We start from the raw sequence: 576,716 nt of genomic DNA, 5'->3' as shown, positions 1-576,716 counted from the left end.
TTTTGTAGTAGGAATTTGGCTTGGAGAACGAAGTTGGTTTTGCCATGCTGAAAGGAGACTTCAGGTGCTTTTCCGTATTTTTCCTTGGTGACACCTCCTCCTCCCTGACCTCCGGTCCCTCTCATTCTCTGCCTCCTTAGTAATGCGGCCATTGCCAAGCTCAGTGAGTTTTAAAAAAGACAGCCTGTAGAGTTCATGTTCTAGCTGGCTGACTTTATGAAGCTTTGCTAATTATGTCTGGTGTGAATGTTCCTTGTTTTGTGAGATTTGTTCCCAAACAGGGATTTTAAATAAGCGTGCTATGTGGGACCAGTGTGTTCTCCCTCCTCACCCCACCCCCACTGCCAGGTCGGTTGTGATCAGCCTGATTTAAGGCGCAGTGCAGGGGTGTGCATAGCTGTGTCAAGAGGGCCCTTGCTGGGCCCAGGCTTCTAGGGTCCCTGACAGAGGGCCACTGGGGGCTGTCACAGACTCCTGAGGCCCTCACTGGAGATCCCTTTACTTCCTCACCATTCTGGGTTTGGCCTCAAAAGTGCATGCATGGGCTGGCCATTGCAGCCAACTGGGGAGTGAACCAGGAGGTGGAAGACACCCCCCCCCCCATGTAACTCTCACTTTCAAATAAGTAATAAATCTTAAAAAAAAAAAAAGTGCATGCATGTCCAGCATCTTCATAAGTCAGTTCTTACAGGGCCCCACAGTGCAGTGTCTCCATGTCATCACAGTGCACACTGGGGGTGCCCTGGACCAGGAACATACCTTTGGCACCCCCATTTCTCTTTTCTTAGGCTCGTAGCTCTGGAATCTCTCGCTGTCTGGAGGAGCGACTCCATTGCTGCCCGTTGATAAAGCCTCTGGCCACCTGGATGTGGTCCTTTTCTCCTTTGGATCTTGATTTTGCTTCCTCAGACCTTTGTAATGCATCCATCTGTCTGTCTGTCTGTTCATACATCCACCCAAAAAAGATTTACCGATGCCTGCTATGTTCCACACCTGGAATAAGCCAGTGACCTAAATGACAAAAATGACCCTTTCTCTCATGGAGCTTCCGTCTTAGCTGGGGAGATAGCACACATAAAGAGTGTGCATTGGGGCCGGCCTTGTGGAGCAGTGCCTGCGATGCCAGCACCCCTTATAATCACCACTAATCCCTTATGATTGCTGGTTCGAGTCCTGGCTGCTGCACTTCTGGTGCAACTCCCAGCTAATGCACCTGGGATAGCAGTGGAAGATGCTCCAAGTACTTGGGCCCCTGTACTCGTGTGGGAGACCCAGATGGAGTTCCAGGTTCCTGGTTTTGGCCCGGCCCAGTCTGAGCCATTGAAGCCATTTGGGGAATGAACTAGCAGATGGAAGGCCTGTCTCTCTCTGTGTCTCTCCGCCTCTCACTGTAACTCTGCCTTTCAAATGAATACATAAACCTTAAAAGAAACCAAATAAATGAGTCAGCTCTGTAGTATCTTGAAAGGGTGATGGGACTGGGGTGGGAAGACGGGAAAATAGAGTAGGACAGAATGGTTCGGAAGGGAAGGTGCCCTCGGTATCAAGTAGGCATGCCCAGTGTTGCTGAGGTTGTGGGGCGGCTCAGTGACGCTGTTGGCCTGGGGGTCCTGGTGATGTGTGTGCGCCTTCTCTTTCCTTCTGAGCAGGAAGCACAGGGACTGGGCCCACCGATTTTCTGCCAGCCGCACGCAGCACAGAAAGCTTTGAGTGTGGTTGGTGTTCTCTGAGTAGTTGCTAAAATGGAAATATATAATGTAAAAATGAATTTAAGGACAAATCAATGAAACCATTTTCTATTTTTGCTCTTCGTGCCATTAAAAAAAAAAAAAACTTTACTATAAATCCAAGCCCAAGTAGCTGAAACTCCTTCCTATGACTCATTATTTTTTTTTAAGATTTATTTTATTTATTTGAAAGATGGAGTTATAGAGAGAGGTAGAGCTAGAGAGAGAGAAAGAGAGGAGAGAGAGGTCTTCTATCTGCTGGTTCACTTCCCAAATGACTGAAACGGCTGGAGCTACGCCATTCCGAAGCCAGGAGCCAGGAGCTTTTCCCAGGTCTCCCACGGGGCTTCCAGGGGCCCAAGGACTTGGGCCATCCTCTGCTGCTTTCCCAGGCCATAGCAGAGAGCCGGGACTAGAACTGGTTCCCATATGGGATGCCGGCACTGCAGGCAGTGGCTTTAGCAGTTATGCCACAGCACTGGTGCTCAGTGGGGATGGGGTTTTGGAAAACGTGGCCCAGTGTCTGCACTTATATTTTATGTGGAAGTGTGCAATGTTAAGACAGAAATACACAGAAGAGCACTATTGATTACCTTTTTGGCCAGCTTTGAACTCTACAAGAATCATTTCTACAAATAAAGTAATCTGATCACCAAATAGGAGAGAACATTCCAAGAGTGTGTTTTGTTGTCGATTTACCATGAAAAACTCCGGGGTCTCTTGACCACCTCCGGGCTTACTCAGCTTTCGGTTTGTAAAGCTTTATCAAGGGAAATGACATCATCCCAGAGCAGAGCCGCACCTGATGTCACCTGGGCAACGGGGCCGTGTGCTGCGTGCGTTTCAGCACTCACCGGAGCTTTGCAGCTTATGAGAAATCAATGCAGAAAAATGCAACCCAGAGGGCTGCTTTCAGTCGATACAGCTGGGTGTTGAGTGAAAAAAGCAATCTAAGCTGACAGTGGCTCCAGTTGGAAGTGCAGACAGTGGCTGCAGATGCTGAAAGTCTCCCTGGAGAGCTCAGGAGCTGTGTAATTTAGAGCCCCGAATTGCATCCTGCATCCACCGTACCCCGTCCTGGGCTCATGGCGTGCCAGAGTCGGGAGGCTCCATCCATGTCTGGTGGAGTGATTTTCCAACTGGCCCGGCCCAGTACCTCACCATGGGCCTCCTCGTGGGGAAGAAGAACAGAGAGAGAGGCACGCGGGGCTGTGCATGGGCGTCTACCCTGGTCCTGTGCTGCCTGCTTCCCCCATGTCCCTGGATGCTCTTTGACTACTTTCATTGTGTGTGTGTTGCTGTGTAGGAGTTCGTGTGAAGGAAGGGTTCTGAGCTCACGAATACTTCAGAAGAAATAGTTTGATCTAAATTAGCTCCCTCATCTTCCAGAGAAAGACCTAGAAGCCTGGAGAAGATTGGACATTCACCCCCCAGGGGCACGTGCTGCAGTTCGGACACATTTCTCTGTGACTGTCGCCTCCTGTGTCCACCTCGCTGGCCTAGTGTGGGAATCCGATGGGGCAGAGAGGAAGGTGCAGTGTATGTTGTCCTGCAGTAGTTCACTGTCAGTATTAGGGGCAGCGTTTGGCATGGTCGTTAAGTTATTGCTCAGGATGCCTGCATCCCGTATCAGAGTGTCTGGTTCAAGTCCCAGCTCTTCTGTTTCTGATTAAGCTTCCTGTTAATGTGGACCCTGGGAGGTAGCTGGATGAAGGTTGCCGAATTGTGCTTCTGTAAGCCCCAGAGATCATTGCAAGGGGCTCAGGGACCGCCTTTATTCAAAGCCACTTTCCTTCTGTCTGCTTTCTGTGTTAGGCTTGCAGGTAAAATGTCTTTTGAAGATGGGGCTGGATAACTTTAATAAAATTTGCAAGCCAATGATCTATCAGGATTTTTGCAAATGAGAAGAGCTAGCTGAGTTCTGTTGAAATGCTGGCGGCCGCCCGTGCCTGTTCAGATGAGTGGACACAGAATGTTGAGGGTGATGACCTGCTGAGTACCTGGTTCAAGGCGACTGCCAGAGTCCTGGGCGCTACGGATGGATTGGCTTGGACCAGAGAGACTGCCGCTCCCATGGAGACCAGTGAGCTGCGTTGAGCCTTGGGCATCTTGTAAATCTGGGTATACTGAAAGGGTTTTTTTGTTCCGGCTCTGTTTGTAACTGAGATGATGGTTCCGTGTGCGTCCCAAGGTGGAAACCAAGAGGTGACGGCGCCTTCTTCCTGTCTCTGTTTTTCAGTGCACGTACATCTCAGTCGACCAAGTCCCCAGGACCCACGCCATAGTGATAAGCAGACCCGCCTGGCTTTGGGGGGCAGAAATGGGAGCCAATGAACATGGAGTGTGCATCGCCAACGAAGCCGTCAGCACCCGAGAACCAGCTGCTGAGAGGGAAGCCTTGCTGGGGATGGACCTGGTCAGGTACCACGTGGCCATTCTTGGGCACAGCTGCCCGAAGTAGGGGATGCAAATGGGGATAGGCTTTAAACCTTGCATTTTGTAACAGAGCCCTCCCAAAAATGATGGATGCGTTTTGATGTAAACTTTGAATAACAGGAAGAAAGAATAGAGGAGGTTGAAATATTATTCAGCAGTAAAAAAAGGATAGCATGTTAATACCTGTTGCAAGTGATATTGAAAGTATTACACTAGGTGGAAGAAACAGACACAAAAGATCACATCCTGTATGATTTTTTAAAAAAATGATTATTTATTTGAAAGGCAGAGTTGCAGAGAGAGAGAAAGAGAGAGAGAGAGAGAAAGAGATATTTCATCTGTTGGTTCGGTCCCCAGATGACCGCAACAGCCGGAGCTGGGCTGATCTGAAGCCAGGATCCAGGAACTTCTGGGTCTCCCACACTGGTGCAGGGGCCCAAGCACTTGGGCCATCTTCCACTGCTTTCCCAGGCCACAGCAGAGAGCTGGATTGGAAGTAGAGCAGCCAGGACTTGAACTGGCGCCCATCACTGCAGGCGGCGGCTTTACCTGCAATGTCACAGTGCTGGCCCCCCTGTATGAATCTTCTAACGTGAAATACATAGCATGGGCCAACCCATAGAGGCAGAAGATAGATGCCGGTTGCCTGTGTTTCTAAGATGGGTTTTCAGTCATGTTGATGCTACGTAGCGAGCTTTGCCTTGCTTTTGGCCCACTGCCCGCTGAGGCTGCTCAGCCCCGCTCTCCCATGGAGGAGACACCCGAGCACTTAGACGCATGTTTGCTCGTTTCATGAGGTTCATTCCAAGGAGAGGCAGCTGGCAGGAGCTAACATAAACATGGGAATTTCTTTTCTGAATGCCAGGGTGTCTCTCCGTCTTCCCAGGTCTGTCTGTCCTCCTGAGGCCTCTGGGCCCGACATGGAGGAGAGTTAGGAAGCTCTTGGAACCCGGCCATCAGTGGCACGCCAGCACATGTTTAATGCCCAGCCTGGTGGGTGGAGGCAGCCCTGATTCGTGGCTGTTTCCAGTTTCCGTGGTGTAAATACTCCCACCGTGGCAGATGTTGAACTACCGGCGCTTAAACAATTGGCTCAGGGTTCCTGAAACGTAGCCATCTGCTCTCCCGGTTGGCGTCGGCGCGCCCCAGCCGATCACTGACTGCTTCCACACTCCCTGCCTCTTCCCTTCGTGTGACTGCCTTCTCCTTTTCCTGCGGGCAGTGGGCAGACTTGTGCTGCCTCTGTTTAACAGTGACACCAGAGACTCCATCAGTCTCCCGCCCAGTATCTCGGGAGGGAGGCCCAGTCAGTGTCTGTCAGCAGGGAGACCCTGCGCAGTGAACCACGGGGAGACACGCTGGGCCTGCTTCTTCCATTTAACTCTCACAGCAGCCCAGTGCTGCAGGCCTGTCTATTTCACTTGGTAGCAGAAGAATCTGGAGCCAGAAGCAGAGGTGCTGAAGGACTTGCCCAAGGCCCCGGAGCTGGAAGGTGGCTGAACCCTGGATACCAGGGCCTGCAGGGGGAGGGTCACCCTAGTCTCTGTTATATCATGCTTTCTCCTCCTCTGAGTGAGACGCTGAGAGACGCGCATGAGTCAGAAAGCTTCGCAAGCCTGCCTCCGAGTCAGTGCAGCACGTAGCACCTCCACTCAGCACCCGTGTAGTCTGTTCTGGCTGCCGTCACAAATGCATCCGGGGTGGGGGTGTACATAAGCCCCTTGGGAGTCCAAGAGGCTTAAATAGTAAGCACTAGCAGGGAGCTGCACTGGCAGTGGAGCATCTGAGATTCCAAATAGTGCTCGTGTGTAATGCTGGTGTTGCAGGTGGTGGCTTAACCCATTGCCCCACTATGCAGGCTCCCTCATGTCTTATAAGGCAAGTGTGGGGAATGTCTGGCCTGCAGGCCATGAAGGGCCACAAAATCTTTTGCTCTAACTCTGACAAGGCAACCACAGTTGAGACTTGGAATTCAGTAAATCTATAGGACACTGATTTTAAGTTGATTTTTAAAAAATATTTATTTATTTATTCGAAAGAGTTACACAGAGAGAGGAGAGGCAGAGAGAGAGAGAGAGAGAGAGAGAGGTCTTCCATCTGATGGTTCACTCCCCAATTGGCCGCAATGCCTGGAGCTGCACCAATCCGAAGCGAGGAGCCAGGAGCTTCTTCAGAGTCTCCCACGCAGGTGCAGGGGTCCAAGGACTTGGGCCATCTTCTACTGCTTTCCCAGGCCATGGCAGAGAGCTGGATCAGAAGGAGAGCAGCCGGGGCTAGAACTGGTACCCATATGGGATGCTGGCGCTTCAGGCCAGGGCATTAAGCTGCTACGCCACAGCGCTAGCCCCAAGTTGATCATTTTTGTGTGGCCTCTGAATGATGTTATAGATATCCCAGTGGCCCTTGGCAGAAGAAAGGTTCCCCACCCCTGTTCTGAGTGCTCTGACCCCGTCATGAGGCCTCTGCCCTTGTGGCCTGATGACCTGTCAGGGACCCCCACCCTCAGATGCCATCATCTTGGATATTAGCCCCAGCAGGGCCTCCCGGCTCCCAGCATTCTGGCTGGAGGCTGGGGCTCTTCCACGTCCACAAGGTCAGGAGCCCAGCGAGCCTTGGGCAGGAGGGACGATCAGCCCTCAGTGGCTGCATTCTGTTAGAGCACCGGGCCCAGCTCTCTCTGAGATCTCTCCACTGTTCTTCTGAATTTGCCCGGAGCAGGGATCTTAGATCACAGTAAATGTGCTCCGAGCTCAGCGTTGCTGTATTCGGGAGGCAGGGATGTTGGACAGGCTGCCCTTGTTCTCTCAGCCTGAGGTGCAGGCAGTGTGGTTTTACTTGGCCAGTGAGAAAATCTCTTTTCTTCAGACTGTGCTGCCTGTGAGAAGAGAACCAGAGTCAGAAAGCACTGCAGGGGCCGGCGGCGCTGTGGTGCACGGGTTAACGCCCTGCCCTGAGGTGTCGGCACCCACATGGGTGCCAGTTCGGGATCCAGCTGCTCTACTTCTGATCCAGCTCTCTGCTGTGGCCTGGGAAGGTAGTGGAGGATGGTCCAAGTGCTTGGGCCCTGTACCCGCATGGGAGACCAGGAGGAAGCACCTGGCTCCTGGCTTCAGATCGGCTCAGTGCCGGCCATAGTGGCCATATAGGGGATGAACCAACGGAAAAAGGAAGACCTTTCTCTCTGTCTCTCTCTCTCTCACTGTCTAACTCTGCCTGTCAAAATAAATAAATAAATAAATAGATAGATGCGTGTGTCTCATGTTGGAGTGCCTGGGTTCCATACCTACCACTGCCTCCTGTCTCCAGCTTCCTGCTAATGCAGACCCTCCTGGTTCAAGTAGTTGGATTCCTGACCCGCATGTGGGAGGCCTGGATTGAGTTCCTGACTCCTGGCTTTGGGCCCTGACCTGATCCTGGCTGTTGTGGGCATTTGGGGGGGTGAACCAATGAGTGGGAGCTCTCGCTTTGCCTCATAGATAAATAAGCAGCATGTTAATTGGAAAGGCCAGGGAGAGGTGGCCATCTCATTTCTGAAGGAATGAGTTTCCTTTTAGGATAACGGAAGCTGTAAGCCACCCAGTGGACATACGCTGAGAGGTGGGAGGAGGACTATGCAGGAGAGGGATCGGTTGTGTTCTAACCAGCCGCTCGATCCTGATGGAATCCCAGAGTGAGTTCTGTGTGTAGAGGACGAGGTTGGCAGTAGACCACTTTTATATTACTGAGGTTCTCAGTGCGATTGGGCTGCTGTAATAGAGCATCATAAGCTGGGCAGCTTGTAAACAGCAGCTGTTTCCTGCTTGCAGTTCTGGAGGCCAGGAAGGCCAAGGTCGAAGGCTGGCAGCTGTCTGCCGAGGGCTCACGTTCTGGGGCAGAGCTGGTGCCTGCTTGCTATGCCCTCATGTGGAGACCTCTCTGGGGCCTCTCTCATCATTATCATCATCATCATTATTTTATTTGAAAGGCAGAGTTACACACACACACACAGATAGGTCTTCCTCCCACTGGTTCAGTCTCCAAATCGCTGCAATGACCAGGACTGGGGCAGGCCAAAGCCAGGAGCCTGACACTCCATCCAGGTCCCCCACGTGGGTGGCAGGGGCCCAAGTACTGGGGCCATCCTCTGCTGCCTTCCCAGGTACATTAGCAGGGAGCTAAATCAGAGTGAAGCAGCTGGGGCTGGTGCTGTGGTGTAGCAGGTAAAGCCGCCGCCTGCAGTGTCCATATCCCATGTGGGCGCCAGTTCAAGTCCTGGCTGCTCCGCTTCCAATCCAGCTCTCTGCTATGGCTTGGGAAAGCAGTGGAAGATGGCCCAAGTCCTGGGCCCCTATACCTTCATGGGAGACCCAGACGAAGCTCCTGGCTTTGGATTGGCACAGCTCCAGCCGTTGCAGCCAATTGGGGAGTGAACCAGTGGATGGGAGACCTCTCTCTCTGCAACTCTGACTTTCAGATAAATAAATAAATAAATCTTTAAAAAAAAAATGAAGCAGCTCGGACTCAGGCTGGGGCTCATACAGGATACTGGCATCACAGGTGGGGTCTCTTATAAGGACACTAAGGTGGCCACAAGGGCTCCACTTACACTTTCTCACCACCTCCTATTGGCCCTGCTTGCTAATGTCATCGCATCGGGGATTGATTTGTGGCCCTTGAATTATGGGGGGACACAAGCATTCAGGCCATGGAAGTAAGCAAAATACATGTGATAGAATACAAGAGATAGCTCTGCACCCAGCAGACGCTTCTTTGTGTCCAGGCTGGGGGTAGGGGAAGCACAAGCCACAGAAAAGGAGTCTGGCTAAGGGCCAGAGCCAGAGAAGAGGAAGGGGGAATGCAGAGCTTCCTTCTCAGAGAGAAGCCACTGGCTCTGGCTGCTTCTGCCTGTGCGGAAGGGGGATGTCCCAGGACGTGAGCGGGGTCTGTGGCTTTGCGTGGCAGCCTGCACCTGTGGTGTGCTCACAGTCCCAGCCTCTGACGACGCGGGCCAACATCTCGTGGTGGCGTGAATCAGCTGACATTTATCTCTTGACTCCAGGCTTGGTTTAGAGAGAGGGACAACAGCTAAAGAGGCCTTAGATGTCATCGTCTCCCTGCTGCAAGAGCACGGCCAGGGTGGGAATTACTACGAAGATGCCAGCTCCTGCCACAGCTTCCAGAGCGCGTTCCTGATCGTGGATCGTGAGGAGGCCTGGGTGCTCGAGACCCTTGGGAAGTTCTGGGCTGCCGAGAGAGTCACAGGTGAGTGGGAGGGGTGGTGAAGGGTGGTGAGGCTGGGTGTGGGCCGGGGGCGCAGCGTCGGGCCCCGGGCAGGCCTACTGCTGCTGCTGCCTCTGTCTGTGCTGGACCCTGCCTGGTGTGGAGGCACACCTCTCACTTCCGGAGAAGAAGCTGGCACCTCCCGGACCTGGGTGAAGGAAGTCAGCCCCGGGAAAGTTTGTGCCCAACATTCTGTAGGCTCTGGGCAGGCCTCAGAACAGCTCCCCGCTGTTCCATGCTGTCTTCACAGCAGGGGACAGGGAGTCTTCCTTCATAATAGGCCAACAGATCCCTTCCCTGGGGAGCTGCCCTTTGTTGTCCCAACCCTGTGGCTCTTTGTGTCTCAGGGGTTCCTGTAACACAGGTGTTGAGTTCTGTGTGAGGACTGTTGGGTGACTCTGGGCCAACCAGGCCGTTTCTCTGTGAGGCAAGGTCCCTTGGAGGGCAGAGGACTCGGTGACCCACACAGAAGGATTAAATGTCTACTCTGTGGCCCCTGGAGGGCCTTGCTTCTGGGACAACTCTGGTTAAGGGGATATTTGGGGGTGGGGAGGGTGGTCTTGTGTCACCACATCTGCCACCCTCATATTCCAGACAAGGCGCAGTCCCAGAATGGGTTACAGGGCTCCTGAGAGGATTAAGGAGTTGTAAGACAGAAGTGACTGATGGGATGATACATGCGTGGTGTGTACCCTGCCATTCTAGCTGCCCATGCCCATGGCAGACATAACTAGTAGATCACAGCATTCTTCCCCTATCAAACCTATGCTGGCCTATGTATATTTCTCAACTAACTTTACCAGGCAGTCTCTTCCGTTAATCATAATCAATGTTAGGGATTAAACTTGTTGGCCATCCCTGCCATGGGGTATTGGAACCAAATCCGACCTGGGTTAGAAGTACATCTGTTGCAGTCATTAGGAATCCAGTCTCTTGTTTTCTGTACACTGTCCTGTGATCAGGGCTTCTCTGTACCATATACAAAGTGACCCTGCTGAGGCTGAAAAATCTAGATAGTGGTTATCTGAACAATCTCTGCAAAGGCTGGGTCTGCCCGGAGGAGGAGCCATCTGCTTCTGATTCTCAGAGAATGGGCGAGCAGAGCCCATTAAGGAGCCACAGAACAGTCCTGGCAGTCTCCGCCCCGTGTGCCTGGCGTGCAGTGCCAGGGTATGTGCCTGCTCAGTCTGTCCAGCTCTTGCAGCATCTGTAGAAGGAAGATAGCCAGAGTGGCCCTCCATGCCTCCAGCTCACCCACAGCAAGAGATCTCAGACTCCTTTAGAAAACAAGTCTCCTAGCCGGCGCCGCAGCTCACTAGGCTAATCCTCCGCCTAGCGGCGCCGGCACACCGGGTTCTAGTCCCGGTTGGGGCGCCGGATTCTGTCCCGGTTGCCCCTCTTCCAGGCCAGCTCTCTGCTGTGGCCAGGGAGTGCAGTGGAGGATGGCCCAGGTGCTTGGGCCCTGCACCCCATGGGAGACCAGGAAAAGCACCTGGCTCCTGGCTCCTGCCATTGGATCAGCGCGGTGCGCCGGCCACAGCGCGCCGGCCGCGGCGGCTATTGGAGGGTGAACCAACGGCAAAGGAAGACCTTTCTCTCTGTCTCTCTCTCTCACTGTCCACTCTGCCTGTCAAAAAATAAATAAATAAATAAATAAAAAAAATAAAAAAAAAGAAAACAAGTCTCCTGAGATGAAGTCAGCAAGAGGGCTCGCGGTCCATGCCTAGCAGCTGTCACGTTGCTTTGAAATAGAACCTAAGACTATTGATCGAGAGCTGCATTTCACAAGCCGCGTGCCCTTCCAACACAGCTTAAAAATCAATCTCCACAAAATGAATACCGTCTCTCACTAAATATTTAATAACCTCCCTCCCGCCCCCAGCACTTTCTTGGCCTCCTTGATTTCCTACCCTCTGATCCCACGGCTGTGTGATGGATCGCAGTGGCATTGAACACACTCTGTCTTCCCCATCTAAAATGCCTGGGAGCGAGTGTGTGCTGAGTCAGCCCTCTAGGAAAACAGCTGCTACGGGGTTGTTCGCAGGAGGTCATTGTTTTCTTCATTGCCAAGTATGAGTGATGTAGAATCACTTTAGGGCAGACTTGCTTATTTTTTAATTGCTTGTCATTTTAATTTCATGATGCCCTTGGAAAAGACTGTGCCAAGGGGCCAATGCCCGTGACCAGGAAGGCAGATTTTGGAAGTGAGAGTCTGTGAAGCAGCTCCTATGGGAGTCCCGAGTGTGGCGCTGACCCCGTCTCTAGGAGCGAGGCATGGCTTGGTTGCACTTGTAGTTTAGGCTTCCTCTCTCTCGTCATCCTTCAAGGATGGGGACGATCCAGGTGCTTCCTGGAAGGAGCTGACATGAATGGCCCTTTTGAGCTCCTACGGGGACTTGTTAGTGTTTGCTCCCCGGCAGCACCTTTGAGCTGGGTCCCCCTCTGTGTGCTCGAAACTCTGGCTTTGCAGAAGACGCAGCAAGACGCCAGCTGTGAGCGGAGCAGAAATCCCAACCTGAATCCTCGTTCACCCAGGTGGAGTGCGCGCGGGACGCAGGCGTTCCTGCTCCTAGGTTATGTAGCTGCACTTCTGTTTTTCTGAGAAAAAAATCCTGGAGATTTCTCTCTCTCTCTCTTCACACACACACCCTAGGGATTTGTCTCTCTGTCTACACACACACACACACACACACACACCCTACCCCACCCCTGTATTCCCCAGGACATTCCAGGTCATCGCCACTGTGTTTTTCTAAATGTTGAGAAATGAAAAAAAGTCGAATGGAACAGTATGGGTATTTTTTCAATCGTGTAAATTTGGGCAGGGCGTGGTGGTATGAAGGGGTTTTCCAGTTCGAAAGGAGTCAGATTGGATCTCCACAGATGCCTCTGAGCACTGCTGTGGAGGGAGCTCTTGTGGATTTCGAAGTCTTGTTGACACAGTGCCTTTTTCAAAGACCCCTTTGCTTATCTTGTAAGTAGTGAATGCTGGGGTTTATTTCCCTAGTATGATGGGCCTCCTGTATTTCCTTTTGATTGCAAACTTAGGATTAGCAAAGTGACTATTGCCCATTTAAAATGCAATAATTTGGCACAGTGGTTAAGATGTCACTTGGCATCTGCATCCCAACCCCAGGGTGCCTGGGTTCAAGGCCCAGCTCCACTTCCAATTCCAGCTTCCTGCTAATGAACCCTGGGATGCATTAATGCAGCAGGTGAAGTTCAAGTACTTGAGTCCCTGCTCTGGTTGAGTTCTGGGCTCCAGACTTCCCTGGTCCAGCTCTGGCTCATGCAGGCATTTCTGGAGTGAACCAGCAGATGGAAGCATGTTTTCTCTCTGTCTGTCCAATAAATACTAACAAAACTTTGAATGTGCTAATTCCCAGTCAGGACAGACTTTTTAAAGTATTGCTTTGAAAGGCAGAGTCTCTCTCTCTCTCTCTCTCTCTCACACACACACACACACACACACAGGGAGTGAGAGAGAGAGTGAGCAAGTAAGTTCTTCCATCCACTGGTACTCTCCCTAGATGTCTACTGAAGCTGGAGCTAAGGCAGGATCTTCCATGTGGGTGGCCGGAAACCAAGTACTTGGGCCATCATGTGCTTCCCCGAGTCGATGAGCAGGAAAGTGGGTTGGAAGTGGAGGCAAGCTGGATCCCAGGCACTCAGATATGGGATGCAGGCTCCCACGTGGTGACGGAACCCACTGTGCCCAACGTCAGGCATTTTAAGAGGTGTCCTGGCAAAAGGACCAAGTGTTCTCGCTCCAAAAATGGAATCTGTAGTTCAAGTCAGAGATCCAGGGAAGGAGTCCTTGTCCATTTCCATTTTTTTGGTTAATAAGCGTGTATTTTGAACTGACTGGGCTTTGTTCTCTGTGCAGAGGGGGTGAAGTGCATTTCCAACCAGCTGTCGCTCACCACCAAGGTGGATGAAGAGCACCCTGAGCTCAGGAGTTACGCTCAGAGTCAAGGCTGGTGGACTGGCGAGGACGAGTTCAATTTTTCCCAAGTGTTTTCTCCCGCTGATGACCACCTGGACTGCTGTGCGGGCAAAGACAGCTTAGACAAACAAGAAGGTGAGTTAGCGTGGCCGGGTTGGTTCTGTCTCGAATACCTTTGCACGTGGCAGGGGTTTCAGAGGATTTGTCTGCACCTGTGAGGGGCAGCAGAAAGGAGGAGGGGAGAGTACACCTTGGGTGTGAACGCTGACTGATGCCCAGAGTCCCTGGTTGCAGGCGGGAAGACACCTTGTGCTTATTTTCACACGGTGCTTCCTCATCCATGGTGGTTTCCTGCCCTGGTCGGTGTGGTTTCTCCTTTGAACACAGAAGTCATTGTATAGCCTTCTTTGCTCCTGCTTCTGTGTGTGACTTCTCTGTTAGCTCGTGGGGCACTGAGGGCAGGCACGCTGTCTTCAGCTCATCCTTGGGTCCCCTCTGTGATGCCTGTGTTGTCCTTTGTTCCATGGACCTTGGTTGAGTTGAATTATTGAATTCTCCTTGTAAGCTCTCTCTCACCCAGTGGCGGACTTGAGCAGAATGCATGGTTAGGTAAATGTGGTGCCCGGATGACGTGTTACCTTTGTAGGAGTGCAAACCCTTCCAAGAAACCCACCATGGTCGCACTCTGTTTGCCAGTGTAGTGTGTGAAGTCAGACTTTCAACCATTTACAACAGAGGTCAGCACGCTGGGACCTGTTGACAGCTGCCTGTGTTGTAAATAAAACTTTATTGGAACACGGCCACCTCCACTTACTCATGTATTTATGGCTGCTTTTGTGTTTTCATGGCAGAGGTGGGCGGTTGGCACGGGGAAGTTGCGGTGGAGACTTAGGGACCCATAAGCCTGGAACATTTATTGTCTGGTTCGTTAAGAAACAATTTCCTGACCTTTTTCTACAAGAACACTTTGGGACTTTTTCTGTAGGATTCAAATACTATGTTTTGGGTAGAATGGTGAGAAAGTATTAATTTTCAGATGGAAACTTTTGAAAAAATCTTAATGGTTTTTAATAAAAAAAATAAAAAAATAAAAAAAGAAACTATAGTCAGATGAAAATTATTAAATAGTCTTGCCAAAACAATAGCACTAAATGATGAAACCGCCAGGTGTGGGTGCTTGCTCAGAGGAAATGCGGAGGGTGGAGGAGTGTTTGAGATGGCACCTGGAGGACGCCATCTGCCAGTGCAGACTGTGGGAGACTCTGCAGGACGGTGACCCAGTTTCTCTGACAAATCAGATGCAGGAAGGAAACATAGGAGAGGGAGATTTAAAGAAATTCAAGAGGCATCGCCAGTCTATTGGATTCTGATTTAAATCAATAATTTCCCTCTGGGACAAGATATTGGAACCTGGGGTAATTGAAGAAGTCAAGGGCTTGTTGTTAATAGTTTCAGGCATGACATGTTGTGGAGCTTTGCAGAGGCTGTGAGCTGTGTGAGCACACCTTCTCCTGTGTGATGCCCAGTGTCCGTCTTTGAATGGGGATTGAGATAGTGTTCTAATGGCTTACAGCGGAGGGGAGTGTGTAGTGTGGAGAGCTGTGGGCCCCGTTTTCCTGTTTCTCTGGAGCTGGAGCCAGTCATGCTGATGGCTCTGAGCATTCTGAGTGTTCATGGCAAGGAGGTCATTCTCCAAGTGCAGCACTGAGCGTGCCCAGTGACAGCGTGGGAGCGTGAGCCTGGGCACCGTGCACAGCCAGCTCCTGCTTTCTCATGGCTGCCTGCTGAGTACCTGCACTGACGAAGAGACCCCACACTAACGTGGCTTAGAGACAGTGCACGTTCCCTTCTCTCTCGTGTTATGTTGAGCTAATGGGTTACTCTGCTTCGACATTGACTTCCATTTGTGGAAAACTTCTCCCAGCCAGCAGGAAGGGGGAAGAGGGAAGCAAAGGACAGAGTTCCTTTTCATGGCATCACCAGGAACTTCTACATCCCATGTCTGCTCGCCTCTGATTGGTCAGAATTTACCACATGACCACAGCTCGGCACAAGGGAAGCTGGGAAATATATTCTATCATTGGATCGTTCTGTTGCTTGATGTAAAGTCAGGGGATGGATTTGGTTGGTAGCTTGGTTGTTAGAATGGATTTGGTTGGTAGCTTGGTTGTTAGAATGGATTTGGTTGGTAGCTTGGTTGTTCTCTCTCTTTACCTTTCTCTCTCTCTCTTTCACAGAAAGCATCACTGTGCAGACTATGATCGATGTCTTACGGGACAAAGCCAGTGGGGTCTGCATAGACTCGGAATCCTTCCTCACCACGGCCAGTGTAGCGTCTGTCCTGCCTCAGAATAGGAGCCTGCCGTGCATCCATTACTTCACCGGGACCCCAGACCCTTCCAGGTTTGCCCGACCCGCAGTCTCGCAGGCAGCCATCATGGGCTTCCCCTACAGCTCCTTGGCCACAGCCTCCCCTTGGAGAGCAAAGCCCTGGTTTTCAACCGGCCTCCGTGTGGGTGGTGTAGCACAGAGAGCTTGATTAATACTGGGAGTGGGGAACGTTTTTTCCTGCCAAGGGCCAGATATTTATAACATTGTTTGTGGACCATCAAAATGATCAGTTTAAAAATGAGCCTGCTACGGATTTACTGAATTTTGAGTCCCACCTGTGGACACCTTGGGAGGGCCAGAGCAAAGGATTGCACAAGCTTTACATGCAGGCCGGGTGGTGCCCGCTCCCGGATTAAGTCAAGTTCTTGGCTTTCATCTCATAGCATTTGTCACAATCATGGAATCCAGTTGTCTTAAATGCATCAGATATTTACTGAGTGTAAATCGGGGACTCAATGCTGTGCTTTAGACGAGGATCACAAAGATAAACAGTGCGGCAGAGAGACCTGGAGCGCCCAGGAGTTATCCTGTTTCCCCGAGGTTCCAGGACGGCAGAGGGCAGGCCGAAGCGGCTGCACGTGCACTGGCTGCTGCTTTAAGGCTTTGCTTTCTGACCACACCCTTCAGCAGAGGCGCAGTCTTGCACAGTCTGGCTAGGAACAGAGCTCCTGGAATGAGTTGTCAGGACCTGAGTCCCACCTCCGTCACCCAGTGACTGGATCAGTTCACCTGGATGCTCAGCCTGTCTAAGCTTCAGTTTCTGGGAGTATGCAGTGGGGACAGCACTGGCCCGAGTCAGTGCACCGCAGGTTAGCCCGTGCTTACGCAGGCCATCTCTGATGGAGCCAGCAGAGAGCATTCCATCACATGTACCCACGTCACGTGTACCCCACGTCACACATGTCAGCGGCTCAGAGCTAGCCGCCCACCCGGGGTTGCTAAATCTGTTCACTGTGAGGATCGCTGCTTTAGGTGGACCACAGATTCCGTCAGGTAATTCTGGTCCTCAGCCTGGAACACTCTAGAAGATGACCTGTGTCGGTAGGTTCTCTGGTGCTGGTCCCGTGTTCCACCAGCTGAAAGCTATTGAATGTCCCCTGTTACACCTCTGAATCTGCTGTCGGGAATTTGTGCTACTTAATTTCATTTCCTTTGCAGCTAAACGTATATATTCTGCCCACATGCTTCAGCCAAGAGACAGCTCCTCTTGTTTCAGGAATGTAAGACAATGGTTGCATCTAACTGTTTCTTAGGTGACTCGGGATAAGCCAGGCACCTGACCTGACCCTGGGCCTCACTCTCTAAAACAGCTGCCTATATCAGTAGGTCCTCAGCAAGACTTGATAAGCTGAGCTCATAATAAGCTATTAGTTTTTCATTCATTTAGTCATTCAACAAACACTTATTAAGCACCTACTGTGTACTGTGCACATTGGGCACCAGAAATGATGTGTACATAAAGAAAAAGGAGACATACATGGGACAGTGGAGGGGATAATCCACAAAGGCAGGAACTTGGGAGCTTTGGGCATGGTGGGAAAGTGGATGTATTAGGTGCAAAAAGCAGGAATAGCGTTGGGCAGAGAGAACAGCGTGTGCGAAGGCACAGGGGCACCGGGTAGCGTGGCACACCGTTACCATGGCGCGTCCTCCCTGGAGGAGGCTGGTCTTTAGGTTCTGCCCTCCTCTGCCCCCAACCCCTTTGCTAAACCAGCCCAGCTGCCCTCCCTGGGTGAGCCTCTGCCATTCGGCCATGTTCCCAGCCACCTCTTGGAGACTTCTCCTTGGCTCCAGCTGCTTTCTCTTGATTCTGTCTCCCAGTTCTGAGCCCTCCATTCCGTGGCCCCACCATCCACTTGCTTTTTGGGTCTGGTAGAATTGGGGCTCCCTGCCCTCTGTGGTGTCTTTGCCCTTGCTTGCAGCCTCCTGGGAGGACTCTGATGCCCGTGGACATCTGGAGTTCTGTTTGAAGCGTGTGGAACGTTCGGCTAAAGTATCTGGACTGTGTTCTTTGGGAAAAAGCAGTTTCTCAAGGACCAGGTTGAACTGACCCCACCCTGTTGGCCCTAACTGTATAGAAGACAGGGCTTTGTGGTGCTCTGGCACTAATGTAAAGCAATTGTGTTTTCTAGGCTGCAGGACATGGCTTAATGCGATTGTAGAAATAAGTTGGGAAATGGCCTTCTAATATTTAAGATGGAAACTTCAAGTCATGTTAAAAGAAAATCCTTTCTTGTTAAATTAATTGCAAAGCCCTCGTAGATGATTAAGGCCCTTCTGGAAGACGTCCCTTTTCCGTATTCAACATTTCGTTGTCTCTGTACCGGGGGCGTGTTCAGCAGTTTGTGTTTTCTCAGCAGGAAGTGTGATTGTCCACTCTGAGGTTTTAGGTCGTAGAATTCGGGGATTTGAGCTGGCCTCTGCTGATGGTTAGTGATTAGAAAGACACTTTCTGGAGGCAGTGTCAGGGCAGTGGACTGACAGGAGCTGGTCACAGAGCCTGCCCGGGTGTGCCATCGACACCGCCCGCTTCGTGTTGGAACTGAAGGCTGTGCTCCCACTGCGGCTCTGTCCGCCTGGACCCTCCGCTGAACTCCACTCGCTGTAGTAGTTCCAGCTCCTTTCCTGGAAAGAACCTGCTCTCATGTCCTTGTCCTCCGCCCCCCCCCCCCCCCCATGTGCCCGGCACTGTATAAGTTTGAGAGCTGGAATGATCGAGAGAGAAGCAAACGTCCTTCCGCTGATTTCACTGAGAGGCTAACTCCCATCATGCACCTCTTCTGCTGAGTCAGCATGGACCTCAGTCATGCCTGCAAATGGGTTTCAGCGCCCTGGCTCCCGCCTTGGGAAACCGTTGCCTCAGAAGCCAGCATTGGTTAAGCTCCACTGATGTGAAGAGTTGAACAGGACACAACAGAGAGGCACCTTAGACGGGTTAAAATTCGGCCTCAGAGTGTGCTGCCCCGGGGGAAGGGTTGCCTGTGGCTCCTCCCACCTCTACATTGGGTGAGGTTGGTGATGTTGGTGGCTGAGAGGTGTCACGGTGGGAGTGTTCATACCACAGAGACCAGCAAGCACTGTCAGTCTGGGCGTGTTGTTGGCAGACGTGTGGTTGTCAGTCTAGCACAACCGTGGCAGCTGCCCACATCTGGGGAAATACACAGATTCTCAAGTACTGGAAGGGTAGACCAAGATGGTGAATAACACAGAGGACTTTCTAGCAAAGCAGGTGTTTGACATGTTGTAGCTGGTGGCAGGGAGCTGAGGGGGAGATACAAAGGAGTCTGTGTGTGTGTGTGCATCTGTGTGCGTGTTGAGTATGTGTGTGTGTGTGTGTGTGTGTGTGGAGAGAGAGAGGGAGAGAATTTTCTTTGCTTCCTCTCTTCTTCGCACTGTGTTAATCTTGGGAGCCTATGTTGGATTGTCCCAGACTCTATCTTTGCATAATTTTTTTTTTTATTTTTGACAGGCAGAGTGGACAGTGAGAGAGAGAGACATAGAGAGAAAGGTCTTCCTTTTGCCGTTGGTTTACCCTCCAATGGCTGCTGCAGCCGGCACACTGTGGCCAGCGCACCACGCTGATCCGATGGCAGGAGCCAGGTACTTATCCTGGTCTCCCATGGGGTGCAGGGCCCAAGCATCTGGGCCATCCTCCACTGCACTCCCTGGCCACAGCAGAGAGCTGGCCTGGAAGAGGGGCAACCGGGACAGAATCTGGCGCCCCGACCGGGACTAGAAACTGGTGTGCCGGCCCTGTTAGGTGGAGGATTAGCCTAGTGAGCCGCGGCGCCGGCCATCTTTGCATAATTTTAATGTTAGCAACAGATGACAGCTTTTGTTTTTTAACTGGAAAAATCATTATGAGCTTTGGACACCATAACTTATACAGGCTTTGGAGCTTTGTAGGGCATGGACAGGCAGAGCTGAGGGCCCCAGGGAAAGCAGCACCCCCACCTCCAGTCTTCTTCTGGATCCTTCCAACGCCATCGCTCTGCTCTCTGTAGCCTGCTCTTGGGACTTTCTGCACCCTCCAGCGCTCCTGCATCCGCTCACCGTGCCAAAGGTGTCCCGTGCTCCTAATGTACTGGTGCTCTTTCTCCCTGAAGTGGAAACTGCCCTCGCGGACTGGCTTTGCTCTCAGCCACCTGTGACTTTGACCTTGTGATTAAAGCGAGGCACAGGGAAGTGGGAGTGACCCGGGGTGAACAGCTCAGAGGGACACCTGCGTGTCTGGAGGCACCAGTGTTTCCAGGCTCCTCTCAGATCAGGCACCCTGAGCACAGACTTCTGGGTAAGGGGTTCAGGCTGCCCCTTCCTGTGCCAGGGACTCTGGGTGACAAGACAAGTCTGGCTTAGTCACTGGGGGAGATTCTGTGCCTTCAGCAACAGCACAGCTATGTTTGAGGCTGACCTATTTCCTGGACACTGATAGTAAAATTCTCACTGATAGTGAAATGCTGTAGTGCCCATCTGAACAGTGCAACAGAAGGATATGAGGGTGAGGGGTGGTGGGGGAATCTGACTCCGGATTTAGGAGATCTGAATTTAGTTCTAAATTCCAGTTAGTAGGAATGTGACCGTGGACAAAGCACTTTGTGTGTTTCTGAGCCTCAGTCATCTCATCAGTAAAATGGGCCAGAACTTTCTGCCCTGCCTTGCTCTCTGCTATATCCCTAGTACCTGGAACAGCATCTGGTATTCAGTCGACACTGCACACAGACTGAACGAACGAATGAATGAGTAAGAATCCGTGAGAGTTGAATGCAAACATTTTGAAAATGGTGCTACACTCTGTGAAGTTAGAGATTTGCATTGTTTCACTTTCCTGCCAGATGAGAAGGCAAATGATTGGAAACAGATTTTTTACCCTGACTTGGTGCAAGGAATGGCCTGGAAAGGGCATGTTGCTTGGCTGTGGCTCATACGTCACTCAAGGCTGCAGCTCTGCAGAGAGCTCTGAGTCAGAACCGGGGAGCTGGCGCTGTGCTCCGTGTCGCGCCTCAGCCTGATGAGAACGGCACTCCCACTCGGGCTTTTGGGTGGCGTGGTGTGGGGGCACTTTGTCACGTGGCAGTGTGGCCTGGGGCAGGCTGGAAACGGGGTGGGGGAGCTCTTCTCCCAAAGGGTCTCCTCTCCAGCCTGGGCTCTGCAGCTGCGGGGCAGTCGCCCAGCCCCAAGGGGGCTCAGCATGGAGCTCTGGAGCAGAGAGGGTGTGGCCTGTGCAGGTGCAGGTCTCTGCTGTAGAGAGAGCTTGTGCCAACCGGGGAGGCTCCGAGTGCTGCTGCCTGGCCCTGCAGAAGAGCGTGGGTGCCTCCCCCCTGAGTGCAGCTGTGTTGTCAGAGACCAGATGGACCCGGAGCAGCAGCGTAACCTCCACCTGTCTCTCTGGGATGGGCGCGCACACGTTCTCTCTCTCTCTCTCTCCCCTCCCCATTACTGCTCTTCAGTAAACCCTCAAACCACAGCCCTTAGAGGAGTCACCTCCATATAATCAGAATTGCTTTAGACAGGTTTCAGTTTCACATTGATTCCTTTGTCGAGTCCAGCCGTCCATAGGAGGAGGAGGGACAATCGGCTTCAGGGGCCTGTGGGAAGCCCAGGTGTGTGTTCCTCCTGTGCGAGGGCAGTTCCTCGTGTCTCTTGGGGGGGACGTCCTCTGGTGACAGGCAGGGTGGGGCCTTGGCATGACCCAGCTTGCGTTCTGTTGGATTCCCAGCAGATGGGCCTGAGGATGGGACCAGAATACTTCATAAAGTTCATGGAAATTGGGGTTGAAAGATTTTGGTTAAAAGATTTTGGTTTCTTTTGATGGAAACGTTTTTAAAATTTATGCATACAAAGGGTATCTAAAAAGTTCATGGAAAATGCATATAAAAAAAACTACACATCGATTTCAAAAATTTTCCCACCAAAATAAATTTTTCCATTTCTGCATGATCTTCTGGAAATGCCCTCCTGTGTTTGCCTCACCTTCAGAGAACAGCAGATCTCCTGACATCTGTCCTTAAAGAGTACCAGGTGCAGAGCTTGGGCTGCTTTTGACATTCAAATGAAATGAGTCTGCCCCCAGTTTTGCATATTGTGTGTCTTTATTTTCTTTTTCTTTTTTTTAAAGGTTTATTTTATTTGTTTGTAAGACAGAGTTACAGAGAAGGATAGGCAAAGAGAGAGAGAGGTCTTCCATCCGCTGGTTCACTCCCCAGATGGCCGCAATGGCCGGAGCTGTGCTGAAGAGGAGCCAGGAGCTTCTTCCGGGTCTCCCATGCAGGTGCAGGGGCCCAAGGACTTGGGCCATTTTCTGCTGCATTCCCAGGCCACAGCAGAGAGCTGAATTGGAAGTGGAGCAGCTGGGACTAGAACTGGCACCCATATGGGATGCCGACGCTTCAGGCCAGGGCATTAACCTGCTGCACCACAGCACTGGCCCCGAGTATCTTTATTTTCTATCTTTTGAGAGAAAAAGGGAGTGCTCCGTCTTTTTGATTCATCGGTTAAATGCCCACACTAGCCAGGGTTGGGCCAGGATGAAGCTGGGAGCCAGGAACTCAGTGCAGTCTCCCACCTGGGTGCCAGGGACCCAATTACTTGAGCCATCATTGCTGTCTCCCAGGGTCTGCATTGGCAGGAAGCTGGATCGGGAGCTGGGCTGGGACTTGAACCCCAGTACTCTGATGTGGGATACAGATGTCTCAGCTAGTGTCTCAATTGCCTAGCCAGACAGCCACCCCTTTCCTCTCTTGGTCACCACAGGGAACCAGTGTAGGGGCTACTTCTCATGACCCTGTGGCAGTGCTCCTCAGACATGGGTCTGCTGGGAGCACCCGGGATTTGTTCTCATGCAGATTCTGGTCCAGCAGGAAGGGGTGGCGCCTGAGGTCCTGCAGTTGAAGCTGATGCTGCAACTCCAAGGTCACAGTCTGGGGAACAAGGGCCATTGGTTCTCAGGCCTGTTCACTTCTTGGTGCGTAGGAAAATGTTTGCATGGCACACTGGCAAGGCTGCTCTGGCCGCCTCAGGAATCAGACCCCAGCCCCCTCTAAACCATTCAGGGCACCTTGGAGCAGGCCGAGGTGCATCTGTTGAGAGAAGATGCCTGACTGACACACCCCAACCTGCTGACAGCTGGTTTGTGCAGTGCATTCTCTCCTCCTGTTACTGCAGGCACTGCCCGTGGTGTGGCTGAGAACAGGACTCCCCTGGGGCCGGAGGGACCTGTGCCTATTGCAAGCACCCTCTGAGCCAGCAGGGTTTCTTCTGGGTGTGGAGAGAGGAGGGTGATACAGTTGTGTCCCTGGTGTTACAGTGTCAGCCTGGGTTCTCAGGCCACCACGCTTTGCATGCATGGCCCTTTTGGGGTGTGTGTGTGTGTGACCTGGTGTGTGTGACCTGATGTGTGTCCAGGCTGTGTAAGTCATGTGTACACCTGCGCATGGTTGTGCATGTTCACCCCCCACATACACGCCTGCAAGCACACGGGTGCACCTGCTGCTGGCTCCCCAAGGTGCATCCACCCTCCCAAATTGGAAAGAACAAGGCAGCAGCCACCGCCTGTGCCCGGCATGAGCTCTGTCCCACAGCCACACCTCCGTTTCTCTGCGGCACCGCCCCCCTGGGGCCTCGGGGGTCCTATCTTGTCATCTGTCTTACTCTGTCCCCTTCTCGACTCTGTCAGGGATCTTCCAAGACTTGGCAGCAGATAGAACCTCAGAAAACCCAGACCCGAACCCAGAAAACTAAAGACCCTTCCTTTAAAGGATGCCACTTCCCAGCGAGCCAGGGGAGAGGCCCCCAGGTGCCCGCACTCCGTTTCCTCAGAACGCCGCGTGTCTGTGTGCAGCTCAAAGGGACCTCTCACCCAGCCACCCCAGAACAAGCAATGTCTGTTTCGATGACTCGCTGCTGTAAATGGAAGAATTTTGCAGCTTTTCAATGGCTGTTAGTTTTACTAAAATAGATGCTAAAACTTGCAGCTGTGTCCCTCCTGGCACGCATCCGCCCACCACCACCCACCACCCACTGCTAGTTGGCTCAGGAAATGGTTTTTGTTTTTAAAGACTGACTTTATTTACTTGAAAGGTAGAGAGAGGGGCGGGTGTGTGTGGATCTTCCATCCCCTGATGTACTCGCCAAATTCCAAAACAGTTGGGGCTAGGCGGGCTGAAACGAGGAGCCTGGAATTCCATCTGGGTGGCAGGGATCCAAGCACTTGGGCCATCCTCTGTTGTCTTCCCAGGTGCATCAGCAGGGAGCTGGATTGGAAGCAGAGCAGCCAGGACTCAAACTGGCGCTCAGATGAGATCCAGCATTACAGGCAGCAGTGCCACCCACTGCGCCGCAACGCAGGTCACGCTGAATAAAAGGGCAGCCTTTACCCCCAGGCCCCGGGCTCAGTGGCTGAAGTGCCTCTGCCGTCTCTCCGCAGGTCCATATTCAAGCCTTTCATCTTTGTCGATGATGTCAAACTTGTCCCCAAAACGCGGTCTCCCTGTTTTGGGGACGACGACCCTGCCAAAAAGGAGCCTCGATTCCAGGAGAAACCTGACCGCCGGCACGAGCTGTACAAGGCCCACGAGTGGGCCCGCTCCATCCTCGAGAGTGACCAGGTGAGCGGGGCGGGCCGTGGCGGGAGGGAGTGTTGGCTGAGGTCGTGTCCCTTTGCTCCAGCACGAGCAGGTCCTTCCTAGGATGCTGCTGTTGCTTTCCCTGCCCAGTGAAACAGCCTGTGCCTCTGAGCTTCTTCTGAGCCCGGCGGGCAGTGCCGGTTCACGCAGGGATAATGGAGTCCTCTAGTTGTAGAGGCAGCTGTTGATGTGCTGCAATTCTTCATGTCCTTTAGGAAGTAAAACATTGTACTTCATCATAACAATACTTTGTTTTATTTTTTAAAAGGTTTTATTTATTTGAAAGGTAGAGTAACAGAGAGAGGGAGAAAGAGAGCTTTCTACCTGTTGGTTCACTTCCCAAGTGACTGCATTGGCTGGGACTGGGCCAGGCTGAAGTCAGGAGCCTGGAACTCCATCCGGGTCTCCCATGTGGGTAACAGAGGCTCAAACACCAGGGCCGTCTTCCGCTGCTTTCCCAGGTGCCTTAGGAGGGAGCTGAATTGGAAGTGGTGCAGCCAGGACTCAACCCGGGCTTCCGTGTGGGATGTGGTGTTGCAAATGGTGGCTTAACCCTCTGGGCCACAGTGCCGGCCTCCCTGACACTGTATTTAAAGATGCTGTCGTATGTTGCTTCAAAGGAGTAATTCTCAGAAAAGCCCTGGAGGCAGGTGGTAGAGAGAGCTGCACACCAGTGAGAACGGACTACTTGGCAGTGAACCATACATTGACGGGCAGGTAGAAAGGTGAACCTTAAAGTTCCTGGCTCGTGGCTTCGGCTCAGTGCAGCTCTGGCCGTTGCTGCCCATTGGGGAGTGAACCATCAGATGGAAGACCTGTGTCTTGCTCTCTCTCTGCTTCTCCTCTCTCTGTGTAACTCTGACTTTCAAATAAATAAATAAATCTTTAAAAAAAGGTAAACTTTATAATAATACAGACATAGTTTAGAAAAAGGTTTTTGAGTTCCTGATGGAAAGAAAAAAGTCATTCTTCAACATGCAGCTCCGTTGCCCCCACGCCCCACGAGCTTTGGTCAGTGAAGTTCCAGGACATCAGCGCAAGCGAGGGAAGCAGCCAGGCGGCTCCCACGCCCATGGTGCCCGCGGCAGCCAGTCGTGCCGGGTTCCAGGTGCTCACATTTGCTGCAGGAAGGAGGACAGCATGAGGGGCTTGGTTGCCCAGTCATCACGCCCAAGCCTTTATGTCTCCACCTTTAGTGGGTCCAGTCTGTCCCGAAGAGAAGGGACACGGGTTAGGGAGATGGCCGCACGAATCGGGCGAGCTTATTTTCCTCGTTTGGCGTGGTGGGCCATCTGGAAGGGACAGAAGCGCCGAGCCCAGCAGCGAACGCAGGCGGATCCAGGAGACGTCTCTGAGCTCCCACCGTGTTCAGAGATGTGGCCCTGCAGACGCTTCCCCAGAGCGGAGGACGCTGCCACCACGCTGAGCCAGGCTTTCCCTAGGGCTGTCTAGTTAGCTCCTGCCACTGTCCCTTACGGCGGGGAGGGGGAGACAGTTATCCCCATGTAGGCTGAAAAGGCCCCTTTCTGGTGAATGATCTTCTGGATATTTGGCAGTGAGAATGCAGAGGGAGAAAGGGCCTTGTGTTCAAAGAGGGGTGAGGCGAGTAGGCTTTGGCATTGAGAAATGACTCTTGGTTTGAGTCAAGGCGGCATTAGGAGGAAGGGGAGGGTGGGTGGCTAGGTGGGGAGCCGCCTCTCTGTTCTGGGACTCAACCGGCAGGTGAAGGCTTTAGTCGTCGCCTGTGCATGAATGACTCCTGCCTGGGAGAAGGGCTCCCACCGTCTCAGAGGAACATGGACGTGGCAGGTGTTTGTTATCCATCCTTTCCTTCCCTTAACAAGCATCTCTGGACAGTGTTTCCCGGAGGACAGACGGGCCCGTTCCCGCCGCCCAGGACATGACGGTCAGGTCCGATGGCGGTCACAGCCGCGTGGGAAAAACAGCACACGATGGGGAGATAGTGACAGGGCGGGAGTTAAGGCAGCGCACTGGGGGTCCAAGGAAGCCTGCACAACGTAGGCACAAGGTGACCAAGCGTGGAGGGAGGGCGACACCACTGTGCAGTGGTTGGAGCAAGTGCATGGGTTGGAGGAAGGTGATAGTTAACTCGGCTGAAGAGGAGGGCGTTCCACAGCAAGAGGTCAGGTGAGTGAGGGACTCCTGTGACACCAGGGCCTCCCCTGCATGTCCCAGAGGAGTCTGGACGCGCCAGGAGTGTGCAGGTGTCCTGGGCAGGAATGTGACAGTGCACTGGTATTCCAGAACGCCCCCATGGCAGTTGTGTGGGGCAGGAGGCCAGGGGACCCCGGAGGCCTTCAGCACGTGTGGCCACAGTGCCCAGTGTGTTGCTTACACGTACAGTGGCCATGTCCTTCCCCCACCCCAGGAGCAGGGCCAGCAGCTGAGGAAGACCATGTTGGAGCTGGAGAAGCAAGGCCTGGAGGCCATGGAGGAGATCCTGAGCAGCTCCGAGCCCCTGGACCCCGCCGAAGTGGGAGACCTTTTCTATGACTGTGTTGACACGGAGATCAAGTTCTTTAAGTGAAGTAAGCGCCCCCCTCCCCTTCTTATTTAAAACTTCCCACCTTACTAAGTTACCAGCAAAACACGCCCCTCTGCTGTTTGAGCAAACCGAGAACGTACAGATGCGGCCTCCCTCTCCGAAGCCCGACGGATCTGCTCCCTGGCGGCCTGCCTTGAACCTGCCGTGTCCCTCCCGCCCCGGTCGGCAGCGTGGCTGCCCTCCTCTGCCGGGTCCCGTGTCTCCTGCTGGCCTGTCATTTGTCTGTGTGACCCACTGTGGACCTGAGGCTGCTGTCATTGTGTTTCAGCAACAGTAGGCCCAGTAGCCTTCCCCTCAGTGGCAGAGTGCCTCGTACCTGGGAGGGAAGGCTCCGCAGGGCTGGGCTGGCGGGAGGAGCGGCCTCTCTGCGGATCTTACTCTTCCTCTCCGTAACGGGTCCTGCAGGTTAACAAAAGGCGCTTGTCTGCACACACAGGGCTCTTGTGTGTGGAGTTGAGGGAGTGGCTCTCCGGCTCCCTTTCACTGGAGTACATGTCAGTGGCCGTGCACGTGTCTCCTGGGGGACAAGACCAACGGGGAGGAATACGGGGGCTCCTCCCCGGTCCTTGCTCCCCCTTTAGTTCCCGTGATCTGGAAGAACCCATCTTCCCATGTACCGTGCTCCTATGCGGTGGGCCTCAGAAGTGTCCTGTGCGGGAGACCTGGTCACCTGTCGGCCACTGCGTGGGTCTCCCCACAGGCACACCTGCCACTTCGATGAAGCCCTGGGTAGAAATGGTTCCGGATCGGGTCACCAGCGTCTCGTCTGGGACCTTTTCAACGGCCCACAAAGCTGTGCATCTAAGGAGGGGAGGGAGAGGAGAAACTGCCGACTCTCTAGATTTCAGGTGGTGTAGCTGGCATCTGAGCAGTCACTCCATTATCTCTGCACAGAGGCTTGGATTAAATGGATCTGTTTCAACATGGTGTCCACATAAAGGATCTGGCTCACCTGCACAGCATAGAAAGTGCAGGGCAGAGCAGATGGGCTCAGCCTTGGGAAGACAGAGGGCAAGCGGGTGGCAGATGGATGGAGACGCATTCTCTGCGGGTTAACCGTCCCACCCCCACCCTGCCTGGCCAGCCTGGAAATCCTACAAATGTGTGTGTGAAGTGGCCAGCTTCCAGCTCATCCCCACCAAGTCCTCACACCCCACATGTCCTGGTAGTTGTCTTCAAACCAGCAGGTAAAGTGAGGGGATGGTGGTAGGGAGGGGGGGTCTCTCCATCTACTGAAACTCTCGACTCCTCAAGTCCTCACACCCCACATGTCCTGGTAGTTGTCTTCAAACCAGCAGGTAAAGTGAGGGGATGGTGGTAGGGAGGGGGGGTCTCTCCATCTACTGAAACTCTCGACTCCTCTGGAAGTGGCACGGGGGCAGCAATGGTTAGGGGAAGCGATTGCTAATATAGCAGCCAGTGGGAGAGCGCCATCTGGGCAGGAAGTGGCAGATGGGACCGTTGTGAGAGCTTGTCGTCTCGGAGGTGGCCTGAGTGAATGCCTCCCCACAGGAGTGTCACAGGCCACGTGGGAGACACGCCCCTCGTCACATAGATGCTACCTGGGCGGCAGAGGCTGCAGAACCATCTCTTTTTTTCCACCGACCCTCCCTTAAGTGTGGGTGGGGGAGGACTGTGGGCTTTGCGCTCGGCCGTTTTGTAAATTCCGAGTGAGAGGGGGAAGAGCATTTCAGCTGGCCATTGATGGCGTCAGTAGTGGTGGCTTCTCGTGCCTTTGAGCTTTGTGCAAGTTTGACTCGGGCTTTCCCTGTTGGTGCACGAGGGCTCTCTGAGAGCGTCTGTCCACAAGTGCTAAAGGGAAGGGTGAGGTTCAAGGAGAATGCAGGTACCTGTCCTCCCCCAAGTGCACCTGCCAAGTGGTTACTGAAAGCAAGATGATGCAGTCACTCTGAATTTCACGGTATGGTCTCATCGCCACCACCCAGTGTGGGAGCAGATCATCAGGCCTGACATGGCTGAGACAGCTGCACTGATTCAGGGTTTGAGCCAAAGCAATGTAGGGAGACCACATCCCTCATATGGGTCACACGGAGGTCGCGGCTAGCCTTGCCAGCCTCATGCATTACCCAGCCACATGGTGGGAAATGCAGTGGCCGCTTCTGAGAGGGGATGTAGACTGTGGTCAGGCATTTCTGGGAAGAGACACTCAGGGTTGTCCTGACCCCTTGGCCCATCACAACGGTGATGTATTGGATTGGCCACTAGAGGGTGTTGCAGCCAACTGGGGGCATAGCTTGGCTGAGGGTAACCTGGCCTTGGTTTTGTATCTTTGCATCATCAGGCACCGAGGTGGCCCACAGGTGGCTTCTTTGTGCTTTGGGATGGAAGGGGAGACACAAGACGACAGCAAAGAACCTGCTGTTGTGCTTAGACTCATGTTTAGTGACTGTTATCTACTAAATGAACAGTTGCAAAGTTGTTGGATTTTCAGCAGGCTGTTCGTGGTGGCAGTGGTGGGGTGTTGGCTTTTAAATGGAAAAAATGCTTATTACATGGGTCGTTACTTGGCCAGGAATTATCAGCTCTTCTGAAGGGAAGACAGGCAAGAATATTCACGATGAAATACGGATGTGATGTTTGAAGGGCGCAGTGTGAACAGCCTCTTAGAATACCCTTTGTGTACCTAGTAAGACTGGGGTGACAGCGGCTGTGCGTACTTTGTGTGGGGAGAAGGCATGGCGCACGTCCAGGACGGCCCTGACGGTGTCATGTCATTCCCCACTCTTGTGGCCCTCACCGGGGGATGGGATTCAGCACAGGTAAAGCCCACCCTCACCCACAAGGGTGCAGGCTCCAGGAAGAGTGGATTAGGGGAGCAGAACTAGTACTTGGTCAGTGTTGGAGAGGTGTGTGACTCCAGTTAGAATAAGCACATAATCAAGATGATGGCGACCCTGAGGTCCCGGTCACCACGGTAAACCCCTGTATTACTGCTATCAGGAGCCCTAATCCTACAAGTTCACAGAGGTCCCGGTCACCGTGGTAAACCCCTGTATTACTGCTATCAGGAGCCCTAATCCTACAAGTTCACGGAGGTCCCGGTCACCACGGTAAACCCCTGTATTACTGCTATCAGGAGCCCTAATCCTACAAGTTCACAGAGGTCCCGTTCACCGCGGTAAACCCCTGTATTACTGCTATCAGGAGCCCTAATCCTACAAGTTCACGGAGGTCCCGGTCACCGTGGTAAACCCCTGTATTACTGCCATCAGGAGCCCTAATCCTACAAGCTCACGGAGCAGGCAGGTCCTAGAGCATCCCAGCAGTAACTTCCTTTACTACTGGGTGAATCGTTAGATCTGAACACTGGATGATCAGCCGGGCAAGTCCGCTTCCTCACCGATCAGCCCATGGTGGTCCCGGTGTCAAATACCTTCTGGCCGGCCCAACGGGGAAGCCAGATAAGACCAGTGCGCTCCTGACTGAAGAGCCATCTGCCCTTGGGGAAGGTCTTCCACTGAGCGCTCAGCTGTAGGAAGGAAGTGGGGGGGTAGGGGAGGAGCACCCGCCTCGCTGAGAGTGGCCGGTGGCGAGTACGGCGGTCCCATTCCAGCACTCCCTTACGCTTCCCTGTAGCCGTAGCTGTGGCGTTTCATCCCACACAGTCCAAAGTCCCAGCTGCCCTCCTGTGGTTGTGTCCCAGTGTGCTGTATCTGGTTGACTCCAAACACCCTGAAATGTCCCATGCAGATTTCTCGTGGGAACCAATATGTACACGTTTGCAATCATGTTGTGAGAATTTAAATGTGTTGCCTGAAAAACACTATTAGCAGGGAATAATAAAAAAATCTTCCTGTTTCCTGCAGGGGGAACTGACCTTGTAGTCTTAACAGTCTTTTGTACAAATACCTACAGACCAGATAACGTCCTTAGCCGTGCTTGCCCTTGGAAATGTCTCTAAATGCATTGAGCCTACAATAAAAAAAAAACTGAAATGAATGTCCAGTCTTCTGTCTTGTGTCTCATGAATAAATGTGCTTACAAAGTCACAAAGAAAATTATGAAAGCGGATATGGTTTTCTGATTGGCATCTTCAGAACACTCAGTTCAACAGTGTCCTGCATTGTGTACTACTATGTTTAAAATTTATTTATTTTTGACAGGCAGCATGGACAATGAGAGAGACAGAGAGAAAGGTCTTCCTTTTCTGTTGGTTCATCCTCCAATGGCCACTATAGCTGGCGCACTGCGCTGATCCGAAGCCAGGAGCCAGGTGCTTCTCCTGGTCTCCCATGGGGGTGCAGGGCCCAAGGACTTGGGCCATCCTCCACTGCACTCCCGGGCCACTGCAGAGAGCTGGACTGGAAGAGGAGCAACCAGGACTAGAACCTGGTGTGCTGGCACTGCAGGCGGAGGGTTAGCCTATTGAGCCGTGGAGCCGGCCTAAATATATTTATTTACAAGGGAGAAGGAGGAGAGATTGACTGACTGACTGAGATCTTCCATCTGTTGGTTCATTCCTGCCTGCAAAATCTGGGGCTGGCCAAGCTGAAGCCAAGAGTCTGGAACCCTGTCCAGGTCTCCCCCTAGATGGCAGCAACTTGAGCCATCAACTGCTGCCTTCCAGGGTGTGCATTAGCAGGAAGCTGCATTGGAGGCAGAGCCAGGACTCACATCTAGGCACTCTGATAGAGGATGTGGGCGCCCCAAGCGGCAGCTCGGCCACTGTGCCCAGTTCCCACCTCCGCTGTGTACATTCTGTGGATGAATTCAGTTAAAAACTAAACACAGAGTCACTATCAAGATAGCAATGTGGCAGGAGCTAGTAAGGCTGTGAGCAGGTGGAACATTTGTGCAGAGTTGGTGGCCATGTGAGTGGTGCTGTCAGCTGTAGAAAACAGCTCAGAGATAGAAAACAATTACCATAGGCCCCAGCAATCCCACGGGAAAGCAGGTTCTGGAAGATACGCTGTTCACAGCTGCATTCATGGGAGCTGAAATGACACAACTGAAGCACCCGGCGACAGGTGAACGGACGAGCATATGTGGTGTAGCCACACAAGGGAAGGGCATCCTGGCCCATGCTATAGCACGGTGGACACTGAGCTAAGTGAAACCAGTCACAAGAGGACAAACAGAGCAGAATTACATGTATCTAAGGGAGTCAGAGTCAAGATTCAGAAAGTAGACAGAAAAGACAAAGTAGAAGGGGATGTGCCAGGGGCTGGGGAAGGGAACTAGGGAGTTGCTGGTTAACGGGTCTGGGGGCTCCACTTTGCAGGACAAGTGTTCTGGAGGTGGACGGTGTACAGGTGGGTGTGCTTACCATCACTGAACACTAGCCACGGTAAGTGGCTAATTATGTTAAGTGTACTTTACCAGTCTTCAGCAGCATACCCGAACCTCAAGTCCAGGTCTTCAGCATGGCCGGGGTATCCACGGGGGCCTCTTTATTCTAAAGTGTCACAGCTCTCCCATGACAGGAGAGGGGCCACGGGAGAAGAGCCAGGAATGCCAGATGCCTGCGTGGTTCCCTCTCTGCAGCTGGCTGGCTGTGCATTAAAATCGGACCTAGGCCCTGCAGCAGTGACCCGCGCCAGGGTCAGGAGAGGACAGGAGCTGCTCGTTCCTCTAACCCAATCCCCAGCTCGCTCTCCGTAAGCAGCACGCTCCTGTGGAGTGCAGCGGTGACACAGCACCCGACCCAGGCGACGGCACCAGGAGAAACTGTCTCACTGTCCTGGAGCCTACGAATCAAAGATCAAGGTTGTTTCCTGAGGGGTCTGAGAACCTGTTCAGTGGCTCTTGTCCCAGTCTTTAGTATTTCTTGGCCTGTAGAAGCTTCATCTCACTTTCTTGCCTGTCACATGGCTTTCTTTGCTGTGAGCATGGCTATGTCCAACTCTCCACTTCTAAGGGCATCTAACACTGGACGAAGGAACCACCCTATGCCAGTACAACTTCATCTTAAGAATTATGTCTGCAATGACCCTATTTCTGAACAAGGTCACATTTGGGGGTCCTGGGGACCAGAACGTCAACCTATGCATTTTGGTGGGGGAAGGACACAGTGTAACCCACAACAGAACGGGTTCATGAAGGATGCTAAAGCCTGCTGGGGTATGGCCCGAGAATTGGGAACTTGCTTCTTGGGTCTACAGCCCTTCCATTGGGCTGCTCTGCTGACCCCTCCAGAAACCCCCTCCCTACAAGGAACACCTGCACACCCAGCTCCCGCCACACTGTCTGCAGTGACTCGGGGCCATCTTCTACATTGTGGATTATCTTGAGTCTTTATTGTCCTCACCCGGCCTTGCCCTTTGGTCGTTAAAGAGTTAAATTAGCCCCTTAGCTAATTCTGATGCAAAGCGTTGGAATCAGTGTCTAGATGAGATAGATTTCAGGACCATCTATGACTTTTCAGTCACCGCTCCCTCTGTTCCCCAGCCTCAGCCGGTGAAGGTGCTCTGAGCAGCTCACCCGGCTGCTCTGCGAGAGGCCTGTCGAGCCAGCAGAGTGGGGCCACGATCTAGCGTGTGCTTTGCCAGCAGGTGGCTCCCGGCGTGTGGGCTTGTGCTCGCACCTGGTTCTGCTGTGACCAAGAGTTAAGGGCTTTTTCACGTGTCAAGTCCTGAAGTCTTCCCCACCACAGGCTCAGGGCCATAGTTATGTCTCCATTTGACATATGAGGAAACTGAGGCACGGACCAGTTAAATAATTCGCTTTTCCAAATTGCAAGAGGCAAAATGGAGAGTCAGACTCTTGTTTGCCTTCCGAGCTTTAACCCTGAGCCACCTCGCCACTAGATAAACCTTTCCCTTGCACTGTGTTCCAAAGGGTCCCCTGCCCTCCGAGCGCCCCCCCGCCCCGAGATCCCCTCTTCCATACTGAGCCCCGGAAGGGTTAACAACACCGTGCAGGAGACGGAGATGACCCTGTTATTCAGCAAGCTCCTTTAAGCAGCCAGCGGAGGGGGTAGGGGTCTCGGCGCAGGGCAGCCTGGAAGTTGCTGCAGCCTACTCTGCCCATTCGGCATTAATAGGACTAACTGTGGAGTTACCTACTTTTTAAAAACAAAACACTTCCCTGAAAAGTACTGCTCCCCCCCACCTTGGTTTTGGCAAATACCCATGATGGCCATCAGCTTGGACACAAAGGCCTGCTCCTAATGGTTGTCTCAGCTCTGAGGGGTCCATGCAAATGTCCACCTTGCTCTCTGGTTCTAGAAGCCCCCCAATCCTTGTTTGGGTTGGACTGGAACAGGTGACCATTGATGGGTTTTAACAAGGAAACGGGAGCATTTCCACTTATTACAGTTTATTAGGTACAAAGAAATGGATCTGCAGAGGGAGACATCAATAAATACACACAGGTGAAACAGTGGGGGCGGCACAGACTCTGGTGCCGGACACATGAGGATGGCGGGGACGTTGTGACTCACATGCTCTGATGTGAGTTCACAGTCAAGGGTGAACCCCGACACTGCCAGAGGGAACCCCGCGCACCTGCATGGCTCCAGGGCCATGTGACTCGGCCCGAGTCGAGGACAGATGGGATACCAAATTCCTGAGATTTCTCCCTCATTGCCGTTTTTGGTTTCTGCTCATTCCTTCCCTCTGTCCTTGAACAACTTTTAGTTTTAATCCCAGCAGTTTGGACCCCAAATGTGCATCTGCCTTATGGGGACGGGGGGCAGTCTATTTTGAAGATGTACCTGCCTAGGGCCTTGTTAACCATGATCATGGACACCTTAGATTATTTTACACAACTGGGAGGGAGCTGGAGTGGACACAGAGTAAGGAGATTCTGACCTTTCGGAAATGTTCCAGAACCGAGACCACACATCAGTTGGGCACAGAGTGGTGCCCTGCAGGGGCGCCTATTCTGCTGATTGAGCTGTTGCAGTTCAGCCCGAGTCAGTCCCTAGAGGTGGAAACTTGACCTTGGCTTGGCTGCCTCTGTGTGGAATGAGAGCACAGCGCTGGCGCAAGGCAGAAGCTTAGTCTCCCCTTGACGATGGCTGCATGGACACAGTCACGTCAGCCAAGCCCTCCCAACTGGCTGTCTTTTCTGCATGGCAGGCTCTGGGCCTGATACCCTTCAGCTGTGGGCGCTCCAAAGGGGATTTTATTATTCTTCCTTCTCCCCCCTCTCCCTCTTCAGTTTCATCCCTGGAAAGGTATTTTGGGCACAGCCCAAAGGTCAGTCTGTTTCCTTTCATTCCCTTGGACTCAGCCTCAGCGTCTCCCCCTCCCCCACCTACCTGGGACAGGCAGAATTTGCGGTCAGGCATCCAGCAAAACCACGCTGCCACTCCCTTGCTGGCAGTCCCGGCCCACCTGACTCTTCCACGTTCAGGCGCCCTGGCCTCCCCGGGAACAGGGAGCCGCCAGCCGGCGAGAGCCACCTCTTGTGGAAGGGCGCTAGGTTTCGCCTGACGGATCCTGAAGCAGCTGTTTCAGGAATGATCCCCTCTGTGCTTTCTCGGGTCCTACCTGCCGTGGTCACTCTGCCCTTGGGATGGGCGCAGCGGGGGCTGAGCTGAGATGGAATCTGTGCGTTACTAGGACAATGAGCTGTGTATGTTTTTTCACTGGCAGGGCAGAAAAAACCATTCACCAGCCTCTCCTAAAGCAGACCCTACCCTGGCGACCAGGATGGGGAAATGACAGAGGAAAGTGACAGAGACACGGGCACTAGGGACACTGTAAACAGTAGGAGCGTTGGCTACCGTAGGACTATTCAGTTACAAAAGGGGCCCTGCAGCCGGCATTGGAGGGGCCCCGGCCCCTCGCGCCTGGACGCTGCGATCTATTTACACTAGACAGCAAAAATCTCCCCTGTTCTGCACAATGGAAGTGAGACGCGGGGGCGCGCAGTGCCGCGGGGGCGCGCAGCGCCACCTGGGCGCCACGCTCCTTCCTCTGAGCTGCATCGTTTGTAAGGCATTGTTTGGTTTGGTTTTGCAGTGGGTGCAATGCGAATATGAGGGCATGCTGATAGGAAGCTGCTGCCGACACTAGGACTTCGGGACTACCTGCAAATGAAGTTCCGAAATGGGTTCCAAAGCCAGGAGGGGCCAGCCTCAAGCACGCTATGGGGGCGACAGGGCTCCATCTGCACTCACAGACGAATGCCAAGATACATTTTTAAAAATGGGGACATGGATTTTTTTAAAAAATATTACTCAAATAAAACTCGGCTCAAATGCTGCTTTAAAGCTCGTGCAAACCACGTATTTACAGCAAACAGAAGCTCCATCTGTAGCCTGGACGTCGACTGGACTGTGGCTGGAGTACGGCGGGGTCTGCCGTGTTCTGGGGACGCCCATCGGCGATGCGCAAGCCCAGGACCTTGGCTGCATCCGCCTTCTCACCGCAGTGTCTTTAGCGAGAGCTGTGGGGAGGACAGAACAGTACTGGGTGGGGCTGGGAGGACCCGCCCGAGAGTGGCACTGAGGCCTTTCCCCATTCACCCAAGGCTGCTGCTGTCACATGCAAGGAGCTGGGTTCTCATTCATTCAAAGGCAGAGCATCAGAGAGAGATCTTCCAAATAGCCCCAACAGCCAGGGTGATGGCCAAGTGCACGGGCCCCTGCCACCCATGTGGGGCACCAGGATGGATGTCTTGGCTTCTGGCTTCAGTCTAGCCCAGCCCTGGCCATTGCGGTCATTTGGGGAGTGAACCAGCAGATGGAAGCTCTCTCTTCTCCCGCCTCCCACTCCCCCTGTAATTCTGCCTTGTAAATAAACAAATCTACAAGTGTCTCAGGGGGGTTGAGTTACTCAGGTTGCTTCTGTACATGGTGGGGCCCCCCGCAATGCCCAGCTTTCCCCCTCCAGATTGGAAAGTCATGGGTGTACATTCTGGCTTGGAACAAAGGGATTGGCTCAGTGTTACGGGGCCGCCCACCTCCTTCCTCTGTGCTCCCTGGGAAGGCTGAGACCCGACGGGTGAGTCACCTGAGAGTTTCTGCCTTTGATGTCGTCGGAGCCCTGCGCGGCTGCCTCGGCCGGGAGCCAGGGACCAGGTGTGCGGCCTGAAAGAGACAAGAACCACCTGCCCATCTCCTGGCCCAGCACTGGGCTGTGTGGGGAGCTTCTGCAAACCAGCCTCAGCCCGAGAAACCAGGGTCACGTGAGCACCTCAACCACAGCCCTGCAGGCTGCCGGCCCAGTCCCATGTGTTTCCACACCATGGATGTGGGCGAGCTGCACTAACACACAGCGAGGAGGACACGGCATGAAGGTCTATCAACCAAGAGCTCGCTGGAACTTCTTGACTCAAAACACCACGCCAGCTCCAGACCACACTCATCAGTCCATCACCGGCGAGGTGCAGGTGCTGTGCTCGGGTTGGTTAGCAAGAGTAAAAGATAAGGATCTTCTGGGGCTGGTGCAGTGGCCGCAGGTTAATCATCTGCCTGCAGTGCTGGAATCCCAAATGGGCACCGGTTTGAGTCCTGGCTGCTCCTCTTCTGTTCTAGTTCTCTGCTATGGCCTGGGAAAGCAGTAGAAGATGGCTCAAGTGCTTGGGCCCCTGCACCTGCATGGGAGACCTGAAAGAAGCTCCTGGCTTCAGATTGGTGCAACTCAGTTGCGGCCATTTGGAGAGTGAACCAGTGGATGGAAGACCTTTCTGTCTCTCCCTCTCACTGTAACTCTACCTATCAAATGAATTTAAAAAAAATAAAAAGATAAGGATCTTCTGATCCATGAAGATCCAACTCATTGTCCAGAATACACTGTGCTAAAGGAGGACTCAAATCCCACAGGGACGTGCTCTCCTGGCTAAGCATTCAAAGAGCAGGGAGGAAGATAATGGGAAAAGCCCTCAAGGTCCTCCTCTCTGCCTGCCCCTCCCCGGGCCCCTGGCTTCCTTTTCCAAAGTCATCATGGGTAAAAATTATGGTTTATTCCTCCTCTGGGAGGCAGAATTACTTTTTTTTTTTTTTTTGAACTTTCCTGAAAGAACTTCTCAGGATCTACAGCATATGTTTCATAGTTTTCTACCTCTGTAGGTCACTGCTGGAACCTTTTAAGGTAAGATAGGTTTTAAAGTGACCTGTCGTGGCCGGCGCTGCGGCTCACTAGGCTAATCCTCCGCCTTGCAGCGCCGGCACACCGGGTTCTAGTCCCGGTCGGGGCGTCGGATTCTGTCCCGGTTGCCCCTCTTCCAGGCCAGCTCTCTGCTGTGGCCAGGGAGTGCAGTGGAGGATGGCCCAGGTCCTTGGGCCCTGCACCTGCATGGGAGACCAGGAGAAGCACCTGGCTCCTGGCTTCGGATCAGCGCGATGCGCCGGCTGTAGTGTGCCGGCCACAGCGGCCATTGGAGGGTGAACCAATGGCAAAAAGGAAGACCTTTCTCTCTGTCTCTCACTGTCAAAAAAAAAAAAAAAATGAACTGTCATGTAGAAGGGTCTCTACATGAGAGACCAGACGGACATTGTGGTTTTCGTTTAAAAAATTCTAACACTGGTGCATTTGCTCTAGAATAAAGACAGTTGGGGGTGGAATACATAGGGAATGCTGGCCCTTTAGCCAATTATCGGGTAAAAATTAACAAGGCACTGCCACACAGGCCGCCCACCGTGTGCGCCCATGGGAGAGGGTGGCCGCGGCAGTGCCTGCTCTGATGTTAAGAAACTCCTGTTCACTGCAGAAGAGGCGGCTCCCCGGCCAGGGCTTCACAGCCTCAGCTTTGGTTACGTCTTGGGCTGGTTTATTCACTGGTTGTCACGGGGCGGTCCTGTGTGTTGTAAGATGGGTAGCAGCATCCCTATTCTCTCTGCCCACCAGATGCCAGCAGCCCCCACGTCCCGTGCCATGCCCACGTGTCACAACCACATGATGACTCTGGACATTGTCGAACGTCCCTAGTGGGCAAAGGTGTCACCTCTTGAGAACCACTGGACAGTAAGAGATTCCCAGCAGCTGTCAATGAGTGTGACAGGACCCCACGGCAGCGGCTGCAGGAGACTGTCTCTTCCTGAAACAGAAGGGTACACTGTGCCTATCACTGGAGAAGGAACCCACTGCTGCCCAAGTGAGTGGCAGGGGACAGTCAAGGTCAAGGTGCACTTAATCCCACAGCCCTTAAGGGGACTGTCCCTTAGGAGGTGCCACTAGAGTCTGTCAGATTAGTCCTGGACTAGCCCTTTCACTGGCTGTATTCCCACAAAAGGGCATTTCAGAATCACCAAGATTAAGCTGCCACCTGCCTGGGAAAGCAGTGGAAGATGGCCCAAGCACTTGGGTCCCTGCCACCCATGTGGGAGACCCTGATGGAGTCCCAGGCTCCTGGCTTTACCCTGGCTCAGCCCTGGCTGTTGTGGTCATCTGGAGAGTGTGCCAGTAGATGGAAGATGTCTCTCTATGCTCTCGCTCTCTCTTCTTCTCCCCCTGCCATCTTTCAACAAATAAACAAAACAAAACTTTTTAAAAGTTATAGAAGAATGGAATGAAAAGATACATTTAGGAGCAGGTGTTGTGGACGCAGGTTAAGCTGCTGCCTGCATCCCAGTACCAAATCGCTGGTTCAAGTCCTGCTGCTCTGCTTCTGATCGAGCTCCCTGCTAACGCATCTTGGAAGGCCACAGATGAGGGGTCAGGTGCTTGAGTCCCTGTCACCCACATGGGAGACAGGGATGGAATTCCAGCTCCTGGTTCCAGCCGGGCCCAATCTTGGCTGATTGCTGGTGTTTGGGAAGTACACCAGCAGATGGGAGATTTCTCTCTCTCTCTCTCTGCCGCTCTGTCAGATAAATAAATACATCTTACGAAAGGAGAACAGAGCACACAAGGTCACTTCTCTGTAAATGTGCAGTCCCCCAAGTCAGCAGGGGAAACTGCCAGGCTGGGCCTGAGTGGGGAGCAGGGGTTCACCAAGGTCCCCCTGGAGGCACGGCGTCACAGAGCCTGGCTCCAGATTCCTGGTCGCGGCCTCACCCCAGACATAGTCCTTAGGTCCATGGATGTCTGGGATCCAGGACCTTCCTGAGGTTGTGGGGCGGGGACACCTCTGAGCTCCACCCCATGTTGCTGACTACGGCACCACCTGCTGGCTCCTCCCCAACCTGCCTGGTCCAGCGCTGCGTGAGAACTGGGTCACACTGACGACAGGTTGACATCCCACCCTTGCCTTTAGGGGACCTTCCTGAAGCTCTGGTCCCAGGCAGCCAGCCTTCTCTCCCACTGTGAGGACGACCAGGGAAGCCGAGCAAAGACCTTGCTGGGAGCTGGTGGGGCAGTGAGAGCAGGAGGGGCAGGCTGTCTCTGGGCCGTGATGCCCAGCCCTGGCAGTACACGGGAGTCAGCCAGGTCCCACCTGGGCCTTTGGGTGAGCTGACCTAGATGCAGCCGCCATGGCCTTCAGGATTTTCAAAGCTCCTAAGGTCATTCTAACACGGAGTCCACATGGAGAACCACAGACCTAAGGACATTCTCTTCCTGATATTTTCCAGAACCTGGAGTTGGGAGCATTTAGCTTCCTCCCCAACTCCTGTGTCCCATTCTTCTGGGATCTGGTGCTCTGTTCCCTGGTCAAAAGCCTCAGGGAGAGAGGGATGAATGGGAAATGCAGGACCCAGATGTGATGCCCCACTGTTGGCCCTGGCGTTCTGCAGAAAATGAAACCTTGAGTCTTGGGACACAGGAACAGAAGGCTGCACAACCCTGCAGCCCTGTAGCGCAGTGCGAGCGCAGTGGCATCTTCCACCAGTCTGTGGCCACCCGGGACACACTGAGCACCAGGTTCTGGAGGCTCAGGGGCAGCCAGGAGTCTTGTCGAGGCGGTACTCACTTCGGGGGATCTTGCTGGGGTAGACCTTCTGGCTTGCTTTGTACTCATCCGGAGGGGGAAAGTCCTCCACAGAATGGAAGGTGAACTTGGACTCGAAGTCGTCTGCACACAAGAGAAATGGAGAGTTTACTCTGGTTACTCTAAGCACCCCAGGCTCTGACCATTCCCAAGGGCATGTGGGAGTCTCTGGTTCCCTCTGCCTGCTCAGTGCAAGGATCCTAATGGAAGCGCTGGTGCCCTAAGACACCCATCCGCCTTGCAGGTTTTCTTGCTTGGATAAAAGCAAGGAGAAGCAAGAAGCAAGAAAGTCAAGACCCACAGTCCCCATACCCCTTTCTCCCACCCCCACTGAGGCTAATCAACATCTAAAGGAAGCTGCTTAAGGGGAAGAAGTAGTTCATGGCTCTCCGGGGTACGGGGTCAGAGGTAAAGTCCCAGTAGCCTGAACACCTGCTGAGCTCCTATGCATGGATGGAAGAGTAAGCGGAAAAAGAGTCCTTGGCATGGCTGGCGGGCAGCCTGACCTTGTCCAGTGTGGGACCCAGGCTCCCCAGAGCAAATGGGTTCTGTCATGAGCTCCTGATGGCTGCAGGAGAGAGGTCTTGGGGCCCTTTCATGGGCTGAGGCCCTGCTTTGTGATCTGGGCTTGTGTCTCAGAGAAGCCCAGTACATGGAAGGGATGCAATGGTACTGTGGTCACCTCTGACCCCAGGGGACTTTCCTTCCTACCTTCCGGCTATTGCTCTAAGAGCCTTCCATCCATTCCTCCCCCTTATCCAAATCAGTGTGGTCCTACAGGCTGATGCACTGTTTTCTCCATGGATATACATACACACTTGGTTTAAAGGTTGGTTTTCGGGCTGGTGCTGTGGCATAGCAGGTAAAGCCACCACCTGCAGTGCCGGTATCCCATATGGACACTGGTTCAAGTCCCAGCTGCTCCACTTCTGATCCGCTCTATGCTATAGCCTGGGAAAGCAGTGGAAGATGGCCCAGGTCCTTGGGTCCCTGTACCCATGTGGGAGACCCGGAAGAAGCTCCTGTCTTTGGATCAGCTCAGCGTTGCGACTATTTGGGGGGTGAACCAGAGGATGGAAGATCTTTCTCTCTCTCTTTGCCTCTCTGTAACTCTGCCTTTTAAATAATTTTTTTAAAAGTTGCTTTTCCCTTCTTTGAGTTGGAAGGTGGGAGGGACTTCCCTGGAACCATGAGAGAACCCCTTCTCACAGACTACAGGGGCTGCTCGGTGCAGGAGGGTCCCCTGTTCACAGAGGAGCACACTCCCAAGATGACAGCAAACAGTCCCCAGGGGCCTGAAGAAGTCACTCCCCGCCCCCAGGTGCCAGCCCAGCGATGGTGCACCCACTCACCGAGGACGGGCAGGCTCCCGTTTCGTAGCTGCCCTCCGGGCTGCGGGGTCGGGGTCCAGGCTGGGGCCTGCTGCTGGCTCTTGCTCGAAAGCTCCGTGGTGGGGGACCTCGCAGGGGGTGCCGGAGGCGGGTTCAGCTTCCCCCCACCGACCCCTTACAGAGAAGATGAGGGTGCATTCAGACACAGGAATGGGTGGTGGAAGCTCTTACATGCAAGCTTAGCTGTTTACATCTGCAGCTGTAACAGGACATGGTGAGGAAGAGAGTCACCTCTGGGCCCACTTGCTTGGGAAGCAATGGCCATTCTCTTGCTGGGATAAGCGGGGGGGGGGGCTTCTTTGTGCCTCAGTTTCCTCACCTGCAAAATGGGAGTATAATAGTCCCCACTCCTCCTGAGGCTGCCGGGGGACTGAGTATGGAGCACCTGCTCAGTAAATTATCCTGGGTGCTGTGATAATATTAATTCCTATTAGTGCTGGTGATGGCACTTGTTAGCAGATGGTACAGCCCAAACAAGGGAGCCACTGCAGACCCTTAACTGCAGGAAGGGCTCTCTGAAGGGCCGGGTAAGGCAGCAGCCAGGAGAACCAGTAGCCAGGGGCTGGTTCTTGCCCATGGGTGCTGCTCACAAGGGCCACAAACCCCACTCTCCCCTTCAACCCAATCGAAATCCTTCCTGGGCACCAGGTCCCCCCTCAGATGCCAGCCACTTTCTCAAGCCTCCCCTGATCATGGTGGCGAAGGCCCCCTCTGTTCTTTGCCAACCTGTTTCTGTGGGACTCACTGGGAAATGGCTAAGCAAACATCACTCTACCCTCAAAATGATGACAATGACACCACTACTATCTACGCCAAGGTCGTCACAATCACTACCTTCTTCTTTTCCCACCATGCTATGCTGAAGCAGAAACCACCTCCAGTTTGTATCCATGAAGAAAGCAACTTCCACTCCAAAGACACACAGAGCAGCACCCGTTCCTGTCCTGGGGCTCACTACTTGGGTCTCCATCCCTAGCAGCCAGCACCCCCCTCCCTCAGCAGTGCCTTCCTTCTGCCTCCTCCCTCCCTCCACACCAGGATCCACTAGGGATTCCCCGGCTCCCAGGAGCGGATAAAAGGAGCGGAGTGCTCCAGGGCTGCTTGCCCCTCTGTGTAAGAGCAGCCTCACTATACCCAGGCCCTTCAACACATCCTCTCATTCCGTGCTGCTATTATTCCCACTGTCCAATGAAACAAAAAAATTAACAAGGTTAAAGAAAAATCCCAACTGATATCAGGAATAGGTAGGGGATTCAGGATGTGAACTCAGACCCCTCAGAATCCAAAGCCTTGTTTTTCACCATGCCATGAATGTTTGGAGATCCCAAATGTCAGACAGGGCTCACCAGGGCAAGCGCTAGCCCTTGGAGGCACAGCCAGCTGAGAGGTCACCTCATCTCTGGTGATCAAGGGTCTGAAACATAATCTTTGCCAGGATTCCCCTTTTGGAAACTTATCCTCAAAGCTGAAATCCAAAATGTAGACTAAAATCTCTGGAAGAAATTTTCTGCACCCAAAGCCTTAGAGAAAGACCAAGGAACACGAGCGTGTGGAAGGTGTGTGTTTGCGTGTGTGGACATCTGTTTACGTGTGTACCTATGGGTATTTATAAAGGTGCTTGGGCATCTGGATCTGTGCGTGGGGCATGCATTTCTGAGTGTGGGTGTGTGTGATGTGTGTTTATAGGCGAGTGTGTGTGTAGAGTGTGTTTACATGCATGGATGTTGTGTGGCTGCAGGTGCATGTGGCCATGTGGGGTACTTTCCCAACAAAGGGCTACAGTGGATGAAGCCTCACCATTCTAGAGACCTGGGCCCTCAGTCCTGGGGCTGGGGCACTTAAGTCAACTGTGTTGGAACTATTTGGCGCCAAACACAGGCCCTTAGTTGGATTCACATTAGCAAATCCAACCAACCGAGAACTGGGGACGAGTCAGGCGGGCTGACCCGCAGGAGACCTGCTTGGGCACCCCGCCGAGCTGGAAGACCGATGGTGAGAATCAAGCTGGCCTCTCTGGCTCAGTGGCCAGGCAGGCCCAGCTCCCAGCACCTCACAGGCCAAGAGCTCGCTCCACCCTGTGGGGAGGCCAAGCGCCAGACTTGCGCAGCTCTGCAGGGCCAGGACCCGCAGGGCATGAGACAAGGCTCCAAGGCTCCCAGCCTCCCTGCCCCCATCCTATTTCTGAAACCTCCAGCGCACGGGTCCCACCACCTGGCAGTGCCGCGAGCCCACGGGGCGGCTCACCTGGGCCCCGGCCGGGCCTCTTCTTCTGCAGGAAGGGCTGCGAGCCCGGAGTTGCGCCGGCCTTTGGCAACGGGCTGGGGCAGCCGGGGGACTTGGGGGGCAGCGGGGGTGGGGTTTCGTTGCCGCGATTTGCGCCTGGCAGAGGGGGCGGAGGGGGTGCAGGTGCCCTCGGTGAGCACACGGCATACAGGGGCGGCGGGGGCGGTGGCCCCGCAGGTTCCCGCGCATCCTGGGCGGGGCTGGCAGGCTCTGGGTGGAGACCCGGATACCCACAAGGTGGGAGGAGAGGGAGCGGGGGCGGTAGGGGTGGCAGGGGCAGAGGGGCGAGCTGAGGCTTCACGGTCTTGTCACTGGGCCCAGAGGTTGGGGGTAGCGGGGGCGGGGGAGGAGGCGGGGGTGGAGGCGCGCAAGGGGCCGGGGGCGCGACCCCCGAGACATTCCCTTTGGGGGGCGGCCCTGCTGGGGACACTGGCAGGGCCTTGACTGGGGAGGCAGGGGGCAGCGGAGGGGGTAAGGGCGGGGGAGGTGGGGGCGGGGTGGGGGGCGGCGGGGCGGGCACGGTGGGGCGAGGAGGGACTGTCCTGGCAGTGCCGTGCGCCTCAGAGGCGATGCCGAGCCTGGGGGAGGCTGGGGGGTTGAGCGGGCCGCTGATGGTTTTGATGGGCAGCCTGGGAGATGGTGCCCGGGAGCCAGGGGCCTGCCCCGCCTTGCCACCTGGAAGGGAAACACAGTGAGGTTAGCTGGGCGATGGAGCATGGAGCGAGTCCAGGCTCCAGGCCGAGGTCGGAAGGGCCAGCCCAGCAGCTCAGTCGGCCACCGGCCTTCCTGGTCCGTGCTGCCTGAGCTGGCATCTGCCAGGGCCCCGGAAGAGGTCCTGGCGCTGCCTGGCCTCCTTGCCCTTCCGCATCTCAAGGGACAACATTCTTCTGCCTTCAGCTGCCGCTGGGTAGACCAGCCCTGGAATTCTAGCTGGGGCCTCGGGTGGACCCACTCGAAGTGCCGGCCAGGGCGGCTTCCTCACTCCTGGTATTTTGCGAGCCAAGACTTGATTTCTGTACTGAACACAGAAGATGCAAGATGCCCTGACTATATGAGATCGGTCAGTAGGGAGACACCTGCATGGGACAGTCCATCCAATGACCTTGAACCTCCCAATTCCACGCCCCTGGAAGTTCAGAGTCTGCTTTCCCAAAGACCTGGGCTAATTTCCAAGGGGCTGCTGCGTCCTGGTCCCTGGCTTCTCACCATACACCTAGACCCCTCCCCATATCTGCCTGTGCTTGAAATTCAGCGCCTCCCTTGGTTTCTCGCACTGAGCATCCGTGTTCCGGGGACTTGATGGCAGGCTGGGGTGGCGGGTGAGCACAGCCTTGTACCATCCTGCCCCAACCCTTCCCGTTCTGCCGCTCTCTAAGGAGAAAGAAGTTCCTCTCCCTGTTCGCTGCATAGGAATTCTGCAGTCTGCCTGCACATGTCCAGTGTATCACTGTCCACTCGGGAGGCATATTAAATTATTTCTTCCAAGCATAGTTCTCTCCCTAAAAGGAATTCTGGAGAATATATTTTGCCCTAGTTCAGCACCCCTGTATTTTATAATTACCATGACCATGACCACATGTGGAGAACACTTGAGAAAACTGCTGCTTCTCACACCTACGGCTAACTAGGTGTCCTGGCACAGGAAACAGTGCTTTTGTTTCAGATGATAATCTTTAGCCTATGCCGGGGGTGGGGGTGAGGATTGGGGGTGTCTATGTGTGGGGGGTGTGGGGGGTGCCTCTGAGCTCTTTAGCACATCCATCTCCAGTGTGTTTGCCCATTCAAGTGCTAAATCAGATCCTCAAAGAACTTGATGTCAAAAGTCAGGCATATAAAGATAATCGAAAATGAATCTTGATGTGAATGGAATGGGAGAGGGAGCAGGAGATGGGAGGGTTGTGGGTGGGAGGGAAGTTATGGGGGGGAAAAGCCATTGTAATCCATAAACTGTACTTTGGAAATTTATATCTACTAAATAAAAGTTAAAAAAAAAAAAAGGCCAGACCCCTGCACCCACATGGGAGACTAGGAGGAAGCTCCTGGCTCCTGGCTCCGGATCGGTGCAGCTTTGGCCATTGAGGCCATCTGGGGAGTAAACCAGCAGATGGAAGACCTCTCTCTCTCTCTCTCTCTCTCTCTCTGCCTCTCCTTTCTCTGTGTAATTCTGACTTTCAAATAAATAAATAAATCTTTTTTTTTTAAAGCTTCCATTTAAAACAAAACAAGTCAGGCCAGTCCAAGCAAGGCACGGGGCAGGTGTCACTGGGAACTGAAGCCGGCAGGCAGCACCACAGGGTCTGACTTCCGAACGGGTGCCCTTGGCTCTGCTGGGGCAGTCACGTGGAGAACACCCTGGGGGACGGCCGCTCTCAGGCACGTGGCGACACCACTGTTCCTCTCTGTGCTGATTCCAGGAGAACTTTCGTCTTTGCAGCACTGCATCCACCTTGCAGACTTCACCCCCTGGGGCTTGGGCGCAGGCGCTGCCAGAAGAGCTGGCCGACCAGGGAGAGCATCTCCGATGTTAGATTTCTTTTTTCTTAAATTTATTCATTTATTTGAAAGTCAAAGTTGCAGAGAGAGAGAGAAAGAGAAGAAAAAAGAAAGGGGAGGGGAGGGGAGGGGGGGAGGGAGGGAGATCTTCCATCTGCTGGTTCACTTCCCAGAGGGCTGCAATGGCCAGGGTTGGGCCAGGCTAGAGCAAGGAGCTTCTTGCAGGTCTCCTACATGGGTGGCAGGGGCTCAGAGCCATGGGACATCCTTTGCTGCTTTCCCCAGGCCATTAGCAGAGCGCTGGATGGGAAATGGAACAGCCAAGATACAAACCAGCACCCATCTGGGAAGCTGGCATTGGAGGCAGCGGCTTAACCCGCTTTTGCCACAATGCCAGACTCAAATGTTGGACTTTTTATAAGATGTCTAAGGCAGGGCTCAGGCTAGGACTTCCTGCCTGCAAGGTCCCAAACCTGTTGTTATAATACACAGAGCCGGTGACAGAGAACCCAGGCAGCTCCCAGCTGCTGAGCAAAATTTAAAGGAATAATAAGCTTGGAAAATAGAACAGAGTCTAGATATGGTGTATCCAAGACCCCTAGACCCTTCAAGCGGGGCAGTCCAGAGCCCAGGATCTGCTAAGCAGCACTAAGCAGCCGACCAAATGAGAAATGTGGGAAAACCGCAGAGGCAAGGGCAGCCCTATGCCTTGCTCAGTATTTGTGTGTGCCTGCCCGAGGAGGAGGGTGAGACCCCAGGAGGGAAAGGAACTGAGGACAGGCATAGAGGGGCCCCAGCCAAGGTGAAGGCTCCTGCCACCCACGTAGAAGACTGGATTAGGTTCCCTGCTCCCAGCTGTGGTCTCGGATCTGAGGCTATTGTGGGCATTTTGGGGACAAGGCTGGGAGGTGGCAACACTCTCTGCCTCACAAAGAAATAAATAAAAATGGAAAGATTTACTGCCTAATCAGATTCTCTAAAAAAAGAAGAAACAATAAAAGTCTCAAGGTAGAAGACCCGGGTGTGCCAGGGGCTTGATAGCCCCTGGGCGAGTCACCTCCCTGGAGTCTATTCAGCTTGATTAAAGAGCACAGTGACAGGGAAAGCACTTTTTGTTTTGCTCACATAAATATGTATTGGCCCAATTTTAATGTAATACTTTCAAAATACCAATGCCCACTAACACACAAAACAGTGAAAAATGGCCACTGCCCGGTCCTGCCTGACTGCCATCTCAATGTGGGCTGGCAGCTCTTCTCACCAAGAGGTCCGGCTGTTTCCCTGTCCTCGTCTCTGCCTGACCTTCTGACTTGCTCTGGACAAGAGGATGTGGTAGGAAGTCAGACCTCCTACCCTGCTCAGGCGCCTCCCAGTAATGCTCTCAAGGACTTGATACACTCGTCTTCTCTCTTAGAACTCTGCCAATGCCATGAACACCAGTCCTGGAGAGGCTGCTAGAGTCCACATGGATCAGAAGTGAGTCAGCAAGGGAGAGGGGGGACCTGGGACCTGCGCTGTGGCATAGTGGGTTAAGTCACTGCCTGCAATGCTGGCATCCCATATGGGCACCAATTCGAGTCCCGTCTGCTCCACTTATGATCCAGTTCCACACTAATGCACCTTGGAAAGCAGCAGAAGACAATTTCAAATGCTTGGGCCCCTGTACACAGGTAGAGGCCCAGAAGCTCCTGGCTTCTGACTTCAGGTTAGGCCAGTGCTGGCTATTGTGGCCATCTGGGTAGTGAACCAGCAGATGGAAAATCTGTCTCTCCCTCTTTCTCTGTACCTGTTTCAAAATAAATAAATCCTTTTTTAAAAAAAGTGAGCTGGGCCAGTTGTTCCAGCTGAGTCCCCAGAGATAGCAGAAATATGAGAAAAATTAGATTCACAAAGCCACCTGCCTAACCTGCTGCTGTATGCAGACACTAGAGGGGCCCAGCAGAGACGACCCTAAGATGCTAGGTCACAGCACTGCAGGTGAAATCAATGGTTGTTTAAGGCTCTTAAGTTTTAGGGTGTTTTGTTATAGAGCAACACCTGATGGATCATACGGGGATCGACAACCATTACAACTCACACGTTGTCAGTGAGTCTCCAGCGAAGCCATATGACCTTCCATCATGGTTGCACTGGCCGCCTGTACTTTGCCTTCTGAATCCCCCTCATGTTGCAGCTAGGAACTACACACCACAGCAAGCCATTCTTCAACAATGACAGTGGCATCACTTCAACAGGATAATGACTGTGCCTTGGAAACTTCCCATGCTTAAGCTCCCAAATCCATGATCTCCTACTCCATGACTGTTCACTAAGATGTGTTACTCCGGGCAGGTTCTACACGTCAAGGTGAAAAACACAAGGCAGCTGGTCTGAACCCTTCCTTACCTGCCGCATCCCTCTGGCCTGCCGGTCGCAACACAGGAAAGCCCCCAGCAAACAGGTCTCCCAGAGCCGGGGGTGTGCTGCCGCCGCGGGAGTTCGCAGCAACTCCTCCCTCCTTGTTGGTTCCTTTAGGGCCTTTAGAGAGAAGAAACAAAGAGCTGAGGTCTGTGCACAGTGCAGAGCTGCCCGTTCTCACTTGGGCTCTCTCCCAACGCTGGCCTTGGCACCTTCCTCCTCTTCCCCCCCTTCCAGGTCACCCTTCCACACAGCGCCTTCTCCAGGGCCCCTCTGCCTGACACCCAGCAGGTTCCCCTCCCTAGGCCTGTCTGGCGCCCTCTCCAGTCCGATCAAAGAACTGACTTTTTGTGGCCAATCACCCTGAAGAGCAACCAATAAAAGGGTCACTTTGTAGATGACATTAGGGGAGCTGACAGTCACTGGTGCATTTGAAAACCCAAACACAGTAGGCATGGAGTTGGTCCTATTTTCAACTTGAGACCAAGAAAACCCACTGATTTAATTCAGTCACTCTAACTTCTTGTCCACAGAGTGCAGGTCAGAACTGCAAGTGCAGGCCCCAGTGAGTGGACCAGGCGCACAAGCAGCAAGTGGAGGCCTGCAGTGAGCGTTGCTTGGGCATTTCCCTTGCTGTCTCCCCAGCTCTCAGGCCTTGAGACCCTCATGCTGCCCCCTCCCCCCACCCTTCCTGTGGCGTGGACAGCACACGGGCCCTGGGGAGAGCCTCCCAGATGTGACTACTGACTACAGAATTCAGTCCTCCCAGAAACCGGTCACAGCTTGGAGTGAATTTGCACAGATTAAGGACAGAGTGTCCACTGGTGGGTGAAGAGTGGCTGGATTACTCTGGGTATTATAATATAAGGTGGCCGGTGCTGTAGCGTAGTGGGTAAAGCCAACGCCTGCAGTGCTGGTATCCCATATGGGCCCTGGTTCGAGTCCCAGCTGCTCCACTTCCCATCCAGCTCTCTGCTATGGCCTGGGAAAGCAGTGGAGGATGGCCCAAGTCCTTGGGCCCCTGCACCCACATGGGAGACCGGGAAGAAGCTCCTGGCTCCTGGTTTTGGTTTGACGCATCTCCGGCCATTGCAGCTATTTGGGGAGCGAAACAACTGATAAAGACCTCTCTTTCTCTCTTTCTGTAACTCTTTCAAATAAAATATCTTTGAAAAATATTATATAAGGATACTTCAAAAAGTCAGTAGAAATGAAATTAAAAGGTATGCTTATTTTGGTGCAAAAATGTTGAAACCCCTGTATAATTTTAAATACATGTTTTCATGACATTTTTGAAGATATCTTGTGTGAATATATTTCAAATGCTTTTTCCACTATAATAAACATCTTTTAATTCCATGTTCTAGGAACTTTTTGAAGTACCCTCATTTATTACTTTCTCAGTGAAATGATAAGGAAGGAGGTATTCTAATAAAACGGATGTATCTGGGGCCGGTGCCGGGGTGCACCAGGTTAATCCTCTGCCTGCAGCGCCAGCATCCGATATGGGCACCGGTTCTAGTCCCAGTTGCTCCTCTTCCAGTCCAGCTCTCTGCTGTGGCCCAGGAGGGCAGTGGAGGATGGCCCAAGTGCTTGGGCCCTGCACCCGCATGGGAGACCGGGAAGAAGTGCCTGGCTCCTGGCTTCAGATTGATGCAGTTCCGGCCTTAGCAGCCATTTGGGGAGTAAACCAATGGAAGGAAGACCTTTCTCTCTGTCTCTCTCTGTAACTCTGTCAAATAAATAAAATAAAATGGATTTACCTGTTAATTGGTTTAGATAGTGTATCTAACCAGACACTTATTATGATCAATGCTTAAAATATTTCTTTTAAAATGTATTTATCTTTGTGCATAAATATATATAATTACAAGAGATGAGATACAATTATATTTTGGGGACTATCTTTGAGAATTACCGTGATGCAGGTCACTGCAAATCACATGCAGGCATAATCCTACCTTACATTTTAAAATAGTTCTGCATACATTTTGAAGAAAAATTAAAATTTGTGTTTTATTTCATAACTCCAACCTGAACACTCCTTTATCCTTCTAAACAGTTCACCATGAAATTTTTCTCACAAACAATTAAGCTTTCAACAATCTGGGCCAAAAAGAGAGTGTTATTATCATCTCTCCATCTTGCAGATGAGCAAATTGAACTTCAGAGACAGAGTGTCCACTGGTGGGTAAAGAGTGGCTGGATTACTCTGGGTATTATTATATAAGGTGGTTCTGTGCCTTGTCTGTAGCAGAGCCAGAAAGCAACAGGGGTCATCTACCCACGGCAGGAGTCCTCCTTCTCTATCACACTCCAGGAGACAGACAGCTGCATTTATCTGAGCCCATGAGACACAATTTGGAATAAATCATCTTTGTGAAAAACAGAACAAAAATCTGGCATTTTTTTTAGGTTGAAACTTTCATTTTCAACCCCTGAATTTGAGGACTACGTTGACAAAGGGTAGGGGATATGAAAGTTTTTTAAAATTAATTAACTTATTTATCATTTGAAAGGCAAAGTGACACACAGAGAGAGAGAGAGAGAGACTGAAATTCCATCCACTGGTTCATTCTCCAAATGCCTGAATCAGCAGGGCTGGGAACTGCAGCCAGGGCTCCCATGGTAGGGACCCGTGTACCCATGTACGTGGGCCATTGTAAGTGAACTTCAAATGTTACCCACAAAGGATGCATACAATGTGGTTTGTCCTTGAGTGAAACAGTGTTCATCAGTGAGAAGGAGTGAGGGATGCTGTGCGCTGCGCCGCGGAGGAAGCGCGGGACCACTGTATTCCGTGGCTCCATTTCTATGAATTGTCCAGAAGGGCAACTCCGTGGACAGCAGAGCAGCTGGCACCAGGGGCGGGCTCTGAAGGGACTGGGGAGTCACTCTAACGGGTATGGGCTTTCCTTCGGGGGTGACAGGAATATTCTGGAACTAGACAGAGGTGACGGTTGCAACACTGTCAAGGCGCTAAAATGCCCCTGAATGGAATACTTTAAGTGATGCGAACAGTGAGCTGCCACAATAAAGAACAGTTACCCTACTGTGGAGTTCTTTTTCCTTTTTCCTTTTTTTTCACTTTTCCTGGTCTCCCATGGGGTGCATGGCCCAAGCACTTGGGCCATCCTCCACTGCCTTCCCGGGCCACAGCAGAGAGCTGGCCTGGAAGAGGGGCAACCGGGACAGAATCCGGCGCCCCGACCGGGACTAGAACCCGCTGTGCCGGCGCCGCAAGGCGGAGGATTAGCCTAGTGAGCAGCGGCGCCGGCCTCTTTTTCCTTTTTTCATCTTCAAAGTGATGGAAGAGAGCCTCTGCAGCCCTTGGGGGTGGGGGTGGGGGCAATTTCCTCGCCCAGCTGGGCTGTCCCGGGCCCGGCCTGCCTCGGCTCGCGCTCACTCACTCTCGATCTGTGGAGCACTTCGGTCGTTGATTTGCGTGACCTTCCGCAGGCGAGTCCCTTGTTGGATGTCAGCCAGCAGCGCGCTCCGACCTCGCGGGTCTGCCTTTCTCAAGCCAGCAGCATCTGAGCTGATCTGTAGGGGGAGAAGAGGGGAGTGACCACAACCGCGCGGCGCACTGTCTGCTGCAGGTGTCTCTCCTGCGCCTCTCCCTTCCCGGTCCGATCATTCCACAGGTGTGCTCACCTGCAGGTCTCGGTGGAGCCAGCCCTCAGCCCTGCTCATACCTCTCTGTCTCCCTGGGGACCTAGAATGGCCTCTTTCTTCCAGGCCCAAGTGCCTATCCTGTGTTCCCGATTCTGCAGGTCTCCAGGAGCGCTGATTGACAGCCCGTCTTCCCCTCCTCCTGGGGAAGCCCTATCACAACCTGGGCTTCCTTCCTGTGCACTTGGCCCCTGCTCCCCTCCAGACCAAATCCTTAGCTGACCTGCACCTCGATGATGGCAGCTGCTCCCTCCCGTGCCCTGCCTTGTCTTGGCCTATTCTGAGCAGTACTGAAGTCTCACTCAGGCCCCAGGACCCACATCTTCCCTGCTGGGGGGACCCAGGGGCCCACCATGGGCCCATCCTCTCCAAGCTGCAGCAGACTCAGGCTCCAGGAGGTGAGTGAGAGATGGTGGCTTTCATGTGACCAGGGGCAGAGGGGAGGACTGGGGAGCACCAAGGGGGTCTGGAAGCCGGGGAGAAGTGGGAAGCGATCCCAGGGAGCCTGAGCATGCCACACTAATCATCACACCACCTTGCGGGCTCAAAGTGAGCTTGCCCTCTTCTTATAGATGGGAAAAGAGACCCTGCAATCACCTGTCTGGGCGTGGGTATTTGGCCTGGCGGTCAAGGTGCCCATGTTCTGCATACCCAGCTCCGCTCCTGTCTCTAGCTAGCTTCCTTCTAGGGCAGCAGCAATGGCTCACGTGATTAGGTTCCACTCACGCAGGAGACCTGGGCTGAGGTCCTGGCTCCCAGCTTTAGCCCTGGCCCAGTCCTGGTTGTTGTGGTCATCTGGGATGAAGCAGTGGATGGGAGGTCTGTCTGTCTCTTTCTCTTAGGTAATAAATAAATAAAAATAAGACTTGAAGGGATCTGTGTGAGGTCACTTGGTGGGGCTCCAGCCCAAAGGCCAAGTGCATTTTACATAGCAACACTGCAGCTGTTAAGGGCACGTGCTACTTTTAGCACTAGTGTCCTCTGCATTGCTAAAAGGCTGCGTAAATATATTAGCGAGACCGACGGTTGTGTTAACTTGGCGAGTTGCCCTGAGGTTGAGCTGCTTCACTTCCACCGTAGCTTAAGCTGACACGACCGGGGCTCCCCTGGGTTACGGAGAACCCAGGGTCACAGAGGAACCTCTGGGAAGGGAAGGGCTGTGCTGGAACACATGGCCAGGAGGAGTCTCTGTGGTTGGGAGGTTTATACTGTGCGAGCTTGGAGATGGTGACACATTGCTCAACGTACAAAACCCATCTTAGCCCCTACACCGCACATGGAGTATCACACGTCTGGGTTTCAGTGTAAACATCAGCACTTTTAAAACCTTTTCTGGCCCCAAATCTAAGTGAGGCCACCCACCGTTCTTTCTCAGCGCCCCCCATCATGATTACCGCAGGATGTAGTCTCTATCTCACTGTGGTTCTGTGATTAGTGTTCGTCACACACAGGATTCCTTATCAGGGACGAGATCCTGTTCGTTGTGTTCACCAATCCATCCCCAGGAGCAGAGCGGCCGCGGCCCGAGACAGACTCAGGACCTTCTTCTGGATGCACAAACAAGTGAACGCGCACTGAGTGAATGGAAGAGCCTGAGTCAGGGGTCAGGACACCTTGCGCTGCTCTCGGCCACCAGGATGTGGCACGGGACTCGGCATCCTCGTGAGTCCACAGAGGGGAGGCCACCAAGAGTGCAGGGCAGCCACCTGCCCCAGGCCAAGCAGGTTCCGAGGGACAGTCCCTGGAGGATAATCGGGCTCTCCAGACTCTGGCTACAGCTGCTTTCTGTTCAGAAAAGGACACACTAGGTTTACTGACTAGGAAGTCTTGGGCTCCCCAGCATCGGGATAGAAACAAGGGCAACTGCGGTTTTGGCTGAAACGTGCCCAGTCTACATTGTCGCGGGCTGACGCCACTGCACAAGACACACATGCTTTAGAGGCTGGTCCTTGTTGCCTGGACACGGGCTATCTCTACACTTCTGAGGGCTTGTGGATGGTCAGCCAGGGGCTGGGAGCAAAGAGTCCTTTCTCTACTCCGTTGGGAACACACACACACACACACACACTCTTCAAAAAGTTCATGGAAAATGGACTTAAAACATCAGCCTATCTTGGTTTAAAATTTTTTGAAATCCATGCAGTTTTTTTCAATATGCATTTCTATGATCCATTTGAGGAAATTCCAAAAGCTCATGAAAAACAGGTGTTAGGAAAAAATGATATGTTTTTCAACAATTCTTTTTGCATCAAGATACTCTTTTAATTCTACTCTCCTTGAAATTTTTGAACTACTCTTGGGTATATGTATGTATTTATTTTGAACTTTATTTATTTGAGAAGCAGAACCACAGAGAGAGAGAGAGAGCAACACACACACACACACACACATGCACACACACATACACACACACACAGATCTTCCATCCATTGGTTCATGCCCCAAATGGCCACAACAGCCATGGCTGGGCCAGGCCAAAACCAAGAGCCTGGAACTCTGTCCTGATCTCCCACAGGGTAGCAAGGGCCGAACTACTTGGCCATCTGCTGCTGCTCTCCCAGGTACAGAGAGCAGCCAGGACTTGGACTAGCCCATATGAACAGTGCTAGCCACAGTTCAACCCACTGTGCCACAATGCTGGCCCAGTATGTGTTTATTTTGAAGAATATACATCTATGTGTGCATATATAGTAGAATATTTCCTACACAACATGTGTTTTTTAAAAACTCACATAAACCGCAAGTTAAACTGCAAAGTTTTAAGTTTAAAACCCCCTTCTCATTTTACTTCTAAATTAATCAGTGAGAAGGAATAAGGGATCAATGGGACTCTCACGACTGCAACCAAGAGGGTCTGAACATCTTTGTGTAAATTTGGCATTACCGTCTCAGGTGCGGTCAGGCATTCCAGACAGAGTGCTTTGTAATGTTCCCCCTGGGTGTGTGAGAAACAGCACCAACTAGAACAACATTCACAGCCCAACTCACACGACAGCCCTGGGGAAGGCGAGGGTTAGGGTGGTGCGTGCTGCTCTTAGATGATGTGGAATGATGAGAAAAGTCTATCCCTCACTCTCCTTACTACTACTGCTTACCAAAATGGACAGCTCCCTGAACTTGCCAACGCAGGCTTCACACTGAGGGCTAAGAACACACATGCCCTTGCAATAATCACTTTAATTTTAGAACCTACTTAGCGTACCCCGCTGTAAGTTCTTGACCATCTCCAGTGACAGATTTGTTAATGAACATCCTCCATATCAGCAGGAGGAAGCGACAAGCCACACGGTGTTCACACCACGCAGTCCGACTCGCTGGGACTCCTCTGCACCTTCCCCTCTGCTGTCCGCTAGAGGGCTCTCGCTCACCTGCTGTGACAGTGGCACTCCAAGCCACTCCTCCTCCAGCGAGGCAGAAAGGGATAACTTTGTGGCTGAAGTGAGCAGACATATTCACACTTGATGGGTTTTGTACAAGAGAACACATTCATTCACACGCTGAAGTTCATGACACAGACCTTTCTAGTCTACCTGCCGTCTTTATTCATGATTCAACCATAATTTCTTTTCTTTAAAATCCACACCCCTAAGAACCCTTGTAACTGTGGTTTCAGGATAAAGACACAAGAATGAGATTTCCAAATATCACCTGGGTGGTTTTGCTCTGTGCTGACCCTGATGACTGATCACTGGTAATTTTACTTAAAATACAACTAAGGGAGATGAAGCCAGCTCTGAACACTTCTCCCGTGGCAAATACACACACCCAGAATTAAAGACACCAAACAAACAAACAAAAAAAAAACGCAGAAGAGCACATCTTGGAAGTCGACTCCTGTACTTTCCTGCTAACACTGCTCCTGAGGGTGAGAACGTCTCGGGTTCCACTCAAGGCTTTCTTTTTCACCCGGTTCTCCTACAGCAAGCTTCAAAACAGCAGAGTAGTAACACACATTTGCTAGTGCTCTGGGCTGTGAAGGCTGACAAGCTAACATGAGCCAACAGGAGTAGAAACACAAACACTGCAGAGCATCCTAACCGAGCCGAGGTAGGAAGAAGAACCGTGCGGTACCTTCACTCTTGATGCATTCTAAACGCTTTTCTGTATCTTCCTGTCATTCCGACAAATGGGGCAACCACGTTCCAGTGCAGTGTGGGGGAGGGGAATGACATCCAGCCCCCACCAAAACCGCGACTCGCACATCCTCCTGCGAGCTGACACCCTCCACCGTGTGCCAGTCCTGCATCTGACACCAGTGTGTGAAAGACGCTAATAAAAATCTCGCCAGCCAACCCAAATCCAGCAGACTGTTCTTCCACCCACAGATAATCTCAACCGAGTCATCCTAACACAGTTCCAGTCTTGCAGTCTCTAAAAGGTCGCTTCTCCATCACGACCGTTCACCCTAAAAGGAGTACCCAGGTTTCCAGGCACAGGCGCTTGCTCATCTGCCCAGCCCTCAGCCATCAGCCATCCCCTGCCTCCTCCAAACTGGGGGAGGGTCTGGGCAGCCGGGGTATGTGCAGTTCACCCCCGGTCTGAATGCCACCAGCAGCCAGCACAGCATCGTCTCCCTCCTCCTGCTGCTGCCATCTTTCTGCTGGAGAACACAGAGAGCCCGGGGTCCAACAGAGAAACACAGAATCATTTCAGAAGGAGCTAACTTTCCCCCGTCGGGCCTGACACAATGTTCCCTGCGCTCCAAATGTGCATAAATCAAACTGTTCCAGAAGGAGGCATGCTGGGATCCAACAGTTTTGCATCTCATTTTTAGAAATCCAAATATGCAATTTAAATCCACGAGCCAAATGAATGGATCCTCCAACCTCCTTTTGAAAGCCTGCTCTCTTCAACAAACCTGTACTCAGAGCCGTGGCTGTTACAGCTTGATCAGAAATGCTTCAAAATCTGCGACTTTCCGAGCACGGATGTGACGCCACGAGTGGAAAATTCCATACCTGGCCTCCTAGAACAGGTGACCATCAAACTGCAGGTGTATTATTTTTATTTTATTTATTTTTATTTTTTTATTTTTTGACAGGCAGAGTGGACAGTGAAAGAGACAGAGAGAAAGGTCTTCCTTTGCTGTTGGTTCACCCTCCAATGGCCGCCGTGGCTGGTGCGCTGTGGCCGGCGCACCGCGCTGATCCGATGGCAGGAGCCAGGTACTTCTGGTCTCCCATGGGGTGCAGGGCCCAAGCACTTGGGCCATCCTCCACTGCACTCCCTGGGCCACAGCAGAGAGCTGGCCTGGAAGAGGGGCGACCGGGACTAGAACCAGGTGTGCTGGCACCGCAAGGTGGAGGATTAGCCTAGTGAGCCGCGGCGCCGGCCAAACTGCATGTGTATTAAAGATATTGTATAAAATTATCTCTGAGCTATATGCCTTGGACGTATATGAAACATAAATGAATTTTGTTTGTAGGCTTGGGACCTGCCCCGAGACGGCTTATTGTGTATGTACAAATACAGCAACGCCTGAAACAGTCTGTCATCTGAAACACAGGACAAGGGAGACTCAGGCTGCGGCGAGAGGACAGAGCTGCGTGGAGTTCGGTCCCTTCCCCACTACAGCACAGGTTGCAGGTCGATCTGGCCCTGTTCTTCACACCCAGAAAGAGTCCAGCCCTCAGTGCTATCTCACGTGCTGGTGAGATTGGCTTCTCCACGTGGCGCCTACCTCCTTGCCCATTCCCAACAGCCTGTCCACCCCAAACTCCTGCTGGCTTTTCCTGAGTGATTCCTCTGCACCCTGGCTCCTCTTCTCCAGCCCCTTTGGGCCACCTCTGGATTCCATCATTTGGCTCTCCTGCCTCCCGTCTCACCCTTGTTCACACAGCATCCAAGCTGTAGAACACATCATCCTGTCGCCACCAAACTCTTAGCTGGCTCCCCATGGCTCTCAGGGTGCACTTGGAATCCCCTTGGGTTGCACAGGGCCCTTAGGGCCCAACCCCGACTTTCCAGTCCTGGGGCACCCCTAACCGGGGCTCACCTCGGGAATGTGGCTGGAGTTACTCTCTTTGTTCTAGTCTGCTTGTCTCCTGGCCATCTTTCAAGTTACTTCCGACCCTGGAAGGCCAGAGGAAGAGCCTTGTCTGTGTTCCCAGAGCTGCATGCTTCCCCGAGCAGCGCACCTGCCACCCAGATCATGTCACTCCCCTGGCAACCTGTGACAGTTTCCCAGCTCATTCAAGATTAAAAATGCAAAGTCCGCATTCACACTGCCTGCGAGACCTGACCGCACGTGCATGCACTACCCTGGGTTTCTCTCTCAACGACTGAACCCAGGCATTACGATGAGAAATACGGGCATCCTATCAGCCCCTTAACCTCTGGTCCAAACACCTGCGCCTAAGCTCATCTTTCAATTCACTCCTTCAAGAACGTTTCTAAGTTTGTGTGCGTGTGTGTGTGTGTGTATACATGAATGCAAGTGTGCATATATACCTGCGTATTATGTGCATATGTATAACTTTTTCCCCTCATTTTTTAGGTTTTTTTTTTTTTTGACAGGCAGAATTAGAGAGTGAGAGTGAGAGTGAGAGTGAGAGTGAGTGAGAGAGAGAGAGAGAGAGAGAGAGAGAAAGGTCTTCCTTTTCCATTGGTTCACTTCCCAAATGGCTGCTACGGCCGGCGCCGATCTGAAGCCAGGAGCCAGGTGCTTCTCCTGGTCTCCCATGTGGGTGCAGGGCCCAAGCACTTGGGCCATCCTCCACTGCACTCCCTGGGCCACAGCAGAGAGCTGGACTGGAAGAGGGGCAACCAGGACAGAACTGGCGCCCCAGCTGGGACTAGAACCCGGGGTACCGGCGCCGCAGATGGAGGATTAGCCTAGTGAGCCGTGGTGCTGGCCTCCCCTCATTTTTTAATTTTCTAGGACTGAGCTTCCCAGTGGGTCTCCAAAACTAGGATTCTAATCTATGTTTTAGACCCCTTCTGACAGTTTCTCTGTAAAAATTATTTATCTTTATCTGAGAGAGAGAGACAGAGAGGGGGAGAGAGAGAGAGAGAGAGAGAGAGAGAGAGAGAGAGAGAGAGAATGAATGAATCTCTCCACTCTTCTCCAAATGCCCACAAAAGCCAAGACTGGGTCAGGCTGAAGCCAGGAGCCCTTCTGAATCTCTCTGAGGGTGGTGGCGGCGTGGGCGAAGTACGTGAGCTGTCACCTGCTGCCTCCCAGGACGCTGCAACAGAGTAGAGAAGCTGGGGCTTGACCCAGGCAGTCTGACACGGGATACGGGTGTCCCAAGGGCCATCCTGACCACTGAGCCAAACAGCCCATCCACCTCCCATGACAATTTTGTAAAGCACTAATTGTCTAACTCCCGTGAATATGCCTGGGCAGCCCTCTGCCTGACGGGGGACAGCCACGCCGCCCACGCCAGCGTCCCTGTGTTTTACATTCTTGATTAGCTCCAGGCCTCGTATGCCCTGCCCAGGATGCAAGTCCCCACGGTTCTTTTCCAAGCTGCTACTCAGCCTCCCCCTACCCTGCCCAAGCCCTGCCACACCCGCTGAACCTTTCCCCTCCTGTGAGCTGTACAGCAGATATGCGTTCTGTTACAGAACCCATTTCTCCTAAGCTTCCTCAACTAGACTTTTCCTTGTGTGACCTCCCAAGCCCAGCACTGGCCTCCTCTACTGCAGCTACCGGATCCTGCCCGATATGAGAGCTTCTATTACATGGAGTGCAGAAACGAAGCCACCCCTCATTCTGTAACCAAGCATTCAGGTTTTAAAAAGCTGCCTGAGCCATCGATCAGTGTTTTGCTGCTGTGCACCCCACAGAATCCTTAGCTCCTCAACTCCGGCTCCTCTGCTCCTGACATCTCTCTGCTTGTACAGCACACGCAGGCTGGGAGCGGAGGAGAAGCTCCTGTGGCCTCTGGTCACGCACAGCCCTGGTCCCTGCACGCTGGCCGCACGCACGCTCTTAGTCCTTGGGCCACTCTGTCCCTAGAAATGTGAATTCCTTTCAGTATCCCTCTTTTCTTCCCAAAGATGCCAGCATTCCCAGGTTTCAAGAATAAATTTTAAATTAGGAGAAAGTATATTTTAAAAAACCTATGTTGTATCTGGAAAAAAACACAACAATGTCATGAACTCAACACAGAAAACAGTAAAAGCAGGCCAGAGCCAGAGTCAAGGGCAGCAGGGCTGATAATTAATCTCTGTTGGAACAATGTCTCAGAGACGGCCATGTTTCCTATCTCTTCTTGCTCTTAAACAAAAAATGTTACCAAAATGAAACACGCCTGCCTCCTGGCAGGGCATCTGCAAGCTAAAGACAGAACATCACTGTCCCCTGTCCCAGCACTTGCTGGGCATTCTTGTTTCTGATGGCGGCACCCCTCCCCACCAGTGCATCCAAGCTCGGAACCTCAAAGACACCTGTGGCTCCTTCTGCCCTTTTATTTGAAACAGCCAATAATTCACCTGGCTCCTTCTCTCTAGTGTGCACAGAGAGACTGTCTAGGAAGGAACGTGTCAACAGGGCTGCACCATGCAAGCAGCAACAGTGACAACAACAAATACAAATGGGAAGGGGCGTGCTGGGGGCAGGCGCTGTCCCAAGTCCTTTGCAAGCACCAACGCCCTTCAAGGGCCCTCATGGAGTCCTCTCCTACGGGTCCCGGGTATGAGCATTAGGTTGTTTAGAGATGAGGCTCGGAAATGAAGCCAACTCTCTACCGCCAGTGAGTGCAGGGCTCAGCGGGGAGATGCAGCAAGTGTGACTCTTCTCTTTCCACGTGACATCACCCAGAAAGATGAGCAAGTCCAATCACCCAGAAATTCACGGCAGGCCTACAGCTGGGCAGGGCCAGTGGCCAGCTGTCCTCTGGCCTGGGAGCAGGGGAGATGTTGTTACTTCCCAAGGGCCATGAGAGCCAGAACAGGAAGAAGGCAAGGCAGCCCGGGGAGGAGGAGAGTGAGGGAGGCCGCTGAGAAGGCTGGGGCCAGAGGAGCCAAGTGCAAGGCCACTGCCAGGGCCAGCAAGGCCAGCCCGGCTGGGTGACTGGCCCTGAGAGCAGCCGGGTGGGTGCGTTACCTGTGAGCCAGCAGCGGCTGCCTTGGCCCGGGGAGCACGGGGAACACTGACAATGGAAACTGTGCAGAGTAACCCTATGCCGTTGGCTGATATCCTCAACTGCAAATAACCCACACCCGAAACTCCCCTGGCAGGGGCCACTGAGCGGCCTCCGGGCCAGCCCCGCTGGCCGCGCTGGGCTCCTGGCCTCCTTTCGAACCTTCCTGCTGGCTAAGGTGGGGTTTTGTACCCCGGGGCCTCCCTCATTGGCCCTAACATAATGGCGCATGTGAACATCACTCACCAGGGAGAGGAGACAAAGGTAACGCACAAAACTGAGGAGGGGGGCAGTTCCAAACCGCTAGACGGTTCCAGTCTTCAAAGCGCTGCGCCTGGAACCGACGAGGCACTAAGTGGACGCAGACCTTCCTTCCTCAGTCACCTCCTAGGTCCTCTGCACCGAGTCTACCAGAAGCCTCTGGGTCCACACTTGGACAGAGGACCCCAGAATGGCTCGAGGCCGAGCCCACCCAGTGGCCTCCCCACGCACCCCGGGCCGGCCTCCCAACCTCTCTCACCAGACCTGGGCCCATCCTCAGCATAGCTGCCCCTAACTCTGCCCTCACTCCGGAGTGAAATCATTCTCAAAACCAGGACCCACAGCGTGGCCCAGTGCAAGGACCCCTGAAGTGAGTTCACTCCCACACAGTGCTTGGGTAGTGCCTGGCACACCCCCAGGTCTGCTGGTGAGGAGCACAGACTCTTCCTTCCCCCTCCGGCACCCGGAATCCTCCCGCTGCTCTCGGGTGGCCATCCACGGCCCACCCACTGTCTCCATGGTCCATGCCCTGGCACCCTTGCTCTTCCCTGAACCAAGCCCTCTGGTGCTGGAGGAGGGGCCGGAGGCCCGGCCGGAGCCTGCTGCTAAGAAGGCAGTGACAGCACAGGGAAGGGCTGGGACTGGGGCTCAGCTCCTCCGTCTACCCTCCGTTCTCCTTATGCCTTCACTTAGGAAGTGTGCTCCGTCTGCCGGCACAGTGTTCTTGGTAGACTAAGAGCCCTGCAGCCTGCATCTGGACACGGCCCTCCCTTGCATTACGGTCGAGGGCTCCATCCTGCCGCCCTCCCCCACGGACACCCTGGATCCATTTATTCGTGGCACACCTTAGGCCACTTAGCTGACCTCTTCAGAATGTAACGTCCTCATCTGAGAAGTCAGGACGAGGATGACAACAAGGACCTACGTTGTGATGAGGATTAAATGAGGTGATCCCCATGATGAGCTTAACATGGGATCGACGCCTGGTAATGATTCGATCCACGTTAGTTATTAACATCAGCTCCTGCTGACACTTTCAGACAGACGCGCACCTTTTCCCATTTGGAAGTTTACATTCCCTGGAATAAAGCCAGGAGACCAATAAAAAGAAATCCCAGACGACAGCTGAGGAACAGCCCTAGAAAACAGCCAGTTCAAATCGGAGAAGAACGGGATGGAGTCCAAGTGAGAGCAGGGATAAAGAGCCGGGTGATGCTGGGCATCCGGGGGGAAGGGGCAGGTCTCCGCTCCCCGGCCCCTGCTGAAGATGAAGCCTCCGAGACTCTGGGAGAAAAAACACCATCCACGACGCTGCCTTTGACCGGCTCAGCAGGGGAAGGAGGGAGTCACCCTAAGAGCCTAACATCAAGTACACTGGTATGAGACGTGCAATCAAGACTCACTCGGTTCTGGCTGAACAGTATTTACACTTCATAATTCTGAAAGTATTGCTTTTCAGAGATTTTCAGCTTTAAAGACATTTTTAGAGATAGAGCAAGAAAAAGTTTACTATGGAAACACAACAGAAGGCAAATCGTATCATCCTTAGTATGAAGAATTTGATAGAACCCAGCAATATATGAATATAAAAAATAATAAGCTATAACCAAGTAGGATTTATTCTGGGAAGGTAATATAGGAAAATATGACTCAATATTGGAAAATTAACTAGTAAAATCATCATTTTAATAGTCTAGAGAAGAAAAATTACATCAATTGATACAGAAAAAGCTGACAAAGTCTGACACCCATTCATGATAAAAACTCTGAACTAGGAACTTCATCACCTGGTAAAGAGCATAGAAAATAAAATTATAAATAACATCGTACTCAGTGGCAGAATACTTCCCCTCTACAGTTAGGAACGAAGCAAGGGTGGTCCCTCTCACCACTCTAAATCAACATGATAAAGGAAATCCTAGAAAGTGCAATAAGACAAAAAAATCAATAGCACATGGATTGCAAAGGTAATTAAAAATGTCCCTGTTTGTATGTAATGTGGTTTAACTACGTTGAAAACGCCCAGAACAAGTAAGTGAATTTAGCAGGTCATAGGATTCAAGGTTATGGGTCGGTGTTGTGGTGTAGTAGGTAAAGCTGCTGCCGGTGACACTGGCATCCTATATGGGTGCCATTTCCTATCCCAGCTGCTCCACTTCCACATCAGCTCCCTGCTAATGGCCTGAGAAAAGCAGAAGATGGCCCAAGTGTTTGGCCTCCTGCCACCCACATGGGAGACCCAGAGGGGGTTCCTGGCTCCTGGCTTTGGCCAGGCCCAGGTCTGGCTGTTGCAGCCATCTGGGGAATGAACCAGCAGATGGAAGATATCTCCCTCTCTTTGTCTCTCTTGCCCTTTCCTTCTTCCTCTCCATAACTCTGACTTTCAAATAAATAAATAAACCTTTACAAATAAATTAAAAGGATTCAGTCAGCACACAAAAATCAACACTATTTCTATATACTAGCAAACAACTGGACATTGAAATAAAGAAATAACAATACCTTAAAACATTGTACCCCTAAGTACAAAAGAAAATCTTATAAATAAATCAATCTAACAAAACATGTATAGGATACAGATTCTGAAAACCACAAAATGCTGATGAAAGGAAGGAGCCCTAAATAACTGAAGAGACATACCATGTTCATGAATTGGAGGTCTTGATACACCAAATGTCAATACTCTCCAGGCTGATCTATGAGTTCAATGCAATTGTAATCAATAAAATATTTACAGACATTCTGGTTCTAAAATTTATATGGAAAGGGGAAGGAATGAGAACACTCAAAAAGCACTTTGCGAAAGAAGAGTACAGTTGGAGGACTCACTCTACTGGGTTTTAGGACTTTGTATAAATGACAGTAATCAGAATGGTGGAGAACTGTCAAAAGGACAGGCATGTAGGTCAATGGAACAGAAGAAAGTTCAGAGCTAGATCTACACCAATATGCTCAATCGATGTTTGACAAAGGTGCAAAGGCAATTTAATGGAAAAAGGACAGTCTTTACAAAAAATGCTGTTGGAACAACTGGACATCTATATGCAAAACAAAAGCAAAAACAAAAACTGAACTCACCCTAAGCCTCATGCCTTATATATAAACTAGTTCAAAATGGTTCACAATATAAATGTGAATGGTAAAACTATAGTATTTTTAGAAGAAAACATGGTGAAGTCTTTGCAATCTAAGCAAAGAGTGCTTAACATAAGATACTCAAAGCACAACTCATTAAAGAAAAAATTACTAAATATGACATAAAAAATCTAAAACTTTCATTTTGGGAAAGACTGTGAAGAATATAAAAAGACAAGTACAGAGTCAGAGAAAATATTTTCAGACTGCATGTACAACTAAGGACTTGTACCTAGAATAGTTTTTTTTTTTAAAAAAAAACTATTAAAATTCAGCAGTAAGAAAAAAATAAGTTATTTTTTTAAAAAAAAGAGTGAAAGACTCACACAGACATCTCACTAAAAAAGACATACTGTATAAGAACATACAGAGATGTTCAATTCCATTAGCCATCAAGGAAATGCTATTTGCAACCACACTGGGATAGCACTACACACCATCAGAACGGTGAAACAAAGGAAAACATAAGGCTGACATTGCCAGGTACAGATAAGAACGTAGCACAACAGGAGCCCTCAAATGTGGGATGTGAAAAAACACAGTCTCTCTGGCAAACACTCTGACAGTTTCTCATAAAGTTAAAGACACACTCAACACATGGCCCAGCACTCTCACTCCTAGACCTTTACTATAGAGAAATAAAGATTTAGGTTCATGGAAAAATCCAGAACAAATGTTTACATCAGCCTTATTCATAAGCAGCCCTAACTGAAGCACTCAAGTGCTGCTTTAATGGTGAATAGATTAATAAACTGTAGAATGCTACCCGGCAACAGTGGAACAAGGCTGAGCTAATAAACAGGAAGCCCAGAGGCGGTCAGCAAAGGAAGGAGGGTGTGGCTACAAAGGGGTAGCATGCGGGGGTTTGTGAAGGTGATGGACTCTTACTGTATCCTGATGATGGTTACACAAAGCTACAAGTGCACTGTAATTCACAGGCCCATCACCCTCCTCTGCAAAAGTCAGTCTCACTTTATGCTAATTTGAAATATAAAAGCAAAATCTAAAGTACGGCTGAGAGAATTTGGGACGTGGTAGACAGAAAAGAAGTGGAGCAAAGTGTGGGGCACCACTGATCTCATTTCACAGGAGCCGGCAGGAGCACACTGCCCAACACTGAGCAGGACACCAGAGGCTGGAGTTGACTAAGGGACCAAGGTAACCACAGAAGAAGTCCACCCAGTGCACTAAGGACCAAAAATAGGAGGAAGGTGGCGAGGAGGCAGTGAGGGTGATGTAAGAGAGTGAAACCCTTCTCTCTCCTGGGAGTTCGTCAGCCGAGGAGGTCTCAGTGTGATACAGAACGAACAGCGCCGGTCCATTATTTAGAGATGGCAGCCGAACCTCAACACGTCCCAACAGATTTAGCATCTCTCCTGCTGCAAAAACAAGCCACAAAAAGGGAACGACAACTCAAACTCCACTTAAACACGTGCTGCTGCTGCTCCTTCTTCACGTGGGCGCTGCGATGGTTTGGAGATGCTTTGTGCCCCCAACCCTTGTGCTGACTATGGGATGTAGAAGTGGGGTCCCTGGGAGGTAATTAGGGTTGATAAGTCCTCAGGATGGGGACCCCTGATTGAATACAGGTGGCTCTGTAAGACACAGAGACCAGAGGAGAGACCCTCCCCACCCCTACACACATGTGCTTCTGTCTCTTGGCCATGTTTCCCTGAGCCACCTCGGGACTCTGCCAACAAAAAGGCATCCTCAGATGTGGCCCCCTGACCTTGGACTAGTCTGTGGTATTGTGTTATTAAGCAGCTGAGATCAGACTAAGACAGTAATAATGTGATATACTTACTGGGCCACTTGCTAAATTCTCACTTCTGTTCATTTGCAGAATAGCATAGACTGAGCAGCCCTTACCCTAAATGCTTGGGACTGGAAATGTCTCTGCCTTCAGGGTTTTCACATTCTGAAATGACTGCAGCGACATCACCAGGGGAGCACCCCTAACCTGAAGGTCAAGTCCAAAGTGCTCCAAAATCTGAAGCTTCCCGAGTGTTATGTTGTCACGCCTGCAGCATACTGGAGTGCTCGGACTGTGTCTTTAGGCCAACAACTGGCACGTGACCACTCCTGGCTGCTGGCCCGGGGTCTCTCTGACCCATCATCATTGCATGGCCCTTGAGTATCTTTCACAATATGAGAAAGTCTAAACATCCAGAAACAATCATGTCTGAGAGTTTCCCTAAGAAAAGGAGGGGCACCTCCCCTAGCCTCTTCTTGAACTCTAAACAATCTAGTTCACGTGTGTGTGTGACCTTCAGGGAACAAGGCCAGTGGGCCAGGAGGTACTGCTGGCCAAGAAGCTAATATGAACACGTCTGGGAAGGGTAGAGCACCCTGATTTACACCAGGTGACTGACGGGTACCGTGGAGAGTCAGAAAGACACCCCCTTCCCATATCAGTGACCTCAAAACACTTCTGGATGGATCTGACCCGACCATCACCAGTACGGCGGCTCTGTCTGGCTCAGATCCACCTACTACATGGGGTACTTTATGGAAACTGGGCTTTCTCTCACCTAGCTTCTCTTTCCCCCAACACCAACACTGAGAACACACAAGTCCTTGCATGTGCATCCCTGCCTGGGTGTCTCACAGCAGCCCTGGGGCGTGAAGGTCAGCTCCTTCATCTGGTGCCCTATCTGTCCAGCGAGCCCTGCATAGCAGCAATCCCATCTGTATCTCTTTCCTGGTCGACTGAAGCACAACATTGCAGTCTAAAGTTCTCTGCAAAGACAGTGCCAAGTTGCTGCTCTTGGAGGGGGGCGGGCAATAGAAATGACAAACAGAAGGTAGCAGAAACTATTTTGCTAATGGTCAGAACAGAGGCAAATAGGAAAGGCAGGAAGGTGTTATTGGGACTAGGCAGAAGACTCCCACTCCTTTTCCCTCTGCTTTCTGTAACCTCTTTAGTAGTTACTTTTCTTTACCTAGGAAAATGTCTGTTATACTACGTGCCCGTGGACAAAGGTCAGAGACAAGAGAATACAACAAATGGGGTACTTTCACAGCATTATTTGCAAGGAAAGTTAAATCCTGCTCTTTCTCTTTGCACTGCCACACTGGGGCAGCCGCTCTCATTCATCCTCATGACAATGCATCTACTAAGGGCAGGGACAAAGCTGGAGCTTCCACATTCTGCTTCCTACACAGGCTCAGACAGGTGCCAGCTGGAGTCTACGCAGTGTACCTGTCGGATGTGTTGGCATTTATGCCACATGCATGGGTCCTTTCAGGATGAACAGAGTGTATGGCCCTGGCTTATGTTTCCAACCAGCAGCCGAACATGTAAAAACATCTTAAACTAACCTGTTATAATCAATACATTCCAAATAAACTGATCATCTGCACATCATCACCCCAAATATGCACGCACACACAAACACACATGCACACACACCCCTGCACACCTGTTATTTCCTCTTGTGAAACAGACCTCAGCTACACCCTTCCAGTCAAGCAGGCTCAAAACAAACAAATCCCTGTATCAATCATTTGTCAATTTCACCTCCTACCAACTCTGCCTTCAAAATGGGTCTCTGATACTGCCAGCCCTTCCAGTCCCCCGCTCCACTCCTGTATGCACCCACACACTCTGCACCCCTCACCCACACTGCCTAAACCATGATGCCCACCCAAGCACGGAGAACAGATCTTCCCTCAGGGGCGCACGTGGGGGTGGGAAGCTTGAGTTGGGATCTAAATGGTCTCCAACAGGGACTCTTGCCTTTTTTTTTTTTTTTTTTTTTGGTTGACAGGCAGAGTGGACAGTGAGAGAGAGAAAGGTCTTCCTTTGCCGTTGGTTCACCCTCCAATGGCCGCTGTGGCCGGCGCTGATCCAAAGGCAGGAGCCAGGTGCTTCTCCTGGTCTCCCATGGGGTGCAGGGCCCAAGCACTTGGACCATCCTCCACTGCACTCCCGGACCACAGCAGAGAGCTGGCCTGGAAGAGGGGCAACCGGGACAGAATCTGGCGCCCCGACCAGGACTAGAACCCGGTGTGCCGGTGCCGCTAGGCGGAGGATTAGCCTCTTGAGCCGCGGCGCCAGCTGGGCCTCTTGCTTTTAAAACCTTTGTTCTCCAGTGTTCTTCTCCAGATCTGGACCAGGCATCACAGAGTTAGGACGAACTTCCGAGGCACAGCTTCTGCCATCTTCCAGAATCCGACCCCAGCCCCAGCTTCCACCTATCACCTGCTCTCACAGCAAACCAGCTGCACGTGCCTGGTTCCCCACTCCCTGCACAAGTAGCACACATGCTTGGTGTCTGAACTCAATGCTTGTGCACACCCTCTGGCTGATGGGACCTCTCGCCTAGCTCTGCCTCCTGAAATCACATGTCTCTTCCAAGGCTTTCTCAGGGAACCTGAAATGACTCAGAGAGCCAGAGTCAACTATTCCCTACTTGGCACATCCACTCTTACCCACGTATTGTGTATATTGTATACATTTTATGAGTTTAGCCCAGACAAGCTTCTAGGGATTCCTGAGCCCTGGAGGTCTAGGGTGGATGCGCCCAGGAAGCCCAAAGCCTCCCCGAGATTTCTGCAGTTCAGGGGAGTTTATGTTTCATGGACACATTTGCTTCCAGGTTCCTGCTTCCATCACCTTGTCTCTGACCTGCTCCTCAAGGCCATGAAGCTGCAGCTCAAAGCCTTCTGTGACAAGCACCAGCCAGAAAACCACCCCAGGCACTACACAGTGTTCACGGGGCCATCGGCCTTTGGAACGTGGTGGAGAGCAGGAAGGCTTCCTCCCATGCATCATCCACAACCTCACAGAGAGCACTGGGCCAGCTGACCTCCAGGGGCCCCTGACAGTCCTGACACGGAGGGAGTCCACCGGGCCCACATCCCGTAGGGCCCCACCTCACACCCAGGGCTTGGGCTGCTCTGGGTAACCTCTCTTAACTACCCTCTCCCTCTGCCCAGCGTCTCACACACCACCTGCGGCTTAGCAATTCTCCTGCTGCCTCCGTCCCAGCCTCAAGTTCCAACCCTCCCTCCCCGCTCCTGCAGTTTATCAAGGACAGGTTCTTCCCCAGGAGGAAACCCGCCGGCAGCTGCAGAGATCACGTGCTGTCCATCTTGATACGCACCTGTCGTCCCTGAGTAAATGACTCAGGGCAGACATTACATCTCCATCAAGCCTTCCAGTACTCTACACAACGTCTTATATATAATAAACATGCCAAAATCCACTGCAGTAAAACGGGCTCTTCAATGTGAAGACTGTGTGCATTAAGAAGAAAACTAAGCTTTTTTTTTTTTTTTCATGAGAACTGCAGGGTCCCAGAGAATGATCCACACGAAGAACTCCCACTAACGAACGTACTCCTTTAACTATGCACCTTGTGTATTTTTAATAAAACGGGGCCCCCCTCAACCCTCCCTGACAGCTATGCTGGCATCTGTTTCTCTGGACACCAGCGGTTCTGGAAGGGAATAGAAAAAATTTGAGGGTCATCGCACTTACAATGGATCAACAGAAAATGCAGGCTTTCCTGGCTCTTGAAAACTATAGCAAAGTCTTCATGACCATTGTGACAGGGAGAGCATCTGGCTTAAATGGAACAGAACATTATCTGAGGAAGTGATAACAGGATAAGGAGGGGGCGTTATTTTTAGCTCACGGTATTTTTGCCTTACACCTCCTGAACTTAGGCTGGCTGGCTGAGGCTCTCTGACCAGACAGGTACAGGCTGATACAACCATCACTGCTGAAAACCAAGATGTGGCTGTGGCCGTGGCCATGGCCGTGGCCCCAGCCCCAGCCCCAGCCCCTCCTTGGTGCTGATGGGCTCTGCCTCCCGGGCACCTGTGTGAAGCTCACACTGCACCTGAAGGGGCTACAGCCCTGCTAAGGGAGAGGCCACTTAGAGACCCAGAGGCGTCTGGACGTCCTAAGGCTCTGTAAGGACCAGGATTTCCACAGTGAGGCACCGAGGGCTCCTGCTGTGCCGACTGCCAGTATATTTAATTCCACTGTCAGCACTCAAAATATTCGTACTGCCAGAAAACAAGGCGAGGTCCTATGATGAGCAAACATTTAACAGAAATCACATTTTAAGATTCTCAACAATCTTTGGCAGTTATTATGCTCATTGTGTCATCAAAGGTATGGCTTTATTTATTTATTTATTTATTTGAAAGGCAGCATGAGAGAGAGAGAGAGAGACAGACAGACACTCCTTCCATTCACTGGTTCTCTCCCTAAATGCCTGCAACAGCCAGGGCTGGGCCAGGACGAGGCTGGGAGCCATGAACTTCATCCTGTTCTCTCAAGTACTTGAGCCATCACCTGCTGCCTCCCACAGTGTGGGAGCAGGAGCAGAGCCAGGACTCAAACCCAGGCACTCTGATGCGATGTGGGTGTCCCAAGCAGTGTCTTAGCTCCTGTGCCAATGCCTGCTTGAAAGGGATGGTTTTAATGATGAATCTCTAATAAAATACAGTTTTTTGATTAAAATCTAATGTTTTGTGTAAATTAGTCTGCAGGTGGGGGTGATTTCTAGGAACTCTCTGTATTTTCTGTTCAAGTTTTCTGTGAACCTAAAAGTTCTGTTAAAGATAAAGTCCTGTACAAGATAAATGCTCCTAGGAGGTAGCTCTCGGGCTCCTGCTATACACATAAGAGACCCGGATGTAATTCCCAGCTTCTGGCTTTGATCTGGCCCCTGTTGCAGGCATTTAGGGAGTGAACCAGCAGATGGAAGATTCTGTGTTACTACGCCTTTCAAATTCATTAATTAAAAATTAAATCACAGATACACTGCAGTGTTTATATGGGAAAATCCTGAAGATTAAGTCATGGTGTTAAAGCACTCTTATCACTGAAGTTACTGGGTGAGGCAGGAGAACGGTGGAAACCCCAGAGCACACGCATGGCCAAGCACTGGGCCAGCAGAACCAGACGCCTGTAGTGTTTCTTAGCACTGAGTTGGCGAACACCCAATAGAGCTTTTAGATGTATTTTGTTAAAACATTAACTAGATGCCTGATAAGTTGGGCTGGGGGGAGGGTCTCTGGATGTCAGGGACTACAGAAAGAAAGGGCCTAGGAGAGCTTTGTGGGAGCAGAATTTTTAAAACTAGTGTGTCAACTTTCTGTGGAATGAGTTGGGGCATGATGAAATAAAAAAACAAGAAAAAGAAATCTGTTTATTCCTATTTTCCTACAGGAATTTGAAAAATGTTGCCACAAAAGAATGGGCCATCAAAGAAGGAGGTACCTTTCTCTGAAGGGAGGAGAGAACTTCCACTTTGACTATGACCTTGTCTAAATAAAATCGGAGTCGGCAAACTCAAAAGGCTTCCATAGCTTTGGCAACTCATGACAAGAGGGTAAGGTGATTACTGATGCCATAAACAAGAGTGTCAATTTGCTAAGTCAACAACAGGAGTCACTGTACACTTATTCCTCATGTAGGATCTCTGTCCTTAATGTGCTGTACATTGTGATTTAATGCTACAACTAGTACTCAAACAGTATTTTACACTTTGTTTCTATGTGGGTGCAAACTGTTGAAGTCTTACTTAATTTATACTAAATTGATCTCCTGTATATAGAGAATTGAAAACGAATCTTGATGTGAAGGGGAATGGGAGAGGGAGCTGGAGATAGGAGGGTTGCTGGTGGGAGGGAAGTTATGGGGGGAAGCCACTGTAATGCAAAAGCTGTATTGTGTAAATTTATATTTGTTAAATAAAACTGAAAAAAAAAAAAAGAAAAATGTTGCCACAGTTCCTATTAAAAGAGAAATGATTTTGTTTAGTGTCTGGGAAGCCGCATTTTTTGGGGAGGAGTTAACTGCACTGTGTCATGGGGCTGGGTCCAAGGGGAGCTGAGGGAGGTCCTTAGGGTGCAAGATCCAGGGGGTGAGACCCACAGAGGGCGCCCCAGCGCCTCCCTGCTGGGCCCTCGTGCTGGGGAGCAGGCAGCTGCTCTGGCCCCACAGCGCACAGCAGGGCTGTTAGCAACAGTTCCTCCTCCTCCACCCTACACGCCTCATCCTTGGCTGTCACGCGTTAAAGTTTTCCTTAGGATTCTGAATTTTCTTACCTCTTATCTGAGAGTAGAGATCAAGTGGCTTCACTGATTTGGGTCTTCCATAGACTGGCATAGTCATTTGCACAAACACAGACATTAGTAATTCCTGCCAACTGCCTGGTTGACTTGCAGATCTACTAATGAAATGTGACCCAAGAGAAAAACAATTACTGTTCAAACTTCTAACACTGCCCAGGACACATCCCACCCCTCCACCTGTGGTCCAAGGATGGGACCCAGTGCTTCAAGGGGAGTCACAGATCTGATAATTGCAGAATAGACATGAACAAATAACACTGCCGAAAGACGGGTGATAGAGCTATGCTGTCTCTCTAGCTGTATCTACACACACATACACACGTGAGAAACACGAGTGGCTCGGTGAGAGACAGACGTAGGGTGGCCAGATGATATTCAGTATGTCCAGTAAGTGTGAATTTCAGGTACACAAGAAGTTTTCAGTTTAACTGCCCATAGTGGCTACGTATTTATACTAAAACCATTATTTGGTCATTGAAGTTCAAGGTTAACTGGGCATCCTGTGCTGTTGTTAGTTACATAGAGAGAGAAAGAAAGAAAAAGAAAGAAAGGGATGGCAGAGCGAGAAAAGGTGAGGGAGATGAAGATGGGAAGGAGCGGGATGATTTGTAAAGAGTGGATTAACTTTCCCTCCTTGGGGCTTCTCTGGTATGGGCTGTACTTTTTCCACTGCAAGTCTAGGCTAAGATCTCCTCCTAGGCTCACCCTGGGTCTGTCCGTCCACTTTAACCTTACTCAAGCCCCACCATCCCAGCAAGAATCCGGAACAAGGAGGTCCCCGAAGGGAGGGGTCACGGGCTGCTCTGAGAGCAGCGTTGATTGCTCTGATTGTCGAGAGACCGTCCCGTAATGGATGCTAAAACGATCCAAGGGTGCAAGGAATCGACACAACTCTCCTTAGAAGCTTCCAGAAATAGTGTTCTGAGCATTGATTCTGAAATGCATTCCTCCTGCACACACTCAGCAAATTTATGTCATTAGAAGCAAAAGCCTAAATGAGGTTTCAGAGTCAAAAGCTCCATCTAATCAGAGATTCTGAGTTTTCTGAACAGTAGACAAAATAAAACAGAGAACAAAGCAGCACAAAAAGTTGGGGCAAAGGATGTGCACACACAGCAGTCTGAGGAGTGAGGACGCAAGATGCAGAATCTGTCTGCTGAAGGCTAGATCCAGCCTCTGGAAGGACATCTGCCCCCAAGGCCCGGGAGCGCAGACTCCATGGGGCTGCTGGAGCCAGCCAGGGGTGCGCACAAGCCTGCTAATAAGGGCAACACATCTCAGGTCACCATAACAGAGCACCACTGCTCGGGGAGACTACAAGTGCAGGATCAAGGGGCAGCAGAGTTCATTTCTGAGGACAGCCTCTCTCCTTGGCTTGAGCAGGGTCATCACAGGGTCCTCCCTGGGTGAGTTTCTGCACAGAAAAGAGAAGGGCCTGTCTTCATGACCTTCTGTTACCATAATTACCCCTGTAAAGGCCATGTTTCCGAAGACAGTCATGCTTCAGGGTTAGGATAGGTTCTGGGGAGGGAGGCCCAAGTTCCTACGCTGGTGGGGAGGGCAGCTCACAGTGCACTGGGTCTGGAAGTTGGTGCTGAGGCTGCACCTGCCACCACCCGCTTCTGGCTGCTTCTGACACGTACCAAGAAGAACCTGGTAAACACGAACATGCAACCTGCATGGGTCAGCTCTGCTCTGGGGCTCTCAGCCCACCTCCATGGGTCTGGCTTCCCCGTGTGTAAAACGAGACCCCTCCATTGGTGAGTGTGTGTCAAGGTGAAGCCGATATTAAAATCAGTCCACCTGTTAGCACTTAGCGTCACCCCCAGTGAAGCACTAACACCAGTTCATGGCAGATGTTCTCAGCACACACTCCACATGGCAGATCCCCATTTCATCTCACTTGGGATTAAAGAATTGAGCCACAGTTGAAAATTCTCTGGAAGGCCTCAGAATAGTGTTCTATAAATAGAGAAAATTCTGGAAGGACTGCATCTCTAGTGCAATCATTCATATTCTTTATATGCCGATGCCACTAGCAGCAGGTGGCTTGGCTGAGTAACTTGAGGTTCGGTGTCACCGACGAACACAAGGGACAGTTGCCCTCATTCATCAAACACGTGAGTCCCACACTGCACCCACGGCTGAGCACCACACTGATGTACGCTGCCAATGCCCTGGAGCGCAAAGCAAGCACAGCCACGTTCCTTAGGGACCCTGGCCATGTGCAGGGAAAGCAGGGATGAGCAAATCACCTGAAGGGCCCCGGTGTTAGTCTTGGTGGGGCATCCACCAGACACACAAGCTGCCATGAGACGTGAGCTTCTGTTTCACACAGTGTGTTCGTTCTAATGTCGGGAAAATGTTAGTAAAAGGGAAACTCTCTAAGCACTTTGCACGGAGCAATTCACTCAAGCTTCATAGTGACCATAAAGAGACAGACAGCACTTTCACAGAGAATGAAACTAAGGCACAGAACATGGAGTCATTTGCCCAACCAAGACCACGCAACATCCAGAAGAGAGCGCAGGAGATCTGGCTCAGGAGTCTTGGCCACCAGGCTCAAAGACTGGGCCACACGGGCCAAGCACAGGTCCTTGCAGGAGGAGTATCTTCTGAGAAGGCCACTGGCCACCCTGGATTTAGGGGATGCTCCGGCCATCTCTGCCCCAACCACAGCCTGGACAGGAGGACAGGGTGCAGGGGAAGAAGTCCAAAGCTCCACCAGCCGTGCCACTCCGGGCACTTCATCTTGCTGTGTCTCAGCTTCTCCTCCGAATCACTCAGTGGTCAGCAGGACCATGGCAGATGCTGTGGGTGCCCATGCACGCCCGCTCAGCCTGGCTTAGCTCAGACAGCTCCCCTCTGGACACTGCGGGCTCTGCCAGGGGAGCTGCCCAGACAGGAAGACACTTCCTTCTGGATGGATGAGTGAAGGGGTGGAATGTGTCCAGAGGTGGTGGACAAGGCCAGGCACGTTCCACCTGGTCTCTCGGGCCCTCAGCAGGGAGGACCCTGGTGGTCCCCCGGTCCTTAATTGGTTTTCCTCATCCTCTACTTTACTTCCTCCTTCGCTTGTGAGTGCTCCAGGAATCACTTTCCCAATGAACTACCTGCACCCAAAGCCATGTTCAGAGCCTGAACACATAGCCACGGCCTCCACTCAGCCGGTGGGGAACACACAGATGGACACATGGATGCGACCTCTGCGTGGCCGTCGGGGAACACACGGATGCAGCTTCTGTGTAGCTGGCAGGGGACACATGGACACATGGATGTGGCCTCCCATGAGCTGGCAGCACATGAAGGCATTTGCTGGTAAGTGCTACAATGTCAAGTATTCGTTAAACCTCAAGGGCACAGCCTTCTCACAGGTAAGTAAACAACCTCCAAAACAAATGGCTCAGAAGAAAATTCTCTGCTGATTCTTAGCTCTCAAATAATCACGAAACCACCTACAAGTACTTTTCTAGAGAATTCCATCACCTGAGATGCCCATGTTCTAGAACACACATCAACTTAAGCTAGGATCCTCCACCAACGGGGCTGGGACCTCCTTTTGCTTTGTGATTGTCTCCTAATAGTCCAAGTGATGCTCTTCTGTGACAATTACATATTATATACACCTGCATAGCTATATTATACAGTCATAGATGAGTAAATACATATAACTTCATATAGATGCATAATTATATAGAAAATATATAATTTTAAAATACCTTTAAATATATAAAATACTTGCATAATTTTAATATGTCAATATATTATAAATCCATAATTTCAATATGCAAGATATACTATATAACACATATTATATACATATGAGGTTACTTCAAGAAGTGTATAGGGGGACAAGCATTTAGTCTAGCAGGTAAGACACTGGTTGAGAACACCTGCGTCCTACATCACAGCTTCCGACTACGATTTCCTGCCAATGCAGACACTAGGAGGCAGCAGTGAGAGCTCAGGAACTTAGGCTCCTGTCATACGTGGGAGACCCAGACTGTTTCTTTTTCTTTCTTTGACAGGCAGAGTGGACAGTGAGAGAGAGAGAGACAGAGAGAAGGTCTTCCTTTGCCGTTGGTTCACCCTCCAATAGCCGCCGCGGCCGGCGCAGCACGCTGATCCGATGGCAGGAGCCAGGTGCTTCTCCTGGTCTCCCATGGGGTGCAGGGCCCAAGCACTTGGGCCATCCTCCACTGCACTCCCTGGCCACAGCAGAGAGCTGGCCTGGAAGAGGGGCAACCGGGACAGAATCCGGCGCCCCGACCGGGACTAGAACCTGGTGTGCCGGCGCCGCAAGGTGGAGGATTAGCCTAGTGAGCCGTGGCGCCGGCCCAGACTGTTTCAGCTCCCAGCTCAGGCACCGGCCAAGGACCCCGGAAGTGAACCAGTAGACAGCAGTGTGTGCGTGTTTGCTTGCTGGCTCTCCCTGTGCCTCTCAAATAAAAATAAATAATTTTTAAATTTCACTAGAAATGGAATTAAAAGTGAGTTTATTTTGGTGCAAAAACTTTTAAAACTCATGCTTATGAGGAGTCTGCAAAGTTTATAGGGGCTGGTGCTGTGGCATAGTGGGAAAAGCCACCACTTGCAATGCCAGCATTTATATGGCATCAGTTCGAGCATTTCACTTCCAATCCAACTCTCTTCTCTGGCCTGGGAATGCAGTAGAAGATGGCCCCAGGTCTTGAGTCCCTGCACCTTGCCAACTGGGAGACACTAGGGAAGCTCCTGGCTCTGGATCAGCCCAATTGCGGCTGTTGTGGCCATTTGGGGAGTGAACCAGCAGGTGGAAGATGTCTCTCTCCCTCTCTCTCTGCCTCTGCCTCTCTGTAACTCTGCCTTTCCAACAAATAAATAAACCTTTTTTTTTTTTTTTTACAGGCAGAGTGGACAGTGAGAGAGAGAAACAGAGAGAAAGGTCTTCCTTTGCCGTTGATTCACCCTCCAATGGCTGCCGCTACCCTGCAGCCGGCGCGCTGCGGCTGGCGCACCGCGCTGATCCGATGGCAGGAGCCAGGTGCTTATCCTGGTCTCCCATGGGGGGCAGGGCCCAAGCACTTGGGCCATCCTCCACTGCACTCCCAGGCCACAGCAGAGAGCTGGCCTGGAAGAGGGGCAACCGGGACAGAATCCGGCGCCCCGACCGGGACTAGAACCTGGTGTGCCGGCGCCGCAAGGTGGAAGATTAGCCTAGTGAGCCGCGGCACCGGCCTCAAATAAATAAGTCTTAAAATGCATATTTTGAAAATACTATGCATGGATTTCTCCACAAACTTTTTATAGACTTATTTATTTATATGAATGGGGAGAGAGAGATAGAGAGAGATCGAGAGAGACGAGAGAGATCGAGAGAGAGAGATCCATTTTCCATCTGGTTAACTTCTCAGATGGGTGCAGCAGCCAGGGCTGGGCAGGCTGAAGCCAGGTCCAACCAGGTCTCCAAATGTAGAAGGCAGAGGCTCAAGCACTTGGGCCATCCTCTGCTGCTTTCCCAGGCATAACAGCAAGGAGCTGGGTGGGAAGTGAGCAGCAAGGACTCCAATTGGTGCTCCTACATGGGACGCCGGTGCTGCAGGTGGCAGCTCAGCTCCATGCTCATAACACCCACCCCTCCGTAAACTTTTTGAAGTACTCTCAGACATTGAGCAAGCGAGAGAGACCATATAGATAGATGGGGTGTCCGAGTTGCCTGCAAAGCTCTTCCCATCCAGCAGTCTCTGAATCCCCAACACTCCAGCCACAGGAGCCATTCAGTCCCAGAGAATGCTGAAGGTGAGAATTCCTCCATATCTGGGTGACCTTGGCTTTGAGGAGAGTTGCCAACTGGGAGAATTTTGTTTTAATAATTATCTCCAATGTCCCCTATGCTTTATCTGAGGAAAAAACACAAACTGGTTCAGATGTCCTTGAACCAGGGTAGAGAACATAAGTGCAACAGTTTCCCAAAACATTGTTTGCTATCTTTGCTCTTGCACTTGCTCTCAAGGCTTATTTGAATTAAAAAGTAGCAAGAGCCACCGTAGCCGGGAGCCCACGGCTTCTCTGACACTGCTCAGAGTGGCTGCTATCAATACTCACTCTTGTAAGAAGTAAACCAGAGAACCCCATGTATCAATTTAATGATTAGAGGCGATACTGTAGCTGCAGGACGTGGGAGCTGGACTAAAACATCAATCCCTAGAAAAACAGGAGCCACAGTGTTTGGTGCACTCAGGACAAATCACAGCCATAGAAAGCATTTCAACCAAACAGCTCATGCCTATGTGGGTCATAAGAAAATTTTAATTGAAAAATTAAAAAGGATAGAGCACTTGGTTTCAAACATCCATCTAAATTAATAAAAGCAGACTATGTAACTCCCTCCTTAGTTCTGCCAGATCACCTGTATTTTCCACTAAATGTGAGTTTGTTGCTGCCCATTAAAGTTGTTTTATTATTTTTATGGAAAACTGCTGATACATACAGTCAGTAGTATAATGAGACCTCAGATACCAAAACTCAGCTTCAATAGAACTCATGGCAATCTTGTCCCATCTCCAGTCCAGTTCACTCTGTTGCTCTTAATTATTAACAACATATGCAACACTATATGATATCATTCACAAGGATTTCAGTGTATACCTATACAGGGGCCCTTAAAAATTCAAGTATAATACTAGATGAAACTCACCAGAGATGGTGTTGTGCCACTCATTGTGTTAATGGTGGGTCAAGCCATTGCTGGAGATGCCAGCATCCCATATGGGAGCACCTGTTCAAATTATGGCTACTCTGTTTTCAATATAGCTCCCTGCTAATGCACCCGGGAAAGCAGAAGATGATGGCAGGTACTTGGACCCTTGTCACCCAAGTGGGAGATGTGGATGGAGTTCCAGGTCCCTGGCATTAGCCTGGCCCAGCCTCAGTTGTAGCCAGCTGGGAAATGAACCAGTAGAATAAAGATCTCTCTCTCTCTCTCTCTGCCTTTCAAATAAATAAATCTTTAATAAGTAAACACATAAAATTAACTAAAGTTAGTCACAAATGTAACAATAATTTCTTTATATCAACCAATGGAAAGAAAATATTCTATCAATTACCATGGTCAGCAGAATGTTCAATCAATGTTTGACTCAGGCAGCAAAAGAGCAAGGCAGAGTATCTGAATCTCAGCATCCCAGAACACTGCTTCCTCCCCTCCAGAGAGGCGCTGGGAGCCAGGAGGTCTCGAATTCCTGCACCAGCATTCGCATCAAACCCTCCAGGGAAACGGGTGTTGGTCCTGGTAGCAGCTTCTTGATCTGCTGCTGCAGAAGCTGCTTGTGAGTGAGGAACAACCCGCAGCTGAGGAAACAAAGCCTCCTGCAGATGTCTGAAATATCTGACCAGCTGCCATCTCACCCAGATGCATGGTGAAGGCCACCCCCGGGCCTCCATGCGTGCATCTGTCACTCTCGTGGTGGCAGCTCAGACAGCTCCTAGCGAAGGTCATGCAGCTCTAACCTGGGCCTGACTGCAGGTACCTCCTGCTACACCCATGCACCAAGGTACACTCAGTGCACAAAAGAGGACGGAAGAGGCAACCATCACTCCTAAGAATCAAGCTACTGATGCCTCAGAACTCCAGGAAATCCTGGAGGGGAGCCTCTGCCCATGTGTTGTTGGTCTATTTTCAGACCGCTGGCCTGACTCTTCACTTTGGATAACTCAGGCTACCAAACTTAATCTTGACCTTTGGTGTCTGACCTCCTGCCCTGCACTGACCACGGGGACCTTTGACCTGCATCTGTCAGTGCAAGATTTTCCCAGTTGTTTTCTTGTCTCCAAAATAGAAGCAGATGCCATTTATTCAGTAAGTACTTGATAACCAACAGCTGCTACTGTTACCTTATTGGATCCCCACAATAACCCCAGGATGCATTCACTCAACACCAAGCGCCCACTATGTGCCAGCACTGCCCACATGTCCAAGATGCACCTTGAGCAAAACTGACACAAATCCTTCCCTTCTTGAAGCTTCCATTTTAGGGGCACTCTACCCCAGGAAGTGGCGACGATTCTTCCCCGAGCAGGTAAGGAAACTGAGGCTCAGAGGTACCAAGTACTTTGCTTGACATCACCCTGCTAGGGGATGGCAGAGCTGGGGTTCAGCTGGCATCTGCAGCCTCTCAATCCCGCCTGTTTGGTTTCCCATACACCAGGCTCTATTGCAGGATCCCTGCTGAACCTGACAGCTGAGCAGAAGACTGGGGGACACAAACATGTTTTTACACCTTTGTGTTTTAAATACTGTGCCGTGCAGGTGGAATTCTGCTTTTACCAGCTTGAAAACACATTTAAACTCCTCTATTGTGAACAGACCTGATTAAAATGGAAATCTATTACTGCCATATATAAAACGGGCACACCATGCTGCTTCCTGCCATGATTGAAATGTCTGTATGTAAAGCAAAGGTACAGGGCCTATTCTCCTCACAAACAATAAGAAATTGGAATGGAAAAGTTTGCACTGGGGATAATTTATGGCTTTTAATGTAATACTCAGGGCAGGAATATAGTGCAGTAGTTAAGACACGGCTTGGCATGCCCACATCACATATCAGAGGGCCTGGGTTCAAGTCTTAGCTCCACTTCCAATCCAGCTTCCTGTTAATGTGCAGGTGATGGCCCAAGTACTTGGATCCCTGCCATCCATGCGAGAGACATGGATGGAGTTCCAAGCTCTTGGCTTTAGACTGGCCCAGTCCTGGTTGCTGTTGGCATTTGTGGAGTGAATGAGCAGATGGAAGTTCTGTGTCTTTCTCTGCCTTTCGAATAAATTACAAATCAATAAGTTCAATAATACCTAAGGGGCAGGCATTTATCTAGTGGCTGAGATGCCTGTGTCCCACATCAGAATGCCTGGGTTCAATTCCCAGGTCCTGACTCCAGCTCCCTGTTAATGCAGACCCCGGGGGGTGAGGATGGCAGAAAGTGGTGAATAATTGTGTTCCTGTCACCCACACAGGAGACCTGGATTGAGTTCCTAGATCCTGGTTTCAGCCTTGGCCCAGCCCCAGGTGTTGTAGGCATTTAGGGAAGTGAATTAATGGATGGGAGTTCTCTCTTTCTCTGCCTTACAAATAGTTTCAACCGCTTTTAATGTAATGCCCAAGTATTAAATTTTGCTGTCCCTTTGTTTGATACTTCTGATAGAACTGCAATTGTTTTACAAACTAGTCTTACTAAAATGTGACTGTGTCACTATGTTCTGGCTTTCAAGGTGTGGGCACCTGGAAGGCACAGAGGAGTAGTCACCAAGCTCCTAGCAGGTCTCCCTGGAGAATTACATTCCCTTCGCTAAAGCCCAGATCTCAGGAAGTAACGCTACGTGCCGAGGGCCTGCTACATGCCTGTACTGACATAGGCACAGGCCCTCTGTCTCAGACTGTTTTGTGAGCGCTGGGCCCAAGCCCTCCCTCATCTCTTACTGACTGCTCTACTCAGGAGACAGCCCAACACCTCAGCTAGACACAGGTGGTGCCTGATGACCAGAGAAGCAAGCAGAGGAAGACGAAGGTCACTAATTCAGAGAACAGGAGGTCTCTTTCAAGCTGGGGCTTCAAGGATCCCATATGCAGGAAATACTTAACGAAGAGGCGACTTAGAGCACAAAGCTGTGGTCTAAGAGCCTGGTTCTACTTTGAGCACCTCCATTCCTGGTCACGGTCAACAGCATGTCCAGGCCTCTCTGCATACTTGCATCATGGAGTGGGTTAAGGACACAGTCAGCTGCTATTCAGTCAAGAAGCATATACTGTCCCCAGTGTGCACCCGACACTGCTAGAGGAAGAAACCCATCTTTCTGAGCTTATCAAAAGCCAGCCAGCACAGCAGGACACAGCTGAGCTCCTCTGCATCACATCCCTCCTTTAATTCTGACTCTCTGCTGTCAAACCATGAGTTTGATTCAGAGGGCGATTTAATATATTCAAAAATTGTTTAATTTATTTGGAGGGGGGCAGGAAACATCCTAGAGACAGAGCTCCCATCCCCCACGTCAGCAATAACCTCGGCTGAAACTAGGAGCCTAGAACTCAATGTGGGTGGCAGGGACCCAATTACTTGAGCCATCACCTGCTGCCTCCTAGGACGTGCAACAGCCGAAAGCTGGAACGGGGAGCACAGCCAGAACTCAAACACAGGCACTCTGGGTATCAGGTGCAGTGTCCCAACTAGTCCAAACATCTGCCCATTTTATCATCTTTCTATCTCTGTGCGTATGTGTATGTGTGTGTAATTCAAAGGGTGAGGGAAACCAAAAGCTCATGGAAAAAATAAAGAAACCACAAAGAAAAAAGAAAAAGAAAAAGGGCAAGCTTGGGGGCACAGGAAGAAATCTGGAAGCTCTAAGTTTCAGGGAACAGGATCCAGTCAGAAACTTCCTGGCTTTTAGATTCAACGGAGTAGACACAGCCCCTGAGCACTGCTCTCCTGAGACTCCCAGTGGATGCCACAGCCTCTGAATCCGTATCACAGAGCAGCTGGGTTAGAGGTTCAGGGCAGGGACTGGGGCTGTTCAAACTACAGCCCTGCCGGGTCACCAGCTGTGGTCCTGTAAAATGGCACTGTTCGGGCCCACCTCGCTGTATTGCTGTAGATGCGAGTTTAGACAATCACGTTAAGTGCCTGTGACAGCACCTAGTGTACAATAGTTAGTCCGCGGACATCTGTTATTATTATTCATTATTATTATATGGCCTAAGTCAACCAGCAAGTGATCATCGCTCTTTTTGCTTAATTAAAAAAACTTAATCGGCCGGCGCCGCGGCTCACTAGGCTAATCTTCCGCCTAGTGGCACCGGCACACCGGGTTCTAGTCCTCGTTGGGGCGCCGGATTCTGTCCCGGTTGCCCCTCTTCCAGGCCAGCTCTCTGCTGTGGTCAGGGAGTGCAGTAGAGGATGGCTCAAGTACTTGGGTCCTGCACCCCATGGGAGACCAGGATAAGTACCTGGCTCCTGCCATCAGATCAGTGCGGTGTGCCAGCCGCAGCGCGGCGGCCATTGGAGGGTGAACCAATGGCAAAAGGAAGACCTTTTTCTCTGTCTCTCACTGTCCACTCTGCCTGTCAAAGAAAAAAAAAGTTTTTTTTTTTTTTTTTTTTTTTTTTTTTGACAGGCAGAGTGGGCAGTGAGAGAGAAAGGTCTTCCTTTTCCATTGGGTCACACTCCAATGGCCGCTACGGCTGGCACACCGCGCTGATCCAAAGGCAGGAGCCAGGTACTTCTCCTGGTCTCACACACATGTGCAGGGCCCAAGCACTTGGGCCATCCTCCACTGCACTCCCGGGCCACAGCAGAGAGCTGAACTGGAAGAGGAGCAACCGGGACAGAATCCGGCGCCCCAACGAGGACTAGAACCCGGTGTGCCAGCACCGCAGGTGGAGGATTAGCCTAGTGAGCCATGGCGTCGGCCAAAAAAACCTTATCTCCTAATTACAAAAGTGATAAATGCTCCCACAGAAATTTGAGAAAATGTAGAATCATGAAAAAAGAAAACAAAAATCATCCAACACTGCCTTTCCACGCCAAGACCACCTAGTGATGGTATCTGTATTCTGTGTCCTTAGGGCTCTTTTCTTACATTTTTAAAAAGGTTATTTTCATTTTATTTGAAAGGCAGAGAGAGATGGTGGGAGAGAGGAAGAGAGACAGTGAGACAGGGAAAGATCTTCCATCCACTTGTTCACTTTCTGAATGCCCACAACAGCCAGGGCCGGGCCAGGCTAACGCCAGAAACTCCATCTAGGTCTCCCGCATGGGCGGCAGCGACCCCAAGTACTTGAGTTGTGACATGCTGTCTCCCACTGGTGGGTCAGCAGGAATCTGGAATTAGGAGCTAGAGCTGGCAGCTGAATCCAGGCGCTTTGCTATGGGACACAGGCATCCCGAGTGGTGCCGTAACTACTGCCCCAAACACCCGCCCTCCTTACTGCGTCTCGAGCTTGCACACACTCAGCTTTATGTAACTGGGACCACAGGGCCTGCATGTGTCCTGCTTTCTTCACTTCATGTTACCTGTCCTCTGTCACACATCCGAGGCGACACCGCTGCAGAGGTGCCCTGGGGGGACCCAGCACCCTCCCCCTGCCTCGCTGCAGCTTGTTCTACATGGCCAGGGCTGGGGTGTGCATGTGCCTCCTACAACCTGACGTTAATAGGGTGTTTCCCCCTCTTCTGACAAGGAAGATGAAGAATGAAGGCAGATGGGGTACACGACCCTAAAGACCCCAGGCTGCAAACCACAGTCACCCACCAAAGCACAACATGGTGGGGGGCACGTGCAGTGATGCCTGGGGCGGGCGGCAGGGGCCCCTGAGCTTTTCTGGGAATGGTCAGTGACTCTGGGATTTCAAGGCTCGGAGCCAGGAGCCTGGGGGCGTAAGACAAAGCTGCCACCAGGGATCCTGGCCCCAGAAACATACTGGGGGTTTCGCACCCCACGTCCCCTCCCTCTGGAGCCCTGGCTGGGCTCAGGTGCTGCGTGGGAGCTGCTTCCGCTGCTGGGCTCCTGGGCCACTTGATAAAAGCTTCACTAAGCACTGGAGGAGGCTTTTCTTGCCAAGTCCCAGGCATTGCCGGTGCACAATTGCTGCCTCCTGTGCACCCCTGCACACCTCCTCCTCTTTGTTCCTGCCACCCCTCCCACCTCCTAGTGGAGAAAAAAGAAACACATTGAAATGTGTCCCAGTGCCCTTAGGAAGTCTGAGTGGTAACCCCTGCATACATCTCTCTCTCTCTCTCTCACCCAGGAAATCTGCCCCTAGGAGGGCCCCTTTTTCACTGCGGCTGCTCCCAGTGAAAATCAGCAAAGGAGAGGGAGCACCATGTTTTTAACATAACCTGAAGACAGAGGCGTAGTTTTGCAAACTGTTAAGTAGAGACCAAAGGTCAAGCGTATACCAGCTTCACAGCTCAGCCAAACACAGAAGCCTCCTTATTCCAGCCGCCCCTCTCCGTCCAGGATAAACGCCCCAACCCTTCTTTAGCAACACTAATCAGAACCTACCTAACAGTGCTTAAGAATTTTTAAGCCGCTTGTTATTCCAAATGCACCGCTAACTGTGCAAATGCCCTCTCCAGACATGACATAAAATGCAGTTCTGCTACGCGTCCTTCCACCTGGTGCTCCACACTCCAGCTTTTGTTTCTCCACAACAGCAAACACAGAAACTCCCATAAAGTCCTCCAGGGACCGCACTGAGCACTCTGGCTCCCCCGCTTTCTTTCACACCCGGCCTGCTGGAGGAGGTCGGGCATTGGGATCACGCCTCCCAGCACTGAGTCTCCCTGGCCCAAGAATCACACAGCTCCTAGACCACGGGGAGAAAAACCACAAAGGAGGACCTGGCAACAGGAGTGAGGGCACAGAGCAGCCAGGGACCACAACTTGCTGCTCACTGTCGCCTTCCGTCAGCATCGTTATTAAACTTGACCCCGGGGTCGGGCAGCAAACACAGCACCATGGTGTCCTCCGGCCTGGAGCGCTACTTTTCTGGGTAAATAAATAATCGGGGAGCCTGGCATTTAAATGATAAGACCCACCTGCTCTCAGAAAACTGCTTCCTTCTTAGGACGCTTTAACTTAATGGCAGCATTGAAAAGGAGTGCTGCAAAAAATCCACAAATCCGTCATACACACACACCCGTGTTACAGCCGTGAGCCTGGCTGTCAGGCTCTGCCTGGGCAACCCAGCTCCAAAATTGGTCAGTTGCTGCTCCGTGACACTGTCACTTGCATGGAGTCCAGCACGTGTGACGAGGGCTCAGAACTCAAAGCCCCCACCCCAGAAGCTCATGGATCAAAGGACATTCAAAACAAAAGCTCTGTAAAATTCTGCTGCATTTCAAAAATCAAACTCATTACATTTTCTTTAGATATCTTTAAACGTTCCATTCTGTAAGCAAAGCAACAATGATGATGTAATGCTAGGTGGCCGGTGCACCCCGTGGGCAGTTTTGATGTTGCTCTCTTTGGGATTTTAAAGAGATGAGACAAAGGAGCAGAGTTCCAAAGGCCCGGGAGGCAGAGGCCTGCTCCCAAGCATTGGCTGCCCCCTCGGCCCTTTCTCCTTGTTCTAGGCCGCAGCGTTGGGAAGAGGCAGCCAGCACAGCAGAGGGCAGGAGAGGATGGAGATGGACGGGAACGGACAGGTTCAGCAGGGAGAAACCCAAAATCTCTGACCCGAGCCCCCCCAGCCTAAGTCCCAGGTCCCCCGGTGCTGAAGCGAAGTCTGATTGGCTGCGTGGGACCACAGGGAACCAGGGCAGTTGCCCCATCGCTCCCTCCTTGCAGAGGGCATTTAACAAAACCTGCCACGCTGTTTTGTGAGCACTCAGGCAGGTTCTCCGCTTGACCAAACGTTCCCCAGGCTCCTGAGCCTTCCCCCAGGCCCAGCTGCAGCCTTCCATGTAACAGCCAGTTTCAGCAGGACCCCTGCTGCATCCACTTAGCCAGAACCCTCAGCAGTGACACCTGCTTGGGTTCCTCCTCCTCCGCCACCCTCAGGCGATGTCTGATCACCCAGGCCTGCCAGCACCCGCCCAGGCCGTATGTGGAGATGAACCCATTCTCCCTAGGCCAGTGTAAAACCCCACTGCAGTGGTCCCGCCTGTACCTATTGTGATGGTCCTGAACAAAGTCTTCTGTACCGTACTCTAAAAAGGGCCTTTAACAACGTTTCTTTAACAGCATAGACATTCAGAGTCCTGGGCACCGGCTAAAGAAGTTTTAGCTCCATCTGTTGACCCTGTTCATATTCACTCATTGAAAGCTGAGTGCCTAATTTGAGCCAGGCATGAGGGACACAGAAGATCACAAAATATCAAACACAGACTCCAATCACTGCTTGTAATGCCAATGTCTCACACGAACAAAGGCTGGAGTCCTGGCTACTCCACTTTCAAATCCAGCTCCCCGCTAATGCCCCTGGGGAAGCAGTGGAAGATGGCCCAAATGTTTGGGCCCCTGCCATCCAAGTAGTAAATCAGGATGGAGTTAGTTCCTGGCTCCTGGCTTCAGCCTGGCCTAGCCCCCGCTGTTGAGGCCATTTGAGGAGTGAACCAGTGGATGGAAGATTCCTCTCTCCCTGTAGCTCTGTCTTTAAAATAAATATATTTTTAAAAGAATAAAAACCAAAACAAAATATAAAATATGTACCAAAGCAGTGTGGAGTAGGAGGAAGAAGTGTGAGCTATGACAGCAGAAAAGAGCCTTCCGGGCAGACGGGAGAGCTGCGTAAAGACAGCAGGAGGAGGCCCATCGTGGGGGTGGACAGGCAGGCAAGGGTGAGTGGGCCACAGCCCCCACCCCGAGGTGAAGCAGAGGAGGGACAAGACCTGATGCTGGGGACCGAGCTCCGGGGCTGCTGGTAACGAAAGGCGGGCTGAGCGAGGCCAGCTGGCTGCGGGACAGGTGTTGGCAAACTTCCTGTCAGGGCCAGGCAGTAAATATTTTGGGCATGATGGGCCAGGCTGCAAATCAAGGGTATTATCTTTGTATTTCTATCACAAAAGAGAAGAGAGAATTCCACAAAGTATTTATTGACAAATTTCAAAAGATAGCAATCATAGTTGAGCATGGTTTTTAAAAACACAGATCTACTAATGAAAAGAACGGAATTCTCGTTTGGAAGAATTCCATTTTGCTGATTTGGTGTTCTGCCACCGTATCCTAAACGCAGCCAGACACACGACGGAAATGACCGTGACTGTGTTCCAGTACACTTCATCTGTGGGCTGAACGCAGAATCCACGTCCTCTTCATGGGCTGTGACACGTTACCTCTGATTATTCTTCCCGATTCTTTGGAGATGAAGCAGCACTCCCAGACAGGGGCTGTCGGCCAGCAGTGAGGGGCTCGGCTGGCCTGCTGTGGTGTGCCGGGGTCTGCTCCAGAGCAGGCTGGCGTTGGCAGACTGCTGCTGAGTGAGGCGGTGCGTTTCCCCCGGGGCACAACCAAAGCCCTGGGACATAAAGTCACCCTCCCGTTTGCGACAGGAAATAATGTGCACGTCCCTCAGGATCCCCGAGAGCGTCCATTCCCCTCCAACGCAGGTTCCTGCTTTCACGGTGGCGGATCCGTGCCTCAGTCACTACGCTGGAAGTTATAAAATAATTTTGATATGATTTTTTAATGGTGCTTCCATGCCGCTTTGTGGATTATCTCATTGTTTATTTATTGAATTTCCTGATATTATACATGTAGGGTGTTTCTTCTCCCTTTTGGGGTTGTCATTGTAAGTAATGCTTTCCTCAATATGTATGGCTAAGTAGTCCTGTTCATCCACAATCAGTGACTTAAAGAAACACTGCTTCAGTGCAAGGAGGTCATTAAGTGCGTCTGTCTTCCAGAAGGTTTGATCTGCGCTGACACATTGTGTCTCGGAGAATTAGACCAGTGCTTGTCTCCACCAAGAGTGAGAAGGGGCCAGTTCCTGTGGTTGTGACAAACACTCTTTTAAAAAGCACCATCAAGTTCATAGATGAAAGGGTTTCTCATTCTTTTATTCTGTGTTTACTGCAGTGAGGCCGAAACATTTGTATTTCTCCCACTTGATCATGTCCTGTGTCACTTTTCTACTCTTTCCATAGTGAGAGTATATACTTTGTACATTTCCTGAGTAAGGTCATTAATTGCCCTTTAATATGTAAATATTTTCCCAGTTTGTGGAAAAATGTTTTTAAAAATTGCACACTTTACATGGCCGTTTTCTTCCTAAATTGACCTATTCCTCCAAAAGACAGCCAAAAAGGAAAAAAAAAATGAGGACATTCACATAATTAACCACATACAAACTGTTTTGTTTATTAACTGAAGCATCTTTAAAGAAAAAGAATTCCCTAATAAAATACTGACTTTTGTAATCAGCATTATCACCTTCTATTCTAACCTGTACTGTATTTATTACACAGCTGATGTTAAGTAACAGAGAGAGGGAGAGTGCACCTCTGCCAGTTCATCCCCCAAATGCCCACAACAGCCCACCAGGGCCTGGCGGAGCGGCCGAAGCCAGGAGCAGGGAGCACAGTCCCCACCTCCCGCTGCTGTGGCAGAGGCCCGGCTGCTTGAGCCATTGCCTGCTGTCTGTCAGGGCCTCCCTCTATCAGCAGGAAGCTGGAGGCAGGAGCCAGAGCTGGGTGTGGGATACTGGATGTGGGTGTCTCCACCTGTGCCCCAAGGCCCTAAGGCTGGCCCATAGCCGATTTTATCACACACACAACGTGTTGTTTTTAAACCCATCATGTCAAATCTACTTTTCCATAATCAGCATAGATGTAATTTCTAATTAACACCATGGCAAAATGGAATTTTTAATCAACAGTATGACCTCAGACATTTCATTTAGTTCTCATAAACCACTTAGTATCTATTTCACTAGAATAAACAGCACTGCTGTGCATAATGGTGGATGTTTTCTTTTTGGCTCCTTTAAAGTCTTAAATCAATCTCCAAAATAAAACTATCTCATTATCAGGGGGAAAATCTGGTTGACACAGGCTTATTGTTTTGTGACAGAGAACATTCCAGAAACACATGCTCAACACTTATTGAGCCCCAGATATTTATATATCATAGCAATGTTTGAAAGGGGTTATTTCCCAAATTCCCAGTCACATGGCGTTTGCTATGTTTATTCTGGCTAACTTTATGGTTTATGGGTATAGAATGGAATCTGAAGCTGTAAGTCATACTTCGTGAGCTTCCCATCAGAGTTCTGCGTATGTACCTTTCACTTAGAGCCATGGCGATGACCATGAAGCTGAGCTGGCGAGGTCCAACGCAGCAGTGGAACTCCCATCTGTATTCTTGCTCTGTCTTCCGGTTAGAGCTCTTTGGTTTGTTTCGTGCTTTCGCTGCACGCTTTGGTGCTTGCTTCTTCATGCGATATGCCTTCCTCCCATCCTCTGCGAGGGCAGGTTTCAGGTTTCAGGCAGGTGCATGCCCTTGGCACAAAGCTCAGGTCACGGGGGCGATGCCGTGGGCACACTCTGGGCCCCGTGGCTGTGCAGCTAGCTCTCCCCAAGGCCAAGTCTGACTAAGGGAACGTGACCGGGAGGTGCTGTTCCTGGCGGCTGCTTACTCGGCTCCTCCCCAGGCAGCCTGGTGTTTCCGTGCCACGTCATCACATTGCCCATCTTCCATAGAAAACAGAAGCTGTGGATCTGGTGCCACACATACCTCATAGGAGCCGCACACAGAACGAGCATACGACTGAGATGGGTTCTGGGGTTTTGTTAGAGGGAAGGTTCACTGCCAGCATCGAGCAGGACCCTTCTTCTTCTTTAAGACTGATTGTTTGATTTAAAAGTCAGAATTAGAGAGAGAAAGGGAGATGCAGAAAGAGAGAAAGAGAGAGAGAGAGAGAGAGAGAGAGAGAGAGAGAGAGAGGTCTTCCATTCACTGGTTCACTCCCCAAATGGCCACAACGGCCAGAGCTGGGCCAGGCTGAAGTCAGGAGCTTCTTCTGGGTCTCCTACATGGGTGCAGGGGCCCAAGCACTTGGGCCATCCTCCGCTGCTTTCCCAGGCTCATTAGCAGGGAGCTGCATCAGGAGTAGAGCAGTTGGGACTTGAATCAGCACCCATTTGGGATGACAGCGCTGCAGGACAGGTCTTTAGTCCACTGAGCCACAGTGCCAGCCCCAGGAACCTTCTCCTAAAACTGGGTGTGGAGGGACACTGGGCAATATCTGAGCCTGATTTTACTTGCTACAACTGGAGGATGCTCCCGGTGTCCAGTGGGTAGGGGCCAGGCATGTTGCTAGAGGTTCCACAGTGCATCCCACAACAAAAAATGATGTGTCCCAAATGTGAATGGTGAAGGGGTTGGGAATCCCCATTCTTAAACAGTATGAGCACCTGCTGTGGCTTCCCCTTAAGCCCAACCCAACCACTAAACCAAGACAGAATACCCAACAACACTCCCCCCAGCATACCATATCCAGTCCTAAGTTGACATCTTCATTCCATATGACAGTTAGTGCAGCTGAGAGCCCAGGGGCTGAAGCCAAGCTATCACCCTCACCAACCACATGGCTTGGCAGGACGCGACTTTGCAGTGTCTCAGGGAATGCACATTGGGTGTGGCACACCAGGGCAAGATTCAGGAGGCTGCACCAAGCAGCAGGAATTACAGGAGAACTGATGCAGCCACGAGGGGCCCGACGAGATGGAGGTAGGAGCTGCCAGGGAATGGGGCACAGCAGCCAGGCCGGTTTGGAATCAGAGCCTGAAGCTGTCAGGCCCAGTTCCCTAAGATGCCACCCACAAGAGGGGTGCCAGGCAGGGGCTGCCTCCGTACATTCAGAACTTCTGCTCCTGCAGAGCCTGGAGGCTCCTACTCCACAATGAAGCAGATAAAAATGCGCAGGTCTTACCAGGGGTGCAGACGGTGGGGGAGGAGGAGGAGCCCCCAGGGGTGGAGGAGGTGGAGGCAAAGGAGGTGGTGGCGGCGGTGGCACTGGCATGAGTCACGGTGTTGGTGTCTCTTGCTTACGAATGGATCCAAGGGAGCAGGTTCCACTCTGAAAAAGAGAAAAGGGAAAGTCTTCACTCGTACGCAGGTAACACGTCTCGCGGATGCAGGCATGGGACAGCTTCATCCTTTGGCATGTTCGCTTGTTTGTCCATTCATTCATTTCTCAGAGTGTCCACCTGTGAGGCAAGCCTTGTGTTACATGCTGGAAACGGACTACTTTGACTACTTTGACAAAGTAGTCAGTTTCCAGAGTTAAACAGGTGACAAAATTGACAATATTTCCTGATTTGTATCTCAATATGAATTTGTATCTCAATATAAATAGCAACATCTCATTCCACGGCGATTTTTCCAAATAATTAACTCTAGCTAGCTAGCACGGAATGTTTAGTTTTATGATCTTTAATACATGCTGCACAGCCTCCCATTTTTCCTAAGCAAACAGAACAAAATTTAACCTTTTCTGAATGTCACAGGCTCAACGTCACTCGTGACGCCCGCCTCGAGCTAGGCCTGGAAAGGACCTCAGTCACTCCCCCGCCTCCTGTCCTGTCAGCTCCATCCCTGCTCCTCCTGGGCTGGCACCTGGGGCATGGGGAGTTACGGGCTCTCCTCTGCAGACTCTCTGCTATTTGCAACACAGACAGCTTTCCGACATGGCTCTGCAAACACAGCTCTGTTTCAGATCCTTAATGTTGCAGGACGCCTGCATCCTACATGATGCTTTTCTCCGAGAGGCGTGCGTGTGTGTGTGTGTGTGTGTGTGCATGTCTGCGTTCACACATATGGAGGTGGATGTGTATCTTAGAATCCACTTCAAGATTAAAATCTGTATTAAGGGGGTGGGCGTTTGGTGCAGCAGTTACAGCTCAGCTTGGGATACTCGCATCCCACATCCGTGCCTGGGTTGAGTCGCGGCTCCACTTCCGATTCCAGCTTCCTGCTAACGTGCACCCTGGGAGGCAGCAGGGGAGGGCTCAAGTACTTCAGTCCCTGCCACCAACCTAGGAAACCTGGATTGAGTGCCAGGCTCCTGGCTTTGGTCTGTCCCAGCCCTGGCTATTGGGGAGAATTTGGGGAGTGAGAGAGCAGATGAAGTTCATTCTCTTTTCCTCTTCCTACCTTTCAAATATAAATAAGTTTAAAAACCCGTATGAAAAAAAATTCCCCCAGTTTGTAAGAATTATAAAAACCCACATGAAAACTCAGAAACTTAAGCAGAAACTGAACTAAACCTCAGACTGGGGCATGGGTGGGTTTGTGTTCCTGCTGTCCCTTTAGTCCTAGGGGAGCAGAAAGGCCTGCCCCTCTGTTTCTCCAACCCAAAGATTCCATGGGATCTATCCCATGGAATCTATTTCACCTCACGCGAACACTCTTATCTCCAGAGAGCCAAAGAGCAATGGGCCACAGATGTGCAGCCGATTTTCCCTCCTGACTATGTCAGCTGCCTCTACCTTCGGCTGGAATGCTGCCAAGGGGCAGGCTCATTGTGTTAACCTCTTCCACAGTCCCACAGGGCAGTCACAGTCTCCCCAGTTTTACAGGTGACAAAAAGGACACTTGGGGACATGAAATCTTTTGCCCAAAGCCACACACACCTAGGAACTGGGAGACCTAGGACTGGGCTCCAGACTTAACAGGTTCCAAGTCCAGTCTCTTTCCAATATAATTTTTATTTATTGTGGCAAAGTAAGCCTATAATTTATCACTTTAAAGGATAACAAGCTCCAAAAGGTTCATGAAAAGGGGGATTAAAAGGCAAGTTTACTGGTGGAACAAAACATTGAGGGGAGTCTTCATAATTCTTTTTTTTCTTTTCTTTTTTTTTTTTTTGACAGGCAGAGTGGATAGTGAGAGAGAGACAGAGAGAAAGGTCTTCCTTTGCCGTTGGTTCACCCTCCAATGGACGGCGCGCTGCGGCTGGCGCACCATGCTGATCCAAAGGCAGGAGCCAGGTGCTTCTCCTGGTCTCCCATGGGGTGCAGGGCCCAAGCACTTGGGCCATCCTCCACTGCACTCCCTGGCCACAGCAGAGAGCTGGCCTGGAAGAGGGGCAACCGGGACAGAATCCGGCGCCCCGACAGGGACTAGAACCCGGTGTGCCGGCGCCGCTAGGTGGAGGATTAGCCTAGTGAGCGCGGCGCCGGACTTCATAATTCTTCATGCATACAAAGGATCTCCAGAATATGCATGGAAAATGTACATTATAAAAAACTATGCACATGCTTATGTTTTCTTGCACAAAAATACACATATTTTAATTCAATTTCCTTGAGTTTTTTTGAAGCGCCTTGTATAATGAACATTAAGCGCATTCACAGTGTTATGTAACCATGACCACTTCTGCTTCCGGATTTTCTCATCATCCCAGAAACCCTGTACCCATGAAACAGTGACTCCCTTGTCACCTGCCCCAGCCCTGGTAGCCTGTATTCCACTTTATGTCTCTATGATTTGCCTCTTCTAGGCACTCAAATATGTAGAACCATACGCTATCTGTGCATTCGAGTCTGGCTTGTGTCAGTGAGCGTGCATTTCCAACATCCGCGTATGATGCAGCGAGTATCAGAAATGCATTCCTGCTGCTCCACTGTGTGTATAGCCACAGTTGTTTAACCACTGATCTGCTGATGGATGCCTGGTTTGCTGACACTGAGGGTGTTGTGGAAAATGCTGCTCACTCTTTGTACACTTTTGTGTACAAAGATCTCTTAAAGACATTGCTTTTAATTCTTTAAGGTGCAAGTGCAAGAATTGCTGCGTTATATGGTTCCAGCTTCTTTTCAGTAGGGTTAAGAATCACCCTAAAATTGTGTGAAAAGTGTAGATGATATAAAATATACGTGGAAGTGCAACTTTGGGCGCAAACAGTCCATGATGGTGTTCTATACATTCCAAGGAGGTGCATAAGCTTGTCAATGAACAAGAACACACTTTCTTATACAGTATTTCCCAGGAAGAAGGATCCTGCTATGTACTGTGATACTTCATCCTTGATATTAATACAACAGAAAGCCCGAAACAAAAATACCCCTCATCAGAATTCAAAGCAAAAGCCATGGTAAGACTGAGCAGAGACCTCAGAGTGCAGCAGATGCTGCTTTCAGGTAGCATCAGTCAGATGCACACCTTAACCTGAGGTCAGACACAGGCGGCAGTTACAGGCTGAGTGCTACAGCACATTGGGTGCAAGCTCACAATTTGGTTGGAACAAGCGTCAATCATCAACCATTTGTATTTGAACAATTTCTTTCATAGAAGGCCCTGTGTGCGGTCTTCATGGGATCTTTTATTCAGTGGCAAAAATACTGTGAGCTGAAATCTACAGCAGGGATTAAAGGACTGGCTGACGTATTAATAGAACAGGAGGATACAGACAAGCCTCATTATGTAAGGATCTCGTCTTTTAACAAAGACAAATGGGAGGGGACAGACCTGCTTCTCCTGGGGAAGAACTGAAAAGGCTTTGAAGAAATGACCTTAAAGAAGGTAAATGCCGCTTACTTAACAATCGCACCATTGCCCGAGGAAATACGAGCATAGGAAGTAACTTTGCAGAGCACTGTGGCACACAGACTACATCTCCCAGCACACAGCTGGACTACATCTCCCAGCCTCCCTTGTGGTTACGCCTGACCATGAGACAGAGCTCCAAACGATGGCATGAAGGCAGAAGCAATGTGCTCTGCTCCTCGGCTGGCTCAGGAAGGCCTTCTACCCACAGCTTTTCTTTCCCCATTTACTGCTCAGAAGCAAAAATCCTATGCGTTGGCAGAGCTACAGGATGGAAGGAATTTGGGTCCTTGACTCTTTGTAAGATCACCTGCCAATGGCCGGCGCCGCGGCTCACTAGGCTAATCCTCCGCCTTGCAGCGCTGGCACACCGGGTTCTAGTCCCAGTCGGGGCACCAGATTCTGTCCCGGTTGCCCTCCTTCCAGGCCAGCTCTCTGCTGTGGCCAGGGAGTGCAGTGGAGGATGGCCCTGCACCCCATGGGAGACCAGGAGAAGTACCTGGCTCCTGCCATCAGATCAGCGCGGTGCGCCGGCCGCGGCGGCCATTGGAGGGTGAACCAATGGCAAAGGAAGACCTTTCTCTCTGTCTCTCTCTCACTGTCCACTCTGCCTGTCAAAAAAAAAAAAAAAAAAAAAAAAAAAAGATAACCTGCCAAATATCTGATTAGACTTTACACATATGAGACAGTTCATGTCCATTGGGTGAAGTCACGGAGATGTTGGTGTTAATTTGCTATAGCTACTAATTTAACCTGCACACTACAGGAACTACATAGAGCATGGTAAATTCTCATTACTCACTGTGGCTATGTTCTATAAAGTGGTGTGGACACTGAGTGTGCCGGTTAATTTTATATGCCCACTTAACTAGGTCAAGAGGTGCCCAGATAGCCGAGAGGACATTACCTGTAGGTGTGTCTGGGGGGGTTTCAGAAAGAGATCACCACTCGAACCCGCAGACCGAGTAAAGAGCTCGCTGACCAACGTGGGTGGACATCATGCTGTCTGCTGAAGACCTAAACAGAGCAACAGAACTCACGGCCAATGGCACTGCACCAACACACACATTTCCTCCGTAAGAAATACTATAGCATCTGTGGGCTTAGGAACACGACAGCACTTCAGCCCTATGACTGGAGGCCAGTTTAGTTTATTTTTAAATTTATTTGAGAGGGAGAGGGCAAGACAGACCAACCCTCCAAGGTGGGCACAGTCCTTCTCTTGCTTCTCTGTAAGCAGGTGCACCCATCAAGCTTTATCCTTAGGAATCTGAGACCCATGGGGTGGCACTGGAACTCTGCCTTGCTAAAGTCACAGGCGAGGATCTTTCGAAGGCTAGGGATTAGAGGCTATTTTTATATGCAGTTCCTGATGGCTGTGAAGGCTTTTTCTTGACAGGTATAATAATTAAGCAGTTATCTAGAGAGGTATTTGTTAAAATCTGACAGCTAGCGACCCAGAGCTCCCGGAAGTCACAGGCTGTGCACCCAGGAGCTCCTTGACACTTTGTGTTCTTCCAACCCATTTAAAAATGTATCTAAGATGTCTTCAATATAAGGCTTTTATACTCTCCCCGAAGTCATGAAATAACTGGAAAACTGCGTGGAAATGCACATTAGCTGCCTAAGCAGCATCAGAGGCTGGTGAGGGGATCAGAACCAGCTGGGCTTCCCCGTGAGACCTGAGTCAGGGGACAGTGCCGGTCTTGGCGTCCCTTTGGCTTTTTCTCAGCTGCGCGACTTTGGTCAAATCACTTCACCCCCATGGGCCTCTTTTTCTTTATTTGCAAAGTAGACGCCATAATACTTAATTGTTAATTATCAAGGTGTTTTTCAAAAATGTTGTAAATGAGGAGGCCATCGCTGTGGCATAGTAGGCTAAATCTCCACTGGCATCACATAGACACTGGTTTGTGTCCGGGCTGCTCCTCTTCTAATTCAGCTCTCTAATGGCCTGGGAGAGCAGTGGAAGATGGCCCAAGTGTTCAGGCCCCTGTACCCACATGGGAGACCTGGAAGGAGCTCCTGGCTCTTGGCTTCAGCCTGGCCCAGCCACAGCCGTTGCAACCATTAGAGAAGTGAACCAGTGGACGGAAGACCTTTCTATCTGTGTCTCCCTCTATCTGTAACTCTACCTCTCAAATAAATAAAATCTTTAGAAAAAAATGTTGTATATAAGGAATGTAGTACAAATCCTGACACAATCAATTGGAAGCTACAGGTATCATCCTCACCAAGAATAATCATAGTAAGAGGAGTAGGAGACAGGCATGTGGCACCCGGCAGTTAAAAGACACCACTTGGGGTGCCTGCACCCCATATCAGATGGAGAGTCCGGTTCAAGTCCCAGCTCCTCTGCTTCCGATCCCACTTCCTGCTAATGCACACCCTGGGAGGCAGCAGGTGATGGCTCAACTACTTGGGTTCCTGCCACCCATGTAGGAGGCCTGAATTGAGGTCTGGGCTCCTGGCCCAGGCCTGGTTGTTGTGGGCATGTGGGGAGTGAACCAGCAGATAGGAGGTCTCTCTTCTTTTAAAATAGGGTAGCGACTGCTAGGGAATGCTCAGCTCAAACTCAAGATGGGACACAATAAATGAGGGCCTGGTGGGAGCTGTCGCCTTCTTCACAGGCACAAGGTGCCTATCAGGGTGTGTGTGCCGAGTAGCAGGACAGTCATGAGCAAGCAGCCCAGGAGGCTCAGCAGGGGTGGAGGACACCTGCCCACTCAGAAATGTCTTCTTCCTTGGGTAGGGTGAACACTCGTTTTGTGGCCACCTCTTGAACACTCTCTCCATTACTGAGAAATTGTTCCCATTATGAGTCTACTTCCCCCAGTCATAGGCCAGGAACTCCTCTCCTGAGCCCTTTGCAGGCAGGCAGTAGCCTGGGATGCTGACTCAGGGGTGGGGAGGTGACAGGTGAACCCGCCTGGGAGAGAGAGGCCTGGATTTGGAGCAGGGGCCACCGTCAGTTTGGGCTGATTGGGATGCCGTCGGAATGTGAGCCCAGTATTGGCCAGAGCCTCCCATTTTTTTCCAAGAAAAGCTTCATATCTAGATATTTGCGTGAAATACAATTTTGAAATGCTGGTAAGTAAAGACATATCTTGTATTTGTGGGGATAATGGTTCCAGGACCCCCTGAGGATTCCAAATCCACATGGATACTCAAATCTCTCTCTCTGTCTCCTGTTTGATTCTCCTATATACTTTAAGTCATTTCTAGATTATTTATAATACCTAATATAATGTAACTGTTATACAAATAGTGGTATATTCTGGGGAATAATGACAATAAAATAAGTCTACATGTTCAGTACAGATACAGGTATTTTTTCTAAATATTTTCTATCTGTGGTTGGTTGAATCCTCAGATACAGAACCCAAGGCAGGCTAGCATAACTCAAAGGCATTTTTACCTCCACCCCCCTTCCCAGGCAAGTGTGAGCACTTGGTACTTGAGTTTAATTCCTGGCTCCAGCTCCACTTCCTGATTCCACCTTCCTCGTTTTTTGTTTTTGTTTTTGTTTTGTTTTTTAAAGATTTTATTTATTTGAGAGTTAGTGTGTCAGAGAACGGGTTGGGGAAGATCTTCCATCTGCTGGTTTACTTCCCAAATGGCTGCAATGGCTGGATCTGGGCTGATTCGAAGCCAGGAGCTTCTTCCAGGTCTCCTATGTGGGTGCAGGGGCCCAGGCACCTGGGCCATCTTCCACTGCTTTCCCAGGCCACAGCAGAGAGCTGGATCGGAAGGGGAGCAGCCGGGACATGAACTGGGGCCCATCTGGGATGCCAGAGCCACGGGTGGAGGCTTAGCCTGCTATGCCACCGCACCGGCCTTGGCCCCTCCAGCTTCCTTCTAATGCAGACCCTGAGAGGCAGCAGGGATGGCTCAAGTAGTTGAGGTCCTGTCACCCTTGTGGGACACTTGGATTGAACACCCAACTCCTGACTTCGGCCACGGTGGGCATCTGTGGACAACTGAGTGGGAGCTCTGCCTCTCGAGTTAATTATTAATTAATAATAAAAATGGTGGGCCAACAGAGCATGGCTGCCAGTCACACAGGAGGACCCTGGGCTGTCACAGCACAACCTCTTCATCAGATCTATTCCAGGGTGGGGTAATGGAGGGTGGAGGAAGATGGCCTAAGTGCTTGGGCCCCTGCCCCTATGTGGGAGATCCAGATGCAGTTCCTGGCTCCTGGCTTTGGCCTTGCCCAGCCCTGGCCATTGGGTGCATTTGGAAATGAACAAGCAAATGGCATAGATCTCTCTGTCTCTGTCTCGTTGTCTCTCCCTCTCAGTCATTCTGCCTTTTGAATCAACTGATCAATCAATCCCAAAAAAAGGGAAGAAAAGTCCCCCATCCCAGACCTACTCAGTCAGAATCTTGGGGAGTATCTGCACACCAGGGAACCTTTATGGCACAGTTGTGGAATATCCAGGATGGTGAACACTCTGTCCCAAACAGCGGGAAGCTGTTCACCAAGAAAAAAAAAAAAAACCATTTGTGTGTAGATTTATTTAACTTCAACAGGCTGGGCCCAGGAAAACAGTAGACCATGCGCCACACAAAAGTGAAAGGGAGACACAGCACAGTACCCATGCACCTCCCACACAGGTAACTGCAGACACCTGAGAGACGCCAGCCCAGGCATCCGCTTCTGCAACCCAGACGGCTCAGCCCTGACTGGATATTACAGTTAATTATCTGCTGCAACGTTTAAAGGATTAATGTGGTCTGTCTATGAGAATTCTAAAACGATGGCACGCTTCAACCAGAGTCTAAGATGAAACCAAGTACAGCATGCCTACAGTGAGCACATAGGCCGGTTTCCTTTCAATAAGACATTGAAATGCAAATTTGTCCCCAGATCATTCATCAAAATTACTGTAATATTTGAACAGCATTTGGTGAAGGGGAAAATGTTGATATTGATAATATTTATCATTGACCCAGGCACGTAAATTATGGCTGAATGCCATGAAAACCATTGCATGTGTAGACCCCCAGGGTGAAAGGAGAAAATATTGGTTTCCTGTCCTTTTTTCCCCCTGCCCTTGAATTCATAAAATAAGAAATGGTTTATTAAAAATGCATGACAGCAGGGTGGGTGCCTGCCCTAGTAGTTAAAGCACTGGTTATGACACCTGCTTCTGGGGAGTGAGCCAGGGAACTGGAGCCCTCTGTATCTCTCTCTCTCTCACTCTGTCTCTTGAATACATTTTTAAAAAACACATTAACCACACATTTTTAAAAGTACTTTTCAGTTTTACATAACAATTATACTTCTAAAAATTGGCATCTCTAGTTTTGGAAAATCGAGGTATGACAAGTATAAAAAATGGAGTTGATTATTCAATGGAAACTTGCAATCAGTATTATAAAAGAATGAGACCTTTTACAACAACAACAAAAAAACCCCACTGTGATTAGTTTATGATGCTAGATTTGATAAGGAGGATGCTCCTTCCAAAGCACTAAGTGTGAGTGCACCTGAAATGCTCTTCTGAAAATCAAGTGTAGGATGAAGGTAACGTGAGGCATAAGCAAAGACAAACCCTTTCATCCCAAGTTGTACTGTGAGCCTGTAGATTAGCATAAGCACTTTCCCATCATTCCTAGTGTTCTAGCGCCTGCCCAGAGAAGAACCACACACATGCTTGTAGCTGGGTCCTTCGTCCAGTTTGAAGTTGCTTTAGGACCTCAAGTAGCCAGCTGCACGGAACCCCTCTCATCTCTGCCATCAGCAGTCTCCTTAGCCAGCACAGCTCAAGGCAGCCAAGCCTGATGCACCGACTGACAAGTGTCACCTCTCAGACACCACCACAACGTCACTCCTGGAGATAACGCGTCCTCCTGAGGAGTCCAGTTCTACGTCTCATCCTGCACTCTTTTCCGTGCCTGCTCTACCAGACACCATCACGTCACTTGGCACTCTTTTTTTTTATTTGACAGGTAGAGTTATAGACAGTGAGAGAGAGACAGAGAGAAGTCTTCCTTCTGTTGGTTCACTCCCCTAATGGCCGCTATGGCCGGCACTGCGCCCATGAGAAGCCAGGAGCTGGGTACTTCCTCCTGGTCTCCCATGCTGGTGCACGGCCCAAGCACTTGGGCCATCCTCCACTGCCCTCCCAGGCCACAGCAGAGAGCTGGACTAGAAGAGGAGCAACTGGGACTAGTACCCGGTGCCCCAACTGGGACTAGAACCCGGGGTGCCAGCGCTGCAGGCAGAGGATTAACCAAGTGAGCCATGGCGCTGGCCCTTGGTACTTTCTTACACGCTGCTATGGCCACGATATGATTTGTCTCCCAATGGTTCTCGTGCTGGAAGCTTGGTCCCCAATGTAACGGCTTTGAGAGGCAGTGGGACTCTAAAGAGGTGGGGCCCACTGGGAGGTGACCAGATCATGGGGCACCTGTCAGAAAGGATTAGTGCCTGTGTCAGAGGCAGGTTAGGTCTGCCAGGACTGGCACAGTTACCATAAGGGCGGGTAATCATGAAGTGGATCAGTCTCCCCCTGTCCAACTGCTCTCACCCTTTGATGCTACGACCATGAAACGACGCAGCATAAGGCCCTTGCCAGGCACTGCCACCTGCCTCCATCTCCAGAACCATGAACGAAACAGATCTGTTTTCAATTTGCCTGGCCTTGGAGAGTTTGTTAGCAGCAGAAATGGACCAAGACCCATGCCTTCTCTTTATATCATTATGTCTTCATGTCTGCTCTTCGGACTGCACGTTATGGCCTTTACCACCCAGAATGTTCCTACTAACACTTGAAAGTGTCATCCAGACACCAGCTTCTCTGCACAGGTGTTCTCCTGCTTTGGCTGAGCCAACGGCACCTGTAGTGCTTTGGTTACACCTTGTATCATGGCACCAGGCACTGGGCAACTGTCTTTTCCTAGATCAACATGTCTCCCTTTACTGGATCAAGGATTCCTCAGGGGTTCAAACATGAGGACTATGCCTTCGGTATCCTGGTACAACCTAGGCCAACGGTGAGGCCAAAATGCCAAAAGCCATTGCCTTGACGTTGAGATCTCTCTGTATTAAAGCAATGGCATGCACACTGGGGACCAGGCCAACTCTTCAAGCAGAAGCTGGAACTCTGCGTTGGCAGCAGCATGACATGGAAGCCTAATTTAATCTGTGAGATTAAATAATCATCCTAATGACCATTGAGGAAATACATTAGAAACTGAAGAAAGAGGCAAGGGGAGTGCGGGAGGAGTTCCTGCCCAAGGGCAGACCCCGCGATCAGTGTGGGGGTAAAACAGCCTGCACGCAGGGCTCTCCGGGCTCAGCGCTCCCACTAAAAAAGCCCTCCCTGTATGCAGGAGGATGACAGAATCCACGGAAAAGGTTTGATGGTTGGAGAACAGGTCTCTCATTCGGGATTTAATGCCCATCTATAAAAAGGGAAGTCAGTTTTCTTTTTCCTAATTTGCTTAAGTGTAAGAAGGAAATGGAAGAGGGCTGGCGCTGTGGCTCACTAGGCTAATCTTCCGCCTGCAGTGCCGGCACCCCGGGTTCTAGTCCCAGTTGGGGAGCTGGGTTCTAGTCTCGGTTGCTCCTCTTCCAGGCCAGCTCTCTGCTGTGGCCTGGGAAGGCAGCGGAGGATGGCCCAAGTACTTGGGCCCTGCACCGGCAAGGGAGACCAGGACGAAGCACCTGGCTCCTGGCTTCGGATCGGCGCAGCGCCAGCTGTAGCGGCCATTTGGGGAGGTGAACCAATGGAAGAAGACTTTTCTCTCTATCTCTCTTTCACTGTCTATAACTCTACCTGTCAAATAAAAAAAAAGAAATGGAAGAAAGGACAGCTCAGAGGAGATGGTTTGCCTTATTTAAAGAGTGTACTTTTCAAAATAAAGTTCAGTTCACAAAGGGCCTCTGGTTTTAATACGGTGGACTGAAAAAAAAAGTTCTCTTTCTTGGAAAGGGGAAATCAGAACGAAGAACTCTGATAAGTGAGCCAGGACTGCTCAGTGCCCGGGGTGCTGCTGCAAGGCACAGCCCACGAAGCCCTGGTCTTCAAGGCAGCTCCTCGGTGAGGCAAGCCCGCAGGTCCTGTAGAATAAGGGGAAAGGATGCGTGGGCAGGCAGTAGGAGTGGCCCCAGACCCTCGATCCACCAGTGGGCAGAGGAGGTGGCACAGGTGAGCCTTTCATGAGGTGCACTGGAGAAACAGGGCAGACAAAGCAGAGAAGGCATCCAACTCTGAAGGCTGGGAATGGAGGGTCTCAAGCGACTTGTACAAGCACACAAGTGCGCGTTTCAATAAGGGTCTCATCACAGACACCTCCTCCCCTCCCTCTGTCCTAGGGAGCACCCTCTTGAGTCAAGGAGAATTCTTGTTGGTCTAGAACCTGCAAAGAGTTGGACTAAGAATTCAACTCATTGCAAGATGCTTAGTAAAAGGAGGGACCAATACAGAACCCATACAAAGAAACTTGGAACAAAGCAAGGAGAGGAACAGGAAAAAGAACAGATGAGACATGAAGAACTTAGCAGAAAAATACTGCTGTGGAGTAGGTAAAACAGATGGTAAGACCTATAATTATTAACCCAAAGAAATGAATGAAACAACCCTCAAAAACCGGAACACAATGAAAAGAAAAATTCTTAGAAGATACAACAATATTAGAAGATAAAATGAGGCAGAAGTAGAAGAGGAAAATAAAGACCAAACTAGGCAAAGTCCCAAGAAAACAGGTATTGCTAAAAATATACCATGGAAGACTGAGAAAAGTAAAAATGGAAAAGGAGTTTAAAAGAGAGAAAATGATATGGAAGATAAAAGATAATGGTTTTCCTGAATAAAAGACATGGAAGAGAACAAATGTTAAAACACATAATTCCAAAAATATAATTTAAGAAAAATTGTCAAAACTATGATACAAATCTTTTCATTGAAAAGGCACAAAATATCTGAAGAAAAAGTCATATTAGCCAAACTGCTGATGTAGGCAACAGGCTAGTGATAAATGTTTTAAAACATGCAAAATTTACGTCTCCTACGTTTTTATTAAAGATACTATTATAGGAAGAATGTTCAGCCAATCAGGAGTTGAGGAGAGAAAGCAGGGCTAAAGAAATGGCAGTGCGTATGCAGCCAAAACAGCAGAACCAAGACTAAGTACCTGCGGAACTGCGGTAACACAAAGGAATGTAACTGCTGTTCATCACAGCAAAACAGAGCGACACAGCCAGCAAGAGCTATCAAGTATAAAATAACATGGAAGATGTAGGTATATTGATTCCCTAACTATCTTTGTTACATTCATGTGGTCAGAATCAACTTAAGCGTTACAGAGTCGTGAATATTTAGGGGTGTAAGAGTGGGACAGGCACCGTGGCACAGTGAGTTAAGCCACCCCTTGGGACGCCCACATCCCACAGCGGAGTGCCTGGTTCAAGTCCCAGCTACTCAGGGCTTCCAATCCAGCTTCCTGTTAATGTGCCTGGGAGACAGCAGGTGACAGCCCTGCTGTAGGAACTTAGGTTCCTACCACCTACATGAGAGACCCGGATGGAGTTCCTGGCTCCTGGTTTTGGCCGGGCTTAAGTCTTGGCTGTGGGCATTTGAGGAGTCAACAGCAGATGGAAGATAACTCCATCTTAATCTCTCTCTCTCCCCCCATTTTTCAAGTAAGTAAGTTTTAAGGAGAGTCCATGTCATATACACTAAGAGGTACCAATGTAAATACCAGAAAGACTGAGGAGAGGGGTCAATCAACCAAGACTGGAGGTGAAAGTGCACTTTGGAAAGGAACGGAATGGAGGTGGGAGGGAGTAGATGCTTGGCACTAAAGTGAGGAATCAGTAGACACTCTCTAAATTTTAAAACTCCCATAGAATTATAGAAGTTACCATTAAACAGGTAACTACCAGAAAACCTGAAAGTAGAGTACATCCTCCAGTGCAATACAAGGAAATTAAAAAAAAAAAAAAAGTCAAAGAAACAAAGACAAAAACAGCCACTAAAAAATAGAAAACAGAACATATGATAGTAATAATAGCATATCTGTCATAACAATACAAGTGAATAGGCTAAACTCACAGATTAAAAGAAAAAAATCCCCTCAGATTGGATCAAAATGACTGTGAAAAATACACACTTAATTTCAGTCAGAAAAGTTAAAATCAGTACAAAAACCATTTCACAAGGCAGATTCTTTACAATGGAAATTAGTATAATACACAGGATTTGAGTTAGCAGCCATGAATAGCAAGGTGCCAAGTAGCAGTAATCAAATTATTAAAACAAAACGACAGAACATTTGCAGTAAGGCAGATAAAACCATATTCAAAGTGGGACTCTTACTGTGTTTCTTGCCTATGTCAGTTTTTTTCTCTGACAACAAAAAATAAAGCTGTAAAAGACATAAATAAATAATTATAAGGCAGCAGAAATACAGAACACCCTATATGGGGATGTCAAGTTGTTCATGGCGAGGCTGGCACTATGGCGTAGGGAGTTAAACAGCAGTCTGCAACACCAGCATCCCATATGGGCACAGGTTCAAGTCCCGGCTGCTCCATTTACGATCCAAATCCCTCCTAATGTGCATAGGAAAGCAGAAGAAGATGGCTCATGCACCACATCAGAAACCCAGATGTAGCTCCTGGCTGTAGCCTGGCCCAGCCATGGCTGCTGCAGCCATTTGGAGTGTGACCCAGTGAATGGAAGAGCTCTCTGTCTCTCCTTCTCTCTTTAACTCTGCCTTTCAAATAAACAAATACATCTTTAAAGAACAAGAAAGAGAAGTTCATGGCAACTTTGCATTATCTTTTAATCCAATTTTTCCACGAGCTCTTGGAATCCAATAGCAGATCCTGAAAATAGAGACTTCATGTTCTCTGGAAGTGTTTGTAAATGAAAATACTAACTTTCTGCTTTTTATAACAAGATAAGGTGCTTCTAAAATTCATAAGGAAAACTACAATCAATGGATAATAAACAAATCATGAAGCTATACTCATTAAAACAGCTGGTGCTGCTACATGGAGACTCTGTGCAGTAGCAGAACTCAGGGTCCAGAAGTAGGCCTAAATAGTTTTGGAAATTTTTGCCATGAAAAAAAAAAGACAGACACACTCTGAATATGGTGGGGAGAAGAGTGAAAATTGCTGAAAAACTTGGCAACAAACTGGAAAAACAAAGTGAGATACAATGTAAGGAGCTCATGTCTAACACTAATTCCAAGGGGTCATTTTAAATTTTTGTTAAAAAGGGAAACTATAATCATAGTAAAAGAAAATGCAGGAGAATTTTTTTAAAATCTCAAAGTCAGAAAGACTCTTCCAAGTTATAAACAATTTCTGCAAAACAAGTACAGAAAGCCATAGAACTACAATAAACAAAACCAAAGACAGGCTACAAATGGGAGAAAAATCATATTAAAACAAATTGTGTTACAAACTGGGGTAAAACCACAGTAAAGAAAAAATGACAGTAAAATGGCTATTTTCTCCTATTGCTTATATTTCATATACCTGTGCAAAGTATTCCTGCAAACTCAGAGAATAGGATAGAAAAATGCATAGTGGGCCTACAGAGTTAAGATACAGGAAACAAATGGCATTTACACACACACAAAGGTGCTCCACCTTATTCATAATAAGCAAGTGCAAGTCAGAGCTACAAGAAGATACCATTCTTCACCCACCAGATTGGCAAGGATCAAAAAATTGATAAACACAGGCTGAGAAGAGTGCAGAGGGCCAATCATTCTCATCACTAATGGTGAAGCAAGAATCTGTGCAGCTTCTGTCAACGGAAATGGACGAGTGCACTGCAATCTTAGAGTGTACTGTCCCATTCTAGGAACTCATGGTAAGAAATAACGTGGCCAGTGACATTTGTTGCAGCACTTTTTAATATTAAAAGACTGGAAATAACCTATATGTCCATTAATTGGGAACTGCTTATTCAACTATGATTCGTCCCTTAAATCGCAAATCAGGTAGCTGCTAAAAAATATGGCTGCCCTATTTAATTCAATGTGGAATGAGTTCCAGGTTATTGTAAGTGAAAAAAGCAGGTGGTAAGAAATGTGCATAGAATGAGCATGCCATTATTTGTGTCGTGTGTGTACACACATGTACATGCTTATGCGTACATATGTATGAAGCATCTAGAAGAATGTATAGCTAGGTAGCTTGAGAATGGAGTATGAGAAAGACTTACTTTACATCGTATATTCTTTTTTGAAATTTTTAAAGCATTTATTATGTGTGGTATTACCTGTTCCAAAAATCAAGTAAAAATACAGAAGTTTAGGACTTCCCATTCTTTTTTTTTTTTTTTTTTTTTTTTTTTTTTTTGACAGGCAGAGTGGACAGTGAGAGAGACAGACAGAGAGAAAGGTCTTCCTTTGCCGTTGGTTCACCCTTCAATGGCTGCCACGCTGCGGCCAGCGCACCGCGCTGATCCGATGGCAGGAGCCAGGTACTTATCCCGGTCTCCCATGGGGTGCAGGGCCCAAGGACTTGGGCCATCCTCCACTGCACTCCTGGGCCACAGCAGAGAGCTGGCCTGGAAGAGGGGCAACAGGGACAGAATCCAGCGCCCCAACCGGGACTAGAACCCGGTGTGCTGGCGCCGCAAGGCGGAGGATTAGCCTAGTGAGCCGCGGTGCTGGCGACTTCCCATTCTGAGAACTAGCATCTTTATCTGGGACAACTGCTAAGGTTTATTGTTGTTGTTGTTTTTAATGCTTTGAGCTATCTGAATTAGGAGGTCTCTCTACACCTAAAAAGTATATACAAATGAATAAAGAAAAACAATCAAAATTCTTTTGACAATTTGGTCCAAACAAACGGCTAGAGCCATCAAGAACAGGGCCAAGGGCGCTGTGGCGCCATAGCCTGAAGCGCCAGCATCCCATATGGGCTCCGGTTCTAGTCCTGGCTGCTCCACTTCCCATCCAGCTCTCTGCTATGGCCTGGGATAGCAGTAGAAGATGGCCCAAGTGCTTGGGCCCCTGCACCTGCGTGGGAGACCAGGAAGAAGCTCCTGGCTTTGGATCAGCGCAGCTCCGGCTGTTGTGGCCATTTGGGGAGTGAACCATCAATGGGAGACCTCTCTCTGCCTCTCCTCTCTCTGTGTAGCTCTGACTTTCAAATAAATAAATGAATCTTTAAAAAAAAAAAAAGGGGGGGACCAAGTGTTGAGACTGAACGTCCCTGTTCTGGCCCTGCATACCAGCAGCCACAACAGTGGAAAACTCCACCACGGCCATCCGCTAGAGTCCGAGGCAACTGACCACTGCACAGGAAAACAGGCACGAGTACAAGAAAATAGCAGTCCCCAAAGCAACCACAGCCCATGAGTTTAGCTCTTCTGTTATCACATGGCCACCACACGGTGAGTTACAGTCTGAACACACGAGCCCGCAGTAGGCACAGGTCATCTGCAACTTGGTTCACTTAAAGCAATAACACAAGAACAGGGCAAGGTTTTCCGGGGCATGAGAGGGCTGGAGGGAAGCCAAGGCCACAGGTCTGTAATAACAATGGGTGGCTTTGGTCCCCCGCAACAGAACACTGCACACCTGGACCCCACAGACTGGTATCCTGGCTGTCAGCTCCTTGCCTTAGTAATTTATACGAGTAATGCCAGACAGCAGCACCTAAACCCACTGAGTGCCAGCAGGCAGGCACACGACCAGGCACCCATCCGGTATGCACCGAATTTTCCTTCCAGAAGTCTGCAGGTCAATTTCCAAACCCCTACATTTTGGGTGAGCACCAGAATAACAACAAAAGAATCACGCCAGAGCCATTAGGATGTGGGGAAAGTGCATTTTAAGCTCCGGAAAGATGTTCGCTTGCTCATCGTGGTAGGCAATTATCTCACCTATTTTTGCTGCTACTTTTATTTCTCTTCTGAGCTGCTGGAGAGTTGCATGATTAAAACAAAAGCATTTCTTTCCAAAGTGTGACTGTGTTAGAAAACCAACAGCTGCCAGGACACTGAAGACTTACAATCTATTTCTGTGTCTCAAAAAAAGAAGTGGAAGGGACACTGTTGTTTCCTTCCCTTGGTTCTACCCTGTGAGGGTAAAACATCCCACCTTCTGACAGCAGGGCAAGAATTCATGGCAAATGCACGGGAAAGGGGCTAGTTACACGGTTCAGTACAGCTTCGTTCCCTGGCAGACACAGTTGGTGTTTAATACTGAGGTTCATGGTTGGAAGTACATTCCCTACCCTGCCCGTTCCGACTGTAACTGATGTATCTTTTCTATCACCCCCATTTCTTTTTTATTTTTTTCTAACAGGTAGAGTTACAGAGAGAGAGAGAGAGAGAGAGAAAGGTCTTCCTTCCATTGGTTCACTCCCTTAATGGCAGCTACAGCCGGTGCTGTGCCGATCCAAAGCCAGGAGCCAGGTGCTTCTTCCTGGTCTCCCACACGGGTGCAGGGGCCCAAGCACTTGGGCCATCCTCCACTGCCCTCCCAGGCCACAGCAGAGAGCTGGACTGGAAGAGGAGCAACTGGGACTAGAACCGGCATCTATCTGAGATGTCGGCGCTGCAGGTGGAGGATTAACCAAGTGAATCATGGCGCCAGCCCCAACCCCCATTTCACAGATGAGAAAATCAAGGCTCAAAGATGCAAAGTGATTACCCCAAGATCAAGTAGCTGGGATGTGACAAGAGCAGACCAAGTGCAAGTACATCTGAGCCCACTGCCCAGGCACCTTCTGCCTTTCCCTCCAGCTTTTGCCAAGCACCTGTCTGTGCACAGCTGGTACAAGGCAGCCTATGGTTACTGAACTTGGCACAGTGCCAAGTGAAAACCATACACAGGTAATCCATAAATATTTGATCAATCAATCTATGGATATATGGCTCCTATCCACAAATGATAGCTTATAATAATAGCTCATAGCTCCTTTTTGAGGTTACTGTGTGTCAGGCTGTTTTCTAGGAAACAGCAGGAAAGGGGAGAGGCAAGCATTGCGGCACAAAGGGTTAAGCCTCTGACTGCAGCATCAGCATCCCAAATGGGTGCCCATTTCTGTCCTGGCTGCTCCACTTCCAGTCCAGCTCTATGCTGATGGCCTGGGAAAGCAGTGGAAGAAGGCCAAGTGCTTGGGCCCCTGCACCTGTGTGGGAGACCTGGAAGAAGCTCCTATGTGGGTGCAGGGGTCCAAGCACTTGGCCACCTTCTACTGCTTTCCCAGGCCATAGCAGAGAGCTGGAAAGGAAGTGGAGCAGCTGAGACTTGAACTGGCACCACAGGCGGAAGCTTAGCCTAGTAGCCTAGTACACCACAGTGTGGGGCCCTATTTATTTATTTGAAAGGCTGAATGACAGGAGGAGGGAGAGAGGGAATGAAACAGAAAGACATCTTCTCTCTACTGGTTCACTCCCCAAATTCTCCCAACAGCTCGGACAGGCCAGGCTGAAGCCAGGAGCTGGGAACTCCATCCAGTCTCTCCTACGGGTGGCGGAGACCCAAGTACTGAGCTGTCACTCAAATGTCACTGAAATGTAGACCCAGGATGCACATCGGCAGGCAGCTGGATCAGACACAGAGGAGCTGGGACTCACAAACCAGGCACTCCGACGTGGGTGCAGCATCCCAAGACGAAGACTTCATCCGCCGTTCCACAACCTCCACCCCATATTTTTATACGTGTGTTTATCAGCTATCCTGTCTACCAAAAACACAGCTACATCAAAATGATGCTTTAAAGTTGAAAATAAAATAATGAAAAATACCCAAGGCAGACACTCAAAACTGGGGCAGAATGCTCAGACATTGCTGATGGAAGGTAAAACAGCGTGGCCACTTGGAAAAGACTGGCAGTTCCTCGAAGCCTCAAACACAGAGTTATCTGAGACCCAGCAGCTGCACGCCTAGATACCTACTCAGGAGAAGTGAAAACATATGAGGGTACTTACAAACGTTCATGAAATATGGAATTAAAAGTATGAATTAATTTTGATGCAAAAATGCATGTTACAAAAAAAAAAAAAAACTATTGCATGGATCTCAAAACTTTGTGCACCAAAATAAACTCATATTTTAATTCCATTTTCCCATGAACTCTTCAAGGTACTTTCCTACATCCAGACAAAAATGTGCACAAGAATATTCACAGCAGCATCTTTATAATACACGAGATATAGAAACAATCCATGTGTCTATCCACTCCCGAACATACGGACAATACGCACAATGGCCGTTCAACAGCATGCCATTCCACAAAAAAGGAACGAAGTTCTGACATATGCAACAAAACTGGCGAACCTTAAAAAGATTATGCCAGTGAGGCCAGCACCGCGGCTCACTAGGCTAATCCTCCACCTTGCGGCGCCGGCACACCGGGTTCTAGTCCCGGTCAGGGCGCCGGATTCTGTCCCGGTTGCCCCTCTTCCAGGCCAGCTCTCTGCTGTGGCCAGGGAGTGCAGTGGAGGATGGCCCAAGTGCTTGGGCCCTGCACCCCGTGGGAGACCAGGATAAGTACCTGGCTCCTGCCATCGGATCAGAGCGGTGCACCGGCCGCAGCGCGCCGGCCGTGGCGGCCATTGGAGGGTGAACCAACGGCAAAGGAAGACCTTTCTCTCTGTCTCTCTCTCTCTCACTGTCCACTCTGCCTGTCAATAAATAAATAAATAAATTATGCCAGTGAAAGAAGCCAGGCACAAGAACCCCACCTGTGTGAGTACACTTATCGAAGTGTCCAGGACAGGCAACTCCATAGACAGAAAAGGACCCATGGTTGTCAGGCACTGAGGGGAGGGTACATGGGGAATGAATGCTGATGGCCTTCATTTTGGAGTAAGCAATGTCTGAAACTGAATGAGGGTGACGGTCATATGACTTGGTGAACATTCTAGAAACACTGAAATCATGCCTAAACAGGTGACTATCTCAATAAAGCTGTTATTTGGTTAAAAACTGGTGCAGCAAAACAGGCATCAAGGGCAATCCAAAGCTCTTCGGAAACATGCATGAAAGGGTCTTCCGTTGCTTCTGTGGGCCGTGGAAAGTAGGACAGCTAAGCACGCGGCCCTGAGCCGGACTTCAGGGCTGACGGGGGCCAGGGAGGGTGCAGGGCTCTGCCATGCCCAGGTGTGCTGGGTGGGTGGCCGAGAGCTCCCAGAGCCAGACTGTCACGGAGCTGGGTTTTGGGCTTTATTCTGTAGGTTTTTAAAGAAAAGAACGATGCTGGACATTTGTGCTATAAAAACAGCAGCTGGGAGGCCACATACGGGAAATGAATTGTAGGGCAAAGAGCGAGCACGCAGAGCGAGGTGGGGATCCACACAGTGAGGATGGGGATTTATCTGAATTGAGTAATGACAACGGTGGGAAGGAGCCCGGGAGGAAATTAGATTGGCTGTTCGGGTCAAGGAAGAAGGGAGAGCCCAGGATGACCCCAGGGCTTCTTGCCCAGACAATTTAATATTAAATTAGGAGAAGCAGGGAAAGGTAGGGTGGGGGTGAATGGACAGAAAGCCATGAGTTTAACCTGAAACACGTCAAGTTTGAGTTGCTTTTGGCAAACAGAGATTTAGACCTGAAATGTAGACAAAGCAGCAGGGCTGGCCACAGGGGATTAGGAATCTTGACATGGGCAGGCAGGTGTCTTCCATTCTGTAAGGCTGATCCTATGAAGATCTAGAAAAGTCTAACACTTTAAAATCACTGAGTCACTTTCCGTACTTTCTAATTAAGTCGGGGACACGGCTAATAATGGAAGTCAGTGGGGCTGCTCCTAGTGCTGTTGCCTACTCAGTTACCATTCCCTCTTTTCCTCGTGGCAGATCGGCTACGGTGGGGGTGGGGGTGGGGCTGCAATTCGCCCAGCTAAAAATATTTGATTTCTCAGCCTCTTCTATTTAGAGGAGCCACGTGTCACCCTTCTGGCCGATGGGATGCAATTCCAGTCCCAGGGAGGGCATCGCCTTCTGAATGAAAAGGCTAGCCCTTCCCTGCAGGAGGATCTCCACGCGCTAGCTACTTGCGCTTTGCTTTCCTCCTTGCCTAGACTGCAGATACAAGGCCACAGACGCAGCAGCCATCTTGTGCCCGTGAGACACTCAGATTCAGGATGAGGTCCCACAGGCTAAGGATGGGGGAACTGGACGGTGCAGCAAGACCGGCCTCCGATGCACCACTTCCGCTCCTGCACCAGTTCCAGAATGCCCTAGAGAGTCCAGTTCCACGGGGCAAAAAACCCTTTTCTGTTTAAGTCAGATGTGGGTATGTGTGCTGTTTATTTGCTTTGGCAGCTGAAGGCAATCTTATTGGATACAAGTCATAGCTGGACATACAAAAAAACTACAACCACACACACACACACACAGAGGGCACGGAGAGGCTGAAGACAGGACCATCATTATCATTATTTCAATGACAAAAAGTGTCTAAAAATAAACATCACTTATTCTTACTAGCCCTGAATTTTTCTCTTTCCAATTAGGGTTATAAACATTTGCAGCTCAAGGGAAATTATGAACTTGAAGTACTAAGAAAATTCATGAATACACAGTCGTCTATTACTAAGTAAAATGTACAATGACACCCTTCGGACTTCTCCTGGATGAAGTCGACAGATAGGGCTCATTTGAATGGCTTCAGTCATTAAGTGTTCCTTAAGACGGGAGCGTTCACCTGGCTCACATAAGCCTGATTATCATTGGGAAGACGACTGGTCCCCTTCTCCCAGCACTCGGGGCACAAGTTAAGGATGTGGCCGGTCCTGAAGCTGGCGCTCTGGCTCCTTACAGATGTACAGGGCTGCATTCTGAGATTCTGGCTCCAGAGCTGGAGTTACTACAGTGCTAGGAAATGTTCAGTGGCATCATCTCCCACAAAACCACCACTGCCTTCGCAGCAGGAGTGATGTGAAAGACGGAGGTATCCATGGCCACCAGGACGGCTCCAGGCCTGAAGGAGAAAGCTATCCCCGGCTGCAGGAGCAGGGGGAGCTGTGTAACTGATCTGCGTTTATCTCCTGGTTGCTGTGGGTTGGGTAACTACTTGTGTTTTCCTTTTCGTTTTGGCTGCTGGGAACCTCTGACAAATATGTCATCTCAGGGCCAGCTCTGTGGCACAGCGGGTTAAAGCTTTGGCCTGCATCCCATATAGGCACCAGTTCATGTCCCGGCTGTTCCACTTCCGATCCAGCTCCCTGCTAATGCGCCTGGGAAAGCAACAGAAGATGGCCCAGGTCCTTGGGCCTCTGCACCCATGTGGGAGACGAGGAGGAGGCTCCTGGCGCCTGGCTTTGGATCGGCCCAGCTCTGGCTGATGCAGCCATTTGGGGAGTGAACCAGCAGATGGAAGATCTCAAGCTCAATCTCTCTCTCTCTCTCCCCTGCCCCCGTCTCTACCTCTCTGCAACTCTTTCAAATCAATCAATCTTAAAAAAATTTTTTCATCTCACCTCTGGAAACTATCCACACCTTAGGGTATCTTCCAGTTTTCTAAGTTACTTCTGATTTTATCTTGTTCTCTATTTCGTTTCCTGATCTATTAACTTTATGTCATTAACTGCCAATTTTTGAAAGCTCCTCCGATACTTTATAGAACAGAGAACACTTAAGGCAAATTTTTAAAAGCACCAAATCAATAATTGAACACTGCTATGAGGAAGACACTGTCCTAACCACTGAACCTGTCTTACTCTATGAGATAAATACCATTATTTTCCCCATTTTTACAGATGAGAAAACTTGGCCGAGAGAAGTTTATCTGTGATCACATGGCAAATAAGTGATGAATATGCGACTCAAACTCAGGTGTTCTGAATTTTATCAATTACACAAAAGAAAAACTCATTTCTTATAGAGCAGGGTCCTTCTGATTTTATAGGTCAATTTTAACTCTAAAGGACACCTTTTCCATATCAAGCCACACAGGCAGGCCAGGTGACCTGTATCAACAGAGGAATGAGACGGTGGAAGTCAGAACAACAGGTAATTTAAAAATCATCGGCTTTTCATCTCGGGACATTGTTAAAGATATTCATTCACTGATTCAACAGCCCTAAGAGAGTACACCTCGTGTGCCAGGCATGTGCAGGTGCTGGCCACAGAGATGACTGGACACAGTACCTGCCCTCCAGGAGCTCAGCTCAGGTGCAACAAGGGAGAGTCAGGTGGGCGGGGCAGCATGGGGCTATGAGGGGACTGAGCACACGATGGACATGGTCGCGCTGAGAGCAGCATCGCCCTTGGCCTCTGCCCCACTCTGGAACACAAGGAAGCAGCAGCAGCTTCCTCTGGCGCTGCTGTGATGAGTTCACACACAGAAAGCTCTTAGCCTGGCTCTGGCACGGGCTAGCCGTCAGCTCTTAAGGAACAGGCAGCCTGGGAGCCTTGCTCTGACACACACGTGTGCATACACAAACGTACGTCCTTGGAAACTAAAGCCAAGGCTGGCTCCCACCTACGTCCTTGGAAACTAAAGCCAAGGCTGGCTCCCACCTCCTCGCAGCCAGTCCCAGGAGCAGACTCTCCCTGCCAGTCCCTAGGCAGCCCTGGCACTCCCTCTCTTCTGGATGTCGCTCTTCTAAGAGTCAGCATCTTGCTGGAATCCATCACCCACACAGGATGAATGTTCCTTCAAGGCACACTGGAACAGCTTCCTCCACAATGCCTGGCCCACATAATGCCCGCCCAGCATCTTCTCTGCCTCCCTTTCCGTCCCTGGCACTGGGACACCGCATCCCCTACACAACCCCCTGCTGCACCAGGGCTCCCCGCTGGAGCCCCACCTAGATGTGCAAAGTGGGTGGGTGGGGGGCTCAGGTGCGTCCTTGGCTGAGGCCAGCAAGAAAACGCACGGCACCTGCTCTGCGTCCACGGGGGATGCCCAAGAAGTAATGAATCCTTTGCTCACCAACCTTCCCTCTTTTGTAGAGTTCCCTCTTGTTTTATCATGCCATCAGCAAAGTCAGTTAAACATGACGATCCCCCTCTAAATACGCCAGCAGCCAGACGGTGGGAGCAGTACTGCGACAATGAGGCAAGTTTCGCCTCAAGACAGCTGCTGAGGCGTAATCACACTTGATGGCACCCAGCTAACGGGCTGCACCCAGCAGGACCCCAGAGCGGCCCCAGGTTCATGACATCAAAACCTCTGAATTCCAGGACTAGGATCCTCAACTCTGAGTGTGAAACCTGCCTGGGAAGGAAACACACTTAAGCTCTGAACTGGAGGTCAATGAAGACTACACATGAGGATAAATTTCCCCCTGGATGTCATGCTATTGCACCAAAGTCAATGCATGTTTATAATATGTTTGCTAGTAAACAAATCGCCTGCCTCTGCTCAGTTATCCTTGTAGGTTTTTCTTTAAAAAACACTTTAGCACTATTAGACATCCATTTGTACATTTCTAGGGTGTAAGAAAAGTTGACTGCAAATTCTACTTCTTCTCTCCTATTAATCAAACTTGGGCTTCTCGGGCCTCATGCAGGATGCACTGCTAATTGTGTGTGTGTGTGTGTGTGTGTGTGTGTTAGAGAGCCTGCAGAACCAGTCTGTACCACAAGGCTTCTGAACAATAGATCTACACGCACAGTTCCCAGGCAGGGCCAGCTGGTTTTCTGCCGTCCCTAAAACTGTATGTTCTTAGACACACACGCACACCCGCCCTCCATCCCTTCTGCTGCTGGCTAACTTCAGGCTGTGACACAGCGTCCCACTCCCAATTACGTGACAACAGATCTCCTGGAAGGAGAGAAAAGGGGGCATGGAAGGAAGCCAGTCTACCAGTCTGTGTCCCCCGGGCTGCTCTGTCCCGCTCCAGGTGGCCCCAAATCTCTCGTGCATGGTTGCAGGCAGAGAACCTGAAGTCCGTTAGCTAAACTCTTATCCTGGGCTTCCCGAGTGAGTCCTCCACCCTCACAGCCTCTCTCTTGATTCTCTTGTCAGCCAAAAAGGCACACAGCAGCTCCCCTGAAAGTACTGTAGCGGTGCACAAAGGGCATTTGGTCAAGCACCCTGCAGTGAATGCCTCACTTAACAGCCTCCTCTTCTTTTCTTGGCTTTGTGGTTTTTAAAGGATCCCCTGAAACACATTCACTCTCCGTGTGCTACCGCAGCGAGTGGCTTTTACCACACTACATTTTCATTTACTTTTTTATCCAGGTAAAACTTTCCTAATCAGATGCGCAAGTGTCAAGGTTACAGCTTCCTGCGTTTTCCTGTGTGGACACCTGTGTGACCACCACTGAGGTCAAGGCGGGGGCCATTTCCAACGCGGACCTCCTTCATGTCCTGTCCAGGCCAGCACAAGGCCCAAAGGTCACCCCTCTGCTAACCTCCATGGCCACGAATTGGCCTTGCAGAAAGTTTAACAGAAGGCTGGAGTCCCGGGGGTAACAGCGCTGACCACACACACACACACACACACACACGCGCGCGCTCCCCAGCCTCCCCTCGCGAGGCTGCAGGATCTGGAAGGGAGGAGACGCTGGAGCACAGACTTCGCGTAGACGAGGCCCTCGTTCAGCGAGGGGCAGCCCAGCGTCCTGCGGATGGAGGTAGGCTCCCCGCCCCAGCGCGCCTGCAGCAGCTCTCTCGGAGTTCCCCCATGCACGTCCCCGGGGTCCCCCACGCCGCCCCTGCCGCCCTCCCGGGTAGCCGTTCCCGCGAGCAGCGCCTGCTGAGTGCCTGCTTGCAGACAGGGGTTGGTGGCGCCCAGGAGGCTCTGCCACCTGCCGGCGACCCCTCCAGAGGGCTCCAAAGCCCGTCTGTGGCCGGATGTAAACTGCCACTCAGTCCGACTCCAGACCTCGGAGCTGGCAGCGGGACGGGGCCCGAGCCCCGCGCTCTGGCTGCAGCGCCCGCAGCACGCGACGTGCGACCTTGGCCAAGTCACTTCTCGCCTCCGGAGCTGGCTTCCTCCCCGGCGGCCGCCTCCGGATCCCCACAGCCACCCCCAGCGCCGCAATTTCCTAGCTCTTCCTTACTCCGCCCCAGTCCTCCCATCCACAGCCCCCTCCCCAGCGAGACCCCAGCCTTTTGTTCCGGGGGTGAAGCCGGGAAGGGAAAAAGAGCCACTGGAAGCACAGGCCCCAGCGGCCCTGGCGTCCCGGGCTACTCGCCGGAGTCGGGGCCCGGGAGTCCCCGGGGCCGCCCCCGCGGTGACCTCGTTCCCCGCCGCGGTCGCGGCCCGGCGCAAGCAGCGGTGGCCGGCGCTAGGGCAGCGCCCGGACCCCGGCCAGGACCCGGGGCTGCGGCCGGGTTGGGGTCCCCGGGGCACAGGCACGCGCGCTGCACCCTTGCCTGAGCAGGGGGCCCGCTCCGCACCGGGACCGGCCCGAGCGGCTGCCGCGACACCGCCCGTTTCCCCCTCGTTCACGACCCGGACGCGCGCGCGCACGGAGCCGCTACCTGCCGCTGGTCGTGCCGGGCGCCGTCCCCGCCGCCGCCGCCTCTGGGCTCCGTCCCGCAGCGCCCGTGCTCCCGGCGCCAGCCGCGGCCGCGCTGTGCTCGGTGCGCCCCGCTCGCTCCGCGGCCGCCGGCTCTGGCGCTGCCGGGACGCGGAGGCGGGGCCGCCGCCCCCACCTGCTCCCCGGCTCCTGCCCGGGAGCCGCTGCCGCCGCCCCACGCGCGGGGACGCGGCCTGGGCGGGCGGGGTCGCTCGGGAAGCCGGGAGGCGGGTCCCAGGCGCCAGGCGCGCCTCCCCGGGGCAGAGTCCTAAGTCCGAGCTGCGGGGCGAGTGGGTCCCCCAGAGAGCGGCTGTGGGCCGGCAGCCACGTCCCAGCCCCGCCGCTCCTATTTATTCGAAAAACGTTTCAAGCTCGAGGCTCCGTTCACCATGGGACAAAAGAGGGAACAAGACAGCCTCTCCCCCCGCGGAAAGTTCGCGATCGGGGAGGGAAACCAGAGGAGGGGCAATTACACAGCCCAGGACCAGGCGGGGGTGGTCGGAGGCGCACCTGACCCGGGCCGAGAAGCGGTGCAGGTGGCCCGGGAAGGCCGAGGGGCGGGAGAGCACACTGGGTAAAGACCGATACAAGCTGGGGGAGGCAGCAGAGGTTGGCGTGGCCGGCAGATCCCCCTCACCCTCAGGTTCAGCCCTTGGAGGGTGCGGAAGGCGCGGGTCTGTGGCTGGACGTACTGTGTCGCTGAAGGTGCGCTGGCTGTCATGTCCTCAGGAGCGTTCTTGCCCACTCCGTGTGGTGGTGGGGGCGTCCCACACGAGAAGTGCGGTCTTTCTCCAGGTTCTGAGTGGGCAGCAGGTGCTGTCAATGTGCCCCAGGCAGCCCTTAGCTGCTTTCTTAATTACTGATGTGTGTAGCCTGAAAAGGTGTAGGCTTGTGCTTATAGCAAGAAAGAATACTCGTGTCTCTCACTGCTGTGTTGTTAGGAACTATGTTCTTCTCCCTGTCTTTTTAAGATTTATGTATTTGAAAGGCAGAGAGGTGGGGGCAGAGAGAGAGAATCTTCCATCTGCTGGGTCACTCCCCAAATGGCCCCACCCAGGCGGGAGCCAGGACCCTGAAGGTTTTGCTGGGTCTCCCAACCAGTGTCGCAGGGAATTGGGTTGGAAGCAGCCAGAACTAGAACCTGGCCTCATAAGGGACGCACCACAACACCGGCCCGTGATTTTTTCTTGATTTAGGTGAAGAAAGGTGTGTGCCTGTGTAACCAGTAGAAGCCAATGAGGTTCTTGCTTCCTACCTCCGCTTTAGCCTGTGGTCCTCCTGCCTTTTATGACTTTGGAACCATGATAAATGACCATGGACAGGAAACCTCATGACCTTTACTCCCATCTCACACTTGTAAGCTATTTTGCAAGAGTGATCAATACTGAAAAGGACCTGAGGCGTTACCCAGAAAGGGCAAAGCCTTCTCTGGACTCCCAGTGCTCATTCCTGTTAAATACACAGCTACTAATGTTCCATTCAAAAAGGAAGAAAAGACTGACATGCAGAAAAGACACTTCCATGGACCTAGAGAGGTCCTCTCTGGCCTCCTACTGAGTAGCCCAAGCATGAGCTAGTTGGATGGAGTGGCTGTTACTTGAGAGATGGCTAGGTGCTGGCTTGTATCAGATAAATTTTTTTTTTTTTTTTTTTTTTTTACAGGCAGAGTGGACAATGAGAGAGAGAGAGAGAGAAAGGTCTTCCCTCTCCGTTGGTTCACCCTCCAATGGCCGCCACGGCTGGCGCGGCGCACCGCGCCTATCCGAAGGCAGGAGCCAGGAGCTTATCCTGGTCTCCCATGGGGTGCAGGGCCCAAGCACTTGGGCCATCCTCCACTGCACTCCCTGGCCACAGCAGAGAGCTGGCCTGGAAGGGAGGCAACCGGCACAGAATCCGGCGCCCTGACCGGGACTAGAACCCGGTGTGCCAGCGCCGCAAGGCGGAGGATTAGCCTAGTGAGCCGTGGCGCCGGCCCAGATAATTTGTTTTTAAATGTCTGGTTTGAGGGAGTGGGGTAGTGGTGAATGAAGAATTGATTAGCAAGTAGGGACGGACATCTGGGGCTGAGAGCTAGGCCATGTCTCAGATCCACGTGCAGCATCTCTGCTATTAGCATCTTGTTTCTATGGACATTAGAGAAGGGTTCGTTCCCATCCGGCTCCACCAGCATGTGTATAACTTCGAGCTATTCTATGGGGTGATGTCTGTCCTGTGGCAGACCTTGGAGTTGTCTTCCCAATAGCCAAGCCATTCTCCCCTTCTTCCCTGTTAACTGAACCCAGGATCAGGATTGGTCCAAGAACCACCATGACAATCCCATCCCTGACTTTCCAGGCTCCCCTATCCCCAACAAGTTGAATGAGGCAGGTGGCTGGAGGGCATGTGAAAAAACCTTCTGTTGGCTTTGCCTTTCCATCTCCCCTCTCTTTATGACTTAAATGTAAATGAAATGCCTAGCACAGCTGCAGGCAGATTGCAATCAAGGGGCAATGTCTTTGAGGCCAAAAAACCAATTTAATCAGGACAACAGAATGGAAAATAAAAGTTGATGTGGCATTGCTAGGTGCGTGAACCAAAGCCAGCAACTGTCCACCTCTGGATGATTTTTTAAAATATTTATTTCATTTATTTGATGGAATGATAGAGATCTTCCATCTGCTGGTTCACTCCCCCAGACAGCCACAACAGCTGAGCCTGGTCCCAGCTTAAGTCAGGAGCCAGAAGTTCCATCCAGATCTCCCATGTGGCTGGTAGGGGCACAGGCACTTGAGCCATTTTCTACTGTTTTCTCAGGCGCATTAGCAGGGAGCTGGATTAGAAGTGGAGTGGCCAAGTCTTATCCCCATATGGGATGCCAGCATTGCAGGCAGCAGCTTAACCTACTGTACCACAATGCTGGCCTCTTTGGGTGATTTCTTTTGTGAGAAAAATACCTGCTGTTTGTTTAAGCTGCTGAGATTGCATTTGCTAACCTTACAGTCAACTGCGTGCCTAACTGATACAGAAACTGGTGAAGGCAAAATCTTTCCCTGCTACTCACCAAGTGCTGGTGAGAGCTTGCACACCTTTCACACCGTCTACTTGTAAACATATATTCACATCTGCTCTGCAGCTTCTTGAGCTCTCCAGGAGAAAGACACTATAGGAATCTTAAATGTGTTGTCCACACATTCACTTCAGTTCCTCAGATATTTCTAGGTGGGGACCTCACACTTGTGCTGCCGAGAGGGTGCAAAGATGAATTCGCAGCCCTGTCCCCAGGGAAGTCACAGCTTAGTAGAGGACAAGAGCCTGTAAATAGAGTCTCGCACTTCCCTGGAATGGAGGTGTTTGTCCTGGAGAGAGCGCCAGCGCAGGAGAAGAAACTATGATCTCTCTGTGTGCTATGTGGAAGGAAGGTGACACCTGACCTGGGCTTCCAGGGGTGAAGCAGCAGCTCAGCTTTCAGAAGCTGGGGAAGGGAGCACACTGCAGAGAGAGCTTGGTGGTCCAGGAGCCTCCAATGCTATCTGTCTGGGATGGAACCCCCAAACCTGACCCCTTCAAAGTGCTGGCCATCTCTCCCGCTCCCTGGACTTGACACGGCAGACTTCACCAGGTAAATCTTCATCCGCCTGCACCACCACCACCCAAGATCACAACCTGTCACCTCTCTCCGGGGCTTCTACAGCCACCTCTTGCCTGATCCCTCTGTGACGTGCTGCATCTGTTCCAAACCATCTCCACAATTTGGCCAGAGAGGTTCCCTGGACACTAAATGCTCATCTGAGGGCCCCTGTAGCATGGTGACTTCCCATGGATGATAACCGAGATTCTGAGCTTGTTGGGAGCCCCCAGGGTCTAGCTTTGACCTTCTCTCTGACACATCTCCGCCAGTCCTCGCTGTCCATCTCTGTCCTGCAGCCACGTCGACTTGTTTTCAGGTAACATCCCTTCTTTCCTCAGGTCCTTTGAACATGATTTCCAGTTTTGCAGAGAACACTTCAAGAAAGAACTCAATTTTTCAGATCTCAGCTAAGCTCAGTCATCACTTCCTGGCTCTCCTGTGTCCAGCTCCTATAACCCAGCATGCCCCTGTGTGGTAGCCCATCTGCCCTCCAGATATGGTCTTCCATGGTATCTCTGAGCACAGAGCAGGCACACAATACAGATTTGGTGAGTTATTGAACAAATGAACAAGTCAGGCTTGGAAACTTGACCAGCATATTCGAGAGGCTATGGCATCTTTCTTTTAACTTTTAACATCACGTTATTGAGGGGTAATTAGCGTGTAACTCATCTTAAATGTAGTTTCATGAGTACTTCCCAATGCACACTCTGATGGAACCACCACTTGGGTCCAGATCTCAGTTCTGTTTCCATTGCTTAAGAAATTTCCCTTGTTCCGTTGGCCACCAGTCACTGCCCCAGCTCCAGGCAACCACAGAGCTGTTACTGATTATTACTTGTGTGTTTTCTAGAGCTTTGGATGCTAGAATCATACATGATGATTTGAAATTCATTCATGTGCTGTGGGTAGTTTGTTTCCTTTTGCTACTGATTGGCATTCATTGTATGAATATGCCAGTACTTGTTTTTCCATTCACTTGTTGGTGGGCATTTGGATAGTTTCCAGTTTTTGGAATTTACCAATAAAGCTGCTTTGAATATTTGTATACTAGTCTTTTTGTAGACATTTTTATTTCTCTTGGGTAAATGCTTACATGTCTTAAGAATCTTGAGCATTTAAAATGAAGACAGAAACCTTGGAACCACATGAGATACTATGTCACGGTCACCAGGATGGTTATGCTGGAAAAATGGTTGGTGAGGATGCTGACACATTGGAAGCCTCATTCGTTGTTGGTGAGAGTGGAAAGTGATGCAGCCACTATGAAAAACTGTTTGGCATTTCCTCAAAAAATTAAACATAGGATTACCATATGACCCAGAAACCCCACACCTAGACATACACTCAGAAGAACTGAGAGGTTCAAGCAAAAACCTGTGTAGCACACAGATGCTCACTGTAGCACTATTCAGAATAACCAAAAAGTGGAAGCAACTCAGATCTCCATCCACAGAAGAGTGGATACAGAAAATGTAACGTGTCAATGCAATGAAGCCGTACTCAGCAACAGAGAGGAGTGAAGAACTGATACATGCTGAAGCAGGGAAGAACCTTGAAAACTTTATGCTAAGTGAAAGAAGTATATTTGCATTTATACGAAGAATTCAGAATAGGAAAATCCACAGGGACAGAAGGCAGAGCAGTGGTTCCCAGGGACAGAGGAAAGGGGGGGATGGGGAGTGGCTGCTTCATGGGAGTGGCTTTCCACTGGGGGGATAAAAATATTCTGGAAGCATAAAGGTGACGATTATACACCATCGTGAAAGAGCTTAACGCCATTGGATTGCACATAACATAGCTTAGTACGTTTTATGTTCTATATGATCTACTGCAAGAATTTTAAAAAGATAAAACTTCAGGTGCAAGAGGTTAGGGCCATGGTCACTGTGCAAAGGCTGTTGCCCCAGGCACCACAACAGACGGTGGGGATGCCAGGCAGGTGCCAGCAGATCAGAGACTCTGTAAAGCTGCCGCGCAGAGAACACGTTCCAGCTTCCCGTGGGGTTAAGAAGCGGGGCGTGCTGTCACTTTAACATCGGGCTGGGGCTGTTGGGTCTTGGGCTGAGAAACTTGACTTCATGAGCATAGTATGTGAAAGAGAACAGACAGTGCTATCCAAACAGCAGCCTGTGCTGGAGTGCCCAGAGGTAGTTCAGTATCTGTAGATGCAAGATAATCCCAGCAGGCTTCATCCCCATGTCCTGCCATTCCGAGAAGGTTGAGATCTACTTGCGGAGTGAGAAGAGAGGAAGGTTGAGGCCTGTGGAGGGCTCGGGACTGTACGGAACAGCAGGGAAAGGAGGAAACAGTTCACAGGGCAGGATGGAAAAGAGGGGCAAGAGAAAGAGCCCAGAGAGACGGGGGCCGTGGACACCAAGGGAAGAGAAAATGTGGCCTGTAGCACGTTGCTGCCTGGAGCTCATGTCCAGTGGCCAAAAAAAGTGACAACAGGAGGTCGTCGGTGACCCTAGTATGTGCGAGTTCAGTGCAGTAGGCCCAGCAGCAGCGTGATCTTAGTGAGCTGCAGTGTGGAAAGGACTTGGAGTGTGCACTGCTGCTAGGGTTCGAGTGCCCCTGGACTTTAGCTGAAAGTGCTGAAATTGATTCTCAGTGTAACAGTGTTGTGAGGGGCCAGGACCTTTGGAATGTAGTTAGGTTATGAGGGTGCCTCACTTCTGATGCAACTGATCCAGATCCCCTGAGAGTGAGTGAGTTGTTGCTAGAGTAGGCAGTTATGGCACCCCCTCCCTCTCTCACTCCCCAGCGTCCTCTTCTGCCTTTGCCCTCTTCCCTTTCCCCTTCTCCCACGCATGGACTTGGTGCTCACCAGGGGCTGAGCAGTTGTCAGCACCACACCCCTCGGGTCTCCAGAATTGTGAACCAGACGAAACCTCCTTTCTTGACAGATTACTCAGCCTCGGGTATTTTGTTACAGCAGCAGAAAATGGGCTGAGACCATTAAGAAACATGACGAGGCAGCTTTGACCAGGGGCGGGCATTTGGCACAGTTGTTGAGTCCTGGTTTCACCTCCAATTTCCCAGCTCCCTGCTAATGCCCACAAGGGAGGTGGCAGGTGATGGATCAAGTGGCTGCATCCCTGCCACCCACGTCGGGGATCTGATTTGAGATCCCTGGTTCTGACCTGGCCCAGCACTAGTTGTTATTGACATTTGGGGAATAAATCAGTGGAAGAGAAATCAATCAATTCATTCATTCATTCCCCCCCACGCCCCCCCACTTCTTTCCCTCTTACATACATACATTAATTAATAGACTTGTCCATTAAGAAAAAGCAAAAAAACTTTGGCCCAGAAGAGAAGGAGAGCATTAGGATTACCTCCAGAAGGGGAGAAAGTAGAGACCTGAACACACTGCAGGTTAAGGAAAGACAGCCTGCAGAGGAAAGGGGTTCAAGATTTAGGAAAGCAAGAGTGATAAATGGAGCAAGGAATTCTCTAAAATACCTTCTTCGATCTGTTCTTTGAGAAACCAAGATGGAATTTGCTGAAGGATATCTTACAGATTTTCGATTCCTTTGATCTTTCCAAGTAAATAACATAAAATCAATAAAAAAGCTTGGATCTTGGAGGCAAGAGACATAGGTCTGAGCTATTCCTAACCAGCTGTGGGAGTCTCAGTTGTTAGACCCCCACATTTTTAGTGCTTCACCTGAAACACCGGTGCAATTACTTCCACTGTGTCTCGGAGTCATTGCGAGCATACCTAGAGGTGAACTCTCAGAACGCATAAAAGGACTTTCATGGGCCGCAGCAACACAAAGAACTTTGCTTTTCTTTTACTGGGCCACACTTTAAATTAAACAATGACTGTTACTGATAACTTTTAGCCTGTGCTGTTTCAGAGAATTCGCCTTTGTCTGACAAAGTCCTCTTACGCTTTGGCTGGACTGGATGGCCCGAGGGGTGGAGGAGCTAGGGCAAGAGGGGTCTTCTGAGCCCTCTGTCCCTTTCTAAGAAGCTGAGTTTCCTCTCCTGGTGTGTCTTGGCTCTTCAGTAGCTGCCGTGTCCATTAATCAGAAGGCAAACTCGCCTCTCAGCTTCTTTGCTGAAGGGACCACTTGGGTTTCAGTGCCTTACAGGCTACTGAGGGTTTTCCCTGTGTTGTTAGAGCAATCACCCAGCATGGAGAGGCATGGTCACAGTATTTGAGGTAAGGAAACAGAAGCTCAGAAGTTATTGGGCTCCCAGGAGTCCCTGGGCTGCTGGGGAGCAGAGATGTGGGTGGATAGGAACCCTCTGCCTTGTCCATCTTGATGCCACAACACCGGTCATCTCGCTGTCCAGCAAGGAGCCTGTGGCAGGACACATTCCCTGGACCCGTGACCCTAGCTCAGCTGTGCCCACTGCTCACTCTCTTCTGGGACAAGCCCTCAAGTTGTGGGGGAAGCCATAGACTGGGGCGGGGGGTGGTCCGTCCTCTTTGGGGTTGACTCACTTTTGCTAACAGCACCAACACTCACCGAGTCCTGCGTCTTTTCCCTGGCTTCTGCCACCACCAACTGATCCGCCGCAAACCCGTCCCATCGCACCTCTCAGACTCCTGCTGTCCGTGCTATCCCCGCAGCTGCTGCTTCAGTTCAGGCGTGGGCTATCGCCAGAATCTCCAAACTGGTGTTCTGTTCCCTCCGTCTCCCAACTGTTCTGTACTCTGCAGCCACAATAATTTAATCATCTCATTTGCCTGCTGAAAATCCTGCGTCACTCTTTTTGAGCTCGTGATACAGCTGAAAACTTCGTATTGTCTACAGAGACCTTCGAGAACGGCCTCCCGTCTCATCTCGCGTCCCCCGTGTCACACGTGCTCCAGCTCCTCCAAGGGCTGAGTCCCCTGCATTCACTGTGTGCTCCCCTGACTCTGCCGTCACCTACGCCCCTTCTTTGTCTGCAGATTACTTTTCCTGGTGTGGCACAATGGTGAAGATGCTGCATGGGCAGATGATGGCTCACGTGCTTGGCCCCTGCCACTCATGTGGGAGTGGAGGGTGGGGTTCCAGGCTCCTGGCTTCACCTTGATCCTGCCCTGGCAATCTCTCTGTTACTCTGCCTTTGAAGCAGATAAAAATAAATTAATAAACATTTATATAAAAAAAGGAGAAGGGCTGCTTGGGTCATCTGCATTCCATGTTAGAGTGTGTGAGTTTAAGTCCCAGCTGAGCTTCCAATTCCTGCTTCCTGCTAGTGTGGACCCTTGGGGGTAGGAGGTGATGGCTCACATGGCTGGCTCCCTGACACCCGCTCACGAGACCTGGATGGAGTTCCTGGCTCCTGGCTGCAGCCTGGCCTGGCTCTGGCTGTTGAGGGCATTTGGGAAGTGAACCAGTGGATCAGAGATTTCGGTCTGCCTCTTTCTGCCTGTAGAATAAATTAAAAAGTACTGAACAGTACCTTTCCCCTGCTCTTTGCCTGGAGAGCATCTTGTCACCTGTCAACATCAACTCTTGGCTGTCTTTTTTTTTTTTTTTTTGACAGGCAGAGTTAGTGAGAGAGAGAGAGAGAGAGAGACAGAGAGAAAGGTCTTCTTTTCATTGGTTCAACCCCCAAATGGCCGCTATGGCAGGCGTGCTGCGCTGATCCGAAGCCAGGAGCCAGGTCTGGTCTCCCATGCGGGTGCAGGGCCCAAGCACTTGGGCCATCCTCCACTGCACTCCCTGGTCACAGCAAAGAGCTGGACTAGAAGAGGAGCAACCGGGACAGAACTGGTGCCCCGACCGGGACTAGAACCCAGGGTGCTGGCACTGCAGGTGGAGGATTAGCCTATTGAGCTTCGGCGCCAGCCAACTCTTGTCTGTTCTGAGAAAGCTTTCTGAGTCCCTGCGGTAAACCAGGGCCCTCTTCCTCTGCACATGGTGTCATAGCCTCTGCTTGCTTAGTCCAGTGTCTTAGGGGCAGGCATGGTGCCATCGTCACGGGACCCTCAGCATCAAGCGCGTTGGGTATCCCGTAATCAGTGCACACCCAGTAAATCTGGAATTCGTCATGGCATAACAAAAACAGTATCCAGCCCTCATTTTTCTCATCTGTCCAGGGAAAATTTGACACCACAAAGATACGCCTTGGAGGTGACAAGCCAGCCAAAGTGGATGCTCTGATTCTGTCTTGGTGGGAAAGGGTGTGAAGCTGTGGAAATCTTTGGAAGAAAATGAAAGAATAAGAAAGCAGTTTCCCAGCAATCCTGGGTTAAATCTCAACTTTGTAGCTTTAATTGTTTATGTGTCTACTGGGGAAAACTCCTAAACAACAGCTGCCTACATTTCAAAGTCTCAAGCAAAAAAGTAGTCCAAGGTTAAACAGACGTGTTTTGGCTTTTTCTGCTATGTGGGGCTATCTGTGTTCCCACTCCCTAAAGCAGAGACATGGGGCTATCTGTACTCCCACTCCCTAAAGCAGAGATGTGTTGTTTGCCAGGGTGGTCAGGAATGCACTGTTCCTGCAAGTCCTGGAATTCTAACAACAAAGAGTGACAAGTGACAGTGTTAAATTGCCACTTATTGGCATTAGGGGAGAGCGATAGCTCCCGTCTGACTTAACCAGGCCTTCATCAGTCCATTTTCAAAAGAGAGGGTTTGCCTTTCTTTTTCCACATCTACAAGGTAGCGAGTTTGAGTATTAGGTTAACGGTGTCTTTCTGTTGTGAAAAAGCCTGCTGTGTGGTGATCATAAATCAAAGGACACCTCAACAGCTTGAAATATTTATTCTTCTTGGCTGTTCAAGCGAAATGGACAGGAAGCACTTCGTGCAGATGGCAGAAGGAGTGACCCTGGAAAATCTGCTGCAGAATCAAACAGCAGCAGAAAATCCCAATTATGATACCAGGGGCTGCATGATCCAGCCCAGGAAAAAGCACACAGGAATTTCAGGATGCAACTCCCAAAGTATCTGCACACACCCAAGCTCTACATTATAAGATCAGAGGGATGAACAGGTGCACTATGCACTTGGACGCTCCTTTAGGGCAATCAACAATTGCTCATTGTCTTAGAGAGGAAAGGGACTGGAGGCTGGAGGGGAGCCAGCATCTGAGAGGAACAGCAACAGCGATAATGACGACACCTTCCCTACCTGTGTGCCAGGTACTGTCCCAGGCACTGTGACATTCATTTCACGCTCACAACAATGGTGAGTCTGCTCCCTCTTCTTTTCTAAAATATGATTTATTTTATTTATTTGAAAAGGCAAAGTGACACAGAGAGAAAGAAATCTTCCACCTGCTGGTTCACTCCCCAAATGACCTCAACAGCCAGGTCTGTGACAGGCTGAAGCCAGGAACCAGGAACTCTGTCCAGGTCTCCCACGTGGATGGCAGGAACTCAGGTACTTGAGCCATCTTCTGCTGCTTTCCTTTGCCAGGTATCGTAGGAGGGATCTGGATGGGAATTAGAGCAGCTGGGATTCAAACTGGCATTCATATAGGGTGTTGGTTTTGCAGGCCACTGTCTAACCCACTGAGTCACCGGCCCCTGACCTCTGCTCTTAGCCATCACCCTATACTCTCTTTAAGACCAGAACTCAGGGCTGGTGCTGCCGCACAGCGGGTTAAAGCTCTGGCCTACAGTGCTGGCATCCCATGTGGCACTGGTTCAAGTCCTGGCTGCTCCACTTCTGATCCAGCTCCCTGCTAATGCACTTGAGAAAGCAGCAGAGGATGGCCTAAGTCATTGGGCCCCTTTACCCACGTGAGAGACGTGGAAGAAGCTCCTGGCTCCTGGCTTCGAATCAGCTCAACTCTGGCCTTTGAGGCCATTTGGGGAGTGAACCAGCAGATGGAAGATCTCTCTTTCTCTCTGTAACTCTGTCTCTCTCCCTATCTCTCTATAACTCTGTCATTCAAATAAATAAATCTTAAAAACAAACAAATAAACAAACAAAAAAGCCCAGAATTCATTGGGCAAATAAAGACCAGTGCCATGGTTAGGATATGGTTTGTCCCCTATAAGTTCATGTGCTGGAAGCTTGCTCCCCAGTGTAATGGTATTGAAAGACAATTGGATCGTAAATAGATGAGGCCCAGAGGGAGGTGACTGGAGCGTGACCTTGCTTGAGAAGAGATCTGTGCTGGCCTTGAAGACTGGGGTGCATCTGGCAAGGGTGGATGAGTTCCCAGGAGGATGAGTGGTTATGAAAGAGCGAGCCCGGTCCCTCCCTGCCCTCTTGCTTCCTCCTCACCTCCCATCTCCCTCGCATGTGCTCCCACTGTGTCACATGCTTCCCAGTGTTGGGAGGCAGCCAGAGGCCCTCGCCAGAAGCCAGCGCCAGAATCCTGACCCAGCGAAGCCTATTTTCTAGGCTCGTTGCCTAGCATTGAGCATTCAGTTACTGCAACACAAAATGGACTGACACGCAACCACACGTGGCAGCTCCACGGACAGACTCCTTTCTCTGCTGCTGCTTCTCTCCTGAGGCAAGAGGCATTGTTTCGTTTGCTTTAACCAGAAAAGAAAGTTCTCAATGTCGCCACAGCTCAATAGGCTAATCCTCTGCCTGCAGCGCCGGCATCCCCGGTTCTAGTCCCGGTTGGGGTGCCAGATTCTGTCCCGGTTGCTCCTCTTCCAGTCCAGCTCTCTGCTGTGGCCCCGGAGTGCAGTGGAGGATGGCCCAAGTGCTTGGGCCCTGCACCCCATGGGAGACCAGGAGGAGCACCTGGCTCCTGCCTTCGGATCAGTGCGGTGGCCGCAGCGGCCATTGGAGGGTGACCCAACGGCAAAGGAAGACCTTTCTCTCTGTCTCTCTCTCTCACTGTCCACTCTGCCTGTCAAAAAAAAAAAAAAAAGTTCTCAATGCAAGGTTTATTTTATTTTTGCTTTTATTGATGAATTAATATATGCTCCTTGGCACCCTGTCAATCAAACTTTGAAAATACAGAAAATGTACAAATCCCCCATAATTATTCCACTACCCAGATCACCCCAGGGAATATTTTAATACATTTTTCAGAAACACACACACCCATCTATGTAACAGATACATACACACATATTCTGCTTTTTTGTTTGTTTGTTTGTTTCTCCACTTAACTCTACAGCAAGAACAAATTTCCTGTTATCATGTAGTCTGGAATGGAGGCACCAAGGTAGCTAATGTGGTGCAGTGGCTCGTTCTTCCTTTGATAGCTCAAACTGAGAGTGATCTTGCTTTTGAAGGCATCTTGCTGTCAAAATACAGTGCTTATGTGGAGTGAGATTGAGGGCTAGCGCCCATCATTGAAGGTAAAGACTGCATTTGTGAAATAAAATGATATCTCACTAGGGGTCAAATCACAAGCCAGCAGAGAGAGGCAGAGCTTGGAGCTCAGCTATGGCCAAATCGAGCCACCCCCCACCCCCTTCTCTCCACAGAAAGAGCAAGGCTTGATTCAGCCCGTGTTCTGCTCACCTCTGTCATGCACACTTCTAAGCCCATTAACTCTGCTGGTGGCCGTCTAGACAGAGCAGAAAGCTCCCTGGGCTCTTCTGTCAATGACTCATTCATGGAGAAGGAGCAAGCAAGGGGACACCTGGGTGCCCTGGCACTTGTGGAACCTGAGTGTACCGGTGGTCTGCCCTGCAGCCCAGTACACGCGATGAACTTGCACGTGTGTGTTCAAATAGTCCCTGTCTTGTAGGAGATGCTATGTTAGCTGTCGCCTTCCCTGGTTCAGTTGGACAGATTCTTTCTCTCTATGATTTATCTCACTAATGCCTTTTTCCCCGCAAGCAACAGTTAAATTGGGATCCTAAGGACCCAGGAGTTGAATAGTCTGACAGTGTGATGCTTGGTAAACTTTCCGGTGGATCTTTTGTTAATCTATAGTTTTCAAACTGGATCAGTGAAACATGTTGTGTCAGATGTTAAAAATTTGATCTATTTTTTAGATGATCTTCTTTATACACATGCTAATATTTATATTTTTAGAAAAATTATTTATTTGAAAGAGTTACAGAGAGGCAGAAGCAGAAAGAAGGGGGGAGGGGAAAAAGAGAGAGAGAGAGAGAGAGAGGTCTTCCATCTGCTGGTTCACTCCCCAAATGGCCACAAAGCCTGGAGCTGGGCCAATCTGAAGCCAGGAGCCTGAAGCTTCCTCCAGGTCTCCCATGTGGGTACAGGGGCCCAAGGACTTGAACCATCTTCTGCTGCCTTCCCAGGTGCATTAGCAGGGAGCTGGATCAGAAGTGGAGCAGCCGGGACTTGAATCTGTACCATATGGGCTGCCAGTACCACAGGTGGTAGCTTTACCTGCTATGCTCCAATATTTACATTTTTGAAATTGGGATAAAATTTTTCTCAACTACACTTTAAAATAAAATAACCAGGGCCGGTGTTGTGGCACAGTGGGTTAAGCTGCCTCTTGGGACACCTACGTCCCATATTGGAGTGCCTGGGTTTCAGTCTTGCCTCTGCTTCTGATCCAAATTCCTGCTAATGTGCACCCTGGAAGGCAGCAGGTGATGGCTCAAGTACTTGGGTCTCTGCCACCCATGTGGGAGACCCTAATGGAGTCAGTCTCTCTCTCTCTCTTGCTCTCTCTCTCTTCCTTTCAGGTAAATAAAAATAAATTTTAAAAATCAAAAACTAATTACACTTTGTCATAACTACCTTGAAATGTATTAATTCATTACATGTTGATCTCTCACCCTCATGTGCATGGAACTGAACTGATGTCAGGTAGGATAAACCACAGGACCCTCTTCCCATTGGTCTTTAAGTATTTAATATTCTGCAAGCATACAGAGTGCCCTAAGCAGTGAAAGCAAACATCATGCTATTAGCTTGACATTTTAAAAAGAAGCTTAGAGCATCTCTCCCTGCAGAATTTTATGACGAGCTGCAGACCGTGTCCGGCTGATCCCAGGGAAGGGAGAGTCAATGTGGACTTAAAGGTCAAAGCCTAAACCTTGGCCTCTGTCTTCGTCTGCATTCCCTCCTTGAACCTCACTTTCCTTATCTAGAAAATAGAGATGATAATAAAACCAGTTCCTGAATAGTTACACTTAAGAAAGCAAAGGATACGCATGAATTCTATGTGAAATTCATTATTAATTAGACAACTGAATAAGTGCAATGATAAGACTGTAAGCAGGTGGGGAGACAACAGGACTGCTGGACTTCGTGCTCATGGTTATGTCAGGGGCACAGATGTGCCAATAATGATGCAGCTGCTTAGTTGTGTGCTCAGCTGCCTTAGGAGGTTGGAATAATTAACCCAGGAGTCTTTTTTCCACTCTACTCACCCACCCTCCAGTAGAAAGCCTTACTTGATTGGGGTTATCATGGGAAGTGAGCATTTGCAGAGCTGCTTGGCTGTTCTTGGGTTTTGAGTTCACTGAGAGACGAAAGATGTGGTAGAGCTCAGTAAATGGTTGGGATTTCTCCTTATCTCTCCTCTTAAGGAAATAGGGAGGGAGAAGAGAAGATCTTTGGAAAAATCCAGAGTCTTTAGCATTGTCCAATGGGCAGCCCCGTGGTGATTCCAGCACAAATGGATCAGGCGTGTTCTTGAAATTTTCCAGATTGCACCAAGTTTAAAGCTCAAGGAATGGGCCGGCGCCGCGGCTCACTAGGCTAATCCTCTGCCTAGCGGTGCCAGCACACCGGGTTCTAGTCCCGGTTGGGGCGCCGGATTCTGTCCCGGTTGCCCCTCTTCCAGGCCAGCTCTCTGCTGTGGCCAGGGAGTGCAGTGGAGGATGGCCCAGGTGCTTGGGCCCTGCACCCCATGGGAGACCAGGAAAAGCACCTGGCTCCTGGCTCCTGCCATCGGATCAGCGCGGTGTGCCGGCCACAGCGCGCCAGCCACGGCGGCCATTGGAGGGTGAACCAACAGCAAAGGAAGACCTTTCTCTCTGTCTCTGTCTCTGTCTCTCTCTCTCTCTCTCACTGTCCACTCTGCCTGTCAAAAAAAAAAAAAAAAAAAAAAAAAAAAACTCAAGGAATGAAAATCCCTTGCATGATGTCAGCGTTTTGTATAACTCAGAAGACAAGGTTGAGGCAGAGAAAGCAAAACAAATCCTCATTCAAGCTCAGAACATGAACTCAGTGCATTCTGTTGGAAGGGTCAGATTTCTTGCTGTTGTTGTTGTTTGTTTGAAATTATCTGGAAGAGAAACAGTGGACCCTACAGAGGCAGAGGGTGGAATTCTGGATCATGTTGCTATGTGAATTTTAAAATATTCCCCTGAGGAGGGCCTTTGGCCTAGTAGTTAAGCTGTTGGTTGGGACCACGGTGTCTGCTCTCAAAGAGACTAGAGTTTGAGTCCCTGCTCCACTTCTGATTCCAGCTTACTGTTCTGTGCATCTTGGGACAGCAGGTTCAAAGAATTAGGTCCCTGGCACCCAGATGGGAGACCTGCATTGAGTTCCTGGTTTCTGGCTTCAGCCTGTCCCAGCCGGGGCCATTGCAAGCATCTAGGAAGTCAGCCAGTGCGTGGGAGCTGTCTCTGTACATGAAATACAAGTTACAATAAATACATAAATCGAGTGATCCTTCAAGACGGGAGTTTCAAATGCTGCCTAAGTCGGTGCTTACCAGCCCCCGTGGGACGTCCACCACACCATCTGGGTATGTCCTAGTATCCCCTCTCTGGACCCCAAAGACCACAAGAACTTGCTCGAACCATCTTGTGTAAGGAAACAGGAACACCAAGAGTCTGACCTTCCCCTTCCTCCCTGGGTGCCTATTATGCGCTTCTCCCCGAAGACCTTAGCTGAGGCTCCCAGCTCTGACATCCGTCTTTATTTTGCCACAGTTTCTGCTTGGCTGCCCTCAGATGATGGGCTCACGGCTCGTTTTCAGTGTAAGAAGTGATGGGTGGGTTCCAAGGTTGCCAGGAGCTTCTCATGGCATCATTACTGGTTAAATAATGCTGAATGCAGGCTCCTTGCCACGTGCCCTTTCTCTAGCCCAGAAGCCGCTCATTTCTCTCCCTGCTTCCTAAGCGCTTTTGACAGCATTTTCTATATGGTCAGGTAACATCACATTTTGAAAAATCCCTAAGAGAAGCGATGGGAAAGAATCAATCTGGGTTCTAAAACCCAAGGCCTTTCAGACTTAATAAACAGGCGGTGAAAATCTCATTAGCCCAGGAAACATCTCTTCCTTGTCTCCTTAGGAAGGGATTGAAGCTGCCCAAGGAATGCGCCCTAACGAAGCTTAGGGGTCTGGCCTAAGGAAGCCCCGCCCCACCAAGCGGGCCCCACTTCTGCTCTGGATTTGTACGATGGCCCACGAAGACTTTGAAAGTTCACCCCAGGATTTCTTGCTTGGGGAAAGAACCAGGCTTGGAGGAGCCTAGGGAAGGGCAAGGATCTTGGAGTCCCCAGCCTTGAGTTCGCCTCCTGCGTGCCAACTGCCCACAGTGGGATGTCGGGCAGCAGCCTGACCTTTGGGGATGTCTCTTTTCTTTATCTGGGTTTTTGGGGTTGGTGGCAGCAATAGCACCTGTTTATTTCACAAGGCTGCGTGTGGAGCGTAGTGACGTGTATGAGGACCCCCGGTGTAGCAGGCCCCTGATTAACTTCTGCTCTGTGATTTCCCTGCTCACTCAGCATCTCTGCTGGAGGCTGCGTAAGCATCTCAGACATAACGTGCCCAACAGGGAGCCCTTGACCTGAGAGTCCTAATCCTTTCCACAGACCCCTCCCCAAATGATCCCCCTCAGCCTTCTCTGTTCTAGCAAATCAGACCACGTCCCACCAGCTGCCCAGGAATCACCTTTGCATCCTCCTTCCTTTAACACCCACAGTGAACCAAATCCAGCCCTGTTAGCTCGGCCTTCAGACGTTACCCCGAATCCACCGCTTCCCCACCTCCCCTGTTTCCCACCCTGGCGCTGGCCACCATCCGTCTTTTCTCGCCTGGGTTACTGCAGCAGCCTCCCACATGGTGTCCCCTTCTCTGCCTCAACTTCTGGCCTCTGCTCAGTCCATTCTCCACACAGCTGCAAAGTGGTCCTTTATTATTATTATTTTTATATTTATTTGTTTATGTTGAAAGGCAGAGTTAAAGAGAGAGACAGAGAGAGAGAAAGAGAGCTTCCATCCACTGGTTCACTCCCCAGCTGGCCACAATGGCCAGGGCTGGGCCTCCATCTCAGTCTCCTACATGGGTGGCAGGGACCCAAGCGCTTGGGCCATCATCTGCTGCTTCCCCAGGTCATCGGCAGGGAGCTGCATCAGAAGCGGAGCAGCCAGAACACGAACCGGTTATCCATATGGGAGGCTGGCATTGCGGGAGGCAGTTTAACCCACTGGATCACAATGCCAGCCCCCAAATTGACCTTTTAAAAGGCAAATTTGATGAAGTCACCTGTCTGCATAAAACCCTCCAATCGGGGCCAGCACTGTGGCACAGCGGGTTAACAACCTGGCCTGAAACACTGACATCCCATATGGGCGCTGGTTCGAGACCTGGCTGCTCCACTTCCAATCCAGCTCTCTGCAATGGCCTGGGAAAGCAGTAGAAGGTGGCCCAAATCCTTGGGCCCCTAAACCCACGTGGGAGACCTGGAAGAAGCTCCTGGCTCCTGGCTTCGGATCAGCATAGCTCCAACCATTGCGGCCATCTGGAGAGTGAACCAATAGATGGAAACCACCCCCCCCCCCCGCTCTCTGCCTCTTCTCTCTCTGTGTGTAACTCTAACTTTCAAATGAATAAATAAATCTTAAAAAAATAAAAACCCTCCAACGCCTTCTAACTTCTTCTCCATGGCCCACACCACCCAAACTTATTTCATCTGCTACCTCCTGACTCATTATTTCCAGTTCACTGCCACACAAAGATTTGCACATAACCCATGGCTTTATATATGCCACTCCTCTATCTGGAACCCCTCCCCCCATATCTTTGCCTGGTTGGCCTATTTTTTAAAAAGATGTACTTATTTATTTAAAAGGCAGTTACAGAGAGAGAGAGAGAGAGAGAGAGAGAGAGATCTTCCAACCACTGGTTCACTCCTCAAATGGCCATAAAGGTCAGATTGGACCAGGCCAAAGCCAGGAGCTTGGAACTCCATCTATACCTCCAACACAGGTGGCAGGGGCCCAAGCACTTAGGTTGTTTTCTGCTCTTTTCCCAGATACATTAGCAGGGAGCTAGATCAGAAGTAGAACAGCCAGGACTTGTACTGGCTCTCATATGAGATGTCGGCATCATAGGCAGGCGGCTTAACCTGCTGCTACAACACCGGCCCTGGCTCATTCTTATTGTTCAAGACACTGCTCGGTCATTACATCCTCAAAGAAGCTTTTCTGGCGCCACTATGGGAAACCATTAAGATCATTGTTCAGTCACGATAATACTTTTTCATTTTTCTCATTAGTTATCATTACCTGAGATCATAGAAACACAGAAACAGCCTGATGCCCCTACGGTAGTATAGTGGTGTAGCTAGAGTCAGGCAGGCCTGGGCTCATCTCAGGTCTACCTGCTCCTTAACCCTTTAGAACTCAGTGTCTTTGTCTGCAAACCAGGGTGCTCAGGGCTACTTCTACAGCCAAGGAGCTAGTGTATGTGAAACAGGTTGGAACTACACAAACCAGAAGGAACTTCGGCTTTGCTCTGTAAGTTCAAGTTGTTGATGGAGATCAGCAGGGTTTGTGAGACACAAGGAAGTCATTGACAAATTTCCTAGAAATGACTTTGCATACAAATCTGTCCTCCCTTTAACTGCTTCAATCAAATACAGAGAAGTGCTGAGTGGCCCAAATAATCCACAAAGTCATCCACGTGACTTTGAGGGCACCATACACTGAGGGAAATTGAGATTAGCCTGGATTTAAAGTGTTACTTTCTAAAACTCTATCTCTAACCCCAAGCATAGAACATGTTCATGGGCTGTGAGTGGAGGCTGGGATCCAGTATCCCATAGTTGTTCTTGGCCAGTGATGCCCTTGGCGAAATGCATTCATGAAACAGAGCGTTGGGAGGTTATAACGGCCACTGCAGGCAGGTGGACTGGCCTCAGGAGGGACAGGAGGAGGCTGACACCAGGAACATAACGGAATACCTAAACAAGGATCTAGAAGAGGGATTGAGGGCAACTTGCTGAATAAGGTGATCATCACCAGCATTCATGCTTAAGAAAGAAAATTATAGTAAGACTACAGTAATCCTGAATATCTTCTGACAAAGAAAGCCGTATTGGCGCTGCTTAGGCAAGCATTTTGCAGCCATCAGGAGTAAATCCAATAGCTTGCTTGTCTATTTCTTCCCTTGCAGTCAAAAAGAGTTATTGGAATCTGGAATGGGCGGCTGAACCAGATCAATGGCCTAGACCCAGAGAACTAAACTCAAACGAAAGAGAGAAACAAGAAACAAGCAGAGACAGGCTGTGAGCAGAGGGAAGCTGGAGTCCTCAAGGGCACCGCCCAGTAGATAAGGGGTGGTCTCCAGTGGGATCAAGTACGAGAGACTTGAAACATACCTCCCCAGATGTGTCTCACTTCTGAGTTTTTAAAATTCTATTCTCGCCGGCGCCACAGCTCAATAGGCTAATCCTCCGCCTTGCGGCGCCGGCACACCGGGTTCTAGTCCCGGTCGGGGCGCCAGATTCTGTCCTGCTTGCCCCTCTTCCAGGCCAGCTCTCTGCTGTGGCCAGGGAGTGCAGTGGAGGATGGCCCAAGTGCTTGGGCCCTGCACCCCCTGGGAGACCAGGAGAAGCACCTGGCTCCTGCCATTGGATCAGCGCGGTGCGCCGGCTGCAGCGGCCATTGGAGGGTGAACCAACAGCAAAGGAAGACCTTTCTCTCTGTCTCTCTCTCTCTCACTGTTCACTCTGCCTGTCAAAACAAACAAACAAACAAACAAAAAAACTCTATTCTCCCAACTAGTTTGGGCTGTCATAACACAATACCACAGACAGGGGCTTTACACAATGTGCACTCATTTCCTAGCATCCTACAATCCAGAAAATCCAAGCTGAAGGCGCTGGCCAGTTCCCACACTGGTGCTCCAGCATGGAATGCCAGCATTGCAAGGAGTAGCTTAACCCTCTATACCACAAAGCTGGTCCCTTGGATTTTTCTTTCAAAATTTAGTTTATAGGAGCCATTTATCAATGTGGGATAGGAGTCCTGTATCAGGTATGTGTGTTGCAAGGGTCTTCTCCCACGCTGCTGTTTGTCCCTTTCCCAATGGTATCTTTTGGTGGGCAGTGCTGTAGTTTGGATGTGGTTTGTCCCCCAAGGGTTCATGTGCTGGAAGCTTGAGCCCTAATGTGGTGATGTTAAGAGATGATGGGCCCTTTAAGACATGGGGCCTCTTGGGAGGTGAGTGTGTCACTGGAGGCCTTGCCCTTGGAAGGGATCAATGTTGGTCTTGAGGAGTGAGTGAATTCCAGGAGATTGGGCTGTTCTCAAAGAATGGGCCTGATCCTTGACTCTCTCTGGCTCCGTCTCACTGCTTGTCTCTCCTCCCCACATTCTCTTGATGTGATGTCTTCTGCCACGCTGTGGTAGAGCCAGGGGCCCTCACCAGAGGCTGAAGCAGTGGGGCTGCCCGACCTAGGACTTCCAGAGTCTAAGACTGGGAGCTGAATAAGCATTTCTACTTTATTAATTTCCCTGCTTCAGGTATTTTGTGAGCAATAGAAAATGGATTAATGCAGACAGAAAGTTGTTTTTTTTTTTTTTTTTTTTTTTTTTTTTTTGACAGGCAGAGTTAGACAGTGAGAGAGACAGAGAGAAAGGTCTTCCTTCCGTTGGTTCACCACCTCAGATGGCCGCTAAGGCTGGCACGCTGTGCCGATCCGCAGTGAGGAGCCAGGTGCTTCTCCTGGTCTCCCATGCAGGTGCAGGGCCAAAGCACTTGGGCCATAATCCACTGCCTTCCCAGGCCACAGCAGAGAGCTGGACTGGAAGAGGAGCAACTGGGACCGAACCGGCGCCCCAACCGGGACTAGAACCCAGGGTGCCGGTGCCTCAGGCAGAGGATTAGCCTAGTGAGCTGCGGTGCCGGCCAGACAGAAAGTTCTTAATACTAAACAGAAATGTTTCATCAGTGATTTGCCTTTTATTGTCATTATTTTTGAAATGTGCATGTAAAAAAAGTAGGCTTTATTTTTAAAATTTATTTGAAAGACAGACAGAGGTTTCTCACCTGCTGATTCATTCCCCAAATGCCCGCAATAGCCAGGAGCTGGGAATTCAGTTTGGGTCTCCTACGTGGGTGGCAAGGATTCACGTGCTTAAGCCTTGATCTCCTGCCTCCACAGTGCAGGTGAGCAGGAAGCTGGCCCTGGGAGCTGAGCCAGGCCGCAAGCCCAGGTGTGCGTATGGGACGTGTGTCCCAAGCGGAGTTGTGACCATCATGCCTGTCCCCTTTTTGCCTTTTTCTTTTTAAAATAGATTTATGTATTTATTTGAAAGTCAGAGTTGCACACAGAGAGAGGAAAAGGCAGAGAGAGATCAATTTTCCATCTGCTGGTTCACTTCCAAATGGCTGCAATGGCCAGGGCTGGGCCAGGCTAAAGCCAGGAGCCAGGAGCTTCTTCTGGATCTTCCACGTGGGTGGCAGGGGTGCAAGCTCTTGGGCCATTTCTGCTGCTTCCCCAGGCACATTAGCAGGGAGCTGGATCGGAAGTGGAGCAGCTGGGTCTCTAATCAGTACCCACATGGGATGCTGGTGTCGCTGGTGGTGGCTTTACCCACTATGCCACAATGCTGGCCCCCATTTTTTTTCTTTTAAATTATTCAAAGGCAGTGTTACACAGAGAGATTTTCTGTCTGCTGGATAACTCCCCAAATGTCCACAATAGCTGGGGCTGAGCAAGGCCAAAGCCAGGAGCCTGGAACTCTTTCAGGATCTCCCATGTGAACAGCAGGGGCCTAAGCACTTCAGTCATCCTCCATGGTTTTCCCAGGAACATTAGCAGGGAGCTGGATTGGAAGCAGAGCGGTTGGGACTTGAAGGGGCACCCACATGGGCTGCTGGTGTTACGTACAGGCTGTTGCTGAACCTGCTGCACCACCACACCAACCACCCTATTTTTCTTTTATGATTATTTTTCCTTGCTGTTTAAGAAATCTGTGTTTGGTTTGAATACTTTGGCTTCTCCAAAATTAATGCTGAAATCCAGTCCCTGGTAGAACAACTCTAGGAAACGTGGCCTTGAGTCCCATGGGTCCGCCCTCATGCATGGGGTGGGTTGGGTGTCCCTACAGAGGGGTTGACTGAGGGTGTTGGTCCCCCTCACTTCCCTCGCCCTCCCCAATGTGAGGACACTGAAAGCAGAGTCCAGGCCTCAGCAGACACTGCACCCACAGGTGCCTTGGCTTCCAGCATGTGAGTCAGAAATGTCAATTCTGTACCCAGCCCGTGGATTTTGTTACAGCAGTGCAGACAGACTGAGACGATCATAAAGGTGTCTCCCTGTGCTTTTTTTTTTTTTTAAATAAGTTTGGTTTTACTTTTGCTTTGCTTTATGGTCTGCCTCGCATCAACTTTTCTCATTTCATCGTCGCGGCTTCTCTTTCTAGTAAAACCTATCAAATGGTTTAAAACATTCTGGAATCTTTTAATTCAGAGCTCTACTGTGTCATTTTCAAGTCGAGTTTCCAGGGAGGCTATATGCTATTTATTTCATCCTGGCAGAGTTTCTGAAGCTCTCTAGGCTGGTTTCCAGGCTCACGCGAATGCACAGGCAGCATCCTGCTTGCGTTTCCACCCACAGCTTGAGGTCAGACGTGTTCACAGAAGCAGAGGGTAATGGGGATAAACAGCCGGTCATTATGCTCTTGCAAGCCCTGACCTTCCAATCTGAGCATTGTGAAAAGCCCTTCAGTGCAGAAATGCGAGCGTCCTTCGATTGCATGGTTACCCAGGACTTCACACAGTGCTTGCAAGCAGCTTTCTCACTCTCTGCACCTGCATTGGCATCCTGGGACTCCAGGGGACAGTCACACCACATGTGTGTTTTTTCCTGGGGTGTTGTGCGAGGTTTGCTGTGCTGCCCCAGTTTCATTAGGATCTACTGAGTGAGGCGTGGACACCACGGTCAGCTGGCCAGCGGCCGCCAGTCAGGCAAGGACAAAGTCCCTCTTCCACAGGCGTCTTGTATTCTGAGAAAGAATCTTCCCCGGCTGCAGCCCAAAGCAGAGTGCTACCTTCCCCCAATACTTGTGTTTCTATTTCGTGCCCATTTCCTGGCAGACAGCTTCGCGGCCTTTGCTCCGTGTAATCCTTGCTGCAAAGCCACAGGGTAAGAGTCACTCCTTTGGAGAGGCTGGGGCAGGTGCCCAAACTCACATCCTAGGGACGGCAGGCATGGGCTGTGAATCTAGATCTTGCAGTGCAGGAGTGGAGAATATCTGGTCCTCGTGAAATCAGCTGGTCTGGTCCTGCCAAGGCAGGTGAGACTTGAAATACAGTGAGTGCACAGCAGGCTAATTTTTAAGTTGGTCATTTGGTATGGCCCGCCAATGATGTGATGCATATCCAAGTGGCCTCTGGGAGAACACAAGTTCCCCCACGCCTGTTCTAACTCCACAGCCTTGTGCTGAACCACTCAACCTCTCATTGCTAGACGGTTTCTGGAGCACTGCTCTTTCCTGCTCCTCTGGGATGTGTAGTTTTAAATCCAGGGTCCCCCATTCAGGACTTTGAGAAGCCCGTGAACCCCACTAATTTTAAGGAAGGCGTGCACCCCGTCTTGCCTCAGATTCACATTACCAGAAGGTGCCGTGAAATCAACAAGTTCTGGAGCCTCAACGCTGGGTGCTGATGGAAGAGGAAGCCCCTGGTGGCCTTGCAGGCTCAGCTACTCCGTCTCTATGCCCATGTCAGTCCTGTGCCTGCAGCGTGTGAGCCCTCGGGGGCCTCCCTGGGGCTCCCCTCCTACCTCTCAGCTCCAGTAATATGCTCTCTTTTCTCTTGTGACTCCAGGAAGAATAATGGCACTCGTCATAAATAATCAGGGCCCCTCGTAAATAAAACATGAAGTACAGAGTGTTCTTCTGAGCTTTTTTCTGCTCCTCTTCCCACGTGTTTCCCTCTTGGTGGTGCATGCGTCCCACAGCAGCGAGCAGCCTTCCGAGAGCGAGGAGTTGTGTGCAGACATTGTTACTCTGATTCTGGATTTCTGGGTAGTGAGAGACGCACACTGCGTTTGCTTAGCAGGGAGCCCAGGGAGAAGGTCTGCCGTGGTGAGCACTCATCGGGAGCTGCGTGGGGCAGAGGAAGGAGGAGAGGAGACACACGGAGAGAAAACAGAGCAGTCTGCCCTTAGCTACAGGGGTCCATTCACAGACCCCCAGCAGCTGCCTGAAACCAATGCGTGCCTCACGCTTGTTCCTACACATGCACACCCACGATAGTTTTACCTTTTCACCACAAGGAAGCATCTTCTGGCTTCTCTTTGGCATATCCAAATTGCTAGCATCCTAACTCTTGGGCTGTGGGCCATCACTAAGAACCTCGTTCTTTGAACTGCAATACAGCAGCTGATCTGATGGCCCAGATGGCTGCTCAGTGGGTGGCATATACAGTTGGACGTGATGGACAAAGGGATGGCTCATACTCTGAGCGAGAAGACATAGATTACCTTATGCTAGTCAGAAGGGCGTGCAATCTATACTTATGACTTGTTTATTTCTAGAACATTCTGTGTAATATTTTTAGACTGAGGTCGGCTGTGGGTGACTAAAAATGTGGGAAGTGAAACCACAGACGACAGAAGATTTAAGACGTGGGCAAAGCAAGAGGTAGCAACTGACATAGCGGAGCTTTTGCCAATGGGAGTTTCTGTGGGCGTGTCAGGGTGACGCAGGAGAGCGTTTGCCTTGACGTCAGCCCTGAGCACACATCAGCCGGCAGAGCAGGAAAGGGAGCTGAAACCTGCAGCACTGAGTCAAGCATTATGTTGAGCTTGCTTTAAAGCGTGGTCCACGGGCCAGCAGCGTTGACATCACCAGGGAGCTTGTAAGAGCTGCAGAATTGCAGGTGCCACTCAAGCCTCCTCGATCAGTGTCCCTAAGTGACCTGTGTGAGTACAGAAGCCTGAGACCCCCCCCACCCCCCAAGCAGGTGACCAAGGGCTTATGGTGGGACATGAGTGGAAGGAGCCAGAAACCAAAGTGACTGGGCAGGTGTCACTGACAGGTAAACAAGTAGGGGTAGGGATGACTCAGCTCTGAAGGTTTATTGATCTACTTGCCCAGAGTATCTCACAGACATCAGATGTTTTAAAGGAACTCTAATGTGTTTTATTAAAATAGATGTAGATTCTCACCATTTCAGCTCCTTGAGGAAGGGCGGACACCTGACCAGCAAGGTGGAGCTGGGAGGGGCTTCTCACCGTGGGCAACCATGAGCTGGCAGAAGCAAGGGGAAGCGATCATGAATAAATAAGAAAGCTGTGTCTTTTGTATGTGTTTTCTTGGTTATTCTTTTCCATCTTTATTTTACAAGTGAGTGAGAGAGAGAGATCCCACCCACTGGTTCACTGCCCAAACACCTTGGGCAGAATAAACCAGGAGCTGTGCACTCAATTCAGGTCCCTCATGTAGGTAGCAGAGACCCACCTACCTGAGCCATCTCCTGACGCCTCCCAGGGTGCACATTAGCAGAAAGCTGGAGTCTGAAGCAGAGGGATGACTTGGGCCCCGGCACTCTGATATGGGACAGGGGCATCCCAAGCCAGATCTTCACTGCTCTACCAATTGCCCACCCCATGTCTAAGTTCTGTTACTCAGAGCTCTGTCCCAGACACAAGAGAAAGGATGGGGAAGGACCAGTGTCCCAGTGAGCTGGAGAAGGGGGTGGGGTGGGAGACGAGGGCTGCACGTGCAGGGACACGAGTGCGCGTGCCAGTGCAGAGGGTGTTGAATGGCTCCCGGCCAAGGGGCCGATTTCATGCACCAAAGAAGGCAGAGAGCAGGATGGAGCTGGCTATGTAGGGCGAAGTCACTGTGAGGGAATCCTTTCCTTGCAGACTGGGCCGTGTGCACATGCAGTGCGGAGTTCCTTACATGCATAACGAGAGCAAAGTGTTACGAGGCTCAGCAGTGAAGGTGGTGCATTAGCATGGTTGGGGACTGTGAGCCGTTCAAGTCCCAGTCCTGCCACCTACAGCCAGGTCGTCTCAGGCAAGGGACTGAAACTCTCTGGCTTTAAGGTTCTCATTGTGAGTCGGTGACCGCAGCATCTCCAGCGGAGGCCGGTTGTAAGGAAAGTTGTGTTTATTCAGCTTGAAGCCTTAGACCTGTTCCTGGAAGGGTTTGTTTCAACAGGGCGATGTTGAGGATGATGAGCGCACATCTGGCTGCAGCAAGTAGCCTGGGGATGAAGCATCCCAAGCCGGGAAGCAGTTTCCAAGTTGCAAAGGAGTCGGAGCAAGCTGGGCAGAGCGGAAGCTGTCATCCTTGGAACCTGCCCCAGAACAAAAGCAGCTGCTTTCATCCCTGTTTACCGAGGGCACTAAGAATAGCCAGCCTTGCATCTGTTCCCCACGTCACCGAGCTCAGAGTGCTGTCCGCACGGATCTCCTCTTCCACCTCCTTGGGGGCACGGTCAGGTCAAGCATGCCCTGGACAGGTGGGCAGGGGGGCAAGCAGGAAAGTATGTGACCCAACTCCAGGGTCAAAGGAAGTCCTGGGTTTCTCGGGGCCCCTCGAGACTCCACGCAGCTCTTTGTCAAACCACCTGCTCTTCTTCGTTGACCAGCTGTGTCATCAGAGTAGAAGATCACAGGTTAGCACCCACCCTCCCTGGCAGTGGCCTGGACTGGAGGGTCATAGGCTCTGCTTCTTAGTTCTCAGTCGGTTGTTCTTCTTTTTTTTTTTAATAGGGCATTAGATTTTTTATTTAGTTTTATTTGATTTGAGAGGCAGAGAGACAGAGAAGTCTTTCATCCACTGGTTCACTCCCTAAATACCTGCAATATTCGAGGCTGGACAAGGCCAAAAGCATAGGCAGGAGCTCAGTCTTGGTCTCGCATGAGGGGGGCAGGGACTCAGGTCCTTGGGCCCTAGCTTGCTGTTTTCCAGAGTGCATGCTGGCGGAAGCTGGAACTGGAAGCAGAGCTGGGACTTGAACCCAGGTATTCCAATACACGTTGCGGATGTCTCACAAGGCGCCTTCTCGGTAGCTCCAAAGGCCCGCCCCAGCTCACCCTTGAATTTACAAGGATTATAGAGGATTAACAGCCTCCCTGGAGTTGCTGGCTCTGGGAAGCTGAGCTGGTGGTTTTATTAGTTTGAGGATTAGTTAGGCAGCTTGAAAACTGTGCCTCCATTGTTTTAAGTCCAATGGTTTAAGCAGCACCCCTTTCACTCTGTGAATATCTCTCGAAAGTGAATATTAAGCTTATAAGTAATTTCCCCTTTTTTTCTGAACTACTAGGAAATTTTCTGCCATCACTAACATTAAGAAAAAGTGAGAGGTCTTAGGCAGGCATGGGCGGGAGGAAGGAAGTGGGATGGTTTTGTAGAGGAGAGAACTTGCAACAGGAGAGTGCCCCTGAGTGCAGCCAGGAAGCCAAGAGCTCTGTGCAGAAAGGAGGAACACTGAAGACAGTGGAGGTGGAACGCGGGCCACAGTGACAGAGGCGGCACCCGGGAAGTCTTTGGAGCTGGCTCGATGGCTGAGGGAGAGTCCCTCTGGGATGTGCGTGGAGAACATCTCCTAGGCTGCTTTGTTGGTGGTGGCATAAACTGAAGATGCTGTCCTTGCAGAAGAAACTCAAGGTGCTTCATGGGACACCTCAGCCCCCGGCCCCCCACTGAGTGGAGCACAAATCCATGCATACGTCCTATCTGTGCTGAGTGAGCTCCCTGCTACCCAGCTGACAGCTCCAGTTCCTCCTGTGACCCTGGCCTGGGATGCTCCACCCCTGTTCACACCGATCCACAGCCCAGTCACACCTGTCTGGACTTCAAGCCCAGCAACAGCTCTGTTTCCCATGAGCCCGTTCCTGACATATGGCCTTCAGTGACCTTTCCTCCAATAATTGTGCTTACTGTTGAAAAAAAATCGTTTTGGCTTTTACTGCCTTGTATTAATCACTTGCCATTTATTTAAGAAAAGGGATGATTTTGTTTTTAAATATTTAGAAGTAAAGGGTGGGTGTTTTGTCAAGCAGTTAAGACACCTGCATCCCGTATCGGAATGCCTGGGTTTGAGTTCCAGCTTCCTGCTAATGAGCACCCTGGGAGACAGCTGGTGACAGCTGAGAATCTGGGTCCCTGTCACCCATGTGGGAGACGTTGGCCTGGCCCAACACCTGCTGTTGCAGGCCTTTGGGGAGCGAACTAGTGGGTGAAGACTTTTCTGTCTCTGCACCCTGACTCTCAAATAAACAAACAACAATAATCTATGTAATATATGCTTTGCTAATTGGAAGAAGTTTGGAAAGTACAAAAAGTCAGAAAGTAGAAATTAAATCTTTCAGAGACTATTGAATTCTGGAATTCTCCTTCCAATCATTTTTATTCATACATTTTCCTTCACTTAGTTAATATTATGGATATATAAAATAGTATTTTCTGATTTTTATAAAATTTATACCTACTTTTAATAATTACAGAAAATGCTCATTCAAAAATACAGGAACTTGGAGAAAAACACCTTATATCTCCCAGATTCCCAACATGTAGAACTGAGCACCCCAGGCATTTTGATATATTTCTTTGTAGTATTTTTGTGCAGTGCCTATGTGTTTTTGAAATTTTCATGTATTTGAAAGGGGAGAAAGAGAGAGAGAGAGAGAGAGAGAGAGAGAGAGAATCTCCCATCTGCTGGTTTACTCTCCAAACACCTCCAATAGCCAGGGTTGAGCCAGGATGAAGCCAGGAACCTGAAATTCCATCTGGGCCTCCTGTGTGGGTGGCCAGTCCCATCTACCTGAGCCATCACCTGCCACCTCCCAGGGTGCACATCGGCAGGAAGCTGAATCGGCAGCAGGAGTGAGATCTAAACCCCAGCACTCCAGCATTGAATGTGGGCGTCAGAAATGGCGATTTTGCACGCTGCACCACAATGCCTGCCCCGCCCCATGTATTTTTACATGCTCAAGATTATATTGTCAAGATCATATTGCATGTATTTTAAAGTTCAGTTAAGCTAGGAGTATTAACAGATCCTGATGCTATAAACGAAAATCTGGTGACAGGAAATATCTGTCCCTGGGTAGTTAATTAAGTTTTCTCAATTTAAAAGAATCCTTAGAATCATTTAAAATTAGCTTTGAAAAAGTAAAATACAATTATTCAAATTGGTCAGCTATAAAAATGTCCCTTATGTTGTTCGATGTAATTCTGCTTTTAGACAGAGGGAAAAAAGACTTTTGCTAAGTATTTCTTCTGGCACAGTGTCCAGAATGGAGTAGAATCGTAGCCATTGTTAGCAAGCTCTGGAAAAACAATAGCGCTTATTGTTTAAAGCATCATCAAGCCAAGTCAAGCAATTCCATCTGATCTGTCGCATGGAGACTATGGTTCCAGCGATGGGTGTCCTTGGACTGGGAAAGCAGGAGAGGAGGGGGTGCCCTGGCTGAAACAGCACGAGGTCAGACACCTTCCTGAGACCGCAGGAGTTTCTGGAAATACATAGTGGAAGCGGCTTCCTGGAGTTGGGGTGTAACCTGAGTGAGTGGAGATCTTCCCTCGTTGAACTACATTGCCCCCCATTCTTTCTGTGTGAATTTATATTAATCTGTGATTTAGCTGGAGTATGTCTTCCGGTTTTCTTTTCTTTCTGAAAACTGCACAAGAGATGTATATCTTATGAGTGGCTAAGCAGCTATCCAGTCATTCTTTCAGACTATTTTTTTTTTTTTTGACAGGCAGAGTGGACAGTGAGAGAGAGAGACAGAGAGAAAGGTCTTCCTTTGCCGTTGGTTCACCCTCCAATGGCCGCCGCGGGCGGCACGCTGCGGCCGGCGCACCGCGCTGATCCGATGGCAGGAGCCAGGAGCCAGGTGCTTTTCCTGGTCTCCCATGGGGTGCAGGGCCCAAGCACCTGGGCCATCCTCCACTGCACTCCCTGGCCACAGCAGAGAGCTGGCCTGGAAGAGGGGCAACCGGGACAGAATCCAGCGCCCCAACCGGGACTAGAACCTGGTGTGCCATTGCTGCTAGGTGGAGGATTAGCCTAGTGAGCCGCGGCGCCAACCATCAGACTATTTGTTGAGGCCACCATGTGCTGGCCGCATCCTTGTATCTTTGGCCTGGGAGTACTTAACAGGTAGGGTAGGATTTTAGGTCCCCATCGAAGAAGGGAATGTGGAAATAAGAGGTCGCAAAATAGCAGCCCAGTTCTTTAAGATTTATTTATATATTTCCTTGACAGGCAGAATGACAGAAAGAGGTGGGGGGGGGGGAGAAAGAGAGAGAGAGAAACAGAGAAATATTCAGATCTCCATCTGTAGGTTCACTCTCCAAATGACTTTAGCAGCCATGTTTGGGCCAGGCTGAAAGCAGGAGCCCGGAACTCTAGCCTTATCTCCCACAGGGGTGACAGAGGGCCCAAGCACATAAGTCATCTTCTGCTGCCTTCCCAGGCACATTAGCAGGAAGCTGGATTGGAAGAGGAGCAGCTGGGACTTGAACTGGCACTCCTGTACAAGACGCTGGTATTGCCAAGTGGTGGCTTAACCCCCTGTGCCACATTGCCTCTTGGTATTATTATTGTCATTTTTTAATTTTTTGATATTATGTTTTAAAACTATGACAATAAAAACAGAGATGTGGTGTTGGTCTGGGTTTTCCAGAGCCCCAGAACCAACTGGACAGATGTAGAAGGAGGTTTATTGTGGGAGTCGGCTCACGAGCTTGTGTGGGCAGACAAGTCACCAACTGTCAGAAAACTGCAGGCTCAAGAAAGCCGGCAGTGTGGTTTTGGTGGAGACCTGAAGGTCTGAGAACGCGGGGAGCAAATGGTATGAGTCCTGGGTGGGGTCTGACGGCCTGAGAACCAGGAGCACAGGTGCCCCAGCTGGAGCAGAGAACAAAGTCACCTTTGCTCTGCCCTTTTGTTCTATTCGGGCCCCCAGCAGATTGGACAATGCCCACCATATTGGTGAGGGGGGTTTTCTGTCATCTTTATTCGTTCCACAGACAGAAATGCTAATCTCTTCTGGAAACTTCCTCATAGATACACCTAGAAATGTACTACAGCAATCTGGGCATCCATAGCCCCACCAAGTTGATACATCAAATTAACCAGCTCCAGCCTTGGTTGCTGTCTTCTGAAGCCAAGTTCAAGGTCCAAAGAGTCCCTCTGTGTTGATTTTTGTTTTATTCTAACCTAAGGAGGACTAGCACTCAACCCTGTCTTCTAACAGACTCAGAGATTTCACGGGTTGGGCCATGGTAAATGAAAGCCCCTGTCAGGATTCAGGGCTGGGATGACTTGCAGTGGACAGCCTGGGTCCCAGTTTCTGTGACTGTTTGTGCTTGTGATTTCTCTGCGAGGCAGCACCCCGCAAGTGGGCATTCCTAAGTGTCAGCAGCATGGAGGACCCTGGTGCTAGATGAACACCCACTTATAGCCTTTGCTGTAGCCACTGCAGTTGATTGGCCTTCTGGGAGTTGCCTGTACTTCCTGTGCAAGCAAGGATGGTGCAGTGGAAGCAGAATTACATCCGAGGAGGGGCTGAAAGTGTCGTTCTCATCCTACAAGTGTGGTTGTAGTTATGTTCAAACCGATTCAACAGTCCATACTGGCTGGTCAAAAAAGTTGGAGGTACGGATTGGTCGTGGTGCCTGACTGAACAATACTGGCAAACTAACGAGGTGTTCCTAACGGTCAGTGACTTGATAGGAGTTATTATCAGTTAGATACTGCTATTGCATCTTCATTTTTTCTCTAGAAAGTCGGCCAATAGCACATTGCTTTTACCTACCAGGGCATGTAGTACATCTTCACTTTTCTGTTGAAGGACATTTGAACTCTTTAGATGAAATTCAAGGGCCAGTGTGTGACGCAACAAGTTAAGTCGCTGCAGTGGTGCCTTTCCATAGGAGTACTGCTCTGCTGCCCCTCCAGCTCCCTGCCAATGCACCTGGGAAAGCAGCAGAAGATGGCTCAAGGGGTTGGGCCCCTATTACCTACTTGGGAGACCCAGAAGGAGTTCCTGGCTCCTGGCTTTAGCCTGGCTCAGCCCTCATCTGGCACATAGTATGAACAGCTCATTGAGATTCAAGTATTATATTACATTTATTACATCTTGATCATGGCTCCAACTAAGAAAGATGCCAACATTGTAGTGCAGGCTGACTGGGAATGCTGTCCACAGGCAGCCGAGTTCTGAATTAATAGAGTCTACATCCTCACTTCTCAAGTGTCTGCCTTGGGAGTTCCTTAGGCAGCAATCCCAGAGATATTTCACAACCTCCAGTGCCACTCTGTTAACCTTAAACTACAGAAAAATAGTCATAACATGAGACCTGTCTTTGGATACAGCACATCACTGGTGAGATTTCACCAGTCAGGCAGGCAGACTTAAGCAGGTGGTCCCTGCGACAGGGAGCCCTGGGACAGTCTAGTGTCATGGATTCAGTTTTGCCCTTGGCCCTTCTCCCCTCAGCCGTGAGAAGTTACTTGTCTCCATGCCTGGTTGTTTGTATCCTCTGTGTGCTGCCACAGCAGAATACCTGGGGCTGGGTAATTTATAAAGAATGAAAAGTTGTTGGCTTAAAATTGTGCAGGCTGGCAAGTCCAAGATCAAGGGGCTGGCATGTGGCAAGGCTCTCTGTGTCATCACACAGGAGAAGGTAAGAAGAGGGAGAGAGTGAGCGAGAGTGAGAGCGAGAGTGCAAACTCTCCCTTTCCTAATGAAATCTCTTATGTGATAATGACTTAGTCTTCTCATGAAGACAGAACCCTCATGGCGCAGCCACCTCTCAGTGGGCCCAACTTCCAACACTGTTGCATTGGAGGTTAAATTTCCAAAACATGCTTTTTAGGGGACACATTCAAATGCGAGCACCAGTCTCACAGATTATTGGAATTGCTGGCAGTGAGATTCTGCTAGTATTTTCTGGTTGTTAAATCCTTGCCCACTGAGTTTTCCCTCCATTGCTAAATAGCTCAACCTGTTTCTGAGTAATAGGTTCAGATTGTCTCCCTAAAGAAAAAATGTGACACTCCAATGTGACAACACATTTAGTTCTCTCCTAACTAAAACCCAGGAGGTGGGAAGATGCCAAGAAAATTCTATTATTAAATTGAATTGGTGCGTCAATTGAGGTCCAATCTGGTCCTTGAGACCTCAGTCAAATTTGGGAATAGAAACAGACGGTTATTCATCCAATAGGTATTTTGATGGTCCCACCTGATGTCTCACTGAAGTTACTAGTAGAGTGACAATCTCAAATGCAAGATATATTTTCTGACAGGAAAGTCTCGGGGCAGGAATCTGACACAGTGGTTAGGATGCCAGTTGGACACCCACATCACATATGCACTTGGGTTCAAGTTCTGGCTTTGCTTCAAATTCCAGCTTCCTGCTGGTGTGCATCCTGGGAGGCTGCAGGTGATGGCTCAATGGTTGGGTCCCTGCCTGGAATGAGCTCCCAGCTCCTGGCTTCAGATTGGCCCAACCTGGATCACTGTAGGCATTTGAGGAGTGGGCGAGTGGATGAGAGCCCTCATTCTATCAGTCTCTTTCTCTCTCTGTCTCTCAAAAATAAATGTAAAATAATTAACAAAAAACAATTAAGCCTGTTCATTACTAGTATAGCCTGTCTTCAAGGTGGACAAGGACTGCATTGCTGTCCTGGAAATGGGTAGAATTTTCTATCCTGACAGTGACTAAAACATACATCTCCTCGGCCTTGTGAGTTGTTCTTAAAAGACTCGCTATGTAATCTGTCACTCAAGACTGAATATGAAGGGCATCGACATGCCATGTCCCTCTGATAACACATACAGAGACACAGCTCTGAGCGTGCTCTTTGCACATCCCCACAAGAAGAGATCATATTCTAAATAGAATATTTGGATGAAAAATCTGGCAGGCCCAGGTGACTCTCATATCCACAGTAGCCTGCTGAATCCATGCTCAAACTCAACCTGGTCCCAGAACCACCAAGAAGGAATGGTACCCAATGAAAAATTCATTTGAAAAACAAAAATCCGAATTCTCCCAAAGCCTGTAACACCAGCTGTTGAGCAAGAAATGCTAATATACTTATAGGGAGCAGGTAAGGCCTTAGTGGTCTGTAAGCTCTTAATCTGGGAGAGGGCAACATGACTCCATTTCAAGAGATGGTGTCCAAGGTGGCCAGGAGCCGTGACGCCCTGAATGGGGGCCCAAGGTGAAGGCAGCATAGTGTTGTGCAGACCAGAACTGTCTCACACCCGGTGTTTGGACATTGCAAGAGCTGGGTCTGGGGAGCAATGCAGGTTGAAGAATTCCCTGGTCGTGTTAGGACCCTGGTGTCTCTATGCCTAATTCTGTTCCTTCATTTCATGTTCTCTTCGGCGCTAGAGGGTGGCTGCGAAGGTTAGGTCTCCTGGTTTGGGAGCAGTTCCTAGGTAGGCATTTGGATGATGTCTGTCCCTGTGAAGTCACTCCATGGCAACCGCCCCAAGGGAACTGAGACTTTTTGTGCACTGACTTTCCTCTGTGTTTCCAGCCTCCTCTTCCACTGGGTTAGGGACACTGCCCTCAGACAGCGTCGTGTCCCCTGAGCCTCCAGGTCCACGGGGAGATTCTAGGAGAGAGGCAAGCAGGGTTGTTTGTTGAGTGATCCCAAAAGCTTGGGGACAACTGGATAACTCAGGCTGGCCTTGGGACTGGGTGGCCATTCTCCCAACAGCCTGAACCCAGCCTTGCACATGGCTGCCAGGTGAGGAGAGCCTGCATTCTCAAACGCCCACACGGCTGCTTGGTGCGGATGCCCCGGTAGTTTGTTCTTCACCCACAAGGTTGTTCTGGTATTTGCTGTGTGGGCAGGGCCCCTCCTGCAGACTACGGAAGCGCAGGGCGTCCAACAACATTGCCTGTCTCCACGGCATGATGAGATGATGGGAGAAGGAGGACAGAAACAGATGCCTCTTTCTCTGGTCATGGACCTTTATCCCAAGAAAGCCTGCGACATGACTCACATGACGTGGAGCTTGGTGCTGGTGTCCATCGGCATCTGTGGGCGTTGGTTCCAGGACCCCCTCACACCCACAGACTCCAAAATCTGAGGATGCTCGAGAGCCTCATATGAAATGATATGGTATTTGCATGTAACCTGCACGGGGTGAGGAATCTTTTTCTGGTGAGGACTATTTGGATATTTATAACATCACTCATGGGTCACGCAAAATTGTTGATTTAGAAATGAGCCTGCTGTAGATTTACTGAGTTTTGAGTACCACCTGTGGTTGCCTTGGCAGGGTCGGATCAGATGACTTCCTGGGCCAGGTGTCTCGCACTCTGCTGGGTTACTCACAATACCTCATCCCTGCTGTGTGAACAGTTGTTCTGTTATAGGGTACAGGGAATAATGACAGGGAAAAGGAGTCTGTATATGTTCAGTGCAGATGCAATAATTTTTCTTGATATTTTGGATCTACAGTTGGTTGAATCGATGGATATAGGAGGGCTGGCTGTGTTTACCTTCATTAGCCTTTCTTTCTTTTACATCACATTGATAGACCTCATTTTTTCCCTTCTACCTTCTTCAAACATTCAAAATTGGTCTAAACCCCCAATTAGCACACATGTGTCTTTTATATGTATTTTCCTGCCCTAAGGTGAGATCTCCTACCTTCGCCGCCTGGTTCTCTAGTGGGGTCCATGGAACAGGAGGTCCCATCACATCACTCTCAGGATGCATCTGGTACCACCCCCCCACCCCCGAGCCACCGCACACTACACTTCTCAGGATGCTGTGTACCAGGGCTGGTCTTCCCTACTTTTTCTTGGAATTGCAATGTCAAATGCATTTGAAAGACAGGGGTGCCATGGGGGAAGCAGGAATGGTACCCTCACAAACCCTCAAGGCAAGACACTCTGAAGAGAGAGCTGCTGATTCTCACGGGCCCCTGATCCTGCATGTCTGGTCCTTCGAGCAGGAGAGGAACCTCTTCTTTTAGGTGGGTTGGCTTCTCTGTGTGATGCAGAAAGGTGTGAGCAGACAGACAAATGCTTTCCGAGGTATAACCTCCGTGTTATTTTCAGTGGCTGGAGAATATATTCTGGAAACTTTGTCTTTCTTTGTGTTGTAAGTTCTCACCTTTTCCAGCATCTTCATAGGCATTTTAATTGGAAGTCCAAAGACACTTTATCAGGGTTGTCACACTGTCACCTGTACAAAGGAGGTGACCTGTTTCTAGCTTTTCACATGCTTGTCTCATTCTCCAGGTACACTGGACAGTTTTCAAGGGAAGGGATCATTATTCCTTCGAATCCCTCACACGGAGAGGTGGAGGGGAGAGAGACAGAGAAAGAATAACCCTATACCTGTTTCACTCACTGAATGCTTGCAGTGGCCACAGCCTGAGCCTGGAGCCTGGAACTCAACCCAAGTCTCCCACATGGCTGGCAGGAGTACAGTTACTTCAGCCATCACCACCGCCCCCCAGGGTGTGCTCCAGCAGGCAGCTAGAGTCAGGAGCAGGAGGCGAGTTGAATCCAGGTGCTCTGATCTGGGATGTGGGCTTCTTAACTGGAATCTCACCTGCTAGGCCAAGTGCCCTAGAGAGGGTTTAATATAGATTGATGGGCTAATTGGTCGGCTATTTATTTGCCACACTCTGTTGTGGCTTATGTTTTTCTAGAAGCTTATCAAACAAATTTGTCACCTAAGTGCGGTGAGGGAAATTTAAAAGCAGAATTTAGGGTTGGAAGAGACCCTAAAATTCATTTCCCAATCTTCAGATAAAGTCTCACTATAACCAGCCAAACAATGCAAGCGTGTCCTAGATAAAGCTGGTTTTTCCTGTTTGTTTCCTAGATTAAACTTGCTTTAGTCTAAGTCCCGTAGCAATGTTCTACTCTTCTAGTCCCTGGAAATATTCACAAAGTTAATTTCCCTAACTCTGCAGCTCTACAATTTAGAACATTCTTGTTACTATCCGTGCACCAGAGTGAAAGAACTTTCTGACATGTCCCTATTAATTCAGCAGGCCTCCAGTGCACACTGCGTAGGATTATACTTTGTTTAGGTAGCTCACTGAAACTTGGTCAACTTTGAGGGAGTGCGCTTCACTTCAGCCTCTCGGTTAGGAGAAGCAGCTCTCTGCACTTCTGTTCCAGTGTTGGTTGTTCCTGGGCTGTCAGAAATATAGACGTTCTGTGGCCTAAAAATAAATGTAATAAGTTCCCTTGTTCAAAAACAGCAGAACAGATTTTACACAACTGTTCCACCGAATTTATTGCATGACACTGGGCTTGGGAAGTTTTAGCACCCAGAATAAAACCACAGCAACTTTGGGGTACGAAACATGGGCAGGACGGCAGCTACTTCCTGTCCCGCCATGTGTGAAGAGAGATAACGCCAGGATGTGTGCTGGCCAGGAGAGGTGCCCATGGTCACATTGTTTCTGGAGGCCACAGGGGACCAATGATGAAAAAACAAAACGCACTCCCCCCACCCCCTCCACAATGCTCAGGAATGCAGGCTATGAGCTTCAGTTTTCCTTGGCAATTTCCCAGCACCATCAAGAAGAACCTCTGGAGCAGCTAGATTCTCCTGTACTAGTGATATATGAAATCCCTGGACTAGGGGTTCCTAAAGCACATTCCAGAAATCACCAGCCTTTAGGAGAGGTATCATTTTGATCAAGGGTACTGGGGTAAAAATGAATGTTCAAGAAATATCAACCTAAACAAGGCTCCATCAGTTTATGCAGTCCAAGGCCTCACCATGTGCCGCCATGAAATGTGCATCTCTCTCTCTCTTTTTAAAGAATTATTTACTCATTTGAAAGTCGGAGTTACACAGAGAGAGAAGGAGAGGCAGAGAGAGAGAGAGAGAGAAAGAGAGGTCTTCCATCTGCTGGTCCACTCCCCAATTGGCCGCAACAGCCAGAGCTGCACCAATCTGAAGCCAGGAGCCTGGAGCTTCTTCCAGGTCTCCCACATGGGTGTAGAGGCCCAAGCACCTAGGCCATCCACTACTGCTTTCATAGGCCATCACAGAGAGCTGGATTGTAAGTGGAGCAGCCGGGACTTGAACAAGCGCCCATATGGGATGCCTGCACTGCAGGCGGCGGCTTCACCTGCCACACCACAGCGCCGGCCCCATGAATCTCTTAAGAGTGAGTGTCAGCATGTAGGATGTGGCTCCATAGTGAACCACTCTAAAACACTTTCTCTTCACAAAACCCAGAAAGAGTCTGGGTAAAGTAGGTAAAATATATGTACAGAGGTGCACAATTAGGGGTATAGTTTGGTGGAAAAAGACAGAAACCAAAAGGAGTCAAGGGAACTGGATCAGCTGGCTAACAATGAAGTCATATCCTCACCGAGGGCTCCTTCCAGTGGTGGAGAGCCAGCCCTGGACGGCGCTGGATTAAGTCTGGATCCTCAGATGCTCCTCTGACAGGTGACATGAGAGACTGGAAGTCCATTCTAGAAAAGGGAGCTTATGGCTGGCGCTGCAGCTCACTAGGCTAATCCTCCGCCTTGCGGCGCCGGCACACTGGGTTCTAGTCCCGGTCGGGGCGCTGGATTCTGTCCCGGTTGCCCCTCTTCCAGGCCAGCTCTCTGCTGTGGCCAGGGAGTGCAGTGGAGGATGCCCCAAGTGCTTGGGCCCTGCACCCCATGGGAGACCAGGAGAAGCACCTGGCTCCTGCCATTGGATCAGCGCGGTGTGCTGGCTGCAGCGCACTGGCCGCGGCGGCCATTGGAGGGTGAACCAACAGCAAAAGGAAGACCTTTCTCTCTGTCTCTCTCTCTCACTGTCCACTCTGCCTGTCAAAAAAAAAAAAAAAAAAAAAAAAAAAAAAAAAGGAGCTGATGAGGAAGTACTTCTGCCTTGACCTGTGTTACTGTGTCGGGGAAAGTCTCCCATTGTACTTCATGATCCCTGAGGACATACACCACCCAGGAACTGCAAGGCAAGCGATCGCCTTAAGGTTTTTTTATGCAGTTATGCCCACTCCAGGGACTCATTTTCCACCAAAACCTTTCAATATTCACACATATGATGCCCATTAAACACGAGTTCAAAGTCCAGAATTACAAAACATTTGGGGACACGAACTCTCCAGAGTTCCCAGAAACAATTAACATCAGAATTTTATATCCAAGGATTTCAGATGTTGGAAGGACTGGATATAAAATGTATAAATTATTAAGAAAGAAAAAATTAAAATGTGAACAAGGAATAAGATTCTTTTTTTTTAAAAGAAGCAGGCAGATTTTAAAAAGTAATGCATAGAATTTTTAGAAACAAGAAACATTATTTAGATAAAAATTCAATGACGTGAATAAAGAGTGGGAAGACATTTTTAAAAACAAAGTTTATAGGTTATGAGGTAGATCTGGAGAAATTATCCAGATTGCAACTCAGAGAAATGGAAACAGTAAGAATTTAAAAGAGAAGGTGGGATGTGCAGATGTGGTCTTCGTTCAGGGGGATTCCAGGAGGAAAGACCAGAGAGGGGAAGAGACAATAGGAAGATACTTCAACCGTTCATGGAAAGTGGAATTGAAAGGTGTTTTGCTGGGAAAAGTTTTTAAATCTATGCCCAGTTTTTTCATAATATGCATTTCCACAAACTTTTTAAGACCCCTCATATGCATGGATTTCAAAAAATGTTTGCACCATTGTAAACTTATCTTTAATTCCACTTTCCACAAACATTTTGAAGTACCCTACTATATACACAGATAATAGCAGAAAAGAATCTGAAACTCATGGACAACACAAATGCATAGACGGGGCCGGCGCTGTGGCACAGAAGGTTAAGTGTCCATCTGGGTGCCGGCATTACATATGGGCGCCGGTTCGAGTCCTGGCTGCTCTCCTTCCGATCCAGATCCCTGCTGATGCTCCTGGGAAAGCAGTAGAAGATGGCCCAAGTGCTTGGGCCCCTGAACCCACGTGGGGGACTCAGAAGAAGCTCCTGGCTCCTGGCTCCGGATCGGCGTAGCTCCGGCTGTTGTGGCCAATTGGGGAGTGAACCAGTGGATGGAAGTCCTCTCTCTCTCTGCCTCTCCTTCTCTCTCTGTGTAACTCTGACTTTCAAATAAATAAGTAAATATTTTTTAAAAGAAGAATGCAGAGCTTCCCGAATTTGTCTGAGCAGAGAGCTTTAATTCGCCGGCAGCCTGTGGGAGTATGTTGCGGGAAGCGAGCCTTGTGTTTGGCTGGGCAGATAGGACTTGCATAGAAGTCAGTCCGGATCCCAGCTGGAACTACAGAGCTGCTGAGCACCCTGGACCTGAGCTGGGGTGAGGCAGGGCCATTGCCACCTGCCATTTAGGAAATCCAGCCGCACCGGCACCCCTCATGGGGTGGTGCCACACAAAATACGGAATGCCTGGTTAAACTGCAATTTCAGATGACTACCAATGGAAGATGAATCCGCGTATCTGAAGTTTGGATTCAGCTGGGTGTCTTGTATTTTTACTTTGGCAACTCTGGTGGATGAGAAGTTGGGAAAGAACGTGGGACGAGGATGCTGGAGGAGAGGAGGGGAGGGAAGGACTGCGTGTGTGACCTCAGGGTACTCCCACCTCTAAGCAAGAAGCACCCAGAGCAGAGGGGCTGTCACTGGCAGCTGCTGGGCTGGCGACTTCCCTCCAGGGGTAAGCAGGCTGTCTGTTGTGAGCTAACCCCAGGGATCAGTTTTGGGAACGCTGTGCTCTGCTCCTCCTTCCCAGCAGAGGGCAGTGGAACAGCCTGAAGAAGGGAGAAGACAGCAGAGGGAAGAGTGGTAATCCCGTAAAGCCATCCTCCAGCCCCAGAGAATGGCGTCTGTGGCCACAGTGGAGGGCTTGCTCCCGGCAACCCAAACTTCAGTCATGGGACGAGGCCACTTAGGATCGTCTCCTGAACACTGTCACCGTGAGTGACAAGTGGGAAACCGGGATCAACTCGAGACAGCATCAGACACTGCCAAGGACTTCATAAGGGCCAGCTATTGAACAAAGCACTTTATAGCTATGAAGTCTTAATCTTTTTTTCTTAAGATTTTATTTATTTATTTGACAGGTAGAGTTACAGACAGTGAGAGGGAGAGACAGAGAGAAAGATCTTCCTTCTGTTGGTTCACTCCCCAAGTGGCCGCAATGGCCGGAGCTGCGCTGATCTGAAGCCAGGAGCCTGGTGCTTCTTCCCAGTCTCCCATGCGGGTGCAGGGGCCCAAGCACTTGGGCCACCCTCCACTGCCCTCCCGGGCCACAGCAGAGAGCTGGACTGGAAGAGGAGCAACCAGGACTAGAACCGGCGCCCATATGGGATGCCGACGCCGCAGGCGGAGGGTTAACCTAGTGCCTCACAGTGCTGGCCCCAGAAATCTTAATCTTTATAGCACTCCAAGCTTGTAGGTGTTATTTTCTGTTATTATTTGATCCCATTTCATAGGGATGCTACACTGCAGCCGCGGAGAGGGTAGCATCTGCCTGACTCCTACAGCGGGGACTGGAACCCAGGTGACGTGTCTCTTCACCACTGCACTGCCCCTTGGAGTGAGTAGTCTGACCAGAAATGCCTGACATGACGTGGATGACAGTGACACAAACAGAGCGCGTGGGGAGATGGCTTCTGTAACTTGTTTCTGCTCGTCTAGAGGCAGGCAAGTGAAGTAGAGATAATCTCCCCAACACGCATGTCCACCTTTCTTAGGAAGAGGATTATAGCCACATATTCCACAGGTACGGTGACTTCTAGAATATTTAAGAAGTCGTTGTCACTCACATTAAGGAAGTGGCAATTAGGACGTAACTTTCCCTGGACAGCTGACGCAGGATGTCACTGACGTACACAAAGCCACCTTGCGAATGGTGCAGTACCAGAGTGAGCACCCACAGGTTCCACCAGCCCAGTGTCTGTCCCTGCTCCTTCCATGGCGGCACCCCGATTTGCGTTAGGGTGCTGTCCTCCTGTATATAGTGGCTTTGGAACCATCAGTCATGGCGCCAGTTATTGCTGCCAGTTTATGATTAGCTATTGTTGTTACTTTCTCACTGTGCCTAGTTTATAAATTAAACTTTATCAGAGGTATGCATATGGGAAAAAGCATGGTGTATATACGGTTTGGTACTGTCTGCTGTTTTAGGGATCCACTGGGGATCTTCCAATGTATCCCTCTGAGATAAGAGGAGACTGCTGTAATTACAATGTGAGAGAGGTGTAACAGGTGGGGTGGGACCCTCCAGCAGGTGCATCTGACCTATCCTAGGTGTGTGTGTGTGTGTGTGTGTGTGTGTGTGTGTTGGGAGGAGGTGAGCATAGGCTCTCGAAGGCTGATGTCTTGTAGGACAGAATGAGAATAAGCCCAGAGAAAGCAGCTCACATCTGTAGGGTGCCAGATTTAGCAGCTGAAAGTACAGAGTGCCCTGGGAAACTCAAATTTAACGAGAACTTTTTAGAATCAGTATGTGCCGTGCAATATTTTTAGTCTAAGTGTGTCCCTAATATTGCATAACCACACTCATTATTCATAGTTTACCGGGAATTCTAATTCCACCCAGCATCCTGCTTTTATCAGGCAATTTTATCTGTCCATGTCTAGAGCAATGAAATGTGTTTCTGAGTAGCTGGAAAGACAGGAGGACAGAGAAAAGGCAGAGTGGGTTGGGTGAGGCTGGGAAAGAGCTAGGAGCCGGATCACAAAAGATCCTTGCTATGTGGGGAGATTGGGGCTTTTTTTTTTTTTTTTTTTTTTGACAGTCAGAGTGGACAGTGAGAGGGAGAGACAGAGAGAAAGGTCTTCCTTTGCCGTTGGTTCACCCTCCAATGGCCGCCGCGGCCGGCGCGCTGCAGCCGGCGCACCGCGCCGATCCGATGGCAGGAGCCAGGAGCCAGGTGCTTTTCCTGGTCTCCCATGGGGTGCAGGGCCCAAGCACCTGGGCCATCCTCCACTGCACTCCCTGGCCACAGCAGAGGGCTGGCCTGGAAGAGGGGCAACCGGGACAGAATCCGGCGCCCCGACCGGGACTAGAACCCGGTGTGCCGGCGCCGCTAGGTGGAGGATTAGCCTAGTGAGCCGCGGCGCCGGCCCGAGATTGGGGCTTTTTAAAAAATATATATTTTCAGAGCTGGAGCCATGGTATAGCAGGTAAAGCCACTGCCTGCAGTGCCAGCATCCCATATGGGTACCGGTTCGAGTCCTGGCTGCTCCACTTCCGACCCAGCTCTCTGCTCTGGCCTGGGAAAGCAGTGGAAGATGGCCCAAGTCCTTGGGCCCCTGCACCTATGTGGGAGACCTGAAGGAAGTTCCTGGCTCCTGGCTTTGGATCTGTGCAGCTCTGGCTGTTGCAGCTGTTTGGGGAGTGAACCAGCGGATGGAAGACTTCTTTCTCTTTCTCAATGCCTCTGCCTCTCTGTGACTCTACATTTCAAATAAAAGTAACAGAGAAGCGGAGGGAGGTAGGGAGGGAGAGAGAGAGGGAGAGGGAATGAGTGAGGTATTCTATCCAGGTTCACTCTCCAGGTGGCTGCAACAGCTGGAGCTGTGCCAATCTGAAGCCAGGAGCTTCTTCCAGGTCTCCCACGTGGGTTCAGGAGCCCAAGGACTTGGGCCATCTTCTACTGCTTTCCCAGGCCATAGCAGAGAGCTGGATGGGAAATAGAGCAGCCAGGTCTCAATCCAGCGCCCATATGAGATGCTGGCACTACAGGTGACATTTTTACCTGCTATGCCACAGTGCCAGCCCCAAAAATATATTTTAAATTTTTTTAAATTAATTTGAAAGGGAAAGAGAGAGAGAGAGAGAGAGGCAGAGAGAGAGAGAATGAGAATCTCAATCTTCCATCTGCTGGTTTATTTCCCAAATGCCTGCAACAGCTGGGGACGGGCCAGGATGAAGCCAGGATCTCAAATCTCCATCCATGTGGACGACAGAGACTTAAATTCTTGAGCCATGACCCACTTCTTCCCAGGGTTTGCATTAGGAAACTAGAATTGGAAGTAGACCTGGGACTTGGAACTCAGGTACTCCGATATGGGATGCAGAGTGGCCTAAGTAGCACCTTAACCCCCGTGCCAGGTGCCTCCCCCTACAACGGATGTGAATTTCGTCTTGAAATGAGTGATGAGCCATTGCAGGGCTTCAGCCACCAGCCTGTGAAAGCGCAGAGACAGCAGCGTTAAACATGTCATCAGTCTCAATGAAAGGAGTATTATTGCTATTGCCATGGTGCAAATCACTCCAAATGTAGTGTGTCAGAACGATAACCCTCAGCGGCTTCTCAGCTCCTGTGGGTCAGGAATCCAGAAGCAGCGTGGCTGAGTGGCTCTGGCTAGCGTGTCTTATCAGGTTGTGGTCAAGATGTTGACCAGGGCCACAGTCGTCTGCAGGCTCTCTGGGGGCTGGAGAATTTGCTTCCACGGTGGCTCCCTCGCGTGACGGAACAGCTCTGCTGCCTGTTGGCAGGGCTTGGTTCCTGGCCACACGAACCCTCCAGCGGACTACTTTACATGGCCACCGACTCGGGGACCCACAAGAGAGCATGTTAAGGTCCATGAAAACCCATGGACACACATTTACAGTATTAATGGAAAGGAGAGGAGCCATAAAAGTAATTACCTATCTATCTGTCCATCAGTCCATCCATCCATTTACCTATATGTCCAGCCATCATTTATCAATCATGTATCTATCCGTCTGTCCATCCATTTATCTGTCTATCTGTCTATCTATCTATCTATCTATCTATCTATCTATCTATCTATCTATCTATCTTCCACAAGAAACCACAAATTGTCAAAACATGTAGGCATTTTAAGGGTTCTCTTTTGAGAAGGTCTGTTAGAGGCGAACCTGTAAGACGAGCGCCCTCTGCTGCCGTTTGTACAAAATAGATCTTTTGTCTGACATCAAGGAAAACTCTTACTTAAACGGCCCTGATACTGTCAGGCTGATGCCTCCAATAAGAAATAAAATTACGGTAAAGTAGCGCCTTTTCCTCTCCAAACACTAAGACGTTTTCTGTCTTGCAGAGAGCAGTGTCGCGACATCTTTCGATTTGGACTTACTTTTCCAGTGGTCATACCGGGACTGCCCCCACCTGGAAGCCTGATGGCTACTATGATTAGTAGGCAGGAGGAAGCGGCTCCACACATGTCCTCCAGGGCACCCAGGGGTGCTGACCTCTGTGACTGTTCCCAAGGAGGGCAGGAAGGAGGCTGGAGAGCCAGACCAGGAAATCCCCTCGGACAATTCTGCAGCAGCAACGACTCAAGAAAACAAGGGATGTGTTCTGTACAACACAGTAGCTGAAAGGAACGAGTCCCAGGTCCCCACTGCCCCATGCATCGTCTGCGCTTACTAAACCCAGCTGTGCACGCCCCCGCTGCCCCCGGGGTTAGCCTAGAAACCACCGCCCTTTCCCCGCGTTCACCCTCGCTTTCGCTCGGCTCTGCTTGGTGGCTTCGGGGTTAGCTCCCGAACTCTTGTTTTCCTCTAGCCCTGCCGCTCACTGCTTAGCTCAAGATTTGGCAGGGCTCTTCATTCTGAAACTCGCGGCTTCGGCGAGGAAGCGTCCCTCCGCCAGCTTCAGCCCAGCCTGTAGCTAGGAAACGGGGACTGGAGGTTGCTGTGGCTTTGGGCAAGCGATTTACTCTCCCAAGCCCGTTTCCAAATCTGTAAAATGGTAACAGTGAAAGAACTCGCCCATCAGTTTTTATGACAATTACAGCTGAGAAAGCTGTACCGTCAATTTTGTTATAGTATTAAAATAATTATTATGTATAGTGTTAAAATTATTATCTATAGTATTAAAATAATTATATGTAGTATTAAAATAATTATTATGAGACATAGCTGAATTTTTCCAAGTGGAAGACAAATATTAACAGATGGGCTTCTGGTGGTTATAACCAAGCTGGCAGGATGAAGATGAAAAAAATCAGAAGATGCTTTATCCATGATGAACTCATTTTAAAAATACATAAAGATAAGTCTGGGAACAAATATGCCAAATGTTAATGGGGAATTTATAGGTGACTTCTTGTTCACTTATACTTTGAATTTTCTGTAATGAGTATATAATAGTTTTACCATGGCAAACATCAAATTTCAACGTTCAAAACCATCCTGTTGGGGTGGGCACTGTGGCGCCGCGGGTTGGGCCTCTGCTTGGGACACTCACATCTCTTGTTGGAATGCCCGGCTTGTGTCCTGCCTCCGCTTCTGTTCCAACTTCCTGCTAACGCGCAACTGCAAGGCCATGGATGGTGGTCCAGGCACCTCCACGTGGTCAGGAACCCAGGTACTTGAGCCATCGTCTGCTCCCTTCCAGGGTGTGCACCGGCAGGGAGCACACTGGGGAGCAGCGCCAAGGCTCTCGGCCACACAGTCTGACACACTGGGCCACTCACCTGCCCAGCTATGGCTTTTGTTTCCTTCCGACACCGTGTCTGGGGGCTCCTTTAGTGACAGCACATGCCATCTCATCTTGTCCTTGTTAAATGGCGGCTCTGAAGTCCACCAGCCCTCACCCTAGTGGTGAATGCTCTGGTTCTTCTAACTTTTTTGCCAATGAAAATGATTGGAAGTCAACACTCTTTGCCACGCCTCCTCGTGCGCTTGTGCAATGGCTCCTCTGAGTGAGAGAGAGAGGCAGTGTGGCTGTGCCACAGACCGTGAGCCTGACGATCGTTCATCCTTTCAGTGACCTGATCGCCAACGTGATGTCCTTGCTCTGGATTTCCTCCCAGGGGCAGCGTCGGGGTATCTTTTACTCCACTCCCTCTACGCATGGTATCGGTCTCCTTCTCAACGTAATTTCCCAAATGGTTGTGGATTCACACCAACATCAACCCACCAACCGGCTTAAAGCCAGGCGACTTCCTTCACCCAGGTAGAAAGAACTGACTTGAATCTGTTTCCAGAACAATAGAAATCAGGTGGTTTTTTTTTTTTTTTTTTTTTTTTGACAGGCAGAGTGGACAGTGAGAGAGAGAGACAGAGAGAAAGGTCTTCCTTTTGCCATTGGTTCACCCTCCAATGGCCGCCGCGGCCAGCACTCCGCACTGATCCGATGGCAGGAACCAGGTGCTTATCCTGGTCTCCCATGGGGTGCAGGGCCCAAGCACTTGGGCCATCCTCCACTGCACTCCCTGGCCACAGCAGAGAGTTGGCCTGGAAGAGGGGCAACTGGGACAGAATCCGGCGCCCCGACCGGGACTAGAACCCGGTGTGCCGGCGCTGCAAGGCGGAGGATTAGCCTAGTGAGCCGCGGTGCCAGCTCTTGATGTGTTCTTTTGAGAACCATCAGCCCCTTTGTAACATGAGCTGAGACAGGAAGGGAGGGCTGATTTTCCTTCCCTGGCCTTGATTGTCCTCAGGGAGAACCGCAGCTCCTCACCCCTGCAGCACACGGCACCTGCTGGCCACACTGGCTGGGTCCTGATGCAGAGCAGGTGGGAAGCTCGCCCTGCTGGATCTGCTCCTGCAGGCGACTGCTGAGCTGGGCCCTCATTTCCCTTTAATCACGTTGCTCTGGAATTCTCTTTGATCTTTTTTTGTGGAAAGTCTCTTCTCCCTTGGGAGTCAGCTTGGTCTCCTTCTTGCCGCCCTGGGGATTCGCACCAGGATTGGTACCGTGTGTTAGCATTGAGCATCCTGAGGTTTTCTGCCAGGGTCCTGGTCAGCTGGTTATCGTGGGCACTGTAGACCATGATGATGATGGTCCTCATTCTGCAAATGCAACACTTGGAGCCCCAGGAGCTATTCCCCACACCCAGCCTCAAGGCGCTTTCTGCTGCCTCCTTGGCCTGTGTGTATGCAACAGGGGCCAGTCTCAGTTCTGGCAGCCGGGGGTCATCCCTGTGTGCTTCCACCTTTGGTGGCAGGGCTTTGTCTCGCCCCTGGTCTGGTGCCACTTGTGTCACTTGTCACCAGAGATGCCCATCGCTTGGTGCTGGCTAGAAGGAGACAAGAAGTGAAAGGTTTTTTTTTTTTTAACTATATTGTTACACTTCCCTGCTTGTAAAGTTCAGGGTCTGAGTTAGATCCTGCCAACAAGATGCACTCACTGCAAACTGGAAGGTGGGACTTAGACTGTGGCATCTTCCTGGTCACTCTTGGGGTTGTCTTCTAATGTGGGGTAGCATGAACTTTGTGCTCTCCTCCCACACCTTAAAGTGGCCCAGTGTCCCGTTGCCAGAACTGTGGATGGCATGGGTACTAGTGACTCCTACTTGAACTTATGATTTTAAGGTCTGTTTTAGCTTTGAAAACTCTGGTCAAGGCCAGTGCCGTGGCTCACTTGGCTAATCCTCCACCTGCGGCACCAGCACCCCATGTTCTAGTCCCGGTCGGAGCGCCGGATTCTGTCCCGGTTGCTCCTCTTCCAGTCCAGCTCTCTGCTGTGTCCCAGGAGTGCAGTGGAGGATGGCCCAGGTCCTTGGGCCCTGCACTCGCATGGAAGACCAGGAGGAAGCACCTGGCTCCTGGCTTCGGATAGGCGTGGTGGCCATTTGGGGGTGAGCCAACAGAATGAAGACCTTTCTCTCTGTCTCTCTCTCTCTCTCACAGTCTAACTCTGCCTGTCAAAAAATAAACAAACAAACAAACAAACAAAAAAAACAAAAAACAAAAAAAACTCTGGTCAAAGGCAAGCATTTGGCCTAGCAGCTGAGACGCCTACATCTGATATCAGAATCCCTGGATTGGATTCCCAGTTCTCTGATTCCAGTGTCCTGCTAATGTGCACTCTGGGAGGCAGCAGGTGATGGCTGTAGTCCTCAGGGCTCGGCCACTCATGTGAAAGAACTGAGTGAGTTTCCACCTTTTGGTTTTGGCCTGGTCCAGCCTTAGCCAGTGTAGGCGTGTGAGGAGTAACCAGCAGATAGGAGCTCTCTTTCTCTCTGTCTCTCTCTCTCTCTCAAATAAAAAGATCAAATCAAAAGAAAACAATTTTAAGAAGAAAAATTCTTTGGCCATGAAATCATGATCATGAAATGGTTAAATGCTAAATAACCTCAGGACTCACTAAATTCTTGCAAATAACACATTCACTCCTTTCCCTTCTTGTTCTCCTAGTCGGTCTCAGGGACCAAGGTTTGTCTGCTCTGTCTGCTTGCTTTTGTTTCGTCTTCCATTAATAGTAAATTGACAGAAAATTGCAGTTCCGGAGAATGAGAGGTGTTGCTATGGAAACAGCCTGAATCACTGATGCAAACATGCAGCTGTTGATGCGAATCCCTGAGATGCTGTCGGGAAGCGAGACACAGTAGATGTGGCAGCGAGAAGGCCACCTTGCTGTCAGGGAAAGTGCCCGGCCCTCCGGAGGCGTGGGCACAGCACTGTGGCAGGATTCGGGTCTCGTGCCCCAGGCCCAGTGGCACCTCCTCGCTCCGTGTCCGTCCGGCAAGAGCTGGCAGAACTGAGTGTGTTCATCCTGGCTGCCGCATCGGTGTTACAGGACTCTCAGAACTCACTGTGATTCGCACAAAATAAGAGCTCTAAACGGTCTCCTCTGGGGCCCTGGGAGGTTTTATCTCATCCCTGCAAAGTCTCGTTCACTTTCACGAGCATTTCTGTCCCCAGCCTTTTCTTGTCTTCCTCCTCCTCCCATCCTTCCCTTCTCGCTCCCCTCCCCTCCCCCTTCCTCCTCTTAGTCTTAGCTGTAATGTCTACACAGCAGAACACACTGCCTCTGAGTGTCCTAACTGGTGAGTACTGATGACTGTGTGCACCCTCACCAGCACCCATAGGTGGAAAGGTTCTACCTCCCTCCAAAGTTCTCTCCTGTCTGTTTGCAATAGACACCCTTATCCTGATCCCTGGACCCTTTAATAAAATTTCACATACATGGAATTCTGCAATATGGAGTCTGTGTATTGAGTTCTTTCAGCTAAAACAGCATCTTTGATATTTATTCATGCACTTGTCTAGTATTTCATTCCTTTTCCTTGCTGTCTAATGTTCCACAGTATGGATACTGTACAGTGTGTGTATTCACTTACACTTGATAGATGTAGGTTATTTCTAGTTTGAGGCTATTATAAATAATGCAACCACATAGAAGTCTTTGTGTGGGTACCTGTTGTTATTTCTTTTGCATGACTACCTCAGAGTAGGATTGCTGGTTTGTCACGGTGAGTGCATTAAGTTCCTTAGCTTTATAAGAGAGTGCCATACTGTTTCCAAAGTGCCTGGGCCCCTTTACATTTGCACCAGCAACGTCTGAGAGCTCCAGATACTCCACGTCCTTGCCAACGTGAGCATCCTCTCTCGATTTCTCTACTTATCTCGTCTTGGACCAGCGCCAGAGAGCAGAGCATCCCTTGAGCAGGCTACTCCACGCTACCCGTGGAAATGTGTCCACAGTCCCAAATGTGATTGGCAAAGCAACGAGGCTCTGACTGCTGCCAGCCAGAATGGCATGTTCAGATGCACGCTGCCCCTGCATCAGGAAAAGAAAAATTACACAAGTCTAACTCTATGGCTTTTTAAGGATTCAACTTTTAATGCCAACGTTACGGTATTCTTTTCACTTGGGAATCAGTTCCACTTTTCTTTTATTCTTAAATAATGGGAAAAAAAATAATATCTGTTCTTTAAAAAATGAACCCAAACTAGCTCCCTCCGCCTCGTGCCCTGAAAGTAAGTCCATCTACATCATATCTGGCCTGATTAGCAGAGCCTAAATGGATCTTGGCTGAGCAGAACCATCTGGGGGACACCAGAGCTAGGCCCAGGCACAGGGCTGGTGATGCGTGCTCTGGACAGGGGTGGACGAAGTTACCAGATGTGCTTGGAGCTCGAGAAGGAATGGAGACCAAGCTGAACGCTGCTTAGGAGCTGTGGAAGGAGGAACGTGTGCCAGGGGAGACAGCTGAAGCACGTGGGCTTCTCAGCGTTTGATCAGGGGAGAGGTCAGGATAGCTGGGTCGTTTATTATTATTATTATTATTATTATTATTATTATTATTATTATTTCCTGCCCCTTTGGAAGGTAAATTTGAGATGCTACACAGTCAGGTGAATAGAGTGCCATGCAATTCTCTCTGCCGTCTAAAATCTGAACTCCAGCAGCCCAAGGACAGAGTTGAATCAGCTGCTGATTAGTGACCAAAGGGCACGCTCAAGCAGAACTATTCACAGATGCGCGGATCATGTGGGTGTGGGCTACACCTGGATTGCATGTGGCTTGTCCCGCCAGGGTCCCCGTGTTGGAGGCCTTGCCCTCAGTGTGGCCGTGCTGGGGGGTGGTGTGGACCTTTGAGAATTGGGGCCTAGCGGGGGTCCTTAGGCCCCTGGGGGAGCTGCCCTCAGAAAGGTGAAAAGACCACTCATCACCAGAGCCAGCTCTCCTTCTACACATCCCCCCACCCCCCACCCCCCCCCAGCATGTGGGTTGTAGAAAAAAGTTACCATACAAACTTCCCGTCATGCCCTGCGAACGGCTAAGGGCATCCTTATCACTTTAGGACTCAGCTCAGATCCGTGCTTCTGCCCAGAACCCAGCTTCTCAGCCCCAGAGGCTCATCACTGTCCCCTGGTGCGCAGTTTGGGAGACGTCACTTGTTTACGTTTCAAACTTCTAAAGCTCAGGACGATTTTAATTTACAGAGAAGTCGTAAAGCCGTGCACAGAGCTCCCGTGTGCCCACGAGCAGCTCCCCGCCGCCAGCATTTCCCTAACTGTGGCAGTAATAGTAACTCAGCTGTTCTTCCACTGAAGCCTTTCGTTCAAGGATCCAAGCTAGGAAGTCCCACGGATCTGACATTGCGCCTTGGCCGTCTGCAATATGTGAAAACCTCTGTCTTTCCTTGTTTCCCAGGCTCTTGACGCTTACACTTCTTTATTCATTTATTTTAGTTGAAGGGCAGGCAGATGGCAAGGGACGGCTTTCCTCTGCTAGCTCATGCCTCAGTGCCCAGCATGGCCAGGACCCTGGAACTCAAGCCCAGTCTCCCATGTGGGTGCCAGGAACCTGGCGACGTGAGCCACCACTGTGCCTCCTGGGACGCGTGTTAGCAGGAAGCTGGAGTCAGGAGCCAGAGCTGGGACTTGAACCAAGCTGCTCTGATTCAGGATGTGCGAGTCTTCACTGCTAGGAAAGATGTCTGCCCTGAGGCCTCGCCACTTTTAAAGAGCCCTGGTCGGCAAGTGTGGGTCCCTGGTATTTTCTCATGGCTAAGCCAGGGCTGTGGGTTTCTGGGGAGAGTCCCACCAGGGGTGCACCTATCGGAGGGCGCTTGCTGGCGACAGGACGGGTCACTACCGGCGCTCACCCCGAGCACGTGCTGGGAACGCCTTCTCCGTTGCTGACTCTGGCCTTTCTCATTCCCTACAGGTCAGCCAGTGGGTCACCAAGTCCAGTTCACACTCAAGGGGAGGGAAATTCACCCCACCTTTTAGAGGGAGAAAAAAAATACATGTATCCACACATACATACAAAGACACTTAGAAAAGTTCAAGGAGAGTGGAAGCACGGGATGTTTATGTGGTGCAAAGCATTTTGAGATCCATGCCTATCATGAAAAAACTGCATGATTTCCAAGAGTTTTGTTCCCAAACTTATCTTTCAATTCCATTTTCCATGAGCTTTTTGAAGTACGTGTGTGTGTGTGTGTGTGTATGACTGTGGATATGTGTTAAAGCTACCACAGTAATTCAAAAATGTTTGCGGGAAGACTGATGCTTTGCAGAATAGTCTCAATGTTTCTCAAAGTTTTGCCCACGGATTTTAGCATTCTTCTATGAATCTTGCAATAGCAATTCTTACTGTTAAGCAAAATTTACAGGAGGCCATTGGTTTGTGCTCCGCTTCTGTGCTAGGCCCCACAGGTCAGACCAAAATCAGGCTTCACGCGGAAGTTCCCTGGAGCAGCAGATGTTGAGCTGATTATCCAGTCTTCAGGAACTCAAGCCGGGATTAGCCGGCGTGATGAGAAGTCCCCTCTGTCTCACCCTTTATAAAAAAAAAAGGTAACTTTGAACTGACCGCTCTGCTTGTTGTTTTCTGTGTCTGTGTTCCCCAGCCCCTCTCTGTCCAACCAGCCGCCTCTGCTCAGCTCATCGGAGCGCTGATTCTGTTTTATGTAACGAGCTGTTGCTTGATTCCAGCACTGGGAACGAAAGCCAGTTCAGATCTTCAGTTTGTTTTAATTCTGTCTTTTGACAGTACTCCAGGGTTCTAAGGGTGACTTTCTATTTCTTTCATTTCTTCCACGTTAACCAATCAGAATTCCTTCTCTAAGGGAGACTTCCCCTTCCCCCACTCATTCGCATATTGCAGTGGAGAGTGCAGGCCTCGGGGTCAGCAGCGAGCACGAGGCACTGGCCCTAGGGGGCCTGGGAGAAGAGCCTACCAAGTCTGGGGCACATTTGTAAATGTCCTTGGCTCGGTCTCAGCCCCGGGCCGATGGAGCCAGATACTCTGCCATCTGGGCCTCCACCAGTATTTTTCTTTGAAATCTCCCCGGGTCATTTTAATGTTCAACCAGGGCTGAGAACAGCTGGCTGCTAGAGGTTTGCCCCTGTTTGTCCCTCTGACTAGGATCTCCCCTGTGACCTACCTGCCACCCATCACGCTTCCCACATCTGCTCCCTCCCCCAGGCCCACGTGGCTGCTTTGTTCCTGGGTGTGGTTTGGCCTTGACCGCATTGTGATTGCTCTGGATGCTGGTCTTATTGGACAGCCAGTGAGACCCCAGGAGCAGCCGATGGTATCTGCTCCCTTTCACAGCTCTCAGTCTGGGAGGGCAAATCAGGTGTCGCCATGCCAGCAGAGGAGCCCTTGTCTACCCAGCCCTTCCTGCAGAGTGGTGGCAGAGGCCAAGCAGATTTGGGGAGAAGGGCGGGGAGTGTCCAGGGGTTCTGTTGGGAGAAATCAGGCTCATGACCGCTGTTATTTTACAAGGAAGCCCTGCCCTCTCCATTGTCTGCTCGGACTGGCAGGAGCTGCGAAGCTCAGGTTACAGAAATAAAAACTCTGCATGCGCCTAGAGGGCACAGAGAAGGGCCAAGAGCTGTTAGCTTAAGGAAAAAAGAGCTACACACATACCCTTGTGTTGTTAGGGTTCTACAGTTCTCTTGATGAAAAACCTTATTATTGGTGGGGCTCCAGCCTCCACTCTTAGAGTAACGGCGGTCACGTAATGAACCTGCAGAAGTGGCTTGAGCGCCAGGCGGTTTCAGCTCCGGAGTGAAGGCAGGAGGAACTAGGGAGCAGGAAAAAAGTGTGTGATTGACATGTTAAAGGTACTAGTTTCAAGGGGCTCAGCTAACAAGGGGTGCATAATTAAATAGAAATTTACAATAATGAGAGGCAGTTCTGAGGGTACCTCAAAAAGCTTATGAAACGTATGTGTTTATTTTGGTACAAAAATTGTTTTCATATATGGAAAAAGTATATTATGAAAAAGCCGTGCATAGATTTCAAAAAAGGTTTTGCACCAATTAAACTCATACTTTTAATTCCATTTTCCATGAAACTTTTTTTTAAAGATTTATTTATTTGAAAGTCAGAGTTACACAGAGAAAGAAGGAGAGGCAGAGAAAGACAAGAGAGAGGTCTTCCATCCTCTGGTTCACTCCCCAATTGGCCACAATGGCCGGAGCTGCGCCAATCCGAAGCCAGGAGTTTCCTCCTAGTCTCCCATGCGGGTGCAGGGGCCCAAGGACTTGGGCCATCCTCTACTGCTTTCCCAGGCCATAGCAGAGAGCTGGATTGGAACTGGAGCAGCCGGGACTAGAACCAGTGGCCATAAGGGATGCCGGCTGCTACGCCACAGCACCAGCCCCATCTATGAACCTACTGAAGTACCCTTGGATGAGTAATGTTCAAGATCAGTGTGTGCAATGGATCGTTTTGAATCCATAGTAACTACAGCAAAACCATAAAAGTAATGGGGGAAGAATGCAAACATCGCTCATTTCTAAAAATAGAGCCACACATATGGGTGACATTTGAGGTCGATTGTCACTGATAACATTAAGCAGACGCTTTTCATTGAGACTGACACCGATGTCCCCCTCGTAACTAGGGCCTAGCTATGGGATAAATATCTGTTGGCTGAGCAACAGGAAATCCATCTCCAAGGTAGGGTACGATTGTAATGGGTGGGGCAGGGTGGGGCCTGCCTCAAAGATCCCTGCCCTGACTTTGTTCCTCTTTTAGTCCAGGGGTCCTTCTACCAAATTCTCGGAGCTTGCATTGCCCCTGTACAAAACCATCAGTGGGTGGCAGGAGTATTTGAATCTTCAGAGAGATCCTGCAGGGAAAGAGCAGGCAGGTCGTGCCTGAGCGGGAACTGGCAGTGGCATAGTTCTTGGGGAAGGCTGTTTCCCTTAACTATGCCATCTTTTTTTTTTTTTTTCTCTGACAGGCAGAGTGGACAGTGAGAGAGAGAGAGACAGAGAGAAAGGTCTTCCTTTGCCGTTGGTTCACCCTCCAATAGCCACCGCGGCTGGCGTGCTGCAGCCGGCGCACTGCGCTGATCCGAAGCCAGGAGCCAGGTGCTTCTTCTGGTCTCCCATGGGGTGCAGGGCCCAAATCCTTGGGCCATCCTCCACTGCACTCCCGGGCCACAGCAGAGAGCTGGCCTGGAAGAGGGGCAACCGGGACAGAATCTGGCGCCCTGACCGGGACTAGAACTCGGTGTGCCGGCGCCGCAGGCAGAGGATTAGCCTAGTGAGCCACGGCGCCGGCCAACTATGCCATCTTACCTGCCCACTGCCGTCATCCGAGCGAAAGGCAATTTGCACGGGACAGACACTGACCCATCTGCTCCCTTTCCCACTTACCAGAGTGGGAGGATAAGTGATGGCGCCACTGGCCTTTAAAGACCTTTCTAGACCGTTGATAGACAGGCAGCGTTATTGAGAAGCTGGGCTTTTGGAGCCAGGACACTGGCGAGCTCTCGTGAGTTGTTAATAGGAATCCGCACTAGAAATCCCATTTCTCCAGAATTTATATTTGTCACGAAACCACGGCTACAGGCAAAATAATTAAATTTGAAGGAACAATTAAAAAAAAAGACAAAAGAGAAGCTAGTGCTTTTTCAAGATCTTCTGCTTTGTGCATTTTTAATGCTACAGTGTTCTATGGAGGGGATTCAGGTCGGAGACCGTGGGGGATTTATCCTGGGTTTCTCCATCTATCACACAGTGCCCAGTGCAAAGCAAATATTTGTTGGATCAATTTTTAATATCCACGTCTCCCAGAAGAGGCTTTAAGTGATGCTGGATTTTTATCCCTTCTTCACACCTTGGGGACCTGAGACTCAGAGAGGTGACCTGGCTTGTGTGAAGCTGTTGGGAAATCAATGACAGCACGAGGAGCTGAATGCACAATGCCAGCTCCTGCTCACTGCCTGGCAGGGAGCGATCGCCCCACGTTCCTTCCTGGCTGGTGTGGGTCCTGCGCAAGGCCCACTTTCCCACCGGGCACAGGGTCAAGGCTGCACGTCCATTGAGAGACTTGCAGAAGGTTTAAATTCTTTTAAAATCAGAAGGAAAACCTTATATCCACACAGTCAAAATATAATCTCCACTTTTTTTAGGAAGATTTATTTTTTATGTATTTGAAAGACAGAGTTACGCCGGCGTCATGGCTCACTAGGCTAATCCTCCACCTTGCGGCGCCGGCACACCAGGTTCTAGTCCTGGTCGGGGCGCCGGATTCTGTCCCGGTTGCCCCTCTTCCAGGCCAGCTCTGTGCTGTGGCCAGGGAGTGCAGTGGAGGATGGCCCAAGTGCTTGGGCCCTGCACCCCATGGGAGACCAGGATAAGTACCTGGTTCCTGCTATTGTATCAGCGCGGTGTGCTGGCAGCAGCGCGCCGGCCGTGGCGGCCATTGGAGGGTGAACCAACAGCAAAAGGAAGACTTTTCTCTCTGTCTCTCTCTCTCTCTCTCACTGTCCACTCTGCCTGTCAAAAAAAAAAAAAAAAAAGAGTTACAGAGAGAGGTAGAGACAGAGAGAGAGAGAGGACTTCCATCTGCTGGTTCACTCCCCACATGGCCACAACAGCCGGAGCTGCGCCGATCTGAAGCCAAGAGCCAGGAGCTTCTTCCTGGTCTCCCACATGGGTGCAGTGGTCCAAGCACTTGGGCCATCTTCTACTGCTTTCCCAGGCCATAGCAGAGAGCTGGATTGGAAAAGGAGCAGCTGGGACTAGAACCAGTGCCCATAAGGGATGCCGGTGCTGCAGGCGGAGGATTAACCTACTGTGCTACAGCGCTGGCCCCCACTTTTTATTTTTTCTTTTTTAATGGGGGAAAGGGCGCGAGAGAGAAGTTACAGCCTTGATGACACCTTGTGACTCACAACCGAGGGGACAGCCTGAGTGCCCCCTCCCGGGACAGCAGACACCACAGTTAGAGGAAGACAGCGGCAAGCGTCTCAGAATAAAACCGCTCAGCCCTAACTTCCCCCCCTCCCAACCTGCTCCCACGTTTCTAAGTCAGCTTTGTGAATTTTACTCCCAGCAAAATTCCTCCTTTTCCTGGGCACTGCTATGAGGTTTCTCTTTCATTATTTTCAGCATTTTATCTGCTAGAGAGACAGGCACAAGGAGACAGAGAGAGAAGGAGAGAGAGTTCACTAGTTCACTCTCCAAATGCCCACAGTGACTGGGGTGGAACCAGGCCAAGCCAAGAGCCAGGAACTCAATCCGGGTCTCCTGTGTGTGTGGCGGGGCCTCCACTACTTGAGCTGTCACTGCTGCCTCGCGGGGTGCACGTTAGCAGGAAGTTGAACATGGGGGTGGGAGCCAGGACTTGGCCCCTCACATTCCAATATGGAATGTGGGCATCCCAAGCAGAGTTCTCACTGTGCCGAAGGCCTGCTCTCTCCCAGTGCTAAGAGTTTTGGTGAACTCAGACAGGCACAAAAGCATCACCATAATCAAGTCAGGAGATTTTCATGGCCCCCTCATTCCTTCTATTAATCACTCCCATCCCATTCTTTGGTCCCGAGCACTCACGATTCTATCTGCTGTTTGTGCAGCTCCCTCTCCCAGACAGTCATACCAATGGAGCTCTGTGTTCCATGGCCTCTGAGTGTGGCTTCTTCCACTCTGTCTTAAAAAAGTCTATGCATCAATACAAGCACATCTGGGTTGCTTCCGGTTTTTGACAATCACACATGAAGACGCTATGAACATTCACACATGTGTTTCTGTCTGAACATAAACTTTCGTTTTACTGGGGTAAACAGAACTTGAGTAGAATCACTGGGTACGAGAGGGACAATGGCTCCCCAAAGATGTCCACATCCCAGTCATTCAAGCTTGTGACTGTGTCACAGGGCTAAGGGTGCTTGAGTTTGCAGATGGCATGAAGGTTGATGGTTCTCTTAAAACACAGAGATTGCTCTGAGTACTTGGTGGGCTCAGTCTAATCGCACAAGTCCTTAAAAGTGGGGAAACTTTCTAACTGGTGAGATTGCGAGGACGGGGAGAGAGAGGGGAGAGGGAGAGAGAAGGATGGAAAGAGTACCAAAGTGTCGCGAATGCTGCTAGCTTAGAGCATCATGGATTAGTTTTCTTGTATTTCTGGAAGTCAAAAGTCTAAAGTCGGGGTGCAGGCAGGACTCTGTTCCTTCTGGAGGCTTCTGGAAGATTCCTAGGCCCTTGGCCGGCTGCGCCTTCCTTCCTCCATCTGCTGCCAACCTCTGCTCCATGGTCACATCGCCTTCTCTTTCTTTGACCCCGAGGACCCTGTGATCACATGGAGCCCACAGGAGAGCCCAGGACAACCTCTGCATCTCAGCAATTTTAATTTCATCGATCTGCAGTCATCTGTCTTGCCATTTAAGCAATGGGGCCACAGGTTTCAGAGACTAAGATGTGACATTCTGAAAGGCCTTTATTCAGCCTAACAAGGGAGCATCTAAACAAGCAAACCAACAAACAAGCCCAGGCTATCGGATGGGACCTCATCCAGGTTTGCCTGAAACTTTTGGGGTTCTTAGCCCTGGAAGTTTCACACTGAAGGGAAGTTGCTGAGTCCTGGACAATCTTGGCGGCGTCTTGCCCTGCTTGGTAGACACAACAAAGGTTTAATCAACCAAACACAGGAACAGCACATGGACCCCAGGATGTCACTCGAGGCCACTGTATTTGCTGTCATGAGGCAAGGGCTTCCCTGAGGGGTCCCCTCCTATCATGTCCATGGCTGAGGCATATGGAACCCCAGACCCAGGAGAGAGGATAAAGATTGCTTGAGGTAAAGGGACACACATCACCCTGGCTCCTGTCGCACAGATCAGACCCACGGAGGGTCACCTTCACCCGTGGAGGAAGTAGTTCAGAAATATAACTTGGGAAGTATGAAGGGTCTTCAAGACTTAAGGGAGGAGCAGGCATTGTGCTGCAGCGGATTAAGCTGCTTCTTGGAATGCCCACATTCTAAACGTGAGTGCCTGGTTTGAGTCTCAGCTACTCTGCTTCCAGTCCAGCTTCCTGCTAATGCACCTGCGAGGCAGGAGGTGATGGTCCAAGACTTGGGTCCCTGCCAGCCACATGGGAGACCCAGATGGAGCTCCTGGCCTCTGGCTTAAGCCTTCCACAGCCCCAGCTGTCTCAGGCATTTGGGGAGTGAACTTATGGATGAAAGATCTCTCTCTCTCCATTTCCCCCCTCTTTCCTTTCTCCCATCCTCTTTTTCTTTCTTCTCTTTCATACCCTTATTTCTTCCTTTTCTGCTTTTTTTTTTTTTTTTTTTTTGCCACCTGACTCTCTAGAGATCTGAGACATAAAGCCTTATACAATTATAAACTTCCCTTGGCAAATGTGTGTGTGTCCACCATCTGCCAAGCACGCTTCTGGATGCCAGGGAAGCATCAGTGACAAAACAGACAAAAACCTCTGCCCTCCCGGAACGTACATTCTAGATGATGACGTGAGAATGCACAGTGCATCGCAGAGCAGCTGGAGGTGAGATCTGTAGCGGAAAACAAAGAGCTGTGGGCATGGAATAAAGTGGAACAATTTTAAATCTGATGCTTGTGGGGAGTATCCCTGAGCCAGTGAAGGTGAGGGAGAGCAAGTGGGGGAGTGGATCCCTGGCTGAGGGGACAGCACGTGCAAAGGCCCTGGGCCAGAAGCCTGCCTGGTGCATCCAAGGATGAGCAAGGAGCCTTCGTGATTTGTGCCGCGTGAACGACAGGAAAGAGCAGTGGGAGAAGAGGTTAGGTCCTGTGCGGCTAATGGGCGTGATTTTGACTCGTACCTGCAGTGAGACAGGAGCCTGTGGAAGCTGGCTGACCTATCTCTTCTCTATTTTTAACAAGATTTACTTACTTATTTATTTGAAAGGCAGAGTGACAAAGAAATAGGTAAAGATAGCAAAAAGAGAGATCTTCCACCTGCTGGTTTACTTCCCAAAAGCTCACAACAACTGGGGCTGGGCCAGAAGGAAGTCTGGAACTCCGCCCAGGACTCCCACATGAGAGGCAGGAACCCAAGTGCTTTGGCCACCTTCTACTGCTTCCTATACGCATTAGCAGGGGGCTGATGTGGAGCTGGGACTCCATCCCAGACAGCCCAACAGGGATATGGGCACCCTGCGTGGTGCTACAACACCCGCCCCTCCCTTCATGTTTTATAAGAATCTTGTCATATGTCAATTTCTCCATGAATAAATACTAAAAGAATACTAGTTAGGTTGGAGGGCACTAAAATAAACAGAGTACGATGACCCAGCCTTAGGAGCTATTTTAAACTTGACTCATTCCTTTATTCAACAAGGATTTATTAATCACGGAAATAAAAACAGGCCTTACAACCTTACGAGTGCAAGCACGGGCACCACTGTGATAAAAGTCACTGGCACCAAGACTAAATGCTTTCTCATGTAACTGTTGTAAGGCCACATCTTGGATTAATGTCAGCTGAAAGGAATACTGCCCAAGTAGGAATTCCAGTGGGGACATTGGAATTACACATGGGGAAACTGAGGACTGAAACATTAGGCAACGTGGACAAGGCCGAACAGTGGGGAAAACGTACAGCTGTCTCCTCTGCCACAGAGGGATCCACAAACCGCAGAGGGCTTTTTTTTCTTTGCTTTTTGTACTTCCAGCAGCACGTGATACAGGGTTGGGTAAAATAATACCATTGAACTCAGAGAGCACAGGCTTGTTCCCACGATATCCTGCTAGGAAGTGAAAAAAAAACCCTGTGAATCGACCGCGCCCCCTTCTTTGCACTGCCTGTATCGAAATGCAGCGAGTGGTCCCTGCAGGAATTCAACCCCATAGTCACTGCCACGCGGACCCGGTCAAGCTGGCCGGGTGTCCGCAATTCAAGGAGCCAAGGCCAAGGCCAACCTCTTGGAAAAGCTGCTAGTGTGGGGAGAAGGGATTTAATTCATGGGCCTCATTTTTTTTATATCCTCAACATCAAAAACTCAAAATGAGTAGAGGGTCTCTGAGATCCCTTCCAGCTGGGAAATTTTAGGATTCGGGCAGGGCGTCGCTGCCTGGGAGTCAGTGCACAGAGGTGCGACAGAGGTGCGGAATGAGCTCCCCTTCTCTGTTCTTGCTTTGTTTTCTATGTGGCTAAAGCCAGTACCTGAAATGTAAATACAGTGTGTTTCTGATCCTTTAAAAAAAAAATCCCTCCCTCTTTCTTTGCTGACCTCTCCCCTTTTTCATGTCTTTTGTTTTCTTTGATTCATGGTCAACTTGAGTCTAATAAATTTTTAAAAGGCTTGAGCCAGCCTTTCTTGTGAATTGCTGGGAGGGAGCATGGGAAGAGAGAAGCGAAATGCTCCCTGGTGCACATAAATCACCACCTGGCCTCAGTTCCAAGCAAGCCAATGAAAGGGGCAGGACTTCTTGGTGATCGGGAGCACAGAGAGGCGGCAAGGGCCAGCAGCCTCTCCTGGGCCAGCCTCACCATTGTTTGGCCGTCTCTGCCCTGCTCCCCAGGGCAGGACACCCAACACCCCTGCCGAGGTTCCCACAGTGGCCTTGACAGTGGAGCCAGAAACCCAAGTCGGCTCCTGGGGACATCTCTCGCTGCCTTCCCATGACGGTGCCTCCTGTAGACGTGGAGGGGAGTCAGATGCAGAAAGGAGAGGGGAGACTGGCAGCAGGTGCTCCCAGAGCTATGGGGAGCTGGGCTCAGCCCTCCAGGCTGTGAAAGCAGAGAGCAGCCCAGCCTCCTGGAGCACAGAGGCTCCCAGCCACCCTGACTCCCTCACCATGCAGCTGCAGGGCCGGGCCTGGTGCGTGGCGGCACTGGCGCTTTGGCTCAGGTCACTGTTGGAAAGATAGATGCCCTGATGCTACTCCACCTTTTGTCTTCTTTCTCAGCAGTCCGTCTGTACGCTCTGTCTGCTTTCTCTTCCCCTCCTCACTTCTCTTCCCTCCTTTCCCTGTCTGCCTTTGCCTTCCTGTTCCTCCTCCAACTGACCAGTTTCTCCCTCCACATCTTCCCACGTCTCCCCCGGCCTCTATTTCTGCTCCCTCTCTGCTAGCTCTCTTTTCTTTCTTTCTTATTTTTTAAAGATTTATTTATTTATGCAAAAGTCAGTTACGGCTGGCGCCGCAGCTCACTTGGCTAATCCCGGATGGAGCACTGGATTCTGTCCCGGTTGCTCCTCTTCCTGTCCAGCTGTCTGCTGTGACCTGGGAGTGCAGTGGAGGATGGCCCAAGTCCTTGGGCCCTGCACTCGCATGGGAGACCAGGAGGAAGCACCTGGCTCCTGGCTTCAGATCGGCACAGCGTGCTGGCCATAGCAGCCATTTGGGGGGTGAACCAACAGAAAAAGGAAGACCTTTCTCTCTCTCTCTCACTGTCCACTCTGCCTGTCAAAAAAAAAAAAAAAAAGTCAGTTACACAGAGAGAGGAGAGGCAGAGAGAGAGAGAGAGAGAGAGAGAGAGAGAGGTCTTCCATCAGCTGGTTCATTCCCCAGATGGCTGTAATGGCCGGAGCTATGCTGATCTGAAGCCAGGAGCCAGGAGCTTCCTCCAGGTCCCCCATGTGGGTGCAGGGGCTCCAAAAACTTGGGCCATCTTCTACTGCTTTCCCAGGCCATAGCAGAGAGCTAGGTCAGAAGAGGAGCAGAAGGGACTAGAACTGGCGCCCATATGGGATACTGGCACCTCAGGCCAGGGCTTTAACCTACTGTGCCACAGCGCTGGCCCCTCTGCTGGCTCTTGAGTAGGCAGGTTCACCTGAGAATCACTCCAGGGCTTCCCCCGCGGTGGCTGGTGAGCCAGGTGTCCAGGCAGATGGCCCCATCCCAAAGAGCTCCCAACACCTCACTGAAGGAGATACAGGCTGTTTTCCTTATGCTTGTTCGTGCAAAAGACTTGGGGGGAGGGTGGCGGTTGTTCATGAAACAGCTGAATTACTGTCATTGGATTTCTCTCTCTCTTAATTTTTCTCACTCAGTTTCTCCATCTCCTCCTCTCTGATGCCCTGGTGAGAAACTGGAGAGTTTTGTGTAAGAGTTAACCTGTAGGGGAGCAGTATGGGATCACTGTGAAACCGGGACTGAATTTGATAGGGATTTAGAAAATGGAAGCTACCCAGTAACTTCCACTACCTCCCACACCAAAATGTCCTCTACTGCAGTGGACAAGAAGTGGCCCTCCTCTTCCCTCAGGCACTGGGTCCCAGAAAACTAGAGCCCTGGCCACAGGGACTCATCCACACGGCCGGAGACGGCTCGCTTTTCCAAGTGAAGTCGCGGTACAAGGCCCCAGAGCTCCATGCTCTTGGCACAGCATGAAGGAAGAATCCCCTGCACTGTGTGAGAGAGCCTGGCTGTAAATATGTGCTTAGGGACCCAGCGAGGCAGCTGAGATAGCCAATGGGAGACAGAACCATCCGTGCTGGCCCCCAGGGCTGGCCTGCAAGAGCTGCCTTGCCGGGGGCTGCCCGGAGGACTCGTGGTCACAGCGACAGGCCCTGGAGGCCAAGACCCTCGGGAGACCACGATGGCGGGGTGTCTGTTCTCTGCCTCTTTCGTAGTCTCAGACCAGCCCTCAGACCAGTGGATCTCACAGGTGGCTCAGAAGCCATTGGCACACCTGTGTGAGGGTCACCAGCTGTGTTTATGTGGATTTAAGAGAGACTTCTGTCGTTAAATTTAATTAACTTCAATGGTATTTTCATCGAAATCAGCCTTCCTTTCTTTGGTTAGTGATTTTACAGTAAATATTGATATTTTTAATAGTCCCAAAAACCCATGATGGTGGAGATGGCAAATTCTTTCCACTTGATGAAAAACAAAAAAAACCACAATTCTGAGCTCAAAAATGTCAATGCCCTTCCCTTTTGGAAAACAGTGACTTAGGAAGAAGATACTTGCTTTATCATAAACAGAAGGGAGCCTTGTAAATTCTATCGATTTTAACCATAAACAGCCTTGTGTCTAAAATATGTGTTAATATCCAACTTGAGGTTTACGAAACCTTCCTCTTATGCCATTTCTGAACATCTTAGCGTCTGCTCAAAATCATGAAAAAGTCAACATGAGCCCTCCTAAATGCGGGTGTCATGTCAATGGCGTCTGTGCAGCACTGGAATGGGGCTGTGGCCCCTGCTCAAGCGAATCACCAGGCGGCAGATATCTGGGGCATTGCTCCTGAGCTATCTAAAGGCAGCTTGGAATGTGATGTCATTCCATCTCCTCAATGCTCCCCGTGCACATCCAGTGTGTGGACCCTGCTGCTATCGACTTCAGCCCAGTGACAATGGGGTGAATTATTGGGACTGTCGTTAGTCTGTCTAATGCAGGATGTATAACAGGGGATCGAGGCTACGGGGAACGGGAGGTACGAGGAAGAACCAAGAGAGACACAGAGAGCCAAGGAGAAGCAGCAAGAAAGGAAAATTCCAAAGAAAAGGGAGCGAGGGGTGGGGAGAGACACGAGGAGAGGGTGCCCTGGGAGCGGGGGAGGGGACCTGACTCACGCTCATCCCAGCAGCTCGTTTGGTTCCACAGGCTGGGAGCCGGAGGAGAGATCATCTTTCCTTTGAAAGCCATGCAAGAGGCCCTGAGGGCTGTGTCTGCCAGACAGGCTAATGTACTGGATGCCCGGCCTGCGGATGTCACAGACCTGGGTCCAGACAGGCACCGCTCCCAGGGACCTTTCCACCACCCGATATTCCTTCTCCATAGGCTACGTGAGAGTCTGCCATGTGGGAAGGCACCGTCCTTGTTGCTTTTCACTCCACTCACTCTGAGGGAGCAGCCGTTCCCAGGGAGGGGAGCTGCTGAGGTCAAGGCCAATTCCCCAAGACACTGAGCTGTCAGGGGGAAGGTGTGGGCCAGGGTTGTGATTACCTGTTAGGATGCTGGGGAAGGGTTACCCCGTGACGAGCCCGAGGGTCTCTCAGATGGTCCTTGGGGTCCTTTCTGATGCCACTCTGTTTCTCAAAACCATGGCAAACAGGCCCAGCTGTGCCAAGGTCCCTGGCCTCTCTGACCTACATCCCATCTGTTCTGTGGTCTGAACTTGAGCTGCCGTGGCTTTAAGGGGTTACCAAGGGTGAGAAATAAAACCTTCCTACCTCTCCCACCGCAGTATTCCTGGATTTCCGCTCTTCAGTGCTGGAGCGGGAGAGGAGAGGAGGCTGTGCTGGCATTTACTGTGGCTGGGAGGGGCTGGGCCACGCAGGGCAAGAGCTGAAAGGCACAAGCCCACTCAGAACGGGATGCTTCGGGACCGCCTAACTACGCATGTGCGGTTAACTCTTTGTGAGTGCGAGAGGCACCAAGGTTTCCTGAGCCTGGGGGAAGAGAGGACCTGTGCACGAATTAGCCCCCACTGTCCTCACCAGCACACAGATGCCATGCATGTTCCCGTGCCCACTCGTTGTTGGGGAAGTCTGCTGAGAGGCCCGTAACACAGTTTTCTAGAACGTTTAGAACCAGAAGGGAGGAGGTCGGGGTTTGACCCGTGGCCTGCTGGCCTTGGATCACTCCAAAGCTCAATTCTTTCATCTGTTATTGAGAGGAGTTAAGCAGCCCTCAGTAGATGAGATAATTAAATGAAGGACTTGGTCCAGAGTTATTAGTGCTACGTCACGATGATACGGAGAACATGTCAGAGGAGCTTGAGCGACAACTCTGGGCCGTGAACACTTGGAGTAATTGACTGTTGAATCTCAAGGGCAAATTCCAAAGCAGAAATGAGGAATTGTACAGTGTGATAAAAACAGACTCAACACTACAAAAGGTGCTGAGTTAGTTGGAAGCTACAGCACGTGGGAAAGAAGAATTGTTACCTTGTGGCAAGAGCCTCAAGCAGAACCCAAGGATACAACCGAAGGATACAAATTTTCTTGGCAGCCAACCCGTGTAAGAAGCCATGCTCTATATGAAAGTGCATGCCAAGCGGGGGCTCTGATGCAGCAATGCAGCAGTCCCCTGAGTGGAAGCCCAAGGCAGTAGCTATGCTATGTTTTTCCTATACATGATGCTACAATAAGATTTAATTTATAAATTAGGCACAGAAAGAGATTAACAACAGTGTAATAAAACAATTATTAAAATACTCATAAAAAGGACTACTTGAATATAAGCACTGAAAGACCCCCACAATTAAGCTGATAATGGAGATAAGTACTAAGTGACTAGTGGGTGGTGGGTAGTGTGTATAATGTGGATATGCTGGACAGAGGGCTGATTCATGTCCAGGACAGGATGGAAAGAGATGGTGTGAGATGTCATCAAGATACTCAGAAAGATGCACAACGTGAAACTTACAAGTAATTTGTTTCTAGAATTGTCCATGTACAGTGACTGCAGGTAACTGAAACCATGGAAAATGGAACTGCAGATAAGGAGAGACTACGGTATAGGAGTAGATTGGAATTAATAAAAATCTATTTAGATTATAGTCAGGTAATTTTTTGATAAAAATGGCTAAATTTTTTCCCATTTCTGCATTAGTCACAACACAAAATATAATCTCATTTTAGAAGGTTCTAGAGATGGCTTTGTGAGTGGACCTGGACATAGACTTCCTGTTTCATCTTTGAGTCCAATCAAAGACAATTTTGGAAAATAATTCTTGGTGATCAACCTCCAGTTGTCATCTGTCATTCAACCTTATTATAGTCAAGAGGTACTTCCAAAAGCTCATGGAAATAGAACTAAAATATGAGTTTATTTTGGTGCAAAACATTGTGAAATACACACACAATTTTTCCATAATACTTTTTCCTCGAGCTTTTCTGTTTTCGAGATTTTTATTTTATTTATTTGAAAGGTAGAGTGACAGAGAGAAGAAGACAGACAAAGAGAGCTTCCACCTGCCAGTTTACATCCCAAATGGCCACAATGGCTAGGACTGAGCCAGGCCGAAACCAAGAGCCTAGAACTCCATCAGGGTCTTCCGTGTGGGTGGCAGGAGCTCAAGTACCCGAGCCATCATCTGCTGGCTTCCCAGGTGCGTAAGCAGGGAGTTGGATTGGAAGCAGGGCAACTGGGACTCCATCCAGCACTCTGCTATGGGATGCAGCGTTGCAGGTGGCACCACATGCTGGCCCTGCACTTGCTGCCTGAGGATCCCTGATCTTCCTCATTTGCCAGTCAAGCAAAGCTCACTCCACTCCAAGTGTGCAGAAGTCCTTCATTGTTGAAACGTTCATGGACTTCTGCATGACATGTGCATTTTTTTTGGCTTTCCAGCAATTCTGTTTTCTTTACAGAACCACTTCCTCCCCTGCTTGGCCTGTTACCTGGAAGAGGAGGACAAGGAGAGGGCACTTGAACTGGCCAAGCCAATCACACATCCTGCTCCCCTGGTCACAGTGATGGACTCAGAGACGCTGGGTGACTTTTTCACAACCGTGGACCAGAAAGAGACGATGACTGGGAAGTCTGGGGAAGAATATCCCCGCCTTCGGCTGGCCTGGGTGTTGGGGGTGAGAGCCTGCCGTCTGCCCGTGTGGCTGAGAGAGGAACTATTCCACAGAAGCTGAGCCAAGTGTTGAAGAAGGACTGGACTTTTCAGTTAAATAAAACAGCATGTTCATGGGTTAATCCACTTTGAGTTATCCACCAAGATACCCACACCTCCCACCCAGGATTTTTGTGTAGTGGATGAGCTCGGCCACAAGGAAGCACTTAGCACAGTGCCTGGGGTAGGGCTGCTCTCTGCCTCACTCATCTCTACCAGCAGCGGCAACCCTCTATCCTATGTGCTGGAGTGCCCTAGGAAAGCTTCCTGCAGGGTGCCGCGCTGGGTTCAAAGGTTTGGGAAGGACATGGATACAGAGAGAGAGGCAAAGACAGGATGGGAATTTCGCGTAGACTCAAAGGGGTGAGGAGACTTTTTACTGCCAAGGGCCATTAGGATATTTATAACATCATTCGCAGGCCACACAAGTGAGCGTTATAAAAATTAACCTATCTAGTTATTGAATTTCAAGTTCCATCTGGCAGGGCCAGACCAAACGATTTCTCAAGCCTTATACAGCCCACGGGCCTGCTGTTTCCCACCCTTGAAAGGAAGGCAGGAATGCACACCACACACTCGGGGAACACTGAGAAATGAGCCAAAGGAATGAGGACCCACGGGGAGGAGAGTGGTAAGCCAGCCGGCCAGGCTCAGATCTGGATGATTGGAATCTCAGGTGCCGCTGAAGACCTTGGACTTTGCCTGCAAGATACAGAGACGTGCGGCCGCCTGGGCCAACCTGACCCAACACTCATTAGTGACTTAGCGGGCGGCCATTACCAAGACTATGGCAGTGATGTAGGCCAGACAGAGAGCAGAGCTAACCCCGAGTGGGAGCCAGGCAAGGGAGGGACAGCACAGTACGGATGCCCTAGTGCCTCCGCTCGTGACCTCTTTGCAGGGGCTGGAATGCCAGCCTCGAAGCACCAGATCCTGCCTTGGCCTTTGTCCCCCACCAAGAAGGAGAACTCTGCAGTGGCGTTGGCTTTGTTTGGCTTGTGGAGTGATTATCAGTTTCTGCCTTGGCCACACCCTCTGACTCACCCTGTGTGCTGTAGGCGTGTGCTTCTTTTCAGGGTTTCATAATAAATTCCTTCAGTAAATATCTCACTTTACACAGCACATTCAATTTGTATTTGTTTATACCTACTTGCTGTATTGATTGGGATGAAGCGCAAGCCGAGTCTTGCTCACAAAGAGGAATTCAGCAATTAGTCATCAATTTAGTACACGGACTATACGAAAACGTCAAAGATAGGACAAAGCCAAAGATTATTTTTTCATTACCATTAATAGGGTGTTGTAGGATAAGCTGCGGTGAAGGCCGTGAGAGCTGAGTATGTGCCGTCCTGAGCTTGCATAGGCACAGTTCTTGGACCAGCGATGCTGTGTTGCTTCCGTGACTCAAGGTGGGACCTAGGATAGTCTTTATCTTACCTGTAGAAGCGCTACCTTTTCTTCACCTCCCATGGGACCTGGTGATAAAATGGAGCTCCTGGTACATTTTTCCCCCATGTAAGCAGGAATGTAGGGAGGCTGGCAGTGCACAGGAGGCAGGCCGTGAGAGGGTCAGGACAGCTCGCATTCCCCTGCCACTTGCAGGCAGGGGAACCTTGGAGAGACACTTATTTGCGCTGCTGTTTGTCTATCTGTAACTGGAGATAATAACCTGGTGGATTTATTCTGAGGGATCCATGATATGTTTACCCTGTGCTTAACAGGTACCGGGCAGTGTAACAGCTCAAGAAATGGGTAACTCTAAGAGGTAGTGGTAAACATTGCTAATTTCACAGGTGAGTTTCCTGTAGCCTTATTTCCATGGAATCAAATCTAAATGTTTACGGCTCCTGTAATCTGCATCCCAAGCACTTACCTGATCTGTGTGCCACAGTGCAGTGGGTATGGGATGTGTGCCTGGGTCTGTCCTAGGGCGCTCTCCGATGCCTACATCTGTACACAGAAAGATGTTAATGCAGCTTCCCGTTTCCCTTCGGTTGCTTCACATTGTTGTGCCTACTTCCTGTCTCAAGTCACTTAGACTAGCATTGAAATGTTTACTCTCATTTAATGCCAGGTTCTTGTCCTCCCTGAAGAAATATAATTCTAAATATTGTTTCTTTTTTTAAGATTTATTTATTTGAAAGTCAGAGTTATGCAGAGAGAGAGGTCTTCCATCCGATGGTTTACTCCCCAACTGGCCACAATGGCCAGAGCTGCACCAGGAGCCAGGAGCTTCTTCCAGGTCTCCCAGGTGGGTGCAGGGGTCCAAGGACTTGGGCCATCTTCTACAGCTTTCCCAGGCCATAGCAGAGAGCTGGATCAGAAGTGGAGCAGCTGGGACTAGAACCGGCACCCATATGGGATGCCAGCGCTTCTGGCTAGGGCATTAACCCACTCTGCCACATCGCCAGCCCCCCTCAATATTGTTTCAGCTGGGATGCTGGCGACGCATTAGGGAGCAGTGGACGATGAAGATGCTGGACGGTTGCCCAGTTTGCTCAGGAACCAAGCACTTGTTCTCATTCACCTGCTGGCAGCAGGCGTTTCACATTTGCACCCCAGTAGAGCAACAGCCTTCTATTAACCCTTCACTTAATACAAGAAAAGCAGAAGCTACTCATATTAAACATTAAGTCTGTGACCGCCAAATCCATTGGTGCCCAGGCAACTCAAATGGCTGGGGGAATCCAGGAGAGAGTGGATTAAAGTGGATAAAACTCCTCTTTCAAAACCAAGGAGAAGAGCTGTTGATTTTCAGTGTCTGGAGATTCCTGGTGCAGTGCTGCTCTGTTGCCATCAAAGCGTGGGAAATCACCAGAAGCAAACCCTCTGGTCACAGTGTCACCAGAATGCCCGGAGCATGTGCTAACTACAGGACTCCTGGGCTGTGTTAGCTGGGACAGCAGACCACCGAGGCTAAAGTGAAGCAGGGGACCCTCATAACCGTACCCCTGCACTTGCCCTCCGAGTCAGGAAAAACAGAGAAAACCAGGCAGGCATCTCTTCATGGCCCACACCTGACTTTAAAAGGTGAACAGCAGGTGTCAAGAGGAGCCGGGTGGCCTAAGATCCAGCAGCACGACTAAGAGAAACGCAGACGAGGCACAAGAAGCTGAGCAGGCGCTACAAACACTGATCAGAGCCCAAAGGCCCCCCGGACAGGGCCAGAGTGGACCGCTGCAGCTGACCCAGGGGAAGGACTCGGCCTGAGCAGATCTCTCCTTGTTCAGATAAATGAGTGTGGAAAGGGGATCGTTGCAAACATGTTGCAGCATCAGGAAAGAGGCGTGTTTATGGTACGTCTGTGAGGCGGGCTGGCCTGGAAGTATTCTGTGATAGGAAGCAGGAGGAAATGCCAGGAAACTGCCTGGCAGGGTCCCCGTGTGGGAAGACGTGCTAGGTAAGCGAGCCAAGATGGACAGACAGTGACAGGGAGCGGGAACATCGAAAGCTCAGGGGTGATTTTCCATCTATGTATGTATCGTAGAAAGATCTAGGGAGGATGATGACCTTGTCCATCACCTCACCAACTTCCCTTTCTTCTTGGTGGAGAGAACACTAAAAGCCGATTTTTGCCACTCTTGACATGTGCAACCCCTTGTCATTTTTAAAAAAGATTTATTTATTAATTTATTTATTTGAAAGGCAGAGTTCCAGAGAGGCACAGGCAGAGGTAGAGAGAGGCCTTCCATCCACTGGTTCACTCCCCAAGTGGCTGCAATGGCTGGAGCTGCACCGATCCAAAGGCAGGAGCCAAGAGATTCTTCTGGGTCTCCCACGCGGGTGCAGGGGCCCAAGCACTTGGGCCATTTTCCTCCGCTTTCCCAGGCCATAGCAGAGAGCGGAATTGGAAGTGGAATAGCTGGGACTTGAACCGGTGCACATATGGGATGCCGGCACTGCAGGTGGTGGCTTTACCCGCTATGCCACAGCACCGGCTCCAGCCCCTTGTCGTTAGCTGATCACCCCGCAGAGCCTGCTTTGCTGCTCTCTGTGAGGCTGACTGGGATCCGCCTGTGACTGGGATCAGGTGTTCATCTTTCTCTGCCTGAGCTTTCTCATGTGGCATAATGCCCATGCCCTCCAAATCCAGTTACGTTGTCATTAATGACTGGGTTTCCTCCTTCTTAAAGGCTGTATACTATTCCACCCTACATACCACATTTCCTTTATCCATTCATCCATGGACAGACACTCAGGTTGTTTCCACAGATCACACTGTACCCCTTAAATATACATGGCTATTGTTCATCAATTAAAGCAAATCAGTAACATTTAAAGATGGCTGTCGTATTTTGGGCTTCAGTAAAATACCTCCTCTAAATTTGGGGGACAGATTAATGTTCCATTTTTATTTCATAAAGTGAACAATTTAAATGATTAATTAAGCAATTTCTGCTATTATCTCTAGAATCCTGAAACTGTGTATGACAACCTCAAAATTAAGATGGACATAATAATCATAGAACAAAAGAAACCATTTTGGAACAAAAAGAGGAGCTCAGTTGGTTGAGATAAGATTGAATTTAAACAAAAATTGCAATAAAAAATTAAAGTTATCTTTTAGGCAGTATGGAGCAGAATCGAAAAGGTGGGAAATCAAACCAGTGATGGATGGAGAGAGACGCATGGGAGACCAGGAGGAAGCACCTGGCTCCTGGCTTCGGATCGGTGCAGCGCACTGGCCGCAGCAGCCATTTGGGGGGTGAACCAACAGAAGGAAGACCTTTCTCTCTGTCTCTCTCTCTCACTGTCTAACTCTATCTGTCAAATAAATAAATAAATAAAAAGAAAAAAACAGCTCCTATAAGCACCGCAGTTGGAAAAATTCAGCTACTAAAACAGCCCTGTTTCCACCAAACAGAAGAATCACAGAATAGAGTTTTCTTAAATGCGCTTTTGCTTCCTTTTTGAAACTTATTACTTCAGACATTTTTTTGGTCCATTTCCAGAAAGATCTTTTAAAACTTAAGTTCCATTTTATTTATTATTATTTTCTAGTGTTAGAGAATATGGCCTGCGTGCTTGCTGTGGAGGTTTTCATGATTCTTCTTGTGAACCAACAGAATTCTGTTACCACCATGGTTAGGACTGTCTTACGAATTTGAGTAAGCAGTGTTCTCTCTTTAGGGTAGAAATGTTGGCAGGGTATAAAGTCTTATGTATCTACTGGATTGTTCAAGTTCTCAATGACTTTGTTTGCTGAATAAACTGTCAAGGGCAGAGGGCGATATGGTACAATACCCCCCCCCCCCATTCATGCTCTCACTTCTAATGTGTATAAAATATTTGGATTCATACAATTTGATACTGTGCTGTACTACAGATAAAGATGCATGGATGTTTTTCTATAATACAATGCAATTTAATAATATAATATGACGCTATTTGTTCCACGCATTTTTTAGCTTGGACCTTGTTTACGATGAATATCACCTCCTCTATATCACTTTATTCTTTAAAAAAGTATTCTTTCTTCCATTTCATCTTCCATTTCATTTTTGATTTACTTATAAGATAAATTTTGATTGCATTTTAAAACCCAAACCAGAAGTCTTTGTTATCTACTGAGTCTAATTCATTTTCATGTATTGTTGGATTTAGCATAATTCATTTTCTTTCTGTCATGTTGCTTTACGTTGTTTCGTATACTTCTCTACTCCTTACGATCATTTTACTTTACATGCTGTATTTTATTTTCAAATCTATTCTAGAGTTTGGAATTCAGGTAATTGTAGTCATGGGACCTAGCCTGTATTTAAAGAATTTTTAATTCCACACGGCAGTGATGTGTTTGATGTGGACTCTGTTAAAGTAGCCATTTTACACCCTTCTGCTTCATGGCCTTTTCTTCTCCCTCGTGTCTTATTTGTTCATATTATCTGGTATGTTGGACCCTGGTTGATGTTGTTAATGATCTTTTGAAAACAGAGCTTCTTTAGGAAGAACTGATCTCAACCACAGCCGTGATGTCAATGACCACATGTATGCTAATGACTTCCAAACTTCTGTTCTAAATCTTTTCTCTTTGAGTTGCAGGTTCACATATTCAATGATGTACTAGCTATCTCCATTCAGTGTGCCAGAGACCCACTCAAAATTTCCAAAGCTGAGTTTATGATATTCTCCCAGTCCTTGTCTAGCTCAGTTACTTGCACCACTGTTCACCCAGTTGTATGAACTGTAGACATTTGGTTGTACTGCATATTGCTAGCCTGGAAAAAGATCAAAATTCAAAATTCCAAGCATGATTTCTTTTGAATTTCTTTCACGCATCACAAAATTGAAAAATTGTTAAGTTGAACTCTCCTGTTGGAGACATGGAATTTTATGTAAAGCTAAGGAAATTTTTTTTTGACAGGTAGAGTTATATACAGTGAGAGAGAGAGACAGAGAGAAAGGTCTTCCTTCCATTGGTTCACTCCCCAAATGGCCACTACGGCCAGCACTGTGCCGATCCAAAGCCAGGAGCCAGGTGCTTCTTCCTGGTCTCCCATGCGGGTACAGGAGCCCAAGCACTTGGGCCATCCTCCACTGCCCCTCCCAGGCCACAGCAGAGAGCTGGACTGGAAGAGGAGCAACCGGGACTAGAACCCGTCGCCCATATGGGATGCTGGTGCCACAGGCAGAGGATTAACCAAGTGAGCCATGGCGCAGGCCCCAGGAAATTTTTTAAAAATATTGATTTATTTATTTGAAAGTCAGAGTTACACCGAGAGGAGAGGCAGGGTTGGGGCGGGGGGGGACCTTCCATCCGCGGGTTCGCTCCCAGATGGCCGCAACAGCCGGAACTGTGCTGATCCGGAGCCATGAGCCAGGAGCTTTTTCCAGGTCTCCCATGTGGGTGCAGGGACCCAAGGACTTGGGCCATCTTCTACTGCTTTCCCAGGCCATAGCAGAGAACTGGGTCGAAAGCGGATCAGCTGGGTCTCGAACTGGTAGCCATATGAGATGCGCGGCAGTGACCTTACCTGCTATGCCATAGCGCCAGCCCTGGAAATGTTTTTAAAAGTCATTATTGCTTCTTTGGGCTTTCAAAAGTAAACTTTCTCACTCACTATAGAACCTTCAAATAGTACATGAAATTAAAATGTGAAAGCAGAATTATCTCATTCCCATATTCCAAATGTAACCTTTGTTAACTGAATAGTTTCTCTGAATAGTTCTCTTTGTATACATTTACATTATTACTAATATAACATTTGTATTTTACAAAAATGGGGCTATAGAAAAACATCTCATTAAGTTATTTTAATGAGGATTTGAAATTACATTGCCTTTAAAATAGGATCCTGCATCTCCAGAAACCCGTTACAGCACACCACGGTATATCTTGGCTGTGCTCTGTACTGTTCTACACGCTCAGCCAAGGAGACCCCACCGGGCAGAGTCAACCACTCACTCCTAGCTGACTTGCCGGCTTTGGGCCCCTTCCTGCAACTGCTTGCAGCCAGTGAAAGCTCCCCGGGGCTATCATCATTGTTATATAACACACGTGATTTGCGCCCTGTGGCTGCTTTCCCTGCTATTTACTCCAAATTCTGGCAGAAAGTTCAATCCTGTATAGAATAACAGAAGGGCTTACAGGTGATGGTGCTGCACCTGGCTGCACCTGGCCCAAAGAAACGAAAGAGGAGACTCAGGAAGCTGTTAAAGGGAATGCTTTATGGATGGTCAGGGCACTTGAATGAAAATGGCAGAGCAAAGAGAGGAGAGAATTGAACAGGCAGGTAGTGCTGGTGGAGGTTCTTGGGCATCATGAAGAGCATCATCAACAATGCCTTAGCCCGCAACACTTTCTTCTGCTGTTGCTGGCACTGTGCCATTATTTCTTGGAATTTACGGGGAAGGGAAAATAAATTACCATTGCAGACTATGAAATGTAGCTCCCTAAAGACAGGACTGACCCGGCCCGTAAAACCAGCTGACTCGGCTAGAGCGCTCTCTTCTAGGGACCAGTCAGCCCTACATTAAATGGTGTGCGTGTGTAGAGTTCAAAGTATTCATGTTATCCTTTTAATTTTTAACTGTATAATATATCAATATATTCTGCATATCTTTCCATGTCAGCACATATATAATCTATCTCATTCTTTCAGATGTCACTATATTAATTTGTATAGTTTATCAAATCTCCTATTAATAAGTATCTGGGTTGTTTGCAACTTTTAACATTGCTAACAGCACTGCAGTTGTCATAATGCCCTTTAAAGATGCTACATTAACTTATACTACTATCTAGTTTTTTTAAAAAGTTATTTAATGATTTTATTAATTTGAAAGGCAAAGAGATAGAGATGGAAAGACAGGGAGAGAGATCTCCTGTCCATTGATTCACTCCCCAAGTGCCTTCAGCAGTCATGACTGGTCCTGGCCAAAGGCAGGAGCCAGGAGCCAGGAACTCAGTCTGGGTCTCCCACATGAGTGGGGCCCAACTACTTGAGGCGTCACTTGCTGTCTCCCCGAGTGTGCATCAGCAGGAAAGTGAAATCGGATTTGGAGGTGGGACTCACGCCCAGGCACGCTGACATAGGATGCAGGCACCCCGAGCAGTGTCTTAACTGCTGCTCCAAACGCCTTCCCCTGTGCAGTGTTTGAAGGCTTGTTTTTCCTTGTCCTCATGAACATGAGGGGTCACCAGGTGTTTAAAGTTTCTGTAATGTAGAAGTGAAAACATGATTTGTGTTGTTTAATTTGCAGTTTTTAAATGTTAATACATTTGTGTATCTTTTTATATTTGTAGGACATTTAGACTTCAAAATCTGGGGCCAGCATTGAGCACGCTGGGTTAAGCCACTGCCTACAATGCTGGCCTCTCATGTGAGTGTTGGCTCAGTGAGGCATTGGACCGGCACTCATGGCTGCACACACAGTCATCAGCTGGCCATTCCTGGCCTCCTCGAGTGACAGGAAACTCCTCATCACACACGGTTGCTGCCCATTTTGTTTGACAAGCCCTCCCACTTTGTGTAGGACAATAGGATTTCATGTAGCTGCTGTCTTTTACTTTCTGATAAGTGTTTATAGGAAATGCCTGGCCCAATCCCTCTTTCTCTCTGGATGACACACATGTTAGCATGTAAGTTAGCATGTGTCTGTTACAGATCTTTTTCTTCTGACTTAGGCCTTCGTTCTCTTTCTATTGCAGCTCTAAAGAATCAACATGTTCCATTCTGTATGTTTAGCATCAGAAGCTGAGGAATCAAAAGTTGGGAGGTGGTGATGCGGAGACAAAGGGGGAGCGAAGCCTGGAGGAGTGAGTGAGGGTGAATGACAGAGAGAAGGGCGTAGAAGGAGTCTTGTCCACACTGAGCGCTCCTTCCCTGGGCCCTAGGCTAGGACCAACTTTTCTGTAGTGTCCTTGACTTGACCTTGAATGCCAGAGCTCTGCAGAGGGGAAGGGGTGAATGAGGTGACTGGGAACGCTCTTGGGACAGTGATGGCTTCCACGGACCAGCAGGATTAGCACATGCGTGTGCCGAGGGGAGCGTGTCCTGCCCCAGGTTCTAGGGCTCGACAAAGTTCTATGGAGAGCCATGAAGGCCATGCTGTATTTTCAGATAAACAGACTCAAATCAGTGAGGGCATGGGAAACATCTGTTTTGTTAAATTGCCCTTGAATCCCTTTGGAGGCTGAGTTTGATATATTTTTCACATTTAGCCTGAGCACGACTGTTATCGCTGGTATCAGGGCTAATGAGAATAAAACTCAACATACCATATATTACTTATACTTTCACAACAGCACTGGGAGATAGACATCATTAATCTCATTATATAGATGAAGATTACACAGGAAACATAACCAACAAGTGGATCTAAAGTCTACATGCCCATCCCTCTTTCCATGGGTTGGTGCCAAGTAACACAACAAGTCACAGTTGGTCCCAACAAGGACAAAGCTTAGGCTCACCTTCTTCCCAGCTCCAGAAAGATAGGGGAGGCTTGTGAGTTGCAGATTTCCTTCTATTTTCAAAACTAGAAAACCAAGCATACCAAAGAGCAGCCAGGGTGGGGGAGGGGTGCTTCAGAGGCTCAAGACAGTGCAGTCCTAAGAATCTGTAAGTAGAAGAAAAACAGAAACTGTATAGCTACAACCTCACCCCATCAAATGCAGGGCTACCTAAATAGTCAACACTCCAGGGAGAAAAACATGCAGTTGTTACATTTCAGAAAGGACACTGTACTTGCAGATAGTCACAGCTGCCATCAAAACTGCCAGCAACACTGGCCTAAATGTATCTGGTCATCAGGGAAACACCTGCAGGATGTGCTTGCCCACGGAGGCAGGCGTGTAATACCTTTTAGTCCATCTCACTGTTCACGGATTCCCAATTTGTAAACTGGCTTACACATTCAGACACACTTATCACCCCCAAATCCAAACCATACCCTACCTTGGTGGGCATTCAACGGCATAGGCAGAGGAGTGAGAAACTCCAGTCGTCTCGTGTTCAGTCTTGTTCCCAAGCAGTGCTCTGCTTTCTTGTGTTAGCTCTCACACTATGGGCAAGTGTCCTTTTCCGAGTCTATTTAGTGCCATGTTGCTCACATTTGTTGTGCTTTTTTGCTGGTGATTTCACTGTTTAGAATGGCCCCTGAGCATAATGCTCAAGTGCTGTCCAGAGTTCCTAAGAGCGAGGTGGCGGAGATGCGCGCTACAGAGAAAAACATGAATGTTAGCTAAGCTTCATGCCAGGCACAGAGTATGGTTGGTGCAGCCGGCCAGGAGTTCAATGTTGAGTCAACAGTGTATATTAAATAAGGTGTCTTTAAGGAGGAACACACATAGCGTGAAGTTGTGTACTGATCAACTGATAGAAGTGTCGTGACACCAGGCACACAAGAACCTAACCCTGTGTTTCCCCTGAGAACAATGGCTCAGTATTGACTAATTCAGTGAACTAGTGAACTACTAATTGACTATAAGGGACTTTATAAAACTTTATAGAACATTATAACTCTACAGAACTTCATGACTTTATAGAACTTTACAACTGCTATGAACAATAAGAATCAACTGTATGTTTATATGTATTATAAAGTCATATTAGAGATGGAAGTATTTCAAAAAGTTCATGGAAGATGGATTTAAAGATAATTTTTTTTGGTGCAAGTGAAATCCATGCATATGTGGGCTCTTTAAAAAGTTTATGGAAAATGTATATCATGAAAAAACTATGCAAGGAGTCTCTCTCCTGATCCCTCTCTCACTCTCGGACTCTTCCCCCAGACATGTGGGCTTCCCCAACCTGATAATAAACCTTCCCCTTAAAAAAAAAAAAACTATGCAAAGATTTCAAATTCTTTTTTCAGCAAAATAAACTTATCTTTTAATTCCATATTTCCAGGAACTTTCTGAAGGATCCTAGTATGCATTAGTGTGTGTAATTGTGTGGTACCTTATACTGATTCACTAAGAATCTAAATATTTAATTCTATATTATTCAGCAATAAATGGTATTCAGAGAAAATGATGAGCATTCAATAGAGGACTTTTTCTGGAGGCTGAAAGGCCCTATAGTTGATCCATACTTTTGATCAGGGATCACCTGATGGTACCAACACAGGAGTGTTACTTAGTTGCTTCTTGGAAGAGTGGGAGCATGTGGGCTAAAATAGTTTGCCAATGTTGCTGCAAAACATTTACTTGGAATTTGACTACATTCCAAGCATTAATTTCACCCCAGATATCTGTCCAAGTGTTTGTTATCTAGTTAATAAATGGGCTTTTGAACATAATATTCTCTCCAACTCTCTTAAACACCAACTCATACTGACTCAGACTCACCCACAGACTAACACCACCTTTCTGGGAAAGCTGAGCCCACAGCCTCCCAAATCCACTCCCCTCCCTGCTACCACAGGGAGGGGGAGGGGCGCTGGTCAGTTTCATTTATCTTGCTGCACCGTGGCCAGCCAGCAGCCTCCTCCCATCTTCCTGTTTTCCACGTGTGCTCCCATCCATAGCTCAGTACATCTTGAATCTGGAGAATAAACCACTAAAAATAAGCAATAAAAAACCAGACAGTGTTGTTCTTTCTTAATTGCTCATCCTTGTAATGAAATTATCCTGAAATACAGAAGTTCTCTGATTTCGCAATAGAAGTATTTGTATCACTAAGAATGCCAAGTATAGGAGAAAGAGACCACATATTTGTGTAATCTTGCTTCAAGAAATTAAATTAATTAAAAATTTTCTTAGCATTCAATATTTTTCTTCTAAAATAATATAAGTGTTTTCCGTAAGGATCATGTTTGTTATAATATTTTTATCATTTAGATAGAATTGTGAATCCAAAATCTACAATTCCTCAGAAATACCAGAGGGAAAGTTAGTATTTCAGATTTTCATTCTTCATAGATAAAACATTGTTTATCTTGACTATATTTCTAGAATTAGTCTAAAGAAAATAAGATTTACAAATGAGTTTGTTGATTCTTTCTGCCTCAGAGAGTCATTTAGGGTGATCTTGCATTATGTAAAACTCAACCGTAATTAACTTTGCTTTTCCAAACTTAATAGGAGAGGGAGCCATCCCTACAATGAGACCTTGGCCATTTTATACCATATTCAAATATAAGACAGAGAATTAGGGAAGATAAGAATTCCTTTTATGAGCTGTTTATCAACCAAGAATACATCTGTTCCTGGGATTAGCAAGGCGTGGTTGAAGTTCAAATGATTTGCTCACAGAATTTTTAAAATGCATATAATAATCTTTGCCCCTTGCTGTAGTGAGTCAGCTGAGTCCAAGAGTAACTTCCCGCAGGGTTTTTGCTCCTTCTGAAGAGCGGCAGAGAACTGGGGGCAGCAAATACCACCAGGAAGTCCATGTAGATGCTAAACGCTTTCTATTTTTGCTTGTTACCTGTGCTATGATCTATATGTGTTCAGAAAGACTAAATGTTAATGAAGAAAATGGGGAAGGTTATTGAATAATCAAAATAATTATATACTGCACCATCCAGTCATCATGCTTAATGTATTTTATGAACTGTAAATTTAATCAATCCTAATATTGATGAGTAAGCTTGCAGCCATTTGGCAAGAAAAGCTGACAGGGGAGAGACAGCAGAAGTGGGTAAATGTGTGTTGATTTGGTTGAGGTTTAGGATGGAGGCTTGGAAGGCTTTGATGTTATTCAAGTGTGGAGGTGGGGGAGATGGCAGGAGAAAGTTATCTTCTAGGTGTCTGGCTTGGGTTCCTGGGGAGATAGGGTTGGCATTGAATGCAATTGGGAACAAAGGAGAGGAGCCAGTTTTAGGGTGAGGGAAAGCAGAGCTTTTAGTTGAAGTATTGACATTTAGGAGTCACGATATTCAAGTAAATCTGGAATGTGCACACGTGGACACTGGAACTCAAGGAGGTCAGTAACTCAAGGAGGTCAGTAACTCGTCAGAGGCCACACCATCAGGATCGGAGACCTGTGGTCTGGCCCCAACTTCCTGCTCTTAACCACTACCCTACACTTTTCAAATCTTTGATAGATTCCTCTCCCAACACATGGATCTTGAAGGACAAGGTCCAGATCATGGGTTCTAATTCAGCTACTCCACCAACTAGTTAACCCTGGGAAAGTCACTAACTTTCAGGTCTGTTAGAGGAAGGACTCAGAGCAGGTCAGTGTTTCTCCAAGGGGTTTTCCAAGTAGAAGAGGAAGGAACTTAGGAAGAGAATATGAGCAAACAGAATTTATTCTGAGAACTCAAGATTTGTCCAACAAAATTAGTCAATGCGCATTACATTAAAAAGACACAGATCATATCAACAGAGGCAGAAAAGTCACTGGACAAATGCAATAGAGATCGATGACAAAAACTCAACAAAATAGGAGTAAAAAGGAACTTTGTCAAGATGATAGAAGGTAGGAGTAAAAAGGAACTTTGTCAAGATGATAGAAGGTATCTTCTAAAACTTACAGCTTACTCATGATAGTGAAGAATGAATATTTTTTTCTTAATGTTGGGGCAGGATTCAAGACTGGAGTAAAGTTCTTATCACTGGGAGTGGGAGTTCAGCCTAGCAGTGAAGGTGCCTGTGTTCTGCATCAGACTACCTGGTTCCCTTCCAGGCTCCTGCTCCCAACTTTGGCACCCGGCTAATAGCGACTCTGGGAAGTAGCGGTGATTGTCCCAGTAACTGAGTTCCTGCTACCCACATGGGAGACCTAGCTTGAGTTCCTGGCTACCAGCTGTTTCAGGCATTCGGGAAGTGAACCAGCAGATTGAAGTTCTCTGTCTCTTTGCCTCTCAAAGAGATAAATATAAGATAAATTCTCAAGATAAATAAAAGATAAATTCTCATTAGTCTTTTTTAAGAGCATAGTAGAAGTCCTAGGTAGTACACTAGGAAAGCAAAAGAAATAAAAGATACACAGATTGGAAAAGGAGTTTAAAAAAATCCCTATATGCAGACAATATGGTTTTCCACATACAAACCCAAAGAACGGGCCAAAAATAAACAAAAACAAAACAAAACAAAATAACCAGCTCTTAGAATTAGGTGATTTTAATGATACCACAGGTAACATTAAAGGACAATATTTAAAAAGCAATCATATTTCTGTATATGATCAATGAACAGCTGGCAATTAAAATTTTGTAAAATTAGCATTTATAAAAATAACTCTGGGGTGGTGCTGTGCCGTGGGGTGAAGCCACTGCCTACAATGTCAGCATCACATATGGGTACCGATTTGATACCTAGCTGCTCCCCTTCCCATCCAGCTGGGAGGGCAGCAGAGGATGGCTGAAATGCATGGGCCCTGTACCCCTGGGGAGGACCTGGAGGAGGCTCCTGGCTCCTGGGTTTGGCCTGGCCCATCCCCGGCTGTTGCAGCCATTGGGGAAGTGAAGCAGTGATGGAAGACCTCTCTTTCTCACTTTGTCTGTCTCTTCCTCTCTCACTGTGACTCTGACTTTCAAATAATAAATAAATATATTTTTAAAAACTCCAAAAAATGAAATACTGAGTTATAAATATAAGAAAATATTTGTATAGTATGCATAATGAAACACTGAAATATATTTCATGAACATACTGTAATACTAAATGTTGTTATGATGTTAATTCTCCCAAATTGATCTACAACTAATTTATCACAATCCCAATAAACATCCTAGCAGAATTATTTTTAATTATTGACAATATGACTTAAACATTTGTATGCAAAGTCCAAGGAATTAGATTGAACAGAATGATTTTGACAAAGAGAAAGTTGGGAGACTTGTGCTACCTGATTTTAAGACTTACTATAGGCCGGCGCCGCGGCTCACTAGGCTAATTCTCAGCCTTGCGGCGCCGGCACACCAGGTTTTAGTCCCGGTCGGGGCGCCGGATTCTGTCCCGGTTGCCCCTCTTCCAGGCCAGCTCTCTGCTGTGGCCAGGGAGTGCAGTGGAGGATGGCCCAGGTGCTTGGGCCCTGCACCCCATGGGAGACCAGGATAAGTACCTGGCTCCTGCCATTGGATCAGCGCGGTGCGGCGGCCATTGGAGGGTGAACCAATGGCAAAGGAAGGCCTTTCTCTCTGTCTTTTTCACTGTCCACTCTGCCTGTCAAAAAAAAAAAAAAAAAAAAAAGACTTACTATAAAGTTGCAGTAACTGAGACAGAGTGGTTTTCACAAAAGATGGACACATCAATCATAAGTAGAATAGAGACCAGAAGTCAATCCAAGCAAATATGTTCATTATTTTTTGACTAAGTTACTAAGAGAATTCAGTGAGGAAGCAAAGGATTTTCAACAAATGGAGATGGAGCTAGAAGAGGTGAATACTATTTAAAACTAATGTACAGGGGCCGGCGCTGTGACATAGCAGGTAAAGCCACTGCCGCCTGTAGTGCTGGCATCCCATATGGGCGCTGGTTCAAGACCTGGCTGCTCCACTTCTGATCCAGCTCTATGCTATGGTCTGGGAAAGCAGAAGATGGCTCAAGTCCTTGGGCCCCTACACCTGCGTGGGAGACCCGGAAGAAGCTCCTGGATCCTGGCTTCAGATCGGTGCAGCTCCAGCCGATGTGGCTATCTGGAGAGTGAATCAGCAGATGGAAGACCTCTCTCTCTCTCTCTCTCTCTGTGCCTCTCCTTCTCTCTCTGCGTAATTCTGACTTTCAAGTAAATAAATAAATCTTAAGAAAAAACTAATGTACAAAACTATATACAAAAACTAATTTAAAACTGTGCATAGATTGCGGGCCAGTGTGGTGGCACAACAGGGTTAAGCTGCCTCCTGCAACACCAGTATGCCACGTGAGCACCAATTCAGGTCCTAGCTGCTCTGCTTCAGATCCAGCTACCTGCTAATGCACCTGGGAAAACAGTGGAAGATGGCTCAAGTGCTCGGGACTCTGCCACCCATGTGTAAAACCCAGATGGAGTTCCAGGCTCCTGGCTTTGGCCTGGCCCAGCCCACCCATGGTGGTCTTTTGGGGATTGAACCAGTGGGTGGAAGATCTCTGTCTCAGTGTCTCTTCCCCCATCTCTACAACTCTCCCTTTTAAATAAACTTTAAGAAATACAAAAAACCAAAAACCAAACCTAAACCAAAGAAACAGTGCATAGGTCTAAAGGTAAACACAGAACTATAAAACTTTTGGAAGAAAACATAAAAAAAAAATCTTTATGACTTTGGACTTGGCATTTAAGATATGGCATCAAAATTCCATTATGTAAAAAAATAAGGATCTTGCTAAGTAGGAATTTACAAAGTTAAAAACTTCTTCCCTGTGAAAGATGTTAAGAAAATAAAAGATAAATTACGGACTGGGAGAAAATATCTGTAAATCATGTATGTGACAAAGGAATTATTTCCAGGATGTGTAAACAATTTTCAGAACTCAAAAGAAAACAAACTTTAAAAAATGAGCAAGGACTGGGTGTTTTGCACAGTGGCTGAGATGCCTCTTAGACGCTCAGCTCGCCTCTGTGTGCTGGGGCTCCCGTCCTGCCTCCGCTCAAGTCCCAGCCTCCTGCTAATGTGCAGCCCAGGCGGCAGCAAGAGGTGGCTCACGCAGTTGGGTCCCTGGCGTCACATGTGGGAGACCTGGATTGAGTTTCCAGCTCTGAGAAACCAGTGGATGGGAGCTCTCTCTGTTTGTCAGTCTCTCTGTCTCAGAAATAAATACAAGATTTTAAGAAATGGGCAAAAGATGTGGATATTTTTCCTAGGAAGATGAATGGATAGTACATAAGCATGCACAAAAAGAAGCTCTGATAGCCACTAGGGAGATGCAAGCTGAAGCCACAACGATGTATCTTTATATCTATTTTATTTGTATTTATTTATTTATTAAAGGTTTATTTCTTTATTTCAAAGGTAGAGTTATAGAAAGACAGAGAGACAGAGAGAGAGAGAGATCTTTAATCCACTGGTTCACTTCCTAAATGGCCATTACAGCTGGGACTGGGCCAGGCTGAAGCCAGGAGCCTGGAACTCCATCTGGGTCTCCATGTGGGTGCAGGGGTCCAAGCACTTGGGCCATCTGCTGCTGCTTTCCCAGGCACTTTAGCAGGGAGATGGTTAGGAAGCAGAACAGCTAGTAGTAGAATTGGTGCTCATTTGGGATGCTTGTGTTGCAGGCAGCAGTTTAACCTGATGTACCATAGCACAAGCCCCCTTTTCATCTATTTTTAAATGGTGAAAGCAAAAACAGCATAAGAAATGGCAGTATCAACTATGTTCAAGTAGTCTGAATGTTTGGCAGCTTTCTTATGAATTAAACATATACTTCTTTATGTACTTACTGTAGAGAAATGAAAACTTAGTTTCACACAGAAATTTATATTAAAATAGTTGTAGCCATTTTATTCATCACTGCAAAAACCTGGAAACAATCCATGTATTCTTCATTGAGTAAATGGATAAACAGTAGGGTAGCTCCACTCAATGAAATACTCTCAGCGGTAAGCTGGGACAAACCCCTGGTGCCATCAGCGTGGATGCACCATGCTAACCAATGCATTATGCAAGTGAAGCAGCACAGATGGTAGGATTCCCTTTATATGACATCCTGGGAGAAAGGACACAGTGGGAACAGAAGTATCAGTGGTGCCTAGGATTTCAGGTAGAAGGAGGACTTGACTTTGAACTTAAGTGTGGGAGAATTTTTAAGAGAGGGAACTCCCTTGTATCCTGAGTGGGGTTGTGATCATAGTCCTGCATGAATTTTTCAAAGCTCACACTTTTCAAAATTGTACACCAAAGAGCTTTTATCAAATGTACATTTCAAAATAAATTTTAAAAACGAGATCAAAAAATTAATTCTTAAAACACTTAAACATCTTCCGTATGTAAAAACGATCAAAATGCCTAGATAAAAACACAAAAGGAAATTTCAAAAAGCAATAGGTGTGGAGTTTGTGGACAACGATGAGAACAGAGGTAGGCACGGCGCTCAGGTCCCCTGAGCACTGTTGGCACAGGGAAGCAGTGGGCTCCCGCAGCCCCGCACGGGTTGTAGAGGACATTACTTCCCGCCACCACTAGAGGCAGCACAGAGATGTCCCCAGTCAAAGCCAGAAGGTGCCAAAGGCACTGAAGACTTCCCCCGCTGCCTTTGGAATGTTTTCAGAGTGCAGAGTTTGCAATTCTAGGTCACTTCCTTTGTTTGACTCACTCGTGTTGTGGGCGGCAGAGGGGGGTGATGTGACCGCAGAAGCATTCCAAGTGGGTGCCTGAGACAGGCTAAGTTTGGGGTGCCCACGTGGGGGAAGGGCCTTTAGGGTGCCGGGTGGAATGTCTGAGGAACGGGGAGCTTTCTGGGGGAGCTCGGGCATCTACTCAGGCTTGCAGCCTTCTCCCTGGTGCCTGCCGATTGGAAACCAGAAACGTGGGATGGGACAGAAAATCTGCACAGCACAAAATGGACTGATGGCGACTGAAGCAGGGAGGGGCTGGGAGGAGGACGCAGAAAAGGACCAGCAGAGGCCTCCGTCCTGTCTCCTCCCCACCCCAATATTTGGGTGTCAGGAGAGCCAGAGAGACATCTCCCAGCTGCTGCCTTCCTCCTCCAATGCCCACCACAGCCAAGGCTGGGCCAGGCGGGAACCAGGAGGTGAGAACTGCAGCTGGGTCTCCTCTGGGCGTGGGCAAGGGTCCAAGGACTTTGAGCGCTCATCTGCTGCCTCCCAGGGTGCACGCTAGCAGGAAGCTGGAATAGGGAGCGCGGCCAGAGCTGGAACCCAGGCGCTTTGATGTGGGATGCGTGGGACTCAGCTGCCATAGCAGACACCATTTCTCCTTCCTCTTCCTTTTTCTCTTCTCTTCTCCCTGGGGTGCCCCGCCCCGCTCCACCCCTGTGTCTCCCCTCGTGCCTCCTCTGCTTCCTTCAGTCCTCTGACAGTCGGCAAGGAACCATTGATGGCCTGTGGCACAGAGGGGACCACAGGAGGGAAGACTGAGCTTCTCCAGGCCACCGTGACAAGTGAGCCCAGACTTGGTGGCTTACGACAATACACGTTTAGCCTCACAATTCCGAAGTCCGTGTCTGAAATCAAGGTGTCCACATTCCTTCTGAAGGCCTCTTCCAGTCCCGGCTGCTCCAGGTGCCCCTTGGGCTGCATAACTCGCTGCCTTTGTCTCCTTCTTCCATGGCCCTCTCTTTAGTGGTGGTTGGTGGACTGTGTTGCTTTGAATAGTTAGTTCTCCAGGGCCTCCCTGGAAGGCCCATCATGATCTCATCTTGGGACCCTGCACTATAATGGCAAAACCCCTTTTTCCAAATCAGACCATATTCATAGGTTCTGGAGAGTAGGATTTCTCTTTTTAGGGGCTGCCATTCAATCCACTATAGACACGATTCCAACCTGAAGATATGACGCAGTTCTTCTGTTCTCACCCATTCTGTAAACCAAGTAGTTACTGGTGATGCACTATTAGCCTTGAACAGCTAAGCCACAAACTGAAGCAAGCACCTGCTCACCCTTAACCAGCAGCATCCTCAGGCTGACCTAAGTGTGCGAGGTCTGCATCCATCATTGCCAGCAAAGCTACTCACTGCTCACAAGGGCTGCAGAAGCAAACACACCCACTTGGCAGGGGTGACCTTATTGCACTTGGCATTGAAGAGCCTGGTAAGCCCTGGGTCTGTGTCCTTCAGGGGAATACAAGTACCTGCACACACATGCATACACACACACACATTCACGCTAAAATCCAGCCCATCAAGAATCAATTCAATGGGAAATACCTTGCCCTAAGATGCCTCATCTCAATGTATGTTTTCAGACTTCGAGTCCATCTTTCATTAGCAGAAAGCTGGAATCAGGAGCTGAAGCTGAGACTTGAACCTGGGCCCTCTGATGTGGGACCTGGGCTTCTTAACTGCTAGGCTAAACGCCCAAGACTCTGTGTCTTCATGGGAAGAGCTGAGAAATTACCCATCAAACAGGTGTGGATACAGGCTTACATGAAATCACGTACATGAAAAGTGCTTTCCAAATTGTTAAGCCCTGTGTAGAATGCTGGGTATGACCAGCGTTCTGTCCTGCTTTGAGGCAGCTGTGACACTTTCTTAGCAAGGTGGAGTGAAATGTAGGTGCTTCCGTGTGACCCATTTTGTCCAGGGACTTGGTAAAAGTTGTTGCCTAATGAATGAAGCCCTATAATTAACCAGAGAGATAGTCATGGATAGGATGGCAACACTGCATTTTCATAGCTTAAAACCTTGCAAATAAATATTTGAATGATGATTGCACTCAAGGAATTCAGGAACAGGAAGGCTGGCCTTCAGATGAATAGAAGAATGGGAGGATGCAAATTCACTTGGTTTTCCTGGGCCTGCAGCCTTGCTCACCACTTCCCTGAGAGACAAAGGGAGAAAATGGACTGCCGGCCTCGGCAGGTGACGAGCAGGTGGCTCTGTGGCTACGGCCCTGGACTCTTTCCCCAGGGATCCTCAGAAGGTGCCTGCGTCCGTGAACCTTGGGCTGACTGCCCAAGGAAGAATGAGTTGTCCTCTCCCTGCTGACATCTGTCTTCGCAGGACCGCCGGGGAAAATCCTGATACGGAGATGTGGGAACAGATGGCCTGGCCAGGTAGTGCCTCTGCCCCAGCTGAGAACAAGTAGGATCACACAGCACACCGCCAGTTCAGTGCTGTCCTACTGGGAGGCCTCCGGGGGGTGGGGGGTGAGGGGTGCACTGGACTCCAGCCGTGAATCTGTGCGCCCTGAGACGTCAGAGAGCTGAGAGTCTGAGGGGATGACGCATGGGGTTTGCTGAACAGAAAATTCCATTTGGCCATGACTCCAGGAGATTCTCCTTCCCATCCAGGGCTGCTTCCCACTCGGGAACTCTGTGATGGCGTAGGGGCTCTGCAAACTTCAAGAGTTAAAAGGCAGAACATCCCACACTGCTGGTGGCCTCTGCTGCCTATCAGCCCAAGGATAATGTTGCTCCAGAAGCAAAGAGGGCGACTTGTCAGGACTGGGGACCAGTTAGTGCCCTCAGGCCACTTACACTGCCTGAGGTGGAACTACAATAATTCATCAAAATATCCTGAATCATTCTTGAGTGATCTAACACCAGATCACAAATTATTCTTGTCTTTTTTTAATAATATTTATTTATTTATTTGAAAGTCAGAGTTACACAGAGAGAGAAAGGCCTTCTATCCGCTGTTTCACTCCCCAGTTGGCTGCAACAGCCAGAGCTAAGCCAATCCAAAGCCAGGAGCCAAGAGCTTCCTCCGGGTCTCCCATGCGGGTGCAGGGGCACAAGGACCTGGGCCATCTTCTACTGCTTTCCCAGGCCATAGCAGAGAGCTGGATTGGAAGTGGAGCAGCTGGGACCCAAACTGGCGCCCACATGGGATGCCGGCATTGCAGGCGGCCACTTTACCCATTATGCCACAGCGCCAGCCCCTATTTTTGTCTTTATTGCATGGTAATGCAGAGCAAAGATAAGGTCCCAGGGGTTGATGCTGTGGCACAGTGAGATAGGCCACCACTTGAGACACCTGGACCCCTCACTGGAGCACTGGTTAGAGTCCTGGCTCCTCTGAGCTTTGGATCCAGCTTCCTGCTAATGTATCTAGGAGGCATTAGCGGATGATGGGCAAATATTTGGGTTCCTACCACCCATGTGGGAGACTCAGAGGGGGTTCCTGGTTCCTGATTTTGACCTGGCCTACCCCTGGCTATTGCAGGGATTTGGGGAAAGAATCAGCAGATGGAAGATCTCTCTATCTTTATCTCTCCCCCCAAATAAATAAATAAATAAATAAATCTTAAAGAAGAGTAAGGGCCTATTTTCATTCTGCATCTGCAGTTTAATCCATTATCTAGTACCTGATAGACACATCGAGCAACTAAAAAGTGAATAAACTCAATAAGCCTTTGAGAGTAAATGAATGAATGAAGAGCGATGTAGCCAGGACTTAAACCCCTGCAGTAGTGTGAGGCAGTAGTACCATCTTTGCCTTCTCCATTTTTTCCCAAGTCCCTCCTACAAGGGCATGTGTGTGCTAGGTACTCAATAAACAGTTACTGAATTGCACTGAACTTATAGGACTCAGAAATTAGATCCTACTCTGACCTTAGAATAACGAAACACCTAAGAATCCCCACAATTACAGGGTGCAGCGGGTGAAATTCTACCCTTCCTTTCTGAAGAGCCCTAGCTCTGTCTCCCTTCAAACTGAAAATAATGGCTTTTGCTCTCCGAATGCTCTCTACTGTGTAGTCTTGGCTGTTCAGGAAAAGTGGAAGCCACAGCTCCGTTTTCTGATTGGCTGATCTCTGAGCCATGTGCTTTTTCTGTGCACTGGGGAAAGTAGGGGATAATAGGGCATCTCCTTTGAGAACTCTGGTGCCTGCTGAGACCCTCATTAGGCTACATCTCCTCCTCTGTGGCTGCCTGTTCTCCACCTGCATCAGCCTTCCCATGTAATCCCTCAGAATTGGCCTCAGTGTAAAAGAAGCGGAGGCCGCATCCCAGGGTGAAGACGTGAGCAGCTGCCTTCAATCACACAGGCCCCTCTGTATGAACTCAGCCTGGCACAGACTTCCCGGAACAGATGGCCTGCCCAGGCTCGGCAGGGAGGTGCCCCGGAGCTACGTGAGGCCTGCCCTGGATTCTTGCCATTGTTGCCTCTGAAGAGTTGTACCGACCTCAGCTCCTCTCCCACAGTACAGCAGTGGGCAGCTTGAGTAACCATATGGGTTGTGAAGATGAAATTTCTTCCTTGGCTTCCTCCCATCTCTAGGATCAGAAATGCAGGGAGTGTGGTCACTCCTAGGGAGTTGGGGATGTTGCTGTTGACAAAGTGGTGTCCCCGAGAGAGTCTGCAGACCGCGCCTAGGCCTGAAACTCTCCATTGCACTTCCCAACCAAGTAACCTCCCCCCTCTTTTAATATTTATTTATTTGAGAGGCAGGGTTACAGACAGAAAGAAGGAGAGACAGAGAGAGAGAAAGAGCTTCCATCTGCTGGTCCGCTCCCCAAATGGCTGCAACGGCCAGAGTTGGGCCCATCTGAAGCCAGGAGCTTCCTCAGTGTCTCCCACGTGGGTGCAGGGGCCCAAGCACTAGGGCCATCTCTAACTGCTTTCCCAGGCCATAAGCAGAGAGCTGGATCAGAAGAGGAGTAGCTGGAACACAAACCGGAGCATATATGGGATGCAGGCCGCAGAGGGAGGCTTAGCCCACTATGCCACAGTGCCAGTCCCAAGTAACTCCCTTTTCATTTCTCTGTTTCGCTCTCACTTTGGGGAATCTGGTGACACTTTAAACACATTCACGAAATAATCGCAGACTCAAGGTACCATCTGGGACAGAAATAGAACAGAACACAGAAACCACTCTCCTTTGTCACCCCAGGGCCTGGCCCTGTGGTCTCCTCTCTTTCTCCTTCTCATTGCCCCTTGTCGCTTGTCTGAGTTTTGGGGGCAAAGGCATAGCCATAGTTCACTAAAAAAGCAGACTTCCCAGGACTCCAAGGAAGAGGAGCTTTGAAAGTTTTAAACAGAAACTACTGGAACAATTCCTTTAGGCCGACCTCAGCCCATTGCTCAAGGTAAGAATAAATGCAGCTGGTAGGACTGAGGGCTGCGTCTACGCTGTGTAGTTGTCTCTGGGAGACACGCTGCTTCCCAGCTCACACGGGGAAGTGATGTTATCACCTCCATTCCCTGGCAAGGAGCACAGAGCCAGCGAGGCGAGGGAGGTACACTCAGGCTCTACTTCTGCATGGCTGCCCCGGGCAGCCCAAGTGCCCTCAGAGTCACTGACTGTCTGCCAAGGAAGGGCGTAGCTAAAGGGACCCGGGCCTTGGAACACTCAACTCCCAGAAAGGCTTCTAGGCAGGGGGAGATGTTCCAAGATGGGAGGTTGAAGAGGGAGAGGGGCTTTGAACTGACATCTTCCTGCTTTGGTGGAAATGGAGAATAGTTGGAAAGATGGATGAGAGAGAGAGAGAGCAAGAGCGAGCAAGCTGGAGACATGGGCAGAGGCTGCCCATGTAGGGTCCTTAACATAGTTTTAGTGATGCCACACTGCCTCTTGAGGGCATTGGCTTTCTTTCTATTTTTTTAAATTAATTTATTTAATTGGAAAGGCAGAGTTACAGAGAGTAAGAGGTAGAGAGAGAGGTCGGTCTTCCATCCGCTGGTTCACTCCCCAAGTGGCTGTCATCGCCGGAACTGGGCCGATCTGAAGCCGGGAGCCAGGAGCTCCTTCTGGGTCTCCCATGTGGGTGCAGGGGCCTAAGGACTTGGGCCATCTTCTACCACTTTCCCAGGCCATAACAGATAGCTGAATCAGAAATGGAGCAGCCTAGACTCGAACCAGCACCCATACAGGACGTTGGTACTATAGGCAGCAGCTTTACCTGCTATGCTGGGCCCCAGCATTGTCTTTCTATGAGACGGGTGCGGGGGGAGGGGGGTTGTGGTGTTGTAGTGCATCAGGTTAAGCCACCACCTTGAAACCAGCACCCCGTATCAGAATGCTGGTTTTAGTCCCGTCTGCTCTATTTCCTATCCAGCTTCCTGCTAATGCGCTTGGAAAGGCAACAGAAGATGACACAAGTACTTGGGCCCTGCCACCCATGAGGGAGACCTGCATGGAATTCCTGGCTCCTGGCTTGGGCCTGGCCCAGCTCCTGCTGTTGCAGCCATTTGGGAGTGAACCAGTAGATGGAAGATCTCTCTCTCTCTCTCTCTCTCTCTCTCTCTGCCTCTTCCTCCCCCCTCCCTCTCCCACTCTCTATTACTCTGCCTTTCAAATAAATAAAATAAATCTTTAAAGCAGAGAAAGGGAGACAGGAGGAGCACAGGAAGGAGATGTTATTAGAGTGAGGCAGCCTCACCTGCAGAAATACCAGTTTCCTCCTCAAACTGTACCAGTCCAGTGAGGTTTGCTGTGATGTTTTCATCCCTGAGGCCCAACATAATCAGTGGTTTGGTGCCCACTGATACACAGTAACCGGTTCCAGAAGGTGATTTCCAGTGACTGACACCGATGGGACCACGGTGACTTCTCACTGGTCAGTGGGCCATGGCCATGCCCTTTATAGTAAAGGCGGCGTCTCTATATCTCAGAAAGGGTCTCTACTTCTGTTCTTTATATGAAATATTCCTGTTCCTATTACTGGGTGGTTTCTCTCTCCTGACTGGATTCTTGCTGAGAAATTTCTCTACCTGCCAGAAGTAGCTTGCCTCCCTACAGAAGAAAGGATTATGGCTCTACTAAGAGTTATTGCTGGCCAGCGCCGCGGCTCACTAGGCTAATCCTCCGCCTTGCGGCACCGGCACCCCGGGTTCTAGTCCCGGTCAGGGCGCCGGATTCTGTCCCGGTTGCTCCTCTTCCAGGCCAGCTCTCTGCTGTGGCCCGGGAGTGCAGTGGAGGATGGCCCAGGTGCTTGGCCCCTGCACCTGCATGGGAGACCAGGAGGAAGCACCTGGCTCCCGGCTTCGGATTGGCGCAGCGTGCCGGCTGGCAGCAGCTATTTGGGGGGGTGAACCAACGGCAAAGGAAGACCTTTCTCTCTGTCTCTCTCTCTCACTGTCTAACTCTGCCTGTCAAAAAAAAAAAAAAAAAAAAAAGTTATTGCTACCTGTTTGTACAAGCATCCAGAGGGTCCATTTCTTGTGGATTGGTCAGGAGTTCGTGAAAGTACAAAAACTCTGATCATTGTTCTTGAAGCTTCCTGATTTCACAAACCAAAAATGTCCAGGAGATGCGAGATCACATACATGCAGAGTGGTTGACTAAACACGCTGCTCCCAGAGTGATCAGTTCTCCTTGGGAAAATGTGGTCCAGGACATAAAATGGGAAGAGACTTGTGAAGGTTGAGGGAAGGTTTGTGAGGAAGGAGGTGGGGGAAGAGTGTGCCATGTGGAGCCAGCAGGACCCCCACAAAGCTGCAGATGTGGCCAGCTCACAACACTCTCCATGGAACTGACGGTCACATGCAATGGTTGGGCAGAGGGGTGGCTCCTGAGGGGTTTGTTCTTATCCTGGAGGGTTTAGCCGAGCATGGAGAAGTGAGAGATGACTGTCTCCAGGCCACTGCGCCTGAAGTGGATGAATTCCTGATCCAGATGACATCAATACGATGGGAAAATCAAGTTTAAATAAGACTAGACGGACGGACAGGATTCGGACCCTGCAGAGCTAGTTATGAAGAAGAACATATGACATAATCAAAGTATCCTTTAAAATGATTTTATTTTAACTGATATATAAAAATTGCACATATTTGGGGTACCAAGTGTTATGTTGACACATGTATATATTGTGTGATGTTCAAATCAGGGTAAAGATACTTGTCTCCTCAAACAGTGATCATTTCTTTGTGGTGAAGACAGGAAATATCATTGTTTCTAGCTTTTATTTAAAGAAAAATAGTATGTTAGTATCATCTGTGTCATCTTCCCATGCAAGAGAACTCCAGAACTTGTTACTCCTTTCTAACCATAACTTGGTGCCCATTAATCCACCTTCCCTTCCCTCTTTACCCTAAGTCCCTAGGCTCCGGGACAACTATTCTACTCTCATTGATCTCATGAGATCAATGCTTCTAGATTCCAAGTATGAATGAGACCATGTGATATTTGTCTTTCTGGGTCTGACTTATTTCTGACCTCTAGTTCCACCCACGTGGTTGCATAGGGCAAGGATTTATCCCTTTTTATGACTGAATTATATTCCATTGTGTTTATCTGCCACATTTTTGAAATCCACTCAGCCACGGTTGGACACTTAGGTTGTTTCCATGCCTGAGCTGTTGTAAATAGTACTGCCATAAACACGTCAGAGCGATTGCATTTCCCTTGGATATATACCCTGTGGTGGGAGGGCTGAATCATATCGTAATTCTATTTTTAGGCTTTTGAGGAACCTCCCCTCTGTTTTCCACAATGGCTGTGCTAATTTACATTCTCACCAATGGTGTACAAGCGCTTCCGTTTCTCCACATCTTTGCAGCATTTTTGTTCTTTCGTCTTTCTTTTTTTAATTTTTTGTTTGTTTGTTTTAGACAGTGAGACAGAGAGAGAAAGGTCTTCCTTTTCCATTGATTCACCCCCCAAGTGACCGCTGTGGTGGTTGCATTGCGGCCGGCGCGCTGCGCTGATCTGAAGCCAGGAGCCAGGTCCTTCTCCTGGTCTCCCATGGGGTGCAGGGCCCAAGGACTTGGGCCATCCTCCACTGCACTCCCGGGCCACAGCAGAGAGCTGGACTGGAAGAGGAGCAACCGGGACAGAACCCAGGGTGCCGGCACCGCAGGCGGAGGATTAGCCAAGTGAGCCGCGGCGCCGGCCTTTCGTCTTTATGATAGCCAGTCTAACTGGAGTGAGTTAATATCTCATCGCAGTTTTGATTTGAGTTTCCCATGATTAGAGAGGGTGTGTACTTTTCCATGCACCTGTTGGTCTTTAGTATGTCTTTCAGAAAGAAAGGACATTTTTTGAATACTAATATAGCATAAGAAGTCTTTTCTGCAACTTGATTCTGGAGAGGAAGAATGAGGCTTGATGTTCCTTTAGAGAATTCCCCCATTGTTGGGTCAAGCAGCAGTCTGCTAATTTAAGTGGCGTCCGTATCCTGGTTGATACTTCTCAGCCCGCCCTCCTGTCTCCCCACCTAACAATCAACATTGAAGCAGTGATACCTTCTGTTTTAAAGTAAACAGTGAATATTATCTTTACTTTTATAACCAGATGTTCCAAAAAGCAGGATACTAAAAGGGAACCTTGAAGCTGGGCTATAAACTCCACATCTTCAATTACAGAACAGTAAACTTCACCTAGATCGTCTATGACTAACCCAGAGAGACAGGATTGAAGAAGGTGTCTTGGACAAGAGTAAGAAACACTGGCTCTGCTTATTAACTAACTACTAGGAAGAAACCCAGGGTATTTGTAGCTCAAGGAAAATCCCTTTTCAACAGGCACAGAGAGACCCCATATCGGTCCCAGGTTGCCTTACTCAGCCCGCAGATCACGAGCGGCTCCCCCCAGGGCTGTCCGTCTTCAGCGTCTTCAGTCCTAACCTTTCTAGATTTAGAGCCAGAAATTCTAACCTCTTGGGCAAACCAGCAGTCCTGGTGCACACCTCAGAAATGCAGACCCTCTACTCAGGGACCTTATTGTTGCCTGAGGTTATGCCAGTAATTCTGCAGGGGTGATCCTGAGTCAGGAAGCATGGCTGGATTCCTGCAAGGACTGCTCACCAGTGGGCTTCAAACCACTTATGAAAAAAGCCACGCATGGATTTCGAAAGACTTTTGTGCCAAAAACAAACTTAGCTTTTAATTCCATTTTTCCATAAACTTTTATGCAGTACCCTTGTATATGCTGGCTTTGGCCACGTGGATTGTGGTTAGCAGCCTTTACTGTATCTATGTAAATGGTCAGCTGCCTTCTGCAAAGGCCAGGTTCGGCGTTCCCATACATTCCATCTCCCTGTGAGAATCTCCTCTCACCACGAACACTATTCATTCCGTGTTCCACACTTGCAAGCCATTTTCTGAAAAAGTGGTGGCAACACCCTGTGCCTGCAGGAGCCCAGAGCAAGCCCCTGGACATCCTGATGCCTCCTCTTCCACATTTCTGAACCTCACGAGTGTGCTTGGAGAGGCCAGGTGAGCACAGGGTCAGGGAGTGTGGAGAGCAGGTGAGAACAATACTGCAATGGGACAGTCAGCTCCTCAATGGCGAGCTTGCCCTGGTTGCCACACTAATTTCTAGACGATGGTACTTGTATGTTGTCATGTGTAAAATATCTCTGAGCCCACTCACTACCTGCCATCAAAGATCAATTGGAACTTACTCCAAGAAAGAACCTTTTAAATTTTTGTTTAGTTACAATAAAATATAGATGTAAAAGAATCAACTTCCTTTTCTGTATCTGTCAAGCTGGCTTTGTAGGCTTGTTTCCAGACTGGCTGACACTACCCAGCTAGCAAAAAATTTTTTTCATCAAAGGTCCCTTGTTGTCACTATTAATGTCCATGACTCATTCCTTTTTAGATTGCTTTTTATTTGAACTTGTTTTTTTTTTTTTTTTTTAAGATTTACTTTATTTATTTGAAAGGCAGAGTGACAAAGAAAGAGAGAGAGAGAATCGATCTTCCATCCACTAGTTCATTTCTTAAATGGCTGTAATGGCCAGGGCTGGGCCAGGCCGAAGCCAGGAGTCAAGAACTCCATCCGGGTCTCCCATTTGAGTGGCAAGGACCCAGGCACTTGGGCCAGCCTCCACCGCTTTCCCCAGCGCATTAGCAGGGAGCTGGATCCAAGATGGAGTTGATCTGGTGCTCAGACGCGGGAGGCCAGCATTGCAGGGCTGGCAGGGTGCGGATTCACCTGTGGCGCCACGTCAGCCTCTCATTTTTAAAATTAATTCATTTGAAGGCATTAAATTTTTCTTCTCTGTATCCCAGGAAAAGAACTCCGTAGCAAAACCTGAGCCAGGGCTTTTGTGCATGAGGTTTAGTTTCCTTCTACAGGCAGGCAGGGCCAGAGAGGCAGAGTTCACACAGTATTTCAAAGTAAAAAAAACATCTACAGGTGCCCCCCCTCCCCGCCCCCCAGCAAGCACTACACAGATGCAAATTCCAGTGTGTGCTCTTGAAATGCAAGTCAGAAGGGGATGAGCAGAAGCACCAACACAAAGGGGCCTTCTGGTGACCTGTAATATGAGTCCCTGCTCAGCCACAGAGTTTGCAAGGAGACTCACTGAGGCAAAACCACTCAGGGCAGAGAATTATCTTGGCTAGGGACGTATGCAGCACGGACGTATGCAGCGAACATACCACTAGAGTTTTGCTCCTCTTCTCATACCATTTAGCTCAGATCTAAAACTTTTTGACAGTTTCCAAATATTAGGTGAAATTTCATTTGTAAGGGGGTTGAAAGAGAACAAAAATTTCTAATCTACTTAACTCCAGCTTTATTCACCATTTTCCTTTTATTTGGTTAAATTATGTCAAGGTTTAGAATTTTTAGGTTGTATACATTATGGGGATGAGCCATCTAGAGAGCGCAGAGATTCCTGCAAGACGCTTCGTCAAATGATCTCATCTCCCTCGTGATCTTTTTATCTCACCCATTTTGTTGGGGTTCGGATTCTACCGAGTTGGGATGAAATCAGTGTATTCTTCCCACTGCGTAATTTAGACTGCTTTGAAAGGCTGCAGCTACCAAGCTCAATGGCGGATTGTGAACTGCATTCACTGTCATAACTGTGTGGCACGGTTTTCTCCTGGAACAGGGGAGTAAGGATGTCGCGCTAATCAGTTCCACGCCATAGGTCTGCTCCTGGTGGACTTGGGGGGGGTGGGCAGAGCCTGATACGGAAGCTGGCAGAATGCCAGGGTCTGTGCCTCTAAAGGAACTTGTAAGAAAAGACGGTTTTAAAGTTGATAAAACTGATACACCTGTGTAACTGTAAAACCGGGCAGAGCTGACTCTGAGACGGGGTGCAAGCCCAATCAGGTGGCTTTCAGGAGACTACATACCTCTACCTGACTTCTCCAGTGAAACTGAGGTACTATGAGGGTTTCCCAAGCTCTCCTTGACACCTGCTGTGCTTAGTTCCAGCCCACAATCCCCTCCCTTACTATGGCCTTCTTTCTTAGCTCCTTCTTCCTCTAGAGAACATGAGCCCATCTCAAATCTATATAATGCCTTCCTCTTCTAGGAAGCCCACCCTGATGAGCCTGTGGTCACATCCTTCCCCGTCCTAAATACACCGCAAGAAGACTTTTCATGCTTAGAAATACTCTTCCATACTGTCTCTTCTAGTGTAAACTGTTTGCAGTGTCCATGTAAGAACCTCCCTTTAGAAAAAGGCATTGGGTCTGTGTACAGCCATGTGACAAGCGGTAGGTACACTGTTATGCTGCTGGTACCCACGCTGAGTCACTAACTTCAATTCACCCCAGCCATCCTTATCAATCTTTGTGAAGTTTGTTTATAAAATAACAAAACAGGTTGATTGCTTAAACTACTAATTTGAGAGAAATTTAAAGCCCATCCTCTTTCCATCGGGGGTGGGGGACCAGGTTTCCATCAAGGGCCCTGTGGAGATTTATAACATAACTCCTGGGCCACGCAGAAGCATCAGTTAGCCTGCTACAGGTTTATTGAATTTCGAGTTCCGCCTGCGGTTGCCTTGGCAAGGCCGGACCTTCTGATTTTGCCGCCTTCTGTGGCCCGAGGGCCAGCAACACCAGGTCTGGCCCTGCACTATGGTGGGAAGAGAGCCCACTGCCCCCTCTTCAGGACTGCAGTATCACTTGTCACCTGCTGCAAGCAAGCGCTATCCGTTCACTCCTGTTACGAGAGCTCATAATAAAAGCAAATAGGTAAATTTTTGTTCTGTATTCCTCAGGCTGATCTACAGGCGTTGAGACTGGACAAATGTGCCCCGTGGAGCGAACACAGGAGCCCTGAAGCAGAGGGCAGGGGAACAAGCTGGCTTTGCCCAGCCCGAGTCAGTCCACCTGGGTACTATCAGAGGGCTGTTCACCATGGCGACGGGAAAGGACGTGCGGCGAGCAGTGTGACTTGGGCCACTCTAGAAAAGGCACTGAAATAGGAGCACTGAGGATCCAGAACCGGTCCCGGCCCCAGCGCTGTGGTGGGCCGCCCGGCTAAGGGGCCCCCCGCCCGGCTCTCTCCTCCCTGCCGCCCTCGCTGGGTGGCAGATGATTCACTCTGTCACCTCGGTCTTGGCATGCCTGTGTCTGGATGTGCTTCTCCGGAAGTCTTGCAGTGTACGCATTTGAAGGGTGCCCGCTCAGACCGGCGGTACCGCGTCCTGGGTCCACATCCGAGGCCGGCCCGCTCGTGGGAATCGCCCCTGCGCCAGAGCGGTCACTCTCGTGTCCTGTGTGGCAGGCGGCCGCCGGGGAAGGGGCTTCGGCCTCGACCTTGGGCCACCCACGGCAGTGCGGAGACTCGCTTCCCAGGGTCCTCGGAGCTCACCCCCTTCACCAGTGGGATGCGGAGTTCAGGTTCAGCAGCCATCGCCTCCTCCTGCCCAAAGACCAGAGGCGGGGCCAGGCCCCCCGGGGGGTGTTTTTTTTTTTTGCGTGGGTGGGGGGACAAAAATTATGGCATCTTCCTCAGCCGCAGGTATCTCCTCTTACCAGAAATAAATATTTAATGCGTCCTCGGGTCATGGAATACAGAAAATTCAACGGACACTTCACTCGCCCAGAAAACAGAATCCTGGAGGCCTTGTGTGACTATTGTGAACCGGGCAGGGTGCGACACCTGGCACAGGGCCCGGGGGCTGCGGTTACTGCGCGCCCCCCGGAGGGTTGCCGGACAGCTCCGCCTCCTCCGCGGACCCCACGCCGCCATCCGGGAGCAGCGTGGCGCGCACTTTCCTCTTCTCCTTGAAGCGGCCAGAGCGCGAGACCTTCAGGTTGCGGCGGCTGCTGCCCGATTTGTCCCCACTCTTGTCCGGCTTTTGGGGCTCGCCGGCGCCCCCGAGGACGTTGGGGTGCTGGTTCTCGCGCGCTCCGCCCGTCCAGTCTGGGCTGGGCGGCGCGGGCTCCCCATGTGCGGGCGGGGCGGGCGGCTGCGCCTCCGCAGCTTCCTTGCTTTTCTTCCTGCTGTTGGTTAGCGACTTCCACCAGGGGCCCGAGCTGCCTGTGCCACCGCTGTCAGCCATGGCTGGCCGGCCGAGGGGCCCGGGGCACCCCGGCTCGGGAAGGGGCTCGGCGGGAACGACCCCTCTCCACCCCTTCCCCGGCCCGGCCCACGCGAGATGCCACTGGCAGCCGAGGCAGCGCCCTTGCTGGGAAAGAAAACAAAACTTGGTTACTGGGTTGATGGAAGTTACGTGCACCCCAAGCCCGGTTCCTCCCCCGCGCTCTGCCTGCTCACAACCCGCGGGGCTCCGGGCGCCTTCAGGCCCGAGCTGCCCAGCCCGTGCTCCCAAGGTGGCTACGGAGGCGCAGCTTCCAGGGCGCCCCCTCCCGGCCTCAAGGCGGCGTCTTGAACTCGCGGCCTCAGTCTTGGCATTTTGGGGCAGAAGCTCTGTGGTCTGCATGCAGAAAGGACCCCCGGAGAGGGGCCCAGACACCTGGACCAACCCGGGTCCCCAGGGAGAATGGCCCATCCTGTCCACACCGCCTGACGGTGACCACCCGGCCCAGAGTGGCCTCTCTTCAGAGGAGCCCCTAGGGGCGTACGTCCTGGCTGGGGGAGAACCAAGGTGGACTAGACCACAAGCACTTGCAGTTCCCCCGGGCAGTTCTGCTCCGGGGAGAAGTTACATCCCAGTACGAGAGGGACAGGCTCCTGCCGCTTTGTGTTCTAAATCCTGCTGTTACTCACTGGGCCTCGTGACTTTCAGAGAAGCACACGTCTAGACTGAACTTCCCTTGGAAACCGCCCCTCCCACGCTTCCTTTTACTCCCGACACCAATCTCGCGTCTTAGGGAAGCCGGCCCCGGCCGACGGCCGTGATGGGGCCACAGGACAAACGTCCTCTTCCCTTAATTCTGTATTAAAATATGCAACTAAGTTAAAACAGCAACTCAGTTCTTGAGGACTTGAACCACAAGTGAAGGGTTTCTCTTCCTTTCCTTGCGCGCTACCGGGAACTCAGGAACGATGCGCTCCCCGCTCCCGGCCCCCAGCTCTGAGTGCCCCCCTCTCTCGCGGATAGGTGCAGGGCGCCGGGGCAGCGGGGGGGCGCTCAGCGCCTGTGCGGGCGCCGCCCCTACGCGGCCGCCGCACTCGCTCACGCTCCATCGATTCGTGAGGGTGCGGGGAGGGGAAACTGAGTGGCGTCGGTTCTCGGACGTTCTCCCCCTAGAACTGCGGGGCCGCGGGAGTCTGAGCGCCCACAGGAGGCGGCCCGGAGGCCTCGCTGGCGCCCCAAAGCCGCGCCGCCGGCTCCTCCCAGGACGCCCCAAGTGCACGCTCTGGCAGTGACTTGAAAACAACAATAAAAGAAAAAAACAGCCGTTTCGGTTAAAAGGCACCGACCCCTTCAGGCGCTAGGGGCGGCCCGGCCCGGCTTGCCACCACTGCGCTCCCAACTACTTTGCAGAGGGGCCGAGAACCCTCACTCCCCAGGGGGCGGGGGGCTGCCCTGATGCTGCTCTCTGCCCTCAGCCCCTCAAAGATCGACTTCGTGTGCACCCAAAGGCTTTGTGGGAATGGCGCAAGGAAAAGATCGCACATGACGCAAAGGTACGCGGAGCGCAGGGAAGCCGGGGTCCGCGACCTGGAGGCGCGGGACGCCTCCCAGGAGGACACCCCGGCGCCAGGCTTTGTCTGGGCGGACGCAGAACCACCCGGGGTCGCTCACCTGCTCGGGCTTCCCAGGGTCCCGCAGCCCCGCGGGCACTAAGCGGGATGCGCCGGGGCCACCCGGATGCTGGGGCGCGGCGTCCCCTCCGGGCTTCTGCGAAGTGTGCCTGCGGGAGTCCGCTCAGCCCAGCAAGACCAGGGCGCGCCCGTCTCCCCTGGCACCTCCACGTTCAGCGCGCTGCGGCGGCAGCTCGGGGCGGACGGCGCGGAAGGCGGGGGTCGCAGGGAGGCCAGCCTCGCCGAATGGCCCCGAGGCTTCGCGGTTAGCAGCCTTCACTCCTCAGCTGTGCGCCTTCTCCCTGCTGGGCGCCCCCGGGAGCCGTGGAGAGCCGGGACCTCAGCTGCTCCCTGTGGCGCCTTGGAACTTCCTACACATCCGTAGGAACGGGCAAAGACATCTGCCCACCTGCTGGTTATTCGCCAAGTGGTTCGAGAAACCCCGGGGCAGCGGGGGAGGGGGGCAGGCTCCAGGAGGCGGCCTCGGTGGCCACAGGTGCAGGTGGAACTTGGCGTTCCCGCCCTCCGGGGCTCGAGATTGGATCAGGTTGCAGACGTGGCGCCGGCCCAGAGGTGTCTGATTGGAGAAAGCCGCGCCGCGCCTTTCACCGCCCCGACTCCTCCCGGCGAGGACCCCGGCCGCAGGTGGGCTCCGTTGGGGTAACGCCGCCGCCGCCGCTCGACCTCTGCCCCTGTCCTGTGGGTCCTAGGATCCCGAGGTCGGGAACTCGCAGGCGCTGATTCCCAAGCGGGTCAAAGCGTTGCAGGCGCCGGGAGCTGGAAGGCTGTAACATTCACCGGCTTGCTGCGTGCCCCCCGGGCGCGGCCCCAAGCTCCTCTATGGATCAACTCGTTCTCTCCGCACGGCCGCCCCAGGAGGCAGGTACAGTTATTAAACTCCCTGGGCCGCTGTGCTCGGGGTGGCGGGCTGGTTCGTGGCGGGAGCCGGGTTGGTACCCAGGCGGTCTTCGCTCCACGTGTCGCCACCGCGTGCGGGTCCCTGGCTGTTCACTGGGCTCCCAGTGGGTGTGAATTTCCTTCTTTCTTGCCAGGAGGTACGTGGACCGCCGCCTGTCCCCAGGGGAGGCAGAAACCCAGCCCGAGCCACGGCAGGGAGGGACGAGCGACAAGCGCGCTGCTCTGAGTTGGTTTGCCACCCCGCCCCGGTCACAGAGCAGGGTCTTTGGTTAGTTAGCAAGGTATCGCCCTGGGCGCTTGGGCTGAGGAAGGCAGAGGCGCTGCTTGCTCCGTCTTGCAAGATGGTCTTTGTTTAATCAACTATCTGGATTCCCTTTGGGTTCATTTATAAGGGTACCTCCCCACCCCACCCCCACCAGGGACCGTGAGTGGAGCCACGGATGCCTGACTACCTCTAACTCACCTGTGGGGTAGAATCAGTAGAGGGACATTTTTGTAGGGTTTGCTCATGGAAGATGGTCACAGCCCAGGTGTGACTAGTTGATAGGACCACCCTCGCTCAGGAGTCTGAATTTGTGTCAGGGGCGCAGCAAGGTGCACTTGAAAGCGATTGAAGGTTTTTTTTTTTTTTTTTTTTCAGGCTTATTTTATTTATTTGAAAGACAGAGTTACAGGGAGAGGTAAAGACAAAGAGATCTTCGATCCACTGGTTCACTCCCCAAATGGCCGCAACTGAACTGAGCTGATCCAAAACCAGGATCTAGGAACAACTTTTGGGTCTCCCACATGGGTGCAGGGACCCAAGGAGTTGGGTCATTCTCCACTGCTTTCCCAGATGCGTTAGCAGGAGCAGCTGGGACTCGAAGGGAAGCCCATATGGGATGCTGGTGCTGCAGGCCAGAGCTTTAACCTACTGTGCCACACCTTGGGCCCGGGTGATTGTGTTTTCAAATATTGGTTGGAGTTTTACAGCATCCGTGGTATGGCACCAGGGCTGAGCAGTCAGGCCAGCGACTGGGAGGGGGGAGTGGGATGGTCCATCCTGGAGCTGGAACTTTACAGCTGGAGGAATTGCGGCCCTCAGGGGTGCCCTTGGGGGAGGTGTCGTCACCCCTGAACCCGGGTGACCTAGAGCCACGTGTTTGTTTTCCTAGAGCTGGGTTGCTACCGCATTTGTTTTCCGTGTGGGTGTAAGAATGAAGAAATGGAGGGAAAGAAAGGTAGCACTGCCCAATGGCGCATCATCCAGGCCAGCATTTTCTTGGTAAATGAACCTTTACTAACTGCTGAAATAGGAATTTGGTTCTCATACCCCACCCCATCTGCAGTCAGCAACCTGGAATGTTTCTGACGTGTTCCGTGGAGTTAATGATGGCACCTTACAAACAAGGCCTGCACCCAGTGAAGACATTTAGATGGGGACAGAAAGAGGACGACGAGGAGTGGGGGTGGAGATGGATGTGGGTCCTGGACAGGGGGAGTAGCTGGTGGGAGCCTCGAGATGTGAAGGAGCTTAGGATGCCTGAGATGCAGAGAGGGCTGGTGCCGGCTGGGGGCCCAGAGCGAGCCCATGTGCTCTAGATGGTTCTGGGAAAGTGGGCGTGACCAGCCCATGGGGACCATATCCCACTGAAGAAGGGGTGGCATGATGAGATTTTTCATCCAGCTGGCCCCCTAGTTGCATGTTAAGACTGGTGGTAGAGGGGAAAGTGTGAGGCTACAAGGAAACCAGCAACAAACAGCGGGAATCGTTCATGGGGGGTGTTCTGATCACTTGTACACTGGTGCCAGTGGGGAAGGTGGAGAGAATTAGAGGAGGTAAGAGAGAGAGTGGAAGTAGGATCAGTAGGCACTATTTTGTTTAATTCACAAACAGGAGATTAAGTTAGACGGAGGCTTCAAAGGGAAATAGCTTCCCAGCCTTCCTTGCAACTGAGAGGGGCCATGAGATTCAGCCTCAGCCAATGGAGCTCTAGGGAAGACTGCAGGAAATACTTCTTCCCCAGATAAAAGGTGGAGCCCTCTGAAAGAAGAACATCTTTTGCCACAAGGACAGTGTGAAAATGTGATGTCTGGTATTACAGCAGCCCTCCTGCAACAGTGAGGCAAGAGGCATAGGACTAAAAGGCAACATGCTAAAGACGATGGCAGGGGAGCGTGGAAAGTGTCTGGGTCCTTGGTGCCACTGAGTCCCTGAGAGAACACCTCCCTATGACTGAGTTCTGTGAGGTAATATGTACCCTTATGATCTCCCCATTTATTTTTATTTTTTTTATCTTTTATTTAATGAATATAAATTTCCAAAGTACGACTCATGGGTTACAATGGCTTTCCCCCCATACCGTCCCTCCCACCCACAACCCTCCCCTTTCCCACTCCCTCTCCCCTTCCATTCACATCAAGATTCATTTTCGATTGTCTTAATATACAGAAGATCAGCTTAGTATACCTTAAGTAAGGATTTCAACAGTTTGTTCCCACACAGAAACATAAAGTGAAAAATAATAGATGATTTTTTTTAAATGATGATGAAATCAGATCAGACCTATTGTCATGTTTAATCCCAGTGAGAGTCAAGTTGGGAATTGATAATTTCTTTTTTTTTTTTTTTTTTTTTTTACAGAAGATCAGTTTAGTGTACATTAAGTAAAGATTTCAATCGTTTGCACCCCCATAGAAACACAAAGTGAAACATACTGTTTGAGTACTCGTTATAGCATTAAGCCTCAGTGTACAGCACATTAAGGACAGAGATCCTACATGAGGAGTAAGTGCACAGTGACTCCTGTTGTTGACTTTACAAATTGACACTCCTGTTTATGGCATCAGTAATCTCCCTATGCACCAGTCATGAGTTTCCAAGGCTATGGAAGCCCCTTGAGTTCTCCGACTCTTATCTTGTTTAGACAAGGTCATAGTCAAAGTGGAGGTTCTCTCCTCCCTTCAGAGAAAGGCACCTCCCTCTTTGAAGACCTGTTCTTTCCACTGGGATCTCACTCACAGAGATCTTTTTGCCAGAGTGTCTTGGCTTTCCATGCCTGAAATACTCTCATGGGCTTTTCAGCCAGATCCGAGTGCCTTTAGGGCTGATTCTGAGGCCAGAGTGCTATTTAGGACATCCGCCATTCTATGAGTCTGCTGAGTATCTCACTTCCCATGTTGGATCACTCTCCCCTTTATTTATTCTATCGGTTAGTGTTAGCAGATACTAGGCGGAGCCAAGATGGCGGAATAGTGAGGGCGCGCACCGATAGTCCGGGAAAATTTAGTTTAATAAAAGGGGAGTTACGGTAGCCGCAGAAAATAGAACCAAAAAAAATTGCAGGGGAAACCCTTCTGGATGGAGCAGGCGTGAATCGGAGGACCTACTGGGAGAACAAGGTCGCCCACCGCGCGGAAGCCAAGTCGCGGGACCCAGCCGCAGAAGCCCCAGGGTCTGCGTGACAGTGCTCCAAGGGGAGTGCATGCCACACAGACAACAGCGGGGAGACTTGGGACGCTCAGATCTCCCCATTTAAACACTGTTTTCGGTTACTTGCAACCAAGGGCATACTTGGTACAAACTCTAAGGGAAGATGATGATGTTTAAAGGGGGAAGAAGTGTTTTTGCATCAATCTGAAAAGTTCAAAGAAAAAAGATTTAGTGAAAAATGATGGGAAAAGTGTTAGACACAGAAAATCCATCTATAAAATGAAGCACTTCCATGGAAAAGACTTACAGAATGCGTAGGTAAACATGTGTGCAGTGCGTGGATGGAAAAATAGGGGTGAGTCCAGACGGGGAGGCTCATCCTGTAGTAACCTGATACATATTTTTTAAAGATTTATTTATTTGAAAGGCAGTTACAAAGAGGGAGAGGCAGAGACAAAGAGAAGGAGAGTGAGAGATCGAGAGATCTTGTGTCTGCTGGTTCGCTCCCCAGACAGCTGCATCATGCAGTAGCCAGGGCTGGGCCAGGCTGAAACCAGGAGCCAGGAGTTTCATCCAGGTTTTCCGTGTGAGGGCAGGGGACCAAGTACTGGGGCCGTCTTCCGCTGCTTTCTCAGGCACATGGGTAAGGTGCTGGGTCAGAAGTGGAGCAGAGGGGACTTGAACTGGTGCTCATGTGGGAGGCTGGCGGTGCAGGCAATTTAACCCACTGCGCCACAGCAACAGCCCCAGAAATTTGTTTAAAGATATAATTTTTAAATCAAAACAACTAAGACTTATTTTCTACTATTTTTTTTGCATCAACAACTGTTTTTAATCTATAAAAATTCTCCTAACCATCTCATGCCATAACACACACACACACACGCACACACACAGGTTTCGTGTTACCCAGATAATTGTGGATTGTGACTGTTGCACAGGAATCTACTATATGGCTCTATAAGGAGGGAATGATCTAGTCCTATGGTTCTGGTTTGCTAAGTTAGACTTCATATAGTGTAGATGAATTCAAAAGAAAAAATTGATCCAGTTAGCAATAGATGACCCTTAATGTTATGCTATTTAAATATGTTTAGGATGGATAATATTTTTCCAAATTTATTTTCTTTTTATTTGAAATGGGGAAAGAGGAGAGAGAGAGTTTCCATCTGCTGGTTCACTCCCCAAATACCCACACAGTTGGGGCTGGACCAGGCCAAAGCCGGGAGCCTGGAACTCAGGTCTCCCATGTGGGTGGTGGGGACTCTGGCCCTGGAGCCATCCCCTGCTGCCTCCCAGGGTGGCCGCTGGCAGGAAACTGGAATTGGAAGTGGAGCTGGGTCTTAAACTGAAGCATTCCACTAAGGGAGGTGGGAGCCCCAAAGGGGTGTCTGAACCCCCGTGCCAAATGCCCAGCCCTGCTTCTAGTTCTTACTGTTATTTTATCTTGCCATTATTATTTTTCCAAGTGTGTTGCCGACTTGGGTAAAGACATTGCTTTCTTTCTCTAAAACAAGGTTGCTGCTTTCCTAGGGGAACCTCTCAGGGCGGTGGCACTGCCGCCGAGGACAGCAGCGAATGGACTCAGAGGGCAGGCATTGTGTACTAGACCTTAAGGTAAGGACAACGCAGCTTCAACCTGGCATTGCACGGGAGGCTGGGCAGGGGGCTGCCTGCCTTCTAATCCTCTATGATGGGAACTTGGCAAAAGGAAATGTAGTGGGAAATTTCCAAGAAGTAGAGCTAGTCAGAATGACAAAAACAGAAGTCACCTGTGCCCTTTCTTGCCCGCAGCAGCCACGGCTCCCCACGGCTAACGTTTGGAGCGTTAGTCCTTGGAGTCCTCGTGCCCCCTGGTTTTTCCTGTTCACGTTTTCGTTCTTTGCCGTGCCTGGCCTTGCTTTTGCTTCCCTCTCTTCCCACTTTGCTCCCTCCCTCTGTTCTTTCTTCTGTGGACACTTCCGCCCTTTGAAGAGCAGGCCTGCCTCTCCCCTGTTCTCGGTGGGGTCATCCAGGTTCTTGAAGCCGGCGGTTGCCTTCCTCCTCTCTGCGAGCCCCTTGCTGTCAGGACAAGCTGTTACAGATCTTTTCTGTTTTGCACATTTCTGCTGAGCACCTGCCCTGAGCAGAGCTGATTTCAGGTCCGGTTTGAGCTATCCCAGCCGGCTCTCCCCACCACTAGTCCCTGTGTCTCAGGAGTCCCTCTGACAGGTTCAGAGCTTAGAGAGTTATCTGTCACCTGCTTCAGCAGGTGGTCACCAAGTCTCTGTGTGACAAGGCACTCGGACCTCCCAGCTCAGCCATCCCACAGCCAGGTGGCTGGGGGCACCTTTCAGTGGGAGCACCTCTTGACCCTCCCTCTCTCTTCCCTGGAGACTGGCCGTCTTCTCTCGTTCTGGGCTCTGAGATGTGCTGGCCTCATAGTCTCGCTGTACTGCACTCCAGTCTGACACCTGCCCATCTCTCCCTAACGTAGCTTCTCGCAGGTTCTTGGATTTAGAGGACAGCAGCAGTCCTCATCTTTTTGGTCTATTGGCAGCGTCAGCATTGTTGAGTCTTCCTAACTATTCGGGGGCCCGCAATGTGCTGCAGTGGGTTAAGCCGCTGCTTTGGGAGGAAGCCTGCATCCCATATCCGAGTGCCTGGTTCCAGTGCCAGCTGCTTCTGACCCAGCTCCCTGCTAATGCACTGGGCAGCAGCAGATGATGGCCAAAGTACTTGAGTCCCTATCACCCCTATGGGAGACCTAATGTTGGCTGTTGCGGCCCTTTGGGGAGTTAACCAGTAGATGGAAGATCTTTGTTTCCTTTTTCCTCTTTCTCTGATGCTCTGCCTTTGAAACCAAAATACAAATCTAGAAGATGGCCCAAGTCCTTGGGCCCCTGCACCCATGTGGGAGATCCAGAAGAAGCTCCTGGCCTCGGATTGACACAGCTCCGGCTGTTGGCAGCCATCTGGGGAGTGAACCAGTGGATGGAAGACCTCTCTCTCTCTCTCTACCTCTCTCTGTAACTCTTTAAAATAAATAAAATAAATCTTCAAAAAAAATTCAAATCTTTTTTTTTTGGGAGGGGGGCACTGTTTCAGTTTCTTTTTTCCTGACTTCTCCTCCTCTGTCTACATTGCCAACATATCTTCTGTTTTCCCAGAAATATTATCTACAAGCTGACATCTATTTTTAAATTTTTAACTGACATAAAATTGTAGATATTTATGGGATACGGTGTGATGATTCAATGTGTGCATACCTTGTGTAGTATTCAAGACAGGGTAAACATGTCCGTCTCCTCATTTATCATTTCTTTATCCTGAAAAGGCATATTTTCAGCTGTTTGTGAAGCCAAACAGCTTGTGGCAGGAACAGGAATCAAAAATCAGGCAGTTGGGGCTGGCTTTGTGGTATAGTGGGTAAAGCCACTGCCTGCAGTGCCGGCATCCCATGTGGGCACCAATTCAAGTCCTGGCTGCTCCACTTCCCATCCAGCTCTCTACTATGGCCTGGGAAAGCAGTGGAAGATGGCCCAAGGGCTTGGGCCCTTGCATCCGCGTGGGAGAGCCGGAGGAAGCTCCTGGCTCCCAGCTTTGGATCAGCACAGCTCCAGCCGTTGCGGCCAATTGGGGAGTGAACCATCGGATGGAAGACCATTCTCTGTCTCTCCTCTCTCTGTGTAACTCTGGCTTTCATATAAATAAATAAATCTTAAAAAAAAAAAAAATCAGGCAGTCACCCTGTGGAGCTGGAGCTTTGAAGCATTTGTGCTGTTGGATTTCTGGAGCTTCAGTCCTGAGTCCTCTTCCGAGCCTCTTCGCCCATGCCTCTGGCTTCAGGTACCATTTACTTGAAGGCAGCTCTTGAATATATCACTTCAGCTCAGGCCTCGCCTTCAAATCCCAGACCTGAGTATCTAACCAGTTCCTTGCCATTTCTTCTTGGCCATCTTCAGTGTACATCAAGCTGAATGAGAATAGAATATGATCTCCCAATATTGTCTCCTGTTCCCCTAACCTGTCCTTACTCTGGAATCTTCTAAGTGGCTGGTGCCATAGCGAAGCAGCAGTACAAACCAAAGCGTCTGCTTAGTTGGCTCAGGCTGCTATGATAGAATACCGTAGAGCAGGAGGCTTACAGACAACAGGAAGTTGTTTCTCGTACTTCTAGGGGCTGGGAAGTCCAAGGTTTGCCTGGTGATTGGGTGTCTGGTGGGGCCCATCTCCTGGATCGTGGGTGGCTCTCTTCCTGCTGCGTCCTCACCTGGTGGAAGGGACGAAGGAGCTCCTGGGGTCTCTGATAAGGACCCTAATCTCATCTGGGAGCTCAGGCCTCAGGACCTTGGTCATGTCTTGGTGTTCTTGGATATTACTGCGCGTTCCTCATTTTCTGTAAAAGTTTTTTTTTTTTTTTGGTGGGGGCAGGAAAATTTAAGGCCTAGGACAAAAGTGTCTTCACTCCAGAAACAGTTGTTAAGAGCTCAGGGGAGTTGCTAGACCAGAGCTCTTTAAGCTCATGAGGTTTCTTTTGGCAACAGAAATGGAAGACCGTGTGAACACCGGCCCGTAACTGCCCCCTCTCAGAGACAAGTCCATTCATTTCCTTTCTCGCCACTCCTCAGCTCTTTTCTGTGCCAAATGTTCACCCAGATTCCTGGGCGTACTTTACTTCTGGTTTGCCCGCCCCCTCATTTGGAAGTCATCAGGCCCCTTGAGGGCGGAGCCTAATAAGGGGAGGATCTACTATTAGTGCAACGAATCGCTGTCCCTGTGGCTCCAGGAGGCGCTCAGAACTGGAGTTCCTTTTATGCTCAGTGGCTGCCAGCAGAATGCACACACATCGTCCACCCTTCCCCTGGCAGAAGGGCGTGCTTTAGTTAGATTGTAAATGGTTTGCTTAGGTTTCTCCTCTTGACTTACATTATAATTTTTTTTAAAGGTTTTTATTTATCTGAAGTAAAGTTACAGAGATAGAAAAGTCTTCTATCTGCTGGTTCGTTCCCTAAATGGCCAGAATGGCTGGGGCCAGGCCTATCCGAAGCCAGGAGCCTCTTCCAGGTCTCCTAGGTGGGTGCAGGGGCCCAAGTGCTTGGGCCATCTTCCACTGCCCTCCCACGCAGCGAGCAGAGAGCTGGATTGGAAGAGGAGCTGGTGGGCCATGAACTGGCGCCCATATGGGAGGCCGGAGCTGCAGGCAGAGGATTAGCTTACTATGTCACAGCCCTAGTCCCTATAATTTTCTTGTTTATCTATTATCTTAATCTCTCACTAGAAAATGAGTCTCATTTAATGATCATTTATATGATACTTTGTATGTATCAGGTGTGGTTCCATATAAACACTATGTATGTATGATATAAATATTAACACATTAAACCCTTCCAAAAGCCTATGAAATACACAGGGTCATTATTATAGATGAGGCAAATGAGCCACTAGGAGCTGAAGTATCAGAGGCAGCCTTTGACCAGGGAGGCTGGCCTGGGGGTTCAGGAGCCTAACACACACACCACAGTGCTATGTGTGTCTCCACCAGCGTTCAGACAGGTCACTGTCGAATCCTGGCTGCTGGCCTGGTGCCAGCTGTAACACTTCTCAGGGCTGCTGAGTGAGTTTCCATTGAATGCATAAACATGAGTGCTCCATTGGTTATCCTATGACAGACTTGTAAGAAGAAATGTAGTAAGAGTGGCAGTGAAATACAACTCAGCATTGTCGCGCATAATGAGAGCTTGATTTTCTTTACTTGTGCCGTGGGAGTATGGAGGTAGACCGAAGCATCTGAGAAGTTTTTGCTTCTGTGTTCAGAAAATTGGCAGGACGCTCTGCTTTTGTGATGCCCTTGGAAGGAGAAGGAGTGAAGGTGGGATGCAGGTGGGGAGGCGTGCTGTGGTGCTGGAGGGTGGCTGCAGAGATGTGTTCAGTATTGTACTTAAGGAATGAATGAGTGATGGAGAGAAGCCAAAACCCTGGAACAGGTCTCCGCAGGGCAGCTGGACTCCATCAGGAAACAGTTCGACTTCATTATTCGCTGGTCACTCGTCACCTTCGGCAGCACTGCTCTCTCGCTGGTCACCTGATTCCAGGTCAGGCCTGGGGTAGCCTCGCTCCTTTAGATTAAGGTGGCCTGCTCTCGGCTGCGGTTAGTTTTCCAAGTGCTGGCTTGGTCTTGCCCCGTTTGTCAGGCTGTAGTTTGTCTTTTGTGGCTTGTCAACGTGTCAGCCCTCATAGAAGCATCCTGTGCGCAGGTGGGAGGTGGGTATCTGATCTGATGCAGGAAGTGAATCTCGGCTTCCTCACCTGTGTCAAGGCCAACATGAAGCGCACACAGTTGGCAACACTTAACATATAGTTGCTTTCCTGGGTCACAGGCTGGGCTCGCCCGGCTCGGGGAGGCTGGCCCTACTCGGAGCCAGCATGGGCAGCTGTCCCAGCCTTGCCCCTGTTACACACATGATGGAGCTTCCTTGCACAGTGAGAGGAGCTGCTTCCGTTACAATATAGCACAGCTGAGTTTGCCTGCTTTCTGTGGTCTTGTCACTTTTCACGGCCAGAGCCACGAGAACGATAGAACCTGCTGGTCATGCTGGTCATTTCTTCCATTAGAAAGCTGGAGAATTTGCTCCAGGTCACAGGACCTTAAGAGGTGGAGCTACTGTGTCACTAACACAGCGTCCTCGTGGGACGACATGAATCTCCTATTGCACAGAGTTAATCATTAGATCGGTAAACACTTGTTGATATCAAGATTGTTTCATCAACAAAGCTAGCAGTCCTACTTGAAAAACCCTAATTACATCATCGCTTCTAGGTTTCCCCACTTAAAACAATGTTGAGTCGTTTGTGGCTGCTTGCATGGTAAACCAAGCACTGAGAACACAGCTCAGCCTCCCTCTGGGCGCTGTGGGAGAGCCATGAGGGTTGGGTTGAATTACCACTGTGTAACTTAGGGAAGTGACTGAGTATCTGGGCTCTGGGCTCCTTGTCTGTGAAGTGGGGGTAATTCTACTTCCTGGGTGCCCACCAGGGTCCAAGTAGATGATCCATTCATTAGTGGCTGCCACAGAACAGGCTCATTTCCCTTTGGCTAATTTCTTTCACTGGCTGTACAGGACAATTATATGAACAGTATAAATCAGTCAATGTCACATGTTTTGGGAAAGCAATGGTAGACAGTCTCTTTTTTTTTTTTTTTTTTTTTTTTTTTTTTTTTTTTTTGATTTATTTATTTGAAAGGCAGAGTTTACAGACACAGATCTTTCATTCTCTGGTTCATTTCCCAAATGGCCACAAAGGCCAAGGCTGTTTCAGACCAAAGCCAGGAACCAGGAGGTTCTTGTAGGTCTCCCACATGGGTGCAGGGGCCCAAGGACTTGGGCCATCTTCTGTTGCTTTTTCAGGCACATTAGCAAGGGGCAGCTGGGATTCTATCTGGTACCCATGTGGGATGTCAGCATCACCATGCCACAGCACCGGCCCCTGGTAGAGTCTTTTATTTATTTTTTTTTTTTGACAGGCAGAGTGGATAGTGAGAGAGAGAGACAGAGAGAAAGGTCTTCCTTTTGCCATTGGTTCACTCTCCAATGGCCACCGCGGCCAGCGTGCTGCACCAGGAGCCAGGTACTTATCCTGGTCTCCTATGCGGGTGCAGGGCCCAAGGACTTGGGCCATCCTCCACTGCACTCCCTGGCCACAGCAGAGAGCTGGCCTGGAAGAGGGGCAACCGGGCAGAATCTGGCACCCCGACTAGAACCCGGTGTGCCGGCGCCGCAAGGTGGAGGATTAGCCTAGTGAGCCGCGGTGCCGGCCTGCCCTGGTAGAGTCTTAAAGAACACTGTTGTTGTTGTTTGAGGGGCAGACACTGTGACAGTGAGCTGAACTGCTGCCTGCAACATCACTATCCCCTGTGGGAATGCTGCTTTGAGTCCCTGCTGCTCTGTTTCCAATCCAGCTCCCTGCTAATGCACCTGGGGAAGTAACAGAAGATGGCCCAAGTACTTGGGCCCCTACTACCCATGTGGGAGACCTGGATGGAGCTCCAGGCTCCTGACAAGCTTGGATCAACCCTGGCCATTGCAGCCAGTTAGGGAGTGAAACAGCGGATGAAGGATCTCTGTTTTTGTATCACTCTGCCTTTCAAATAATACTTAATTAAATTTTTAGAAGAATGTTGATTGGGCCCAGCGCCTGGCCACCCTCCCCAAGAACATCCTAGTAACATTCACTGTAGAATATTTAATATATAACCATTAGCCATGAATCTGTTTTCAGGAACATACGTAATGATTAAATCTAATGAAGCAGAAGTTTTCTGTATGTGATTTAAGAACGATATTTATCCTTCCAGCACCCAAATTACATTACCTGTAGTTAAAGGAGGAAGGGCACTCAGTTAAGCCTGAAAGCAACATCACGAGAAACGGATTAACAAATTGCAAGACAAATCCTTAGACTGAGGGTCACTGCCAGACTGCGGCCAGGGCACAAGCCAGAGAATATGTTGAAGATGTGCCGCCCCATTAGCTCTGGAATCTTAGTACAGAACCTGCGTGGCTGGATTGCAGCAGAGGAGGAAACCGGGCAGGAGAAGGAAGCCCTGTGCCTCTGTGTGACACTGTTGCCTTTCTCCAGAAACCTGTTCATTTTTATTACAGAAATAGATGCCCGCAAGTTTAAAGTCGAGTGTTATTAAAGGATTATGGGGAATCGTGGGGGTTTCTTCCTCCATTCCTTCCCTTGGTCCCCCCCCCCCCCCCCCCCCCGCGCTCACCATGTTGGCTTTTCATTTCTGGCATTGTCCTATCTCCCTATGTCTAAATAATCTGTGCCTCATGGTTTCTCTTGATTTATCAGTGTTAGACATTCTGCAGACTTTTCTCTTGTGGTGTTTAGGGATTCATCTTTCAGCTTCCTTTCTCCCGTGTTCCCACCAGAGAATTTATTATACGTATTATATTACAGCCTTTCTTTACTTATCCATTCCATGTTTATAGTGCTGTACCCATGCAAATACCGTTCAGGCAAAGCATTGCAGTGTGCAGATAGCTGTTTATCTTCTGACTTTTTGTCTCTTCCTGAAGTTAGGTGATATTTTGGTTTTTCTTTTAATTTTCTTATCTTTGTCCCTATTTTCTAATTGTTTCTTTTGTAAATTTTTATATATTTATTTTCCTTTTTATTTGAAAGGCAGAGAGAGAGACAGACAGGCAGATAGATGGATATACAGAGATTTTCCATCTACTCCCCAGATCCCTGCAATGGACAAGGCTGGGCCAGATCACAGAACCTGGAGCTCCATATGTGTCTCCCATGTGGGTAGCAGGACAGGCGAGCATTTGAGCCATCAACTGCTGCCTTCCAGTGTCTGGTTTATCAGGAACTTGTATAAGAAGCAGAGTAGCCAGGACTTGAACCAGGCACTCTGCTATGGTGTGTGGGCATCCCAAGCAGCAACTAAGCCTTTACACCAAGTGCCTGACCTCTGATTCTTCCTAGACAAGACGAAAGAGAAAAGCAATTCAACAGAAATCTGAGTCTTTGACGAAATAGGTAAACCTCTAGGACAAAGACAAAAAGAGGGAATTACCTATATCAGAAATGAAATAAGGAGTATAATTAGATTTTTGAGGCTCTTAAGGTAATAAATAAGGGTATACTATGTGTAACTGAATCTACATAAATCCAGTTAACTTGGATGAAATGCAGCTATCCCTTAAAGTACAAACCTTAGAACTCACCTAATATGAAAGACACATTGAATGTACTTCAAAAGATTCCTGGAAAAATGGACTCTAAAGGTAAGTTTATTCGGGAACAGAAGCATTTTGAAACGCAGGCACAGTTCTTTGACCCTATGCATGTCCATGAACTTTTTGAAGACCTCTCATATAGCTGTTAAAGCAATTGAGTCCATAGTTAACATCCCCCCTAACATCTCCACACTTCGTTTCACTTTTGAATTATATCAGAAATTTGAAAAATAATTTATACAAGTTCTATTCAATTTCAACAAGAAATAGGAGGGGGAACGATTCTCAATTCATTTATGAGGTCAGTGTTACCCCAATACCAAAATCAAACAAAGACACTATGAAGAAGGAAAAGAGACCAATATTGTTTTTGGACACAAAAAAACTTCAGCAAAATGTTAGGAAATCAAGCCCAGCCATGACTGAAGAGTCATGTCACCACTATGTGAGGTTTGTTCCAGGAACACTACATTGAGTCAGTATTTGAGAGTCTGTCAGTACAGTTCAGTGCAATGGGCTACAGAAGAAAAAAAAATCCCACACAGTTATTTCAACTGAAGCAGAAAACAGCGTTTGACAAATTTCAATATCCATTCATGATTTTACAAAACCCTCAGCTAATGAGGAATCCAGGAGAATTTCCTCAAGTTGCAGAAGAGCAGCTATAAAAACCTGCAGCCAACCTTCTTTATAGTGACCGTGTTCCCCCAGCACTGAGAACAAGGCCAGGATGCCTGATCTTACCACGCTTAACAGCAAAATGTTGGAACTCCAAGCTTGTGTGATAGGACAAGAAAAGGAAATGAAAGACATACACGTTTGAAAAGAATAAATCCTGTCCCTATTTTCAGATGACATCATTATCTACAGTAAAAAAAAAAAAAATTCACAAAAATGCTCATAGAAATAGTATGTGAGCTCAGCGAGGTTGTAAGATACAAGGTCAACACACAAAGTCATTCAAACTCCTGTGCACCAGGAACAGTCGTGAAAACAGAAGTTAAAAACCACAGTTTACAATCGGTCCTCTCCAACCCTCACCAGAAAGAGACTCAACTAGATGTAAATGTAATAAAACATATAAAGGACCATTCTGTTGGAAATTACAAAACACGAAAGAAACCAAGAAGATCTAAGTAAGTGAGAGACATACTGTGTTCATGGATAAGCAAAGGAACTAGAGTAGCCATGGTGGTTTTGAAAGAAAAGGATAAAGTGGGAGGAATCTCTTTAGTTGATGGTGAGATTGACTGTGTAGTAAAGAATAGACACTTCAGTCCATGAGAAGAATGGAGGCCAGAGACAGACCAAACACAGTAGCAACCCCAAGTCGTGGTGATACTGTGCAGGGCTCGATCACTGACATACTGCTCGTAGGAACATAAAGTGTTTCATAAAACACTAAGCATGCAGGGGCTGGCCTGCGGCACAGCAGGTTGACGCCCTGGCCCAAAGCGCCGGCATCCCATATGAGCGCAGGTTCTAGTCCCAGTTGCTCCTCTTCCGCTCCAGCTGTCTTCTATGGCCTGAGAAAGCAGTAGAAGATGGCCCAAGTCCATGGGCCCCTGCACCCACGTGGGAGACCTGGAAGAGGCTCTTGGCTCTTGGCTTCTGATCAGTGCAGCTCTGGCTGTTGTGGCCAATTGGAGACTAAACCACTGGATGCAAGACCTCTCTCTCTCTCTCTCTGCCTCTCTGCCTCTGCCTCTCCTCTGTGTAACTCTTTCAAATAAATCTTAAAAAAAAAAAAAAAACTAAACATGCAAATATGACCCAGTTGCATTGGTGGGCAGTGATTCCCCCCAAATAAAATCCTCCTTGACATACAAACCTGTACTGAGTGTTCATGGCTGATTTATTCATAATAGCCCCAAACTGGAAACAATCCAGATGTCCGTGAGTGAGCGAGTGGTAAAACAAACTGTGCTGCCCGGCTGTGGGATTCTTCTCATGAGTAAAAAGGAACAGACTCTCAGTGTGCCTGTCAGCTTGAATGAATCTCCAGAAAACTGTGCTGGGTCAAAGAGCCAATCCAAAGAGCTTATGCACTGTGTGCTTGCATTTCTATAACATTTTCTAAATGATGACACTGTGGATCCCGAGAACAGATATTAGTGGTTGCTAGGGGACAGAGCGGGGAGCGTGGTCGGGAGTGGGCGTGAACACAAAAGCATAGCAGAAGAAGTGCTTTTCAAGTGACAGATAATATCATGATTGTGGTGGTGAATGCGTAAACCTATTGATCTCATGAAGCTGCATGGAACTGTGTACACAGACACAGATGTAGGTTTAAAATTCGGAAAAATCAAGTAGGATATATAGTCTTAGGAACTGGCGCATTTCCTGTTTTTCATAACATACTGTAGTCAGGTTAAATGTCACTGCTGGGGAAGCAGAGTGAAGGGTATTTTAGACTCAGTATTTTGTAAACTTATTTCCATATAAGAAGTTGAGGGGCCAGTGCTGTGGCATAGTGGGTAAAGCCATTGACTGTAATGCTGTTGTCCTTAGTGGGCACCAGTTCAAGTTCCAGCTGCTCCACTTCCAATCCAGCTCCCTGCTAATGCACCTGAGAAAGCAGTGGAAGATGGCCAAAGTGCTTGGGCCCCTGAACCCACGTGGTAGACCCAGAAGAGGATCCTAGCTTCAGCCTGGCCTAGCCCTGGCCATTGCAACCATTTGAAAAGTGAACCACTGGATAGAAGATCTCTCTCTCTCTCTCTGCCTCTGCCCCTCTATAATTCTGCCTGTGGTAATAATAAGAAAAGTTGAAAAGCAAAAACAACAACTAGTGGAATGAAAAACAGGATTGTCTGGGCTGGCGCTGTGGCGCAGTGGGTTAATGCCCTGGCCTGAAGCGCCGGCATCCTGTATGGGCACTGGTTCGAGTCCCGACTGCTCCACTTCAAATCCAGCTCTCTGCTATGGCCTGGGAAAGCAGTAGAAGACGGCCCAAGTTCTTGGGCCCCTGCATCCACGTGGGGGACCCGGAAGAAGCTCCTGGCTTCAGACTGGTGCAGCTCTGGCCATTGTGGCCAACTGGGGAGTGAGCCAGTGTATGGAAGACATCTCTCTCTCTCTCTGTGTAACTATGACTTTCGAATAAATAAAATCTTAAAAAAAAAAAAAAAAAGATTGGTGCTATCTCCAGGGTTCGTTCTCTCTCCCATGGTGAGGACCTGTGCCGAAATGCAAGTTCCACCTGGACTAGGAGCTCTCAAGAATTCCAAGTGCCCGGCAAGTTGGTATTTTTCTAGAACTTTCCCTAAACATCTGATTACCAAACTTAGAATGCCTAACACCTGAATCTGAAATTTTTCTTTCTCTTACACGTGCCCACCCTCACATTTGCCCCATGAGAAGGAGCACAGTCTGAGTAGTTCCACGTCCTGCAGCCCACCTCCATGGTACGTCTCTAGGCCTTTGCCGAGATGCCTCTCTGCCAGCTTTTACCTTCCCAACCTAAAGTCTGCCCTGCTGCAGGTGAAGCAGGGGGATGTGTGCTTAAGCCCATTGCTCAACAGAGAGGGGGAAAAGATGGAACCATCTGGATAAATGGGGGCAAAGCATTCCAGGCGGATGGAAGGGCCATGGACAGAACCTCCCAAGGCAGGACAGGACCTGGTATGTTTGAGGAACAACAGAGGGCCTGAGTGGAGGAGAGGGGAGAGCGTTGATGAAGACCCAGGAGTCATGTATGCAGGCTTGTAAGGACTTCAGATTTTACGTCAACGGAGTAGAGCAGAAAACAGGATCTAAAGATCATCTTAAGAGTTTCTAGAAAAAGGCATTCAGTAGAAAGCCATCCATACATGATTTCTGAAAAAGATGAACTCACCGAGACTGGAAGGGAGCTTTCTTCCCAGAAGTGGTTTTCGTGTAGAAAGGCTGTTCTCATTCTTTGTGGATATAACTATCACCTGAGAAACAAAGATGCAAAGGTGAAGAAGGCTCCTTCCTTTTCCAGTAAAACTAGCACTGGGGTTCTTTTTGGACCTCCATGTGATTCTGGGACACACCAAATTTAAGAATCACTAGTGTAGAAATTATAAGAAATATCACATTTAATGGTGAAACTTTATTCTTATGGAAATACCAGAAATAAGGTGAGGATGATGGCTGTCGCCTTGAATTCTAAGCCACTGCAGTAATATGAGAAGAAGAAATAAGGGGAATGAAGGTTGGAAAGAAAGGGGCAAAAGTGTCCATCTTTGCAGGCTATCTGAAAGAGAAAATCCAAGAAGGCCTTTAGACAAACTATCAGATCAATGAGGGTGTTCATCAAGGTTTTTAATTATTTGCATGCATTTCATAAATACAACGTTAGGAACATAGTAATTATTCCCATCGTACCCATACTCCCACCCGTCTTCCTCTTCCCTCTCCTGTTCCCAGTATTTTTTACTTCCATTTTATTTTCAATTAATTTTATACACAGAAAATTAACTATTCTAAGTATAGTTCAACACTTTGAGAAAGAAAACAAACTGTTCCTCAACTGTCTAGATAAGGGCTGTTCAAAGTCATTGCATCTCAAAGATATTTTGCTTTTTTTTTTTTTTTTAGAAACTTCATTATCTTTTTTTAAAGATATAGTTATTTATTTGAAAGTCAGAGTTACACAGAGAAGGAGAGGGAGAGAGAGAGATGTCTTCCATCTGCTGGTTCACTCCCCAGTTGGCCACAATGGGCAGAGCTGCACCAATCTGAAGCCAGGAGCCAGGAGCTCCCTCTCAGTCTTCCCACACAGGTACAGGGGCCCAAGGACTTGGGCCATCCTCTGCTGCTTTCTCAGGCCATAGCAGAGAGCTGGATTGGAAGTGGAGCATCTGGGACTCAAGTTGGCACTCACATGGAATGCCAGCACTGCAGGCAGCAGCTTTCCCTGCTATACCACAACACGGGACCCAAAACTTAATTTTCTTTAAAGAAGAACCCAAGAATGATAAATCTTTTGTGAGTTCTTAGACATAACTAGAACTTATGATACATTAAACTATCCTCCACTTAATACACTAAAACAAAGTAATTCTTTGAGAACAAGTTTTACTATTAAGTCTCAATATACTCTTTGAGGACAGAGGTCCTGCATGGGAGGTAAGTGCACAGTGACTCCTGTTGTTAATAATTAATACTCTTAGGTATGATGTCAGTGATCACCCGAGGCTCTTGACATGAGCTACCTAAGCTATGGAAGCCTTTTGGATCCACAAACTGCTTCAGTGTTTAGACAAGGCCACAAGCAAAGTAGAATTTCTCTCCTCCCTTCAGAGAAAAGGACCCCCTTCTTTGGTGGTCACTTCTTTCCATTGAGGTCTCACCCACAGAGGTCCTTCATGTAGAACATTTTTTTGCCACAGCATTTTGGCTTTCTATACCTGAAATGTTCCCATGGGCTTTTCAGCCAGACCAGAATGCCTGAAGGGCTGATTCTTAGGTTAGAGTGCTAGTTAATGTGATTGTCATTCTATGAGTCCACTATGTGAACTGCTTTCCATTTTGGAGTATTCACTCCTTTTTAATTCTATCAATTATTAATACCAAGCACTTAGTCATATTTATATGATTACTTTAACATTTGATCCTACCTCTATGATCACTTTAACACTTACGATGATATTTTTACCACTCAAGGGGATTTGATGTCCCATGACAAGTTTTTCAACTGTACCCTTAGAAGTAATTCCAGGGGCTAGCACTGTGGCATAGTAGGTAAAGCCGCCACCTGCAGTGCTGGCATCCCATATGGGTGCCAGTTCAAGTCCTGGCTGCTCCACTTCCAATCCAGCTCTCTGCTATGGCCTGGGAAAGCAGTAGAAGATGGCCCAAGTCCTTGGGGCCCTGCACTCACATGGCAGACCCGGAATAAGCTCCTGGCTTCTGATCAGTGCAGCTCTGGCCATTGTAGCAGTTGGGGAGTGAACCAGTGGATGGGAGACCTCTCTCTCTCTCCTTTTCTCTCTGTGAAACTCTTTAAATAAGTCTTAAAGTCTATAGGATTGTAGGCAGAACTATACTGCTTTCCAGTTACACACTTCATACATTTCACAATTACAACTTTAGGATCATGGTGAAACTTTTCACCCTGTCTTTCCTCCCACCCACACTCAAACCCCACCTTCTCTTCCCTCTCTTATTCTCTTATTTTTTTACTAAGATCTATTTTCAAAAATTTTATACATATATGATTAACTCTGTAAGAGTTCAATGATTAGTATGAAAGAAAAAATAAGTAAAATAAGATAAAGAAGAAAAAACGAAAAACTGTTTCTCAACAGTCAAGCCAAGGGCTGTTCAAGGAAATTGCTTCTCAAAGTATCAATTTTACTTGTACAGGTTATCTTTTATGTGCTCTATTAATTATCACAGGTCAGGGAGGACATTTAGTATTCATATAGTATTTGTCTCTCTGGGACTGGCTTATTTCACTAGGTATGATGTTTTCCAATTTCATCAATTTTCTTGCAAATGACTGGATTTCTTTTTTCCTGCTGTGTAGTATTCCATGGTGTAAATATCCCATAATTTCTTTATCCAGTCTTCAGTTGATGGGGATTTGGATTGATTCCAAGTCTTTGCTGTTGTGAACTGAGCTGTGATAAACATGGAGGTAAAGATAGCTCTTTAATATGCTGATTTCATTTCTCTTAGGTAAATTCCCTGGAGTGGGGTGGCTGGTCATATGGTAGGTCATTATTCATATTTCTGAGGTATCTCCATACTGTCTTCTGTAGTGGCTTTATCATCTTACATTCCCACCAACAGTGGATTAGGGTACCTTTTTCCCCACATCATTGCCAGAACTTGTAGTTTGTTGATTTCTGTATGAAAGCCATTCTAACTAGGGTGAGGTGAAACTTCATTGTGGTTTTGATTTGCATTTCACTGATGGCTACTGATCCTGAGCATTTTTTCATGTGTCTGTTGGCCATTTGGATTTCCTCTTTTGAAAAATGTCTGTTTAAGTCCTTTTCCCATTTCTTCAGTGGGTTGTTTTTTGTTGTGGTGGTTGAGTTTCTTGATCTGTTTATATATTCTGGTTATTAATCCTTTATCAGTTGTATAGTTTGCAAATAGTTTCTCCCATTCTGTCTGTTGCCTCTTCACTTTGCTGATTATTTCTTTTACAGAGCAGAAGCTTCTCAATTCGATGTAATCCCATTTGTCGATTTCGGCTTTGATTGACTGTGCCTCTGAAGTCTTTCCCAAGAACTCTTTGTCTATTCCAGTGTCTTGCAGGGTTCCCCCAATGTTTTCTAATAATTTAATGATATTGGGTCACAGATTCAGGTCTTTAGTCCATTTTGAGTTGATTTTAGTGAAAGGTATAAGATAAGGGTCTTGCTTCATACTTCTGCATGTGGAGCCCCAGTTTTCCCAGCATCATTTGTTGAAGAGACTGTCCTTGCTCCAGGGATTGATTTTAGTTCCTTTGTCAAAGATAAATTGGTTGTAGATGTTTTGATTGATTTCTGGCATTTATATTATGTTCCATTGGTCTCTCCATCAGTTTTTGTACCAGTACCAGGCTGTTTTGATTATAACTGCCCTGTAGTATGTTTTGAAATCTGGTATTTTGATGTCTCCAGCTTTGTTTTTGTTGTATAAGATTGTATAAAATTGCTTTAGCTATTCGAGATCTCCTGTATTTCCATATGAATTTAAGCATAATTTTTTCTATATCTGAGAAGAATGTCATTGGTAATTTGATTGGTATTGCATTAAATCTGTAAACTGCTTTCAGAAAAATGGGCATTTTGATGATATTGATTCTTCCAATCCACGAATATGGAAGATTTTTCCATTTTTTATATCTTCTTTTATTTCTTTAATGCTTTATAATTCTCATCATAGAGATCCTTGACATCCTTGGTTAAATTTATTTCAAGGTATTTGATTTTTTTGGTAGCTATTGTGAATGGGATTGATCTTAGAAGTTTTCTTAGCTCTGGCATTTTCTGTATATACAAAGGCTGTTGATTTTTGTGTATTGGTTTTATATCCTGCTACTTTTCCAAACTCTTCTATGAGTTCCAATAGTTTTCTTGGTGTAGTCTTTTGGATCCTCTTTATAGAATCATGTCATCTGCAAATAAGGATAGTTTGACTTCCTCTTATTTATATCCCTTTGATTTCTTTTTCTTGCCTAATGGCTCTGGCTAGAACTTTCAGGACTATATTGAACAGCAGTGGCAAGAGCGGGCATCCTTGTTTGGTTCCAGACCTCAGTGGGATTCTTCCAACTTTCCCCCATTCGATAGGATGCTGGTCATGGGTTTGTCATAAATCACCTTGATTGTATTGAGAAATGTTCCTTCTATTCCCAATTTGCTTAGAGTTTTCATCATGAAAGGGTGTTGCATTTTGTCAAATGTTTTCTCTGCATCTATTCAAGATTTAGACAAAAAATTAATGTTTGAAGGTACTGTGAAAATTAAAGGAAAATGGAATTAAAAGGTAAATTTATTTTGGTGCAAAGTTTGAAATTCATTCATAGCTTTTTCAAAATACACATTTCCATGACCTTTTTGAAGACCCTTCAAATGCATGGATTTCAATTTTATTGCCATGTGACTGTTAAATAGTTTTTTCCTTTTTAAGGATTTGTTTATGTATTTACAAGGCAGAGTTTCAGAAAGAGAGAGAGACAGACAGACAGAAACATCTCCCATCCACTGATTTACTCTCCAAATGGCCACAGCAGCCAGGGCTGGGCCAGGCCAAAGCCAGTAGCCAGGAGCTGTTTCTGGGTCTCCCACATGAGTGCAGGGGCCCAAGTATGTGAGCTGTCTTCCTCTGCTTTTCCCAGGTACATTAGCAGGGAATTGGATCAGAAGTAGAGCAGCCGGAACTCAAACCAGTGCCCATATGGGATGCCGGCATTGCAGGTGGAGGCTTAACCTTCTATGCCACAGTGCCGGCTCTAGAAATAGTTTTAAATTCATAAAAGACTCCAACAAACCAGGTGATGTAAATAAACAGCTCAACTGAGAAGTGGAGGAGGTTATGAATGGCTGACACCTAGAAGAGACACTTCAGTGACTAATGACTAGTAAATATATGTAAAAAAAAAGGGGGACAGCACTGTGGCACAGCAGGTTAAAGCCCTGGCCTGAAGTGCCGTCATCCCTTATGGGTACCGGTTCTAGTCCTGGCTTGCTCCTCTTCCGATCCAGCTCTCTGCTATGCCCTGGGATAGCAGTAGAGGATGACCCAAGTCCTTGGGCCGCTGCACCCATGTAGGAGGCCCGGAAGAAGCTCCTGGCTCTTGGCCTCGGATCGGCAGAGCTCCGGCTGTTGCAGCCATCTGAGGAGTGAACCAGTGGATGGAGGACCTCTCTCTCTGTCTCGACTTCTCTCTTTAACTCTCTTTCAAATAAATAAAATAAATCTTTAAAAAAATATAGAAAGAGAAATGCTAAATTTCAATGGAAATCAGGGAAATGCACACTGAAAAAGATCATATTTACCAACAGGTTAGCAAAAATATTTAAGTCTGGTGATGTCAGTATTTGTAAGGATATGAAGAAACAGGAACTTCCAGATCCTGAGAATGGGAGTATAAACTGGTACAGTCACTTTGGGTAGCACTGGGGAAAGCCGACGTGTACATCCTCTGCGCTTGCAATGCCACCTGCAGTGCATGAAGACTTTAATGAAAATGTTTATGGAGGTGCAATACAGCAAGAAGCAATCTAAGCATCTGCAGGTAGCAGGAAGGATGGATGAATGCTTTAGAATAGTTGAAATGGATGAAGTAGAACTCTGTGTCAAGATGGGTGTATTCCAAGAGCATAACATAGAAATAGGCGGTGGAATGATTATGTAGACTAGGATGACATTTCCGTAAAATGTGATACATATATGTGCATATATGTATGTGTGTGTATATATATGTGTGTGTGTGTGTGTGTGTATACATACACTGAGTGTGTGTAGTAAGGATAGAAAAAGGGCCAAGGAATGGGGGGAGAAAGGAGAATGGGATCACGGCCTTTAATTTATTATTAATTTTAAAATTATTTTATTGTGATGCAAATTCGGCAGATGTGAAGATTTTACAGAGCGGACTGGTAGAGTGACAGGTGTGTGCATCAGGGCCCTTGGCTGTGAGCACAGATGAGCTGGTTTAAGCACAAAGGATTTGTTACAGGGCATTAAGTAGCTTACTGAATCTAAGGAGTAATTTATTGACAGATAGCATTCGAAGACAGAATGGATGTGATTGCCCAGGGAGTGAGTGGGGCAGGCAGCAGCCTTGGAGGGGGCCCCAGCAAACTTGCTCATTGTAGAGGGGGAATGGGCAGAGGAGCCCGAGCAGACAGGGGTGAGGGTGTGTGAGAGCTCTCCGCACCTGCTTCCCTGTGCCTTAGGGCCTCAGTGAAAATCCTGGAGGTGGATGTGTCGAGGGGGCAGCAGGCATTAATGTTCATGTTTCAAAGGAGAGAAACTCGAAGCTCAGAAATGTTAATAGCCTTGATCTGTGACTGAGCCGTGTCTGCTGGCTCTGCAGCCAGTGCTCCTGTGGGGGTGCCGTGCCATCCTTCTACCCTATCCCTCTGCATGGGACAGGTGTGGTTTGGCTTCCAAAGCTCACTGGCTAGTAAACTGCTGAAATTCCTGTTAGCGCGTTTCCTAGGCAGCAAGAAGCAGTGTCTTCTACCTGTGAAGGGAAGAGCCTAGTGGGTTAAGGATTCTCACAGGTGCTTTCCCCCACCTGGAGCTGTTTTAGAAAAGCTTTCGTTGGCTCAGTCTGTCCCCTGAACTGTGCTGAATGCTGTCCACAGATCCTCTCAACACTAGCCAGAATAGGAGCTGGTATTCATTCATTTCAATGCCAAGGAAATTGAGTTAAAAAGTAACTTTGTGTAAGTCATGCTATTAGACAGTGATGGAAGCAGGATGTCTGGACCCAGCCCCTGACCTGCGCAGGTCTGTTCTGCATTACTTCCTGGCCCCATAAGGCCACTGTAATCTTTGCACCTGCAGTTGAGCTACAGACGCAGATCTCTGTATCCTCAAACTGAGTAATTCTGATGCCTAGCCATGCCCACTGGGTAAAAGGCGGAAGACTATGGTGAGTTCTAGTTTAAAGAGAACATCAATAACAAAAGGTTCACATGTCAGGCACCGATCCACATGATGGAGAGAAGTTAATGTGCATTTCCATAGTCTCTTGTCCCCAGAATCTGTTCTCTGCTCCTCTGTTCCAAAGCGGGACATTGCAGTGTTCGTAGGATTGTGCTGTAACACAGAGAATCTTGGGGTACGGACGTGTGCTAGGTACAGCTGGGGTAGCATGGTGAGCAAAGGAGACCACTGATTTCTGCCTTTGTAAAGGTTCTAGTCTAGGTAATGTTGTAGGAGAGACACAGTCGGCACATGGGGGTGAGCCCTCTGGAGACCCTGGTCACAGAGGAAGGGGTGTGTGAGTGAGGAAGGTTCCATGCATGTGGCCTGAGGGTTGGAACAACCTCCACAATGCTGCAAAGCCATTGTCCCCATCTTTGCTAATAAACACTGATTTCCCACCCCCCCCCCCCAGGTATCCAAGTATCTTAGATAAGGTAGATCCATCTAACTCAAGTATACATCCTGATTCGTCTGAATCACCATTTGTCATGTTTTCCTGCAGTCCAATGACTTGGAGGACTGTTTAAAAATAAAAAACGGGCCAGCGCCGCAGCTCACTAGGCTAATCCTCCGCCTTGCGGCGACGGCACACCGGGTTCTAGTCCCAGTCAGGGCGCCGGATTCTGTCCCGGTTGCCCCTCTTCCAGGCCAACTCTCTGCTGTGGCCAGGGAGTGCAGTGGAGGATGGCCCAAGTGCTTGGGTCCTGCACCCCATGGGAGACCAGGATAAGTACCTGGCTCCTGCCATCGGATCAGTGCAGTTCGCTGGCCGCAGCGCGCCGGCCGCGGTGGCCATTGGAGGGTGAACCAACGGCAAAGGAAGACCTTTCTCTCTGTCTGTCTCTCTCACTGTCCACTCTGCCTGTCAAAAGAAAAGAAAACCGGATTGTAGAGTTCCAGGTCTGGATTCAGAGAGTTGGGTCTGAGAATTTGTCTTTTTTTTCTTTTTTTTCTTTTTTTTTTTTTTTTGCAAGTCCTAGTAGTGCTGTTGTTGGTCAGAGGATCACACTTTGTGAAGCACTGAGCTGAACTCATGCTGGGGACCTCATTGTCTTTGCTGGTGACCGGCTTAGCCAGGAGCATGCCCTGCAAATCTGGCCATTATTACAAGGGAGTCGTGCAAGAGAAGGCATCATTTTGCTTGTCTCCACAGCCACCTTTGTAACCATATGAGTCACAGCTTGAGAGGAGTACCAGCAAGCTGAGTACGGTGAGGTGGAAAGATAACCTTGGAGATGACTTGAATTTGGACTTCTTGTTGAGATAACAAGGGTTCTTATTCTTAAAGAACTTTACATCAGAGGAAAGCAGATCTTATAGGTAAATGGTTGTCCCATTACTAGAAGTCATTAATTCAGGCTCAAGAAATCATCTACAAGTATTACTGGCATCGTGCTAATCTTGCAACACTGCAATTGTTGCAAGTGGGGACATATCCAGGAGTTATGAACCTGTTGAGCCTTGAAGACCTCACAGGTTTTATGGAGTGACTCTCTGGAAAAGAGATCCATGCCCTTCTCTCTCAAACACAGGCTTATTTCATGTCTACACCCATGTAGACATGGGTGCATGTATGTGTGACTGTGTGCCCATAATATACACTTACTAATTTTGTTTATCTGAAAGGAGAGGGAGATACTTCCCATCCATTGGTTCACTTACTAGATGGCCACAATGGCTGGGCCTGGCTGGATCCGGGAGCTGGAAACTCGATCCAGGGCTCCCACGTGGGTGGCAGGGACTCAGTTCCTTGAGCCATCACTGCTGCCTCCCAGGGTCTGCATTATCAGGAAGATGGAGCTGGGACTTGAACCCAGGCACTCTGACCTGGGATGTAGGGCACGGCCGTCTTAGTGGCCAAGCTAAATGCCCTGTTCCGCACATGCTTGTTATTGGCTCTGTCCATGGCACTGAATTCCTGCCCTAAGGAGGTCTGTGTTTGTCCTGCCACTGGGCCTGTGTCTGCCTGGACGTGGGAGATGTGGTGTGCGCATGTTTGCCCTGAAGCCCTGAACTGCCACTGGCAGGGTCCCCTATTCCAGTCCTGTAGCCTCACATCCTCCAAACCTGCCAGTTAACGGGTTAACCCTGGCAGGCCCCAGCAGGCAGGGTGTGGGGAGCAACCCGGACTAGACTAAGTTACTGGAATTAAGACTTATTCTATGCATCTGCTCTCCCACAATATGGCGCTGAGAAGGGAGAAGCAGCTTCTACACAGCTGCCTCCAGTTCAACCAATAAACTGTAGGACCTGCTCCTGATTGGAGGAGAGCAGCGTACTCGGCATGTGGGTAGCAGAGTTGGGATTGGTGGAAGGACTATAAAGGAGGAGAGAGACAACATGCACCGGGAACATCTAAGGGGAACACCTGAGCAGCCCCCGAGAGAGCCGGCCGGCGGTGTGCCGCTCGCCCGCGGAAGTGGGGAATGTGGCAGGGGGAACCGCCCTTTCACGGAGGTGGAAGGGTCGGTAGCCAACCCGGGAAGAACCAGCAGCAAACCCGGGGAGGGCCGAGCAGACAAAAGAACAGCGCAGGGTCCTGTGTCGTTCCTCCACGAAGACGGGGAGCGACAGCAGGGGTTGATTCTGGGAGAACCAGCCTATAGTAATTGACATTTGTACATTACTGCACAGTTTGCACTGCGTTTGTACATTCAGGATCTCAGTTGATCCTTAAAAAACTCTTGGGAGGAAGGAGGGCAGGCATTCTGTTATTTTACCCATTTCCAGATTATAGAAAGAAAATAAATCAAGATTTTACCCATCTTAATATAACTGGACATAGGAAAAGCTGACATTATGCTTAGTAACTAGAGTGACCAAAAATGTGTGCCAGGAATACTGGCCTTACCTCTTCAGGATTTTTTTTAAGCATTTATTTATTTGAGAGCCAGAGTGATGGAGAGGAAGAGGGAGAGGGAGAGGGAGAGGGATAGGAAGTAGGGGGGAGAGGGGAGAGGGGAGGGGAGAGAGGGGAGAGAGGGGAGAGAGAGAGGTCTTCCATCTGCTGCTTCACTCCCCAAACAGCCACAGCAGTCAGGACCCAGGAACTCCATTCTGGTCTCCCACATGGGTGGCAGGGTCCAAAGTACCTGGGCGGTCTCCCACTGCCTCCTCAGGCGCATTAGCGGTGAAGCTAAGCAGCCGAGACTTGAACCTGAGCTCCGTATGGGATGCTGGTGTTTAAAGTGGTGACTTAACCTGCTACTCCAAAATGCAGTCTCTCCTTCAGAGTTTTGAGCTTATGCTAAGGTTATATTATTTTTATATATTTTTGCCAACATTGAATCCTTTTTGCTTCTAACTATTGACTTACATAGTAGGTTTATAAGTTTCACCTGTTTTTCTTGGTCTAGCCTGACTACAAGTTTTATCTTCTCTCTTCACCCCACTTTTTAAGGTCCAAGAATCTGCCTTGTGCCCCCTGGAATCTCCTTGCTGTGTCACCAGCGTCTTCCTGGTTGCCACATCCCGAGGGCACTCAGCATTGCCCCAGTGGCCCCTGCCGTACCCCTGAGAGTCTGTCCTCCCATGCTGTGTCACGTGTCTGGTTCCCCTCCACCCCCTCCTCTGGGCCCTGTGATCCTCCTGCACAGCCCTCCCACTGCTGGCCTCTAAGACCTTGTTCTCACCCGGGGTTCTGTATGAGCCAGGCTTCCCATCGCTAGGACGAAACACCTGAGAAAACCAACTTTACAGAGGGCAGAGGTTTACTCAGCTCAAGGATCCGCAGGTGCCATCCCGAGGCTGGTTTGGCCTCTGGTGAGGATGGCAGCGGTGGAGTTCAGGTGGAGGGAGGACGCTGCGAGGCTGGGCCCCTCTCAGCTTTCAGCAGCAGCCCTCATTGCGCAGCCCTTTCTGAGGGCACGTCCCTGGTCACCTGAGGACCTTTCCCAGGTTTGCCAACTAAACAGCATCACTAAGTTTAGCTTTCTTAGTACCATCAGTTTATGAGTTTGGGGTTTAAATATCTACAGGTGGGGGCCGGTGCTGTGGCATAGCAGGTAAAGCCACCACCTGCAGTGCTGGCATCCCACATGGGTGCCGGTTCAAGTCCTGGCTGCTGCACTTCCAATCCAGCTCTCTGCTATGGCCTGGGAAAGCAGAAGATGGCCCAAGTGCTTGGGCCTATGCACCCACGTGGGAGACCCAGAAGAAGCTCCTAGCTTTGGATCTGCCCAGCTCAGCCATTGCGGCCATTTGGGGAGTGAACCAGCAGATGGAGGACCACTCTCTCTCTCTCTGTAACTCTGCCTTTGAAATAAGTCTTTAAAAGTAACTAACTACAGGTGTTGGGGAACCAAATGTCGTGTAAGCCACAGCAGTGCTGTGCTCTTTCCTTCACCTGCCCAAGCTTTCTGACTGGGCCCCACCAGCTCTTTCTCCAGAGCTTGCAAACCACGGGCCCAGTGGCAACCAGATGTTTCCCCCGGGGTGAGCCATGAGAGCCCTAACTCATCACGCAGACTGGAGCAGTGCCTGCTCCCTGCTGAGCCTGCTTCCCTACCTGTGTTCTCGCTATCTTCCTAAATATTTGTTTTGTCGCGAAAGCCAGAAATAGGGGTGCATCTGTGACTCCCACCTCTCAATCCTGGCATCAAATCATTAAGTCGTGACCATCGCCTAAATAACTTCCAAGTGTCTTCTCCATCCCTGCTGCTGTGCAGTGCGCCAGGCTGTCACTGCCTGCAGCAGCCTCCCTCCGGAGCAGCTGCCCGTCTCCAGGCTGAGCCCCCTTGGCCCATCCTTTACCTGCCACTGACAGGGCGAGGTCACTCTGTTCTAAGCTGTTCCTTCCGCTTGACACACAAGACCCCTTATTGTCTCCCAAGTCTGCCGATTTCATCTCATCCCCGTTACTCTCCCCACCAACACTCTTTAGTGCCCTGAACTGTCCATGCTTTCACCTGCTCACAGCGGGAAGCTCGCGAGGAGCCAGGGAAAGGCTCCAGAGGGATGGGGCTGTGGAGCTGAGCCGTGCGGGACGAGGAGGAGTGCACCACGTGGGACCCGTGCAGCAGAAGCTGTGCACTTGGGACCGTGGTGCCTGATCTCAAGTGGTTTCCCCTTTTGTGGGAGACAGGCGTATACACACCTGCAGGATTTGTGACGCACTGGATTAGAACTTTGTACCAACAGCAGCCAGAAGACAATGAAGGAGAGACCCTTGAGTGTGAAAAAATGTTCTCAGCTCAGTTAGGAAAAAATAAAGGTGACACTGGCTGTCTCAGTGCTTGCAGGCTGCTACAATAAATTTCCATAGCCTGGGTGGCTTATAAACAACAGAGATCTGTCGCTCACAGTTCTGGAGGCTGGCATGTCCAAGTGCAAGGTGCTGGCGGATTCGGTGTCTGGTGTGGGCTTCCTGTTGCATAGACAGGGCCTTTGTGTTAAGTCCTCATGTGGCAGAAGGGATGTTAAAAATCAAGTGCTAATGTCAGTTTTTGAGTTTTGATAAATGGTGGTCATACCGGATGTTAGCATTAGGGGCAGTTGGGTAAGGAAATAGAAAGGCATTGAACACTTAGAAGTTTATTAAAGAAAAGATTAGCAGCTCCATTTTCCTTATGCTAGAGACCAAAATGCTTAACTAGCTTCCTCTCTCCAGGCAGACTGGACCTTTTAATTCTTCCAGTGAGGTTAATGTTTGCCTTGTCTCCAAGTTCGAAGTATTCAGTGTCTGGAGATTAGTAAATGCTTGATAAAAATTGGTTGAGAAGTAACAAATGTTGCACTTTGTTTTTGCAGATTTGTTGATTTATCTGAAAGAGTTAACATGGCGAGAAGGAAGGGGAGAGAGAGAGAGAGAGAGAGAGATATCACCAGGCTGGTTCACCTCCCAGATGGCCACAATAGTCAGAACTGAACCAGGCTGAAGCCAGGAGCTTCATCCAGGTCTCCCACCTGAGTGCAGGGGCCCAAACTTTTGGGCCATCTTCTGCTGCTTTTCCCAGGTCATCAGCTGGGAGCTGGATCAGAAGCAGAGCAGCCAGGAGACAAACTGGTCCCCATATGGGATGCCAGTGTCACTGGCAGCAGCTTTAACTGCTATGCCCCCAACTGTTGCACTTTAAAAATAACAGGGGCTGGCACCGTGGCTCACTTGGTTAATCCTCCGCCTGGCATCCCATATGGACACCAGGTTCTAGTCCCAGTTGCTCCTCTTCCAGTCCGGCTCTCTGCTGTGGCCCGGGAAGTGTCGCTCCCCCTCTTTGCGGAGGAATGACACAGGACCCTGCGCTGTTCTTTTGTCTGCTCGCCCCTTCCCGGGTTTGCTGCTGGTTCTTCCCAGGTTGGCTGCCGTCCCTCCACCTCCGTGGAGGGGCGGGCCCCCCTGCCACTTTCCCCACTTCCGCGGGGGAGCGGCACACCGCTGGCCGGCTCTCTCGGGGGCTGCTCAGATGTTATTCGGATGTTCCCCTTAGATGTTCCTGGTGCATGTTGTCTCTCTCCTCCTTTATAGTCCTCTTCCACCAATCCCAACTCTGCTACCCACACGCCGAGTATGCTGCTCTCCTCCAATCAGGAGCAGGTCCTGCAGTTTATTGGTTGAACTGGAGGCAGCTGCGTAGAAGCTGTTTCCTCCTCTCCCAGCGCCATATTGTGGGAGAGCAGATGCATAGAGTAAGTCTTAATTCCAGTAACTTAGTCTAGTCCGAGTTGCTCCCCACAGGGAAGGAAGTGGAGGATGGCCCAAGTGCTTGGGTCCCTGCACCCGCTTGGGAGACCAGGAGGTGGCACCTGGCTCCTGATTGGCATAGTTCTGGCCGTAGCAGCCATCTGGGGGGTGAAGTAGTGGAAGGAAGACCTTTCTCTCTGTCAAATGAAAATAACAAATGTAAATTTGTGACTGAGTTTGGGCATTTGTAAGCTGAGTTGGGTTCCCAGCTGGAGTCAGGACAGCCCAGGCAGTGCATCAGCTGTGTAGTGTGCAGTGTGTGTCCACCCCTCTTTGGCCTCATCTTCCTCATCCCTGGCTCCTATAGGCTGTTAACCTTGACTGCTGCACCAGCTCCCCCAAAGCTATCCAGACCAAGTCACCAGAAAACACCACTGACGTGGATGGGAGAAAGAAAAGGGGTCTTGCTTCTCCTTACGGCTGTCTTCTCCCACCTACCTTGCCCTGTCTCACCTCCTCCAGCTCTCCATGGCTGGTGTAACAGTGGCTTTCTAACACAGTGCTGCCTCCTGGGTGGTCCAGCTGCTAGAGTTGCTCCAACAGCAGGAGTTTCAAGCCAGGGAAGGGGAGCCCGGTCAGGCTGCCAGATGGTAGGGGAGACAGGTGTGGATGAGCAGGGCACCAGGGATCATGTGTTGGAATCACAGCTGAGAGAGGGAGTCAGGTGAACCACATTATGCATTATGCAGCCCCATTATAGCCCTTAGTAGTCCCTGGACCTGGACTTGGGTGAATCCATCCCTGCTCCCACATTCTGCCCTCTCCCCTTCTCCATCACTCCTGGAGCAGTAATGATAATAATGAGAAATAATGGTTACTGATAACTTTGGTTGATAATTTCATTTAAGAAGCCAGAGACTGGCTAGGGTATGGGGAGGGAGGGCTGGAGAAGAAGTGGGGGAAGGAGGATGGGGTACAGGGGTACAGCTTGAGTAGGAGTAACAACTTCTCATATTCTGTAGCACAGCAGGGTAACAGTGGTTGACAACTATTAATTATTTCAAAATAGCCAGAGCGGATTTTGAATGTTCCCAGCACAGTGTCTCTGAGGTGATTAGATAAGCAATTATTCTGGTTATTATATACCATATACATGCATTGAAAAACCAGCTGTGCCCCGTATTTATAAATATGTACAGTAACCATGGGTCAATTACAAAACACATTTTTTTAAAAAAAGACATTACAATTAGAATGGTATCCTTAATTTTTCAGATGAGCAAACTCTGACAGATCAAGGATTTGAACTCAGGGCCTCCTGGCTCCAAACTTGCTGATCTGCTTTCCCACAGCCAGCCCTGTCTGATCCACTCTAAGCTCTTTCCCTCTCTCTCGGGGCATCAACCCATCAGCCTTACAGAAAGTAAGGGTGGAGCATGGGCGTGTTGGCCTCATAGCAGTGGCGGGGCGGGGTGGGGGGTGCTGCGGGGGATGTCTGCGGGAGCTTTCTGTTTTAGTGATGTCAGGAAGTCAGCTGCTCGCTCTATCAGGGAACAGCATCTTGAAGACTCTCGCCCAGCCACTCTGACATGATTCCCCGGTACATACTCCACAGTGACAGACAGCAGAATTTAATACATGTAACGTCTTTCCTTCCATTTACACCATCATAAATTACAAAGTATTGTTCACTTCACAAAATAAAACCATTTCCAGATAATTTCTGACAGTGTCAAGAAGTACATAAGCTACAACAAACCGATCTGTACAGCTGGGCGGGACGAGAGCAGCAGGGACCAGGCTGAGCCGCTTGACCCCTGTGTGCCAGGGGTCCCATCTGTAGGCCCCAGGGGTCCTGCGCTCCTTCCAGCCCCAGAGAACACATGGAGGCTCTCTCCTGATCACTCCAGACAGCAGTGGGCGAGTACTTACAGGGATCATGTCAATCAGAGGAAAAGACATGGCAGATGGATTAAGAAAAAAATCTAGATTTGCACTTTTTGATGTCTTTAAATATCTCACCTATGTTACAAAATATAGAAATCTTGGGGTAAAAGGCTCACGCTAAGATCGATGCAACCAGTCAGATGGAACTACAGTAATCAAATTATGACCCATACACATCTGCTTTATCAAGGGGGAGCAAACAGTCTTTGTCATTCTTTCAAAAATAGGTTTGTTTATAAAACAAAAATGAAAAAATTGTTCTGCAGATTGACTTTTCAGCAATACAGACATGTGACAGACATACAACCTTCCATTAAAGGATGCATTCAAGGGGCGTGGCCAAACAGGAAAGAAGAAAGGGGCCAAGTTTTACACAGCCCAGAGACGCCCCGCTTCCTCCAGTCGCCATCTGTAAAATGACCACGTTCGGCACGTTCTGGGACACACACTGGTGGCACAGAGAGGCTAGGACTGGATCCAAGCATACTTTGGGAATTCACCAGAGTTTTATGGAAAGAAAATTTGAGGCTATTTCAGACCATTCCACAATGGCTATGAACACATACTGCAGGAGAGCAGAAGCAAAAACTATCAGAAGCAGGATACATGTGGCAGGTGGAATTTTACGGAGAAGCACTAATCAGGACAGAGGTATGTCAAGATAATACTGCATTCGGGACCAACTTTATCATCACAGCAAGGACGCGGGGAACAAGGAACACAGGGCAATCGTCAATGCACTGCATTGAGTTCTATTTGCTAAAATAAAATAACATTCTTGCAGCCAAAATAAAAATACATTTTACAATATAGGTTTCATTTAACATTTAACATATAGCATTGTCTTCTTTTTGAAAGTGGAAAATGTATAACTGTATCAAGTACCTTTAAGAATTAAATTCCCTTTTATTACTAAGACTGAAGTTTCAAGGTCTACATTGTTTCCTTTTTTTAATAAGTTAAAGAAAGATTTATTAATCACTCTTGCAGCAGAACAGATATACACACGAGGCACGGCAAAAGAGCCAGGGTGAGGGCCTCTTCCCACCCTCACCCTCGTTCTCACATGGAGACGACGCGTCTATGAGACACAGCACCCGACTCCGCGGTGCACCGCGGCCCAGGAAATTCTGTCACTTGTTTGAAAAACAAATCAAGTGCAAGAAATGTTTTTATTCCTTTAGCTGAATCAACTTAGAAGGGACGGGGGCCCCTTGAGCTCCTGTCCCTGATGGCTTAGAACAGAACATCTTCGTTTTCTATCAAAATCTGCACAATCAGCTTCTGGTACCGCATGTCGTGCAGGGTGGTGAGGGTGTTGTCCTCGGGCGGCCTCATCAGCGTGGGCCCGAACACGATCCCCAGGTTTTCCGCGTTCATGAAATTGTCCTTCTCGTTCAGGGTGACCCTGCGAAGCAGCAGACACACGGGGGAGTGAGGGGGGTGCACGCGCACGCTGAGATGCTGTGCACGTCCCTAAGACCCGGGAACATCTTTGCCTGGGAAACTGCACGAGCGAAGTGGGGATCGGAATGGCAGAAGGCTCTCTTTCTAAAGGTAGTTTTCTGATCTGTTTTTCTTTCTAAATTTCTGGCACAGGAATCCCATGAAGGGAATGTGGACCCAATTTTTTTTAACTTCTTAATAAATATGTAATAAGTATGGAGCTATCATTTGGGGGATACCGGTTTGAAGGGACAGCAGATTATTTGCTGGCTGGTGGGGCCAGCTGTTTTTCCTCCTGTCACTTGTGTGTTCTAGACAGTGGGCGTTGAGGGCAGGTTCCCTGTGTGCTAGCAGGAGCAGTGCCAGGGGAGAAAGGTTACTGGCAGAATGGGCTGCCAGGAGTGTAGGAAGAGCCGGGCCCTCATCATGGGACGGGGGAAGGCTGGCAGGTGGCCACGCTGGAAGGCAGTTGGGCATCACTTCCAGTCCCCGCAGGATGAGGTCTGGAGCAGTAATTATTGTTGAAATTGAAGAGTCATCATTTCAACACCCAGATAAGATCAGCAGAGCCTTCAAGAATGCAACTCGGACTCTAAGACTGGTTTAATAGCTGCCTAGTGGAGCCATCTCCTAGATCCTGGATTTCAGGAATTTGAGAACTTTAGATAGTTCGTAAGCCCTGAAAGAGGGTAAGATATCTGAAGACAAAAATAATTAAAATCTATTGAGGTTTTGCACTGAAGACCATCCCTGTTTCCTTACGGCTTATTAGGATCGGATGTGCCATGTTACTTCGGGAAGGTCAGCCCAGTTTGCATTGTTTTCACACTGCAGAGCTGAGCAGAGGGCATTCTTCCGGCTCTCCCTGTGCACTCAAGCGCTGTACCTGGCCCAGCAAGGCGGCCGGCAGGCCCACCGCGGGAAACATGCAGTCATCGGCACTGAAAATCCAGCTGGCAAGTGTCAGCATTTTTCCCGAGCGTGGTACTTTGTCCTCCAAACTGTAACAGCTGGACGTTGATCACCGTAAGGGAAATAAAAGCCAGGCCTGACACCACTAGTCAACTCCTTATCTCAAAAAGCACTCGTTCTTTTCTGTTCATCACATGTATAAAAATGGGACTAGAGCTGCCTGTTACCACCTCTGATCATCCTGAATCTGGGCGACAGCATTTGTAGGTCTTAAAAGGCAGAAAGAGAACAACTTCTGTAGCTAGTGTCTGTAGTGCTTGCAATGTGCTTCCTTTCGCTTACGGAATGGACTTGTGAATTGCGATTTGCACTTTATCTAAGAATGGCTCTCTCGCCATGGGTCTTCCAAAAACATCGTGAAGCCCACAGATGTGATCCCCCCAACATTTCAGAGGCCAACCCGGCAGCCTCAGTGTATGTGAGCAGCCCAGGAACAAGACACAAGGGTTAGAGAGAGGAGTCTGGATCCGGAGGCCCCAGTGTCCTGCAAACACCCTAACGTCCCACACGCTCCTCAACGCACGGTCCCCTGTGTGGCAGGCAGGAGGCCCCAATGACCTCTGCCCCCTGAAATTCATTCCCTGTGCAGTCCCTGCCCCTGGAGTAGGGGCTGGACCCAGTGACTTGCTTATTCTAACCAATGAAAGTGGCAAAAGCAGTGGGATGTCCCTGCCGAGATGAAGTAAGAGAAAGGCTGTGTTTGTCTTAGGCACTCTTCCTTGCTTGCGCTGGGGGGAGCTCTGTTACTATTTAGTGAGTGGGAATGACCACAAGGCCGGGAACTGAGGGTGTGAAGTCTTCAGTCCCGTAGTCTCTGAGGCATTGCATCCTGCCCGCGGCCACAGCAGGGAACTTGGAAGCAGGTGCTGCCCCATCGAGCCTGGCGATGGCCTCAGAGACTGGCACATAGTTTTACCGCAGTTGCGTTATCGACCCTGAGCCAGAGGCAGCTAGTTAAGCTACATCCATATTCCTGGCTCACAGGGGGTATGAGATAATAAATGCTTATTGTTTTAAGTCACTAAGTTATGGGCAGTTTGTAACTTGGTGACAGAAATGTCATACATCCAGAAACACAAGAGGTGGGCTTGGGAATGCACTCTGAGGAGGCAGGGAGTCCAGGACTGGGGTGGAACAGCAGGAGGATGAACAACTACAGAGTGCAGGGCTTGTCTTGGAGGAGAATGTAGAGAGGCAGTGTAGACAGTATGAGGTCTGGATGAGTCTGTCTGGGTTTCCATCCTGGCCTCACCTCTTGAGATCAGCGATTTGATCTCCCTAAGCTTCTGCAATTTCCTGTGTACCAGGGACTGTACGTGGAAGTGTGGGGCCACTCGTGGAGTGGAGTGAGGGCTCTAGCCATTCCGACCAGGCTGGCCCCGACAAGGCAGCATAGTTCCCCGTAAAGGAGTGGAGTGTCTGCCCATTCGGTGTGCGAGGGAGGAAGGCTGCATGCTTCCCTAACGGGATGCCCACCCCCGGGGCCAGGACAGGGCGCGTGGCTGAGGCCTGAGCTTACTTCTTGAGGTGGATCATCAGGTATCGCAGGGTCTCGTAGTGGGCGGGCGGCAGCAGCATCAGCACCTCGTGGACGGCTTCCAGCCTCTCATCTGCACTGGAGACTTCTGGGAAGATGGCACACAAGGGAGGTCAGCCTGGTGACACTCACGCTTTCAGAGAAGTAACGAGAGGTCTGCTCTAACAACGAAGGAGGAGGGTGGCTACAGTTCCATAGAGTTTGGCTGTCCCCCAAGGGTCCCTGTGTTAATGACTTGGTGTTCCAAGGGTGGTGCTGTTGGAAGGCGGTAGAAGCTTGAGGAGGTGGGGCCTAGGGTCACTGGGACACTGGGGACATGTCCTTGAAGGTTGTTCTCGTGAGAAGGTCGTTGTAAAAGCCTGAGTTTGGCCTCAGTTTCTCCTCGCTTCCTCCTTCCCTCCCTCTCTCCCCCCCCTCCCTCTCTCTCTCCAAGGATCCTTCCAACTTACCCACTCCACCATCACTACCCACCACCCTCACCAGAGGCCCAACCAATGGGGTTACCCAATCTTTGGATTTGAACCTACACAACTCTGAGCCAAAGAAGCCTTATCTCTTTATAAACTTAGTTGCCTCAGGGGTTTCCAGAGTTCTAATAAGTTCATTGAATGCAGGTGCTGTTGCACTTAATGAGTTTGTTCTTGTACTGCCTCATTTCACAGTCTGTGGCCAAGCATCACATGCTTGGTGGACGTTGTGATGCGGGTCTGGAGGGCGGACATTGTCTTGTTTTCTGGGAAGCACCAGTCCAGTAGAATGCTTACAGTCTTGGGGCACGCTCATGCTCTGTGCTTCACCCTTCTTTTGAACTGGATTTGCTAGAAATCTCACTGTCACAGCTTTAATCCAGACTACACCACTTATGGTAGTGTGTCCTTGAAGTTGCCTAATGAGTCTTTGCCTGGCAGCCTTCCATAGTCAAATGTATTTTGCAATGCAAGGACATTGGCAGATGAGTCAGCCAGCACAGCCTGCACTAATGGCACTTTTCACCCAACTGCTGGCAGGGCTGACCTCGGTGCAAGCCCTGGTTAGGAAGCAGATACTGGGAAAATTAACAATGGGAGGAAGAATGCATGCTTCTGGTTTTTGGGTCTCTGATTAATACTGGCAGCCATTCAAAGAAAGCCCTCCTATCATTCCTCTTAGGGTGGAGGGTACCTAGCTTCTAGAACCTTCTCTGCTCTGGACATAGGAAGAAATGTTCTTAGGAGGGAGCAGGGCCTCAGCTCCTCCAGAAAGTGCACCTCGTAATATTGCCAGCCGGCCCTCGTACCTACCCTTAAGACAACTCATGACTATATTTAACAGCACAAGATTAAAGATTAAGAAACCTCAAAAACAAAAAGACTTCCTCAAAGTGGGCTTGACTTCTGTGTCATGCATCTGAATCTCCCATTCCTTACTCTTGTCTGTTCCTAAGCCTCTGCCTTTCACATAAATAAATAAATCTTAAATAATTTTTTTTTGGCTACCCAAATATTCACGCTTTCAACACAGAATAAAATAGACCCAACTGTGCTGGTTCCTGGCACACAAGGAACAATGAGGGGAAGGGGGAGCCAGCAGTGCCTGACACCCCGCGTCCGCCCAGAGGAGTTGGCTTAGCACTGGGTCAGCACAGCTGGGGAACCACGGCTGGCTTTCTGTTAACGGTGCTGTTGTGTCCTCACTCGGCAGCACTCGCGTTCATGCAAGAATGAGAGAGAATTGAGTTCTAATTGCCTTGGAACGGAAAGCATTGTGCTGGAGAGTGTGGTCCAAACAAACCGCTGGCTTTGCACACTCACTTGCTGCTTCTATGAATTTGGAATAGGTGTCATATGTGATGACAGGGATGGGCAGGTCTCGGAAGTAGAGTTTCAGGGCTCCAGTGATAATGTTGATGTCTGGGTAGATGTTGGCAGATATGTCCGCCTTTTCTCCATCTGAAAAACAATCAGCGACCCAAGTTCAAATGAGGACCTTACTTCACCAAGTTAAAGTGTGCACAAGGGAGGGGGAATAAGATCTCACAACGACTGCTTTCTGACAATCTCGGCTCACTGTTTTGACTTCTGATTACATGGAGGTGTAATGAAAAGGAGTTTGCTGAGAGTGAGGTCAGGGTGTGTGGGTACCCTGCAGCCCAAGGCTAAGGAAGTAGACTTTAATGGTTTTTTGGGTCCAAGCCCCTGCTAACCTGTTAAATAGAAACTCAGCCCAGAGAGGCTGGTGCCGTGGCACACTAGGTTAATCCTCCGCCTGTGGCGCTGGCATCCCATATGGGCGTCGGGTTCTAGTCTCAATTGCTCCTCTTCTAGTCCAGCTCTTTGCTGTGGCCTGGGAGGGCAGTGGAGGATGGCCCAAGTGCTTGGGCCCTGCACCCCATGGGAGACCAGGAGGAAGCACCTGGCTCCTGGCTTTGGATCGGCGTAGCTCCGGCCATAGCGGCCATTTAGGGAGTGAACCAATGGAAGGAAAACCTTTCTCTCTGTCTTTCTCACTGTATGTAACTCTACCTATGAAATAAATAAATCAATAAAAATCTTAAAAAAAAAAAAAAAACTCAGCCCAGCAATTTGTAGGTAGACACAAAGGTTCACAACAGAAAAACCATCTGATTTAAATAAGAAAGCATGGAGAAGCTCTAAGGTGTTCTCAGATAGGAATTGGAAGGTCAGGAACACAGAACAATTGCTGAACATCTTCAGTTGCTATTGTCACAGTGTTCCCTCCCTCCCCCACAACCCCTAGGGCTTGAATCTGGGAAAGTTCACCCTTGCCCTACCTCCAGTGATGCTAGAGGTCTTAACATTTTTAACAATCATTCTCAAGACATTGTTTGACGGTTTTATCATTAGCAAGTACCAGTCCCACTGAGCTATCAGAGACTGTGAAACTCTTCGGTTAAAAAACATTTCAGCCACGTAGGGGTTACAAGCATCTACTGCATGGAGAATTAGAACAGACACCTCAGCAAATTTGGATCTGGTGATACAAAAGGTACTGTTCTCTGCTCATGTACAGAGAACAGTAAAAGCAAAGTAGCTAGGCTATGTGGATCCCAATATTTACATATTTTGCAAGCATTTATTGAAAACATACCAGGTGCCAAGCATTGTAAAGTCCTAGTGAAATCAAAGTAGAGCTATTGTCTTCCAGTAGTTCTGGTTAGGTGGCGAATTAGCATGCAATTCAATAGTTACAAGGTATGTGGAGAGATTGCTATGCTGGAGGCAGGTAAAATACCCAGAAGACATAGGAAAAGCAAACAGAAGCTCTTAGGTCAGCTTTGGGCAGTGAAGAAGGCTTCATGAAAGAGCGAAGAATTGATCCAACCCCTGATTACAAGGCCTTTGCTACACAGAAGTGTGAACACAGTGCAGGTGCTCAGAACTCTGCGAGGTGAGGTGCACACCAGGACTGCTGGGGTGGGTCACGTTAGGTGAGGGTTCCCTCACTTGACTGGCTGCACCAGAATGGATTGGAATGTCCGTTAGAAATGCAGAGCCTTGGACTCATGGAGCTTTGTGGATGCATTCTCATGGGGGGCCCTGATGATCTGCATTAAGAGTTCCCAGGTTGGCTGTGACAGCTCACCTAAGAGATACAGTGTCCGAGGGGACATCTGTCAGAACTGTAAAGAACAAAGGAGCTACCTCCTGCACTTCCATCGGCTTCCCCTGCTGCAGCCCTGGGGCTGCCCTCTCAACTCTGCTCCGCTCCTTGGAGCTTTGGGCGAAGAGTCTCCAACAGGGTCCTGAGATGAGGGATGGTGCAGGGGGGTGCACTGGTGCTGTGTGTTTAGCTTCTAACTAAGCACCCCCCTTCCTCAGAAAGGAACTGTAGGACTGTTAAAACAATTTACTAATGAAAGATAGATACATACACACACACACATACATGCACACAGAGATATGCAGACAGAGCTTCCATCAACTGATTCACTCCCCAAATGCCCCCAAGAGTCAGGGCCAGGGCCAGGGCCAGGACCAGGCCAGGTCAAGGATGAGAGCCTGGAACTCAATCTGGCTTTCCCATGTGGGTGCCAAGGACCCGACTACCTGAGCCATTACCTGCTGCCTCCCAGAGTGAACATGAGTAGGAAGCTGGATCAGAAGCAGAGCTGGGACTTGAGCCTAGGCACTCTGACGTGGGATACAGGCTTACCAACACCAAATGCTTGCGCCTGTGAAATTGTTAAACCATCCCTCCTCAGCTCCCTGAAAAACAGCTCTCAGCATTTCTGAAACCCCATTTCTACCGTGAATGAAACCTGGTTCCAACAGAGCAGTTGCCAAGGGCAAGACAGACAGACGGCACTTGAAGCACAGCTTACCTCTGTCAAACGCCATCTTGACATCTTCAATGTGCTCAGTGAACCCGGAGACTCTGTAAATTCCTTCTGACTTTAATCCTGAGAGAGAGAGAGAGAGAGAGATAGGTAGGTAGGTAGGTAGGTAAGTAGGTGTTGGGGAGATATTAACTTCAGCTTCCCCAAATATTTGCACATGGACTCTAGTTTCATATCTATACTATGTCCTGTCAGAAGATAAGAAAATTGCGGCAGTATAGTATGCTATGTCAGATTCCTCCTAAGTAACATACGTCCCTGCTGCTTCCTCTGGAAAGACTCCATCAAGTGTGTCTTTGCCCATCTGAGATCCCCTGCATCCGGCAAGAGCACATGGCATCGATACAGTCCCTACTCTCTCCTGTGACCAGGGCAGAGGCTGTTAGTCGATCTCAACTCTTCCGAGTACCACTCACCCAGGTTGCCACTGCTGGTCAGTGGGACTTGGCCCACCAGTATACCTGTGTGTCACACTGTTCACCTCAGTACAGCTGGGACAGGCGATGCCACACAGGTGAGGACATGGTGGCTCATGGGAGCAGAATTGGGGACGGCCAACCCCGGTAGAAGGGGGCACCTGGGGAGCTCATATCGAGGGGGAGTCTGAAGGGATGGGGTTGGAGTTCATCAGAGGAGCCGAGTGTGTCAGTTCTCCTCCTAATAGTTTATCTTCCATCTCCCGGTTGAACAGAGCCTTATGATTCTTAGAGCCGGGTCTGAAGTCTGGGCAATGTGAAGAGAGCAGAAGGGATGTAAACAGCTTTTGGATTGTGGCTCTGAAGGGCAAGAACACTCCCTTCCCCCTTCCTGTTGGTGGGCGTGCAGGTGGCATCATACAGTGGGCACCACGGCAGGGCAACACAGGGCCTGGGTTCCGCCATGGCATCCATTCGACCAGCCCCGCTGCCCTGCTGCAGAGAGAAGCAGATTTCCATCATGTTGAAGGCACTATCATTCAGGTCTCTGCGACAGCACTGACACAAAGTCTGCGTTACACAGTCAGATACGGAGGTGGAGTTAGGGGAGGTAATCGTTCCAAGAAAAGAAAAGAAATGACACAGGTTGACTCCTGTGTGTTGGGCACTGTACTAGGTCCTTTATCTGTGTCAACTGATGTTAATTCTTAAACCATTTTATGAGGAGCAATTTATCAGTTCACTTTATGGCTGGGGAAATAGATACTCACATAGAGTAAAGAGGGACCAGTTTTGTGGCACAGCAGATTAAGGCACTGCCAGTGATGCCAGCATCTCATATATGAGTGCTGATTCAAGTCCCAGCTACTCTGCTTTCAATCCAGCTCCCTTCTAATGCACCTGGGAAAGCAGCAGGAGATGGTCCAAGTACTTGGGCTCCTGCACTCATGTAGGAGACTCGGATGAAGTTTCTGACTTCAACCTGGCCCAGCCCTGGTCATTGCAACCCTTTGGGGAGTAAACCAGCAGATGGAAGAACTCTTTCTCCCTGTGTCTCTGTAACTCTGCCTTTCAAGTAAATCTTAAAAATATGGAGTAAGCAGCTTGCCCAAGGTCTTGCTAGAGCCAGTAAGAGATGGGGCTGGGAATCTAACCTCAAGCTCACGACCTTTTCATTCTATGGTATCATGCAGACACAGTGAGCCTGAGGAGAGCAGTAAGGAATTTTTTAAGGACAGGAGTCCATGTGAGATGTTGGCAGTGGTGCCCGTGCAGCTGGGGATGCGTCCTGTGAATTCCTCCAAAGGCAACTGTTGGATTCAGCTTGGCCACCTAGGCCCCCAGCACCTATGGCTCCAATCCCTCTGCTGCAATTCCCTTGGCATCAGTTGCTGATTGGTGCCCCTGTAATCCTTGTATGAGGCATGCTTAGTGATATGCTCTTTGTAGACAGTCTCTCTGCATGTCCAGTGTGGTATAGTTTTGCCTGAAGCATCAGCAGAATCCCAGCTTCTCCAGAGAAGCATAGCTCATGTCCTTCACAGTCACATTGAGCTCTGTTAGCCATAGCAACAACAAGGGAAGAGGCAGTTCTTAGTATCTGATACTAAACAAGCAAGCCCTCAAGAAATAGAATAGCTATGGCTTTCCTCCTGAAAGAGAAAGGAAATAATTTCCTATCTCTAGAAGGCTTGGGATGACAAGCTACAACAGCCTTTTGTTTTGTTTTGGAACAAATGGGCAAGTTGGCCAGTGGATACCTGTAGAATGTCTTTAGCCAATTTGGATCCAATAATGGGTACCCAGTGTAGCAGAATATAATAGATGGCCAACATCACTGAGGCCTTTGGAAGGTTTTATACGTGGTCCAAGCCCCATCCAGCAATCCCAGTTCTCCTCATGGAGACCCAGTCTGTGACACCACTGAGCACTGCGATACTAAACAGCGCCTAGCAAAGCACAAAGGACAGGTGGCCCGCACATAATGTAAAGAAGCTTGCCTTTTTTTTTTTTTTTTGAAATGTTTATCTTTCTTGCCTCCTTGATAATTTTCTTGAATAGATTTTTAAAATTTATGTATTTGAGAGGTAGAGTTACAGAGAGAGAGAAGGAGAGACAGAGAGGTCTTCCATCGCTGGTACAGTCCCCAAACGGCCACAGCAGCTGGAGCTGGGCCGATCCGAAGCCAGGAGCTTCTTCCAGGTCTCCCATGTGAGCACAGAGGCCCAAGCGCTTGGGGCATCCTCTGCTGGTTTCCCAGATCATAGCAGAGAGCTGGATGGGAAGAGGAGTTGTTGAGACTAGATACTGAGATACACATGAGATACTGGCACCACAGGTGGAGGCCTCAGCCCACTATGCCATAGCACCAGCCCTAAATAGATTTTTGAAACCTTTTAAACTCATCTTTGAAATAAGCAGAACAGAATTAGGAGTGAACTTTTATATGGTAGGAGGTGCAATGATCAATAATATTTCTATTAAATACAAACACTGTGAAAATTATTTGAGGGGGAAGGAGGAAGAAGTGAGGGAAGGAGAAAGAAAGAATGAGAGTGTTATCTGCTAGCTCACTCCTCTGGGGCAGCGTCAGGCAGAAACCAGGACCTGGGAACACAAGCAAGGTCTCCCAGGCAGGTGGCAGGAACCCATTACCACTGCCTCCAAGGGTCTGCATTAGCAGTTAGAAGGTTAGCATTAGCAGAAGTTGGAGGCCAGAGCCAGACCCAAGAGTGAAACCCGGCACTCTGACGTGAGGCCTGAGCATCCTCTCTGGCGTCTTAGGCACCAGGCCAACTGCCCACTTCCAGGAGCACTTCTCAGTATCCAATTCCAACCTCACTTCTGCCAGAACTCTTTCTTAATTGTCCTCAAATACGATTACAGCATCTTCCTTTGTGAATCCATCTTGTTTTGAATATGGGCATGCACGTGTATTTATTTGTCCACACAGTAGTATGGATTTCTCAATGTATAGGACACAGTAAAAGCTCAGGAAACATCTGTTGAGCCCATACACATGTGGTTTTTCTCGGAAATGGAAATTGATACCATTGGTTGGGACCATTTTCCCAACAAAAGTAGTGGAGCCAGTTTCCTTGACAACAGGAAAAATTAACAGAGCATTTTCCAAACCTCTTGCTTCAATCTCCCGGATACACATGTCCACCACCATGGGTCTCTGCATGTTGTGGGCCTTCACGAGCGTGGTCAGGTCACAACAGTACACCTTCTTGATCCGCTTGAGGTCGGGCTGGCAGTCGTTGGGCACATGCTTGGAGCACTGCTTGTGCACATTCAGCCCACAGTCTGCAAACGAAGGAGTCGCATTAGCCATGCCCGGGCCTCTGTCAAGAGCCCAGCACAAATTATACGTTGCCAAAAATAAAAATACCACCACCCGTGCCTGCCGTGTTTTTCCGGAACAGCCACCCAGGACAGGTGCTGCCGAGAGTCATCTTTACCCTCTGCACCCTTACGTGCGTCCGGCTTCCTGGGCTGGGCCCGAGGAGTAGAAGCCCTCACTGAGCTCATTTAGGTGCTTAGGGTGTTTGGATGTGATCTCTCTCTCTCTCTGGGCTGGAACTTTGCGTACACAAGTGGGCTTTTTGGGGTTTGGGTTCCCAGGTTAGGTCACAGCTCACCAGCGGCACCTAGGACTCCTGCCAGCCTGTTTCCTGGAAGTCCCTGGTGTGGAGGAGAAAGCTGGTCTCTGTAGAATCTCTACTCGTTGGTTTGAGGAGCTCACGACTGTTGGCATCTTGTGCTTTCCTGGAGAGGAGGTCCCTACTTCCCAGGCCCGTCCTCCTGTGGCCAGGCCATTTTTATTTATTTCTACCTGCCTCATTCTAACACCTGGGAATGGAAATCCTGTCTAACTGTAGCCCAGTGGGAGTAATTGAGAGTTTACCATTTATAACAATGCCGTGTAATATGATGATTAGAGTAATTATTTATAAAGCTCATATCAAGATCCAAAGCTGAAAAGGCGCTTTTAAGTTCACTGAACACGTTAAAAGCCTTGTTAGCAGTTGGTATCCACTGATGGAATTTCCCTGACAATAAAAAGCCAGAGTCTACATTCTGGAAAATAAAAATTTAATGCTTAAGTTGTTCAAAGTTGGTGTATCATTGTCTACTCAAAGTGTCTTATACTATTGCCTTCTACACACAAAGAATAACATAACATTGTCTCCCCCCTCCACACGTTCTTTAGGATGAGTAATCCCCCGTTACGTGTTTACACTGCATGTTGTTTAGCCATCTTTCCATGCATGGACACTTTGGTCACTTCCACCTTTTGGCTATTGCTGAGCCAGCGTCCAAGTGTCTGTTCAAGAGCCTGCTTTTAGTTCTTCTGGGTTATTTTCCAGGTGCTGGATCAAACGGCAGTCCTATTTTTAATTTTCTTACAAATTTCATTTTAAGGTCTGACGCAACAGTGAACTGATGTAGAGTTAAATTCTAAAATTTCATTAAGATGTTTTATACTATGTACAAAATATTTTTTACAAATTAATAGAGCTCAATTATGATACAAATAAAAACCTGGTTTAAAAATTTAACATTATGGAAAGCTGAGAGGCAACGATGACTCTTCTTAACCTATAATGACCAGTTTTCAGCTTTTCTGCTACGCAGATGAAGTCCAAGAAAAAAGAGTAGCCACTGGAGAATACTAACAATGTAGACTTAGACTGTGTCTTATTTTGATTATAAAAACAGAGAGAGAAAAAAAATCCCCAAAGCTTTTCATCCCAGAGAAAGCTGCTGATCATAGCGAATGTAAAGTCCAGGTTTTGTTCTCATAATATTGACTTTGGACCAATTTCCTGCTGAAATTGGATAATACCAACAATTAGGGATATTTTTGGTAGTATAACCTGGACAGGCCAAATTAATGAGTAATGCAGATATTCTACCACTTTGTTCAGTGGTGGAACCCGGAGATACTTTGTGAGTCTTCTGTGTTACTTGGGGAACCTGCCCACTTCTTGGGGGGCTGCGTTTGAGCTCAGGTCTTGAGCTCAGGTCTTACCACTTTGCACCTTGGACCTGGGCTGAGGGAAGGCAGAGTTCTCCGGGCTACGTGAGAACTACCTGAACTGCCCAAGTGATACCAGTGACTGTTGTACCTGTAGAAGCCCCTTCTAGGCACAGTGGTGATTCAAGGTTGCATGATCCTGTGACCAAAGCTGCCAGTATGGGAGAGGAGATCCACCACCTTGGCATAGTGCTGGTGGCTCATTTTAAATGAGTCACATAATTATCTTTTACAGTCCCACCCCAGCAAGGAGGAATCAGTCATGGGGCAGGTGGACCCTGTCAGTGTCACAGAGGGCTGCTCTCCCCCCAGCACAACTGTGCTCCAGAAAAAGGCTACTGGCATGGAGCAGGGAGCCAGGTTACACATTCACCTGGCAATGCTTTATCCTTTGTCTGATGCAGCGTTACAGAGAGGCAGAGGCAGAGAGAAAGAGGTATTCCACCTGCTGGCTCACTCCCCATATGGTCACAACAGCCGAGCTGGGCTGATCCATAGTCAGGAGCCAGGAGCTTCTAGGTCTCCCATGCAGAGGCAGGAGCCCAAGGATTTGGGCCATCCTCTACTGCTTTCCCAGGCCATAGCAGAGAGCTGGATCAGAAGTGGAGCAGCCAGTACTAGAACCGGTGCTCCTATGGGATGCCGGCGCTGCAGGTGGAGGATTAACCTGCACCACAGCGCCGCTCCCTGTCGGATGTATCTTAACATAGCCATGATGTGTGCATCTAATTCTAGGTGGGAAGATGTCTGGGGTTCAAACTACTTTGAAAATACCAGAGCTAAGGTCTGTGGTCTCAGTGCCAATCCGATGGCAGAAGCAGGCTGGGCTTGGGCCCTGCAGCCCATCTGCCTTTGAATCAACATCCACCACTTACTTGGTGGCCAAGGGCAATTCTCAGTGACCTCTCGGTTCCTGTTTCCTCTTATGTTTCAGAGGGACAGTGCTATCATCCCCCAGGTTTGGTTGTGAGGCGAAGTGTAAGTAGTAAGTGTGTGGTCCAGGGCCTGGCAGGTGGTAAATTCTCATCGCCAGTATCATTACATTTATTTTAAAAGACAGCGTTGGAGAGAAGCATGGCTTTTCTGTCCATGTAATTCCAGTGGAATTGATTTTTCTTTTTGAGGACCACTGCCTATTTTGGGAGGCAGGCTGATGCTTATGGAAATATATTTGCTTGCTTCTTTCTTCCTTTCCTTGTATAAATGTGAGATATTCTTCTTCATTCCTGGAAACTCATAGAACAGTCTCCCCATTGAGCTCCAAAAGGCCTGGAGCCCTCTGGGACCACTTGACTGCTGAACCAGTCTAGGCATATCTATCTCCCAGCTCTAGATAGACGTCCTCTGGCTCAGCACGATGGTACTTTACATAATTGGAAAAGAAAAATGAAAGGTCCATTCTGGGACTGGCATAGTGGTTAAGGCTACCGCTTGTGGTACTGGCATCCCATATGGGCACCGGCTCAAGTCCTAGCAGCTCCACTTCCAATCGAGCTTTCTGCTGTGGCCTGGGAAAGCACTGGAGGGTAGCCAGAGTCCTTGGGCCCCTGCACCCACATAGGAGACCTGGAGGAAACTCCTGGCTCCAGACCAGCCCAGCTCTGGCTGCTGCGGCCATTTGGGGAGTGAACCAGCAGATGGAAGACCCCTCTCTCTCTCTGCCTCTGTCTCTCTGTGGCTCTGCCTTTCAAATAAATTTTTTTTTTTTAAGAAAGTTTCATACTTACCTGAGCACCTGACCCCCTGGGCAATGAGCCCCCACATGAAGTTGGCACAGTATTCACACCAGTGTGGGCCTCGGAAAGTGTGCACCTGTGATCCAAACAGAAGAAGGCTGTCAGAGGATTCGGTGACCTAGAGGCAAGTGGCCTTGGACATGAAACACATGGAGGCAGTTACAGAACAAAGACAGGCATCAGAGGAATGATCTTCACTGGGTGTCTTCCATCCAGTGGGGCGGATCCAGAGGAAACGGAGCCGTGCTTTGATCTTTGAAACCCTGCACTGACCCACCGTGCCCCGGTCCAAAAGGAATGTGGAGAAACAGTCAGGTTACAGGAACACACCATCAACTAAGGAACAAGACTCACTGCCCCAAACTAGGCACCGTGTGGATGAACCCAAGATAGCCTGGGCCGCTCGCCGCAACCTGCATTTAGCTCAGCAAGTTCTGGAAGACAGGGCTCAATTACTGTGTCCTTGGGACGGCAGTTGCCCCATCTGTAGAATACCCAGACAGGTATAAATAAGATGTGATTACAGGATAATTAAAAGGTTCCAGGGCTTTGCGCCACTTCCAAAGAGAGTGTTAAAAAAAGCAAGGGAGTTGGCTGAAAATGCAGGCTACCCATAGGGCCTATGAAATTGCTCTCCCCAGAGATAGAGTCTGTGCCCAGCAAGCTGTGTGTGTGTTTGTGTGTGTGTTTGTGTGTGTGTGTGTGTGTCCATCTATCCTTCATGTGGGTGGGCTGAAAACCCACCCTGGCTGGCCAGTCTCCTTGGCTGGTACGCTGCCGGTTGTGAGATACCCGGCCTATCACATCATAAGGATGGTTTTGCTCTAGTTATTCGGGCCCAGGTCTTTCTGTAACAGGATCATGGATTAAGTCATGGTTTACAGCAGAAACAAAATAAAAGTAGTTGTTTCCTGGCACCAAGAAGCAGAGCTGCGGCGTTCCTTGCAAGCCAACGTGGCTACAGTCAGCAAAACCGCCAAAGGCCGTCCATAGAGGCAGGCAGGCAAGCACGTGATGGGGTCCCGATGTTGTATCGCTTTATTACAAAAGGCCTTTCAGACTTTTAAACTTCTGTTAATAAAAATGTAGACATTTGCATTTAAAAAAAAACAAATTGGGATGCCTGTTTATGACTTATCTAACAAAGGAATCAGGATGACGGCCATGGTCACAATTTGGAACGCAGCTCTGCTTAAGAAAAGAGAGCATCATTTGAGTTCTGTGTTCACCCACGCCAGTCCCTGTGTGTACATTAAGTGGCAGACAACGCACACCTGGTTTCCACCTAATGGGACTGACAGAGGAATAAAAGCAGCAAGAAAAAGTAAAAAATAAGTCAAAAAGAACAACTTAAGGCCATGATTTCTATGCAGTAAACTGAATTATAATATCTTTTGGCATTTCGAGCCGGCGCCGTGGCTCAATAGGCTAATCCTCCACCTTGCGGCGCCGGCACAACGGGTTCTAGTCCCGGTCGGGGCACCGGATTCTGTCCCGGTTGCCCCTCTTCCAGGCCAGCTCTCTGCTATGGCCAGGGAGTGCAGTGGAGGATGGCCCAGGTGCTTGGGCCCTGCACCCCATGGGAGACCAGGAAAAGCACCTGGATCCTGGCTCCTGCCATCGGATCAGCGCGGTGCGCAGGCTGCAGCGGCAGCCATTGGAGGGTGAACCAACAGCAAAGGAAGACCTTTCTCTCTCTGTCTCTCTCTCTCACTGTCCACTCTGCCTATCAAAAATAAAAAAAAATTAAAAATAAAAAAATATATCTTTTGGCATTTTGGTGTGCCACATGCAAACTGTCTATTGATGTGACAAGCGATAAGAAAAATCTTTCAAAGTGTTCTTACTGAAACGGAGACGTGTCTGTAAGAGCACGGCCCAGGCACGTGACAAAGCACTCCTTGTAAGGGTGCAGGCAGTCCGTCTCGGGGGCAATGTGTTCTCATGGCACCAAAGGCCATGGTTCTCCGAGGCCCACTGGGATCAAACCTGGCACGAAAAGAATTGCTCAGTGAAACCTCCTATGAAAGGCTGGACAGTGGGAGCAGGTGTTTAGCCGAGTGGGTAGGATGCCCACCTCCCACATCCGAGTACCTGGGTTCAAGTCCTGGCTTTGGCTCCTGTCTCCAGTTCCCTGCTAATGCAGACCCTGGGAGGCAGTGGTGATGGCCCAAATAACTGGGTCCACATGGCTCATGTGAGACCTGGACTCAGTCCCTGGCTCCAGGCTCCAGTCCCTACCAGTCCAGGCTGTTGTGGGCAACTGGGAAGTAAACTAGCAGATGGGATCTTTCTTTCTCTCTCTCCCTCTCTCCTTCTCCCTCTCTCTCTCCCCCTCTCTCCCTCTCTGCCCCCCTCCCCCTCTCTCTCCCTCCCTCCCTTCCTCTCTCTTCCTCCCTCCCTCTCTCTCCCTCCTTCCCCTCTCCCCACCCTCACTTCCCAAGTAAACAAAAAATTTTTACAAAAGGTGAACATTTTCCAAATTCAGTAGTCATAGTTTTCTTACTGTTTTACTACAAATGTTTTACAGCTGCTGGTTGGCCAGCACCGTGGCTCACTAGGCTAATCCTCCACCTGCGGCGCCAGCACACCGAGTTCTAGTCCCGTCGGGGCGCTGGATTCTGTCCCGGTTGCCCCTCTTCCAGGCCAGCTCTCTGCTGTGGCCAGGGAGTGCAGTGGAGGATGGCCCAAGTGCTTGGGCCCTGCACCCCATGGGAGACCAGGAAAAGTACCTGGCTTCTGCCTTCGGATCAGCGCGGTACGCCGGCTGCAGCGCACCAGCTGCGGCGGCCATTGGAGGGTGAACCAACGGCAAAGGAAGACCTTTCTCTCTTTCTCTCTCTCTCACTGTCCACTCTGCCTGTCAAAAAAAATAAATAAATAAATAAAATAAAAAAAAAATAAAGCTGCTGGTTAAACCATGGCAACAAAGTTGACTTAATTTACTGTTGACATGGCAAGCTCAACGAAAAATAAGTAAAATACAGCGCCCTGAAATAAAGTGTGAAAAGGGCTGTAGAAGAGAAAAGATGAGGCTACGGCTGCCACCAGAGGCCCAGTGCTGCCCGGTATCAGAGGGGCCTCTCCTAAAAGTTGACCAGAGGGGAGAGAAGGGCTGGTGCCGTGGGGTGGGAGGGATGGAGAACATTCCAGGTAGAATGAATGCACAGAGGCCTTGCAGGAGCCAAACAGTGTGGTGGGAGCCAAGAACCGGAAGTCCAGGTAGCCAGGGCACCAGAGTGAGGGGAGAGGAGCTAGGATGCGGCTGGAAGTAGGAAAGAGAAAGTCAGGCGTGGGCCCTGAAGGCTTCCTGCCCAAGTGTGGATCTGGCTTTAGTCTCAGCACAACAGGAAGTGCTTGGAGAGGACTTAAGAAAATACAGTGATTTTGTCTTAAAAACTGAATGTTCATGGTGTGATAGGAGATTGTGTAGTGGTCTAGTTTGAAAAATGATGGTGGCTGAGATCCGGTTGCCGGGGGTGGAGATGACTATTGGATGGATTGGAGACATTTTTGAAGACAGAATGCATAGGGCTTGATAAAAGGGTAACTGTGGGTCTTTGAAGGAGAGGGGAATCATGAACGACTCCCAGACACTTGTTCAGGAACTGGGTGGATGGTGATACCATTGGCTGAGATGGGGATGACATTCTTTTTCGGGGAGAAGTTCAAGAACTCACTTTAGACGGGTGAAGTTCGTTAAATGCTACTCTGCTATCTACCTGTTAGCATCAGGCAGAAATTCACACATAATTGGAGAGCTCAGAAGAGGGTGAGGGCAAGAGTATAAATCTGGCCATCCTTCACAAACAGATGCTATTGAGAACTGGGTGAACAGTTAAAAGTATCAGGGACAGAGAGTATTAGATCAAGAAGAGAGAGCTCACCACACAGGCCAGCTACTTCAGAGGGCAAGGTGTGCAGAGTGTCTTGGGGAAGGAGGGATCAACCATGTTGCATGTGGGTCAGAAATGCAGTGAGTCCAGGTGCGTGAAAGTCATTAGCAACCTCAGCAGGAGACGTCTCCTTGGATGGGTGACAGCAGCAGTCACCAGGGAACTGGAGAACAAACAGGTGGTAAGCTGGTAGAGTGACTCCACCATGAAAGATGGACGCTTCATCCCTCAGAGACAGGCTAGCTTGAGATGTGGTGTCAGGAGAGCATGGGTGTCCGCTGACTTGTAGCTGGGATGGGTCTGAAGGGGGGAGGAGAGATGGAGAAGGAGAGAGGGGGCAAGCCAAGAGCAAAGCTGGGAGATGATAAGCTAAGGCCATACATGGAGGCAAAACTCAAAAACCAGTCAAGACATGTCCATAATCAGCAAAAGCCACGTAAACGTCAGATCAAGAAATGTTAAATGAATCTTAGACAAGATAAATAGAAACAGTCTATAAGTTATGTAGATTGCAGTCAATCGCAGAACGCTAAAAGACAAGCAAACTTAAAAAAATAAAAAAATACTCCACCAGCAAAAGGACAGCAATTAGGCAAAACCAGGCTCTTCCTCAGCCAAACGGGATGAGATGATCGAATGTGAGCAGGGGTAAAATACAGATATCTCAGACAAATGCCAAGAATTTCCACTCGCAGATCTTCACCCAAAATACCAAAGGATGTACTCCTGTGAGAAGAGAGCTGAACGTAGGAGGAAGGAATAGGATTTTAAGAAGCAGTGGTGAGCAAGAAAACAGATATGATCTGCATAAAACAGTGAGAAGGTTTCAGGGCTCCTGAAACAGGACAAATGGAATTCTTAAGTTAAAAACTACATAAGGGAATTACACTTTATCAGGCTAATAAAAAGGAGAGGAGAAAAAAGCAGTAATATAAAGCAGTGAATATAGAAAGATGATCCTTATAGTTCACCATTCACAGTAAATATAAGTGACTAACTCATCAAAAACACACATTTTCGGCTCATATTTTTAAAAGAATCTCTTAAAGAAAAACAGTCTTAAATGAGAGAAATGTTGAAATTAAAAACATACCAAATGCTAGTCAAGAGACACCCAAAGTGGATCAAATATATAAGCCTTATTAGGATAAAGATGGCCACTTTATAAGACTTACTTTTGTCAGAAAGGTATAATAATTTTGAACTTAGATGTCTGTGACAGCATGATCTCAAAAATACAAAGCAAAAATGGAAAGAAGGAAAATCTGATAAATCCATAATCACAATGATTTTTAACATCTGTTCACAGAAAGGAATGGCTCAAATACACAGTTAATTTAGTGAACAGGAAAGGGACTTCATATCAAATAATTCAAAGAACACAACTCTTTCCAAAAACACAGAACATTTACATACACTGACCATCAATCAAGACTCAACGTATGCAAATAAATCAATATTACACACAGTGTGTCTTGACTATAATGCCAGTAAATTCCAAGTAAATATTGATAGCCAGATCCCAGTGTGTTTGCTGCAACATATTTGCTATCAGCGGTTCAGTGAGGGAAGGTCAGAAACCAAACTATGCATACGTGGAAACTGACCATCTCTCAGAAGTGGCATGGAGGAGGTCAGAGAGAATTACTTCCCATTTCCTCCACGTACCTACATTGCTATTGACTTATTGTTCATTCATTCAGTACTTGCATGCTGTGTGCCTCCTTGTGAACCTGGCCCTGCACTGGTCCTTGGATGTGCAGAGTTTAAATCTATCAGGAGCACAGTGTTTAGAAAATACGGGCATAGCGACAGCGCTGCCTCCATGTTAACAGAACAGAAACTGGCCTACTGATTGCTTCAGGAAATCCAGGCAAGGCTGATCACAGATCTTCTGACATCTCACTTCTTACTAATGCTTGAAAAATAGGCTGGCACTGTGGCTCACTAGGCTAATCCTCTGCCTTGCGGAGCCGGCACACCAGGTTCTAGTCCTGGTCGGGGCGCCGGATTCTGTCCCGGTTGCCCCTCTTCCAGGCCAGCTCTGTGCTATGGCCCGGGAGTGCAGTGGAGGATGGCCCAAGTGCTTGGGCCCTGCACCCCATGGGAGACCAGGAGAAGCACCTGGCTCCTACTATCGGATCAGCGTGGTGCGCCGGCCGCAGTGGCCATTGGAGGGTGAACCAACGGCAAAAGGAAGACCTTTCTCTCTGTCTCTCTCTCACTGTCCACTCTGCCTGTCAAAAAATAATAAAATAAAAAAAATAAAAATAAATGGGAGCATCAAAGCCACACTCCATACTTATTAACCTGCCCCCTGCCCACATTCACAGCATCCTTTCCCCGTCAGCACCCCTGTGCCTTTCCTCTCACAGCTCCAGCAGAACAAATGCAGGTGGACATTTCTGAACAGCAGTTAACTCCCAGAATCCCCACACGGTCCCACAGAAATAACACAAAATGGAACAGAGGGGAAACACAAAGTTAAACATTGTCTTAGGCCCACTGCCTAACTCCTTTTTGGGGCGGGCCCCTGTTTATTTTCATGGCTGATACAGAGTTCAAGTTCCTTTAGTTCAGTCTCTCGATGGTAGGCTACCTGTACAAGCTGACTCTGAACCTCACTGTAGGTGGGGTTCGTGAAATACCCCATATCTTAAAAGTCACCGATCAGGATTTTTCCATTCTCTGAAGTTTACTGACTTTCAAGAATATCTTTTTAAAGAAAGAACATTTTGAAAACTCGAGGGCAGTCACTAAAATACCATAGACAGGAAGAAAATACCCCAGACAGGAAGAACGTCTATCCAAGACTATTATACTAGGCATGGTCTGCCTGGAACTCAGAAACCACACCAAACACAGAGAGATGATATTACAGGAGATAAGGGATGTTTGACAAATAGCCCAAGAGCGACCACAGCAAAAACAAGGGCAAGAGGAGTTGTTAAGAAAAATCTCAGGCGTTCAGCCACAGCCCCCAGCCTGGCCCTGACTGGACAGGATGTTATTTGTCCCCCATCTGTCAGCTCTGGAAGGCAGTATTCTCCCGTGGTTTTGTAACAAATCTGTTTTGATGGGTCAGGGTGAACACCATCCAAACGTCTAACCAGCTCAGCCCGGGAGCTGGGAGGAAGCAAAACTGCTATGCATGATGCGCTACAGTGGAGAATTCCTGCTTTCCTTATCAGTCTGCATCAGGGTTTCTCAACCTTGCTCCTGTTCACATTGAGGACTAGAAAATTCCTTGTGGTGGGGGTAGGGCTGTCTGACGCATTCTGGGATGTTCAGCAGCAACCTGGCCTCTACTGGGAGACCCCACAGTGGGACGAACCACAGAGATCCCCAGAAGTGCCCAGCGTCCCCTTGGCTGAGTCCCTCATGTAGACTAAAACCAGGTGTCCCCACTTTGCCATTTTCATTATTCACATTAAAAATGCGAATCCACTGGGCTGGCGCTGTGGCACACTAGGTTAATCCTCTGCCTGTGGTGCTGGCATCCCATATGGGTGCCAACTGCTCCACTTCTGATCCAGCTCTCTGCTATGGCCTGGGATAGCAGTGGAAGATGGCCCGAGTGCTTGGGCTCCTGCGCCCACGTGGGAGACCAGGAGGAAGCTCCTTGCTCCTGGCTTCAGATTGGCGCAGCTCCAGCCATTGCAGCCATTTGGAGAGTGAACCAGTGGAAGGAAGACCTTTCTGTCTCTCTCACTGTCTGTAACTCTGTCAAATAAATAAAATCTTTAAAAAAAAAAAAAGTGAATCCATTCTTTTGCTTTTGAAAGGCCTCGGGGAGGTCAGAGGTGCTCTCGCTTAGGCACTTTACATGCACAAAGGGAGACCTGAAGATGCCTAACGCCATTTCTGGCGACCGGCCACTGTGTCCGAGAGGGTCCAGTGCAGCTTTCCCCAGGTTGAACGGAGGAGATGCAAGGCAGGTGGCTTCCTCTTGGTCACCCAGAAGGTCAGCAGCACAGCAAAGGCCCCAGATCTCTAGCGAGGGCTTTTCTTGTGCACTTCCCCATCACCGTGCGACAGTGAACGCCTCGAGAACTACCTTCGGGATGAGATTGACCTTGAAGTGACCTCTGCAGATGTGAAGTCGAGGAGGGGACTCACTTGGTCTGTGACAGAGACTGCGAGGCCTGCTGAGCAGCCAGGGTTCTCAACCATGGGGCCATGGAGACCCCGTTTGTTTAATCAGCAACCGCTCAGTCCGTTTAAAATAGGATTTAATTTCTAAAACGCTGATGGGCACAGCTCCTTTTTGGGAACCTCCCACTTGTGTCAAGTCCTGCTTCTGTGCTGGCTTGGTGTCAGGTTCATGAGCACTTCAGCACCCACGTTCTCCAGACAGGTCCTGATCAAAACCTGCCAGGGGCTCCCTACTGCCAGGTGTCTCCATCTCAGTACTACAGACCTCTGGGGTCCCATAACTGAACACTGTGGATACCTGTCCTGGGCATTGTGGGACATACAGCAGCACCCCTGGCCTCTGGTGGACACCAGATGTGAGAACCGAAAAGCATCTCCATGTATCGCCCGATGTTCCCCAGGTGGCAGAATCGCCTTGATTGAGAACCACTCAGTAGAATGAGAGTTCATATTCTTACACCGCCACTGGTGGGTACTCAGCCCTAACCCTTATCTGCTGAGTGCTGGGATGCACGACCATGGAGCTTCCCTTTCTTATAACTTAGAGAAATGCCCAACTAAAACATACAGTGATCACTAGAACCCTGCTCCTCCAAGCAAAAGCCAAAAGGCCCATTTCACTGGCTTAACGATGCCAGATCGGGCATTTAGTCATTTAGAATAGGCCCTTTGAATGATGTGTCCTTTGGACTAAAGCAATCTCAATAAAAAATTACTCACAGCTGAGCACTCCATGTGGCTCAGTCTCTGGAGTAGATGGTTGACACTTGGGAAGTAGCTCGGCCAAGCCACTTCCCTGGTGCGAGGCCGAAGCAAAGCATGGCCGTAGGGTTTGCGTCAAAGCCCGTTGTCTTCCATGGAGCTCTGCTGCTTTGTAAAGGATATACAATGACACTGTCCCGGCATTTATATTCAGATATGCCAGGAAGGTCAGAATCAGCCTTGAGTCAGGCCTTGTCAGGCAAAGAAACAGCCACCTGTGCGAGGACCTTCTCCAAAACTTACTTCCTCACTTGCCCGCTGAACGCAACTCCTTCAGATAAAAGCATCGTGCTGTTAAGGCTCCAAAAGGTTTCACTGAAAACAGGATTGCCAGGAGCAGGCCTTTGGCACAGTGGTTAGATGCCATGGGCCCCTGGCATCCAATATTGGAGCACATGGGTTCAAATCTTGGCTCCTCCACTTCTGACTCAGCTTCCTGCCAGTGTGCACTCTGGGAGGCAGCAGGTGTCAGCACAAGTACGTGGGTCCCTGCCACCCACTTGGGAGACTAAGAATGGGTTCCAGGCTCCTGGCTTTGGCCAGGTCCGACCTTGGCTGTTGTGAGGCATTTGGGGGGTGAACCTGCAGATGGAAGATCTCTGTCTGTCCCTGTCTCTTTGCCTTTCAAATAAATGAAAAAACAATAATGAAAAAAAAATCCATTGAAACAGGGCTACTAGATTCACTTGGCTGTGACTTTCATGAGTGAATTCTGAAAAGGAACACCTGCTCTCTGTGGAGCACAGTGAATCCCTGGTGAATCTCAGGGTCCCAAGAATAGGTCTTTGAGTGCCTCCCCAGGTTGGTTCGTCAGGATTCGGGGGCTATTTCAAATTAACCCTAACACATATGGTATCAGCAGAAGGTACCCCCTCGAGGAATAAAGAGAAGCTCAAATCTAGAAGGGGTAGGCTGGCCAGTCTCAGATGGGGGGTGCAATGGAAAAACTCAAGGGTCAGGGCCAACAGGAGCAAGAGAGGCCACGCGGGAGGTTTGGGTGAACGTCTGCCGGAGATGAACTGCATTTGCTTCCCAGATTTGCTGAGGGCTAGCCCAGGCTCCCAAATGGCACAGCAGTGATGGGTACCCCCGATGAACTAAAGGGGAAGAGGAGGCCCCCTCCTTGTACCCAGAGAGGTGGGGGTCAGGGGACCACCCAGCTGCAGAATGTCTGGGCCTGCAGTGGTCAACAGTCACACCAGAGTGGCTTCATGAGTTGCTTCAGGCAGAACCCAATGCAAACTGAGGGAGAACTCTGCAGAGCAAGGAGCAGGGGGCACAGCAGACATCCTCAAGGCACCTGGCCGGTGGGTTCCTTTCTTTCACACACCACCAGCTCACTGTCCACACCGCAGGCCTCCGGAAGCCTCCTCCACAGCTAGCTGATTGAGGAATGGGAAGACTGAGGGAGAGAAAAGGTAGGAGGGAGAGAGGCAGAGAGAAGAGGCACGGGATGGGCTGCAGGTGTAGGCCCAGTTCCTGTCTCCTCCTCTTCCTGGGCTCTGGGCAACCCCTGGGCTCTAGGAGCCCCTCCTGTGCAGTGGTGCCTGTCTCGCTTTAGATGGCTTCCAGCAGTGCTACTCCCTGACACTAAGACTTTCTAAGGATTACAGCGGTGGAACCGGGCTACAGGGCGAGGCAGGTGGGAGAGGCTCCTCCTCACAGCCCCTGGGGCGCAGAAACTGCATTTTCTTGCTGCCTACTGTTTCTAACCCTGTTTCTTACAGTCCTGCTTTGAGTGCTCTGCTATCCAGGTTTTAACTGACAGAAATAATTGGAATATTTATGGGCTCCATGTGATAATTCAATACATACATATGGTGTGTAACGACTGGATCAGGGCAAATGAGCATTTCCATCTCCCGATCACTTCTTTGTATCTGAGGCTTTGACCTCCGTGTGGTTCATCATAAAACAGAGGTGGCTGTGGGCTACAGTCTCCCTGCCGCACTGCGGAGCACTAGAGCGCATTCCGCCTCCTGTGCTCTGGCGCCCATTGTCCAGCCTCTCCCGGACCCCTCCCCTCCTTCCCAGTCTCTGCGGACCAGCATTCTCTTCTCTTCTTGAGACCACTGTTTTTTAGCTCCTACATATAAATGAGAACGTGCAGTATTTATCTTTCTGGCCTTGGCTTATTTCACCTAACAGTGTCCTCCAGTCTCATCCATTTTTGCTGTAAATGACAGGATTTCATTCTTTTTATGACCGAGTAGTATCTCACAATGTACAGACTGCACTTTCTTTACCTGCCCATCCACTAGTGGACACCTAGGTCGCTTCCACAGCCTAGCTATTGTGAACAGTGCTGCATTGAGGATGGCAGTACAGAATTCTCTTGGATGCGCTGATTTCCTGTCTTTGCATCTACACCCACAAGTAGCAGGGTGGGGTCATCTGCCAGATCTATTCTTAGTTTTTGGAGAAGCCTCCATGCTGTTCACCACAATGGTTATACTAATCTGCATCCTCATCAACAGTGTGTAAAAGTTCCCCCTTTGGAGTCTTTCAATTTATACTCAGGTGATGAATTTTGCCTTTCCTTGGACCTGTTTCTCTCAGACGTGTTCCTTCCAAAACAGCCTTTTCTGGCTATTGGAGAAAACAAATAAAAACAAGGCCCATGACCATTTCTGAACTCCATTTCTGCCCGGGCCAAAGTGCAGGTGCAGCATCCCCCAGCTGCACTCCCGAGGAGCACACAGTGGAATGAGGATGGACGGGAAGGGGGACAGGCAACTGTAAGCCTGGCAAGAATACAAGTGGGAGCCATGGGCTCATGCAGCATTTTATGAGGTCAGGGAGAAGGAGGGAAGCAGAGGAAGCAGAGATGGCTTGTTCCAAAGCAGACCATCACTAGATCGGTTAAACAAAAAACAATGGGCTGGCGCTGCGGCTCACTAGGCTAATCCTGTGCCTGCGGCGCCAGAACCCTGGGTTCTAGTCCCAGTTGGGGCACCGGTTCTGTCCTGGTTGCTCCTCTTCCAGTCCAGCTCTCTGCTGTGGCCTGGGAAGGCAGTGGAGGATGGCCCAGGTGCTTGGGCCCTGCACCCACATGGGAGACCAGGAGGAAGCATCCGGCTCCTGGCTTCGGATGGGTGCAGCGTGCCGGCCGTAGCAGCCATTTGGGTGGGTGAACCAACGGAAGGAAGATCTTTCTTTCTAACTCTGCCTGTCCAAAAAAAAAAAAAAAAAAAAAAAAGGCAATGGCAGGAACACACATCGGGAGTGAACCAGAAGATGGAGAAGGTGCGGGGATATTCTGCACAGGCTCACTAGCAGTAGCGGCAAGACACATCCTCTGCCTTGGGAACTTGAACCTGGCCCCCAGGATGGGACAGGTAGGCACATTAGAAGGAGCAGGCCGTAGCACACACATGACGGGCTCACTGTGAGGACAGGAAAGGGTCAGTAGGGAAAGGGTCGGTAGGGCAACAAACTCACTTATGTCCAACGGGGGCACTTGGGAGAGTCACCACTCAGCATGCTGGGACACCTGGGCTAAGCCAGAGCACAAGCCCCCTGCACGTAGAAGATGCGGGGGAGCGCACATGGCCAGCATCACTGGCCAGGTGGGACATGAGCGCGGGCCTCATGCGTCCTGAGAGTGTCTCCATCTCTCCTGCACAGCCTAATGACCCTGCCAAGGGCCCTCTGCTGTAGTGTTCTGCTCTCACTGTCTGGAAACCCTTATTAATTCTTTAACAAGGAGCCCGTATTTTCATTTTTCACTACCCCCATCCCCAATACTTAGCCAGCCTTTGCTTAGCCACATACATTAACGTGAACTGAAGCCCATGTCGTCAAGCTGATTAGAAAACACAGGCTCTACACCAGAGTGTGCCACGCACACAGATACTTCTGCTCTACAGAGTGCAAGGTCGCCACCTGTTTTACAAAGATGTTCAGCGCTCCTACCGCACCTTTTTTTTTTTTTTTTTTTTTTTGACAGGCAGAATGGACAGTGAGAGAGACAGAGAGAAAGGTCTTCCTTTGCCATTGGTTCACCCTCTAATGGCCGCCGCGGCTGGCGTGCTGCGGCCGGCGCACAACGCTGATCGGAAGGCAGGAGCCAGGTGCCTCCTCCTGGTCTCCATGGGGTGCAGGGCCCAAGCACTTGGGCCATCCTCCACTACCTTCCCAGGCCACAGCAGAGGGCTGGCCTGGAAGAGGGGCAACTGGGACAGATTCTGGTGCCCCGACTGCCTGTTGAGCCGCGGTGCTAGCCCCGCACCTCTTTCTATGCAGAAATGTTTGTCAGATGTGAAATGAATAATGACTGCATTCTATCACCTTCTATCACCACAATGGAACACTGATACGGAAAAAAAAAAATCAATAAGAACTTTGCTTTCAGGAAACCAAATCAGGAGTGATGGAGATTAGCAGTGGTGCCTGGACCCAGAGATTGATGCTTAGAAACAACCAGATCCCAGCATGCTTTGCAGCCCTTGCTTAAATGGCAAGCTTAAACTCACAGCACTGATGATGTGTTATTGGGGGGGGGGCTGGATACCTTCCCATTGAAGGCTCCTGAAAACATTAAAGTCCCCCTCATGGGTTGCACTGTCTCTCTCCTCCCTCTCCCATAGGTGTGGTGTTCAAGTCCTAGTCCTTGATGACTGCACATGTGACCTTATTGGAAACAGGATCATTGAGCAAACAATTCAGATGCAGTCATTTTGGATTAGGGTGGGCCTTTAATACAACCATCGTCTCTGAGCAGACATGGACACAGAGAAGGTGGCGCCAGGAAGATGAAGGCAGAGGTGAGAGTGATGAGTGCACGAGCCAAAGACTCCAAGGATGGCCAGCGGCCACCAGAACCCAGAAGGACACATGGTCCAGCTCCTGTCTCAGTGCGTCCAGAGGCAGCATGCCCTCCTGACACCTTGGTTTTTGACTTCTGGCCCCCAAACCTGGTCACCTCTGTGGTCTCTGGTCCTGGCACCGTTAGGAACTCACTGAGTCCTCATAGAAGTAAAGTACTTTTTAAAATCTCGGGGAAGGGGCTGGTGCGATGGTGCAGCAGATAAAGCTGCCAGCTGCAGTGCCGGCATCCCATATGGGCACCGGTTCAAGTCCTGGCTGCTCCACTTGCAATTCAGCTCTCTGCTGATGTGCCTGGGAAATCAAATGAGGATAGCTCAAGTGCTTGGGTCCATGCACCCACGTGGGAGATCCAGAAGAAACTCCAGACTCCGGGCTTTGGATTGGCCCAGCTCCAGCCATTGTGACTTTTTGGGGCAGTGAACAAGCAGATGGAGACCTCTCTCTCTCTTTCTCTCTCTCTCTCGGCCGCTGCCTCTCTAACTCCGCCTTTCAAATAAATAAGTGAATCTTTGAAAAAAGATTAAAAACATTACAAAATTGGGGAACATGTGGGAAATCTAAAAACATCTAAATCACTCATTTACATTTTAAATCCATGAGGAAAACATAAGCCAGCGTCAGCTGCATGATAAAACACCTTCAGAAGTAACACAGGGCCGGCCCCATGGCTCAATAGGCTAATCCTCCACCTTGCGGCGCCGGCACACCGGGTTCTAGTCCCAGTCGGGGCGCTGGATTCTGTCCTGGTTGCCCCTCTTCCAGGCCAGCTCTCTGCTGTGGCCAGGGAGTGCAGTGGAGGAGGATGGCCCAGGTGCTTGGGCCCTGCATCCGCATGGGAGACCAGGAGGAGGCACCTGGCTCCTGCCTTCGGATCAGCGCAGTGCGCCGGCCGCAGCGTGCCGGCCGCAGCGGCCATTGGAGGGTGAACCAACGGCAAAAAGGGAGACCTTTCTCTCTGTCTCTCTCTCTCACACTGTCTCATTTTGCATGACATCTAGTTAATGAGAGAGGAAGAGAGAGATGGCAGAAGACAGACACGGGGACGCGAGGGCACAGTCAGAACGTCAAGAAAGCTGAGCACAGAGGTGCAGGAAAGGTGGCGGGAACAAAACAGATGAGGAATAAATACATCAATACACGTGGATAGCCAATGGATACTTCGTAGACACCAGAGACTCGGGAAATGACTGATGTGTGTTCCTTAAGCCTCATGACAATCCCATTACACAGAGGAAGAAACAGCCCGCAGCAGCACTAAGCCAGCCACAGCTGTCTCATCCCTGTGCTGGCAGGGAAGGTGACAGTTATGTCACAGATGTGAAAGACTTGATTAACAGAGTGGTCTCTGTCTTGAGCAACAGTTTTCATTGGTGAGAGGAGTCGATTTCAGCATTCCTGTAACACACTCCTCTGGGTGCCTAGTAGGCACAGGTAACCCCAGGAAACTCAGGTTTTAGATGAAGCCAATGTCGCATTAGCCTGCAGTGCTGAAAAGCACATACCTCCTGCATAAAAGGAGGCAGGACCGTGCCGTGCTTCCCAGGGCTGCGTGTGGGCTTTCCCCAGACAGGCTGTGTTTGGGACGCAAGTGCAGTGAACGCCCTCAGGAGCAGTGATGGGGGACTGAATGACAGGAGTGCCAGGAGCTGCCTCTCATTCCTCCTGCCCAGCTTTCTGGGTAGAGCAAAAACAGTCCTGTCTGGGGCAAAAAAATCTTGCTGTGGGGTGAGGCGCTGAGCTCCACTGGTAGATTTGAATCTCAGTTTGGAGGTCCCTGGGCTGGAGCTCAGACAGGGCCTAGCAAGGCCTATTTCCTGATAGGCACGAAAATGAGATCGTGTGAGGCTGAGGCCGGCATTGTGGAAGAGCAGGTTAGGCTGCTCCACTTCCAATCCAGCTCCTTGCTAATGCACCTGAGAAAGCAGCAGAAGATGGCCCGAGTGCTTGGGCCCCTGCCACCCATGTGGGAGACCTGGATGGAGTTCCCAGCTCTTGGTTTGAGCCTGGCCCAGTCCTGGCCATTGCTGCCATTTCCAGTGCATGGAAGATCTCTCTGTGTCTCTCCTTCTCCTCTTCTCTCTATTGCTCTGCCTTTCAAACAGCAAAATCTTAGAAAATGTGGTCATGTGTTCTTTTTATTGAGCACATACTCTGTGCCATGCACATTACACCCTTGAACAGTAACCCTGATCACAAATCAAGGTTTCAGAATAAGGCCCGTGAGGAGGCCGCATGAACACAAAGCTAATGCTGAAATAAGGCACTAAACCAAATTCCAAGCAACTGGCAGGGGCCTTTGATAAGAGGTTGCTTTCTTCAGTTCGTTCAGTGGCTTGTTACTAAAAACCCCATTTTATTTATAGCACAGGCCGCCTTTGCGAATGTTCCTCCAAAGACCCGCAGTGTTCCCAACTGCAGTTAGCTGGGGGTGAGGAGAGGGTGGAAGGGACAGGGAATGCCAGAGGGAACGCCCACCCCAGCCACTCGAGCTCTGGGACAGTGGCACCAGCCGTACCATTGAAAGCCACCAGCCACGCCAGGGTGCGCTCAGTGTCAAAGACATCTATTTAAAACTGGGGAGGGAGAGGGTCCTGTCTGGTCTGTGCATTCTTCACAGATGACTTAGGCATTCTCTGCTTTTCCCTCTCTCAAGGGCTGCCAAGTCTGGAGTGATCACACCGGATAGATACTGAGTTTTCAAGGAAACATTTAAAACGCTAGTGTTTCTCACTGATAAATATTTCACATGTCATGTTAGCAACACTGTCACTGAAGAAAAGACGATTTAACCAGCTTTTTTTGTGTGTGTGTGTGTGCTAAAGTGTCCTAAGCTTAATTTCCCACTCAGAGATCTTAAGATAAAAGATACTGACAATAGTTTTCAAAACGCCAATCCACAAAACATACTCACGTGTTTTTAACACAAGCTCAGACATAATCTACACAAGAAATCAGTCAAAAGTTTGCAGGAAATGCACGTTACAGAAAAACTAGGCATGGATTCCAAAATGTTTTGCACCGAAAATAACTTATCTTTTAAGTCCATTTCCCATGAGCTTTTTGAATGTGCTTGCCCATTGAGAAGATGCTCCATGCAAACGTACGAAGGTAGCGCCCAATTGCAACAGGGATGTCCAAGAGGAAGGACAACGATGCACAAGTCCAAGAAGATGCATTTTATCATGCAGGGTAGTGAGCCCTGAGGACCCAGCAGAAGGCAGGGACTGCTGTTGCCTTAAGGCAAAAATATTTAATGATGGTGCAACAGATAACAGAAAAGAGAAAGGAAATATAAAGGATTTTTAGGCTTCAAATTAGACCTGTCACTATTCCGTCATGGGAGAAATAGCAAGAGCCTTGCACAGAAGAATTGCCTGTAATGCAATTCTTCACCCTCATGCTAATTCTGTAAGGCTCCATACTTCTCCTCGGTGCAATTATAGCATGCAAATGGTGGGTCTGCTGGCTTTCTAAAAACAGAAGCAGCGAGGCAGACCAAAGGCGAGCGTGTGTTTAATGGATGCACATTTGTCCTTTGGAAGGACTGGAAAGCAACAGAAGAAAAGCACCTTCCTGGTCACCTCTGGCAAAAGTTCTCTGATTGCAACACTGTCTTGGGCACTGGACCCAAAGGAAAGCAGTTTTTTAAAAAGCAGGCAGTTCCCATTGTTGCCTCCCCTGCTGATTCTTTCCTTTCTGGATCCTGCAGCTCCACCCTCTCCAACTTCCAAAGAGTTAGCCCATTTGCTGGGGTAAAACTTTTTTTTTAATTTAATTTTTATTTTATTTTTTTGACAGGCAGAGCGGACAGTGAGAGAGAGAGAGACAGAGAGAAAGGTCTTCCTTTGCCGTTGGTTCACCTTCCAATGGCCGCCGCGGCTGGCGCACCGCGTTGATCTGATGGCAGGAGCCAGGTGTTTCTCCTGGTCTCCTATGCGGGTGCAGGGCCCAAGGACTTGGGCCATCCTCCACTGCACTCCCTGGCCACAGCAGAGAGCTGGCCTGGAAGAGGGGCAACTGGGACAGAATCCGGCGCCCCGACCGGGACTAGAACCCGGTGTGCCGGCGCCGCAAGGTGGAGGATTAGCATAGTGAGCCGCGGCGCTGGCCATGGGGTAAAACTTTTAAGTCGGCCCCCCCCCCCCCCCAAGAGCATTTCCAGCCAGGCAGCCCCTTCCAGCCCTTCTTGGAAAACACAGGAGATTAAAGGAAACAGGCCAGGATTTGACAGCAGAGTCGTTACAAGTGCAGGTCTGAGTATAAACACACAGGGAAGGATCCACCAGCACTCCCTCCAGGCTCCTAGATCTTTTTGTTTGGTCTGATGAGCAGGGTCAAGCTTGTCGAGGCTACCCAAGGATGCCCCCACCACCACCACCCCCACTCCACAGCACAGACAAAAGCTACTGGATGGGATCTACTTGTCATTGCTTTCTCAGCTGTCCACGCAGAAATGAAGGAGTGGCATCCCTGAAGTTGGACAAAAAGCAGAATGTGACACGGGCAACTGTTGTCCCCCAGGGGAGATGGCAATGGTCAGCACCGCCGGCTCCCCAGCAGGGCTCTAAGCACCTCCCGCTGGGCACGCTCTGCCCTCTCTCAAGGTGCAGGGGAGGGTTTTGAGGATCTCTGCCGACCCAGAGAAGGGGTCTGCAGGCACAAGCTTCCCCCCTGTTGCTTTTCGAGGTGTCTTGTGATTGGGGTAGGGGGAAGCCTGCAGCCAAACATGGGGCACAAAGGAGCTGGCTCCCAGAGACCAGAGACCGTCACAAACCTCCCCTGGCCACAAGGACAGACACCCCGGTTTGCTTACCTTAAAGTTGTGTGTCTTCTCATAGTTGAAGTGGTTGTCGTTGTGTGTGAGGGCGGCCCTTCGGACCAGGGAGGAGATCTGCGAACAGGCAAAGAGTTTGAGAGGGGGCCAAAGCAAGCTGCCCCTGACGCCCACCTTCACCCCCAAGGCCACGGCCAGCAGCTCCTGCCGCTTCCGGCCCTGCTTGGACTTCCGGACCACAGCACACTTTTTCTCGTTTTCCGGCCACACTTCCTGGGAGAACATCGTGCCTGCAGAGCCGGAGCCTCCCCTGCGGAGCTCGGGAAGGTCTCAAGGCTGTTAGGTTTTTTCTTTTTTTGAGCTGCAGCTAATGTCAGGCAGCAGATTTGAGGCAGCTGTGTCCTGCGTGCAGCGGCCTCCGGCATGTGACCTGGAAGGACCGCTTGCAGGGATGGAGGGGGCTCCGCTCCAGAATAAGGCCGGGCCTGTTTTGTGCTCTCGCTGTAGGCCGACGTGTGCGGGGAACAATAGCACGCATTCATGTGCCAGCAACCCCCAGGAGCCTACCCAGTCGGCCACTGAGCATCCAGGGAGCAGGAGCAGCAGCTTTATTTGTCCTGTCCCAGCACGTTGCAAAGGAGAGCTCACTCCCTCTCTCCTTAATGGCATCTCTCTCTCTCTCTCTCTCTCTCTCTCTCTCTCTCTCTCTCTCTCTCTCACACACACTCACACACACACACACACACACACACACACACACACACACACACACGCTGGCCAGCTCCAATGTTCAAAGTCTGAGGCTGCATCCAATTATTCTGGGGTTCTGAACCCCATCCTGGGCTGAACTCCAGCAGATTAAGCCTTTAAACCCAGATGATTGTTTCATCTTAAAGGGATAAAGCCTGCATCTCTTTTGCAAAATCAGCCCAGCACTTGAAAGCTGGATTTTTATTCTTATGCATGCATTAAATTGGAACCGTCTGAGTACTGAAGGGGGTAGCAGAGAAGAGCTGAGCAGTTTGGCTCTGAGTTCTACAGTCCAAGTTGCAAAAATAAGAGGCAGGGTGTCTTGCTCCCCAGTGCCTCCTCACCCCTCGCCTTCCACACCCCCTAACTCACACAGACGGGACAGTTCCTTAGCTACACCCAAAACATCATGGTTGCTTGTAAGTAAAACATTTCCAGTGACCTGAGCCCAAGGCTCCCCAAATGCCTTTTTGCTCTTGACAGCATCATCAGATGGGTGGGACTTGCAGGGAGAATAGTTTTTGGCCTCAGGTCTCCCTGTTCACGGAAGTGGGGGAGTCATGATGCCTTGGGGGTACTCCTGATCTGTCAGTGAAATTTCATGTGGCTAAGGCCAGGCAGGAAGATCAAGGCTTTAGGGACCAGAAAGCGAGAACAGTGGAGATGGCAGGGCCATTGTGGAGCGGGAAGGTCCCTGAACTCCATCTTGTCCTCTGCTGGGTCGTCGCCTATGTCTCAGTAGAGCCCCTCCAAGCCCTGTGGGATGTGGACAGGACCCACTTATGTGTGAGTCCCTGCTTCCTGCATTTCTCTGCTATTTCTATTTGGCTCCCATTTCCTCTTACTACCTTCAATAAAATAATAATTCTTACGTCGCACTATTGGGCACAATGACATCTGTCGTTCCAGATGAACTAAGAATGTGTTCAACGCACGTACTCATTGGATCTTCAGTGCCTGGGACTGAGAAGTGAGACGTGCACCCCCATTCTCCAGATGCAGCAACTGAGGCACTGAGAGGTACAGTAATGTGCCTGAGGACATGCAGCCAGTTTAAGCAGCAGAACCAGGACTAGATCACAAGGCACCTGCCAGCACCCTGTTCCCCAAGTACCCTGCTATGCCGCTATGGGCAGCCAGATCCTTCAGCTGAAGTATGAGGGCACCTCAATGACCTCATGCAAAATGGAATTACAAGGTAAGTTTATCTCGGTGCAAAACATAATTTGAGATCCATATATACAATGAATCTTCAAATAGTTCACGGAAATACATACTACGAAAAAAAAAAACAATGTATTTTAAATTGTTTCTGCTCCAATATAAGCTTATCATTTCACTCCATTTTTCATGAACTTTCTGAGGTTTCCTTATCTTAGTTATATGCTCCCCACCCCCACCAACATTCTTGCCTCATAACTCTGTTATCAACCCAGTTCTTACACGAAATTACAGTGTCCTAACCCAGGCCCCACTCCCACTCCAAGCTCAGAAAATGCCAGAGCTTCCTGCGACTTAGCTGTGTCCCGGCACTTTGGGCTTTTCACCAGCAGGTCCCCACGTCTCTGCCTCGTCTCCTCCACTCCCCTCCACAATCCTGCTTCTCCGACATCGTCAGCTTCCTACCTCAGTAGCTCGGTAGGTCTGTCTTCTAGAACATTCCAACATTATGTCAGCCTGTCTGCATTTTCACGCACATTCACATGAGATCTAGCTCAACTGCTTTTCCCCCAGAAAGACTTCTCCAAACTCCTGACGGGAGGCAAACAGCCTCCACTGAAATCCCAGAGCTGGGAAGCCACTTTCCTGATCACACTGGCCACTTTCTGCCTTGTACTGAAGTGATTTCTAATAGGTCATACCCTCCTGTCACTCTGAGAACTCATTGTGACACGCTCTGTGCCTAACTCACCTTTGTCTCTGCCTGGGTCTGGCCAGATCCTGGTCACAGGGGGCATAAGTTTCCGGAGAGCACTTGTACGTAGGGGAAGCCAGAGCTACAGAGGAAGGTGTGCACAGGTGACTGCTGGTGGGGGGAGGGGGGGTCCCCTGCTACATCCTAGGCTCACCCGTCCCTAGGCTACAACTTCCAGATGTGAACCTCTAAGAGGCTGTTCCCACTCTGGGCTCCAGCAGACTCTGTAGCCCTCCTTCCTGCTGTCCAAGTCTGGAAAGACCACTGCCAACCTTAGGGAGGTGTGGGAGCCCTTAGCAGGGCTTCCCGCCTGTAGCCTAAAGGGGAACTGGTGGAGAAGAGGAATGAGCAGCAGTAAAAGTCTTTATCCACACCTTCACTGCTAACAAATCAAGAGACCTTCTGACAACCAGCCAGTCATTTCCTGTAAGAACAAATTCTGGATCTAGGCGAGACTAATTATATGAATACACAGTTTTAGAATCTGATATACACCTGCTATAAATGGACAGTGGGCCAAAGGATCCCCTTTTTGGGGCATGAGTGGTTGAATACAAGATTTCATATTTTCTCTTGTGTCTTGTGTCACTTCTTATTTCTATTTGTGACAGTGAATTCTTATTCACATATTCACTCAGTAGAACTGACCCAAACAAAGACACATTGAGACATGTGCAGGAACCACACACTGTTGCCTTAAGATGAGCATTATAATAATGTGAGCATTAGTAATGTGGTGACCTCAGATCACCCTCTTGGTAAAGGATATTGATGACAAAGGTCCCCTCCTGAATAAGCCACTCCCACAGAGCTCTTCTTCATCTGGGCCACTCAAGGGGGTGTGGACCTTGGTATCCCTTGCACCCACAATGTCTATTATAGTGTTCTCCATACACAGTGGGCATCCAGTACTTTTGCTGGTACTCTTTTTCTAACATGATTCCTATCTGACCTATAATTCTCAATATACACACCCTTGAGATGAAGTCCACTTGCCTACCTGCTGCTCTGTTTAGACCAAGGATTCTCAGGGGCTCCTAACCGTTTCTTGTAGGACCTGCCGTGTGCATTTTTGGACGTTTTCTGGCAAGTTTTGCCTCTGCTCACTGGATGCCAGTCAAGGCCCCATCATGGTGCTAATCAGAAGGGTCTCCAGATGTTGCCAAATATTCCCTGGGGCCCCGGATGAGAATACCTGGGTTAAATTAATAAGAAATATTGACCGCACACTTACTACAAAGCCAGATATTGTGGTAATCACTTCACACATTTTGACTCCCTTGAGATTTATAACTCTAGGAGGCAGGTACTGTTGTGATTATTCTCATTTTACAGATGGGGAAATAACTGAGTCAATTTAGGCCAAGGTCACCCAATCCATAAGTGGTAGAGTGTACATACAACTAACTAGATGTATACACCTTCCAATCCCCTAGAACAAGTTTCCTTTCTTATTCTAGTATACTATACAGAACATAAAATGTAGCATTTTCATGTGTGTCATTCTCCGGCATTCTGCAGCCATCACTAGCCCCAGAGGTTTCATTATCCCAAGACGAAACCATGTACCCATCGGCAGTCACTCCCCAGTTCCCTGCTTCCCCCAGCCCATGGCAAGCTCCAGTCTGTGTTCTCTTTATGAATTTGCCAATTCTGAGTGTTTTAAATGAAAACGATCATACAACACATGGCCTTCTGTGTCGAGTGTCTTTCATCTTGCATATTTTCTGGGTTCAGGCACAGGTAGCGTGTGTCAGTACTTATTGCTGAGTAACCATCCATTTATAGGTACACAGCACATTTTGTTGATATCTTTAACATCTGATGGACTTTTTGATTGTCTTTACCTTTTGGCTACTACACGTGATACTATTCAGAATACACATGTCCAAGTTGTGTTTCAACATTTGTTTTCCATTCTTTTGGGTATACATGGAATCCTTTTGTAAGCACCCACCATTCAAACAGTGTGGGTGAGAGCTGGAATAACTCTCTTCCTTACTGTTAGCCCATTAACAACTAGCAGGGCGGGCGGTCCCTGGACTGGTTTTCAACAAGGAGACTCTTGCTCTCCCTGGGGTCTCTGTCCACACATGGGAGGAAGTGGATGTGATAAATAAATGGTGACATAAGCTCACCACTTTTTTTTTTTTTTTATAAAAATGAGGGTTGAGATTCTATTTCTGAGGTTCTCACTGTTCTTTTGCTCTACAACCCTGGAGCCAAGAAAAATCAGGAAAGATGAAAGTGAGAGGTTGTCAGATGAAGACAAGCGACAGGCGGAACCAGGGAGACAAAGCCTTCGGGGCATCTGGGTACGTGTCCAGTGCCCAGAAAAGGACCAGGAGGAATACAATCCCAGCCCGCATCCCAGACCCAGAGGGGACCTTACTCATCAGCTCCTTCAACGCCTGGCTTCAGGCAGCGCCACCGCTCCGCCTCCAAGCGCAGATGACTGCTGATTTTTGGAGGGCTGCTTAATTCTCCCTTAGACATCAAATTCTTGTGCCACATTTTCAGGAAAGCTTGTTAACACATCATCACGGATCCCTGGACAATCTCCCCCATGATTCAATGCCAGTGTGAGTATTTCCAGCCGCTCTCAAGTCTGGATCTCTCTTAGACATCAATAACCTAAGCTGTGCCCCGAATACAACAATACACTGCTGCCGCCGGCTCCTGCTGCCTCGCTGTGTGAAAAGACAATCAACAGACCCGGTAAGGGTGTTGTGGGCAGGCTTCTCTAATGTCCTGCTGGCGTTTCTAAGGGTTGGCTTAGGTCCGCAAAGAAATCTGGTGATGAAGGAAAAGCCTTGACAAAGTTCGTGTGCACGGATCCAGTGACTCCATTTCTAGATGTCTCTGAAGGTCTTCAAAAACTCACATAGATACAGATATTCATCATAACAGTCATAACAGGAAATGAGAAAAATCCTCAATATTCAAGACTGGGCAAAAGTAACTAAATTACAGTATAAACAGAATGGAATTTTATGGAGATATGAACAACAAAATTAAAATGCCTTTTAATGATGTGAGAACTTATCTCTATTTTTGAGTTTCCTACAGTGGTTGTGTTATAGTTACAATACAAAAATGGCTTTTGAAGTACATCATAAAGCCTTATGAGCTTAAGTGTGCGTGGGCCCATAAATTCTGAACATCCAGTGGGAACGCTGAGCTCATCTAATCCCAGGTTCCCATTTTACAGGTGAAGAGACTGATGACCTGAGAAGTGCGATGACTGTCCCTCGTCCCAGGGGTCTTCCACAAGATTTAGAAGCAGATCCCAGTTAGATCCAAAGAGATTCAGGAGCAGACCTCCTGCCTACATGCCCCCTGCAGTGAGCATTCCTCACCCTTGGGCAGGCGTCAGATCCTCCTGGTGGACTTGTGGGAACAGATGTCTGGGTCCAGCCCTGGAGTTTCTGGTTCAGCCAGCAAGAAATGAGGGCCAAGAATCTGCATTGCTAATAGGTTCCCAGGAGAGGCCGACGTTGCTGGTCTTGGGAATACACTATGAAAACTCTTGTTTTATGCCTTCTATTGAATGAGTAGGTTGCAACCTTGCCTAATAATTAGAATCACCTGGGGAAGTGTGTGTGCACGTGCGCACACACACACACACACACACGGAAAACCACGCTCAAGCTCCACCTGAGAGCAACTGTGGTGGCACGGATGTGGTCCCCAAGGGGTCATGTGTAGGCAGCTCGTTCCCCAGTGGGGCCACGTGGAGAGATGGTGGGACCTTTAAGAGGTGGGGCCTGCTCTCTGGCTTCCTGCCTTGCAATGTGGTCCCCAATAGGCTCTTGCCCTTTTGATGCCATCCTCTAAGAGGTAACAGGGTCAGGGGCCCCTCACCAGAGGCAGCGCTGTGCTGTTTAGACTTCCAGCCTCCAAAACTGTGGGCTAAACGTGCCTCTTATGGATTCAGCCTTCGGCAATTGGTATGGTGATGGAAAACGGACAGGTGGACCAAGGAAACCCACGCTTCTGGGTCAAGGGCCCTGTCTGTAAAAATGCCTCCAGGGAACTGGAACGAGCTCCTGGCATAGCGGTGCTCATCTCAAGTGCCCTGGCTGGGAAAGATGCAAGTCTGAACGTGGTAAAGGCCACTGAGCAAATCCAGCCTTCCTCAAAGGAGTCAGCTTTTTTTCAAGCACAAAACATCGTCCACTTTCTGTTGAGGCTCAGCCCACCCCTGCCTCCTGTGGTGCCACCTAAAACCCTTTTTTTCTTTTTTTTGACAGGCAGAGTAGACAGTGAGAGACAGACACACAGAGAAAGGTCTTCCTTTTTTCAGTTGGTTCACCTCCCAATGGCCACTGCGGCTGGCGCGCCGTGCTGATCCAAAGCCAGGAGCCAGGTGCTTCTCCTGGTCTCCCACGTGGGTGCAGGGCCCAAGCACTTGGGCCATCCTCCACTGCCTTCCTGGGCCACAGCAGAGAGCTGGACTGGAAGAGGAGAAAGTGGGACAGAATCTGGCGCCCCAACCAGGACTAGAACCCAGGGTGCCAGCGTCACAGGTGGAGGATAAGCCTAGTGAGCCGTGGTGCCAACCTAAAACCCCTCATAAACACAAAAATCCATACCATGGTCTACGGGGGTCCGTGTGGTCCAGCCCTGCCACCTTGCTGGCCTCACCTTGGGACTCCGTAAACACAGACCTATTAGTATGGGTTTAGAATCAGGATCGAGGACCCCTGCTAGCTGCCAGCTGCACGAGCGCAGGTCCTTGGTGTGCTTTTCAGTATAATGAAACCCCTGTGTCATGTATGCAAACCGACACCAAGAAGGGGGTGAGCACACGTTGCTGACCAGACAAGTGAATGAATGCCCGCAGCTACATGCTGAGGTCAGAGACTTCGAGAGGCTTCTCATCACCACAGCCTGGTCTTAGGGAGTCACCCTTGTTAACCTCCAATATAAAACCCAGGGGCTGTGACTTCTGGAGTCTTCTTTGGTTTCTGAGATCATGCCACAGGGCCCTGGAAGCAGGGGCTCCCTACAATCAGGGTCAGCCCCAAACTCATACGCTGCCAGGGCCAAGGCAAAGATAGGGCCTAGAATAATATTTAAAGCAACATCATCTATTTTATGGAGTACATTATACAAGTGTGCTGTAAAAAGTTGGTGGAAAATGGAATTAAAAGTTTATTTTGGTGGCTAGCACCGTGGCTCACTAGGCTAATCCTCCACCTTGCGGCGACGGCACACCAGGTTCTAGTCCCGGTTGGGGCGCCGGATTCTGTCCCGGTTGCTCCTCTTCCAGTCCAGCTCTCTGCTGTGGCCCGGGAGTGCAGTGGAGGATGGCCCAAGTGCTTGGGCCCTGCACCCGCATGGGAGACCAGGAGGAAGCACCTGGCTCCTGGCTTCTGATCAGCGCAATGCGCTGGCCGCAGCAGCCATTGGAGGGTGAACCAACGGTAAAAGGAAGACCTTTCTCTCTGTCTCTCTCTCTCACTGTCCACTCTGCCTGTCAAAAAAGTTTATTTTGGTGTAAAAAATGTAAAATACGTATACAATGGTTTTTCAAAAATTTCATGAAAAATTCAGATAAAAAAATGTAGGTGATTTCAAAATTTGCACCAAAATAAGTTTTTAAATTCCATTTCTCACAGGCATTTTGAAGTACCCTTGTATGGTCTCTCCTACAAGGAAGGCAGAGCAGCTGTCATTATCCTTATTTTACAGACAAGGAAACTGAGCTACTGACGGGCAGGTGCAGGGGCAGGAATTCAGCTTCCTGAGGCCCCCCCAGCTAAGATGAGCGGACGCACAGTGCAGGGGCACAGGACTCAGCCTGCCCCTGCACCCACGTGGGAGACCTGGAAGAAGCTCCTGGCTGCTGACTTAGGATCGGTGCAGCTCTGGCCGTTGCAGCCATCTGGGGAGTGAGCCAGCAGACGAAAGACCTCTCTGTCTCTACCTCTCTCTGCAACTCTTTCAAATAAATAAAATAAAACTTCAAAAATTTATTTAAAAAAAAGCTGCTCTTCTTTCTCCCACTTACTCTATTGCTAGGGCTAGCTTGGTGCCAACACTGGCTCAGTGCCCAGGAAAGTGTTGCCTGAAAAATCAACAAATCCACTTTTCAGCAGTCCTGTTTTTCTTATGTTCCATCAGAACATATTCTTTTTTTAAAAAAAGAAAAATTTGATTCACTTATTTAAAGGCATGGGGGAGAGAGGAAGGGAGGGAAGAAGGGAGAGGGAGGGAGGGAGGGAAAGGGGGAGGGGGAAAGGAGAAGGGGGAGGGAGGGAGGGAAAGGGAGGGAGGGGGAAGGAGGGAGGGAGGGAAAGGGAGGGAGGAAAGGAAGGAGGAGGGAGGGAGGAAGGGAGAAGGAGGGAGGGAGGAAGGGAGAGGGAGGGAGAAGGAGGGAGGGAGAGGGGAGGGAGATGGAGGGAGGGAGGGAGGGAGTGAGTGAGGAGGGGGAGGGAGAGGGAGATGGAGGGAGGGAGGGGAGGGGGAGCGGGGGGGGGGAGAGAGAGAGAGAGAGAGAGAGAGAGAGAGAGAGAGGAGGGAGGGAGAGGGAGAGGGAGAGAGAGAGAGAGAGAGAGAGAGAGAGAGAGAGAGAATGAATCTTCCATCTACTGGTTCACTCTCCAAATCCCCAAATGGCCACAATAGTGGGGCTGGAGCAAGAGGAAGCCTGGAGCCTGAAGCTCCATCTGGGTCTCCCACAAGAGTGGCAGGGACCCAAGTACCTGATCCTTCTTTTGTTGTCCTCCCAGGCACATTAGCAGGGAGCTGGATGGGAAGTGGAGCAGCTAGACTTGAACAGGTGCCCACGTGGGATGCAGCCTAAGCTGCTGTGCCACACGCTGGCCCCTCCAGAATGTTTTTGAATTCTGTGATGAGTCAGCACATGCTCCTTGCTTCCTTAGACCACTGCGTCACTTCCCACGCACAGGGCTGCGTTTCTGGGGCTGGGGGATGACTCCGGACCAGGTGGTACTTCCCAGAGCTAAAACCATCCAATCCTGCTCAGTCTGGGACACTCAGCAAAACACTGCATTCAGTCCAGGACTGTGGTGGGAACTCTGCCTTTTCTTTTTGTTCTCATTCTCTGTGGGTCACACTTAAAAACTTCTAAAAGGATACATTGAGTATATGGTTACAGCCTGTATCTATCATTCATAATATGTATCTGTATACACATATACATATCCATATCCATATGAGGGCAAGTGGAATTAAGAGTTAAGTTCCTTTGGTGGAACGTAGTTTTTTCATAATATACATTTTCCATGAACTCTTTGTGGACTATGTGCGTACACACACACATATACATAGGGTACTTCTAAAAGTTCTTGGACAAATGGAATTAAGAGTTTATTTTGGCACAAAAATTTTTGAAGTTCATGTGCAATTTTTTTCCTAATATGCATTTTTGAAAACTTTTTGAAGTCCTTTATACGTATGGATTTCAAAACTTTTGACAGCAAAATCAGCTTGTCTTTCAATTTCGTGTTTCTTGAACCATCTGAAGTACACACGTACACACACACACACACACACGAGTGTCTGACGCATTCGTGTGTATTTATACATGTTGAGCTCACACAGAGTTGTTGAGGGGCCTGGTGAATAACTGATGGTTTTCGGCTGTGGCAGTTCCAGCTCTGCCGCGCTACTCCTTCTCCGCGTCGCTGGAAACCAAGGGTGTTTTTTCTGTTCCCCACTGCCCTGAACGCAGCCTTGTGACCCCAGGCACCCTTTCTCCCCCTACCCAGTGAACCTGCCTATCACACACTGCCAGGCCTGAAAGAGGAGGCAGACGACAAGGCCAGATGAGTAAACCCCACGCTCAAACTGTGCCTGCCAGAGGCCCGAGGAAGCCAGTGTGGGCTGAGGTCCTCGTGTTCAGTGGACCCATCTCTGCGCCAGGTGTCATGGCTGACCATCTCAGAGGAAGGACGGATCTCATTGCCCCTCCCCAAAAGCATGCCTGTTTTTTCTTTCCTTCCTCCCTCCCATCTCCCCCCCCCCTTTTTGTTGACAGGCAGAGTTAGAGAGAGAGAGACAGAGAGAAAGGTCTTCCTTCCACCCCCAAATGGCCACTATGGCCAGGTGCTTCCTCCTGGTCTCCCATGCAGGTGCAGGGCCCAAGCACTTGGGCCATCCTCCACTGCCTTCCTGGGCCACAGCAGAGAGTGGGCCTGGAAGAGGAGCAACCGGGGCAGAATCCGGCACCCCAACTGGGACTAGAACCCAGGGCACCGCAGGCAGAGGATTAGCCTAGTGAGTCACGGTGCTGGCCAGCACGCCCGTTTCTTCCTAGCAGTTAGCATCCGCACCCACTGCAGGGCCTAGGGGGTCCAAGGGGGGACCAATTCACCTTGCTCAGCAAGCAGATACCCTGATGCTTTCTGGCTTGCTGGACTGTGCAGTGCTGTCCCCGCTGCCTTACCCATAGCATTTCTCCAGCTGTTTCACTCTGCTGTCAACGACTCTAATGACTGATGGGTCTCCCAGACTGCTTAGATGGAGACACAGAGGCAATCCACATCGTAGAGAAAGGCGCCAGGCTGTGCTAAGCATCTCACATATTTCAACTTGTAGGTGCTGTTTGCTTGTGTGGTTTTGTTTATGCATAGAACTTTTGAGAGAGTAAAGCCTGTTTTTTTCATCAGTGTAATTGTCCATTTCCTTACACAAGAACTCTGAAAATCAAACATCTTAAGTACTGAACTTAAGGAAGGATGGCAGGGTGATTTTTTAAACATATGTCCAACCAAGTTCCTTAAAACTGCTCACAATTTTAAGGAAAACTTGGAGACAGGAAAAAAAAAAAAAAAAAAAAAAGGAAAACTTGCAGAAACTAAGATCCAAGCCAAGCAGGCAAAATTTAATGTGGAGGCAGCTATAACTCAGCTCCCAGCTGCTACTCTTCTACTGTCCTTGTCCTATGATGCTCTCTCCTCGTATTCCAGGATTATCTCTGTTTCTTCCCATTTTGGTGCTGTCACATAACTCCTTGCCTCTGGCCACACAAGTAGGTGCCTGAGATGACTGACTTAGGAATTTTATTACCGAAGTCAAGACAATTTCTGGTTTCTGGCGCCCACCTGTACTGGGAACCCAAGTGTATCTGCCCAACTCTTCCTCTCTCCATGCCACTGTTGCTCACCCAGTTGAGTCTGAGAATTCTTTGCCAGGGGCCACACATTTGCCCAATCACACCTTCTTGCACCCAACAGTCTCAAGCTGTTCTCTCTCAGGTTCTGTCCCCTTAGCTACAGAAAAAAATCAGATGAACCAGTTGTCTTCTGCATGTGGACTGTGCCGTGGGGCCAGCCATGGCCATCCTTTGGGCAGTTTTCCAACTCTTTACAAATAAAAATATCTCAGATCCCCTCCTGGGCTTTTTTAGGGTGAACAATCACCCAAACAAAGCAGTCCTCGACGCCACTGCCAGCTGTGTGGCTGACGCTGCCTGAGATAGTTCCTGGGCTATTTAAGAACTCAGCAGTTCACAGTTACGGGTGCCGGCGCACTCCAAATAGAAGCTCAGTTTATGTCTGGTCTGCTGTGTGGGTGGGGACTGGGATTTTCGAACTCTGCGATTGGCCCTCAGGTTTGCCCGTTGGGAGAGCAACCTAGAATGATGGGTAGGGCTCTGTAGTCCCTCCTGAATGGAATGGCAGAGTGGGTGTGGTGGTGCAGGCTCCTTTTACAGCCCCTGTCTGTCCCGGGAGGGGAGATGGTGCACCAATGTGAGCCATGAACATTCCAGGGGAAGACGGCACAGGCTGAAGTAACCACACCCCTTAGCCCTCAGCTCTATTTTTAATGCAATACAGTTATTTTGGGATTTGTTGCAAACATAACCCTCTTCTTTCTTCTCGCTTCTAGCAAGTATTTGCTGAGCACCTATTGTCTACCAGGCATTGCATTAGGCCAGAGGGGTTGAGCAGTGCACAATGGATGAAAAGAGTCCATGCCCCCTTGGAGAGCAGACAATAAATACAATTAATAAGCACATTAAAAGAAATTTTGTAAAGTGAGACGGACCATCAAGAAAAACAACACAAGGGTACAGGATAAGGAAGAATAGCGAAGGAGGTTGCAATTTAAGTCTGGGGAGTCAGGTAAAGCCTCATGGAGGAGGTGACATTTGGGTCAACACTAGCAGGAGGTGCTGGGGATGAGCCACACAGAGCAGAGCCAGCACTCAGAAGGATTCAGAGAAAGGGGCAAAGTGCAGATGGAGAACCACACAGGACAGAGTCATGGGCAGGTCTGGAACTGGAGAAGGAAGCACTGATAAAGAGGAGGCGAGTTCGACCCCCTGAACGCCAGGTGCAGAGGTGATGGGGCTGGCTGGCGAGGGGATCCAGGATCAGCAACTGCTTGACAAGAGCAGTTTCCAGGGGGCAGGGGGAGGAAGCCCACTGCAGGTGCTTGTGGAGGAAATGGGAGGAGAGTGATTGGCAGGAAGAAGAGCAGGTGCGAGGCACTAGACACACAGTGAGTGGTGGTGATGGCCGATGGGACACGGGCTTTGCCTTCCTCACGAAACACAGAAAGTCACTGCACTGTCTCTGCCCCTTGTCGAACCACAACCCGTGGCATGAAGGGTCCAGTTCCATGCCTGAGGTTTGACTGCCCACAGCTCTCAAGCCAATGAAGGCTGGCGGGTTCCCTCTCTGGACATTCAAATCACCTGAGCTGGAGCTGCTGGGAAAATTCTCACCTTGCTCGCTCCTAACCATCATGGAACACTAAGCTACACATCCTTGCAGGCGGTGTTCAGCCACCTTGGTCCTGCCTGCGAGTCCCTCCCGCCTCGTTTTGCGAGCCACACAACTTTGCACAACCATGTTTGGGTGGGGCACCCAGTGTGCCTCTGGGAGTAGCCACAGCAGCCCACTGGAGCCCACCCTAGATGAGCCCTGTGACTTTGCCTCCCAGCTGCCCTACATCTTATCAGTGGTTGGTACTCGGGACCTATTTGAAGTTTTGATGCTCTTTTGTGAAGCTATGCATTGGCACACACAGTCCCTAGCACTGAAAATATCAACTGTATTAGAGTCACATCAGCAAAACAACCAGAAAAACCCAATGAACCTAACCACAACAGAGGACATACTGTGCCAGGCCCATTGACTGTGTTCGCATTTAGTTGGCACAATTACTGCCTGGCTAAGGTGTTATCACTCCCATTTTGCACAGGAGGAAACCAAGCTAAAACAGACAAGAACTAGGATCTGAACCCAGAGCCAGCTGCTTGTGGGCTTTCTTCTATTTTACATGATTCTCCCTCTACATCTGCCCCTCAGTGGGGTTCAAATCCTGAAAAAAGGCCCAGAATTCACATCTTCTAATCTCTTTGGTACCCCAAGCCATGAAGAACATTCAACAAGATTTTATCAACAAACGCTTGGGTCTGGCTTGGCCCAGTCTCTCAGGGCCTTGCCCAGCCAGGCAGTGGCTGCTGGGACTGCAAGGCCAAGCTCCTTCCACTGCACAACAACAGATCTGATCAGTTCCCATGCTTTCCCAGAATGCACAAGTGAAAGAGGCCACACACACACACACCCCAGACCAAACATGAGCAGGCAATCACCACACAATGCACGCTGTTAGAAATCATCTTAGAAAATAATCCAGCCTTGTGTACCAGAGTTTCAGAACATTAATATCCTTTAAGGCTCAGTAATTCAATTGCTAAGAGTCTATGTTAAGGAAATGATCCTAAAGGCAGCAAGGCATCTATGGCAGCATAATTCCTCATATGAAGAGGGGACTGTGTCAGCCATGCCCCAGCATTAGGAAACAGCGAAGGAGGCGTGCATGACACAGGCACCCACATCATCACGCCTGGGAAGCGCGTCCCGATGCATTGTGTCGAGCAGGCTCTACAACCACGACGTACAGATGTAAGCCCCAATGCACAGGAGATCACAGGAGCAGAGCAACGTCTGTGGTTTGTTCAGCCTTCAAGTTTCCTTTAGTTACATCACCTTTATCGTTAGATGATGAGAAAGAAGCACAATCCTGCCACAGAGGAACAAAAGCATTTTTTTCTCAGCTGGCATGGATTTCGCTTTGCTTTTGTACTGGGACAGCACTGCCTGAGGGGGACAATTAGGGAGCTGTAAGTAAAACTAGAGAAGCGAATGTGTCTGACGTGCCGGAGCCTTTTGTAGTGTGCCTCTCACGCGGGAACACATTTACAGCTCCAGGAAGGCACAGCGAGGGGGCAGGTCACACGACAGCAGGCGAACACTCTTCATCCGACGGGGACTGGGGAAGGGTTCCTTCTCTCTGGCCTCGGCTCCCACCATTTTCTGGCCTCTATTGGTAGAAATTAAAATCTTTCCAAAGTGCAAGAAAGATAGCATGAAAACATGTTTTTGCCTAAGTGTCTGAAGAGACTTTCTCCTGGAGACAAAAGAATGAGAAGTGTTTAAACAATACCGTCACTTGCTTGCTGCACTGGTCATGCATATAAATCAACTTTCATGCCTACGCAGGTGATGTTCTCAGAGTAAAGACTAATCCTGGGAAGGTGTTTAATCACATATTTGGGAGGGGGGGTGCGGCGCTGTGGCATAGCGGGTAAGGCTGCCACCTGCAGTGCCGGCATCCCAAGTGGGTGCCAGTTCGAGTCCTGGCTGCTCCACTTCCCATCCAGCTCTCTGCTATGGCTTGGGAAAGCAGTGGAAGATGGCCCAAGTCCTCGGGCCCCTGCACCAGAAGGAAGCTCCTCCTGGCTCTGGATCGGCCCAGCTCCAGCCATTGCGGCAATCTGGGGAGTGACCCAGTAAATGGAAGACCTCTCTCTTTCTGTCTCCCTCTCTCTCTCTCTCTCTGCCTCTCAAGTAAATAAATAATTTTTTAAAAAAAGTCACATATCTTGTCACAGAAATGGCAATCAAACTCTGATAAAAGCTTTTGCTTGCTAAGAATGCCTTGTGGAGGAAATAAAATCAAAGTCATGAAGAATAAGTGTTATGATGTTCACACAAGTATAACACGACTGTCCATTCACGTTTAGGCTAAATCATCAAATTGTTTCATGAAAATGACATTACTACCACCCAGATTAATGGGATTTGGAGTCCCATGGCAAGTTTTTAGCTTTACCCTTAGGGGTAAGTCCTTGGGAATGTGTGTGCTCAGTAGTGTTACACATGGTGACAAGTGTTATGCAGAACGCATTCGTGTCCTGGTTTTTCTGCACACATAAACCCCTTGTGAAACAATGAGTAGATTTTTTTCTACTATGAGAAAAAGTGTTCCTAGTATTAAAATAGATTAAATGAGTGGAAATTTATAGAAATAAATATTTTGGTATATATGAAAATAAGGTATTTTATGCTGTAGGACAACAGAAATATAGTTACCGCTTATTACATGTATGTACCGAACACTGCTCTAGACATTTAAAACCCTCTCTTCAGCACACCCACCCATCCATGCAGTCATCCAGCCAGCCATGCAATCAACCAACCAATTAACCAACGTTAAGTGAACAACTCCTAAGTGCTAGACAGCATCCTAGGCAGGACTCCAGGCAGCCAAAGTGAAATAAGGCTCCGTCTCTGCTCCCACTTCTGGTAGTCCCCAGACGAAGAGAGGTGTTTGTTGCCTGGGAAGTTTGCCATGCACAGGGCTGTTCATCATTATGATGTCACACGCATCACAGTCTCTTCCTGTGGACCTATTTCTTTGTTTTTGGCTGATCCCCATGGAGACACTTTCCTCAGAATAGAAAACTTTCTTGCCTGAAATAACTCTCTTCTGCCCATTTCACAGCATAAAATTTGGGTTTAGATGCATATGCATTGATTTAAATTTTTTTGCATTTATCTTTTAATCCCATCTTTCATCCACATTTGGCACCCTTGAATTACTGATGCTCCAAAGAACATCCCGAAGCCACCAGAGTGATTTGAAATAAAGCACTGTTGACCTTGAGAAACAAATCAAATGGTGACATCTGGAGTCACCGGCTACTTCCCTGGAGCTTCAGATTGCTGCCCATAGCCCTGGGAATAAGAACGAAAGACCAAAAAAAGCACCTTAAAGTCTTGACAGTTTTGAAAATCTGGTCAAAGTATTTCCAGTGCCCCCTTTGGGGACCCATGACGCAGGTACACATTCTCAAGGTGGCTGGGCAGGACTAAAGACTGGGCACCATCGTTTCTCTTTACAGGAAGGGGCTTCAAAAAGTTCACAACACAGAATGAAAAAATGAGTTTAAGATACTACCTGCCTTATACTCTGTTATCCAGGACTAAACAACTAGAAGGCATCAACCCCCAGGCAGGACTCCAGACGACACCCCTGAGGAAATCTGCCTTCTACCAGGGACCCTTAGGTCAACCCTCAGGGGAATGCTCTACTGCTGTCCCTCAACGATGTCCCCTTTCAATATGAAGCAGCCAGAGTGGCCACTAACCCCCACATCCCTAACAGCAGTCAGGGTCCATTCTTTAGTGGGGGGAGGGGGCTGGGATGCAAGGAGATAAATGAACTATTCGGTACTTAGGTCGGGTCCCTGTTAGAGTGAGAAAAGGGAGAAATCTCTCTAAGGGTGTACAAAACGTGTGCTTCTCTGCAAAAGCTACCTTTAGCAAGATAAAAGTGCCAGTCTCACCCTTCTGAGTTTTTAGTTTTATCATGAGAACAGAAAGAAGTAGTTACCTATCCCGCCCTCTGATGGCTTTTTTTGTTTATCATGAGCAGCCTAGACTTGAGTACAATTCTGCTCTTCTGATGAGTTTTGTCCCCGCCCTTTCTGGCTGACCCTTCCCTGAATTTTGCTTAAAAGATTCCACTCTTCACCAGTTTTTTAGGTCTTCCTGTCTTGGAGCAGACTTAAATAAGCGTTACTTTGCTAAGAAAAAAGAAATGATGCATAGTTTTTTCATAATATGCATTTTCTATGAACATTTTGAAAACTCCTTGTACTGCAAAGAAATACCACCATGAAAAGAATCCCTGCTACCAATGAAGAAAGCTCCATAGGTACAGAGGTGGAAACACAGGGATTACAGAAGGCACAGATGTGTCCTGCCCCAAGGCTGAGAAGCCAACAGACACTGTCAACAGAGGTGCCTAAGCTGTGTGCTGTGACACTGATGACAGTGATGAGGTGACACAGGTCACACTGATTGAGACTCCATGCTTGGCTTCAGCCACAGTTGCCTTCGTTATCTTCAGAACAAACCCATGAAGCAGGTTCCAGAGAAGGCGAAGCTAAGGCTTGCGAGGACAGATAATTTTCTCAGTCCCACACCCCTTCAGAGAAGAGCTGGCTTTTGAGCCCAAGTCTTCAGCCTTTACATGAAATTGTACTTTTCATAAGCAGTTAGCTGCTCCAAAGTTTCTATAACTTTTTGAAAGTCTTTAGAAATTTATTTGAAAGGTAGAGAGACAGAAAGAGACAGACAGCAGAGATCTTCCATCTGCTGGTTCACTCCTCAACTGAGGCTGGGCAAGGCTGAAGCCAGGAGATGAGAACTCGATCTGGGTCTCCCATGTGGGTGGCAGGGACCCAAGTTCTTGAGCCCTCACCTTCTGACTCCCAGAGTGCCCAACAGCAGGAAGCTGGAATAGGAGGCAGAGCCAGGCCACTAGCACAGGGCATGGATCTGAATTTGCTACCACGTCTCCATTATTTCAAAAGGGTGATGGATTCCCCATACCAGCCCCTACCCCAAAAAGAGGAGCCTGTGGCCCAGATCTGTTCTGAGGGGTGGGGCATGGTCCTAGGAATTACCTGTCCAATCATGCAGTGGATCTCAAAGTTTGCTGCACAGAACTATCCAGGGAGTTTTAAAAATGCACATGTCCACTTGGCACCTGCACCAGTTAACCCAGAATGTCTGGGGGCAGAAGCCAGGGATCAGTAGTGCTAAAGGACATCAGTTGAGCCCAACGCACCTGCGCTAAGGGAAACCTGCTTCCAAAGAATACCAAGGATCACGGGTTGTAGCTGCTGGCTTGGGGAAGGGGCAGGTTCCCTGACTTTGCCTTAGTGACAAAGGGGGAGGCCACAGGGGACAGTGGTGACATGTGACTGGCATCTTGCATTTCGTTGTTCTGCCCCTGTTTCCTCTCCTCCTCTGTCTCTTCTTGGTCCTGCCTCGTGGACTGCCCGTGGAAAGCATCTCCAAGCTTCGAGAGGCTTCTCCTATCATTTATGGGTTTACTTCTCTGGCAACTGAGCCTGGCAGAGAGGAGAGGTGGGGAGGCACGGAGCCCTGAAGGGCTGCAGGCTGGGGTCCCACAGGGCCTGCAGGGCACATGATTGTCCCAGCAGAGCCCCTGCTCTGCCCCTCCGCCCCCTGCTGCTGTGAGGCTGACTCAGCTCCTGGGGTTGCTGACTGGTCCCAGAAGGGCGCCCCTGACTCCTGTCTCACTACACAGTTAACCAGACACTGCATTGGGTCTGCAGGCAGCTGGAGCTTGTCTGTGTCATGCACAAAGTCTTCACATTCAGAACCTGCTGGGGAGGTGAGCTCTGGAGTCTCACCTGTACGGGAGAGGGGAGAGTGGTAGCCAGCACGACCTCGCCCTGACTTCTCTAAGGCTGCGTCTCCTTTCAACAGGAGAAGAGAAAGAAAATTCCAGTGACACAAGAAACCAGAGGAGGACGAAGAATAATGGGCAAGGGGATTAGTGCATGTGAAAAAGAGGCAATAAAAAGCTCGGAGGGGGAAAACATGACGGGTCTTCCAAACACCTATAAATCCGTGGAAACTCACATAATAATAATAATAATAATAATAATAATAATAATAATAATAATAATAATAGACTGCATTGTGTGGACCTAAGCCTTTCAAAGCCTCCAGAGGCAGCGCCTGACCTCTGAACTCCCCGCATTCCTGGCAGGGCCTGTGGCTACGGGGCAGAGCCCCAAAGGATTCCTGAGAAAACCTGAACCAACATGAAAGGGAACCAGGAACGGGTCTCTCCTAGTTCAGTGTAACTTAACTCAAGAGCAGAGAGGGTTTCTTTGTGAAAGAATCACTGTCAAATTCAAGGCCAGAGTTCGTAGCTGGTTGGGTTTCACCTCCTGGGCGGTGCATCTGTTGGTTCCTGAATCCTGATATTTGGCCACACCCCTGGATCACTGCAAAAAGGACTTTGTAGATGAAGCAGGTGGAGGGGAAAGCCACGGCCAAAAGTCTTATCTTTTTCTGTGTGTTTGCCATACTGAAAGTGTGTTCTTCCACACGGCCATGTGATGGGGAAAACTCAGAAGTCTGATAGGAGACATCCGACCACTGTTTTGATTTCATTGAAAGGCCTCTTGGGCCGGTGCTGTGGCTCACTTGGTTAATCCTCCCCCTTACGGCACCAGCATCCCATATGGGCACTGGGTTCTAGTCCCAGTTGCTCCTCTTCCAGTCTAGCTCTCTGCTGTGGCCCAGGAAGGCAGTGGAGGATGGCCCAAGTCCTTGGGCCCTGCACCCGCATGGGAGACCAGGAGAAGCACCTGGCTCCTGGCTTTGGATCGGTGCAGCGCTGGTCGTAGCGGCCATTTGGGGAGTGAACCAATGGAGGGAAGACCTTTCTCACTGTCTCTCTCTCTCACTGTCTGTAACTCTACCTGTCAAATTAAAAAAAAAAAAAAGAAAAAGAAAAGCCTCTTGCTTATTGCACACACACTTGCTGTCCCGAGTGCTGTGACCTTGGCCGAGCATTCAGGGGCATTCGAGGCTATGTTTCCTCGCTTCCCAAAGGAGGGCCTCGCTGGCACCACGTCCATCCCAAATGTCCAGCAACAGTCAAGTCCAGGCACAAGAAACAGAGATGCTGCTGAGATGGGAAAAGTCAGGGTTGGGGTGAAACAGGTAACGAGATCACTGCATGACTGTGGGCAATGGGGGGACAGAAGCGGGGCAGCTAACATGGAATACACCTCTATTTGTGATGTGTGGTGTGTGTGTGTGTGTATAATGCGTTGTGTCTATGCTATGTATTTGTGGGGTGTGTGCGATGGGAGTGTGATGTATGCGATGTGTGTGGAGTGTGTATGCGATGTGTGGTGTGTGCATGAGATATGTGTGGTGTGTGTGGAGTGTGTGTGTATGAGATATGAGTGTGATGTATGTGTATGTATGAGGTGTGTGGTGGGTGTGTGTAGTGTGTGTGTATGAGGTGTGTGGGGTGTGTGTGTGATGATATATGAGTGCGATATATGTGTGGAGTGTGTGGAGTGTGTGTGTATGTATGAGATTGTGTGGTGTGTGTGGAGTGTGTATGTATGAGATGTGTGTGGTGTGTGTGTATGAGATGTGAGTGTGTGTGTATGAGATGTGATGTGATGTATGTGTGTAGTGTGTGTGATGTGTGATATATGTGTGTAGTGTCTATGTATGAGATTGTGTGGGGTGTGTGTGGAGTGTGTGTGTATGAGATGTGAGTGTGATGTATGTGTGTAGTGTGTGTGATGTGTGTGTATGTATGAGATGTGTGTGGTGTGTGTGTATGAGATGTAATGTATGTGTGTAGTGTGTGTGATGTGTGTGTATGTATGAGAAGTGTGTGGTGTGTGTGTATGAGATGTGTGTGGAGTGTGTATGAGATGTGAATGTGATGTATGTGTGTAGTGTGTGTGTGTATGAGATGTGTGTGGTGTGTGTGGAGTGTGTGTGTATGAGATGTGAGTGTGATGTATGTGTGTATGATGTGTGTGTATGTATGAGATGTGTGTGGAGTGTGTAGGAGATGTAATGTATGTGTGTAGTGTGTGTATGTATGAGATGTGTGTGGTGTGTGTATGAGATGTAATGTATGTGTGTAGTGTGTGTGATGTGTGTGTATGTATGAGGTGTATGTATGAGATGTGTGTGGAGTGTGTAGGAGATGTGTATGTGATGTATGTGTGTAGTGTGTGTGTGTGAGATGTGTGTAGTGTGTGTGTATGAGATGTGAGTGTGATGTATGTGTGTAGTGTGTGTGTATGTATGAGATTGTGTGGTGTGTGTGATGCGCGTGTGTATGAGATGTGTGATGTATGTGTGTAGTGTGTGTGATGTGTGTGTATGTATGAGATGTGTGTGGAGTGTGTATGGGATGTGAATGTGATGTATGTGTGTAGTGTGTGTGTGTATGAGATGTGTGTGGTGTGTGCGGAGTGTGTGTGCATGAGATGTGAGTGTGATGTATGTGTGTAGTGTGTGTGATGTGTGTGTATGTATGAGGTGTGTGGCGTGTGTATGAGATGTGAGTGCGATGCATGTGTTCGTGATTTGTGTGGTGTGGGGGATGTGTGTATGGTGTGTGTATGCAGGTGGTGTATGTGTGTCCATTGTTCAATTGCCAAGGCACTCCTGAAAACTCATTGCCCGTGGAACTTGCCTCACAGTTTAGATTCAAGCAGAACCCATGAATCCCAGTGATTCTAGGGTCGTCTGGAAACAGACAGAGGCTATACTTCAGCTTACATCACAAACCTCCATCCTAGCCCGTGGGGAAAACCCAAAGGCTGCATTCCACGGGGAAAGCTTAAATGAAACTTGAGTGAACAAGAATCCATCAATGCCTTTGGCGACACACGGCAACAGGATCACGGACTCTGAGACAGCGAGGATCTAGGGCCAGAACACACAACAGCAGGGAGTTGCCGTTTCTGTGCAAACTGTAGGTAAAACCTTGGGAAGGAACGGAGAGGTACCTGCTGCTAACACAAACAGCAGCCGCGGAGTCACGGGCAGGGCTGGCGCTGAAGAAACCGCAGCCCGGAGCGTCGGGTGCTTCCGGGGCGGCGACACCCGTGCCGCCCTCCTCCGAAGCTGCCCTTGCAACCCCTGCTTTCTCCTCCCATGGGCTTCGTGGGGTTCCCTCCTGACACAAGGGGAGCTTGCCAAGGCGAGGGCGCCCAGTGTCACCTGCCGCGACCCCTAATGAAGCGACAGACAGACCCCACGCAGGGACAATGACAGTGACCTCAGCCGCCGGCCTCTGCGTGGCAAGCACACTCGGCCCGTGAACGCGCGGCACGAGGCCCACGCCTTGCTTAGGTTGTTCTCGGAGCTTAGTCCTAGGCACCGCGGGATGGACTTGCCCAGGTGTGCAGCTGGGAGGAGCCACCTGGATGCTGACAGGAGGCACCCACACCCACCACGTAGTGGCTCGGTGTCTGCGCGATGGCCAAGCACCTGCCGGCTCCCGGGCGCCCTCTATGGCTCACGCGGAGAGCACACGGGGCTCTCCTCTACCGGTCCCCTTGGGCCCTACCTTGCTGCATTCCCAGAACCCCATGCCCAGGCTTCTGCAGGTGCTCTGAATCGTTATGTCACCCCCGTGGAAACACCGGACCCCATCTCAGACCGAGAAATCAGAATGGGAGGAGAGGAAGGCACACAGATCGGCTTGAAACAGAGCCCTGGGCTTACATGAGCACTTGGTAACTCAGTGCAGAGACCTTCACTCCCTCCAGGGATTCAGTTTTTAACCGGGAATGGTAGATCTTCCTCTCTGCTCTTTCTCCGTGTGTGTGTGTGTGTGTGTGTGTGTGTACACGTGCACCGCGCACCAGGCCACATTCTGTGCTAGGTCAAGGAGACCAAGGATGACTAAGACACGCCGTGTGCTTCACGGAGCAGATGTTTGGTCTGGCTGCGGAGATAGGCATCTGAACAAATAATCATAAAACGTTCTGTGATACGGGCTGCAGTAAAGGTAGGTTCAAAGTGTTCCTGGACGTACGTGGAAGCAGCAATAAAATCAGAGGAGTGGACGGAAGGCACTCCAAGGTCAAGGTCAGAAAACTCTTCAAAGAAGAAGTGACACCGAGATGGGCCTGGACGAACTGCGAGAGTTTGTTAGATCGGGAAAGAAGAAAAAGGCATTTAGAGTGGAGGAGCAGGCAGAGTCAAGGAAGTCTGAAACTTACTCAGGGACAAGTCTGGCTTGGCCCCCACATAGTTATTATCATGAGAGAGTTATTATTATCCCTGGCTTTGACTTTAGCCTCAGATCTGGAGAATGGATTCATCCTGTCCCCATTAGCTACCCTGGGTTTTGGCTGAGTGGCCTTGCTCTGAGCATGTGGCTGCTGTGAGCTGGGGGTGCATGGCCAAAGGCTGGGTCAGCACAGGGCCAGGCGAGCCTTGAAAACTGGCTCCCCCAGGGACTGGGGGTGAACCACAGTCCTCAGGCAGGTGTCAGGTTCTTCCTAGGAGGAAATGCATTGTTTGAATCTGACACCTATCAAGTAGCACCTGACACCCTCCCCAGCCTCTGTGCCCTGCTACCGGGTCCCCACAGGCACAGCCCAGTGGAAGGATTTGGCCCTTTCAAAGCCAGCCTTGTAGGACGGAAATTGGAAAGTTTGCTAGCACCAATAGTCCTCATGCCAAAGCAGGAATCCATAGTCCCTGCAGGAGTGGGGAAATGCACGCACAGATGAAACACAGGAAGTGAGCAGACCTGGGTTCTCCCTGAAGGGGTAGGGAGATGCAGGCACAGACGTCACACAGGTAGAGAGCAGACCTGGGTTCCTGTTCCAGTTCTGCCACCTGAGGGGGCTCCCTTTTACCTGAGTATCCCCAACTGTCAGATGACCCAATGGTCTTGAAGACCCCAGCTAGCTTTAAATTGCTGATTCTACCAGATGATTTTTCAAGGCTTCAGGGTATGGTTGACACTATTATAATAATAGCTATTACTACACTACTGCTGCTGCTTCTAATCCTGCGTTACTAGAAAATGGGAATTTGTACAAGACAATATTGGAACATCATGAAGACATTCATTACTTTGCAGTTTAAATTACAGCACATTTTTAGTACTGTGCTGGAATTAGCTTATAACGTGTAGCTCTCTTTCCAATTCAATTTAGTGACATCACATCAATAGCTTGAAAATGGCCACAGTGGGAGAATTTGCACCATAGAGGAAAATGCTACATCAGGATTCTCCTCGAGGGAAAGCATTCCTGGTTGTTAAACATCCCTACAGGTTATGATACCCCAAGAGGATCCATAAAATTAACTTCAAGTAATCAATATGTTGAGAGGTTGATTGAGTTATGACTTACAATTTTTTAAAAGATGTATTTACTTATTTGAAAGGCAGAGTTACAGAGAGGCAGAGGCAGAGAGAGAGGTCTTCCATCAGCTGGTTCAATCCCCAAATGGCTGCAATGGCTGGAGCTGAGCCGATCCAAAGCCAGAAGCCAGGTGCTTCTTCCAGGTCTCCCACATGGGTGCAGGGGTCCAAGGATTTGGGCCATCCTCCACTGCTTTCCCAGGCCATAGCAGAGAGCTGCATTGGAAGAGGAGCAGCCGGGACTCACTCAGATGGGATGCCAGCACTGCGGGCAGTGTCTTTACCTGGTATGCCATGGCGCCCACCCCTAAAAATTTTTTGAAAGCGGCCATTTAAAAAATACACTGAAGTGTTGTTGAACATCAGACTTGTTGACGTAGAAGATAGGCACAATCCCATTCACCCGTGGGAGGCATCCAGTGCTGACAAACACACGCGGGCACGTAACTCTCCCAGTGGGGAGACCTGGCTTCTGTGTCCCATGAGGGGAGAAGTGTGGCCAGGTGACTTGCCTTGCCTACTGGAGTGAAGTAGTGGTGGGTGTCACTGTGGGGTCAGGTCACAGAGGCCAACGCAGGCAAGGACACGGTGGTTCTATGATAGAACGAGGCTAAGAACTAGCTGCTGGAGGCTCTAAGCCACTAACATTTGAGGGGCAGGAGGCAGCGATGTGGTGTTAAAGTTAAGCCACTGCCTGCATTGCATCTGGACACCAGTTTAAGTCCCGGCTGCCCCACTTCCAATCCAGCTCCCTGCTATGGCCTGGGAAAGCAGTAGAAGATGGCCCAAGTGCTTGGGCCCCTGCACCCACGTGGGAGACCCAGAAGAAGCTCCTGGCTCCTAGCTTTGGATCAACCCAGCTGCAGCCGTTGCTGCCATTTTGGGGAGTGAACCAGCAGGTGGAAGATTCCCCCCCCACTCCCTGCCACCTCTCTCTCTGCCTCTGCCTCTCCCTCTCCCTCTCTGTAAGTCCACCTTTCAAGTAAAATAAATACATCTAAAAAATATTTGGAGGTTGTTATCGCAGCCTAATCTAGCCCATCTCCACCAAGACACTGATAGCTGTAGATTAGTGGCTAAAAGGCAATGCGAAGTAAAACTACCTCCCTTAGCATAGGATTCAAGGCCTTCACTAAAGAGATCTTGAACTACCTCTCGGCTGTCATTTCTAGCCCTTTCCTTCCTGTCTCGTAGCCAGACTAGGTGTTTGCAATTCCTTGATTTTTATAGCAACTACTAGCACTCCTGACATTTTCTGAGCACCTACTACATGCTACACACTAAACACTTCCAACACGGATACCTTCCGAAGTCCCATACCTGCTCGCTGTGCTCCTGACATCGCATGCCCTTCTCCCCATCTTTGCCCTAAAACATCCCACTTCTCCCTAAGAATACAACTCGGCTGTCTTCTCCACTTTGAAGCATCCCCATCCCTCCTCCTCAGTAAAACAAATGGCTCCACCGCTAAGCTTCCAAAGCATTTCTGTGCAAAATGTATACTGTGTCCTTGTCACACGGCTACTTCTGTGGCACAGATGTGGTTTCCTGCCTCATCCCCACAACTGGGCTTTGCAGCAACTGAGGCCTGATCTAAGGCAGGGATTCAGGCTAGGAAGGAGGCGGCCGACTCCAAGTCAGGATGAAAAGGTTGAGTGAGGACAGTGCTGGGGGTTGCACAGGTTTCCAAGTCAAGCAGGAAAGACAGTGCAAAGCTGGTTAAAGGAATCAACGGTGACGGCATTTTTAGCCTAAAGGGTACACGAGAAACCTTTTCAGATAGAATCCTCTTATTGCAGGTCATTATTAATAGATGGATTTGGATTTAACCGGGGTAGACCTTGATCCCACTATCAAATCTAAATCAACCACCAATAAACCGTGGTGTGACCTGGTTAGACTTTAACACCAGGGTTAGCACTGGCAGTCTGTGTTCCCCAAATTTAATGGTGCTCCTGGGGTCCAAGGAGGACTGAGTGTGACAACACCTTAGGCACTCACCCAGATTGGAAGGTTAAAGAGACCCAGAGGGGGGTGTCCTCCCCAGGGTCACATTTCTTGGGCTCAAGGTCCTCGGGTGCTGAGAGCTGATAATTCCTATGAACGGCTGGCACCCACATCCAGGCTGTCTGGTGGCCAAGGCATGCCACTGTCTCCCTACTAACTAGAGTGCTCCACATTTGTGCTATGACAGGGGGAGAGAAAGGAGGTGGGCCAGGGTGGATGGAACACAAATCCATCCAGCAAAACCCATCAGCCTCAGCCTGCCCCTCCTCCCACCTGGGTGATCTCCTTCTGGGTCTTCTTCCCCTAGATAAAGCTTATGCAAGGCTCACACCATTGTGGGTGACATCGTGGAAGTTATCTTGGACCTTGGCAGGTGACAAGTGGCAAACTTTGAAGCAAAATTCCACTCTCAAAAGTGAATACATGGGGCCGGCGCCGCGGCTCAATAGGCTAATCCTCCGCCTAGCGGCGCCGGCACACCGGGTTCTAGTCCCGGTCGGGGCGCCGGATTCTGTCCCGGTTGCCCCTCTTCCAGGCCAGCCCTCTGCTGTGGCCAGGGAGTGCAGTGGAGGATGGCCCAGGTGCTTGGGCCCTGCACCCCATGGGAGACCAGGAAAAGCACCTGGCTCCTGGCTCCTGCCATCGGATCAGCGCGGTGCGCCGGCCGCAGCGCGCCGGCCGCGGCGGCCATTGGAGGGTGAACCAACGGCAAAAGGAAGACCTTTCTCTCTGTCTCTCTCTCTCTCACTGTCCACTCTGCCTGTCAAAAAAAAAAAAAAGTGAATACATGGTACCAGTAACCAGGAAGCATTTTGCAACATGCAAAGCACATGCATATGCACTACGTCATGAACCCTTCAGAAATCACATGAAATAGAGACAGCTTTTTTTCACCCCACTTTACAGGTGAGAAAACTGAGGCTAAGCAGGCACAAAGTGTTGCCTTAGGTCACCCAGACACTGAACAGTGCAGTCAGCTCCTTGCCACTTGCTACCTCTTTTGCTCTCTTGGCCACAGCAGATGTGATCGCCAGTGCCACCTCCTCATCACTCTCCCTGTAAAATGCTTCATGCTATTGACAGTTGGGCTTTATATCAAATTACATTTGCACAGTACACCAAGCACTCTGAGCTCTGCAGAGAAAGGGTTATGTCATTCTCCTCAACAAAGGCTGAACAAAGAGAGAGCACTTGCAGAAAAATCTAAGGAAAATTCAGTGAAGGAGGTTTCTGTGTGCCACCTGATCTGGCTAAGGAAATTCAGTGACCACAGAGGCAGGAGAGTACTATGTGCACAGGTATACCACAGGTGTCTGCTTGTATATGCACGGCAGGATGAGAGTGAAGCAAGCGAAGTATAAAATTTAACGGGTACCCACCCCTAGGTGTCTACCCTACATGACCCTGGGGGTCATGGCTCCCTTGATCATTGCACCCTAACTCTCCCTCTTCCCTCACCCAGGGCCCAGCCTGGGGGTCCTGCACGTGCTCATCCCAAAGCTGATGATCTGTAAGGTATTGAGGGGGCAATAATGAAGCCTGTATCCACAAGAGAAGCAAACCAGAAAGAAAACAAATTAGTGGAGGCCAGCATTGTGGCACAGTGGGTTAAACTGCCACACACAACACCTACTTGCCATATCAGAGAGTCAGTCCCAGTTGCTCTGCTTCCAGTCCAGGTCCCTGCTAATGCACCTGGGATGGCAGCAGAAGATGGCCCAAGTGCTTGAGCCCCTACACCCAAGTGGGAGAACTGGCTAGAGTTCCTGGTATCTGGCTCTGATCTGGCCCCGTCCCAGCTGTTGTAGCCATTTGGGGAGTGAACTAGTGGATGAAATCATTTTGTCTCTGTCACACTGCCTTTCAAATAAATAAAAATAATGTTAAAACAATTTTTAGATAGGAATGCAGGGGCCAGCACTGTGGTGTAGTGGGTGAAAGCCACTGCCTGCAGTGCTGGCATCCCATATGAGCACTGGTTTGAGTCCTGGCTGCTCCACATCCAATCCAGCTCTCTGCTATGGCCTGGGAAAGCAGTAGAAGATGGCCCAAGTCCTTGGGCCCCTGTACCCACAAGGGAGACCCGTAAGCAACTTGTGGCTCCTGGCTTCAGAATGGCTCAGCTCTGGCCATTGCTGCCATCTGAGGAGTGAACCAGTGGAAGGAAAACCTCTGTTTTTCCCTCTGTCTCTCTGTAGCTCTGCCTTTCAAATAAATAAATCTTTAAAAAGAGAGAGAGAGAGATAGAGAGAGATTGAGATTTAGATTCAACATATTTTTCCCCAAAGAAACCTTTTGTTTAAGGAGTACAAATTTCCTAAGTACAACTTTAGGAATCTAGTGATCCTTCCCACCATGCCTGCCCTCCCACCCCACTCCTACCCCATCTCCCCCTCCCTCTCCCATTCCCAGTCCCATTCTCTAACATATTTGTATGAGAAGCCCCCTCCTTTCTCTGTTGCTTTACCTTTCAAATAAATAAATCTTTAAAAAAAAATTAGTTCCCAATTGTGTTGCCCACACTAGACCAGGTACATTCTTTGTAGGGTCCTGAGAAAGATGGAAATGCAGGCATCTTTTTCTAAAACTATTATTAGCTTCAAAAGGTGCCAGTAGTGCATCCAATCGAGCATGGGCTCTCCAAGGACAGGACCCTGTGAGGCACAGAGGTCGTGCCCCAGCGCCCAGAGGTGTCCTAAGTGCCTGCAGACCTCCAGTGGAGACTGGTGGTCACAAGGCTTCCTTCTTTAGCCAGATTCTGGTGGCTCGGGAATGGATCAGCTGGACCAGCAGACAGGAGTCCTGGGTTTGGTCTCCAATGCTAGGCAGTCAGACCCTGGGCTATTCACAGATACCTCTGAACCCTCGCTCCCGTGGTTGGACCCATTTATCACTTTGAACATTTGGACTCCCAGCGTTCATGATTATATGTGTCTGGAGAATTATCTATATTTGGAATAAACACAGCCTTCCAATTTATTTGTCTCTTTTTTCACAGACAGGACATTGTAAGAGGTAAATATGCTGTGATTAACACATTGCTGTAAAATAATTGCCAACAGGTTTTTATCCACAATTCTATTTTTTTTCAATCTGTAAACAAAAAAGAAGTATTTCTGGAGGCTTCTATGCGTCTCTTGTCATAGATTGGCAACAAATGGCTCTCAAACGGGCACCCATCTTTGCCATGCACTGTAACCACTGTATTAATCTGGGTTCCCAATGTATTACAAGCCTGCGAGTAATCCAGACTGGAACCTGCCTTGATTTACTGAGCACCTGCTCTGTTCCTGGCACTGTTTGCAGCATGGGAGAACGAGTGAACGTGGCAGACAGAAGCCTACATGTGGGGAGCAAACCGGACTAGACTGTTACTGGAATTAAGACTTATTCTATGCATCTGCTCTCCCACAATATGGCGCTGGGAGAGAAGTAAACAGCTTCCGCACAGCTGCCTCCAGTTCAACTAATAAACTGTAGGACTTGCTCCTGATTGGAGGAGAGCGGCGTACTCGGCGTGTGGGCAGCCGAGTTGGGATTGGCGGAGGAGGACTATAAAGGAGGAGAGAGACGGCATGCACCAGGAACATCTATGGGGAACATCTAGCTGAAGGAACACCTGTGCAGTCCCCGAGAAGAGCCGGCCGGCGGTGTGCCGCTCCCCTGCGGAAGTGGGGAATGTGGCCAGGGGGAACTGCCCTTCCACGGAGGTGGAAGGGATAGTAGCCAACCCGGGAAGAACCAGCAGCAAACCCGGGGAGGGCCGAGCAGACGAAAGAACAGCGCAGGGTCCTGTGTCGTTCCCCCACGAAGACGGGGAGCGACATAATGGTGCCGTGACTCGGATAGGAAACCTAGCTCGGATAGGAAACTTAGGACGGATATGAAACTTAGGAGGGAAGAAACGGGAAGAACTAGGGAAAATATCGGAGAGAGAAACTAGCAAACAGCCTAGGGAAAAGCCGGACGAAAAAGGAGCCGGAAGAAGCTATTGAAAGCCTAGGCATAGACTCGAAACAGCCTAGGGAAAAGCCGGACGAAAAAGGAGCCGGAAGAAGCTATTGAAAGCCTAGGCATAGACTCGGATACGGACTACGGGGGGAAGCTGGGAGGAATCTCTAAGGTTGAAAGCGAAAGTGAAAGCTAGAACAAACAGACTCGGACGCGGACTGTGGGGAGAAGCCAGGAGAAATGAGGGAGGAATATTGTTGGAAGAAAACTTAGGGAAACATACCGGGTAGAGAAAAATGTTAGGGAAATTGAAGCCGCGGGGGGCAGGCCGAGGCGGAAACGGAAGCCACTTTGGGGTTCTCAAGTTAGCCCGGGAATAGGGGGCGAAAAGTTGAAACCAGAAGCTGAGACGCAAGCCAGATTGGGATCCGTCTGATTAGCCCGGGGAGCAAAGGACGGGAAGCCAAACTGTGGGGCGGAGACGTACGCTGGGTTGAATTCGCCAGGCTAGCCCGGGGAACTTAGATTGAATGCTAGTGGCGGACACGTAAGCTACGCTGTGTTACTCGCGGAAGCCGCCGCGTGCAGAGAGAGCACGGGGCGTGAGTAGATAGGGAACGGGGCTGGCGAGGCCGTGGTTCAGACGCGAAAGGGTTAAGTGCGAGACCGCGGAGCGCGCGAAGCCAAGCCGCGCAAAGCCGAGCCGCGCAGATGAGGCGCGGGCTGAAGCTGCGCGGAGCCGTGAAGCTGCCGGCAGCGCGAGGCGCCGGGAAGCTGCAGGGATAAGAGAAACAGAAGTTTAGAAGTAAAAGAGAAATAGGAATGCTGGAAGATAGAAGTAAAATGGGAGAAATAGGAATGCCCGGAGATAGAGAAATAGAGAAATAGAAAGGCCTCCCTACAACACTGCACGGTGAGAGCTTGGATTCGGTCTGCCTAATCAAGTGAGGCGATGAGCACCTGCGGGCAGCTAGCAGCTTATGCGCCGCAGGTCACCGAAGACAGGCACGAATTAACATCAGTAAGGCTTCCCCACAATACAACAATATTAAGCTTGGATTCGGTCTGCCTGATTTAAGGCGGTAAGCGCCAGCAAGCAGCTCGACCAGAGTATGAGCTGCAGGTCACCGAAGATAGGCACGAACCAACACTAATAAGTCTCCCCCACAATAAGGCAATGAGAAGGCTTGGATTCGGTTTGCCTGATAGGTTTTGTAAACACCTGCAGGCAGTTCTAGCAGAGCAGAGTATGCGCTGCAGGGCACCGAACACAGGCACGCATCAGCGCCTAAAAACCTCCTCACAATGGCGAAGAGAGGACCCGGATTCGGTTTTCCTGATTGATAGGACTTGTAAGAGCCTGTGGCAACTCTAGCAAGTAGAGCAGAGTGTGTGCCGCGGGACACCAAAGACAGGCGCGCATCAACGCCAAAAAATAAAAAGAAAGGGGGATCTGTGGGGAGCAAACCGGACTAGACTGTTACTGGAATTAAGACTTATTCTATGCATCTGCTCTCCCACAATATGGCGCTGGGAGAGAAGTAAACAGCTTCCGCACAGCTGCCTCCAGTTCAACTAATAAACTGTAGGACTTGCTCCTGATTGGAGGAGAGCGGCGTACTCGGCATGTGGGCAGCCGAGTTGGGATTGGCGGAGGAGGACTATAAAGGAGGAGAGAGACGGCATGCACCAGGAACATCTATGGGGAACATCTAGCTGAAGGAACACCTGTGCAGCCCCCGAGAAGAGCCGGCCGGCGGTGTGCCGCTCCCCTGCGGAAGTGGGGAATGTGGCCAGGGGGAACTGCCCTTCCACGGAGGTGGAAGGGATAGTAGCCAACCCGGGAAGAACCAGCAGCAAACCCGGGGAGGGCCGAGCAGACGAAAGAACAGCGCAGGGTCCTGTGTCGTTCCCCCACGAAGACGGGGAGCGACACCTACACCCTGTGGCGTTGATGTTCCCACGTAGAGATGCAGAGAAGAACAAACAAGCTAGGACTGAAGGTAGGTGCTGTGTGCTGTGAACAGAAACAAGGCACCATCTCTGGCCAGGATCTAAAGGTTCAGCGAATGCCTTTCCTTTCATGTCTCCAACCACCCCTTGGAGGAATCGTCCTCCATCAGACTCTGTCTCACTCCTGGCTCAGTAACTTGTCTTTTACCCTCTGTCCCTCCTCGCATAGGTGGAGAGAAAGTTGCAGGAGACCTTGCTTCTCTTTCTCATTTGTTACAGCACAAAAAAGCAAGGAAGCATTGCACACCTCCTTCATCTGATAGACACACCTGTATTAGTTTTCTGTGGCTGAAACAGAAAATCACTATCACTTGTTTGTGAAACACAATGCAAATGTGTTCTGGTAAGTTCCAGTGGCCAGAAGTCTGGGCTCAGCTTCTCTGGGCTGGAGTCAAGGGCTCCACTCCCTGCACAGTCTGGTGCCACATCTGTCGAGGTCCCCTCCAGCTGCTGCTGGCTACAGCAACCTTGGGCTGGGGCAACCTCGCTCCAGCATCGTCACACCCCTTCTGCTCCATGGGACCACGGGCCCACGTCACAGGGACTTCACCGTGCCCATCCGTGAAATCTCCCCTGCCTCTTCCTCATAAAGACACAGAGAACCAGGACAATCTGCATGCTGGGATTCTCAGTGTCATCGCATCTGCAGAAACAACCCCTTTTCCGATTTCCGGTCACATCTGCAGGCTCCAGAGATGAGGCCCTGATATCTTCGGGGGTGTTAATCTCCCTACCACATCCTCACACGCCCAAGTCTTCTCACCCTTCCTCTGCAGAGAACTCGAGCTTCTGAGCTGCTCCAGTTACTTGAAGCTTCGCAAGGAGGCGGATACGTCACTCTCACACGCGCACACACGGGTGCACTACAAACATGCCTGCTGAACCTTTCTGTTTGCCTTCTAGATAGTTTTCAAGTGAAAGGAAAATACACATCCTGAACTTCTTCTACCCCATCCCCTGCGGGAAATCCTGGAAGCTGCTTCACAGAACGCAGAGTGAGGTGCAGACTGACCACAGACTGGGTGCGGCCCTCCATCGTTTTCTCTGGAGGAAGTGACGTAAGCATCATCTGAAAGTGGCTTTCTTTAGAAGATAGTAAATGCCAAGCTACCACCCTCCTGCGTCTGCACTTGGCCTCTGCTTATTGCACAGGCCATGAATACCTGCATTCCTGCCTCCTGCACTGGGGCTGTAGCTTCACCTGTACCAATGTGTGATCAGCGTGCCTGACCCCCACAAGATCAGTCACAGCCAACGGGTGAGTGCATTTGGGTTAGCATCGTGCCAGTCACCATGTTCAACTCACTGTAAAACTCCTCGCATAAATCTGAATGAGCAAAGGACGCCTCATTCACCTGCCAGCCCAGGGGCCAGCCACTCACTGTACGGTGCTAATATCTACACTTTAGGATTTGCAGTCCACACGGTCTCTGTCCTGTAGGACTACTCAACTCTGCCACCGTGCATGAAAATACTCAGTCCACAGTGTGTAGCTTCTGTGATTTGTGAAGATGATCTGCAGCTGGGCTCTGTGTGGGCTAAGTGTGCCCCGTGCGCAGGGCAGGCATGCCCTGGTACTCTATCCTGTGCTCCCTGAGTTATGAGACTTCAGCTGTGCGAGCAGCCACTGTTCTGACCCAGCGTGACCATCAGAACTACTTCATCTTTTTTGCCTGGCCTGCTTCCTGGTCTTGCTACTTTCCTCTGGTGCCTGTGCTGACACTGCTATATTTGCTGCTCTGTGTCTGCTCACTACTCCAGGGGGACCCATATCCGACACCAGACCTAAGGATTTCTCTGGTAAGCCCTCTCCTCTCCCCTACTAGGTCCCGTGAACTTGAGCTGTTCTCATCTTCCCAGACTCTCAGTGCAGCTCCTGAAATCAGAGTACTGGGTGCTGTGCCTGAGTGTTCCTCCCTGTACCTGCTGGACACTCAAAGGGGGCAACTGCAGGATCCAGACTCTCAGCCACCACTCTTCTTTGTTGTCTGATGACAGCATCTCAAAACCTGTTGCTTCTATACACGTGTGTGTGTGTGTGTTTTAGGTGGGAGATATACACCTTATCTGGCCCCTATACTCTCTCTTGGCCTGATGACTTAGAATGATTCTTAACCCCTAGGTATACACTGAAATCGCCTAGGCAGCTTTAAAACCTTGCTTCTATTTCTTACCCAGAGGTGCTGTAGCCATTGATCTAGGGTATGGCCTTGGCATCTGGGTTTTTAGAAGCTCTCAGGCCATGCTAATGTGCTTCCAAGGCAGAGAAGCACTGGGCTCCATGGAATCTTTTGAGGAAGAGCAGGTATGGCCAGTTCTACCAGAGGGCAGGCAAGGCTCTTAGGAGTCCCGTCAAGTATGGAATTTTGTAGTTGGAGGCCTGGGTTTCTTTCCCTTAGGTACCACAACGATGACTAAACTGAAACAGTTCTGAACATATGCTGATGAGTGTATTTAATTTGTTATAAAATCCTATGGTATTTCATCAAATGCCCTTTACTTCCCTGGAGCTCCATAAATATTTTCTGTTTGGATGAAGAAAATTCATTCCCCTATATTGCAAAACAAAAGATAAACCTGGGTTGATTGTAGCAGGGATTACCATACAGCATCATAAACAGTAATGGGTTAAACAACTAAGCTTAAAAAAAATCCTTTCTAGATGGATCTTAATGAATGCTCTTGCAAGAGTGCAGGATTTATTATGCTAATAATCATTTACTGCTTAATTGTTTAACAGCTAATTAAAGCAGTATTATGTTTTAGGGACATCTGATGGAGCGTGATTTTGCATAATTTATTCAAGGATGCTAATAAAATACCTACACACACCACCACATTTTTGGTGGCCAGCCTGAAAATGCAGAGTGCAGAACAGGAGGGACGTTGAGATAGGCCTGGCTGGGGTCTTTAGTCCCTTAACCAGTTAGAAGGCAGGGCTCTTGATGTTCCTAACAAGACTCCGGCTGGGACTCTTCAGTATTCTGTGGTTTTTGGCTCCACATGGACTCCCTCTGCACACTGGTAAGGCCTCCCTCGGGAAGAAGGCATGAGGCCAGCAGACCAGGAAAGGAGAGAGCTGCATGTAGCTATCTGACCCAAGCTCCTAACTCTGCTCAGATCGCTAAGTTTCATATCCAGAATTAACTCTCTCCTCTTCTAGTCATGATTCTTCCCTGTCTCCTAATCCTTCCAAAGAGTCCTCAACAGTATCCAAATCCTTGAGTGACCCCCTGGAAAGGGACAACCCCAGAAGGGGAGGAACAGCTGTGGTTCCACACGTCCTGTCTGCTATCCAAGGTGGAGGCTGGGCCACCTGCCCAAGGGTCAAGTGGCAGGTCATGTGCTTGGATGGCTGCTAGCCCCTCCCTGTCCATCTGTGCAAGCTCCTCCTCCCATTGAGAGGGGCAATCTGGTTGGTTCTCTTGCCTTTGGGTCGGGGCCACTCCCATGACTGATTCTGGCCCATAGGATATGGCAGAAGGGCCACCGTGAGACGTTAGAGCTCAGGCCCTCAGCACCCTTCCAGAGATCTGAACTATGCAGTCACATGGAGAGAGATCAAGGCTTCAGGGGATGGGAGACGTGGAAGGAAGGCAGGAAGGGAGAGAGGCCCAGCCAGCCCGAGGTGCTCCAGGTACAGCTGCTCAGATACCAAGGACGTGCGTGAGCATTGCTGATGTCTCACGTCCAAGTGGAAGTCCCAGGCAGAACCACGTGGCACAGACGTGGGCCACCACCTAAAAGCCCTGCCCAACACGCCATGAGACAGCAACAAGAAAACGCCTCTTGGTGTTTTAAGCCGCTATATTTTGGAGTGGATTTGTCATGCAGCAGTCAGCTACTGAAACAAGGGACAAACAGGATTCACCCAATGTTAGCTGCAAAGACCTGAGATAATTTCCACCAAACTATATCACAAAATTCCTAAGTATTTAAACTTCAAATATTTATGCTGCTAATCCACTTGTCATAGGAAATCAAGTTTCAAACAATATATTACTTTTCCCATCTGCATAAATAAAATTAATAATAAAATTTCTGCTTGAGGAGTTGCTTTGTAAGCAAAACCCATAGATGGGTGCGTCTTAGATGAAGCTGAACTCAGGGCAGCCTGATCTGGCAATCACAGTACTGGGAGACACAGTCCCAGGGATTTGTTGCTTCTTTCCAGGGAAGGGTTATGCATCTCCGTCCCATGCTTGTTCAGTCAATGAAATGGGAGTGGGAAGTGGCTTCAGCCACGACTGAGTAGACCCGCAAGAGCATCCGTGTGGCTCTGGTTCTCTCTTCCCTTCCTCTTTTCCCAGGCAGCACATCTTAGGCAAGGGCTGCTACTTCGGCCGTGTCCTGGGGTGATCATCAGATAAAGTAGAGCCTTAGCCAAGTCATGAAGGTTTGTGAGAGACAAACCTTTACTGTTGTGGAAGGTGCTGAGACTTTGGGGTTGTAACCACGGAATAAGAGAGCCCACGTGGACAGATGTACACTCAGCATCTGCAGGGGACTGTTGTCGGGATCCCCCCAAAACACCAGACTCTGCACATGCTCAAGTCCCTTCTAGAAAGTGGCACAGCATCTGCTTATCACCTATGCATATCCTTTAAATGATCCCTAGATGGTTCATAATACCTACGATAATACAAATAATATATAAATAGATGTTTAGATAAGAATGGCAAGAAATAAGAAATCTGTATATATTCAGCATAGACAAATTTTCCCCCCAATATTTTTGATCCTCAGCTAGGTCAATGTGCAGTGCAAAGGGCTGACTTGTATCTGTTCTCCTAACTCAGTGTTTCTCAACTTATCCATCCAAATGAGCAAAATGACTTCTACTATGATTCCATTCTATCAGAGTTAAAAAGCAATGAGGATTAACTGGAGAGGAGCATAAGAAATAGAATAAATGAAGAATTTAGGCAACAAAACATTCAGGGATTAATGGCTGAAAAAATAAATTATCAGTGACAGTGTTGTATGTTCTAGAGTAATTAAAAGAATAGGTATGGGGCTTGCACTGTGGTGTAGTAGGTTAAACTTCTGCCTGTGGCATCCACATCCCATAAGGGTGCCGGTTCGAGTCCCAGCTGCTCCTCTTCCTGTCCAGCTCTCTGCTTATGGCCCAGGAAAGCAATGGAAGACAGCCCAAGTGCTTGGGCCCCTGCACCCATGTGGGAGACCAGGAAGAAGCTCTTAGCTCCTGATCAGCTCAGCTCTGGCTGTTGCAGCCAATTGGGGAGTATGCGAGTGGACAGAAGACCTTTCTCTCTCTGCCTCTCAAATAAATAAATATTTTTAAAAAAGAATAGTTATGGATGCATGTCCACTATAAATTTCCATGTGAATAGATACAATATACGCCTATATCAAACTTAGGTGGAGGAAAGGCAACAATGTAACAACAGAATTCAACACAGGCTGTGTGCACACTGAAGCTTGGCTATGGACGGCGGGAAGTGGAAGCAAGCTCACCCTGAGTGCAATGATTCAGTTATCAACAGACTATTTTGTTGTGATTCATAGGGTCTGGAAATGAAAGAGCCCTTCCCAAACCCTAAACAGAGATGGCTATAACTGACACAGGCAAACCATCGCCCCAATAAAAACCCCAGCATGCAAATCAGCTTGAGCTCAGCCCTGCAAGGAACAGTCCGATCCTACCTGCCCCGGACCCACACTCCCTCCCACACACTCCAGTGGACCCACACTCCCTCCCACACGCTCCAGTGTAACTTCTCCGGCACCTGTAACCGGTTTGAGTCCTGAGAACTTCCTGTGACCAGGGAGTTACATGTAACCCTCCTGCTTCTGCTTCTGAAGTCTTTATATGCTGCCTTTAAAAATTCAGATGAAATATGAAACATAAACTTAACCACTTTAAAGTACACAATTCTTCAAGATTCATCTGTGTTGCAGCATGCATCAGATTTTTATCCCATTTTATCGCTGAATAGCACTTCATGGTATGTTTAGGATATTCCAGAAATTTCACAGAAAAACAGAATTAAGTTTATTTTGGTGTGAAACGTTTTGGAGCCCATGCACAGTTTTTCATTCATGCAGGTTTCATGAGCTGTTTGAAGACCTCTCCCATGCATGGGTTTAAAATGTTTCCTGGCACCAAAATAAGCTTATTCTGTAACTGAAATTTCCACTAGCTTTTTGAAGTACCTGCATACAGACCCCTGTCCATTTACCCATGCACCTGTGGATGGACACTTTAGTTGTTTTCACCTTTTGACTACTGTGAGTAGAGATGGTGAGCATTCATGTGTACATTCCCAACTCCTTGTTTGCAGTCCTTTGGTGTATACACCTAGGAGTGGAACAGCTGGTCTACAGGGTAATTTTCCACTTGAAGAAACTGCTGCATTGTTTTCCAGAGAGGCTATATCATTTTGCCTTTCCTCCAGCCATGTAGGAGGGTTCTCATTTCTCCACCTCCTCCCCCCAACACTGGCCACTGCTGAGCGTGTGTGTCTCTAACTACAGCCATCTGGGTCTGTGTGAGTTCCTATCAGTGTGGTTCTGCTTGCACTGCCCTAAAGACCAACAGCTTCTGACTTCCAGACTCCAGAACTAAGAAACACAAATGGCTACCATTCAAAGCCATCAGCTTGGGGTACTTATCGTTGGCAACCCCAGGAAAATGATAAAGGGCATTTGCATTTCCCAGGGAGAATATGGGTTACAGACCTGTAGGAACTCTTAGGGGACAGAGGAGTCACAGGTAATTAGAATCACCTTCGAAGCATATGGTTGCTGGTGTCATATGTGTGTGGGGCACAGAATGAAGACATTTCCCAAGGAAGGGGAAAGTGCACAGAATTTCCTGCTGGCACACAAATCTCTCACCACTGGGCTTATCATACTCATTTTACCAGGGAAAAGGGAATAGATTTGAAAAAAGATAAAGGGGCCAGCATTGTGGCATAGTGGGCAAAGGCCTTACATGTGAGACCAGCATCCCTTTCTAGCATTGGTTCGTGTCCTGGCTGCTCTACTTCTGATCCAGTTCCCTTTGCTGTCTGGGAAAGCAGTGGAAGATGGTCCAGGTCCTTGGGCCCCTGCCACCCATGTGGGAGACCCAGATGAAGCTCCAGGCTTCTGACTTTGGTCTGGCCCAGCCCTGGCCACTGCAGCCATTTGGGGAGTGGACCAGCAGATGGAACAGCTCTTTCCCTGTTTCTCTATCTCTCTTTCTCTTTCAATAACTGCCATCCAAATAACAAATAAATCTTTTTTAAAAAGATTTATTTTATTTGAAAGGCAGCATTACAGAGAGGCAGAGGCAGAGAGAGGGAGAGAGAGACAGAGGTCTTCCATCCACTGGTTCACTCCCCAGATGGTTGCAATGGCCGGAGCTGCGCCGATCTGAAGCCAGGATCTTCCTCCGGGGTCTCCCACATGGGTGCAGAGGCCCAAGGACTTGGGCCATCTACTGCTTTCCCAGGCCATAGCAGAGAGCTGGATTGGATGTGGAGCAGCTGGGACTCAAACTGGTGCCCGTATGGGATGCCAGCACTGCAGGCGGTGGCTTTACCTGCTATGCCACAGTGCTGGTCCCACAAATAGACCTTTTAAAAACAAAAATAAAAATAAAAGAAGAGAAAATGTGGGCAAGAGAGAAGGTTCTCAGTGAGGGACCGTCGGCGGACACGCTCCCCTGGTCTCCTCTTTGCATTGCTATGGTTTACTGAAAACTCAAAGTTCCCTCTGGGATCGGGAAGCCCCACACCGAGGCTTGTCCGGGACACTCCGGCTTACTCCCATGGGCCAGGTCTCATTCCACCCTAAAAAATTCTGTATACCTTCAGCACTTGCCCTGATACAGATGATGATTCAGGGTCAAAGCAAGACATGTCCTGGTACCTCCTTCTCCAGGACTCTCAGCGCTGCCTGCTCCCTTCAGCAGTCTTTCCCAATTCTGCACATCTTTCCAATCTCATTTCAAACACAAAACTTGCCCTGATACCCCCAAAGCCCTTCCTGGGTATCCAGACCTTCTTAAGACACAGCCTAAGGCAACAGTGACCCCTGAGTTTCATCTCTTTGTGCACACATCACTTTTTGCCAAAATGTACTTAAAAACACATTCACTCCCTACAGGGTGCGGCTGCATGATAATGCACAGTAAGTATTTGCTAACTTAAACACTGCACAAAAGAAATAGTCCCAAATAAAACACTCCTGCCAGTCAGAGTCCATTCCTGTGATGGAACACCTTTTTGTGTGCAAGAGCTCTTTCCATTATCTGGAAAATCTTTTTATATCCCCTCCCCTCCCCCCAGTTACAGAGCTGTCAGCCACCAGAGGGATGTCTGAGCTAGAGCCTCCCAAGGTCAGCCTGGACGCCACACAAACCTTGTCCTCCTTCTGGCTGTAGCCACCAAATTATAGTCCAAAAATATATAATCACACCCCCAAAGGCCAAGGAGAGCTGCTAATACCCTAAGGATGAACAAAGCAACAAGAGATACACCAGGATTACCAGTGACACATGCCTCATCCGAAATATTCCAGGAATCATCATAAAATAATTTCACGTTTGTTATTTTCTGCTCTTCAGTTTAAAAATACTCAGCTGTGGTCTGGTTGGCTCGCGGGCACAGCTGATCGCATTTCCGTGGGGGCTCACTCCTAAGGCTGGTCCCTGCCGGCACGAGCACCCAGATTCCCACATCCACACCGACGGCCCCACTGTTCTTCAGGTGGGCTTCCCAGTTAAAGGACCCAACGAATCCATCAATCTGTGTTCAATGATGTGGGGATTTTAGGGAGATTCTTGCTGACCTCTGCGTTTGGGGTAAAACGTGACGTTGGAATGTCGTCTGGATTCTCCGGAGGGGAGCGCTCAATCTCACCCATCCAGAGCACAGGGGGAAGACAGTGTCTCCAGGAGACCTCCTGCTACTCGCTGGGCGACTAAAATGTACATTTCTGAGCCAGCATCTTGCCCGTGGCTTTGAAAACTTTCATCTTGTTCTGGATCGCCCTGACCAGGAAACCAGAGATGGTAAATTTATGGGGAGAGAGCAGTGGCAGTTAGGGTCCATAGTCAAGACAGGAGAGAACAACTTGAGATACTGGACTGAGAGGCTTAATGACCCTGGGACCACTCCTTGAGGAAGCCCCAGGACCCTACAGAACTCCAGTGGCCTTTCAGGACATCAGAGTTTAGCAGTAGACAGCAATCAGGCCTCTGGGTCAGAATGTTTGCCCTGGGTGCTTCCATTTGGGGCTGGATAAGAAATTGCTCAATGAGGCACAGCATCTGCAGGCAGTCCCAGGAACCAGGGGAAATCAGCTCTCAGCTCGGAGCCCCCAGACTCACACCAGCTGAAGGCGACGGGGAGGCTGACTACTGGGAAAGCGTTCGCGAGATTTCTTTGCCCAGTGCTTCTGTGGGTTGCAACCTCCCCCACCCCAACTCCTGCAGAAATGGAGGGGTGCTTCTGAGGGGGCAGCAGACTGAGCCATCTCTCTGGGTGCGGGGAGAGGCTGCACCTGGAGAAGGGACCGGCCCAGAAGCGGGTCACACAGAAGGGACTTTGCATAGAGTTCTTGGTGAAGGGGACAGCTGGAAACACACATGGCTGAGGGCACGGCCACAGGAGGAGGCCAGGCATTGCTAAGGGACCCTTAGGAACCCTCTCCCAGACTGCCACGGGAGCTGACAGTCCCATGACTGCCATGTCTGGAAAACCTGCAAACACTTCCCAACCCGTGCATTCTCCTGCTCACCAGCTGGTCCAGAAGGTAAGTCATGCCTCTGTATTACTCCCATTCCAAGAACTGCAGTCAGAGGGGGCCAGTGGATTAACCTCCTCAGATCCCACAAATGCACCTACAATGCCCCAAACCCTTCTCAGAGTGGTGTTTACCACCTAAGACCCCTCCCTCCCTCCGCACCCTACCCTAGGGGTGGTGAGCTGGGAAACAGAGCGAAAGGAGAAGACAGAGGCTGACCACAACCCTCGTTGGGCCACAGGCACCCTCACTAGGAACAGAGACTTAAGTCAAGGTCAGATTCTCTAGTATTATTCAGGACCAGGAATTCTATTTGGTAAAACAAGACTACGGGACCAAGCGTTGGTGGTTAACACCCGTTCAGCATACCTGCATCCCATATCAGAGTGCCTGAGTTCGAAGCCCTGCTCCAGTTCTGATCCAGCCTCCTGCTAATGCACACCCTGGGAGGCAGCAGGTGATGGCTCAACTACTTGAGTCCCTGCCATCCTTGTATAAGACCTAGATTGAGTTCTAGCTTCTGACTTTGACCTCAGCCTAGCTCCAGTTGTTGTGGTCATTTGGTGGGGGTGAGGAGAGTGTGAACCAGTGGATAGAATCTTTCCTCCCCTCCCCTCTTATTCTCTTCTCTCCCCGCCCTCATCAGCTTTTCAAATAAGTGAAAAAAAATAATTTAAAAAACAAGATGGTGTTTTGAGACTGAAAGTGACAGTAGGGCTTCTGACTTCAGTAGCTAGACAATCAGGGAATGTGACTGTCCATAGGAGAGCATCAACGATGGGGCTCAGAAAGCCCTCATTGCCCAGATACGCTGGCCTCTTGGACAAAGCTGGGAGAGGACATGGGTGAGGGTGAAGAATTGAGTGCAGCTGCCTGCAGGGTAATGGGGATGAGGTCCCAAGAGGCCTCGCATGCCATACTGAGCGGTCACTCTCAAGTAGCCAGGAGCTCTTGAAGAGCCTTCCAGGAGAAGACAACCATGGTATTGGGATTGGGTGCACCTGCCAGCTAGGTGGTCATGACCAAGTGACTTCAGCCACCTTGGTTTCTCCTCCCCCAACCAGAGCTATGGGGAGCACAGAGGGGGACAACCAGCTTAAAGCCACCCAGTGCAGCAGATGGCACGGGCTGGACACTGCACGATGCGCCTGTGCTTCCTCTCCTTGGGTGACCCAGTTGGCTTTTACATTTCCCTGCCTGGAGGGAGAAAGCTCCTATGACCTAAAGCCCGCAGGCAGATCACTTGATGTGCCCGAGAAGAGCACAGCGGCTCCAAGGTCCTCTGCTCCCATTTTACTCCTTCTCCATCGGAAGAAGCGAGGTGCACACTGTGGATGACGACCCGCGTTTCCCACTCGGCGCTGTGGAACTTGCTGAAAGTGGACAGAACTTTACAGTATTCAGAATCTGCTTAAAATTCATACAGCTCAAGGCTGAACATGCACCTGGGGATTTGACTCCAGAAACTGCAGAGGTAGACTCGACTGTTGGTAATGAACCCTTCTCTTCTAAAGGAATTCTCTTGGCCATATGCATTTTTCCAGAACAGCAAACGTGTCAGGAGGGGAAGGTGAGGAGAATCATGCCACAGAGGGGAATAACTCCCACAAGGATGCATCGCTTAGCAGCCTGAAAATGAGGAGCAAAGCCAATGTGCTAACTCCATCTGGGTGGGACTGGGGAACAGACAGCTGACCCCAAGGCAGATGAACCACGCTGTGGTTCCCGGTCCTGGTGCCGATACCCAACCCCATGGAGGTCACCCAGACTCCCCAGTCCTCAGGATTCTTGCTTTTTAAAAAAGATTCATTTTATTTGTTTGAAAGGCAGAGAGAGAGAGAGAGAGAGAGAGTGTGTGTGTGTGTGTGTGTGTGAGAGAGAGAGAGACTTCATGTGCCAATGTACTACCCAAATGGCAGTGATGGTCAGGGCTGGGCCAGGCCAGAGCCAGAAGCCAGGAATATTATCTGGATCTCCTACATGGGTGGCAGGGGCCAAGCACTTGGGCCATGCACTGCTATCCCAGGTGCATTCGCAGGGAGCTGGATGGGAAGTAGAGCAGCCAGGATTCAAACCTGCGCTCCTATGAGACACCAGTGTCACAGGCAGTGGCTAGCATGCTGTGCCATAATGCTGGTCCTGGTTTCTTGTTTTTCTTTTTCCCCCTCTACTGGCAACGATGAAGAAATCTGAACTTGAAGGTTGTTATGAGGCCAAAGGAAATAAAGTAATTTATAATGCCATAAAATAATGGTATGTTTGGCAAATATAAAGTCCTTTTGGGGGGTTTCTATCCTAAACCCTGAAATCCTCATCCTCATGTCATTCAGGATAAATGTATCAGAAATTTCTCGTATCAGGCATTGTTTTGCATGGAATTTCCATGCACCGTGGCTAAACGTAACTGTCTTTATTGTGTTCAAGGTGAGCTGGGATGTGCACAGCCCGGACGCTGGGTCTTACTTCTGCTTCTAGACTTGAGCATTTAAGAAGTGTCTGTTGCCATTGACAAAACCTGACTCCTGAAATACACTTTTAAAGCATCAAATCACACGAGGTCAACAAAAGCTGCATGCATAACTTTAACGTATTCTTCCAGTGGGCGGACTTCATTAGGTTCATAAACAGCGACTAGGAACAAAGTGAAATATTAACTTGTTAGAAACTTCAAAGTGATTATGTGCAGGGAGAGACAAAACCAATGGGGGTATTTATAAACCATGATTGTAAAACAGCCAGACATCTCGTTATTGAGAAATGAGTCATGTCAGCGCCACAACCTGTTCCACAGGCCAAGAAGACAAATCACCTACGACGCAGTCTTGACAGCCTCGTTTCCATTAATGTCAATGGAAATTATTCAGGAAACAAAATCCTTCTCTTCCCACTGTCGGCCTGGGAGAGGACCTCGTACACGCCGCTAGGCTGAGCTTTGCCTTCTCAGACTACACGTGGAACCGCAACCTTTCTCTCCTCAGTCAGGGTCTGCAGGCTTCCAGCTTGGGTCATCTGTTTTCCTGGTGCCCTTGGGAGGGGTGGGGTGTGCCCCTGTCCCCTAGAGAGCGCTCTCTGGCCACATCCAAAGCAGAGGGGGCCATGCTTCTATCCATTTCTCAAGTTGCTATTTATTTAACTTATTTGAAAAGCAAAGAGACAGACAGATGGACAGACAGATCTTCTATATGCTGGTTTACTCTCCCCAGAGGTCCACAACAGCCAGGGCTGGACCATGCTGAAGTAGAAGCCTGAAATGCAGTCAGGTCTCCCATGCAGGTGGCAGGGATCCAACCACTCGATCCATCACCTGCTGCCTCCCAGGGTGTGCATTAGCAGATGCTGCAATGGGAGTGGGGCCAGGACTTGAACCCAAGACCCTGATATGGGGTGAGTGAACCCCAGGCAGTGGCTTAACTGCTGTGCCAGACACCCCCCCCCCCAACTACATATTTTAGAAGAGATGTCAAGGAAATGTCACAAGTTGATAAGAATCTACTTTATTAGAGTTTATTAACATTCTTTGGCATAGTGCCTTAATTTTATTTAAGTGAATTCAATTTTTTTTCTTTGACAAGCAGAGTCAGTGAGAGAGAAAGAGAGACAGAGGGAAAGGTCTTCCTTCTGTTGGTTCACTCCCCAAATGGCTGCTATGGCTAGCACGCTGCTCCAATCCAAAGCCAGGAGCCAGGTGCTTCCTCCTGGTCTCCCATGAGGGTGCAGGGCCCAAGCACTTGGGCCATCCTCCACTGCCTTCCCGGGCCACAGCAGAGAGCTGGACTGGAAGAGGAGCAGCCGGGACAGAATCCGGTGCCCCAACCGGGACTAGAACCTGGAGTGCTGGCACCACAGGCGGAGGATTAGCCAAGTGAGCCACGGCACCGGCCAAGTGCATTCAGTTATTAAGAGGTCTGTGGGGCTGGTGCTGTGGCGTAGCAGTTTGAGTCCTGGCTGTTCCACTCCCCACCCAGATGCCTGCTAATGGCTGAGATAGCAGCATAAGATGAGCCGGGTGCTTGGGTCCCTGCACCCATGTGGGAGACCCAGAAGCAGCTCCTGGCTCCTGGCTTCAGCCTTGCCCAGCCCGGGCTGTTGTGGCCATCTGTGGAGTGAACCAGTGGATGGATCTCTGACTCTCCCCACTCTCTGTAACCCTTTCAAGTGAACAAATAAACCTTTAACACATTAGTAAGAGGGCTACAAAAACACAGGAGAACTTCAAAAGGTTCATGGAACATGAAATTAAAAGGTGAGTTTATCCTGGTGGCAAACACCGTGAAACGCACACATGCTTTTCTCACGACCTGCATTTCCATAAACTTCGTGAAGGGGCCCCCTACTTTAGAGCCTGGAGCCACAGGACATGGGGTGCATCTCAAAGTGGTTTGGGGTTTACTTCCCCAGTCTGCCTCGTAAGCTGGGCACCGCGTCCCTGCTCATTTCAGTAAGCATCAAGTGTCTCCATCTCTGATTTCCTGTCGTCTTAAAGAAGGCTAATGCACCTGAACGTGAACACCTGTGCTTTCTCAACAGTGGTGGCAAGCAAGGGAGCAGGGAGTGCCAGACAGGAGGGGCCAGTGGTCAGCTGGCGCGGTGGGCACCCGGGCACCCGGGCTCCCGGCATGAAGACAGGGAGGCCTCCCTCCCCCAGCTCAGAGCAAACCAGGAAGAACTCCAGGAACACCAAGGGAACCCTGGGCTGCAGCCGCTCTGCCGCAGGCTTGGCTGAGGTGCCGCACACACAGTGCTGGCTCCCAGGGCTCCAGGGTCAGGTTCAGCAGCCCAGACTCTATTTCCTGCTGCCTCCAGCCACGCAGACCCAGGGGGAGCGCTCCCCCTCCCCAGACGTCATGGCAGAAGCTGATTGGGTTCAGCACGGTCAAGGGAATAGGGTCCTGCGGATCAGCCTTGGACCGCAAATCCCCCTCTGGGGTCAGGGGGCCCTGTAGCTCCACCAGAAGCTCAGAGACCAAAACTGCAAGGGCCTCTGGGTGGCAGGCAATGACAGCTACTCATGGTTGGGATGGAGCTGGGGGCCCCAGGGGTCTGACTAGCTGGCACAATGATAGTGGCAGGCAGGCCCTGCAGCAGTGGGGACAAGGACACACCTGTCCCAGGCCAGAGAAGGGAAGGAGAAGGATTCTCTAAACTGGGTCTCATCCCACGGTGAGCCGTGCGCCCGGGTTTCTCCCCTGTACAGGGGAGGGTGGGATCGGGGGCAGCTCCTCACGGGGACTGCGGTTGGCTCTGTGGATCCACAAGTCCCGGATATGTGCATTTAACCCACTGAGGATGGAAACTGTTTGAAAGAGGAAGGCTAATTGCACCTGCACTGAACACGCACAGGCTCTGGTCACCGGTCATCATCCCTGAACCATGCAGAACACACATAACTACACCGGGAGTAGAAGTTATCTGGGGAAGACCGGGAGCACACGAGTTCCTGTGCAGATCCTGGGCCACCACCTACAGGGGACCCCAGTGTCCGCAGCGCTAGGGATCGGCAGGCGAGGTTTCTGGAACCCATGCTGCAGCGGCACTGAGACACAACTGAGCATCTCAGAATCACCTGGAAACCCGTCTCCAAATTACAGAGGCCCCAGGCCAGTTGGGTCGCTCACACCAGCTGAGAGCCAGGATTCAGGCAAACTGAGTGAGCCGCACCCCGAATAACAGTAAAGATTTTCTGCTTCATTTGAAAGGCAGAGACAGAAAGAGATCTTCCATCTAGCGTCCATTGCTCAAATGGCCAGGGCGGGGCCAAGCCAAAGCCAGGAGCCAGGAAGCCGGGTCTCCCACATGGGTGGGAGGGGCCCATCTGGCACTGTTTTCCCAGGTACATTAGCAGGGAGCTGGATCAGAAGCAGAGCATCAGGACAGGAACTGGTGCTCTGATGTGGGATGCTGGGGCTGGTAGCCGGGGCTTAGCCCACTGCGCCACAGCGCCAGCCCCCAGAAGACTCTTCACGGCTTGTTCCCTGCCTGGCTCTGTGGCTGGGACAAAGGTCCCAGGCGGCAGTGTCTGTACCTGCCCCAGTCCAAATGCCACCCTGCGGAGGTGCACCTGCACACGTCCCACTGGCACCCTTTGCATCCCTCAATGTCTGAGATAGCAGCAGTGCCCAGAACGTGGTCTACCAGGGCTGGGGGGCAGCGTGAGAGCTTTGCAGAGCCAGTGATGCCAGAACTAATTTTATTAATGGCTTTTTCCATGACTGACATTGCAACTAACCTTAAAGAAACCATCGCTTGTTAAGTTACAGACCAGTGTATTCTTAAAACCCCTCGGTCACCTGAAAAGCCTATCCAAGCATCCTTTTCCACAGTCACGTATCTGTGTGAGGCCGGCGCTGCTTCCTGTGCCTCAGACAAAGCCATCCGTCATCACAGGTTGAGCACAAGAGCAGACGTGAGCACCCAGCTGTCTTCATCCAGCCAGACACGGAAGAGATTTGCAAAAACACAGAAACAATGCCAACAGTGTCACCGCTTTTTTTTCAGTTTGGAAAATGAGGTTATTTCCATAGAAATATGTTATTTACACCAACACATAACTGGGCTTATTACTATTATGATTAAGAGAATTAATAAATATTTAGATTTTTCTCACTTTATTAAGATAGTAGCTATCAGTAGGGAGACCCCACACGAATGAAAGCTCTTGGGGGTCCTTGAAAAATTTAAAGGGGTCCTGAGGCCCAGATGTGTAAGCACCGCTGCACAAGAATCCCCGTGAGTCTGATTCCTAGGACCTTTCTTATATTTAAGGTCCCAGGATGGCAGAGCAGCCCACACACTCAGCAGAGGAGCTTACATGCAGCAAAGACCCGCCCCCAGCCACTGCACCGCCGGATCCGAACTATAAAACCCAAGGCCCCTGGGACAACCGTAAGGGGTTCATTGCCTAAGATTTGTTCTTGCTCATTACTCCGACACCTGTTAGGTTTGGCATGTAACTCTCCTGGAAGCCACCAGATGGCAGTGTTGCACAACACAGAAAAACAGCAGAGCTGGTGCCTCTGCGAGACGGCTTTCAGATAGGGACAGACTGCAGATGTCAGGACTTTGCCGTTTGTCCCTGTAAAGTCCTAGCCACAGGACCATAGAGGGTGAGAGGGTGGTTAAAAATAGAAAACTCACCCCACTGGGACAGAAAGACAGCATCTGGAGTTTTTCTTCCATAGCTGGGGCTCTTAACTTCACCTACGTGTCCTAGCCACCTGGCACTTCTCACTCCAGGTGCCCAGACCTTCCCCCACGAAGTCACACCTGAGCTCTGGGGCTGGGGGTCCGGCCTGTCTTTAGGACCCCAGCAGACTGCAGACCATGGTCCAGGGGGAGAGGCTGAGTCCTGTGAGCTTTGTCACCGACACCCTGCCAGCTGGCTCCTAGAGGGGACACTGACTTCCCCTTAACCCTGCTCCAGCTAACTGTTCTGCATCATCTCCATTTTAGCCACTACTCTGGGGAGGAGGGAGAACAGCAGCCCCCTGAGCCAGCCCAGACAGCCACAGCTACCCATGGAGGCCTCTTTCTGGCTATGTGGAGGCAGATGGAACACCACAAAGTAGGAACAAAGAGAGTCCCCAAAAAAGCAAGAGGCAGGAGAGGAGGTAGGACAGATGTCCTTCATTAACAGGAAGTGCTCCCCAAAAGTCCAAGAGCTTCCCTTCCCGCTCCCCTCTCCCCTAGCCCGGGGTTCCCTGTCTCCAGGGACCTGTGAATGGACATGGTGGCGGTGGTCCCCAAGGCGCCGTGCAGAATCGTGGCTGAGGAAGGGAAGGGGCCTGTCCTTGTCTCCTGCCCCTGATGGCTGAAGTCTGCCTGTGATTGCTAAGTGCTTCCGGCTTCCAGCACATGGTGTGGCCAGGCCCACACCCTTGCTTTCCGGCCCACACAAACCTCCTCTGACCCTGGCCTTCCCCTCGTGGCCCCTGGACGCCTTTCCTAATGAGCCCTCTGTGCTGTGCCAAGCCCGTGTACCAGGCTCTGCTTTTCCAGGGGCCCAGGCTCAAAGAGGCTGCAAACGTCACTCAGAGGAACTGGAACTGGGCTCTGCAGACAAAGCAGAGCAGAGCTCTGCCCGGATGAAAGCAACACCCTAGCCCATGGCCACGGCCATGAGGGGGCACAGGGAGACCCACTCAGGGCTCCTGCTACCGAGGCTTCTGTTTCTTTTCTTGGCTGGCCACAGCCTTTGTCCAAGCGCAAGGCAGGAAAGTGTGCTGTCAGTCCCAGGCTCAGGTATCTGGACAGTCCAGCAGGGTCGCAGGGTGGAAAGTGGAAGGATCACTGGGATGCAAGGAAGGGAAGAAAATAATCGCCCTGGAGAGAACAGAAGGGTGGGCGGTGCGAAGGGAGAGACCACCGCTCCGGATCTGCTCATCTGCCAGCGAGGCGACCCTGGGAGTCGCAATGGGAGAGAGGACGCCACAGGAGAGCAAGAGAAAGCTGGGGCCGGCCCGCAGCAGCCGCCAGAGAAAGAAGGGAGGTAGGGCATAGGCACAGGAGACGGCCCTGGAGGGTCCCAGGTAGCACAGGATGTCTGCAGATGGGGGGGCCAGGCAACAGTAGGGCCACAACGACAGCCGACCTGTTCCAGGGACAGGCGCGGCACTTGATCTGCCGATTCCTTCCCTGTGCTTGGATGACCCTCTCCCAGCCTCCAGCTGGGACACAGATGCTTTGAGAATGGTCCTGGGGGAATGACAGGAAGAGGGGGGCTATCAGCAGAGGGTAGGGGGCCCGCGAGCGAGCGAGGATGGGGAGAAACAGCCTGCGCCCCGGGTGCTGCAGCTGCTGTGCACCGCACTGAGGCTACACCGCATCTTACCCGAGTCCGCGTTCACACAATCAGTGCCCACAGGTGAACTTAAGACAGAACCATTCTCCTCGTACTGGATTTGTGAACAGGATCCTACATTCACCAGGGTTCCCAACTGAGAGCTCGGTGAACAGGAGGGGGCACGATCTGCTTCCCACACTTTCCCCAACTTCCCCTCCCTGCACGACACCCATGGGGCCAGCTCCTGTGTCCTCCCAGGGATCGTCTACAATTTCACAAGAAAAAAAGAAAAACAGATGTAAAATCTCTTCCCCTCCTAATTTACACAAATGATACATACAAAGGGTCTTTCAAAAACTTCATGGACGTGCACGCCATGAAAAAATTATTTCAAAGTTCTCTGCATCAAAAAACTCATCTACTCAAGGCACTTCCCCATGAAACGCCTGAAGCACCTCGTGCCGGGCACACTGTATTGCAAGGAGCTTCTTCATGTATTGACTTTGGGGGATCTTTGCATACCAGCCCCTACGGGTTTCCCACTGCTTTCCCAGGGCTGTGTGCTGTTCCTCTATACGGATGTACATAACTCACTGAGGCATCTTGCATAGACAGACATCTCGGACGTTTCCGATCCTTCTGCAAGACAAATGACCTGCTAAGATACAGGTTCAGGTCCCTAACAGGAAAAGCCAAAAGCTACAATGCTCCCATCTGAAACTTCCTGAGCACGGACAGGACGCTCAAAACCTTTTGGATTATGGAGCATTTTAGGCTTTAGACTTCCGTGTTTGGGATCCTCAAGCAGTAGAGTCTGCACACAGATTCCAGAATCCAAAAACACATTTGGAATCAGACACGTGTCTGCTCCCAAGCATTTTGGATCCAGGGTTACCAACCAGCATATTCTTTAATGTGCTTTTATTCTACCTAAGGTACAGGTGAGTTTTCTCTAGTAAAATATGCATGCAATTTTTTTTTTTGACAGGCAGAGTGGACAGTGAGAGAGAGAGACAGAGAGAAAGGTCTTCCTTTTGCCGTTGCTTCACCCTCCAATGGCCACCGCGGCCGGTGCACTGTGGCCGGCATACCACAATGATCCAGATGGCAGGAGCCAGGTACTTCTCCTAGTCTCCCATGCGGGTGCAGGGCCCAAGCACTTGGGCCATCCTCCACTGCACTCCCGGGCCACAGCAGAGAGCTGGCCTGGAAGAGGGGCAACCAGGACTAGAACCCGGTGTGCTGGCGCCGCAAGGCAGGGGATTAGCTTAGTGAGCCGTGGCGCCGGCCAAAATATGCATGCAATTTAACATAGCAAATCATGTCTACTTCCAAAAAAGGTGCTTTTGGAAACAGTGTTGACACTGTATTTGATTCTGTAGGGTATGTGTGTAGGAAGTTTAATCGTTATAGCTAGTCACTGCTGTGCCGCGTATTTTCAAAAACAGATCACATATGACCGTGTGACTGCTAGTGTTGGTTGTGGTGGCCCAAACCAAGGGCGCTCACTCAAAGTAGGAAGGACAGTGGGGACGCACGAGCACCAGCTGCTCGGGACACTTCGAGGCTCTGCATTTGGCACTCGGAAGCCTGGGTCTGACTCCTCACCCTGCCACCGAGAACGGGCCAATGAAATGGACATGTGATTCCTGCCCTGTGGACTTGGTGAAACTGCTCCGAGGATAAAACAGGAAATGGGCAATCTGTTTGTGAACCGTAAATGCTGGAAACGATGCTAAATCCTGTCGTCAACTCCCAGGGCCGGCTCCGAAGGTCAGTGGAGGATCAGCCGAAGGAATAAATTCTAAAATGCATTCCATAAAAGATATTGCACCAGACGCGATCATTTTAACTAACTGCACCAAATGGTGGCCATTCTATACCATAATATGAAACCAATCAAATAAACAATCAAGGAACAAATCGCGACGGGCTCAACCACCACAACCTGATGTTCTCCTCCCTGTCTCCCCACCTCGGCTACGGTTATTAAAATCAAGTTCACTGCCAACAACCTCGACAGGAGATAAATCTGGGAACCACGCAAGTCCGATGGGGGAGGTAGTGTTTTCAGCCAATTAACGCTGCGAATATTCTTGGACCCACAGCTAACCTGGCCTCTGTGGATTCATTTGGAAATAACAGAATAAATGGCTGAGCGAGGTTTAGGTCCTGGGAACCCACGAGCTGGGAGGTCGGGGTCTGAGAGACACGAGGAAACCCACCCTCTGCGCTCATTCCACCTTCGCCCGGCACTGCTGCCCAGGTAGGCAGCTCAGCGTTTGTCTCAGTCCACGCCTTCAAGTTTCCGCCAAGTCCTGCAGGTCGCAGCCGCCATGGCAAGAGGCACTGACCTGCCCTAAGGGGAAGTCACATCTCTGGCAAGATGGAGACTTTTAATAATTCCCCGTGTCAATGCTGGTCAGAGGGAAACGGATGGATCTGTACCAAGTGACTTAACAAGCCTGGGGACGCACAGCAGCCTCTAGCAAGGGTCCAGACCCTGTGCCGAGCCTCCCTGGGGGAGCCCACGCACCACATAGTTAGCATTGGAGAGGCCCACACCACCGACAGCTGTTCATCACGGCCCCCCCCCCCCCACCCGCGGCTGGGCTGCTTCCTGCAATATTTCCTCTATTTATCTTCCCCCAAACGTAGGAGCTGGTGGTGGGGTTGCTCATTCAAAGTGATGATTAATCTGGTTGTTAATTTCCTCCAAAATATATTTTTCACCCCTTTCAAAAATATTTTTTCGTTTATTAGTTAGATGCAGGGAGAGCTCCCACCCAGTGGTTCACCCCTCAAATGCCTACAACAGATCTAACGGAGGAGGCAATTTCTTTTGCCAGTTAACACTGCTAATATTCTTGGATGCACAGCTAACGCAGTCTCTTTGGGTTCATTTAAAATCATCAGTAAAACTAATGATTGAACAATGTTTAGGTATTGTGGACTGGTCTGAGAAATCCAGACAGCTGGGCTGAGACAGAAGCTGGGAACACAATCCAGCTCTCCCATGTGGGAGGCAGGGGCCTAATTACTTGAGCCACAACTACCACCACCTCCCAGGGTCAGAATTACAAGGCTGAGCAGAAGGGGCTGGAGCTGGGTATCAGACCCAGGCACTCTGACGTGGGATGTGGTGTCTTAACCACTAGGCTACAGATCTGCCCCCTCCCCAATTTATTTTTAACAAGCATAAAAATATCCATAGGAAAAGACAGGCATACTGTTGCACAAGCTTCCTGTTGGGAACACATCCGGACATATCCGCTTCTGGAAGCATCAGTTCCCACCCCAAGACGTGAACGCTCAACCTGACAGGGGCTCCACCTCTGCCCGCCTCCTCCCCCACCCCCTGCGGCCTGCACCTTGTTAACAGATTTCCTCTTGGGTGGCACTGTCCTCTGATTCGGAAATATAAACACTGCGCCGCAGATTTATTTCACAGTTCATCTTGTGATGTGTCACAGCCAGGAAGGTCAGCTTCCAGATTTTCTATTCTAAATTACTTTTGAGCAGATTCTGCAAACAGACTCAGGCACAGCTCTCGTCTGGCCTGGCACAAACCCTGGAAGCTGGGACCCGAGACCTGGCTCTCTTTTGCTGAAACTGTAAACCATCAGAAACCCCACGATCTCCCAAATCACTTGTTTGCAAAAGAATAAACAGGTGCTATGGAGACGCTGGGCTTATAAAAAGAAAACGGCAAATGATTTTTTCATGGGCCAGCTGCTCAACGGATGTGATTCTGGGGTGGGCTCTCCTAGGCTGGGGCACTAGGTTAGCAAATCAATTAAGATCATCTTCTCTCCTGCCAACAGGACCAGGTTGCCACCCCCCACCCTCCTCCCAGTGTCAGGGCTTTCTGCAAACTGCCAAGGCCAAGGCCAAGGTCAGACCAGTCAACCTGATGCCTTTGCTTTCCACCAACACTGGACAGCAGGTGGCCCACTGGGTTCATTGAAGAACTAGCCACCACCAGAAGGGGTTGCACTTGCCGTCCCTGTCCACTCACTCTGTCCTGGTGGGAGCTCACCTGGGAAGCCAGGCACAGCAGCCTGGGTGGGAGCTGATGGCGTGGCTGGCTGTTACTCTCTTTCAGTGGGAAACATATACCACCAGGCAAAGCAGATGGGCCCAAAAGGGGCACATCTGAAAGAAAAAAATCTGCTCGCAAACTGTGGCGGTGCCCTGGAAATAAATAGCTACGCACGGGAGAAGGGGAGGGACAGCAGAATTCCCCTGCCACGGCCCGCTTGCACCCACCCTGCCCGCACACCACACACGCCGGCGAGGCCGGCATTCCCACAAGAATCATGATCGCCGCACCTGCCAGCTAAACCTGCAAGCTACAAAGAATGGCCTTCCAGCCAGGCCACCCTGTGGAGCACGGACGGCCACGCAACCCCCGGGGGAAGCCGACACAGGTGCCCCGCCTGGGTAGAAGCCTCCACGGACAATCACAAACACGTTTCCCATAACGAATGGTTCACCCTAATACATGGAGGGGGTGCTTTTTCTAACTCCAAATAAACTTGCGAATGATTGCTTCAGGCTCTCCCGGCACAGGTTTGAGCAACTCAGGGGACACTTTCTGAGCCTCGGCTTCCTCACCTGTGAAACGGGGAGGGGGACTGGAAGACTCCTAAGATCCCTTTTGGTTCTGGGGTGCTCTGTGGGGGCAGGTCTCCCCGGACACAGAGGCAAATCTCGTCCACCATCCATGCCCGTGGGCTCACCCAGGGCCGTTCCCAGCCCGCCCCGCTCACCTTCTCCACGCCCGGGTGCTCTTCGCTTGTGACGCTCGTTTTCCTGGACTCGTTTTTGGACCTGCTCAGCCTCCTGGAGACTTTTTCTCGGAGCAGAGTGGCGTAGCCAATGTGCTCGTAGATGGGGTTCGTTGTCATCTTTGAAATGTACTCAGCAGCTTTTGTTTCTATGTACAGCGTTATCAAACCATCTGTCACCAGATCGTGAATGGATTCAAACCTCTTCTCGCCCACGAAGTGTTTGCCGTCATGGAAGAGCCGGTAGTTTAGGGTCTGGTTTCCAAACCTGCCGGCCAGGGAGTGTGAGATGGCGACAGGGTTAGAACAGGCGATGCACACAAACAGCAGCAGCTGGCGGCCTGTGAGCGCCAGGTTCAGCAATGTCACGATCCTCCCCCTAGTCAACCATCACCAATACCCTCTGACACAGGAACAATTATTATACCCATTTCACAGTAGATGCAACCAAGGCTGGAAGACATGGAAAACCTGCTTAAGGCTGAACGCCTGGAGTGCGGCAGAGGTGGGGATTAACCCACACAGTCACAGGGGCCATTTGATTCTAGAAATCACTAAGGCCACTGGGTCATCAGCATTCTGATTTATAAAGCCAGGGGGGAACTTCCTGATTCCCAAATATCTAATTTAGGGGCCTGTGCTGTGGCATACAAGGTTAAGCCTCTGCCTCCAGCACCAGCATCTCATATGTGTGCCGATTTGAATCCTGGCTGCACCAATTCCCATCCAGCTCCCTGCTAATGCACCTGGGAAAAACAGGGAAAGATGGTCCAAGTACTTGGGCCCCTGTAACCGTATACATGGGAGACCCAGAAGAAGTTCCTGGCTCCTGGCTTCAGCCTGGCCCAGCCCAGGCCATTGCAGCCATCTGGGGAGTGAACCAGCAGATGGAAGATCTCTCTCTCTCTCTCTCCTGTATTTCTGCCTTTCAAATAAATAAATAAATCTTTAAAAAATATCTTACTCATAGAATTCCTTTCTGGGAATACCCACTGCTCTCTGACCATGTTCCTGTATCTGCAGTTACCACGAGCACCCCTGAGGTCCCCTTATTATCACAGTCTCGACCCCCACGGGGAACATGGACAACAGCCACACTTCCCATCCTCGTGCAGCAGCAGGTGTGCCAAGCTGCCTGCCAGCATCCCGGCACTGTCACCTACAACGTCTCCTCCTCTGATCACTGGCTCTCCCCTTGGGGCCCCGGCCCTTCATCTCATGGCCCTTGTGCATCTCCCACCTGGGACGACTGGCTCCTGCAGCTGAAGTGCTGGGAAGACAGAATACTTTGCATTCCAAGAGCACTTGACAGCTTTTGAAGGACTTCCTCATAATCACTTAAGATATGTTCAAGACATATCTCAATTGCAACTTGCAGAGTTTCCTTTCAAGGTCATGGTCCTGAGATGGTGCTTTGGATATGCACGCCTCGGTGGGCTGACCTGGCGAGCGTTCCTACTAAAATCAGTCCCAATTCCAAAGAGTTCACAAATGAACTATTGGACGAGAATGTGATTCCGAAGTTGGATACCTTCCCCCAAACTTGCAGTGCGGATCAACTGACAAAAGGAAGCATCTGTTTGAGGTATGGAAGTGCAGTAAATGCAAGGCCCTCCTGGCTGTGGTTTTGTGGCAAAAGTCTCAGGAGTCCTGCTGTACCGGCTCACCGGCATGCAGCACCAGGACTGGCACCAGGAGTTCCCTGGGGAACCCTGAGAGAAGAGATGAGGCGGGGCAGGTCTTGCCAGGTGCACCTGCCCTAGGGGCGGTGACCCAACCTTTGTCCAGTGAGGGCTGCTGAGGTCTGGGGTGTAGATGGTGCTCTGGTGTAGCTATGCTTCAGGCAGAGACGGCTATGGGAACACTAACCTTCCAGAGAATTCTCCAGTGTCCCTTGTGTTCACAGATATAGCTCCAGTGGCTATAAGTGCTCACAGCATCTGGCCAAGCGAAGGCAAACAGCCTGATACATGGTTGGTGCTTTGGAAACTGGAAGCAGGGAGGAGGGGCAGGCTTTCCATGCAGTGGCTAAGATGCCACCTGGGACACCTGTGTCCCTGTCAGAGTGCCCGGGTCCAGCTTCCTGCTCAGGTGCATCCTTGAAAGCAGCGGGCAATGGCCCAAGCAGTTGAGTCCCTGCCACCCGCGTGGGCCACCTGGACTGAGTTCCCAGCTCTAAGCCTCAGGCTGGCCCAGGGGAGTGGAGCCATGAAGGGGGAATCTCTGTCTGACTTTCGAATAAATTAAATAAATCAATAATTTTAAAAATAAGTAGTAGGGGCCGGCGCCGCGGCTCACTAGGCTAATCCTCCGCCTAGCAGCGCCAGCACACCGGGTTCTAGTCCCGGTCGGGGCGCCGGATTCTGTCCCGGTTGCCCCTCTTCCAGGCCAGCTCTCTGCTGTGGCCAGAGAGTGCAGTGGAGGATGGCCCAAGTGCTTGGGCCCTGCACCCCATGGGAGACCAGGATAAGTACCTGGCTCCTGCCATCGGATCAGCGCGGTGCGCCGGCCGCAGCGCACTGGCCGCGGCAGCCATTGGAGGGTGAACCAATGGCAAAAGGAAGACCTTTCTCTCTGTCTCTCTCTCTCACTGTCCACTCTGCCTGTCAAAATAAATAAATAAATAAATAAATAAATAAATAAATAAATACAAATAAGTAGTAGGGAAGGAGTGATTATCTATGGACTGGAGTTTCTGCTCAGATGATTAAAAGTTCTGGAATGGACAGTGGTGGGGGCTGCACATCCTTGAGAATGCATTTAATGCCACTGAACTGTACAATTTAAAACGGCAAGTTTTACATTATGTATATCTTATCACAGTTCTTTAAAATGGTCGACACATAAGCAACACAAGGAAAACACGCAACTTACCGCAGGGCCAACGTGTAACATCCCGGCTGCCGCTGGCTCTCTCTGAGGATGTAGGCGCCCTCCACGCCCCCAAGCAGCTCGTCAGCCTGCTCCCGGGAGATGATCCCGTGAAACCTGAGGGGCGAGACCATCATGGCTCTGAGCGGACTGCGTACAAAGTAGAGACCACGAGGAACAGGGCTAAGAACGGCAGTGGGGCATCCAGAATCCACATTCCCTCTTCCACCTCCTGCCCAGGGCTCACTGTTCATCTTGCAAGGTGACTTGGAGGCACTTCTTGGCATGCCAGTGAATAGGTACTAAGTACCCAAATAGACAGTAAGTACTCAGACAATAAGTACCCAAATAGGTACTAAGTACCCAAATAGACAGTAAGTACCCAAAGAGATAAGTACTCAAACAAGTACCCAAATAGGTAATAAGTACTCAGACAATAAGTACCCAAATAGAAAGTACTCAGTTAGTACCCAAATAGACAATAAGTTCTCATATAGTTAACAAATACTCAAATAGAAATAAGTACCCAAATAGGTAGTAAGTACTCAGACAGTAAGTACTCAGATGAGCAAACACAAGGTGTCCAGCCCACCTGCCTTTCTTCCACTGTCTGCTCTCAAGCTGAAAATGAAAGTCAAATCAAAAAGCTCCCCTCCCAACCACGGGGAATGACAACAGCACAGCTACCAGCTGAGCACTCATGTGAGAGAACCATGTATTATCCTGGTCACAAACGACCACCTACTGATCACAGGTGGCTGGGCTCTGGGGCCCCCTTGTTTACTCTGGAGGCTCAGTGCATGGGCAGGGGAGCGGCTGTAGTCAGCACTGGCAGTTCACGTTCTGAGAGCAGTAGCTTAGGGCTGTGTCTGGAGAATGTACCTCTCTATCTTCCTTCTCTACCACTGAGGAGGAGTGCACTTGCATGTTGACAATGGGGCCGATGGGGAGGGCTGCGGGCTTGGCCGGGGCAGCTGTCTGAGGCCTGCAGAGTGGCCAGCAGCCAGGGGGAGGAAGGCCAGGCCCCAGTCACCTTCCTGGTAAACAAAGGCAGCTGCTCACCCCCATGGCTGGTGTTCAGATTGGTTAAGCTTCAGAGGCAGGCAAGGCCTGGGGAGGGGGTGAGGCCATTGCCCAGGGACTCCAGGCTCTCCACAGGGGAACAAACCCTCTTTCTAGAATTCTAGAATTCTCCCAATCTGGGAGGACTTTGGGGAATAAATCAGGAGAGAAATGTTCTGAACTGGGCAAAACATCCTCGCCTTCTTGGAGGAGGGGAGGGGGCAAGGGAAGCAGGTTAGGCACCCCCTCTCAACCCCTACCAGGAATGCAAACAGCAAGCCAGAGGACAAACATAGCAGGGTGATAATCTGCGAAAGCAAACCATTTCCCAAGTCTGTCTTTCAAATGGGGCCCTCCCCAGCTGATGCTGCAGGCAGGCGAGTGAGGCCAGCAGCAGCCCTGACTTCTGTATTCCAAACTCGCCCTGAAGTCTGAAGCTTGGGAAAAGGGAGTTTGCCAGCTTCCCAGGCTTGGTTTTAAATCTTGAGAGCCCAAGCCTGAGTCAGGACGAATACGCTGTGGCCGGAGTGACCGTTCTGCCCCCCAGGAGAGCCGTGTCCTCTGCTCTTGCGGCATGGGTGGGGTTAAAACTGGTATAGGCCAGTTTATGGGGACCACAGAGGAGTAGCCTTTGGGACTTGGATTGTGAGTGAGGCCACTGGACACGGCGGAGCTTGTAGAAAAGCGTCTAGCCGGCTGGAGAGGACTGGACAGGCACTCTGGGCAGAGAGGCCTGGGGGCAGCTTTGCAGGTGCTCTGCCCGATGGGCACGTGTGTCTGGGATGCACATCAGAAAGCACCCCACACCATGGTCACAGAGGACCAGAGCTGGTGTCAGAAGCAGCCTGGGGTGGGGACGTCCAAGACACAACCGAAGCGTGGATCAACACAACAGCGGAGTGAGGCCCCCGCACAGCAGAGCACAGGGGCCTGCTGCCCACCCCAAGCCACTTGCAGGGACAAGGGCAGGAGAACGGGGATGAGTATTCTAAGCAAGCAGTTAGTGCGAGAGCAACTTCGTCTTAGTTTGTCGGGCAAATTTAAGCCATGGCCAGCAGCAGGGAGAGCACCAATAACTAAGTTAATTGTTCAGAAGAAGAAAATGACATTTTTGTGCACTTTAAGATCCAGGACGTGGCTCATCTTATCCTTTATGCATGGTTTGAAATGAGTCCAGATATCTATGTGTATATATTGCATGACTGCAACCTGGAGAAGAGGAAGCGTGCACAAAGACCCAAAAGAAAGAGGGGAGAGGGAGAAGTTAATAATGATTTTCTTTTATGGTGGGTCTGTAGGGCATTTTCCCATCTTTTAAAATTTTTCCAAGTCAGCAGGTACTTATTAACTTTTTAAAAACAAGAATCATGCCTTTGCACAATGGGGAAATTCAAAGGTTGAAAGGTAAAAGGAAGTGAAAATTTAAACAGTACAGAAGGAAAAACTCTCTCTCCTCTAAAAGTATCTATTGTCAGCAGTTTCTTTTGATTCCTTCTAGGAAAAAATGTGCATGAGTATTTCCTGAAAAGGGGTGTACTGCTTTTTGAGTGGAAGGAATAAAACCCTTTATTCTAAGAAAAAAGCAGCCGGGCAGGTGTTGCTAACTGCAGTTACGACACCCACAGGTCACAATGAAACCAGTTTATGACAAGGCTCTGGACTGTGGCTTGCTGCTAACGCAGACCCTAGGGGGCAGTGGTGGTAGCTCAACTGATTGGGTTCCCGGCACTCACACAGGAAACCCAGAGTGAGTTTCTAGCTCCTCTACGCTGGTCTAACCCTGGCTGAACCAGTGGATGGTAGCAGTCTCTTTGTCTCTCAAATAAATTTAAATTTTTTAAAAAAAGAACAGAAAAGGAAGGGAAATACAGAATCTGAAGCTTATAAGCTAATTCTCCTGTAATAACAATTTTTTTTGTGGTTAAAAAAATGTTCCCTAGGCCTCTTCTCACTATATGTTTTACAAGATTTGGAGGTTGGAAGATACAAATGAAAACATTATTTTTTATTTATTTATTTATTTATTTTTTTGACAGGCAGAGTGGACAGTGAGAGAGAGAGAGAGACAGAGAGAAAGGTCTTCCTTTGCCGTTGGTTCACCCTCCAATGGCCGTCGCGGCCGGCGCGCTGCGGCCGGCGCACCGCGCTGATCCGATGGCAGGAGCCAGGAGCCAGGTGCTTCTCCTGGTCTCCCATGGGGTGCAGGGCCCAAGCACCTGGGCCATCCTCCACTGCACTCCCTGGCCACAGCAGAGAGCTGGCCTGGAAGAGGGGCAACCGGGACAGAATCCGGCGCCCCGACTGGGACTAGAACCCGGGGTGCCGGCGCCGCTAGGCGGAGGATTAGCCTAGTGAGCCGCGGCGCCGGCCGAAAACATTATTCAGCAATTTTTTTTGCAAAAATATATTATAAGCAGAGTTCTTTTTAGAATTCATGTGCAAAGGTATATTAAAGGACTTTAAAATTTCTTGTGAAAAATGGAATTAAAATGTAACTATTTTAGTGCTAAAATTTTTGAAATCAGTTTCTTAATAATATTGATAGTCCATGGATTTTTTGAAGACTCCTCCTGCAGAATGTTTTTTTTTTCTTTCATAAGATTATCTGTGAGCCAAACACAAATCCATATATTGAGAACCAGAGGTCACACATTAGAGATGTGGGATAGATGAGAGAGGGGGCCAGGTCCCTGAGCTGAGTTCCCAGGCCTGGCAGGGGAGGCTCTGAAATGCAGCTGTGGTAGTTAGGAAGGTGCACTGGATTGGGGCCACTCTGAGAGCCACTGGTCGTGGAGATGAGGCTCCAACATGCAAGGCAGGAAGAGGAAGAAAGTTTTGCATTGGCCTCAAGAGCTTGGGAGGTGGAGTTAAGGAGACTGCCTCCTCATGCCTGCGGATTGCTTGTGGGAAGAAATGTGATGTGTGCACCTGTTCTCGCTCTGGACTGTTCAACTTGACCCCTATAAGGGGTTTTACATGTTGCAGTCTTAGAAGGCAAGTTATTTCATGGTTGCATATTTGCTTTGCAGTAGGTTTGTAAGTAAAACCATACAGGAGCTGGAATTAAGAAGGAAACTGGGAAGGCGTAACAGGGATGGAGGGTAAGGCAATTTAGCCAATGTCCGCGAGCCCAGAGGGGTCAGCATCTTGGCTTCCTGAGACTGCAGGGAAACCAGCCACCTCTCCTGAGCACCGGGTCTACTGAGATGCACGTCTGCAACTCAGCCACGGGGTACGATCTTTGGCATCTCGAACAAACGTTTAGTTCGTATTGCGGTAGAGGGAGAAACAACACCCTCACAGAGAGCCTCAGTTACTAAAAACGCTGCCTCACTTCCAGCTCCTTGCAGGCACTCAGTAGCTACTCTCAGAGGGAACAGGAGCCCGAGCCCCTCTCCCTCCCACACTCAGGGAAACCAAGCACCTGATGGCACAAAGGGAATGCAATACAAAGAGCTCTGATTGCATTTCTTCTCATCATTAAAGTCTTGCACAATGGACATGTGATGAAGACTATATATTAGAGGATTTTTAATATTTAATATTTAAATGACACACAGAGTGACTACTTATTAAATTATTAAAACAAAGAATAGTATCATACATACTCTCTTCCATAATATTTTGGTCTGTTTTCCACCTATATTAAAAAGAAGAAAAATATTAATAATCCATTTTAATTCAAATCAGCTCAATTGTGCAAACAAATAGGCCTAGAGTCCCAATATAACTTTATTACAAAGTCTATTTCCCAAATCAGAGATCTGTGAAGCTATGGCATTAACACATCCCACAATCTTGCATAGGAATGATCTAGAATCATCACATTTTGCAATCATTAAGCACATGCCCCACCCAAACCCAGTCACTGTATAAAAGAATTTCCAAAAGAAAAAAAGATGCTGCTTAGCAATATTAAGGAATTTAAAAAACTTTATCTTGATGGATAAAACAATGATTTCTAGTATGAATAAAATATAAACATATCTTTCAATCTTCATCTAATTGTTTTGTTATACATTTATAATAAAAACAGGAACCTGGATTTAAAAAATAAAGACAAAATAGGCTTAATTTGTTCTCTTTCCAAGTAAAATCAACATTCCAACATTCTTATTTTTTCAACAAATGGCTAATAGGCTGAAACCATTTGTCACTAGAGATACAGGATATAAAAAATGTAGGACTTGACTAAAAATCACAATACTCCTGCAATGACTTTTTCATCTCAGTTTTAGCCTTGAGGTTATCATATAGGATTTGGATTCCATGGATGGTAATACACTTTCAAAAGAACTTGCGTTTCCTATGTTTATAGTGTTGGAGTTGGTAAGAAACTAACATGACTTTTCATAGTCAGTTCTTGTTCTTCTGGTCTAAAAGCTTAGTGCAGTTCCACTCAAAATACAGTAATGTCCACTGGGTTACAGAATTTTATGAATGACAGCAACTTGAAGCGTATTCGCTGGAGTGGAATATAACCTGGGTTGCCATGTTGTCTCTGGTCATTTCTGTCTACCAGCCTCCTGGACAGGCACAAGGGTGGAATTTCTGCACCTGGGGCAGCTTCCTGGGATGCAGGGGGTCCGAGGATGCTAGGGGAAGAGGCTGGGGGGGGGGGGGAGCTGGGCCTCTGAGGACACACTCACAATTCTTCCCAGGACAAGCTGGGATCAAACCAATCATCCAGACCATCCTAAAGATGTGTCCACTCTCCTGTGCATTCTACACCTAAAAAGCATTCAACCAAGGGCGCATTCATAACTCTTACTCTTCAAGGTTTGAAGCCTGCTCAGTGTCATCTGTGAAGGAAGATTTAAATAATATCATTAATAGAAGCACAGAGTATATAAAAAGGCACTTCATTACCTGATGTCCTTTCTATAAATTATGGTACCATTACTGCTCATGCTGGTAAGATTTTTAATATGAATTGAACACCTTGTCATTTATATCATTCTCTTGGCTTTCACAGTTCTTTCTTCCTTGTGTGATACTGCAGACACATGACTGCAATACCACACATGCCACAGAAGAAATTCAGAACCAGAAAAGCGAGTGGAGGTAGACAGCATGAAACAGCACAACACCAGGTGCTTCAGAACATTCACGGAAAAATGACGAAGGTGATTTTAGCACAAAATTTTTGAAATGCATAGATTTTTCATAATATGCCTTTTCCACACAATTTTTGAAGTACCCTTGTAACCGTCCATTCTTTGAGAGGCAATATTCCAAAATTTGAAACGGTTGTCTCTGTAAAAGGATAGTTTATTTCCACTTTTTTTTTTGGCTGAGCCATAGCACAAGTTTGCAAATCTGGGTGTAGTACCAAACTTATTCCCTTTCTCTCTCATTTCCCCAAAAGGGGGAAGAATAATCACCGTAACTTCCCAGGTGGACAGCACGGTAGGCAGCACCACCACTAACTGCTGGTATGGAGTTAATAAATGTCGAATGCCACTGACTCTTAACAAGATGCTACCTGCTTTTAGTTCATCAATGAGTCATAAAAATATACAGCACACTTCTCAGGTTCAGGGCTCTGCGTTCAGTGTGCCATCACTCAGGAAGTAATGGTCTCGCAGGTACACAGAGGAGCACCGTGAGGAACTGGAGGGGTGGGGCGTGTGTGTGCGCACAGCAGGAGGGAAGTAGTTCAGGGGATATACAACACAGGTCTCCAAATGGAGAAATCAATATTGATGGTGCCTTGAGGGATACCAAATAGAATCCTGCCCAGAGGAGAGATTGATCCAGTGGAGACACAAATCTTGTCTCTATGACAACCACCAAAACACAAAACGAGCACTACACTGTGTGGGACAGAGTAGGGCCACGGAGGAAGTCCCGAATGTGGCATGAGACATACACTAAAATAGTTCTTGTTCACCTGGAATTTAAATTTAGGTATTCTAGTTGCATTTGGTTATTTTTATTTTTAAGCCAGATACCTCCCACAGGGCAAGAGGAAAGATGGAAATGAGAGAGAGAGTGAAGGAGGGTGAACTGGACCACGTGACTGCTGTTATCACGGATGGCACTGTTTGGATAGCAATTGGAGTCAGCCTCTCTTCCCTATGTAGTCTCTATGGCTGTTAGATGACAGAGAGCTGTCCTTGTTACTGTTAAAGAGGGAGAGAGAGAGAACAGAGAGGGAGAGAGGAAGGAAGGAAGAGGCGGAGAGGGGGAGAGGGAGAGGGCGAGGGGAAAAAGGCTGGCATAAAAAAATCAAGAACTTCTTCCTTCTAAACTTTTTGCTCATGGGAATCTAAACATTGTCTCTATCCTTCAAGTTTTAAGACAGTCAGGGGGTGAATTTTAAGTAAAGTGGGACTGGACAAGCACCAGGACGTCCGTATTTGTGCACGTCAGATGTCACTGGGTTCTCAAATCTAGACAAACGCAGTCTGGCTCCAGGGACTTGCCCAGAGACACCAGCAAGCTCTGCACTGCCCCTGAGCACGCACAGGGAGTCTCACTCATGCAGCACCCAGGCACCCACGGGACTCAGGGCCTGCCTGGGAAACATGGCTTTGTTTGCTTAAAGCAGCACCGAATTTCAGTTTCTAGTATAAGATTCTCTCCTGAGACTGTGAATGAGACAGCTGACAGCAGATAAATAAAGAGGAGGGCAACTCACAGGTTGCTGCATTTTCCCAAGGCAACTTGATTTTAAAAGGGGGGGGGGTAATTTAGGTGGTGTCAGAGACTCGGGCAAAGAGGGAAAATGTAGGGATCCCAACATGAAGAAGGTCATTTGGAGGCCCCCCTGCCACCGTCTGTATGACTATCAGACTATGCTGGGACCTGCCAGGCCTGCTTTAGGGGCTGCGCACTCCACCTCCAAGAAGTAAAAGAGCCCAGCTTCTACGAGAAAACGAAAACCATGCAGGAACGTAATTTACAGACAAATCACTGGTTTCTCCAGCGGATGCTTAGGCGATGCACCTGGTTCACAAACGGACGCCTCTCCTTAGGTAAAAAGACATGATACATGAGCCTAAGACAGTAGGATTTGTACTGGCATTCGCTCTAAAGGAATTTTAGCAGACTTTGACATGCTCTGATCTAGGGGAACTTGATCCCAGGATGACTGACGGGAAGGACTCACGTGAGCTGTTCTGTATCTGAGGATTCACCCAACCGCATACTGAAATATTTAGAATGGAATTCCAGGAAGCTCCAAAAAGCAAATTTTGCCATGTGGAGGACCACCTGGACTTGTGTGGTTGACATGACGTGGAAGCACTGAACAAAGTATTACAAGTCCTCCAGAGATGGCCTGAAGTATGTGGGAGGAGTAGACAGTGTGGCACAGTTAGGTCAAAGCCTGGGGCACCTGCATGCAATACCTGAGTGTGGTGTGGGTCCTGGCTGCTCTGCACTTCTGGTTCAGCTTCCTGCTAATATACCTGTGAGGCAGAGGTGATGACGGCTTAACAGTTGGGTTCCTGCCACCCACTTGAAAAACTCGGATGAAGTTCTTGCTCCTGGCTATGGCCTGACCCAGTCCTGGCTATTGCAGGCATTTGAAGAGTGAAACAACAGATGGAAGACTTCTCTCTCTGCCCTTCAAATAGATAAATAAGTAAATAAATAATAACACATATGGGAGAAGGAGCATAGGTTATATTAAATATCATACTACTTTAATAAGGGGCTGTAGCATTGGTGGATTTTCCTATCTGTGGGAGGTCCTAGAACTAATCTCCCCTCCCCCCAAGACACCAAGGGATGACTATGGATTGAAATGAAACCTATTTAATGACTTTATACTTACATCTCAAGTGTAACTAAATCGCCAATGCCATGAGTAATGAAGCTGGCTTGGTCTTGGCTGCTCCTTTCCATACTGTCCATATGTTATCCCACACAGGTCAATGTGAAGCCAAGGTGAATGTCAAGGTTTCCAGACTTATGACCTCATCGCCCCATGTGCATCCTACACTCTGGGCAAACTGAGTTACTTGCTTTCCATAAATGCACTCCCTCCTCTACATTCATTATTTCTTACATGTTCTGTCCTTAGCAACCTGAATTCTCTTTCAAAAGACAGAGATGCCACAATGGTTAGGGAGCAGGTTCTGGACTCAGACCACTGGAGCTTTGGGGCCAGACCTGTGTAACCTTAAGCAAGCTACTAATTTGTCTGATGCTTGATTCTTACCTTTAAAACAGGACTGATAACAATAAAAGAGCCTGCCTGGTGGGGCTGCTGCTACCGTTAGATGGAGAAACAAGGGTAGGACAGGCGAGCCACAGTGCAGGAGCCCAGAGCCTTCAAGGACGAGCAGCTGTTTCTGGCATCCAGAGAAGGCCTCCTGAAGCCACTCCTCTGCTGTGCTCTTAGGGCTTCTCCATGGCTCTCCACTAGAAATCTTACTGTCTCCCCATATGTTAAGTATTCATTTGCTAGCTTCCCCTTGAACTTCTCTGTGGGTGTCCTGATGCAGTAGTTTTGTCTGCACCATCACGGAATTCCTAAGATGTCTCCCAATTCTGGAGCAGAATAAATGCAGGCACACCTTGCTCTCTGAATGTAATCTATTCCTAATAAATGTGTCAGGCAGCAAAGCTTCAAACAGTGAGAGTCGATATTCCATGACGTGACATGCAGAACAGGAACAATTCACTTTTCAGAGCATCCAAACATATCAATTACCCAAATATTACTAAACTACTCCTAAATAGCTCTCTAACAATCTAATAGTGTTTTTTTTGCACAATGCAAAACATTTAAAAAGCAATTCTGTAGTTCTCTGATACTCAATGGAGTAATAAGTAGGCATGTTTGTGTGCAGTCTAACACTGAATGGAAGAGGTAATTCATTATCCTTCTAAACTGAGTACAGATTATAAGAAAAAATACACAATGAGATCATATTGCCAAAGATTCCAAAGTTACTAATTACACCTGACTTCACAGTACCCCCAGATGCTTGGCCTAACCGAACACTGAAGGGCTCCATCCTTAGGGGAAAAGTAAGGAACTGCACACGATGTTCAAACACAAGCCAGACTGAGAGACGCCTTCCCCCCATATTCAAGTATCTGGCTACTCACAGAGCTTCCCTTCAAGACCAGCAGTGCTGGCTTCTCCTTGGTTCTTGCTAGAAACACAGACCTGCATTTCAAAGCACAGTCACATATGCCCAAGTCTGAGAAACTGAGCACTTTTTAAAAAGATTTATCTATTTGTTTTAAGGGCAGAGTTAGAAAGAAAGGGAGAGATACAGAGATACAGAGGGAGAGAGAGAGATACAGGAGAGAGTATCAATCGATCTCCTATCTGTTGGTCCCACTCCCAAAATGGCTGCAATGGCCAGGGCTGGGATGGACCAATGCCAGGAGCTGGGAGCTTCTTCCCACGTGAGTGCAGAGGCCTAAGCAATTGGGCCATCTTATGCTGCTCTCCCAGGCACATTAGCATGGAGCTGGATTGGAAGTGGAGCAGCTGGGACTCTGTCTGATGCCCATAGGGGATGCTAGAGTCACAGGTAGTGGCTTAACCTGATATGTCACAATGTCAGCTCCTATAGCAGGTTTTTAATTGGGAAGGATTTTGGCTAAAATTTTCAGTAAGTCATAGCGAATACTCAGATAGGGAAGATTCAAAGAACAAAGGGAGTCTGCTCATTAGAAGGTTGTAAAACAAGACAAAGAATATGGTGTAGATCCTTGCTTGTTGATCCAATTGCTCCAGGATCCTGAGTAGGTTATTAAACTTCTCTGCATCTCATTTTCCTCAATTTTTGTTGCAACTACAGTCATAAAAATATACTGTTTAATAAAGCTGTTTCAAAGATCAAATGAGACATTGCATGCAAAAATCTCAGACTTGGAACATGGTAGGAACAGTTCAACATTTATTATTTTTTGCCAGGAACTGTACTGAGTATTATATCACTTAGGTCTCCAAACAACACTACAAGGTAGGTGAGTGCTAGGATTCTTTTTTAAAGATTTATTTATATATTTATTGAAGAGACAGAGTTATAGACAGAGAGGGAGACGCACACACACACACACACACACACACACAGAGTAAGAGAGGTCTCCCATGCACTCATTCACTCCCTACATGGCTGCAACGGCTGGAATCCAAAGCCAGGAGCCAGGAGTTTCTTCCCAATTTCCCATCTGGGTGCAGGGGCCCAAGCACTTGGACCATCTTCCACCGCTTTCCCAGGCCACAGCAGAGAGCTAGATCAGAAGTGGAGCATCCAGGCCTGGATCCTGTGCCCATATGAGATGCCAGCACCACAGGCAGAAGCTTAACCTACTGTGCCACAGTGCCAGCACCAAATGCTATGATTTTACAGAAAACAACTGAATAACTAGCTAGAGGTTCCAAGCAAGCAGGGGCTACACCAGGATGGGCCCATCCCACTAGGCTTCATGCTGCCCAGTAGACACAAAGCAATGTTGGTGCCTTTACTGGTTCTGAAAATTCTACAATTAGGCTAAATATTGGATTATCTGAATGGTCCTTCATTCTTCTTGGCTAAGGCTGGGCCTCTTTAAATCTTTCAAATGAACTGACTCCCATCAATGAAAATTTCAAATAAATTTGCCTAGATGTAGTGGTATCTTGGATCTCTCCAGCATTTCCCAGTGATTTACAATGAAATATGTTTCCAAACTACCTGGTTTCTTTCCCAGTTTATTCTTCTAATTTGAAGGAAGACTTCTCAGCGTTTTGCAAGGCTGGAAAGAACAGTAGGGTGACAGCTGCACAGGGAGAGGCAGGAGGCATAATCCTTAAATGAGTCTGCTTCGCAGTTCGATTATCATTGCCTAGATAAGCACACGTTCTTTTATATTCAGCCCAAAGACATTAAAGGAATATTACAAGTCCTTTGTAAACAAGGCTTCCAATTACTGAAAAAAAACAAAGCTTGTATAATCCCTCAGCAGCTGGTATATGTTAAGTTTGTACTTAATAGAAATAATTTAACAAGCCATTTAGTAACCCCCTACACAGGACACATAGAGGGCTGGATTTTCTGAGATTTAGATCAAGGGGAGGAGGAAAAGCTTCTGAAGGGGGAATTTGTGTTGGGGATATTGGAGCAACCTCACCCACAAAAATAAATACTTTTAATTGCTTTCTAAGTAGATATCAAAGATCTCTAGAAAAGAGAGCAAGAAATTGCAGGAACGGAAATTTACACCCTGGGAATCCAAGGGCCTGGTACAGAATGAAGTTTGAGCAAACTCTACCTGGAATCCACGGACTTCTGCTTCCATATGGCATTATGCTACTACTGGTGGAATATTCTGGAAGGGGACTGAAAGGCAAATTCCAACCTGTCTCAACATAATCTGTTATCAAAATCTACTGATTGGGCTGGCGCCGTGGCTCACTAGGCTAATCCTCCGCCTTGCAGCGCCGGCACACCGGGTTCTAGTCCCAGTCGGGGTGCCAGATTCTGTCCCGGTAGCCCCCCTTCCAGGCCAGCTCTCTGCTGTGACCCGGGAGTGCAGTGGAGGATGGCCCAAGTGCTTGGGCCCTGCACCCCATGGGATACCAGGAGAAGCACCTGGCTCCTGCCATCGGATCAGCGCGGTGCGCCGGCCGCAGCACGCCGGTGGCGGCCATTGGAGGGTGAATCAACGGCAAAGGAAGACCTTTCTCTCTGTCTCTCTCTGTCCACTCTGCCTGTCAAAAAAAAAAAAAATCTACTAGTCAGCCTCCCTGTAATAAACTTCCTTGAAGGGTCACCAACGGCTTTGCTAAGTTCTGAAGTACACACAAGTCAAGTGTCTCAATCACCCGTTCTAAACATTCCATGAGCACACGGAAGTGCACCAGATATGAGGTTAGGAGCTGGCACTGCGGCGTAGTCCCATATGGGCATAGCTTCCATTCCTGGCTGCTCCACTTCTGATCCAGCTCCCTGCTAATGCACCTGGGAAAGCAGCAGCAGATGGCCCAGGTGCTTGAGCACCTGCTCCCACGTGGGAGATCCAGAAGAAGCTCCTGGCTCCTGCCTTTGGATCAGCTCAGTTCTGGCTGTTGCAGTCATCTGGGGAGTGAAACAGCAGATAGAAGATCTCCCTCTGTCTCTTCTCTCTAACTCTGCCTTTCAAATAAATATATAAATCTCAAAACAAAGAAACAAAGAAAAAACATGAGGTTAGGAGCATGCAGGACTGATTTATTTCAAATATTTCCTCTAGATTTTTCAAGTGATTTTAAAATTAGTGATAGTATTAAAATGAATCAAAACAAGCAAGGCTTTTCAGACCAACATTTCTCGCTGGAAAGGAGGTGATTTTGCACCCCAGGGGACATTTGGAAAAGTATGAGAGCTCTGATTGCCACGTGTGGGAGGAGTGTGCTCCTACGATGCACACATAGCTCCCTACAACGAAGAACTTCACCAACCAAAACGTGGGAAAGGCTGAGAAGTCCTGCTTTAGACTAACAAGACCCAAACTCCTTAGTATTCCCAGGAAAGTTAATTTAAAAAATTAAACCAGTACTTGATCAGTCCTTGCCCTGACTGTTGATGAACAACTTAATATGTTATCCCTCTTAGTATTTTTTTGTTTGTTCTACTTAATACTTTTGGTTGAATACTGTAATCAATACAGTTATTCTTAAGTGTTGAAACTTAACTGAAAAGCGATCGCTGTTAAATATAAGAGTGGGAATAAGAGAGGGAAGAGATGTGCAATTTGGGACATGCTCAAGCTGACTTGCCCCAAACGGTAGAGTTAGAAACATACCAGGGGATTCCAATTCAATCCCATCAAGGTGGCATGTACCAATGCCATCTCACTAGCCCAGGTGATCAATTTCTGTTCACAATTGATCATGATAGGACTAAGAGCCAAAGGGATCACATAAACAAGACTAGTGTCTTCAAATACTAACTGATAGAATAAAAAAGGGAGAGAACGATCCAACATGGGAAGTGGGTTACACAGCAGACTCATAGAATGGCAGATGTCCTAAACAGCACTCTGGCCTCAGAATCAGCCCTTAAGGCATGCGGATATGGCTGAAAAGCCCATGAGAGTATTTCAGGCATGGAAAGCCAAGACACTCTGGCAAAAAAAAAAAAAAAAAAAAAAAAAAAAACAACAAACAAACAAACAAAAAAAACACACACCACCTAAATGAAAGATCTCTGCAAGTGAGATCCCAGTGGAAAGAACAGGTCATCAAAGAAGGAGGTACCTTTCTTTGAAGGGAGGAGAGAACTTCCACTCTGACTACGACCTTGTCTAAATAGGATCAGAGTCGATGAACTCAAAAGGCTTCCATAGCCTTGGCAACTCATGACAAGAGCCTAGGGTGATTACTGATGCCATAAACAAGAGTGTCAATTTGTAAAGTCAACAGGAGTCACTGTGCACTTACTCCTCATGTAGGATCTCTGTCCTTAATGTGCTGTACATTGTTATTTAATGCTATAACTAGTACTCAATATTTTTCACTTTGTGTTTCTATGTTGGTGCAAACTGTTGAAATCTTAATATATGCTAAACTGATCTTCTGTATATAAAGAGAATTGAAAATGAATCTTGATGTGAATGGAAGGGGAGAGGGAGTGGGAAAGGGGAGGGTTGCGGGTGGGAGGGAAGTTATGGGGGGAAGCCATTGTAATCCATAAGCTGTACTTTGGAAATTTATATTCATTAAATAAAAGTTAAAAAAAAAGGCAAAAAAAATTAAACCAAAATATAAGCAAGCAACAAATACTTCAAGCACAGAGATGAAAAGGAAGGTGATAGGCAATAATTTGTTCTTGATAACACTGCTAATATAGAAAGAAGTTTTAAAGAAAAGACAGATGAAATGCCTCCAAATACCCAACAAGCAGCTCAGAGGAATACAAAATGGTACAGATGGAAATGTCAGAAAGATGAATAAGGCAACTCCTTCCCTGCTTGGAAAAAATTTGAGCAATGTAAACTAAAAAACACTAAAGAAAAAATTTAACTTGTTTCTTTTTCTCTTTTTTTTTTTTTTAAGATTTATTTAAAAGGTAGCAATGGCGGGGGCTGGGCCAGGCCGAAGCCAGGAGCTACTTCCCGGTCTCCCATGTGGGTGCAGGGGCTCAAGTACTTGGGCATCTTCTACTGTCTTCCCAGGCACATTTGCAGGGAGCTGAATTAGAAGTGGAGTAGCTGGGACTCAAACCCATAGGGGATGCTGGTATCGCAGGGCTGTGGGCTTACCTGCTACGTCACAACACTGGCCCTATCACCTGTTTCTTGAGAGTAACCAGCCATGATACGCACACATGGGGACTAAGCGTTCAATCCCTTCCTGCTCTGGGACCCCAGGCCTCACAGCAGGCTGCTTTCAGACTGTGCCCGGATCAGTGGGTTGGAAGTAAGACTTGGCATCCCTCACAGAGCCCCAGACACAGAACACACCCCAGGAGTGAGTGGCTGCCCAGTTATGCCTGGCTGCCCAGTACTGACCTCTGTGGGGCCCTGACTTCCTGTATAAGCAACTCTGCAAAACAAGCATGGGAGAAGAGGAAGGTGTGAATGGATGATCAGCTCAGCAGTTAAGATGTTTGTTAAGACCCCAGGTCCCACATCAGATTATCAGGTTCGAATCTCGGCTCCACTCCCTATTCCGGCTTCCTGCTAAGGCAGGAGATGGCTCTAGCAGCAGACCTGGATTGAGTTTTGGGTTCATGACTTCAGCCTGGCCCAGACCTGGCTCTTGCAGACACTTGGGGAGTGAACCAGTGGATGGGGGCTCTCTCTTTATGCTTACTGTCTCTTTGCCTTTCAGAGATAAATAAAAGTTTTTAAAAAGTACTTTTTGTCTCACTGTTGCTGCTGCTACTGGACATAAATGAGGGGTACATTCACCTGAGACAATGTTTTTCTGTCCAAATGAAATTAACCTTGCTTCTCCTTCAGGGAATAAGATCTAGTTATTTAGTTGAGAGGCAGAGTTAGAGAGAGGAGACACACACACGGAGAGGGAGAGAGGGGGGGAGGGGGAGAGGGGGAGTATGAGAATCTTCCATCTACTCGTTCACTCCCCAGAGAGCCACCATGGCCAGAGCTGGGCCAATTTGAAGCCAGGAGCCAGAAGCTTCCTCTGGGTCTCCCACATGGGTGCAGGGGCCCACGCACCTGGACCATCTTCCACTGCTTTCCCAGGCACATTAGCAGGGAGCTGGACTGGAGGTAGAGCAGCTGAGACTTGAACTGGCACTCATATGGGATGCTGGCACCACAGGCGGCAGCTTTACCCGCTATGCCACAGTGCTGGGCCCCCTCATATCCTTCTAACCACCCTCCATCTTTCCTGCCTCCACCTGTTATGGGCACTACATTTAGAATGGGTTTCTAATGCTTTTACAACAGAATCCTAAGCGATATTCTCATGCCATCTAAACCTCCAGGGTTGCAGCCAGGGCGTCTGTAAAGGTTGCCAAGCTCTGTAGGGGATTCTGACTCACATCCTGGCTATGGATTCTGGACTCTGAGTGACAGTTCCAAAACCCAGAGACAGTGACCACCTTCCCAGAAGCTTGGGACACCTTTCCAGAACCTGCTCGTGGATTTGAACCCTCTCTCACACGCGGCTTCCAGGAACCCATTGTTCCTTGCTGCAACTTCCCTGCACTATGATTCCTTGGCTCTCAGAACCCACCACGGGCCCTCCCTGCTTGGACAACCCAGGTACGCATCTTGCTCTGGCTCTGAGCTGGCACACGCTTGGCTGGAGCGGCTGCTCATGCCCCACATCCTGAAGCCACAACTCCAGGTAAAACCGTTTTCTCAGACCAAGTCAAACGCCAGGGAGGGAGGGCACCGTGGCCAGCCTCCCATCAGGGCAGGAGAACCAAGACGAGGGCTGATCTCTCTGTTCTGCTGATACTTCTGAAAAAATACATCTTAAAATAAGAAATTCTGTAAAGGAGAATCAAACCCAGTGCTGAAACACAGAGATGGAATCTTCGTGTCTAACTTCCTATCCCTATTACTTCCTGATGCTTCTTCCCGCCTTGGGGCTTCCTCACAGTTGAGCTCTGAGAATCATCACTGAGAACCAGGCTCCACCACCAGCAGTCATGTCTGTGCCACCTGCTTGCCTATCCTTCCTCCAACTAAATCCTCCTTGTTCTTTTAACCTTTGCTAATGGGCTCCACTTCCCAATCCTTAATTCATCTTCATTATTCTCTCCGGAACTCTCTTTAAATTCTTCACATACCTCTCAAGCTCACAGGGCTTGAAGTACCCAATAGAATCGAATCAAATCCAGGAAAAATGAACGTGGCTGTTACATTTCTGGGGGCTGCGGGGTGGGGGGTGGGGACTGGGTGAGTGCACTCGTTTAACTCCTCACTCTGGTTAGTAAATTCCTTCGTTTGGAGTGCAGCGGTATCAGGGGAGAATGCTAAGATATGTGCTTGGGGAAAGGTAGATGATGCCCCCCACTCTTATTCCCCAGAAGGCTTTTTTTCTCCTCCTCCGAGGAGTGTACAAGCATTCAGTGTGCACATCGACTGATAAAATTAATGTGCCGCAAGAAAAGGAAAGATGGACAGAACTTGGGAGATGGTAGGGACTGAAGGCTTGGCTCGTGAATTCTCAGCCATGTTTGCGTTACAGCTCCCAAGAAGAGGATTTAGACAGGGTTCTTTTCCCCATCATCACCTCTCTGCAATGCAATGTCACTATTGTAGATTGACTACAGACCTGTTTATGTTCTGTATGTGTATCTGTTCCTTATACATAATAAAAGTAGGACTTTTTTTTTGTTTTTGTTTTTTTGCATGCTCTCCAAGAGTCCATTCTTCTCTGCTGGGGTGGCGTGGCCCGCACTGAGAACTCCCAGTCCAGGAGATCTTCTGGCCTGGATGCTTTACCTTCTGTTCTTCCACCAGGAACGGGGCGGGTGCGTCTTTGCCCTTTTTTTTTTTTTTTTTTTTTTTTTTGACAGGCAGAGTGGACAGTGAGAGAGAGAGACAGACAGAAAGGTCTTCCTTTTGCCATTGGTTCACCCTCCAATGGCCGCCGCGGCCGGTGCGCTGCCGCCGGCGCACCGCGCTGATCCGATGGCAGGAGCCAGGTACTTCTCCTGGTCTCCCATGGGGTGCAGGGCCCAAGCACTTGGGCCATCCTCCACTGCACTCCCTGGCCACAGCAGAGAGCTGGCCTGGAAGAGGGGCAACCGGGACAGAATCCGGCACCCCGACCGGAACTAGAACCCGGTGTGCCGGCGCCACAAGGTGGAGGATTAGCCTAGTGAGCCACAGCGCCAGCCTGCCTTCTTTTATAGATGAGAAAGTACAGCTTGGAGTGATTGATTCCTGTGCTTCACAGCTCCCCAAGGCCAGCACAAGACTCAGCGTTGAAACCTGGGCCCTGGTTCTCCATATTATGCCAATGCCATAAAAATCCAGAAGCCTGTTCTCTATTATTTACAATAACATTAGTATTTCTGAGACAGATACTGCCCTGGCCAAATAATTCCCAACCTGGTAATCAATTAAAGAGCAAAAGGCCCCAATAATGTTTGTCCTTGCTTTCAGCCATTCTTCTTCTGACAAGTTCTGTATTCCGTGTTCAAGATTCTTAGGCTCGCCTTACACCAAGACAGTCTCCTGCCTGTCAGGGCTGAGCACCCAAGAGGATGTCTCTCTTCCCTGGACCAGAGCCATCAGTCCTCTGGCACAGCCTCTGCTTTTCCTTCTTGACCTTTGGTTACCAGATTTGCCATCGACTTGGTGGCATCTACGAAAGGCCGAAAGACTTTCACGGCAAACACTCACATGCACACCACGTAGGTTCTATGTTCGCTTAGAGCTTACGTATGTGTTCATGCCTTCATCCATCTTCAATCTAAATTTGCAAAATGTGTTTCAGGGAACGCTGCTGACACAGCCACCCCCCCCAAATGCATGGGCATGCCAATCATCAATCAGAATTCTGCACAGACTGGCTTTCACATGAGGAAGACACCAGCTTTGCACAGGAAATTAAAGCAAGTGTAGTGTATATATGCTCAGATGTTCTTACCAACACTGGGCCACCCTCCAAACAGGCCATCACTACCCAACAAGGGATGGGGGGAGGCACAAGACAGCAGTAACACTTGCTTCTTGTACCTGTCTGGGCCTCTTTCATCCATTTTCATGTGTTACATATAAACGCCAAGTTGAGCTGTGTTTTAGAATGGCTTGGAATAAAATCACTCAGCGAAAATTCTCTTTCTTCACTAACATGATACAAGAATACCTCACAAAGTGCATGGAAAAAATGGAATTAAAAGACAAGTTTATTTTGATATAAAAATTGAAGCCCATGCACAGTTTTTTCATAATACTCATTTTCCAGGAACTTTTTGAAGATTGCTTATATGTGTAGATTTCAAATTTTTGGCATAAAATTAAAAGGTAAGTTTGCTTGCATATCTATGGGCTTTCTGAAGTATCTTTGTACATGGTATTTGGAAGATGGTAGAAATGAAAGACCAGTGCCGCCAATACATAAACACCAGGCCCGTTCCTAAATCATTGACATGAATTAACTTATTCTTTGCAGTTACTTCTGGTGCAGAGCTACGGCTCAGTGACATTTCTGGAAAAGTCTAGACAGTCATTATTTAAGCTTTGAGGACCACTTCATCCCAGCTTCCGATACTCTGCTCTACCACAGGGCTTGAAAGCAGCCATGGACAATGCATGTTGCTGTGTACTAACAAAACTTTATCACAGCTGGCACCGTGGCTCACTAGGCTAATCCTCCACCTGCGGCGCCGGCACACTGGGTTCTAGTCCCGGTCGGGATGCCGGATTCTGTCCTAGTTGCCCCTCTTCCTGTCCAGCTCTCTGCTGTGGCCTGGGAAGACAGTGGAGGATGGCCCAAGTGCTTGGGCCCTGCACCCCATGGGAGACAGGGAGAAGCACCTGGCTCCTGGCTTCAGATCAGCGCGGTGCGCCAGCCACAGTGCGCCGGCCACAGCAGCCATTGGAGGGTGAACCAACGGTAAAAGGAAGACCTTTCTCTCTGTCTCTCTCTCACTGTCCACTCTGCCTGTCAAAAAAAAAAAAAAAAAAAAAAAACAAAAAACTTTATCACACAGTCAGGAGGCTGTCATTTGCCAATATCTCTGCTAGACAAGAATTAAGTCCATTCTCAGATAGCAACTTGAGAACATTTTACAATTAACTCAAAACACGGAGCTTGCCAATGCCTCAAAGGCCTTTTGAGTTAATGGTGGATCAAATCATCTCTTTATGTGTGTGCCATCGCTTCTGCCCTGAGAAGAGAGAATCATTAATTTTTAAGCTGTGGTATATTGATGTCAACTTAAAAAAATCACAATGAACGGGAGAGGAAAATGGATTAAGTTATACTTTCAAATAACCAAGGCTTCTAAAACACAAAGGTGTCTGATCCATAGCCTTGAATTAAATGCTGCTGATGCCACATCATTAAGCACAGTCTTTGGGAAGTCATGGAACATGGAGGACCACAACAGGGCAAAGGGAAAACCAGAGAAGTGTAATTACAGACTTGGTAGACACACTCAGGGAGCTCCAGGAACAATTCATTGAACAATCAACGCGTAATTACCTAGAAAGACACAAGGTGCTGGATGGAACCAACGTGCCAAGGCTATTTCATTTCCTTCCATAGTAGACGGGGAGATGACACCGGCTATGTAAATAAGGAGGCGGGAAGAGACACCACCAGTGAGCCAAGCTTGTGATGCTGCCGGACAGGACTGGGAAATGCGGTGTACTCATGGCTAATGTCAAGTTGGAGGACACAGCCAAAGGTGAATGACCACCAGGGGCTCAGTCAATGTCAGAGATGACAGGTGAGCGGACACCGAGAAGAGGAGGCAGAGTTGGGAGAGCGCCGGCTTTGGACAGGCACTTCTTAACAAACTAGTCACTGAGAATCCTGAATTCAGACATACTCATTAAGCACACCCATGATGGACCCTTGGGGGAACCAGCATGTTGGAAAATGGAAATAATATTGGAAATATAATTGAGAGTAATTCTGACATGACGATCAACGATCAAATAAATCTACAAGGTTTTTTGCACAGTCACAGGTAAGGAAAACACCTAAGACACCTCCAGACAGGCAGAGTTCACAAAAGTAGACACTGAATATGAATGGAGATGGGAATGACCCATCTAAGAAGAACTCAATGAGAACAGATTTTTAAATCGATCATACAAACATCACACTAGCTGTATAATGCCTGCACGCCGAGAGTAGACGGCAGGGGTGGGAGATGAGGCTAAACTCAGAACTGGCCACAACCTTACAAGAAGGGTTCACGTTTGGTCAGTGTGACATAAACAGTGTGGGAACATTGGATACGGCAAAGAGAAAAGGCGAAACATGTTCATTTTGGATGGAAAATAACATCTAGGGGAAAACACACCTCAAAAAGATAAAGAAGGCTATGGGATGACTTGGTGTCTGTGTTGCATCCCTTTAACAGCCGAGCACAGTGCTGGGCAAACAGTAAGGATTAGCACTTGATCCTTCTGTTCCTTGGAACACAGGAGGGTACAGAGTGAGAAGCAGAGAGCAGCAAGAACAGTCCTCAGCCCAGTGATCCCACCCACGAGCGGGCGTCGGCGTCCCTGCAGAGCAGGTTAGGGCACAGGTCGCCGGGCGCCACCTCCCGAGTCTCTGATTCTAAGGGGGTGGGGGGTAGAGAATCTGCACTTCTCACAAGCTCCCAGGTGATGCCCTTGCTGCTGGTCCTGGGACCACACTGTGACAATCAGGGCCTGGATTTGGACGATGTGGGTTGAACTCTGGCCCTGCCTCTCGTGCCTCTTCTATGAGATGAGAGGAAGACCAATTCCTGTGGCCTGGTTCTGAGGAGTAACAGATGCCAAACCCTTCACTGGGTGCTCAGGGCACAGTAGGTACTGCACACGGGTCAGCTCTCATCGGAGATTGACAGAGAGGAGATAAACAGGCGCCACCAGGCAAGGTGGTCATAGCAACATCGGGACGGAGATGGCACCATCTGCACGTTTCTGATGGCAGATAGAGTCGAGGGTAAAAATTGGTTTTCGAGACGCTCAGCGCTTGGTTAGCCAGGCCACATCCTTCTAGGAGACAAGGCTTGTCTGAGCCAAAATGTCACCTGCTTTTATCAGCATTATTTCTCAGTGACAGTTTAAACAAGTGAGCAAAATCATGAAGCCTATCTTGGGAGCTGTGCACCTCCTCCTCATCCCAGGAACCCCAAGCCCCACAGGCAGGTAGTGGGCCTGGCCGCAGGGCCACACAGCAGGCATACCAGGCTGCTCTGGGTAGTGACTGCTATGGAGGTCCGGGTATCATCTTCATCTGCTTCTGCTGCCATATCAGAATACCACCAACCGGGCCTTTGATAAATAAGTTTGTTAGGCTCATGGTTCTAGAGGCTGGGAAGTCGAGGGCATGGTGGTGGCATTTAGCAAGGGCCTCTGTGCTACGGACGTCACAACGTGATGGAAGGGCAAGCCAGCATGCCGGAGGCAGGAGAGAAAGCTGGGCCCCACTCACACCTTGAGCCAGGAGCACAATCCCTGAGAAACTAACCCACTGCCTCCATAGCAACTTTAATCCATCGGACACAGAGACATTCCCATGACCCAGTCACTTAGAAGGCCCCACATCTCATCGTGGGTACAATGTCAATCCAATACAGCATGTGTTCTGGAGGGGACCTTCAGTCAAAGGCGTGGAAGCCTAGCCGTACGGTGACAGCCCTTCCCTGTCACTGCTGTGCCTTGGTTTGGGCCGCCTCACTCTCATCCGTGGATGCATGATGGGCTATCTTGGTGTACAGCTGTCACAGGCTAGGCAAGGCTGGCAAAGCACATGTGGCAATACAGGTTGCTGCCAGCTACTCACATTTGCCCAAAACAATGAACTATACAACAGAGAATCCCATCTCAGGAAAGAGAACACACATTTTCAAGTTAGATTTTAAGAAGTCACCCAGGGAGATTCTATAATATTCTCGGGGGGGGGGGGGGGCTGGCATTGTGGCACAGCGAGTTAAGCCACCACCTATGATGTCAGCATCCCATATCAGAGCACTGGCTGGAGCTCCAGCTACTCCGCTTCTGATTCGGCTCCCTGCTAATGTGCCTTGGAAGGCAGCAGAGGATGGCCCAGGTGCTTGGGCTGCTGCACCCATGTGGGAGACCTGGATGGAGTTCCAGGCTCCTGACTTTGGTTGGAATCATTGCAGTCATTTGAGAAGTGAACCAGCAGATGGAAGATCTCTCTCTCTCTGTGTAATTCTGCCTGTCAAATAAATACATGCTTACAAAAGAAAAATAAGAATCTTCTTAGGAAGCTTTGCATACGATCAGGCCTTGCCTGCTCTCCCACATGCTCTTGTCCACTGTGGCCTCAATTCACACCCTGGTGTGGGTGCTGTTCCTCAGTGACTTTCTGGGTCTACAGCAACTTAGCCCCAGAGTCCGTATCCAGGGCTATGATCACACCTTGGAAACGCATATACATCCTGGGTCTGTATTACATTAGAAATCCAAACTGTTCCAAAGACAGTGAATTCTTTTTTTATTCTTGGTGGGGGTATGGGGGTATGGAAGCTATGTATTTTGGTACATCACAGTACTTGACAATAAGAACATTTATATTTTATAAAACGCACAAAAAAATGTTCAGTTCCATCTTTGGGGGAAAACCCCTCATATGTTAAATTTTTTTCTAGCGCTTTTTTATTTTTTTCCTGGAAGCTTCTCTCTCTACACTCCAGTCAGCCTAAAACCAAAGTAATTCCAGCTCAGGACAGAACTGCATGAAGAAAAAGAGCTGACTGCATTAGTGAGTGAGATGAAAGCCTGGAGGACTGATGATGAGAAAGGCCCCTTATTCTCAGTTGTGTCAATATTAAGAGGAAAAAAAAGAGAACAGTGGACAAAGTCTAGGACGAAATGAACAGATATATTTCTTACTTGGGAAGAAATAGCCCTCTGATTACTAGCCATAAAGCCAATTAAAAGGTAATGACATTGATTTTTGTTTGTGGCTGGTGCAATCAATCTCATTATTTTAGAGACATACCTTGTCTGCAGTGTTCACATTCCACCAAATACACTTTGTCTTAAAACGTGTACTTTCAGTGGATAAAAGAAGGAAGTGAAGAGAACTCAGAGAGCAGAAAATTCCTCTGAGTTCACTTAAAATTTGGGGTTTGAAATGTCCTGAGAGTTGAGGATGATACAAGCAATCAATAGGGCTTGTTAACATCTTCCAGACGCCCCTAAGACAAGACAAACAGCCTGTGAAGTCTCGGTCTGATGAATAAAAATTTCAAAAGCAGGATGCAGAAACGGAAGGCTTTTGTAGAGTTCAAAGAACAGGTTTCACCGATCCATGTAGGAAACAGCCAAGCAGTAGAGACTGAGGAATGCCAAAAACGGCAAAATGCTCCTAAGGAGGGCAGGATTCTTCCAAGTGGGATCTACAAATGCCAGGGATGCACTAGCAGGTGGAGTAGGGGTGCCCCCTGCCCTCCCCGCACTGCCAGCTCGGCTCTCTCTCCTGTGCTCCCCCTTAGCTCTGAGGCTCAGCAGAAAAGCTGCTTCTGATAAGCCGTGCTAGGAGTCTCGGTTCTAAAATCCACTTTTACATTAGGAAAACAAAAAGGTTTTCCCAAATAGATTATTCCAAGGCGAGGGAGAAGAGAAATGATACTGTGTAAAATGGGGAACGATTTGAAATAATAGCCTGCCATTTTATTTCCCTTTTTTTGAAATGGCTTTTTAAAATCCCATATTCACTACAGCAATTTCCAAAAAGATGACACCAAATCATTTACAGTCACAAAAAATCTTCTGCTTGTTTGCTGTGTCCTTTAGGCGATTCTAGTGGAATTTTGGCCTTTGGGGAAAGCCAAAAAGAAATGTAGACCATTCCAGGAAAAAAAAATACTAGTCTGTGTTTAAGTAAAATACCCCAACAACTGCCAAAAGCCCAGCTCGCTACCCTAATAACAGCATTGAGAAAATCGGATACGCTATTAGTAATAGTTTGAGGATTCAAAATCCCTTACGTTAGCGGTCTCTATCCTTTTTTCCATCACTTTGCTAGATATTTACTGATTACACATTTTTGCTTAGCTATGCTCAGTGCTAGGGAGATACCTATGATTAAGACTGATGAAGTCCCCAGAGAAAGATACACAGCAACAATTAAATAGATACATTTGGAAAGTGTAATAGTGATACACTAAGTACTGCAAGGAGACAGGACACAGAATACCTGAGGATTGGGGCAGGTGCTCATTTTTATGGGGTTAAGGAAGGCCTTGTTTATCAGGTAAGAGATGCTATGAAACCTGGATATGCAGGGAACCTGGGAACCAGACTTCCAGGCAAAGGACAAGTGCAAAGGCCCTGTGATAGCAACACTGTGGTTTGTTTGACGGATGGAAATGGAAGCTAGCGGGGCTGAAAGGCAATCTAGAGAGAATGCTGCAGACAGGGCAGTGACAATCCTGCAAACACACAGCAAGATTTGCTTTGATTTTAAAAGTAATGGGAAGAGGCCGGCGCCACAGCTCACCAGGCTAATCCTCCGCCTGCGGCGCCGGCACCCCGGGTTCTAGTCCCGTTTAGGGCACCAGATTCTGTTCCGGTTGCTCCTCTTCCAGTCCAGCCTTCTGCTGCGGCCCGGGAGGGCAGTGGAGGATGGCCCAGGTGCTTGGGCCCTGCACCTGCATGGGAGACCAAGAGGAAGTGCCAGGCTTCTGGCTTTGGATCGGTGCAGTGCACTGGCCGTGGCGGCCATTTGGGGGGTGAACCAACGGAAGGAAGACCTTTCTCTCTGTCTCTCTAACTCTGCCTGTCAAAAAAAAAAAAAAAAAAAAAGAGTAATGGGAAGAATATTGAAGGCTCCAATTTATATACAAAGATGAGTCGGGATTCTGCCTGAAGAATGAAGTGTGTGTGTGTGTGTGTGTGTGTGTGCGCGCGCGCGCACGCAGGCTGTGAACCGGGTGCCAAGAGTGGGAGCAGGGAGACCGGAGAGGACAGGAGCCTGTTGACCTGCCCTAACCCAGGCAGGAAGCAGTGATGGCCCGATCCTGCGGTAGTCACGGAGATGCAGTAATGCCGGAAGTTAGAAGATGGATGTGGGGGAAACCTGCTGCCTGCTAAGAACAGAAGGGAAGCGAGTGAGAGTATGAAGAGGAGAACCACGGGCTCCTGAGGTTAGGCACCATTTCACAGTGGAGCCCAGCTCTGTTTAGAACGCGAGGCTTCGACGGCTGGGGAGAGGCCCAGCACACACCTGGACAGTGGAGTCTGGAGCCCGGGCTGGAGGTCTTCGCAGAGAAACATGTGCTGGAGTCGGTGCTCAGCACAGTCCTGGGAAGCCCACCCAGTCTCACAGTTGGTAACGAATCAATTCTTCGGAAGGGACTGACTGACAGAGAGGACGAGGGCGGAGTCTGCAACCTGGGAGATGTCTCGCGTCTCCTGGCCAGGAGCCTTGAGGAAAGGTGTGTAGAGTGCCAGGTGCCGCGGCATCTCAGTAGTATTAATTCAGAGAGATCAATCTCCAGAAGGCAATGAGCTGCTCCTTCAGCGGCTGCCCCTGCCCGGCTGAACGGGCGCCAGAGCTGCTGCTCAGCCGCTGGGACCTCCTGTTCCTCGTCCTCAGGATCGTGCCTTGTGCCAGGTCAATTCCTGACCCGAGCATCTTGCCTTGTTCTTGGGCATCACCATTTGGCACTCCCATGTGGAGAATCCTCCTCCTGCTCTGCCTCTGTCCCTCGGGACTGTCTCACAGCCAGCTCCTCACAGGCTGCCACACCAGCCAGGAATCGTGACTGCTTATCGAGCACCTACTATGCGCCAGGGGCCATCCTAGACACTGGACAATCACAGCCCATGACAGCAACCCTGCCAAGTGGATTCCACCCTCGGATTCCAAGCCAGGAAGCTGGAAAGAGGCACAGCCGGAAGTCTCAAGTCCAAGGTGCCTCCTTGGCTTTGCTGAGCTTGTTGAATGGTGCCTGTGGTGTGGTCTGAATGCCTGGCTCATCAAATTTCCAGCAAAGGTCCCATCCATGATTGGGAGCTGTGGACAGCAAGCTACGCAGCGAGCCAGGTGGCCCTGGAGTGACAGTGGCCCTTTGCGTCCGTCATGGCAAGCTTCACTCAGGGCACCAATGTGTGCATTTAGCACATGAGCCCAGGGGCCTGATGTGACAGAGGCCCATGCCAAAGAAGGTACCAATCATCAGAGAAATACTGGAGAATGAGGGCAGAGGAGCAACCCAGCCAGGGACCAGGGAAGGAGTGGCCGGGTTCGGTGCAAACCCAAGACGGCTACATCGGAAAGGAAGGTGTGGGCTCTTCCGACCTGGCTAAGACATGAGATGCAACAGAAAAAAATTGTAACATAGGCTTTATGTAAAGGTGTTGCCAGAGCTTCAATCGGTCAGGCCTCGCGCTCTAATGGAAGGGCTGTCTGTCTTGATCAGGCAGGTACCCAGAGCAGACAGGTGTATGACAGGGCAAAGAGGCATCTGGTGAAGCACCACGGGCAGCAGGAGCATCCAAGAGTGGGCAGTGCCTGCCCCTGCAGGAGGCCAAGTCCGGAAAGGGGCAGGAATTCTTTGCAATGAACTTCACCTTGGAGGACCCGGGGAATGGACGCCACCCCCTATGGCTCTCAGCTGAGTGGCATCTGTGCAGCAGCCAGCAAACTTGGCCCTTTGGAACCTGACACCTGCTGCCTGCTAGGGAAAGGGGGCTGTGGAAGGCCCGTGTTTCACAGCGGAAAGGGGATATGGATTCCCCAGAGGCGAGTGACCTGTGGGGCCAGCGCTGATCAGGCAGGGCTTACCCACAAATCAAGCTGGCCAAAGGGCACAAGTAGGCAGCCAAGCTCAGCAGACAGACAAGAGGGGAAGAAAGGCTGTGCATGTATCCTATCCTTCAGGGATGGTGGAGGGTGAGAGCTGTGAAACATTAGCTGGCTGGGCAGTGCACACAGCCGATGCCTCTCCATCAACCGGGGAGGGCTCTTTAAGAAAATAATCCGAATGCACCTCTCTCCACTGCAGACATCCCACAAAGTCAGCCAGCCTACTCCCCCCCAACCCGCCCCTACTTCCCCCTCTCTCTCACACACAGGCAAGGTTTTAGACATACATATTTAATTACATCCTAATTTTGTTCTCTTTTTTTAATGACATTCAACATGCCAATAGCTGAAAGCGGCTTTCCATACACATACACTCAACACAGGAACGAATGAATGACTACCCTGCACTTGAGTTTCAAGTGTGGGTGCCAGACCGCGCCTGGTAGCTTTGTGTGGACACCTCCAAGTGGAGTCCTTGGCCACTTGCTAATTCTGAACGTTCTTTTCATCCATACACCGAAGCCCCTCGATCTCCCTACACACATGGTGATAGCTTTTCTGGGAGAAATACTACATGAAAAGCAGTAGGGAAGGAATTTTTAGCAACTCGTTTCTTAATTCTCTCTGAGAACACCCTTATTGAGCACAGCTCATTAAAACATTTATGCTTGTCCTATTTTTCTCTTGTTTCGACGCGGCTAGAAATCCAAAGCACAACAGAAGGCAGAGGCAGTGACGGGACAAGATCCGACTACCAAATAAACTGGAACTCATCCTGGGCTTTTTCACACGCCTCGGCTTTTTTGTTGTTGTTGTTTTTCCCCAGTTATTTTCCTGGGATGAAATGTCTTCTCTATTCAAATCCAGATTACTTGAAGAAATTTAATCCCCTTCGAAAGCAACATTTTCTGTAGAAAAACTCAGTAAGCCACGTAAGCTGACTCTGGATAAGGACATGGATGGGCTGAGGCCTTTGAAACAGGCTCAGAACCCGAAAGCACTGGTGCTCAAGGCTGAATCTCAAGGGTGTTGGAATTGGAGCCCCTGCCCCAGCAAGGCACACAGGGTGCTTTCAAAGCTGCCTGCTACTTTACACTTTATCAAAGGAATAATAACAAAAATAAGTAAGGACCCATGGTTGGAAGGATGTTATTTTGTTCATTAAAGCAATCGTCTGGGGGCCAGTGCTGTGGCATAGCGGGTTAAGCCACCACTTGCAATGCAGGCATCCCATAGGGGTGCCGGTTCGAGTCCTAGCTGCCCCATTTTTGATCCTGTTCCCTGCTGATGTGCTTGGGAAATCAGCAGAGGATGGCCTTTCAGTGCTTGGGCCCCTGTGCCCATGTGGGAGACCTGGAGGAAGATCCTAGCTCCTGGCTCCGGCCTGGCCCAGCCCCAGCCATTGCACCATTTGAGGGGCAGGCCAGTGGATGGAGGATCTGGATCTGGATCGCTCGCTCGCTTGCGCTTTCTCTCCCTCCCTCCCTCCCCCTCCCTGCCTCCTTCCCCTGTAACTTTGACTTGCAAAATAAACAAACATTTTTCAAAAAGAAATTGGCTGACTAAAGTGGCACCCAGAGGAACAAGAAATCTGAGTGCAAGAGGGCCAGGAAGCTTGGAGGGCTGGGGAGCCCTTGCACGGGGGATGCGTTTTCTAAGCTGTTGCCAAGAATGAAAACACAGTGACTTTTCCTATAAGGTTTGGTTTGGTTACTTAAACACGAAGCGCAAAGATGGCCCCTGTCTCTGCAATGGTGCAAGACAGGAGAATTCGGATTCCAAGTTAGCTTTCAAGTGTTTTTAAAATAACGTCTGGCTTCAAAATACAGAACGTGCAGATGTTAAACTTGGCGATGTTCTGACAAACATGAGCAGGAATGAGCTCCCGTGAAAACCACACCGCCTCCAGTATCAACACGGTGCTGACAATTCACCAGAGCTATGGGAAGGAGCTGGGTACTGACCTCCCGGGAACAGACGATCCTCTTGGGACGAGGCGCCTCTTGCTGTAGCTGATACACTGCCAATAAAGCAAAAACAAGCAATCCCTTTAGGAAACAGCAACGCACACCAACGCCCAACACGCCTTCACCTCCATCCACCCAAGCACATCTCAAGAACAGCAACTACAAAACATAAAAAATAAAGAAAAACCAAAGGGGATAGGGCACCTTTTTTATTAGACTGGATAAAGTCAGATCATTTATATGGAAATTAGTTGCCATGAATGTAAACTGGCAAAATTGATTTCTCTTTTCTCCTTATAAGGCCAATTGAGTTTCATAATTGTTACTGGCATTGTTCATTTGGTGGCTTTCGAGGGAGACTAGATGCTATTCAACTTCTTCTGACTTTTTAAAAAATGAAATTCCAAAGGTAAGCCTCCGACTAGTAAGACAGGGTAAATAGGATTCTCGAGTTTAGGCGCTGAGGGCTCTGTGCACACCAGGGGGAAGCTGGCACTGCCACTTGAGTCTCCCTCTGAACCATTCCACTTGTAGACAGACAGGGGACTGTGCCGTGAGTGAGTGAAACGCCAAGGCGCTTTCTGGGCTCTCCTCTTCCCTCCAGTTTTTGCTCTATCTCTGTGGATGCCCATCCATTTGACTCCTTCCTATCCCCGTCACATCTGAAATCCTAACAGCCACTCACTTACCCTGCTTTAACAATACACCCGTCCCTCCAGCCTGGGGCATAAAATCCGGCAAGCTTTTGTAGGCACCTGATTTAGTGAATCATTATTTGTGATTTTTTTTTTCTGCTGCTCAGCTAAATTAGTTACTTCTCCCAGGGGGAAAGCTACCCTAGGCTGACACCTTAGCATTTTATTTCGGAGAGATCAGAGGCAGCCAGCAATCAAGGTGATGTTATCTTGGGAATCTTGAGAAGAATTAATTTCAGATGGGATAAAGCCACAAAAAAGTCCAAACAAAAATCACACCCAGTCTTCCTAGAAAATGTAATAAGCAAAAACTTATGATTTATTCTCAGGTCTAAAAATATTTGAAAGAAAAAAATTTAATTGAAGGGCAGTCACAGGGGAACAGATATGAAAATAATGGCATATATTTTGTAATCCTGGCTCCACATGGTTGTTTGCTATCTCATTAAGGTAGAGGACCCAGCCCTAGCATGCAGAGGACACTGACCCACTACTAGATGTCTGAATAGGCCACACGTAGGCTGCCCAGACTGACGACCGTGCGTGTGACACCTCAGGACAACAGCACCCGCCTGTGACAGCAGAGCTGAAGGAGACCAGCAATGACTGGCAGTTAAAAGAAGGCCTCCATGCACCTTCCTCCCCCTGCAGATTCCAGTGGAGTGATGCCAAGAGGGGTGGGCCACAGGAAAGACGAGTGACCGTGCCCACGGCCTCTTCAACCCACCAGCACCCTTGCCGTCTCCCTTTTCCCTCGGTGTCCCCACCCCATGCCTACTGCTGACTCCTCCTCCTCAACCCCTCCAGGGCTCAGAGGTCACACCCAAGGCTCACCTGAGCCCCTCTCTGGGACTCATTCTCTTTCCTCTCCTAACACCTCCTTTCTCACCCATCTCTGCTCAGCACCCTCCTCTAAGCTCCAGGCTGCATATCTAATCTCTTAGACATTCCTCCTGAGTTTGGCCAAAGGACCTCAAACTCAACATCCCAAAAACTGAACTAAGGATCACTGCCTCCCAATAGGACCTCTCTGTGGATCCCGTGAAGGACCCAAGGCCCAGCCACTTCTCCGGCAGGTGTTTCCGACGTCACCCATGACAACTCACGTGACCAGCTCCCCATCAGTCTATCATCCTGGCTCTGTTCATGTTTCTCAGGCCGTCCATTCCTGTCCATCACCATCACTGACACCCTACCCCCAGCTCTCGGCTCTGACCCCCTGTAGCCTCTTTCCTACCTCCTGGCCAGTGTGGCTATTTTAAAATGTCAACCAGACCACGTTGCTTCCATGGGGTCTCCCACCGCCGCTGGATGAAGGCTAAAGTCTCTAACATGTGCCCCTGTCATGGACAGTTGTGTCTCTGCCAACTTCTACGACTTCCCCAGGAACCATGCTCTCTGCTCAGCCCTTGGCTTCCTCCTCCTTCCCTAAATGCACACCACTCCCTTCAACCTCAGGGCCTTTGCAGTGCTATCCCTTTGGTCCATGCTATCCCCCTCTCCACCTCTGGCAACCTCATCATTGTGACCTCAGTCCAAACATCAGTGTCATGAGGGAGCCTTTCAGGATGTCTCACACCAGACCCAAAAACGTCATCCCCATTCTGTGCCATTGCAACTCCTTGCACTTCACTTTACAGATCTATCACAATCGTAAGTTTGCATTTATTGGTGGGAGTTCTAAAAACAATGCTTGCTTTTCCCCATGTTAGAAGTCCCACTGTGAATGCAGACATTGTGTTTGAGTTTGCTTCGTGTTATGGTCCTGGCATTTGCTGGAGTGCTACGGCAAGAAACAGAACTAAAACAAGCAGCAGCTTTGGGGGGGTGGGGGGAGACATGGGAATTAGTGTGGTAAGTGCAGAAGTGGGCAAAGTGTCACTCATTCCAGGCTGTGGGGTGCCAATCCCCAATGGAAGGAATAGCTCAGTGGGTCTTCCCATGGATCCCACATTCCTGTAATAGTGCTTGAGAATGCTCTTCATACTTGGACATGTGATACTATCTGAGATACCCTGCTAGGGGAAAAAAAACAAGGTAAACATGTACACACACATGCTCCCATATCTATATTTAGTACATGTTAAGAAAAGGGGCAAGGGCCAATGTTGTGGCACAGCAGCTCAAGACACTACCTGCAACACCTGCACCCAAGTCCTAGCTGCTCCACTTCTGACCCAGCTCCCTGCTAATGGCCTAGGGAAAGCAGTGGAAGATGGCCCAAGAATCTGGTCCCCTGCACCCACATGGGAGACCTGGAAGAAGAGCCTGGCTCCTGACTTCGGCCTGGCCCAGCCCTAGCTGTTGTGGTCATCTGCAGCGTGAACCAGTGGATAGAAGACCTCTCTCCCTTTCTTCCTGTAACTATGACTTTCAAGTAAATAAATCTTAAAAAAAACTATGATAACAGTGCGTGTACATTCACATTTTTGCTCTATCTATATTAAGAGACTCTTGAAGGAACAGGAAGTAACAGGTGCAACACCTTCAGGGGATGAGCAGACAGACAAGGATGAAAGCGGATGAAGATTCCTCAACGCGTATCTGAGTCTACTGCTCTGACTTTGGAACCGGGCATGCACGGCTTATGCAGCAAAAGAAGGGTCAGAGGAGGCTGGTTTCCAAAGAGGAACCGCTAGGCAGTGTTGGTGGATCAGAGAGAGGAACCGCGGTGCACATCACACTGTCTGTGCCAGTACTGCTACGGAGCTCCTCTACTGCCCTCGAACAGCCCCAGCCCCGCTCTGCTGGGTTTCAGCAGGAAGCTGCTGCTGAGGACAGTGGGAACCAAAGGGCCATCTCCTGGAGCTGTGAGTTTGAGACCCGAGGAGAATCGCCAGACCCACATGCAAAGGATCCTGTCTGCGCCCCTCCTGCCTCTGTCAATGCCTTGAAGCCCAAAGTGACAGGTTGGAGGAGAGGGGGCAGGGCTGGAACGACTTTGTGGACATAATTGGGAATGTAGATGGCAAAGGAAAAACACCTTTTACAAGAGGGAAGCACTGCCAGCTACGTGCTTCTTTGCAATTTATCTCAGCGAGTGGGTGAGCACCTGCCGCACGCCAGCTACCGCAGCCAGCATCAAGGGGAGGCCTTGAGGAGGAATGGAGGGCGAGAGGGAGGGGACAGACAGGGACTGCCATGTATCACAGCCATACTTGACTGAATCTTCCTAAGAAGCCACTGTTTTCATTTCTCCAAGAGGGAACAAGTATAGAAGGCAAATGCTTAACTCAGGGCTTCCCATAAAATGTATCTTTTGATTGCAAATCCCTGGTTTATCCTCCCTATGCTTCCGAGCCTTTGCCCTCACTGCTCCCTCTACCTGGACTGTTCCTTCCCAAGACATCTGCGTGGCTCACCCTGGCCCCCTCATTAAGGTCTCTGCTTAAATCTCACCTGATCAGGGAGACCTTCCCTGATGCTGCATAAAATCCCACCCCTAGGGGGCAGTGTTGTAGTACAACAGGTTAAGCGGGCACTTGCTACGCCAGCATCTGCTCTGCTTCCCATCCAGTTGCCTGTTAATGCACCTGTGAAGGCAGCAGGTGATGAGCCAGGTTCCTGCCATTCACGCGGGAGACCCAGATGGAGTTCTAGGCTCCTGGCTTCAGCCTGGGCCAGACCCAGCCATTGCAACTATTTTGGGAGTGAACCAGCAAACGAAACACCTCTGTGTGTGTGTGTTTCTTTCCTTCTGACTCTGTCACTCTGCCTTTCAAGTCAACAAATAAATCTTTAAAAAAAAAATCCACCCCATCACTCCACCCCCTTACATGGCATTGTGATTCTGCTCATCACCATTAGCACTGTTAAATGTAATGGGAGGGGGAGGAAAGGTGGGGGGAAAGAAGGGGAGGGAGAAAATGTAAATATTTATTTATTTTATGTATTATCTTCCTGGACTCAAATGCATGCTGTCCGAGGGCAGGTTCTGTCCACTTAGTGTCCCCAGAACCGAGAACAGTGCTTGGCACATGGTGGGTGCTTCATGCAGACTGGGTGAGTGGTGGGTGGGTAAAGAAATTAAGAGCCCAGGGACCATCGCCTGTGCCTCGAGCAGCCTGGGACCCAGTGAGGAAGGTGCGGGCAGAGAAAACAAAGCAAGGTGGGCCATTGGCTTTCATGCGGGAGAGAGGAGGAAGCCTCGATGCTCAGGGATGGCTCAGTGAGGGGCAGAGGCACAGGGTTTCTGCAGATGAAAGTCAGGTGCAGGCAGAGCTGCAGGGGGAAGAGAGGATGGTTTGCTCAAGAGTCGGCGAGGGGCCATCAGGGCTGCTGGGCCCCGGTGTGGATGTGTGGGAGGCACCTGCTGGGCCCCGGTGTGGATGTGTGGGAGGCACCTGCTGGGCCCCGGTGTGGATGTGTGGGAGGCACCTGCTGGGCCCCGGTGTGGATGTGTGGGAGGCACCTGCTGGGCCCCGGTGTGGATGTGTGGGAGGCACCTGCTGGGCCCCGGTGTGGATGTGTGGCAGGCACCTGCTGGGCCCCCGGTGTGGATGTGTGGGAGGCACCTGCTGGGCCCCGGTGTGGATGTGTGGCAGGCACCTGCTGGGCCCCGGTGTGGATGTGTGGGAGGCACCTGCTGGGCCCCAGTGTGGATGTGTGGGAGGCACCTGCTGGGCCCCGGTGTGGATGTGTGGCAGGCACCTGCTGGGCCCCAGTGTGGATGTGTGGGAGGCACCTGCTGGGCCCCAGTGTGAATGTGTGGGAGGCACCTGCTGGGCCCCAGTGTGGATGTGTGGGAGGCACCTGCTGGGCCCCGGTGTGGATGTGTGGGAGGCACCTGCTGGGCCCCGGTGTGGATGTGTGGGAGGCACACACCCGAGGCTGGACTCGGACGTCTGCAGCACATCCTGAACAGGAAGGGGACGCAGTCTCGTCTGTTTTAGAACAAGGGTGACAAGGATGAGCCTATGGAGGAACAGAGGCTTCCACTTTCTGAACACCTACTATGTGCCAGACGCCTTATCAGCATCTTATTTAATTTTCCCAGTTATGCTCCCAAGGGGACTCATTCTTACTCCCTGGGAAACCACTGGAGATGCCTGCCATCTTAGAAAATGCCAGCGTGACACGGCTAACAGGGCAACATCGAGGTGCGGAGCCGGCATCCCTGAACCAAACCCTGCTCTCTCGGCTTTGGCAGACGGTGGCTGCATCCCGTGTGGGAAGCTCTGAGACGCTGCTGCGAAATTCAGCTTCCCAGACCCCATTTCCGGGAATGATCCCTCACTTCAGAGGCATCAGAGAGGGGCAACAGTGGAGGGGGGGGAGGGAGGGGAAGAAGGAGGGGGAGGGGGAGGGGTAGAGGGAGAGGGGAGAAGGAGAGAAGAGTGGTTTACTTGCACACAAAAGGGACTGTGAAGGTCTAAGCTGCAGTAACACTGGTGGAAATGCAGGCGAGAAGGTAGTTGATTGCACAGGATGATTGACAGGACTTGGTGAAAAACCGCCTGGTAGCCAGGAGCTGAGTCCTGAGACACGCAGAAGGAAGGGAGGCAGGCGATGGGGCCCTTCTGGAAAGTTCCTCTCCTACGTCAACAGGCTAAGTCCCAAAGCCTGGTGGTCTGGAGCCACTCTGGGCTGTGGCAGAAAGAAACACAGTAGTCACCAAGTGGGAAACCCAGCAAGTGCACTGCTAGCCCAGGGGCCACTTGCAGGAGGGCAGGGCAGAGGCTCTGGGCAGAGCCCTGGGGCTGCCTCCCCCTTCTGCACCCTTGACGGTAGATGTGACACTCATCCATCACTTGCATCTTGCTGAGCAGGCTTGGAGTCGCAAGAGCTGCTCTGTGCTGCTGGCAGCCACGGGAGTGGGCCACCAGGCTCGCAAGTGTATCTGCCAAGGGCTAATGCATCTGTCTCTAAAGATAAGGAGAAGGCAACGTGGCAAGAGCAGCCAGGTGAAAAACAGGGCCTGATCTCTTCTAGCTTTAATCGACAGCCTGCCCACCACCTTCCCAGTCAGCAATGACCAAACACACACCCGGGAAGAAACACCTCCCAGACATGCTTACCCTAACTGAAACCTGTCACACAATCTCAAAATGTCACTTCTTGGATTTTCTTTGCTCAACACACACATCTCGTGAACAAAATCCAAGGCTGAATGTCACTGTTTGGGCAGTGCTGGGAGCTGAGAAATGGCATGCTGGGATTTGCTCCCACGGGAATGTTCTGAATACGTTCCCAGCACTCTCAGCCCAGAGCCCTCCGTGGTACCCAAGGGAAGGCCTAGCCTGGGAATAAGCTGTTGGGCAAGGGTAGAAGCCACCTCCCCAAGGATCTGAAAGCAGAATGAGCAATCCAGAGCTCACCTTGCCTCTTCCGCAATAAGAAAGCTTGCCTGGCCCTCCTGGGGGACAGAATCAACCCACCCCTGCCAATGACCTGGGCACTCATGGCTGCATATGCTGAAGCCCAGTCCAGACCATCAGTCCCTAGGAGACCACGGGGATGGCTTCTCACAGGCCACTTCTTTCTAAAGTGGACAAGTGGACCCATGAATAGCGTCCGGCCACGCGGTCATGTGGCTGAGCCAGAGGTCATGGGAACTTCTCAAGGGTAAAGGCAGGGAATTGCAGGTGCTTCCCAGCCCCCCAGGCTGCCATGGGAGGACCCTGCCTTGCTAACAAAGTCAAGTTTTACTGGAGTTGACTTCCCTTCCCTAGTGGCACTGGGAGAAAGCCAAGAAACAGCTTTTATACCTTCAAATCAGGGTCCTGGACATCAGTGTGCAGAAAGAACACCTTTGGGGCTTAATCAATTGCAGTTCTTGGGATAGCATTGTGGTGTAATGGGTTAAGCTGCCTCCTGCAATGCCGGTACCCCATATGGGTGCTGGTTCAAGTCCCAGCTACTCTGCTTCCAATGCAGCTTGCTGCTAATGCACCTGGGAAAGCAGAAGATGACCCAAGTCCTTGGGCCCCTGCACCCTCATAGGAGACCCAGAAGAAGCTCCTGGTTCCTGGCTTTGGCCTGGTCCACCCTGGTCATTGTGGCCATTTGGGGAATGAACCAGCAGAGGAAGCATATGTTCTCTCTCTCCCTCTCCCTCTAACCCTGCTCTTCAAATAAAATAAATCTTAAACATAAATAAATATATTGCAGTTCCCCACCTTGCTTTTCATAATCAGAGGCCTGGAGAGAGTTATGGGACAATCACTGTAAATACTCCCACCAGGTGGCTCTGATGCAGGGGGTCTGCTGGTCAGGACTTGAGGTTCTATAATCCTATTTAGGAAAACTGGCAGAAGCTAGGACTCCGTAACCTGCTGCCCAGGGCAGACGCCTGGGAGCACTGTTAGCCACCACACCAGCTGCCCAATTGGCACTTGGCCTCTCAGAAAAGAAAATCTTTCAGAGCATACCCATGACGGTTGGATTTGAACTTGTCTGCTGGGGGCACATAGTTCATACAGTTCTGGCATAAGCATTAGAACGTGGCTTTATTTTTTTTCCCACTGAACTTGAAGATAATGTCTTTTTAGGGCATAGAAATTAAATCTTTCTCAGTGACTTCATCAATGTTTTTGAGTTTTGAGAACAACAGATTAGCACCAATGCAGGAGACTTTGGGACAAGATTATTCTGTGAAAGTAGCCAAGAACTTGATAATGTTAGCTTCTAAGGGAAGGAGGGGAAACCAGGGTAAAAGGAAGCAAGACCCACTCCTATTCATCCTTAAGGTTCCACAATTCCAAGTACTGTGAGCACAATGAAGGCATAGATTTCACAAATGCAGAGATTTAGTATGTGTCTGTTGAATGAGTAATTAATGAGCACTATTTGTATAAAATATTGAGGGCTGACTTCTAAAATTTCCTTAATTCTCTACATTTATAAGTCAGGATTTGCAGCTGCTTCGTAACATCCATCTCCCCCTCCCTCCTCCTAACATTACCACAAGTTTTTAAGCCATGTGGACATAAGATGGATCTTGCCCTGAGACCCAGCGATAGGTCCGAATCGGTTTGGGGCATTCAGCCCATTGCAGCAATGGAGTGAAGAACAGGCAAGTAAGCCAGTCAATAGTGACTGAACAGTGACTTTGTTTGCAGGGTCAAGAAAATGGGTTGTCTCTTTGCTTGCTGTTTTTGAAGGAGGACGCAATAGTCCTGGTGTTACTGGTAGCTACCTAGGGAATCACAAGAGAAGAACAGACTAAGTGTGGAGCCAAACCTAGAACCAAGAAAGGAATAGATACAGACAGGGTTCTGCCAATGGCATTTAAGTTGCTGGAATAAATCATGCCTGAAGTCAAGTGCCTCTGGACTTTTTGGTTAGGTCAGTCAATGGGATTCATGGAGCATTCTGTTGCTTGTAACCAAAGGCACTGTAGTTAGCATTAAAACCTGGACTGGAGGTGGATGTTTGACCCGGTGGTGCCTGGGTGCGATGCCCGTCGTCACTCCCGATTCCAGCTTCCTGGAGTCAGTGGTGACATCTCCAGTAGCTGGGTTTCTGCCATATCTATGTGGGTGACCCCGATGGAGTTCCTGGCTACTACCTTGCAACTGGGGAGTGAACCAGCAGATGGGAGCACTCTTTCTCTACTTCTCAAATAAAAAATAAACGAAACAAAAACATAGAGGTAACTCCATAAAATGAATCATTGGAAGTGGACCAACTTTTGTTTAGGAACAATCTCATAACTGGAATTAATGCTTCATACTAGGAATCAGATACCAAATAAGTCAATTATGGCCAACAATGGTCAATGAAGGTAAACACACAGTTCTACTAACACAGTCTACACCCACTGCAAATCACACATTTTTAAACTAAGGCCAATGTGGTGGCAAGAAATGTACTCCATTTGGAAAAGATGTGAGAGACACATAATTGCTGGAGTTAAAAAGTGTGTGAGGGAAAAATATGGATACCATAAGTGATATGCTAATGAGTTTTACATGAATACACAAAATTATTCTCCCCAAGGATGCTCTGTGAGCACTTAAGAGAAGGATGTGGTGATTGCCACAGTTCAGAATGGGTTTACCGACAGGCCATTTAAAACAAAACAAATTTAATATTCTGATAGTTTTCTTGGATTTTCATATTAGGAAAATGCTATAGCTTTAACATATTTGATTTTTTAAAATCATTTTTATTTTACTGGAGAGAGGAAGAGAAAGCCAAGTCTCCCTATCTGCTGGTTTGCATCTCAAATGCCCACAACAGCAGGGGCTGGACCAGGCTGAAGACAAGTGCCAAGAATTCCACGTGGGTAGCAGGGACACAACCACCTACGCCACCACCTGCTGCCTCTCAGGGTGAAATCAGCCAGAAGCTACATCAGAAGCAGGGCCAGGACTCAAACTGAGGCACTGCTATATGGGACGCAGGCATCCCAAGCAGCATATAAATGCTGAACCCAGTGCCCATCCTATGTATTTGGACTCTTGAAAATACCCCAGGAGGGTCTTTAAGGGCCTCAGACGCCTTCTCCTGGGCGTCCTCTAAGATCCAGGGGCAAATTCAACATCTTCCCCAATTCCAGCAGCGACAGAGGTATACTTTGTTCCTAGAATCTATATCTATTTGCATTTTAAGTTTATTGGTTTACATCTGTCTCCTTTACAGTATAAATGGGAGGACAGTGTGGGCCACTGATTCATCGTTCATTCCTAACACAAATCCTCTGGTATTCTGAAAGTATTCGCTGAAAGATTAAATCAACACATGACACCAGCTTGAGAACCATATTGTGTAGGGAACATTTATACATGGTGCAACACCCAGAGTCAAAGAATTCATGGGTCCAGGACAAACAAGAGAGAATTCTCTGCCTTGTGTTCTGCAGGGTTTGGTCAACACGTTTTTGATACCCTGGGTAGCATATTCCCTGCACCATTGGGAGTGCCACACCACTAGGGGCCCTCAAATGCCTGGATGACTGTTAGTTGGGTGCAATAAGAAGGAGTGTCTCATGTGCCACTGGGTTATGGCCTCAAGCATTTTCTTTCAGAAAGCTTTGTGATTCTAAAGCAAATTAAGAAACCCACAACTTGGTTAGATTAAAAGAAAATCAAACCCAACACACTAGGGTAAAATCAATATGGTGAACACGTAATTAGCATTTTTCCTAGTTTCCTTGTGACATAGATGTGCTTTTAAGAGATATATTGGGTGGCCAAAAGTCTCTTAGAAAAAGGTGAAATTAGATGGAGCCAATGGCATCCAACGCTTCAGTAAAGCTCTCGGGGGTAGCACCCACTCAACAAGTATTTATTGGGTAGTTCACGTGTGCAGGTACCCTATGCCATGGAGCATCCAATACCTCTCACTGCAGATATTTTGTTGATTTACTGTCAGAGCACTTCACACTCCATTAGGAAACAAACAAACAAAAACATCCAATTACTAAGTCATTAGCACTCCTTTTAAAATCGAAGATCAGAGTGCAGAGCACTGGATGGGAAAGGCCCCTGGAGACCCAGCACAAAGCCTTCATTTCACAGATGGGAGAACAGATGCAGGTAATAGAGAGAGAGGTGCCTCTGCCTGTGTGGACAAGGAGAGACACAAGCCAAACATCTGTGACGTGAAACAGGAAGTTGAAGGGCGTCAGGTCCAGCATAATGCCGTTTTGACAAAATGCAACCAAGCAGCAAAAATGCCTCAATATTATTTTTAAAACAACTTGGGGAAGCACCCTCCCTCCAAAGAAACAGAAATCAGTCATCGGGAAGTGGCAAGGAGGAATAGAATTGGGTAGCGGCTGGCATGTGGATCATAGTTTTTTTGTATTTCTCTAAACTTTTTCTCTGATGTAGAAAAGAAATTGTTTTGGAACAAATATGTACATGTGTATGTAGATAATAGATATATATTTAGGTGTACATGTATAAAATTTTAGGGGTGGACTTTTGGCATGGTAATTAGGATGCTTAATGCATAGGTTTGAGTTCCAGCTCCATTTGATTCCAGCTTCGGCCTAAGGCAAATCCTGGGAGGCACAGCAATGGCTCAAGTAGTTGGGTCCCTGCCACTTATGTGGGAGACTTGGGTTGAGTTCCAGGCTCCCGGCTTTGGCCTGGCCCAGTCCCAGTGACTCAAGCATTTGCATGGTGAACCAACAGATGCGAGGTCTTTCTATGTCTATCTGTGTGTGTGTGTGTGTGTGTGTGTGTCTTGCTTTTCAAATGAATTTTAAAATTTAAAAATTTAAATTTAAATTTTAAAATTTAAAAATTTTCAATAATAAGAAAAAAGACTTGGAGACTTGCAGGCGGTGGGTCAGGCTGGCCCCTGGCTCCTGCATTTTGCAAAACCTTCACCAAGGTACTTAGCAGCCCTGAGCTGTGGTTTCCTTGTGTGAAATGGAGATGCCAGTAGCGCTTGTCCGCTAGGGCTTGGGTGAGAAGCTGAGCTTCAGTGGCTTCCTGCAGCTGCTGGCCAGAGCAGGTTCTCAGCCAGCTGTAGTGGCCCCAGCATCATCAGTAACCACAGAGCTAATTATTCTCACGCTGCTGCCTACAAGCAGGGCCCCCACGAGCAGCCGCAGCCCTTGCTCCCATCACAAATGGGTTTCCATCCGACCTCTCTCTTGGGGGATGGTTTCTAAGCTGGGCAGCGATACTCAGGAGACAGACAAGGAGGTCAGGTTGATATCAAGTGCCAGCCTTTGAGACAGTGGGTGATGACGAATGAGGAGGTCATCATGATTAATGATTTGTTAACTTTTCAGTGGCTAACGTTATCTGGGTACAGCCTTAAGCTGATTAGTGAGCCAAGCACAGAACTCAGGGAAGGCAACGCATTGCTCCTGGACCAACTGGACACAGCTCTAAAACAACAGTCCCAAATCGGACGTCCAAGAGTCCCTGTGGACTCCTGCCCGCTGTAAGCCACAGGCCCTGGGCTCTCCCAGGTCCCAGGGGCGGAGCAGGGAGGAGTCAGCACTCCTGACCACCGGCTCTGCTCGGTGGGCGAAGGGCGGGCAGGGTTTCCAGCACTGGGATGCGGCACCACTCGCGTGCACTGCAGCCACAGCACGAATTGTTCAGAGGGGCGTTGCATTGTGTGTACTCACAGTACGACTTCCATATTGGAGGCTGGTATTCCTCAGCATCTGGAATGAAAAGAAAGAAATCAATCCGTCAGCTTGCACGTCAAACTGTCAGCATGTGTCTGCAGTGCAGGAGCACACTCCATCAGCAGCACTCACACTCCGTCCCTGGGGACTCCCCCTGCGCGTTTCTGGACAGTTTCAGGCGCGAGGGAGGCAGCCTGCATGCAAACCCTGTGGGGACAACACCACTTTCTTCCCTGCCTTCCCATAGCTGAATCAATGGCTCCCCATTTTCATAGGGCCTAGCATATCAAAAAAGATTTTTTAAGCAATTCACTTGATTGTACCCGCTACTAATCCAAATAGTATTTACTTAACCAGGTGCCATAAACATGTAATTTATCTCACAGTTTCCAGTCAGATCTCTAGCCCATTATAAAGATTTGTTGAGATGCAAAGCAGCAAGGATGTCATATTCACTCTGCAAAGGTGCACAGCTCAACCCATGCCAACTCCTAAAATACCAGGTCTGACAGTGGAGGCACTGAGGGTCCCATTGGAATCCCATCATCTCCTGGAATGAACTCTTTCCAGAAATCTCTTTTCTTAGCAATCAGAAGTGTCAGAGTGAAAGGCTTACAACAGAATAGAGAGGACTGGGTTGTTCCTCTTCAAGAAAACAGACAATGGAGGAAATGTGCTTGTTCAGTCGACTCAACGATCCCAGAGCTGACAGCCGAATTTATAATTCTGCACCGATTGTCAAGAGTCCTCCTGAGCCCACTGCCCCAAGGCTTTGTAAAACATATTCTAGCTCAAGCAGGGGAGAAATTCTTTCAAACCACAGAATGGCCATCTGTAGGGAACCTTAAGGGTTCTCTCACTCGGCACCTTTAGATGAGGAAACTGCACATCCTGTGCTCCCCAGGCAACAAATGGCCTGTCCTCGAGCTGCTGTCCTCTTAAGAGTTTTCCTTCGTTCCTTCCTTCCTTCCTTTCTAAAATATTATTTATTTTGAAAGTAAGAGGTACAGAGAGAGATCTTCCATCCGCTGTTTTACTCCCCAGAAGGCCACAATAGCCAGGACTGGGCCAGGTTGAAGCCAGGAGACTGGAGCTTCATCTGTGGCTTCCATGTGGGTGCAGGGGCCCAAGGACTTGGACCATCTTCCACTGCTTTCCCTGGCCATCAGCAGGGAGCGGGACTGGAAGTGGAGACCCTGGGACATGAAATGGTGTCCACAGGGGATGCCAGTATCCCAGGCTGAGGCTTAACCCAGTTACCAACAATGCCAGCCCCTAGAACTTTTCTTTCCTTTTATTTATTTATTTGAGAGATGGAGAGGGAAGGAGGAAAGGAGGGAGGGAGGCAGAGAGAGCGAGTGAGCGAGCATGCGAGCTCCCCCACACCCAATCACTGATTCATTTCCCAAATGCTTGCAACAGCCAGGGCTGAAGCTGTGAGCTGGGAACCCAATCTAAATCTCTCATAGGGGTCGGGGGTCAGGAACCCAATTTCTTGAGCCATCACTGCTGCCCTCCCAGGGTCTGCATTAGCAGGAAGCTGGGGTCAGGAGCTGCAGCAAGAGATCAAACCAGGTACTTGCAACTTTTCTACCCTCACACAGCAAATAGTTGGAGCATGTCTTCCCCCAAGAAACAACGCTATTTAGAAATAACAACCAAGTCAAACTCCTGGAGTCCTATTCCATCACACCATGTAGCTGCAGCTAAGTCCCCCCACAATGAATATCCTGCTCTCTGGGGTCCACATATCACAGAGCTCAAATCAATGCCTCCAAAGCATGTTTCATACAAACCAGTCCATGTCGTTAGGCGTGTACTGTCACAGACCTGCACACGGAGAGTCAGCCACCAAGACACACAAACAGAGCCACCAACACTGGCTGCTGCTGACCTTGTGCAAAGCCGTCCCTCCACTCCGTCACTTTCCCAATACTCAAGGTTAGTTTGCTGGATAAATATGGGCATTAACTCTTAATACTTTTGTCAATGTAAGAGAACAGGATCTTGGATTAGGGAACTTTTAACCTAAACAACCAACTAAGTCCACCCTGTATCTGACATAAACCAATTTTAATGGGTTAACATCAGTGTTTGTATATAAAGACCATAAATAAAATAAACGAAGTCATTGAGTTGACACCAAAATTTCAGAACCACCCACACAATGTCACCTCACCAGAAAAGCCAGAAGCTGTGCATTTAAACATCGATGGGGTATTACAAATCATTCCTCGGGGGCAGGCACTTGGTCTAGAGCTTGACACTTGCATCCCATATACTGGTGCACTTGGGTTCAATGCCTGCCTGCTCTGGCTCTTGACTCCAGCTCCCTGCAGATGTGGACCTTGGCAGGCAACAGCAATAGTGCAAATGGCTGGGTTCCTGCCACCATGGGGGAGACTGGAGTGATCTCAGGCTCAGCCCCAGCCTTCACAGGCACTCGGGGGAGTGAATCAGTGGATGGGAGTGCTCTCTCTGCAACTCTAATAAGTTTTTAAAAATAATTTTTAACTGACAAACATGAAGATATGCAACACACACACACACACACACACACACACACTGCATAGAAATGCAAATCCCTGAGATGCTATGGACCTGGAACTGCGATGTCTTATCTCAGAGATTGCGAGTATCACCTCCCAACCAGGAAGTGAGGGAGCTCGCTCAGCCCTGGAGGAGTACTCCCTGTATGCCATGGGACAGTCCCAGGACACGGAAGTGATCCCTTTACGTAGACCTTCATAGTCCAGACGCTCTACTCAGACCTGCTAAGGTTTTCTTCCCGGTAGTCAGACAAGTTGAGACCAGAGGACCTGTCACTGACCATCTGTCTTGTTGCTTGAAAAATCTAGAGTTTTGTTTCAACAGAAATACTGTCCGCTAACTCGGCTGCCATGTAGGCTGCCCTGCAAACAAGGGAGCCTTTTTCAGCTCCTCTGGCTTCTTCGGAGAGGTGAAGAGAGCCGCCAGTGCAGACTGGAGATGGTAGCACTCCCGGCATAAAAATCCCCCAACGCCTTCCCCTGCATGCGCCATCAAACACAAACATGCTCTGTGACCCTCAAGGTGTTGTGGCATCTGGCACCTGCCCATTTCTCTGACACCACCGCAGAGATGTTTCCCCTCTTCACTCGTCAACCAACCGCGCTGGCTTTCTCTCTGCTTCCAGAGCAAGCCCAACTCTGGAGCGCCCCCAGCCTTTGCTCCACCAGATCCTGCTGTGGCTCCATGCTCCATGTCGTAGGGCTCTGCTCCGATGCCCTCCCGCTCCCCTAATACGCAGCACTGACTACCATCTGAATAACACCTTCCTCCTTGCACTTGTTATCTGAAATTATCAATTGATTGGCTGGTTTGCTGTGATGGATTTCATAACCTATGTCTTAGCAGAGGTATTGTGAGAACTCAGTGAGACAGTGCGTAGGAAGTACAGCACCCGCAGTCAGTTCTCAATGACGTCTCCTGGCTTTCACCGTACTGTAGTTACTGCCACACTACTCAGTCCCTACTCTGCCCAGGTCGGGTCTGTGCTCTCGCTCCTGTCTCCGGAACACAGCCGATGCCTGACTTCACTCTTACCCCAGATCTGGAGCCTGTAATTGAGTTCCAGGGCTGGTGTCATGGAAGGCTTTCCTTTCCCATACACGAATTCAAAGTGAGAGGCCATTTGTCATGCTTCAGTGGAGCAGCTAGAATTACCCCGGCCCTCGAGACACGTTTCACAAACCTCTGAGACATACAGTTAAGAGGCCTTGGTCAAGCGGCAGAGTACAAAAGATCTTTAATATGCTGCAGCAAATCTTGTCTCCAACATCACCCCATCCACATACAATTTGTCCTAATTTGACACATTTTATTAATTTTGATTTTTTTTTTTTTTAACTGAGAGAGAGGCATTTCTTCTATCCATGATTCACTCTCCAAATGGCCACAACAGCCAGGTCTGGGCTACACTAAAGTCAGCAGCCAGGAACTTCATCCAGGTCTCCCACATGGGTGGCAGGGGCCCAGATACTTAGGCCACCTTCTGCTGGTTTCCCAGGACATCAACAAGGAAGCTGGATGGGAAGAGGAGCAGCTGCGATCTGACTGATGCTCTGATACAGGAAGCTGGCAATGCAGGTAGCAGCTTAACCACTGTGCCACAATGCTGGTCCTTCAAATACCTCCAAATAGTTTAAAAATGCATTGTTCACAAGGTCTCCTGTCTTAGGAGCAAAGCATCACCAAGATAGATTTATGTGAATTCTTCCACACTTTGTTCTGTCAATAGCTAGAATACATTTTTTTAAAAAGACCTCATATCACATACAGAGGTACTTCAAAAAGTTCATGGAAAAATGAAATTAAAAGGCAAGTTTATTTTGTTGCAAACATTTTAAAAAAGAATGCTGTGTCAATCAGAATTGTCAACATTGTGTACAGAAACTCTGGTCTCCCCACATGCTTCCTTTGCTAGCACTGGTTGTTATCAACATGCATGTCAATTTTTGGTACTTTTAAAACTTGGAAAATTCACAGAGAAGACCATTTACGTTGTCAGAATCAAGGTGGACCTGCATGTATGGACCCTAACAACAACAGACCCAGGAGGGTCTGAAGGAAGTGGTTATACACGATCGCATGGTAGAAATTATCACAAAAGACCGCCAGGACCACAAGCTTTCCCCAAGGCCACAGCCACCTTAAACAAAACCATCTTAAATGAAATGCACTTCTGCAAAAACATTGGCTCAGCTGCCAACTGTCTCTTCCACCTCTACTGCCATCACCCTTGTAATTAGTCCCTGTGACCAAAGTTGACTGCTACAAAATATCTTGTGGAATCCTCATTTCTGTCTTGAAACAGTTCTCCTTGCTCCAAGCTCTCTGAATCCGACTCAGTGCACAATGGAGGGGTACCTGTTCTCCTTGCCCTGCTGTTATCCCTCTCGCCATGCCTCCACTTTACCCATTTTTTGTTTCTCTTGGTTGACAAGGCAAAGTGTGCATTTGCAGGGTAGCAAATGGAGGCAGGCAAAGCTCCAGGGAGAGGACCTGCAGGAACACATGGCCATGGAGAGAGGTGAAAATACGCCGTTGCACACATCTGGGTACCTGCAGCTGTGTTCTTCCAGGCATTTTCTTTTTAGCTCCAGAAACAGGTTGATTTGATGGACTTGCCCGAGGAGCAGGTGTAAAGGAATCTGGAGACTGATTAATGAAGAAAAGCTAAAGAATGCATGTGCTTCACTTGGGTGAGTGGTCACTGAAGAGGAAATACCTGTAACCAACAGGAGGAGAGCCAGATTCCTTTGCCTGGCTCAGTGGAGGGTGACTAGATTAACAGAAAAGCAGGTGCATGGTCTTCGGAAAAGGAGAGCAGACAAAGATCCACTGATGTACAGAATGAGTCACCGAGGAAGCGGGAGGTGATGTATTCCTTAGCTTATTCCCAACAAAGCCGTATAAACCGCACTGAGGATCATGCGGGAAAGAGGGTGGAAGGACTGAGTTCCTTCTCCCCCTTCCCTTCTCCCAGGGAAGCCACGTGTCTGTTGTCACTTTTGATTTATTGATGCACACATTTGCAAATGGGCTGCAGTGGGCTTTTTCCAGGGAAGTTGGGTGAGAGCAGGCTTTTCAATCAGGCGTGGAACAGCCTCACAATGAGAAGACAGTCCAGGATTTGCTGGGTGATTAGCTTAATAGGCACAGAATGGGATGGGCTTCAAATGCAAGCCAACAACAGCAACGGGAGCGGTGTGCCATGTCTGTGCACATGCCACAGGATGTCTTCCACATCCACACAACGTGCCCAACCTCAGCCTACAGAAGGAAGGAAGGGCCAGGGTGTGCAGCCAGACGGTGGCTCTGGCCTTGTCAGACAGTCACAGCCAAATGGTGTCAAATCAGAATTGCAAGCTTCCCTGGAGAGCATCCTAACTACTGCAAAACATTAACACGGGAAGGCTGTTCCAGAGTGTTCTTGCTCATGCTGATCACCTGTGCAGTCTCCTTACACTCCCCTAAGACATTACACATCCATGGATTCTTTTTGGAAACATCGCCTGGGTAAGGGATGAGGGCCTGATGTGCCCTGGACTGTGGATCTCCTATCAAGGATTTTTTGTAGTTGATACAGTCCTACCTGCAGAGGACAGCTAATAAGACAGCCTCCAGGAACTCTTGCTGGGCCCCAAGGTAAGGCCAGGAAGAGATTGTCTGAAGATGATGAAGCCATCAAGAGCCTTGCCTTGGAGTCTGTGGCCCCTAGAGGGCCACATGGAGCTTCTGTTCTGGGCCATGTGTTCTATTCAGAGAGGCAGGATGCAACTCTCCCACCCAAAAGGCATTTATTGAATAAAAACAATGAGGCAGACCTTGGGTTTCCCACAGTGAGCAGGGCAGGCACAGCTCAAAAGCACTACATAGCCTGACTCCCGACCAGCGCTCCCTGGTCAGCCCATTCCTCCCCCTCTTGCTCCCTATAATTCAGCAACTACTCTCATCTTTCTTTTGATCTTGAATACATCAAGAATACATTAGAGTCTCTTCCCTCTGATCTCCTGATCAGCTGGAACGTTCTGGCTCTGCAGAGAATTCTTCCTGTACTACCCACCTACACTGGTTCCCAAGACACTTCCTTTAGTTCTTTGCAAAGCCCTTTCACTGTCTGAAAAACAGAAAAAGTCCAATAATGTTGTAGTTTTTAAAAATATTTGTTAATTCATTTGAAAGGTAGAATGACACAGAAAAACCGTGAGGAGAGAAAGATCTATCCCATCCACACACGTGTCTGTTTATATGCTTTCTCTCCATGATAGACAGGCAGCACTGAGAGGGTAAGAGCTTCATGCCTCTTGTTCTCTGCTTCCACATTACCTGGAGCCTATTAGGTTACCTCTGTGAGTGAGAACAAGGTGTCCCTTTCAGGCAGGTGCTTTGGAATTAGGATAGCACCTGGATGTGAAGAATGTGGCTCCTGTGGGAGCCCAGGCTGGGTGTAGCCCCCACTTGTCCCTGTGGGCAGGCACAGATGGCCCAACAGGAATGGCCCTGACTGCTGTATTCCAACACATAGCAGGTGCTCAATGAGGGGTTGGGCCTATGCAAGACAGAAACTCAAAATGTGCATTCTGTTAAGGGATACACAGGAGGCGTAATGGAGTGTGAAGTGTCAAGAGGAGGTGTAGGGGGATTGTCTATGACGGAACTGCCCAACCTTGAGAAGTCCAGTCATCTCGGGCCTTGGACAGCCCCCTCCAGGACTCCTTCAGGGGAGCAGAATCCAACAGCAAGGCCCAAGTCCCCCATGCCAAAGAGCAGAATGAGTCACTTCCAATACCGCAGCACACTCACATCAACTACAGCAGCCAATGGCAAGGAATGCATGGAGACACAGACGGAGGTGTGGCCCGACAGGACCAGAGGCAAGACAGAACATGGCACTGAGAGCTGAGAGCCCTGCAGTTGGCTGGTGGACGCTCCGCAATGTGCATGGGGTGGGCTGTTTCATAGTGGCTGGGGATTAGAGAGATAAGCAGAGACCAAACAATTAAGCATTTTACAATCGTGCTAGGGGCTTTTTCTAGAGGGAAGGGGAAATGAAAACCAGAGAGGCCATGGGGTCTAGTTTGTATTTTAGAGAGGTCACTGCAATTGCAGAGTGAGACTGGACTGTAAGGAGACAAGATGGCAAGCAGGGGCAGTAGGAGGCAATGAGCCCAGTTAACCCAGGGAGGTTAGGATGGTCTGAACTTGAATGGTGGCAGCAGAGACAAGGAAAATGGTATGGACTTGATAGACTCTACAAGATGAATACAGGTTAGGAGAGGAGGGGAAACGGCCCCTGGCTTGGGCAGAGGAAGAGCAACTGCTTTTGGCTTAAGCAACTGGAGGAGTGGGGGACGGCGCTCATAGACACAGGGCAGACCAGAGGAGAAGTGGTTTTGGCACACGGTGATGCTCTCGGCTTTTCCCTGTCGGGAAGAGAGGGCTATCACAGCCCAGTGAGCATCGCTAGGAGGCTTGGAGCTGAGAAGAGACCTACACTGGAGATGCAGGAGTGGAAGCTCCGGCAAACAGATGGTGGCTATAGCCACTAACGCAGATGGTACAAGAGAGAGGGAGAGGTCAGAGTGAGCAAAGGCAACTTGAGAGAAGCCCCCAAGATGAAGATGAGAAGAAAACATGCAGAGGCCAGAGAGACAGGAGAGAAACCAGGGGACAGATGACATGGGAGGCTGAGCAGAAGACACTGACAAAGGAGACATTGTATGGGGCTGGGCTTGTGGCTCAGCAGGTTGAGCCACCGCCTGTGTCGCCAGCATCCCAAAGCCGAGCGCCAGTTCAAGTTCTGATTACTCTGCTTCCAATCCAGCTTTCTGTTGGAAAGGCAGTGGAAGATGGTCCAAGTCCTTGGCCCCCTGCCATCCATGTGGGCTCTTAGCTTTGGGCTTGCCCAGCCCTGGCCACTGTGGCCTCTTGGGGAATGAACCCACAGGTGGAAGCTAGCTCACTTGCTCGCTCTCTGTCATTTTGCCTTTCAAACAAACCAATCTTTAAAATATAAGGGAAATACGGTCAAGACCATGGGTAGCTCCTTTAGGAGCCTGGAGGGGCCCAGGGCTGCAGTGACACGGGGGCTTCGATGGCCTTGAAAGGCGTGAGTGGAGGCCCCCATCAGCTGAGAACAGGGTGGATGGAAGCTGAGGAGTCAGCACTTGTGAGTGGAAGGTTTGCAGCGCAGTCACAAGGATGCACTGCCGAGAGACGATAAACAAGTTGGTTATCACCATTACCACTGCCAAACCACATGCCACGGCCCGGGGTCTCCCCCACCCACTCTGTCCTGGAGCCCTCTCCTTCTTCAGAGACTCAGTTCCCATGAGCATCACGCTCCTCCAGCAGAAGGGAGCTGCCCTCCCTGTGGACAATCTCCTCCTCCGTCATTCGCCCACTGTCTCCTCCACTATTCCCGCCTCGCCACCATCACCTCCTCCACCCAGCCTGCGGAGCCCCTCCTCCTCCTGGCATTCACCAGCCTCTTTACAAATTATTCTCATCAGAGCAAGGTCTTCCTGGCGTTCCTCCAGAGGCCCTTTTGGGCATTCATTTCAGCAAATATTTACCTAGAGCTTACAGCCTACTTGGCACAGAATATTGTACCAAATACGGATGCAGGCATAAAGGGAAGACGTAGGGTCTAGCTACAAGGAATCTGTTTGGAGATGAAACAGGACACCAACTCTTCATTCATTCACTGGCCACACCCTAACTGGCCACCTGCTGGCATCAGGTCCCTGACTCTAGGTGCATGTCCCCGTAACACAAGGTGGGAAATGCATTATCAAGGTTATCAAGCACGAGTCAATCTAAAGTGCTAGGAGAACGGAGAAGAGACGATGCAGATGGGCCAGCTCTCCACCCCTGCCATTCAGAAGAGCCTCATTTTGTTCTCCTATTAGACTAACAGTCTGTGTGGGTCTTGAGTCCATTGTGGGCATTTGTGTCTCTTCAGATATTTAATTCTCAAGAAAGTAACCCATACATCATGTTCCTGGCCATGTTGCTCCTGGCAGGAAAAGGCGCCCTTCTTTTCCTGTCTCAGAGGCCAGTCGTCCTGAACTACAGAGACAGAGGAGGAGGAGAGGTCTTCCACTCAAAGTGAAAAGGTAACCATGTGTTAACCTAGCAGCTAAGACCTCTGCTGGGATGCCTATATCCCCCATCAGAGAGCCTGGGTTCAAATTCCAACTCCACTCCTAATTCCAGTGTCCTGCTAATGCGCACCCTGGGAAGTAGTAGGTGATGGTTCATATAGCTGGATCCCTACCACCCATGGGGGAGACCTGGACTGAGCTCTTGGCTACCAGCTTTGGCCTGGCCTGGTCCCAGCCACTGTGGGCATGTGGGAGTGAGCCAGTGTATGGGAAACTGGGATGTTAGTCCGTGTATCTTAACTCTCAAATTAATTTTTTTACAAATTAAAAAAAATTCCACATAGGAGTACATTTATTTGTAAGTGCCTGGTATATTTCAGATTCTGGGCTGGCCCTTTATATATGTTATCTCAAGTCTTACTATCTTCCTGAACGATCTCTCTACCATTCAACCAAATATACATCCACTTATCCACCAACCCACCTGCCCATCCTTTCAGCAAATGCTTCTGTGGTAGCACAGCGCTACATGATAAAGACAGACACAGCACAGAGCTCCATGGTAAAGACAGACACAGCACCGAGATTCCCAATAAAGACACAGCGCTGAGCTCCATGGTAAAGACAGACAGCACTGAGCTCCCTGATAAAGACACAGCACAGAGCTCCATGATAAAGACAGACACAGCACAGAGCTCCATGGTAAAGACAGACACAGCATTGGGCTCCACGATAAAGACACGACACAGAGCTCCCTGATAAAGACATAGCACTGAGCTCCATGACAAACACAGCTGCAAACCAAGTGTCCCAGTTCCTGCTTTCAAGGAGCCTTCAGTCCAGCAATGAAGTCAACAAACAGTCCCAGAAATAAACTATAAGAAGTTACAGCAGACACAGTACAGGGGCTGTGGACCATGCAGCTGAGTTCCTGTAAGGTATTTTCACCTCCTAGAGATGAGAAACAAACTCAGTGAGTCAGGCTTTTTCCCAGCCACATGGTGTACGAGAAGGTGGAGCTCCGGCCCAGATCTGTCTGGCTTCGGAGCCTGCTGGTTTTCTCCTCATGGCTTTAGCTCCCCAGTGCAGAAGCTAACAGGACATTTTCATTTTTAATTTATTGTCTCCTTCAACAATATAACATGGTTCCAACAGTACAGAAAACAGCACTAGATGAACAGAAAAGTAATTCATGCATTACATGATTTTCACCCCTCAAAGATTTTTTTGACAGGCAGAGTTAGACAGTGAGAGAGAGAGAGAGAGAAAGGTCTTCCTTCCGTTGGTTCACCCTCCAATGGCCGCCGCGGCCAGCACGCTGCACTGATCCAAAGCCAGGAGCCAGGTACTTCTCCTGGTCTCCCATGGGGTGCAGGGCCCAAGCACTCTGGCCATCCTCCACTGCACTCCCGGGCCACAGCAGAGAGCTGGGCTGGAAGAGGAGCAACAGGGACAGAATCCAGCACCCCGACCGGGGCTAGAACCCAGGGTGCCGGTGCCACAGGTGGACAATTAGCCAAGTGAGCTGCGGTGCCGGCCACAAATAAAGATTTTTAAAAGTGCAATTGCACTAAACAAGATTCCCTCCCTCCCTCCCTCCCTCTCTCCCACCCGCCCTTCCTCCACCCAGTCAGTCGGCCATCTGCCCTTCCCCGTTCTTCCTCACGGCCCCTCTGTGTAGGTATCAGGCAGAGTGTGTGACTCCTCCCAGATTTCCTTATGCACAGAGATAGTCAGCCCTGCCTGGCCTAGCTCGTCAGCCCTGCAGGAGTCTGGCAATAAACAGGCCCTGTCTCTCCCTCTCTAACTCTGCCTCTCAAATAAATAAATCTTACAGAAAAGTTATTGGGGAAAAGGCATTAAAAGTTTTGTTTTGATGCAAAATCCATGTATGGTTTCTTGAAATCTACAGTTTTTCCTAATGTGCATTTCCATGAACTTCCTTCCTTCCTCCTCCCTCCCTTGGAAACAGAGAGCAAAGGGACTACCTGGTAATATAAACAATGTCTTGGTATAGCACTTAGCCCCTTTTTAACCTCTACCCCCAAACCTTCTTCCCCATCTTCATATCCCTTATCCAGAAGAGGCATTCTGTTATAAATCTGGGGGAATGTAGTCTTTTCCAACTGACTTATAGAAGGATTACTATGTTTCCATGAACTTTCTGAAGACCCCACCTAGAACTAGGTATTCAAATCCAATTCCAACTCTGAAAACAATGATAAAATCCTGCCCATCATTCTGGGCCCTGATATGCCCTAGGACTTTACCTGTAACACCACAGTCAGTTTCCAGACAGCACTGTAAGGTGGGTATTACCAACCCATTTTACAGCTATGAGACATGAGTCTCAAAGACGACACCTTGCCCCAAGTTGGCCAACTCATATGCATCCCATAAGACTGATGTGATATATACCCAATGATAATCTTAGGAAGGCTAGCCTTTCATTTCTAAGCATAAGAATTAAACAGATTCACTTTCCAACATTAAACCTGGTACTTGAATATATTAAGTCTGTTTTCATCTCCCATCCAAGTACTAACCAGGCCTGACCCTGCTTAGCTTCTGAGATCAGACGAGATTGGGTACGTTCAGGGTGGTACAGCCGTAGACAAAGTCTGTCTTCATGGACAATCAACCTATACCTTACCCATTATGGTAAGACTGTCTTAGTGGGGCAGCTGTTGGCTCCGAAACTGGAGGCCTCCTGAGTTTCAGCCTTTGTGGTTTCTAATCATTTACTTTCAAAATAACTTCTTACAGAGAAAACAGTTCTGAGATCACAGATGCACACACTAGCAACACTTTATCCGCCTCATCAACTATGCCACAAAGCGACAAAAACAGCACAGGGAGCGGGTCTTTGATAGACAGGAAGGAGAAGCCAGAGTCAGGGTACCTGACAGTAGGAGCAACCCCGACACGGCCAACCTGCAAGGGGCTAATTAAAGCCCCACGATAAGCTCTGCCTTGCACGCATTTATCACTCTCATGCCAAAGGCTCGAACAAATGTATTCAGGAAGGAAAGTCTTCCTGTCACCCCATGGCATGGGCGGGTCTATAATTAAAGGGTTAAGAATGAGGCAAACAACAAGTAGTCCCAATGATTTCCGCAGGAGAAAGTATTTGCATTGCATAGCAGAGCAAGAAGAATAGATCCCCTCCCAGTGGCCTGCTGTTATCGCAGTGTTGCATGTCTTCATAGGGCTTGGGACAGCTGTACCGCGTGCTGGCGGCAGTCAGATCCTCTTGCTGTTTGCACAGTGGGACATTTGTCTTCTTAATCGCAGCCTGTGAAAGCGCCTGCTTCTACTACCAGAATCTGACACCGAATATTAAAACAAACCTTCCCCCGATAGTGCGCGCTTTCTGACGCTGTTTGCACTGCTAACCTCTGTTTACCTATTTTCCGCGGCATTTTCGTGAGAGCAAATTGTGTATTTACACACCTGTGCCTTTATGAAAGACCGTTTGTTCATTTCTTAATTGGTCCCTTTAACAAACATTTGCCCATCACTCTGCTTCTGATCCCAAGTCATGCACTGGATACAGAGCGATGACAAAGTCCTCTCCCGGGTCAGCTCTCATTTCCGGAGGGAAGTGGGTGGGGGGAGTGTGAGGACGGCATGTGTGCAGCCCTCCCCTGCAGCTTTACTCCCTTCGGCAGACCCTCCCCAAGCACAGCATTGGCTAAGGACACCCCAGGTGCTCAACACATGCTTGTCTGATGGACCAAGCCGAGTGCCCACCATCAAAGTGGAGGGGAAACCCCAGTCAGCCTCTCCTTTGGGATGTCTGCACCAGGTACCAGCACCGTGCAGGGCCCAGCTGCGGCAGGTGGTCTCCGCCATCTGCAATGCCAGGCAGCTGTGCAGTTGTGAGCCGGCGGATCTATCGAGGAAAGGAACATGGAGCGTGCTGGAAGTCTCTTCCTAGCCAAGGCTTGCATGTGGCTTACCTAACTCACACAGTTTCCCACACAGACCACTAACCGGCAAGATTACGACCCGGCCGTCAAAACTCAAAAAGTAGCAAAGCAGGCAGCCAGAAATGCCTGGATTGGGAACCCTCAAATACCACAGTGGAGGCCCTGTCTTCCCCATGTCTGGGTCTGCTGGAGAAGCACTTCCTGAACACGCCCTGTGTCCACAGCTTCACACCTACCAGCGGGAAGAGGGTGCTCCCCCGTGGCACTAACAGACCACTTGTACCCAGGAATACTGAGCAAAGTCAAGACACTCAGGCTGCAGCAAGAGCTGTGTGGAGTTTTCCACATGCAACCTTTGGCTTTTTAGGAATTAGTTCTATTTTCAGAATTAATTCACCCTATTGAAGCAGGCGTTTTTCCCACAGTCCACCACAGTGACAGAGAATGCATGAGTGACTCCACATTGTTCCACTCCAGTGAACACCACTGCACTAGAGACGGTTCCGGAAAGAAGCCATCCTCTGCCCTTGAGCACCACTGAAATAGCTCCTGTAGAATTTTAGAGGTCTTTCTAAATATGCTTTAGGTCACCAATACTTTAAAAACAAACTTGACCCATTCTACAGCAATCCACTTGTCTCTCACACTTAGTGCACTGCTCAACCCAGGTGCCAATAACGTCTTAGAAATGATGCATACTACACAGACACACTCACGCACAGGCTCGTTGTCCACACCTGGAAGGATATTTCTGCGCCTGACTCGCTCTACCCCTTCGACCCGAATCCTTACACTCAGAGAAGCATGCAACTCCATGGATCTTTTCTCAAAGTATTTCTTTCCAAACACAATTAAACAAAGGTTTCTAATTTCTCACCATTATCGCTTTGTGAAGTCCAATTGCCACAACTGTCTGCCAAAAATCCCTTCCCTCATCTTGTATAGTGAACTAGTCGCTGTAAAATTGCATTTATTTATCATTTGGCTACTCAGATGTATCTGTAATCCTTTCTTAGAGCACAGGGGTCATATCTACCCATTGTCAAAGGCCAGGTAATCTGCAAAATGTCCTGGACTGCCAGACACCACTGCAGAGTGTATTTTTATTATTTTTTAAAAAGATATTTGACAGAGAGAGGGAGAGACAGAGAGAAAGGGCTTCTATCCACTGGGTCACTCCCCCAGATGGCCACAATGGCCAGGGCTGGGCCAGACAGAAGCCAGAAGCTTCATGTAAGTTTCCCACATGGGTGCAGGGGCCCAAGTGTTTGGGCCATCTTCCGTTGCTTTTTCCAGGCCTTTAGCAGGGAGCTGGATGGCAAATGGGGCAGCCAGGACATGGACCAGCACCCATATATAGGATGTGGAGATGCAGGCAGTGACTTTACCTACTGCTCCCCCAGAATCACTCCCTGCATTTTTATTCTTTTCTGGATCCTTTTCACCAGCTCCCACATAGTCCTCTTGTCTCCAAATCACCCATTACTGCTGAAAATCCAGAGATTTCTTGCTACAAAAGATACCGCCTTTGGCAGCCACTAGCTTGTGGGTGGGTGGGTAGGCAGGGATTTGACATTGATTGGAAAAACAGAAAGAAATCTTGGACCAGAAAAGGCAGCAGCTAGGAGGACGCTAAGCAGGAACTGAGCATGTTCAGTGTGAACCAGTGCCATGCCTTCATGAATTTAGAGCAGAATTCTGCCTCCGATTCTCGAGTCTGCTGGTGTCAGTATGCTCATCCAACTTTTATTTTTAAAACTAAAAAAATAATAATAAAACTATACAAATAGAATGAACGAACTTAGAGGATCCAATTCCATCTGCAGTTCTTTTATTGGATCCTTTTTCCCTCCAGAGACCTCCGTTCCTTCCTGATCTGCCCTTGGCTGAGTGCACGTCTCCTGCTCACTGCATCATCTCCTCTCCAAAGGGGGATCCATTCCTGCAAACAAAACCGAGCACGGCCCGGACATTCCTCGCAGCAGCTCTTCTATAAAGCTAGGAAGGTGGTGGGCTCAGGGCCGGGGGCACAGGCCTCTGTGATGCCTGCTCTGTGTGGGCAGTGACAAAGAATGGGGGCTCAGTCCCTGGAGCGGTCTCCCCTGTTCCCATGCTGCTCTATACGCCCTGAGAACCTAGCACCCCATTCCTCCTCAGTTCTCTGCTTCCCAGCCCCCTAGGCTACCAATGCAGGAGAGAGCAGCAGGCCTGACTTGCATTCCGCTGTAACTTGCAGTGGTCTGAATTGGATTTGTATGTTGAGGCCTGGTACCCAAGGCCACAGTGTTGGGAGGCGGAGCCCTGTGGGAGGTCTGAGTCATGTGGGGGTAGCCCTGGTGAACAGATGAATCCCCTTCTCCAATGGGTGCATTCTTGCTCTTAAGAGACTAGCTTAGTTACCAAGAAAGGGTGGACATACAGTGAGGCTGTCTCTCGCGCCTTGTCTCTTGTCCTTGTGCTCACCACCTCGCTGTCTTCCACCGCGAAGTGAAGTCGTGCAAGGCCCTTAGCAGCAGCTGAATAGATGCCAGGGCCACGCTCTTGAAACTTCCAGCCTCCAGGACCCTCCGCCAAAATGAACCTCTTTTCTTTAGAAAGTACCCAGCCTCAGGCATTCTGTTATAGCAACAGCAAGACTAAGACAGCACTGCTCAGTTGATGTCAGCTCACGTTCTCTGTTCCTCACTGTGCTCTATCTGCCTGTGCAGAGAGAGAGAGAGAGAGGTCTTCCAAGACAGGACGAGAGCCAGGACCCAGCCTTCCTGTCTGTGCTTTGTCTTAGCAGGCAGCTTCTATGTTTACCAAGTGATGTCTATGTCCCAGGCCAACCACTTTACAATTATCTTTTCATTTCAGTCTCCTGAAGATCCCACAGGGATAGACATGCTCATTATCCCTGCTTTAAAAATGAGCAAGCAGAGCTTTGGAGAGAAGATTGGCCAGATAGCCCCGCTGGGAAGGGGCTGGGCTTGGGTGGACACGGACAGCCTCACCGCACAGCAAGTGTTCTTAACCATGACTCCACATGGCTCTGTTTCCTCCTTTGCATGGACTTAAATGTCTTTTTAGATCACATAAGCTAAACCTGACTGCCCTTCTTGTAACCAGCCCCTCCAACCCCATCTCCCAGTCAATCCCATGAAAACCCACTGTGCTCATAACCCCTGGAATTAGAAGGGCAGAATCGACTCTGATGGGGGTACTGTCTCAGGGGTCTCCTCATTGCTGGGGGTCTGACCCCTGTAAGCTGCATGGCTGCGACTTTCTGGCCTCTGATTTCCAGCTGGGTTGAGTCAATGGGAGCCACAGCAGGAAAGGGGAGGGTAGGAGGAGACAGAGGCCAGGGTATCTGCACCTCAGCTGTCCTGCTCTAATGCTGCAGGCAGCGGAGGTGACTCCACGACTCCCACGGTCTCAGCTCCTCTCCCGTGGCTCCAGCTCTCCTTCAGGGCCATGCTATCCTGCTGGTGGGAATGGCTTCCCGTTGTTGGAAACCATAATCTCATGGTTCTCTTGACCTGCCTACACCCCTGCCGACAGACCCTACTTTAACCACTTTTTCAGCCATCCCAGCTGAGCGTGCCTCTGTCCCCTGTGGGACCCTGACAGGTGCCCTCTGCCTTCCCGACATCACAGAAGGATTCTCAGCACCTGACTAGGACGTCTTATTTTTGCGCTGATTTTCTCTCACTTCTCATAAACCATACTCAAGTATGCTGCCTCAAAGAAGGGAAAGGAGCTTCCATGTCTTCCACGGCTCTGCCTCTGGGCTACACGGCAGTGCAGGCAGACTTTCAGACCCACAAGCCAAAACGGCACTTCCAAGTGAAGTTTAAATGTGGGAAGGTTAAATTTAGAATATGAATAAACATTTATCCTGGTTACATACTGCATAATTTCACATCTGCAATAAACTTCCAAATTGACTCAGTGTAGGTACAGGGACTTTCATCCACACTCTTGCTTTTCCTAAAAATAAAAATCATCACACCGCTATCAACAGTCTCCCGTCAACTCCTCTGCGATAGATTCTGACCGTAAGCAAGACCTCAAGGCGTGGTGGGCTATTTTTCTTTTCTTCATATGATATGCACACCACAAATCTTCAATTATGGGATTTCTAAGAATTTAAATGATATGGTGCAGATACCAAATGATTCCTTTGTTTTTCTAAAACATGCATACACATACAAATACAATGTCCAGGAACATGAATTTGTCCCTTGAAGTTCAGTCAGTAGCCAAAGTTAACTTCCAAAAACAAGTTCCAGAAAGGCCACCTTCATTAAATCTTTATTAACTACAATAAGTAGATAAATATCCAACTAAGAGCAGGGGTCCTCTTTCCTTCTTTTGTCCTCCAGTAGTAGAAGGGTCTGGGGGTAGGAGGGTAACAATTCTCATTTATACTCATGCAGAAATGACCCAATCTGACTTTGTGTCCTGAAATGAACTCCAATACAGTAACACTGGTTTAAAAAGATTGATTAGGTCAAACAGCCAGACCATAATATACATCCAGGGCCTAGTACAGAGGCTCTAGATCATGAACCACTGTGTTGAACCAGGCCAGGGTCATTTTAGAAAAGAGACTGGTGAACAATACATTTTTTTTGTAAAGAATTATTTATTTATTTGAAAGTCAGGGTTACACAGAGAAAGGAGAGGCAGAGAAAAAGAGAGGTCCTCCATCCAATGGTTCACTCCCCAATTGACTGTAACAGCTGAAGCGGCGCCAATCCAAAGCCAGGAGCCAGGAGCTTCTTCTGCGTCTCCCATGCAGGTGCAGGGGCCCAAGGACTTGGGCCATCTTCTACTGCTTTCCCAGGCCAGGGAAGAGAGCTGTATAGGAAGTGGAGCAGCCAGGTCTCGAACCGGCGCCCATATGGGATGCCGGTGCTTCAGGTCAGGGTGTTAACCTGCTGAGCCACTGCACCGGCCCCGTGAACAATACGTTTCAATATGACTTAATGATATATAGAATAGGCTGAAGGTGAGACCCACTGTTTTAATAAAAAGTAAGTTAGATCAGGGCTGGTGCCATGGCTCAATTGGCTAATCTTCCACCTGTGGCGCCGGCATCCCATATGGGTGCCAGGTTCTAGTCCCAGTTGTTTCTCTTCCAGTCCAGCTCTCCGCTGTGGCCCGGGAAGGCAGTGGAAGATGGCCCAAGTGCTTGGGCGCCTGCACCAGTGTGGGAGACCAGGAGGAAGCACCTGGCTCCCGGCTTCGGATCGGCGCAGCTCTGGCCATAGCAGCCATTTGGGGGGTGAACCAAAGGAAAGAAGACCTTTGTCTCTCTCTCTCTCTCTCTCTCTCACTGTCTATCTCTGCCTGTCAAAAAAAAAAAAAAAAAAGTAAGTTAGATCCCCAAATATGATTCAATACATAAAATCTGTGACAACTAACTGAAAACCTGCTGCTTTGGGCACTCTGAGAAATAAAGAAATGTGGAAGACGATTCTTACCTTCAAGAAGTTTAGTCTTTTAGGTTAGGGCATGGAAGAGGAATAACAGCCCATGAAAGAACCAGTGAAAGGTGAGACATGCACAGTGCAGACAGAGCGCCAAGACTGCAGAGACACCACAGAAAACTGTCAGGCAGACTCCTCAGGAGAACATTTCCTCGCTGAAAAGAAACTGTTCCTACTTTAAAAACTCTTAAAGGTAACTTTCAATTACCCAATTCAATCAAACATGTTTTCTTCATTGCTGAGGCTTGCTGGCCACACCGTCTACTATTAAAACGCTTATCATTCAAACAATGATTAAATGCACTTACTCCTGATAGGTTTCTGCAGATTGCATACACACCATACATTAATTATTACCAAGTCAGCAGGAAGTACACCAATGCAAGAATCGGTGGCTTTCAGAGAAGTGAGGACGGTGGAATGATATTCCCTTCCCTCACCACTTTCCTATTGATCTTAGAGCAATTTTAGAAATGCTGCAAATAATTTACACCCAGTAAGAAAAGACAGGCTCAGAGAAGAAAGGTGATCAAAAAAATGAGGACGGATTGCTGGCTGGACCATGTGCTATCATGAAGAGCACGCTGACCCAACAGCGGGCCATTTTTCTTGCCTCCTTGGAAGGCTGAATGCTAGCGTGGAAGATGAGGAGGAGTTAAACTCTTCCTTTCTGTTAGCTGTCAGCCCTCGCAATCTGCCAGACTTAACTACTATTTCATCTCACTGCAGTGCTTAGCACACTGCCATTCCTAGCTTGGTGTGAAAGAAGCCGTTCTGGAGTTCAGCTGGTAGACTTCCAAGAGTCGGGGGCGCAGAGGTTCCTCCTGCCTGCTGCTCTCCCTGCTCTCTGTTGTCCTGTTCATCTCCGCAGATTCAGACGTGAAAGGAAACACTTTTCAGTCTGCAATGACCAACCACAGACCGCCATAAAGGGGAGCCATCCACTGAGGAATTCCATGCGGTCCTTCCAGGAACCGGCACGATGGCTCCCAGGTAATTCCTCGTGAGTCACCGGAGCCCGGGATGCGTAGTGGCTGCCCTGAGTCCTATTACAGTCTCCCGAGCGTTTGGAGAGGTTTCCTCAGAAATGACAGCAGCTGTCAGCTTTATTGCAAAACTTTTCTTTTCATTAGCAGATGGCAGAATTTCTTATTATTTCCAATTATGAAAACATGTCTCAACTTGTTCTTTTAGGCTAGTGTAAGCATTTGACCTCCAGCATAAGACACAAGGAGAAACAAGCCTGCTTACTTGGGACTTTGTTTATAAATATATTTGCCGATTCAAGGTCTGGATGATCCTTCTGCTGTTCTTTTTATTTTTTTAATTTTTAATTCAGCAATAGTATGTGATTTCAAATGTCAGGAAATGGTAATGGAAGAGTGGGGGTTTTCCATGCCCAGTAATTTTGCTCTAATATTAAACTTATAATATACAAAATACAAGCTAGGATTACTTAGTATTTTTAATTTTTTTTCTTCAAACCAAACTGCTGTTATAAAAGCCTCGTTCATATACATATCTTTGATTATCTACGCACATTTGTATTCTCCATATGGATTCAGTCCCAAACTATCAAACTCTTACTATGTTTCATCTGGGGCTTTTAAAAATATATTATTATTAATTTGAAAGTCAGAGAAAGAGAGAGACACAGATAGACAGAGGTGTTTGGTCTGCTGATTTACTGCCCAAACGCCTGCCATACGGGGGGCTGGGCCAGGCCGAAGCAGGAGACTAGAACTCAATCCACCTCCCTTGTAGGTGGCAGGGAATCAAGTGTTGGGGATGTCACCTGCTGCCTCCCACAGTGCAACCTAGCAGAACGCTACGAGGAGGAGCCAGGACTTGAACCTAGGCACCCTGATTTAGGATATGGGCATCCCAAAAGGTGTCTGTTTTTGGCCGTTCATCTCCTGAGTATTAAGGGGAAAAGGGTCTTTGCTCTAGAGTCAGATGAACTCGCCTGGACCGCTGCGAATCCAACCTAAAATGAGCGTGTACATAAGACAAGCAGTCTTGCCTAAAAAAGGAAGTGTTTGCCTGACATGAATAAAGAATGACCACGTGGAAACCAGTATTTAGCCTTCTCGGAGTCCGAGGAGGAGGAGGAGGGTTCTGCTACAACGCTGAGCAGAAATGAAGATGTTGCACAAGACAGACTGTCTGAAGAGTCACAGCCTGGACTGCCAAAAGCAGGCATTAGCTTATTTTTAAGTTCTTTTTTTTTTTCTCTCTCTTGCCCACTTCTCTGGAGGGCTAAAGGAAACACAAAGAAAAACATTCAGTCTACCGAATGAACAACCAAATAAGTGCAAATACCAAACTCTTAAATTAACTTTAAACTTTACAATTCAGGGAAGAAATTTTAAACGTGTCAAATTGTAGGCGGCATTTAAGGCCATAAACTGGTTATTATCCTACAGTATTTATATGGCGCTCTGGGCTCCAGCTGCTTCCCAACCACTAATTACACATTTCTCTGGCTGTTCCAATAGGGGAGGGCGGTGTCATTAACCACATTTTACAGGCAGAGAATCAGGAGTTAAGTGACGGGCCTCGGGTTACAGACTAAACAGAAGGTAGAAAGGACGAATCTGATCTTTAGTGTCTCTCAGGCCAAGCAAGCGTCTTGTCCAGCCTTATCTTTCACCTATCAAAGAGTTAAATATTGGTATAGATTTACAATATCATTCCCACCACAAGAAAGCAAGACGTTTCCACCACTACTGAATTTGTCATCACAGCAGTGGTTCTCAGATGTTAGCACACATCAGAACATCCCAGAGTCACAGGCTCATTCAAACACAAACTCCTGGGCCTCACTGCTGACTCTCCTGACTCAGGAACCATGGGCTGGGGCCTGAGAACCTGCATTTTCAACAGGCTCCCAGGGAGCTCACTCCTACGAAACAGACAGTTCACTTCCCACACACTGCCCTTCTCTCTCTCTCTGGGTTCAGCCTTCAGGACGACGCTCCCTTTCCTTTTGGCCTTGCCCCCCGGCTTTCTCATCCCCTAGTAGCAGTCAGTGCATCCCCCAGACAGAACCAAGACCATGCTGCAAAGTGAGTGAGAGCCTTGGTTCTGATATAGTAAGGTTTCCTCCTGTCAACACAAGTCGCAGTACTTCCATTGCTGTGTCTGTAAAGTGGGGATAAAATATATCTGCCCTACAGGTTTAATTTAAGGATTAATTGGGTAATCCATGAATTCATTAAACGCCTGGCATGGAGTTCAAACTCTAATAATTATCATTACATATTGATCCAAGGCCTACTATACTTGGGGCTCTTGAAGCGTAATGGAAATAAACTGTCAAGTCCTGATCCCTAACTCAGGGAGCTTAATATCTCATTTTTGGAGCTACATGGGGACTTCAGATTCCTCCATGGCATTATACTACATGGCTTGTACATAGAAATAGCAACAACAAAACTCTTCTGTGAATGAAGCTTGCGCAGAGGACCGAGAGGTAGGTGTTGAGTTGCTGTGGTGGAGCAGGGAGTGAGAGGACGAGACGTCCCTCCTGCACGTGCCCGAGCTGCTTCTCTGGCTCCCAGCTCATCTAGAAAACCGCACACTAATCACTTCTCTCTTTAAAATCAAGCAAACTAAGAGGCAGAGAGCCTTCTAACTTTGCATACAGGAGCCAAAGCCAATTATAACGGCAAAGATGGGACCAGAGTAGGATGCAGTCTCACAGAATCTGAAATGGCCTTCCCAGTGAATTAAAATTGAGCCAACTTTCTCAGTTCATAGAAAATGATAGCACTGATTTAGAAGCAAATCCTGGGAGTGTGGCCCATGCTTCTAACTCATAATCCCAGTTTATTTCTGGTTCACTCCTTTCAGTTCCTGCAAACAAGAACCCAACTGGAGCATCCCCCACCACAAAAATTAAGTAGGCATTGGCTCTTGTCCACTCAGTGATACTTAGTGTAGAGTCCTGTGAAGGGGAAATGTTTCATCCCAGCCATCTGTGAGCAATTCAGGTTGACTTCCTTTAAAACCCACCCACCCTTACAACTTCATAGGCCTAGATAAAAGCTATGTTTTACGAAGATGTTAGCACTTGATTGGTCTTGTGTTTCAAAGTACATTGCTTCTAGAAGGTATTTGCATCAGGGTCACTTAAAGAGGGGAAAACAGCATTTAAAAGAATGGTGTGAGGCTCAGAACCAGAAGAGCTTTGACAAGGCCTAAGTGGCTAGCACCCTTGGAGTGATGTGGATGGATGGCAAAGAGGGAGCACAATTCCCTTTCTAGTTGCCACTGGCTTCTTTGCCAAGGAGAATCTCCTTGGACTGCAAAGGGCAACACAAAGATTATGAAAAAGAAACAGAGCCCAAGGTGTGATGATCTGAATAGCAGAAGAGCATCTAACTACTCTGAATTCAAATCTCACATCTGGACAACTGCACCATGGGCTCCCAGCAAACCTTCAGATGAGATGGCCAAGCTGCCGACAGAGGTCTTTGAATGATCCGGGAGAGTGGAACCAGAGTAAAGAATTAGGCAAAGGTCTCCATTTTCCCCCAAGACGTCAGTGATTGTGCTAGAAACTGACCCAGAAATTATCAATGGGATGGGATGTAAGGAGAATTGGGAATGGTAGTGCCCTGGGAACACATCCAGTCTCACTAAAAATAATTCAAGCCATCCTAATGTCCAGTCACTTCTTTCCAGGACGAAGTCCAGAAATTAGTGGATCAGAGAAAATGAGGCAAGAGGGACTCCACCAAAGAATTTTGGACACAGTTCCAAACACAGCATAGAGGCCAGCACCATTTGGTAGAGGAATAACATAATGACTGACAATCAGAATGGCCATGAATTAGTTGGTAGAAAAACAGTTTTTGGCCTCATCCCTACAGCAGGGAGCAGTCTAATCAATACTAGCAGCCATGGATAGCGGGTTAACTTCCACTATATTTGCAGGAAGTGAGCCCTTGACCCCTCATGGAATATATATCAAAATATGGAATTAAAATGATCAGAATAGCCTGCCACAAAATTCAATACCATTTTAATTGAAAAGTAATAAATACGACTTTTCCCTCAAGAATAAAAAAAAATCATTGCTAACACTGGGAAGACACAGCCTAGAAGGAGTACTTATGGTACAGATGCAGAGATTATAATGGGTGTAATTTCAACGGCAGTTAAAGTGACAAAGCTACCAGAAAATTCTGTGACCCTCAATCATGTTCACAGAATGACAACAAGGCCCTCTGCTTTGGTCAGTCACCCTGGAGTGCCGTGTATGCTTCCAGGCACCACATTCTAAGATACTCAGGGAGAACTGGAATATGTCTGGAGGAGAATGAACAGATTGAGAAGACTCAAAATTTCATCGTGTACAACATGGTTAAAGGAAGTTGCCTCTGAGCAAGCATGGTGTGCCTCTTCAAACAGCTGAACAGCCAGGTGCAGATGTGTTCGACGCCACCCAAGGCTGCAGAGGAGCAGAAGCGGTGCTGATACAGCAAGCACACTAACAGTCTCTAGTGGCTACTTCAGGAGCTAGAAGTTCCTTATCACCAGGAGCCTTTTAAGGCAATGACCAAATGGTGCTTTCCAAAATGGGGTAGGGCCATCCTTGAATCCTAGGCTGTCCCTGACTAGGATGGTACTATACAGACTGGGATGGTGTTATACAGACTGGGAATGGTATTATACAGATGGTATTTGAGGCAACTGAACCCTTTCTGGAATAAAGACCTAGGACTTGACTGTCAACTTCAAGAGCTACTTCTGTAAGCCACCAAACCGTATGGAAATCCCAATAAAGCCAGTCTAATGAGCTGTTGGTATCACAGAGTGCTTTCATCTATGGAGCTCAGGGTTTTTTTTTTTTCCACATTAATTACTGCTTTTTATCTTCATAATACTCCCTCTAGGGGAAGAGCAGGAGAAAGAGGAGGAAGAGGAGGAAGAGGAGGAAAAGAAGGAAGAGGAGGAGGAGGAGGAGGAGGAAATCAAAGTTTTGTTTTGCCCATTTTGCAGCCAGGGAAGCTGGGGGAGATTCGACAAAGCCTCTCACCTTGTAATAAGACTCTGGGTTGGGAATTTGTAACCTGGTTCTTTACCAAGCTCCACTGTAATGGGTCAAGGCCACACTTCACCTTTCTGCAGGACACTCTCCTTGTTAGATGGCATGTAATCAAGCACCAAGTTAGAACTTTGGGTTTCAGGAATGCAGAGATGCACCGGCAGAGACGAGCCAAGCTCTTAGGAGAGAGTGGGAGAAAAGCCATTTGACCCTTATTAGTGGTGACTGACAAGGAAAAGACAGCTTGGAGAGGCCCTTCACCTCATTTTATCTCATTTTCCTCAATTATCTCTGGGGCTGGTAATTCTCCAGGATGGAAAGTAGATCCAAAAGGGCTTTTAGCATCCCATGAAAACACCCAGGGCTCAAGGCACTCTATTTTATGTTTCTACCGTGGTGTTTAACACAGCATGCCTTAAATAAGACTGGCAGGCATCTCCCTCTAATCCGTAAGATTTGTAAAGGAAAGGGAGACCTGCCTTGTCTGTGTGTGAGGTGAAGAGCAGGTGCCAGCATGGCGTCTCAACGAGGCTGCCCGAGTTCAAATCCAAGCTCTGCCAACCAGTGCTGGGTGACCCTGGCAAGTGGGTCAACCACTCTGCACCCTGAGTCTCCATCTATAAAACGGGGATCACAAGAGCCCATCCTTCCTCAGAGGACATTGTGAAGAACACAGCAGTTCACCTGTGAGAGCCCTGGTGTGTGCTTCCCCTGTTAGTCTCCACCATCGCTGCACTATCTGTGGGTTACTGAGCACAGCAAGCCCTTAGCATGGTGGCTGAGGCCAATCTCTGTGCTTTCTACTTGCTTAAGCGAGATCTTGGGTTGACCGTAGCTAACGATACTGCGGGGAGGGGCAGTGGGATATTTGGAAAGCAAGCATCAACGAAATGCACACATCTCCCAGAAATCTATTTCTGAAAGGAAAAAAAAAACTCAACTATTTTCCCTAATGAAATGTTGCACCAGAACTGTCCATAAAGATTTATCCTACGATTATTTTGTAAGAGAGACCATGAGAGTTCATAGATCTTGTTCTCAAGAAGTTTGAAAAGAAGCCATTTGTAAGCATCCCAGGAGAGAGACCTTTACCTAATTGCTCCCAGCGCTGGGTCTAATTTCAACAGGTTCAGATTCCAGTGTTGGAGAAAAAGTAAAGACGGAACCATTGTGGTCTCAATGTTCACCAGAGAATCACCTCTGTGCATAGGATGTGAGGTGAAAAGAAGATACACAAAGGCAGGAGGGCGAGGGCCAGACAAGGAAATCAACAGAGGGAAGACTTCAGAGAAAACAGACGAAAAGGACAGAACCCAAGGGAATGGGAGCCTAGGTGTGTTGAGACAGTTTCACAAGATTTGGTCATCCACCTTACTATTCCAGTTGGAGCATGAGATCCGGCTGCTGTTCAATGCTAGCAAGGAAAGAAAAGGCATCCTAGAAGTCATTCTGTTGGCTTTCATGTTTCTTTAATATTTACTTGGCTTTTTCTCTTTTAGAAAGAGAATTTTTCAAAGCCAGCACTGTGTCGTAGTAGGTCAAGCCTCTGCCTGTGATGTTGGCATCCCATATGGGCACTGGTTCATATCCCAGCTGTTCCTCTTGCAATCCAGCTCTCTGCTATGGCCTGCGAAAGCAGTGGAAGATGGCCCAAGTGCTTGGGCCCCTGCACCCATGTGGGAGATCTGGAAGAAGCACCTCCTGGCTTCAGATTGGCCCAACTCCAGCTACTGTGGCCATTTGGGGAGTGAACCAGTAGATGGAAGATCTCTCCATCTCTCCCTCTTTGTGTATGTAACTCTGCCTCTCAAATAATAAATCTTTAAAAAGAATTTTTCATAAGAAAGACACAGAATATACGGTCCCAAATCTGTGGAGATGCCAGCAAAAGGCCTCCTTGGCAAACTGTGGCAAGGATGCCCTTGTTCTTCAGATCCACAGCTTTCTGTCACCCCTGCTTTGCTGTGTCTAAGCTCTGGAGAGGAAGTTGACAAGTGGAGGCAAAGACCACAAAAAATCAGAAGCCACAGCGTGGTGGCTCAACTCTCTAGTGTCTATATTTGGTGCTGTCATTGCCCTGGTGGCTAAGAGCTCCACTCCAGTCTTCTAATCCAGTTCTGTCCCTTCCCAGCCGTGACACTCTGGGCACATTCTTGAACTTCCCCAAAGCGCCAATGCTTCCTATTTAATAGAGAAATCTATTGGATTCATCCCTCAGGCAGACGGGGGCGATCCAATGAGCTTATATGTGCAATGTACTGGGAATACCTCCTCACTAAATATTGATGACCATTGTCTCACTCATCAATTCTCCACACTGCCCTCTAGTAAGAAGCACAAAAACACAGAAATAGCCAAAAGACAGAAGGTAGTGAGTGAGGCTGGGGGAGGGGAGGTGTCACAAAGGAAGCCCACATTCCAACACTGGCTCATTCACCATGAAAGAGCAAGATGTCACAGAGGGTTTGGTGCCACTCAGTTCCAGGGTAAACAAATGCCCAGATGAGCCACAGGCCTGAAAGAAAACCCCCACACTGCAATATTGTGAGCAGACACCTTCCGGCTCTCACAAGGGGTGGAGAGGAAGGGTGGAAATGGAGACAAATTGGGCACCTCTCACCTGGCAATGCAATCGCATGCTAACCTTTGTTATCTTTCCCTCTTCTCAAAACAGCTCTCCGAAGGTAAGGACCTTACATCAAGTGTAAATCAGCAATGTTGGCAGCTCTGTGATTCCCGAATCAGGCCCACAAGGAAGTCGGTGAAGGAACCACGCACGCTGCCTGGACACACCTGCCTGGTGTTGGTGTAAGATGCAGTGAGACCACAAGTTCACCCACCAAGCAGGTGCCGACTTCCGTCTGCTCATTGTTCTCCACCTGCTCTCCTCAACACCTGGTTCACCAGGCAACCCAGCATTTAATACCATCCTTGCTATTTTTCTATAAAAGGTGCACTAAGAATGGGTGCCTGAATCCTTTTCTTTTCATGATGATTTCATTAAAACACTTCATGTACAAAGACCTCTACATAACTCCCAGGAAGTAGCTAAAGAGTTTACCCCAGCCAATGGCTTGGAAATGTGCAAATTTCCCACATTCAGTTCTATTTTTAAAATTTTGAGAGGCGCAGAGCGAGTGAGCAAGCAAGTACTCCCATTCACTGGGTCACTCCCCAAAGGACTACAGTGGCTAAGGAGCTAAAAGCAAGAGCTGGGGGATTCAATCCAGGTCCGCTGCATGGGTGGCAGGAACCCAACTACTCGAGTCATCCAAACAATGAATGTGGACACCCAGGGAAACCCTTTAGGGCACAAAAGCAAGCAGCGCCTCTCTTGGGGCTCTGGCCCGGCCCTCGTGCCTTCTCACTGAACACCCTCCCAGGGTGGACTCTTCCGCTCCCATGGCTGCATGGCTGACTGGGGACAGGGGTCCGTAGGCCTCTGATTAGGGGCTGGAGAGAAAACACTTTAAGTGTCGTGGGCCACATGGTTTCCCTCACACCTTGGCAACTCTGACCCCACAGCATAATGCAGCCAGAGACAACATACAAATCAAGGCGTGTGACTGCGTTCCAATAAAACACCATTCGCAAAGACAAGTGAGAAGATTTGGTTCATTGTTTTCTGACCCCTGTCTTGATTCCAACAACCTAGTAGACATTTTCACTTAAAAATTCCACAGCTGCCTCAGAAGTCATTGTTTCAAAGCCGGAACCCTCTCTTTTACTCCGAGTCTGCTGTAAACACAGCACCAGAACCCACGTACTCAGGGCTAACCCTGGGGCATCATTGCCATTTCCCTCGCAGGCAACCCACAGTCAAGCACAAAGCCCACCGACCCTCAAATGTTGCACTCCATCAGTGTGTTCCCTGGAGAACAGAGGCCATGTCTTTCCCATGTTTGTAACTATCTCCCCAACATATAGTCTAATTTAGTGTCTGTCCTATGAAAGGAACTTCAAATGAATGCTGATTGAGTGAGTGAATGTTACAGCAACTCTACAACACTTCTTAAACATCAGTGTGCACTTATGTCTATACAACCTGGAGCCCTTGCTTAATAGCGGTTCTGATTCATCAGTTCCCAGGAGGCCACATGCTGCTGGGCCATCGTCCAAGCTTTTGAATGGCAAAGGATCCAGGAAATACACTTAAGTCTCACAGAGCCCATACACACAGAGATTTCAATTGTGACATACATGTTGATCTCTCCCCATCCTCCGCCATTGGCCATCTCATTAAATCATTATTTGCACCTACTCAAAATTCCAGATAAGTTAGTAAAACAGTTGATGGCACCGGTTGACCTCTTAAATTTGCAGCCTTTACTGCACTGCCAATTCTACACCTCGGACTATTTTCTGTTTCAACGACCTCCTCCTGGCCTATCTGCTTCTATCCCTTGGTGCCCACTTAATTGAATTTAAACCTAACTGTGCTCATTATCTGTGAGGTGATCCCTCTACAGATACTCTGCCAACACAAGGCTTTCTTATCTAGATGTGTTACTTATCACAATTGTGCAAATGTCTCAAGCAAATTATTATTGTTCAGAAACTCAAAAGAACAATCTGTTTTCCCAGAACTCTAGCACAATGGCCAAATCGAAACTTATTTTCAGGCTACCTACACCCCTTTTTATAGCAACAAAACCTCCTTTATCAGCAGAGCAAATAAATGCTTACAGAGTTCCAAGAACCTACTCCCCTAGGTTAACTGGAAGAATCCACACTCCATGAAAGCTGAGCTATCTGCTTGGGCAAGTTAAACGTATAACCCCAACAGTGTTGCAGAGAAAAAAAAAAAATCACACTTTTTTTTTATATGAATTCAGCAAAGTTAGATATCACATTGGGGTAGCAGCTCTGGCTACATTTCATTTTGCTTGGAAACGCATCTAGTATAAAAATGTCATGAATCCCTAAGATGTCGGCTAGTTTTCACCACATAATCTCAGCATTTTGGATAATTACATCTCCTTTGACAATCTGCAAGGAACCTGCCTGCTGCCGAATTGTGTCAGAAAATGGGTGTCATGGCGAATGTGTGATTCCAACCAGGCTTTTTCACTACTAAATTGTAGTAAAATGCACTATAATCAACTCATATAAATTGTTCTCTCCCTGTACTTATCTCCAATGAAGAGAATCAAATTGCCTTACCTGAAATTACAGAAGAAAATGATTACAAAGGTATGGCAGTTTTACAACTGATAAACAATGTATAAGACGGAATTTTATTATGTAGTATATTTATGGCAAAATTTCTATTCATTCAGAATCTAAATGACCAGAAAGCTCAAATATAATGTGTTAATGCAGTCATCCCTTAGTATCCACAAAGCATTACTTCCAGAATCCTCCAGGGAGACTAAAATCCAATGTTACTCACATCTCCTATATAAAATAGCACAGTATTTGCATGCAAATGATGTATCCTCCCATGTACTTTAAATCATCTCTAGGTTACTTATAATACCTAATACAATGTAAATGCCACATAAATAGTGTTATTCCATATTGTTTAGGAGAGAACAAAATGTCCGTACATACTCAGTACAGATGCAATTGTTTTCCCCCAGTAAGCTAATCCTTGGTTGGTTGAATCTGTAGATACAGAACCTGAGGATGACCAACTATGACTGGTTTCATATGCAGCTCTTGGGAACTGCAGGATCTTGAGGAGTCTTCGAATCATAAAAAAAAATTAATGCTCAAGGAATTTTGGAGCTGAAAGACATTTGGACATCATGCTGTCCAACTTGCATATTTGACAAGAAGAAATAATTTTTTTTTTTTTTTTTTTTTTTTTTTTTTTTTGACAGGCAGAGTGGATAGTGAGAGAGAGACAGAGAGAAAGGTCTTCCTTTGCCGTTGGTTCACCCTCCAATGGCCGCCGCTGCAGCCGGCGCACCGCGCTGATCCTGGCAGGAGCCAGGAGCCAGGTGCTTTTCCTGGTCTCCCATGGGGTGCAGGGCCCAAGCACCTGGGCCATCCTCCACTGCACTCCCTGGCCATAGCAGAGAGCTGGCCTGGAAGAGGGGCAACCGGGACAGAATCCGGCGCCCCAACCGGGACTAGAACCCGGTGTGCCGGCGCCGCAAGGTGGAGGATTAGCCTATTGAGCCACGGCGCCGGCTCAAGAAGAAATAATTTGAGCAATGAATTAGTGGCAAAGCCAGCCCTGGAACCACCTTGGCCTCATGCCGCACAAATGGCCTTTGGGCTCCGCCGACTGAATGTGTTCCACATCGTCGTCTTGTGTGTGTTCTACTTCTCTGAAATTTCATAATTCATCTGAAACTGCAAAACCAGCCATGGCATTTCAGAGCCCTTTTCTCCTTAGCCTTTTCACGATGTTTTGAATCACCTTTCTTTCCTATCAGCAAGGAAGATTCCTAGAAGCAAAGATTATTTTTGCCTTTTATTCACTGCTTTATCACCTAGAACAGAGTTCAGAACAAAGTGAGAGGTCAAGAAATACGTGAGTACTTTAAGAAGCTTGTGAAAAATGGGATTAAAAGATAAATTTATTTTAGTGCAACTACTCTGAAATTTAGACAAAGGATCTTTAGTAAGTTAATAAAATATGGATTATGAAATAAACCTATGAATTTATTTCAAAAAAATGTGTACCAAGACACACTTACCTTTAATTTCATTTTCCATGAACTCTTTAAAGTACTCTAGTATTTGCTGCATGAAAGAAATGAATCATATATGCTACCCTCCAACATACCAGGGCACTATCAGAACTCTTTATTTTTATGTCATCTACTTGACATTTTTCTGGAACTTCTGATGTGCCAAGCGTTTTACAAGGCTGAGGTGAACCTCAGAGTAACAGGTTTATTTTATTCATTCAGGGAGCTTAATTTAAGGTGATCCTATTATTGTAGCCTCCTAATGCAATGTCATCTCTTATCAGCTTAATTCCGCAGACTGTGCCTATACATTCTTCCCTGAAGGAATTATCTTCACCTTCAACCTGAAGCTAGGACTCTTATGATTCAGCAGTCTGCTTCCTGGGACTGTACAGGGGAAATTGCAATCTTTGTGCTCAGCTGCCAAAGCCGAGACAGATAGTGCAAATCAAAAGTAGCAGACTTTGTCAGGCAATTTCGACATATTCTCTCTCTCAGATGCAACCATCACCAAGTAATGCAATTCATCAGTGTGGGGAAATGCTCGTACAAGAAGCCTACACAGTATCAGGCATCTCATCTGATTATTTTTAAAGTAATCAAAAATACAGAAATGGATATGTGGCTTATTTTACAGGAACATGATAAAAATCATAATTTCATAAAAATTCAGGAAGTTGTACAACATTTTCATAATCGAAGACTAAGTTATGGTCAAGTTATCTCGTTTGTGTTGAGGATGCTATTTTCTACTGCGATTAGTTCCGAGGGATTTCATGGTGCTTTAGAATGCTCTTGCCCACCTCAACCACACTGGTGATTTGATCCAGTGACATTTTATGGAGGAGATACCTGGAATTATTCCCAGAACAGTTTATAAGACATCAGAAAAAAAATAAAAGGCAGTAAATTCTTAATTATTCCTCCTTCAATGCAAGTACAGGTCATTTAAAATACTGTTTCTATTTTGCTTTAGTGTCTTGCCCATCCTTCTTGGTTCACTCTAAATGGTCAAGTTCAATGTCTGCCTCCTTCCTAAGTGAACCATTTCACCATCTGTAAGAGTACAGTTCTGCAGTGTTCCATAGAGTCACACTGTTGTGCAACCAATCTCCAGAACTGTTTTCATGTTTACAAAACTAAAACTACATTAAATGACAGTCCTCCATGCCCTATTTCCTCCCGTCCCTAAAAACTCTTATTCTACCTCCTGTGTCTGAGAACCCAAACTACTCCAGGTATACATAGAAACATGCTGTATTGTCTTTTTAGATGTGACTAGCTTATTTTACTATGGCAGAGTTAGAGAGAGAGGGAGAGAGACAATCTCCCGTTCACTGGTTCACTCCCCAAATGGCTGCAATGGCCAGGGCAGGGCCATCCTGCAGCCAGGAGCCTAGAACTCCATCACGTCTCCCGCAAGGGTGGCAGAGGCCCAAGTGCACTTGAGTTATCCTCTGCTATCCTCCCAGGTACATTAGCAGGGAGCTAGATTGGAAGTGGAGTGCTCAGGACTTGAACTTCTGCCCAGACGGCATGCTAGCATTACTGGCAGTGGTTTAACTTGCTGAGCCATGATGCTGGTCACATATCAGAATATTTATCAGAATCTATTTGATTTTTAAAGCTGAATACTATTCCATTGTATGTATATGCCACATTTTGTTTACCCATTCATCTGTCAATGCACATCACTTCTCGGCTATTGGTGAGTGATGTACCTGAGTGTACAAATATCTCTTCAAATCTTTGCCTTCAGTTCTCTTGGATAAAGACCCAGAAGTGGAACTGCTGACTCATATAGTACCAAGCTAATATTATCATTGATGTACAAGTGTTTATTTTACACACACGCAGAGAGAGACAGACACACAGACAGACAAGCACTAAGCACAGGATACAGAAAAGGGGAGGGGAGGGGAGAGGAGGGGAAGGGAGGGGAAGGGAGGAGAGGGGGGAAGAGAGATTTCAAGAATAAACTGGGCAGAATTACTTTATAATCAAATAGGGAGGATAAATGCCTGGACAGAATGTTGAGAGCTTACAACTTGCAGGAGCTCTTGCACTGTGTGCAATTTCTTAAAATACTGAGTGTCCATAGCGAATTATCTCAAAACCACTCTCACTGCCCTAGAGACAACAAAGGGTATGAAGGTGGTAAGCAAGCAGAGCAAGCAGGGAGATGAAGGGAAATACCAGAACCAAGGTAACACTAAGAGTTTCTTGGAAATATTTGCTCAAGTGGATCATCATGGACTGAATGAATATTTTGAGGTTTATGAAGCTTAATCTTTGTTTGCTGGTCTGGCCAAGTATCATGATCCTAAGGACAGCATTTCTCTAGTTGACATGCTTTCCAGAGTGTGCCCCCAGAGCAGCTGGTAGAGTGCTCAGGAGATGAGTGCAGGGGGCAAAGAAGTCTGGAGCGGGGATCCAGGACACGTGTGCATTTTTTTAAAATGAGCCCACCCTTCTGGGAGCTTAGCCATGCAAACCACATGCCCTGCCTGCCCGGTTCTCACTGTCCCAAAGTCTTGCTGCATCGGAGGAATTCTTTCACTTTGGATGCACAGGACCTTGACTGTGTCTCCTCCTCTTCTTAAAAATGTGACAATTTGTTTCTGATCAATGGAGCATCAACCCAGCAGTTGCTTATATCTCACAAAGGGTGAAGAGGACGAGAGCTGAGGGAAACACCTGGGTTTGGCACTGAGCCCATCACTGGTCTCAGAAGCTGGTTCAGAAAGGCTCAAAGTCTAGCTGCAAAGAGTTTAAGAATGAAGTAGACTAACAGAGGTACAGGATTTCCAGGCGTATTTTTGCAACAGAGCTTGATAAAAAACAGCATCTACAAAAGGCAAGATCTACCAATCCTGGGTGTTCGATTGCTCACAATCCAGGAAGACTGTGGACAAATGCAGAGGCTTCCTAGGGCCACACTATGGTTTTGAGAACTTAATGTATATCTAAGGGAATGAGTGATTTCCAGGCAGGGAGACTGCAGTGGGGAGGCAAAAGTGGAGGAAGAGTAGATTCTGGTAGTACATTTTTAAGCTAGTGTTTTGCAAGTATAATAGGTTATTTCTGTTCCTGTAAGACCCCATTTGTTTTAAAATAATGCCATTATTTGGGAATAGACTGACTTCCTTAATACCTCAATTTCATTTTAATAAATGAGAATGCAGGAACATTCATTTTTCAAGCAAGAGAAGTGGATTTTTTTTTTCAGAGTCCCACTCTAAAGATGGTTAGCAACAGGCTATAAAAGAATCCATTCTTCCACATGTTCTTTATCACTGGGTGACTTCAGACAACGAATCCTTTGGAATCTCTGCTTTGTTGTTAATAAAACAGAAATAATATCTACTTTATGAGGCTGCTCTGACCTCAAAAAAATGCTAGCTTCTCTTTCTTCTTTCCCTAACAACAATCTATTTCGCTTGTTGACACAAAATTTGGTCAGATGAATTCCTCTCCAGTTTACCTAGACGTTGAAAGAAAAATCCCATAGTGCTTTATGAATTTTGGCCGACAGTTAAAGAAATTCAGATTTGGCAGGATGGGAAGGGAAAGAAGGAAGAAACAAGAGCAGAGAGGGAGGGGGAAGCAGGAGGCACAGTGGTGGTGTCACAGGAACAGAAGACAGGAGAAAGCGGAAGAGATGCACAAGAAAGAAGAGCACAAAGAAACGAGGAAAACGTTAGATTTCCAGATTTGCATCGCCGTTTCCAAGAACGTGTTTCTAGGCATCAGGAAGCACAGAAAGCCCTGATTTGAGCACTGATGGATCCCAGACATTTGGCCACTTACAGAGCCGTGACAGGACGAACAATGGATTAGCATTAACTTCTGATGCCGTGATTATTGCACATTACACCCAAGCTTTAAAATAAGAATTTTTAATGTGATCCAGTAAAGCACGGATGCAGATGTAAAAATGTCACCTAAGGAATCCTTGAGCCACCTACCCAATTACCTTTGACGTTTTCACTAGGATCTATCAGCCCCTCCACCACCAAGCCATTTCAGGTGCTTAAAACAATGCCTGGCCAATGGCTAATGCTCATTAAAGATTTGCTGCCGAAACAGACATGCAGTCAATGCTCATTATAAAATCTCTATGCCAATGGCTGGAATTGTTATGAAAAGTCCAGATAACTTTAAGACATGATCCCTCTTTGGCAACATGGTTGGGGCCAGAGTCACATGAAGAGCCTTACAAATACGAGAAGTGGCAGCACAGACACATAAAGCCTAGAGATGCTACAGCCATGCTGCCTGGACTTGGCCCTGACTGCCACTCCCTGCCTGTAATGGATAATTTCTTGGTCTCTCTGTGTCTCCGTGTTCTCATTTATGAACTGGGGCTATAATCCTTAGAGGGATGTTGCTAGGAATGTAAGAGTTAATATGGGGAACCACAATACACGTGGCACAAAGTCAGTGTCAAGAAGTGCAGTGGGGGCCGGCGCCGCGGCTCACTAGGCTAATCCTCCACCTTGCGGCGCCGGCACACAGGGTTCTAGTCCCGGTTGGGGCACCGGATTCTGTCCCGGTTGCCCCTCTTCCAGGCCAGCTCTCTGCTGTGGCCAGGGAGTGCAGTGGAGGATGGCCCGAGTGCTTGGGCCCTACACCCCATGGGAGACCAAGATAAGTAACCTGGCTCCTGCCATCAGATCAGCACGGTGCGCCAGCCGCAGCGCGCCGGCCATGGCGGCCATTGGAGGGTGAACCAACGGCAAAGGAAGACCTTTGTCTCTCTGTCTCACTGTCCACTCTGCCTGTCAAAAAAATAAAATAAAAAAAAAAAAGGAGAAGTGCAGTGGGGCTGGACAGGTTCCATGAGGCAAGTGGTGGGGACTGTCAGGAGAGACAAGAACACTCGTGGCCCTGGGGCTAAATGTCTTAAGACAGCCCCTGTCTGAGATCTTTTCTGTTGCTGTGAGAGAACACCTGAGACTGGGTAATTTTTAAAGAAAAGCCTTTGATCCGGCTCACAGTTCCCGAGGCAGGGAAGTTCAAGGTTGGGCTGCCCCTGCCGAGGGCCTCGTGCTGCACCTTGACACCTTGACATCCAGTGGCAGAGTGCACGCAAGAGTGGCGAGAACCATGTGTGCCACAGGGAAGTGACCAGCCTCCCAGGGTAGCTGACCCAGTCCTGAGAAAGGAGCTCCAGCCGGATGATCCAAACAGCTCCCACCAGGCCTCACTCACGTCCCATCAGTGCATAGATTTCAGCACAAATTCCCCAAGGGCAAAACCAGGTTCAAACCGAAGCAGCCTCTCCTTCCAGGTCGGCGTGCAGGACAGAAGTGCACAGCTGAGCAGCGTGAGCTAAGGCTGGGAGGGACGACCAGGCAGAGGCAGCGGGCAGACGAGGCTGACACTGGAAACAAGAGATGCTAAGGAGGCCAGACTTGCAGGGCTCAGTGGTGTATGAAGTATAGTGGCAGGGAAAGCAAGAGGACAGGGAAGACGGAGAAGGGGGACGGAGTGTGGGGCTTTTTTATTGCATTTCAGTAACTTGATCTTTACATCTCGTCAATAGACATCTTTTAGAATAAGTAGCTATTTGGAGATTTAATCAATGATATGAATATGTTAGGAGTGCCCACAGGACAGAGGCCCCGAGACCTCCTGACCCCCTGTCACGTGTACCACCTGGGAACCAGGAAACGGACTCCCCCCAAACACTGAATCTAACCTGGGACCTTCCCGCCTCTAGGGCTATGTGACACAAATTGCTGCTGTTGATAAGTCACTCCGTCTGCGGTACCTTTGTCACAGCAGCCAAACAAAGAGAAGCATCTAAATGGCCAAATGCCATCTCTGATTTGTGTCCCTTTGCAAAAGAAATGTGTTCATTATTTAAAGATCTAGAAAATATTACTCTGCACACAGAATACAAGAAAAATAACTCATAATCTCATTACTTCATTTAACCATCCCCCTTTGATCTTTTCCACTGTTTATGGAAGTTTATTTATTATACATTTAATAGAAAAAATGGGATCATACGGAATCCACTGTTTTATAGCTGAGTTTTAAAAATTAAAAGTGAACATGATTACATGTCATTTAATAGTCTCCTACATGATAAGTGGTAATGACTTTCAAGTATTTCACTCCATGGATTATCGTAATTTATTTTCATCTACTCCCTTATGCGAACATTTAGATTGTTTTCATTTTTTTCTATTACTGAACATTCCTATTGATAAATCCTTGCACACACACCCCTGATTTTAGTGTCCATTTTAATGTATTTCATCCATGTTACAGCATCAATTGAAGGAAATCCACAATGTGGTTTTTTGTACTCTTCACAAGAATACCTCAAACATGGCTCCTTGCTACCTGCATGCCATGTCCCTGTTCCACAAGGGACAGAACTGGGTGAGAGAGAACCAGCAGAGGCAGGGGACCGTGCCTGGTTAGTGATTCCAGGGAGCAGGCCCTCGGGCCCCTCACCCTGCTGCACACACGGAGCTCCAGCCCTGCCGACCCACGCAAGAGCCTGGGAGGCCTCCGTCTCCACCTTCAGATGAGCAAACAGCCAGGCAGCCTCCTCAGTGCCCCACCCTGGGAACAGGAAGGGAAGCCAGGCTTGATCCTAATGAACCAATGGATGAAAACACAAACAAAAGCCCCAAAGTTCCCCAGTGGGGTTCTGTTACATTTCAGTGCCTGTCCTTCCTCTTCCTTGGGTTGGGCATTTCACTTCCAGGACTACCACATACAACCAGGAAACGGGCCAGGAAGAACCACTACAGGAGCTGGCATTGCGGTGCAGCAGATTAAGCCATTGCATGTGATGCTGGCAACCAGCATGAATGCTGGTTCAAGTCCTGGCTGCTCTGCTTCAGCTCCACCTCCCTGCTAATGCAGCTGGGAAAGCAGCAGAAGATGGCTCAACTGCTTGTGCTTGTGGGAAACCTGGATGGGGTTCCAGGCTGCTGGCCGTGGGCTGTCCCACTGCAGTCATTTGGGGAGTGAACCAGCAGATGGAAGATCTTTGTCTCTGCCTCTCCCTCTCTATCACTCTGCCTTTCAAATACATAAATAAATCTTTAAGAAAATAGAAAGGAACATAACAATGGGGAGGAATAAGGTAAGAAAACACCATCATCTGCAATGGCCCGCTCCATCCTCGGGCCATGGATGTACTGATAGGCAGTGGAAGAGTAGTATAAAAACAGTTTGGCCCCTGTGCCTACAGAAGGAGGGGGAAATCAGAGGGTATTGGAAGGAGTCTGTACCCCATTCAGAAACAACAAGAGTAGAAGTCATCAACCCAAGAAAGAAAGGAGTGCATCTGCTTATCCGGAGGTCTGGAATCCAGGTCTGAAACCCAAACACTGCAAGCACTTTGTGAATTGCAGCCCAGGGCCACTATTTCTAACTCAAACAATACTTCTGGTTGCTTCTTCAAACCTATTTTGAACAAGCTCATGACCTATTTGTTCTGTCTGTGCTGTAACAGTAGACACCCCTAGACAAGCTCCATTTCCCATTCATGCACTTGTTGGATAACCTGATTGTGCACCCATCACACGTGAGTGAACTACTTCCAATGGTCGTCTAATCTATGCATAACACAGCATCATCAGGTGTGTGCGTGTGGTTGTGAGCAAGAACATTCCTGTCCTAAGGCAGCTCTGGTCTTGAGAGGGAACACAATTAACAAAGGGGCAAATGAATGATTGATTTATAAAGTGCTATGGAGGAAATAAGTAAGTGACCTCATGGAGACAGTTACAACAATCTTGGCGGAGTGGGGGCAGAAACGTGCTACTATCCACCTGATTGTTGGAACTCCCTGCTGGTGCACAGGAAGAGCACACGCCCACCTCCTTGAGTCTGGGTGGGGTGTGGGGTTTGGGGGGGGCAGTGGGCACAAGTGATGTTTCCCACTCCTGGGACTGGGGTGGGGAGAGCCATGAGATGGCCATGTGGGGCACAGCACAGTCCTTTTGCCTGTCCCTTATACAGATACACAACACACCCCAACCAAATAGGACTGTGACCTAAGGGATAAATGAAGTCCTATTGCTTTAAACCACTAAGATTTGGACATGAGCAAGCACAGCTAAAACCCAGGGGACTGAGGCAGGCATTTGCAACAGTGGGTGAGACACCTGTATCGCATATCACAGGGGCTGGGTTCAAGTCCTGGCTCTACTTTCTGATCCAGCTTCCATTGAAGTGCATCCTGGGAGGCAACAGAGGGCAGCTCTAGTACTTAGGTCCCTGCCGTCCGCATGACACACCTGATTGGAGTTCCCAGCCCAGTCTCACTGTTGCGGGCACTTGGGGAGTGAACTAGATGGAAGATCCATCTCCATCTGTTTCTGAGTTTCTGTCTCTGTCTCCGCCTTCCAAATAAATAAATAAATTCAAAAATAAAACCCGCAGAGGACTGGTTTCAGACACCCTTCAGCTGTCTGGAGGGAAATGCTCGTTCCTGTGTTAGTACACAGGAACAGAGCAGCTCTGCAGAACTGAGCAGCCAAAGCAATGCTCCTTGAGCTGACCTGATGACACGTGCACGTCACCCCTCGGGCACGCTAACAACGCTACCGGGACAGGGGAAGTCTGGAGAGATTCTCCGTATTGATTACACCAGATTAAGTGATCCTTTATAATGTCTAAATGAGGAGCAAAACACTTGAGAAGTCACTCTGGACTCGAGATTTCCTAGACATTTGCGCATGGAGGGTGAACTTGCCCCAGCCTGAGGATGTGACGGTTTATTCAGCATCTGCCCCACCCAGGGCCTCCTCTTCCTGCCCCTGCCCGGCTCTTGGTGTGCAGTCACCTTCTGGCCAAGCAACACTCTCTTCAGGGATCTGCCTTCCCATCAGGCACCTCCTCCTGCATTTACTGCTGTGTGGGTCCTCTTTCTTATTTATTAAGCAAGCTACTTAATCAGGACACTGCCCCTTGCTTTTACATGATGCCAGTACTTCCATGTTCAATAGGCACTAGTAATTAAGACCCCAGGAGATGCTTACCTGTTTTTCAGCTTGAAACACTCTCAGACAACTGGGTAAAATAACATGATGCCTTCAAGTCTGTTTCCTAAGACACAACCAGTTTAGGAACCAATGATTGATCGGCTCACATGGTCCCCTACTGACTAAATCAGTGAATACCCACAAAATAGCCTCCATCACAAACGCTAAAGGGGACCTAACTTACAATGGGACAGAAAGCAAATCACAGGACTGATAACATCTGAGATATGTCCCTGACAATGAGTCTACGTTTTGCCCACCTGGCAACAGGCATCCTAGAGATGTGAAACATAAATCTAATATATAAAATAGCCAAAGAAGTACATGCCTGTCGCTCCCCCTCTTCATGGAGGAACAACACTAAACCCTGCCTAGGCTTCATATCTGAGTCACGGCACCATTATGTCGCTCCCCCTCTTCATGGAGGAACGACACTAAACCCTGCCTAGGCTTCATATCCGAGTCACGGCACCATTATGTCGCTCCCCCTCTTCGTGGAGGAACGACACAGGACCCTGCGCTGTTCTTTCATCTGCTCGGCCCTCCCCGGGTTTGCTGCTGGTTCTTCCCGGGTTGGCTACTATCCCTTCCACCTCCGTGGAAGGGCAGTTCCCCCTGGCCACATTCCCCACTTCCGCAGGGGAGCGGCACACCGCCGGCCGGCTCTCTCGGGGGCTGCACAGGTGTTCCCCTTAGATGTTCCCCTTAGATGTTCCTGGTGCATGCCGTCTCTCTCCTCCTTTATAGTCCTCCTCTGCCAATCCCAACTCGGCTGCCCACACGCCGAGTACGCTGCTCTCCTCCAATCAGGAGCAAGTCCTACAGTTTATTGGTTGAACTGGAGGCAGCTGTGTAGAAGCTGTTTTCTTCTCTCCCAGCGCCATATTGTGGGAGAGCAGATGCACAGAATAAATCTTAATTCCAGTAACAGTCTAGTCTGGGTTGCTCCCCACACATGCCTAGAAGGGTCTGGGGTTGGGGAGAAGGTGAGAATAACAAAGAAAGATGAGGGGAGTGTGGAGAGAGAAGGAACAAGGGGGAAAGAGGGGAGGGGGAAGAGGAGAAAGGGGGAGGAGGAAGAAAAAGGAAAGGGGCGTGGAGGAGGGGAGAGATCACCATGTAATATGGATGTACTTTTTTTTTTTTTTTTTTAACAGGCAGAGTGGACAGAGTGGAGAGAGAGAGAGATAGAAAGGTCTTCCTTCCGTTGGTTCACCCTCCAATGGCCACCGCGGCCGGCGCACCGCGCTGATCCGAAGCCAGGAGCCAGGTAATTCTCTTGGTCTCCCATGGGGTGCAGGGCCCAAGCACTTGGGCCATCCTCCACTGCACTCCCAGGCCACAGCAGAGAGCTGGACTGGAAGAGGAGCAACTGGGACTAGAACCCTGTGTGCCAGCACCGCAGGAGGAGGATTAGCCTATTGAGCCGCGGTGCCAGCCGGATGTACCTTCTTATTCAGAAGAATAAGACCGGGGCCTGAACTGTTAGTTTCTGGCCAGCTGATGTGGCTTTCTACACAAGTAAACTTTATTAGACTTTTCATTCATCGCAAAGCAAGCCAAATAGCTAACTCTACAATTGCTTTGATTACTCTGTCTCTAAAAATTATGCTGCTATTGACTCAACTTTCCATTGTATCACACCTGCAAGATTTAACAATGCAAATTTTTCTTATAAATCACAAGCACTGTCACAAGCCAGAATAAAACTAAAAACGAAACGAAAAAACCTTCTCTCTGTCATGTTGGAAACCATCCTTATGGAATGCTGGGTGCCGAGTAGTTATGTCTGCCTTTCAGCAGGAATCTGAACAGCACTTCTATGCCATTTCTATACCATTTCTATCCCTTATACTAATGGTTTTGCCTGATACAGAAAGAGCTCAAGAACGTATGTTGGATACGGGCAATGTATCTCTCTGGATCTTTATGTAACGACTATTTTGAGCAAGCAAAATTCATGGGCTCTAATCAACTTTCTCATCCTTTAAATTTATTTTGTTAATTCTTCCCTGTCCTAAAAGAAATTCAGGGCAAATCCCATGGCTTTCAGATTATTTTTAGAGAATAAGAAACTCGTGAAAACAGTACTCACGAAATCCAAAGTGGAATCACTAATTCGGTCAAGTCCAGTGAAATCATCACATTTCACCTTGATTCAGAGTTACAGCCTCTCACTTCTCAGGCTCAGACGGCTCTGGGTTGTTGCCCGAGGTAGAACCCTCTTCCCTCTCCTGCCCTTTTATCCTTCCTCCTCCATCTGGCCAGCTGAAGTCTCAGATTGTTCTAGACAGGCAGGGGAGAGTCGGAGCCGGGAAGGACTGACCTCCTGGGTCAGCGCTGCTTCAGACAGAAGTGCTCTCCTAACAACCATTTAAAACAGACTCTGGTTAAGATGCTGTTTGGGACACCCATGTCTCATATCAGAATGCCTGCATTCAAGACTCTGCTCCACTTCTGATTCCAGCTGCCTGCTAATGTGCACCCTAAATGTGGTTGGGAGGGCAGCAGGTGACGGCTTAAGTAGCTGGTCCCTGTCACACACATGGGAGACCTGAATGGAGTTCCTGGTTCTTGCCGTTGGCTTGGCCCAGCTTTGGCTACTGGAAGTGAATCAGTGTATAAAAGATACCTCTTTCTCTCCCTCCCTATTCCTCTCTCTCCCTGCCTTTTAAGTAATTTAAAATATGTTTATATAAATATATAAATAATTTAAAAAGTAAAACAGCCCCTTGCTGTGGTGTCATGGGTTTCTCAGAGAGATCCCCTCCTGCCATTGCTGGGCCCTCCCACCTGTGCCACCTGTAGGCAGCCAACACTGGTTGCTTAGGGCTCCTCCCTTGGCCACTGAAAATATGAAGGTTCAGCCTCCTTTTGCTGCCACTTTATTTTGCAGGGCAGCATCTGAGCTGACCCCCTGATAGCTGGCGCTGAGGCCCAGTCTGCTCTGTGGGCAACAATCGTATCCTCTGCCCTGACAGTGCCCAGGATGGCAATTTCAGAGTGAGCTGCGCTTTAGATTTTCCAGGGGATGAAACAAATCCCAGCTCACTGTGTCCCCTAAAAGGCAAAGGACACTCATTTAAACGCTCCAGGAGGTCATGCTGAAGTCCCTCTCCTTGGGCTTGCGGACAAGGGCAGGCACATGGCGTGCCTCCCTTCCAGGGGAGGGTGGGACAGCAGAGAGCACAAGCTGACCCCCACATCTTAACTCTGTCCCTGGCCACATCCTCAAGGTGGCAGGGTAAGAGTCCCAAACACAGCTCGTACGCACGCCTTTGTACCTCTGCAATGGTCTCACACCACGCTGTGAAAGGGCACACTTGCTGTAGTGGATATTCAGCCGAAGCTGAGATGAAAACAGCTCTATTTTAACATAGTGTCATATAAGAACATTCCATTTTACCCTACAGTAGCAAATGCTAGATTTCTAAAGCTGATGAATAAGACAATTATTGTGCACGAGATCACATTTTGCATTGTTCCACACCGTTCACTTAGGAGCTGTCATCGCTATAATTACAGCTTGCCTAGGCCTCACTGAATATACTTTTTTTTTATTTGCTCTCTCAGTCAGTCAGGTTTCTTGACTCCCAGTTACGCCTCACATCATAGAAATCTCCCAGAGATATTAAGGATCAGGTTTTAATCATTTGAAAATTTGGTTGGCTCTGTTATTTCTCTAATTCGTGCGCTCTGCTTGTGCCCTGAATGTCCATGAAACCATGGGCTGAACACAACAGAGAGGAGAGTATTTTTCAGCACTAACCCCAGTGGCTTTTTGTGGCATTTTTGTAGTTAGTCCCTGGACCCAGTACCCAACCTGTCAGCTAGGACTACTGTTTTCATCCCCTTAAAGACACAGGATAATGTACAACAGCAGAAAACAAAGAATTTGATTATTTTTGTCTTTCAAAATCGTTAGCACTGGTATGGGCTGAAGATTTGGAAGGATACATAAGCAAAGGCTCTGAGGAAAAGTCCTGTGGATGGGGGGAGCCGGAAGAACCAGTGGGTGGCGGTGGCAGGTTCCAGGCAGAGCTCAGAGAGAAGTGGATAACGGAAAGCCCAGGTAGAGCTGGGGCACAGGAAGGGGGGAAGCTGGTACACCCGGTCCCGGAGGAATCAGGGAGGATTGGGCAGGTGTAGAGAGGAGATGCTGCGCAGTGTGGCTGGAGCTCAGAGCTCGAGATGGGTCCAAACACACTACAAGAACACTGCGGGATTCCAGCGTACCCCAAAGCAGGACGAGCCTCGTGCAGCCTGAAACGTCTCCTACCGGAAAGCAGAGTGACCCATGTGTGTGAAGTTATGTCACGAAAGTACTTCAGAGTGAATAACAGTGAATGCAGTGCCAGCATTCTATATGGGCAGTGGTTCGAGTCCGGCTGCTCTACTTCTGATCCAGCTCTCTGCTGTGGCCTGGGAGGGCAATAGAGGATGGCCCAAGTCCTTGGACCCCTGCACCCACATGGGAGACCCGGCGAAGCTCTTGGCTTCGGATCAGCTCAATTCTGGTTGTTGCAGCCATTTGGGGAGTGAACCAGCGAATGGAAGACCCCCAACCCCCGTAATTGTTTCAAATAAATAAAAGTAACTCAAAAAAAAGGGAGTTCAATCTTTAAAGAAAAAAAGTAATTCAGAGAGAGACAGACCCTCAGCTGTCTCGCCGTGGGGACCATGGGCTGACACAGCAATGACTCAGTAGGACACAGTTGCTAGTACCCACACACAATGGCCATGAGCAGAATCCTGTGTCCCTGAGTGAGGGCTGAGGGAGGCCACTGGAGGCCAGACCAACCTGTGCAGTGGTGGGTCAGGCACCTAAGCAACCTAAGCCAAATAACACTTGTCCCTGTGCACATGCGCGCGCGCGCACACACACACACACGTGTGTGTGTAATGGAAGATACCTGCATATAATGCAGTGATACTCCCCTGTGTATTATATGTATTTACATATGTATAAGTGGAATATTCATGTCTGTATATGGAATACTACATCCTTGTGTGTATGTGTATAACAGATTATTATTCAGCCTGAGAGAAGAATGAATTTCTAACATGTGCTACAACATGGTGAACACTGAAGACAGTGCCAAAGGAAAGATGCCCAAAACCAAAAGACAAGTAATAGATGACTCCATTTATACGGTCAGTAGAGTAGTTCAGCTCACAGAGACAGATGCCAAGGATGGGAGAGAGGGAAGAACAGGCAATCACTGTGTGGCAGGTACAGAGTTCCACTGGGGCCAGTGATGGCCACACAACCATGTGAATTACACTGAACTTTGCTTGGAAAGGGTTAAAATAGTAAAATTAATGTTACTCTTAAAAATAATTGCTCCCCAGGCCGGCGCCACGGCTCAATAGGCTAATCCTCCACCTAGCGGCGCCGGCACACCGGGTTCTAGTCCCGGTCGGGGCGCCGGATTCTGTCCCGGTTGCCCCTCTTCCAGGCCAGCTCTCTGCTGTGGCCCGGGAGTGCAGTGGAGGATGGCCAAGCACTTGGGCCCTGCACCCCATGGGAGACCAGGAGAAGCACCCGGCTCCTGGCTTCGGATCAGCGCGGCGTGCCGGCCGCAGCGCACCGGCCGCGGCAGCCATTGGAGGGTGAACCAACGGCAAAAGGAAGACCTTTCTCTCTGTCTCTCTCATTGTCCACTCTGCCTGTCAAAAAAATAATAATAATTGCTCCCCACTGAACTACAGTTCTCTGGTTCACTTTCTTAGGAAAGTGCAACCCTCAGTGATCAACTTGGAATATGCCAGGCATCCTCCGGCCCGTGACCTTGGCATTGTCCCTGTTCCCCCAAGGCCAAGTACATCTCACAAACTTCCAGGGCCATGTATCTGCTAGCCATGATGTCATTTCACCTCCTATTCCTCCAAGTGCTCACCTCCAGCCCAGCTAGGGTCGCCACATGCTTTCAATAAAGAGAATAGACAGATAGGATTAAGTTGGGAGCTTTAACACTTTTGTACCCAGAACATTCAAATGTGGACTGATTTGTGGAGGAAGGGGGAGGAAATGGGAAGAAATCTACAGCCACGATGATGACAACCATTTCTTTCTGTGAAGTGCATTAAAACCCAAAGAGCGTTCTCATTCTAATACAATTCCTCCAGCTCAAGCAGGGTAAACAGCACAACTTATACCAGTGCCAAAAACGAGACAAAATGAGGCACTGCATGTTTAAGGGGCCTGCTTAAGTCATCTAAAACAAGGACTTCAGTCCAAATAATCCGAGTACAGATCTGTGGCCCTTTGCACTGCATCAGGTTCTCCTTTCAGGGAACACAGGCAGTACCTGGGAAAGCTTGGATCAGTAGAAGTCAGCGTAACACAGAAAGGCCGTGGATATCTGGCTCCATCTCTCTGGGGTAAACATTCTACTTGGTGCTGCACTTAGATCCCAAAGTGAATCAGATGATCAAGATAGATTGACAGACAGATAGGAATAGACAGATGGATGCATAGATAGATGACAGACAGATGTACTCACAGATGGATAGATAAAAGATGGATGCATAGATAGAAGGATGCATAGATAGTTGATAGGTACATAGATGAATGCATAGAGAGATGACAGTTACATGATACAGATATAGACATAGACACACACACACACACACCACATTTTGCTGATTCATTCACAGGCCAATGATGGGTTGCTCCTACCCTACAGTACTGTGAATGGTGCTGCTATGAACATTTATGTACAAACATCTACAAGTCCCTGCCTTCATTCTTTTTGAGTATCAGAGTAATTTTTAAAAAGCATTCTATAGAAGAAAACTAGGAGCTGCTAGAAAAATAGACGATCATTAAATACACCCCTGTAAGGATTCATGAAGGAAGGCGTTGTTAGGGCTTTCCCAAATCACGCTACAGAAGCCTTTCTTTTCACAGGCCTTTTAAGACAAAAATGACAAAGGACTTTCTGGACTCAGTATTTAAAAGGGAACTATACAAATGACAGTAATCAAAATAATTTTCAAGCTTTAAACTTAATAGGTTTAATAAATAAATTATGGCTTTCACTCTCAAAATTTACTACCAGAAAATAAAAATGCAATTATTCAATTTCTAAGAATCTCAATGTTATAGTTACTTCATATATGTATCGGTAAGCATTTTAAAAATGATTGTACATGGTAACATGTAGCACTAAGGAATAGCATGCTTTATGAGATCAGCTCGTTCTTGTCTTATCAAACACCTACAAATAAATCACATTTTAAATGGGTGCAGACTAGACTCGCTTTCTGTTAAAAGAATGCCTGAAGAAAAGCTTTTGGAAAAGATTCATTTTGTTATTCAAATAGTCACCTGCTAATTTACTCGCTTCATTAATTCAGAGTTCAATGTTTTGGCATTTTTTTGAAATGAAGAAAATCCTTGAAGTCTCAAAACTGACATCTTTAAAAAAAAAAATTTACCAGTTGGCCCCATCGCATGCAGACTCAAAGTATTATGCTGTACCTGTGGCTGATCTGAACACAATCAAAAGTAGAAAGTAGCATCAATAATACTGTGAAAGGACATGGAAGTGCGATGCTTCCCCAAGACCGTGCACTCAGAAGCCAGCGTCTGTCCAAGGCCCAGGCAAACAGCCCCTGCCCTGAGGAATCAGCTGGCCCCCTCCCAGCCACCTCTCACCAGCTCACCTCTGCTTCCTGTGTTTCATTAGGAGGCTAATTCCTGCCTCTTCCCTCAGGGCCTTTCTGGGCTCCTCCTCCTCCTCTTTCTCTCTGAAATGCCCTAGTTTAAAACATCAGCACCTTCCATCTCGTCTGGGGCTTCTGGTCTCTCATCCTACACACAGCTCAGCTCCGCCTGTGAAGCCCCCAGCCCTCAGCTTGCATGTGAGAACTTCCACTCACCCCTGGCTTTCTTCCCAACCCAATGTGCACTCAATGCACCAGGTCTGACATCGATTCTTCTGGGTCCCCCTCTAGGTTCCTGCCTCAGATCTTCCCTTCACGCCCTTGGTTTACAATTCCTTCCCCCGTCCCCATGGCCTGGCCACTTGCCACCTCATCCACTAATTCCTCCCCAATTTGCCTCCATGGAAACCCACCCTTTAATCTGTATTTTCATGGAGAGGTAGCTGTTTATCTCTGCAAACCCTTGTCTTTCTACCCTATGTCTTGGTTACATGTGTTTCTGTCTCAGTTCCCCATGTCTGCTACCTAACAGAAAATACAGGAATCATCACAGGACCCCAGACAGCATCAGTGGCCTCATTTCACAAGTCTGTCCCTCTCATAAGGAGTCGGAGTTCCCAGATACGTGCAATAACTGTGTCATCTACATGTTGCGCCTTCCTGATGTATCACGTCTTAGCACAAGACTCCTGAAAGAGGTGACGCTCCTGTCTCCATTTGACACACGTGCACAAGGAAGCCCCATACATGTTGCTTATCAGAGGTGAGCAGAGAAAGTGCTAGACGAACACGAAGCGCTCACAGAAGGGAGGCTTGACCTGACGGCACCCCTTGGCTAAGGTCTCCAGACAGCACCACTGGTGGGGCCAGGTCAGGTTGGTCTTGATTCACGCAAATCATCCCAAACACACATGACCACCAAGACTCAGGAGAATCTACACAAAGGATGCTGCTCTGACGAGAGCAGAAACCACCCTGGATCCACACTGGGAATGTTCTTTAGGACAAATTCCCTTTCTTAATCCAGAGGAGCCATTAACAGGCCAGCCCCTTGATGTGCCCCGTGCCCAGGTGCAGGATCCTGGCATGGAGCTAACTTGGAGCACAGTCTCAGCTCAGCAACAAAGTTTGCCAGCGAGAGCTATTCACTTGTATAAAGTTACACTGCACCCATGCAGGGGGATTCACGGTAAGTTCGTGAGACCTCTGGCTTCAGTTGTGTCTCTGAGACTACTAAACAGATTCGGTATCATCTATTTCCACTGCTTTTTTTCCTTTTTAAAAATTTATTTGAAAAGTAGACTTAGAGAGGGAGACACAGAAAGGGATAGACAGAGAAGCCAGCAGCCAGAAGTTCCATCCAAGTCTCTCACCTGGGTGGCAGGGGCCCAAGGACTTGAACCACTTTCGGGTGCCCTTCCGGGAGCATTGGCAGAGAGCTGGATCAGAAGCAGAACAGCCAGGACTAGAACCAGTGCTCATAGAAATGCCAGCATTTCAGGCAGAGGCTTGACCTGCTGTGCCATAACACCGGCCCTTGTCTCTCACTTTCGGAATGGTGTATACATATGTCATTAGAAGAAGTTTTTTATTTATTTATTTGAAAAGCAGAGTAACAGAGACAGAGAGAGACAGAGACACCTTCCATCTGCTGGTTCACTCCCCAAATAGCCACAACAGCCATGGCTGGGCCAGGCTGGAGCCATGAACTCCATCCTGGTCTCCCACATGGTCAGCAGGGGATCACGTACTTGGGCCATCTTCTGTTACCTTCCCAGGTACATTAGCAGAAAATTGGATCAGACACAGGGCAGCCAGGACTCAATCCAGCATTAAGACATAGGATGCCAGCACTGCAAGTGACAGCTTAGTTTACTGTCCACAATGACAGCCCCCCAGAAGAATTATTCTCTGTGACACACAATAGAAAGAAACCCTGCCTGTAGCCCACAAACACCTGCAGGCTGAGGCTGGCGGAGTCCACTGGGTAACACTGTTCTTGAGGCACCTTTCATCTCTTTGGAAGTCTGCAACATCTCTCTGTTGTTTTACTCTATGGCACTCAGAAAATGCAAGTTGTTTACCCAACATCATCAGGAATCCTTCCAAATGCAGGTATCCCTTCATGATAGGAAAACATTCTGAGAAATGCATCTTTACCTGATCTAACCATTGTGTGAACATCACCTGGCTGGAAGAGCCTACAATACACATAGGTGAAATGGTGGTGTTTACTGCTCCCGGGCAACTGTAACACCACGGTAGGCATTGTGCATACAAATGCACCTGTACACAGAAAAAGCACAGTCAAAACGCCAGGCAAGAGGAATTTTCCCACCTCTACTACAAACTTCTGGGACCACTATGTGATATGGGGTCTGTGACTGAATCACTGTACAGCAGGTGGCTGTCCAGCATTTCGACAGAAGCCTGACAATGCACTTGCTGTAGCTAGGACTCCTTGTAAAGGTGACTGCACCTGGTCATACCTCGCCCCTTCTGTAATAATCCTGGCCAAGTGCCTCTCAGCTACAGCACCTATGTCTCCAACAGGAACTATTTCTAGCTTCTTTGCCCACGCACAGTGTGGCTGCTGAGATCACGCCAACTCCTCCTCCTCCTCCTCTGGGACCCAATGCCCAACATCTCAGACATCAGCGAGGCCTCCCACAAGACCCTGTGGCTGGAGGCCTTTTGCCAAGTTGCTTAATCCCTACAGCTGGCAAGACAGTCATGGCACTGAGGCCAGAGCTGCACAAGGCTCCTATTCGGAGAGCCTCCAGAAGCACTTGCCTGGTCTTGCTAACAAATACTGGGAAAAGCCAAGGGTCAGCAGGCTCAACAGCCAACTGTACCGTGACTTACATATGTCATCAAGTGAACACACAGGTAGAAAAGCCTTAACTGCCACACACAGATTGTCTCACAATTTTACCATTCTATCTTGACTCCTGAAATTTATGCTTGTGCAGCTTTGCTGCCAAATAGGCACAATATAGATGCAATATCCTACTGAGAACCCCCAGCCTGGGACTTCAGAAAACCAGAGACTGACATCCAGCTCTGCCTTGCAGGAACGTACATATGAATTCTTTTAAATATATATATTTATTTATTTATTTATTGAGAGTTAGAGAGAGATCTTCCATCTGCTGGTTCACTCCCCAAACCACCACATGGCCAGAGCTGAGCCAATCCAAAGCCAGGAGCTTCTTCCCAATCTCCCACGTAGGTGCAGGGGCCCAAGCACTTGGGCCATCTTCCACTGCTTTCCAAGGTCATTAGCAGAGCAGCCGGGACATGAACCAGCGTCCATATGGGATTTCAGCACCGCAGGTGGAGGCTTAACCTACTAAGCATAGTGGCGGTCCTATGTGAGTTCTTTAACCTGCTTCCTCCTCTGCAAAACTGGGATGGGATGCACTGCTGGTGCTGCACGCTGTGGCATCAGGAGAGCACACACAGGAGAGCAGCTGGACAGGCAGGTAGCAGTGAGCTCCCCTGGATCAGGGCTGTAGTGTGTGCACACTTGGCTTCTCTACAGCAGCTGAAAATCCCCACAGAACAGGAGAGGAAGGAAAACGACCAGCAGAGAGGCATCCCCAAGGACGGTCTTTTATCTGACAGAAAAGAGCCTGTGTCTCATTATGACAATGCTGATTATATTGAACATACTTTCTCGGTGCTGAAGAAAGACACAGTCCTTGCCCTCAATGATATGACAGGTGTGTCTGTCTGTGTGTGTATACATGTGTGTGGTCATAGCTACACTGAGCTACACCATGGCTTGCTGTTCTAAGGAGTACAGTGCATTGTTGGGGTGGGGGAGGTCCATGCTGACAGTGAAAAGACTACAGAAAGGGCCGGCGCCACAGCTCACTAGGCTAATCCTCTGCCTTGCGCCAGCACACCGGGTTCTAGTCCTGGTCGGGGCGCCAGATTCTATCCCGATTGCCCCTCTTCCAGGCCAGCTCTCTGCTGTGGCCAGGGAGTGCAGTGGAGGATGGCCCAAGTGCTTGGGCCCTGCACCCCATGGGAGACCAGGAGAAGCACCTGGTTCCTGCCATCGGATCAGCACGGTGCACCGGCCGCAGCAGCCATTGGAGGTGAACCAACGGCAAAGGAAGACCTTTCTCTCTGTCTCTCTCTCTCACTGTCCACTCTGCCTGCTTAAAAAAAAAAAAAAAAAAGACTATGGAAAGGCTTTGCAGACAAGTTTGCATTGTGCTGGGCCTTCAAAGGAACAGGGCTTCAGCAAGCAGAACTCAAGAAGGGATGTGAAGAGGGGAACAACAAATTCTTGGGAGCAGGGATGGTACGGGGCATGCGGTGTCCACACACAGTGTGCTGATGTGCTTGGGGAACAGGAGTGGAAACCTGGGAGGCCTTTCCTGGGTAGGAGGCAGCAGACAGGCAGCAGACGTGCTATGCCTTCCGCAGTCTCTCGGGCCTTGGAAGGCCTCTGAGTCCAATGTGCCTCATCAAGACAGGAGAGCATCTGCTGCTCCTGGACGCTGCCCTTGTCACCAAGTTTGGCACAGAAGTGGCCCCTTCTTGTGGTTACCAGACAGACACTGAGGACATGGCCCAATGTACAGCTCTGAGAAGTATTTCTGTGTACACAGAAAAGCCGGCAAAGTAAAAAAGGCATCTACCTTCCAAACCTTTGCTGTTTTTGTCCTTAAACACTCTTGTCTTTCCAGAGTCATATAAGGAGACCATAAATCTTTTAAACTCCTTTAAAGTGGAAGACTCAAATGGATCCACCGAAATCTTTCTCCAATATGTTCCCAGCAATACTGAGAATACCACTCATTCATTCTTCTAAGAAATACTTACTGAGAACCTACCATGCACCCAGGCACTCTGCTAGGTGGTGAGGAGACAACAGAGAACACAATAGATAAAAATTCCTACCCTCATAGAGCTCAGAGTCTAGCAGGCAGAAACTGATAATCCATGAAACAGAGAGTAGATAGTGAGCCAGGTGGTGAGCGATGCTATGGAGACAAAGGCCAGGAAAAGGACGTGGGTAGTGCATGTGGAATTTGAGCAACTCCTCAAAGCAAAGCGGGATGGAGAGCCAAGAGCTTATGTACAAGGAGAGTATTTGTAGCACAAGGAGTGGTGAGCACAAAGGCCCTGAAATGCACCTGACACAGCTGGGCATTGCCAGGAGGCCGTGTGTCTGCACTGAGAGAGGCAAGAGGAGGGGTGAGCTGCGGAACACCGTAACAGTGGCCAGGCACTCGAGGTAGAGTGTAGTTTCTAGAAGCAAAGAAAAGAACACGCCTCCCAGTGGAGGAAACGATCAATACTAACAGCAAACGAAGCCGAGAGTCCAAGGCTAGTGAGGACAGGAGAGACGTCAAGTCGATGCTGCAGAGGTCATTTCCTGCCCCTAGAGAGATGGGGCCAGGCCTAGCTGCGGGAAGACTTCAAGGAAGAACGGCAGGCAAAGCCTGGCTGACAAAGTCTTGCTGTAAAGGGAGCAGAGAGATGGGGTGGCCGCTGGAGGAAGGAATGCTGTCAAGAACAGTGCTGCTGTTTGGATCCTTTGTTTTCATGAGCAAATGCTGTTGGGAACGCATCTGATAGAGGAAAACACTGGATGATGAAAGAGCCGAGCGGCACTTGTCAGAAGGGGTGAGGGACCAGGTTGGTGCGGAAGGGTTTCGAGGACGAGGGTACGGGGTCACTGGGGCAGCAGCAGAGGTGGTCACCTTCTGAAGAAGCAGGACACGCAGACAGTGTCCAGACCCTGAGCCTGGGAGACGCAGCTGTGCGCTAGAACTCATGGAGACCTCCGACCGCTGTGTCTCGCCTGTGGAATAGCACGAGTTGGGCACAGGGCAGGGCAAGAAGGCAGGGGCCCTTCCTGCAGAGGGTGGCGGAGTGAGGAGGCGGTGTGACGCGGGCTGACTCTTGTCTGGGGAGCGCCCTCTGACTCCTGGGTTCAGAAGAGAGACTGCAGGGAGGCACAGTGGAAGCAGCAGTCGCTTAAGAGACTACTGTGGGGCTAGCGCTGTGGCATAGCAGGTAAAGCCACCGCCAGCATCCCATATGGGCGCCAGTTCTAATCCCTGCTGCTCCACTTCCGATCCAGCTCTTTGCTATGGCCTTGGAAAGCAGAAGATGGCCCAAGTCCTTGGGCACCTACACCCACGTGGGAGACCCAGAAGCTGCTCCTGGCTCCAGATCGGTGCAGCTGCAGCCATTGCAGTCAAATGGGGAGTGAACCAGTGGATGGAAGACCTCCCTTTCTCTGCCTCTCTCTCTCTGTGTGCAACTCTTTCAAATAAATAAATTAATTAAAAAAAAAGAGAAAGAGGGAGAGAGGGAGGAAGGAGGAAGGAACGGGGGAGGGAGGAAGGGAAGGAGATAGTACTGTGGAAATTTATAATTGTTTAATTTTTTTTATTTGAAAAGCAGAGATGGCAAGAAAGAGAGATCTTCTATCCACTGGTTCATGTCGAAGTACCTGCAACAGCCAGGGCTGGGCCATGCCAAAGTCAGGAGCCTGGAACTCCACCTGGGTCTCCTACATGGGGGCAGGGACCAAGAGCTTGAGCCACCATTTGCTGCCTCCCAGGGTGTGCACTAGCAGAAAGCTGGAAGTGCAAGTAGAACTGGAACTTGAACCCAGGCACTCTGATATGGGAGGCGGTGTCCCAACCAATGCCGTAACCTCTGTACCAAACACCTACCCCCAAATGTTTATTTTTTCAAGACCAAAGTGGCAGCCATGGAAGCAGGAACATCAGACTCTGAATATGTTTTGAATACAGGTAAATATAGAAGTGTCAGTGACGTACAAGATATACTGTTTTTCCTCAAAACCAGTATAACAAGACCAAGATGTGTTACTGCAGCATTGGGACCCAGCTGAACAACATTTCAGTTGCTTTTACTGACAACAATCCAGTTTTTAACCAGCAAAGATTATTCCAAAACAGTGGTAACACCAATACGTGATGCCAGTGAATACATAAAAATCTGCTGGCATTGTAAAGCATCGTGGAAGTCTAAGCTGTAGTTAAAAGCAAGGCATCTGTGTCAGCTCCAATAAGCCAATTGGCAGGAAGGAATCAATAAATCACAAAATTAGCCTGGAAAAATATTTCAAGCTCTCCAAGATCAAACAAGGGATGGTAAAATATTAACTTGATGTCCTTTTAACTTTCTTTTCTCAATATTTATTAGCGTTTGACCTTCCCTTGAAATGAGTGTTCCATTTTAAGCTCTTTTGATAAATGGATTGAAAGGTTGTCTCAAAGCACTCTGGCTTCCCTGAGTATTTCCTATTCTCCAGTGAAATACTATTAGTCTGCATTTTACAGTAACTCCTCTCAGCATATCAAAAACATGTATCTGTATTCAACACCGAGGCAGACTACGGAGACTGCCCCGTCTCTCTCCTTCCCCTGCCACCCATACATAATCACAATCACACACACAGGTATTCTTGCAGACACAGCAGGGACATGCAACTGTGCCGGTCATGGCAAAAGTGTCATTATTAAAAACATCCATTGCTGGTGGCTCACGAGGCTTCCTCTGAACATCTAATTTGGTGTTTAGGGCTTGGAACAATCATATGCAAGAATCCCAGCACTCTTCAAACTCATGGCAGGGAATAATGCCCATAGAACCTTCCAGAGCGTAGAAGGCACAAATCACTTGCCATCTTCTTTTCCCATCTCAGATTCTGCTTGCAAACTATTAGCTAGTTTTGCCACCAAGGTGCTCTGTACAAACTAAAGGGCATACAAAATAGATTCCTGGGAGAACAATGAGTTTTCTCCCCAACAATTAAAGTCCTAATACCAAAGAAACAATTAAGGACACACGAAAATTGAGCTTCAAGACTGTTCATCACAGTGTGGCTAACTGGAATCAATTTACCTGTTTAACAATAGGTGACTGCTATGAACACAGTGTTTTGTCAAACTTTGTTTAAATCTTTGTCAAGAAAATGGATGGCAATTATATACTACCAGAGTTTTAATGATTTGTGCTGCCTTTTTAAAATTTACTTTATGTGTGTGGACATGAACAGCTTTTCATTTGATCACTGTTTATAGCCCTTGCCTATTTTCCTGGACTACGGTCTTTAACGGTTTATTTGTTGAACTCTCCCTTTAATGGAGTTTTTAAGCCATTGACTATAATATGTAAACTAAATATGTTATCTCAGAAAGAATAAAATATCAAGTTAAAAAAATTCCATCCATGTAGTTGAACAATGCATAGTCCTAAAAATAACGTCAAATACTTAAAGACATGGAAGAATGTTCATAGATTTTGAAACAAAATTAATCTGAACAACCTGATCATATTTATATTCACATTTATGAATGTACTGAAAAGGAAATGAGATTTAATTAGATTTAAGTGGTTATTTCTAAGTGTAGGATTTGTCCATTTTGCTCATTGGCACTTTGTTCTAAGATGTCCCCAAGTCTCATCTTGCCCCCTGTGGAACTACAAAGTCGGTGAAACCTGCTAGACATGATCCCTGGTGGCACACATGTCTCACGAGGTCACCAAATGCACCCTCACTGCTCCAGCCCTCACTGGCTTTCTAGACATGCTTGAGCGAAAGCCCTAACATGGCCCAGAGATGGCCTCCTTCCACAGATCCGCAACGGCCTGCTCAGCAACCATCGCCTGTATTCTTGGGTCATCAAATGGAAGGAAGTGGGACCAGTTGCAGAGATCCAAGCATGCCAAGGGCGTTTTGAAGATAAGCTTCAGGTGGGATGTGTCATGTCAGGGTCCTTGGCTTCCAAACAACTGGGGAAGTTCAGAGAACAAAGGCAGACAGGACACCTGTGGGGTGAGGGGCTGGGCGCTTAGGGAAGAGAACGTGAACCCAACACATACTGGGTGAAAAGGGTCTTGTGCTACAACAACAGCATAGCTGGGGATATTCCAGGTAATTTATGGGACAAGGGGCCTGAGCTGTGGCACAGTGGGTTAAAACCCTGGCCCAAAGCGCTAGCATCCCATATGGGCGCCAGTTCTAATCCCAGCTGCTCCTCTTCTGATCTAGCTCTGCTATGGCCTGGGAAAGCAGTGGAAGATGGCCAAAGTCCTTGGGCCTCTGCACCCACATGGGAGACCTGGAAGAAGCTCTTAGCTCCTGGCCCCTGGCTTTGGATCAGCGTAGCTCCAGCCATTGCAGCCATCTGGGGAGTGAACCAGCAGATGGAAGACATCTAAAAAAAAATTCTGGGACAAGGCCCAATACAAGGTCTAAGCAATTTCCAAAGACTCCTTAAATTAAGAATGAAGATCCCGAAGAACTACATCCTAATACTTTGAAGTCAAGCAAACTGCTTTAAAACCAACACTAAACACAGCAAACAGAAAGTAGATAAAGGGCATGCTCCCTCTTCAAAGGCTTGCTCGCTGCAAACTCCATTCCTTGTCCTGGAACGCTACCTAAGTCGGTTGGGATTTACTGCAAGGCTTGTCCTCATCACTGAGAACGAATGACAGAGCTAAGGGGAGAAAGCCCAGTGCTCTTTCTTGGTGACTCTCAGAACCAAACTTCTGGGTAAATGCACAAATAGACAGCCATGCTTTGCAAGGTCAAACAGTGCCATGTCTATATCTGTATATCCAAGTCAACTCAGCACTGGCTTCTTTTGTGCCATCTATTTGAATACAGGGAGCACTGGGGCGGACTTGCCTTTGAGTAGAGTCATCCCATCGCCCTCTGAGCCTCACTCCAGGGTTCTGCTTGTGCCAAATCAGTCTTTTTCTCTCGGCTTTCACCCTCTGTTCAGTTCTAGAATCTGCTCTTACCCAATTTTGGCCTATTTTCCAGTTCTGAGCAGAGGGCAAAGGCAGGTGTGGTTTGCTCTCCAGTTAGCTCACTCATGCCGAACCCGCAGTCATGCTGGCCTTTGTGACGCTGCCAGCGTCCCCCCTGTTGGAGACATCTGTTGTCTTGCTAAAACCAAGAAGCCTCCAGAGCACGTGATGGGGCCGTGCAGAATTGGAGAGCGCCACCTCCAACAAGAGGCTTATGTCCACCTCGCCTCTCCCCTGTCATTCCCTCCTCCAGCCTGGGCTTCAACAAGTAGCCGAGCCTCACACAAGCTGTCAGGGACAGATGCTACGTGAAAAGAGGAAATTGGACTCGGAGATGCTACAGCTTTTTTAATTAAGTCCAACCCAAAAGCCAAATAGCAAGGCATGAAATGAATACTCACTTGCAAATAAGCACCATGATTTTCAAAAACAAATGTGTTGGTTCGGGTTAGCAGGCGACTTATTAGCTTTCTCAAATGTCACATTGTTCCTCACTCAATGGCTCAGACGTTTTCGCCTTGGCAGTGGAAGCTGCATTTTGCGCTGGGACATGAGTACCCCGAGTTTTCCTTTGTGACTTTCTCCCCGCAGCGTCTCTGGGCTCGCTGAGCTGGCTGGAGGAAGGGCGTCCTCCCACAAACACAGGCTGGCTCTCCTCTCTCATCACCTGTCTCCTCACTCTCTCACCCTGAGCCACCGAGGGCCCACGGTCACCACAGGCCTGGCTGTGCATGCCAAGAAATGGGAAGACAAACAGGAGGGTGGCTTCCCTCTTCCCAGCTCCCTGAGCCAATCTCACTCCCTTTCTTTGTCTCCATTTCTTTGTCTCCATTTTCCCTAGTTTGCTATTTGTTTTCCATCCTGATGCCTAATTGTTCCTCTCTGCGTGCCGTCTGCTCATTAGAGCCGCTGAGCTCCTCTGCTGCTATTCTCAGCTTCAACGGCCAAGCTCCTGGTGGAGGACCAAGCGTGGTGCAGACTTGGGCAAAAGGCCACACAGAATTTTAAGATTGAAGGAGAGAAGAAAAGAAAAAAAAAAAAATAAGCGGAGACAAAACCAAACCCCTCAGTGATGGGAAGAAACTAGAGGGGAGTCCCCCTCAAATATCCTCTATAAATTCTTAAGAAATCACAAAACACACATGGGTCTCATTAAGAGGCTTTTTCTAATTTGCTTTCCATCATTTCAAACACAGAAAATATCAAAGGATCTCACTTAGGTGCTTAGGAAAGCTCTCCTAGGAGACTCACCTGTCCACTCTTCATACATCAAGAAGTGAACCAGCACCTATTCACTCAAAACCATACAGCCAATGGGCTATATTCCCAGGATTGCGGATTTGCTCCCGGTTCCAAGCCACAGCCACAGCCAGCTAACCCATCCCCGACTTGGCGTGTATTTTTATAATATTTATATTTAAAATTTACTTATTTCTAACTACATATATTAAAAGGTGTTATCTAAAATATCACATGAATTCAAGATAAAGAACCTAAAGTATATGTTTATTCTAAAAATCTAATTGCAATGTTCAAAGGTTTCTTAAAATAACTGGCCATCCAGTAGTTTAAGAAATGCAAAAGTAGAAATTTTTTTTTTCACAGGCAGAGTGGACAGTGAGAGAGACAGAAAGAAAGGTCTTCCTTTGCCGTTGGTTCACCCTTCAATAGCCGCCACGGCCGGCACACTGCGCTGATCCGAAGCCAGGAGCCAGGTGCTTCTCCTGGTCTCCCATGGGGTGCAGGGCCCAAGCACTTGGGCCATCCTCCACTGCACTCCCGGGCCACAGCAGAGAGCTGGCCTGGAAGAGGGGCAACCGGGACTAGAACCTGGTGTACTGGCGCCACAAGGCGGAGGATTAGCCTATTGAGCCACAGTGCCGGCCAAAAGTATAAATTTCAAACAAATGTGACCCAGAAGATAAGAAGAAAGTCACAAACCTGCTCCAGGATCATGTTCACCATGGGACAATAGCCAGGAAAGGAACATATGATTTGAGATTAGTTTTACCTTACTGTCCCAAAGGAAGGTAAACTTGAAAACTGAGTAAGAATTTGATTTCACTGAATCTACTAGTTAAGATTCTTTGGGTACAGTAACAAAACCAGAATCCAAGTTGGATAACACAGAAGAGAATCATGCTTCTTAGAACTGAAACACACATGGAGTGGGCCTCATCCTAGGCATGGCCATGACACAGATGATGACAACAGTGTGCGGCACAGACCCATGCTGGGAGAACCTTCTGGGCACTTCACATGACTCCCCTGATCTTCACTACAACTCTAGGAATAGGTATTGTTCAACTTGCAGCATACAGAGGAAGCCACCAGGTTATGGGGATGAAGCCGCTCAGAGGAACCACTTTTGAACCCAAGCAGCCTGGCTCCCGAGCCTGGACTTGAATCACTGCCTCCTCGTCAGCTCAGAGTCCAGTGTTGCTGGTCTCCCACCTGTGCCTTCTGTGTTGGTGCCATTCCCTCTGTCTGTTCTCCCCTCCTGGTGTCAAGGAGCTGAAGAGAGCACTCCAAGTAAACGAGAAAGACCAAGGCCCCTTTTCCAGGAGCCCAATAAGCAACTGAACTGCTAGGCTTAATGCCCACCCTTCACCCCCAAATAATTCCTTTTCAGTGACCAGGTACGAACTATTGGTCTCTGGATACTAGAACTACCTTAAAGACCTATGGAAAATTTCACTTAAAAAATTATTTGAAAAGCAGAGAGACAGAAAGAAAAACTCAGAGAGGGAGGGAGGGTGGGAGGGAGGGAGGGAGGTAAAGATATCCTATGCACTCATTCATTCTTCAAATGTCCACAATGTCCAAGGCTGGGCCATACCAAAGCCCGGAGCCTGGGACTCCATGCACATCTCCATGTGGAGAGCAGGGACACAATTACTTGAGCAATCAGCTGCTGCCTCCCAGGATGTGGATTAGGAAGGAGCTGAATCATAAGCACAGCTGGGACTCAAACTCAGACACTCCCACTCCACTATGGGGTGCAGGCATTCCAAGTGATGTCTTAACTGCTGTGCCAAAGATGTGCCTCCCAAGTGGTTTCTCATTGATTCCCATTGAAGTCTCAGGAGAAAAGAGATGGAGAATGGAGTTCTGCTGAGACAATGTGTACATAAGGGGGAGCAAACAATAGACGGGTGGGTACTGCACACCCTGGAAAAGATGCCGTGAAGGGTTAGGGAGCACTCAGCGGGAGCTTCTGGGACCTCCACGCTTGGGAAACCAAAGAACTGGACCCAGCACCTTATGCCTGCATTTCAGCAAGTAGTTGATATTCCTGACGGTACCTTTAAGAGTTGGATATCTGCCATTGGATGATCCAACAAGTTGGATTTGTTACTGCTTGAAGGACCCAGGCGCTGGGAATAGGTCATCAATATGGCGCCAGAGGGCTCTGACCTCAGCCCTGTCCAGTTCCAAACTCCTGTCAGTAACTGCACCGAGGATGTGTGTGGCATACTTACCAGACTGAGAGCTGAGGTGATGCTGGGCAGAGCAGCGCTATTGTTGGATGACGTCATGAGGATCACACCAGATATGCACCAGATCCCTGATGAGATGCAATGGTGATGAATCGAAGGCTGTGTTCAGGTTAAAATAAACACAGGCAAGCACGTGACAGCGGAGGCATACCTCGGCAGCCCCGTGTGTAAGAACGGCGTCTGGGTTGGCTCTGCATGTGGTATGAGTCAACACCCAGCTGTGGTTGCCAAAAAGCAAATGTGGTCTAATGCTGCACGGAGGGAAACAGAACCCCGAGACTGTGGCTTATGCTGGGCTCGCTGCGTTTTATGTGAGACAGACCACACCAAGAGTCTGCTCTCAGAGCCTGACCTCACTCTACCAGAAACAAAGGCAAACTGAAGTTCAGTAGGAGAGAAGGAACCAGAAACTCCTCCGAGGGCCTGGAGATGTTTTGTCTGGAAAATAGAAGGCTTCCATGAAATGTGAGAACTGCGTTTCATTCTGTGATAAGTTGGCTCATGGGAGAAGAGTTCTATTTGTTCTGTGGATCATCTATGGCTGGCCCAAGACCAACAGTGGGGATTCATAGGCAGCCAGATGTCAATGCAACAGACAGCAGCCTTCCCAAAGGAACAGCCCGACTGTAAATGGCAAGAAAAGTTCAGGGAGGCGTTCAAACAGAGGTCAACAGGACGCGGAGTGGGGAGGGGTGTAAGGAAGAGACGGGTTGTTGGACGGGAGCAACGGTTCTCAAACTGTGTTCCTTGGGATGCCTTGAGGGGGGAGTACAAGGATCAAAAGCCCTAGAGGAAGAGGGGCTCCACTAAGGGAGTTTCCTGCTCTTACACCCCACTGCAGGCAGAGCAGCACCCCAACCTGCTCATGCTATGGAATTCTGCTGGTAAGAAAGGGTGTAGATCGAGACACCAGTCTGGATGATCGCAAAGGCGCCGAGCAACCCTGAAGTTCCAGTGAATCTGAGGTGACTTCTCCTAGGAGACAGGCTGGAGCATGGGTGAAGTGCGTGAGCACTGAACCACAAGCCCAAGTCTCTAATCTCAGTGGATTTGTGCTCCATCACTGCGGAACAAATTAACACAAACTTAGTGGCATAAAACTACAGCCATGACCAGCTCAGCTTTTGTAGGTCAGAAACATGGTTGTGGCTTGGGGTTGACAGGCAAAGACAAGGTGTCAGCTGCATTCTGTTTCGTTCTAGAGCTCGGGGTCCTCCTCCCAACTCATAGGATTTGCTGGCAGAATTCACCTCCCTGAGGCTGATGACCAAGGTCTGTCTCCTTGCTAGCTAGCAGTCAGGGACCCCTCTCAGCTCCTTAAGGTCACTGTCAGGTCCTGACAATGTGGCCTCTCCACAGGCTGTTCACTATGCAGCTGTTCGGTTTCCCAGGGTCAGCAGAAGGGTCTCTTGCTTTCATTCTCTTTCTTTAGGGCAAGCCTGCACCCATTTTAAAGAGTTCACCCAATGAGGTCACGCTCAGCCAGCAAGTCTCTTAGATTAATCCCAAATCAATTCAACAGGGACCTTAACTTATCAGCAAAATCTCTTCCACTTTGCTATAAGACGTAAGCTAATCAGGAGAGTGTAATTCCACACCAAAGGGAAGAGATTCTACGGGTGTGCATACCAAGAGGTGGGACCCTTGGGGACCATCTTAGAATTATGTCAATCACAGCAACCTTGGCCACCCAAAGCTGCTGACTTTGGCCAGGCCTCTGAGACGCAGTGACTTCACCCATAAAATAGGGACAAGGTTTCTCCTAGGGGTTTTCATAGGGGCTAAACGAGTTAGACTTGAGGCACTTGGAGCAGGAGCCGGGCACCAGGTAAGCACTGCACACAAGTTATAAGGCGCTGTAGTGCAGACATACATGGTATCACAAGGAAGAACCGAACCCAGGGGAATCCAGACGTCTGTCAGCCACTGGCTCGCAGGCACGAACAGGGAAAGTGGGTCAGGTGATGGCACCTCACAAGGAGGTGGCTTCTGTGTTCTCTCCTATTGGCCAAAGCCCGCTCTTTGCTGCTTCTGCCACTCGGCTTTAATCTCCGCTGCCACACAGGTGTCCAGCACCTGCTGTTCGCCTTCCCTTTCTCTGTGGTTCTTTTTTCTTCTTTCTCTGTTGCTTTGCGTGTGATGCCTATTCCCCACACTAGATCATTTGCCATCATTAGTCATCACCAGGGAACACGACAATGGGTTTCCTTCAGGCTGGCCGATGCTCTGCCACGGGGTCTTTACGACAGTGCTTCTTTGTGCTACTACTCCTGCTCACAGGCGCTTAAAACATTTTTTTAAAGTATGTGCTTGATATTGTTACAATTTCTAAAAAGTTATTAAATTTTGACTTATTTTCCCTTTAGGTTAAAAATTCCTCCATACCAAACAGATAAATCAGAAAATAATGTTTTACTTTCCAAAAACAATTCAGTACCAGAATTTCCTTTTCCTGGAAAAATCCCCCAGTACAGTTAAAACATTATTCATTTGATAACAATTCATTTTCAAAACCAATTTTCATGACTTCTGTGGAGCAGAGTAAAACATCCACAGATTTGCAGTCTAGTTTGCCAGTGAAAAATACGATGAGTGCCTAGAAAAGGGAGAGCAAAGCAAGTCTGCCAAAGTCGGTGTCAACAGCCAGCCCAGATGGAGCTATCAGCAATGTTTAAAAATAGGACCCACTTCAGCGCTCTGCCCTGCACACAGTAGGTACTCAGCAGAGAATTCCTGAGCTGACGTGTGGGGTCTCAGCAGCAGTCTGTTAAACCCGGATGTCTGAGGAGCTGTAGATCCACTTAATTAGCGTTTGCCTTCCTCCCTAATACTGAACACAAGCGTGAAACAGCGTTTTCAAAACAAACACAACCAGTAGCAATGAACACAGTTCATGGCAGACGGCTTGTGTGGACAAATGAACTGACATGCATTATCAGTTACATCTTCCATGCTTGCCGAAAGCCAGGTGAGGTCACTGTACCCATGCTGACCTGTTCCTTCTTGCCCTGCTGAGTCAACATAGCCGTCACTGCACTGTCTATAGAGTAGGCTGGGAGGCAGTCCTTAGTGTGCCTTTAGGGTTCCCTTGACCCCGGTGTCAAGGCAGCAGAAGCTGCAAGGTGACACTGTCTGATGCTCACAGTGCTCAAGATCATCTGTCCTGTAGGGGAGATTAGGACACAGAAGTACATCCCACATCAAAACACTGGAGAGTAACTGCTAGTGGCAAATAGCTGGACAGAGCTGTGAGCAGTCTACCCCGACTCTGAGCTGTCACTTCTCGCAAGGCGGACAGCAGGCAGAAGGGCTACTGTGCAGGGGCAAGGAGGATGAGGACTCTAGCTATACAGACCCTTTGCAGCTCACAAGCGTGTTCTGAACACATTGCTTCACAGGTTGTGCATAACCACGGGAGAACCTGCCAACAGGCACGCAACCTGGTAAAGCCGCTACAGAGATAAACTTGGCAAAAGCCATCAAACCTACAAACCCACGTTCATCCTCTCTGATGCAGTAATTCCATTCCAAGGGATTTATCCTGTAACTATACTGACATGTGTGAAATAATACAGCATTGTTCATAACAATGGAACACTGGAAACAACCAAGATGCCCAGCGATGGAGGGGCTGCTTCAGTAAAAACTGTGCTATAAACTTCAATGGAAATGTTTTGTTTTGTGGTGAAAAAAAGGTACAGAATAATGAATAGTATAGTTGCATTTTATGTAAGAATAAGGAAAAAAGAACATGCACGCACACGCATACACACACACACACACACACACAGTAGAAACTTGCACCTGCGCAGAATGCAAGGGCACAGGAGAAAATGGAGTCTTTGGGACTGGAACACGGTGGAAGGGAGACTTCTTACTATTTATCTCTGCATGAATTTTGAACTTCATACCATCAGAACATACTGCTTACTCCAAACCTAAGCTTTCCTAAAGCATGAGGTTGTCCGTGTAGATGGACCCTAATGTGTAGTGGTCTAATTGCCCACCACATGGTTGCTGTGGTTCTTATGATCCATTTTTTGGTTTTTAGAAGTCAAGGCTGGGGAAGACAAGCAACTTGCCCACCATCACACAGGTCCACAGTCACAGGTTGCTCTGAAAAAAACCTCTGCTTCCACACACTTCGCTCAGTGTCTGTCCTCTCTGCTAGGGGCAGGCAGCAAAGCGTAGAACCACGTCCACGCTCCGTGCCTCTCATGGTGTCTTGTACTTGGGAGAGCACATGTTGAATTCAATAATGAAGGGGCCAGTGATGAAGTCTAACGTCCTGAATGGCAGTGAATAGCAGGGTTCCCAGGCTATTCAGGACACACTGGAGTTCTTGAGACACCACTGCCCTTCATCACAGGATAAACAGGTCCCTGAAGTCCAGACAACCCCACCCTACTCCCCGCTGATCCACCCGAAGAAGCTATCTGCTCTGCAGGGTTTTCTTCCACTCTGTTCCTTAAATGTTTCATTTCCCTTTCCTCTCCTTATCTCCCTCCTTGGGTGAAATCACTTGCTTCCATGAACTTACTCACCACCCATATCTCACTTCTACCTCCTGTCCTCTCTCTGGATTTCCTGCCACACATCACTCACAGCCTAATGACTCACTGCAACTGTACGTCCCCCAGATTCCTCTAACGCAAGTCATTTTCCTCCCCACCTCTGTCCACATTTTCTGATCATCAAACTCCTTCCTGGGGCAGGTGTCTGGTGCAATGTTCAATCTCCACTTGGGACGTCCACATCCCAGATCAGAGTGCCAGGCTCCAGTCCTGTCTCCCCCACGTCCTACCCAGCTTGCTGCTGATGCACTCTCTTGGAGGCAGCAGATGATGGCTCAAGTATTTGGGCCCCTGCCACCCACGTGGGAGACCCAGATGGAATTCTGGGTTCCTGGCTCCAGCCTAATCCAGCCCTGGCTGCTGCAGACATCTGGGGAGTAAACCAGAAAAGCTCTCTATTAAAATGAAAACAAACAAGTATTTTTTGAAAAAAGAACTCCTTCCCACTCACCTTCAGTACCCATTCATTTGTGTCTCCCAGGTGTAATCACACCTTCCTGGTCCCCTCCATACTAGCTCCTGCTTCTCTAGTTGGGACGTCTTCACTTTGCCAACAGTCTCCCAACAGAGCCCTGCTCTTTCTTCATCCCCCACCCTAACCCAGGGTCTCCACTGCTGCCAGATCACCTTTTTGAATCAGACTTGATGCTGTTGCTCTTCTGTTGGCCCAGATTACCCATGACCCTGGGAACACCCAGACCCCAAGCCACGGTCCAGACTCAACTCATATGCTCTCCTTCCAAGGGCTGCACACTCCCGCTATGCAACCACACTGACACTGTTCCCTCTACCCAGAAACACCTTCCCCCTGCTGTCAGGCTGAAGCATCCCATGTAACCTTGTTTCTCTGAAACCCCAGGCATCCCTTCCAGGCTGTCACTCGGAGCTGTGTACACATTACGGGATTATGGGATGATCTGTCTCTGGAGAGGGCAAGAGCCTGGATCCCTAACTAATAGAACAAAGTGGGTTCTTGATAGATGTTAGTTGAACAAACGTGTTCCAATGTCTAAACAACTAATTTATAAAGACACTTTGTACACACGGACTGTGAATGCCTTCTGTGCCACCTCTGACCACAGTTTCCTTGAGTCCAGCACTTCCGTCAAGTGCCCCGTGCCCCACTGCCAAGGACAGCAGACATGAGTGCAGACACAAGAGAAGGCTTTGAATTCTGTGTTGCTGGAGGATCAGGGCAGGCATGAGTCCAATCACCACGAACAAGGCAGTAGCTTTATTTTCCAGTTGTGCTTTTGACGTTTAAATCATCACAACCCACTATGTCAGGAATACTACATTAATATTGCCTAAGAGAAGACTGATATCCTGACTCCTTGGCGTGACAATGATGCCACCACTCAAGTCACAGCATGCAGCAGGCCTGGAAGGTCAGCTGGAAGGAGAAGAAAGCATGGCCCTGGATGAGGACTGGCTGGGGGCTGGACCTCCCTGGAGACCGGCTCTGGAGGGAGCCGAGTCTGGGTGGCGTCCAGCAGGGAGAGGCATGCCATTCTCCTGGTGGAACAGGTGGCAGCCTCAAGGGCTAGCTAATCCTTCTAATTACAGACTACTTGGCTGCCTGCCAAGGCCAAGGGGGAGGGGGGAAATTTTAACTCCTCCTAGGGCAGGGCTAGCAAGCCAGACAGGACCCCCGCCAAACAGGTGGCAGCTCTTGGCAGGGTTTTGGACCCAGCAGGGAACTGGGGTCTTCTACCAAAATAGAGGCCATGCTTAGAGTCACAGTCAGAGAGACTGGGCCTGTGGAAGGCGGAAGGTGGAGGTTGGAGGCCTGCAGGGTGTTGGGGGAAGGGATTTCATCTCCCAAGACACCACAGACACATCTACAGGGCAAGACGAATGCCCACCTCAGGGGCGACAGGACAGACCCATTGATGAGCTGCCAGACTTGATCGGCCGTTGGCAAACGGGCTCACATCACCTGGTTATGCAAGGAAAGTTTTATTGGAACACAGCCATGTTCACTCATTTATGCATCATCTACGGCTGCTTTCACTCTACAGAGGTGGAGCCTAGTGGCTGCAGCAGACACCACACAGCCTGCAAAGCTTAAAATAAGTGCTCTCTGTCCTTCACACAGCAAAGCGAGCCTATCCTGGCCTAGCAAATGCCCGAGCTGCACTTCCAGCCACCTGAAAGCAGAATCGCAGGTGCATGACCCAGGCATAAGCTGTTTTCAATGTGCAGTCCAGGTTGCAAACCACTTTCCAGCCTCATGCAGCAACTCCGAGAAGCCGCTGAGCAGGTGGACGAGTAAGTTCGCGGCTCAGCTGACTGCTACATAACAGCTTGAGTCATGGAAAGACCGGGCTGGGGGCAGTGGTGGTGAGAATGATACACTTGGCTCGGTGACTACGTTGTTGCTTGGGACACCACATGCCCTACCAGCACCAGGATTCCAGTCCCAGCTCTGCTCCCAGATTCCTGCTCGTGTGCATCCTGGGAGGCAGCAGGTCATGGCTCAACTAGTTGGGTCCCTGACATCTATGAGGGAAACTCAGATTGACTGCCAGGCTTCTGACTTTGGCTTAGCCCAGCCCCAACTGTTGTGGGCATTTGGGAAGACAATCAGAAGTTGGGAGATTCTGTCTGTCTCTTACTTTCTACTTTTCTAAAAATAATCTAAAAAAATTCTACTCTGTATCCTCTCTCTGCCACTTACTAGCTAAATGGCCGTAACAAATTCAACCCTCCAAACCTCAGTTTCTCCATCTCTGAAATGGGGCTAACATTTAGGTTGTGAAGATTCAAGAAGAGAATATAGGATACTTCAAAAATTTCATGAAGATAGGATTAAAAGTGGTTTATTTTCCTGCAAAACAGTTTGAAATTCACAGTGTTTTCATAATGTGTATTCTCCACGTATTATGAAAAAATTGGTGCCAAAATATTTTTGATGCCTCCAAAATCTCCTGCTTTTAATTCCACTTTCCACAAATGCTCTGAGGCACCCTCATACACGTGGAGCTCTCGGCACTGCGGCTTGTGCATGACCACACCGGACAAGCAGCAGTTAAAGCAGGGCTGGGGGACAGGTGAGCTGCAAGGCTGACGCCATCAGGGCTTACGGCACCTGGAGGAACTGTCTACCTCCTTGCTAGTCTCTGGTGTCTTCCAGACTCACGTTAGAGACCTTGATCCTGAGTCCCCAGTCCTGCTGTCTGGGTCACACACCAGGGCTACAGCACATTTGTGGGCACCTGACATCTGCTCTGCAGGAACCTGCTTCCTTCCCTCCGTGGCCCTGCCTCTGAGCCAGTCTGGGTTTGACGTCGCTCAGCTAAACTCATCCCCAGACAACCCCAGGTGGGCTCTGGTCTGCCATGCACATAGGACTCCTCCCGTGGATAGAGAACGGACTCCAAGTGATGCTTCAAGAACATCTGTGCTTCAGCAACCGACTGAACAAGTGAAGGGCATGCTGCAAAACTCCTGGGCTCTGCTCAGCTAATGAGCTGTGGGTGGGCAGGGTGGTTCCTGCATTTCCTAGATACACGCCTGGTCTCCCTCAGAGGAAGTAACATCTCCTATCTGATGTAACGAGGGGTGGCCCATAGACACATGACCACAGTTCTGATGAACGCTGGCAGAATTTGGTGCTCTGCCAACTCAGGAAATGGTAAACTACGCCCAGAACCTGCTGAGCTGGGGGCAGACTTTGCAGTTGGCCAACTGGCCATCCCCCAATATTGGTTTAAGGCTTGGGGGCTAGAACAGGACCAAGCAGAAGAACCTGGCCTACGCCCTCCTAACCTTAGACAATGTACCTGCAGGGAAGGAGGCTTAGCACCTACAGGCCCTTACTCAACCCTCCTGGCCCTGTAATTGGCACCACGTAGTGATCTAAAGTGGCTGGGGTCCAGCCACTAGTGAGGGACAGCCTCTTAGCACACCTGGAAGATCTAGGAGCCTGCCAAGCGGGAAGAGCTGATTATAATAGGAATGATTTGTTGGGGGCTCACAGCGTGCCCAGTGGTTAATCTACAAGCTATTTCTTTTTTTCCACCCAATATTTCATTTATTATTTTTTGAGATAACATATTCTAAGTTTACATTGTAGTCAAAGGCTTAATGGCTCTACTAAATACAGAGTTCAACAAATAAAAAGCTGAAACCTCCAGCCCAGCAGGAAAATTGGCAAAAGCCGTAAACAATAATCAAATGAAAGATGTTCTGCTTCACTCATCTAAAGTAAATTTTAAAATAGCCACAAAATCATTAAGACCACAGGAGTATATGATTTCTATCAATGTATATGACAAAAGTTTAAAACACTGTTTGAAAACCACTGCATTTATTTGCTGTTTCTCATTTCATCTTTACAACCATCCTACGAAGACTTGGAGAATCAGTTACTTGCCCAACCACACAGCTTTTAGGTGGCAGAACTGAGATGCAAATTCAAGTCTCTCCAACCCCAAAGCTTGCACTAGTTTCCAGTTTAAATCACTAAGGTCATCAGGCTCCCCAGAAGCAGCTAGCTATGCCTGTGGGGCTTAATTCTGTACCAACAAATAGTCTTGGACAGAGATAGGGAAATAATACCCAGGCCCCTGGGGAAAGCCTCCAGTCAACTAGACAGAAACTGCATTCCTCCACCCCCAAAAGCCCTACCTCACCTCCAGGCTGTCCCCCTGGGTTCTACCCTGAGTACCTGTCTTCGGGGTTCTGAGAGACCTTTCTGAAACTCCATGTGGATTTCCATTCCAGTTCCCTTCTTACCCTGTCCCACTCTGCTACTCCTTAGAAAGTTCTTAAAATCTTATAGCTCATCTCCCCATCACAACAATCTATTTTGTGCTCAATCCCTGGTTTGTGTATGGTCATCCACCTTCTCCCCCCTGATGCGGATGGTAAAGCATCCTCTCTTGTGTCTATCCTATCACCTGCATACCCTACATTGCACCTGCTGAGCTCACACTGGGATGCAGTCCCCTTCTACTTCCCTCAGGACGACTGCACCTGTTACAACACTGATGCTGGCTCCAGAACCAGCCTGCCTGGGTTCAACCCTGGCCCAGCCATGCACTGCCTGGGTGACTGAGTGACTTCAGTTTCCCACTTCTACAAACTAGATATTCCAGTAACTACTAAGAACAGTGCCTCTTTCAAAGGGCTGCAGGGAGAAGTAGACAGTGTCTCCAGTACTCAGCGTAGGGCTGCCCCAAGAAATCCACTCCATGACTATGAGCTATTGATATTGCTAACTATGATTATACTGCTATTGCTGCTTCTGCTCTCATTTTTACATATTCATCTATTTAAACATAACTGACCTGCTTTTAAAATGGTATATAGATAATCATGTGTGCACTCAGGTACAAAATTACATTTTTATCATTTTCCCCAAAATTCACCACCTTACTTGTTAGGGTACTTAACATTTTCTCCAAGACTTGACCACATATTCTCTAAGTGAATGCACCAACCTGGAAAACCCTACTCTGCCAATGAGCAAACCAGGTTTCAGACAAGCCAACGATAAGAACAGAATGTCTAGCACTTATTTTGGACCTATGTTATAGTTTTTAAAAAGCAGTTTCTGTGTCTCCTTTTTTTTTCCCCATTACAAAATACCCGTATGAGACAGATACTACTGCCCTGCCCCTTTTACAGATAAAGAAGCTGAAATACAGAGAGAGTAGGTGACTGCCAAGGTCACAGGCCTCACATGCTGGCTTGAGCCCCATAGGTAGGCTTGGTGGGGGGACAGAGACAAGACTCGTGGTGACTGGCAATGACAGTGCAGTCTCCACCCTGCCTCTACCCTGTCCTCATATATGCACACAACACACACACTCCCTTCCTTCCACACATACACACGTAACTCTCCTCGCTATAAAATCCCCTAAGCCAAAGGCAATCAACAGAGACCACCCTTCTGCTGGCTTGCAGGAGGTTAGAGCATTAACACCGGTAGTTTTTCCATAGGACTAAAGCTGAACGTTTTCTGAGCCACATTAAGAATGACATTCCTGGGGCCAGCACTGTGGTGTAGAAGGTTAAGCCTCCACCTGCAGTGCCAGCATCCCATATATGGGCGCCAGTTCGAGTCCTGACTGCTCCACTTCTGATCCAACTCCCTAATAATGCACCTGGGAAAGCAGTGGAGGATGGCTCAAGTGTTTGGGCCCCTGCACCCTATGGGAGACCTGGAACAAACTCCTGACTTCAGATTGGCTCAGCTCTACCCACTGTGCCCATTCGGGGCATAAACCCATGAACGAAAGATCTCTCTCTCCTCCCACCTCTGCCTTTGAAATAAATAAATATTTAAGAAAATGACATGCCTGTGTTTCACTCTGGTGTTTGTGCAGCCTCTCTTTGATCTGCATATTGGCTGAAGACTGACTGACCATACCCACGGTCATCCTTCCCGGGGGGGGGGGGGGGGTGTTGCTAAGCAAAACCAGCCCACAATCCTTATAAACCATAGCTCCATAGCTTTCCATTCATGTGCATCTTGTGGGTATCACAGCCGAACCAGTGACAGTACAGAAGAGAGGGCATTATGATTAAGTGAGACAACTCTACAACCAGGAAACAGCAGATGAGCTGAGTAAACTGCCCAGTTACTGGCCAATTGAAAAGCAGATCTCAGCAGCCACTGGACACTGGAAACAGGAAGCCGAGAGGGGCCTGGGAGAGGCTGCCCCTCTCTCACACAGCTTTTGGCGACTGGGAAGAGGAACACTTCAGTGTCGTCCAGGCTACATGCAGCACATACAATTTGAGGTTTATGTGTTGAAAGGTGTGAAGAAGAGCCTGTCTCATGTTCTGGCTGATCATGTTGGCCAGGCTGCCCGAGAGGACACTGTACATCAATCAATCTACTTTGAGCTCATCTCTGGGATGCTTTCTGGAATGTTCACAGGCACTATCCCAAGCCAAAAGCTTTAATATTGGTTTGGCTCTCTGCGCCCACTTTCTGCTCATGCAGGAGCATCATCATGTGCAATGACCACATGAGACACACACAGAGAGAAGGTTTCGGGGGTCTGCACCTAGGGAAGCAGCTCTCAAAGCAAGGTCTGGGGAACCCTGGGAGTCCCTGAGACCTTTCCAGGGGGTCTAAGAGGTCAAAACCATCCTCACGATAATCCTGGAGTGTTCTTTGGCTTGTGCATTCGCATTCTCTCTCAGCTGCACGGTGGAGCTTTCCAGAAAGTGCATGACATGGTACTGCAACAAATTGGATACCGAAGCAGATATGAAATCCAACCACGTCCCTTAAGCCAGACACACAAGATGTGCAGTAAATGAAAACACAGGCACTACTCTCAGTAACTCACTTTGGATAATAATCTTTTTTGAAATAAAAATCACATGTGTTAATGTACATTCTTTGAAATAACTTCCTAAGTTATCCTCAACTTTCTCAGATTTCTAACATGGCAAATATGGATGGATTTAACCCACATAAAATACTTGGGGCTCTCAATCATGTTTAAGAGAATAAGGAGATGCTGAGACCACAATCATTCGAGAACCCCTGATCTGGAGAATCTGGTAGTTTTCTGTTGCACACAGCCCAAGTTTGCCTTCCTCACCCAGCTCAGGAGCCAAGCACCCACCCGCTGGACTCACCACTCTGCTGGTCTTAGATTCAGATTCTCACCTTCGTAACATTATCACCTGCACTGCCCCAAATCTTTATTACTGAATCATTTTTATTCTGCCCATGATGCTGGTCCAGGAAGTTCACAGCTTGTTCATTCTCCCTGGCAAGGCAGAGAAGAGTAGCTTGCCTTGGCCCCTCGGGTGTCAATCAGGCACTGTCCAGATGTCCCTGGGGACTGTCATGTCTGCCTGGTCCATCAATCAGCAGACACAGGCGCACCTCTATGGGCTGACAGGGGGAGAGCAGTGCATCTAGATCTGGGGAGCCAGAAAGGATCCTGAACCTGGGCTCCAGGGACTGTGACAAAGCCCCCAGCCAGCGGTGTGGAGCAAGAGATGGCAGCCTGTCAATCAGCGGGCAAGGCGTTAGGGAATAAATGTCCCCTTCCACGAGGGAGGTGACTGACACCAGGGAGAGCCACACTTCCAGCAAGTTCCAGGGACCTGGGGATCCCTCCTGACAAGCAACATGCAGCCCTACCTCCACCTCTCTCCTGCAATCACAGTGAAATAGTCACAGCCATCCCGCCCCTCTGTAAACAACTGCAGAGTTCCTGTGGACGCCCGTAGTGGGTGGGGAGCAGAAGCTGGAAGATGAGGAAGGATTGCCCCCTACCTGCCCCCAGGGGCTGCCCATAAGCAGCAGTGTGACCGCCCTGGAGTCTTACTCACGCCTCCTACTTCGCCTGGCTGTTAGAGACAATGAGACTCTGTGACCAGGACAGGGAAAGCCCCAAAAGGAAGCAAACAGCAGCCCTAGAGAACTCAACACTGGACAATCAGCATCTGAAATGGAATTCTGCAAAAGATTCTGTGCTTCTGCTTCTTCCTTATAACTGTATTTCTGCACCCCAAATCCAGTTGTTGTGCTGGACAGAGAGCGCCTGTCTTCCCACCAAACTGCAGACCTGCTTGGGCTCAGGCTCCCAGCAGGACTCACTAAAAAGGCTCTTAGGAGGCAACCAAAGGGCCACCCAACCCCCAGGGCTTCTGAGAAATGGGACTCAGAAGACTTGTGAATGGCTAAATGCTTCACCTTCAGCACAGACCCCAGAATCACCAACGTCTTTCTCAAACACATTTAACCCTTGCCTGTTTATATGATACGTACGACCAGGAGCGAACAAGCAGGGGGGCTTTTGCCAGATGCAGACAACAACCAGAGACTTGAACTTGTCCACTTGTTGTTGGAGTGTGCCAGGGACTTACCACCGCCAGGTTACAATGCACTTGGCACTTGAAGCTGGGGAAGTCGTTGGTGAAGGCACGTCCCACCCCCACCTCCACCACTGCTGCCCATCACAGTCTAGTCACACTGGAAGCCTCTTCTGATCTTTGACAAAGATGATCAAGATCATGTCGTTCCAAATCTGCTGTGCTAGGAACATCAAAAACCCATTAACTAATTAATCGTATGCTTTTAAGGGTTATGTGTATGTAAAATATAGATGAGACTTACAAATACAAACACTTCTCACAAAATCACTATTTTTTATCAGCCAAAAAAAAAATAATTGTATCTTTTTCTCTCAGTCATGAATTCTCTCTCGGTCCCTCCCTCATCTACTCTTGCCTTCTCTTTCCAACACACTCTCTCACCCTGCTCAGTAATCACAATGGCACCCCTTATGTTACACTCAAACATTTAAAAAGGACTCAGTGGTCTGTTGTTAACGTTTTACATTCTTTGTAAGAGCTCAAAATTGAAAAGGATGAATGCGACTCTTTGAGAAGGTAGATTAAGGAAAGTGCATGAGGTTTCCTGGAAGTGCACACTGGACTGAGAAGCCAAAAAGAATACCAACCAGCAAGGGCACCAGGAGGATTACACAAAACAATGCCTACAAAGCATTTAGCTCAATGCACAGCACGGAAAAATGTTCGACAAATGATTGCTATTGTTATTATCAGGAAGCGCTTATGATTTAGGTCATCATTCAGAAAAGGAATGGAATTAGAAAGAGACCATACACCAGGGACTCTCTCTTATTCCATCTGAGTGTTCTATTTAAATTGGTTTTACAGTGGACAAAGCACTTATATTAATTTCTTTGATCTCCAGCACAAGCCTGTGAAGTAGGTAGGACAACTCGAAACCAGCCTACTTAATAAGCCTGGAAATGATGAGGTTCAGAAAGCCAGTCAGACTTTTTTTGGGGTAAGGCTTAACAGTCATTAAGTGTGAAAGCCGGGACTAGGACAGGGTTCACACAGGGCACAGCCCCTGGAAGGGGACCATGCTCGCTCGCTCGCTCTCTGGCTGACAGCCCCAGCCCTTTCACTCCATGGCCCTGCCTCATCCTAAGAACTGGTCTCAGAAGAGTTGAAGATTAAAACGCTGATAAAAAGCAAATCCCCAATTATCCAACTGCAGCCCACTGGAGGGGATCAAGGTGTTTCCTCTACACACCAGGTAGGAGTCCCAGGCATTCCTCCCTGCATCAGGGGGCAAAGTCCCTGCAGAGAACTGCAGGGAGGGGAGCTATGCCTTGTGCAGGGACATGGCTCTCAGCATAGCTGTCATATTGCTGACTGGGGTCCCAGCCCCAGTTTAGCATGGACTGCGGACCGGACCGCAGGCTGGCAGCTGCCAATGATCCCAGCCAGATCCACTCCCTGTGGCATTCCCTATCTGGAAAATCCTTCCAGGGGAGCTGGTGCAGGGGCAGCCATGCATTCTCACCTCTGTTGTTATCTTCAGAGCTGCCTGGGGAGTACTATCTTCCTTAGGCAAGGATTGAGAGAAGTTGAAAATGCACAGAATAGCTTGTCAAATTTATTTTTTAAAAAATTCTCTTTAGCTGGTACTGGTTCTCTGGAGCTAGTACCCAGGAGATCCTGGTTTTGTTGTTGCTGTCATTGTTGTTTTTTAATGGCATGGGAATGTGAAAGACATTTTAAAAACTGAAAATGGCAGATACACTATCTGCTCATCTCTACTTTCTCCCATCTTATCTAAAATGGGTGACTTTCTGAGCCAGTCACAGCCACTAAATATAGATGATTTGTTCCCCAGCCCTTAGTCCCAGGGTTTTAACTAAGCAAATAAAAGAAATTTAAAAATAACCAAAAAGACTTCCTTCACGTAACATCTACAGGAAAGATGTGCCGGGCAGAGGGAAGAGGTTTCAGTAGCAAATACTAGGCCTTCTCGAGGGCCATGACCCCTTCCCAACACGAATCAGTATTTCAGGCTGCCTCCCTGTTCACCCTGCCCAACCAGGGACTTAGCTGTAAAACCTGACTTCTGTGATCAGCAAGAAGCAGACTTGGCTGTCCTGCTTCGAGGAGAGTCATCCAAAGTGGACATTGGCCAAAACACAGCACACGTGGTTCTGGCACGTGCTCGTGGCCAGCTCTGGAGCCCGTCCTGTCCAGCAGCATCCGGAGGACTCTGTGACATGAAGAACGGCCTCATTCCCACTTCAAATGCCAGAGTCCCAGGACAGGATCACGTGGCATCCCAAGTCATGGGAGATGAGAGGCACTCGCAAGGGTGCCGGTGCCTTGCTCTGGGCTCCAGGATCCGCATCCCTCAAGATCCTCCACGTGGAAAAATAGCATACCTTCTGGATCCTTTTAATAAGCCAAGGAGAAACTTAGACTTAGTGCTCATGTGCAGAAGGGCCTGAGCTGCCCTGCAGAGACGGGGCCAGGTATGGGATGCTGATGCCAATGGAAAGGAAGAGTCCTAAGGGCTACTGGAGCTGAGGGCTGAGTGGGGCTCGAGCCAGGAAGGAATGTACCAAAGGGAAAGGAGGGATTTGACTCGCATAGAGTCCCTCCATTCAAAGACAGGCAGAACTTCAACCAGCAAGTGACTCTGGCTTCTCACCTAAAACAGACAAAACATCCAAGTGCGATTAATCAGTTCATTTCCCAAAAAAATGAGGAGAGGCCCAGGTTGTTGGTCGCCTCTAAAGGAGCTGGGGGAGGTTCCTGGAAGGAAGCCAGGTTGGCCCCCAGTTTTCTGTGGCTATGGCCAGCAGTGTGGGTAGAGGGAGGGTAGGTAGGGGGTTGGTGGGCAGTGCTTAGAACCACTCTGGCACTCAGGCTGAAAATGTGCTATACTGAAAAGAACTGGGGAGTGGATCAGGGCACAAAATCCTGCTCCACTCTCCCTAACCAGGTGGCCATGGGTAAATCATAGTCCTTGCCAGAGCTCAGTTCCCTCAACTGTAAAATGCCTACCACGGTAGGGGACTCAGTGATCTTGCACACAAATGATCAGTTAATGCAAAATCCCAACTCTTTGTGCCATCTCCATGCACACTGAAATAGTAATTACCAAGTCCATGACTTCTCCAGAATTCGAAAAACTTCCGCCTTGTTGGCCCATCTGATAAACAAGAGGATCCATTTGTGATTAAGCAAATACTTGAATATTCTTATTAGAAGATAATAATATCTCCTGTTTAGCATCTCAGTAGACAGACATCCGTTCTTTGACACTTAGAGGAGTATGTGTAATAGAACAGAGGAGGGAAAAAAAGTTAGGGACAAAGGAGAAACCGAGACTTCCCCTCTGTGGACAAGGACCTCCTGGTGCAGCCTCAGTAAGATCTCACAGCGTTCCAGGTTCCTGGACACCTCGAGCTCTAGGCGCACTGTCAGTCTGTTGTGGGGAAGACACACACACCCTGGCAATCAGTGGGGAAATGCATCCTGCAGCCAACTGGCAGGAATAGCAACTGAACTGGGTGTGTTTGAGGCGCATCTTCGCTTCTGGAGCAGTCAAGTTTCTACCACTGAAAACAGACTTTATGAGCCGACTCCAACTCAAGCCTTTCGCTTCTTGTTGCACTCACCCATCAAAGCAAAGGGTGCTGTCTCAGCCTAGTCAGCTTGAAAATCCTTTACTCCTCAATTGTAACTCCCTGCACGCTGCTGGGAGGTGCAGGCCTCCTGCTTTTCCCAGACTGTTTCCTCTCCTTGCCCTTCTCTCTCAAAGCCTCCTCTTCTCCCCAGGGACTGACAAGGCAGGTGCCGCCATCCTAAACCCTGAGGACTTCTATTTTGCTGTTGCATCTTCACTTAAGGAGTTCTGTTGCCTACCCATATCTCCTAAGCACTTCGCAAAGTTCTGCTAGTTCGCTCATGGCCAGCTCAGCTTCAGGGAGGCCTTGCCTGACAGCCAGGGGTCTTAAGGAAGCAGAACTAAAACTCAGAAGAGACCAAGGCTTCCAGGGGACTCGTGACAATTGGTTTGCCCCGTCTAAGTCTAGAAGGGCATGTGAGACTCATCAGATGGAAAATCCAGTGCAAAATCAGAGGGTCAGATCAGCATGTGCGAGGTCAAGACTGCCCTCCGGAAGTGGGGAGGCCGCACAGCGGGAAGGGAACTTGGGGTCTTAAGCAGAGTTGAAGCGTGTAAAGGAGAAGATAAAGGAGCAGGGGCGGCGGCGAGGGCTGTGCGGGTGGAGCAGCCTGGGAGAGCACAGGAGAAAGGCATCTGGGAGGCTCCAGCCCCTTCTGCTCTCCTGACTCTAAGTGCATCCACCCACTTGTCAGTGCCAAGTTCTCTGAAGTGCCACGACAGCTACGTTCCACCCTCCAGATTGCACATGACGTCAGAACTGGTTGGTTCTGTTATCCTTTCCCAAGGGATGGAGTTCTCGCTGAGAAAAATCAGATCTCCTTTACAAAGGCCAGCTACTGATCCCACCTTACGCTGGTGGCTCATATGCCACTTTTAACAGTCAACTGTCTTTTTAATTCTCTGATTACTTTCAGTTGTGAGAAAAACACATGGAATATACATTTTATCACCTTGATCATTTAAGTTTTAAAATTTATTTTCATTTTATTTGAAAGGCAGACACAGAGAGAGAGACAGAGAGACAGAGAGGGAGGGAGGAAGGGAGAGAGAAAGAGAAAGAGAGAGAGATGGATCTTCCATATACAGGTTCATTCCCCAGATGCCTGCAACAGCCAAGGGCTGGGCCAGGCTAAAGCAAGAAGCAAGGAACTCAATTCAGATCTCCCTTTCTGGATTGCAGGACCCAAATGCTTGAGTCATCACCTGCTGCCTTGCAGCAGGGAACGCATTAGCTGGAATATAAAGCAAAGATGAGACCAGAATCCAGACACTCCAATGTGGGATGCAAGCACCCTAAGCAGTGTCTTCACCATGCCCAAATCACCCCCAAACATTCTCAATTCTACAGTACAGGGGCGATAAGCATGGTCATATTGTTGAGCCACTATCTCCACCATCAGTCTCTAAAACACTTTCTTTGGAAAAGTTGAACTATACCAATTAAAACCTAGGCTATTTTTAATAAGGAAAGTTCAATTTAATAGACAAAAATAAACAATTAGACAAAAAGACAAGATTAAAGCACTGAAGTGAAGACAAAGAAAACAATTAAATTTAATCTATTCTCTCTACTTCAAAAAAATCTTAGATTTTTGTCACCTAAATTGACAGTCTAATCCTGATATAATTTAACTCTGTTTAAGGTAGTATAACTTTTTAGCCCAGTGAAGAGAAAATAGTTTAAAGTATTAACTATTTTCTGTACTGGCACAAAGCAGAGTTAACACTTTCTTTGAAATGTATTAAAAAAATCAAATGCATTTGGCATATGAAATATCCCACACAGTACTAATTCCAAATATCTGAAGCTTTTCTCCCAAGAATCTTATCATTCTTAGACTGGCATACAAATATCTTGAGTATAGTTGGATAGAAAAATCTAATGGATCTCAAACTCTGACTTCACATTATTATTTCCCAGGCAGTTTTTGGAAACAGGGTGTTTAGACCCCAAACTCAGGATTCTAAGTCAATTGGTCTGGGACTGATGTGTAGTCAGGGAGGGATCCCACAGTTTGAGTGCAATGAGCTGAATATAACCTGAAGGCATGGAGTGATTACAGAGAAAGCAGTAAACGTTAACCTTTGGGGTTGTCTTAGTTCAGAGACCACTTTAAGAGCCTGGAGAAGCTGTGGGCCATCTCCCAGCATGGGTGTCTAACTACAGATGATCACAAGACCCACGGTCCACTAGCATCTCATATTCCTGTGCTGGGTGCAGAGCAAGAAGGGACAACAGGCAAGGAGAAAACCTAGGGGGTCACCAACACACAATGACTCAGCCAAGGAGAGGCACCGAGAGCTGAAGGAGAGCCAGGAGATGGGGAGTGTCTCCGGAGGAGAGGGCGGTACACTCAAGCAAATGCTGTGAATCGGTCCAAGGGGCCGGCGGGGGAGGTCCCAGAGCACGGCAGCAGAACCTGGGAGACAGCCGAGCGTGCCCTATGGAAAGACAGGCTCTGGGGGTACAAGTCCCAGGAGAAGCAGAGAGGAGAGAGGACAGAAAGGCCCAGATAAGCTCCGTCAGAATGAACCACAGAGGGGCTCCTATGTCACAGAAATTTCAGCAAGCAGCGGGCACAGCAGCTAGGGAGCTGATGCCTGAACTGTGGTGTTGAGGTGACAGACACCATGAAGACCAGCTGCTGGCCCTTCCTCCTCGGGCCTCCTCTTCCTCCTTCCTGTTTACATCTGTCAGCCTCCGCTCCTTATTTTTGCCCTAAGCACACCCTCCTCTCTGAGCCCACATCTCCAGCCAGCAGCCTAGTTCTCCTGAGTTCTACATCTGTTCCTGTCACCCTCTGGACTCTTCCAAGTGTCTACACCTTACCTCTCCTCCCTTGCCCAAGTTCACCCATCAACAACATTTCTGGAAGTTCAACTTCCTTCAAGTACTTCACCTTCTCACACTGCTAGTCAGGGGCCTGCCAAAGATCCTCAGGCAGACTGTATCCTCCAAAACCAGCCACAATACTGTCTCCACCTCATATCTTATTGTCAATCCGCCCCTTGAAATCTGGACTTCTGACTTGCTTATAACTCAAAGAAAGTGGCGAAAGTTACAATGGGTCGTCATCATCAGAAAAAGACCAGATTAGAAAAAAGCAAAGCAGCTCCTGCTTTGTTCAGTAAAACCCCTGTGCTTGGAGATCTGAGCCACCAGGTGAGAAATCTGACTACTACAAGGCTGCCATGTCGTGAGGAAGCCCAGTGCCAATGAGGAGAAACTAGAGGACTCCAGACAAGCCTTCAAATCTTCCCAGCTGAGGTCCTGGGCATCATGGGATGGGACAAGCTTGTCCCCTCTGGGCCTTTCTAGAACTTCCCGTCCACAGAATACAAGAGCCTAGTAAAGTGGTTGCTGTTGTAAGCTGTTGAATGTGAGGCAGTTTGTGATGCAGCCATAGCACCTGTTATACTTCTCTGTTGCACTGTTAGAGCTGCAAGGGCAGGGCCTGTATCTGATTTTCTACAGTGTTCAGATGTGAACAGAAGGTCACCCTGGGGAGGACGTCCTGGCAGAGTGGGTAACACCACCACCTGAGGGGCTGGCATCTTGTCTGGGTGCTGGTTCATGTCCCCAGACTCCATTTTTGATCCAGTTTCCTGTTAATGGCCTGGGAAAGGCAAAGGAAGATGGCCCAAGGGTTTGGGCCCCTTCCACCCATGTGGGAGAGCCAGATGAAGCTCCCGACTCCTGGCTTTGGCCTGGCCCAGTGCTGGCCATGTGGCCATCAGGGGAGCAAACCAGCAAATGGAAGATCTCTCTGTCTTTACCTCTCTCTCTGTAACTTTGGCTTTTAAAAAACAAATCAATAAATTAAATAAAAAAGATCATCTTGAAAATAAAGCTACTGTCCGTTTTCTCACTGAGAAAAAAGGAGATGAGGGAGAAACTTTGCTGGTCAATTTGAATATACACACTGTTAAAGCTTAAGTTGAAATAGTTCATTGAACATATGTATTCAATTGATATTTGCATATTCACAGTAACACGCTGTATGAGATAATAGTTATAAATACAACCTGCTCTTTATTATTCCCACATTTTATAAAACAATTTTATTAAGCTGTTGGCACACAGCATTAACCAGATTTTAATATGTCACTAGGGTCACTTCTAAATCAAGTAACAGATTTTCCTTGTACCACTTGCCCTGCTTGAGATAAAGCACTGTGGAGTTGTATACGATGCTGCCGCTGGAAATAACTAGGCATTTATGTAACACAAGACCAGTTTTTCTTTGAATGCCTATAAATGTGTGTTCCTGAGCACCACAGAGAAGACATCACCACTTACTTTACTGCATTTTAAAATGATCTGATCTGCAAGGGCTTATGTACAATGGTGTGTGTCTCACCTTTCGGAGCCTGGGAGTAATCACGAAACCCATGCAAATCGGCTTCCTTTCTGAAGTCATCAGGTGACCTCTCTGAGCATCCAACCCTGGTAAGTGTCTGAAATAATTTCAGCAACCTGTCCTCCTCCAATGCTCCTGTGGGCCAAAGTCAAGGAGTCAACTATGGCTCTAGTCAGAATAGCAGGCTCAGCCAAGACACACGTGCGAGGCAGAGTCTGATGATCCAAGGAGTAACTTTCTGGAGAGGAAACAAAAAGCCGCTGTGCGTTTGAACAGGTACACTGGGAAATGCGTGTGGAGGTGGAGGAGGGAAGCCTGTGGCCCTTCAGGACTCTAATCAGGATCCTGAGGTTGCAAGAGGGAACACCTGGAGACAGCCCTGCTGGGAGGAATCAGGTGCTTGAGTTAAGAAGTTATGATACCTTGGCTGGTGCCGTGGCTCAATAAGCTAATCCTCCGCCTGCAGCGCCGGCACACCGGGTTCTAGTCCCATTCGGGGCGCCGGATTCTGTCCCGGTCACTCCTCTTCCTATCCAGCTCTCTGCTGTGGCCCGGGAGTGCAGTGGAGGATGGCCCAAGTGCTTGGGCCCTGCACCCGCATGGAGAACAGGAGAAGCTCCTGGCTCCTGGCTTTGGATCAGCGCGGTGCGCCGGCCTCAGCGCACTGGCTGCGGTGGCCATTGGAGGTGAACCAACGGCAAAAGGAAGACCTTTCTCTGTCTCTCTCACTGTCCACTCTGTCAAAAAAAAAAAAAAAGTTATGATAACTCACAGCTCGACTTGATGGCCTTGGAATTTATGTGAAAGACACTAGTAGAGGCAGGACTGACAGCTTGGCTAAGTTAGGGAGGCAGTAGATACTGTGCAAGCCAAATCCCAGGCCTGTCTCTAAATAAGCTGTGTGACCTTAAACAAGTTTCTGAACCTCTCCAAGCCTCAGTTCCCTTTTCCATTCTGTAAAAGAATGGAGAATAATATCAGATGGTAAATGGAGCACATGGAAATGCAAATAGCCAGCTGGATAGAGAGTTTCTGAAGACATCTACGTGATGGATGGATTAATGGATGGTGGATGATGGATGGATAGAAGGAGGGACGGACAGATGGATGGATGGAAAGAAGGATGGATGATGGACAGATGGGTTTAAAATTGACTTGGAGGTAAAGAAACATCATCTGTTTCAGAGTTTCTCTAGTATCTCTTAGAACAGATCATGCCCAGATGTCTGCATTAAAAATAATGTTCTAATTTCCCCCCACGAAAGTCAAAGGGTATTAGAAAGAAAGTAGAGTACAATTGCAAAGTGGCTTATTAATTGAGGGCTTTTCTAAGTGACAATTACCAAGAGCCATAAATTATATTTGTCATGGGGAAACAAAATGTGATGAGTAGAATGAAGGATTGGTTTCCTGCGCTACTGGGAGAAACCGTCAAAGAAAATGGGTCTGCTGTCCAGAGTTAACAGGCTGGAAAAATCATGCTGATGAATAAAATATTCTGAAAAGCAAACTCCAAGGCCAAGGACATTAGGAAGAAAACACTGAGACTCAGAGCCAGCAAACGGGTGAGTTTTCAGAGGGAACCGTGGCTGGCAGAGCAACCGCCAGGGCTGGTCACACCTCCTCCAGGCTCCCCCATGCCAATGTGCCCTCAAAAGGTGGCCCCAAAAGCTTCCGGGGCACAACTGTAATGCCCCTCTCCACATGGCTACTCAGTTCCACCAGTGCAAGTGTAGAAACACTGACAAGGAGGGAAAGCCACATGAATCAACTGTCCTCAACTTCACCAAAGGCAGAATTGTATACAATGAAGTACGTCAACAAGCTAACCACTCTTTAAAGAAAACAATGCATTTACATAACTCAAAAATTAGATAGGAAAACACACAGAGGAAAATCTGGCTTTCAATCCTGCCTCCTCTGCCTCATTGTTCTTCCTTAGTTTCTACTTACATTTCCACTGTTTGGGTTTTGCTTCCCTCTTAGATATGCTGAGGTATATTTGACAACAACTGTATGCATTCAAGACATACAATGGGATGGCCTGATGTGAAATGATTATCACAGCCGAATTACTGAACACAACCATCATCACCCTTAGTGGCCATCTGTGTGTGCAGGGAAGTCAGGCACTTAAGATGTGCTTTGCAAATCTCAAGTGTAGAATGCAGCGAGATTCACTTGTCATCACTATGATCCACGTTGCAGTGCCAGAATTCATCTTACAACTGAAACTTGATACCTTTAGATTAACACAGTGACTTCTTGAAAAAATATAGAAAACTGGATATACACATGATACATTTACATATGATGGATGTATATGCATGGAAACACAATACAGTGAATATGCAATCAATCACACAAGTTCTTCACCCATACTTTCTTACAAACCCTAGCATTCAGTATTCCCTTTACTTCACCTTGCTTTTCCACTTGCTCCATATCCTATGGCTCTCTCCACACTTCCAAAGAGCTTCCCTGTTCTGTTCTGGTTATGTACAGCTGTATAGTATTCCATGTGAGCTTTTCCCAGTCTAGTCCACCAGTTCCCTATTGCTGGACGCAGTACTCCCGCCCTTCTGAGATCACAATCATGCCAGAAGCAACAGTCTCCAGCATGCGCTGTTTCATACTTGTGTGGACACAAAGACAGAAGTGGGCTTGTACTTGCATGTCTGGTGGACAATGCAAAGTAGAGATTCTATAGTTTCAGATACTCATCAGTAAAGCTCTGATTTCCATTTTGAAAGTTTTGTTCATTTTACTTTTTTTCCTTCCTTGTTTTGTGGGTCTCAAGCTTTTGTAGCAGACCTATTTATAGATGGCCTCATCAGAGGCTCTATCCTCACTATAAGAAAAAAAAATCGGAACACCTCGTTTTATCACTTGTGTCAAATTAGTAGCACAGACAGCAAGTCATAATTTTGGAGGAGCTAGACAACCTTGAGAGATGAGACTGACTTAGAAGATTAAGGTTTCTCCATTGAGCCGGGTCCTTGAGAAATCAGAGATTAAATAAGCAGAGAAAGACGTCCAGTTTCCCCAGTAGAAATATGCGCAAAGTACACCAAGAAAGATGAGAAAATTGGGGTGAAATATTGTGTAGATTCTTGGTGCTGAGCCTGATCATGGGAAGCTTACCTTCCAGGAAGGAAAGGCTGGCCCTTATGACGTGGCTGTGTGAAGTGTAGCCATGTGTCCCAGGGTACCCAGCACAGTCCTGCTTTATTCCTACGGCCCTAGCATCTCTTTCACAGGACATGGTTTGTATGATAAATTTTACAGTCAGCCACCCTACCGACAAGGACTACCAGAACTCCGTGTGCAACAGAGACAGGCCAGAGTCATGTTTCAGCACCTGCATTCCTGAGTGTACAGAATGGATGAAGACCACAGATTGCACCAACTGCAGATCCAAAATATCTACAAGAATTCCGTTTGCTGTGAATGTGTACATTCTTTTTGTCACTACTTCCTGAACGATCTGGCACAGCAATGTACACAGCATTTCCGTTCTACTAGGTATTATGAGCAATCTAAAGGTGAGCTCAAAGACATAGCAGACTGTATAGGACAGGTGCGGGCACACACCATTTTCAGTAAGGGCCTTGGGCATCCTCCGATTTGGTGTCTGCAGTGGGCCCTGGGTACCCGCAGACACTGAGTGACAACTATGACGGGGAAGGACGACAGGGCTGACTCTGCTCCTACTGACTTGGAACAGGGTGACCGATTTGACTGCCCTGGAGCGGCCATCTCCCTGTTTGTATTGGACCAGACGCCTTACAGTGCTTTCAGCTCTACTACCCCAGGGTCTACAAGATGCTCGCTACATCTAGGGGCAGGGATATGCACAGGAGTGGACAAGGATGACAGGAGGGTGAGGGCAGCGACAGAATAGATGGGCATGAGGTGCAGGGAGAACAAAGTGGTCGACAAGTGAAGGGGGAGGGGGCGAGTGAGGGGGACCACAAGGCAGACTGAAGCTTGGCTTTCCATGCAGTGTGCACGTATTTGAGGCCAGTGAAGTGAGGATTTAAAGATACATCTCAGAGGACAGAGGGATGTGACAAAGATCGATGGAATCAAGGGCCAGCTGGGGCACACACCTAGAGACTTCCGGCAAGTGACTTCAGGGAGGGCCAGTGGTCACTGCCAACATCCACGTGTGCCTGGCAGAGACCGGTGCTGCCAGCTGTCCGATTCAGGCCCGGCGGCCTGGGAGAACAGGATGGGTCTCGAAGAGCAAGGCCAGTCGCCAGCTCCCAGTGTGGTCAACCGAGGCTCCAAGGTGAAGGAGCTCTATTGCCCTCGCCCAGCGTGTACTTACGGAAACCTAGGCCTCCCCAACTTGGCCCCAAGAAAGTGCCACCTCCATTGCTCCAGGCTTCCTTCCCCAGGGACAAAAGGGATTTGCAGGCAGAACTCCTTCCTACGAGGGGATCTTTGGTTAACGGACAATCTCACAGGGAGAATGCAGACAAAGGGGTTGTCAGCTTCTCATACACTGTAGGACTGGCCCCTGGACTGTCGATGGTGATCAGATTCCCCTGTCCTGGAGCTCATGCGGCCAGGTCTCAAAAGATCAAAGAGCATCCATGCCAGACCTGCCCAATGCAGCCCTAATTAATGCTAAATGGGACATGAACTTGAAAATCACTCTTTGAACAAATGACTCAGGAACCCCAGCTTCTAGTAGGAGACTCTGGGGATGAAAGTTTCTACTCCACTCTCAACTTCCACTGTGCATGCGTGTTGCGTGTTTGTGTCTGTATGTGCTATGTCTCTATTTTATATTTGTGTCTATATATGTACATATATGTATGTGAGTGGGTGTGTATGTGCATGTGTGTCTTATGTGGGGTATGTGTGTTTATGTCTGATGTGTGGGTATGTGTGTAGTGTATGTGTATATGTTTGTATATATGTGCATCTATGTGTGTGTGATATGTGTTTATGTACGTATGTGTGTATGCCTGTGTATCATGTGTATATGTGTGCCTAAGTTTATGTGTATATTTATGTGTGATTGTGTATAGTGTGTGGCGAGATATGTGTGTGGGTGTGATGTTTATATGTGTATGCATGTGGTGTGTATGTGTGTGATGTGTGTATGTATATGTATGACTGTATAAATGTTGGGTGAGATCTGTGTATGTGTGTGGGTGTCATGTGTGTACGTGTGTATCTGCATGTGATGTGCATATGTGTGGTATATATATTATGTAGGTGTGATGTGTGTACATGTGTGCCTGCATGTGATGTGTATGTGTGATATGTATATTGTGTGGGTGTGATGTGTGTTTGTGTGTTACATGTGTGCCTGTGATGTGAAAATTGTGGGGGTGTGATATGTGTATATGTGTGTACCTATGTGCCTGCATGTGATGTGTATGTGTGCGGTGTGGGGGGCGATGTGTGTATATGTGTGTACCTGTGTGCATGCATGTGACGTGTATGTGTGTGTGTGGGGGTGATGTGTGTATGTGCGTACCTGTGTGCCTGCATGTGATGTGTATGTGTGCGGTGGGGGGGGTGATGTGTGTATATGTGTATACATGTGTGCCTGCATGTTATGTGTGTGTGTTGTGTATGTGTGTGATGTATGGGTGATGTGTGTACATGTGTGCCTGCATGTGACGTGTATGGGAGGGGTGTGGCGTGGGGGGGGTGTGATATGAGCAGGGACAGGTAATGAAGTCACCTGGAGGCATCCTGCACCACAAAGGTCCAAAGCCAAAAAGAGAAGATTAAAATATCACAACCACGTCCAAGTTCAAAGAGTGGAAAACGGCTTTTTCTTTCCTTTTGAAAGTTCGTGTGCGTGGTTTTTATTCTTAAGAAAGAACATTTTCAATAAAAGGAAGCATTAAAATCATGTGCTAATGAGTCATTAAACTCCAGCTTTACTGGAGATAAAGTGGTCCCATGTGGTCACACAACCCTGTGATTTGACTCCTGAGGACTCACCTGGGACTCGAGGGCAGGGCTATGCCAAATCCTCTCACCCAGAAATCCCTGACACACCCACGCCTTGAAATGCAGTTTATGAAATGACAGCACCTCGCTGTGTCTAGAGCTGGCCGTAACCCAAGAGTTAAAACCCACAGTAACATCACACCAGATCGTTAACATGAAACGAACGAAGAAATGAAGAGAAAGGGCTGAGAAATGCCCACTCCGCTGTCAGGAAGGTAAATACCAAAGGAACAGTAAATTGGATTAGGTTACATTTGGGAGAGCGCTCCAGGAAGAGGCTTGATAACTTTGGATTGCATTTGATGGCATTAAACCCAATCCATTTCTAGAAAGTGGTTTTTTCGTAGCACACCTCAAGTTGCGTTTATAGATTCTGTCCTTACCAAAGGTATCCCTGCAAAAAGGGCAAAGCTGAATGTAGCCTCTGAAGAAAGAAATGATGTCAGCATATCAGTCAAATTCTCCACAACTGCCTACAGAAAAGACTGGATAAAAGGTGGGGGTGGGGGTGGGGATAACGCACGGCTGCTTGTTCTCTTTTAGCAAAGATCCTTTCTGAACCTGAACGACCCAGCTTGCCATCTTGGCCGTCTGCAAGATCAATTCCAACTAATTGCTCAGTGGCCCCACTGCCTTTCACACAGTCTACAGAATGCAAACTTAAATGGAAAACAAAGACAAAAGGAAGGAAAGCAGAGCAGAGAAAGGAAAAGAACAGCCCCGACCAAGCATTGCTTTTTGTTTTGTTTTTCTTTTGCTTTTAAATTCACTCAGCTTCCTTCATGCCTGGGAGGATCTAACGAAGGGTCCTCCATGAGGTCAGTGTTCCTGTTCCTGTGTCACCGTTACTCCTGTCCATGCCCTAAGCTCAAGGACAAGCTGGAGAGTCATGTGGGCCAGGACACAGGAGCCACAAGCCATCCTGCACAGCTATCACAGGAGCCCCTGCTTTCCCATCCTGGCTCTGCTGCCATGGGGTTGGTTAGGCTGTGGGGTGAACTTGTTGGTGCAGCCTGGAACACATTCCTGTGTTGGAAGCTGAGTACCTGGGACAGTGACCAGGCAGAGAGAAATGCAGAAGCTGGTCTCCCTGCACAAAGGACTGCCACCTTCTCTCCTCTCCTCCTCTGTCCCTCCGCAACCCACCAGCAACCCATGGTCCACTCCTGGGAGCTTGCTCCGTGGACTCCTGGCATATGCTGGCCTGAACTCTTTATTGCATCTTGTCTTCCAGTGCCTCCTCCCAACAGCCCAGCCCTGCTTTGACCAGCGAGCTGTCTTGGTGGGACAACTGTACATGGTTGCCCAGAATGACTTCCGGACTGGTCACTATGCATTAGCAGCCAAGTCCCTGACCTGGATTCCAGAGGCCAGAATGCTAAAAACTACACTTCCCAGTCTCCCTTGCATCAGTGGTCTCAATGAGCTCTGACAGATGCATTTACAGGAGATATGGAAGAAGGTGTTATCAAGCAGCCGCTATCCAGGGAGGCTGGTTCATCTTATACACCTGGCATGTGTAATTTGTCTGGGATAGCTAGAGCAACAGAGTGATTGGTTCATTGATTCTCATGTTCAGTCCTCAGTAAAACCAATGCTGAGCCTGAGTGGTCTGGGGAGGGAGTGGGTATTAGAACAGCTCTATTTCCTCAAGGTTCCTAACACCCTGTGATAAGTCTTCTCTGCTTAAACTTGTTAGAATGGCTTCTGCTGTCTGCAACTAACAATACTGCTCCCAGCAACACTGTATCTTGATACCTCCCTTCCTCTCCCTTAACTCATTCTGTCCATCCTCACTCTTTCAGCAGGTGCTTCAGACACAGACGTCCCCTCTCACTTGGGAATGGTACTTTTAACGTGTTTTATATTAGCATCAACACTGGTTGCCCCATCCATTCATTTCCTTAACAAGGATCTGTTAAAGGGTCATCAAGAACTAGGTCCTGAGGCTACTACAGTGAACACAGCAGACCCAGTCCCTGCCTTCATGCAGCTTACCTTCTAGTAGACAAAGACAGCTACATTCATTTATCATCCACCAGTGCCAAACACGTACAGGTGGCTCACTGTGTCCATGGGTTCCACATCTGCAGATTCAACCACCCATGGATCAAAGATATCAGAAGAAACAACTGCATTGGTAATGAACGCTCAGATGTTTTTCTTGTCATTATTCCCTAAGCAAAAGTGTAACAACTTGCATTTGTAACATCTGCACCATATTAGATATTATAAATCTAGAGATGATATAAAGTGAGTGGGAGGACCTGCATAGGTTACATGTCAACACTTTGCCATTTTATATAAAAGACTTGAATGTCTAGGATTTTGGTATCCATGGAGAGTCCTGGAACCAGTTCCCCGCAGATACCAAAAGACAACTATAATTAACACTTCAAATATCTAGCTAATAATTCTCAAAATAACACATTATCATCCGTATTTTACAGATGAAGGAACTAAGAGAGGATAAGTACTCGTCCACGATCAGGATTCTAGTAAGGGTTAGAACGGAGATCAAAATCCACATAGCTGAGACCAGAACACGCCTCCAAGATAAGGGATAGCTGCTCTGAGCGTAGATCTGTGAACCATGGCTCTGGGTCTGGCGGTTGGAAGAGCACCTCACACTCAATCTCTCACCTGTTCCAAAATCTCTTTTATGGCAGACACTAGTAATTACCTGCCCGTAATCCAGGATGCTCGGCTTTCTGACAGAGAGACTGCCCATTTTATTCAGAACAGCACTGAGCCCAGCTCATATTTAAGTTCCCAGACACCCTCACATGTAGGAGCAGTCATGTGACCCAGTTTTAGTCAAAGAGAACGAAACTGAATATGCCGGGGCTTTCCAGAAAAGTTCTTGCAAGGACACCAGTTACATGGGGTCTAGGGCCCCCACTCCAGCACAATTGATCTTAACTAATTCCATCTGCTAGAAACATATTTCCAAATAAGATCACATCCTGGGGCTCCTAATTCACACAAATTTTGGTGGAACATCACTCAACTCACCATAGTGGCAGAGTCTGTACCTAACCCTAGGTTTCTCCCCTAACCCAGAGGTTCTATAACTTTTGCGTGGTTAGAAACAATGAGTTTGGAGGCCGGCGCTGTGGCTCACTAGGCTAATCCTCCACCTTGCGGCACCGGCACACCGGGTTCTAGTCCCGGTCGGGGCACCGGATTCTGTCCCAGTTGCCCCTCTTCCAGGCCAGCTCTCTGCTGTGGCCAGGGAGTGCGGTAGAGAATGGCCCAAGTTGTTGGGCCCTGCACCCCGTGGGAGACCAGGAGAAGCACCTGGCTCCTGCCATCGGATCAGTGTGGTGCGCCGGCCACGGCAGCCATTGGAGGGTGAACCAACGGCAAAGGAAGACCTCTCTGTCTCTCTCTCACTGTCCACTCTGCCTGTCAAAAAAAAAAAAAATGAGTTTGGACTATTTCCACGTTTACACAGCACGTAAGATTCCTGAGATGGATGTAAAATCTAAATCCACCTTCACAAACTCATAGAATAAACCAGCATCGCACCGATTTTACTCGCTTGAATCTTTCAAATAACTGTCATCCATCAAGTCTTATAGTCTTGAATTATATATAATTAATATAATTGGGTTCTATTTCCAATGTGAATATTCCACTAGATCCAAATTTGGCTTTATTTTTACAGTTGAGAATAAACATTCACAGTTTACATGTACCGACACATTTCCCTTCGGCTGAATCTTAGAATGTTGTGTTGGGGAAGGAGTGAAATCTCTGTTTATCCAAACATTACTAATAGGTCTGGGTTGTCTTAACTCACTCTGTGTTACTCACACAAAGTCACCTTAAAAATACTACCTTCTCAGTACTCACTTACCTTGCCATGTTTCTCATCCCTGTAAAAACCCTAAAAAGTGGCTTAGGAGAGGCAGGTATTTTCATTTTAGTCACAGTCCTTGCAAAGCATCCTGCACAGTAGACACAATAAATGCTTAGCAAATAGGTAAATTTTAGCATTTTACTCAATTATGCCATCCTTGACCACAATTGATTTGCAACAGAAATATTACTGAACTACAAAGACGTTCAGACGAGAAAGGGAAGCCTTCCTCTCAAGTGGAGGTCTCTGTGTGTGCTACTAGACATCCATAAACAGGAAGCCTTCAAGCTTTAACAGGAAATCAGTCTAAAACAGTTCGTTATTTTATAGCACTTTCCTATTCTTTAATGAGTCATGCTGTAATTCACCCAGGTCTCGCATCTTCTGAACACACCTCTGCCAGCTCTGCCCAGTTTCCTGACACAGGCACTGCTTAGACTGGTAAATCAGAGCCTGGCTAATCTCCCCACCATAATACTTCAGGATAAAAGGCAACTTAAACTCTTTCAGAATTATCAGAGAAGAGCATTTTGGTCATTTAAGGATTAAAAAGAAAGCACTTCTGATCCAATAAATTGCCTCTCTAATTTTGGTAATGGATATATAATTTCATTTTTGCAATGCAGATAAAAGAACCTTTAAAATGAGAATATATCAACAAAGCTGCTGCTATAAAAGTTATAAACAGCTGACTCTTCCTATCTTTCTGTCATCTCAAAGAATGCCATGACACTATGCCTGGTAACAGCTAACTGGTGTCTCTGGTGGTAAACCAAAGCAAATATAACACACACAACAGTCACAGATGAGCAATAAAATCGTAAACCTTATGTTAAGTAAGGTAAAGCTGATAAGACCTTGGCAACACTGATAAATTCAGGCGCTGTGAACTCTTCCTCAGCTAAGAGAGTGGAAGAAACGATTTCAGCACAGTGCTTTAAACACGGCCTGGGACACCTGCACCCAAATGCAAGTGCCTGGGTGTGAGTTCTGCCTCCACCTCCATCCCAGCTTCCTGCTAACCTTCACCCCGAGAGGCGGTGGTGCCATCTCAAGTAGCCGAGTCTCTGCCACCCACGTGGGAAACTCAGAGGGAATTCTTGGCTCCTGGCTTCAGTACGGTGCAGCCCTGGCTGTTACTGGCATTCAAGGAGTGAACTGGTGGGTGGAAGATCTCTGTCTCTGACTTTCAAATGAGTAATTTTTTAAAAAGGTAATTCTTACACATGGTTTTAGAAAGCAAAGTGCTACTCGTTCAGAATCACATTTCTAAACTGAAAAAAAAATGAAATTGATTATTGCTATTCATGTCAATACCACTGAGATATGTTCCCTATTTTAACGGATATAAAATGTCACAAAAATGTGTTATCTGTGTATTTTTATTCGACTATTTAATGGCACAATACCTTTCACACTGCAGTGGCTATGGAGCTGTGAGGTTTAAACTGGCTTCCTGGAAGTTGCAAGACACACTGGATAAACTGCCTGCTAGCAGGGACAAGATGACTAACAGAGCGAAGGGCCTTCAGACCAACTGCTAGGATCCCAGAGTTCCCCTAGGAGGAAGCCCGAGCTAATCTGGAACCTGAAGAACAGAGCATTCCAGTGGTCAGGGAGGGCGCCCCAGCACCCAGGAATGGTAAGAAAAAGGCGCATCTGCAGATCCACGTGGCCAGAGGCCACGCTCAAAGTGTCCACTTCACACCCTCAGTGTACTGGCGTGTCTCTCTGATCGGAGCCGAGGGCCCCGGGCTTAACAAGCTCCCACCACCCCAGACTCTTCTGAGAGCTCAGGTCTTGGTGAGCACTGGGCCTAAGATGAGTGGAGAACTACAGGAAATACTCAGAGCACACGAGGAACCGTGCAGACAGCTGAGGCTTGGCAGCCAGCGAAGATGGCGAGGAGTGGAGAGTGCGACGTGCAGCTCTGCTCCAAAAGGCAGCGCTGACGGGAGAGACCCCAGGCAGGGAATCACCACTCACCTGACGATGGCAACCAGGTGTGGGCTGACGTCATGGCAGCATGAACACGGAGAAAGAAACGGATGCTAGGGAAGCTGGGGGAGACTTGGTGAACAACCAAGAGGCTGACGAGGAGCAGGCCCAAGGCAGGCCAGTGTCCCAGGTGGCCAGTCTAGAGCTCGGGTCTCTGGTGGGACATCAGAGGCCACTTCTTCCTGGCCTCTGGGGTCACTGTGTGCAGTGGGACTTCCTCCCCGAGACGCTGGACCCTATCCTTCAGCCACCTGGCCATACTTCCTCCCATCCCTGCGAGTGTGAGATCCAAGCCTGCAGTGCACAGCATTGGACGCCAGCCCAAGCCCAGACTCCACCCCACCCCCAGCCAGGCCCCTGGGTGGCGTCTGAGCCTTTCTCAGACATCAACACCTGACCCTGGCCAAGCGCGCACACAGCTCCACACACAAGGACCACCTGAGGATAAGGAGCCGAGAGCCCCTAGTGATTTGTTTGACTTTTGCTTTGCTTTGTTTCGTTTTTAATAAGAAAGCCAAGCCACAGAAAGGGAAAGCGCGGAGGAAACAATAGCACAGTGTCAACACTCGTGTCCCAAGGGATCCGGCTGTGAACGATGAAGGTCAAGACCGGCTCCCGAAAGGTCAGGTCTTGTGAGGCGACAGCAGGCACAGTGAGCCTTTTTGTTTGTTTGTTCGTTGTTCTGTAACCCAGGGGTTGACAATCTGTGTAAGAGGAAAGAACAAACAAGTGCTGGCCCCTTCCAGGCCATGGCACAGGCACCACGTAATGCAGGGGTGCAGAGGAGACCCTGTGCATGAGGTCCCTGGCAAGCAGGGCTCAGGCAGCAGGTGAGGCTGGCTGTGGGCAGAAGGCTGGGGACGCCTGTGGCCACTGGCCAAGCAGGCCCTTGCATCTGCAGAGGATGCTGGCCAGCAACTTCCCCAAATGACAGAGTAGTAGAAGGAGGCAACCAGAGCAGGCCTGTTCCGGCATCTTTGGATGGCTGTGCTATTGCATAAATACTGCATTACTGAAATCGGAAAATCCAAAATCTGTGCTTCTGCCTATAGCTCAGATCTGCATTCTCCAAGCTCCACCTGCATCAAACTGCTCTGTCGAGTTATCTCTGTTCACTGGTCCCTCTTCCCGGAGGGCCCTGCCTCCTTTCTGGCCTAGTAAAATCCCATTCATCATCCAAGTGCTGGTAAACATGCTACCACTTCCATGAAATAGTTTCTGAAGCCCCTAGGCATGGCAGATGCTGTTTCCCTCTGGTCTGTAACAGTATCAGCACATACAGGGGTTGCAAGAGGGCCCCCCCTAGTCCCCGCTCAGTTTCACTTGTTACAATCCTAACCTTCAAGGTGATGGGGTTAGGGGGCGGAGGCTCTGGATGATTAGGTTAAGAGAGCAGAGCCAATGAGAGCATGGGGTTGGTACTCTAGAACTCCTTCATCCATTCCACCATCAGAGGCTACAGCGAGAAGACGACCACCCATCAGGCCCTCACTGCTCTTGGACTCAGTAGTCTCCCGAATCATGAGACATAAATTTCTACTCCTACTGCTTGTAGGAACCCAGTTCGTGCTAGTCTGTCCTATTGGTGGAAATGGACTAAGACGTGCATTTAAGCCACGTGAGCTACTTGTCAGCCATGGTGCTGCCTAATCTTTGTCACCAGGGCACCTGCAAGCAGGTGCTCAATGGCTGCTGTGAAAGATAAACAGATCATGCTAATGAAAGAATATATTAACCAATGAATAGAAATGATGCCTATCATGGCCTTGGTTTGACCCCATAAAAAAGCTTCGGTGTCCTTCCCAAAAGCCTGTTCTAGTGTAGCAACTCCTGCAGTGAGCAGTCTCTGAGACTCTGTCCACTCCACACCAGGGCCCATCTTCCCACATTCTTGTGGGCTGTGTGGACCCGAACCAGGAGAGGGACACTGACCTCTGAGCACCTCTGTGCTTCTGCCCAAGGCAGGAAGTGATTCTGTCCCTGAAACATGAATCCTAGATGATGACCTCACCAGGGTGTCACCTGTCCCTCTCTGAGCAAATGGGAATAAGTTGTGTGCTAGGAGTCTTCCTCTGTATGCTACCAAGGCCTTGCCAAGTGCTCCATGGGTATTTGTGAAATGAACAAAGTTCTCCAGCCACGTTTCATGAGATGTCTTACCTCAGCCTTAGAAACTTCCCGATGGAGAAAGAGATGAAGTTGGCACGAGTGCCATCAATCCAGGCATGTGCACAGAGCCCCATGTGTTACCAGGGGCCATGATGGAAGAGGAAAGCAGCCGCGGCTTCAAGCAGGAGCTATCCGAGATGCTCACAGCTGACGCAGGGGAAACCCTTCCATGAACTAAGAGGCGTGGAAGGTGAAGGGTTCCAAGCGGCCAGAACAGCAGAAGCAAAGGCTTGGGAATGTGAAAATAGAGACCACGCAGGGAAACTGTCAGTCTTCGTCATCCGCCTCCACTGGACAGGCAGCGTCACTCCAGCACTTGGCTCAGGCTCAGAGCGTCCACTTACCAGCTACGTGGCCTTGGGCAAGTCCCTCCATCTCCCAGGGACTCAGCTTCACCACCCATCAGAGAGAGGCGATGACACCTTGCAGAATTGCTCTAGGAATGTAGAATGTGCACAAAGTCTGCCTTCAATCAATGCTACCATTTAGATGCAGCCTGGCCCCCAAAGATTCAACGGCAGTGTGGGGATATGAGAGGTTTGGGGCCAAGTGGAAGGTGGTTAGGCCAGCGGGCCACTGCCCTTGTTAGGGATTAATGTAGTTCTTGTGACTCCCGTTAGCTCCTAAGAGAACAAGCTGGCCTCTCTGCCTCATGCACTCCCACTGTTGTGATGCCACCTGATGTGAGGCTCCCACCAGGGGCCAAAAACCAATGGGACTGCCTGATCCTGGACTCCCATCCTCCAACACTGTGAGCTAAAGAAACCTCTTTATACATTACCTACTCTCTCGGGTATTTTGTTAGAGCAATGGGAGATGGACCAATGCAACAAAAGTATCAGGATGATGCTGATGACGATGATGAAGCTCCTTGAAGACAAGAGACCATGTCTTACTCTTCCTGGTCCCCACTAAGCCATCCTGCTGTTCTCAGATTCAATGGAGATAATTATTTATTGGCCTAAATGAACCTCCTTGCCTTTTTATTTCTATCATTGCTCCTTGGGCTTATCTTTTGCTCTTCAAAGAAAGGTTTACAACATTTCGCTAGCCTGATTGGACCCTGAAGACAGTCCATAGACTATGGAGGCCTGAAACACAGAGCCTGCCCACTGTGAATTGACAAACACAGTAGAGACAGCCTGATAGAAGTGTATTCAATCTAATGGTCATAAAGTACAAAGGGCTCATAGGAGAAGGAGATCTATGAGGCTCAGAGCCTTTCAAAGACAGGGTGGGCAGGACTGTAGTAAGCAGAGAAGAAGGGAGGCCACAGGCACTGCGTGTAAAGCATTTGCTTATCAAAGAAGAGCGATCGAGCAGGGAAGTGTGCAGCATGGTCAAGGCCTGTGCAGAAAACTGAAGACAGGGCCTGAAAAGTGGTGCAAGGTCAGACCAAGAGAGATCTGAAGGTCAAGATGAAGGTTCAGCACCTGTCTCACGAAAAGTGACAGCCACAAGTGGTATGGCCTGAGGGCATAGAACGCAAGGCTGGGAAATTGCATGTAGACTAGAGAGTCAAGATTTACTCCCCTCTAAAAGACCAGAGCTCTGGGCCTAAAGAAGTTGTCTTTCTCAAGGTCACGTGGATCCTTATGGACAGACCTGGGATGAAAACCTTGGCTTCCCGATTATCAGTCTGGATCTGCAACCCCCATACCAGAAATGACAACATGCGGCTCCTACACTCCCTCCTCGTCCTTCACCCCAGGGAGTCATCTCTCAGATCATGGAGTTCAGACTCAACCCTCAACAGCGTGCCACGCCCCACCAACAGGTGGCGCTGCTCCCAGAAATGGAACCCATCAGCCCTCAGCTTTGCTGCCTTGATAGGAAAATTACTGCTCTGAGGGATGGACCTTTGGCTCAGCAGTCAGGATGCCTGCATCCCACATGGGAGTGCCTGGGTTCAGGTCCTGGCTCGAACTCCAAATCCAGCTTCCTGCTAATGTGCACCCCGGGAGGCAGCAGGTGAGGTGATGACTCAAGTAGCTGGGTCTCTGCCAAGCACATGGGAGACCTGGATGGAGTTCCTTCACTCCTGGCTTCCTCGTCTGACCCAGCCATGGCTGTGGCAGGCACTTAGGGAATGAAATAGTGGCTGGATGATCTCTCTGCCTTTCAAATTATTTAATTAAAAAAAAAAAAAAAGCTTGAAGTTTTTACACAGAATAGCAGAAGTGACCAAGGGAGGCCCCAGTCACCCACAAAGTCATCCCATGAGTGCATCCCCCTGGTGAGCGACAACCTGTTTGCCTGCGTGAGCTCAGGCATTTAGTCTCCAGCAGACAAGTCCGGCTAACTGCAGCCACCCCTGCTTCCTCTGCCATGTTCACTCCACAGCAGCTTATCTTTCACATCAAAACTACAACGGAAAAGAGAGGGGAAACCCTGCGCTGCTCAGAGTCCTCAAATGCGTGGTCACACCACGCTGGAGGATGGCGGGCAGAGGGGAGAGTCGGGGGGAGGGGGAAGAAAATAACATATTAACTACAGACTTAAAATTAAGCACCATGTAGTGTTTCCTTTTTAGTTTAGAAATCACTAAACAAAAATGGAGAAAAAAAGTCAGGAAGTCCCCTCCTTAGCGTTAACAATAGAACAATCCAGCGAGCTGTTACACAGGGCGACTTTTTTTTAAAGAGGCACTGAATGTTCAGGGCTGGCGGGTCCTGACTGCTGGCCCCACTTGGGTGCACGCTGGCGCCTATAAATAGATCTGCAATCGAGATGAACTGCAATTAGCCCCAGACTTATTTAAATGATAGAATTGGAGATTAAGGGGCTCTATTGGCAAGCACAGGAGTAGCAAGTGTGGGAATTTTGGATTCTCTTCCCTCCATAGCCTTGAGGCTTGGGGAAGAGTCTTGCTTCTCTGTTCGAATTTGTTTCACCCCAAGAAGTGATAACAGATACTGGCACATATTTCACAAGCAAATTTCTGGACTACTTTAAGATCCTTCTAATACAGAATCAGTGTAACATATACAAAGTAACATTATATCACTTATACAAACAAAACAATGCCTGCGTGATGGTTAACTGGCATATTAAAACCTGAATGTCAAAAATAGGTAAACTGAGACATCCTCATATAAACTATTTTGCTCATTTCCCCCAGAAAGACTCTCCATGGAATCCCTTTTAAAAGAAAAAAAAAAAGGTTTTATCTGCATTCTTTAAGTGATTGAATATAGGAAATTTTGACTGGTATCCAACACTTCAGGATTACACCTGCAACCCAAAGTGAAATGCACTTGTGTGAGGTGGACTTTGATGGGCCCAGAACGAGTGGGAAATATCCTGAGATTCACCCCATGAGATATGACTCACGGGAACAGAAGTCACCATATTTTACAAGTTTTTTTGTTCTTGTGGTTTCTCCATAATATTTACCAAAAAAGTCCCATTTTCTAAAAAGTAATTTCCTCCCCATCCCATATATCTAAAACTAATTAACTGATTATGTTAAAACGGAATTCTAATTACGAGCAAGCCACCTCACAGAACACACACACAATATGTTTATTTTAAATGATCACAAATATGTCCCCCATTGTATTTGTTTCCTTGCTTGTTCCTTGAATAAATAACACAGGGATTAGTAAAAATGCGCTTGTTTCCCTCCCTGTGGGAATATTTTGTAACACACGTGTAAGGGTTAACTTTACTTCCCATGAAAGACAAAGGCAAGCGTTCACCTGGAGAACTGCAATTCCTCTTTCCTTGTAGCAAGACCTGGATCTTTCACTCGTCCTTTCTTTTCCTCTTCCAGGAGGAGAGTCAGAGTGACAGAATTTCCCACACTGCACTCAGAGGCTCTCACTACAGGAGTTTAGCTTTAAACCTGTACCTGTGTGTATCCAAGACCGCTCTGAACACACGCAGATAGCCATCCACGAGAAACTGCAGTGCTCTCGGACCACAGGGCTATGTATTCTCCCGAAAGGTCTCCTCACCTGAATCCAGCCCTCTATAGCTGTAGAAATAATTTATCTAAGGTGCTCAGCATGCCAGCATTACCTAGCAGTAAGATGCTGCCTCCGACACCCACATCCCATTCAGAGTGCCTGGGTTCAATTTGCAGCTCCAGCTCCCAATTCCAGCTTCCTGCTAATGCACACCCTGGGAGGCAGCAGATGATGGCTCAAGGAGTTGGCTCCCTGCCACCCACATGGAAGACCAGGATTGAGTTCCTGGCTCCTGGCTTTGGTCCAGGACTAGCATCCAGCTGTTGCAGACATCTGGGGAACAAACAAGTCAATGGAAATACACACGCTCTCTGTCTCTCAAAAAGTAATTCTTGGCCAGCACCTCGGCTCACTAGGCTAATCCTCTGCCTGCGGCGCCGGCATCCCAGGGCACCAGGTTCTAGTCCTGGTTGCTCCTCTTCCAGGCCAGCTCTCTGCTGTGGCCCGGGAGTGCAGTGGAGGATGCCCAAGTGCTTGGGCCCTGCACCCCATGGGAGACCAGGAGGAAGCGCCTGGCTCCTGGCTTCGGATCAGCACAGTGCACTGGCCGTGGCGGCCATTTGGGAGGTGAACCAACGGAAGGAAGACCTTTCTCTCTCTCTCTCTCTCTCTCACTGTCTAACTCTGTCAAAAAAAAAAAGTGATTCTTAAATTTTAAAATAAAATGCTGATAAGCCAATTCTGCTTCCACCAAGACAATCCCTGACTGCCCTAAGAGAGGCTGCCGGGGCTGCATTTAATGCCTGAAAGAAACAGGAGGGACATCTGTGCCTGGCATCTGCAGCGGGCAGCCACAGCTGAGTGTGCAGCTCCCACCGCCCTCTGTGTGAAGATGAGCTCTCTGATTTGCACTTCCAATTTTCCCTCCCAACCATGCCAGAGAGATGGTGTTACACAAACTCAACTGCCAGTCTCTGCCTGTTGAAGGGCTGCTGTCTGCTTTCCAAAGCCGCTGGAGAGGAGGCCAGTGACGCGGCAGACAGAAGCCCTGCAGGTCAGCGCAGGGGCGGCACAGCTAAGGTCCACGCCTGCTTCGGTCACTTGCTGTGTGACACCAGGACACAAAGGTAAAAGGGTTGTCTGATCAGAGGGTGGTCGTGACCATCAAATGAGCTGCATGAATGTGTCTGGATACCGAGCCCTTGGGGCAATGCTGGGCACACAGGAAGTGCTATGCAAGGGCCATGTGATGCCCCACGTGTTTTATGCAGGGCATGGGGTCTCTAAGTCAGTGATGAAGGTTACAGCAGACTCCGTTGGTTGGTGGTTCTCCTCTTCACATACATTTTGGGAGAAGAAAGAGGATTTGTTTGTTTCCTTCTCAAACCAAAAATCATGCTTGCTGGTGCAGATGGGCCAACAGGCATCACTTATGCCCCCTGGGCAAGTTCCTTCAGAACCGGGTCCCCAGCACTGCCTCCTACCCCGTGTGCCCCCCCCCCTTCCACCCTCACCTTCACACTGGAAGCTCGGACAATGAATGCAGAGCTTCCGATCCAAGCCACACTGCCAGCGTGAGTGCCCCAGGGTCTGCCAGGTAGAGGGGACCTCTGCATTTTTCAAACTGCAGCTCAGCTAGCACCGGGCCCCAAAAGCTTCCCTGACATCTTCCACCACGCTCTGCTCTGTGGCCTCCCCGTCCTGCTATTCTCCAGCTGCTCTCATTTGTTTCTTTCCCTATTTGTCTTAGACTGCGCTTTATCTCCTTTCTGTACACACAGCACATCATGAAACAACTGGCCCCTAGCAGGTACCCAATACATAATTGTTGGAAAAATCTAGTTTCTTCCACCTGCCCCGAGATGAACTTTCTTGCTCCGATTGACAGTCAGCTACTATTTTGCAATCTTTCAATCAAGCATCAAAGACACAGGTGCTGACTCCAGTCACTGGCTCAGTAGCCCCTACTCATCTCACCTAAGAGATGAGATCAATACTCATTCCACTTTCGTAGTGAGAGACAAGGGCAGGCAGGAAGTCAGGGGAGGAGAACCGGACACCAAACGCTCTCCAGAGAGTTCTGGGGAAGGCACCTCATCATCCCTTGCAGAGAGGCAGGGCCTGTGGGACCTGGGTTCAGTAGGCAACATCTCCCAGGAGACTCCTTGAGGTGGTGTGGTTCAGACCCTCAGCCTGCACTTGGGGAAACCAAGGTGGGTACGTTCAAGAGGTATTGTCCAGGTGCCAGACCCCAGCTGGTCAGCCCATCCAACAGAGGCACTGGTGGTCAAGGGCTGGCTGGCTGGCTGGCTGTGGATTGGATTTGGTCCACAGATGTATTTTGTTTGGCCCACGGCTTCTTGAAAACTGTTCGAGTTTGCTGCCAATGTTCAGAAACTGAAATATTGTGCATTGAAAGCAATCTAGATTTCTAGTTTAACTCTGAGAAGGGCTGGGTAACAATGAAATCCTGCTTCCCCATAGATGCTGCCCTCTTTGGGTGGGGCGTGTCTCTGCAGTTCACCACACTCGGTGCCTGGGCCCTGTGCGGAGTTCACAGCTCTCGAGCTGGGCCCAGCAAGAGAATTCAAGACTGATGCTGTGACATGGAAACCAGAAGAATCAGACCTTACTGTGGAAAGCAGTTCTGAGCCAAAAGATCAAGTGCTTTTTAATGAGAACTTTGCTTCTTAGACTATAGTAAGATGGTGTTGTAAAGGGCATTGTCGGGCAAAGGCTAGGTGTGTAGGTGGTACACCTTGGGCGAGGTGTATGTGTACAAATAGGAATTTAGATCCCTAGCCAGGACCTCGCTTCTGAAATCACTCCCATATAGCCAACTGCCCACTGGAGTACATCAAGCTGAACACGCCCAAGCCGATGGCTCCCCTAACCCTGCTCTTCCTGCCATCCGTTCCATCTCAGCGAACGGCACCTCTCTCCCTTCAGTTGCACAGGCCAACAACTTCCACGTCGCCCTGACTCCACATTCGCCCACGCCCACATCCAGACCGTTGTAGCTCCAGCTTTAGTAAAGTCTCAGAACTCAACCAGGCCTCACCAGCCCCACTGCTACCACTCGGGCACAAGCTGTCATCTCTCTCCTGGATTAGACCAGCTCCCCAAACGTTGCCCTAATTTGACATCCATGGCCTCTGTGGTCCAGTCTCAACGCAGAGGCTAGAATGCACTTGCAAAATAAAAGTGAAGTCACAACACTGCCCAGCTCAGCATCTTCAAGAATCGTTTATCTCGGGGCGCCAGATTCTGTCCCGGTTGCCCCTCTTCCAGTCCAGCTCTTTGCTGTGGCCCGGGAGGGCAGTGGAGGATGGCCAAAGTCCTTGGGCCCTACACCCGCATGGGAGACCAGGAGAAGCACCTGGCTCCTGGCTTCGGATCAGCGTGGTGCGCCGGCTGCAGCGGCCGTTGTGGGGTGAACCAACAGAAAAGGAAGATCTTTCTGTATCTCTCACTGTCCACTCTGCCTGTCAAAACAATTTAAAAAAGAATCGTTTATGTAAGTATGTATTTACGTGAAAGGCAGAGTGATAGAGATTGTCCATCAACTATTTTATTCCCCAGATGGTCACAACAGCCAGGTCTGGGCCAGGCCAAAGCCAGGAGTCAGGACCTCCATTCAGGTCTCCCACGTGGGTGGCAGGGACCCAAAGACTTAGGTCATCATCTGCTGCCTCCCCAAGCAGCACATTTGCAGGGAGCTGGATAGGAAGTGGAGCAAATGGGACCGACTATCATATGGGATGCTTGCGTTGCAAGACGCCCAACCAGTTGCACAACACTGGGCTCCCCAGCTCAAGATCTTCCAGTGATTTCCCCTTCACTGAGGGGGACAGAGCCCTGCTGTGACCTAAAGGACCTCCATGACCTGCAAACCACTGTCCCCTCACACCAACTCCATCTCTGCTCTCTCTGCACACACCCATCTTAATGCTGTTTTCTGAGGAGCCCGGGAATGTGCCTGCCCCAGGGTCTTTGCACTGGCTGTTCCCCCAACCTACTGCATTCTCCTGCTGTCTTTCAGGCTTCACAAAAGCCAGTCTCCATCTCAGGAAGGCCTTCCCTGACCACCTCGTCTCACATTCTACCCCTCTTATGACATTACTCCCCTCCTTGCCCTAATTTTTCCTCTCTAAATGTTTGCTGTTTTTGTGGTTTTCCCATCTCTCTCAGCTAGAATATAAGCCCTTCTAAGACAAGACTTTCATGTGTTTTATGAATTACCGTCTCCTCTGTGCCTAGAAGCAGCTTCGACACACAGTTGATAACCATGTGTGACATCAATGAATATGTATTCCCTGTAATTCTACATTTAAGATTATACTTCTATATGATCAATCCTCGCAAGAAAGAAATGTAAGGGTCTGTCTGGCTACAAACACATCTGTAAGGCCTAAAGTTTGATTTATTGTTTAAAATGTACATATTTATTTGAAATGCAGAGTGACAGAAGGAGAGAGACCTTCCATCTGCTGGTTTACTCCCCAAATGGCCACAGTGACCAAGGCTGGGCCAGGCCAAAGGCAAAACCAGGAACTCCAGCCTGGTCTCTCACGTGGGTGGCAGGGGCTCATGTATTTTGGCATTTTCTGTAGCCTTCCCAGACATATTAGCAGGGAGCTGGGCTAGGAGTAGAATAGCCACAACTTGAACTGGCACTCCAATACGGGATTCACATGCCAGAATCCTGGTCCCTGACATTTTAATTTTAAAAATAGGTGGATGTAAGGGGCCAGGGCTGTGGAGTAGCAGGTAAGGCTGTTGCCTGTAGTGCTGGCATCCCATATGGGCGCCAGTTCGAGTCCCAGCTGCTCCTCTTCCAGTCCAGTTCTCTGCTATGGCCTGGGAAAGCAGTAGAAGATGGCCCAAGTCCATGGGCCCCTGCACCTATGTGGCAGACCCAGAAGAAGCTCCTGGCTTCAGATTGGCATAGCTGCAGCTGTTGCAGCCAACTGGGGAGTGACCCAATGGATTGAAGACCTCTCTCTCTCTCTCTGCCTCTTCTCTAACTCTTTCAAGTAAATAAATAAATCTTTAAAAAGGTGGATGTGAAAGTGTGAGTGAGTGGCAGAGGTCCAAATGATGGGCAGAGAGAAACAAACCACCACATGACCGAGTGCTGTGCTGTGCTGTGCAGTAGGGAATACCAGGGCTGCTCCTTTGAAATCGTGTGCTGGCCCCTTGGATGCATGTCCAAAGAACTGTGGCAAGAATGATACGCGTGCAAGAGCTGTCCACACTGTCTGACTTGTGACTCAACCCCTCTGCTTCCTCCCACTGGTCTCCCATTTGCATCTTTCACTTCTCTGGCTCAGGAACCTCCGCTTCCTGGCCCTGCGGCCTCCAACCCCATTGCCTAATCTCCTGGCTCAGAGCTGATCTCCTGCCTCCAGGCCCAGCCTTGCAAGCCCCTGCTCTCCTGTCTGCTTTGGCCCAGAGGGTGGATGTCGGGCAGAGAGGAGCCTAGGGAAGGTTCTGGCAAAGGCCCTTGCTCTATGGAGATACTGCTTCCCCCTTTCTTTTCTCCATCAGACTTTTTGAAGTTTTATGGGGGGTGGGGGAGAATCACAATGACTCCTCCCTATGTGGACATGAAGCTGAAATCTGCAGAACAGCTTTCCACAAACACACGTAGGAAAGGTATGCCATATATGTCCAAAAGCGCAGAGTAAAGCACACTTTAAAAGGCAAAGGGATGAGGGATTATGGAAACAGTCAGGAATCCAGCGAGGAATTTACAGACCTGCAAAGGCAAGGCACGGAACCCGGACATCGGCAGCTTCCCACCGGCTTTCCCTGCCAAGCTAAGTGAGAGAGAAGATGCTGCTAACTCTAACAACAGTGAACTTTCTCCCTCACATGCATTATTGTGGAGAGTGGACAGTGGGTCTTCTTGAGCTTACAAAGGTTGTGCTGCCTCCACAACTAGGCCTTGGGTTCCCGACCTTGAGCCAAGACATCACTTGACTGCTCGGCTGCTGTCATCTTTTTGGTGTCTGTGGCAGGCAGGTTAATGGCCCCTCCAGGTGGGCACTGTGCACTTCAACTTCTTAGGAGGCCTGCATCCCATCTCAGAGTGCCCAGGATCAAATCCCACCTCTACTCCCAACCCAGCTTCCTGCTAACATGCACCTTCAGGGGCAGTAAGCGACGGCTCAAGTGCTTGGGTCCCTATCACCCACGTGGGAGATCCAGGTGGAGCCCCTGGTTCCTAGATTCTGCCTGGCCCAGCCCTGATTGTTGTAGCCATATGGGAAGCTAACCAGAGATAGAAGATCTTTTTAACGCTTCCTCTGCTTTCAAATACGATAATGAGTTTCATACATAAAAGGAAGAATGACCCCTAAGATGCCTACATATTGGTCCCTGGAACTTCTAAGTGTGTGACCTTGCATAGCAAAGGGTGCTTTTGCAGAGGAGCTAAGGCTAAGAACGTTCAGGTGAGAGACTCCTGAGTGATCTGGGTGGGTCTAACGTGCTCAGCAAGGGTCCCCATACAGGTAAGAGGGAGGCGAGTGTTGTGGAGAGGCATAGAGAAGAAAGCAGAGGTGACAGAGGAAGCAGAAGGACACCAGGAACCTGGGGAGCTTCCAGAAGCTGGCAAAGGCACAGAAACGGGTCCTCCCGGGAGCCCACAGCAGGGTCGCAGCCCTGCCCTCCCACTGTAGCACTCTGCACCTAGGCCACCAGAATGCAGTCGATCTGCACTGTGCTAAACTACTGGATCCATGGTAGGGAGCTACAACAGCGCGTTACTCCAGTCTCATGCCCACATCCAAGCCATCAGCAGATTCCGCCTGAGAATGTGCCCATGTTCGAGGCATCACGTTAGGTGGAGGATGTTGAAGTTAGGTGTGCGACATCATAGTCAGGCAGTGGCAGCTCCTAGACAGCTGCACAGAAGCAACTTTGCCAACAGCCACGGCAAGCTCCATGTGACACCAGCACAACCAATGCAGGTAGGTACTGAGTCACAAAAGCTTCTAACAAGGGTTGTGCTAACCACCTGGAACCTCCCACCCTCTTCTGTCACTCTTAGACTCCCTGGGGAACTTGTCAAGAGAACTCCAAGCTGAGTGGAGGTGCCATTCACTAGCATCCCTGGCTATCTCCCCCTCAGGCCGTTATTGTACTCCTGACCCCCCCTCCCCCCGACCCATCCCAATGCCCTCTTCCAGCCAGAGGTTATTTTCAAGACAAGCTCAGAAAAACCCACTCACTAGAAAGAGCCCCGTGGCCACATTTGAAACCATACCTGCAAGGTGTATTTACTTTTTAACAAAGGTCAGAGTAAGATTCAAGGACAGAACTGCAACCAGTCTTTATCACGAGTGTTCCTCATCTTAGTAGCACGTCTGGACAACATGCCTGCAGTGGACAACACACCTCCTCCTATGCTATCTCCTTCACGGGAGGGCACTTCCTGTGATAGGGACATAAAAACCTGTTTTCTGGGGCCGGCACTGTGGCATAGCAAGCTCAGATTCCACCTGCGGCACTGGCATCCCATATGGGCACCAGCTCATGTCCGGCTGTTCCTCTTCTGATCCAGCTCTCTGCAGATGGCCTGTGAAAAGTAGTGGAAGATGGCCCAAGTGCTTGGGCCCTTGCACCCATGTGGGAGACCCAGAAGAAGCACCTGGCTTCCGAGCAGCCCAGCTCCAGCTGTTGCAGCCATTTGGGGGAGTGAACCAGCAGATGGAAGACCTTTCTCTCTCTCTCTCCCCCTCTGTCTGTAACTCTACCTCTCAGATAAATATATCTTTTTTAAAAAAGTTTTCTTGACTGTTCTAAAATAAACAAAACCTTTAAAATAACTCATGTTAACAGTAGCCATATCACTAACATCACCTTGGCTTACAAGTCACTTTTTTAAGACACCAATTAATTCGGTGATGAGAACTTTTTCTAAAAATGGAGCAAATGAGAGAAGAGACGTGTGCCCCAGGATATGACACCGCCACAGCAGAAATGGAAAGTAAGCTCTGAAGGTTCAGTTTGACTGGAGGGGTGGGGGAAGGGCCCGAATCTCGAAATGACCTTGTAGTAGCTTTGATGAGCATCTGGAGAGCCTCCGCTCCTAACAGCTTCAAAGCACTCAGTGCCCAGAGCACCTGCACTCGGCAGCATCATTGGCTGAGCCCTAACAAACACTCTGCAAACCTGGGTATAACCCTGGGGCCAGTGGAAGGCTACAGTGAAGACTCTGGGTCTCTCAATTTTATGCAAAACTTCATTATCATGTGCGAGTGAGCTATTTTGAAGGAGTGAGTCTGATCGAGAAAGGTGTAGAACTTACTGCTTTAAGAAACAGCCCCAGCCCTTAGGTCTTGTAATGCAACCTGTCTTTGCTGCCATGATCCCGGTCAACTGGCCACTGTTAGTTTCCCAGTGCTGCTGCAACAAGCTTGCCGTACACTTGGTTGTTTCAAGTCACATAAACACATTACATAATAGCTGTGGCGGTCAGAAGCCTGAGCTGGGTCTCTGGGAGCCAACCCCGAGGTGCTGGCAGCACTGCCTTCCTTCTGGAGGCTCTAGGGAAGACAGGATCCCTTCCTTGTCTTCTCCAGCATCTTAGTGCAGCCCACAGGCCTTGGCTAGTGGCTCCCTCCCATCCTCGAGGCCACCAGTAACCCGCGGAACCTTTCTCACTTCAACTCTCCCTCACACAGGCTCTTCTCCATCCTCCTTCCATGCCTAAAGAACCCCTGTAAATACACTGGGTGCACCAGGAAGATCTCGTCTCAACATGAGCTCACCAAAAAAACCCCGAGTCCACCTGCACCCTTCACCCTCCCTTGCCTCGCGGCCTACACAGTCACAGGTTCAAGACCAGACACAGGAGGGGACGGCACTATTTGCCCCACACTTACTTCACTCATCCCTGGAGCACTCACTTCTAATACGAGATTCTGTAAAGGATTTTGGAGAGAAACTGTCTGACATAGTCCATCCTCTTCGGGAGAGAGCAGGGATGACGACAATGGCTGCCGTTGTGAGCAATTCCAGGTTCCCTTCCAAGCACCGTCTATGCCCTGACTCATGGAACTGTACCATCACCTTAGAAGCTGAGCAGCATCCGTATCACCACTTTAGAGATAAAGAAGCCAGCCTGGAAGACTGCCGCGTGCCCAAGTCACACAGCTAGTTTAGCGGTGGGATGGGTTTTAAAACCGTAAGATTTCCAACTCTAGAATTTGAGTTCCGAACTTTTATTGGTTTGTTCCTTGATAAAACACTGAAAAAATTAAAGAGGAGCTGAGTAAAAAATATAAATTACAGAAATAATGGAAACTTTCAAGCTAAAAAACAGACCATGGAAATTGATGTACGCCAAATCATATCACCACATTGTAGACACAAGAGGATAATCCAAAGAAAATAATCAATGAATAGTCATTGTCACCTCTGTCCCTTTAAAATAATGTCTGTCATAAAAACAACTGAAGTTTTCATGGGGAGAATAAATAACAGCTTAGAAAGCTGCCTGCAAAATTTAGCAGCATCCTGCATTCAACAAGCATCCGACAACTCTAAAATATGTGCGTGCACACCAAGGGGATGTATGGGCAGGCTCAGATGGAATGGAACGGCCTCGCCCGAAGCCCAGCACTGGGGAAAAGAGGAGATGCACCTTTGTTCTTGGGCGGAAAAAGATATCAGATTGCACAGCTTACTTTCAGGTTTGAAGCTACCAGAATGAAATTAAGTCTGCAAAAAATTTAAGGCCGACTGCTTCTCGGGCAAGAAAATTCTATCTATTGAATGTAACTCTAAGGGGTGGGGGGGAAGGAGATCTAAGGTATATGGTTTCTCAAAGGGAGAATGTAGCTGGGACTCTGGGAGAGTGATTTAGTAAGGCTCCCTGGCTGTAGACATAAAAGAACAAGAAATCTGACAGCATGAGAATAAGAGTTGGCCGCTAACCTAGAGAGCGGTTAGAGAAAAAAAACAAAGGAAGTTTTAAGGGGAGACTGGAAGAAACAGTAAGAAAAAAGAAACATATTTAAAAGTCCCACTTCACTTTAATTCTGACCATGAAAGTGACAGCAAGGTCCTGGAGCTACTGTCTCCCCGTGATGTCCTCGCCAGTGTTCTAGGTTTACCCGTCTGCTCGAATCCCAAGATGAGTTTCCTCACTGGTCTCTCTCCGCTGCAGCCCAGGGGTCTCAGTAGTCAAAGTGTGCCCTTCCTGTGACTTACACAACCACCAGGAATTATAGGATTCAGACACAAAGACACTGGGGGCAAGGCTGCTGCTGTTTGTGTGAAAAGAGATTCATGCTTCAAAGGACTGATGGGTTAGAATTTCTAATATTGCCAGTAATAAAAATAAATACTTAAACTAAAACTACCTGATGACTCACAATGAGAAATTTAATAGGTAAAACGAGTTGTACGCGTAGGAATCCTGAGTATATGTGATGTTAAAGATGAACAAGCCACATGCAACCAAAAAAGGAAATGCTTTGTTGAATTTAACTAAAAACGCAGAAGGTTTAAGAGGCAGCCCAGACCTGTCTTATACGCGGCAGTCAGTAATCCAAAGTGCTAATGATAGTATCAGAGTTATAATTTGATCCAAAAGAAATGTCCAAAAGACTAAATAGAAAATACTCCCATAAGTGCAATATCAATTTTTCCTTATTTCCACAGCAGTGCCCTATGCTATCTTTGTGCTTTGCTGAGAACAATGTTATGAACCAGATGGTTCTTTTACTGTTTTCATTAGTGACTGAGAGAGAACTCACATTAACACAAAGCGGTAATACAGAAAGACAGCAGAGAGTACCTTCAGAGGTGGACTCAAAAAACCTAAGAGAATTTGTAAAATCAGGAGTCAAGTTCAGTACAAAGGAAAAGGAAAGCCAAATGGCGCAACACAGAAGGTGGGATGAGCTGGCTGTGAGGAATGCTGAAAAGACCTGCAGATAACTCTCCCTTCGGAGACAAGAGCAATGCCATTAAAACCCAGCTCCCCGCAAATCACACAGCTCTGCTCCCACGGATGGTGGAGTTCTGCTAATTTAACTACACTCTCTCCCAGTTCTGCTAACATCACCCAGGGCACAGTGATGGTATTTAAATAGTGGCCAAGAACCAACATCACATTGGCCCATGTGCAACCTGCTTTGGGTTGAAGTCAAGTCAGCAGATATACAAAGAAGGAAAGAACATTTTTCCTCCAAAGCCAGCACTGCACAGGGCCAGGCACATGCAATATAGCTTATTGGGTCTGTGCCAAGTCCTTCTGCAAGGCTCATCACCACACACTTGGCAGTGTAGCAGACTGGAAAAAGGTTTATCAATTCCTGGCTACATGTTCTTGGACAGGATACTTAACCCCGCTTGCCTCATCAGCAACGTGGGCTGCATAACAGTGGCTTTTCATTGGCAAAATGGGCATAGCACAAGCACTTGCTGTCCTCACGAGGTCCAGTGAGACACAAACTGATGATATACCTGGATGTACTTTGTCACAAGTAAATACAGTCAGAGGACAATGTCCAGTTCCAAGTACAAACAAAGAATTACCATTACAGGGAACAGAAAGGGCTTTGAAAGTAAGCCGCAGAAACGGTTCAAGACTTGAGGGTGTTAACAGGGGTGGTTATTACACCAGAAGGGGAGGAAAGGACAAAATGAGGTTGTTTGATCATCTTACATGAAAGGCTCTCACTGAACAGCTGAAGCAAAGAACTAAAGACAAAAAGAACTGGGGTCACCCCACATTATACAGGACTTAGGTTAAGCCACCCTTACAAAGCATTTCTGATTAGTAAGAGTTGGGGTATAGCGAGACAGGACAAGGTTCGTCCCTACAAATTTTTTTTTTTTTTTTTTTTGGACAGGCAGAGTGGACAGTAAGAGAGAGAGACAGAGAAAGGTCTTCCTTTTGCTGTTGGTTCACCCTCCAATGGACGCCGCAGCCAGCGCATCGCACTGATCCGAAGCCAGGAGCCAGGTGCTTCTCCTGGTCTCCCATGCGGGTGCAGGTCCCAAAGACTTGGGCCATCCTCCACTGCACTCCCTGGCCACAGCAGACAGCTGGCCTGGAAGAGGGGCAACCAGGACAGAATCCGGTGCCCCGACTGGGACTAGAACCCGGTGTGCCAGAGCCGCAAGGTGGAGGATTAGCCTAGTGAGCCGCGGCGCCGGCCCCTACAAATCTTTACTAATGAGGCAAACGCTGGTGACACAACAGAATACGAGCTTTCCAGCAGACAGATGATCGCATATGGCCTCCTAGAGTAAGCTGACAGTCTTTCTCTAGAGGGCCAGCGAGTCACTATTTCGGCATCTCCAGGCCATATGGCGATTGTCACAAGGACTCAGCTCTGCTGGGGTAGAAAGCAGCCACAGACCACTCTTAAACAAATGGCCCTGCCTGGGTTCCAGGGAAATTTTACTTAGAATAGACGGCAGGGTGGGTTTGGGCCAGGAGGTCACAGTTGCCCAGTTTCACATCTGTAGGGTCCTTCAGTCCAGGGATTCTCATGTAAAACATTGCTGTAGTCAACAGTGACCATCAAATGCCATCAAAAATGCCCCCACGCCCCTCTGCGGCTGAGCAATGCATCACCGCAGGCGGTGTCATCCTTCACTACCTAGATCGTGGGAATATAATTAATTGATCTTCGTAACCAGCTCATTAGGATAATTCATCATTGGTGATTTTTTTTCCATTTTAGCAAAACATAAAAATGTTTACATATGTTTACGGCTGTAATACCCAGACTCTGTAATCCAAGTGTATAATATGGCATATGCTCGCGAGCGTACCAGATTGTAATGTGCTCAGCTGCTTCCTCTCTCTGCCAATGGGGAGTATTTTTAGATAAGGTAAAGACATGTGAGGGAGGAGACCACCTTTGTCCTCTTTCATCTCAGCCTTCTTCCTCACCCCACCCTCCTCCAGTGTAGAAGACGGAGACAGCCCCTCCAGCCCAGGGAGGAGGTCAAGAGCGGCCAGGGGCTAAGAGGCCAGAGGCGGGCAAACCCTCTCTTAGGGAGCTTCAAGGGTTAAAGCCAGAAATCCATTCCTTCCTTGAGTCCACAGGCCAGATGCCAGCACGTCACCATGCTGGGAAATCAGGCCAAACTGGAAGAGAGTAGGAGCCGGAGGAAGAGTGGGCGTGGAACGAGAGTGCAGGAGAGGAGGACAGCCCAGCGCCAGAGGCCCCTTTCTCTGGCACCCTGCCCTGCAGGCGTGGGCGGATGGGCCTCCCAGAACCCTGGGGTCAGAAGAGACAAACAACTACTTCACCCCTGTGCCTGCAGCCACATGGCCTTGGACTTTGATCACGTCCGATTCTCTGCCTTGGTGTATTTATTTCCTGATATTGCCCAATGGGAAAATAGGAAGGCTGAGTTTTGATTTTTTCAATCCAGCAAGTGAAACGTGTCAAACCCCTTGGCCTAGTCATTCAGAAGACACTCACATCCACTGGTTTGCATTCATATAATACACATCTGTGCCCTCACATGAGGGTACCTTCAAAGTTCACAAAAAATGGCATTAAAATTTTTTATGCAAAAATTTTGAGACCCATGCAGCTTTTTCATAATATGCATTTTCCATGAACATTTTGAATATTCCTCACATATATACTCTTATACAAATATGCATATCTATATATATATTTGCACACACGTATCTGTGTGTATCAGTGATCCCTGGATATCTGTGGGGGATTGCTTCCAGGAGCCCCTGTGGATACCAAAATCCAAAGATGCTCAAATCCTTTATATAAACAGTGTTGGGGCCAACAGCGTAGCAGAACAGATTAAGCTAGTGCCTGCATATGGGTGCTGGTTCAAGTCCTGGCTGCTCCACTTATGATCCAAGTCCCTGCATTAGCACCTAGGAAAGCAGCAGCAGATGGCCCAAGCCCCTGGCACCCACATGGAAGACCCAGATGAAGCTCCTGGATTTGGCCTGGCCCAGCCCTAGCCATTGTGGCCATCTGGGGAGTGAACCAGCAAATAGAAGATTTCTCTGTCTCTAATTGTGCTTTCAAATAAAATATTTTAAAACCAGCTGTAGTATTTGCATAAAACCCACACACAGCTTCCCAGATACTTTAAATCATCTCTTTGATTACCTATAATACCTAGTGCAATGTAAGTGCTGTGTCATGTTGTATTAATAATGACAAAAGCAGGGCCGGGCGCTGTGGCTCTCTTGGCTAATCTTCTGCCTGCAGTGCCGGCATCCCATATGGGCACCGGGCTCTAGTCTCAGTTGCTCTTCTTCCAGTCCAGCTCTCTCTGGTGGTCCAGGAGGGCAGTGGAGGATGGCCCAAATGCTTGGGCCCCTGCACCCACATGGGAGACCAGGAGGAAGCACCTGGCTCCTAGCGTCAGATCGGCACACCGCTGGCTGTAGCGCCATTTGGGGAGTGAACCAACGGAAGGAAGACCTTTCTATCTCTCTCTCTTTCTCTCTCTGTAACTCTACCTGTCAAATAAATAAATAATCTATAAAAAATAATGACAAAAGCAATAGTCCACATGATTAGTACAAACATTTTTAAACATTTTTTGAACTGTGGTTGAATTCATGGATGAGGAACCCACAAATATGGAGGGCTGCCTATTGTAGACACGCACCTGTGTGTGTATTCTTTTATGATACCCTGTGTGTATTAGGCACAATGACTTGTAGATTCCCTGATTTTAAGAAACTTGGTATTATGGGTATCATGTTTACAACTTAGAAATATACAAGGCAGGGAACTTGACAAACCTGGAAGTTCAAATTGCACAATAGGTTTGCTGGATGACAGCACTGACAGATGAAAAGTGCTGCCACCGTGACTTATTAGTGGGAACAAACAGGACTAAACAAGGAAACAGTGACAACGAACTTGGATACTTGGTCTGTATCACTCAGGCTTAGTTCTGTGGCAAGTGACAGATGTCAGAAGCCCCAACCCAATTCCAACTGCTTTAAGCTAAAAAATAATAATAATAATAAAGACTGAAGCAGCTAAAGGCCAAGAGAACTCCAGCCACTACTGGATTCAGGGCCAGACAATGAAGATCTGGGATCCAGGGATTCAGTTCTCCACTGCTCAGCTCCGTCTCCAGAGGAACGGCAGGCTGTGGCAGGTCCCTGGTGGCTCACTACAAGATGACTATGGTGCAAACCCAGAGCAAATGGCTGATGGTCCCTGTAATAGAGTCATAACGCTGTTTCCAGCCAAACCTGGGGCTCCAACTAAAGCTGGAACCACCAACCACCCCCAACCCCCAAACGCTTCAAGCTTGTGTGGATTTGGAAAAGTGCCTGTAAGACAATCAGGAGCTTTAACCAAAGATGCTCAAGTCCCGTGTGTGAAACAGCATAGGCTTTGCATATAACCCATGCACAGCCTCACACATACTTTAAGTCATCTCTCAGATTACTTGTAAGACCTAGCATGCTGTAAGTACTATGTAAACAGCTGGTATACTGTATTGTTTATGGGATAATGACAAGGAAAAATGTTCGTGCGCAGCATGGGCGCTATGGGCACTGTTTTTTAAGGTGGAGCAATGCTGGAAAGCAGGCAAGTGTTTATCAAAGAACTCGCTGTGTCTGCGTCACGGAAGAAAGAACAACTGAATGGAGTGCAGGTGGCAAGCGGCGGAAAGGGGATTCCTGGCTGGCAAAGCGACTCCAAATCAGAAAAATGTGCAAATGGAAAAGTGAGCTATGGGGCCCATCAAGGCACAGAGACCTCTCTGCAAGAAGGTGCCTACTGCCAGTGGTGTGCATGGTTGTTATAATAGGACCTGTGGGGAAAACAAGAGCTGCTAAATTTACCAAAAACATAGTTATATCTACAATTCTAAATTAAACATTGAAATAGCAGAGTCCTGGAATATTCTAGCAAAACAGCAACATGTCACAGCTCACCACATTTCTAATGACTTACACTCAGGGAAGCACTCTCACTCCTTTGGTAAGCACAACCGAGAGCAACTCTGCATTCATGACAACAACCACATGTGCTCTCTACATACTTCAAGCACTGCACATTTTTTTAAAATGTATTTTTTTGTTTTCCTTCCATTTGAGAGGCAGAGAGAAAAGGAAAGAGAATGCACTTCTAGAAGTGGCTCACTCCTCAAATATTGACAACAGTCAGGACTGGGCTGGTCAAGGGCAGGAGGCAGAAACTCAATCCAGGTCTCACACGTGGTGGCAGGGACCCAATCACTTAAATCATCCTTGCTGCCTGTCAGGGTCTCCACTAGCAGGAAGCTGGAGTCAGGGGCAGAGCTGGGAATTGAACCCAAATATTCCATTGCGGGCTGGCGGTGTCTTAACTGCTGGGCTATATACCACCCCTATATGGCTTTTTTAATTTTTCATTTTGGAGGTGGGGAAAGTAAAGACAGTCTAAGGAAATTCATTTTGGGCAAGAAACAAAGAAAAACAATTGGTTATCAAATCCTATGAGTGGCCGGTGCTGCAGCTCAATAGGCTAATCCTCTGCCTGCGGCACCAGCACACTGGGTTCTAGTCCCAGTCGGGGCACCGGATTCTGTCCTGGTTGCTCCTCTTCCAGTCCAGCTCTCTGCTGTGGCCTGGGAAGGCAGTGGAGGATGGCCCAAGTACTTGGGCCCTGTACCCACATGGGAGACCAGGAGAAGCACCTGGCTTCTGGCTTCGGATCAGTGCAGTGTGCCGGCCACAGAGCGCCGGCCGCAGCAGCCATTGGAGGGTGAACCAACAGCAAAAGGAAGACCTTTCTCTCTGTCTCTCTCACTGTCCACTCTGCCTGTCAAAATAAATAATAAATAAATAAAAAACTATTGGTTATCAATAACATTACAATAGAATTTTCTTCTTCATATTACTTTAGGTATACATTAAGAATGTTAAAAGCAAAATTAAGATCCCTAGGATAAATCACAGAAAAAAAGATTGGGAAGTCATTGCATCAGTAAATTGATATGAATTTGATTCTGATTTGTATACATTGATTTTTCTGTTTTAAAACAGATGGGGTAATTGTTCAGCTCTCCACATTGCTATGCTTAAGAACATATGCTATTTGAGCCAAGGTCTTAAAATACACAGACTCAAGTTGATGCTATATTACTGCACACCATAAAACAGGATAAAACTGACATTTCCAAGGAGGAATTAAAATTGTTTTCACGTCACGAAATACAAGCATTGTCTAATTTTCTTTTTTTAAAAAAAATCACATTAGATGTGCGGCTTTTTAGCTGACTTTAAAAAAAAATAAATAAACAGTGACTCATGTTTGTGTCCCAAGTCACTGTGCTATGTGGGCTGGTCTATCCCTAAATCTACCTAGCTTACATCATGGAAGTTTCCAGAAAGTCTAACATTCAAGTACTTTGGCTCATTTTCTCTCAGAATAAGATTCCTGAAAGATCGTTTAAAAAGGTTAAATTTCCCTTCATTTTTCAAAGCATTTAGAATGCTACAGGCAATCAATTGAGAAAAGACAGCTCATTGTTCTATGTTTTTCCCCCACAAGAATTTATGTCTCCAAAGATATTTTTAAAAAAGGAAGATTATTTAATATGTCTCCCTGGCCAGCCCAGAAACTGCTATCAACTCAGAATTCATTCTAGTATGATGTTCTTAATTTTAAGATAAGCAATCTGTGTTCATTTAATTTCACCCTATTTATCTTTTCAAGTGGAATGACATGTGGCAAATACTATTTGGGGAGTTTTATTAATAAAGTTCTAATCCCATGGCTTGCAGGCCATGTCTCAACACCATGTTTTTGTTTTTGTTAAGATTTTATTTATTTGCGAGGTAGAGTTACAGACCGTGAGAGGGAGGAACAGAGAGGTTTTCATCCCCTAAATCTCACTAAATGGCCTCAACAGCCAGAGCTGGGCTCATCTGAAGCCAGGAGCTTCTTCGAGTTTCCCATGTGAGTGAGGGGCCTAATCACTTGGGCCATCTTCCTTTGCTTTCCTAGGCCATTAGTAGAGAGCAGGATGGGAAAGAGGTGCAGCCGGGACTCAAAGTGGCACCCATATGGGGTGCTGGTGCCGCAGGTGGAGGATTAACCTATTGTGCCACAGTGCCAGCGCTGGTATCGTGTTTTAGCTACAGTAAAATGCAGAGATTCTAACACCCTCTCAGTAACTATAACTGTCCTGACATGAGGGAAGGTGCCTTCTCCAGTGTGAGAAGCGGGGAAGCCTCAGGATGGGGAATCCTCAAAGAGTGAATGGTCAGTCCTCTGCTCCAGTCCCCTTATGCCTTGGAAATGTAGCAAGGATTACCAGCTTGGTTCTACATCTGGGCTAGATTTTCCATATCATGTAAAAACTGGGACAAAAAAAAAAAAAAAAGAGATGTTAAACCAGTGTACTCACGTCATATAGAATCAAACTCAGTTTTGCACAGAGAATCTTTGTTGATTTGGCTCTCCCACACACAGACAAATCCTTGCACAGACAGATGGCCAGAAGATACATGCAAGTATGCACACACACACAGATTTCACCTACTGGTGAAAATGCTTCTCTTATGCATTAAACCAAGCAACTACTTTATAACAAAGTTTGGATATTTGATAACTAACACTTCTTTCTGAGCTAATTCAGCACACCCAACTATAATAGAACCATGGTATACCTAGGCTGCATTTCCCCTTTCTTGATTTAGACAGATTATGGATTAATTTTAATAATTTGTGACACATAGGGTGATAATCACAAAAGAAGATCACATTCTTATCCCATCTGCTTTAAATCTGGATGGAGTTTGAGTAGGGCTCAGTTTCAGGGTTCCTAAGCCCTGGCTCTGGTAATTCCCTACAACCTAAAGCTATCTTGCTGTGATTGAAAATGGAGGTGTCGACTCAGGCAGGCTTCAAATTGCCAACACAGAGGATAGCCATTTTAAATTACTTCCAAAGCCCAAATAAATTCTCCCAAATGGAAATCTGCCTTTATCCTTATTTTCTATCTCCAGGAGATGATATGTGTTTTACTCATTATGAATCATTCTCTCCATTTCTTTCTCCCAAGGCAAAAGAGAATGAGCAAACTGGACTTACAGAAAGCACTCTGCTAGACTCCTTTGATGGCACAAGGCACATAAGATTCTCCAGAAATACACATGAAAAAGTAACTGCTGTTTAAGCAGCACCTACCAGCTACAAGATTTTTAAAATTTTTATTTTACCTTTCTTTTTATTTGAAAGGCAGAGAGAGACAGAAACAGAGAGAGAGATCTCCTATTTGCTGATTCACTCCCCAAATGCCAGCAACAGCCAGGACTGGACCAGACTGAAACCAGGGGCCCAGAACTCAATCCCAGTCTCCCACATAAGTGGCAGGAACCCAGCAATTGGAGCTATCACCTGCTACCTCCCAGAGCGTGTATTAACAGGAAGCTGGAATCAACAGCAGAGCCAAGATCTGAACCCAGGCACTGCGAGGTGACAACGTGGGTGTCTCGAGTGGATTTTAATCACTGTGCTAGACACCTGCCCCTACAAGATGCTTTCAAATACAGGAGTGAAAATACATGGAAAGTGCTTTGTTAACCTTATGTCCCCATTTGGGAGTAGTCCTTATAGGCCATTTCATCTGTTCCTCACAATCATCTTTGACAGAGCAGACAGAATGTGCCATAGTTTCTCCAGATACACACAACACAGATACAGATACTGAGGGACCAAACTCACAATTAGTAGACGCAGAAATGACCTCTGACCCTGAGCTTCCGAATTTCTTTCCTGTAATTTCTCCTTAAATGGTGCAGGCATTTAGAGATAAACCCTGTCTAAGCATTCACTACACATTGAAGATACTCATATTGTGAGGTTTCTTGGCATAATTTAAGTTAGTCACATAAGTTAACTAGTTAAAATCCAGTAGTATCTGATCATGGCCTTTAAAAAGCTCCCCTTTTTTTGTTATATTTACCGTATTTACATGTAGTATAACTTAATCCCAAACTGGCTCAGAATTTTTCATAATTGAGAATTCTGGGGAAAAATTTCTTAGTGACAGGGCCAGTGCTGTGGGACAGCAGGTTATGCTGCCACCTGCGACGCTGGCATCCCATATGAGTGACAGTTCCAGTCCTGGCTGTTCCACTTCTGATCCAGCTCTTTCTAATGCCCCTGGGAAAGCAGCAGACAATGGGTTCCTGCCTCCTCTGTGGGAGACCCACATGGAGTTCCAGGCCCCTGTCTTCAGCCCAGTCCCACCCCACCCCGGCCGTTTTAACTATTTGGAGAGTAATCCAACAGACCAAAGATCTTTCTCTCCCTCTAACTCTGGCTTGCAAATAAATAAAAATAATCTTTTAAACAACTATTTCTTAAGAAGTAAGGGATTCTTCTGGCACAGCAATTCTGCCTAAATGTTCCTCTTTCAGAACGTGGCCCAGAGGAGGAGCTAACTTCAGCACATAAAGTGAGACTGTTCGCCTGCCATGTTTGCTTTCTGCTTCTTTGGACAGTGTTTTTTTCTTTAACAGTTTGGGCAAATGCATTGTTGCTGTGGATTCGTTCTGAGAGGAGGAGCACGGTGGGGGCAAGAGGCACAGAGTCACCACACAGACCCTGGGAGTCAGGTGAAAGCGGGCCAGAGGCGAGCAGCTCACAGACTCATTTATTTCAGTTGGTACAGCAGCTTATATAGCAGAGGCAGCCAATCCAGTCAAGGGGCAGTCTATGCCCTAACCAATCACAGCCTGTTGCCAGGCAGGCTCATTTGCCAGCTGGGTTCCAAAGCCATTCCTGAGTAACTGATGCTCACTTGCCAGTGGCCACCTTGTCATGGCCTTCTCATTCCACTACAATGCATTAAACTTTCCCTTGATAAAAAACCTGCTTTTCTTGAAACAGAAAATAATTGAATTTTACTGTCCATGGGGTGTTAGAGAGTCCAGTCAAAAGAACCATCAGAGTTTAAACTCCAAGTAATGAGGCACAGGCATGGGGCAGCTACGTCACAAAATCCTCATATATCACTAGATGGAATGGCAAGTAAATGAGTAAAACCAATGTAAACAACTGCTGAGAATTTCGTAAAGCTGAATACATACACATAAAGCCACTGCACATGCACATAACAGAAATGGGAACACATGCATGTAGAAGAATATTCACAGGCTGGCACCATGGCTCACTAGGCTAATCTTCCACCTGCGGCACCAGCACACTGAGTTCTAGTCCTGGTTGGGGCACCGGATTCTGTCCTGGATGCTCCTCTTCCAGTCCAGCTCTCTGCTGTGGCCCAGGAAGGCAATGGAGGACGGCCCAAGTCCTTGGGCCCTGCACCCGCAAGGAAGACCAGGAGGAAGCACCTGGCTCCTGGCTTCGGATTGGCGCAACGCCAGCTGTAGCAGCCATTTGGGGGATGAACCAACAGAAGGAAGACCTTTCTAACTCTGCCTGTCAAAAAAAAATATATATATTGACAGCAGCATTTTGTTCCTAATAGCCCCAAGTTGGAAATAACCCAAGAATCTACCAATAAATATATTGAAATACACAGAAATTGGGATATTCTGAAAAAATGAGCCATGGGTAGACACAATATATGGATGAATCTCAACAGTGTTGAGGAAAATAAATCAGAGATAAAAGTGCACATACTGAGTGATGCCACACATACAAAATTAAAGGACAGGAAAAAGTCTATAATTACACAAACTGCCATGAATTAGCAATTGGTCGAGAATTTTTTATTATAAAGATTGAATTGAAACAAATGATTATTCGGTAGCTATTAAAATTACATGATTTTCCTATTTTTTTCAATGAGGCATTGAATTTAATTTTTAAAACTTATTTATTTGAAAGGCAGACAGATCTCTCATCAGCTGGCTCACTCCTGCCAAATGCCTACAACAGCTTGGGCTGTGCCAGGTTGAAGTCCAGAGCTCAATCTGGGTATCCCACATGAGGATCAGGGACCCAAGTACTTGAGCCTCACCTGCTGCCTCCCAGGGTACACATGAGGAGGAAGCTGGCATTGGGAGCAGAGTTAAAGACCTGGGCACTCCAATATGGGATGCAGTCATCCCAAGAGGAGTCTTAATTGTTACACTAAACACCCAACCCTTGGTGGTTTCCATTCATTGAATCAAGATATGGATTCCTAGAATAAATCCCATTTGACCATGGTGTGCCATCTTTTTAAATTTCACTGAACTCGGTTTGCTTGAAAATAAGTGTTAAGGTTCAGGAGACAGACTAGGTAGGAACTTTATTCACTAGTGCATTCTTGTCAAATCTTGAACAGGCTAACCTCACATAATGAGTTGAGAAGTAGTCCATCTTTTACTACTCTCTGCAAGTGTTTATGTAAGGTTGGCAATACTTCTTTCTTAAATGTTAAGAATTTATTACTACAGCAACGTGGGTCTGGAATTTAATTTATGCAAAGTCATTTAAGTGTGGTTTCATTTTAAGTATTAGACATGAAATTATCCAGAGTTTTAGTTTCTTCTTGTGTTCATTTTGGAAAAATATGTTTTTGAAGAAATATTTCAATATTCTCTAAGTGGCCATCTTCACTTAATTTTTTCCAAATTATCCTCATATTATCTTTTTAGCATCTCTATTACTGATAGTGTTGACTTTCTTATTTTCTCCATGATATCCCCAACTAGTGTTTTCTATTTTCCTTGATTAGTCTGGTAGAGATTTATCAATTATATTAATCTGTTCAAAGAACCGCACTTCCTCTTAAGTTTTAAATATTGTGTATCTTATTTTTCTCTAATGAGCATTTTAGTTGTAGCTTCACTTATTGTGATTTTGATGATTACCGTAAATATTATAAAATAATTCCTTGATTTATTTCAATCTTCTTTAACTTCGTCATTTTCCCTCTTTCTAAATAACGTTCCTTAACAGCTTCCTAAAAATATTAGGGAAACACGGGACAGTTTCATTACCTTGATTGCATAAGGTGCCACTCAACTTTGTCTCTAGGAGATTCTGAATTTTTAGTCCGGAATGTGGTCCAGGCCACTGTGTTTTCAAACCCATTCCTGGTGATTCAGGATTAAGAAGCACTGGATGAGTCTCTGACAGAGTCTGAACTTCTTGTCTGTATTTGAACCTAGCTTCTGAAAGCGTATCTTAACATGGCGTGACCTTTGAGTGTAGATACAGTGGGATTCCACCACCCCACATGACCCCCTCACCAAGCATGATTTCTGCTGTCCAGAGCTTATGTTTCCAGGGCAAAGTGAACGAGGAAAGGGCCCTAACTTCCCAGCCAAGAACAGAAAGGGCTGCTATGCTGGCAGTGGGTGAGCAGGTCAAGGGTAGGTTGGGGACATGAGTGGGAGGGGATGTCACAACCTCAAATAAGACCCAAATCACCTAGGCCCTTTCCTGCTTTGTAATTAATTCCAATTAATTGTTTCCTTTGAAGTGTCCTTTCTTCGACACAAGATGAAGAAAGCTACAAGCATAGACTGAACTTAGTTTTTCTTTTTTTAATAAATACCTGAATTCTACCAGTCAAGCTCATGTTTTAAACAAAAGTTACTGCCTTCTGATTACAATCCTGGCTCATTGGGACAAGAAGCCATCAGGGTATTCTTTTAATTAGCTCTCCTGTCCCTTCCTGCACATCCAGGAAAAAATGTGCACTTGCTTACAGAAGGCACCGGTCCACACTCGGGTTAAAGACCTGCCTTCCAGCCTGCTGCACAGGGAGATGCAGAGATGGAAAATTATCACCAATACCTATTTACTCAGGTATAAAAATACACACCTTCCAATTCCATCTTCCATAGCTTTTTCAATTCTGGTATTTCCACAATGGCCTTCCAGCATCTAAATGTTATCACTGGTCACAATTTAAAGTTTCTTTCCATTCTCAATAAAGGGTATTAGCGAGCCCTTGTGTGGGCTTCAGATCCAAGGGCTACCCGAGTTGAGGAACGTCCCGCAGGCACAGTTAAACATGCAGAGTCTTACAGAATTACTGAGCTGCGCAATAGGTCAGATAACTACTGTGGTCTACTCTTTGCAAGGCACAGCCTGAGATAATATAAAAATAATTATACACACAAACCAGATTTTCTAAACTGCTCATTTAGTTTCTAGGTCAGTACAGCTGGTCAGATCCCTCTCTGAAAGTTAAGTTTTCCAGCTGACCACAAGTGGTTAGTTCACTTACATTATTTCTGTAAAATGCTACATATATTTAGACATTCAAGGAATTATGATATTTCTGGGGGATTTTTTCCTCCTAATAAGTACAGTTGGAGGGAAAGAGCAGATAATAAACTAAGATACTGGTTAGCACCATCGTCACTCCATGTAACTCAAACTTCAGGTATTCTCTACCAGTAAGTTCCAAACTACTTAAGACTCAATCTAGCCACCATCCCAAGTTAGCATTTACATGTGAAAATGAGTATCACTTTCAGAACCATCCCCAGCTCTATGCGAACATACTAATTTCCCGTTCGTCTAATTTATCTCATCCTCAACAATTTGTGCAAAACAAACGGCAGTGCGCTGTATTATTTTCCCCTTACAGAAGGAAAACTGGTCCAGTCAGTCCTTGCGATTTCCATGCTGTCTCAGTGGCCTTGGAAACGTGAAGCGCCTGCTACCTTACACCAATACAGACTTGCCCCAGCCCCCCAAGACGCTGCCATGCAGAGAGAGCGGGGACAAGGGCAGGGGCCGGAGCTCTACCAACTGACAGGCGCTACAGAGCCACAAAGGCAGACATGCCATTGGATAACAGATCTGTATTTGAAGACAGTTTCAGGCAACACGGTCAGTGGATTTCCAAATGGGCACATTTGCCCCATTAAGACGGGCAGCACCAGCCACAGTTTCTGGCAGGCTTCCAATCTTGTCAATTATCTCAACCCGAGTGCAGTTCAGTGCTGGTGGGATTTCCACCGACCCGAGTGTCCTCTACCAATTTCTCCATTCCTAATTGTCTTTTCCTTCCTCTCAGATATACTGCAGAGTCTCCGTGTCTCTGGAAATTAATCACTATTTGAGAGATTAATTGGAATTTTAAGGCTATTAATTGTAATTTCCTTTTCCTCTTGCTTTTGTCATTTTGAGAGAAATCTACAAGGACTCTTTCAGCAACTAAAATGTATTAAAAAAAAATTTAACCCCCCTCCAAAATGGTTGCTTCTGACATTTCAACTCCATGAGTTGTCAGTCATTAGTTACACCCTACCTGGGGATTAAAACAAATTGGTTGACATAACAAGATTAATTATATATAACTATTCAAATGTTAAATGGTATTATTCCCAGTCTTTAAAAGAACTCTTTCATATTCAGAATCAGTCACTTAAGGAAGACGAGCAAATAATTTAAAACCAGGAGAAATGATAGCTAAAATTTTATCCATAACCATAACTTATGGTCCTTTGAAGATTTTCTTTCCACTGGGAATTAAATATGCCTCATTACACAAAGACACACATATATATCCCACATCCCACAAAGACACACACACACACACACACACACACAGCAAATCCTTGCCCTGGAATGACACAGCAACAAGTATTTTTAATTCTGCTTAACCAGAAGTAAATGTCTGCTTGCGCGGCATAAACATAAAATCCTAACTCCAACAGAAGCAGAAAACCTTGGGAAACAAGCCTTGGACCTGTGTGGTTTTAACAATGCTTTGCCCATGGGAAGGAGTTAACAACTGCAGGCCCGGCTCCAGGTTAAACAAGACCCTTAATCCGGACATCCGGGAGGCCTCTCAAGACTCACACTGGCAGAACCAGGAGACGGAGAAACGGGGAGTGCCTCGTGCAGCCAGACGCCTGCCTCCTGCCAGGACAAGAGGGCAGTGAATGAAGTGGCCAGCCTTCCCATCAGCCTCTGGTTCGCCACCTGGAGGTCACACCAGGACCCTATTTGTGAAGATTCCCACTAGAAGCTTCTGTTCACATCTATGAGAGGCGCAACTGGAGCCAAGAGACTGAACTACAAACACTTAAGACCGATCATGACTTCACAGGGTCCACGAGGTTTTACCAAATCCTCGTTCGCTTCTCTGCGCTGGACGGCTGTGAACTCCCTTCCGGTGAGGTCCCTGTCTCCATTCAGTCATTCATCCAAAACCTGCTTTTCCTACGTGATGAAGCGGCAGTGCTTCTGCTAATAACTGGTGATCTACGAGTCCCTGCCTTCACAGGGTGACAGTCCACAGAGACAGACCCTGAACAGCTACACATGCGCCGCTTCCCATCTCCTTATGCCCCTGGAGCCAAAGCATGGTGGAAGCATTCACTGGGCACTCCATTTTTATAAGTGAGAGAAGAGAAGAATAAAATTCAGGCTATTGCCACTTCCCTGCCAATATCTGGGTAGTTAAGTAAATAAGAGCTATTCCATAGTGGCTTGGTAAGCACCATGTACCCCCATATTAAAAATATTTACTCATCTCCATCAGAAATTGATTGAACATTCAGAAGTGACTGTTTTCAGTAATGCAGCCTAAATCAAATTAGCATCTGATCAATAACTACAGGCCAGCGCCACACTACCCATCAGAGGTGAACTTGACAAACAGTGGGCCGAAAGGATTCCCTAAGAGTTGAGGTTAATTTGAAGGCTTGTGTCATCATCAATACTGATCTAGAAAAGCTTTCTTCCTGGTAGAGACAAGAAGTCCTCCAACAGTCACGTTGTGTCCACATTACATCACGCAGCCAAAGGGAGCGATGGGACTAGAGACAGGAAGGAGGAAACCATTAACAGTGCGAGAGCCACTTTGTGCCAGGGTCCACACCAGGGTCACTGCAATGGCATCAACCTGAGTAGGACCCAGGGCCTTCCTCAAGGTGTTTACCATTCATCAGTCCAGAGCCACCAAGGAGGAGGCCATGTGTGGGTACATATGAAAGCATAAAAGGGGAATGGGTTGAATTCAGTCATTTTTGGGAGAGAAGGTGCTTTGCCCTTGGAGGCAGTGTGGCATCCAGACACACCATTGTCAGAACCAGGAGAGGGAAACCAAGAACATGGCTTCCTCCTATGAAAGTCACCTGTGTTTCTCTTCCCAGGCTAATGAATAAAGATACTGCTGATCGGAGGCTGGCGCCATGGCTCACTAGGCTAATCCTCCGCCTTGCGGCACCGGCACACCGGGTTCTAGTCCTGGTCGGGGTGCCAGATTCTGTCCCGGTTGCCCCTCTTCCAGGCCAGCTCTCTGCTGTGGCCTGGGAGTGCAGTGGAGGATGGCCCAAGTGCTTGGGCCCTGCACCCCATGGGAGACCAGGATAAGTACCTGGCTCCTGCTATCGGATCAGCACAGTGCACCGGCCGCGGCAGCCATTGGAGGGTGAACCAACGGCAAAGGAAGACCTTTCTCTCTCTCTCTCACTGTCCACTCTGTCAAAAATAAATAAATAAAAAACATACTGCTGATCGGACTACAATGGGGGAATTACTGTATGTGCATACACCAGATTACAGGAATGTAACCAACAAACATATTAAGCCATAAATATATTAATCTAACAAAAAAGGAGTCCTATGTTTTAGAGATTCCAACTGAAATATTTACAGATACAACGATGCCAGGAATTCACTCAGAAAAAACCCAGGGGCTGGGGGCAGAACACAGGTGAAGGCAGGCCCCGACCTGACCACTGTTGAAGGTGGGCGATGACAGGTTCATCGTGTTTTTTCTTACTTGTAGATGTTTCAATGTTCTCTGTAAAAAGTTATTTAAAATGTGAATTTGTAAAAGCCTGTGGAATATACAGGAAAAGATGAAACTTTTAAATAATCATTCAATACAGCAGTGTCATTCCGTGCGAGTTAAACAAAACCTCCTTGAAGATGATCATTGCATGTGAAAATGAGGCCTCCACAGAGGAGATACTTTATCACAACCACGCCCTGATAGGAAGCCTGAATCTACTAAGTCTTTGAGGTTCTGGACCAATTTAGAACCTGTTTGCAAACTGCCAGTCCTCCCACTGTAGTGGATCCTGAAGTCAATCTGTGCGCCCTCACCAGTATGTCGATGAATGAACACCAATACAGTAGAGAAGACACTATCACAGCACATCACGCATGACAGAATAAGCGCTGTTTGTGGAACTTGTATTTCTACACATGTGTGTCCATGCCACATGTGTGCATAGTCTACTCTCAAGGTAATAGCCAAAGTGTTTCTGTTCAAAACGAAGTCAGCCCCCAGTGACCTCCCTCATTGTAAAAGCTGAAATGCTTCCAACAACCCAGCAGCCCACCATGGCTGCACCTCGGGTCACTGCTCAGTCCTACAACCCCATCCCCCACCCCATCTCCATGGTCCCCGTTTCTGTTTCCAGACCTCAGCAGGCACAGGTCCACCCCAGGGCTTCACCACCGCTGTTCCCTTGGCCAGGAACGCTTCTTCTCCAGACACCTGCACCACTGCCTCCTGCACCATCCAATGTCCTCTCTTCAGGAAAGCCTTCCCTGCCTACCAGTCAAAATGCAGACTCCCTACCTCCAGCATTTCCCACCTCCTCTCCTGACTTATTCTTCCCCATGGAGCTATCACCTTCTCACATACTGTGTCAGTTACAAATTATACATTAGCATATTAAAAGATCCACATTTATACATATAAATTACATATAATAATTTTTGCTATCTGTTATTTCAAAACTCCATACGGTCCAGAATGTTTGTCTGTTCACTGCAGTAGTATCTTTCAAACCTATAGCACGATACTCAATAAATATATATCAAATGAATCATGTGTGTCTGTCAAGGAGTGTATGCTGGGGTGTGAGTGGGTGTTGGGTGCCACTTGGGATACTTGCATCCTGGTTCAAGTCCCAGCTACTCCACATCTGATCCAGCTTCCTGCTAATGCACATGCTAGGAGGCACAGGTGATGGCTCAAGTACTTGGGTCCCTGCCACCCATGTGGGAGACCTGGATGGAGCTCCTGGCTTCCGCGTGGCCCAGTCCTGGGGAGTGAGCCAGGTGGTAGAAGATGGGTCAATCGATCTCTCTCCCCAACCTGCCCTTTTAAATCAAATACAAATGAATTAATTTTATAAAAATAATAAAACCAACTTCTAAGAGTAGGTCACAGCCCAAAAGGCTTGTCCGCTGCTTCCCTGGAACACATGTGCAGTATCCCTGAGCTGCTTTGGGAGCGCACTGAAAGGTGAGGGCAGCAGTAAGGGAAAGTCAGCAGTCTTGCCTTGCAGCCTGGGTGCCTGGCACAAAGGGAGCCACCAATAATTACTATTGGAAGTATGTGTCTATGTGGGTGGAGAGAGCGCTGCTCTCCTGGGGAAAACACTATAAATCTGCAAGAGGAAACAGGCAGAGTCAGAGTATCATAAAACTTTCAAGACCCTCAGGATGATCTGGTCCAACCTAATAATTCTACAGATGAGCATCAAAGGTATAAAATGGTAACACAATTTGCCCCAGGCCATGGGAAAAGCAAATGCTGAGAGAGAGCTGACACAGACATGATCCTTTAGTTCGTTCTCCAGTGATCTTGACACACTCTGGCCTGCCCTAAAAATGAACACCAGGAGCCTACTCTCTCAGTGTCTTCGGCCTGTCCTCTGCTCTTTGGAAATAACCTGAGATTCTTTTCCCAATCACCCATTCCACTTGAGCCTTGATAATTTGCAGGAATCTGTTTTAAAACAAGGAGCTGCTAATGATCTCTCTTTCTCATAAATCAAAGCCTTAAAAATTCCTTGCCATAGCAACCAGGAGTGGTTGAGTCATCTGCTATTTCTTCCTGACTTCCTTATAATACAATTCCTACTAAGATCAGGCCCAGGGATGTGAAAATCTGTTGAGAATCAAAACCTTCCCTCATCGCCATCTTACTTCTCATTAGAGCTAAAGAATCCCTCCACATCTGAATTAACAGATCCATATTTTTCCATAACAATGACACACAGTGCTTCAAACCCTTCCGCACCAGCACATGGAAACAATGCATCCAGTAGAAGCTGTCAGCACCTTAATGTGGTTGGAAAGGAGAAAAGCTTGGCAGGGAGTGATGCTGTGACAAAGGAATTGGTTGCACTCATCAGTCCTCAAACAAGACGTAAACCCAATGACCACGAGAAGCCGAGTGTCTTGACAACTCTCAGCGTCTCTGTGGTGGACCTGGAGGTTCCAAGGACTGAAGATAGCCATGCTCTGAGTATGCGCACATCCCCTTCCTTCCTCCTAACAGAACCTCCTTCCCTTCTGGTGCCCCTACCGTTTCAGGAGGCTGCTCCAACCCCATTCCAGGAAACGGTCATGACCAGACTAAGTGCACCATGGGAATCTTGACTCGCATCTAACCATGTGACAAAACCTATAGCCAATGAGGCAAGGGTGCGTTTGCTCCAGGAAGAGGTGCTTCTCCGATAGGTTTTCTTGTATTCCACAGAGCAGGAGGAAGAGGTTATTCCTTTTCTGTTCCTAGATCTCATGCCAGAGACTACTGTTGTAACCTTGACATCGTAGAAGACAACACTGAGGACAAAGCCCATCCCCCAAGAAGCCAGAGCCCTGAGACAGAGAGCAGCAGACAGAGCCGGATGCCACAGTGAGTGGAGCCCCACCACCCCAGCACTTCTTTTTGGGGTTTTGTTTGTAGCTGAAGCATGCTAACCCTTACAACAGGGGTACCCTAGAATGTTCTGGCCAGGAAGTAGGGAGGTGTGAATGTGTTATACACACTGGCGTTAGCATGAGAAAAGCTTGCTGAGCAGTTGGTCCCAGGAACAACGAGTCTTATATCAGACAAAGTGTAGCCCATAGCATCAGAAAGTAGGAAGACCAAGGTGTAAAGTTGCATCTGAAGTAAGGTGCAGAGGCCAGCACCATGCGCAATACCTGCCCCCTGTGCACCGTTGCCACAGGGGACCCAAAGCACCAGGGCTCACCGAAGGAAGGACAACAGAACAAGAGACCCACTGTAGCCGCGCTCTGCTCCTCCGAGTGCCAGGAAAACACAAGCTATCAGGGAAGAGGTGTCAGCACCTGCTTCGCCCCCAGGCCCCCAAGTACTGCTATTTGTCGGTATTTTGTAGGGGTGCGGATCTCAGGAGTCCCATGCTGGCAAAAAGGGACAAAAAGCCATGAACAAAAATGTCCCCAAACTCAAACCAGCCACTCAAGATTGAAGCTTGCCCGAGAAAAGCGGCCACCCAGGGACTCTGTCTCCAGACAACAGCTTTTCCTCCATGAGCTCCACGCCACAGCCAGCAAGCCCTCCGACGGTAGCTCTGTGTCACTAGAGGAGTCTACACTTGGAGGGGACGGAATACCTGGCCGTAACCTGGCACTCAAAACCAGCATTCTAAAAAGTGCTTACCGCCTGGCTTCATTACAGAATGTATGCAGTTCTAGGAATGTCCCCACTGGTAATAACTCATATTTTAGAGCTCATCTGATCAAATGCATTTTTCTTTACTTGCTTAGAGTAAAAGTAAACACCGGGAGGACATCTGAGACAGCTACACCTGTGCAGCATTTTAGTCGAACAAAGTGTTTATCGTCCCCTTCTGTGATCCCGTGTGATCAAAGGGTGTCGGCCCTTTGATGGGAAACAACAAAAGAGCTGGCAGATGATATCCTTGGAAGCGCCTGCACAAGCACCCCTGTGCTGGTAACCGTCAGAAGTGCCAGGCACACAGCGGGGGAACTTGGCTCCTGGGCGGCTCAGGTTCTACCATGAGGGCCTAAGAGCTCAGCCCAGGGCTTGCAAAGCTGGATCAAACTCTAATTAACGAGTCGGGAAGAATGCACTCACAGCTCTGTCCAGCATCAGCACGGGAGACCCGCTGCCAGGCAGACATGAGGCGGCGGCGCTTGCCCAGTGGGGGCCGAGCTGACCCCCGCCAACCAGCCACAGAGGGCAGTCTCTACGGAGCCATCTGAGCAGGTCAGGGGTTGGGAGGTGGAAAAGATGAACGTGGAAATGCAAATGTAGGGGAAAGAGCTCACCCACATGCTGCACAACATATCAGTGACTGGACAGTAACGTCTCCTCTCCAACAACAAATGCTCTGCCCAGGAAAAACAACCTACAGTCTTTCCACTGGCTCACCTTGCAACCATCTCACCTTCTCATTCCTACTGTATGCACTTTGGTGGCCTTTTAAAAATAATGGTTTTATTGAGACAGACTCCACTCCACATATCTACAATTCACCTGTTTAAAACTGTACAACCCAATGACTTTGAATATATTCACAGATCCGTGCAACCATTGTAACAAGCAAATTTAGAAAGATTTTATTACCCTAAAAAGAAACCCATAGCCACTCCCCAATTTCTCTCTCCAAACCACCAATCCTCCCAGCCCCAGGGAACAACGCCTGTCCTGCACATCTGATGCAGGTAGAATCACACAGCACATGGTGTCTCGTGACTGGCTTTTCACCTAGCCCAAGCTTTCCCAGGTTCACCCCATCACAGCACAGAACTACTTACTATTCACACCTGAAATGTGTCCATGAGCTGCAAATCAAATTATGAAGTCCTAATTAAGACAGGTCCATGCTATTTTGTTGAGATTCCCTTGTTGCAACTAAGTGCAAAGATTTCATATTATCAGTTTACAGACAAATTTTCTGAAAGCCATTGAAGGCACTGGCTCCTAGGAACCAGCATTGGGGTCTTGACAGAGGGGCTTGGTGGCTCCCTGTGAGCAAGTGCTTGGCACCAAGGCATATGCACTCACTCAGCATCCAGTTATTGAGTGCCTACTGCATGTCAGACACTGTACTAAGCACAGGGGAGTCGGCACCAAACAATAAGTACCCTGAGGGCAGGTGTTTCTCCTAGTGGCTAAGAGGCCTGTGTCCAACAGCAGAGTGCCTGGGTTCAGAGCCCCCTCAGACACTGATACCCAGCTCTGACCCTTGGCTCCAGCTCCCTGCATGCGTTAAGCAGTCCCTGGAAGGGAGCAGTGATGGCTTCATGGTTGGGCTCCTGCCACCCTCATGGGAGACATGGATTGAGTTTCTGGCTCCCAGCATATTCTCTCCCCTCCCCATTTGTCTCTCAAATAAGTGATAAATTTGATAAAATTTGAAAAAGGGAGTGAATAGAAAGCTTGGGCAGGAGGGAAATGGGTAAGGAAAGAGGAGTCCAGAGGAAGACACAGGACACTATTGTTCCTAAACGGGGCTGTGGCTTCACAACTCACCTGTCTACTGTAGATATCGTTCACATACATGCATGGTCTCTGACTGATAGCTCAACTTAACAATTTTCTTACTACAATGGTGCAAAACAGAAATGTATTCAGTGGAGCCCCTATGTGGAGTCTGGGACCTGGATCTCTTCCTGGCTGGCACTGGACAGCCTGATCCTCGCTTGCTGCTGGACAGGGGCTGTGAGCACTGATTCAAGTCAGCCGAGCTGCTGTGAGACGAAGCCTTGGAGGCCCCACAGCGAGCTGTGTGCTGAGCTAGCATGTTTGCCGGGTTAGGGGTGTTATGTGTATGTTCAACTTCCAATATTTTCAATTTCCAACAGATTTATCAGCACCATAACCCCTTTGTAAGTGAAGAAGCACCTGTATGGACTATAATACAAAATTTGATTTAAAAAAGAGCCACTCCTCTGGAAGGGAAAGTATCAACAGTGGTGTCCCTTAGGGACCCCCCAAGTTAATTTAAAATGTCATCAGGAATGTGGGATGCACACAGAGTGGAGGATTCTTAACTGACTTGGTTATGCTTCAAGGGGTAGGGCACCTGTCAAGGAAGAGCACAGCAATGTAGCAAGGGGCAATTTTGCACATCTTAGAAAAATCCTGAGCTCCAAGCCACCAGTCACCTTGGCAAGGAGCCTAGGAAACATCTTATTGGAATGGGAACTTCACAAGACCACAAGTTTTACGTTTCAAAATGTCAGGTTCCTTTCACATTCACACACTTGGTTTGCACTAATATTGTTAGCCCATTTTATGAAAGAGAAAGTGGATACGCAGTGAGGTCCAGGTCAGCAGAGGTGTTCGGTGCTAGTGCTAAGACCAGATCCCCAACTGCCTCGTGCTGGCCACACAACATCACACTCAAGTCCATGGTTCTAGTGAACCCACATTTGTCTACAAACTCAAGAATGGAAGAGAGAAACGAGTTTCAGAAAATGAGGCTTAGAGTAACAGAAGGAAATACCAACGCTCTCTATGGGTAGACAGTAGAAGGGACTCAGGACTACAAGAAGCAACACCAGCTACAACTGCGGCTGGCTAAAGACAGATTTACACTCAGCAACCCAGGAAAAACCACACGGCCGCAGGCCATCTCTTCCCTAAAAGCTCGCTGGCAGTTTTACAAAATACCCCTCTTGTTACTACTAGAGTTAGAACATAGAACCAAGTGAGTACTGTGGCAATTACTGTGTTCTGACAAACGGCACTAACTCAAAATCACAGCTTCCATCTGGAATGGCCTAGGAGCTGCTGCAGTTCCATCCCTAATCTTCCTCTGATGTTAATTATTTCAGGAAAGCTTCAAAGCACAGTCAGTTGCTTCCTCCTGTACGGAAGATTTCGTGTTTAGACAAAAGGCACAGGTGACTGCATGGTGACGCAGCAAGTTAAGCCACCACTTGCAACGCAGGCATCCCATGAGCGATGGTTCAAGTTCCCGACTGCTCCACTGCCAATCTAGCTCCCTGCTAATGTGCCTGGGAAGGCAGCAGAGGATGGCCCAAGTGCTTCAGCTGCTGCACACCCCTGTGGGAGACCCGGATGGAGTTCCTGGTTTCCAACTTCAGCCTGGCCCAGCCTTGGTCTTTGCAGCCATTTGGAGAGTGAACCAGTGGATGGAAAAATCTCCCTCTTTCTCCCAACTCTGCCTTTGAAATAAATTTTTAACAAAAGAAAAAAGGCGTATGGGCTAGTTTGGCTGTATAAAACCAGTACAGAACTCTCATATAACCAAAGCTCAGCCTTAGGACATATTAATATCACACACAAGGAAAATTTGTGCCTGGTCACTGAAAGTACCTTCAACTCCAGACATGGATCAGCAGGCAGACAGGAGAGAGGATATCTGGCTTGAACTAACTGGCCTCCAACCAAACACTAACAATTCAAAGGGCAAATTCTGAAGGAAACATAATAAGGCTCTCTTTGCATATGAAAGTCAGCAAAATAGTATTATTTACCTAATAAACATGGTTTAACATTCTTAATGTCTATGGGGACAAGCACAGTAAAACAAAATGGCTAATTTTTCTCTAATAAAGTGAATTTGAATGAGCAACTTAAATCAGTATTAGGCAGCCAAATTATGTGTATTAATATCAACAGATCATTAGCATAATCCCAAGGGAATTTTTTCATTACTAAAAGTAATGCTAAGGCTGACTTTTCATTTCCCTTAATATTAGTTTATATACAATATAAATTAGGTTGGAAATAACTTGTTTGAACTAATCCACTTCCGCTTCCTCTGTGCACATTCATATCCATGCAAACACACAGACATGTATAAACACCCATACAGACATATTCCCACATGCATGCATGCATGTGGGCACAGACACGCACATTCAGGGCAGGGCACCTCAGCACCAAGGCCACCAGGCAAGTTTCCTACACTCAGAGGAAAAAATGTGTTCCTTATTTTCTCAACATTTTCCAACTTCCTAGCCTTTCAGGCTTCCTGTGGAAGGAGGTGTGGACATCAATGTAACAAGTGAATATGTGAAGTCTAGAAGTATAGCAAAGCAAAATCAAAACAAGACAAAAACCTGCATAAACAAGCATCCGCCTAAAGTTCCTAACTGTTCCTAAGAACGCGACTTCATTTCAGTATCACTGTGCAGACTTAGAGCAATGAGGGACATCTGTCCATGTTTGGGACTAGAATGAAAAAAGGGACCTGAGAAACGGGGCTCAATGGCATCAGTGGATGGTGGGGAAGCTTCTGGCTTGAAAAGTGGACAGGGCAACACCCATGGGAGCCCCTGGGCAGTGAATCAGCAGGTTACACACAGCAGATCCTGTGATAAAGGCCAGGCCATTCTCACTGGACTTGTCCAGACCAGTGCTGCCCAATGCAAGTACAATGAAAGCTGCATGCCTAGTTTTAAACCTTCTACCAGCTACATTAAACATTTTAAAACATCTAAAATAAATCTTAAAAATATATTCCATTTAACCTAGTAGAGCCAAAATGTTATCATTGCAACATATACTTAGTATTTTTTAAGTTGTTCATGAGTGAGTTTACATATTGTCTTGTGCTAAGACTTTTTTTGGGGGGGGGGGGTGAGGGACAGGCAGAGGTAGACAGGGTCTTCCTTTTCCCGCTGGTTCACCCCCTAAGTGGCTGCTATGGCCGGCGCGCTGCGCCGATCGGAAGCCAGGATCCAAGTGCCTCCTCCTGGTCTCCCATGCGGGTGCAGGGCCCAAGGACCTGGGCCATCCTCCACCGCCTTCCCGGGCCATTGCGGAGAATTGCATTGGGAGAATAGCAGCAGGGACAGAACCAGCGCCCCAACTGGGACTAGAACCCGGGATGCCAGCGCCACAGGCGGAGGATTTGCCTAGTGAGCTGCGGCACCGACCATGCTAAGTCTTTAAACTACAGTGTGACTGCTACTCTGAGTAGCTGTGTTTCAGGGCTCAGCAGCCACATGTGGCCGTCGCACTGGACAGTGTTGACTTGAGAATCAAGCCCACATAAGTCAATGTTGCAGCTCCTATGCTGTATCTGAGACATGCGGCAGCAAGTTTACCCCTAAAGCCATATCCGTGCTTCCTACAACCCTGTTGCCCTAATGTGGTCTCTTGGGTTGATTCCTTGGAAACAGAAACATTTACCAAAACCACTGTAAATTGCTAGTGTGGTACTGGATGCACCAATAGGGAGTGCTAGGTTTCACTTCCTTAAAAAGGACAACACTTAGCCAACACTGAAACTGCAAAGGGAGATGCTGGGCATGATGAAATCCAAGAACTAGGCCTCCGATGGAGAACTGCATACAACAATCTCCCAGGGATTCTGCGATTCCTGCTGCCTCCAGTCTACGACCTCAGGTCCAGTAAAGACTGAGCCACGCATGCAGCCTTGTGCTTATTCTACTTGCAGACCCCAGGAGCCTCAACAACCACCGCGTCCTTGACAGTAGTTTCACGCTCTAAAAATGCTTCCCACCTTCCACTTCTGCTGAGCCTGAAGATGATGGCAGAGGTTCAAGGAGAACGGCTTCCTTCTCTTAAGAACTGCCATGTGCCTACTCCTTATTTGCATGCATTCCCGCCCTCCCCCCCCAATTGAATGTGCTGAAAATTCCAAAAGCCAATTTTATTTTCTACGAACCAATGCATTTGTTCTTCTATGAATGTGAGTCTTTTGTTAGAAGTGAAATACTTCCAGATGAACTGTTTGCTGATAGCTTGGTTGGTAGAATGTCTCTCTTCAATAACATAGCTTGAGCAAAGGAGGAGGTATTTTTCTCTGAAGGGAGGAGAGAGCTTCCACTTTGCTTCTGGCCTTGTCTAAATACTGCTGGATTCAAAAGGCTTCCATATTCTTGGCAGCTTACATCAAGAGCCCTGGGTGATCACTGATGTCATACGTAAGAGTTAATTGTTAAATTAGTATGTCTTAAAAAAAATTAATGTGTTTTACTGTGTACTTACTTCCCATGCAAGACTTTGTCCTCAATAAATGAGAATTTACTGCAAAACGTGTGGGTTTGTGTGTGCAAATTGATAAAATCTTAGTATAGAGTTGATCTTCTGTGTACAAAGTTATCTGAAAATGAATCTTAATGGAGAATGGGACTGGGAATGGGAGGGGGAGGAGGGGTGAAGTGGGAGTGGGGGTAGGAGTGGGAAGGCAGGTATAGTGTGAAGAGTCACTGTATTCCTAAAGTTATACTTATGAATTTGTACTCATTAAATAAAGTTTCTTTGGCAAAAATAAATGAAAGGGGAAAAAAATAGCATGGCTTGGATATGCCACTAGCCAGTTCAGTTCACATAGTCACAATCTTTCTACTTGCTTTATGATGTTTTGGAAGAGAATGGAGAGATCCAAAGTGTTTCTGGACCTGAACATTTCTTCCTGGTGGAGAGTAAAGTTACAACCCAAGGAGAACTCATTTCAGAAAGAAACTGAGTTACTATTAGGGAAAAAGCAGGCCTTTTTTTGGAAAGTTGAATCAAGCGTCTGGACTAGAGGAGTTTTACAAACATTTTCATCACTCTCCCCAACATCATCACCCATCTGTCATTCCAGTTTCCCTCAAAGTTACAAAGAAACTTTTTAAAAGTCAGTTGACTGAGGCCAGCGCTGTGGCGTAGGTAAAGCTGTGGCCTGCAGTGCCAGCATCCCACATGGGCCCCGATTCGAGTCCCAGTCACTCCACTTCCAATCCAGCTCTCTGCTACAGCCTGGGAAAGCAGAAGATGGCCCAAGTCCTTGGACCCCTGCATCCGCGTGGGAGACTGGAAAAGGCTCCTGGCTTCAGATCAGCACAGCTCTGGCCATTGCAGCCAATTGGGGAGTGAGCCAGCAGATGGAAGACCTCTCTCTGCCTCTCCTCCTCTCTGTTTAACTCTTTCAAATAAATATCTTTTAAAAAGTCAGCTTGCAAAATTAGCAATGGAACCTAAGGAGTAGAAGTAGAGAGAACAAATGTTCTAACTTTAGCTTGTTAAATTACATTAAATAGAGCCCTGTCTCAGAACTACCAGTAAAATTTTCGGCAGAATGATTCCAACTGTTCTATATCTGGGTAATCCAATAAAGTGGCAGCCAGCCACTTGTGCTACTGAGCACTTGAAACGTGTCTAGTACAAGTGAGGAACTGAATGCTTTCTAACTTAAGGTGAAATAGACATATATGGCTAGTGGTTACTGCTTTAGACAGCAGACCTACATAGAGTTAAGGCAGGCCTAGCTCACTTGTGTCTTTGTGCCTCCACAGCACAACAGCCTTGAGCTCTGAGGCCCATTTAAAATACAAAGCACTTTAGGACTTCCTTTTTTTTAAAAAAGGTATTCAATAATTAAATAGAACAGCCAGGCAGCAGAAGGTCTGCAAGGAAATTCTCTAAGGATGATGCTACTCGTAAGGTGAGACAGTAAGGAGGAGGGAGAGTTCACAGTATGGGTCTGTGGGCCCTAGATGGCAGTCCCGGCCCTGGCTCCACCACCGCAGGGCAGCTCCCGAGGTCCTGGGCTCTGATTTTCTCACACGAGGTTGAAAGCCGCTCAACAATATCCCAGGTCCCTTCTGATTCTAAACCTCCTCAGTCCATCTCGTATTCATTAGGAGATGTCTGTGGGAGCCGAGAGATTGGTTGATTTAAAGTAGTATTTTACACTGCTGATAGTATATTGCAGATAGGCTGAGGCTGGGTAACAGGACTGGCAACCTCTTGAAGCAAAACAATGCAGTAATTAGGCCGTATTGTACAGACTACATTCAAAAATCAGATCCCACAGATAGACAATTAATTCCAAGTGAGGAGAAAGGTCACCTGCACAAACAGCTGGCGGACGGCTCTAACTGGCTGCAGGGCAGAAAGTTTCCTTGCCACTTGGCAGTGTACACATCCCAAGCCTGGGGCCTCACATGCCAAGGGACACTCACGTGGGTCCCTGCAGAGCCAACTCCCAGTGCAGCCCAGCACTTCCCTAACTGGGATTTCCTCGAGCCATGCAGAACGTGAGTAAGCTTCCATGTTTGTCAGCAGCTTTGAGACACATCAGTGTGTGCTGTGATACCAAGCAGCCCACACCAGAGTCACCGGGTCCACTTTGAGCCTTTGGGCAGGGGCCACGTGAGAAATGGGCTAGCAGCCTCCTTTCCCAAGGGCCAAGCAGAAGGAGAAGCAGGAAGGTACCCAGAGAATGTAACCCAAACAAAGGTGTTAGGACAGCATCTCCAAGTGGAAATCCAACGGACATAATAGACGAGAAGAGAAAAAGGGAAGGGAGGGAGGGAGGGAAGGAGGGAGGGAAGAAGAGAGCTAAGAAAGGAGGAATAGGAAAGGAGAATCCACTTGTTCTGAAAATTAAAATATTTCAAAAGCCTGAAACATGCACACAAGTTCAAAAAGTTAATATAAAATGGAATTAAAAGCTAAGCTTATTGTGGGTCAAAAAAATTTTTTTTCTGGGGCTTAACACATCAGGCTGCCACCTGCAATGGTGGAATCCCATTTGGGCACCAGTTCAAATCCCAGCTGGTCCACTTCCGATCCAGCTCCCTGCTAAGGCATCTGGGAAAGCATAAGACAGCCCAAGTCCTTGGGCCCTTGCAGCCGTGTTGGGGACCTGGAAGAAGCTCCTGGCCCCTGGCTTTGGCCTGGACCAGCCCTGGCCATTATGACTTTTGGGGAGTAAACCTGTGTATGGAATCTCTATCTTCCCCTCTTTCTCTGTAACTCTTCCTTTCAAATAAGTAAATCCTAAAAGAAATTTTTGAAATCCATGCATTTTCTTAAAACTTTTTCAAAACCTTCATGTGATTTCAAAAAAAAATTGCATCAAAATTTATCTCTGAATTCCACATTCCATGGACATTTTAAGATCCCCTCATGCATTCATAAAAGATAAAGCATTGGCGAGTGATCAGTGGATGCTATTAACCATATGTCTGTTTAGCACTAGGTCCATTTCTCTTTTCCTGCATCTGTTTTTGCAGTAATCTTGCTCTTCTAGCAGAAAACGCTTTTACAAAACATACCCCAAAGTGATGCTGCTAACCTATAGGTTTTCCAAACCAGTGTTGGGTTACTGCCACCATTGTGCACAAACCAGGTACCCCGCCGAGCAGCAGATGGCCCTCAGCAAGGCCAACACTCGGCCCCAGGTGGCAGCTCAGAGAACACACTGTCCAGTTAATCCCCACACAGGCTGGCCTTGGAAAACACCTGATGTCCTCATCTCTCAAAAGCTATACAGGGCAGGTGTCTGGCCTATCAGCTAAGATGCAAGTCAAGACGCCTGCATCCCATATCATAGTGCCTGGGTTCGAGTCCTAGTTCCAGCTCCTGGCTCCAGCTTCCTGCCAATGCACACCCTGGGAGGTAGTGGTGATGGCTCAAATAGTTGGGTTCCTGCCTCATGCGTGGGAGACCTGGAATGGGTTCCTGGCTCCTGGCTCCAGGCTGGCACAGCCCCAGCCATTGTGGGCATTCTCACCAGCCGATGGGAGTTCTTTCTCTCAAATAAACAATTTTTAAGTTGAACAAACAACAGAGTCATCCAATACAGTTCATGGGAGGAAATTGGCATTTTGGCAAATGCACACAAACCAGGGGGCCTGCGTCCACCCCCACCCCCCCATACACACACAGCTGCTTATGAAAAACCCCTTACCACTGAGACTACTGCATGGCTCCCCTGAGTCACTGCCCATGGACAGTGCAATCCAACTGGCAGAAAGACCAGAGAAGCAGCAAGCACAGCACCCTGAGTGATTGACTTCTCTCAAGAGCTACTTGCAGCTTTGTGATTTTTTTATTTGCAAGTTTATCCATCACATTTTTTGTGCATCCGATTCAAGATAAAAAAAAAGTCAATCCAACCCTCCTGCCAATCTAGGTGACTGTGAAATTTAATTAACAGCAGTTACCATTAAACCAAAGGCAAAGAAATTTCTTCTACACATGATGGAATATTCCAGAAGAAACTGTCTAAAGAACTCAAAGGTCAGGCCGGCGCCGCGGCTCACTAGGCTAATCCTCCGCCTAGCGGCGCCAGCACACTGGGTTCTAGTCCTGGTCGGGGCACCGGATTCTGTCCCGGTTGCCCCTCTTCCAGGCCAGCTCTCTGCTGTGGCCAGGGAATACAGTGGAGGATGGCCCAAGTGCTTGGGCCCTGTACCCGCATGGGAGACCAGAAGAAGCACCTGGCTTCTGGCTTCAGATCAGCGCGATGCGCCGGCCGCAGCGGCCATTGGAGGGTGAACCAACGGCAAAAGGAAGACCTTTCTCTCTGTCTCTCTCTCACTGACCACTCTGCCTGTCAAAAAAGAACTCAAAGGTCCAAAAGAAGAATGTCTGTTGCAGTCATGGCACCCTGGCTTGTAGTATTGGGTTCACAGAGCTCCTAACTGTACATTCTCAAGTCTTGCTGGGATTACCCTTGTTCAAGTTTACCTTCTGCATTTAAGAACATAGAGGACTTGCATATATCCTGGTCATGACTCTATTAATCAATCAGTACAGAAAATCCTACTTATCATTCCTAGGGTGAACACCAAGGTGACAACAGAAAATATTGCCATTTACCTGGGTCCATTACTGCTGTAGAGAATCCAGAGAAATAAACATCTCAATCCACAGAGGAATGTTCTTTTCCCAATTAAGCTTTTGATGACTGCACATACGATACTGATGTTTACCTTTTTCCATTTGCATTTTAATTTAAAAGTCTATGTTGACTTCATTTTTATGGTGCAATATACTTATATTTTATTTTCAAAATCTTAACTTCTTACCCTGGTGTGTTTGGGGGGCTCCCCTTTAATATTTAATTTTATACCCTGTACAGTTACTAGAAAACATCTCATAGCTAATGTATTACTTTGCTTAGTTTTTTCTTGACTCTGAAATTATCCATTTGGCAATCAATTACTAATACGCAAAAAAATCTTATTTCAATTATAAAAGCAAATGTAACCCATGATTAAGAAAACTGTTTTGCAAATCAACCATTGTTTATTTCAGAATATAATCAAGTACCACAGACTAGATTAAAAGCTTAAGGATAAAGTTTTTTTTTTTTTTTTTTGCAATTTAAAACAAAGGTAATCAAACCTTCCTGCCAATCTAGGTGCTTGAAATTTAATTACCAGCAGTTATCATTAAAACTACGGCAAAGCAATTTATTTTGCTCATAATTGAACATTCCAGAAAAAAATTTCTAAAGCCTTCTCAGAAAATGTATTTTTAAATTAATTTTAACCTGATTATCTCATTTGTTATGTCTCAGTTGGTAGCGCAGAATAAATGACACACTTGGGTGATGTAGTTAAACAACAGCAAGTGAGAACCTATTCTCAGGAAAATCAGATAACTTGGAGCCTAACACTGAGTAAATTATTAGATCTTGACTCTGCACAAACACAACTGGATCTGAACCGCCCACTGCTATTCCTCAAGGGGAGCATGAGCCCATGTGGAGCCCCCCACTCTGGATGCGGATGCTACAGACCCATGGTTCCTTCAGGAGCGCTCAGTGCCCCAGTGCATCCACTGGCTTCCTCAACAGACATGCATGATGCTGTCCTTGGGCCTCTAGACATAGCGGTCCAGGAAGGGGCAACCACCCAGGGACAGGATCAACAGCCTCATCAGCAAAGTCACAACAAGGCCAGAAGCTTCCCCATCACCCCGTTTTTACCTAAGCTCTTGCTGCTTTCTGGAAAATTCCTGCTCATCCTTTGAGGCCGAATCATGTCACCGCCACAGATCCCCCCACTGAGGCCTTGACCCCCTTCCCCTGCACAGAGCTCATGCGATCAGACTAGAAGATACATTGCCACCTGCTTGTCCGCTTCAGCTGCTACTGGCTAAGGGAAAGGCTCTTGATTGGCCTCTCTGCTCCAAGCACTCAGGACTACACCTGAAACCCAGAAGACACTCAGTAGCTGCTTAACGAAGCCCAAAAGGCAAGATCACATTTCACGTGTGATGGAAGAGACAGGTGTTATGGGTGTTGGGCTTATTTCTGCACCTAACTGAGCCAGTGAGTGCCTTCTTTTCCATTACTCCAAAGAATTCAGTTTATTGGCACCAAGCACTTAGTAAAAGCCTGGGGCCCTGTGCTCAATGCTCTTCACACATCCTCTCGTTAATCCCCACAACTCTTCTGTGAAGTGGGTCCTGTGTTAGCATTAGCTTCATTTACAGATGAGCAAAGTGAGGCAACACGAAGTCCATAACTCATCCCAAGACACTCACTTGGTCAGCCGTGGAGCCACAATTCAGACACTAATCCCAGTAATCCAGAGCTAGAAGGAAACCCAGGACCGGCGCCGTGGCTCAATGGGCTAATCCTCCACCTGCGGCACCAGCACACCAGATTCTAGTCCCGGTCGGGGCACCGGATTCTGTCCCGGTTGCCCCTCTTCCAGGCCAGCTCTCTGCTGTGGCCCGGGAGTGCAGTGGAGGATGGCCCAAGTGCTTGGGCCCTGCACCAGCAAGGGAGACCAGGAGAAGCACCTGGCTCCTGGCTTCAGATCAGCGCGGTGAGCCAGCCACAGCGCGCCGGCCGCGGCGGCCATTGGAGGGTGAACCAACGGCAAAAGGAAGACCTTTCTCTCTGTGTCTCTCACTGTCCACTCTGCCTGTCAAAAAAAAAAAAAAAAAGGAAACCCAGAATCACCACATCCTCACGTAACCTCCTTGAAGTTGGAGCGTACATGTTAACCCCTGGCACACAGTAGGTCCTTGAAAGTGGTGATTAATAGATGCACTGCACGAAGGGCCCTAATTTCTCAGGGACAGCCCAGCTGCCACCACAAAGAGCCTCTGTTCTTGCCTGCCCAACACCTCCCAGGTGTGAATTGCTTCTCTCCTCTGAATTATTCATGATCCACACAATGCTAAGGGTGCTTAAATCAGAGAACCACAATTCCATGTTTTTCCAAAGTGCCTGATTAATCAGTGAATTAGGCAATGTAAGTTCACGGGCTCCAAATAACACAATCATGTCCACTCTTGGAATTTCAGCCGTCACGTAATTCCCCAGTTTCTGTCCCAGAGGAACACAAGGCAGGAGCGAGGACCGTGGTTAGCAGCTCTGTCCTATCTGGAAAGCCATCACCATCAGCTAGGGCGTGCACCCTGCTGCTTCTACGCAAGGTATCCTTCCCAGGGCTGAGTCAGGGCTTTCAATCTGGTTCTGTAAAGCTGCATGAGGATCCAAAAACTCACCCCGCACGGCGGCGTTACTAGCGCCCCAGTAAGTCAGCCGGCCAACTTGTGCCTCTCTCTCCTGCTCCTACCGTCCCTTCGCCATCTCTCCTCCACCAGTTGATTTTCTCGTGGGCAGTTTTCAGGGCGGGAAAGCCATACGCTAACAAGTCAGCCAACATCACTATGTTTTAAGTTCAATGTTAGTCAACCAAAATGAATTGAGAAGCAGCAGCAGCGGTTTGAGGGTACTAAAAATAAGCTGCAGCATTTGCTGAGTTCTCAGAATTCAAACCACAGGCGGTCGACTTGTTGCTGCGCTTAATAAGATAGGACTGCTCTGCCCCCTTAGCTGCTACTGGCAAAAACTTGAACTAGGTTGTGAACCGCACAAGGCTGTGTTTGTGATTAGTTGGCAGCGATGGAGAAAGGAAGTGACATTTCCCTGGAATGACACCTGCCAAAGAAAGATAACAGATGGCTTTCCAATGATCACCTGGAGCCACACCACAATCGCGCCTCTGTCAGACTCACCCCACATGTAAGGTCTGATCAGTTTCGTGTCTATAGATATGGCTCCTTTTATGCCTGGCTGGCTGGCCAATGCCTCCCAAAAGGCGTCCCTGCCTTGGAGTTTAATTTGGGAACAATAAAAAGACCACAACAGGGCTTAATACGTTATTAACACATCGAGCACTTCCATTAGGACTCAAGACCTTCCTGCCCCTTCAATACTGCCTGGTACACACCAGCCAGCCCTTCAGGGCTTGCCATTAGAGTTCTCAGTGACCACAGACGCGGGGAGCCCTGCCTAATGCATCATTCTGATTAGAAACCTGTCATACTCAGGAATCGGAGTCTGTCCATTGATTCCTACTCCTTCAGAGTCGTTAGCTAATTTTTTCTCCAGTTAGATCCGCTGATCAACTGTAGAAAGGCTCAAATAAGCCTTCCCTTTGCTCAGCCACACTGCAAAGGGGTGAAATGTTCGCCTTCAAAGTAAAATTACAGAGTATCCTAAGGAAATGTCCAAGGAGAGTCAGTCAGTCAGTCTCTCTCTCTCTCTCTCTCTACACACACACACACACACACACACACACACACACACACACACACAATGTAAAGGTGCCGAGTCAGGAGCTGGGTTCGACCTCGCTTCCCCAAACCCACTTCCATCAAGACCAGGACACCAGCCCACCCCGCTGCGACCTCCCACCCGTGCCTCAAGCGAGCGTCTCCACAGCGCTCATTTCTGAAACAAAGAAAGAAAACCAAGTCTGCGAGGAGCCAGGGTGTGCGCCCCTCGCCTTGGGATTTGGGTATCCAGGGTGGCGGGCGCCGCGCCGCCAACAGGTCGGGGGCGCCCCGCTTCGCCCTAAGCTTCCCCGCCCCGCCGGCCCCCAACTCCCGCGGCGCCACCCAGCGCGAGGTTGCCAGGCTCCTTTCGCCGCGCGCCTGCTGCGCCCGCAGCCCAGCACCCCGGCGCCCGCACACGGAGGGCGCCACCGCCGCCCGCCTCGGCTCTGTCAGCTGTCGGCGCCTAGGTGCGGTGGGCGCCGAGGGGCCCTCCGGCAGCCGAACGAGTGTGCCCCCCGCACGCCAGCCCCGCCGTGGAGCGCCGCCGGCCCGCCACAGGTAGCTCGGGGCGTGCCAGGGCGCGGGGCGAGGGCAGGGGGCGCGCCCCGGCACGGCCGCCGCGCCCGCGGAGCTGGAACTCACCGGAGGACACCGAGGAGCCGGACAGGCTGGAGTTGCTGGACGCAGCCATCTCGGGCGCCCCGCGCGTCGCTGCTCGCTCAGCCGCGCTGCCGGCGCCGCCGCCGCTGTCCTGGGTCGGCCGCTCGCAGCCTCCGCGGCCCCCAGCCCATGGCAAAGTGCTGGGGACGCGCAGAAAGCACGAGCCTCCGGACTCTGCCTGCACTTCCTGCTCCACCAGATGACGCGCTGCTGCCGCCGCTATTTATTTGTGGTTTCCGTCCCTCTCCGCGCCTTTGCGCGCTTTTCTCGGGGGGCCTGGGAGAGGAAGGTGCGAGCGCAGGGCGCACGGGGGTCGGCTGGCCGGGCGCGCGGGTCGGGGCTCTGGCCGAGCGTCACGGCCGTCGGCGCTACCCCGCGCGCGGCTGGGACCTGGGCGCGCCGGCGGCCCCGAGCCGCCCCGCCAGCCCTGCGCTCACCCTCGGGCTGGGCTCCCGCCTCCGCGGCCGTACTCTGAGCTGCACGGGCACCGGCGGCGGGAGACACACCGACAGCGCGACCTCCCCCTCCTCCCTCCGCCCCAGCCCGGCTCGCGCGCACACAAAGGAAGGAGCGGAGCCGCGGGCTGGTTCAGCTGCCGCGGGCTTGACAGCTCCTGCCTCGGGGGCTGGCGGGAGGGAAGCCGAGGGTGGGAGCGGCCCCCGAGGTGCTGGAGAGGCCGGCGGGGGCGCGGCTGCCGCGCCCAGCGCTGCTCGCGGGGTCTGAAGGCGACCGGGCGGGGCTGCAGGGGGAGGCGGTGGCGCCCGGCGACCCGGAGGGCGAGGGCGGGATCGCGCTGGACGCGGGGCTGGGCCGAGGGGCTCAGGAATGGCCAGGGCGGCTGGGCAGCGCGCCTTCCACTGCCTTCCAGATTTGTCCTTTGTTTTTCTGGAGCTGAAGACCCCTGCCCAGCTCCCCAAACACCCCGGAAGCCACTCCAGCTACACTTAAGTATCCCAGGCACGGACTGTGCCCGCCGGGGCAACGGGGCTTCGGAGAGTGGCCTTCAAAGAAACGGACGTCCTGAGTGTGCTAACTGGGGCTCACACAAAGCCAGTGTCAAAGAGATTCTCCGACTACGTCGGGCAGAAGAGCCTCCCAAGAGCCCGGAGACTTGGCAGAGGGTCTGACTGCACCCTTTAAGGGCCAGGGACCACTCAGGTGTGAGACAGACTGCCGTGCAAGGTGTGTGCCTCCTCCCACCCCCATTTAAACCTCAATTAATTTCACTGGGAGGAAGTATCACACAGATTTTTTAAGTCTGTTTCACGCTCCCAGCAGGGCAATCGGTTCTTTGAATCCTGAAGCAACAGAAAACTGTGAAATTTGAACAGAAATTGGTAGATCAAAGGGAAAAGCAAACATTAAAGGAACGAAAATGCTCTCATTATATAGCAAAATGGAAAGTGTTCACGTCGGGGTGGCTCAATTTCTGAAAACACGGCTAAAAGGACATAGTCAATTTAAAAATTAGCGGAAGCGACTGGGGAACAGCAGCCAGGTCCTGGGGGGGTCCACGTGGAGCTAACACCGTGTGGATAATAAATGTTAAGTAATCACAGTACGCACCCATGTCATGCTCCCCAGATGATGTCGGCCATATGCGTTCCCTGCAGGATGCCAGTGTGTCTTCCCAGTAAGGCTGCTTCTTTAAAGTGTGGCTTGCTGAAGCGCGCAGGGCCGGGCAGTGCCTGCCAGTGGCCTCGGACCGTGTTTTTCAGGCCATCATCGGCTTGCACCTTGTAAGCCGTGCTGCCTGGTCGCTTCCTCCATCCTCTCCCAACATCTCCCTCTTTTGTGCCGGGCAGCCTTGGTGCAACTGCACTGGGAACCCTTCAGGGAGCTGCATGCCCTTGACCTCTCTCTAGGAGCAGAACTCCCCCCTTCCCCAGGTCCTAATGGAAGGTGGCCTTGGCCTGCATCCCTGCAGGTCTTTCAATGGCTCGGCCCTGCACCCCAGCAGGAGTGTTGCTCCTCCGGCTTTGAAGAAGACAAACCTGGGTTCACACCCTGGGTCGTCCCCTTGCCAGCCGTGAGATCTTTAGCAAATGACTGACTTGGTGGGCCTCACCTGCAACAACAACAAAAAACCCAGATAAGGGAGTGTGTTAAGTGACGGTTAAATGAGATATGTACAAAACCACAATGCTCCTGGCCCAAAGTCCATGTTCCCAACCAATTGTAAATTGCTGCCTGAAGGATCCTGCCTGTAGTTTAAGCAACTTTCTTTTTATCAGGAGACAGCTAATCAGCAGTGATTTGTTCTACCAGGGGAAACAGCTCCTCCCTGACCCACGAGCTACACCTTTCTTGTCCCAAATTGAGCAACAAGTATAAGTTTCATTACTCTGAAGTCACAGAAATGCAACTCAGACTCTATTTGTGCAGTTCGGATGGTAGCATCGATAGCATTGCCTTCATAAGCTTTAGTTACTTAGAGAAAGCAAAGCATGGCCCGGTCACGTAGATGACTTTCATGATTCCAGACAACAAATAGGGGGCAGCTGTCTGGCTTAGCCGTGAAGACACCAGCCTCCCGCATCGGAGTGCCTGGGTTTGGGACTTGACTCCAGCCCCCTGTCCCAGCTTCCCACTAATGGCCACCCTGGAAGGCGGCACGTGATGGCTCAAGTAGCTGGGTCCTTGCTATCCACATAGGAGACCTGGACTTCATTCCCAGCTCGTGGCTACAGCCTGGCCCAGTCCTAGTTGTTGCAGGATTTTGTGGAGTAAATCAGAGGATGGAAGATTTCTCTCTCCCTCTCTTCCTCTCAAATAACATTAAAAAGGAAAGCAAAACATAATAATAAAGAAAAACAAAGACAAGGGAACAGAAGGGCACTTGCTGTGAAGGCACCACCCCAGGGCCGCCCTGTGCTGTACAAATGTAGCAGAAAATGAAGACTCACTCTTTTCTAAAAGGCTCGAGGCCAGAAGGCAACTACAAGGCCAACAAAAATGCTTGTTGAGCAGAAATGTGATGACACAGCAGGCCCAGCCTGTTCGGGAGAAGCCCCTTATTTTGAAGAAATAAGAAAACGCCAGGTTCAGAACTGAAACCTGAGGGTTGCTTGATCACTGGCATTGGTCAAGCACGAGCGATGGAGGAAACGTGGCAGGCAGTGTGGCTCGCTCTCTTCTTTCCTGGATTCAAAGGCCTAGGTCTGCTGCTCTTCCCACAAATGTTTCCCATCAGTAAATCAGCAGGCAGAGGCTGAATAGAACGCTAACCCCTCCTCCACCAGTTGGTTCCGAAACCTGTTTGTGGACCATCTGAAGTATTTCTCCAAATGAAACAAGGAGAAAAATAGTTTGCATATTTTATTCATTCATGTAGAGTGTTAAATCTAGGTAACTCCTACAGGCCAGAGGGCAAGGGATTATTGGTGCTACAGAGATCTTAGGTCTATCTGAAATCTACTCTGTTAGAAGTTTCTTTTTCAGATATTCTACTTTGGGATCAAAGGATACTTGTTAATACTTTGTTCTAGCTATGATTAAAACATCACCGCTTTGTTTTAGCTTTCACTAGGTATTCAAAGCCTTCTAACTTCTCTCCATTCGCCTCTTGGCAAAACTGACCCTCTCTGACTGGGGCCCCTTGAGACTGGCTGCACTGGCTCCTGCCTAGGCCCTGCCTGCTGCCCACCTTACATACAGTACAGATCAACTGGAATGCACCCACTCAGGGCTCTTTTCTGATTCCCAAGCTGGAGCCAGCCTTCCTATTGACTCAAATGGCGGATCTCAGGGGCTGTCTTGTTTTAATGGTAACCTGGGCGTGTATTTTATCTCCCTCATCCATTAAAAGCTTCCTGGGGACAGGATCCTGGTCTGTCCAGCCCTTGCTCTGCACACACTAAGTGCTCAGGAGATATTTGCTGAGACACTAAATGGTTCTCATGCATGCCAGTTGTCACCCAAGAAGCAGTGACCACCGAGCAGTGAGCCGGTGAGTGACACATCGGGGAGTTGATGGACGCTTGAGGACACTGGAATGGTGAAAAGAGTAGAAATTTGACCGAGCACATGTTTGCAGGGCCCGCCCACCCCCATTGTCAGCTGTTGTAGCTCACATGATTTGCCCTTTACTGGGCAGCTCTTACGGTCCTGTCATCTGTTTATTTTGTGCTACTGTTCCTTTGAAGTTTAAGAAGCAGACAAGGAAACACCGCAGGGTTGGAGCTGCGCTGCCTCATTTCAGGCACTCTGGGGCACTTCCTGGTAAAGGTCATTCTTTTTCCCTGTGCTAAACACAGGATGAAATATTCCTTGCCTTCAAGATTAATCCAGGGGCCGGCATTCACTGGAGAACAGTGAGGCTATTCGTCAACTTGCTTTAAATATTTTATGGCAAATACTCGACTCCGAAAAGTGGTGCCGTGGCCATCCATTTCTCAACATCAATATCGTCTGTCGCGGTGAGACATAGCTCCCTTGTAGCTTCAGCCCTATTTCAGACACAAAGATACCTGCTGCTGTGACCGAGAAAACCCTGGATTTTCAGAAGTGACATGAGCTGGAACTACTTAGCAGAAGCTAAGAAGCAAAGTGCACAGCAGCCCAGGGTGGCCCGGGCCAGCAGCCGTGGCAGGTAACACCCCTGCCTCTGAACAAAGAGTCCACACCTGGGGTGCCACACAAAAGGAGGCCGCCTCAGCTACCCAGCCCCTGGTGCCCATCGCCGGCTGCTGAGGACCCCTAGTGGCGACACACGCATCAGGCACAGGTAAGCCTGCATCTCACCCAGCCACCAAGGGGTCCCCTGGGCATTGCTTTGTCCTGTTTGGGAGCTTGACTTGGAAGGATCAGACACACAGGCGTGCATACACTTAGGTCACGCTGTGGGCTACGATGTCCTTAATGATACAGAGCGTGTGCACACGAGAGAAGACAGAGCAGAGAGAGAGCTTCTTAAGAGAAACAATGCAGACTTGGGGGATGTCAGTTTGCTTTCCTCTGCCTACTGCAGCTTCTGGCTTTGTTCCCTGACACTGCCCTGCCCCAGCGTCCTGAGAGATAATCAAGGCTCTGGGCAAAAGTGTGGGGTGATTTTGTTTTCCTGTCTTCTGGGGGCTGCCTAAGGCATCACACACTTTTACTATGCAAAGTTGCTTCCATAAAGGCATCTGATGGGCTTATTCCCTGCTAACTGTTTATTGGTGCACCTGCTAATTCACCCAGGAGTGTTTGTTCAGCACTCATTGTGCCTTAGGGAGTGTGCCAGGCCAGGGGAAAACACACAAGGGGTAAACTCCACCCTAGCCCTGGGGTGGGGAGGGGGTGTCCTACCATGTGATGCCCTCTGCTCCTTGCTGGGATGGTGACAGCTCAGCTGGGACAGAGTTGTGAATTACAGAAGCAGCCCCTGGTTGGCAAGTACAGGATTATCCACACAGGTGATGACTTTCTTTTCATCTATTTTTTTTTTTTTTCAAACAAAATCTCCAAAACCAAGCCTCAAAGTCCATTTCTGCGTAACTGGTGCTTTCTCATCCTGAGTTTTAGCTTTTCAGCCTAAGGAACCAAGCACAGTGCTATGTAGTCAAGCACTGTGTGACGTTTCCAACAGTGGGACTGCATGTGTGGTGGTGACCCCAAAGATTATAACAGAACCCCCAAAAGGCCTGAAGTGTGGTGATGCCACAGCCTTCGTAACATTGTGACACAGCACAGGACTCACGGCCGATGCTGGTGCGATACCAGCGGACCTGGTTTCTGTATTCGCTTACTGCTCCAGCCTGTACTTTCTCATCATGATTCTGGAATGTACTCTCTCTACTTGCTTTTCTCAAAGGTGCACTGTGTGCAGTTCGTCGTGTTACACCAGCAGCGGACGCACACACCCAGTGCTCCCCTCATCTCTTGAGTCCATCGAGAGACCAAGTCAAGGGAGTCACCCATGCCGTCCAGGTATGGGCAAGCTCACTCCATGGACAAAACCGCCTAACGACAGGTTCCCCAGAGCTAAGTGACACTGTTCTCTGCCCTTACTGCCCGGGAAATCCTCGTCTTATTCCAGTTCTTTCCTTGGAGCGGCTATAAATTCAACCATAAAATGCTGCAATCTTTTTCTTTTTATTCACAAGGGAGAGGAAGTGGGCACTGAGGGAAAGTGAGCACACACAACATCTGGGCTGACCTGACCCAGAAAGCAGGATTTAGGAGCCTTCTATGAGTGTCCCAGACAGTAAAAGAAGATGTGGAGAGGAGATTCCAGGGACGTTGAATCTGCACCCATGGAGTCAGACAGACCTGGATTTCAATCCGGGTTGTCATTGATGGGCTGTGTGACCTTGACCAAATTTCCTGACCTTTTAAGTGGGGTTAATGATCCCTAGTTACCGAGTTTGTGGGGATCAGGTGAAATAATAGAGGTCCCTAGTGCCTAATGAAGAGAAGCCCGGCTAGGAGTTCTAGATGCCCTTAGACCCACGTGGACACACTGGCACCTACTTTTCCAGGTAATCCGGGAGAGTCAGGGTCTGATGCAGAGTTGATTTTTGTCTCTACCCATGAGCCTCCTATTACAACACCTATCTTTTATTTTTAAAGATTTATGTATTTATTTATTTGCAAGAGTTACAGAGAAAGGAAGGGACAGCTTCCACCAGCTGGTTCACTCCCCAGGTGGCCACAGTGGCCAAGGCTGGGCCAGGCCCAAGTCAGGAGCCAGGAGCTTCATCTGGGTCTGCCATGAGGGTGGCAGGGGCCCAAACACTTTGGTCACCTTCCTCTGCTTTTCCCAGGCCACCTGCAGTGCAGCAGCCCCGGCGCCAGTGCCAAAGAGTAGAAGACCTCTCTCTGTCGCCCTGCTTTTCAAGTAAATAACAATAAAAATACCCACAATAAAAAAAAAAAGTGGAGCAGCCAGGGTTCACACCGGTGATATCCTGGCGTCCCAGGCGTCGGCTTAACCCACCATGCCATAGCACTGGCCACACACTCAGTAATAGTCTGTGTAGCAGGTGCTTTCTGGCATAGTCCCTGGGAAGAGGGTGGGTTTTGCAGGGGTGGGGGGACATGAGGGAGGACAGTGTCAGAAACTCCAGGGAGTTAAGTGTGTAGTATGAAAAGAGAACACTGAAGCTCTCTCTTTCTCCCTCTCTCATGCGCACACACACCCCACAAGTGCATAATGCCGCCCACTGGGACGTTTGCCCTCCTGGGCCCATTGGGAGGAGAGAAAGATTGCCTAGGCTCTCTGCCAGGTGTTGCCCCCATGCAGCGGGGAGCAGAGTAACCCCTGATGACACTGGGCTGTGAGACTACTGTCAGCCCTCTCCCTGTGCTCCCCACCATGGCGAGCGCACTCCAGGACTGTGCTCACCGCTTCTCCTGCATCACTGCACGCCCACAACATTCCTGAGAGGGAACTGTTCTCTCCACCATCCAGTAGGGAGACTGAGGCCAGGAAACAGGGAATGGCTGAATCACACTGCCTAATATCCCTGGGTGCAGGAACTGTCATCCTCACTGCTTGCATTTGGCTGGGAAAGCCAAGAAAGGAAAGACTATAAAAAATTCATTAATTTTGGCTGGCGCCGCGGCTCACTAGGCTAAGCCTCCGCCTTGCAGCGCTGGCACACCGGGTTCTAGTCCCGGTCGGGGCGCCGGATTCTGTCCCGGTTGCCCCTCTTCCAGGCCAGCTCTCTGCTGTGGCCCGGGAGTGCAGTGGAGGATGGCCCAAGTCCTTGGGCCCTACACCCGCATGGGAGACCAGGAGAAGCATCTGGCTCCTGGCTTCGGATCAGCGTGGTGCACCGGCCACAGCACGCCAGCTGTGGCGGCCATTGCAGGGTGAACCAATGGCAAAAGGAAGACCTTTCTCTCTATCTCTCTCTCTCACTGTCCACTCTGCCTGTCAAAAAAAATTTTATTTATTTTATAGGCATCAACAAATAAGTATATTCACCTTATACCAAAAACTAAGTCATTCCACTCTCACAAGGAATCTGTTTTGTTAAAGTGTAGATTGTATGGCAGAGTGTAACAAAAAGTGATATAAGAAAAAAATAAGTGTAGGCACCTGTTTGATCCCACCTTTTGTTGATTCTTTTCAGAACATGCTGATAGAAAAACTTACCTGTCAGTTTCTGTTTGAAGTTTCTGCCTTTTTGGTAAATATTTTCCCATTTGAGCCTTTGCTCAGTTGAGAAAGGAAGTCTTTAAAATACATTTTTTTTTTTTTTGGATCCTCAAAAGGAGTTCCTGGCTCCAGTCTTCTGCCTGGCCCAGCCCTGTCTGTTGCAGACATCTGGGGAGTGAACCAAATGATGGAAGATCTTCCTCTCTCTCTCCTTTATATTTCTCTCTCTCTCATTCTTTCAAATAAATAAAAAGAAAAATTTAACACACATTTTCTTTGCTTTGAACACTCATGTTTTTCATTTTTTAAAGATTGATTTGTTTATTTGAAAGGCAGACTTACAGAGATAGAGACAGAGAGAAAAAGACCTTTCATCTGCTGGTTCAGTCCCCAGATGGTGCAGTATCCGGGGCTGGGCCAGATGGACGCCAAGAGTCAGATGCTTCTTCTGGGTCTCCCACATGGGTGCAGGGGCTCAAGCATTTGGACCGTCTTCTGCTGCCTTCCCAGGCACAATGGCAGGGAACTGAATCAGAAGTGGAACAACTGGGACTTGAACCAGCACTCATATGGGATGCCATTGTCACAGATGGCAGCTTAACCCACTGTGCCACAACGCAAGACCTTCATTGAATACTCATGGTTTTCTATTGCAGCCTGGGATTATGCTGTTGTTTTGCCTTGCATCAAACACAAGCCTTAGGGCAGACTGCAGAAAACTCACAGGACTGGTGCTCTGGACTCCAAGGGCCTGGGCAGGGACAGGCATCGTATCAGGGACAGCACGAAGCTGTTTGCCCAAGTGAGGGGATTTCAAGAAACCAACAACTCCCTCTAATGAAAATCCCCAGCCTATCTAGCTTTCGATGCTTGACGTTGCATAAAGAAAATTTCTACTTCTTAACTGACTCCGACAGTGCTTTGAACACCTGTTGTAATTCAATCACCTTTGGGGTTTTCAAGGCATTACATAAAATTACTATTTCCACCTGTGTTCTCCTATGCCACAAAAGCTGAGTTTGATTCTAAGAGGGGGATAAACACATACGACATGGCTGTGCAACCTTTCTCTTGTCTACACATTGCCCTGAGGGCTTGCAAAAATGCAGTCTGGTTCAGCAGGCCTAGGCCAGTCCCCAAACCCTGCTCTCCAGCAAGCTCAAAGGTAGCAAAGAGGAGATGCGTCACCACATTTTGAATTGGGGGGGCCGGTGTGAGAATTGGCAACCTGGGTGTACAGTAGCATCACCCCGAAGGCTTTCAGAAGTCCCAGTCCCAGGTCATTCCTCCAGAATAATCAAGTTGGAATCTGTTGGGGTAGGAACCAACCCTTAGTATTGGTCTTTCTTTCTTTCTTTCTTTCTTTCTTTCTTTCTTTTTTTTTTTTTTTTTTTGATAGGCAGAGTGGATAGTGAGAGAGACAGAGAGAAAGGTCTTCCTTTTGCCGTTGGGTCACCCTGCAATGGCCGCCACGGCTGATGTGCTGCAGCCGGCGCACCGCGCTGATCCGAAGAGAGGAGCCAGGTGCTTCTCCTGGTCTCCCATGGGGTGCAGGGCCCAAGCACTTGGGCCATCCTCCACTGCCTTCCCGGGCCACAGCAGAGAGCTGGCCTGGAAGAGGGGCAACCGGGACAGAATCCGGCGCCCCGACCGGGAGTATTGTTTTTAAAAACTTGCAAGTATTCCAACACATGGCTAATGTTTGAAACCACTATTGGGAAAGATGGGATTTAGCAAATAGGTTATTCTGTTGAGGAGATTGGCTGAAAATGACAAAGGTTGATGTTGCTTCATGGTTTTGCTGAGACCAGTCCTAGGGGAAGGAGAGGGAAGCAAATTCATTCATCGCCACTAACATCACAAGGGAGAAAACAGGACACAATCCAACGTTAGGACAAAAACGTGTCAATCAACAGCGAGGCCATTCTTCTTCCAATTTTGGTCCACGTCATGATTTTTAAAATAGACTTCTTGATGAGCAAATATCAACAATACACACCTACTTCAGGGCTACTCTCCCGAGAGCAGCCAGCTGTCAGGGAGGCAGATGTTTGCCGGCAAATCCACTCTATCATTTCTCAATCAGAAAGAAGATTAGAAATGGGATTTTCAGCTCAGATGGGGTTGAAGGGTGATGTTTATGCTAGAGAAATACTTCACGCCACAGCTCGAAAAATTGCTTTGGGGAAAAACACTCAACTTCTTATGTGTTCTGAATATATGAAAATGAAACCCTCGACTTGATGGAAAGGTGTTATCACAGGTGGCTGTACTTATCATCCACATCTAACAGGAGCAGAAACAGAGAGGCAGAAAAGACTCCTTAAATTTTTCATTATTGGAAAGGCAGAGATTGAGACAGACAGATTTTCCATCCATGGGTTCACTCCCCAAATGCCTGCAACAACCAGGGCTGGGACAGACCTAACCCAGGAGTCTGAAATTCAGCCTAGGTCTCCTGCTTGGCCATCACCTGCTGCCTCCCAGGGTGTGCTTTGTCAGAAAGCAGGGATGCGGAACTGGAACTCAAACCCAGGGTGAATGTGGGATGCAGGCTTCCCAGTGGCACGTGAACCTCTATGCCGAATGCCCACAAGAATCAACTATTTACACTCAAAAATTGTATTCTCTTCCACATAAATCCCATTCCTCAAGGCTAAAGTTGGAAGGGTGACAAACGGGGGCCAGTGATGTGGCCTAACAGGTAAAGCCACTGTCCGCAATGCCAGCAATCCCATAAGGGCACCAGTTCATGTCCCGGCTGCTAATCCAGCTCCCCGCTAATGTGCCTGGGAAAGCAGCAGCAGATGACCGAAGTGTTTAGGCCCCTGCCACCCACGTGGAAGACCCGAATGAAGCTCCTGGTTCCTGGCTTCAGCCTGACCCAGCCGGAGCTGTTGTGGCCAACTGGGGAGTGAACCACTGTATGTAAGATCTCTCTCTCTCTCTCTCTCTCTCTCTCTGAATGTGTGTGTGTGTGTGTGTGTCTTCCTCTTTCTCTCTAACTTTCAAAATATTTTTTAAAAAAGGTACCAAATTAAATAAACTAAATGTTTACAGTGATTAATTTGGGTGTGATCATTAATTTTATGTCAACTTGACTGGGCCATCCAGTGCCCAGGTGTTTGGTCAGGTGTCATGCAGGGGATTTCTGTGTGTGTGATGCCAAATGTGGTAAAGCTCTACACTGGCAGACTCGGACTGCCAAGTGACTGCCCTCCCTGTGTGGGTGGGCCCCACCTATCCAGCCAAAGGCTTCCCTGGGACAAAGCTTCCTGCTCCCCTGGCAGGAGGAGGAAACTCTCCCTGGCTGCTTTAGACTGGGTCACCAGCTTTGTTGCTGCTTCAGATTCAAACGGAGACATTGGCTCCTCCTAGGCTGCAAGGCTGCAGGTCTTCATACTGGAACCAAACTGTCAGTTCCCCCTTGGTCTCCAGCAGGCCTGGGAACCGCCGGCCTCTGTACCCGTGTGAGCCACTGAGGTTATGATAAATCTCTCTTAGCTGCACGCACCTCATACACGTGTGTATATAGACAAGGACACTTCAACAAGCTCTTGGAAAATGGGACTAAAATACTGGCTTATTTTTGTGCAACATCGTAAACATGGATCTGAGGTTCAAAAATTCATGGAAACGAATTTATGAGAAAATCCCAGAGTGGGTTCGAAATTTTCTTTTGCACCAAAATAAAGTTAACCCTTTAAAAACTCCATTTTTCTATGAACTTTTTAAAATTTTTTTAAAGATTTAATTTATTTATTTGATAGGTAGAATTACAGACAGTCAAAGAGTGAGACAAAAAGAAAGGTCTTCCTTCCGTTGGTTCACCCCCCAAATGGCCGCAACAGCCGGAGCTACACTGATCCGAAGGCAGGAGCCAGGTGCTTCTTCCTGGTCTTCCATGTGGGTGCAGGGGCCCAAGCTTATGGATGCCAGATTCTGTCCCGGTTGCCCCTCTCCAGGCCAGCTCTCTGCTGTGGCCAGGGAGTGCAGTGGAGGATGGCCCAAGTGCTTGGGCCCTGCACTCCATGGGAGACCAGGAGAAGTACCTGGCTCCTGCCTTCGGATCAGTGTAGCTCCGGCTGTTGCGGCCATTTGGGGGGTGAACCAACGGAAGGAAGCGCGGTGCGGCAGCCGCAGCAGCCATTGGGGGGTGAACCAACGGCAAAGAAAGACCTTTCTCTCTGTTTCTCTCTCATTGTCCACTCTGCCTGTCAAAAGGAAGGAAGGAAGGAAGGAAGGAAGGAAGGAAGGAAGGAAGGAAGGAAGGAAGGGAGGAAGGAAGTTAGTTCACTGTGAGCAACAGAAACCCTTGTCCTCTTTAATCACCGGGCCTGAGCTGCAGAGCTGCACACCCAAAACCATTCCCTGGAGAGCTTCCTGTGCGCTCCACCCTCATACATGGCCTCAGGGCCTGCATTTCTAACAAGCTCCTGTGTGAGGCTAAACTGTCACTTAGTCTCCTCTTCTGGTGTTTATGCCACCAAGTCAGCACGTCAAAAAAAAAAAAAAATATATATATATATATATATATATATATATGGGCTGGTGCCATGGCGCACTAGGTTAATCCTCTGCTGGCATCCCATATGGGTGCCAGTTCTAGTCCCGGTTGCTCCTCTTCCAGTCCAGCTCTCTGCTATGGCCCAGGAGGGCAGTGGAGGTTGGCCCATGTCCTTGGGCCCCTGCACCCATGTGGGAGACCTGGAAGAAGCTCCTGGCTCCTGGCTTCGGATCGGTACAGCTCTGGCTGTTGCAGTCATCTAGGGAGTGAACCAACAGAAGATCTCTCTCTCTCTCTGGCTGTTACAACCATTTGGAGAGTGAACCAACGGAGGGAAGACCTTTTTCTCTGTCTCTCTCTCCCACTCTCTGTAATTCTACCTGTCAAATAAATAAATAAAATCTTTAAAACAAACAAACCAATCGGGCCCTGTTTTTCGGTTGCTTTCCCTCCTGGCCTTCTCAGGCAGTGGGAAGATTCTGGAGGGCAGCGATGGTGCTTTTCCCTCTGTGCCTCTTCCTTCCATCCCCTAAAAATCTTCCCCATAATACGGATTTGAAAGTATTTGCAGAATGCAGCTGCGTGTGTAATCTTTGTCCTGGCTCCCCAGCCGTGTAGAGGCAGCAGGCTGACCTGATTGTCCACACGGAGGGGCAGGAAGAGGAAGAACACAACAGCATGCTGTCTGGAACTCTCTCCTGCCCTGTCCCATGGATCCGATTTTCTCTAAGTCTCCCTTCAGTTTCCCCCCGGGATAATTCTGTTCAAGGGCCTTAATGCTCCATCCTCTTATGACATTCATCTTTGTCTATTGAGTGCTCACACTCTTGAGCAGTGTTGAGTTCACTCCATTTGAATTTCAAATATGTGAATAGGTGCAATTGTGCAGACAAAATATTTGAGTGTTAAACTGACTTTTAAAAATTTTTTCATCCAAATATATGATATTGGGTAAAAAAAAAAAAAAAACAGCCTAAGATGATAGATGGGTAACAAGATCTGAATGTGGCAAGTACATGATGACCTTGCAAGACTGAAGAAGAAGTCAGCAGGATGGCATAATTTCTCCCTTTTCATTTTAATCTGGCTCTCCATGCTCACATTCTATTACACTCTGTGTGTCCTGCCATGAGGAGTAGCCTTCATTTTTTAGTGCTCTTTGTGATGTTATTTTATTACCGTTAGAAAGAACACTATGAGATTAATGCAATCCTTTTGAGGCATGCAGAACAGAAATCTTCCACCACTGCTAACCTTCCTCTGCCCTCCGATTTTTCAAACTCTATCATTACCTTCTCTTCTGTACAGCAACCTGTCACCATCTCATAATAGAAGTTCAGCTCATTTGCATACACATTTGCATGTCTTCATTAAGAAGAAGACTGCTAAATGATTAATGAGTGTTATTTTTCATTTTGCAAAAGGAATATTCTCTACTTTTTATATTCTGTATTGAAAGCACTGAAAGAAATAGTCGTAAGTTAAGGAAGAAGAAGTCATTTATGGCATTTATGTTATTTGAAATGTTTTTTATAAAGGAATTCATGCATACTGTAGACACATTGGAGGTAGAAATGTGACAAATAAAACCAAAAAAGCATCCATATTCCCACAGCCCTGTATAAGTACTTTAATCCTTTTGTTGTCTTTTCTTCCCTGTGGGGATTAGGAGTTTATCAGCCTGCTTTTCTGGGGGGGGGGTGCTTTTTTAAGATGTATTTATATATTTGAAAGGCAGAATTGCAGAGAGAGATGGGGAGAGATTGAGAGAGAGAGGTCTTCCATCCACTGGTTCACTCCCCAAATGGTCACAACAACCAGGGCTAGGCCAGGCCAAAGCCAGGAGCCAGGAGATTCCTCCAGGTCTCCCGCACAGGGGCAGGGTCCCAAGCACTTGGGTCATCTTCCAGTGGTTTCCCAGGTACATTAGCAGAGAGCTGGATCAGAAGTGAAGCAGCCAAGACTTGATATGGCTCATATGGAATGCCAGCCTTGTAGGTGGTGGTTTCACACAGTGTTGGCCCTGGAAGTCTGTTTTTGGCAGTTTACATAACGTAGAAGTATGAACATTCACGTGGAAAAAAAAATATGATAGGAACTATATGAAAAATGTCTATCTGGGAAGTGGACATTTGGCCTAGCTGTGAAGATGTCGCTTAAGACACTCGTGTCCCATACTGCAGAGCCTGGGTTCAGTATCTGGGTCGGCTCCTGGCTCCTGCTTCCTGCTTGCGTGGACCCTGTCTCAAGGAACCAGGTCCCTGCCACCCGCGTGGGAGACCTAGGTTGTGTTCCCAGTTCCCAGCTTGGCCTCAGCCCAGCCCTGGTTTTTGTGGGCATTTGAGGACTGAACCAGCCAGTGAGCGCTCTGTCTCTGTCTTCCGCATAAAAAGAGTGTCTACATTCACTTATATTTGACGGCTATCTTGGAGTGTTAAAGTCATCAGTGTCTAACTTTCTGTATTGTGTTGCTTCTTTTTTTTTTTTTTTTTTTTTTTGACAGGCAGAGTGGACAGTGAGAGAGAGAGAGACAGAGAGAAAGGTCTTCCTTTTGCCGTTGGTTCACCCTCCAATGGCCGCCGCGGCCGGCGCGCTGCGGCCGGCGCACCGCGCTGATCCGATGGCAGGAGCCAGGAGCCAGGTGCTTTTCCTGGTCTCCCATGGGGTGCAGGGCCCAAGCACCTGGGCCATCCTCCACTGCACTCCCTGGCCACAGCAGAGGGCTGGCCTGGAAGAGGGGCAACCGGGACAGAATCCGGCGCCCCGACCGGGACTAGAACCCGGTGTGCCGGCGCCGCTAGGCGGAGGATTAGCCTAGTGAGCCGCGGCGCCGGCCTGTGTTGCTTCTTAAATGGGTGTTTTACTTTTCTGCTTGGATACAATTTAAGAAAGTTATTTGTGTTCTGGATGAACTTGTATGAATATTTCCCCATGTAATAACATGTTCTTAATGTGAATTTTAAAATGCTTCTTATTTATCAACTTAAAAGGCAGAGTAACAAAGAGAGAAAGAGAGTTTCCATCTGCTGGTTCACTCCCCAGATGTACACCACAGCCAAGGCTGGGCCTGGCTAAGCCAGAAATCTAGAACTCCATCCTTGTTTCCCACATGGGTGGCGAAGTCCCAAGAACTTGAGCTATCATCTGCTGCTTCCAGGACGCTGGACTGACAGCAGAGCAGCTGGGATTTGAAGCGACCTGATACGGGATGTGGGCTTAATGAGCGGCAGTTTAACCCATTGCACCCCAACACCCACCCTTAACGTGAATTTTAATGACTATATAAAACTCTGTTGTATAAATCCACAATAATTTATTTCATTCTTCCTATTCTGATTGAAATGTGAAGTGTTCCATTTTTGCTTTCTGTGAATTGCATGAGATGAAGCTCCCTCCATGCAAATCTCCATGTGATTACTGTTTACTTTCTCAGACTTGAGTGCTGTAGGTTGAACACATTAGTGGAAGGCCACCAACTTCACGACTCACAACAGCACTGCTTACAGAGCAGTCTGCAAAAATGATGCTCCCAGGAACACAAGCTCAAACTTCAGTGTGAGTGGTGCCTGCTGGAACAGACCTACGGCTGCAGCCTTAGTCTAAGGCCATAACATATTTAAAGCCCTGGATAAGAATGGTCAAATTATCTCCTGCAAAATCGTCTCAATCCGATCTGCACCGATCTGAAGCCAGGAGCCAGGAGTTTCTTCCAGGTCTCCCACACGGGTGCAGGGGCCCAAGGACTTGGACCATCTTCTACTGCTTTCCCAGGCCATAGCAGAGAGCTGAATTGGAAGTTAAGCAGCCGGGTCTTGAACCAGCACCCATATGGGATGCCGGCGCTTCAGGCCAGGACGTTAACCCACTTCGCCACAGCACAGGGCCCCTTTCGTGTTTCTTGCTTTGCAAATTACCCATTCGTATCTTTTGCTGAAAAAACAGTAAGTACTGAATCCTGGTAACTGCACCAAGATTCACTCATGTATGATCTGATTTATTTTCTTTCTTTAAAAAAAAAATTATTTAAGGGGGTCGGTGCTGTGGCTCACTTGGTTAATCCTCTGCCTGCAGCGCTGGCATCCCATATGGGCTCTGGGCTCTAGTCCCAGTTGCTCCGCTTCCAGTCCAGCTCTCTGCTGTGGCCCAGGAAGGCAGTGGAGGATGGCCCAAGTGCTTGGACCCTGTACCTGCGTGGGAGACCAGGAGGAAGCACCTGGCTCCTGGCTTCGGATCGGTGCAGTGCGCTGGCCGCGGCGGCCATTTGGTGGGTGAACCAACAGAAGGAAGACCTTTCTCGGCTGGTGCCACAGCTCACTAGGCTAATCCTCTGCCTGTGGCACCGGCACACCGGGTTCTAGTCCCGGTCAGGGCACCAGATTCTGTCCCGGTTGCTCCTCTTCCAGGCCAGCTCTCTGCTGTGGCCCAGGAGTGCAGTGGAGGATGGCCCAAGTCCTTGGGCCCTGCACCCGCATGGGAGACCAGAAGAAGCACCTGGCTCCTGGCTTCGGATCAGCGTGGTGCACCGGCCGCAGCGCACCAGCCGTGGCAGCCATTGGAGGGTGAACCAATGGCAAAAGGAAGACCTTTCTCTCTGTCTCTCTCTCTCACTGTCCACTCTGCCTGTCAAAAAAAAAAAAAAAATCTTTCTTTCTGTCTTTCTCTCTCTCACTGTCTAACTCCATCTGTCAAATAAATTTAAAAAAAAAATTGAAGGGCAGAGTTAGAGAGAGAGGTAAACACACACACACAGATCTTCCATTGGCTGGTTCATTCCCCAGATGGTTGCAGTGGCCAGAGCGAGACCAGGCAGAAGCTAGGAGTCAGGAGCATTTTTCATGTCTTCCCCATGGATGTCAGGGGCCCAAGTACTTGGGCCATCCTCTCCTGCTTTCCCCAGGACATTAGCAGGGCGTGGGATCTGAAGTGGAGCAGTCAGAACTTGAACCAGCACCCATATGTTGCTACACAACAATGCTGGCCCCTGTTTTCTTTTCAATTACACTGTCGGCAGCTGCTTTTGTTGACTTTGTATTACAAATTAAACTTGAAGAGGTATATGGAAGGTAAGGTTCTTGCCCAACAGCACAGAGCAAGACACAAGGCCTGGATCTGAACCCATCTCTGTCAAACTCCAGAGCTTTGAGTGCTTAATTACTGGACTTCAGTGCTCCTGAATGGATGTGTCAACGTTCTTCTTACAAGTTTGTTGTAACTCTCTACATGGTGATCATAATCACCTTGGATTGGTCAAATTTGTGGCAAAGGACTTTTTATTGGCTCATAATCTGCCGAAACTCGGCACATTACGGATACTTAGTGTTTATTCAAATCAATTTACAGGGCTTCTTTGCACATTAGGGCTTTTGGCCCTCTTTCACATTTTAAAAAAGATTTCATATTTGGTTCATGATGTTACTAAAATGTTTGGTGTGAAATATTTTCCCTTCTAATAAAAAACACTATTGAGGAACAGACTGACTTTGGAATACTGAGAATGGTACACATGGAACCGCGATGTGTGAACATTTGGAAATAAAGCAATCTACATCATTAATGAAAGGACATCATCATTCTCAGTGGTGTTTCCACTGTCACCAGGGGAAAATAATAAACTGGAAATAGGCAATAAAAGATTAATCAAACACTTAGCAATGTAACTTGTTTTAAGATTTTCCAAGTGAGATGGTGATTAGATTAAGCTTGTGAGACCTAACTGAATTTACAAGGGATATTATAACTATGTCCTCACATGTGCTAAATCACTGAACATTTTGCAAAACATAGGAAAACATGAAAATAATGAACACTAAATAACCCCTGCAAATGTCCAGTGCTTACATGTGCTTTGCGTTGATAAAATATGGAATAGCCATTAAGTATTTTGTAATTTGAGGAATAAATACATGGTCATTATTGATGGTCCCTCTACTTACAAAAGGAGCGTGTTGATTTACATAGGTAAGAGTAATTCTATTTGACAAAGAATATTTCTAAGAAGATGTGTTGTGCTGTTCGCATCTGCCTCGTTCGTGCTACTGAGGCTTAGGGTAGGTGTGAGGGCAGCTCCCCTCTCCATGAAGACTTTGGGCTGAGACTGGGTCCCCGGGTTCTCCAGCATCCAAAAGTGGTCCAACACCTCTCATCCCGCAAGACTTCAACCAAAAGTTTAGGAAGCTCTATCGCCATCACAGCTGACTGTGGGGGCCTGAACCTGGAGAGAAGGAAGGTAGAATCAGAGAATCAGAACCCCTCTTACAGGAGGCGGGGGACACAAGCCATCCTGCCTCCTGGGGTATTTCTAACGCTCAGCAAGACGTGGCCACGCCCACGCAGTTCTCCGCGTGGGAGCCGAGCCTGCCAGGGAACCTCCACTGTGGCAGCCCTGCCTGGCAGGCAGGAATCTCCTGGCTTCTACCTCCTGAGAGCCTGGGGATCCTCTACAATGCTGAGTCGCCAGGAGACAGCTAACCTGTTCTTGTAGAGGTGGAAATTCTTTTTTTTTTTTTCATGATTTATTATTTGAGAGGCAGAGTTACAGAGAGAGGGAAAGAGAGAGAGAGAGAGAGTTCTTCCATGATCTGGTTCACTCCCCAAATGGCCTCAATGGCCAAGGCTGCGCTGATCTGAATCCAGCAGCCAGGAGCTTCTTCCGGGTCTCCCTAGAGGGTGCAGGGGGTCCAAGCACTCAGGCCCTCTTCCTCTGCTTTCCCAGGCCATCAGCAGAGTGTTGGGTCAGAAGTGAAGCATCCGGGACACCAACCAGTGCCACAGCGGAGGCTTCACCTACAGCGCCAGCCCCAGAGGTGGAAATTCTTGTTTGCTCTGGGATGTGGAATCCTAGATAAATTACCAAAATAATAATAATAATAATAATAATAACAATAATAATAATCTTTTTTCACCCCAAATTGTGGAACTAGTTCATGCCATATAGTCACTGAACAGAGAACTGAGGTCCTACTAAGTGCCAGGAATTATTACAGACCTCAAAGAGCGATTAAGAAAAACCTCCTGCCCCCAAGTGGCTAAATACTCCGTCCAGCTGAAGACTCAGACAATCAACCACAAAAAAGGGAACGTTCCAGTGCTGAAAAAAAAAAATCAGCATTCACCTGAACATACAACAAAGCTCCCAGGCAACATTTCCATGCTGTGTTTCGCTGGAGACCTGACCTTGCAGGTGTCGAGGGAGCAGCGGATCTAAAGGCCTGAGGGAGATGCTCACTGGGCCGAGGGAGGGACAGGAAGAAGGCCAGTGGGGTGGGAGCACAGTGAGTGCCAGCAAGCAGAGGCAGACTTGGCACAGAGCTGAGGGGAGCCGCACGGGCCACAGTGGAGGTCTGCTGCTTGTTTCTAGACACAATGGCAGGCCACTGAAGCTTCTAGAAAAGGGATGGCATGATCTGACCCACTCTGAGAAGATCTTTCTGGCTGCTGCAGAGAAAGCGTAGTAAGAGAGGGGGAGAGGTCACGAGGCTCCTCCCCCAGTGGTTTGGGAGAAACAGGTTGGTGGGGTGGACACAGATGGCCACGGTGGAGATGGCAAGACCCTGTCAGGCTGGAGACGGAGCATGAGGGTGGAGCTGATGACAGTGGGAGCTGGGGGGCTTCACCAGGATGACTCCTGGGTGTGGGTCTGAGCAGCAGGGAGGCTGGCGGCACCTCTGGCAGAGATGGTGAGGGCTCTGGGAGGGGGACCTGGGGTAGGGGTGGAACCCAGCATTGTAGAGTGGACATGCAAAGTCTGAGGCACCTGCCAGACATCTAAGGAGATGTCACGTACTGCATGGAGAGAGGTCTGGGCTGGAACTAACAATTCTGCTTACAAAGGCAGATGAGATTTAAAAAAAAAATTAAGATCTATGTGGGTGCAGATAACTTTAAGCAACCTGAATGTTAGAAAGGAGTATTTTCCCAGTGAACACACTTATTTTACTGTCTTTCTACAAGAAGACAATGCTCCCTAACCCAAAAATATTTTCCCTGAAGAAGCGAATTATACTTGTCTCTTCTTTCTGTGCTTTCGCCTCTCTCGATTTTTGCATTGTTTTTTGCGTTAGGTGAATTTTTCCTTCTCTTTTTCTCTGTATGGAAAGTCGTCAGCAGTTTCTATTCATGTAGAAGTTGCTGTAAGACATGTAAGCTCACGCATGTGTGCTAACCAAGCCTAAAGCTCATCCCTGTCCCTGTCCTGAGTAGCACTCAGAGGGCAGCCGGTGGCTCTACTTTTCCTTCCCTGGCTTTGTTTCCATATGCTTCTCTGTCTGGAATTTTAGCTCAGTCTTGCTTTGTAAACATCAGAAATTACTTATTATTATTACACCATCAGTGTTGGTTAGGTTTAAATAGAAGTTCTCATTTCATTGGCTCGAAATTCCATCTTGTAGTTGGTTTGTAAACTGCTGATATTTAAAAAAAATATTCATTTATTTGAGAGGCAGAGAGACAGATGGAGAAACAGCTTCCATCTGGGTTCACTCCCCCAGTGCCTGCAGTGGCCCCTGGATGGAGCCAAAGCTGTGGGACAGGAACTCCCGTCTGGGCAGGAACCCAACTCCCTGAGCTATCACTGTTGCCTCCCAGGGTCCATGTTAGGCAGAAGCTGGTGTCAGGAGCCAGGGCTGTCCGTGTGCGCCCCCTGGGGGTCACGCATGTTCTGACAGGCGGCTTAACTACGAAGCCAAGCACCTGTCCTAGGTCTCCCCCCTCTGTATTCCTTTTTCTTCTCCCTATAGAATACTCTTTTAAAGATTCTTTACAAAGAATTTCTAGTAGCAATCCCTTTCCATTTTTGTCTGTAAATTGTTTTGTCTTTCCTTTGGAATTAAAAACTAGATTTGTATAAGAATTCAAGCCGGCCATTGTTTTCCATTGGCGTTTTGAAGGTATTGCACTGAGTGCTGACGTGTATCCTTGCTAAGAAGCCCACTGTAAATCTAGTTATTGTTCCTTGTGGGCAATCATTTTTCTTTTTATTACTTTAGGAGATTTTCCCTTCTGTTCGTGGGGCCCTGAAGTTTTCCTACAGTGTCCAGCTCTGACTTTATTTTTATTTATCACCCAGGATTCATTGGCCTTCCTGGAGCTAAACGCCACGTCTTTTCTCAATTCTAGACGAAAGCTGTGCACTGAGTCGTGCCTGTCCCCTCCTTCTGCAACCTCGGCGAGTCTGCCGCATGTCAGGCCCTCTCCCGCAAAGCTCCATAGCCCCTCACAGGCATCTCTTTCTCTGGGCTCCAAAGCGGCTAGTCCATCTTTCACTGCACTGACTCTCTCTCCTCCTGGCTATCAGTTCATCTCTTCTGCTGCTCATCAGCAGAATTGAAAATAACATTAAAATGTTTCAGCTCTAGAAATTTGTTTTCCGAGTCGATGAGGCCATGTTTCATAGCTTCTTGTTCCTCTTGTGGTACTTGGGATTCCCTGTCATAATTCTTTTCTCTCTGCACCTTGCAAACCCACTCCCTAGCCTTCTCCCTGTGATGGGAGGCCTGCTCCATCCCAGCCAGAAGACCTCCACTTCCATGGCTGCAACTTCCTGGCCCGGAAGAGCTCTGTGGTCTCTCCCCAGGGCAGCTGGCTCTGCCTCCACCCTTAGTCCCCAGCAACGGGGGTCCAGGGGGTTAACTGTTTCTTCCCCCAGAGCTCAAGGCTTCTATGTCTCTGTGGGGAGCAACCCGGACTGGACGGAGTTACTGGAATTAAGACTTATTCTATGCATCTGCTCTCCCACAATATGGCGCTGGGAGAGAAGAAAACAGCTTCTACACAGCTGCCTCTTGCCAACTTGAGTGATAACCTCCAGGAGCTGATCCTGCTCCTGATTGGAGGAGAGCAGCGTACTCGGCGTGTGGGCAGCCGAGTTAGGATTGGCAGAGGAGGACTATAAAGGAGGAGAGAGACAGCATGCACGAGGAACATCTAAGGGGAACACCTGTGCAGCCCCCGAGAGAGCCGGCCGGCGGTGTGCCGCTCCCCCGCGGAAGTGGGGAATGTGGCAGGGGGAACCGCCCTTCCACGGAGGTGGGAGGGACAGTAGCCAACCCGGGAAGAACCAGCAGCAAACCCGGGGAGGGCCGAGCAGACGAAAGAACAGCGCAGGGTCCTGTGTCGTTCCTCCACGAAGACGGGGAGCGACAGTCTCCTAAGAGGTCCTTCCATATCCTGTCCTCCAGAGAGGGCTTTGCCAGCCTTCTGGGCTTCCCCCAGTGGAGACCGCAGAGAGGATGTCGGGTGGTGGGTGGCTTCCGCTGTGTCTGGAACTCAGTCACTGCAAACTGACGGGAGAGACGAGTGCATTCCCAGCCTTAGAAATCCGCCATTCAGGAAATACGCACTTCTTACCCACTCGATGGCAGCTCCCCTTCCTCCCACACTCCGCCAACTCCCTGGGGGTGCCTTCCTCTCTTTGAAGTTCAGTTTCCTGGTTGCCTTAGGATCTCAGCTCTCTAAAGAGCTTAAGGGAAATTGTGATTTTTGTTCCCTGCTCATCCTTTTCTTGCTGGTAGGCTGAGAGTGGCCTCCTACTTTCCAAAAAGGAGAGGAGTTCCCAGGGTACGGCCGTGTGTCGCTGAACGGCGGAAATGATGGTTAGGCAGTTCCGTCCCGGGGGACTCTCAGGTGGCCTTTCCCCCAGCCTGGATGGCGGGGGGCACTACTCAGGGACACCTCCTGATGCCAGGAGCGACGAGGTGGACGTGAGTCGTAGGAGGCTGCTGCCCGCGTCACACAGCACACTGTTCGTCAGTGCATTTGTTTTTTATAATGATAAAACGTGGCCTGATAGATACACATCCCAGGACCATAGTGGTTTATTATCATTCCCAACTATTACTCATTTTCCATGACTGTATGTGCAGTGCATTCATTGCCACCAGCGTCACCACTGGGCTATGACATTTCGATGGCTCCCTGTGGTCTTTCAGGACCTTTGTCATATATGTCATCCGTCATGGACCACAATGTTGTGTGGCACGTGATGGCACCATCAATACCCTCTCCTTTCACTTCACAAGAGTGTGGATTGGAGGATGAATTACATGGACCACCAAGGCCAAGGCCATTCTCATCGGGCAAATGCCTTCAAGGCAATGCCAATTGCACACCGCACTTTCCTCTGGGTTCCTGCTATCATGGTTTACTGGCCTTAGAGGTTTCCCTACTTTCCTATAAGCTCAGGTGTGTATTTAAACAAATTGCAAAAAAAAAAAAAAAAAATCTTACCCAGATAAGGCTTCTCTAGATATGTAGTAAGTTATATAGCCAGAAACAAAAGTTGAACAAAATATTTTATACTCATTAAAATTTTAATGACTAACTTCTTTTCTTATTAATGTTAATGACCCTTGAAATTGTTGATCAGATGGCTGTGTAAGTCAAAAAGCAATGGTTAATGTGGAATTAATATTTTAAAAATGGAATCTACTAATGTAAAAGATTGACTTTACTAAGCTTTTCTTAAATACTCTAAAAGTTCAATTTATCTGGAGGGTGTTAACATGAATAATTTAAAATTCATTTCCCAACTGCAAGGGAATTCAAATTGATTCTGATGGTTTTCATAAATCCAAATGCTTGGTTATTTTTAACAAAGCTTTTTTGGACAAATGATAAATGGATGACTACATGATTAGAGAGGAAGGGGAGAGGGAGGGAGAGAGGAAGAAGGGAAGAGAGGGGGAGAGGTGGGAGAGAGAGAAGGAGAGAGGGGGAGGGAGGAGGAGAGAGGGAAAGAGAGTTGTCATAGCAAGCCAAGATAAACTTTACACCCAGATGCTACACTAAGCAGAATGCTTGGCCATTAAGCCTGTTTACTCGATACAACCAGTCAACTAGCAGACACCAGCTGAGATGGCACCTGAGCTGCTAAGGCCTCGGCACTGGGTGCTGGAGAGGAGGCGGTGCTGCGTGCCAGTGATCCACAGAGGAGCCCTACTGAAGGACTGCATCATTGCAGGAATCCCCCCAGATCTGGAAACTGAGGTCCTCCTTGGGTTCTATTTGGGTGGCAACCTCGTCCAAGCCTGTCATCACCAACCAGCCAACTAACATCGCATGTGGCCACAGCGGCTGAATGTGGCCCCTTCCTCCTTGGCTGAAAAATTCCTTGGACGTTTCCCCCGTGCCCTAAGTTGAGTATTCTGTTGTGGGGGCAGCCTTCTTCAGAGAGAGCTGCATTGTTCTCTGTGCTCAAGGATACAGGAATTGAGCTTCTCTCCAGATCAGCTTTTAAATTCCATTTGTAGAGGCTGTCTGTGAGGGTGAGCTTAAATGTTTTCATCACAACCAGTTCATCCCTTAAAAAAGTGATGAATTAGGCAAAGTCAGATTGGCGCGTGCTTATTGTGGTAATGAAACTGCGTTATTTGGAGACACCTGGTAGTGTCCTAGACTTTGTTAAGAATGAATGCTTGGATTCAGCCTGCAACACACGTGATGCCCTGTCTGGCTTGCAGGGATGCAGTTCCCAGAAGTTGATTAAACAGTGTCCCTTCGGGTTTTCGAGTTTGTCTGCTCCATCACATGTGAAAGAAACATGAGCAATCTCTGACCTTAAACTCTATACGCAGAAGGCCCTTGATAAAAAGCAGCTGAATTGAGGAAGGTTCTGGAGAGATTCTTCTCCCACTGGAATCCCCACCCTATTAACTTATTCCAGGCATGGTGCTCTTTCTTCTGACAAGCTCAGCCCCAGGGCTCTGAACCGGTGCATGCTGCACGCCACTGGGTCGCCTCGGTATTTTGTAGGTTTATAGCCCCATGAAATAGCCAAGCCTGGCTAATGAACTGTTCTTCGTGGCAGACCTAAGCAATCCCCTGATGCTCCAAAGAGCTTGTCAGAGACTGTTAGGGAAAGAACAGTGTAGGAAACTCACCAGGGAGTGTCAGAGCTGTTATTGCCTGCAAGAGAGCACCTGTAAGGACCACCTGTGCGCCTGTAAGGAGCGGCGCAGCCGTGCAATCAAGAGTCAGGACCCAGAGCAAACCCAGCAGTTTGTTCTGTTGTGCACCTTGCGTCCTGACTGACATGCCTCGCAAGCAATAAGAGCGATGTGGATTTGTAGCCATTAGAGAGCTAGATGGGTTGAGCCATGGAGCAGTAGCAGCCGAGTTTTGCCTGAGGTTAAATATTACAGAAAATCATCCCAAGGCGTTCCGTGGAGTTCACGAATAGGAAGCATGAGAAACACACTTGTCACGTAACGGCTGGTTTTCCTTCCAAATACTCAGTGAATGTGCAAGAAGCCTTGTAAAGTGAAGCTGAGCACACATTACTTAAATGAGCCCCCAGATGAGCACCTGGAGAGGCTATGAATGACAAGGGAAGAAACTAATATGTCCCATATCAAAATGAATTAAAGGAAGAGCAAATCTTTGCTATCAAATGGAGCAAAAATTCTATCACATGCACAGTTTAAAAGAACACTGCTGAGAAGGAAAGCGTACTAACATCTTGTGTTTGAAGATTTCCTGTTCCCTGGAGTTGTACTGCTAATGACAATTAGAAAGAAATATGTCAGATATTAAAACAAAGGAAGACACAGGCGTTGCAGTGCAGGCACCACCTGGGACGCCTTCATCCCATATCAGCGCCAGTTCAAGTCCCAGCCTGGGTTCTGGGCTCCTGGCTCTGGCCTGGCCTAGTCCTGCTTGCTGTGGGCATGCGGAGAATTCCATTAGTATCACCAGCACTGTACTGCTAAACAGCAAGTGGCCAAGGAAGCCCATCAGAGGAAGGGGAGTGAGAAGGCAGCAGCCACACCCGCTGCGCAAGCATTGGTTGGAGAGAAGGAAGGCAGCTGTGACGCAGGTCCTGAAGACAGAGCTGCACTTGGTGACGGCGTGCGGAGGACAGGCAAGGCGGAAACCCATGGAGAGGAGGCAGAGGAAGGCCGTGCTCACGGGTGGGTCCTTACCCCCACTCTCCCACTCACTACTTGGTCTCCGCGTCCCCCTTTTAAAGGGAAAGATAACAACAATAAAATGGTTTGATTTTGTTTTTAATGAACAGAACATTATTGAATTTAGGTATTCATGTAAAAACAATGGAGGGAGCAAACTGACAACTGGTGTGCTACTTAAAATGACAAAACCTCTAAATGTAGAGGAGTGTACAGAAGAAAATGTTAAACTGTGAAAGACAAAGTACACCACACGTTATCTCAGAAGTAACTCACCAAGATGACACATTTTAAGGGACTGAGAGACAGGCTGCTCTTCCCAGATTCTTCTGCGATATTAATATCTGTGTAGTACATTGAGCTGTAGTACAATCACTATGCTTGAGTTATGGACTTTTTCAGAAGACTGTGCTGGGGTGGGCTTTTGGTGGTTAAAATGCTGCTTGGAACACCCATATCCTACATCAGACCTGGGTTCAAGTCCTGGCTATGCTCTTAATTCCAGATTCCTGTTAATGTGCACCCTGGAAGGCAGTAGGTGACAGCTCAGGTCTTTGCTAACCCATGCGGGAAACCTGGATTGAGTTCTAGACTCCAGGATTCAGCCTAGCCCAGCCTTGGCTATTGTGGTCATCTAGGGAGTAAACCAGCAAATAGAAGATGGCTCTATCTCTCGCTCTCTCTCTCTCTCTCTCTTGTCTCTATATCTTTAAAATAAATAAAAAAAGTTTAACAATAGTGCTGAACATACAATGCCTGGGTTAGCTAGAATAGGTATGGAAAGAAGAAAAGTGAGATGAGTTGAATGGAAAAACCCACATCCTATTCTATGGGAAGCACATTTCTAGTTACAGCCACTAGAATTACCTGTCAAAGTCAAGCCAGCAGCAGGCATTTAATCTAGGAGCTAACACGTGCATCCTGTATCAGGGGCCTGGGTTTGAATCATGGTTGGGCTCCTGGTCCCAGCTTCCTGCTAATGCACATCCTGGGGAGGCAGCAGGTAAAAGCTCACGTCCTCAGATCCCTGCCACCCACATGGGAGACCTGGATTAACTTCCTGGCTCTCCTAGATTTGGGGCTGGCCCAGCCCCAGCCCTTGAGGGCATTTGGAAGGGGCTAAACCAGCAGGTATGGGTTCTCTTTCCTTCTCTCTCTCTGTCTCTCTCAAAAAATAGGTAAACAAAAATAATCAAACCGTAACGAGTTCATTTTCTTCCTGATTTCCTGATAAGCACTGTGGTTTTCATTTTCATCTGACAGAATTTATTTGTCATTCCTGAGTCACACTGGGCTGGGCATTGTTACAAACAATGCAAGCAGGAAGCGCTCAGACCTGTTAGAAGCTTGTAGGTAAAATTAATGGTGGTAAACCCAGAGGTAAACAACATTTGGGCACAGAACATTGTCATTAGTGTGTAAACACTGTTAGTATCCACCAAGCTAAATTATTTCTAGTGCCTCTAAAATAATATAAGAAAAAGACTGAAAGACACAAATCTCCTAAGAGTCAAATCCATTGCTTAGGTTTGATGGGCAGGGGGAAAAGCCTTTAGCCTGTAAAGGTTGGGAGATTGGTCAGAGTCCCTGGGGTAAAGGTGGGCCAACAGAGAGCAGAGTCCCCCAGGGATGCCCAGGTGGAATACACAAGGTCTAGAACATTCTTCAGCGTCCTAGAATAGGGAGGATGAGCAGCGACTGCAGATGAAGCAAGGTGCCTGCGGGTACCAAAGCTCTGTTGTGGCTACACAGAGGCTCAGCATCCTGCTCTCTCTAGTTTTGTGTTTGCAATTTTCAAAGATCAAGAGTTTTGTTTAAGAGCTATCAGAGCAAAACAAAACAACAAAACCCTAAGTTGTGTCAAGAAATTTGAAAGAAAACTGACAAAAGACAAGAAGACAAAATGTCTGGAAATGTCTATGAATCAATAAGAGAAAGAGGAAACAGTGGAAAAACAGATAAAAGCCACAAATTGGAATTTTACAAAGAGCCAAAAAAGAATGGCCAACAAAAATATCAAAAGATGTCCAGCCTTCACAGTAAGTGAGCAGATACAAATATTCATAGCAAGGTCTTTCACAGAGCAGAAATTTTAAGAATCAGTTTTTAAATTCAAATTGAATTAAATTTAAAGTTCAATAAAAGGCCATTCGTTCCAGGCAAAGTTCAAGTACAAGTTGACTAACTGTAATCTGAAAATTGCTCCAAAATGTGAAACTCCCACACCTGACCTCATGTGACAGGTGCCACTCAAAACACAGGGATCTTAACAGTACTGTATGAAATTACTTGCAGAATCTGTCCATAAAGTAAATATGAAACACAAGTGGATTTCATGGTTAGACTTGGGGTCTCTTCCCAAGAAACATCATCATGTGTATGCAAATATTCCAAAGACTGAAGATACCCTAAATCTGAAATCTCTGGTGCCAAGCATTGTGGATAAGAGATGCTTATCTGTTCTCTCATGGGCTTAGAAACAGGAGTGGGGAACCTTTTCTCTGTCAAGGGCCCTTTGGGTATTTATGACATCACTCACAGGCCGTACACAGCAATCAACTGAAAAATCAGCTTGATGTAGATCTATTGAATTTTGAGTCCTGCCTGTAGGTCCTCTATGGTCTGTGGGTCACTCATTCCCCACCACAGCACCAGTGGAGTTTGGAGGGTGCATCACTTCAGGGGAGGGACCAATTCAAACAGGACAAGAAGCACAAATGGATAAGAAAAGTTAAAGGTGACTATCCAGACTCAGTGGGGTGAAATGGGAGGTTCTGGATAAGTAGAAGTGCTCCAGCTGGAAGGCCAGTAGAGGCTGGACCGTGAAAGGTGCTGACGCTAACCAAAGGGCTGACGCTGCCCCCGGCAGGCTCTGTGACGCCTTGGACTTTACACAGGAGAAAGTCACAGTGCAGGCGGCAGCTCAGGGAGAGTCCCTGGTAGTGGCGTGTAAAATGGGCTGGAAAAGAGCAACTGTGCCTCTCCTCCCTGTTCCCTCTTCTACCTTCTGTCCTGCCCGGTCACAAGCACAGCTTCAAGAACCCAGTCAAGGCCAATGCTAAAAACATTTCGGTTTCTCCTCTAACTTTGAGCAGCTTCTCCTATCTAGTTAATCATAGATAAGGCAGAGGAAGGGGTTTAAGATAACATCTGGTAAGAAGTCAGATGGCTTATTTCTGAACAGAAAATAAGAAATAAGTAGAAAAGAAGGTGAGAAAATAAAGTTTTAAAAAGTAAGAAAAGCTTGATAGGAGACTCAATAAAGTTAAACTTTTTCTTAATATCATCTCAAGGTTGACAGATATTTATAAACAAAATAAATCTTTTTACATTAATTAAAAAATAGAGACTTTCAGTCTGTCATCAGTGATTGATAAACATTATCAGGGCAGGCATTTGGTAGACCACCAGCCTACATGGAGTGCCTGGGTTTGAGTCCCAGCTCCACTCCTGATTCCGGCTTCCTACTAATGCAGAATCTGGGAGACAGCAGGTGATGATTCCAGTATTTGGGTACCTGTCACTCATGTGGGAGACCCAGATGAAGTTCCAGGCTCCTGGCTTTGGCCTGGCCCAGGTCTGGCTGTTTTGGACATTTAGGGAGTGAACCAGCAGATGGAAGCTTTCTCTTTGTCTGTCTCTCTGCTTTTAAAATAAAAATAAATAAAAAGTTTAAAAAGAATCATCATCATTTGAATATGATACATAAGTCAAGAGGAAGTAGGAAATGATTGATGCCTAAGTCAATAACCTGGTGCACCCTGCAGAGGAACCAAAGAACTGACTTGGGGAATACCAAGGAGTTAGAGAAACTTTATGGGGCGCTAATCTAGCAAGTTCCAGAATGTCCTGCTGATGTCTCTCTGTGAACATTGAATGTCTGGCGGCAACTCCGCACACTCTGACTACCAAAGGTAGCAAACTGCTTAGATTTAAATAGGCAGGATTTGTTTGTGAGCACCAAGTAACTGTGCTGTTATTAAGAAAGTGAGCATTCTAAAAACGACCCAAAGGGGCACAAAGCATATCTTTCAGAAGAGCCTGACTCTCCTGTATACTGCAGGCTGATGGGCAGACCATGGTCACCAACAGGAAGATGGTATAGTCATGACAGCCCAGACAAAGTCAATCAGGAACAACTCATTAATGCTCTCCACAGATATTATGGAGAACCTGTTGCAGGTCAGCCACTGCTGTAGGCACCTGCAACACATTGGTGAACAAAAGCAACAAAATGTCCAGTTCTCACAAGCTCACACTCTGGTGTTAGACTGGGGAACTGCACAGCCAGCAGGTGACAGATGCTGTGGGAATTTGGAGCAGGTTACAGTGGATCGATCGTCCCCCCGGGGTGGACAATGTGGCATAGGCTCAGAGCACACCACACTGAGGAGGAGATGTTTCACAAAATGAAGGCAGTGAAGGCAATGGTTGTGAGTGCATTCGTGGGAAGAATATCTAGGGATTGTCCCTTGGGCTGGGTGTTGTTGGCATAGTGGAGCAAGCTGATGGTTTGAGTCCTGGCTGCTCCACTCTGATCCAGCTTCCTGCAATGCATCCTGGGAGGCAAAGATGATGATTCAAATGCGTGGACTCCTGCCACCACATGAGAGATGCAGATGGAGATCCTAGCTCCTGGCTACGGCCTGACCTACTCCTGGTTGTTGTGGGCACTGGGGGGAGTGAACCAGTGAATGGAAGACCCCTACCCCCTCTATTTCATGTTGATGCAAGTAAATTTAGAATTTAGAATAAGTCATTCCATTTCTCCACTTACACAGGAAACTACAAATGATAGCAGTACTATATCACAAATAAAACTTCTTTTTTGACAGGCAGAGTAAGACAGTGAGTGAGAGAGAGAGAGAGAGAGAGAGAGAGAGAGAAAGGTCTTCCTTTTTCTGTTGGTTCACCCACCAAATGGCCACTACAGCCGGCATGCTACGCCGATCCGAAGCCAGGAGCCAGGAGCTTCTTCTGGGTCTCCCATGCGGGTGCAGGGCTCAAGGACTTGGGCCATCCTCCACTGCCTTCCTGGGCCACAGCAGAGAGCTGGACTGGAAGAGAACCAACTGGGACAGAATCCGGTGCCCCAACCGGGATGCCGGCACTGCAGGCGGAGGATTAGCCAAGTGAGCCACGGCACCGGCCAAATAAAACTTTTTTAAAAGATTTATTCATTCATTTGAAAGTCAGGGTTAGAAAGAGAAAGAGATCTTCCATCTGCTGGTTCATTCCCCAGATACCTGCAGGGCTGGGCCAGGCAGAAGCCAGGAGGCAAGATCTTCTTCCAGATCTCCCACATGGATGCAGGTCCTCAAGCACTTGGGCCATCTTCTGCTGCTTTTCCCAGGCCATAGCAGGGAGCTGGATCAGAAGTGAAGCAGCTGGGACTCGCTGATGACACCTTTACCCTCTATGCCATAATGCTGGCCCCCATAAAATATCTTTTAGATGTTATATTTTTCAAAAAGAATAGGTTTTGGGGCCGGCACTGTGGTGTAGTGAGTAAAGCCACCGCCTGCAGTGCTGGCATCCCATATGAACACTGGTTCGAGTCCTAGCTGCTCTACTTCTGATCCAGCTCTCTGCTATGGCCTAGGAAAGCAGTGGAAGATGGCCCAAGTCCTTAGGTCCCTGTACCCACGTGGGAGACCCTGAAGAAGCTCCTGGCTCCTGGCTTCAGATGAGCCCAGTTCCAGCCGTTGCAGCCATCTGGGGAGTAAACCAGTTGATGGAAGACCTCTCTCTCTCTCTCTCTTTCTCTCTCTCTCTGTAACTCTGCCTTTCAAATAAATAAATATATTTTTTAAAAAAAGAATAGGTTTTTATTTCATCTGAAGCAATTATCATTGCAGATAATTGTCAAATTCCATCATGCAAAGTGCACTGCCCTAGATAATAATTCACCCACCTCAGGACCACATGGACTCTGGTTTGGACTAGAGGGTTCTTCCTCTTACCACAATGAGTCTTAGGAAAACCACTGAATCTCTTCTGTGCTAGGTTCTCTCTTCTGCAAAGGGAAGAACTAAGTAATGGATTCCTGATGTCCATTCTAAACATCCACACTCCCTGGGTCAAGAAATCCACCCGCTGGAGTCCATCAGGAAAACAAGTGCACATGTCCTGAAGAGCCTTCCAGGGACTGGCCAGGCTTTCACATGGGCGGCTAGGTTCTTCTTCTTCCTTTTTTTTTAATTATTATTTATTTATTTAGAAGGCAGAGCCACAGAGAGGTGGGGTGGGTCTTCCATCCGCTGGTTCATTCCCCAAATAACCACAACAACCTGAGCTATGCTGATCCAAAGCCAGGAGCCAGGAGTGTCTCCCAGGTCTCCCACGTGGGTGCAGGGGCCCAAGGACTTGGGCCATCTTCCACTGATTTCCTAGGCCATAGCTGAGAGTTGGATCAGAAGTGGAGCAGCCTGGACTTGAACTGTGGCTTTGCCCACTACACCACAGTGCCAGCCCCGCCTGGCTAGTTTCTACTTTTCTCTGCTGGCAGATTCCCCGGGGAAAGTGTACTCTTACCATGGATCGTAGCCACATAGGATAGTTCAGTGGCTGTGGGATATCTTATCTGGAAATCAGGTTGAAGTCACAATCCTCTGGTAGATTTTACTATCAGAATAAAATAAAAGCTCCCAATGGAATGTTTATAGAGAGAGTAAATCTGTCAAGAGTATCTCCCAAAGAGTAAAAGATCTGTAAATATTTTAAACAGGGTGAAATTGCAGATACAACCACTAATAGTGTCTTTTAAGTTTGAGTAGAGGCAAAAACAAACAAACAAACAAACAAACCACCCAGCCAGATTCCTGGGGACACTCTCGTATTAGTGCTGAGTCCTGGAGTCCTCACTAAGTATGCACACACATCAGAGACCGGCTGCTCAACATTCCCTTCCTCCTCTCCCGCATGCTTTAGCAGTGACACTATCCCCCAGAGACCATGCTGTGTAGCAGTCAGTGAGCCTCCTGCCTGCATTTGCAGGCACATCTACCCCTGCTCCTAGGCAAACGCATTGTGGCTGTGCTCCACTTCCCTCTGATGGTGGACTGGGTATCTGTTATCCGAGGATGGAAACTGATGCCCCGTGAGGTTCTGTGAGAGCTGACCACTGCTTTTCCTTCAGAAGTCAGAGAGCCCTGAAGAAGACAGTCTGGATCACAGGCGTTCATTCATTCATCCAGGATTTCATTCTGTTTTCTTACAATTGTTCATTTTTTTTAACGACTAGAAAGGCAGAGAGAGAGAGAGAGAGAGATATCTTCCACTCATTTGTTCATTTTCCAAATACATGCAACACCAGGACTGGGCCAGGCAGAAGCTAGGAGCTATATTCTATCCAGGTCCCCAGTGTGGGTGGCAGGTACTTGACCCATCACCTGCTGCCTCCCAGGGTGCGCATTAGCAAGAACCTAGAATGAGAAGCAGAGCCAGGACTTGAACCCAGGCACTCTGATATGGGACTCTGACATCCCAAGCAGTGTTTTTTTTTTTTAATTTTTTTTATTTTTTTTTATTTTTTGACAGGCAGAGTGGACAGTGAGAGAGAGAGACAGAGAGAAAGGTCTTCCTTTGCCGTTGGTTCACCCTCCAATGGCCGCCGCGGCTGGTGCGCTGCGGCCGGCGCACCGTGCTGATCCGAAGGCAGGAGCCAGGAGCCAGGTGCTTTTCCTGGTCTCCCATGGGGTGCAGGGCCCAAGCATCTGGGCCATCCTCCACTGCACTCCCTGGCCACAGCAGAGAGCTGGCCTGGAAGAGGGGCAACCGGGACAGAGTCCGGCACCCCAACCGGGACTAGAACCCAGTGTGCCGGCGCCGCTAGGCGGAGGATTAGCCTAGTGAGCGGCGGCGCCGTCTCCAAGCAGTGTTTTAACCAGTGTGCCAGGTGCCCACCCACTCGTTCTGTTTTTATCACAGTCAACTCTGAGGAAAGTTGTCTACAAATCCGAGCCATCCCTCGCTTCTTATCCAGTTTTTGGTGCAGATGGTATCCCAGGGGAATAAAAATCCCCCTAGGAATTTGCTTCCTTTATCTGATGACTGCTCCATCTTGCCTCTCATGGGCTCGATAAGTTTTGCCTTCTGGTTGTCTTTGGAACCATCTTCAAAAGACATCTTTTTGAGAGTGGAATCACAAACAAGAAACAGTATTTTAATAAGGAAAAGCGAAACAGAAAGATTACCAGAGCATTTTTGCATTAGCACATGGCATTTCAAATAATCTACATTGAAGGTTATTATTTTTTTTTATCATCTTCCTAAGTGCCTCTTGAAAACCTCTGTGACATATGAGATAGCTATTGACTAATTTGTTCTGGCAGAAAAATGAGTTCAGTATTACTGAAAATACGTTTTCTATCACCAGATCTTATTCAGGTCATTGAGTGGCTTTTCACTGGTAGAAGGAAGTAGAATTTACTTCCAATGAAACATTACAAAGAGGAGAGGAATAACATTCTGACCTACCCCAACATTAGCAAAAATGCAAATCATAGCCCATTTTCTGTAAGAGGAGGATTCAATAGTTGCATTTCTGTAGCTGTGCATCCATCTGAATATTTTTTAAGCCATGTGAATGAAGGGTACATGAAACAGACTGTGAATAAACAACTGTGAAAAGCTAACTTTAAGCTTCTTTCAGCTTAGTGACTGAGATAATGCCATTTCTCTAGAGAAGATCTAAATATAGAATAACGGATAGCAGTTTACCACAAGCTACGCAACTCCTGACACCAGCAGGGGCTGGGTATTGAATAGGTTGGATTGCAATTTTGGGCGTTGATTAAGGATGCAACACCACAGGCTCCAAAGGGTGTGGCAGGCTGGGTGGAGGGCGTGCATGTTTTTTTTTTTTTTCCCCATGCAGAGGTGTGGCTAGCTGCCGAGTAAGCTGTGGACACAGCTGATTAGGATGTTAAATAAGAGAAAAAGAAAGCTCTTTATTATTCTTTTGGAAATAAAGAGGTTTAAAGCTCAGCAATCATCAAGGCTTTTCATTTCTCTGCAATTTATCAGCGCAGTTAGGATGCTGGCTTTCTTTCCATAGGTGAGATTACTTCCTGCTGACATCCAGAGGGGGGAGGATGAACAAATGTGTGAAAATGAAAATTAAGCTCCAAGGGTAGCTTTTGTTTTGATGTTTGCTAGTCCTCTTCTTTTGTGTTAAAATTAGATGTATAGGCTCCTGGCAGCCACAGAATGGCAACAATGACAGTGCGGGATAGACTTCTCTAGACAAATCCCCAGGTGCATAGAACCATTGTCAGTGTTGACAGAGAATGGCGACTTCATGGACTTGGTCTTGGGCTGTGCAGAACAGAAGTCTGCTCATTTAGCATGATGTGTGTGTAAGCTATGCGTGAGAATAATAGCCTCTCTGGGTCAAATTCACACCAATAAGCACATATTTAATTAGAGTTTACAGACATCTAAAGAGAAAAGAATCAAAGATGCTCTCATAGACGCGCTTTATCAGTGATGCTTTGGTTGAGTTACCCTCCACTTCCTCAGGGCGAAATTTCAACCCAAATGAAATGAAATGAGTTGAGGCTGGTTATTTAACAAGATCACTGTCTTTGGATTTATTTATTTTTTTTTTCAGTTAGAGCTTCATGATAAAGATTTTGGATTATGGAAGTGTCTTGGTGGTTCAGTAGCTTAGATTTAGACGTTCTAATTAAACTGTCTGCTTCATATCAAATTTAGAGAAATAAGTAGCAAGCTTAATCTGTGGCATCTAATCATTGAAATTTGTTTTGACATTTGTAGAACATGGAAGCTAATACTGAGATGTATTAGGTTTGTGAGAGAGATGACATGCCACGTGAGAACTTACAAACAGAAGGCAAAATGGAATGGCCCAGTGGGGAAAGGAATGTGGAAAAGATCTTGATGCCAGGAAACTCTAAGCAAATATGAATTTATTTCAAAACTTTGTGGAAGATGGAATTAAGATATACGTTTATGTGGGTGCAAAAATTTGGAAATCCATGCACACTCTTTCTATAATGAACATTTTACGTGGCCTTTTGGAAGTCCCCTTGCAAGCAAGGATTT

The 576,716-nt window shown here is 48.9% G+C and overlaps 4 protein-coding genes and 3 long non-coding RNA genes across 21 annotated transcripts in view; 3 read left to right on the top strand and 4 right to left on the bottom strand.

Moving 5' to 3' along the window:
- Nucleotides 1–30,906, top strand: part of SCRN1 (secernin 1) — a 68,699-nt gene extending 37,793 nt beyond the window's left edge. For both annotated transcript variants that reach the window (XM_002713733.6, XM_070059692.2), the window contains exons 3-8: nucleotides 3,967–4,148; nucleotides 9,202–9,404; nucleotides 13,309–13,503; nucleotides 15,606–15,771; nucleotides 24,182–24,362; nucleotides 26,770–30,906. In XM_002713733.6, coding sequence (XP_002713779.1) covers nucleotides 3,967–4,148; nucleotides 9,202–9,404; nucleotides 13,309–13,503; nucleotides 15,606–15,771; nucleotides 24,182–24,362; nucleotides 26,770–26,928 — 1,086 coding nt within the window. In that variant the 3' untranslated portion in view covers nucleotides 26,929–30,906. The remainder of the gene's footprint in view (nucleotides 1–3,966; nucleotides 4,149–9,201; nucleotides 9,405–13,308; nucleotides 13,504–15,605; nucleotides 15,772–24,181; nucleotides 24,363–26,769) is intronic.
- A 3,301-nt stretch (nucleotides 30,907–34,207) lies between these two features.
- Nucleotides 34,208–121,104, bottom strand: WIPF3 (WAS/WASL interacting protein family member 3). 6 transcript variants are annotated; one of them, XM_089316066.1, is made up of 10 exons: nucleotides 120,670–121,104; nucleotides 97,471–97,580; nucleotides 92,947–93,093; nucleotides 52,700–52,832; nucleotides 49,278–49,409; nucleotides 44,361–45,074; nucleotides 42,078–42,230; nucleotides 40,708–40,809; nucleotides 36,820–36,946; nucleotides 34,208–36,303 (listed from the first exon to the last, which is right to left on the bottom strand). In XM_089316066.1, the coding sequence occupies exons 3-10, from the start codon at nucleotides 93,034–93,036 to the stop codon at nucleotides 36,294–36,296; spliced, it is 1,461 nt and encodes a 486-aa protein (XP_089172192.1). In that variant the 5' UTR covers nucleotides 93,037–93,093; nucleotides 97,471–97,580; nucleotides 120,670–121,104; the 3' UTR covers nucleotides 34,208–36,293. The 6 variants fall into 6 exon arrangements, with proteins under 6 accessions (XP_089172192.1, XP_051709230.2, XP_089172194.1 ...); XM_051853270.3 differs by lacking the exon at nucleotides 120,670–121,104 and adding an exon at nucleotides 119,940–120,476; XM_089316068.1 differs by lacking the exon at nucleotides 97,471–97,580 and having other exon boundaries at nucleotides 120,615–121,104.
- On the top strand, nucleotides 115,035–166,441 carry LOC149121767 (uncharacterized). Its single transcript, XR_016223001.1, has 2 exons — nucleotides 115,035–119,086; nucleotides 165,626–166,441. It is a non-coding gene; the product is annotated as an uncharacterized LOC149121767 (long non-coding RNA).
- A 28,781-nt stretch (nucleotides 166,442–195,222) lies between these two features.
- LOC149121766 (uncharacterized) lies at nucleotides 195,223–199,472 on the bottom strand. Its single transcript, XR_016223247.1, has 3 exons — nucleotides 198,914–199,472; nucleotides 198,430–198,575; nucleotides 195,223–195,509 (listed from the first exon to the last, which is right to left on the bottom strand). It is a non-coding gene; the product is annotated as an uncharacterized LOC149121766 (long non-coding RNA).
- A 15,700-nt stretch (nucleotides 199,473–215,172) lies between these two features.
- Nucleotides 215,173–223,814, bottom strand: PRR15 (proline rich 15). 2 transcript variants are annotated; one of them, XM_089316076.1, is made up of 2 exons: nucleotides 223,707–223,814; nucleotides 215,173–221,774 (listed from the first exon to the last, which is right to left on the bottom strand). In XM_089316076.1, the coding sequence occupies exon 2, from the start codon at nucleotides 221,646–221,648 to the stop codon at nucleotides 221,271–221,273; it is 378 nt and encodes a 125-aa protein (XP_089172202.1). In that variant the 5' UTR covers nucleotides 221,649–221,774; nucleotides 223,707–223,814; the 3' UTR covers nucleotides 215,173–221,270. The 2 variants fall into 2 exon arrangements, with proteins under 2 accessions (XP_089172202.1, XP_089172201.1); XM_089316075.1 differs by lacking the exon at nucleotides 223,707–223,814 and adding an exon at nucleotides 223,299–223,439.
- Nucleotides 223,815–223,998: 184 nt separating this feature from the next.
- On the top strand, nucleotides 223,999–297,973 carry LOC127492660 (uncharacterized). Of its 6 annotated transcripts, none has more exons than XR_016222991.1 (4): nucleotides 223,999–224,180; nucleotides 229,161–229,244; nucleotides 292,627–292,915; nucleotides 296,844–297,973. It is a non-coding gene; the product is annotated as an uncharacterized LOC127492660 (long non-coding RNA). The 6 variants fall into 6 exon arrangements; XR_016222990.1 differs by lacking the exon at nucleotides 296,844–297,973 and adding an exon at nucleotides 295,855–296,670; XR_016222992.1 differs by lacking the exons at nucleotides 292,627–292,915; nucleotides 296,844–297,973 and adding an exon at nucleotides 238,877–238,895.
- Nucleotides 256,732–543,194, bottom strand: CHN2 (chimerin 2). Of its 3 annotated transcripts, XM_089316070.1 has the most exons (14): nucleotides 543,061–543,194; nucleotides 541,721–542,222; nucleotides 392,462–392,500; nucleotides 379,727–379,782; nucleotides 354,496–354,527; nucleotides 349,829–349,942; nucleotides 346,937–347,222; nucleotides 291,007–291,084; nucleotides 272,542–272,626; nucleotides 268,906–269,079; nucleotides 265,340–265,417; nucleotides 262,809–262,946; nucleotides 261,001–261,106; nucleotides 256,732–258,471 (listed from the first exon to the last, which is right to left on the bottom strand). In XM_089316070.1, exons 2-14 carry the CDS (start codon nucleotides 541,722–541,724, stop codon nucleotides 258,300–258,302), a joined length of 1,362 nt encoding a protein of 453 aa, XP_089172196.1. In that variant the 5' UTR covers nucleotides 541,725–542,222; nucleotides 543,061–543,194; the 3' UTR covers nucleotides 256,732–258,299. The 3 variants fall into 3 exon arrangements, with proteins under 3 accessions (XP_089172196.1, XP_069915791.1, XP_089172195.1); XM_070059690.2 differs by lacking the exons at nucleotides 541,721–542,222; nucleotides 543,061–543,194 and adding an exon at nucleotides 540,137–540,870; XM_089316069.1 differs by lacking the exons at nucleotides 541,721–542,222; nucleotides 543,061–543,194 and adding an exon at nucleotides 536,904–537,865.
- Between the last annotated feature and the right edge of the window lie 33,522 nt (nucleotides 543,195–576,716).

This window comes from Oryctolagus cuniculus, chromosome 16 (assembly GCF_051225735.1).
Source record: "Oryctolagus cuniculus isolate XC-2025 breed Fujian yellow rabbit chromosome 16, ASM5122573v1, whole genome shotgun sequence".
In the NCBI taxonomy this organism is placed as follows: Eukaryota; Metazoa; Chordata; class Mammalia; order Lagomorpha; family Leporidae; genus Oryctolagus; species Oryctolagus cuniculus.
The sequence above is the reverse complement of the archived record's forward strand: the minus strand, read 5'-3'. Positions and strand labels throughout refer to the sequence as shown.

Coding starts and splice junctions, on each gene's coding strand:
- WIPF3 (XM_089316068.1), bottom strand. CDS start 93,036: ATGCCAGTGCCACCGCCGCCACCACCTCCTTTGCCTCCACCTCCTCCA. Junction 49,410..52,699: donor AAGTGCTCCACAGATCGAGA/GTGAGTGAGCGC, acceptor TTCTCTCTAAAG/GCCCTAAAGGAACCAACAAG. Junction 40,810..42,077: donor CGGGAGCCTGCCCGTCCTCG/GTGAGTGGGTGC, acceptor TCTTGTGTGCAG/ACGACTTCGAGTCCAAGTTC.
- CHN2 (XM_089316069.1), bottom strand. CDS start 536,958: ATGATTCGGCCTCAAAGGATGAGCAGGAATTTTCCAGAAAGCAGCAAG. Junction 269,080..272,541: donor CCAGGGGGTCAGGTGCTCAG/GTAAGTATGAAA, acceptor CTTCGTTTGCAG/ACTGTGGGCTGAATGTGCAC. Junction 258,472..261,000: donor CTGATGATCCACCTCAAGAA/GTAAGCTCAGGC, acceptor GCTGCTTCGCAG/GGTCACCCTGAACGAGAAGG.
- PRR15 (XM_089316076.1), bottom strand. CDS start 221,648: ATGGCTGACAGCGGTGGCACAGGCAGCTCGGGCCCCTGGTGGAAGTCG.